Source organism: Megascapheus bottae, chromosome 8 (genome assembly GCF_031878675.1).
Source record: "Megascapheus bottae isolate mThoBot1 chromosome 8, mThoBot2.hap1, whole genome shotgun sequence".
NCBI lineage: Eukaryota > Metazoa > Chordata > Mammalia > Rodentia > Geomyidae > Megascapheus > Megascapheus bottae.
In genome coordinates, this window is record NC_143516.1 from 20,408,383 (window position 1) to 20,892,203 (window position 483,821).

The window sequence follows — 483,821 nt, forward strand, 5'->3', positions numbered from 1 at the left end:
AGCTTAAAGATACAAAAAAAAAACCCCAAAACAAAAAACGTATGTAGTCTTTTGCATACTTGTAATGGAGATTGCCATGTGAAAACTGTTAGCATTTTGGGGTGTGATTATTATTATTATTATTATTATTATTATTATTATTATTTAACCTGACTCTTTTGTTAGGCCTTTAGCAGGTGGAGGGTACCATCCTAATAAACAGTACCCTGGTATCTTAATGAATATTTGCTTTGAGAACAGTTCTCATTCAGCAACAACAAAAACATCAAAACCTCTAAAATAAATAATTCCTTGTACAAGTATCATATAATAAGAATAAAAGAGCAATTTGAGATGAAAGTAAGTATTTTAAAGATGTGATGCCTCAAATGCGATTCTGAAAAGAAAACTCCACTTAATAGGAGCATAGGAGTTTTACACTTTCATAGGCCCATACTTGAAAAAATATGATCACATGCTCATAATTAAATCATTTGCAAATTATTCTTTTACTGCTTCATAATCTGAATATTTTATTCTGGTCACTTTTTAGATGTCCTTTAACCTTCAAGTATTCTTGAAAGAAACAAAGGAGAATTAGTAAGCTAGCAAGGAGTCTATGTGTACCAGTTCTTCATGAGTGAGCCAACCACATCAAGAGTTAGTTAAGAATCTAACTGGGACCATTAGAATATTACACTCATTTCCTGGCCATTTTCAGCAGTCCTGTGAATTGAGCCAAAATGTATAATTTTGTAGCATTAGTATGAAACTTTAGCAATCATGTTTGTTATTACTGCCCAATTGCATTATCTTCCCATCCTTTTTCCATTTCCAACATATCCTCACTTCAATTCTGACATTATTTTTATGCCCTTTATTGATATCATCTAAAAGTACCTAAGGATTATATTGAAAGTGGAAACAGCAGCATAAATAAATTTAATGGAACTTACAATGGGTGCTTCAAAGTATGTTTTATGCCATTTTACAAATTTAAAAGCTTGATGAAGGCCACATAAGTTTTCTTAGGCCACCTAAATTTTCCTCTCTTTGAAATCTAACTTCTTGACTTATCCAGCATTTATAAAGTATCAGCCCAGTAAAAGTTCCATATATTATCCCTGCTGTTCTTCAATGTGAACAGTGGTATTGCTGACTTTAGACAGATCAAGAAGACTCTGATGTTGATTTTATTTAATCCTCCCAGTGTTTTTTCTTTCTCTTAAAGGAAGTCTACTTCCAGAATTCAGTTCCTTTAATCAAGATGGTTTTACAAGTTTAAAAGTAAAATTTGAGGTACTGTAATAGATTAAGGAGTTGTTTGTTTTATTGAAATAGTGTTTTGCTAATATATTTCAGTTTAGACACATGCATTTAAAGCTGCATATAGCTTGGTATTACTAGCATTCTGCTAGAGTTGTCAGTGTTAAACAGCTTATTTGGTTTTTGTTCTTTAAATCCCTTTTTAAAGTTTAATTTAGGATAGATATATGCAGATGTGTTCTAGACAGTGTTTTTTGCTGTATGTTCTTATTTGTAGATTGTCTATTGATTTTGAGTAATGCCCAATCGATGTGACAAAACATTTATTGTCTTACCATAAAGCCTTGATGATCAACAGAGGGAAAGCAGATGTTGTAAAGCTTTTTGTGAACTTAAAAAAATACAAAATAAAGCAACCAAGTTTAAATAAAAAAATAACATAGGTTGTTATATTTTAGGATAAATTCTTATGATCCTATGCTCCTTCATTTGTAACTTGTGATAACTTTTATTATACAGTGTGGATATTTTTTTCCATTGACTGGATTTTGTCATCCTTAATACCAATCTGAGTTTTGTTTCCATAGTTAATACATTAATTCACAGATGACCTGGATTCTTTTAAGACTTGATAAGGTAAATCAGGGGTAACTTTTATCTAGGACTAGATCATTTTGACTTCTAAGGTATAGTTTTGTGGCATTTCTACAAAATCTTCAATATTTAATAAAAATCTTTTCTCTTTGGCAGGTATGAAAATAAGAGAAAGTTGCAATGAAGGCAACATTGATAGAGCTTTCTGAAATGGAGTGAGCAAGCCTGGATGGCAACAGGATTCACACACACATCTGGGAATCTTTGGTTTACAGGCATCTGGAATGACCAGATAATTACAAACTGTCCAGGTGCAGGTCAAAATGTTATAAAACTGCTATGGACTTTTTTTACTATGTATATGCATTTATATCATATTTCCAATAGTTTCTGAACTTAATTTGATCCATACAGGTTATTTAAAAAAATTGCTGCTCTTTTAACTCTGAGAGTTCAAGTCCCAGTTCTCTCATTCTCATTCTTTGTCTAGAATGATTCTGTGCTTTGGATGGGGCAGTCTCAGTTCTCACATACACAATTTCAAATGCAGCTGTGTGTAGGGGATGCCTGAACACATTTCTGAAACTCCTCTGCTCAGCTCATTGAATCTGTCATACAATTTTGGCCCTCAATGATCTTAAATTCAAATTTCAGCCTAAACTTAGAATGGCTGGGTTCTGTTTGAGTCTCACAAGACAATAAGTTGGAAATGAACTTACAACTTGGGAGAGGTGGGGAAGGGAAAGTGGGAGGAAAACATGGGACAGGTAACAATGTTGAAGAAGAAATGTACTCACTACTTTACGTATGTAACTGTAACCCTTCTTTACCTCACTCTGATGATAAAATTTTAAGAGAGAGAGAAGAAAAGAAAACATATCAAACAGAAAGAAGGTACAATTTCAGGACAAATCTCAATTTTCTGCCTTTCTTTCAAGACTTATTGTCACATAATGTATTTGGTTTAGTGTAGAAAAGTTGTTATTTTATATATTTTGTCCAGTTTCTGTAGGGAGCCGGGACAAACGCCATTAGATGGCGCCCGTTTCCTGACTCCTTAGAGGTAAACGACTTCACATAAGGCAATGCGGTGCTCGACTACGTGTCCTAAGTTATGCGCATGCGTGAGTCACATGATGATCCCTGGCCAATCCCGCGGCACCTCGTTGTGGCTGTAGGGCGGCAGCCAATGGTGGAGCGATCCGTGTTCCTGTTCCCTATATAAGCTGCTGCTTTTGATGCCTCGGTCTTTTTCGCTTCCTGCTCCCCCTTCAATCAAAAGGCTCTCCATTAAAGTATGATTTGAGAAGAATCCTCGCGTGGTGGTCGTTCTTCCTCGCTGGTCGAGGAGCTCGCCGCAACTGGTGCCGAAACCCGGGACCCTGGGAAGACAGGACGACAAGCGAAAAGGCCGAGGAGGATTCAGAACTCAACATACGGAGAGGAGACGTCGGTAAGTATCAGCCTGATCAGCTGAGGTCCCCAGATATGCTGTTTCTTTGGGTACAATTCTGGGTGCTTGCTGTTGTCCTTCCTTGCTTGCTGCTGGTGTGTTTTTGTTGCATTTGTCTGCGTTGCGGCAACTCACAGATTGTTAAGAGAGCCAGTAGGACATTGAGGAAGCACCAGGATAGTCTCTCCGAGGCAGAATCAAATGGGGAGGAAAAAGGTAGGCCAAAAAGAAAAGGGAAAGAAAATAAAAAAGGGAGACTTTATGTCAAAGAACAGAGGGTGGACGCACCCTTTCAAGATACCGGGCAGGAGGGAGATAAGGAGGAGCAAGGCATAAGAACAATGGAGACGCCCCCAGGGCAGTCTTACCCGGATCCGGGCAGGTTTCAACTTTTACAAATAAGGGAGTCTAGAGATGAGGAGCTAAACGATTCAAATGAGGAGTTAAGCAACTCAGATGAGGAAGTGACTAACAATTCAGATGAGGAACAGGACCCGAAAGAGGGAGAAGGCTTGGAGGAGGCGGCTGCTAGGTATGAGGAGGGTAGGTATGGAGTTCAGCGACCTCTTCTGGCCGGAGTGTCTAAAGGAAATGAACAAGAGAGAGCCATGCCCTCTGCGCCCCCGCCCTATCCTGTGGCGGCGGGAAAAAGTCATTTCATAAAAGAAAGCACGTGGTCCCGCCTGGCGGCTGCGTTCCCAGTTTTTGAGAACCCAGTTATCCAGGAGAGGACCTTTGAACCAGTCTCCTATAAACAGTTAAAGGATTTGATGGAGGCAGTACGTAATTATGGAGTTACGGCCAGTTATAGGCTCAAGTGTGTCGTTATAATCCAGGTCAATTACTTATGTTGTGTATTTTAAAGACAAAGAATTATCCTACAGGGGTCTTATGGCAGGACGGCCCTCTGTGGTGGCTTCATGGTAATTCTCTTGGAGCAAGAACTGTTCAATATTTTCCTGAGCTTGTTGCAACTCAAGCCCTATTGGGCCTAAAGTATTGTTTGATGCATTTTGCTAAAATACCTGATAAATTAATTATTCCCTATACCAGGAATCAGGTGGAAACTTTGGCTGCCACTGTGGATATATGGGCGATTTTATTATGTGCCTTTCCCAATATTATTGATAACCATTATCCCAAGCATCCCTTGCTTGCCTTTGTAGAGAGAAATTTGGTTTATTTTCCTATTATTACCTCTAAGAAGCCTTTGGCTACAGCCTTGACTATTTATACTGATGGGTCAAAAACTGGCCAGGGTGCCTTTGTGGTGGAAGGTCAAAATCCAGTCGTGTTATATTTTCGACCGGATGTTCCCCAGGTCACGGAGTGCCTGGTGGTTCTAGAGGTGTTTAAAAGATTTGAAGAGCCCTTTAATCTTTTTTCTGATTCACAATATGTTGTTAATGCTGTTAATTCTCTTGAAGTCGCCGCCTCAATTAGGCAGGCCAGCATGGTTTCTAACATATTATTACAGATTCAATCCCTTATTTTGGCAAGAAAGAATCCCTTTTATATAGGGCACATGAGAGCTCATACCTTGTTGCCAGGTCCCATGGCTAAGGCTAATGCCCAGGTAGATCAGGCAACTAGGGCCATGGTTTTGACAGCTATTGATTCTGTAGAATCAGCAAAAACTTTTCATCAGTTATATCATGTACCTGCTAATACTCTTAGAATAAAATTTAATATAACCAGACATGAGGCATGAAATATTGTTAAAGCCTGTCAGTCTTGTGTGATTTTTCTCCCCTCTCCTAATGTGGGGATAAACCCTAGAGGCTTAAAACCAAATGCCCTATGGCAAATGGATGTTACTCATTTAGCGGAATTTGGAAAATTAAAATATTTACATGTCTCAGTGGATACCTATTCTGGTATAGTACATGCCACACCCTTGGCAGGAGAAAAGGTTTCCCATGTAAAAGTACATTGTTTAGAAGCCTGGGCGGCCTGGGGAAAACCCCTTCACTTAAAAACTGATAATGGCCCTGCCTATACTTCTCATGGTTTCCGCGCCTTTTGTGCGCAAATGCAAGTAGCCCATACAACAGGGTTACCATACAATCCGCAAGGACAAGGAATTGTGGAAAGAACCAACAAAAAATTAAAAGAAATACTTCAAAAACAAAAAGGGGGAATTGCGGAAGGAGCATCTCCCAGGGAAAGACTTTCCCTTGCACTTTTTACTTTAAATTTTTTAATTTTAAATAGTGATGATAAGTCAGCAGCAGATAGACATGCTGCCCAAAACCCTAAAATTATAACTGAGATGGTTAAATGGAAGGATGTTATTACAAATAATTGGTGCGGACCGGATCCCGTAGTAAGGAGATCCAGGGGAGCTGTTTGTGTTTTTCCACAGGAGCAGGAAACACCGCTTTGGGTCCCATTGCGATTGACGCGAAAGGTGGAAGGAGAACCCGAGAAAGGCACTGACGATGAAGATCATTCTCATGTTGGTGGTAATACTAGCAGATCCAGTGATGGCCCAGGAGAGGATTTTGTGGGCGCTGATGAAGATCTTTCCAATACCGATGCCTGTGAAGCATGACGCTCGTGGTTTCCGGTATCTTTTCACGACCAATTCATCATTGCAGTTACCTTTTCTTCCCATGGACAGACAGTTGGACAATTATGTCTTTATACCGTTAATTTATCAAGGCAATTAGGTCAAATGTTAACTGGACAATGGTCACATGATTTTGAAAACCTTACAAGCCAATTGAGATATGAAATTATGATTGTTAATTCAACCAGGGTAAATGTGTCCCCTTTTCGGGAAAATTACTGATTGGATATTACAGGCGTCCTCCTGGGTAAAAGAATGGGCTGGAAGTTTAGCCTTATTGGGATTAATGATGTGTGGGTTGGGGATTTTGTGTTGGATGCTATGTAAAATGAGTTATAAACGAAAAGGAGATAATGCTATTATAAAACAGGCTTTTGCAGCATTAGAAATGCATGACTCCCCCCAAGTTTGGTTAAGTATGCTTGGAAAGAAAAGGACATGTGGTCTGCCTATGGTTGGTCTGTCGCCTGCAAGCCCAAACACAGAGGGATAAGGTAGTGATTTTCGCAAGCATTAGCCGCCTTGGAAGTTGGATCCTCACCCCAAATATGGCTTTCAGCCTTAAAGGGCAATTGAGCCTATTTTTCTGCATAGCCTTTGCACCCCGGGGGACAAGATCCCATTGCACAGGGACAGGTATGCAGCTTAAGATCTGGAGCAAACAGGATGCGAGGCGTATGCACTGCACTTGGGAAAAGGGAGATGCCTTTTCTCGAGAAGAGCACGTCTGTTTGCATGTGGGTAGATGCCAAAATTTCCCACCTCTGAAAAAAGGGCATCGGACTGGCGGGTCACCCTCTGGGAAAGAGCCTGGAGAGGAGGCCTTGCATTGTCCTTATCCTCTTCAGAGAACAGACCCTACTCTTGCCTGATGCTCAAAACAAGAAGGGGGAGCTGTAGGGAGCCGGGACAAACGCCATTAGATGGCGCCCGTTTCCTGACTCCTTAGAGGTAAACGACTTCACATAAGGCAATGCGGTGCTCGACTACGTGTCCTAAGTTATGCGCATGCGTGAGTCACATGATGATCCCTGGCCAATCCCGCGGCACCTCGTTGTGGCTGTAGGGCGGCAGCCAATGGTGGAGCGATCCGTGTTCCTGTTCCCTATATAAGCTGCTGCTTTTGATGCCTCGGTCTTTTTCGCTTCCTGCTCCCCCTTCAATCAAAAGGCTCTCCATTAAAGTATGATTTGAGAAGAATCCTCGCGTGGTGGTCGTTCTTCCTCGCTGGTCGAGGAGCTCGCCGCAAGTTTCACAGTTGCTCTTGGCAGGAGGCCTACTGTGATAAAAGTTCCTCCATTCAGCCTGGCAGCAGAATTCATTTGCTTTACTCACTTGTGTAAGCCTCAGGACAATTCTATTTACATATATTATGTTTCAAAGGTTTAATGTTAAATAGAATAAACTCAACAGGCAGAAATGCTTAAAACTCTCTTCTTATCATCCCCTTCAGAACCCCATACTGTTATCTTAACAGCAGCTTCATTTCAATGCTCAGACATTTACATGCAAATTTTATTTTGTTGCTTTTCTTCAGCTCAAGAGCTTTCCAAATTTACTATGCAAAAGCATTACAATACAAACCAAGGATGCCCTATCTAAGGAAATATTTAAAGGCTACTCTAGGAAAGTTTATACTGTAGAGTATTTCACTTAAATATATAGAAATTCATGTTTAGGCCTAATTTGACCGTATTTATTTCTTTGGTGGATATTGAAATTATTATTTTGTATTCTTATTTGTTTATTCTGTGTAAAGTTTCACAGACAACTCAGTCTTGTAGGAAGGAGATGGAGGAAGAAAAAAAAATCTACAGAAAAAAAACCAGGACTAAGGTAGAAAGGAAAACCTTGCATATGTCTTAATTTCTCTTTGCGTCTAGATTGCAAAGAGGCTGACTTTGAAAGATGGTTCCAGGAAAGTGGGGTCAACAGTTTCCTGCATGCAGAGGAAAATGGTGTTTTATTCCAGGCTCAACATTTAGGCAAATTGGTAACTTTAGTTTTGTTCTCCTATTGAAATACTTCATGCTTTTTGGATTGCACTTCCAAATGTTTTTCAATGCTACATTGTTGTTGTTTTGTTTTGTTTCACCTTTTTTAAAATTTGACAGAAATTCTAACTTTGAGTAAATCATTTTAAACTTAAAAACATATAAAACCAGTACAAAACAATCCCATATATTTTCACAAAGTTTTCCCAAATTAATATTTTGTCGACTTCTTTACTGTAGTAGTGTGTATGTACATAGGTGTGTGTGTGCATGTGTATGTGTGTGTGCCCTTGTGCTTTTTTTCAAGAATAAGTTGCGGACAGTTAACAGGGAATTTCTTGGCATACCCTTGTCATGTGCAGTTTTATAAAGCAAGCTTTGGGCTTCTCTATCCTCATTCATCTGGTAGAGCAACTAGGTAAGATCAGCAGGTTCCTATACCACTTACATGTAGCATCTTATTGGTGGGTCTATGATTCAAGGCTGGAAACTCTGGTTCTGCTCATGTGACAATGGTTCGATTCTAAGCCAAATAAATACTTTTACCAGACTAACAAGACCTCACTTGCCTTGAGAACTATTAAGTATCCTAGTCAAAGCAGTTGACTCCCTCAGTTGCTAGAGATTAAAGAAGTTCAATCACTCTTCATAAGATTGTATTTCTTTTGACATTTATTGAGCTTTGAGATGAAATACATTTTCCATCCTCAAAGGATTCATAGTCTAGTAAGAGAGGTGCTGGGTTTCTATATTGTATATTCAAGAAAGTAGAAAGATGTGATGAAGACACAGGAGGTGTGGTCAGTTCTTTTGGGATATAAGCTGAAGCCACCCCGGGCTACATACTAAGCCTGCTGTCTGGGTCTTTTTGTGCTCTGGCTCTCATTCTCTAGCTCATACTTTCATTCCTTGCTTTATGACATCTAATTGAATAAACTCTTTTCTTCATAAGTAAAAAAAGAATAATTTGCAGAATGGTTCTTCTTTCATAACATTTAAGGAGCTAGAGCAAGCAAACTGTAAACCACAGAGCAAACATGCAAAGTGCTATCATCCTTATTCTGAATATGAGCACATTTGAACTGTGTGTGCACTTGTGTGTGTGTGAGAGAGAGAGAGAGACACACACACACACACACACACACACACACACACACACACAAAGAGACAGACAGAGAGAAAGAGAGGAGTTTTGATTTTTTTATGGCACTAGAATTTGAACTTGGGAAAGCATACTTGTTTGAGCACTTGAGCCATTGCACCAGCTCTTTCTGTGTTGGTTGAGAAGGGTCTCACCTTATTCCCCAGCTAGTGATTTGATCATCACCAAGTTCAGCACTGTGAGGTGATTTTAGCCTGGGGTCCTCCTATTTGTGTTTTTCCACATCACTTGGGTTTCAGTTGCATGCTACTATGCCAAGCCATTAGTTAACACGGAGCCTTGTAAACTTCTTTTGTTTCCCTTTTTAATGCTTATGCTGACCTCCTACCAGGATACCAATTTCTGTTTCCCAAATCTCAAAGGATTGCAATCTTAAGCCATCAGACTCAGCTTTCTCTAGTTGTTTTTATCATTAGTCTTCAAGTAGTTGGCACAAAGGGGTTTCGATTCAGTTTGTCAGTTTATGAGTACAGTGCATCTTGATCAGTGTCAACAATCCTCCACTATCTCCCAACCCTGCGAATCCCTCAGTTTTCCTAGTTTCAGTTTCATACATGTACCCCGAATATTATAAATGAGTTTTCTCACCCTTCCTAACCCCTTCTTCTTACCCTATTCCCTCTATGGCACCTCAAATTTCAGCTTTCTGGTATTCACTTGTCAGACTGTAGGTGAGTTGATCAAGTTAAGCCATTGGGATTCTCTCCTACACATATATTAGAATTTAGTTAATATGCTTGTGTATATGTTCATGTACATATATATATATTTATAAATTAGAACTACAAGTGAGAGGAAAAAACATATATTACATTTTTTTATTGTTGGGATAATGTATAGAGGGGTTACAGTTATATTCACCAGGTAGTAGGTGCATTACTTCTCACACATTGATACCCCCTTCTCATGTTTTTGTTCTCATTTTATATGTTACATTTCCTCAATCCATTTGTCCATTGAAGGATATCTGTTCTTGGCTCTGGGGAGCAGTACAGCAATGAATATGGTTATATAAGTAGATCTATTCTAACCTGTGATATTTAAGTATAGAAAACAGAGAAAGGGTATTTTAGACTGTTTGAACCTTCTGTAGTTCCTAATGTGAAATCATTAGAGATATACATGATTTCAAGCTTTATGCTAGTGCATAGTCTAAATGGTGTATACATCAATACAGTGGTTTATTCTCTCAAATACGCTCATGTCGTATTCAAGACCCTTTTGCAGAGAAACAGCATATTTTAAAATACTTCCCAAGACACACTAGAAGCCGCTATTGGAAATTTGCCAAGTTTTTCATCCAAGGCCTATAATCAACAGCTGGCAGTTTTGGCTAAATATTTGTGGTATTGTAAATGTGAAGTCGTTTAGAATCTAATAAACAAGTAAGAATATATACATAAGTTTAACTTATGGAAGGAAATTTTTCTAAACAATAAAATACACTGATTTGAATATTGCTTTTTAAATCTACATTAATCCTCAAGTTGATACATCCTGTATAGTCATTTCTTTGTTCTCTGTTGGAAAGAACATTTATATGTGCTTATTTTTATGCTTAGGGGAAATTATTTGTTGCAAATTCCTCTAAGATTTTTACATCTAGCAGTTGTAATCTCAGCTAGTTTTGTTTATTAGTTCTGAGCAAAATGTAATGCTGTTTTAATGAGTTCATACACTTCTATGTATACAATCTGTATTTCTTCCTGTTTTAAAAAGAACTGCATACCTTTTACAAGTCTAAGAATGTAATTGCTATGTAATACTGTGCTTGAAATGAGAAAAAATAAAGCATGGAACAAAATTTTCACACATTCCGTAATTTACATTAATTTAAAGGGAAACTGTTCCATATGGCTCTGAAACATTAAATGCCATCCAATCAATGGTTACAGATAAAGGTATTGGTTTTGCTATCATTCTCATAGTTTTGGTTGGATAAAGGAGAGAGAACAACTTTTGCAAGGCAAGTTTTTCTTTATTTATGCTTGCTGAAGACTGTAGCTCTCTTGTTCTCCAAGTTCAATACATGTTTGTAGCCCATAGGATAATTTTAGAATTTACTATGTTTATTATACATAATATTTGGGTTTGAATTTTTGAGAATGGTGTTACTTATTTTGACAATTTTTATTAGATAATCTTTATTAGACAATAAAGTTTTATTGCCAAATACAAAACTTGAGGTAATTTTGAAGGGATAACTAAGCAGATAAAACATGTTAATATCTTAGTACTCTTTTTGCTACAATTCAGTAAAAGTAAGCATAACTAAAACAATGTTCTGAACATAAGCTTGATATTTAACAAATAAGTTACTGATTAACAAAATTCAATATTTTGGTACTTCCTCTGGAAATAAATATTTCTATATGTCTTGAAAAAAGTTGGATAAGTCAGGATTAAACTTCAGACATTGGATATAATTGCTTTGTCTGGGTTTTCTATTCAGAACTAAAAATAAATATTATGACCTATGATCAGTTTAACCAGGGAAAAATTGCAATCTAGAATTGTGCTAATTTTATACCTAAATATTTCATAATCCAGAGGAAGAATCTTTCTTTTTGTTAATAAAATAGGTAATTCACTTTGAACATTTAGGCTTCAGAGTATTACAGTCTTTCTTTCCATAGTGGTATAACTAATTAGTAGAGATCATTATTTCAACTGAGATATAATCATTTTATTTCATTGTTTAGATTTTGTCTGGCAGTATGAGCTATGCCTTTATCTAGATTCAAAATGCATAGTAGCTAGCTTTTACTTGATATTTTGTATTTTTTTCAGCTTTAAAACATGTAATGATATTCAATTTTTAATGCAGCTTCAAAATAAGTGCATATATATTTAGGTATATTTAAAGCTGGGAAGTTGGAGAGGTGAGAGCTTCAGCATCTTGCTTGTGATGACTCTAAGTGGGAGGGAAAGCTAAACAGTGTCTTCTGGCTTTTAGATCACACTGGCACTCCTTTAACTATGACTAAATTGTGAGATGCAGCCATATGGTTGTCAAGTTCTGTACATGGAAAAATAATTAGCCCATCCTAATTTAATATTATATCTTTTCAGTGTGGATAAAATGTGAGTTTGTTTGAAGGACAAGAAAGCCATGTGCCCCAATAAAATTTCTTTTTCTATTACATTAAGGGTTTTGATTTGGCTAACAACATTTTTTCATATTTAACTTCTATTGTACATTTATGTCTTACAAGAAGTAATGTATCTGTCTTGACATAAATCAAAAGAATTAATATTTCTTAAACAGATATTTATTTGTTGTCTAGTTTGTTCCATTTTGTCAAATATAAATTCCAAAGGGCCTGGTCTATTACCAAGTATCTTTGAAACTTTTTTGAAAATTCCCTTGTTGGTTCATATTTCAGTGACATCTTCAAATCACAACCAATGAAAGTACACTAAAATAGCATTTTTCATATACAGTTTTTCTTTGCATTTGTTTTTGATGGGCTTTTTGGTTTCTGAATTTTATAATTACATTAAAAATAAACAATGTTCTAGCACTGAAAAAAAAAGACAATGTAATCAATATGGTTCAAATAAACATTAGTGACATAACTTTTAGGGCAATCGGAGTACCTCTAGAAGGATAATGCTATTTCCTGGCTGACAGCATCACTCTAGAGAAATCACTCAGTTATCACAGAGCCTGCCTAGAATGCATGAGGTCTTGGATTCAATGCCCAGTACTGACAAATACCAACAAAAACAAGCCAAAGAGATCTAATTATTTTTGGAATATTTAGGTTTGCTGAAATGAATCATTTAAGGCAGTTGCATTTTGCTGGCAGTCTTATCTAACTGATGTCATTTACAAATCGATATCCTTCTTGACTTACATTTTAAACATATGAAAATTGTAAATGAACATATTGTTATCTAAAAAAAAACAATTGTCTCTTTTTCTTCATCTTCTACCATTTGGATTCTGCCTCTTCAACCTGTTTCCAAGTTCATGGAGAGTCTGTGAGTAAATCAATGTGCCTGGTGCATAATCCCTTTAGTCCCTGTATGAGTTGGCTTTGAACTGTGATCCTCAGATCTCAGCCGTCAAAGTAGCTGTAAGAATGAGGAGTAGTAGGAATGTAGGCATGAGGTAACCATCCCTCCGCATAAAATAATTTTTAAATGTTAGTTAACCAATAGAAAGTACCCAACTTTCTAGCTAAGAATGGAAATCTACCAACACCTCCCATCATGTACCACTGTTTTTCATATATTATATTTAATCCTTAAATAAGGCATTGTAAAGTGAAAGAGTCTGGGTGTTATAAAAATTAAACAACTTTCTGAAGGTAATAGAGTTATTTAGTAGCCTAGCAGGTGCCTGATCTAGGAGCTATCATTAAAACCTACCCTGCTATGGTGCCTCAACTCTTCTGTAATTAAGTGGAGAGCTCCTGCTTACTTTTTTCCTCCCTATGTAGGCCAGATACATTTTATGAGACCGACGCGCTACCTACTGCGCTAACAAGGCACCTGGCCAGATACATTTTAATCTGTATCCATAGCATAAAAAGTTGGTTATTGAAACACTAATCCTCCTAAATTCTAAACTAATTGTGTTATGCAGAAGAAGAAGAATGATTCTATAAGATCTCTGCTCTCCTAGTGTTCATTCCAAATCCTTCTACAGGTCTCATATTCTTTTCCTCTCTACCAAGGGGGTGGGTGTGTGTGTGTCTGTGTCTGTGTGTCTGTGTGTGTCTGTATGTGTGCCATGTGACAATTTGGAAGTGCATAGCACAGTCTGTACTGCTACAGAAAAAACTGTAAACCAACGTATTACTCCATCCTACTAACATTTAAAAATTATTTTATGCTGGGTGCTGGTTAGCTCATGCCTACATTCCTATTATTACTCATTCCTACAGCTACTCAGGAGGCTGAGGTCTGAGGATCACACTTCAAAGCCAACTCATACAGAAAAATCCTGAGACTCTGATTTCCAATTAACCACCAAAAAGCCAGAAGTGGAGCCGTGGCTCTTTTGGAAGAAATCATTTAGTCAGAAAATATGTTTTGAGCACCAACTATGCACTAGGTCTCCAGGAACATAACAGTGAACAGAGCAGACAAAATTACTGGCAGTGGTGGAGCTTCAGTATCTGGTCAAAGGTGTCAAAAATATTTTCTAGGATGTACACATATATAAAGATCAATTTAAATGCCTTATTTCACAATCACTATATTTTTTTCTACATAACTGGTACTCTAAGCAGCCTAAGTAAGCAAATTCTGGAAAGAAAAGAAATAAATTAAGCCATGCCCCATCTAAATGGGACAGGCAGTATTTCAGGATTGTCAAACTGAAACGTAAATTTAAACATTAGAAACTGACCAATTGCATTGACGTCTGTTTATCTGTCCAGAATTACCAAAAGGTGAAGTCTAGCCTAACTCCCATTTCCTGATGTAGCCAGGCTCAGGCTTGTCTCTGTAAAAGAGAAGAACACAGGCATTCTGCAACAAACTCTGTTGGATACAGAAGTGGAAAAGTAAAAGACTGAGATCCTTCCAATTGTCATTTGGCCAAATATTTGAGACCTTTTAAGATTTTTTTCCCCCAGAAGAGCACCTATACAAATAAAACTTTGATTTAAATCATTGAGTTAGAAGACATTAAGACACATCTAGTGTGCTTAGAAATTGGCAATCAAGAAGGACAAATATAAAGAGGAAACTATTTCTCTGTGATGTTTATTATTTGGACTGCTTTTGAGGTTTTAATCTCTGATATTTGTTCACATAAACGGTTTTTCTATTCTGCTTTCTCATCTTAAACTTATTATTATTTTATAATTATACTCAAGAAGCCAGAGCCAAGTAGGGAGGTAGTCTTCCTGGATTTAAGCCAGGGCCACCCAAGCTTAAGACAGATAAGAATCCAGTACCATTGTCAAGATTCTCAGAAAAAGTCATGTAAGCTTTACTTGCAACCTACGGTAATATTTAAAACCCCATTAAACTAGGAAAATGAACTTCATATTTAACTTAAATTTCCAATCCTATTATGGAGGCAGAAAACAGCTGCTTCTTGTGCTTCACATAAAAACAAAATCACTTTTGTAACTGCAAACTGAATAGTACTGCTTTTTCAAAACTTTCTTATTATGAAATATTTCTGAAATGTCAAAGGGTAAAAGAGTACTGTAGTCCACATCCTTAAGTCTATTACTTGCTGCAAAATTATTAAACATTACAAGTATAACCAAATACCTGTTTTTCTCTAGCTGGACAGTCTTTTCTCTATATTCAATATAAACAGAGATGTGATTTTATGTTTATTGTTCACGTGCACATTTTTATCTTATATTCATTGTTTACTCAGTAATAAAAGATATAGTAGCTTCAGGAGTTTTCCAACTATTTCAAGTGGTATCACTTAAAGTATATCTCCCTGGAACTTCTTATTCCTTTTTTTCTATTAAATGTTTTGGAGAGGTTTTGGCATTGAGCCTAATTGCTTTTCAACCTTTGGGAACCAAGGTATCCTAATTTATATGCTTTGATTTTCCTCTAGTATCTTTAATACTATTCATATTATTTAGGAAAAGATAAAGAAAACTGAAAACTAATGAATCTTCTTTTCTTTTTAAAGATGCAATGTGTATGGTGGTTGAGGAGGCAAGAATGGAGCAAGGATGTCTATTGGACACTTAGTATCTTGTCATTTGGGACTTACATTCTTCATAATTTTGTCTCAATATTGAAATAAAGTGAAACAAAGATCTAAAATCTTGTCAGTAGAAGCCAACTGGAATGTCATCTGGCTGCTGAATTTAGGTTATGGATTTTAGGACTTCAAATACTGGTGTTTGAAGCAGTTATTCTTGATTATTTGAATCTCCAGAGTTTAACTTAAAGTATAGCACTTCAGTGTCCACTTGGGATAACCACCTGAACCACTACAAAAAGAAAAAAAAGGGCATGAGATATTTGGAGACTAGGAAAAAACCTACGATCCAAAAGTAGTAAAGGGACTACTAGGAAAGTGCAAAGAGCCTGGAGTCCAGAAGTCTAGTTGAAAAGGTACAGCATTACTGGGAGAGTAAAAGGACCAACGGACTGAAATAGATTACATGCATGAAAGGAAATATCCAGGTGAAACAGTACATGTAGTTGACATTCTACCATTTAGGAATCAAGTATCAGTAGGTTCTGACTGATACCTAATTCTCTTGTCCTGTGGTTCTTAAATCATTCATTCTTTTTTAGTGAGTTGCTTTTTGAGACAATCTAGATTCTATGGATAGTGAAATGTATTTTCTCAAATTCTAATATTTTTCATTATGCATTGAAAGGTTCATTAGATGTATCTTTATATCTTCATGTTCCTCACAGACACTATTACTGCATATCTGTTAAAAGACTGGTGTATGCTCACATTTAAAATGATGATTTGGAATATTTTATAAGAAAATGTTAATCTACCCTTGGAAACTTTTATTTCTTGCATAAGCACAGAATGAAATCAAAGTAGCTTTCAACAAGCTAGAACATTTGGAAGAGCTTAAGCATTTAAAAAACATTAAACTCAGGGACTGACATATCTCTGTCTTGGGGACTGTTTTGGCTCTGTATTTTTCATGTAAAAAAGTATCATCCATCATCAGCCATGAGAAGCATTATGTTCTAATGTTTATAGAATATTTGATCTGCTTCTGGGCTACTCATGAAAACTTTAACTTTGTGGTTTAAATATAATTTTCATAGAAACATTAAGAACAGATGTATAAACCAATCAAAAGCTAAAATACGTAAATATAGCAATTAAGTCAAAGTAATCTAGATTATTTGATTGCTACAGTAAAACATAAATCAGTATTTACTCATTGTTATAGAAATATGTTCTAAAACAAGGACGATGGCAAAGTGCCTATATAGTTTTATAAACCTATGTAATTGATGGAAATGATTGTAGCTCAAATAAATGGTAACTCTTCTCCTAGATGCAATCAATATTCATTTATTTTCCTTCTACTTCAACATAAAAAGTGGTTCCAATGTCTTAGACCACATTTCAAACATTCAAACTGTGTTTGTGAATATAAATCTCTAGAAAAATGTAATAAATTCTCTGACAAAAGCTGCATCAAATTTGCAATTAGAAAATATTTTGGATCTGGGTCTGGTGGCTCACGCCTGTAATCCTAGCTACTCAGGAGGCTGAGATCTGAGGATCAAGATTCAAAGCCAGCCCAGACACAAAAGGACCTGAGATTCTTATCTCCAATTAACCACTAGAAAATGGGAACTGAGGCTTGATTCAAGGGCAACGCCCAGGCCAAGGGGCAGGGAGGTAGCCTTAAGCTGAAGAGCTCAGGGACAGTGTACAGGCTGAGTTCAAGCCCTATGACCCACAAAAAAAGAAAGAAAAAAGGAAGGAAGGAAGGAAGGAAGGAAGGAAGGAAGGAAGGAAGGAAGGAAGGAAGGAAGGAAGGAAATATTTTGCATGCCTCTGTAAAGGAGAATTTATTTTTAATATTACTTTTCTTAATATTGTTTTAATATACTTAATGTTACTTCTTTACATTAAAAATTCATGTTGTCAAAGTATTTTAGAAGAGTTGAACTACCTAGTCCAGCATCTGACAACCAAACAATAACACAGTTAAGAAGGTAGAAATCAGATTTCAGGGATGGGAGTTTGGTCTGGTGATACAGTGCTTGTCTAGTATGCACAAAGACCTGGCTGGGTTCAATTCCTTAGTACCACACACACAGAAAAAGCCAGAAGTGGTAAAGCTCTAGCCTTGAGAAAGCCCAAGGATAGTGTCCAGGCCCTGAGTTCCAAACTCAGGACTGGCAAAGAAAAGAAAAAGAAATCAGATTTGATTTTACCTCTTACATAGTACCCATGAGGAAAAAAAAATTGATGTCCAATAAATAGGTTCTACTATTTAATTATAATTATAATATGACATTAAATCTCATATATAAAAGCTTATTCATTTAGTAGTGGTAAGAAAAGTTTCAATTACTGATTATATTTCTTCTCATTGTTCTTAACCATGAATCCAGTCACATAATTTCTGATATTTCCTCTTGGTACAAGTGATACAAATGAGGCAGTGGTTCATGACAAGTAACCAAAACCACAAGACAGAAAGAAGAAATTCCTACAAATAAACATCTCCCTTATAATTTCCCTCTAACAACAATAAAAAAAGCTATGTTTAATTCTGGAAAATCACAGGCCAAGTAAATAATATCAGTATTTATTTTTAATTCACTTTCAAACAAAATATGGGCAGCCTCTTCACACTTGCTTCTCTCAAGGCATCTGTTTCATTTCATACCCAGATTCCAAACACATATAATACTTATTGTATGCCACCAGACTGATCCGACTAGAGACAAGAAGTGAAATTTCAGCCAATTTTATTGTTTTCTTTATACATAACACTTTGAAAAGGCTTAGTATGTTGTAAATCAAACAACTGTAACTGAAATTACATATCACATGTACCATTACAACATTTGTGGAGACTTTTACCTTTATTTACAAGTAATGTGAAAATTTGAACTATGTGTGTTAGTTGGATTTTGGTAAAGTACAATGAGGAAATCCATAAGATGAACTTCTTCCAGACTGTGCTTCATATAATTCTAATAGTAAATGATTTGAAAATTTTGTATATAAAAACCCTTGTAGCATTATAATATTTTCTTTAAAAATCATCTTTATACCATTCACAGTGGTAGGTGCTGTGTGATAAACTTGGATCTGGAGTAGGTTAACTACTGTTAGGCTCCCTCTTGCCCCTTTACAGTCAATTCTACACCACTCCCTCCTCAGCCCCACACAACCTTTAATATATTGTAATTAGAATTTAATTTTGCTTGTTATAAAAATTTATTTAAATGGAATTACAAAAGACAGACTGGGTTCTGACTTTGGCTCCTTTTTGTAATATATATTTACTGTAAAGGTGATGAGCAGAGGTGTTATGGTTACATAAGTAAAGTAGTGAGTACATTTCTATTTAAACTTTGTTACCCCCTCCCTTATTTTTCCTGCTTGCCTTTCCCCACCCTCTCCCCTCACAAGTTGTAAAAGTTCATTTTCTTTGGCTCATTGTAATGACTTATATTCTTATGTATTGCTTATAATTTATTATTTAATTGATGAATATTATTTTATTATCTGAATATACCAGAAAATATCCATTCACTTACTGAAACATATTTTAGTCATTTCCAGTTTGGTTATTATCAGTAAAGTTGTGGCATTCTTGAATTAGTTGTTTAGTGGGTACATATTCTGGGCAAATACCTTTAAGAGGTCATACTTAGCCTCATAAGAAACTGTCACACCGTATTTAAAGTAGTTTAAAAGTTCTCACTTCAAGACAGAATGGGTAGCTCATGCCCACAACTTTAGCTATTCAGGATACTGAGATCTTTAGATCACAGGGTGAAGCAAGCCTCAACAGATTCTCAAGAGATTCTATTTCTTATTAACCAACAAAATGCTGTACTGGTGGTGCGGCTGAAGTAGTAGAGCATTAGCCATGAGCAAAAATGTGAAGTCTACAGTTCAAGCCCAGATACTGGTGCATGTGTACACACACACACACACACACACACACACACACACACACACACACTATACTTCAACCAACAACAAATGAAGTTCCAATTGCAATGAATTTTTCAACATTCATGTAGCAAACTTTTAAAAATAATGTCAGCCACTGTAAAAGATGTGTAATGGTTTGGACTTGTGCTATTTATTTTCCCCACAATTAAGGCTTAGCATATCTCCTAGTGCATATTTTGCTCATGGGTCTCATCTTTTTCTTTATTTCTTCTTTCCTTTTATACTTCTTGTCAATTTATTGGGTATTTTTGTAATTAACATTATATCTTCCATTGGATTGCCTCATCTTTTATGTATTTGTTTATTTATTTTTGTGGTCGTGTGGCTTAAGCTTTGGATTTGAGCACTGTCTCTGAGTTCGTCAGCTCAAGGCTAGCGTTCTATCACCTGAGGCACAGCATCACTTCCTTAATTTTTTTTAAAGATTTCTACTTTGGAGATTGCATTTCTCACAATCTACTATGAAATATTACGCACTTTTCACATGATATAAAAATCTTCCAATATGTTTCAATTGTCCTCTTCTTGTTCATGTTAGTGTTGTTTTCATACTGTTTAAGTGTATAATGTATTATTACTATTACTATTGTTACTGTTTCTGCAACTAGCCAATTCTATTTTAAAGAAATCATGAAAAAAAATTATTCAGCACATATTTACCATTTCAGGGGTTCTTCGTTTGTTTCTAAGTCTTCAAGTTTCCATCTGGTATTATTTTCTTACGCCTGAAGAATAATGACTAATTCTCTCAGATTTTGTTTTCATTAAAATGCCTTATGTTGACTCAATAAGAACATTGCCACTGTGTACAGAATCCCAGACTGACAATTTTTTTTTCCTTTCCTTACATTAAAAACATCATTCCACAGTCTTCTGCCTCGATTCAATTCGCAGATCACTATTGTTCTTGTTTTCTTTATGTAATTCTCTATAATGCGGATGACAAAAATGTTTTTCTCTGTTTTGAAGATACTTTCCACACACATTATTGATTCTAAAAATGATGAAATGTGATGAAGTAACTCACCCGGAGAAATTCTCATTTCAGGGCTAAAAGAATAGAAATTTCATTGCTCTTTTCAGACATTTCATTTCTCTCAGGAAAATTTGCTCCATGTCCATGTTTTGTCACCTGACAAAAATGATCACTGATAATAGAAGAATCTTCCTGTGCTTTTGGTTCTTATTTGGTTTTGGATTTTTTTTAAACCAACCCTGGGCTTGATGTCAGGGCCTGAGCACTGTCCTTGGACTTTCTCAAGGCTAGAGCTCTACCACTTGAGCCTCAGCACCACTTCCGGCTTTTTTCTATGTATGTGGTACTGAGGAATTGAACCCGGGTCTTCATGCATGCTAGGCAAGCACTCTACCACTAGGCCAAACTCCCGGCCCTGGTTTTGGATTTTATTGTTTGTTTTGCAAACTGAAATTCTTAGGTGTGAAAGTTAGAAAAGCTGCCTGTGGTTTCTGTCTCTGACCATTATCGTTTTACTTAACCATGGAAATTTGAACCTAAATCTTGTAAAATGAATTAAACCCACAAACATCCCACTCTGGTGAACGGATTCACTACAATGATGTACATACTAAAGTATTTTATACAGAGCAAACAAGCACAAACCATTCAATCTATTTAACAAAATATTTATATGAAGTAATATTCTATAGAACTTTCCCTAAAATATTTAGAACCTGGTTGCTAGCATTATAAATCTTAAGAAAATACTTGGATCTTAACATTCATGTTTCATGTATTTCCATGAGGGTAAATCATATAAACAGTACTAAATACTCTGCAAATAAAAAATTACTACCATTGCATATTTTAAGTTTTCTTTTGACTGAAATGTTTTTTACAATAGTTAGTTTCAAAGAATAGCAAATCTTTCTTGTGAAACACTCAGAGTAAGCTTTCTTGCCACTTCAAGAGGTTTTTAAACAGTTTCTTCGATGATAAGAGTCTCCCTATTCTCTATACTTTACAATAACTCATGAAGCTTTCCAGATTAATAATAGGGGAAACACACTGCTCCATGGTTCTTAAACTCAAGGTAGATAATGTCTAAAATTCAAGTAAGGAAAAGTGGCAATTCAATTTGACCATACAAAATAAGGGTATCTGTCTGTCTGTCTGAATCTACCAAACGTCATTTGTCTATTACTTTTAACCCACATTGGCCTAGAACTCTCAATATAATTCAGTCTGACTTCTAACTCATCTCCCTGCCTTAGCTTCCATACTGCTGAAATTATATGTCCATCATGTTCAAGAGTGTATTTATTGTCTCATACCAGGACCCAGGTTTGTTCTACTTTTCTTTTCTTCCACTGTGAGTTAGCTGGTTGGCCTTTAACGTCTCATTCGGGGAATTGTATCTTTCTAAATCATATGCTGAAATGTCTCAGAATGTGACTATATGTGAAGATAAAACCTTTGAAGAGGTAGCTGGTTTGTCCCTAAGGTCAGGATGGAATCTCCTCTCTTAAGCAACATGAAGCATGAGAGGACACTTAGAGAAAATTAAAGTTCTTTAGATCAGAAGAAAAAGGAAATGGATGTTGATTATAGAATAAGAAGTAACTTCTGCAGATTGTTCCTATATTCTTATATTCTGCAGATTGCAATGCATTGTAGAGGCATTACTTTTCTGAATAACCTCATCATGGCTTACTAAAGTCTTAAAATCTTGAGAAGTGGTCACTTTGTTATTATCTTAGGAAACTAGATTTCTATAGAGGAGTAGTATTTGTCAGGCTCTCTAATATAGTATGCTGAATTATTGACTGAACTATGAATGCAGAGTTCAGAAGGGTGGAATAACGCAAGCAATTAAGAGTCCACGAAATTTAATATTTAAAAAGAAGCAGCCATTCAGAGAAGGCAGGGAACCTTTTTTTCTGCCAAGGGCTATTTGGATATTTATAACATCATTTGAGGGCCCATATAAAATTATTAATAAAAGCAGACAGGCAATGAAAGCCTATGAAAACTGTGAGAGCTACCAGGAAGCATATGTGTCTGACTTGTCATGTTATGAATAATTTCTTGAAAACTTTATGGCCTGCGGGCTTGAGTCCAAGATGGCCAAGACATTTAACTTAATAGATAGAATTTGAAGCTGCTTTAAATAAATATAGCCTAAATATAGCCAAAAATTAAAGAACATATTATTTTGTCAGATAATTAAGGGACATATGACTTTAATTGGGATATTATAGAGAAAATAAGAACTAGAAAAATATTGATAGTCTAGAAATGAAAAACTACCATAACAAATGAAAATTTTATTGGACAGTTACAAAAGTATGGGAACAGCCATTAAACAAATAAAAGGATCAATAACCTTGAAAAACAGCCTATGACATTTATCTAATCTGTAACAAAACAAAAAAGATTGAATAAAATGAGACAAGCTTCAGAAATATATTGAAATAATATCAAGTGATGTTTGAATCTCTAGAAAAACTATAGTGTAAATGAGATACTTTTGTTGGAGGTTGGAGTTGGGGGCAGCTGAAAGAAGATTGATCAAGAACATCCTATAAATAAATTATTTTAGTAAAATTCTGAAGGATGAATATCAATTTCCAAAGCACCAAAAGAGCAAGAACATTCTGGGAAGAGAAAAAATAACCCCTGCTTGAAGATTGATTGCAGTCCTATACACCAACAAACCCCTTACATCCCAGAGGAAGAAGCCAAGAAATCTACCTACCATGGACTTAGAACTCTACTCCCACCATTGTTCTCAAGCAAACAGTCTCTATCATCATCAGAGAGGGTAGGGTCATGGCCACCATATCTGTTATTGCTTGAGCTTTGCACTACCTTAAGCTTAAGAGATAGCTACAGTAGTTATCTCTTAAGATGATATATCCATCAGCCATTATCCAACAGTGGTCAAGCATAGCCCAACAAGTGTGTTCATCTCTTTGTCCTTCAATCTTCAACTTGCATAAAAATTGACGAGTAAGTTTATGGGAACACCCAGAAGTAGTAGAAAGTAAGCCAGGATAAATAAATGAAGATATATCTAACACAGTTGCTTTCCTATATTGAATTCCCATCAAATTTAAATCAAATCAGACCAAAAAAATGACAGGAAAGAAGGCAGGTAGAAAATCTATACAGTTATTTGATACATGCTTCCACTACTTGAGAATTAGGTGATTATTTTACCATAGTGCTGATCCTATAAACCAAGAATATACTTTTAGCCATTAAAAATATTTTAAAAATCAATTGTTGCCATTGTATTGGATACAGACCGTTTCCTCCTTCTCCGGAAGCACACTGTTGTCAATAAGACCTCTTAATGCCTTCTGTTTATTGTGTTCTTAATGGTACGTTTTTTCCTTGACAGTTTTGCTTTTGTTTTTTTGCAGATGTGGGTCTTGAACTCAGGACTTGGATGCTGTGCCTGAGCTCTAGCAGATTAAAAAAAAATGTCCTCTACTGGCTAATGTCTAGTACCTTGAAAACCACTATTTCGTATTTTAAAATTATTAAAGTTACTGTTTATATATTTAGAACAGTATTTCAGATGCTTGTACAAAAGGTACAATATAACAAAATGTACACTATAACATCAATTTATGAGTACAATATTTCTCAATTCCCTCAATTTTTCTTCATCCCCTACTTATCTATCCCATCCTCACCCATCTCCGGAAGCTCCTTCATGTATATTTTCTATTTTTAATTACTTCAGGTAGAAGAATAAATCCACTGCTTATTAATATCATCTCATCAATAAGTAAAAACCTTAAAATATTTTAAAATTTCATTCTTAGTGTTTTAACTTGGAATTTTAATAGACGTTTAGGCTTTCTAAATTATGTTAACAAGTAGGAAACATTATAATAGGATTCTGTGATATACCTGAATCTCCTACGTGAAAGGACTTTCTCAAAGGAAATCCATGCACATACTATACAACACACACACACACACACACACACACACACACACACACACACACTTTGATAGTCTTATTGGTTTTAGGCTGTTATCATTTTGCTTACAATGTCAGAATTTGATATAGTTTGATATAAAAACACAACATGCTTAACCAGAATTAAGATATATCTAAAGTTACAAAAATTATATACAGTACTATTTTATTTAATAAAACACAGTAATACTTACATAGCAATAAGCAGGAAAAAACAAAAAGCAAAAAGATAAGAATCAAACATAGAAATTTGAATTAGTCGATTTAAGTTAAATATGATATAGTTAACAAATAAGTTTCAAATTTCAGTAACTTGGAATTATGAGTTTGATTTCACTAAATTATAGGGTTATAGATTGAGATTTTTGTTCCAGTGTATTTTATTTTTAGAATTAGGATAAAATTAAAGCCTCTACCTATGATATGTTAGTTTAGAGAAAGAGAATAAGAAAGCCCAAAGTTTTGACAGCACAACATACTATTTCCATTTATATTATTTAAAAAATCCAAAGCATATTAAGTCAAGCCTCAAGTCAATGGGCTCACAAGTATCATTTGGGATCAGAAAGTTCTAGATTAGAGAAGAATTGGAAAGGAAAAAGTGACATATTCTTATAAAAATTATACAATCAACAAAACAATTGTTGACACTATCACACTAACTTTCTGTAGTTTGTCCCTTTTACATAGACTCCACTATGACAAAATGGACACAAGAATAAAGAAAACACTTTAGGGGATAAGTGTTGGGGACGACTGTGGGGTCAGTGACCTTGGACCCACACAATTGTGTACACAGGAAGTAGCTCTTATCATGATTTTGGGCTGTGTCAATCACTTCTCTTTTAACGTGTTCGGGACTTGATCGCTTCTCATTCAACCTATTTGAGACTTGATACTGTTTGTACTGAATGTAGCCCCTGGCAGTTCCCTAGTTTAAAGAAGTGTATTTAAGGTCAGAACTTGAAATAAACTGGGCTACAGTCTTGGGCTACAGGCTTCTTAAACTGTGGCTGCTGATTTGGGCTGTAGCCCTCCCGAACCTCATCTGTCTCTCTTCTATTTTTTCCTAGTCCCTGCCCTCTATTTCAGGAATCCCAATTTGCTCCCGGCTGGCCCTGGCAGATAAGGACATTATTAAGCTTATTTTATGGAAAACATTAAGATTGACTAAAATATATAGACTATAATTACAAATATGCATTATTAAATATATGTAATGGGAAAAAGTTAAATTAACTATAATAGAAAGAAAAGCTAAATTCTTTCACAATATATACAAAGAATTATATGGTAGTCTTAAAGTAAAAAAAAAAACTTTGTAAAGGGCATACCACCATTTTAAAGGTGTCAGGAGACACTGGGTCAAGGATAACAATGATCTAAGTGTGGTAAGAGTACAAAAATGTATAGCTTAAGTGTAGACAAACTATCCACTTAGATATCTAAGTACAATTTTGCTGGTATAAACAAAATAGTTATTCAGTAGAACTGGGTGTTGGTATGTCATGCCTGTAATCTTAGTTTTTCAAGAGGCTGAGAGCTGAGGATCACGGTTCAAAGCCAACTTCAGCAGGAACGTCTGTGAGACTCACCTGCAATCAACTGCCAAAACAAAATTGAAAGCCAGAAGTGGAGCTGTGGCTGAAATGGCAGAGCATCATCCTTGAGTGATTATAACTGAGGTATAATGTCCAGGCCCTGAGTTCAAGCCCCAGGACTGGCACCTCCCCAAAAGTTATTCATTAGAAACTACAAAATCCTGACACTGAAAACAGTTTTGAAATTCTTTAATACACAGAAAACTGTCTAAAAGGCCTTCTAGGGTGATTTCATATCTTAGCTGTGGTAAAGAATACTGCAGTAAACATAGTTGTGGTGGTGGCTTTAGTGTATCCTTGTTTGTGTTTTGTTGAATAATTGTCCCGAAGTGGAACTGCTAAATCACAGAGAAGTTCTATGTTTAGTTCTTTGGGAACCCTCCCCATACTGCTTTCCAGAGTGGCTAAACAAGTTTACATTCCCAGTGAGAGTCGTCATGAAATTTCTGTTTGGCCACATCCACATCAACATTGTCTCTCAATGAGTGAATGGACCAAAAAAATGTGGTAGACATACACGATGGAAATCTATTCATCCATCAGAAAGAATGACTTTGGACCATTTGTAAGGAAATGGAAAGACTTGGAGAGGATTAGGTTAAGTGAAGTAAGCCAGACCCAGAGAAACTCAGATTGTTGTATGGTTTCTCTCACTAGTGGAAGCTAGAATGTGCCTACAGATCTAGAAGCACACAGAGTGGCATCCAAGCTGTTATAAATGAATTAACTGCTGTGTAATAGAATGTATGGAGAACACAAATTGTATAATTCTTTAGAAAGACTAAGTCAAAGCCTAACAAAAGGAATACTGGGAAATGGGTACTTGCTAGAAGGGGATTCAGGAGGAGGTAGGTAGAATAATGAACCACTGAAATGAGTCAAACGCAGGCAAGAATTAATTCTATATGCCACAGAATTGAGAAAAGTAAGGGAAGAGGTGAGTAGAAGGGGAGTGAAGATGTTGACACAGATCAAGATTCATTGTACACATAAATTGCTTTGTTACATGGCAAAAAATTCAATACACAACCAAAAAAATTAAGAAAAGTGAGGCAATGGGTGGGTTGGATGCCATGACATTGATGGAGTCACTGCATTCATAAACTGCTCTGTTGCATGGCAATGTTTGTACAACTATCTAAAGAAAATAAAAATACATTTTAGTAAAAATCTGCTACAAGGATATTATTGAAAATCCTTTGCACAGCTACATAAAATAAGTTGAAACACAGGCTTGAAAAAAAAACATACTTCTAAATGTAAAACTACTTTCCTATTTCTAAAGATTGTGACCACAAAACAAAGCCAACTTTTGATCTTATGAACAATTATCAAATTTATTTAATATACTTTAATATTAAATAAATACATGTTTTAAAAAGTAATAGCATGAAAATTAAAATAGCAACCAATAACATATATTGTTACAGAAATTTCTATACTGTGTTGAGTAGATCTGCATATTATCCAGGCAGGCAAAGCTCTAGTGTATACAAACTATGATATGGAGAAATATATATATTTATATATTTTATCTATTATATAAACATGTATACATATTGCTAGTATAATAGCTATATATAATTTTGCTAGTATATATCTATATATAATTGTGCTAGTATATTTAATTTCATTAGTATACATATGAAATTTTGTTATTAAGTAATACACACATATGATAAACACTTATATTTGGGATAACATATATATTACTATGCATAATATATATACATGTGTGTGGTCCTCTTTTACATACCTCTCAATAGAAGTAGAAAATCCAGTTATATAGAGCTAATTATTAAATTTCAGAAATAGCATATATCACTGTAGGATTGGCTACTTTTCAGAAATCCAAAACTGAACATATTTCTTTCAGGCTTCCTCTCTTCCCACATCTCTGCTTATTACATAATACCTTTCGACTGTTCAGGCTATAAAATGGGAATCAACCTTGTATTTCTACTTCCTGTTTGTTTCCACAATGAATCATCAATCAAATTTTGCTGATCCATTTCTAAGCTAATTTCTTTTTTGTACAACACTTTTAACTCATATTTTCACCACCCCATTTCAGACTATTTCCTTCTTGCCTGAAAAATTGTGTCTATTTTCTAGCTGTTTTTAATTCCTCAGCCTTGTACTCTCACAATGAGCCTTTACTTTTCTGCCAGAGACATCGTTCTAAATTTTATTGGCTTATGTAACACATATCCTTAAAGTCTTAAGTCCAGACTGTGTACTTAGAGTGAGTTCAACCCTGTTTTGTGTTCAAGGCTCTCCATAGTCTTGCTGTAGGCTGGATTCCTAAATTTATCTCTTACTAAAATCTGCTCCCACCTACACCTTCAACTTTAACCATATGAGACAGCTCACCTTTCTCCCACACACCTCCCTCCCATCACTAGGCCTCTGCTGATACTGTCCTGTAAGAATGCCGTTTTCCAGATTTCCTGATGACTTAGGATTTTTCAGGCTGCAATGAGTTTATCAGACAGCAGAGAACTTGCAGGATGCAAGAATATCAAATCTTATCTCTTTCAAGTAGATTCTAAGATTTTTCATTAAAATTCCATTTACTCACTTCATTCAATGGAAAAAAATTAAAGTTTTTATATTTTCACATTTTATTTTTGTTAGCTATGATCATATTTATCTCCTTAATATCTTGCTAGCTGTTATTGTGCTCAGTACATATACAAGCATTTTGTACATACTCTAAACAAAAGTTTACCAATATTAATTTATAGACAAAAAAGTTTCCGATTCTATAGGTACTCTACTTTAGTAATTACAAACACAGCACTTAATAGTAATGTGACTTTATGCCCAGTTTATCTGACTGCAAAATAGGAATGAGGATAATATTACCTATATCATACATATATGGTTGAAAGGGATTAAAGTAATAATATGTAAATTATTTATAGCACCTAGAAGATAGTTATCTCAGTGATAATGACTAATAAAATAGCAGAAAATGCTTCATAAAAATACATGGACAATCCTTCATTTACTTTCATTTAAGTTGCATTTTCCCTCTAGACAGAGATCAGCAATATAAGTCCTCTTTAGGTGAATAATATTAGTCCTGTTTTTAATCATAGGGTGTTGGAAAACCAAGTACATATAAAAGTCAGCTTTGTGAATTGAGTTATAAATGCAATTTTCACCATTTCTGCTATAATAAATAGAAAATAAAATGATCATGGCTAAAAATTAATATCAAATCATTATCTATTTGATTGCAGCATTTGAAAGCTAGATGTACAATGCTAAAAGTTTCAAAAACTAGTGAAATTTATTGAGTTGAAAATTGAGATATATAGCTAAATATATTTTAATATAAGTAATCCTAAGACCTAATATGGCAAATGATTGAATTCTTTTTTTTTGGTTGGTTGTAGAGCTTGAACTCCAGACCCCTGGGCACTGTCCCTAAGCTCTTCTGCTCAAGGCTACCGCCCTACCCCTGGAGCCACAATGCCACTTCTGGTTTTCTAGTGGTTAATTGGAGATAAGAGTCTCACTGACTTTAGTGCCTGGGCTGGATTTGAACTGTGATCCTCAGATCTCGGCCTCCTGAGTAGCTAGGATTACAGGTGTGAACCACCAGGCCTGTTTTTTTTTTTTTTTTAACAAACAGGGTTTCATTGTTCATCCCAAGCTTACCTTGAACACAATTTTCCAGTTTCAGCCTCCCAAGGGTTGGACTTAGAGGGTTCTATAGTGAACATAATTTGAGAATTAGTTACATCAAACCGTAGGTGATCTTCCAGCATCTTTTATATGACTAATTCAAAAGAACCTTTTAAAACATGTACACCTATGACTATGTCGAGGCTAAATAATGATTTTCTACACAGTGATTTTAGTTTAACAGAAAAGGAATTTCTAATACTAAATTACTAAATATGATTTTCTTGCTGTTTGTCTAAATATTTGTCTTTAAGTATAATACTAATCACTAATCATTAAAGCAAAAGTTACAATACTGCAAAATATGTACCTACTTAATAATCAATACTCTGAAAAGAAAAAAATATGAAAGATGAATTTTAAAATAGAGCCAGAGTAGAATCTGAATGAGGTCTGATTCTTATTCGTCATATGTTGAGATATACTACCTTACAAACATGAGACCATGAACAAGAATCTGTATAAGGAATGTAATATTTGTTTGATGCTACCATATATATTAAGCCATTGTAAAATTATGTGATTTAAAAAATCCTCTGAGGGCCGGGAGTTTGGCCTAGTGGTTAAAGTGCTTGCCTAGCATGCATGAAGACCCGGGTTCGATTCCTCGGTGCCACATATAGCAAAAAGCCGGAAGTGGTGCTGAGGCACAAGTGGTAGAGCTCTAGCCTTGAGAAAGTCCAAGGACAGTGCTCAGGCCCTGAGCTCAAGCCCAGGACTGGCAAAAAAATAAATAAATAAATAAATAATCCTCTGAATTACTAATTCTAATTACTTGAATTACTAATTACTTGAAAGAATGACCCTATCAGTTGAGGTTTATAAAGGACCTATATGATTTTCCTAAAATATCAAACATTAGCCTTTGCATGTCTAGTGTATATACTGGGAGGCTCACTGACCTGTTTAAGATACTACAAATAGCACTTTTTTTTTCCCAAAAAGCTCTGTATAAATGAGAACAAGAAGTAAGGAAAGAATATATTTCTTTCTTGAAGAAAAATTAAGACACAGAAAAAGAAAAACTACTAAATATTGCTTTTGCTTTTCTCTCTCACAGAGAAGCTGATCTTCAAATTGAAAAGGGTAGAACAAATATGGCAGAAGGCAATTAGAGTCAAAACTAAAGTAAATTCTAATTGAGTTAGAGCATACATTTCCAAAGAGCTAAAACTCTAGAAACATAAGTTTCTTAAACATTAGCGCTGTATGTATGTAAAATGACAATAGCAATTAGATGATGAATTAGAGGTGATCAGTTATTTCTGTGTTTATTTATGAGGCAGAAACAGAGGGACATTTAATACTCAAGCCCAAGATTTCATGCATATAGGGTGTATGCTTAGCCACTAAGTTACACTCCCAAACCAGTTGAAAGGAACTGCAAATAATTATCCATGAGATTTGCCTGCCTAAACACTGATGAATAATTCAAAGTAAAAAACTGGGTGAGGAGAGCACCTATCTAATAATATATCTACAGGTGGGCAAAGATAGAAAGTATTTGATATCTCACTCCTGGACAGTACCTGCTCACTTTAAGGTTGGCAAATAACATTTGTTATCAATACCAAATCCAGGTATTAGTCATTCTCAGACTCTGTCAGATCACACATGCTGACAAGACTAGATGTGAGTACCAGAGGAGGAACTCAGATTTGGCCCCTCACCTCTCTAAATAAAACAATATAAGTGCAATAATAGCAAAAGAGAAGACAAAAGTTTCAGGGCCTTCACCATGACTAAGAATAGCCAGTATCAGAATAGTTCTCAAGCTGGCTGTGTGGCTCATGCCTGTAATCCTAGCTACTCAGGAAACTGAGATCTGAAGATCAAGGTTCAAAGCCAACCCGGACACAAAAGGACCTGAGACTCTTATCTCCAATTAACCTGTAGAAAATGGGAAGTGGGGCTTGACTCAAGGGTAGGGTGGTACTCTTGAGCTGAAGAGCTCAGGGACAGTGCCTAGGCTCAGAGTTCAAGCCCCATGACCCCCTCACCCCCCCACACACAAAAGAATAGTTCTCAAGTAGTAAAGACAATATAAAAATGTCCATGAAAAAGAAAACAACAACAGCCTAATAGTAACTTCTGCCACAACTGTAGGAATAACCACAAAAGGTTCATTCTATGTACTCTCCATAGCCTACCCCATATCAACCCGAATTGCTAAAAGGATCTCATTCTTGCAATTCTTAGAATCTATAGATTCTAAGGATCTGATGCTATGCTTAGTGTGCCAAAAATTATCCAACACAGCCAAACCATAACACCACTGAACTATAAAGCCCATTTGGAATTAAACTAAACTCTACACACTAAAACACATACCTCCTTTGAAATATTGTCAAAATAAGGCCATTTATTAAGTTGGCCTTGACATTACAGGGTGAAATTTGTGGATGTGCAAATTTCAGTATAGAAACTCCAGAAATATTAAAAGTAACAAAACATATGACACCTAAAATTCATAATTATATAGTAACAGATTCCAAGAATATCAAAGTAGATAAAATTTTGGATAAAGAATTTCAAATAATTTTCAAAGACTTTTCTAAAGCTCATTGTTTTAAGAAAATGCAGATAAGCACTTAAATAAGAGAGACAGTATAGTATGTACATAAGAAACTCTGTAGGAATTTTGAAGAACCAAGCAAAACACTTGGAATTCAAAAGGATGTCAGGCAAGAATTCAGGTGAAAGCTTTACCAACAAACTAGATTAAGTGGAACAAAGAATATTAGAAATTGAAGACAAATATGATGAAATGTAACATTCAGACTTTAATAAAAAAAGACACCAATTAATGAACATGTATGGTCTCCAAGCATCACTAAAAAACAAAACATATGTACAATTAAAATATATATGGAGAAGAGTAACAGATGGATGGTATAGGAAACCTGGTCCATGAAATAATAGCAGAAAATTTCCCAAATTTTGGAAAAGCCTGGAAATCCATGTGCAGAAGTCATCTAATATCTGAAATACAAACATACAGAGAACGTAACAACAATATTATATATATTAGATGTTATACAATATCTATTATGTAATTATAGTATGTACCATATTATAAGTAATACATTATTTCTCAGAAAAAATAAAATCCCTGCTATGATTATTATTTCCAGAAAGTTTTTTTCATAAGTGAAGGAGAAAGAAAGATATTTCAGGTTGAGTATCATTTAAGTGACTTCATGAACACTAAAACAGCAATACAGAAGATAGTTAAGAAGCTGAAGAGAAAGAAGAATAAACCTGATGAAAACATATGAACAAGGGGGTAGGGAGAGGGAAACGGGGACAAAAACATGAGAAGAGGAGTACCTGATGAATGTAACTGTAACCTCTTTCTATACATTACCCCAACAATAAAAGTAAACTTAATTTTAAAAAGACATATGAACAAATAAATTGCACTAAAGGAGTAGGCATGAGCACAAGAAATAGAAAGATTCAAACCTTGTCAATACCATAAGCTTCCAAATTTCTTTTTTTTTTTTTTTGTGGGTTATGGGGCTTGAACTCAGACTGGGCACTGTCCCTGAGCTCTTATGCTCAAGGCTACCACCTTACCCCTAGACATGGGCGTTAGCCCTAAGTTTTTCAGCTCAAGGCTACCACCCTACCCTTGAGCCAGGCCCCCCTTCTGTTTTCTAGAGGTGAATTGGAGATAAGAGTCTCAAGTCATTTTGTGCATGGGCTGGCTTTGAACCTTTGATCTCAGCCTTCTGAGTAGCAAGGATTACAGGCATGAGCCAGAACACCCAGCAAAACTACCAAATTTCTAACATGAAGAAGATCAAGAAATAAACTGAACATTAAGAAGAAAAATAGCAGAATGCAACAACTACATATTCATTAATAACACTGAATATGAGTAATCTTAATTATCCAATTTAAAGACAAAAACCATCTGAACAGATTCCCAATAATATGCTGTTTAAAAGAAACTCACTTTAGGCAAAAATGACAAAATGATTGAAACAAAATGCACAATAATATTATTTTAAGCACTTGGAATCCAACAGTAAGCAGGTGCTTCTACATTTATATCAACAAACTCAGAAAGGAACTTAAGGGACACAGCAAAAGCAATTCTAAGGGGCAAATTTATCGCACTAGGAGTGCATATTAAAAAGACAGAATAAGAGCATGTAAATAACCTAAAAAAGAAATTGAAGCACCTAGAGGGGCAAGAAAAGGTTAATTCTAAAGCAACTAGAAGGACAGGAATAACAAAAATAAAATCGGAAATATCAGAGATTGAAATAAGATCCACTATACAAAAAATTAATAAATAAAAAAAGTGGTTCTTTGAAAGATTCAACAAAATTGACAGATCCCTGGCAAGATAAATCAAAAACAGGAGAGGGGAGACTCAAATAAACAAGATTAGAGACCCCATGGGAACAATCATGACCAATATCCAAGAAATTCAGTCTATTATGAATAAGTACTACCAGGGCCTATATTCAAAGAAACAAGAAAATCTAGTAGAAACGGATGACTTCTTAAATAAATATAGGCTACCCGCATTGAAAAATGATGAGGTAAACAAATTGAACAAACCAATCTCTTACAATGAAATTGCGGAAGCAATCAGAGAAATGCCAACCAAAAAGAGCCCAGGTCCAGATGGTTTCACTGCGGAATTCTACAAGACGTTTAAAGATGAAGTAACACCTATACTCTTGAAACTCTTCCGAGAAATAGAAGCAGAAGGAGCAATACCAAACTCATTTTATGAAGCTAATATTACACTCGTCCCCAAACCAGGGAAAGACCCAACAAAAAAAGAAAACTACAGACCTATCTCTCTAATGAACACAGACACAAAACTCCTCAATAAAATACTAGCCAACAGAATCCAGAAACAAATTTAAAAAATTTGCGTCCCACAGATGCAAGGTTGGTTTAACGTTCGCAAATCAATCAATGTAATATATTATATCAATAGGGCAAAGGATAAGGATCATGATAACTTCTCTGGATGCAGAGAAGGCATTTGACAAAAATACAACATCCATTCATGTTGAAAGCATTAGAAAAAATAGGAATAAGAGGTACATTCCTTAAAATAATTAAAGCCATATATGACAAACCTACAGCCAGTATTAAACTAAATGGTAAAAGACTGGAACTATTTACCTCAAAACCAGGAACTAGACAGGGATGCCCACTCTCTCCACTTCTCTTCAATATAGTGCTGGAACCTTAGCCAGAGCAATAAGGCAGGAAAGGACATCAAAGGGATCCACATAGGGAAAGAAGAAATTAAACTATCCCTATTCGAAGATGACATGATCCTCTACTTAAGTGAACCAATAAGCTCCACTCCCAAACTCCTAGAATTAATAAACCACTTTAGCAAAGTGGCAGGATACAAAATTAACCTTCAAAAGTCAGTAGCCCATTTGTACACCAACAATACACAAACAGAAGGCCAAATCAAGAAAATGATCCCATTCTCAATAGCCCCCAAAAGAATAAAATACTTAGGAATTAATTTAAACAAAGATGAAAGGAATTACTTAATGAAAACTATAAAAGCCTAACAAAAGAAATTAAAGAGGACACCAGGAAATGGAAAGACATCCCATGCTCATGGCTAGGGAGAATCAACATAGTGAAAATGGCTATACTGCCAAAATTGATATACAAATTCAATGCAATCCTCATCAAAAATCCCAAAGACATTCTTTACTGAAATAGAAGATACAACCCAAAGGTTCATATGGAACAAGAAAAAACCTAGAATAGTCAAAACAATTCTAGGCAAAAAGAGCAATGTAGGAGGTATTACAATACCAGACTTCAAACTCTACTATAGAGCCATAATAACAAAAACGGCTTGGTATTGGCACAAAAACAGACCAGAAGATCAGCGGACAGAATAGAAGATTCAGAAATAGAACCACATACCTATAGGCAACTTGTATTTGACAAAGGAGCCAAAGATATACAGTGGAACAAACACAGTCTATTCAATTATTGGTGCTGGCAAAACTGGGCAGCCACATGCAGAAAACTAAAAATTGACCCTAGCCTTTCACCATGCACAAGCATTAACTCAAAATGGATCAAAGACCTCAATGTCAGACCAGAAACCGTGAAACTGCTACACGATAGAGTAGGAGAGACACTGGAATTCATAGGCACAGGCAAAAGATTCCTGAACAGAATTCCAGGGTCACAACAGATTGGAGAGAGCCTCGATAAATGGGACTACCTAAAAATAAAATGTTTCTGCACAGATAAAAGCATTGCCACAAAAGTAGAGAGAGACAGCCAACCAACTGGGAAAAGATATTTACCAATAATACATCAGACAAATGCTTAATATACAGTATCTGTAGGGAAATCAAGAAACTAATCCCCTCCAAACCCAACAAACCATTCACTAAATGGGCAAGGGAACTAAAGAGAGACTTATCAGAAGAAGAGATTAAAATGGCAGAAAAGCATATGAGAAAATGTTCATCATCCATGGTCATAAAGGAAATGCAAATAAAAATAACCCTAAGACACCACCTTACACCAACAAAAATGGCCAAGTTTTTGCACTCAGATGATGACAGATGCTGGTAGGGCTGTGGAGAAAAAGGAACCCTACTGCACTGCTTGTGGGATTGTAAACTAGTTCAGCCACTCTGGAAAGCAGTGTGGAGGTTTTCTAAAGAACGAAAATTGACCTTCCCTACGATCCCACCATACCACTTCTGGGCATCTATCCTGAACATCATGACCCAAGATATGATAAGGACACCTGCTCAGCTATGTTCATCTCTGCACTATTCACAATAGCCAGGCGATGGAAACAACCCAGAAGCCATACTGCAGATGAATGGACAGAAAATGTGGTATGTATGTTTTTATATATATATACACTATATATATATATATATATATATATACACAGGTCAAGACCAATGGAACAAAAGGCACATGGTATCCTTAATATGTGGCTATTATAGATCCAAACAGTACAAGGGCGAGGACTCAATATTTGCATACCCAATGCTATGGACATGGTATTGGAAATATAAACACAACTACATAGACATAAAAACTTATGACTCTATAGACATAATGTTTTATTACATAGATTAATATATATCTATGACATACAAACCCTCAGCCTAATTTTGATTATGTTCTAAAATCTAAGTGTCAGTGATTATATATAGAAATTCCCTTCTTGAATACTTGTTTGTTAAACACATCATTTGAAATATGATGTAAAAATCAATGTTAATAAATTCTTTAATAAAAAACAAACTCAGAAAGATAAAGGAAATCAGTACATAATGAACAATGAAACTTTCAAAAGGAGATAAAAATTGTATGTATGTATATATATTATACATTTTATATAGGCATATACTATATATAAATACATATGTGTGATATTATGCATATATATGCATATATGTATATATAAATGTAAGAGCACTCAATTTTATAATATGAACTACTAGACATAAGGGTATAAAAATAGTTTTCAGTATAATATTATGTGTGTATAATACTTTACTCCTACCATACATAGACCATCTAGAAAAAAGAAAAGAAACATACTACTTAAATCTCAGTGCACAACAAATACACTGAACAGACATTTATATATTTCTTCCAATATGTGTTCTTTACAAATACTCATTCTTCTCAGAGCATATAGAATCTTTTAAAAAATGGATTGATTACAAGACTATGTCTTAACAAAGTTTTCAATAAATTAAATACTTTATTTGTGTCTGACATGACCACAATGGAATGAAACCAGAAATCAACAGGAAGATAAACTATAGAAACTGTACAAACATATGGTGATTAAATAACACGCTCTTGAATGATCAGTGAGTTATTAAAAAAATCCAAATGTTATATCTGAAAAATAAATCCTTTAATAAAATGAAAATAGAAAAACAATACACAGAACCCAAAGAGAAATGTACTACAATGAGCCTTTCATAAAAGAATTCTCAAATACATAACCTAATGTTACATTTTGAGTCTTATGAAAACAAAAAAAAATACAAACCCAAACCAGTGGAAGGAAAAAGTATTAAAGACTAAAAATAATGAAGACTACATTAATAAAATAGATTCTAAGAGAATAATATGATGGATCAGTGAAACCGTTCTTTGAAAAACAGAATTGGCAAAATTATTCTGCTAAACTAACACAAAGGAAAAAGAAAACTCCAAATAAAATTAGAGATGAAAAGTTAGACATTGCAACAGAAACTATTGAAATTCAAAGGCTTATTAAGGAATGTTTTGAAGTTTTATAATCTAAAACACTGGAAACTCTAGAAGAAATAAATTTCTGGACAGAAATGACTTAAAAAGAGAGAATATTAAAACTCAAACAGAATAAGAAATAATAAATTTGAAGCAGTTTTAAGTGTCTGCCACAAAAAGTTAGTTCAGAAGCAGATCCATTCAGTACTAAATTTCAGCAAACCTTTAATGAAGTAACAATAATGCTCCTCCAGGTATTCTATGAACCAGAAAGTTAAATAAACCTTCCAAATTTTTTCAATGAAATACTACTCTTATACTAAAGCCAGACAAAGAAGATACAATGAAAAAAATTATGAGTCACTTTCCTTGATGAACATAGGCGGAACAAATATTATCAATAAAATATTTATAAGATTAACAACACACTGGAAAGATCACGCAACATGATAAAACTAGTTTCATTCAAAGAATGCAAGGATGGCATGTTATAATCACAGCCGATATACTAAATGGAGAAAAAGTGATAGTATTCCCTCTATTATCAGGAATAAGACAAATTTGTCATTGCAATCAATATTATACATTTTAGCAGAAGTGATTAGGCCAAGAAATTAGATAAAAAGCAAACAAATAGAAAAAAGTAAATAAAATTATTCCTTTCTCCCTACCCCCAATCCATTTGTAGGAATCTATTCATAGCAACCTATTTGTAAGAAATCCAAAGGACTACTATAGATGGAATAAAGTAACTGGATACAAAATGAACATAAAGTAGTTTTTCTATATCACAGTAATACACTTGCTGAGACATAAATCAGGAAAGAAATTGTATATAATACAGAGAGGGAGAGCAAAAGGAAGAGAGAGAGAGAGAGTGAAGGGTATGCGAAGAGAGTATGTGAGAGATATGGAGAGCAAGAGGAAGGAAAAAGAAAGGAAGAAAGAATATACAGGAATAAATCCAAATAAAGACATAAAAAACTCTTAAATAACTATCTGACTTTGTTATCTAGTATTGTATATATGTTTATATGTTTATTTGAAATAAGGAAGGGAAGGGGAAAACAAGATGATTGGGAGGGTTGGGGGAAGGAAAGGGGAACAAAAACATGAGAAGGTTTATCAAGGTTCGAGAATTAACGTACCCACTACCTGATGAATATAACTGTAACCCCTCTATACATTATTCCAACAATAAAATAAAATTTAAAAAGAATTACAAAACTGAAGAAAAAATTAAAGAAGACACTGAAAAAAAACCAACCACTTGATAATAACCAACACAAATTATCCCCCTAAATTGGGCAGATAACCTTGAAAGACATTTCCAAAGGAAGAAATATAAATGATCAATAAAATATAGGACAAAATACTCAGCAAAATTAGTCATCATAGTAATACAAATCAAGTCAGGAACTCAAAGTTCATGTCTACAATCCTGGCTATTCAGGAGGCTCAGGTTTAAGGACAGTGGTTAAAAGACAGCCCAGGCAGGGAAGTCTGTGACACTCTTATCTCCAATGAACTTGTGTCTTTGCTAGACTTTTGTACTGATGATTAGTGGTGCATAGTGTGGGACAGTATCATAACAAAATGATGATTTATTAATCCCCAAATAACAATAAATCTCTAGCTTTCACACAAAGTCAGAAGTGGAGCTGTGGTTCAAACGGTAGCCTTCAGCAGAAAGCTCAGAGACTCAGGTCCTGAGTTCAAATCCCAGTACTGGCACAATTAAAAAAAAACACAATGTAGGTCAAAAGTATGCTGAGACATCATGTTTGCTATCAAAAATTTAAAACTAAATACTAACAAGGATGTAGAGCAAAAGGAATCCTTATATATCATTGGTGGAAGATAAATTAGTATCTGTGAAAAAAGAATGGAGGATTTACAGAAAGCTAAATAGAACAAGCACAGAATTCTGCTATACCATTCCTAGAGTTGGAAAAATTAAAGCTATCATAAAAAATATATTTGCACATACATTTTTATTTAGTGATTAGCTATTCATAATAGTATAGGTACCCATGAAATTAACCTACGTGCCCACCAATGGAAGATAAAGAAAGTTGTGTATTTCATTATATACTCATTATATCTATTTTGTTTCATCATTTCTATTTGTTTCATTATATATCTCATATATTCAGCTACAAAAATAAAGAGTTTTACAAGAAAGTATATGAAACTTGATATCATGATGTTAATCAAAATAAACAAAACTCATAAAGCCAAATATCACATGCAGAATTGTTTTCATGATATGAAAGTGGAAGGGAAAACATATAGAAAGAAAAAGGATGAACAATTAAAGCGAATATAACTAAATACACTATATGTTTCTACAGATGGTACAATTGTAGAATATTACATTGAACAAAACATACCACTGAATGACAAATACCTCATGTTTTCTCTCCTATGTATAATCTAAAAAAATTGCCTGAAAGAAGAACAGGGACTGTTAGGGACCGAGAAAGTGTCCATGAGCAGGAGGAGAGAGGAAAAGCCAAGATACAATGGAAGGAAGCCTGATATAATCAATGTATAATATATGAATGTATAAAATGTATAGGAATTTGATTAATTTGTACATTAATATGTTCCAATAAAGCGCATGAAGTAATAAAGAAGAGATTTTAATAAAAATTAACAGTGTTATTGCACAGATTCAACATAGCTTTTGTTAGTTACTTCTTTTCAAAATTTCTTGTTTCAACCAAGCATAAATTCAGAAAATAGATAGGATGCTCTAGCTTATTTTCTGGACTAGATCCAGAAACATTCCTGGATAAAAGAACTTCCCTAGCCTAACTCTCAAATATCAAATTCTGACAGGTTCAGTTACATTTTATGAGCTTAGAAAAGTCAGATACATGAGGTCTTCATTTCCCCCACAACTTTTTTTACAAGTAGGATGTAAAATAATAATACAGAAGTTACATAAATTACGACATCTGTACATACAGCTTTATGTTGATAATTTCCTAATCCCAGTAATTCTTCATGAAATCAATGTATTGGAGATATACTCTGGCCACTCATATTTTTAAAATATTTTTTAAAATGTTAATCATATTTATAAAGGGCATGTTTTTTGGAATTCAGAAACAATATATCAAACATATTAACATGAATTTTGTACTTTTGTTAATAATGATAGTCTAAGCTTATATAAATGTGGATGTCATTATGTCATTATATATAATATGTAATATATTCTAGCAATATTTATGTCTGATAAATACTGTGACACCTTCAACATGAAGTTTCCAAACTTTGCATAATTGTCACTACTTCAATTACAATTAGCTGAAAAAAGTAAAGGGCATTTGAGAAGTAAAAGGTATAGGGTAACTTTTATGAACCACATGTTTTTTCTGCTCCCGTTCCTTTGGCTAGAATGCAATTCTGTGTCTACAACTAACTGCACAGAAAATATATAAGTGTATATATATATACACACATATATACAGTATATATACCTATATTTACTCCCCATATTTATATAACTATATTTACATATTTTATATGTCTAGTTATATGTCCATATTTATTATATATTTTAATAAATCAATATTCTATTGATGAACCTTTTAAAATAGCATCATGATGAAAAGATATATGATGATCTAATGGTTAAAAGAAAATTTACTAACAAATGGGGATATTCTCCAGGCATCTTGTGAGATGAAAGCAAGTACCTACATCATATGAAAGCTGCAAATATTTCATCAAAATACCTTTAACCTTAAAATTGTCTAAGTAATTATTAATCCTATACTTTAAATTATATATTTTGTCCAACATATAATTGTTTGCTTTTTTGTTTTTACATACACCAATTTTCTCATTCCCACTATCATAAAATTTAAAGATAATTTTCCTTACTTTAAAATATACTGGCTCAAAGGGGAGGCTACTGAGGACAAAAACATGAGCAATGTTTGTGAAGTAAATCATCTTCTATGTGGCGAATGTAATGTAACCCGTCTATTAATTACAATAAAAAATACATTGAAAAAAAAAGATATACTGGCTCAAGGGGTTGGGTGGTAGCCCTGAGCTGAAGATCTCAAGAACAATGCCCGGACCCAGAGTTCAAGCCACACAACCACCACCACCAACAACAAAAAGATATTCTGTATTTTTGTTGTCAGTAGTATTTTATCTCTAATTCTGTGAAGACTGTGTTAATGAATTAATAGTCAACATTAAATGCATTGTGGACACCATTATATAAATTAAGGTTCCAATGTAACTTTTTACAATGTATATTCATTATTTTCTTACAAAAAAGATAAAACAAACAAAAAAACCAGGCTGTTCAAATTTTTAAATTTTATATTTCTTAAAATGGTATCACATACTAACATCTTCCTGCTCTTGATACTAGGGTTGCAACACAATTTGTTACCCATTTAAAGTTGTAATTTCACTTGAAAAATACTGAAGTAAAATAGTACTGTGTAGTATGTAATACATTATTCATTTCTGGTCAAATTTACTTGGCAAATACATTACTGCATCAATTTAATATATTTTCCTTTTAAGTACATATATACCTTTAATTTGAAAGTACTGTGTTGACTCAATTCAATCTTGTGCTTGGTAGACAAGTATTCTGTCCCTTATGCCACAGAGAAGTCCATTTTATTTCATTTTCCATAATCTTCCTACCTCTACCTTCTGAGTTGATGAGATTATGGTATTGTGGCATGATACCTGGACCTTTACATACTTTACAAATAACACGATGTAAACAAAATATTTACTCTTCTTGCTAATCCAATAATTAAGCACAATTCTACACTTAAAAGAAAAGAAGATACTGATTGAACTTGGCCAGTTTCTTAAAACTCAAACACTATAAATCAGCAAGAATACCAGAAAGAACTCTGAAATTGGAGAAAGAGCTTCCATGAAAAAAAACCTCACTAAATGCCCATTAATATGTTTTTCGTTCCATTCAAATGAAGTGTTGAAAACACAGAGATAAGACAATAACCATACTAAAAATTCGTAGAGAAAAGCTAAAAACGAAGAGTCCTAGATTGGAAAGTTGATGCCAAAATTTTATCTCTGTCTCTTCGGCTCCTTTCCATCCCATTTTTTTCTCTTTTTTGCCAAGTAAACTGTCATGATCTACTTCCTTCTCTTCTTCAGTTTTACTTTTCCTGCCAAAAAAAAAAAAAACCGAAGTGCACAGTTTCCTTTAGAAGTTTCTCTTTTCATATGCTCTGTGATGCCATGGTTAAGGTTCTCATCATCTCTGCAACAATTGTCAATTCTTCCCCCAAACAACTTTGGTAGCTGCTAAGTTCATGTTAGAAGGGGATGATGCACAGACTCTGGGGTAACTCAAGCAAAGTTAATGAATAGAGAATTTAAGTATTATTTTTAAAAATTATTTTGTTATTATAAAGGTTATGTAGAGAGGGGTTACAGTTATGTAAGTCAGGTAATGAGTATATATCCTTCCTCCTTCCTTCCTTCTTCTCTCTCTTCCTCCCTCTCTCCCTCCTCCTCTCTCCCTCCTCTTCTTCCCCCGCTTTCTCTCTCTCTCTCTTTCTTTCTTGCCAGTCCTGGGGCTTGAATCAGGGCCTGGGAAATGTCCTTGGGCTTTCGCAAGGCTAGCTCTACCACTTTGAGCCACAGCACTACTTTTGGCTTTTTCTGTGTATGTGGTACCCAGGAATTGAACACAGGGTTTTACCCAAGCTAGGCAAGAATTCTTCCACTAGGCCAAACTCCTTGCCCATATATTTCATTTTCTCCAGTTTTCCCCTGTATAGTTGCATAGCTCATTTACAGCATTGTGCTGTGTCACTGTTACATTTGTTCACCCTTGGTCTCACCATTTTCTGTACTCCTCTTACCCTCCCTCAAATAGATAAACACAAGACAAAAGGTACAGTAATAAAAAGCAACAAAGGAGAAGGATTCAAAAGACAAAAAAGTAAAAAACAAAAAAACCCTCATTTCATTTTTTGGGGAGTTCATTTCGATATGATCATAAGCACAAAGCAATTGAGCCTTTGTGATCCTCTCCTAAGAATATCCTTCTTTAGTCTCACTATATGAGTGTTTAGAATCCTGTATAATTTATCATATCTACCTCCAAAGTAGCAATAGCAGATACTTGTGGAAATGTGGCCGATAGAGAGAGCTACTACAGGGTTGGTAGGAAAGTTAACTTGTCCAACCACTCTGGAAAGCAGCATGGAGATTCCTCAAAAGACTAGCCATAGAGCTACCCAATGACCTAGCAATTCTATTCCTAGCAATTGGACATTTACCCAGTATACCACAAACAAGGCCACACTAAAGCTACCAGCACAACCATGCTCAGTGCAGCATTGTTTGTCAAAGCCAAGATATGGAATCAATCCAGATGCTCCTCAGGTATAGGTAGATCAAGAAAAGGGGGTATGTTTGTTTATACATACACAATGGAATTCTACTCATCCATTAGAATGATATTGTACCACTTTTAAGGAAATTGAAAGACTTGGAAAAATGTATTAAGTGAATGAAGCCAAAACCAGAGAAACAGGTTGCATGGTTTCCTTCATTTGCTGTAACTAGAATATGCCTATAAATCTTCAAGTAAACACACTGGATGGTTTAAGCATTATTCTTATATACCAGTCTGCCTGGAGACATAGCAGTGAGGAAATAAAGAGTCTTGAAGTGTTTTTAGAGGAAGAAAGAAAAAAATTTAAGAAAAGTGAAAAAGAAAGGATTTCTCAGCCAGGAATGTAGCCTAGTGGTAGAGTGCTCGCCCTGGACTGGATTCCTCAGTGCTGCATACACAGAAAAGGCTGGAAGTGGTGCTATGGCTCGAGTGGTAGAGTATTAGCCTTGAGAAAGCCCAAGGACAATGCCCAGGCCCGGAGTTTTAAGCTCCATGACTGGCAAAGGGGCCGGGAGTTTGGCCTAGTGGTAGAGTGCTTGCCTAGCATGCACAAAGACCTGGGTTCGATTCCTCGGTACCACATACATAGAAAAAAAGCTGGAAGTGGTGCTGAGGCTCAAGTAGAGCCTAACCTTGAGAAAGTCCAAGGACAGTGCTCAGGCCCTGAGCTCAAGCCCAGGACTGGCAAAAAAAAAAAAAAGGCTGCTTTTAGGTAGGAGGTGTGGAGGTATGATTCAAGTGCCTGCCTACCAACTACCAGGCCTTGAGTTCAAACTTCAGTATCACAAAAAAAGAATGGGATTCTTTTAGGTTGAATGGGGCAACTAGTCAACAAGTGAACAGAGGGAGCCAGAGAAGCAAAGAATGGAAAACATATTTAAAAGTTCCAAGAATGCTACCAAGTACTAATTTCTGTGAGCAATTTCATTTACTTTCCATATGTGTGTTCTATGTCTTTATCCAAAAATGCATACACATCATTGAAACTGTATACTTGTGAGTGTAAATTGAGAAAATATTTCCATCGCTATGATTTTTATACACTATTCCCTTTTAAGCTGTCCCACCCTGCCTCGAGGGATATTCCGCCTAGGAAAAAGATGAGCTCACCATTGTTTTGAGCTTGTTCAGTGGAAATACTTGTATAAAGTCATCTGATGGGAAGCTGTCTTCTTCAGTAGATAAACTCTCGTGGTAAAATGTTGTGCATGGTTAATAAGTCAGTTTGTTGTAGGATGCTTCCAATGTGTTCATGGTTCATATTTCTATAGGAATCCTCTCTCAAAATCAGGGACCATGAATGGCAGGCACACTAGCCTACAAAAATCAACCCATTATGGACAGACTCCATTCAAGTCTCATTCAAATAAACCAATCTAGTTTAAAAGAGGCTTTTTGTGCAAAGGAATTTGTCCTGGAATGGGTAGAAAGAAGACAAATGAAGTAGGAAAAACATCTATCATTGTTTCCTTCACTCTTACTCCCATCTTGGTTAAATCTTACCCTATTTCTTTTTCTATACTCCAGTTTTGTTTTGCTGCTTGTCTGAGTCTATTTGCTGTTGCTTTTACAGAATATCTGATAGCTGTGATTAACACAAGAAAGAGGCATATTTAGCTCCTAATTCTGGAGGCTAGAAGTTCAAGATCCTGGGGCTATATCTGGTAAAAACTTCATGCTGAGTCAAAGCAGGATAATCCAGTGAATATGGAAAAGAGAAAACACAAGGAACAAACAGCTCAACATTCTCACATGAACTAATAAGTCCTATAGGAGGTAGAATTCATAGACACAATGTATAACCCAGTCTTTCAATATAAGTATGAATCATTTCATGGGTGTGGAATCCTCATAACTCAAGTATCTCTTAAAGTTTCATCCTCCTCAACTTTGCTACCAGGGGAAACAGTATGAGTTTTGGGAGGGACAGGGTACATACAAATCACAACACTACACAAAGCCCTCATAGTAGCTTAAGAATCGTATCCTCCAGCATCATTCATCATTATGGAAACATGAATTGAAACCAGAGGGATACCATTTTACCTTCATTAGCTTGGCTATAAAGAACAACTTTTGCATACTAAAGAGAAAAATATAAAATAACATAGCCACTGAGTACAGTGTTTGATGATTCCTTGAAAATTAAACAGAGTTGCATAGGCACCAGTGTTTCTACTGCCAAATGGAAACCTCAACAGAGGTGGAAATGTATCTCATATTGTTAGAATATTTCACCTTGTTATCTGATATATTTTATATGTGCTTAACGGGTTATTTGAAATTGGATAGGGAAGGGGAGAAATCAAGATAAGTAGAGGGAGGGTGGGAGGGAAATGGGGACCATGTCATGAGAAGGGGTATCAATGTTTGTGAAGTTATGCACCTTCTATCTGGTGAATATAATGTAAGCCTTCTATTAATCACAATAAAAAATTATTAAAAAAAGAATCTCATCCTCCCTTTTTATACCCTCTTTCCATCTATCTTCTTTCTCTCAAATTAAAAAATATCACATTCTTTCAGTGAATAATCTCAGGTAAGAATTAGGCTAATTGCTTAAAATAGTTTAAATTGTTATAAATGTCTTCTAAATTATGATTTTATGATAGTATTTAAATGCATATTCATTAATATACTTCAAAAAGTTGTGCTAATCAGTGTAATAAAAATAGAAATTTGCGGGCCGGGAGTTTGGCCTAGGGGTAGAGTGCTTGCCTAGCATGCACAAAGACCCAGGTTCGATTCCTCGGTACCACATACATAGAAAAAAAGCTGGAAGTGGTGCTGAGGTTCAAGTGGTAGAGCTCTAGCCTTGAGAAAGTCCAAGGACAGTGCTCAGGCCCTGAGCTCAAGCCCAGGACTGGCAAAAAAAAAAAAAATAGAAATTTGCACCTTTCTAAGCTTCCTCAAAAAGATATTAATCTAATTTAGAATTAGAAAGCTAAGTCAGTCATTCTGGATATTGGGACAAAATTTAGGAGCCACAACAGTGATCCTTTGAAAATAAGTTAAAAAATAATTTTAACCACTTAAATTAAAACACTTGTCAGCAGCTGGAAGGGAAAAAAGTACCTGCTCTTCAACGCCATGAGTCAGCAATTTCTCCACATTGCAGCCATTAACACCAGAAGATCAAGAGACTCGCCTTCCTTATTAAAACCAACAAAGAAGCGCAAACCCCAGATCTCACCTCTGGATAAATGAAATGAAGGGATGTAACATGATCAGAGCAAGGTGTCCAAGGTTTCAACTAAAGGTTAAGTAATCACCATATCAATGTTTAGCACACTGTTCCTCAGCTACCTTTGCTTGTCTGACTTACAGGTTAATAAAGTGTATTTGAGGGGAAAAGATGAAATATGACCCACACTTTGATCTAGAGTGCTATTACAGAGTGGAAAAATTGGAGTGCTTTATAAAGATCTTTAAGTTCAAAAAAATGCTTGTGTGTTCAGGAAGCTCCCCTGATTTCACTATAAATGTATTTATTTGAAAGTAAAATAGGAACAGATTTGTGTGGTGCAGTGTGATATTTCAATAGGTGTTATGATCAGATCACATCATTGGTGCACTAATCTTCAACACTATTTCTTTGTTTTGAGAACATTTGAAATTCTACTTTTTATTTAAAAGTATCCAGTTAGTTGTGGTTAATCATAGCTATCTTACTGGACTACAGAACATCAGAAGCTATCCCTACTATCCAACTGCATTTCTATGTCTAACAACCATTTTTTTCCTCCACAACTCTTTTTCCTTCTCATTCTTTCCAGCATCTGGTAACTACTATTCTACTTTCTAGTTTTATGAGATAAATGTTTTAAAAGAAGCCCCTTATCATGGAGGGAAAAGGAAGAAAAAGGTATGACATAGTATTTCTAGTTGAAAGCACGAACAGAGTTTGAGGAGAAAATACAGCCAGTCTTCTAGTCAGTGAGATGGCTGTTTACATTTTACAGAAAAATATCTAAAGAAGATTTAAAACTAAGCTAAATAAAGAAGGAAATAATATGAGAGATTAAACCAAAGCATTTGTAACTGGAGGATAGACTGACTTTAGAATTCAGGCTTAAAGTTGAAGACTGATAGTAATAAAAATTATGACAAATTCCATTCATTTTAAAGCTGTAAATCCCACCTCCATGTCTCTAGTCCTGCATTTCCTTTTAATCAAAAACATATTTTAATAAAGGAATTTATAAGTCTTAGCTTCTTATAGAAATACATGCTTCAATAGAAAATGAAATAAGTATTTGACCCATTGATGGAAATGGTATCACCATATGCCCTCTCTCTGTATTTTTTCATATAATTTTTATTATAATTAATAGAAGGGTTACATTATATTCACCAGATAGAAGATGTATTACTTCACAAACTTTGATACCCTTTCTCATGTTTTGGTCCCCATTAACCTCCCCCCCCTCAGCTTCTTTCCCCCCCTTTCTTATCCTATTTCAAATAACCAGATGAATGTATAAACAATATATCAGATAACAAGGTAAAATGCTGTAACAATATGAGATAACCAAGGGACAGCAAAAAAGATAAGAGATAACATAGTACACTAAGGACAACAGTCACTCATTACATAGCTTTTGTGGAGGTCCTTTCATTTAGCATCATACTACATGGCCTTATGTATCTAGATTTTGCTCTATTGCAAATCTCTGCTATAAGAGCCCAAGGTTTCTACTGATTATGAAAAATGAAGGAAACTATTGAGTCTATGTTCCTTTGAGTCTGGCTTACTTCACTTAATATGATTTTTTTCTAAGTCTTTCCATTTCCTTACAAATGGGGCAATGTCATTCTTTCTGACTGCAGCATAGAATTCCATTGTGTATAAATATCACATCTTGTTGATCCACTCATCAACTGAGGGACATCTGGGTTGGTTCCATATCTCTGCTATGGTAAATAGTGCTTCATTGAATATCGTTGTGTTGGTGGCTTTAGTATGTCCTTGTTTCTGGATGATGGGGTAAATGCCAAGTAGTGGAATTGCTGGATCATAGGGGAGCTCTATGCTTAGTCTTTTGAGGAACTGCCATACTGCTTTCCATAGTGGCTGAACGAGTTTGCACTCCCACCAACAGTGTAGTAGTGATCCCTCCTGGCCACATCCCCTCCAGCATCTGTTGTTATTAGATTTCTTGATCATGGCCATTCTAACTTGAGTGGGGTGGAATCTTAGAGTGGTTTTGATTTGCATTTCTTTTGTGGCCAGAGATGTGGACGTTTTCTTCAAATGTCCATAGGCCATTCTTATTTCTTCTTCAGAGAAGACTCTCTTTATCTTTGGCCCATCTTTTGGTCTCTCTCTGTATTTTTATCCACTAGAACATCCAAGCTATTGCACTGACCACTTTCATAGTATAGTTTGTGTCAGTTACTGGTCGTATGCTCTACAGATACATCATGGCATTTTCTTTTTTTTTTTTTTTTTTTTTGGTCATGAGGCTTGATCTTGGCCTGGGCACTGTCCCTGAGTTCTTCACCTCAAGGCCACCACCCTACCCTTGAGCCAAGCCCCACTTCCCATTTTCTTGAGATTAATTGAAGATAAGAGTCTTAGATGCTTTTGGGCCCAGGCTGGCTTTGAGCCTTGATCCTCAGATCTCAACCTCCTGAGTAGCTAGGATTACAGGTGTGAGCCATTGTGCCCAGCCATTATGGCATTTTTCTAAATCTAAAATTAATAGTGTTCAACTAATGGACCCAAAATTGGTGCTAGAAATACTCTTTCATGCTGAGACTGGCAATACAAGAGGAATAAATCTTGGCTAACAGAGAACCTTTCTTTACTATGTGTTTGTCTTAGTCTATTCCTGTGGCTAAAACAAAAGTACTTATTATGGATAAGTTATAAACAAGAGAAACTGATTTTTCACAGTTCTGGGGTTTGGAAAACCCAAGACAGATTCCAAATACCCTTACATGTCTGTTGTTCAGACACAGAAGCTGCAAGAGGTCCTCACATGCCCCAACTCCACCCTCCTAAAACCAATTCCCAAAGCCTCTCCCTCATTCCACCCCTGCTAATATCACTGGGGACTGAATTCCAACCAGTAATGAATGAAAACAATGCTAATCATACTTTGGTGACATTTATTTTCTTGTACTTACTTCCCCCCCTGAATTTAATAGTTTTTATTCCTAATAACAATTCCTTTATTAATACATTAGTTTCATTTGTGCTTAAAAGATGATAAATATAACAGAGTTTCAATATAAGGAAAATTCAACTAGTAATTGCCAATTCCACTGAGTACTAGAAATTTCATTTCATGCAATTCTTTTTGCTACTAACTTTAATTCTGTCAGAGTTCTTTCAATTCTTGTGTTAGAAATGGATCTGCTTCCTCATTACATTTGTTCACCTTTAGTAAATTGCTTCTCCAAAAATTTAGATTTTATAAAGGCCTGGACAAGGAATATCAGGTGAAAATTCATGTATTTGTCTTCAAAGTTCTATACAAGTGTATTACACATCACTGTTTTGCTGACATTAGTAATTAAAGACAAAGTTCAACATTAAATAACAAAATTGCCTTTGGTTATCTAATATTGAGGAAGGAGGAAGGGGAAGAAAATGAGTATCACTTTTTAGAAAATTATTTCATGAAACATAAATCAAATTACAGTTGCAACATCTTTACCTTCAAGGTACTCAATTTTTTTGTGAAAGAGAATTATATTTTCAGCCTTGACTAGTTCAAGTCAGTTACATAAACATGGAATACTTATTATGTGCAAGGTACCATGAATCCCCTGCAGGGGATTCAATGATAAATAAGACAAAATTCATGCGGTTGAAGAATTTACCACTTACCTGAGAACTAGCAAAACACAAAAAATAATAACACAGGAGACAGACTATAGAGAGCTATTGGCTTAATGGCAAAAGCATAGTCTTTTTCCCCAAACACACTTGCTTTCAAGCTTGGCTCTGACATCTATTAAGTGTGTATCATTACATAAAATGCATAAATTTTTGAATGCAGTTTTCCTCTTTTGCAAAACAGATACTAATAACTTCATTAAAATCCTATTGTAAAACTTGTTGGGAGAAATTAAGCACTCAGAAAATGACAGATGTACATGAAGAGAGGTTTCCATGTAAGACACTAACTAGGGTAGGCTCTCAGGATATAAAAGAGTGAAAGAAAGAAGATTAATTACACAGAGGGAGAAGGTAGGTTAGGAAGAAGTCTCAACAAAGGTCTCAACTAATTTTGATTGGCTCATCTTCTTCAAGAGCTGCGGGGCCTTCTCCTTCCTCAGAGAGTTCTCCGCTCAGTTCCTCCATGAAGCCGTTCCTCTCCAACTGTAATGTTGTCACTCACTCTTTCATGTTGTCTTTCCAGCTGTGCCTCCTCCTCTGGTGCTTGTTGTAAGTCATTAATTTGAATCTTCAGGTCAACCTTCTGTGTCCGGAGTACTTCCAGCCTCTCCTGCAGCTCAGCGTTCACTTCCTCCAGGTCATTATAGCATCTGTCTTGTCCTGAAGCTGCAGCTTAACAGTATTCAGGTCTTTAATGAGCCCAAGGTTGTTCTTGTCAGTCTTAGTTTGTGATGTGGAGACTGCAGTCAATACCATCTCTAGCTCTGTGATACACTGTTAGAAAGTTTAGAAGCAGCTAGTAAGAGCTTTCTGCTCCAGTACTCTTTCATTGGCTGCCTGCTGCATATTGGCCAGGGCAAATTTGTAAATCAATGTTTTTCTGAAATGGATAGCTTGTGGAGCTACAACCTTTCAGTGCTTCTTGCACATAGGCTGTCTTCTCATTCTCTTTCCTCTGTTGACCCTGCAGGTCTTTCTTTTCCTGCAAGTTGCTCGACCTCACTGTAGAGCTGCTGGTTTCATGTTCTGCTGGAATCCAGGGAAAAGGCCAGATGTTGATGGTGCCTTTTCAGATCCTGGGATCTATGACATTATTGACTTTGGCAGCTGTTACTGTGTCCAAAGGCAGGGGAGGCTCTGGGATAGTGTGATCTTTGGCCAAACCCTCAGTTTAATTGCTAAACCCAGTGTGTTTGTTTGACTGTTTACCTTCCTTTTGTTTTCTTGTCTTGGATTTTGTAGGTCCATCCTGACAATTCCTCTGTTGCTATTCCTGCAGTATTTTCTGTCCTAATTTTTGTCATCTTGTTTGCTCAGACATCCCAGTACAGAGACTGAAAAGATAGGAGGGGGACACATTCCAAGACTCTCTGAAATCATCTTTATTGTCTCAATCACAACCAACTATGTCTACTTCCTACTATATCTCCCAAATTACCTTGATTCTTTCACCACTCAGCATCTGTACCTCCCTCAACTGCTAGTGTAGCCAGAGGAAATATCAGTGTTACTAGGCAGGATGGAATGTGGGCATAGCCCCAATTCTTGCAGCCCAGTCATCAGACAGAAACATGAAAATAGATGGTGTAAACAATATTCATTGCAGCACCATAGCAAAGATATGGAACCAACCCAGATGCCCCTCAGTTGATGAGTGGATCCACAAGATGTGGTATTCATACACAATGGAATTCTATGCTGCCATCAGAAAGAACAGCATTGCCCCATTTGTAAGGAAATGAGAAGACTTGGAAAAAGTCATATTAAGTGAAGTAAGCCAGACTCAAAGGAACATAGGCTCAATGGTTTCCCTCATTTGTAATAATTAGTACAAACCTAGGACTCTCCTGGCAGAGGATTACAATAGCTCAAAACCTAGATACATAAGGCCATATAGAATGAGGCTAAATGAAATGATATGGAAAGAAGAACTTTATAATGTATGATTGTTGTTCTTAATGTACTATGTTATTTCTCATCTCTTTTGTTGCCCCTTGGTTAATCTCATGTTGTGACAGTATCTGACTTTGTTATTGGTATATTGTATATACATTTATTTGTTTATTTGAAATAGGAAAGGGAAGGGGAAAAACAAAATAAAGGGAGAGAGTATGGGGGAGGGAAATGGGGATAAAAATGAGGGGTATCAATAAAAAGAAAAGAAAAAGAAAATAGATGGTGTAGCCAGAATATTGTGTTCCAGGCAGAATGGTCAGAGTTCCAGCCCTTTCTGCCCATCCCCTCTAAAGTTTGGTTGGAGGAGGCTCTAGCTAAATAGGTACTATTTTACAAGTCACCTTTCCCATCACACAACTGTGGTCACCAGAGTTTCCATCAGGCTTCCAGCTGCCCTTCAAGAAATGATACCCAGAAATGCAGCTATCTGCCCTCATCCAATGTGTTCAGGTCTTCGTTCCATGCAGAATTAGCTCTGTTGTTCTGACCATGTTTGCTGACAATTGCATTCTAGTCATGGAGCCACTGAGGTTCATAATGACCTTGATATAACCCTCTCTTTTAGTCACTATTGACTGGAGGGCTGAGGAACATCACAAGCTCAAGGCTCCTCCCCATGAGTATTGATTAGCCATGATGCATACCTAGACTATGCATAGCACAACACATGTTTAAACACTGACTGGTGATCTCAGAGGATTCAGAAACACAATCATGGGAGGAATGAGATTTTCTGAGGCTTCCATGCCACTGCTTTCCAGGAGTATGCAAAATGCACACCAGCACAGAAATAAGAATAACTGGAAGATGATGGAAAACAAATCTGTTATCTGAGCAGTTGACTAGCCAGCCACTTCCAAATGTCCCATTTGTCCAGAATCCAGGCTCTGGACAGCCATCTGCTACTCAGCAAATTACCAATAAATACCAAAATCATGCTAAGCCATACTGGTAATGACATAAAAAGTATGATTATAGAAAAATGAGATTTACCCTATAATTTATACAAAAATATAAAGATGTGCAATGAATTTGAATTTTTGATCTTTTTCTATCTCTCTACTGGAGAAACAGCTCTATTATTGAACAAGGACAATGGTATTCAGAGGCAATATCAATGTTGCTTGAACCCATTAAAAACGCACATTCACAGGTCCCAACTCACAGCTAGAAAAATGGAAATTCCACAAGTGACACTGATGAATCCTAAAGTTTGAGTAGATAAATAAATGAATAAATAAAGCTGAGAAAATAAACATTTTGTTGGGGGTAGTAAAAGGTACGTTAGACATGTTAGATTAACAGTAATGTAGAGCTGTGATATTTATATACAATGGAATTATATGCTCCCATCATAAAGAATGCCATTGCCTCATTTATAGGGAAATGGAAAGATTTGGAAAAAATCATAGTTAGTGAAGTAAGCCAGACCCAAAGGAACATAGGCTTCATGGTTTCCCTCATTTGTAATAATTAGTATGCATCTAGGATTTTCCTAGCAGAGGATCACAATAGCTCAACAGCTATGTATGTGCATGTGGCCATAAAGGATGATGTTAAGTGAAATGAACTCCAGAATATGGAAACAAGATGTTTATCTTTGTCGTTGTTTCTAATGAAGTATGTGAAGTTTCTTTTTCTCTTTTTTTCTCCCTTATGCATTATCCCCTACTATTACTGTATCTGACTTTTGTACCTGGTGTATTGTAAATACATTTATTTGTTTATGTGAATTAGGGAAGGGAAGGGAAATGACAAGATGATGAGACAAAGGGCAAAGGGTGAGCCAATATAGCAATGATATTCACAGGACAATTTGTTAGAAGTGAGCTTTACAACTTGGAAGGTGTTGGAAGAGAAAGTGGGAGAAAAATATGAGAAGGGGTAACAAAGTTCAAGAAATAAAATACTCACTATCTTATGAATGTAACTGTAACCCCTCTATACACCACCCTAACAATAAAATTTAAAAATAATGAGATATTATGTTATGATTTTAAATACAGAGGGCAAATGTAAATGGAGATGAAAATTAAAAAGTTTTATAAAATAATGAGACATTATGTTAGGATTTTAAATACAGAGGGCAAATTTAAATGGAGATGAAAATTACAAAGTTTTATAAAGTTCATAGGGCTTAGGCTAGAGAGCCAGAAGAAAAACAAAGTAGTATTAACATCACTGTGTAGTAATGAAGGATGAAGTATAGATATATTAATCTGTATTGAAAGTATAAAGAAATAGTAGAGTATTCTTTTACTATCAGCCAACTGACAATGAAGGATAAGTATTTTCTAGTTAGAAAGAGTTCCATTGCAGATGGCTGGATATTCTGTGATGGGGTAGAGTAGAATATTAGGAAGAACAGTTTGTGAGCCTATAGAGGAAAGAGCAGAAGCCTCAGCTGGAAAGGTTTTTGTAATATTTCATGGTAGCATTTTATTGTGTACACTATGCTAATTTTAGATCTGTTCATCACTAAGTGGGAACTAGATATAGCATGTCATGAAACAAGTTAAGCAAACATATGCTTTATCCTTCATTCACTGCTTCTGATCCAGTGTCGAAACTGTCCCTACACTTTCAACAGTTTCAGGGTTAGGAGAAAAGTATTGTTGTTTTTTTTTAATTTTCTTAAAGTGTAAACTTGAACCATTTATACTTTTAAGTCTTGTCTTACCCAACTCAATGAGCTTGCCCATGACATCTCAATGACATTTTCTTCTTGCAGAGAACTTGGTGTTCTGTCTTTCCATATCTGAGCAAGTGGAATTGTGGGAGTCCTGTCATCAGAACCTTTCTGATCTTCATATTTCTAATAAAGATATCACTTAGAACAGGGCTCTTATTCTGAAAAGCTGACAGTTTACAGTAAAAACATCAGTAGACTAAATAGCTGAAAAAGAAGTAAAAGGGTCACTTTCAGGGAGTGCCAGTCTTTCCTATCAGTAACCCCACAAAATGTCAGTTTCAGGCAATCTTATTTCAAAATCTAAAAACTGACTATAGTGGATTGTAAAGGTCTTTTTAAAAAAAAAAAAAAAAAAAAGAAGAACCACCAGATTCTTTCTTCCCTCAAAGACTGTGGAGGCAAGCTTCCAGTGCTCACCATAAACCAGTGTGTATAAAGACTGTAAGATCAACTCAGGAATTAAAAAGCAAATAACTAAAACACTTTATAGGGTCAAACTCAAAAGGACTGTACTGTTCTCTGTACAGAAATGAGGCTGTAGGCTGGCCTCTAAAATGAACCACAAATTCTGTATCTGTCTCAAATGGGAAATAATATTTTATTGATTAATAAATTAAAAATGAATTTACTTCTTTCTACTTACAACTTAGTAAGGACTTATGATGTAGTCTTTACAGCCAGGGTGCAATTCTTCAGTTAACAAATGAAAGAAGTATTTATGAGTCCGTGTATACAATCATCTAAAATGAGAGGTTGGGGGGGGGACAAAAATGCACCAAGTATAATTTCTGAATAAAAAAAAAACAAACCACTGTCCTCCAGGGGTTCAAATATGCTGGTGGTGTTAGCATTACCCCCTTAAGATTTCAAACCTAGTGAGCAAGGAACAGGGTACCATTGAGTAACTCTCTATCTCCATTCACAAGAGGAAAATAGAAATACGTTTATAACCATCAGTTTGCAATTTTATTGCTTTTGGCCAAAGGCCATGTGAAAACTTACAAAATAAAGAGTCAATGTTATATAATTATTTAAATAAGGATCAAGAGGGAGTAAAGTTGAATGCTTCCCAGGTAAGCAAGATTAGAATAGAAAGAAGTAATTAAAATGTTTAGCTTACATGTGAAAATATGATTCTCGTTTCTGAGATAGGAAGTGTAAGATAGTAAGCTATTGTTCTATTCAGGCAATAAATATTTTATTTACTCTCATGAATATTCTAGCTTTATTTCAGAGTACATAGAAGACTAAAATTCATGAATGGCCTATGAGCCCAAATGGTTTATGTACACAGTTTTTGAAATCAAGAGTCTATACTTTGAGTTGTAGTGAACAGGATTTAGAACAGGATTTTACAAAGTCAATGTCTTTAAAGGTCTCAGAGGTCAGAGATCATCTTAAGAATTTGTGAGAAGTCGGGTGCCGGTAGCACACTCCTGTGGTCCTAGCTACTCAGGAGGCTGAAATCTGAGGATCACAGTTCAAAGCAAGCCAGGGCAGGTAACGGCATGAGATTTTTTTTTGTCAGTTATGGGGCTGGAACTCTGGGCCTGGGTGATGTTCCTGAGCCCCTGAGCTCTTCAGCTCAAGGCTACCACCCCACGCCTTGAGCCACAGCACAATTTCCAGTTTTCTGGTTGTTAATTGGAGATAAGAATCTCGTGGACGTTAGTGCCTGGGCTGGCTTTGAACCGCAATCCTCAGATCTCAGCCTCCTGAGTAGCTAGGATTACAGGCATGAGCCACGGTGACTGGCTCCCATGAGATTTATATGTCCAATAAACTACTAAAAATATCTGGAAGTAACTCTGTAGATCAAGTGGTTGAGCGCAAGCCATGAGCAAAAAACGCTCAAAGTCAGTGTCCAGACCTAGAGTTTTAAGCCCAAAAACCAGCTAAAATTTTTTTTAAAAAGAATTTATAAGAAGATAAATATTTTCATTTATGAACAACATACACCAATGTAACACCGATATACACAAGACAATATGGTGGAAATGAAGTCTACAACTTGGGGAGAATGGGAAGGGAAAGTGGGAGAAAAACACTGGAGGGGTAACAATGTCCAACAAGAAATGTTCTCACTACCTTACCTATGTAACTGTAATCCTGCTGTGGTGATACACAGTAAAAGTAAATAAAAGACAATAAAAGCAAATAAAAAGAAGAAAAAATATACACACAAACACGCATACAATGTTCGGCCCAGCACATTATGGTGATTACAGATTGTATGATGCATGTCTACTGATTTGTGAGAAGCCTAAGTCTTTCTAGGTAAGAACATGTGATCGTATTTTAAAATGATTTTCTGTGTAGCATAATCTACTGTAATTTATCTTCATAAGAACTAGGAAATATTTAAAAAATTGGGAAATATTAAGAAGTACAAATATTCAAATAACCACAATCCCATTAAACCATTAAATCAGTTGCACATTTGTACATATGTTTAAAGGAGCATTTTCTCTGTCTTAGGGCCAATGTGAAGAGAGCATTCATCTTGTTCTTCCACTTAAAAACCATGGTATGTTTGTTTTGGTAATCCACATTTCCCTGACTAAGCAGCAGTAGAAAGAAATTCACATACTTCCCTAATCTTGCTCAGTTCTAATGCCTTAACACTTTTCCTATGTTCACTCACTTAAGATTTAAGCCCCTTCAGAGGGCTAGCCTTGAGAAAGAGTGTCCAAGGACAGTCAGTGCTCAGGCCCTGAGTTCAAGCCCCTGGACTGGCAAAAAGGAAAAAAGAAAAAAAAAAAGATTCAAGTTTCAAGCCTCTTGACATGATGAGGGAAATGTTTTAGTTTCCTAAAATGGTTTTATGTTCAATGTTAAGCTACCTTTCTGGCTTCAGGAACCCCGTCTTATGCTCTACTATTTGAAACTTAACCTATTCTCTTGGAATGGTTAATTGCATATAAAATGATTTTATCCAGTTTTCCAATGTATTATGAGGAAAACATTTAGACTATCCTACTTGCCTTATGGCTAGAAACAAATGTCTCCTAAGATTGGAGTTTATTGAGGCCAGGAGTTTGACCTAGTGGTAGAGTGCTTGCCTAGCATGCACAAAGACCCGGATTTGATTTCTCGGTACCAATTACACAGAAAAAAAGGTGGAAGTGGTGCTGTGGCTCAAGTGGTAGAGGTATATACTTGAGAAAAGTGCAATGATAGTGCTCAGGCCCTGAGTTCAAGCCCCACCACTGACAAAAAAAGATTGGAGTTTATCTATCACCTATAATCTCCTGTAACCTGTTTTAATAGTGTTACTATAGAATTATCACCTTATGTTTTGGCTGTAATGATACTGTCATACATCTTTGCATCCTGATGGCTGTTAACTTACTTTAGAAGAAATTTAATCAATGCCTCAATTATTTATTTAATTTCAATTGTGAGCATGGAAAAATGAATATTCACATCTGTTTGTAAGGTTTCCATCTTCTCATACTTTATTATTTTATTCCTGGGCATCTTCATTGAACTATGTTACTCTGTTATTCCAATGGTGCTAAAGTGTAGCTTTTTAAAGAAGAAGAGTACCAAAAACTAGGCCAGGATACACAAAAAAGGCAAAAGGAGAACTAGTTCTTTATTCTCTTAAAACATTGAACTTTCATATAAGAATTATATCAAGAATATGGAACCAACCCTGATGTCCCTCAGTTGATGAGTGAATCAACAAGATGTGGTATTTATACACAATGGAATTATATGCTGCTGTCAGAAAGAACCACACCCACCCATTTGTAAGGAAATGGAGACTTAGAAAAAAATCATATTGAGTGAAGTAAGCCAGACTCAAAGGAACATAGACCCAATAGACTCCCTCATTTGTCATAATCAGTAAGAAATCTTGGGTTTTCCTAGCAGAGATTTACAATTAAACAAAATCTGGAGACATTAGGCCAAATAGTATGACACTAAATGTAAGGACCTCCAGGAGAAAGAAACAAAAGCCATATAATGAGTGACTGTTGTCCTTAATGTACTATGTTATCGCTCATCTCTTTTGCCATCCCTTGGTTATCTCATATTGTTACAATTTTTCACCTTGTTATCTGATATATTTTATATGTGCTTAATTGGTTATTTGAAATTGGATGGGGAAATCAAGATAAGCGTGGGAAGGGTGGGAGGGAAATGGGGACCATGTCATAAGAAATGTTTGTGAAGTTATGCACCTTCTATCTGGTGAATATAATGTAACACTTCTATTGATCACAATAAAATATAAAAAATTAAAAAAAGAATTATATCAAGAAAAATCAAGTTCCAATGATAGGCTAAAGGTTGAGGTGAGGAAGACAGTACTACTGTCAGCCTGATTTAATCTGTACTTGAAAATGGGCAGGTATTTGCTAAACATTAATAGCCCCCATCAACTGATTGAGACTTAAGTCAATGATGTCAATGTGCATTAACTAAAATACATTTCCTTTCCTCTGTGGCCAAATATGTAAAAATCCACTTTATATACAATTAACCTGATGACTCCAAGAAGGCAGAGAGATTAAATACAGAATATGGTCCCTTGGGTTGTTCCTGCTCGATTGTTTCTAAACCACATATTTTTCATATATACTTGAATCAGATCATTTAGCAGAGATAAGAACCCTCAACAAAGAAATTCTAACTGTATATGCAGGATTATCCTAATGGTTCCTAGACTGAAATATGCCTCTCCCTTTCCAGCAAGTTTCCTCCCTCATTTCAATTCTCCTATTACATTTTGCTATCATTCCTTCTGCTCTAATGTTTTAATAAATTTAATTGATATATCTTTCATTGTTTCTACTAAGACTATCATCATGATTCATTTTTAGCTTTTTTAAAACTTACAACATGGCTATTCTATAAGAAACAGGAAATTCTTGTTTTAGCACAATGATGATTACATCAAATATGCAGAAAACACAAAACAAACACTGAGAACCAAAAACGAAAAAAGATGCTTGGAACCTGAAGGTATTACCCAGCAATAACAAAGGTCTCAGTTCTCATATCCATCTTCAAAGCCCTACCTACGTGTGAAATAGGCCTCACAGGCTCTATCTACAATGCTGGAAAGAAACATTACCAATAAGATTTATTCCTCAGAGTCAAGATGGACCTCCTATTACCACCCATATCATTTGGAATGAACTAAAGCATTATTGGCTGTTATTAAAACTCCTGTACATGCTGTCCCTGGATATAGGTATATAATATATTATATAATATATATAATAATACATATGTAATATATATATGAGAAAGGAAATGGGGAGCTGGAAAAGAGAAAGTTTGTAAAATGGGAAAAGTTATAACCTTTAATATTTATTAACTTCTGGCCAAATTGCACAAATACAACATAAATAATAGATTTTGTTATTTCAAATATAGTTTTTTAAAAATATTTTACCCATGTCCCTATAATACAATCATTCCCAAACACAGGGCGTTAGAAAATAAGACAGATGTCTAACTTTCATCCTAGAAATTCTGAGAGATTGGCCTGGGGTAGATGCCATGATTCTGGAAACTTTGTTACAATCTCAAATTTTTTCAAATAATTAGTTCTGGAAATACCAAGATCATGATTCTGAGAACTAAACTTAAAATGTTGTTTTTCTACCAGAATCCTAGCAAGTGATCTAAGGTTATATGAAAAGGTTAACCTTGATTAATTCAATGAGAAAGGTAATTATATTGATCGAATTGGCAAGCTTTCTCTCAAAGGGCTCATTTCTAATTAAGCATATTCATTCATATGATTGTCTTTCTCGATTGTGATGGCCTGAAGAGTAGCCTGCACGTTTGACTCACTTCCTAAAAGCTAACAGAATAGCAAGTTCCCATCACCCAACATTGCCACTACATTATTAGTGCTGAATGAAACCTTCAAGCATGATTTTGATCAGTGAGTAGATGAATGTTAAAGCATTATCAGCTGTCATTAAAACTCTTGGATATGCTGTCCCTAGGGCTATGTTAGACTTAGTTATTTTTCATATATTCCCATCTCTGTTTCTATATAATCTTCTGTATCCCACCTTGGTTAATTTGCTTCTTCTAATTCTCTCTCTTAGAATTTCCAGTTGCCATTTTCATTTAAGAGGACCTTGTATCTAGTAATAAAACTGAAATTAATACACCTCTTTTACTTTGAATATTACCATGTTCTTCAAAATATTTACATATCCCCACACTTTAAGTATAGTACATGATATGATTATATAACAACTCTCCTAGGAACAAATCTGGATGTTATCCCAGCCCACAAGATTCAAAAATGAATGTATGATTCAAGTAGATCATTTTTATAAGGACTATAAAATTTGATTACATGTACAGAGTCTACATATAATGCCAGTTCATTTATAATGGAAAGTTATTTAAGAGTATAAAAGGAAAAGGGCTCCATTTCAAACATCTAGAGTCATCAAATTCTTAATATTTGGAAAAGCATTCTTGGGCTGGTTTTTTTACATTTCTTATTGCTTTTTTTTCATAAAAGAACAGTATTTTGGAAAATTTGAGTAAGATCTGTTTAACAGCTTTCAAATACATAGTGATCCAAAAAAAGAAGTGAATAAAAGATGCAATGGGAGTGATTAAAAAATATTTTTAAATGACATTTTGAACAGAGATTCTTTTATACAAGGAAATGCCTATGTTTCCTGTTATCTATTAGTATACTAATTGTATAAAGTGATATTATATATGTTTATAATATGCTTTGCCCAAATTCACACCAGAAATTTTTCTTTTGTTCCATATATTTTCAATTTTTTTCATATGTTCTTATTGTAATTGTAATTAATAGAAGGGCTACATTATATTCACCAGATAGAAGGTACATTATTTCACATACATTGATATCCTTTCTCTATTTCCTTACAAATGTTGTTCTTTCTGACAGCAGCAAAGAATTCCATTGTGTATAAATACCACATCTTGTTGATCCACTCATCAACTAGGGGCATCTGGGTTGGTTCCATATCTTTGCTAAGGTAAACAGTGCTGCAATGCACATCGTTGTGCTAGTGGCTTTAGTATGTCCTTGTTTCTGGATGATTGGGTAAATGTCAAGTAGTGGAATTGCTGGGTCATAGGGGGAGCTCTATGTTTAGTCTTTTGAGGAACTGCCATACTGCTTTCCATAGTGGCTGAACAAGTTTGCACTCCCACCAACAGTGTAGTAGTGATCCCTCCTGGCCACATCCCCTCCAGAATCTGTTATTAGTAGATTTCTTGATCCTGTCCATTCTAACTGGAGTGAGGTGGAATCTTAGAGTGGTTTTGATTTGCATTTCTTTTATGGCCTGAGAAGTCAGCATTTCTTCATGTGTCTTATTTCTTCTTCAGAGAAGACTCTCTTTGTCTTTGGCCCATCTTTTAATGGGATGGTTGTTTCTTTGGAGATTAGTTTTGGGGTGATTCAATTTTTTGAGCTGTTGATATATTTTAGATATGAGGCCTTTGTCTGTTGTATAGTTGGTGAAGATTTTCTTCCATTCTATAGGCTTCCTAATTAATTCACTAGCTATGTCCTTTGCCATACAAAAGCTCTGCAGTTTAATGCAGTCCCACTTATCCAGCCTTTCTCTGATTTGTTGTGATTCTTGGTCCTTATTAAGAAAGTTTTGACCTGTGCCAAGGAGCCTAGTGTATCTCTGATTCCTTCTGGTAAGTTTTCAGTGTATCTGCTTTCACCTCGAGGTCTTTGATCCATTTTGAGTTAATCCAGGTGCAGGGTGAAAAAGAAGGATCCAACTTTAGTTTTCTGCAGATGCTTAACCAGTTCTGCTAACACCAATTGTTGAAGAGGCTGTCTTTCTTCCATTCTATTTTTTTGGCTCTGTTATCCAGAAATTTTTCTTTTAACATGAAATTTATAAAAGAAAGTTTATTCGTGCAAATACAATATATGATGCAGAAAGACTAACATTTTTATAATCATAATTAGCATTTAAGAAGTCAGAATTTTTAATCCAAATGCATTAGCATAAATAGACATTTGCTATTGGCCAAGTATTGCTCTCAGTATCAGCAGTAGTATGAATTAAGAACACATTAATTTTATCAGTAGAAATTTTCAGGAAGTCTTACTGCAAATAAATATTTCATATTTGGAACTGAGTGATAAAACATCTTGAAATACTGAATTTTTTAAAAGTCTGATCGTTTTAATTTAAAACAACATACACATGTACAATCATACATTTAATTCAAGGTTTACTTGAAAAGTCATGTAAACATTCAAGGATATTCAACAGTTTATGCTTCAATTCTCACTCACTATAAAATTCCATATAATGCAAATTCCAAGTCAGTGGTATATAATGATTGATAAAGGAAATAAAATGAAAAAAGATAGATTAAAAATTCATCCCAAGAAAGTATTTTCAACAGATTTTCATGGATCATAATTAAATAAACAGGGAAACTGTATTAACTGTTTTTACCATCTCTGACACTACCTAATAAGGCATGCAAAAGACATACCTAAGCAATTAAAACTATCATAGAAAGTATAAAGATAGTATACTTATTTTCTAATTTTTATCTTTTAAGAATAATTGTGATTATCAAATAATTACATAAAAGTATACAAAATGGAGCTGAGAGTTTGGCCTAGTGGTAAAAGTGCTTGCCTAGCATGCACAAAGACCTGCATTCAATTCCTCGGTACCACATACATAGAAAAAAGTGGTGCTGTGAGAGAGCCCAAGGAGAGTGCTCAGGCCCTGAGCTCAAGCCCAGGACTGCCCCCAGCAAAGTATATAAAATGGTTAATAGTGCTGCAATGAACATTGTTGTGCTGGTGGATTTAGTATGTCCTTGTTTCTGGATAATTGGGTAAATGCCAAGTAGTGGAATTGCTGGCTCATAGGGGAGCTCTATGTTTAGTCTTTTGAGGAACTGCCATGGTGCTTTCCATAGTGGTTGAATGAGTTTGCACTCCCATCAACAGTGCAGTAGTGATCCCTCCTGGCCACATCCCCTTCAGCATCTGTTGTTATTAGTTTTCTTGATCCTGGCCATTCTAACTGGAGTGAGGTGGAATCTTAGCAAAGATACGGAACCAACCTAGACGTCCCTCAGTTGATGAGTGGATCAACAAGATGTGGTATTTGTACACAATGGAATTCTATGCTGCTGTCAGAAAGAATGACATTGCCCCATTTGCTAGGAAATGGAAAGACTTAGAAAAAATCATATTAAGTGAAGTAAGCCAGACTCAAAGGAACTTAGGCTCAATGGTTTCCTTCATTTGTCATAATCAGTAGAAACCTGGGCTCTCCTAGCAGAGATTTGCAATAGAGCAAAACCTTGATACAAAAGGCCATATAGTAGGACGCTAAATGAAAGGACCTCTAGGATATAGAAACATAAGCCATATAATGAATGAATGTTGTTCTTAACATACTATGTTATCTCTCATCTCTTTTGCTGTCCCTTGGTTATCTCATATTGTTACAGTATCTCACTTTGTTACCTGATATATCGGATATATTTGTATTTGGTTATTTGAAATTGGATAGGGAAGGGGGGAAACAAGATGAGGGGTGGGGGTGGGGGGAGGGAAATGGGGACCAAGACATGTGAAAGGGTATCAATGTATGGGAATTAATGCACCATCTATCTGGCAAATATCAAGCAACCCTAATTACAATAAAAATATATGAGAAAAAGTAAAATGGTTAAAAAAAAGTTTAACAAAAACTGAAGAATAGTATTTCCTTACATTTACTTTTTCCTCTCTGCTATAAAAAAGGTTGACATCCACTCTGATTTCTACCCCCAGTGTCTTGCTAGAGGAAACTTCCAACATGAGTTGGTAGTTGGCCACTGTGTGGTTTCATGGTTCCAAGCCTGGCTTTCAATTAGAGCACTGGGGCTGCTACTATTTCATAAAAATTGTACATTTTGAAGTTCATGCAAGTGATACAGGCAGGGCTCTACTTCTCTATGGATGATTCTTCATCATCAGCTTTAATTAACTCAGGTCCCTACCCCCCCATCGCCTTCAGCCTTACACTGATGGTCTCATTCTGGTCCTCTACCTTTTTAAAGAAGCACACATTCAGTTCCTCTTGAGCAGGTACTGAAACCCAAGCGCCTTTTGTTCTAATTTGATCACGAGTGGTGACTTTTCAGTTTCTCTTTGCCTTATTTAATATTTGCAATATTGAAGAAAAAAGATTTATCTCTAGGTTATATATTACTGAGAGACTGAATATGCAAATAGACAATAGCTACAGCCTGTATTAAAAAAGAGAACTTTGAATCTCAGCTTGAAGCATCCGACCCCTAGTGTAAGAAACCAACCTGTTAACTCTAGTGTAAATCCAAAAGGGTAAACAATAATCTTTGTCAAAATTATCCTAACTTATGTAGGACATGATTAGTAACAGAAAGCATGTGAAATTTTGGTTGGTATTTTCACTTCAGCACCAACCAGAGAAAGTCAGATACTCATCATATAGGATGTTCTGCTGTTCATTATCTCACTTTCAACTCTCCTATGACAATGGTCTCACGTGAAAACATAGCTGAACCATTTTCCACTTTCCTGCCTATTGAATCTCTGCCAAAATGCAGAAGACAATGATTCTTTTGTTATAAAAAGCTTTTCTTGGTCGGTTTTTACTTACTTCAGCGGATGATTTGTTTTGGTTATCATCATGGTGGGTATTGTTGAACTGATAACCCTTGCACAGCATATAATTTATAAAGGCTCAACTTTGTCACCATAGATACTGTTATCATTGATTTAAAAGCTATAATGTCTTCTTTATAATTCTTGACATTAGTGGTTTTATGCCTTTCTCTTTTCTTTCATCAGTTTAGATAAATACTTATCAACATTATGGTTGATGTCAAAGACCTAGCTTTGGATTTCATAAATTTTTCAATATTTCCTCATCTTAATTCTTTTTCTTCTACTTCAGGTTTAACTTTTCTTCTCTTTTTAATTTTCTTATGGTAAAACTAATAAATTTTGATCATTGATCCTTAGTATTTCTTCTTTCCGAAGCCGAGTATATAGTTAGATCATTTTAAGGCTTTTTCTTAAGTTCGACTTGAGAAGATCCACAGAAACATACATTCTTGGAATAGTATAGTCTACTACAAAAGAAAAACCCTGTGGTGTCTTCACTGAGTAATGATACTCAGTGAGAGCTCTTCATTCTATCTAGAAGTAATAAAAATGATTTCCCTGTCTGTGTGAATCATGGAAATCTGTTCATCTCACAACTTTTGGTCTTTAGTTCTGTGTACGTTTGTCTCTATATTTTTCAATGACTCAAACCCCTCCTGTGTATATTTTGGGTACTCTTTTCTGTATGTATTTTCTCACTCTGCATTATTCTGCCTCACCAATTTACTAATACCTTAGCCTTCTGACACTTTAAGTTCTGCCTCCTCATTTATACAGGACAGCTGTTTCTTGTTTAGACTTTCCCTTGGCTTTGACATCTGGAATGTGCATCCAGGTAGACAGCTTGAGCAAATGTAGGATGTACTTCATTTGTTTCCCTTTACTTAGGGTTCACAGTCCTATTCTGCCTTTTGACCAGTGTCTGAATGTTTTTCATATTCTGTTCAGTGTTTCATTTGATTACTCCTTAGCAATCTTCACTTTTGGCCTATGAATTCTATCTTCTATGCTGCTTCCAGGTAGAAGCATAATTCTGACAGTGAAGATTAACTATGCCAGTGTCTCAGTGACAGTATCTAATAGTCTTAACAATTGGATAATCTTCATAGCCCTCAGGATATGCTCTAAATATTTTAACATGTATGCGAAGTATTTATGCTTCAAACTCTATCTGCCTTCTTAGACTTATGTCATATTATAGATCCCTATTCTCACATTTCTTCACTTTAGACCTCAATTGCATTTCGCATTTCACACTTCTTTTTGCTTCTGTCCTTTGTACCTATACACTGCTTCATTTAGCCAAAATGCCCTATAGCCACACAAACTAAAATTTTGAAACTTATTTCAAGTTTATTTTTGCTCAGAAAAGCATGTCTAGTCCATGAATGATGTATCCAAGGGACATGCCTCAAAAGAAGAACATCCTTTCCTACCACATTGAACTAGAGTTCCTGAAAGTTTTAAATTTTTTAGTGAACATTTTCTTTCAAACTTCCCCATAAGGCTATCAGTTCCTTGATGTCAATGCCTTCATTTTGTATTTTTCTAGACTTGGATGCCCCCAAAAGCCCAAATGGGTTTGATTCCTCAGTACTCACACAGAAAAAAATAGAGAAGTGATGCTATGGCTCAAGTGGTAGAGTGCTAGCTTTGAGAAAAGCCCAAGGACAGTACTCACTCAGGCCCTGAGTTCAAGACCCGGGACTGGACAAAAAAAAAAGATTATAAGCATGAGCCACCTGTATCTAGATTAATCATTTCCTCTTTCAATTTTCTTCTTATGACAGAAATTTTTCCTTCTTCTGATTATATATGACAGAGCTTTCAATTCCTATCAAGTTCCTTCCAACGTTCTATTAGCTTCTGAAAATGTGGTCAGGACTTAAGAATTTCTGTGTAGTTACAAATTTATTTTATTTAATAAAATTTTCTGCTGTTCCCACCTGCAAGAACAGATGTTTATAAATTCTATATACGTGATTCTTCCCTCTCAATAATATTTTGTGAGGTTTTTTTTTCCTTTTAGTATGGAATGTGATTTAATTCTTCATTGTTTTTCACACATTAAAAATATCTGGGCCTGGGGCGTAACCTAATGGTAGAGTGCTCGCTTAGCATGCAGGAAGCCCTGAGTTCAATTCCTTGGTACCACATACATAGGAAAAATCCAGAAGCAGTGCTGTGACTCAAGTAGAAGAGTGCTAGCCTTGGGCAAAAAGTGTCCAAGGACAGTGTCCAGGTCCTGAGTTCAAGCCCCAGGACTGGTAAACTAACAAGGGTCACATTTGTTTTTACAATTGAGATGCTTATATCATTTTTTAAATGTTAAATTCTTGGTGGTCGTTTAACTTGTACATTTATATATTGCCATCACCCTGGCATCTACTAGGGGAAGTGGTAGTAAACAAAAGAAGATGCAAACATACATAGTATGCATAGTCCATCAGAGTAATATTTTTTACAACAGGTAAGTTTTATTCTCCTTTGAACTAGCTAGTTTCCAAATAAATCTGGTTCATTTTAAATACTACCACCATATGCTACATAATGACATTTTAATGAGTAACAGACTGCATATGTATCAATAACGGTGATCTCATAAAATTATAAGGAGATGGAAAATTCCTAGCACCTAGTGGCTTCATACCCATTCCAACACAGAACAATGCATCACTGATATGTTCATGGTGGTGTTGGTATAAACAAATTTACTGTCTTTTAAGTCATATAAAGGTATAGATAATACAATGATATACAGTATAATACTTCAGAATAATAATAAATAACCATATTACTTAGTCATGTATTTACTATGCTATCATTATTTGAGAGTATATTCCTTCTATTTGTTACAAAAGGTCCAATATAAATCAGTCTGCTGCATTATACTGTCAATTGCCTTATACTGATTGTGTTTGCTGTATCTCTGGACTGGGTCAAAGGGCTACATACAGGAATTCACCTTTACCATCTGGCTTTGTGTAAGTGCTTTATGTGATATTTGCACGATAATGAAATTGCCTGGCAATACATTTCTCAGAATGTATCCCAAGTTTAAGTGATGAGTAATTGTATTTACAGAATTATGAACCAATGTTTCATAAATAACATTACTATTATAACAATCATGAATGCCACTGAGAAATAGAATAATCATATGCTTTCTTCCAAGTGAGATATCAAATTTTCCTGGAATAAATACACAGTTTACACTAGATATCAATTCAAAGATACACATAGTGTCCCAAATACAGATCAACCAGATATTTTGGTTTGGTTTTTATTTTTTTAGACAGGACACCACTACGTGCCCTTAGCCTCCTGAATGCTGGGATGTAACAAGATGCATATAACAATCTTCTAAAAGGGAGAAAACTTTCCGCTTACCTGTACCCTGATCTTCTGCTCCCACCTTGTCTTATAACAGATCTACTTCAGTCTCTTTTGCCACAGGTGTTTTGCCCTAATTCCCAAGACAGGTCTCTAGGTTAGACACTAAGGACTAGTTACCTCCAAACTATCATTTTGGGGCTTAATTTCACTTTATCAATTTGTGTAATGCTAGGAATTAGCCTGGGACAAGATTTTTCCCCTAGGCCTAACAGTTAGATTGCTATTTTTTTTAAATAACAGTCTCCTCATGAGAGTCTACCTTTTCTTTTATCTTCCTTATATGTTCCTTCCCTTGAAAGCCAGCTTGTTGGTTAAGACAGTTTCATGCTTGCAAACTTTCCTAAAGCCAGTCACTTGCCAAGAAAAATAAAAAAGGTAAACTTCTAAAGCTACACACACACACACAAAAATCCGATTCTAGTCAGGGTAACACCAAATGCCAAATGTTAGAAAGTGGCTTTCACTAATATACATATAAAGAAGGCTTCTTCTGGCCTTCTTTCTGGTTTCTACAGCCATTTTCTAGGCCTGGGGAAGATATTTTTGGGAGTCTCTTGACGGTGTCCCTGAGGTACATATTACCATGAAAACCTTGTAAGGAGGCAACAACTGTTGACATAGCCCCATTCCACCTAACTGAATTGTGTAAGATGTAATAACTCCAATCAGAAACAATGAAACCTTTTTCATTCTTATCTCCAGGGAGCTTAGTGCATACCTTTAGAGATGCACTTATCGTTGTGTTAGACAATGTGGCTGTTTGTTTGTGTGGCGTGGGGCTTGAACTCCAGGCCTGGGCACTGTCTCTGAGCATTTCAGCTCAAGGCTTATCACTCTAACACTTCAACCACAGCACCACTTCCAGTTTTCTGGCAATTCATTGTAGATAAGAATCTCATGGACTTTTTGTGCCCAGGCTGGCTTTGAACCTTGATCCTCAGATCTCAGCTTTCTGAGTAGCTACGATTTTAGGCTTGAGCCACTGTCACCCAGCCCAATGTGGTTGTTTCTTAAGGTCAAAACTTACATTTTACTCTTACTTGTCACTCCATTAACTGATGTAGTGGTTAGCACATAAAAGATGTACAAGTGGTTATTTAAGGAAAGGAAGAGAACCATGGGGAGGAAAGAAGAGCCGGAGAAATCAATATGTGATAGAGAGTCAGAACTTACCGGGCCTTCCCAAAGTGCTTTATTTATTATAAATGCCTTATATATCTTATATGGTCATATGTACATAACTATTGAACAAAGGACAAAGAGTGAACCAATGTAACAGCAATACACACAAGAAAATAATGTTGGAGATGTACTCTATTACTTGGTAGGGAGTAGTGGGGAACTGAACATGGGAAAAAATCCTAGGAGGGGATAACAACGTCCAACAAGAAATGTACTCACTACCTCAAGTATGTAACTGTAACCCTTCTGTACACTACCATGACAATAAAATTTCAAAAACTAAAGTTAAAAAATAAAATTAAAAACATAAATGCCTTATATGTACACATTCTTAGTAAGAAGTTAAAAGAACTGAGGACTGGAGTAGCATAATAACATGCTAAAGTTCAGGTATTAGTAAATACTAGAGATGAAACAATTTTGACCTGAATCCTCTGGCTACATAGTCTATGGTCTATATAACAAAATATAACTACATAGAAATAGATATATTTATAGATACATAGATATAGACATCTTTGCTTCCCATTTATAGGTCAATACTTTAATACTCTATAATGTGGCTCCTGAAGGAATTATACTCCTGATGGAATTATCTGTCAGGATGCCATACCTGAAAAGAATTTCCATCTAGCTTTCTCTTTCACTACAAATTAATGTGCTTCCCAAAGTTGACACATACCTTTTAAATCTTGTTGTTATTTTAACAGAAACTGGGCATCTAATGCCAAAACCCTGTGAATTATGTGGTGAAGGACAAGGTGAAGAATGGGCTAAGAGTTACCTAGTCTCTAAACCTGCAGTACTAGTGTAACAGACTTGTCTAACAAGGAAGCCAGTGAAGGCCTTTCTCTTTCAAATGTAAAGGACTTTCAGAGGGACAAGTCATGGGCTATGAACTAGTGGCTGGCTACAATGCAATTTGTTGCTGAGATGACAAAGAACAGAAAGTACAAAATGGGCAATGTAGGAGGCCTCGGGAGAGGCAATCAACAATCCCAGTATTGCCAAGTGCCTGAACTGGATCGTGCTACATCTCTGCATGGAAACCCTCAATCAAGGACTTCTGAAGTCTACAACTGTAATTTCAAACCACAAGAGGAAACAGAGCTCTCTCAAACTTTTATTTTGCTGAGGAAGTAGATGATTTAAATAAGTCTGTTTGACACATGCCTATCTGACTTCCCAGTTCCCTTGGGTTTCTTGCAAGTCATCCATAAAGCAATTCTCCACTTGTTTTAACAGGATTTATGCACTCTACATCTGGTATTCAGCATACATACTTTTCTTTCTTTTTCATTGAACTTCTGCCCATGCACACATACAGGGTCTCATTTTAATAGCAGAATTATTCCCTGTGTATTTGAATACACAGGAAACAGGAAATAATCTGAAAGAACACAGTGATCTCATGGTTATATCACTTTTCCCCACAAGCCAATTTGGAATCAGAGACAAACACAAGATTCTGGAGCTTATAGTTTGGAGTTATCAACCTGAAGACTGACTGACTGACCTTAAATTCCCTCTCCTGGTTCTTAACATAGTACAAATTAAGAAAATTAAACAGCATTTTTATTTATTCCAAGAGACAGGAGAAACAAGATTTTATTAGGAAAATAACTTTTACTCAGGTCTCAGAAATATAAGAAATCGTTCTCACACATGTGGCTGCTAAAGAAGAGTCTGAAGGTCAATATAATAAAAAACACTTTTTGTACTCACACACATGCACATGCACACATGAAAATAGAACAATGAAATTTGTTGAGATTAATGGAGAAGCGAAAGGAGGGAGGAGGGTAAATGAAGAATGTGGGGTTACTTTGCCAATATGTCTATTCCTAAATACACATTCTGAACTGAAACCCTCTTGTACAACTAATACCCCCCAAATCTTAAATACGAAATTCCAGTCTGACATAGTAAAAACTATTTAAAAAGCTATTCTGGGTTCCTTGATTTGATAAGAATGGAAATATAAACATATTGTCCATCTCAAGGGCTTCAGCAGACCCAAGAACCAAAGCTGTGATTAAGTTTACTGACTCTGGAGCCAAAGTACTTCTTTATACCTGTGCTGAATACCCAATTTGTGAGATAATAGCCTTATCTATAGGTTGACTGGAATAAACAAATAAATTTCCATAGAATGCTTAGAAGAACCCCTTGATGGAAAATGACAAATTGTAAATACTCATCTTCCCTCTTAATAGTCACATCCTGAAAAATGCCAGAATAACCCTGCATGCAGACCTTGCTGAATCATCTTCCTCTCCAATAACACTTTGTGAACTCAGGGCCATATTGCCTGCTAAAATCAGATGCTGAAAAAAAAAATAACAAAAACAAAACAACAAAAAAACAGCAAAAAAACTTTTCCTGCAACTCAAGATAAGATTGCTCATGGCAGGGAATGTGGCCTAAAGATAGAGAGCTTGCCTAGCATGGAGGAAGCCTTGGGCTTTATTCCTCACTACCACATACACAGAAAAAGCCAGATGTGGTGCTGCGGCTCAAGTGGTAGAGTGCTAGTCTTTAGAAAGCTCAAGGACAGTGCCGGGCCTCACGGCCCAGAACTGGCAAAACAACAAAAAAATGCTCTCTCACCTCCACCTCCATCTCTTCATAAAGAACCCCTTCCCATGCAATGGGAACTACCTCTGGACCTTTGCCCCACCAGACTTCATTTTTCTGCCTAATAAAGGCTGCCTTAGTTGTATGGGAAAAAGGCCATTTCTTCTTCATTTTAGCTGAAGGAAGCTTGTTTTCTCAAGTTTTCAGTCTAAAAAAATCTATTTTCTGTCAAGTTTGCCTTTCTGGTCTTGTCCTGTCTTTTCTTTTCTTTCTTTCTGCCAGTCCTGCGGCTTGAACTCAGGAACTCAGGGCCTGGGCACTGTCCTTGAGCTTTTTCAAGGCTAGCACTATACCACTTGAGCAGCAGCACCACTTCTGACTTTTTCTATGTATGTGGTATGGAGGAATGGAAACCACTGTCTTCATGCGAACTAGGCAAGCGCGCTATCATTGGGCCTGCTAGCTAACCACTCTACCAATGGGCCATGCTCCCAGTCCCTGGCCTTTTCTTTATTCTTATTCCCAGTACTCACAACATTTCCTTACATTTGGTGCTGAAACCAAGGACTTGAAATATTTCCTAACACTCTAACCCAAATTAAAAGCTCTCCAAGTATATTTCTAAGCAGTTCTATTAAAAGTATATTTTTTAAGCTTTCCATTACCATTAAACAAACCAGCCTGAGTTAGAGTAATAACTCTGTGGTTCCATAAAAACAACTGAAAAGAGCAGAGTAAGTGAATTGCTCACTTATCCAGCATTCAAGATGCCCTAGGTTTGATCTCCAATATTGTAAACAGCAGCAACAAAACAGCAATAGCAACAACAAAATAAAAACCCAAATCTCTGTATCATAAATTCCCTAGATATATATGTGTGAGAGAGATTTATAACCTCAGTCAGTATATTCCAATGTCTTCTGGAGACCTTTGAAATTACTAATGACTGGGTCCCTAGCCTTACTTCCTTAACCCCACTACTATCCAGAGATCCTGATGCAATTAGCATAGGCATCAGGATTCCATAAAGCTCCCCAGGTAATTCTAATGTTCTACCAGGATTGAGAACATCTGGTCCAGTTTCATGATTAAGCAGATGTATAAACAAATTAAATAATAAGCAGTACAATAATTTGGAGAAAACATTGCCAAACTGGAACAATGAAGGTGTTTTTTGTTTGTTTCCAAGCCTGGCCTGAAGTCTCTGTAAGTAAGTCTGTAATCTTGATGGCTGACAGACCTGGGTGGATGAAGGAAGGGATAATTGCCTCCCACTCTTAGATTCACCAAGAACTAATTTGACTAGAAAGTTAATTAATCATCTATAGAGAATCCTTATGGAAGGAAGATCATCTACTTGGGAAAGTTAACATAAAAAAACTGCTAACAAGCCTGTGAAATCAGAGTAAGGAGCTGAAGGACAGTGCTGAGTTTGTATGAAGTAGTATGAAATTAGATTCTTAATTGTAGACCTATGGATCTCAAACTTTGTTACAATTTAACACCATCCAGCATGGGCCATATTATAGAACAATCAGATGAGAATTCCTAGATCTTCTCTTTTGAAAATTTACCAAATGGTAACAACAAAATTTGAAAACCAGTGAAATTAATTCTTCCTATATTGCTCCCAAATTACTCTTTCCAAAGGAATTTGTTTGAAAACACACTTACCTATGTATTAAAAACAATTAAGTTAGAAAATGTGTTAATATGCTCTACTCCCTCCAATACAAGCAAGTTTTTTATTTTATATTTTCTTGATTATGAGAACATGGTTTGTGTTTAATTCAAATACACTTCTAGGCATGAAGCAAATATTCCAAATGGAAGATCTATAGGAACTATTAGATGGTGCATGATTTTTAAAAGACATTACTTATCTGAAGTTAGTTTGTATTTATAGTATATAGATTTTTTTACACTATATGGAGCAAAGCCATTTTGTGGCTCATTTTATAACATCACATTTCAACTCTGAACGATCTGTTAATGGTATGAATATTTCAATGGCACAATGACTTAAATTCTTCTATTAGACTATACCTCTCAAAATTCCCATTACCTACCATTAGTGCCACAGACTGGCAACCAAGCCTTTAACTCATGGGATCTGGATGTCTTTGAAGATCCAAACTTAAGCAAGTGTGGAGTAAAAAAAGCATGGTAGTGGCTAATGGTGTTTGGATTTACATTTATTCCATTTCCACTGTCAACTTTCTGATAGTGGCTGATATGCCTCTCTTTAAACCTGGGATTAGTGGTGATAATAGTTTCCAGAAAAAGACACTTGGAGGCAATGATCCATGAAAACTGTTAAGTAGTTCAGTCCAAGGTACTGATGAGTTAACCAATGCTACTGTTTTCCTCTTTCATCTCTATAACACTTAAATTCTCCAAGAAAACCTGAAAAATACAAATATGCCTTCAAAAGTAGGGCCATACAGATGAGTTTCACTGTAGCTTAGTTTAAAACTATTTTGTTTGTGAAGTAAATCACTAATTCTTCCTTCTCTTTGTTTTCCCCATCAGGAAGTAGGAGGCAAGAGCCATATCACAGGATTATTTGGGCATTATGGCAGATAATTGTAAACAAAAAGGAGAACACGGCTTGTCAAAGGCAAACCTGAAATAAATGTTAGCTATTATTTTTACTGATGTAATATATCCAATAGATTACAAATATCTGACTAGAACTAAAAAAAAGTACCATATGCTTTATAGACAAAGTTTTAGGGGCAGAGGTATACTCAAAGTATTTGAATCTAGAGTGAAAGGTCATTTATATACATGTTTATCTGGAAAGGACATAACCTTACCTGAATTTTCTTTATACAGTTGTTACTATATTAAGATACCTCTTAAAATTGCACCAAATTACACATCCAGGTCTCTTTAGAACAGTGTGTTTATTTTTAATTTGAAGGTGCCCTTGGGTGTTTCCACATTCACAGTCAAAGCCAAAGATCTTGAAAGTGTTCAGGATTTGATTGGCTAGTTCAGTGTTGGAATGCAATTTGCATCCCTTACCATCCCAAGCTCCTGTGAACTGGAACTCTCTGTAAAAGTAGCTCAGACAAGCAGGTATTTGCTTATTCATTTACTCAGGAACACAGTCTAAGCAGATATCACAAATATATCTTCTACTTCCTAATTTAAGGAAGCTTGTTGTTGTTGTTGTCACAAACATATCCGGTAGGATTGAGCTAGTATTAACTCTATACTACTTGGTACAGCCCTTAGTTCCCTTTAAAATTTTAGAACTTTGTGTGAAATCACTCTGGCCTTTGTGTACTCATGAACTTTGAGTTCATTAACAAGAATAAAAAAAGAATTCAGCCAAGTGCTGGTGGCACATGTCAATAATCCTGGCTACTTAGGAGATTGAGATCTGAAGTTCATGGTTCAAAGCCAAATGTGCAAGAAAGTACATGAAACTCTTATCTCTAATTAACCATTCAAAGCTGAAAGTGAAACTGTGGCTCAAGTGCTAGATTGCTAAACTTGAGCAAAAAAGAGCTCAGAGCAATGACTTAATCCTGAGCTCAAGACCCAAGACTTACACTGAAGAAGAAAAATAATAAATCTTATTTTCCTGGATACTTAAATCCTTTCAAATCATATCTTCTTATTTTCCTAAAACTATAATTAGTTTTAGTGTACCTTTCACTAGGAATGAGATATAACAGTTCTGTTGTATCTATCAACAAATTCAAGAGGTTAACATTTCAAATTTTTAAGACTAAAATTTCACAAGATGAACGTCATAAGGTAATTCCAAGAGAATATGATTAAACAGTAAACAGATATCAAAAGAGTTCAGAAAAGAAACTAGGGTTAATTTGGTTCCTGATGGGGGTAACAACAAAACAAAAAATTACTGAAAGTTAAGTTCTTAAGTACTGGAAGAGTGAGTAATTTGCAAAAGACTGAACTCATTTGAGATGTTATTCAAAATGGAGAGAACAGCAACAACAAAAGACTGCATAGTCAAGAAACAAACCAGCACTAGTGGTTCACACCAGTGAATATAGCTACTCAGGAGGATAAGATCTGAAAAATCAAAAGCCAGCCTGAGCATAAAAGTCTCCAAGACGCCATATTAAATTAACCAGTGAAATTCTGGAATGGAGGTTTAACTTAAGTGGTGAAGCATCAGTTATGACTAAGAAATGCCAAGGAAAAACCTAAGGACCTAAATTTAATCTATGGTACTTGATAAATAATAAATAAATGTTTAAATAACTAGTTGACAATTCCCTGTATGTAATAGAGTTGTACACATTTCCAAACATATAGAAATAGGGAGAAATAGTATTTTTGGATATGAAACACATTACAGAACTCAAAAATAAGAAATCGCCAAAATGCCAGAACATCTAAGAAGCATAATAATGTCCTCAGAACTGGAAAAGATAAAAGGTCTCAAAACCTATGGTTTTCAGCGCCATTCACTACCACAACCTGGCTAAAGAAAATATGTTTACAGCAAGAGTAAGAATTAGATTCCCTGTGAAAAGATCAGAACTTCAGAAAACACAGCAGTAATCCTGAAGTAATCAGAATATCTGTACCTGTATGTCAAAGGTGAATGCTGGAAACAAGCCTAACAGCCTCACCGTGTGGGTAGAGGAGAGAAGAACTGAAGGCTGAATGGCAGGTGGGAGTGGGAATTGAACTCTCACTGTCAATACAATTAGAATTCTAGAATTAAAAAGTAATTAAAAACAGTTTAGGATAGTTTCTTGGGTCTCTAGAAAGTATCATTCGTCTGACTAAAACTCACAATCAAATTAAAACAGAACAAGGTACCGGGCATTAAAGACAGTTTGAAAAACATGGGGAAGCAGTGGTAATAAAACAACACCAAAAGGAGTTTAGAATAAGTGTTTACCTTGTTTAAAACAGAAGAAAGGAAGTGATCTGTAAGATATAAAAGGTAGTTTTGAACCAAGTTCTAAAGAGCCAACTAAAAGTAGAGTCATTCAACTCTTTCAGTTTCTTCAGATTGTGCAGCAGGCAAGTAATACTTAAATTAGAAGCTACAACAGAATATGTTTGTAGTATGGTAGAGAAAGAAAAGGGATGAAAAAAGTAAAAAATGCTAAGTTATATACTTCTCTTAAGTTTCAACGGTGTGAACAAAGAGTGTATAAATAGCATTTTAAGATAAAATGATGGAGAACTTTAAAAACAAACAGAAGTATAAATCCTCACATCAAAAATTCCCACTTACAGCCAAGTATAATTAATCTAAAGATATAGAGAAAAGATTTAAATGGGATACCAAAAAAAACAGAATAAAAGAACAGCCAGCGATATGGTTGACCAACTTATTTGAGGTGAAAGGATAGAGGTTCTAAACAGGCTGAGCTTTTACTTGATCCTTTAGGGCTCCATAGTTCTTTTTTTCCCTATTCTCTTCATTCCTTTGCCATTCTTAATTTTATTATATTTTCTATTGAAAATCTTTTATCATAAATTCTTCTTTTTTATATTTCATTATATATATATATATATATATATATTTGGGTCAGTAGTGGGACTTGAACTCTAGGCCTGGGTGCTGTCCTCTGAACTCTCAGCTCAAGGCTACTGCTCTACCACTTGAGCCACAGCACCACTTACAGTTTTCTGGTGATTAGTAGAGATGAGTCTCACATACTTTCATGCCTGGGCTGGCTTGCTGAGTAGCTAGGATTACAGGAGTGAGCCACTGGTGCCCAGTCTATTTTATGTAAATATATGTGTGTGTGTGTGTGTGTGTGTGTGTGTGTGTGTGTGTGTGTGTGTGTGTGTGTGTTGCCAGTCTTGGGGCTTGAACTCAGGGCATGAACACTATCCTTGGGATTTTTTTTTTCTCCAGGCTAGTGGTCTGCTTGTTGAGCCACAGCGCCACTTCCAGCTTTTTTATATGTATGTAGTACTGGGGAATCAAACCCTAGTTCTTTATGCATGCTAGGAAAGCACTCTACCACTAGGCCAAACTCCCAGCCCATAATTTATATTTTAAAGTCAGTATCTTTTCTAAATTTTGTTCAGATATTTTACTTTCAAATATCATTTTGGCAAAAGCTATTTAGTCATAAAGTGTAATATATATATTTAAAACTATGTAAACAAAGTTTTAAGACCTTGTTTATTCATTGACCAAACTTTTTCAAGTGAATCAAACATAATACATCTATCATCTTAATCTCCCAAAATGGTGACACACATATTTATGTTCCTGTTCAACAAAAGAGTAAGGTCAAATACCATGACAAGGTTGGAGGGAAAGTATATTGATATGCCAGTCCCTTTCCTCAAGGCCTTGTTCACCATTCAGTGAGAGACAACCTGAAACATCAGTTAATTTAACCATGTGCCTTATGTGCTGTCATAGATAGCACTTCTTTCCAGGGAGCTACAGAAAAGGACTTCTAACTAAACAAGAGGAGGTCAGAAAGTCTTTGAAGAGCAGGTTGTGCCAAAGCTGCAGCTGAGAAGTTCAGCTAGCTGTGCACAAGACAGTCTCAGACTGGACCTCTAGGGCATAGTAAGTGCAAGTTGTTTGTTATGACTAAGGAACACAGAACCTTCTGAAAGGGAGAATGGAGACAAGCAGATGCCAGATCACAGAGTGCTTAAAGTTTAACTTTATACAAATGGTGACAGGAAGTCAATAAATGCCCTGCAGAAGCCAACACCAATATGAGTTTGTGTTTGAGAATGATTAACGGGGAGGCATTGTGGAGGATGGTTGACAAAAGGGTGGGCAGAGCAAGAGGTAGAGAGAACAATCCCACTAAAAATAGAGAAGAAATGCTTTATCATGTGCGCGCGCGTGTGTGTGTGTGTGCGTGCACGCACGTGTGCTGAGGAACTTTTGTCTGAAATTAAATGAAACATTACACTATGGAGAGAAAAGAATCAAGCTATGGAGAGAAAAGAATCAAAGTTCAAAGATCCCCCCCCCCAAAAAAGGAGAAAATTTAATGACTCCTTATTACAAAAAATAGAAACAACACAAAAACTGGGCTTGGTGATAAACTTCTTGTCTGTATTCCTTGCTACTTGAAAGGCAGTGGAAGGATCAAGATTAAAAAGGACAGCCCCCTAGCAAAGTTGTGAAAACCTATCCAAGAGAGAAACTAATTAACATAAAAAGAGCTGAGGTAGAGACTCAGGTGGCCTAGCCCTTATCTAGCAGGTATGAATCTGAATTCCCAGTACTGGCAAAGGAAAGAAGGAAGAGAGGGAGGGAGGTAGGGAGGAAGGAAGGAAGGAAAGAAGAAAGGAAGGAAGGAAGGAAGGAAGGAAGGAAGGAAGGAAGGAAGAAAGGAAGGAAGGAAGGAAGGAAGGAAGGAAGGAAGGAAGGAAGGAAGGAAGGAAGGAAGGAAGGAAGGGAGAGAGAAAGCAAAGCTCCACCCTGTGAGACCACATACTGCTCATGCCATGGGGGTAGGTGGAAGATGTGAACCATTCCTCCTACTTTCCTCTTACATCCTGCAGCTCCCTTCCATCCCCCTCCCACCAATACTGTGAGAAACAGTTTGAAAACCACTGGACAACAGCTATATGTTTCAGATGTAGAGGTGGGTTTTCTACCCATTTAGTTTAATACCTCTTCTGATGTCTAATCATTGTAGTGTTGAGTTGCTCTTCAGTATCTAAAATAAGTCGTCACAGGAGTTCACAAGAAGCCTTGTTGTATTTTTTTAGATGTCAAATAAATATTGCACTCAATGAATCTCAGTGTGTCTCTAGCTTCTGCAACTATGCATCAAAAACCAGATATGTATAGTCCTGCAGAAGCAGACATTCTGACCCTCTCTTTCCTGAATTGATCTGGGTATGATGACTCTGGATTCAAACCACATAATTCAATTAAATTCAGCTCTTATTCTCTCTCCTCAGAGAATCATCCATCTACATGTTTTCAGGCTCTACTCATTCCCATGTAATGCTATGCAGCTGTCAACAGTGAGCCTTCATACTATGAGCTCCATGTTTGTAGTTCCCCTAAACATGTTTAATTTGGCTCTGCATCCACCAGTATTAGATAAAGCAAAACTTATAACTTCCTATACCAGACTTGTTCCTGTACTCAGTTTCCTAACCAAGCCAAGTACACAAAGTTCCCAACAATTACCTAGGACATTTTCCTCTAAGCCTCACCAAATTGCCTCACTAAATAATAGAGACTGTGGTTATCACTAAATACTTTCTTGTCTCCTCATTTTTCTATTCTTCTTCCCTCCTCTGTCCTCTGAAGTTGTTAAATGGTATGTTCTGTGGTAGATTATTATTAGATTAATTTTGTAGTCCAGGACACATGTTAACTCTATTTTTTGTTGACATTCTAAATGATCTGAAAGCAGGTTATTAAAGTCCTCTATGATTAATATTATTATAATGGAGTCTATTTCCCCTTTATATTTATTCATATTTTGCTTTGTATATTTGGGCAAAAGCAGTATATGTTTGAATGAGGAAGTGATGCATTAAGCTGTGTTCCTTCTCAAGACTACTGTAAGTATTCCTAATTGTTTGTGATTTCTTTTGAGTTTTACAGTATTTTCTAATTTTGAAACAATTGTTAAAATTTGTTTTCATTGGATCTACAGGAAGGAATAGGAGATACACTAGGTCTCCTTGGCACAGGTCGAAACTTTCTTAGTAAGGACCCAGAAACACAACAAATCAAAGCAAGTCTGGATAAATGGGACTGCATTAAACTGCAGAGCTTCTGTATGGCAAAGACCATAGCTAGCAAATTAACTAGAAAGCCTACAGAGTAGGAGAAGATCTTCACTAACCATACAACGGACAAAGGCCTCATATCAAAAATATATCAACAGCTAAAAAAATTGAATCACTTCAAAACTAATCTCCAAAGAAACAACCATCCCATTAAAAGATGGACCAAAGCGATTCCTCAAAGGACTAAACATAGAGCTCCTCTATGACCCAGCAATTCCACCACTTGGCATTTACCCAATCATCCAGAAACAAGGACATACTAAATCCACCAGCAGAATGATGTTCATTACAGCACTATTTACCATAGCAAAGATATGGAACCAACCTAGATGCCCCTCAGTTGATGAGTGGATCCACAAGATGTGGTATTTATACACAATGGAATTCTATGCTGCTGTCAGAAAGAATGACATCTCCCCATTTGTAAGGAAATGAAAACACTTAGAAAAATTCATATTAAGTAAGCCAGACTCAAAGGAACATAGGCTCAATAGTTTCCTTCATCTGTCATAATCAGTAGAAACCTTAGGCTCTTGTAGCAGAGATTTACAATAGAGCAAAACCTAGATACATAAGGCCATTTAGTATGACGCTAAATGAAAGGCCCTCCAGGATATAGAAACAAAAGCCATGTGATTGCTGTCCTTAATGTACTGTTATCTCTCATCTCTTTTGCTGTCCCTTGGTTATCTCATATTGTTACGGTATTTTACCTTATTATCTGACATATTGTATATATTTTTATCTGGTTATTTGAAATATGATAGGGAAGGGAGAGAAAACAAAATGAGGGGTGGGGTGGAGGGAGGGAAATGGGGACCAAGACATGAGAAAGGGCATCAATGTTTGTGAAGTGATGCACCTTTTATCTGGTGAATATAATGTAACCCTTCTATTAAACACAATAAAAATATATGAAAAAAAAGAAAAGGTAGCCTCACTTTGCACCAGTCCATATGGAATTCGGTACTGTACTCTATGACATAGTTCTGTTTCTGTCTTTTTTAAATTATATTTTATTGTCACGGTAATGGAATGGGTAGAGAGAGGGGTTACAATTATTTTTTTTTTTTGGTAGGTCAAGGGGCTTGAACTTGAGCTCTTCAGCTCAAAACTGTGGCTGTACCTTGAAGCCGAGTCCCACTTCCTATTTTCTAAAGGCTACCTGGAGGTAAGAGTCTTGGGTCCTTTTGTGCCTGGGCTGGCTTTGAACCTTGATCCTCAGATCTTAGCCTCCACAGTAGTGAGCCACCACTCCCAGCTCAGTTACATTCTTTCTATGCCTTTTATTCCCAACTTTCCTGTCTTTGGGTTTATTCCATTTTTACTATTCCCTCCTCATCACACTAAGTGTAACAATGAATGCCACAAAATCTTTATCCAACTAAATTTGAACAAAACCCACAAAAAATTAAAGTTTTACTCATTGGATTTTACAAAATATTGCAACAAATTTATTTTCATTCTTTTAAATTCAATTTATTAAAAATAGAAAATGTTCTCATGCTAACACAAGATGATTCTATATAGACATTAGATAGTATGCTTATTTCTTCTAAATAATAATATAACTATAGAGAAGAAAAGAACCTAAAACAAAAGATGAATTAAGTTAATTTTCTTCTTTGGACTACAGTTTGCTACAGATGTGCAAAGCCTAAGCAATTTCCATTACTTAAGTCTAAAATCCATGTATTGGTAACTTTTTTTTTTTTTTTTTTTGCCAGTCCTGTGCTTGAGCTCAGGGCCTGAGCACTGTCCTTGGACTTTCTCAAGGCTAGAGCTCTACCACTTGAGCCTCAGCACCACTTCCGGCTTTTTTCTATGTATGTGGTACCGAGGAATCGAACCCGGGTCTTCATGCATGCTAGGCAAGCACTTTAACCACTAGGCCAAACTCCCGGCCCGTATTGGTAACTCTTATAACAATGTAATATTATTTTCTTTATTTTTATTTGTGTTTTCAATCCTTTTAGTCATTATGTTTAACTTTACTAAGGAAATAGTTCAATAAAACATTGATTTTAGCAAATTTTGAACTGTAATAAAAATGTATGCTTTTTATTTTTTTATTTTTTTAATTTTTTTTTGGCCAGTCCAGGACTTGAGCTCAGGGACTGAGCACTGTCCTTGGACTTTCTCAAGGCTAGAGCTCTACCACTTGAGCCTCAGCACCACTTCTGGCTTTTTTCTATGTATGTGGTACTGAGGAATCGAACCTGGGTCTTCATGCATGCTAGGCAAGCACTTTAACCACTAGGCCAAACTCCTGGCCCCAAATGTATGCTTTTTAATAGATGTAGATAGAAAATATGTCTATGCTGGTAGCTAAAAACCTGAATCACAGTTACTCAGGAAAGTGAGATTTGAGAATTGTGGTTTGAAGTCAGGCTAGGCAGGAATGTCAGTCAGACTTTTATCTCCACTTACCTAGAAAAAGCTGGACGTAGAGCTGTGATTCAAATGATAGAGTATTAATTTTAGATCAAAAGACATTCAGTCCGGAGTGGTGGCTCACGCCCATAATCCTAGCTACTCAGGAGGCTGAGATCTGAGGATCACAGATCAAAGTGAGCCAGGGCACTATAAGCGCGAAACTCTTACCTTCAGTTAACCATTAAAAAAAAGAAGTGTGGCTGTGGCTCAAAGGATAGGGCGATGGCCTTGAGCTTAAGAGCTCAGGGACAATGCCCAGGTCCAGAGTTCAAAACCTATGACCCACAAAAAAAAAAAAATCAGGGCCAGCACCCAGATTCTGAGGGCAAGCCCAATTAGGACCAGCACACACACACACACACACACACACACACACACACACACACACACACACACACAGAGTTAAATAATTTTTACCTTATTTCTACCAAATCAGTAATGGGGATATAACAATGAGATTAATTCTTCCTCTGCTTAGTTTTCTTATCATGTATTTCTGGGAATTCTTACCTGGAATAATGCTGTGGCTCAATGTGGTAGATCGCTAGACTTGAGCAAAATGCTTAGGGACACAATCCAGACTCTGAGTTCAAGCCCCCCACAGATAATTTTTTTCATATATTTTTTGTTGTAATTAATAGAAGGGTTACATTATATTCGCCAGATGGAAGGTGCATTACTTCACATACATTGATACCCTTTCTCATGTCTTGGTTCCCTTTTCCCCCCCACACTCCCACCCTCATCTTGTTTTTCCCCTTTTCCTATCCAATTTCAAATAACCACATACGCATGTATATAGTATATCAGATAACAAGGTAAACTATTGTAAAAATCTGAGATAACCAAAGGAGAGCAAAAGAGGTGTGAGATAACATAGTATATTAAGGACAACAATCACTCATTACATGGCTTTTGTTTCTATATCCTAGAGGTCATTTCATTAAGCATCACACTGTATGGCCTTATGTATCTAGGTTTTGCTCTATTGCAAATCTCTGCTAGAAGAGTCCAAGGTTTCTACTGATTATGGCAAATGAGGGAAACCATTGAGCCTATGTTCCTTTGAGTCTGGCTTACTTCACTTAATATGATTTTTTCTAAGTCTTTCCATTTCCTTACAAATGGGGAGATGTCATTCTTTCTGACAGCAGCATAGAATTCCATTGTGTATAAATACCATATCTTGTGGAGCCACTCATCAACTGAGGGGCATCTGGGTTGGTTCCATATCTTTGCTTGGGTAAATAGTGCTGCAATGAACATCAATGTGCTAGTGGATTTAGTATGCCCTTGTTTCTGGATGGTGGGTAAATGCCAAGTAGTGGAATTGCTGGGTCATAGGGGAGCTCTATGTTTAGTCTTTTGAGGAACTGCCATACTGCTTTCCATAGTGGTTGGCCGAGTTTGCACTCCCACCAGCAGTGTAGTAGTGATCCCTCCTGGCCACATCCCCTCCAGCATCTGTTGTTATTAGTTTTCTTGATCCTGGCCATTCTAACTGGAGTGAGGTGGAATCTTAGAGTGGTTTTGATTTGCATTTCGACCAGAGATGTCAAGCATTTCTTCATGTATGTATAGGCCATTCTTACTTCTTCTTCAGAGAAGACTCTCTTTAAGTCTTTGGCCCATCTTTTGATGGGATGGTTGTTACTTTGGAGATTAGTTTTAGAGTGATTCAATTTTTTGAGCTGCTGATATATTTTAGATATGAGGCCTTTGTCCGTTGTATGGTTAGTGAAGATCTCCCATTCTGTAGGCTTCCTAATTAATTTACTAGCTATGTCCTTTGCCATACAAAAGCTCTGCAGTTTAATGCAGTCCCACTTATCCAGCCTTTCTCTGATTTGTTGTGTTTCTTGGTCCTTATTAAGAAAGTTTTGACCTGTGCCAAGGAGGCCTAGTGTGTCTCCTATTCCTTCTTGTAAAGTTTTCAGTGTGTCAGCTTTTACCTCGAGGTCTTTGATCCATTTGGAGTTAATTCTAGTGCAGGGTGACAAAGAAGGAACAGACAATTTTTTTTTAAAGGAGAATTCTCCCCTATCACTTCTTGTTTTTCACTATAATAAAGGAAATGTCTGAAACTAAATCATTTCATAGCTTAAAAAAAGTTTGAAGTCTCAAAGAAATGATTTTTAAGTCCTTATGCTGTTTGACTCTAACCAAATAGATACAATACTAAGCTTAAAAATTCTAAAGAAAGACATTTAGAAATTAAAATTAAAATAGAGGTTCACTAGTAAGTCAAGGAATTCCTTGATGCTGTTGGTGTTTGAACTATTTAAAATTCAATCACAGCAAAACACATGAAAAAATTCAAATTAAATAATTTTTTTTCTTATAGGTTTGAATGGTTATTTTTCACTGGTAATCTGATATTCGCTTGTTTATTTGGTAATATACATTTTTTCATTAAGCAGCAATTTATTCAGCATGAAAAATTGTGTATGCATTCTCTCAGCTACAATAACACTTGGCTTACCTCCAGCTTATAATTTATAGGAATTCATCAAACATTCTAAAAATGTTTGAATTCTTAGAGTGTTTTAAGATCATGCAAAAGAAATGCCAATGAATGATCAGATATGCCCACTGGTCCTATTTACTGCCTCTACATAGGATTCTTTCTTCCACATATATCCATTTAACTGTAATTCACAAACCTTTAGACTAGCTTAGACAATTCTGTCAAGGATATGGTTGACAGGTAAACATACACCCTTTCCCTGCCCTTGACAGGGCTATAGTATACAACCAACTTTCATTGCCTATGGAAAATATGTGAGTATCATGTCAACAAAAGAGTTGAAAGGCCCCAGAAAGAACACATGCAGTTTCCTCTTGTTCTATGGGTCAGGCACATGAAAGAGCTTGGAGGAGGTGATTGCCAGCTGGCCAGCAGCAGTTGTGCTATGAATTCAGAGGCCTCTCTGCAGATCTGTATCCTCTCTAATCCCACAGCTCATTACAAAGTCTGCTCATTGGCTGGCCTTCCTTATGCTGTTTTCCTCATCTCGGTGCAGAGGAAACCAACTCTAAAAATGCTTTCTGCACATCACATTAATTTTATTTTATCCTGATTAAAGCTGAGGAAAAAATGGACCATTTTTTTTTTCTCTCTCTCTCTTTGATTTGTTTCTGTTAAATTCTATTCTTTGTCGGGTTAATCCCAGAAAGGGTCATAATAGGTGACTGTATACTGCTTTATGCTATTCTGTTCCTTCACTTCCTTTCAGAGTCATTTTTTTGGTTCCACTTCAAATTATGAAATGAACTGCTCCCCAGAATATGACATAATACATTTTTAGTGGATGGGACGTGGAAATTAAATGCTTGTAAACCTTTCTGAAACAATAGTGAGATGAATTCATTACCACATTGGTTCCATTTCTCATAAAACATTTCATTAAAACTCTATAGCAATATATCAGTAAATGTCATTGCTTCTGTTAGTGCTGTCTCTCTGTTTTTTTCAAAATAAATAGTCCTTTGACTACCTTCCCGACACAATCCTCCACTGATCCATCCTCATCCTAAATTGGTTTCAGTACCCTGCCCTTTTCTGTTCCCTGTGAACAAGCTAACGTGCCCTATTCTGCCTCATCCCCCTGCCTGATACACTAAGCAGTCCCTGCAAAAGTGCAATCTTAAAGGTATCACCCATAATCACCCTATGTCGAAAAGATCACTTTTTCTATCCTTCATATTCTATATAATTATTTATTCTATATATCTATTTCTATCTTGGATTGTAGGATGCAAACTCCACAAGAGTAAGAATTGTCAGTGTCTATCATTAACTATCTGGAGAATAAATATTTTTTTGACAAGATGTTCTATAAATAAATAGCATCTATAGTAGAAGAAAATTATTTGAGAGTGAAAGAGATTCAGTCCTGTCATTTACTAATCTAAATATTAGACAATATATTGGTGGGAAAAGCGTAAGGAACAGTAGCTTCTGGAAGGATCAAGAGTGAAACAGACAAGTTTTTCAGAACATAAGCCATGCCTAGTTGGGGTTGAAAAATGATAGGTTAGGTGCAGAATGAAGTTTCTAAAACTTTGTATTTATAATTTTGATTTTTCTCATTTGCTTACAAAGCAATTAATTATAGTAAACCAGCACAAACTAAAATTTTATTTTTTAATTATAAATACTTCTAGAAAACCACAAATACCTATTATTTCACTAGAAAGAAGAGATGCAGAGCAATATCCCCCCATCTTCCTTAAATCTCCTTACAACCTCCCTACCATACTTTATGTAGAACTTCTGCCAGAGGTTTCAAGCCAGGACTGACTCTCTTTTCTACTAGGAATAGTTTTTTTTTTCCCTTCTGGGAAGATTGCATACTGGTTGTCATATTTCTTACTACATACAAAAGACCAATTTGCATAGGAATAATGCCCAAAACAAATAAAAAAACAAAGAGGGAGAGAGACAAAGTAGAATTGAGGAATAAAAAGCGTTGATGACATCTGAATATGTCTGGAATCAGCTCTATACCTTTTCTATCCAGACTTTTCAAGTTATATGAGCCAACAAATTATGTTTCATTTGTAAGTGGCTGAGCAAATACAAAAAGTAGAAATGTGAAAGTAAAAGAGTGGGGAGGGGGGAACAGGACCACATTCGAAACACAGAAGCAATAGAGGAAAAAGGGTTGAACTGCCTTTTGCAGTTAATAAAATGAATGATTTTCCAGCTGACATTCCAAAGTCTCTGTTTGTGTCATTTTCTTACTTCAGACTGGAGATGCTCCCACTTTCTAGTGCTAGCATAGGACACATACCACTGGAATCACAGATACCACTGCCCTCGAATGTGTGATGTAAGGATATGGGTACCAAAGCCCTTGCCAGTCAGCAAGAAGAGAGTCATAGACTGTTACCCAGGAACATTCATATTAGTAGGGATGTATAATGGAATTTTAAAACTAATAATAAATACATATTTTAAATTCCTCAATTTTAATCATTAAAATGAAAATGTTGATAAATACAGCCCAAATAAACAAGAGACTTTTGAAGTCTTCAGCAGTTTTTAATTATTAAAATAAAAACTTTGAGGACAAAGTAAAAATGTCATTAGAAGAGGGTATTATAGTTGGGCTTTTGCTTTTACCATTATAAAGCTGATTCTGTGGTTTTCAAGATGATGTTTCCCAAGCGGTTATACAAACAAATTAATTAGAAAACAGGTTTAGATTCTGAGCCAATAGATCTGGATTGGGACTCAGGCATCTACACTTCCAGAAAACTCAAGTAATGTAAAAAACACATACGTTCAGGATTCAGGAAAGGAATTCATTGCACAAATTCAGGGAAAACAAATGTGTATAAAATAAAATCTGCATCTTTACAAGATTTCCAGATACTCATTTTGAAGTCTGAGATACACATCTCCAGTACCGATGGCTATAAACAAACTAGACAGAGGTTCTATTTTATTTTATTTTTTAATTTTTTGCCAGTCCTAGGCTTGAGCTCAGGGACTGAGCACTGTCCTTGGGCTTTTGCAAGGCTAGAGCTCTACCACTTGAGCCTTAGCACCACTTCTGGCTTTTTTTCTATGTATGTGGTACTGAGGAATTGAACCCCGGTCTTCATGCATGTTAGGCAACACTCTACAATTAGACCAAACTCCCGGCCCAGAAGTTCTATTTTACATTAAATAATTCTCTACCATAATTCTCTACCAGTAGGGAAACATACCTAGAATTTCCTTCTAAGATTAAATGAGGGTATTGCTCTATCCTGAAACACCTAAAATGACTTATGACATAGCTCTGGCCTAATATCTGTTAGTGATTACACATTCATATTCAGAAAATAAAAGGTAATATTAGAAGGTAATTATGGTTGCTCAAGCCTATAATCCTAGCTACTGAAGTGGCAGTGATTGGAGTCTAAGCAAAAAGAAAACTTTCATAGGACTTCATCTCAACCAATGGCTGGGCACAGAGTGTGAACTTGTCATCCTATCAATGTGGAAAAGCACATATATAGGAGGATAAGAGGCAAGCTGACCCAGGCATCATGCAAGACTTCATCTGGGAAAATAACCAATGCAAAACAGGGCTTATGCAGTGTCTTAACTGGTAAAGTGCTAGGGTAGCAAGAGCAAAGTTCTAAATTCAGTCTCCTCACTGTGAAAAAGGAAAAAAAAAACAAACAAGACTGTCGAATATCTGATATCAGGGACTGACAAAAAGAAAAATATAGTGGAGCCACAAGATGTCAGATCATGAGTATCAAGGTTTAGAGAACATATTCTCGTGGAAACTTGTAGGCACAGAGAAGTGGGTAATCACTGAAGCCATGACTTACTCAGACAATGTATCCTTTGGGACCTATCACAAAGTAGTAGTGCAAAGGATGGATGTCCTTCTCCAAACATAATTTATGCAGACACACAACTAAAATGACATACAGACATTATACAAGCACACATACATTCAGCAGAAATCATTTGATAATATTTCTCAAATAAGCTCAACAATATCACAATTGTGTTCTAAATAACTGAATTTTAATTTGTATGATTGTTATTCAAAGTGTTTGGGGGTGACAACTGTAACATTCCTCAGCCTCAAGAAAGCTGAGTAGAAGAGAACCCAAGGGAGGGTATTATGATTGCATCGCCAGAATTAAAAATCGGTAATAAATGTTTAGAATGCAACACTTGAGTGCCAAGAAGCAAATAAAAGTACGCTTTTGTTGATAAAAACACTGAAAGTTCAAGACTGGAACAAGAAAGATGGAGCTCCTTAGAAGTGGCACCTACTCAAATGAAAGAGAGCAGCATAATTCCATTTGGTTCTGAGCCTAGCTTGGCAGAGCAGAGCCCTTTGAGGGCTCTTGAGCCCTGGAGAGCACTTTCTGGCATGGAATGAAGGAAGGGACTGGTACATTTTCTTTGTTCCCAGACTGGCTTCCTAAATCACTCAATTCTATCACAACTATTCTCTAGGTTCCTTATTTCATCCTTTAGCTACAGGCTTACTTTCCCAACCTCTCCCAATCACAATAATGCTTTTATCTTTGCTCTTTAGGCATATTCTCCCTTCTGGCTCTGACCCTGCTCACTCATGGTAATAGCCTTACTTCATTTTTCAAGTGAACTCCTGACCTCCACTGAGTAATGTCTCTCTTTATATCACAGTTTCAGGAATGTTTGACATTTAACATCTGGTCAACCATTTCTTTTGGTACTGATTTGTGTTCTCAAGGCCTAATTCTTACTAAACTTCACTATTTGAGCCATGCTTCCAGCCATGTTTTTAAGAGATTGTTTTGGAGATAGACTCTATTGAATTCTTCTGCCTAGACTGGCCTCAAATTGCAGTCCTTCAGATCTCAGCCTTTAGAGTAGCTAGGATTACAGACATGAGATATTACCAACTGGCCTCTTATCTACTTCTTAAATAGGCTACACCACAAAACACTTCTTGAGGGAAGGTCTTCTTTTACTTTTTTTCACTATCATAAAAAATACAATTCTGTGCTGATTCCATTTTGGCTATTGTGAATAGTGCTACTATAAACATGAGTGTTCAGATATCTCTACTGTATGCTGGCTTACATTCTCTAAGATTTATGCCTAGATATGGTATAGCAGGAGTCTGTGGGAGTTCAGCTTTTACTTTTAGTTTAATTTTGTTTTTCAGGAATCTCTACTTTGTTGTTTATTTTCAACCACAATGAAGACCAAAATGATTTCATTTGCAGAAAACTGCATGAAATTAGAAATCAACTGTGTTAAGTAAAATAAGCCAGACTTTGAGATACAATTTATTGTATGCTTTCTTTCCTATGCAGATTTCAACATAAAAAAATAATATGCCGTGAAGGTAAAGAGGGATTGTTTGAGAGAGAGAACAGTGGGTGAGGAAGGTCAAATGAAGATGAGGAGGGGGTTGAATATCATCATATGATCAAAGTATATTAAATTCATGTATGAAGATGGTGTAATGAAGTCTATTATGTTATTTAAAATTGGAAAGAATAAGAAAGAATAAGAAAGGGGATGAATATAATCAAAGCATATAATGTGCATGCATGGAAATAAAATGAAATCTCTTTGTATATTCCATATATGGTAATAAAAAGATATCTTCCTGAAATGTAAGCTGTCTAGTGCTCAACATTAAAAGAAGGAAGTTTTAAGTTTCATTATCATAAAATAATTCCTAAATCTTGATGACTCATGTCTTTAAGGAAAAGAAATGCAGGGCCTGGAGTGGGGCATAGTGGTAGAGTGCTTGCCTAGCATGCACAAAGCCCTGGGTTTGATTCCTTGGTATCACATATCCTGACAAAGCCAGAAGGGGTGCTATGGCTCAAGTGGTAGAGTAATAACCTTGAGAAAGCTAGAGGACAATGCTCAGGACCTGTGTTCAAGTCCCAGGACTGTCCAAAATAAATGCATCTAAGATGTCACCCATATGCCCAGATTGATAATAGCTGCATAGAGCTTGGTTACCTAAAAGGAGAAGACATCTTTCATTTGTTATGAAATAAATTTCTACCTATTGTACATTTCTTAGGTCAAAGTCAGAGAGGCAACTAACTTTTTACATCAACATATGTTCCTTTGCTTTGCAATTAAGATTCATGCTTGGTACTTATACTCATCAAACAAAACTACTGTAAAATTATTTTCCCATTTCATTTGTAGCCTCATTGACTTAAAACTATTGTCCCTATTTATAAAATAAATTATTTAATTTTATTCCATTGTATTACAGTTTTAAACGAATGCCCTTTTTCAAAAATAGCTAATCATTTTTACACATATAAGAGAAACTGAAAAATCAGCATCCACATATTAAACTTTTAGGCAGAGACATAATTACAAATTTGAGGCTGGCCAGGGTTATATAGTGAGCTCTAGGCCAGATTAGTCTTCATAATTAGACCCTATTAAAAAATGGGAAGCTAAAAGAATGAATTAGACATAAATGCCCTTTTCAATTACATCCAATTACATTCAAATTACATTCTGATAAATATCTACTCTGTCTTTCAAAAATATAATAGGAAGAAGATAAAAACTCACAGATCATTATAGGAATTTAATTTTTAAAAATTCAAATTTCATAGTTATTAGTCAGATCTTAAAAACTTTTCTGTTATGATGACTAGTCAGCTGAAGGAATTTTAAACAGAAATAACAATGTTCCTTGATTTATAATAAATAATAATAACACAGAAGAACCCTTGATAGGCATCTAGTCTGGAGGTATTAAAGCCAGAAGTATTGAAGCAAAAAGAAATATGACTGAATTCTGGATGAACAGTTCATTTACATGTCAATGTGCTCATTGAACTTGAGTAGTGTCTTGTTAAGTCTGTGGAGAAAAAAGCTAAAGTTCCTGTTTGTATTGGTTTGTATCCAAACCATAAAGAAATTTAGTATTATTTTTAGAACATAAATTCATTAAACTGCATATTTTGCTATTTTTCATAATAGATTGACTTCAAAATATCTTCGAACAATACTAAGAAAAATCAAGCACTATAGCCATCTTGTACACTTTAAAACTGTGCTCTCCAATATTTGATAGGTAATAAAATGCTGCATAGTGACAATGCTAATCTTAAATTGATATTTCTCTTAGTTCAAAATAAATAAATGGAAGATTTTTCATGTCAATAAGTTCTAGCCACAGGTAAGTATTTTTATATCATCCAATGACTCTTTAGCTTAGACCCAAAAGGTGAGCAAAATGAAAGGAATAAGTGATGAATAGGGAGAAGGAATGGTATGAAAAATACTTGAGAGTGGAAGAAGCTCTTGAGGATCTGTGGATGGAATGCAATGAGGGACAAAGAAGTTAAAGAGACTTGTGAGGTTAGCAAGATCATAGGCAACCAGGTATATCTTATTAGGCATTTTGGCCAGCATGTTGAGAACTAGACACTGTCCAATCTGTAGATGTCTAGGTCATTTGCTGAGTTAAGCAATGCTGGAAAAGAATAATTTCTCTTTTGAGAGATGAGGAGGGACCAGGCACACAGTCAGGATTTAGATTAGAAAAACTGAGACTTTAAATATAGAGCTCCCCTATACCCCAGCAATTCCACTACTTGGCATTTACCCAATCATCCAGAAACAAGGACATACTAAAGCCACTAGCACAACGGTGTTCATTGCAGCACTATTTACCATAGCAAAGATATGGAACCAACCCAGATACCCCTCAGTAGATGATTGGATCAACAAGATGTGGTATTCATACACAATGGAATTCTATGCTGCCATCAGGAAGAATGACATCACCCCATTTGTAAGGAAATGGAAAGACTTAGAAAAAATCATATTGAGTGAAGTAAGCCAGACTCAAAGGAACGTAGGCTCAATGGTTTCCCTATTTGTAATAATCAGTAGAAACCTTGAATTCTCCTAGCAGAGGATTACAATAGCTTACAACCTAGATACATAAGGCCATATAGGATGAGGCTAAATGAAAGGACCTCCAGGGTATGGAAGCAAGAGCTATATAATGTGTGATTGTTGTTCTTAATGTACTATGTTATTTCTCATCTCTTTTGTTGCCACTTGGTTAATCTCATATTGTTACAGTATTTGACCTTGTTATCAGGCATATTGTATACACGATTATTGTTTATTTGAGATAGGATAGGGAAGGGGGGAGAACAAGAAGAGGGGAGGGAGTGGGGGAAGGAAATGGGGACAAAAACATGAGAAGGGGTATCAATGTGTGTGAAGTAATGCACCTTCTATCTTGCAAATATAACTGTAACCCTTCTATTAATTACAATAAAAATAATTCATAAAAAAGTAAATATGTTAGCCCCCAAAATTAAAAAATAACAAAAAGAAAAACTGAGTCTGATGTGTCTATAAAATGTTTGAGCTTGGTGGCATAAAAGTGGAATCCTAGAATTTGGGAGGCAAGGGCAAGAAGCTGGAACAGAAGCTACAAAAGTGTCAGCCCCCATATCCTTCCCAATGTCTGTTATTGTTTCTTGATGGTAGCCATTCTGACTAGAGTGAGATAGGATCTTCATGTTGTTTTGATTGGATTTCACTGGATTAAAACAATGAATATTTTTAATGTATTTATTGACAATTTGTACTTTTTCATAGGTTTAAATATATGTCTTTTAGGTATAACCTTCTTGGTTATATTTATAGCCAAAAGTTTATGTGATGAAATAGGTGCTGGGAAGCCTGCAATTGGGAAAGATCGTTGAGATTTGACTGATTGAAACTCCAGCTTAAGCTTTTAATTCTATGTTCTCTCCTTTACATTGAAGTACTCAAATGTAGACTGAAAACAAAACTTACAGGTTGAAAATATGGCATTTGACTGTATTCATTTTCTCCTTGTTTTTCCTCCTTAACAACCCCTCAACTTACCTATACTCCCCTTGACCCCAGGAGACTTAGAACAAAAAGTTCTTTTAAAGTTGTTAAGTAGGGTCAACAACTGCTATAGTAATGAATACATTTTTCAGGAACTATTGTTATAATGGAATTTTCAATAAGAACAGACTCTTTATGCTACTACACTTAGCAAGCATTAAATCAAAAAAAGCAAAGGAAAAGGAAAAGCTCTGAATTCAAGCATATAAACATATCACCTCCCTTTCTAGTTTCTTGCCAATTTCCTGAATCTTGTCAGTATATATTGTGAGTGTTATAAGATTTAGGAGGTTTCTGGTACGGAAAATTATTTGTATCTTTGAAAGAGAGTGGTAAGGAAATGGGAAGTTAGAGGTTAATTGCTTTGCACAAACAGAAACAAAACTGGGCTGCTGTTCAAAATTTCTCTTTAATTTTAAAGATGCTTTTAAAATCACAGCAAAGGGGCAAAATAAAGTAATTCTCTATGATACAGTAGAGGTATTAAGAAAACATTCATTATGCTCAATAGAGAAAACAAACTTCCCTAAATACAAATATATATAAGAAAAAATTACTTTTTCATTCATAAATATTTTGATCTGTAATGCTTTAGATATCTATCCAGGCACTAGCTCAAATCTGTAATTCTAGCATCTCAGAAGGCTAAGATTTGAGGATGGCAGTTTGAAGCCAGACTGGCAGAAAGACCATGAGATTCTCATCTCTTAACTTACAGAAAACTAGAAGTGTCTCTGGGTTTCAAAGTGGTAGAGCACTAGCCTTGAGATAAAAAGCTCAGGGACAGCAGCCAGGCCCCAGTTCAAGTCTCTCAACTGACAAAAAAGAAAAAGAAAAGGAGAAAGGTTTCTAAGGGCACAAAACTCCTAATTTACATGTAAATAAAACTTTTGAAAGCACTCATCTGTTTATCCATCTAAATTTCATACTAGATTTAGGTGACTCTGAAGTTATTTTCAAACAGATTTTGAACCATATGAAATTTGTATCTTTGTGATTGACAAGGAAAGAATATCAAGTGTTATAGTCATGACAAGTTCACAGTGTATGATATGCACTTGATAATTTCTTTCTAAACAAATGGATGAGCCTGAAAACTCAGGCATGTATTTATTCTGCTACGACTGGGGAATTAATTACAAACAGAAGCATCAATAGGAAGCCAACTTCCAATATGAAACACAACAGTGTTTAATTGCAAATTAAATATTACACAAACACAAAAACTTCTCTCAGTGAGTTCTTGGCATTTTCTTATGGTATGAATGAAAACTGACTATAGAGAGTTCAGAAACATCATTTGGTTGATATAAACCAACTAAATATACCCATTTAAAGTAATGAAATAAAAATGGCAATAAGAGACCTCTCATGCAAGAAAAGCCCAGGGCCTGATGGATTCAAAGCAGAGCTCAAACCAATACTCCTCAAACTTTTCAATGAAATAGAATGCAAAACTGATTTTGTGAAGCCAGCATAAGCCTCACCCCTAAATCAGACAGGGACTCATCAAAGAAAGAAAACCATAGACCCATTTCTTTAATGAACAACGATGCAAAACTTCTCAACAAAATACTGACCAATCGACTTCAACAACTCATAAAAAAAAACCAAAAAACGATCCACTATGATCAAATAGGATTCATCGCAGAGAAACAAAGCTGGTTCAATATATGCAAGTCAATTAATGTAATTCATCACATCAATAAGAGCAAGCACAAGAACCACATAATCATCTCCATAGATGCAGAAAAACTATTTGAGAAGATCTAACACCCATTTATGCTAAAAGTTCTGGAGAAACTAGGAATCCATAGAACATTCCTTAGTATAATAAAGGCTGTGTATGACAAATCTACATCTAGCATTAGACCTAATGGCAAAAAGTTAAAGCCATTCCCTCTTAAAATCAGGACTGAGACAAGAATGTCCACTCTCCACACTCCTCTTCAATATAATATTAGAATTCCTAGCTAGAGCAATAAAGCAAGAAGCAAACATAAAGGGGATCCAAATAGCAAAAGGTGAAGTAAAACTTGCCTTTTTTTGCAGATGACATGATTCTATATTTAAAGAATCCTATAGACTCCACTCCCAAGTTATTCGATCTGATTTGAAAATTTCACAAAGTAGCAGGTTTTAAAGTTAATTCTCAAAACCCAATGGCTTTCTTGGATGACAACAATGAGAAGAGCAAGGCTGAAGTCAGGAAACCAACTCATTTTGCAATAGCCTCAAAAAAACAAATAAAATACTTAGGAATTAAATTAAGGAATTAAAGGACCTCTGTGATGCAAACTTTAAAAATCTGAAAAAGGAAATTAAGCAGAACTAATGAAGTGGAAAAACCTCCCATGTTCCTGGATTGGAATAATTCACATCGTGAAAATGGCAATCCTGTCAAAGGCTATCTACAAATTCATTGCAATACCCATCAATATCCTAACATCATTCTTTAATGAAATAGAAGAAGCAATCTAAAAATTCATATGGTACAATGAAAGATCCCAAATAGCAAAAGTAATCCTTAGCAGAAAGAACAGTACTGGAGGAATATCAACATCAAACTTTAGACTCTATTACAAAAGCTATAATAACCAAAACATCTTGGTACTGGCACAAGAACAGGCCCGAGAACCAGTGGAATAGAACTGAAGACCCAAAATGAACCCAGAGACTTATGACAACCTAATCTTTGATAAGGAAGCCAAACAATAGGATGGAAGAAAGACAGCCTGTTCAGCAAATGGTACTGGCAGAATTAGTTAAGCACCTGTAGAAAACTAAAGTTGTATCCTTATATATTACCCCACACCAGAATTAATTTCAAATGGATCATAGACCTTGAGATAAAAGCAGAGACCTTGAAAACTGTACAGGAAGGAATAGGAGATACAGTAGGGCTCCTTGGTATAGGTCAAAACTTTCTAAATACTTTCTAAATAAAGGCTCAGAAACATAATAAATTAAAGAAAGTTTGAACACATGGGACTACATTAAATCTCAGAGTTTCTGTATGGCAAAGAACATAGCTACCAAGTTAAATAGAAAGCCCAAGTTAAATAGAGTGGGAGAATATTTTCACTAGCCATACAACAGACAAGGACCTCATATCTAAAATATACCTACAGCTCAAAATTTGAATCTCTCAAAAACAAATCCTCAAAGAAACAACCATCCCATTAAAAGGTGAGCTAAAGACTTAAAGAGAGACTTCTCTGAAGAAGAAATAAGAATGACCAATAGACACATGAAGAAATGCTCAACATCTCAGGTCATAAAAGAAATGCAACTCAATTTGAGATTCCACCGCACTTCAGTTAGAATAGCTACTATCAAGAAATCTAATGACAGGTTCTGGTGGGGATGTGGCCAGAAGGGAATGCTACCACACTGTTGATGGGAATGTAAACTCGTTCAACCACTCTGGAAAGCAGTATGGCAATTCCTCAAAAGACTGAACATACAACTCCCCTTTGGCCCAGCAATCCCACTCCTGCGTATTTACTCAAAAGTCCAGAAACAAGTACATACTACAGCTACTAGAACAGCCATGCTCGTTGAAGCATTATTTACTATATCAAAGATATGGAACCAACTCATACGGCCCTCAGTAGATGAATGGATCAAGAAGATATGGTTCTTTATACACAGTGGAATTCTATGCTGCATCAGAAAGAATGACATCACCCCACTCATAAGGAAATGAAAATATTTGGGAAAAAACCATATTAAATGAAGTAAGCCAGACCCAAAGAAACATAGGTTCCATGGTTTCCCTCATCTGGATCATTAGTATATGTCTAGAATTCTCAAAGGATCGCAATAGCTCAAAAGCTATGTACATATGCCCATATAGGATGAGGCTAAGCAAAGTGAACACCGGGATATGGAAACAAGATGTTTGTCTTTGTGATTATTGTTCGCAATGTACTATATGAAGTTATTTCTTTTCTCTTCTTTTCCTCTTATGGTTGGTTTCATGTTGTTACTGTGCTACTTCCAGCTTACAAGCTTTTCTTTGTGTGCTACAACCCACAGCTGGCTGCTTGGTGCTTATAGTCTATGGAGCAGCTAGATTCCCAGTTGATGCAGAGCCCCTCTATTTTGTACTCTGTCATGCATCATATGTGTAACCCTTCAGAAATCCCTCATATGTAACTGATGCGGAGGTGTGGAGAAAATAGCACGCTGAGATCAGCACCACTGGTGGCAGATACTCTACCTACTGATCTAAATTCTACCAGTTCTACTGATATAAGCCTAGCAGTTCCCTATTCTACTAAGCCCTGTGTCCTGTGCTCAGAACTCTTGGTCCCACTGGAAGCCATCTCCAACAATCAGCAGGTAACTACTGAATGTTGAGCACTCAGTCAGCCACTGGTAGGTGTTATGTCTCCAGTGAGTCTCAGACTATGCAACTTGTTCTAGACAGGAAAATTAGATCACAGTGCACCAGGTGCTCCACTGCCCAGACACTCAGAGCTGCTTTAATTTCTCAACTTCCCCACATGAAAGTCTTTTCCTGATCACCTCACACAGCTGTTTAACTGTAAGACTCTGTGACTAGGATTCTCAGGATTCCTGAGCTGGAACTATTCCTTGCTTTACAAGTCCCCAGGGTAGATTAGTCTCAATTTCTGCTTATTATGTGTGCTAATTCAAAATAAAATAAAATGGTTCTAAATAAAAATAAAACTCCTGGTTGGATACTAATCCCCAAAGCCAGTTGGCAGTTCTTGGACAGTAAGCTCTCTACCAGCCAAGTGCCAAGTACTTGGTTGCTAAAATGATTCTCTGGCATAAAGTTGCTTCACAGTGCAAGACACAGTCACTGAGTACTGCATCTTTCACTTCCCTTCCTCCCAGATCACCTGCCTCAGAGCCTCTCCCTCTCCACAAACCTCTTGCCACCTCCTTCCCAGACTCTGTGTTAGGTATTTCAAAACATTCTTAACTGTGATTGCTCCTTTTTTTCAAGACCCAACAATCTCAGTCTCAAACAAGAAACCCTAACTCAAGATGACAGTTCATCACATGTGCCCTGAAATATGAAGAATAAAAAGTTGCACTATCAGATGTTGACCTGTCCGTGCTTGGGTTGAAGGGTTGTGGGAATGCCCCATAGCTAGGTCTGTCACCTTACTTACTTTGTAGTGGAGGTTACATATTCTCCTCCCCCTCAGGACGCTATGGGTAGAGTCATAAACTATTCAGTCTACTCTGTAATCTTTCTCTTCACTATACTTTTCTGTGGTCTTGTTCCTCTTCTTTCTGATTCTTCTGAATATTGTCTCTCTTGTTTTCTGGATTCTTTCTTTTTACAAAGTCTGTTTGGGAAAACTTCTACTCCACCCTCTTGCTGCTTCTCTTAGACCTTTAAAGTTTTTCACTACAAAAGCCTGCGTATTTACCGTGCTCCTTCCTGCCTGCAAGGTGATCTTTCCACTACTGTGATGTCATAGTGTCACCTTTTTCCTGTATTTAAGCACCTCACAGGATACCTAAGTTCACGTGTCTCGTCTATAGACAATTCTCTTTGCCTCCAAGTTATAACCTCCAACAGTTCCCTTAAGTTTGCTTCCTGTCAAAAAATGTAACTTCATACCTTCTCTCAACTTGCCTTAACACTTCTTTCCTCAACACAGTAATTTCTGAATAGCTTAACTGAGTCCTGGGCAAATGATATTTGCCTACCATGTTGAGGATACTCTGTTCATGAGACAGCTCACTGGGTGTATCTATTTCTTACCACTGAAGGGGGTTTTTCTATCTGCTTTATTAAACTGGAGCCCTAAGAAAGATGCTTCACTATATTCCGAATAGTTACTATTGAATATAGACTGAAATTTGATAAGCAACTGTGTCATTCTGTTGAAAAGTAAAATCTCATTGACTAAGCCAACCAACTCTCTTCCAATATTATGTGTTTGCTTTTACTGGTGGCCCCACAGTTCTCCCACATGAGGAAGCACATGGTGTTTCCTGTCCTTCCTGTTACCTTGCAGGAAATGCTTACTTTGGGTAATCATGGATATATTGGATGGAAAAGTAAGCATAGGAGACAGAGGAGAAACTGACACCAAACCCAGATAGGGGGTTGATTGCCTGGTAAGGTGTTTTTGTTGGCTTTCTATATTCACTCCTCTCCTGTTCCTTCTCTAAGTCCCACATATCCATAAATAGTAATTATGCACACTAACACTAGTTCATTTAGATGAGAAGTCAAAATTTTAGGTGATAATGTATTTTCACATCATATATTTTCTTCCTAATAAGCACATTCACTATCCATCAAAAATAATAAATCATTTCATAGCTACCAAACTAAAAACTTTTTCACTGCCATTAGAAAAAAGGAAAACATAAATTTTGCACTATACACACATGTACATATGTATTCACTAACAGAAAATACTATTTTCAATATAGAAGAAAGATAAAAGTCACTAGTACTGTGGGAGAAAAACCTAGGTAGGGGTACCAATGTTCAAGGTGCAAGGTCCTCACTACCTGATGAATGTAACTGTAACCCCTCTGTACAGCACTCCAACAATCAAAAAATTAACTTAAAAAGTCTCTAGTACTGACTACAAGCTTATTACTCTGTTGAGTCAGATTCTCTAAGAAGCAGGCTTCCAAACAGAATTAGACATGTGGGAAATATGCTAAGATATGTTATTCTGAAGCACAAGAAAGTGAATGCGTAGAAGCTGATGAGGGCCTTCTGATCATGTTGCAGTTTTTATACCTCTTCATTTGTAGCCACTTGAAGTTATTTGACTTTTGATAGTTATGATCATTCATTTCTCATTATCAAGAGTTAGTTTGCCCCTGAAATTAATCATATCTTGCATGGCATCAGTGACTTACACCTATAGTCCCTGCTACTCAAGAGGCTAAAATCCAGAACAATGGTTCAAAAGCCTGTTAGACAGAAATGTCTATGACACTCTCAACAAACAGCAAAATGCAGAGCTGAAAGTGTGGTTCACATGGTGGAGTATCAATCAAGCAAGCAAGTCGAGCTAGAACAAGGCCCTTCTTTCCAATGACAATACTCCCTCCCCAAAAGGAAGTAATAGTGAGAAGCAAATCATAAAAATGGCATAGAATATTTTCTTCATCTTCATCAAAACAAAGTGCTATTGTAAAAAAGAAATAATGTAAGCTAGACATTAGATGTAGTGTGGATTAATAAAACAAACTCTGTAACTTAAATATCCTTAAGATAAAATTCCAGGAAAATTGAATACTGACTTGCAAGAAGTTAGAAATTTTATTCTAAGTAAGAAAAAGACAGTGAAACAGACTATTTATATTACTTATATCAAAATCAAAATGTTAAGGGAGACATTAATTTAATAAAATATTTGAGCGTTTTGAACAGGTACTCAAATGGCATAGTTATATTGCATCCTCATCATTTTCTAGATGTGTAGTCACTCAGTCACTCCATTGCTCAGTTTACTCATCTGTGAGATCTTTATAGCAACTGGAATGTAATTACCCCACCATTTGTATCTATTGCAAAAGATCTATAAAAATTAATAATTCACTATTTGTATATAACTGACAATAGCTACTTTTGTTTAAAATACTACTTATTTTTGTACATCATGAATAGTTACATTATGAAGCAGAATGACTCTAGCAAGCATGAATGGCTCCATATGACTGATAACAAATGTTAAAACAAATCCCTGATTGAGGTTCAAAAATCTGATACTTCTTATCTAAAAACCCTGACATTTTTAAATACATGATATAAAAACAAAATTCATACTCAAAGAGAATTTAATTAGGATTAAAAAAATAACCTATATTCATGTTATTTCTTGGCTATGAGTGTAAGGAAAATTTTAATGTTCTATTTATTATCACAATGGACAAATAGTATGACTATTATAAAATATAAAACCTAGCTACTAAGTTCACACCACCACCACTATGTAATTAGTATATTTAAATTGTAATTGTAATATAATTATATTATCATTGTAATATCAAACTTTCAGTTGCTCATTCCAGACCATTTTCATCTTTGGTGATTAACTGCTATTTAAGAATAATCAGCTCTTACAAACCAATGCACTGGACCACAACTGTTCCTTAAAATCAATTCAACATCTGCAATATAAACTAGTCCAAATTACAAATTAGGTGTCATGATGGACATGTCCAAAGAATTCCTCTCTTCACCCAACATTTTTCTAAGTACATTAAATATCTATATTTCTCATATGTCTGAGATATAAGAAAAAAAGAAGTATAGATTTTTAAAGTAGCATTAAAAAGACTTAAGACAGAATTACTGCAAGTAATCATATTCCCTAATTTCTAGAGAACTACTTTATTCCATTAAACATAATCTTTTAAAGCAAGAAGAATTAAATGAATTTCAAGCTGTCCCACACTGATCAGAAAGTGGCAACCATGAACGCCTAGACATCCTTTGAGGTCAAGATGACCTTTTCAGAAAGTACACTCCAATTTACTTTGTAATTATTCTGCAAGTCTCACAAAAGAACATTCATGACTATTTTATAAAACTCCATCTGTCTAGATAAAGCAAACCATGTTTTCATGTCACTTCATAATATTAAGCAATGTGATTAAATGTTCACATCTGTGATCCTTTAATTCTTTTCCTTTATCAGCAAACAATAAAAGGAAAACATGAAAGAACTAAATTGATCCTGAACCAAAGGAAAAGGAAAATACTCTACTTTTATATTTATCCACACTGACAAGCACATTACTAAGATATAGATGCAAGAGACAATGACTTTCAAGGTAAGGGACAATAACAACTTAGAAACTTCTCCTTGAAGACCTTACCACCTACAATTCATCTTCTTACCTTCTAGAATAAGATTCATAGATTGGCTTTACATTGTTAATGCTATCCACCTGCTCTTCAATCTCTCCAGTCCTTTAAGGAACACATACAGCAACTATGCATCAAGTTTGCAGTGAGAATACCCTTATATTCTAATTCCAGCAACTCCACTTAGAAAATGTACAACACTGAGCAAGTTATTTCTATTGAAATTGGCTCTTTCCATTCAAAACATACACGCACATTTGTGTAGAAACCTGGGAACAATACAAACTCCCCAAAATAATAAGAGGTGTGATAATTATTTTTACATCTAAATTAAAAGTGCCAAGTTGACTTAGAACAGAAAGCAGGAATAATAAGTGTGTGGGTATGTGTAACTGAATAAATGTTAGTTAATTTGAAGTAAGTTAGAAGAGAGGGCATTAGAGAGGTAAATGAGGACAGATTTGGTTATTAAGAGTAAGCCTTACTGTTACTGAAAAAACACTATTTCCTCAATCAAGTACATGAATGATCAAAACAATTTAGTCATGAAGGTGGATTCTGATACTGATGAAGGAATTCTATTCTCAGTTAGAAATCAGTTCTCATTTAAGCTAGAGTGTGGAATCAGAACTAAGGCAATATAAGGAATTTTCATGGCAAAATTTTTTATGCAATTCTAACATTTGAATTGATATTCAATTTGGGATTCTTAGACTCCAGTCTGTAATGTATGGAACAAAGAAATAAGCATTTTCCACAATAATGTTTATTTAGTTATTAAACTGAAAAGATAACCACATCTTAACTCACCTTAAAGTCTAGACTAGTATAGTAGTCCTCCTTTTCATGAATTCAATTTTTACAGTTTGTTAATAGTAGTTGACAATAGTCTAAAAACATTAAAAGAAAAATTCTGGAAATAAATAATCCATAAGTTTTAAATATTTTATTAGATTATTTTGGTGGGAGTGCAAACTCGTTCAACCACTATGGAAAGCAGTGTGGCAGTGCCTCAAAAGGCTAAACATAGAACTCCCCTATGACCCAGCAAATCCACTACTTGGCAGTTACCCAACCACCCAGAAACAAGGACATACTAAACCCACTAGCACAACAATGTTCATTGCAGCACTATTCACCATAGCAAAGATATGGAACCAACCTAGATGTCCCTCAGTTGATGAGTGGATCAACAAGTTGTGGTATTTGTACACAATGGAATTCTATGCTGCTGTCAGAAAGAATGACATCGCCCCATTTGTTAGGAAATGGAAAGACTTAGAAAAAATCATATTAAGTGAAGTAAGCCAGACTCAAAGGAACTTAGGCTCAATGGTTTCCCTCATTCGTCATAATCAGTAGAAACCTTGGGCTCTACTAGCAGAGATTTGCAATAGAGCAAAATCTTGATACATAAGGACATATAATGTGAAGCTAATTGAAAGGACCTCCAGGATAGTGAAACAAAAGCCATATAATGAATGATTGTTGTCCTTAATGTACTATGTTGTCTCTCATCTCCTTTGCTGTCCCTTGGTTATCTCATATTGGTATAGTATCTCACTTTGTTATCTGATATATTGAATTTATTTGTATTTGGATATTTGAAATTTGATAGGGAAGGGGGGAAAACCAAGACGGGTGGGGGGGTGTGGGGGGGGGAGGGAAACGGGTACCAAGACATGTGAAAGGTTATCAATGTATGTGAATTAATGCACCTTCTATCTGGCAAATATCATGTAACCCTTTTACTAATTACAATAAAAATAAATAAATAAATAAATAAAATAAATAATCCATAAATTTTAAATATTTTATTAGATTATTTTGTTATTAATTTTCTATTTTACTATTTGTTATTCTTAATCTCTTACTGTGCCCAGTTACTAATTAAGTTTTATTATAGTTATATTTGTACAGGAAACAATATAGAATATCTAGAATTTGGTGTTACCTGTGATTTCTTTCATAAAATGATATAAACAAAATAATAAAAGAATGAAGCTTTTGCAAAATGAAAATAATTAATCATATGAATACATTGAATATCAACATCTATCCAATCCAAAGAAGTTTTAGCTAGTAATAGTAATGTTGGTAATGTTTTTTTTTAGAAAATTATAACCAATATGCCTCAGATTACTGTAGATTTTGTATTAGCGCTCCACTCACCCTTCGTTGAATGTATACTTCAGGAACTATCAAAATAGGAAAGTTAAAATGTCTCAGGGCAAGGAACCTGATGCTAATTATGTTCAGTTGTTTATCATAATGAATCCCTTGAATCCTCATAACAATTTTTTATTCATATGAGAATTCTGTGACATAGGTAAATAAATAGCATCACCTTCACTTATCCTCTAAGTAACAACCAAAAATTCAATCTTAATGGGTTGACTCCATCTGACTTCAGAGTTTTGATAGTGTTTGGGATTAAAAAGTGTTTTTCAAATTAAAAAATACTTTGGTATTTTTACTGTTTTTAATGAGATGCTAAAAGCTCTCAGGATTGCATACAGGTTCTAACTGAATAATTAGTGTCATGCTATTGATGATAAATAATAATTCTCTTTCTTCACAAGAAAATGTTTAGTTTTCACAGAATTTGTGTAGATAGTAATGGAGAAATAAGTGTACTTCGATTGAGAAAGAAGTAAAGGAGATGAGAATTTTTTATTGAACAGGAAGTATGGCTCAAGTGGCAGGGTCAAAGTGCCAGCTGTGTACCAGTGCTCATGCCTGTAATCCTAGCTACTGAGGAGGCTGAGATATGAGGATTGAGGTTCGAAGCCAGCCTGGGTAGGAAAGTCTGTGAGACTCTTATCTCATTAAATTACAGAAAAAGCTGGAAATGGCACTGTGGCTCAAGTGGTAGAGAGCTAGCCTTGAGCAAAAGAATCAGGGACAGTGCCCAGACCCAGAGTTCAAGGACCTAGAAATGGGGAGAAAAAGCCACCCCAAAGTGCATGAGACCAAGTTCAAGCCCTTGTAACAAACAAAAATAAATAAAAATTTGGAAGCTCAAAAAAAAAATTTGGAAGCTAAGTGGGGAATTGGGACCTCCCAATTTCATGCATTAGAAACAAAATTATCAAAGCCATATGTTGATAGTATTGATGCGTGGAGCTTTGAGTAAGTAATTAGGATTAAAGGAGGTCATAAAATAGGTTCCTATGATTGCATTGTTGACTATTGTAATAAGAAGTTTAATTCTGTTCTCACCACATGATTCTTCTGCCATGTCCTGATCCTGCAGGAGACACTACCAGATGCTAAGAAAATGCTGCATTGTGCCCTTGAGTTTCTAGAAAGGGAAGCTTTCTTTATAAATTATCCAATCTGTGGTAGTGTTACATAAATAAATCAAGACAATAACACATCTTTTACCTTAGAAAATAGGATTTTACTAAATTTTAAGACAATAACAAATGGATTTGCATTTCTAATATTTTTTTAAATTGGCTTAGCTACAATTTGCTCTGTGGCTGAAAAACAAAAGGTAGAAGTAGTATTATGTTTCACTCACAATTACATAAATGTAATTGGGTGGTTTTTCCAAAACATTAACAGATTACAGATACTTTTATATAGATAAGCTGAGAAGAGAGTACATTAGATTAATGACAAAAAATTGACTTGTGCCACTCAGCATTCTAATAAGCATGTAGCTACTTCTATGAGGCTAGTAACTTTTTGCTAGCAGTTCTCTTGATTCATCTTCTATACACTATTTTTCCTTTCTTTCCTCTAAAGTTGGCAAATGTATATTTGAATATCTATGATATTAAGGTACCAAATCAGGGCTTATGAAATAGTGATTGGATGTCAATTAAAAATATTTATATGGGCCGGGAGTTTGGCCTAGTGGTAGAGTGCTTGCCTAGCATGCACAAAGACCCAGGTTCAGTTCCTTGGTACCACATACATAGAAAAAAGCCGGAAGTGGTGCTGAGGCTCAAGAGGTAGAGCTCTAGCCATGAGAAAGCCCAAGGACAGTGCTCAGGCCCTGAGCTCAAGCCCAGGACTGGAAAAACAAAACAAAACAAAACAAATATATATATATATATATATTTCAACTTTCAGAATGCTTAAGGAAAATAATCATAGAAGAGACTAGGACATGGGGAAATGGTATAGCATGTACACCTAAGTGGTACAGTATGTATACCTAAAGCCTCAGCTCCAAAATTTGCTCTAGAATTGCAGAATGTAACAGAGTTTTAGAATGTTTTTGTTTGTTATTGGTGGGGGGGGGGGTTTGTTTTTTTTTGTTTTTTTTTTGTTTTTGTTTTTGCCAGTCGTGGGCTTGAGCTCAGGGCCTGAGCACTGTCCTTGGACTTTCTCAAGGCTAAATACCCACTTGAGCCTCAGCACCACTTCTGGCTTTTTTTTTTTCCCTATGTATGTGGTACCAAGGAATTGAACCTGGGTCTTCATGCATGCTAGGCAAGCACTCTACCACTAGGCCAAACTCCCAGCCCTGTTATTGGTGTTTTAATGGTACTTGAGTTTGAATTCAAAACCTCACATGTGCTAGGCAGGAATGCCCACTTGAGCCACATCTCTAGCCCCTTATGCTTTGATCATTTTTTAGATGGGAATCAAACTCTTTTCCTGAAATGGCCTTGAATCACAATCCTCCAGATCGCTACCTTCCCAGTAGCTAGGCATATGGGTGTGCAGCACACTCATCAGGGCTAGTATAACTACAGAAACAGAGAGCCCTTACAATTTCAACCTGATAAAAGTCATAGAAAAGTGTTCTTTATTTCTGGGGTGTGTGTGTGTGTGTGTGTGTGTGTGTGTGTGTGTGTGTGTGTGTGTGTTCTGCTGATTTCCATTTAGCAAAGAGGAAATAATTCAAAGACTGTACAAGAAGCCTTAATTAATTTAAATGCCTACAACTGAGAGTTAGTTCTGTCTAGTAATAACTCTTTAGCAGAAATGGATCAACTGGAGACCATCAGTTGTTCTTTTCTGTGTTAATCTTCAACAAAGAAATTGTTAAAAACTGGTTAAAAAGATGATTTAAGGCTCCAAGTCTCGCCAAGCCCTTCTTTACATGGAGACATACATTTTCTGTGACAACACCAATGATTCTCTTTAAAAAAAAAAGCACACAATTACCTAGTGACCTTAAAATAGCATCTAGAAGCAGCTGGCAGGATTTATCCACTGTAACCTTCCTTTCATCCCCTTGAGTTCCAGATTTACAAGGTGTGTATAAACATAAAACGGATCATGAAAGGATTCTGGTTGTGAGAACAATTTAAGAAAACATTTCCCAAACACAATTTTAAGATTCTGTGTGAGAGTAAAATTGAGAGTTCAAGTAATGTTGAGTTGAAGTTGGTAGTCCTTTTCTAATATTTTTTAAAATAATATTTAAAATAATGATTTCTAAAACTATTTCATTGCATATAACTGTATTGTTATAACTATGTATTATAAGTGTATCATTATTCACTGGTCCTGGAGATGGATTTTTCACTTACAGCAGACTAATGTGTCATTTGTTTAATGACTCATCACAAATGCACTTGTAACATTTTTCTCTGTTACTTAATGGATAGTTTTTTTTTTAAGTAAAATCCAGCATTTCTATTCATGCAAAGACTCCTAGATGTTACAGATTGAGATCCTGCACTTCTGTCTACACATCATAGGAACTAGGGCCCACATAAGCCCCATTTAACACAGGGACTTCTCAAGGAGAAGTTGTTCTATAAAATGGCTTAGTCCCAATTGCTAAGAGTTAAAAATCATCTGAAATTTTGTTACTCACAGTAAGTTAGAAAGTATGAAATACATTTGCAAACTATATAATGTATTGATGTTATTAATATAGTATATCATGACATACAAATATACAAGTAGTAATATCAAATTTAAATATATTTCAGTTTTTCAGTAAAGCTAAATATGAACTTAATAATTAATACCTAGGTTTGTTATAATGGCCTGAATATACCTAATTTTTTCCCATTGTTCTGCCTTTGTTCATGTCATTCCCATGTCTGAATGACAGAGACTTTCATAAAAGGTAAAGAGTTTGGGACATGTCTCCTACAATATATTCTTCTAAAATATATTCCAAACTAGTATATTACTTAATTCAAGCTTGAACTACATGAGGAGCTGCAACTGCATCTCCTCACATTAGCCTATCTTTTCTTACAAGTAGTAGTTCACAAAGAGTATTTGGAGAGGGCTGTCCTTCAAACACTGTATTTGCCAGGGTTCTCCAGAGGGAGCAGGACTACAGAATGTAAACAGAATTAGAAAGAAGGGTATCTATCTTAGCTCCTTTATATGTGCTTTTAAAAGAAGGCTACATTAATATTTCTTTGTATTTTTATTTTAAAAAGTATTGCACAGTCAGAAATTCACAAAGAGTACAAAGAAAACAATTGTCAACCCAAACATAACCTATGTTAGCGTCATGATTTTTTTGATTCTGTACATAGTTTACTGATGTTGAATGATGTGTATATGCTGATAAAGTAAGAGCAATGTATGGTGGGGTGGTTCACATTTGTAATCCCAACTAAAGAGAAGGACACTAGGGATCTCATCATTTTAAGTCCAGGCAAGGCAAAAAAGTTAGTGAGACCCCATGTCAGCCAATAATAGAGACCACATGATATGCACCTAAGAACCAGTCCTGGGCAAAAACATGGGACTCTATATGAAGAATAACTAAAGTAAAAAAAAAGAACTGGGGCATGTGACTCAGGAAGTGGAACATCTAGCAGATATGTATCCCTGAGTTTAAACCTTATTAATGCCAAAATATAAAATGTAAAAAAGAATGCACTGAGACTTGGTATCTGAAATATTAGTAAAGCAATGCACAATTGAACATTCAGAAAAATTTGCTAGTGCAAGAATCATTTTAATTTCATGAAACTAAGTTCATATAATAGCATTACTTTTACTTTCCTATGGAAGTTGTTAGAGGTACAAGAAAAAAATATACGTTTTATAGCATTTCTTTCAGCAGTAAACAATAGTGAGGATGTGGGATCAAATTTCTCATCTCAGAAAAAAAATCATTAAGTGAAATCTTGTAAGTGTACATAATGGAATACAATACAGCAATCGTAAGTTACCTTGCATTTCTTATGATATGGGAATAACCTCACAAAACAAACTATGAGCCAGGAAACATTTTTTTAAAGACTTCCTGGAACCTAAGCCAAAAGCTCTTCCGGAGCTCAATACAGATTTTTCAACATGTCTTAATTCACAGGGAAAAAATAAATTGAGGGAAGCTTCAGGCACCCGTTTCCCCAGCCTCTACCCTTAATTCCACTAGTTGTAATTGAATTGAGCAGATGTTTTTAATGTACGCAGAGAACCTACAGCAATTCATTGTATTTGAAAATAGTACAATTTGCTTACCATAGACCAATTCAAAGATATCATTGACACTTGTTGCAAAAATAAAGAACTTTTATGCTTATAGTGTCAAAATGTTAATATAAATTTAATATAACAGAATTATAAATATACAACTAATTAAAACCCACCAGAGAAGAGAAAACACAAAATCTGCACCATGTAGAAACCACACCAGTCTTGTAAAATCATTAAATAAAACTTTCATACTCATCTGAACAATTACTGGTTTGAGTTTGTCATCACTGCATGTATTCATACACTGCTGCTTAGAGATTAATAATTTCTAATAATAACACTTTTAACAGAATTCTTTTAAAACTAAAATACTGTGAATTATATGTTATAACTCCCGTGATTTGAAGCATGTACCAATTCAAAGAATGATGACTAATGGGCGCCGGTGGCTCATGCCTGTAATCCTAGCTCTTCAGGTTCAATCCTAGGTATTGCATTTCGGAGGTACCCCAGGAAGGAAAGTCCATGAGAGTTTTATCTCCAGTTAATCACAGAAAAAGCCAGTAGTGGTGCTGTGGCACAAATGAGATCACTGGGGGTTGTGTCCTTTAAAGGTTTATTGGTACTGTTGTGTGGTCCTTTTCCTCTCTCCCCATCTGCCTAACTCCCAGCAGTCTCTTTACCAGCTACCATGAGGCGAACAGCTCCTACTTGCCACATAGTCACTGCTGTGAAGTTCTGTCTCAAAAAAAGAGCCAAAATGATAGAGCTAAGTGAAAATAAACTTAGTTCTCTGAAGCCATGAGCCAAAATAAATCTTTTCTTGTTTACTTTGACTTTCTCAGGTAAACTGTCACAGCAGCAAATGCAGAAGTCTACTCTGAGTTTCAAAATTATTTTTCAAAGCTAAATACCATAAAACTGACTATAAGACACTAAATCTATGAAATGAGAGCTATGATAGATGTGACCCTGTCTTACTCTTCTAACCATCCCCTAACAATACTGGGCCCCACAATCATGCACAGAACTTTGAGATCTTGTAGAAGTCACTTTGCAAACTACTGCAAAGTCTGTCACTTAAAGTATGAATCTTTCTCTAAAAAATCAGAGCCCCTTATTTTTCCCTACCTGCTCCCTACCTCCAATAGTCTCATGTGGCTTTGTAAACTAAAAATTGTCTGGTCTGGGAGTTTGGCCTAGTTGTAGAGTGCTTGTCTAGCATGCATGAAGCCCTAGGTTTGATTCCTCCATACCCTACATATATATACATATATATATATATATATATATATATATATATATATATATATATACATATGCCAAAAGTGGTGGTGTGTCTCAAATCCTAGAGCTCTAGCCTTGAGAAAGTCCAAGGACGGTGCTTAGGCCCTGAGTTCAGTCTCCAGGACTGGCAAAAAAAAAATTGTCTGCTGCTCTTTTTCTTTTTCAATAAAGGATGCCTGACAAAACTCTAAATTAATTTTTGTATTTCGTACTTAAGGAGAAAAGAGTTAACAGTTCCTCAAAGAGTCTAATAAGTAAAATGATTCTTAGAGCATTTTATTTTTAACTAGTGTTCATTAGTTTATGAAGTGTGTGTATTAAAAGGGAAATGTTCTACATACCTTTGGTTGATTAATGACCCTCATGCTAAGAGGAAGGCCATTCATTAAAGTCATGTGATAAATAAAAAAAAAGTATAATGAGAAACAGGGATATTTTCTGACTTCTCACAAAGTTCCATTCATTAGATCATACTTATTTTTTTTAAGCATGAAAGGAGGCATGACAAGTGTGGAATCCTTTCCAAACCAGCCTTCTGTACCTTCAAAATGACTTTGCCATAAACCCTGAAGAATTTCCTCTTTTCACAAAAATAAGTACAACATTTTTGGGAACTATAAGTGAGTGTGTATGTATTTATAAACAGCATAAAAGTATCCTGCTTTCCTATTCCTAGTTTATTTTCTACATATTTGAATTTTCCCTATTAAATTTATTAAGAGACATGTCCTTTTTGACAAGACAAAGCTATCCCTGGGAACTAGACAAGTCTTTTCATTGAGTGGGTTTCCTTGAAATGTTTTATGTTCATAATATGGAATATCACTTAAAATATTTTCCTTTAAATGAATACAATGAAAATAATCAAGGTAATGTTTGTTTTTTCCCCTCCAGTACCTCAATTTGTTTTCAAGGACTTGTACTTTTCTTCTTTGTTCACTTCACTGGCACTATTCCACTTAAACGATACCTCCTGCTTTTTATTTTTGCTGATTGTTTTAGAGATGGAGATTAGTGGAATTTTCCTGGGATGGCTTTAAACCCCGTGGATCTCAGCCTCCTGACTAGCTAGTATTATAAGGCATGAACCACCTCTCCCCACCTAAAATTGCTTTTATTTCAAAAATAAAATATTTTCAGTATTTTATAGTGAATTAGACCATGTGCTAAATGCATAAAACTTCAAATAAAATATATTAAATATCAAAAGAGGAAAATAAAATTATTCTCAACCTTCAAATACCTTGAGACTTTTTATGTACTTAATGCTTCTAAGACCATACATATTATTAACACTTCTACTATTCACTTAATATAGCATAGATTTTGATGAAAGATGTTAGTATTGTTTTAATAGTGTTCATGTTGCATGGATGAAGTTACATTTTTTCTTTTAGCAATGTTATATTAATGGAATTTGAGCACCTAGTTCCTGAAATTTTGAAATCCCAAATTCTTCAATATCTGAAACATTTTGAGGAAAATATGAAGCCACCGGTGAAAATTTCTGTACAATAAAATTGTTTCATGTGCAAAGTTATTTAAAATACTGTGTAAAACTCCTTTCAGCTGTATGCATGAGGTGACTGTAGGACATAAGTAGATTATCAACTATTGAAGCTATCACACTGGAAGTCCAAGCTCATCTCAACAGTACCATCATCTGAGGATCAAGCCTTCAACATAAGAGCATTTTGGAGAAGACACTTCATATTAAAACCATAACAGGTATTGATTTCATAATTATGTATTTAAATTGCAGTATCAATTCAGTAAATTTTCTACTGATTCTCTTGAGTAAATAACTAAATGATCTTTTATTTCACATAGTAAAATCTGCTGGTATCTTCCGTAAACTTTGATAATTCTTTTCTAACCAGAGTGTTCTGGTTAGATTTTCCCTGTGTTGCTAGTGAATGACTTAAAGCATTCAGACCACTTAATATTAAAAATATGGGGCCGGGAGTTTGGCCTAGTGGTAGAGTGCTTGTCTAGCATGCACGAGGACCCGGGTTGGATTCCTCGGTACCCCACATACATAGCAAAAAGCCAGAAATGGTGCAGAGGCTCAAATGGTAGAGTGCTAGCCTTGAGAAAGTCTACGGACAGTGCTCAAGCCCTGAGCCCAAGCCCAGGACTGGCAAAAAAAAAAAAATAGATTGGGGTTCAACTTGCAGAAATGTAAAGTGTCTAAAATATTTTCTAATTGCTATTTTTTATTTTGTTAAACTGCTCAAATAGTTTAAAAATTAAGAAATATACGAATTCACTTATAAAGTTGATTTTTATTATTTAATAAAATGCTAAATGTTTTTAAAAATTAAATTGTAAATTAAATTTCTCATGAAATTAATTTTATCATAGAGTAGAATTTTATCATAATATAACAAAAAGACTAGTATCTACTATCTTTTGTCTTGTATGGGATTAGAATTATATTTTCACCTTGACTGTACATCATCCATATTAACAACATCACTAATATTAGAGTCTAAATTACCTTTGGGGAATCTGTGTGTTCCTGAAAAGTTCTGTGTACAGAGAAATTCCTTAATTGAGTAACATATTTCGTTGACTCCAGGGCATGTCATTTAAAATTTTAAGATCTTTAAAATTACATTTCATGTACAATAATTAATATGTCAGTGCCTCATTGGTAACATTCCTCATTTAGTCACAGAGTAAATAATGACATTATAATCTTACTACCAATGGTTTTTAAGATCAGATATATTATGATATGTTTAACATGATAGAGGAACTCAGTAGTTTAAAAGTTAAAGAACAATTTATAAATGATTATTTGAAAAAACAAAAAACAAAAATACAAAATGCAAGCTTCCTCTGGCGTCTGGCCATTGCAGTACATTGAGTGCCATAGAGACAGCGCAGGGGCGAGTGAGAGCCGGACGGGCACCAGGCACCGAGCGATTCTGCCTCGGAGGAAAAACTAAACATGGGCAAAGGAGACTCTAAGAAGCCGAGAGACTTCATATGCATCATATCATATGTCATCATATGTATTGTTTGTGCAAACTTGCCCGGAGGAACACAAGAAGAAGCACCCGGATGCTTCGGTCAACTTCTTAAGAGTTTTCTAAAAAGTGCTCAGAGTCGTGGAAGACTATGTCTGCTAAAGACAAAGGGAAATTTGAAGACATGGCCAAGGTGGACAAGGCTCGTCATGAAAGAGAAAAACCTGCATCCCTCCCAAAGGGGACACAAAAAAAAAAAGTTCAAGGATCCCAATGCACCTAAGAGGCCTCCTTTGGCCTTTTTGTTCTGTTCTGAATATGGCCCTAAAATCAGAGGGGAGCGTCCTCGCCTGAACAACCCGGGAGATGCAGATGACAAGAAGGCTGATAAGCAGAAGGAAAAATAAGAAAAGGGCATCGCTGCCTACCTAGCTCAAGGAAAGTCTGATGAAGAAAAAAAAAGGAGGATGTGAAGGCTGAAAAGAGCAAGAAAAGAAGGAAGAGGAAGAGAAAGATGAAGAGGATGAGAAAGAAGAGGAAGATGAAGAGGATGAAGATGAAGATGAAGAGGATGAGGATGAATAAATTGGTTCTAGCGCAGTTTTTTTTCCTTGTCTATAAAGCATTTAACCTCCCATACAAAACTCACTCAAAGAAAAAAATATTGAAATGTAAGGCTGTGTAAGATTTGTTTTGAAACTGTACAATGTCTTTTTTTGTATAGTTAACACACCACCGAATGTGTCTAAGATAGCCCTGCCCTGGTGGTCTTTTCAATAGCTACTAACCTTGCCTGGTACAATATGGGGGTTGAAAATTGCCATGGAAATTTAAAGCAGGTTCTTGTTGGTGCACAGCACAAATTAGTTATATATGGGGCTGTTGTTTTTTCATCTTCAGTTGTCGGATGTAGCTTAAAAAGGTCGTATTTTGTTTGTTTTTTACTTAAAGAAAACCCAACTAAACTTATAAGGTTACATTGTTATTTATAGTGCCTACTTACCAATTTCACATAAACTATTATAAATAAAATGTTATCCAAAACGTTAGAAGAGTTTTACTTTGTTCTATATCTGGCCAGAAAACTGACCTCTAAATTTTTGTACGCTCTGTACTTCTCCAGAACTTGTTTTTTTGTTTTTTTTTTAAGAAGAAAAAAACAGAAACAACCACATTTATGCACATAAGCACCAAAGCAAAACCATGTGAGCTACAAGGTGGAAAGAACAGGCGTGGACCAGTGCTGCTGGAATGTGCTTGTGATCTAAGCATCCAGAAGAATGACCCTCCAAATATAGCCCCATGAACAGCAAACTGCATTTAACCTGCTTGCAGGTGAGTTAGGGTGTTTCCTCAGGCACAAATGTTAACAGGAAGCCTCCTCACGTCTTTTTATTTGTAATATTTTCTCCTTTGGAGTGTACACATTTAAAAACAACTATCAACATTTAACCAGTACAAGCACTAATATTACTAAGCTTCTCTAAGTCCTTCATAGACCAGTCTTCTGTTTACAACACAAGAATGCCAGTTCTGTTACTTCTGTCATGGTGATAGCAATGAACTGTGGTGCAGTTTATAAAAGCTATCCTTAATAAACCCTGTGGATTGAACCCATGAGACCTGTGAGGTTGGAATCAGCCAAACCAATAGAAGGGGGAATGTTGATCATGTTGATTGTTTTGTCTGTGTATTGCATGCTCTGTTCTGGAATTTGTGGGGCTGTTTTATTATTATTATTATTATTTTGCCAGTCCTGGGCTTGGGCTCAGGGCTTGAGCACTGTCCTTGGACTTTCTCAAGGCTAGCACTCTACCACTTGAGCCTCAGCACCACTTTCGGCTTTTTGCTATGTATGTGGGGTACCGAGGAATCCAACCCGGGTCTTCGTGCATGCTAGGCAAGCATTCTACCACTAGGCCAAACTCCCAGTCTCTCTTAGTTTTTTTTTGTTTTGTTTTGTTTGATAGTTTTATACCTTTGCTGCAAGTCAGCCTCAGACTGTTATTTGCCAATTTGTTTGTTTAAATGGAGAACTCACTAACGTTTTGCCTTGGTTGGCCTAGAACAATGATCTTCCTGATATGAGTAGCCAGGATCATAGGCATGGCTCACTCTTTGCTTTATACAGTCTGGCTCTTGGCTCACCCTTTGGAATGCTCTTTTTTTAGATTTTTGAAAAAATCTAGTTGTACAGAAGAGGTGCCATTTAACAAAGCAGATTATGAATATAATTCATGATCAGTACTATCCACTTCAACATTACCCACCCCCTTTGGCTCACCCCTTCCCTTACTTTCCTAATCTTGTGTATAAAAGGAAGGTTTGATTTGTATTCTCCTCCTTCCCCTCTTTATTCATTTACCTCTGTATCTTGCCCTCATCTTCATGTACTCATTTCTTTGTGCTGACTTTGCCGGGTTCTGACCTAGTCTTTTAAAAGTTTATACTTGAGCTCTTCAAAACAAAATCTATTACACTTCAATTAGTTCATTTGTGACCACTTGCATATCACCCAACAACAAATCTATAGATATATAAATATATTCTACCTACTACAACTAAGGGAAACCATGCAAGCTTTGCTTCCCTGTGTCTGGATTCCTTCAGTCATAGTAATTCTTTCGAAGTGTTTCCATTTCCTTATGAATGAATGGTACAATATCATTCTTCCTAATAGATGAGTAAAATTCTGACATATATATATATATATATATATATAATCACTTTCTTGATCCATTCATCTACTGAGGAACATCTGAACTTCTTCCATACTTTGGCTATAGTGAACGGTGCTGTGATGAAGATGGCTGTGCTGATAACTTTACTGTATCTTTGTGTCTAATGGACAAAGGCCCAGGAGTGGGATTTCTGGGTCACAGGGTAATTCTATGATTAGTTTTTTGAGGAGCCTCCATACTGCTTTCCAGAGTGGTTGAATAAGTTTATATTACAGCCAACAGTGTGCCAGAGTTCCCTTTTGTCTGCATCCTCACCAGCTTTTGTTGTTTGATTTCTTTGCAGAGGCAATTCTAACTGGAGTGAGATGGAATCTAAGTGTTATTTTGATTTGCATTTCCTTTATTGTCAGAGATGTTGAGCAATTTTTTCATGTATCTATTGGCCATTATTGCTTTTTATTCTGAGAAGTCTTTCTTTAAGTCATTAGCCATTTATTAATTGGGTTGTTGATTCTTTGTTTTTTTTTCTGCCAGTCCTGGGGCTTGAACTTAGGGCCTGAGCACTGTCCTTGAGCTTTCTCAAGGCCAGAGCTCTACCACTTGAGCCACAACACCACTTCCAGCTTTTTCTATTTCACTCTACCACTAGGCCAAACTCCCTACTTGGGTTGTTGTTTCTTTAAGAGTTTAATTTTGTTGTTTAAGGGTTTACTTTTTGTCAGTCATAGAGCTTGGACTCAGGGCCTGGGCACTATCCCTGAACTCTTCAGCTCAAGGCTACTGCCCTACCCCTTGAACCACAGTGCCACTTACGGTTTTCTAGTGGTTAATTGGAGATAACATTCTCATGAACTTTAGTGCCTGGACTGGCTTTGAAACAAGATCCTCAGATCATGAGTAGTTAGGATTACAGTCATGAGCTCTAAATATATTCTGGATATTAATCCATTGACTGATGTACTAGTAAAATTCTTCTCTCATTCTGTGGGCTTTCTACTTAGCTTCTTGGCTATGTCCTGTGCCATATAGAAACATTTTAGTTTGATGTAATCTCATTAATAAAGTCTTTCATTTCCTGTGTTTCTGGATGTTTTTTACTTAAAATGTTTCAATCTGTGCACAAGAGCCTTAGTGATTCCCCTAACTTTTTCTGTAATAGTTTCATGGTTTCCAGTCTTACATTGAGGTATTTGATTAACTTTGATTTGGTCCTTGTACAGGTTGATATATAAATATTTAGTTTCAGTTTTCTGCATGTAGATTCAGCATCATTTGATGAAAAGGTTGTCTTTCTTCCCATCTATGGTTTTGGCTCCCCTATTGAATATTAACTGGATATAGGTTTGTGAGTTTATTTCTGGGTCCTCTATTTCGTTCTATTGGTCCCCAGGCCTATTTTTGTATCAGTACCAAGCCAGTTTCATATGGCTTTGTAATCGAGTTTGACGTTGGGTATTATTCCTCCAACACCGTTCTGTCTTCTAAGTTTTGATTTTGCTATTTGTGGTCTTTTGTTTTTCCACATAAGTTTTTGGATTGCTTTCTCTATCTCATTGAAGAATGTTGTTGGATTTTTGCAGTGAATTTATAATTTGTTTTGGACAGCATGGTCCTTTTGACAATGTTAATTCTTCCAATCCTAGAGCATAGAAATTCTTTGCATATTCTAAATCCTCTTCAACTTCTTAGGATGTTCTTTCATTGATTTTGCAGGTGCAATCTCTGCTGGACATTTGTGTCTTTCAAGACTCCTACCCAAGCCTTTTCTCTCCTAAGAATCTACTTTAACTTCTTCAGAATACACTCATTACTTAGTATGCTCTTTTCAAAATGTGTACATTGTCCTGCTTTTCTCAGGAGTGTATTTGCTCCAAAATAACAGAGACTGTCTTGTTGCCTCTGTATTTACTTATCTGGAAGATCCCTTCAATAAATATTTATACATAAAAGATGAGCTATGGTAGCCAAAGAAAAAACCTATTATGAGTATGTAATAATCAAATGTAGGAAACTATTCACATTATCCTGCAATTTAAGAAAAAGTTGTGGTAAGGCAGAATTAGTTTAAAATATAAAAAATGAAAACTCCATATTTATAAAATGTCCCATTTTTTAAATTTAAAAATAAGTTTATCTTGTACTGCTCCTTTTTATCTACTCCTTCCAAGAAGTGTAGGCTCTCATCATTAAAATACAACTCTGTGGTTCTTATGCCTCAGGCTAAGTCAGGAAGGAACACACTGTATTAAAAATACTAGTAATGTTTCTATTCTTACAAAGTTCATGCAATAGTTCTAAGTTAATGGGTCCTTAAATGAAGTAAAACATTCTCAGATTGCAAATGTTTTATTTTCTCTATAATTGTTTTTAAGTTCATTCATTTACAAATTTAAATAACACTTATTTGCTTGAAAAGCTCACTGTATAACCTTTTAATCTATGAATTCTACATATGTTGATTGCTAAGTATCTCTGCCATAACATTTTATACTGTGTGTGTGAGAAATGTCTCCTCCCTAGAGAAAAATGAACTTTTCTGAAACAGAATTGTGAGTCAATTACCCATTCTGCCCAGTCTAAGCACTAAAGTCTCTGTTTAAAACTGGCTTTATCAAATGCCAACACAGTTCACCATAGTCTCCCAGATGTGGGAAACATCAAAACTATATAGCCTGGAGTAGCTTTAGCTGTGGCCAGATAGGCACTGAGTAAGTTAGTTCTCTTATCTGTTAAATGTTGAAAGTTGGTGCTATATTACATCTAAAGGAGAAAGAATACAAAAAAACAGATGACCAAGTTCTTGTTAGATTTGTGCCTGAGGAAATATCCTGCTGAACTTGACTGCAGTTAAGCTAAATGTTGTGTGCTATGCATGGAGCTTTGTTTATAAGGTAATTATTTTCTCTGATATGGTCCATATTATATGCCAATAACAATATCCACAAATATCCTACACTTTGATAATAAAGAAAATATTGTGTTAATGATATTTAATCCATATTCTAAAAGTTTTTCTATTAGTCCAGTCATACCCAAGGTATATGTAGTATTGTATAAGACCTGAAACCATGAAACTGTTACAAGAAGGAGTAGGAGAAACATAAGAACTCCTTGGCATAGGCTGTAACTTTTTGAGTAAAAATTAAGAAACGCAGCACATCAAAGAAAGACTTGATTAATGAGATTGCATCAAACTAAAAAGTTTCTTCATGGCAAGGTCATAGCCAATAAGCTAAAATGACAGTTTATGTTATAGGGAAAGATTTTTACCAGCTATATATCAGCTATGGCCTAATATCTAGAATAAACAGAGAATTTTAAAAAAATGAACTTTGAAATAACCAACAGCCTAAAATGGGCTATTGAGCTAACTGAGCTCAGCTACTGAGCTTATTAGCAGAAGAAGTAAAAATAGCTAGTAGATGCATACATAAATGTTCAATGTCTCTGGCTATAAAGAAGATGAGGGGCAGGGGTGGAAGGAGGGAAATGGAGACCAAGACATGAGAAAGGGTATCAATGTATGTGAAGTAATGCACCTTCTATCTGGTGAATATAATGTAACCTTTCTATTAATCACAATAAAAATATATGAAAAAAGAAAACATGAATCAAAACAACACTGAGATTAGGTTAGAGTTAGCCATTATCAAGAAAAAAATAGCAGATGCTGAGGATGATATGTCCAAAAGGAAACCCTAATACTTGGTTGGTGAGAATGTAAAATTGTTCAGTACTCTGGAAGGCAATATGGAAGTTACTCTAAAAACTAAATGTGTGGGTAGTTCTACTGAATGTGTTTCTGTACAATGTTATCTAAAACTGATGTTTCAGTCTTTTTTTCCTCTGCTTCCTTTTGGATAATTTCTGCTACAAATTTTGCCCATTTTTAATCTATACTATGTAATTGTATGACAACCTCATTTAACTGCATGTTCTATTTCAGAAGCAACATTTTTGGCCATTGTCATTTAGATTAGTTTGCTTCTCATCATGTCCATGTTTTTTATACCTTCAATATATGTAGCACTTTATAATCACTTTTAATGTCCTCTCAAGTTTGATCATTTTTTTCATTTCATTTCAGGTCCATTTAAATTTTAATATCATTAGAATCAGATTTCCTGCTTCTTTGCATGGCAATTAGCTTTGTGTTTGTTGCCTTTTGTATTGAGTTTAATGTTATTCTTGCTGAATTTTGTTGTATTCCTTTACATCTCATTTGACTTTATGTGTGTACTTGGTTAAATTTACTTGGAGTCAGTAAAATCACTTCGAGGCTAGTTTTGAATGTTTACTAGGGTGTGTAGAGAACATCTCATTGAACAGTGTAAATGTTCTTGCTGTGAATGTGAGACCTTTCGGTACATTGTACCTAGTGCTTTCTGCCTGACAAATTATTTCCACTAGTAAAGAAATATGAACTATTCCCAGTCAATACGAGCTTTGTTTTAGAATTGTTCTGCCTACTTTCTTTGTGCTATCCCCTCCCCCATTTCAGGTAGTTCTCTTCATATATTGTAGAGATGCAGATTCCTTCAAAGCCGTATGTGGACCCCTTTTCAGACCTCCAGAGTTTATCTTTGTGCTGTTCTTTCCTCGTTATTATCATGTACTGAAAATTCTGGGTGCTCACCCTTTGAAGTTCAGCCCCTTTATCTTCACTTTAGGAATCCCTGTGTCTCTGGAGTGTGTCTTCTCTGTGCTATGTAGTAATCTGACAAAATTCAAAGCTCACTTGTTTCTGTAGAAGATCATAATTTGTGTTCTCTTTTGTCCAATGTCTAAAAGCAAGAAAGAGAGAAAAAGAAATCGATATAGGTAAAGACAGAGATAGAGATAGAGAGATGGAAAAGCAGAGAGACAGAGAGACAGGGAGAAAGGAATAGATAGACTTCATTTTCTATTTGTTTATGGCATGAAATCTCTGTTACTCCAGCCAGATACCTATTTCTTTAAATAGACTTTAAATGTTCTCAAAAGCTTTAAGAAATGTGTTCAAAATTTAGTTCTAGTTATTTTGTGTCAGTAGTGAAATGCAGTAGTAGGAATAGGCTTAAAGACCAGAAAAATGACAGATATTAAGAAATAAGTGAACATGTTATGATACTATGTAAAACAGTCCTTAACTGAAAAAAACTAGTTTTAGTAACTGAAGCTATTTCATAATTTTATTTATTCTTCAATCACATAATGTTTTCTCATCTTTTCTAGAGAAAATTCTTTCTGAATCAGGATTAACAAGTAATTGACTAATTAACAACTCAGGCACTTAAGTGAGAAATCCAGCCTTGACTCTCTCTTCATTTCCTAGAAGGAAAAAAGATTTCTAGAAATCTATTGTCCTCATGGAATCAATTAACTGTTCCACCATGGCAAAATAAAAGTCATTATAATTTTGCCATGCCCTGTCTGGCTTCCAGTACTCCTCTCATATTAAAGATGCTATCTGAAAGCATTGCATAATTTCTCTCTCTTGTAACTAGGTTGGCAATTTCACACTTGTGAATTACCCAAATTTAGACCCCAAAGATTTAAGTGCCTACATGCTCCCAAAGACTCATAAACTCGCCAGCTTTCCTCAGTTTTACTCACCCTTTTTGCCAAACCCTTATTGAGTAATTCACTCTACCAGTTCATCTTTATTTTATTTTATTTTTATTATTTACTTATTTTTTGCCAGTCCTGGGTCTGGAACTCAGGACTTGAGCACTGTCCTTGGGCTTTCTCAAGGGTAGAGCTCTACTGCTTGCGCCTCAGCACTACTTCTAGCTTTTTTCTATGTATGTGGTGCTGAGGACATGAAACCAGGTCTTTGTGCATGCTAGACAAGCACTCTATCACTATGCCAAACTCTCGGCCCCAAAACACTATATATATATATATATTGGGGGGGGGTTGATCATGGGGTTTGAACTCTTGGCCTGGGCACTGTTCCTGAGCTCTTCAACTCAAGGCTACCGCTTTACCACTTGAGCCATAGCACCACTTCTCATCTTTATTTTTGCATAAATATTAAAATCACTTTGAGAAATTCTCAGCTCTACAAAATCTATTCACCAAAATAATGCCAAATCTGATAGTGTAGTGGGAACCAGGATGAGAGGTCATTTAAACCTTAAGGCATTAATGCTGCTATTTTCAGTATGGTTTAGGACTATTATAACAATTTAAGTTTTCCCACTGATGCCTTCCACCGAAAGCATTCAATAATGTTTATGCCTCTCCAAATGAAACAAATAAAAAACTCAAATAAACAGTATTGGACCCCAATAATGTGGAAGTAAATATAATTTGACTGTTCTTCAATAAATTACTGAACTCATTATCAAAGAAATATGCTACTATCAATAACAGCCATCTTAAAGGATGAGTTAAAAACAACCACAATTGGTGCGGCCAGAACTGGTTAAGCACCTGCAGAAAACTAAAGTTGGATCCTTCTCTGTCATCCTGCACTAGAATTAACTCCAAATGGATCAAAGACCTCAAGGTAAAAGCTGACACACTGAAAAATTTACAAGGAGGAATAGGAGACACACTAGGCCTCCTTGGCACAGGTCAAAACTTTCTCAATAAGGACCAAGAAACACAACAAATTAGAGAAAGACTGGATAAGTGGGACTGCATTAAACTGCAGAGCTTCTGTAGGGCAAAGGACATAGCTGGAAATTAAAAAGGAAGCCTACAGAATGGGAGAAGATCTTCACTAACCATACAACGGACAAAGGCCTCGTATCTAAAATATATCAACAGCTCAAAAAATTGAATCACTCCAAAACTAATCTCCAAAGTAACAACTATCCCATTAAAAGATGGGCCAAAGACTTACAGAGAGTCTTCTCTGAAGAAGAAACAAAAATGACCTATAGACACATGAAGAAATGCTCGACATCTCTGGTCGTAAAAGAAATGCAAATCAAAACAACTCTAAGATTCCACCTCACTCCAGTTAGAATGGCCAGGATCAAAAAATCTAATAACAACAGATGCTGGAGGGGATGTGGCCAGGAGGGATCACTACTACGCTGTTGGTGGGAGTGCAAACTCATTCAACCACTATGGAAAGCAGTATGGCAGTTCCTCAAAAGACTAAACATAGAGCTCCCCTATGACCCATCAATTCCACTACTTGGCATTTACCCAACCGTCCAGAAACAAGGGCATACTATGATGAGTGGATCAACAAGATGTGGTATTTATACACAATGGAATTCTATGCTACTGTCAGAAAGAATGACATCGCCCCATTTGTAAGGAAATGGAAAGACTTAGGAAAAAATCGTATTAAGTGAAGGAAGCCAGACTCAAAGGAACATAGGCTCAATGGTTTCCCTCATTTGTCATAATCAGTAGAAACCTTGGGCTCTCCTAGCAGAGATTCGCAATCGAGCAAAACCTATATACATAAGGCCATACAGTATGACACTAAATGAAAGGACCTCTAGGATATAAAAACAAAAGCCATATAATGAATGATTGCCGTCTTTAATGTACTATGTTATCTCTCATCTCTTTTGCTGTCCCTTGGTTATCTCATATTGTTACAGTATTTCATTTTGTTATCTGATATATTGGATAAATGCGTATTTGGTTATTTGAAATTGGATAGGGAAGGGGGGGAAACAAGATGAGGGGCGGGGGAAGGGAAATGGGGACCAAGACATGAGAAAGTATATCAATGTATGTGAAATAATGCACCTTCTATCTGGTGAATATATGTAACCCTTCTATTAATTACAATAAAAATATATGAAGAATAAAAGAAATCTAAGGCCAAGTTTGAGGCCAACCTGGGCTCTTGGCAAGTGTGTGCCTCATCAAAATAAACAAGAGACCTAACCAAACCAACATTAAAAAAAAATCAACCACAATTATTTCTCAAAATCATAAGCTTTCTTTTAATTATATATTATTATATTGAGTATCAAATTATTTCTTCAAAGTAAGTTCCAGTATAATCACCTCAAGAGAGACACTAATGATGTTAGTGATTTTTCTCAGGAAAGTTTTAATATCCTTCAGGATGTTATTTTTGAATCTATAAGAATAAAAATTACATAAAAGGCAAGATAATAATCCATATTTTTAGATATAATAGAGAAATTAAGTTGGAGTTCAAATTCCAAATATATCATTGACTGTTTATACTTAAGATAGCTTTAAAATAATTTTGTGTGTGCTGTAAAGGGTAACAATTCTCACTAGAATAGGTAACCCCAGCAGATATGCACAGGACAAAAGTTTTGCATTGTTGGGCATTTGCGCTATATGGTATTCTATTACATACTGTAAAGGCACCAGATTTAGAAATTAGACAAGCTTTAGTTGTGCATTATTTATACATTTCCTTAGTATGCTGTCAAAAATGCCTGTTATATAACTAGAGTAGAATAATTTTATGTGTAAAAGAATGAATCAAATAAGTGGCATACCATATTTTGCTATTAAATAAAGGGAATATTAGTTTATTTTCAAAATAAATATTATAGGTTTAAATATTTTGTGTATAGTTATGAGTTTATAATAGAGATGGATGTAAGTTGCTATTACATACATAATATATATGTATAAACTTGTATTATATGCATATAGAAATATATGCATTATATATAACATTATATATATTATTTCCTATCAGTTCTGTTTTTCTAGAGAATTCAGACTAACACTAACACATACCTGCAAGCCCAAAGTGGTACCATAGGAAACACAAAGGCTCTTGGTGATGCCTTAGGGTAACACATCATTCCATCCTTTGATAAACTCAGGAACCTTTCTATTGTGATCACAATATCATATAGAGGTCTCTGATGCACATAACTGGGCATCTGTATGTATATTCTGGAGGAAGACATCCTATCCTTGCTAAATGTTACCTCTAAACTAGAATTTCCACAGTGTCTTTAGAAGATGATCCTTGTAGTGAAGCAGCTACATCTGGATTGCACAAGACTGATACGGCCAGTGGATTTAATAGCATCTCCCACACCTTCATCAGTGTAAAGTATTTTTCCTTGCTGATGCCATGATCTGTAGCTCTGAAAGTAGTGCTACCTAAATCTCTAAATGGAAAAGACAAATCCATATCCAAAAGCATGGAGAAACCACTGGGCTTCTGAGCAAGTCAAAGGTCCAATATGGCTGACTTCCCTGAAGTGGCTACGATGTCCTAGAGTAATGTCATATTAAGAGTTCCTCATTGCTTGGATTCTGCAAAATGCATTTTCAGAGGCAACAGTCGATATACTAGATTTGGTAAGTCACTGCTGTCAACTTATGTATTTCTTTCACTTATGTTCTCCATGGTCCTCATGAGCTAGTCCCACTGGTTCTTGATTATAAAGACTGAATCGCATAAAACGGCTAAGTCACTTTGTCTCCTTGGTTATTGAGTGCCTCTTGAATGGGATTTTCTTTCCTGTAGGTACAAAAGCATTCCTTCACTCCTTGATGGCTGTGTTCAGTTCTTCAAACTTGCACCCTTCTAATGTCTGTCATTTCCATTTCATTCTGATCATTGCTTTTTCTAGGTTTCAAAGATTCACCCAGCAGTTTTCATTGCCTTTCCAGAGCCTCAATACACTATAAGTCAACAAGTTTTTATTTATGCAACGTCTTTTCTGGGCCTCTCAATCAAGCCTCCTCAAAATCCAATCAAAGAAATATTCCCACAGCCTCTGCCATTACATGTTATTTGCTTCTAATCTTTTATCAGGCCCAGCACATCCAATTGAGTTGCTGTATTTATTTTTAGCCCTAGTTGCCATCTTGACAACCAGGAAAGAGGGTAGAACCAAACCTAAGGGGAAACTTGTCTTGGAGAGAGAGGCTGCTGCAGAATCTTCCAACAGAAGAAAGCACTAGTCCTCCCCTAGAGGAAAGAGGTATTTCTTTAGGCTCTGAAGTTCTAGGAATACCTTCAGTGTCAAAACCTTTTAATGACTTTCTTCTAGATGTTCTGATCCCATGTATCAGGGTCCTAGGACCTTCTTTGAGCACTTAAATGTTTCTGAAGTTTTGTGACTTAACTACAAAATATATCTGCTTCTTAGTGGAACATCTTCCTTTACTGAGGACATAAGGGTGTTATTTAGAAGTCACAAAAAATCCCTTTGGCAGTCATAAGCTCATAAATATCTAACCTCAGTTCTCCATTATGCTTTGTAGGAGCAACTTAGCAATCAATAATCACTGCTCAGGTTAGGCATGTTGACTCGTCTTGTAATTCTAACACTCTGGAGACTGAGGCAGAAAGGTGATGGGATTGAACAAGATCCTTATATAGTGAGTCAGTTTGAGGTCAATATGAAATACTTCATAAGACTGTCTCTTAAAATCCCCCAATAATGATAATAACAACAATAGCAATAATACCACCAGTTCTCTGCATATCCACTTTCCTGTTATTATGAGCAAAATCTTAAGTGGTGGCTTCCAAATATATCTCAGTCCATGGAATCCACAACCTTATTCATTATGTGGATGAAGAGTAAGATGGCTCCCAGATCCTACCTTTGTGTCTATCTTCTCAGAGCTATTATTTCCTCAGATCCATTTATGTCCTCTGAAAAGTGGGTGTCAAGATGAGATTAGTTACGGGGATACTTATGGGGGGGAGGGAAATATCTGTGAAGAATAAGGAGATTGGACCAAGAGCAAGCATAGGAAGCCTTCAGACAATATGGAGGAAAGAAGAAAGAAAGGTCTGGGCATACAGCCCACAGCACCATTATGAGGAAGTGTTGGCCAGGCAAACCAAGGAAAGTGGGTTCACTGGTGGTAAGGTAGGAATGGGCCCTAGTACCCCTGCTAAGTTCACTTATTAACTGGGAGCAACACAAGGCAAGCATGGCTACAGCATTCAGAGGAACGTGGTGGTTGATCACTGTATTTCCTACAAAAGTTCCCTCATAAGAGCTCTGAACAATGCATCTCCATTTATGAACACACTGAGAGATGAATGACTATTGGAAGTAAGTCCTAAAGGAAGTTTGAGAACAATTTTATAATAGTTACATAGAAAACCTTGAAAACAGGTGATTAATAGGAAAATTAGCTATATAAGAAAATTATATAATTCACTGTGGCTCAATGGTGAATTGTATTTAAGTAATCATAATATGATAAGCACAAAATTTAACCAAGAAAAACTTATCGATACAATTTAATCAAAGCCTATATTGGCAGGTAAAAAAAGTATTAATAGAGAAAATAGAGTAATAAGAGCAAAATTTATATCTTATATAAGAGGAAGATTAGCTATTATCTAGGAAGGAAAATAAATAATAAAAGCAGATTACATTAAGATACTAAGTCAGTAATAGTTAAAACAGAAACGACTATAACTGTTTTGATTTTTTGTTTTTTTGGTGCTACTGGGATTTGAACTCAGTACTTCCTACTTGCTAAGAGGGTACTTTACTACTTGAGCCACATCCCTAGATGGTACTGGAATCTTTAGAGAAAATAAATCTACAGTGGGTAGAAGTATAGCATCCAAGTATTATTTTAAGTTCATTGTGTTATTTAGGAAAATTCTGCCAATATAATAAAGTTTTGAACAAAATATCAATTAAGTTCTTAAAGTCAAATAGTGTCTAATATACAGCTGTAAATCCAAATTAATGGCACTAATTTCATACAGTTCTCAGATACACTGCTAATAAAAAGTATTTTAATAGTCCTGTCATATATACAGCTTTTAGTTATTCAAAGGACATACTTTTACTCTTATTTGAGATTTCATTGCAAGTAGTTGAGCATGACCATGTACTGTGTCATCACAGGATTGCAAAATAAATTCTTTCAGGTCGAGCAGTTGAGAGTTTAATGGGGATTTTAGCTCATTTTCCTGATAATATATACTTGGCTGAATGTTCACATGTGTCAGCTGTTATTAGCTGTCCATGTGCGTCATTGAATGAGCTTTGTGGTATTATTTGCAGCCAAAGGAAACACAGGGGAAATCATCACAGCAGCCCCACACATTTTAATCAGTTAAAAAATAAAAAAGTAGTCTGCCCCCCCACTGGTATTTTCACACAGATCCTCAACAACAAGCTTATCATACCACAGCAATAAAAAATGCAAAGCAGAATAACTATAGATGGAGTCAGATAGCTGAAATTTTCACCTTAATTTCAAAACCACTAACACAATTGCTATGAAGTCAATAATCCTGGAAAGTCCTCCAGTTTGAAAGCTTGCAGTGACCTTTTTGTCAGTTACTTTCACTTTTGTGGAGAAACATTTCCACTGATTTTTCCCTTTTCCATCCTTCTCACACACTTGATTCATCTTACTGTCAGCAAAAAATCAAACAGACACAGGCACAGGCACAGGCACACACACACACACACACACACACACACACACTGTAGAAATTAAGTTTTAAAGAGGAACATTATGAAATAACCATCATTCTATGTAACAAGAATAATTTGCTACCTAACATAAGATAATAGACTTTGATTTATTTTCCTCTATTAAATTATTCCTGTATTAAAGTAAATTATTAAATTGTCTCCTTATCCATAAGGACAGGAATGCCACTGACCAGTATTAGCCCTTGGTTCTTACCACTATTTCTTTTTAGGGACTTCACAAGGATCCCAGGATAGTTCTAGAATTATTATCCTCCCCTGAGTCCGTGTGCTACTGTATTCTACAGTAGCACAAATTTGCTTCCCTACATTTGAGGACTGGTGATGGAGCAGCACCTAGAGATTAGACAGGTGCCTCTCTGTCTTTGCTCCTCCTCTCTCTTTGGTACCTTCAACAATACATCATGTCAAATCTGTAAGGAACTCTAGTTCAACTCATCACAATGGAGTAGCAGAAATGGAGCTCCTACTTGCTGAGTTGATGTTCTATGTTAATAAATGACAAATCATTGCTTTAAATAAAAAATAGTGCATCATGTCAATCACAGGAAAGTGGATGGCTTCACAGAAGGCTATAGTTCTTAAGGTTTTAATTTTATGAATGTCCTCTTTATGATTCTCCACAAGAGCAGCCAGATCCTACAATTTTTGCTTTCCTTTTTTTCCCTTGATTAAGGCTGTTCCCACCCAGAATGGAAAGATGGTGAGGTATAGAGAAATTACTCCTTTAAATTATCAATACGTTGCCCTTACACAATTATTCAAATGTTCTCAGTTACTCATTCAATTTTTCTTAAGGTAATGAAGACTATATGTGGAGTGCTTATTTTCATGCCTGAAATATATACAATGATCCCTTGCAAACTATGGGGAGCTACACTCGTGAAAAGTTCTGGAGCTGGAAGAACAGCTTATTGGCAATATATTTTTTTGCTTTTTTATTTTTATTTTCTTTTTATTGTCGGGGTAATGTATAGAGGGATTAGTTACATTTGCCAGATCGTAGGTGCATTATTCTCACACATTGGTATCCCTTGTCATGTTTTGTCCCCATTTCCCTCCCCCCACTCCCTTCCAGTCATCTGGTTTTCCCCTGTTCCCTTTCCTATTTCAAATAAACAAATAAATGTATATACAATATACCAGTAACCAAGTCAGATACTGTAACAATATAAGATTACCCAAAGGGCAAGAAAAAAGAGAAATAACATAGGACATTAAGAACAACAATCACACAAGATAAAGCTCTTGTTTCCATATCCTAGAGATCCTTTCATTTAGTCTCATCCTATATGACATTTTTTATAATTTTTTTAATTGTGATTAATAGAAGGGTTACATTATATTCACCAGATAGAAGGTGCATAACTTCACAAACATTGATACCCTTTCTCATGACATGGTCCCCATTTCCCTCCCCCCCTCCTCCCACTTATCTTGATTTCCCCCCTTTCCTATACAATTTCAAATAACCAATTAAGCACATATAAAATATATCAGATAACAAGGTGAAATATTGTAACAATATGAGATAACCAAGGGATGGCAAAGGAGATGAGAGATAACATAGTACATTAAGGACAACAGTCACTCATTATATGGCTTTTGTTTCCTGCCGGGGCCAACCGGCAGCAAACTAGGGTTCACAGATTGGGGTTCCTGAAATAGGGGGCAAGGACCAGGAAGAAATAGAAGAGAGACAGACATGCCGGGTCCGGGATGTCCGCAGTCCAGGTAAAGACTGCCGAGACTGCCGCGTTTATTTTTCACTCCCGCTTCTTCCCTCCTTCAGACCCAGGCAACCTCCAGGTGTTACATTCATATGGTAAATCTCAGGTCATTTACATAGAATAAGGCCAGAAAACAATAAGACAATAAAGCCATTGTCTGATGCAAGTCAAGGTACAGTTTGATTCCACTCTGGCTCCCAACAGTTTCCTTATTCTGGAGGTCCTTACATTTAGTGTGCTATATGACATTTTTATAAAAAAAAAAAAAGTAAAAGGCTGAACAGCAAAATATAATGGCTAGATACACCCAAACTTAAAATGACTAAATAAAGCCGGGAGTGGTAGCTTACACCAGGAATCCTAGCTACTCAGGAGGCTGAGATCTGAAGATCTCCATTCAAAGCCAGCCCAGGCACTAAAGAACATGAGATTCTTATCTCCAATTAATCACTAGAAAAGGAGAAGTGGGGCTGTGGCTCAAGGGATAGGGTGGTAGCCTTGAGGTGAAGAGCTCAGGGACAGCTCCCAGACCTAGAGTTCAAGCCCCATGACCAACAAAAAAATTACTAAATAAAAAAAATCTTAAAGCCTGAGTTCAAACCCCAAAATAAATCATATCTGTCATTAAATTTTTGTTCTGCTAAGATGCCAGTTGCTTGTGCCTGAAATGAAATCCTTGCCTACACGGGAGGCTAGTATCAGTAGGATTATTATTTGAGGCCAGCTCAGGTAAAAAGTTCACAGTCACTTTCTCAAATCATAGCTGGACATACATACCTATCACATTAGCTACATGGAAAGCTGTGATGGGGAGGAGCCAAGTTCCAAGCAAGCCCAGGAAAAAGAGGCCACAAAGCTCCATCCCAATGAAAAAGCTACCTGAGGTGATGAACGTATTATTCCAACTACTTCAGGAAGCAAAAACCAGGAAGATTACAGTACAACATGAATCTGGTCAGGAAGTGAGACCTATCTCAAAAATAACCAATGCAAAAAAAGGGCTGGACTTGAGCTGAAGAGCACAGGGACCGCACCCAGGCCAAGTTCAAGCCCCATGACCCACAAAAAAAAGGGGTGGGGCCTTAGTAACACGGCAACTACTTAGCAAGCAAAAAAAAAAAAAAAAAAAAAAAAAGTTCAAATCATAGAACCGAAAATATGAACCAACAAAAACCTGTTTGAGTATAAAATCTTCTACCAGAGCATTTTTTAAATGTTTCAAAACTGCCATGACCTATTGAAGCAAATGTGATCATTCAATTAAAATTTTTGAGAACTGTTCTCTATTGGCTAGACATGGGAGTGGATATAGTGAGACCTCAGTTTTGAGTCCAGTCCAGGAAAAAGGAAAGTGAGACCCACATCTCAACAAACAATCCATGCATGATGTTCTATCTATAATTCCCAGCCCATGCAAGAGGTAAAAGGATCTCTTGTATAAAGCCAGCCACAGCAAACTATGGGGCCCTACCTGAAAAAGAAAATTAATGTAAAAAAAATTTTAAAGGGATGATTGTGATTCAAGTGTTAGTTCACCTACTTAGCAAATACACGACTCTTAGTTCCATTTAAAAATTATTCAGTACCATTTTTTAAGTCATGTCTTTCATCTGTATTCTTTCTATAAATATGTGTAGCCGGAGGTACAACTGTCTACACAAATCTCATGAAGGACACTTAAAAGAAGAATTTAAAAAAAAAAGAATTCATGCTATTATTATATGCTAATAGTTGATATTATGTTGCTGCAATAACTAGTGTTATTATATTAATGTAATGGCTAATAGAAAATATTTGCATAAATTTCTTCATAAGCTGGAGCTATTAGAAATATGAAATGTCTTTGTCTTTCTAAATCAAATACAATAACTGTTACTAAAATCTTGTCCACCAAAAATGGAATAATTTCAGTATTTAATGTTATTGTTGCTCACTTATGCCTATTTACAGAAGGCTTGTGTCTTTTCATAAATTATCCAAATTATTAAGAAGTATTATGTCCCAGACCAGTTTTCTACACATTTGTTGAAAAAAATTAAAATTAAAAGATCTCCAATAAGTCTGAACAAATAATTTGGAGAATTAGTATTCTTTTGTGCTGCATACAGAACTGATGAAGCACTTGTTAAAATATTAATTTTTGGCCTTGTGCCTGAAGATTATAATTTAATAGGCTTGAGGAAGAGCCCAGAAATTTTTATTTTGCATATTTACATAGTTTAACAAGTTACTTTGATAGGAATAACTATAAATGATTTAACTAAGTTTTGCATTATGAAAGGTCTCGTATCTTAATTTTTTGTTATATTACTTTAAATCATATAAATGGACTCTGGAGCACTAAATACTATGGTTGACAAAAGATTATTAAAATTATGTGAGACATACTTTTTTTTTGAGCCCTGTAATACTTTTATTATGGCAAAATGCACATAGCAAGAGGGGCCGGGAGTTTGGCCTAGTGGTTAAAGTGCTTGCCTAGCATGCATGAAGACTGGGGCTCGATTCCTCAGTACCACATACATAGAAAAAAGCCGGAAGTGGTGCTGAGGCTCAAGTGGTAGAGCTCTAGCCTTGAGAAAGTCCAAAGACAGTGCTCAGGCCCTGAGCTCAAGCCCAGGACTGGCAAAAAAAAAAAAAAAAAAAAAAAAGATGCACATAGCAAGAGAATTTGTCATTTTAACCATTTAACGTATACAGTCCACTGTAATAAATGTACTAACATGATTGTGCAGCCATCACCACCCATATATTTTTCATCTCCAGCTGAAACCCTGTGCCCAGTAAGTACTAAATCTTCTTTCTTCTTCCTTTCAGGTCTCCATATCCAAGTTTGTTTTTGTTTTTATTTTTCAACTTTGACATGCTCTCCCATAACAAATTCCCCATCCTATAACCAAAAATGTAAATTCAGTTAGTTTCTCTTCCTGTGGCTTCAAAATTCACCATTGTTCCCTGGATTGTCTCTTCTAATGACTATCCAGTCATATATTTACACAAGAGTGAATGGTTTCCCAAGAGCACTGTTCTATACCTATTCCCCTCTCACTTTCATCTCCATGGTCTCTAAGTCTGCATGAGTCCTTCTGCCTTTTAAAGTAAACACACAGGCCACAGGCCCAATTAGTTGTCCACCAGACCTATTTCAATTGCTAGCTACAGGAATGTGGATTCATATGTGTGCCTAGAGAGTGGCTTTGGCTCTAATTAATGCACACGATGCTATGTCCTAAGTAACAAATCCAATAACCAGATGTCTAGTTAACAGGAAAAAAAAGTGTTAGCTTTTTGTCAGCTGAGTTCATTCACACATAAGAAGAAAAGGTTTTTACTAATAAATTAAGTAGTCTCTGTCCATGATCTAATGGCTCTGGGACTTGTGGCGAGGCAGCACATCAGCATGAGTTTACAGCAAAGCAAAGCTACTCATGTCACTGCCAGGAAGCAAAGGAGAAAAAAAGGAAGAGATGGGATCCCACAATTTCCTCCCAGGAAACACCCCAATGACCTTAACATTTCCCACAGAGCCCTTTCTCCTAGATGGTCTAACACTTCACAGGAGCATATGGATTCATTCACTCCTTTAGAATTCATGGAAAATGTTTGCAAGGGCTCTAAAAACCTAAGACACATTCTACCCTTAGTCTGTTAAAATAGCCATTTTATAATCTATTGTCCAAGTGCAAATTTTGAGTGCACGCAAATACTATGTTTTTCAAACTTGGTTCAATACTAACGACATTTTCTAACTGACGTTTGAGGCTTATATTATTTTCTCTAATACCAGATACTAATAAAATGGTTCTGACTGTATGATTTTTAAGGAGACAAAATGAAACTTTCACAAATTAGGTAGCTGTAAGAAGTACCAAGCAGCAGTAGAAATCATGACAAAAATAAAAAGCATAGTACAGAGGGAAAAGGTTTTGTTTTACTGATGATGGTCTGGACAAAGGCATGAAAAATAACATTGGCTTAGGAGCACTTTTGTTTTATAGAAGATAAAAGTTAATATCATATCTGAACAATTGCATGCCATTCTCCTTCCTGTTTTCAAATATTGTTAATGACAGCTACATCCTGACCATAGCATTATATAAGGACCACGGGAGGGAGGGGGGAATATCCATGAACAAAAGTTGTGTGAAGTGATAATATAGAAAGAAGGGGAAAAAGGTGCATGAACTCCCTGCTGCCGCCACTCTTTCCCTATCTTCTGTCTGAACTACACTGTCTAGGTAGAATGAGTCTCAGAGCTCTTAAGTTATTTTTCTCTTTTGTGAATGAGTTGTTACGGGATAGAACAACATGAAGAAAGGATTTATGTTGGAAATATTCTGAAGGTAAAGTTTTGGTCATTTTCTGTTTAATCTTTGCCAGTTTGACATTTTTAGGCACCTTGGTTCCTTCTCTTCTACTTACATGGTTAGTAATTGGATAAGAGCTGAAAGAGGATATAAACTTCCCTCCTCAATGCACACTTGGCAACTTTTGTGATACTTCAATTTATATTTTTGTAGTTTTATTAAACTAAGACTGAAAGATTTTTATCTGGAATTTGTGTCCTCAATGGTTTCTGACATTTGTCCAGAAGCAAATTTATATTTTTCATGAAAAGCCTCCTGGTGTATCAAGTCAAAAAGGATCAAAACCCACAGAGGGCAAAACAAATACCTACTAAAAAGTTCATAGTTTCATAGATAATAAATTTTTAGTCCAAAAAAAGCCTCAAGCAGGGCCAGGAATTTGGCCTAGTAATAGAGTGCTTACCTAACATCCACAAAGTCCCAATTAGATTCCTTGGTATCACATACATAGAAGTGGCTGAGGCTCAAGTTGTAGAACTCTAGCCTTGAGAAAGTCCAAGGACAGTGCTCAGGCCCTGAGCTCAAGCCCAGGACTGGCAAAAAAAAAAAGCCTCAAGCATCTAGCTTGATTCCTATAAGTTAAATTATTACCTACACTAACTTGAAACAGAACAATGCCACAAAGCACTTTATCACCTTAGCAAAAAGCTCAAGTCAAGAAGAAAAAGACTGGGAAATGAATACAACTTAATTTAGTAACTTACCTATCATATTGGGAATTCCCTTTGCTTTGCTTCTGTGATAAATCTTCTATTTTCTGGATCTTCTTTCTTGATTTAGCCACTCATCTTCAAAGTACATCCTCCAACATGTTTCCAAGAAAGTTGGTAAGAGATGGGAGCTTAGAGGTCTTATTATGATATGTTTGATGGATGGTTTCACTGTGTGTAGATTTCTACCCTTGAAAAAATAATATAAATTAAAATATTTTATTTCATCCTTACGTAGGCACAAATACATATTAGTGGGAAATATTTAATGTTAGGAACTGGATAACTTCTCAGCCCTTGGACTTGCAGTAGGTGCTGCCTGCCTCAGGTCCTATTCCTCATTGATTACATAGAGTACTTGCTTGTAATTGCACTAATCCTAGTGACATCATTAAAAGGAATGGAATACAATCTAATTTCAGAATTGGGATCTATTACAGTATAGTTTCTAAGAGAGGTCAATACCATAATATTTCTCTAATAAATAAAAAATTCAATGGCACCCTGTGACTTTACTACTGTAGGGTCTTACTGGGCCTCAGTGCATAGTGTGAAAGGACTAATTACTAAGAAGAAAATGAAAGTTAAATCCCCTTATTGGAATAGACATTGTTAGGATTTACATTTTGGTGTGTATTCACTTAATATACATATGTTTATGTATATGTATATAAACACATGCAAGTATGCATCATTTTCTGCGTGTATAATATATACAAACATATGTTCCTTATAAATTTAACTACTTTTTAGATATATACCAAGATGATAATTATTTCTAACTAAAAATTTTTAGTGTTGCTTACTTCTTTATGCTGCCTATCTTTTACACTACTAAGTTGTTATAACTTAACCCAGTAAAAGCAGCAAAGCTCTCTGTTGGACAAAGGAACTTGAAATTATTGGCTCAAGTTCCATAGAACTTCTTTTACTAAGGAAAGCCAGTTTAGAAATAACTCAGGAAAAGAATTGTCCTGCCAAGAAAGAACTTGCAACACTGTAAATACTCATCACAGGGATTAGCATGAAAGTAGAACTTCTCTAGAGTTCAAATAAGAGCTAAGTAGAAGAATCTCACTCAGGCACAGGTCATGAAAAAGAAACTCCTTCATATAGTCTTTGTAAGACTGACAGTTCTCCTAATAATGATAAAGCAGAAATAAAGAAAAGAAAAAGAGACATAAAACTGAATAAGATCATTCTAAGAAAGATGGCCCTTTCCAAAACCCAGAAAATACTCCTCTTACTTTGTTCCTTTTTATCTACCATTTTGCTTTCTGTGGCATTAGTTACCCATAGCCAACTATGATCTAAAAATATTTCATGGAAAACTCTAAAATTAATTAATATATAAATTTTAAATTGCACACCATCTGAGTAGTATAATAAAACCTAGTGTGGTATGTTAGTCTATACAGCCTGGCATGTAGAATATCCCTTCATCCGATCTCCCTGCATATCCTATCTGCCTTCAAGCACTTAGTATTTATCATATCAACTGTGGCAAGATCACACTTATCCTCAAGAAATGACTCTTTCACTTAGTGATGACCCAAGCACTAATTTACTGTTAATTTTATAGCAGAAAACTATTTACACTTCTTTTATTTTATTGCTATTGCTATTAATCTCTTATTATGCCTAAACTAATTAAACTTAAGCAATATGGGTATAACTCAGTAGAGCAGTTGTCTGGAGTGTGCAAGGCCCTCTGTGTGATCCTTGACACTATAAGAAAATAATTAAACTTTATCATAGGCGTGTGTGTGTGTGTGTGTGTGTGTGTGTTTGTGTGTGTGATAGGATTTAGTACTGTCTGAGGTTTCATATATCCACTGGAGGATATGAAAAATATCCAATAACCAAATAGATCAAGGGGGAGATTCCTGTGGTGTTATGAGACAAACGAATGAGAATCACTCCTTCTGTTATCATAGAACTAATGAAACAATGTCTGCCTCAAAGCTGGAGGAAATAGGAGAAAAAAGAAGTGAGAGATTTAAAAATTCACAAAAATAAAACTCACACTTAGAAGCACAAAGGAGGAACATGAAATAGAGTATGAGACCACTGAATCAAATGAAAAAAAAAAAAAGATGAGAGACCAAGATTTCTTTCTTTCTTTCTTTCTTTTTTTTTTTTTTGCCAGTCGTGAGGCTTGAGCTCAGGGTCTGAGCACAGTCCTTGGACTTTCTCAAGGCTACAGCTCTACCACTTGAGCCTCAGCACCACTCCTGGTTTTTTGCTATGTATGTGGTACCAAGGAATCAAACCCGGGTCTTCATGCATGCTAGGCAAGCACTCTACCACTAGGCCAAACTCCTGGCCCAAGACCAAGATTTCTAAAAGCAAAAGAAATTAAATTTACACTTATTTAGGGTCCCTAGAAAAGGCAATATAAGACAAGAGAAACATAATTCCCAAACTATTTTTATAAATATGTGAATCTACCAAAGTTTCAGTAAAAATGCATGCAAGAGATCAAAGGAATGAAGTAACTTTCCAGATAAAAATTAAACTTCAAAGAAAAACAAAGTAGTTGTTAATGAGGACAAAATTAGAGAAGCTTCAATTTCCTCATTGCAAAATATAATGCTGAAAAACGACAGAGAAATGTGAATCTTCCATGAAAAGATCGTGCATTCCAGAGATTTTTGTAGTAGAAGTATTTTCTAGCAAACATAGGGAATTTTAAATTGATAAATTTTAGGAACGTTAGTCTCCAGAACTGGTTTTCAAGAAGTAAACCAGACAGTCCATAAAAGGAAGGAGAAGAAACAGGCACTGCTGACAACAAACAATGTATTTGAGGGCAGAAATGAGAATGAACTCCTGTGACTATGGAAGTTACTGGTCAGGACTTTACTGCTCATGCAGAGAGAGGTTTAGGAGAATAAGACTCATTCAAGTAAGAAATTTGTTGTCAGACAGACTGAAGGTCAGGACAACTGATAAAAGTTGTTTAACACAAATAATACTCTGTATACAGTGTTCAAACATTCCCATCAGAAACCTAAGAATTCACCTTTTAGAGAAAATATAAGGAACAGTAATAAAAGAATGAGATAAAATAACATAAGAAAACACGATATGATTTATTTGCTTATTTGAATCAGGGAAGAGAAGGGGACAAACAAGATTATGAGTCACAGGACAAAGGACGAACCAGTGTAACAGCAATATTCACAAAACAGTATGTTGGAAATGAACTCTACAACTTGGGAGGGGTGTGGGGAGGGTAAGTGGGAGAAAACATAGGAAGGGGTGACAATGTTCAAGAAGTAATGTACCCACTACAGTATGAAAATAAATGTAAACCCTCTATACATCACTATCATAATCAAAAATTAATAAAAAGAAATAATGAAAAAGAAAAGAGTATATTGATAAGTGTGGTTTGAAATAAAATAGCACAGTAAAGTAACACACACACACACACACACAAAACCAAGAGCATCAACAAACATCTAACAAGCCAGGGAGCAGAGTCAGGTTAGTGTGTTTAAAGATTTCACAGCATTTCCATTGCTGTGACATGATGCCTGAGACGGATAAATTTAAAAGGGAAAAAGTTTTATTTGGCTCTTGTCTCAGACGTTTCATTCATGAGTCACTTGGAACTGCCATTTGGGGGCCTGTATGGGGCAGAACATGGTGACAAGAAAAGCACATGCAAATAAGAGCAAAGCTGCTCATTTCAGCCAGGAAACCAAGAAGAGGGGCACCAACATCCCCGTCAAGGGTATGTTCTAAGTGAACATTTGAATGCCATTTAAAATGCTCAAAAATGGGGCAGGGAAGGTGGCCGAGTGGTAGAGTGCTCACCTAGCATGCACCAAGCTCTGGGTTTGATTCCCTGGAACCACACACAGAAAAAGCCAGAAGTGGCACTGAGGCTCAAGTGGCAGAGTGTGAGCCTTGAGCAAAAAGTGTCCAAGGACAGTGCCCAGACCTTGAGTTCAAGCCCAAGGACTAGCAAAACAAACAAACAAACAAACAAAAACCAAAAAAAAAAAACCCTCAAAAATGTGATCTCTCTTAGTTTGCTAGATTAAAAAAACTCCAAGCATTTAAAAAAATTAACATTTTTCTTTTTAATTTTATCATTAGGTGAAAAGTTTCTTTCTAGGCTTTTTATATGTGAAGTCTGGATCATGGTAGAGGTACCAAAAAGATGCTGTTATTTCTAATTAGCATTCTGGAAAATAATGTGATATAAAAACAACAATGCAATATTGGTTTGTTCTCCCAGCAATGTGAAGCTCAGCCATGGAGACACAAGACTAGTGAGACTTGGAAATCCTATAGTCTGACAATCAGCTTGCTTGGCAGGATAGAGAATTGGGAAAGAAGTTTTTTTTTTTACAAAAAAAAAAGATTAGGGTTCATGTCCTAGGAGGAAAATTAGTATGCCAGGAACTCTCCATCGGGAACCAGGCAATCAAACTAAGTAACCATGGAATGTTTCTAGGTTTTGACAACACTTCATATCTAACTTTTCACACTTTCTTTTTGAGATAAAGCCATTGATGTTATATGTTTTCATATCAGATAATATGATTTTTTTTGTCTAATCAATATGCGGCACTTTCTAAACATCATTGTCTTTTGGATTTTCTTCTTTCAAGTTTTGATATCAATTCTGCATTGTTTTTATCTTAACAGAAAATCTGCTAAAACCAGCTAAAACCAGTATTTGTATCTTCTCTTAGATTTCTTGATTATGTTAACTAATAGCTAATTGTTAATCTAAGAATTTTTCTTCCCAGTACAGAGCACTTCTCTTTGTTTACTAGCCTTTGTTTTGTTTCATTATTTTAATTCTCAATTGTTTTGGTTTGCTTATCATTTTTCCAGCTTTGCAGACTTGACTATCATGTAAAATTATTTGTATTCAAGTGAAATTATTGTGCTCTTAATTATTTATACACATCAGTATTTTAAAATATAGCAATTTCTTGCCCTAGCTGCAACCTATTTTGTCTCATATATGATTTATAATATGGTATTATTGTTGATATTTGGGACATATATTTTTTGTTATGGAATGGGTCTATCTTTTACATGGTAGGATGTTTAGCACTATCTTTTCTACCGGATGGCAGAAACATATCTTCTACTTTCCTCACCTAACATATGTCCAGAAATTTCCAAAAAAAAAAAACATGGTGCAAAATAAACCCAAGTTGAAAAACATTTGCTTGTGTAGTCTCCATAGACTTCCATAAGTTATAATAGCATCAAAATCTGCCTGCTTTGCCAGTGAGAAACTTTTACCATTGTTCACCAGGTTGTTTTCTTAACTTTTGCCCCAGGTGAAAGATGGGAAAGGCAAGAAGAGAAAGTTTGAGATTCTTGAAATAGAGTAGATTATTCATATTTTTCTTTAGCCGAGGAAAAACTAACACAGTTGTTATGTTAATGCTCCCACAAAAATCTATTACATATTAAAGGAGGGAAACAATTATAAATGATAAATGTGTTTTGTTCTATTATTTCATTAGTTTTATGTTAAAGAAAATGAACTAAATATGAAATTCTCACTCAAGAGCTCTGCAAGGAAGCCCAGAATCCACTTTTTTCTCAATTAAAGAAAAATAGGCTTCATAATCAAATGAAGAAAAAGCAGCTGTTCAAAATGAACCACAGAATATACTGGTACAGTAAAATCCAGTAAGATGAAGAACAGATTACCTGATCTTTTACTTGCATGCATTTGACTGATGACTGGAGAGTAAAACCAACTTTTGATTTTCCGCAGTAATGGAAATGAACATAAGTAATGTAGAAGATTCCCAGTCTCCATCCAGAAACACAAAGGTGTGCAAAATATTTTATTTCATTTAACATAATTTCTATGTTAACCTCTGATGGAGATAGATAAAATTTAGGATTTGCTACTCATATGAATACTATCTCAGAATTCTGTCATTTTTCCAGGGTTCTTTCTGTGAAAAAGGGGCCCTCAGCATCAGTAACATGGGACAAGAGAGGGAAGAATACAAATGAAGGACTGAGTTATAATCTTTGGACCCCCCCTAGCAACACTAGTACACTAAGACCCCTTGCATTCTTCCTGGGACCCACCAAGAGCTACTCACCGAGGTACAACTACACTTATACTCAGGTGGGGTAGATTCAGGAAATCTGTCTTGCAGGAAGTCAGAGTGGGTGAATGGGCCATTTCCTAATATCCCCTGATAACAGGAACCTGGGGAAGAGGACTACAGGGACTGAGAGGTCAGAGGTGGAAATGGGTCCTGCCTGAAACCCGTTTGTACTGGCATTGCATTCTCTCTGTCCCCTTCCCCCCCCCCACACACACACAGATGGCTCTTCCTTTCCAGAAAATAAGAGCAGAAACATATTTCTCTCAAAATAATTTGTCTCTATCCAGATATTTCTTTTGTCCTATAAATGTGAGCTTTTTGACAGGACGTTCCCTGGATTTTTTTTTTTTTGCAGCCTTTTCTATTTCCTGCTTATTATCACAATCACATCCTTTCCTTGAGCTAGTTAGTAGAAAGAAATTTGGCTGCTGAGATGGCAAGGAGTGGGATAAACTAATAGGAAGGAAACCAAATTAATATTTCTTAAAATGTTGAAACCAAAATATTACATGTATTGAGCCTATTGAGGCTCATGATAATGAGCCTGTATTTGATAATGGCTGATGATCTGAAAACTCAAGTTAAACAGTGAAAAATCATTTATTACTAAATTTTTCTGTCCTTCTATCCTTCAGGAAAATTTTCATGAACTTCACTGGAATTTAAAATATGGTAATGTTATCACCTTTTACATAAAAATTTAAAGCAGTGTATATGAGATAAATCAGATATTATATGGGTAATACTACTAAGAAGATATAAGAATCTTAAGTCTTAGTTCCTCAGTATTATTTACACCTTCGGAACCATCACACTTAGGCTTGTAAAGTGGAGGTTCTGATGTTGACTGGATGCCTGTATTCTCAAGATTCTGAGCTTTACCCCAGAACAGGCCAAATTCCTACTGAGTGCTATGACTGATTTCCTGGCTTCTGTCTAATAGTTACTGCTTCCACCATAACACAATGATCCTGAAAACTGATTTTGCTCCTTCACATCTAGAGCAGGATATATCCTAAATTACTCTATCAGTTAAATTTCTTTGAAAGCAATAACTCAAAGCAATTTTTGCTAATTTAAGATTAACGAGAATATGTTAATTCTCAGAACTGAAAATTCCAAAGTTAGAATGATTTCATCTTCAGAGACTGCCTGATGGTTCCTGCCATCCTCAGGCTTTGTTCCTAAGGCAGCAGAAGAAATATATATCCTTTTCAAAGAAATGTCCTGGGTGTTGTGCCACCATGGTACAGTGAGGGTCTTTGCAAATGTAGAACCAACTAGAAATACTTTTCGCTTGGCAGGCCACATGGTCTCTCACTATTCTCAAGTCTGCCACTGTAGAACACAAGCAGCCACCACGTATAAATAAATAAGCAAATGATGTGGTTTTTTTAAGAAAAAAACTTTGGAGGTATTGGAATTTGAATTTTATGAAATAGGAGATTTAATCCCTCTGGATTTTTGGCTATCAATTAAAGACATACAAACCATTCTTGGCTCACAGACTTTATATAAATAGGCTTTCAAAAGAGTACCACTTTACTGGAACCATATAGACTGAGAATGAAGAAGTATGTTCCTCAAAGAAAAATTAAGATAGTCCTGAACAAGAAACACATAAACACTGACACACCACCATGATGTTTCATAATTTTATATCACTAGGGCTTGAGGGCATGCTATCTAGTGAACTCATTTTAAAGCAGAAGCATAACAAACAACCTACATTCAGCTTTCTAAGCCCATAACACTTACCACTGATGTGATCCAGTTAGGAAGAGCTCATGTAAATAGCCTACTTTTGTGATATCAGCAAAGCAAGATGGCTAGTTCTGCACCAGTCTGCCTATGAAAATTACCAAGCCATGTTACAAGCACAGGTGCAATAGTGCCACCTCCGGGTTAACCTGAGAAGTGCCCATCTGGATTCTGGATTGGAAACTTAAGATGTCTTTTTCATCCATAACACTCACACTGTTCCAAAAAAGAGATTTGTTATCCTAGAATCAGGGGGTTCCAAGATCACCAAAAGTTTTTGGCAAATTTTGGGGTTCACAAGATAATGGTAGAAATTCATCCCCTATTTCCCCATTATATCTACCCAAATGAATGGCTTCCCCTAAAAAGGAGATTTTGAAAGATGCTTTGCTTTTCCTGTGATGAGAAGTTCTTTGTGCTGAAATAATTTGCTACTATTTACTGCTGACCACTTTCTCTTCTGCTCTAACACTCTTATTTCTATACTTACGGTTTTAAATGAGCTGCACAATAGAATCACAAGGTGGAGATTTAAAAATACAAATTAATTCTCATGTTTCCAATCAGATACCTTGAAATTTCTGTGAGTGGGGTCCAGACATCCCCTGTAGCAATAAAATTATAAATACAGGACTGGAGACCACAATCATACAAACTAATTTTCTCATTCTTTTTTTTGCCAGTCCTGGGGCTTGAACTCAGGGGCTGAGCACTGTCCTTGGACTTTCTCAAGGCTAGAGCTCTACCACTTAAGCCACAGCACCACTTCTGGCTTTTTCAATGTATGTGGTACCGAGGAATCAAACACAGGTCTCTGCATGCTAGGCAAGCACTTTACCACTAAGCCAAACTCCCGGCCCCAGTTGTTTTTCTCATTCTTTTAGTGGGGCCAACCTCATTCAGGAAAATTGGAAATAGGAGATTTTCATATCAGTTTTCTTTGGTGTACAGAGGTACTTCTCTTTACGTTTTTTCTTCATAGCAAAAGCAAATACCACAGCTAAGGCCAACACATAACCTAGCATCCCCATCTACTCATAAGAGAAAAAAAATGCTTCAATCCCTTGGTCTGCTTCTTCACAAGCAGCTTTGCTGCCTTTATGGATGTAGTCCCTTCTCCTTAGAATACTCCCTCCTTGCATCTCATCACACACCACTTTCACCCCCATCTGCTAATAATTGCCCATGTTAACAAACCTCCCCTGATTGGGAGAAATGACCTTCTATTTGCTGTATTTGCTGTCATTGCCTCTTGCTTTTATACTGTTTAGGACACATATCATATCATATTGCTTTTCATCACATCTAAGACAGCAACAATTACAGAACATATTAGTAGTTTATGAAAACCCAATGAATAACAAAAACTGCCAATGTAAAATAACAAAAATTGCCACTTAGAATTTTTATTTTATACATATTTGAAAGAGTTTTTAGTGTAATTGTGAATATCTAAGAGCTCAGAGTTTTGGTAGCATTTTTTATTTAACCAATTGATAGTCTCAATTTTTCTTCCATCAAATTACATGTCACTAAATTAAAGCAGCCACTGTTTAAACTCAGTGGGAAGTTTCAGACAGTGAAGTTTGACATCTTAATGATAGTTCTACTTGAGAAATGAATTGGTCACATGAGCTTCCTGTTGTTTGGAAATTTCTTTCATTTCTTGAAAGGATCTGACAACTTCTCTTGCCTCTAGTTGAATTGTTTGGCATGAGATACCAATAATTCTCACATTGTTTTGTGCATATAAATCGCATATGAAGCTTATTAAAATAAAGGTTCTGATTTTGAACATGTGAAATGGATTTCTGCTAAATCTTTGGGTTATTCAGATGCCTTTGGTCCACAGGTTACCTGTGGTTCAGCCTTTCAGGTGAAAGGCGTCCCTTTGGCACACATCTCAGTTATGACAAGTTTGCACAATGGATCCAACTTACATCTAATGTTGTGGGATTTAGAAAACATTTCATTAATCTGTAAAAAAATAAAAAAAAAACAAAAAAATAAAAATAAAAAACAGAAGTCATTTTCCAATTACATATATTTATCTCATTGATATTAAGCATACAAGCATACATCCCTACTATACTTTTTTAGCTTTTCTGCATGCATGGTAACTCTTTGCTCTAGTGCTTAATTACAGTGCAATTTTAAGTGTACTTAAAATGTCAATTAACTCAGTTAACTGAACCATAACTATCCACAATGCACAAATCTCAGTAAGTGAAAGACAATATCAATAGCTATACCCACACAAGCCAAGAACCAGTAGGACTACACCAGGCATAGTGTACAAGCAATAGTATTATTATAAAATTACATAGCTATGCTCTTGCCCCCTTTTTTTCCAACTGTATGGTGAGCTACCTGAGTGCCCAAGACTAAGAAGGTCATTGTATGCATTGTATGAGATTTAAATGTAGTCTTCATACTCAATGCTTTGGCTGGGCCAGGAACAGGTGCCTTGTATTTTATTTGTACATATTTGAAATGTCCTCTAGATGTGTCTACCTCAAGTTTACTGTGATAAACTGGGAACAACAGTGTCAGCTAATCTGGCCTTGGTAGGTAGAGTAGATGCTAACAGTATTAAAACTGGTGTGAGATTCTGATAATTGTGATTTGCTTTCTTATCTCCAACTGAAGCACTTCCCACACTTGTAACTAGTCTGTTTTAGTTTTCTTCTTTATAAGAGTAGCATAAATCAATGGGAAAATCAATATTCTTGTACTGTTTATTCACTTGGGTCTTCTAGTTCATGAGCATATTGATCAAAGTATACAGCTCCCCAGCCAATTAAAAGAAGAATGATAAGAATTATATCAGCATTTTGCAAACATGCTTCTTAAAATAGTATTCATTAGCAGAGAAGTTAGATATATAAATTAGGTAATTATTGCTGAGAGAACAATGCACAATCTTGGTAATTATAGCAAAATAAACTTTAATGATCTGATTTTATCAGTGCCATAATAGGACAACTGTTCAACTAAGGAAAGTCCTCTATCTAAAGTTTTCATTGAAATGGAAATGGGATTTCTATAATCTAAATATATGAGAATTTTGAGAGGCTCATTCTATTTTAGAGTTAAAGGAATCTTAGAAATCATCATCTGAAAAAAAAGAAAAATAAATAATCATCTGAGCCCTTAGTATTCATTGGATTGGAATCTTTAGTCTTTCTATACTTATAATTCTAATAGTCTTTAAAAGTTTGGCATCACTCATTGAATATATGATGTTGCTGAAATAGTGCACTCACAATAAAGCTTTTCATTTTAGGTATGCTTAAATATAATATTTAAGTTAAATAGCTCCCAGTTAGAGAAAGGAAGGGAAAATATCAATAGTGGAGTCTCTGACTATAACTTTAGTTCCTATATAATAGAACCTGCTTAAAAATGCAACCATAAATCTTGGATAGGAAGACATACAACCAATAATTTTACTAGGTTAGGGTTCTAACCATAGCATATTTTTTATAATCTGTAACATAGTGAAATAAGAAATGCTTCCTTTTTAACTTTAGGACAATATTCTTAATACCCTTATTGATCTATAATTGATATATTATGCTATGTACCTATATACAATATTAACTAGTTTATATATTATTGTAAACTTCTAGTTTTTAACCTTAAACTATGAGACATACAAAATAAAAACCAGCCAAATATAGCCAATGTACAGGAAAACTGTAGATAAGAAAAACCATCCTTCAGAGGATACAAATACCAAATTTTCTAGAACATGATTATACATGTTTTCTTTTCTAAAAATCTTCATGTATACCATAAAGAAAGTAGAAGTAAATGATGGAAGGACTGATGTTGATTAAGAAGCACTAGATACTTTGCTGGATGATTAAACTGTAATCCTCTTGTATGACTTTTTGAAGTTCAGAAGAAATAAATAAAATAGAAAACAGAAGTAAAAAGGTAGTTCCTTGCAGATCAACTTCGTTTTGATTCAAACTTGAGTCTTGCTCCCCATCCACTTAGACTTTAGCTGGTTTTCTTACAGGGTCTGTTGTGGTTCTGGTTTGCTTGTTTGTTTGAGCACTAGCCTCAGATCATAGTCTTCCTGCTTATGCCTCCCAAATATGTAGATTATGGATGTGAGCCACCATGCCTGCACTTAATCAGATTCTTTATAATAGCATCTAACTGCTTGAGTCTAAAAGTCTTCCTGTGAAGTATAGTTAGGTGTAGCAACAATTTCACATCATTGAGAGTACTTTTAGTATTTCCTTATTCATTCATCCTTACAGAGACAGTCATACAATGGAGGCCTCTTCTATATGTCTGTTTTCTCATTTTGATGTGTGCAAGAAATTGGAATATTGATGAAAGGTCTGAAAAGTATAAAGCTTTCTTTAAAGGATCTAATTTATGTTAAAGAAATTTGATTATTAAAGTAAAAATGCCCCTTGACATTCATTTCATGTACAAATTGCAGTAAGGAATGTTCTAAAGTCCATGCAGTGGATTTGAGCACTTCCTCTAGATGGCTACCAACTTCTATAAGTTACCCCAGCCCAAACTAAACCCTAAGTTGCAGTGACTTGTCCTCATGTCTAGCTGATGAAGACTGACAGACCTGTCTATGCAGTAGGTTGAAAGTCAGAAAAAAGAAAATATAACCATAAATTGTGGTTAGGTTGTTCTTCTGAAATCTAGTCATGTGATCAGTCATCTCTGACTACATTAAGCCGAATTATGAAATTGTGAAATATGAAATTATGGTTAGGTTATGTTAGGTTGGAAGTCAGAAAAATCTCAAAAAGCAAAGAAACCAATAAACATGAAAAATCAGAACTTTGGTGACCTCTTGTGGAATAATTTATTAGCAGTTCAAAATAAAATAATTCCAGAATGGAACTAAAAGCAAATTTTTCTTAGTAACACTAAGAAAACATTAACAGGAATGCTAAGAGTCAAATAAGACTGTAAAAACTAAAAACGATTGTACAGGAGGCCAGGAGTTTGGCCTAGTGGTAAAGTGTTGGCCTTGCATGCACAAAGCCCTGGATTCTATTCCCTTGTACCTCATACACAGAAAAAGATGGAGATATGGCTGTCAAGAGAGCTCCCGTATATATGAACACACATAAGGATTATTTAAAAGAAATGTTTAAATATCTTAGAAAAATCTCCTATTCTATAGCATAACATTAATCTGCTCTGGAACACTACATTTTTAGAGTTCTGGAAAAAGAATTCTAACTCTTTCCTCTCAAGAGTTATTCCTCAATAACTAGATTTATTTGTAACTTCCTGATTAAGAGATCTAACACATGCATATGGGTCAGATCAGATAATTCATTCCTCATAGATTTTTGTCTTCCAAAATCTAGTCATGTGATCAGTCATCTCTGAATATATTAAGCTAAAATATTAAATTTGAATATTTTAGATGTTATGCTGATAGAAGTAAGGGTACTGAATACATATTGCAAATCTAAGAACCAGGTTAACCAGTATAGCCGTCCAGATCTTAACAACTTTTCCTTTGCTTATGTTTGATTCTAAATAAATTCCAATAAACTCTGATTGTTGACTTAAGGACTGTCTCTTGGTTGCAAATAATTAGAAACTATCCATAAAGAATATTTTCCATCTACTTCATTCATATTTTCTTCTAAAACTCTCTGATGACAGTCTTACTTTTACATAGTTGCAATTCTAGAATTAGAGGTCTCATAGACTGGTACATTTCCATCTCCATGTTTTTCACAAGCTTCCTAAATTTCAATGTAAAGATGAACAGTATTTTACCATATCGATGTCCCATTTTCCATTACTCATTTATTTTATGGTTACCAAAATTGTATTCATTTGCTATTGACTGTGGTGAGTATCTTCATATAAAAGCTTTAAACTAGCTTTGTTAATATTGGTAATCTATTGTACATTCTGAAATAGTTTTGGAAGTGGTAAGGTCAGAGCAAAGAAAGAGATGTCATACTCCAAAGGATTTTACTTGGAAGAATTTAATGAAAGAACTACTTATAAATGTGTGGACAGGATAGAGTAGACTAACATGGGTAGGTAAAGCACACAGAGGTTAGCACAAGTGGGATACTAATATCAATTCATTAAGACTGAAGTGCAAGGGCACAGAGGCTGCTAAGAGCTGGAACTGTAGAAAAGATAATGCCTGATGATGAGCTGTGGCTACTGAGGAATGCAGCCATGGCTGAAACTATGATGAAGCTGAGAAAGCTGGGTTAAGTACTCCTAATCTCTTCCTTCCTGCCTTTCCATCTCCTGCTATGTCCCTAAATGGCTAAACCCTGCCGGGGCCAACCGGCAGCAAACCAGGGTTCGCAGATTGGGGTTCCTGAAATAGGGGACAAGGACTAGGAAGAAAAAGAAGAGAGACAGACACACCGGGTCCGGGATGTCCGCAGTCCAGGTAAAGACTGCCGCGTTTATTTTCCACTCCCCCTTCTCCCCTCCTCCTCACCCAGGGAACCTCCAGGTGTTACATTCATATGGTAATTCTCAGGTCATTTACATAGAATAGGGCCAGAAAGCAATAAGACAATAAAGCCATCGTCTGATGCAAGTCAAGGTACAGTTTGATTCCACTCTGGCTCCCAACATGTCCCCCGTTTTTTATTTTAAAAGAAACACAAGTGCAATTTTTACTCTTTTCTATACCCCTAATTTATCCTGTCACATTTTCCAAAAATGACTTTGGTCCCTTGGTCCAACGGGGATTTGATGGGCGGAGATTCAACTTCCGTGACTTCTTCGAGCTGACTCAGGGGCGCCGTCTCTGCGCTTGACCAGGGACCTTAAGAAGCCCAGCCTGTTTTATCAAGGGGTTGCAAGGATTAGACACCAGGAACAACAATCTACTCCAAACTAGAGATCATACTTGACATTCAACAACTGCACAAACCATCCTTGGCCACAACAGCGCAGCCTACCTAGCACCCATTTGCAAAGGCTTTTTCTTGATTGTCTGGGGAACTAAATTTCTGCAACCTTAACAATTCTTCAGTTGTCAGATCTAAACAGATTAATAGAGACACAAGCCTCAGATCCACAAACTTTTCCTGAATTTGTGGAGTAAAATAAAAATTTTACTCAATTAGGACTTTAAACTACCCGCTATCACAGAAGATTGAAAGTTCCTGCCCAGTTATGAAAGGCACGGGCATTAGTAAGGCATGCATACAAACTATTCTATGACCTCCCGGTTCTGATTAATTTGATTGGCCAAGCACAAGTGACTAAGATCTGACACCATCTCTGCCATCCAAGCAGAGGCTTTCGTGTCCCAGTAGTGTCTCTCCACACAGGGATAAACATGCCATTGGCATTTCACTTTGTTGGTTGCTGTACTTGAACTCGGGGCCTGGGTACTGTCTCTCAGCTCTCCAGCTCAAGGCTAGCACCCTACCACTATGAGTCCCGAGCTTGGTGCTTGAGTGCTTCCCCCCAGCTTTTCAGCTCAGAGCTAGCACTCTGCCACTTCAAGCTCCAAAACAACTCTGTCCTAGCATCCTGCTGGCAGATTAGACACCATAGTCTCACAGGGACTTTGCTTTGCCCGGGCAGGCTCAAAGCTGTGGCTTTCAGATCAATGAGTCCTACAAAAGGCCACGTTACTCCCAATTAAAGCAACAAGGTGGTCAACACAGAAATAGTCTCTAAGCATGAGCTTACCTAGAACCTGGTAAAAGCCAAAGTTACATCTGAATAAGGATTGCTGTCCTTCTCCATGGGCTAGCTGGAAGTTGCTATAAGGTAACTTACAAGAGCAAGCTGAAATAGCAATTAAGCAATTACTTTGGTAGTCCTAATTTTCCTTTTTTCTCTTTCTTTAAACATTTAAGACAACTTCACTTTCAAATATTGTTTAGAAACCCATTTCCAATGTTCTTAATAACTTTTACTGATACTGGCTTAAACAATTAACACCTTAGCCTTTATTTGCAATTGAAAAACCTTTAAGGGCACAAAGAACTCCTTCTGCCTTCAGGCCCCCTAAGGCTCAAGGCACTCCTCTTGCCTTTTAGAAAAAAGGGCTCTTTTGCAGTTTAGATTACTGTCTAGAACTCCAACAACAGTTTAAACTCAAATAACAGTTTTTCCCTAATTCAAGAACTATAGACATCAGTGCACCAAAAGTCTAAGTCTGGACTTAGTTTCCTCTCCTTTTTTAAAATACACCCAATAGCATGGAGATAAACCTTTAAACATTCCTCTAAAATACTAATCACATTATCCACATTTTACCATCAGATTTCTAGTGTCAGTTTGCAAGAAAGGACAGGCAAAATTTCTGACGTTAATGAACAATTTTACATTTAAATCTCTAATACATGTTTCCAAACTTTAACTTAAAGTAATAAATCCCAAATTCCCTAACACCTCTGTGCTGAACAGGATACAATGTTTAGAATGTAAACAGCTGTATGTATTGCAATACCAGATTTTTTAAAATGCAGATTTCAGGATCTTTAGAAAAATACTTTTTACCAGTTTTTCTTTAAAACAATGCAATAATACTTTTAAGACATAGGAAACATTCAAGCATAATAATTTTCTTGAAGTTTAGACTTAGATTTACCCAATTGCCTTTGTTTCAAATGAGCTCAACCATTGTTTTATACAGCATGTTGACAATTTAACCTTGAACATGTTCACTCACTCATTCACACACATTCATACTCAAAGATCATAAAGCGTGCAAAATTAATATCGGCCGTTCATTTTCCGGAAGTTTGTGTCAAGAGAGTTTTGCCAATTTTACTCTTACAGGTGAGAACCAGGTTCAAAACAAAACTTTTTGCAAGGCAACTTAGCTGGAATTTATTTTTCCAGGGCTTGTCACAACTGCAGACATGGGGGAGCGGCCATGCTAGGCCCAGAAATGTTCAAATAAATAACAAGGATGTGTGCTTGAGTACGCACAGAAAAACCATAAGGATCCATACTTAGAAATGGTACCAATTTTAAAGACAAAACTGGACAAGAAAAAATATGTAACACGAACAAGACAGAGAAACGGAGACTTTTAAATAATCAGACATTGACATATAACAAGAAAATTGGACTCAATCAGATACACTTAACACAAAAAACATGAGCTCAAATGAATGTTTTCACCAAACAGTTATTTTTAGATTTAGACATGTCTTGCTGGTGGGACTCTCAGGTATGCCTTGTTATCGACAAGAAACTCAGAAGGGGAGGGGGGGTCAAGGCGTCCCTTGACCACCCAGGCCTCTGTTTTAGGCCCACAGTGCACCTTTTCAAACAAACAAACAAAAATAAAATAAAATAAAATAAAACGCAGACATACAGGGGGGTCGGCCGACTTCTACTTACCTCTGGAGGCCTTTGCTTTTCACCTGGGCATCTTTTACAAAAAAGGTTATTAAGAAGAGGGCTGGTAAAGACAAAATAATGTCACATATTAAATTGTGTAGAGTCAATAAATATGTTAAAAGGTCCCTACATAATAGTAAAAGGAGGAGAAACACAGCTCATATGAATGTGTGGAACAAGTGGATCAGTAGCAGTCCCGATTGACATGCACAAATAACTCAGGTCCTTCCCACGTCGCAGGATGCACCACTGGAGGGTTGGGGGTGTAGGCCCAGTGAGTCGCTGCTTGGATGGCCACTGTCACTCTCCACGATCCGAACGCAGCGTTCAGGCAGCCAGCGGGCGTCATTTTCTCCTTGTGAAAAAACACATACATGCACTCGACCCCAGGTTAGAACAGGATCGGGTCCATGCCAAGCACCAGTTAGGGGATCCTTCCATTTTACTAAGGCAAAAGGACGCTGCGCTCTTTTTTCCCAGAATCGCTGAGCAGCAGATAAATTATTTGAATCCAAATTCAAAAAATTTAAAACAAATAAAGCATGATTAAGTATATTCACAGGGGTAGCGGGATATGACTCTCCTTTCTGTATTTTAGCAATTTGATGTTTTAATAATCCATTAGCTCTCTCCATGATGCCTTGACCTTGAGGATTGTAAGGAATGCCTGTAATATGAGTGATATTATAGGAATGGCAGAAGGATTGAAATGCTCGGCTTGCATAGCCAGGGCCATTATCTGTTTTTATTTGCGAGGGAATCCCCATCTCAGCAAAGCATCGAATGCAGTGAGAGATACAATGTTTAGTGGCTTCCCCAGCAAGGGGGGTGGCCAAGATAAAATTAGAATAAGTATCTACAGTAACATGAACATATTTTAATCGGCCAAATGATGGAACATGTGTGACATCCATCTGCCAAATGTGATTAGAAAGCAGTCCTCGTGGATTTATGCCTAAATGGGGGGCTGGTGAAACAGGGACACAGTTGGAGCAAGTCTTAACTATTTGTCGTGCTGCTTCTCTAGATAATTTAAACTGTCGGCGCAAGGCTCGACTGTTTTGATGATGGATGGCATGTGACTGCTTAGCAAGTTCAACCTGAGTTAAGTAAACTCTGGTGGCAGAGTCAGTAACCGCATTGCCCTCACTTAAAGGGCCAGGAAGATTAGTGTGAGCTCGAACAAAACCAAAAAAACAGGGGTGGTTGCGAGAACAAAGCAAAGTTTGTACTTGGCGAAATTGGGTCTGAATATTGGAGTTAGTAGTTCCAATAAAGGGAACAGTTTCTACGACTTGAAGAGCACGAATTACATATTGACTGTCTGAGTATAAGTTAAAGGGCTCGTCTTGTAACAGGACGAGTGCTTGTAAAACAGCCTCTAATTCCACCTCTTGGGCGGAGGAAAAACCCGTAACCCAAGATTGAGTTTTCCCATTAATGGTCAAAGCAGCCGTTCCATTAGAGGATCCATCTGTAAATACCAAAGCAGCAGAAGATAAAGGCGAGGCCTGTACTATGGAAGGAAATAGAAACGAATGACACGCAGCAAATTGGAGAAGTTTGTTAGACGGGTAGTGATGCAAAATTTTCCCCGTATAATTGGCCCAAGCAATGGCCCAAGAATCGCAATGGGCGAATAGCCAATCTTGTTGTTGTAGATTATATGGGACACAGATAAAATGAGGTTCCTGACCTAAATATTTACGGGAATCCACTCGGCACATATGTATCAGATTAGCTACCAATTCGTAGTAGGGGGTCAGCACTTTGCCGGGTGTTGATGGTAGATAAAGCCATAAAAGTGGGCCATCCTGCCACAATACAGCAGTTGGGGAGTGAGAAGTAGCTAAAATGTAAACTCCCCATGGTTTAGAATAGTCACAATAGGTCACTTGTTGCTGGGAAATTGCCTTTTCTACAATTTGGATGGCCCTCCTGGCGTCAGGATTTAATTCGCGCAAGGATGTAGGGTTGGTATCTCCTTTTAAGAGATCAAAAAGGGGTTTTAACTCTCCTGTGGAGAGCTTTAGATAAGGCCGAAGCCAATTTATATCTCCTAAGAATTGCTGAAAATCATGAAGAGTTCTTAAGTGCGAAGTTTTTAATTGTATTTTTTGGCTTTTAAAATAGTGTGGGCCTAATATATGGCCTAGATATGTAAAAGGGGGGTGTTCCTGAACCTTTTCAGCTGCTATTATAAGGCCAAAGAGGCTCAGATCTTGCTTTAGTTGTCCAAAGGCTTGTCGTACGACGATAGGGTCAGAACAAGCCAACAAGATGTCATCCATATAATGAACAATATAAACAGAAGAAAATTTTTCACGAGTGGAAGAAATGGCTCTAGCTACAAAACTTTGACATAAAGTTGGGCTATTTGCCATGCCCTGTGGGAGCACAAGCCAGTGATATCGCTTCATGGGTTCTTTAAAATTAACAGAGGGGATGCTGAAGGCAAAGCGCTTACAGTCTTGAGGCGCCAGGGGTATAGTATAGAAACAATCCTTCAAATCTATAATAATCTTATAAGTATCCTTTGGGATTGCCATGGGTGAAGGCAAGCCAGGCTGTAGGGCCCCCATCAGTTCCATAGTGGCGTTGACTTTTCTCAAATCCTGTAACAGCCTCCATTTACCTGATTTTTTCTTTATAACAAAAATTGGAGAATTCCATGGAGAGTTAGAAGGGGCCACATGTCCCAAGTCCAGCTGTTCCTGTACCAGCTGCTGTACTGCAATGATCTTTTCTAGTGAAAGAGGCCACTGTTCGACCCATACCGGTTGTTCAGAGAGCCAATTTATGGGATCAGCATGAGGGGCAGGACAAACTACAGCCCCTGTTAGAGAATACCCTAATCCTTGTCTCGTAGGGTGAGACTGGGGTTGGAGTGGCTCTAGCTCCCCCTGTGCTGCTCGGCCTAGTCCCCTAAAGGGGAGGAGGCCTTGATCAAGTAACTGCTTAGTGACCGCAGCACTAGGACTAAACATATACACTCCCATTTTTTCCATGATATCACGACCCCATAAATTAATTGGCAGATGATCCAAGACAAATGGCTGAAAATGACCAGAGTGCCCTTCCTCATCTCTCCAAACAAGGATCGCACTGCTCTGCTGTGGGTCAGTTGCTTGCCCAACCCCCTGTAGGGAAGTCATAGAGGTTGTCAGGGGCCATTGGGCTGGCCAATGTTTTTTAGATATCACAGACACATCTGCTCCAGTGTCTAATATTCCTTTAAAGGGCTTTTCTTGTATAAATATAGTCATCTCAGGCCTCTCTTGTTTTATGCTTTGTACCCAATAGATATCAGAAGATCTAAATCCTCTCTGTCCACATGGGGAATTAGCAGTCTCCCCGGGAGGTAAAGGCACAAGTATTAATTGTGCTAATTTTTGACCGGCTGGGATCGATACCACGTGTTTCGGGGCAGAGGCCATAACTTTGATTTCTCCAGTAAAATCCTGGTCAATTTTGCCAGGTGTAATCTGTATCCCTTTAAGGGCTGAGCTACTTTGCCCTAACAGCAATCCAGCCACTCCCGGGGGAAGGGGGCCGAAGACCCCCGTGGGGAGAGCTTGCGTCCCCATCTCTGGGGTCAATACTGAGCAGGTGGAGGAACAGAGGTCCAATCCTGCACTGCCTGGGGTGGCACGGAGGAGGCCAGAGACTGATCTTGGGGGGTTGTTAGAAGATGCACTTGTGGCCGAGAAGAGGGAGGGACTGCCCCATGGTTTTGTGGGGCCAGGGGCTGGCCCCTTCTCCAGTTTCCCAAATACGGGCGGCCATTGCGATTTGTTGCTGACTTGCAATCTTTAGCCCAGTGCTTCCCTTTACCACAGCGTGGACATGTGCCAGGTGATTTTTCTCTCTTTTGCCTGGCCTGGCGTGGGCATTGCGTCATCCAATGTCCTATTTGTCCACAAGAAAAGCAACGCCCTGGGGGTCTAGCATCCCGAGAATGCTGCTGACCTCTATATTTTAGAGACTCAGTAACAGTCTTTCCTTGAGGAGCGGCGGCTAAAGTAAGGCCTTGTACATGGAAGGGTCCAATATCAGCACACAGTGAAATAAAGTCCGTGATTCCTCCCTTATTCCTATGGGGTCTGATAGCCGCCTTACAGGCGGCATTGGCATTTTCATAGGCTATGTGTCTAACTATACTCTTCCATGCATTCTCATCTTGTACTAGGCAGTCTGCAGTCTCCATTAATCGAGACAAAAATTCTAGATAAGGTTCATTCGGTCCCTGTTTAACTTCTACTAGATTTTTTGTACGATTGGAATTGCGTAACCTTTTCCAAGCCTCTCTCGCCGCAGCATTTATTTGTAAATAGGCCTCCTTTGCATAACCCAATTGATCTTCGGTGTTTTTATAGGTTCCCTCTCCTAACAACTGATCAAAAGTGTAAGGCAGGTTCTTAGACCTATTTGTTTCAATTTTAGCCCGACACTGTGCAGTGAACTCTGTCTCCCATAATAAGTACTCTCCTGCACTAAGGCATGCTCTGGCAAGCCGCTTCCAGTCATTTGGGCATGCAATACCAGCACATGCAGCCTCCAATATTACTTGAGTAAAAGGGGCAGTTGGCCCATATTGGGAGCAGGCATTTTTTAAATCCTGTAATAGTTTAACAGGAACAGGTTGATGGTATACTTGTTCATCATGATCAACTAAACTAGGGAAGCATCGAGGCCCTGAAATATCTTCCCTCTCTCTAGCAGCCTGAGTCAGGTTTAATTGCGATGCACTGTGCCTGGTTGTAGTGCCTGTTAAAGGGACTTGTTGCTAGGGCCTTTAGGCTTGCCTAAAGGTTGAAAAAGGGATTGAGGCCGTAAGGCTGCAGCCGGAGGCGGTGGGTGTGAGGGGTAAGGTTTAGAATCAGACACCATAGTGGCCTGAGGGTCATATTTCTTTCCTACTTCTGGGGGGGGCTCTCTGCTCTATCCCCATTTTCGATAGAAGATGTAGCATTTCTTCTAACTTCTTCTCTATCGTAGCCACCCAGCCCTCCATTGACTCATCATAACTTTCCTCCTTGATATTCAAACCTGAATTCTGATACTCAATATCTACTGGTTGTTGTTCCCTTTTCAAGATCTCACTTAGACTCTCTTGGGCTGCGGCATATGGCTCAGCCTCAGGTTCTTCAGAAGGGTCCTTTAACTCATAAAGTTCCCTTAATTCAAGATTAAGTTCAGCATTTTCATGTAGAGGATCTATGTATTCACTTACTAAATTCCATACAGTAGTAGCCTCTACTGGGGTCTTTTCGGGGCCATATACATTATAATAATCTTGAATTCTTTTTCCTATCCGCTGCCAGGCTTTTTGGAATTCCTCCTCTATAGACCTCGGGTATGCCTCCTCGACAAACTGTAGGAAGCTCTGAAGCACCCCTTTTTCCACCCACGTTCCGTGGGCTTCAAATAGGCCTGTTAAGATCGGTAGAAATAACCTATGGCTATTAACTTGACCCATAATTTTTACTCCTGACTATACTCTCTCTTAAGATCCTCTCTTAATAGTCCTACGATGTGTTACTCACCACAGGGAGGGGTCCTTCACCTTCGTCCCAGATTTTCAGGGTCCCTGTTCGGGCGCCAGATGCCGGGGCCAACCGGCAGCAAACCAGGGTTCGCAGATTGGGGTTCCTGAAATAGGGGACAAGGACTAGGAAGAAAAAGAAGAGAGACAGACACACCGGGTCCGGGATGTCCGCAGTCCAGGCAAAGACTGCCGAGACTGCCGCGTTTATTTTCCACTCCCCCTTCTTCCCTCCTCCTCACCCAGGGAACCTCCAGGTGTTACATTCATATGGTAATTCTCAGGTCATTTACATAGAAGAGGGCCAGAAAGCAATAAGACAATAAAGCCATCGTCTGATGCAAGTCAAGGTACAGTTTGATTCCACTCTGGCTCCCAACAAAACCCAAATGAAATTGGAAGAGAAGAAGAAAAGATAGGACAGGCAAAGGGTTAACCTCCGGAAGCACAGAGCTCAACATAGGGAGTCTGATGGCAGAAAAGCATAGGAGCTCCATGTTTCATTCATTTAAATATTGAATTGGAACAATATTTAATTTCCAATAGTGCTCTCTGCTTCACGTTATGCTTCATTTTACTTCCCAAACTTATCATCCTTTAATATATTTTCTATAAGATATTTCATTTTATTTACTTTCTATTTCTCTTGTAAGGAAGAAAAACTCCTTGAAAATAAGAAGTTTATTTGTTTCCTTTACCTCCAAGATCTCAAAAAGCATTTATTAAATGCAAATGTTATCAAGAAAGAAATATAGAATAGGTTTCTCGAGAACCAGAGGAGAAATCATCAGATAGGAGTCTTAAAAATTTGAGGAATTGTAAAGGTAAGAAACTTACTCTGAAGGCCAAAGCCTTAGAACATGAATTTTCAAAGTAAAATCTCTGTACTTTTCAACCATTTTAAATTAAAATTGGATACATTATAAAATTATATTTGTAAAATTAATAGAGAAATTACTTGTTTATGACTGTTCATATAATATAATGCTGAAAAAAAGTAAAACAAGCATGCTTTACTTGGGTTAACTGTCTTTTAGAATGATATGTCTCTGAATTGAAAGCGACTACTTATAAGCTATATTTTTTAATGATGTTGCTTTCCTGTTTACCCATGTTCTTTTTTTTTGTCGGTCATGAGGCTTGAAATCTGGGTCTGGGCACTGTCCCTAGGCTCTTCAGCTCAAGGCTATTGCTCTACCACTGGAGCCACACCACCACTTACAATTTTCTGGTAGTTAACTGGAGATAAGAGTCATGGACTTTACTTCTCTAAAGAAGAAATAAGAATGGCCTATAGACACATGAAGAAATGCTGACATTTCTGTCCATAAAAGAAAAGCAAATCAAAAACCACTCTTAAGATTCCACACCTCACTCCAGTGAGAATGGGCATCATCAAGAAATCTAATAATAACAGATGCTGGAGGGGATGTGGCCAGGAGGGATCACTACCACACTGTTGGTGGGAGTGTAAACTTGTTCAACCACTATGTAAAGCAGTATGGCAGTTCCTCAAAAGACTAAACATAGAGCTCCCCTATGACCCAGCCATTCCACTACTTGGCATTTACTCAATCATCCCAAAAACAAAGACATACTAAATCCACCAACACAACGATGTTCATTGCAGCACTATTTACCACAGCAAAGATATGGAACCAATCCAGATGCCCTTCAGTTGATGAGTGGATCAACAAGATGTGGTATTTATATACAATGGAATTCTATGCTGCTATCAGAAAGAATGACATTGCCCCATTTGTTAGGAAATGGAAAGACTTAGAAAAAATCATATTAAGTGAAGGAAGCCAGACTCAAAGGAACATAGGCTCAATGTTTTCCCTCATTTGTCATAATCAGTAGAAACCTTGGGCTCTCCTAGTAGAGATTTGCAATAGAGCAAAACCTAGATACATAAGGCCATATAGTATGACACTAAATGAAAGACCTCCAGGATATAGAAACAAAAGCCTTGTAATGAGTGATTGTTGTCCTTAATGTAGTATGTTATCTCTCATCTCTTTTGCTATCCCTTGGTTATCTCATATTGTTATAGCATTTTACCTTGTTATGTGATATATTGTATATATGTTTATCTGGTTATTTGAAATAGGATAGGGAAGGGGGAAAAAGATGAAAGGAGGGGGTAGTAGGAGGGGAATGGGGACAAAAACATGAGAAAGGGTATCAATGTTTGTGAAGTAATGTACCATCTATCTGGTGAATATAATGTAACCCTTCTATTAATTACAATAAAAATTATATGAAAAAGAGTCATGGACTTTAGTGCCTGGGCTGGTTTTGAATCAAGATCTTCAGATCTGAGCCTCATGAGTAGTTAGGATTACAGGCATGAGCCACCAGCATCTGGAACCCTTGTTCTTTATTTTAGGATTAACCTTTGGGTAGTTATGATTTCCTCATGAATCAGATGTGCATGGATATCTAGTCTCTACCATGTACCAAAAGCTATATTAAAAACATCATACTAGCCTAGATAGTGGTGGCTCAAGCCTATAATCGTAGTTATTCAGGAGGCTGAGATCTGAGGATTGGGGTCCCAAGCCAGCCCAGGCAGGAAAGTCTGTGAGACTCTTGCCTCCAATTAAGCACCCCCAAAAAAGGGAGAAAAGAAAGAAGAAAGAAAAAGAAGAAAAAAGCCAATGGTGGAGCTGTGGCTCACATGGTAAAGTGCAAGCCTTGAGGGGAAAAGTAAGTTCGGGGACAGTATCCAGACTCTGAGGTAAAGCCCCAGACAGGATTGGCTCCCCCCACTAAAAAAAATCCCTACTAAAGAAGAATTTATCCAAATGTTTTTTAAAGATGATAAGGTAAATATTACTCAAAGTCATGGCAGTAAGATTGCAGAATACTGCAACAGGATATCTCAATGGGGAAAACTGGAATCAGCACTTAATTTAACCAGCAAAGGAGGGATGTTATAACTAAGGGGCACTGTTAGAGTCAGTTGATCAGAAGGTAACTTAGGAGTAATGTCACAGATAATAAGGGTTTTGGCTAAGAGCAATAAGGCAAGAAGCAAGCATAAAGGGGATCCAAATAGGGAAAGAGGAAGTGAAACTCTCCCTCTTTGCAGATGACATGATTTTGTATTTAAAGAACCCTATAGACTCCACTTCCAAATTGCTTTAGCTGATTCGAAATTAACCCTCAAAAATCAACCACCTTCCTATATGCCAACAACAAGAGGATTGAGGCAGCAATCAGGAAAGCAAATCCTTTTGCAATAGCCTCAAAGAAAATAAAGTACCTAGGAATTAACTTATCTAAGAATGTAAAGGACCTTTTTGATGAAAACGTTAAAATCCTGAAAAGAGAAATTAAAGCAGAACTGAGGAAATGGAAAAACCTCCCATGCTTCTGGATTGGAAGAATCAACATTGTGAAAATGGCAATCTTGCCAAGGGCTATCTACAAATTCAATGCAATACACATCAATATCCCAATGTCATTCTTTAAAGAAATAGAAGAGGCAATCCAAAATTTCATATGGAATATAAATGACCCCGCATAGCAAAAACAATTCTTAGCAGAAAGAACATCACAGGAGGAATTTCAATACCAAACTTTAGACTCTATTACAGAACTATAGTGACCAAAACAGCTTGGTACTGGCACAAGAACAGGCCTGAAAACCAGTGGAATAGAACTGAAGACCCAGAAATCAACCAACAGACCTATAGCCACCTAATCTTTGACAAGGGAGCCAAAAAAACAGAATGGAAGAAAGACAGCCTCTTCAACAAGTGGTGCTGGCAGAACTGGTTAAACACCTGCAGAAAACTAAAGTTGAATCCTGCTAGGTCACCCTGCACCAGGATTAACTCCAAATGGATCAAAGACCTTGAGGTAAAACCAGATACACTGAAAAAAAGATGAGGGGAGGGAAATGGGGACAATAACATGAAAAGGGGTATGAATGTTTGTAACGTAATGCACCTTCTATCTGGTGAATATAATGTAACCCTTCTATTAATTACAAAATACTCTATAGTCAATGTTTTATTACATAGATTAATGCTTAATTTTAATTATGTTCTAAAACCTAAGTGCAAGTGATTGTATACAGAGATTCCCTTCTTAAATACTTGTTTGTTAAACATGACATTTGAAATACGATGTAATAATCAATGTTAATAAATTCTTTAATTAAAAAAAAGAAAATTAGGAACAAAAAAAGCGTTTTGGCTAAACCGACTTGACAGGGTTATTTACTAAATAAATAGCAAGTCAAGTTGGAAAGATATGGGAAGTGACCAAATATCCAGGTGTTTGTGTATGTTGGGGGAATTCATCTGAAACTGACTTGTGAAAATTCTTGCTCAAACAAGACTCAACAAGGACAGAGATACCTTAAGATTTAGTTTACTTAAGTAGAAGGATTCAGAGAAATCTGACCATAAAAATGGTGAGAGTTTCAATTACACACATAATTCATAAAATAATCACATTAACTGATCTTTCCCATTTTATCTCTTTCTACCATCCACAGCCCTAGATGCCCATATTTAATAACTGCATTTAATCCCTAGACTTATTTTTAGGCTTGACATCTACCAAAAAATATCATCACTGCTTCAGGAAAAATCATAAAGACTGAGAACAAAGGTAGCAAAGTATTGATCTTTAACTTTTCAACTCCAATATAAAACAGAAAATAGTTCAGAGATGACTTGATAAAGCATAACATGCTATATCCTTTCCCCCATATCACCTTCCTCGCCATAACTTCTGTACAAAAATGAAAGATTCTTAGAACTGAGGAGGAAAGAAGCAAAGATCAAGGATAACTTGACACCAGTTCTGGAATGAGTGGCCAAACACGGGGATACTCTGTGGGTGAAGAGGCACTAGACCTCAGATCAGAATGGCTTTCCAGGAGTAGAGGAAAGTAAAAATTCTTTGCTGAGAACCTCCTTTGCTATCACAGCAAAGAAAGTTTGGTGGGGTTAGTTGGTTTGTGTGTGTGTGTGTGTGTGTGTGTGTGTGTGTGTGTGTGTGTGTGTGTGTTTCAATGATGGCTGCATTGTATCCAGGTGGAAGCCTGAGTCCCAGTGTGGCGGTGTGAGACATGTCTAGACCTTTCAGGGCCTTTCAGGGATGAGGCCTCGCTTGAGGTGTTTAGCTTTGGGATAGAACTGTCCTTAAAAGGGAGTAAAATGGCTTTTGTAATTGTAAGAGCAAGCCTGACCCTTGGAGTGTTCTCTGGCTTCCTGTTCTGTGCTCACATTATTATAGTGCCATCTGCTAACCTGATTCTGGCCTTGTGGTTTAGTCTTTCAGAACTGTATGCTAACTCTCTTTCTTTATAAAAATTAACCTCCTTCAACTATAGTATCAAAAACAGAGACTGATGCAGAGTAGGTGGCAGGGATTTTAAAACATTCCTGAGAAGATGGCAAGAGTTACGCAAAGTCCTAATAGCAGAAGTGTCACAAATTAATTAATTAGACCCCAACAAAGATAAATACAATATTGGCCCTGAGACTATAAGACATAAATATATGTGTAGAAAAGTCCAGGAATGTAAGGGATTTGTGGGTGCTTGTGCAGAACAGTTACTCCAACTAGTCACCTGGAGTCTAGGCTGGGGAAGGATAAAAACAAGTGGTAGAAAAGCTGGAATAACACAGCCATGAATTAGGAGATCCGGTGGTCTTAAAGAGAAGTCTATGGGGAATAAGATGTAAGAAGAGAGCAAGAAACATGAAGATGAGATTACTGTCTGAAATAGCAAAGTTTAGAGTCTATCTATAGCTCTCAGTGTTTGAGCAGGACGACAGTGAAAATCATTGGTGCTAGAGAGATAGAAGAACATTAAAATTAGGGAATAGGATAATAGGAATAGGAACAGAAGATGAGATTGTTACCCAGGTGTCAGAATCTTGGATAAAGGAGTGAGTGTCTGAGAAGAGTGGTCATCCTAAGAGAGCCAGGTATTAGTTACAACCAGCAGGCACATAAGTCTTCTTCTAATACATAGATCATATACCATCAGTTCTTAAGGGAGAGGGCATATCACAGGTGTTGATTCAGAGAAGATCAAGCAACAAAAGAGTGAGGGAATATAATGTTCTAGTATAGTTTACATTTCAGCCAGCCACGTGAGTAGTAAGTGTAAGGTAAAATTAGCCTCAAAAAATTTAATGGAATTGGAATGCATTAAACTACAGAGCTTCTGTATGACAAAGAACATGGCTAGCAAGGTAAATAGAAAGCCCTAAGAGTGGGAGAAGATCTTCATTAGCCACACAACAGACAAGGGCCTCATATCTAAAATATATCTACAGCTCAAAAAATTGAATCACTCCAAAGCTAACCTCTAAAGAAAGAACCATCACATTAAAAGGTGGGCTAAAGACTTAGAGAGACTTCTCTGAAGAGACCTGAAAAAATGCTCCATATCTCTGGACATACAACAAATGCAAATCAAAACAACTTTTGAGATGGCCATTATCAAGAAATTTTTAGAATGGCCATTATCAAGAATCTAATAACAACAGAGGCGGGCTCAGATGCGCCCAGAAAGGAATGTTACTACACTGTTTGTGGGAGTGTAAACTCGTTCAACCACTCTGGAAAGCAGTATGGCAGTTCCTCAAAAGACTAAACATAGAGCTCCCCTATGACCCAGCCATTCCACTACTTGGCATTTACCCAAATGTCCAGAAACAAGAGCATACTAAATTTACCAGCACAATGATGTGCATTGCAGTATTACTTATCCTAGCTAAGATAAGGAATCAACCCAGATGCCCCTCAATAGATGAATGGATCAAGATGTGGTACTTATACAATAGAATTTTATGCTGCCATCAGAAAGAATAGCATCAACCCATTTGTAAGGAAATGGAAAGACTTGGAAAAAATTATACGAAGTGAAGTAAGCCAGACCTAAAGAAATATAGACTCCATAGTTTCCCTCATTTGTAATAATTAGTACACATCCAGGCCTCTCCTAGCAGAGGATCACAATAGCTAAAAAGCTATGTACATATGGTCATACAGGATGAGACTAAATAAAATGAACTCTAGGATAGAGGTTTATCTTTGTGATTGTTGTTTTTAATGTACTATGCTATTTCTTGTCTCTTTCTCCCCCTTGTGGTTAATCTCATGTGGTTACTGTATCTGACTTTGTTACCTGGTATTGTATATACGTTTATTCGTTTATTTGAAATAGGGAAGTGAAGGGGGAAAGCAAAATGATTGGGGGAGAGGGAAATGGGGACAAAAACATGAGAAGGAATATCTATGTGTGAGAAGTAATGTACCCACTACCTGACAAATGTAACTGTAATCCCTCTGTACATTATCCCGACAATAAAATAAAAAAAAATTTAATGGAGGACCAGGAGCATAGCTTGGTGTTAGAGTGCTTGCCTAGCATAGATGAAGCCCTGGGTTCAATTCCTTGGTACACATATACAGAGAAAGTCCAAAGTGACGCTGTGACTCAAGTGGCAGAGTACTAGCCTTGAGCAAAATGTGTTCAAGGATAGTGCCCAAGCCCTGAGTTCAAGACCCAGGATTAGCAAAAAAGAAAAATTAATGGAAACTTTGATGTCAAAATCAAACACAAAACCATTTAATCTGGAACAGTGTGAAGTGACAAGGTTCACACAATCTGCCGTGGGTTTCAGATAGATAGACACTGGGCTATTTCATTGTGCTGCAGGAGCAACAGCATATTTTATTATCTTCAAACTGGCCAAGTTTATGTCTGTTTTACCTTCCAGGTTCTGCTAAATCTTAACTTCATGGTAAGGCTTTCCCCAACTACCATAATAAAGTGAAAACCTAATTCTAAATTTCACTACTGGATATTATCTTCATCATATCTAGTACTTCTTTGTAGTAGAAATAAGTTCTCTAATAATGTCACTCTTATTTTTCTCATTCACTTCTGTGTCTTCAGCTGCTTGGCATTCAGTAGATGCTCAGTAAATATTTATTCTGTGAATGTTTGCATTTGTTGGAAAAAATTACACCAGGGGATTTATGGGTCATTTTGTTTATATCAGCATAGCAAATGACTTTGCTATGAATAAAAAACAATAATAATGGAGTCAATCTAATATATTGGACATTTAGATACCTTAAATCATCTAATGTAACCCTAGATAACCCTCAAAAAGTAAAACATTAGCATATGCCATAGTGCTTTTATTAGTACATTCTTATACAATGCCAACACCAAACATGTCAATCAATACTGTGCCCAAGGCAGGCAATGAACATTAAGAATCAAAAAGCAGGGGGGGTGGGGACCGGGAGTTTGGCCTAGTAGTAGAGTGCTTGCCTAGCATGCACGAAGACCTGGATTTGATTCCTCAGTACCACATACATAGAAAAGGCTGGAAGTGGTGCTGTGGCTCAAGTGGTAGAGCTGTAGCTTTGAGAACGTTCAGGCCCTTTGTTCAAGCCCCATGACTTGAAAAAAAATCAAAAGGAATGGATTTTCTCCTCAACAAGATTAAAGTTAATGGGGAGGGAGTCTAAGACACAGTTTTGGAAGATAAATGACCAAAATGCCCTTGCAGCTCAGGAGGCTCAGATTGCCCAGTTCAGGACCCCAGTTTGTTCACATACATTTTCAAAGGAAAAATTAGAAAGATGAACATTTGCAAATATCTTCAAGATTAATGTTAAAACATTCTGAACTGGCCGGGTCACAAAACAGCGAATATGTAACTTAATTACAATCTGCACATACATATACTATGGTTTTTAGTGACAGTTTTCACTTTGGCTATTTATTCATACAGTATTTCATTCCCAACAATAATAATGTTTTATTTCATTATTCTGTTGGAACCAAGTTTAAACACACAGCTGCAGTATGTTGAATTTTTAAAAAACAAAGTCAGTCCAGTTTCATGAGTTTGGAGACTCTATTCCATATTTGAATTTATTTTTATTGGAAAGGAAAAATAGTTATAGCAGCATCTGGTATAGTGCCATGAACATAGTAGAGACTTAATAAATATTAATCACTGTTGAAGTTAGAAGAAATACTGGTCTGCACTCTAGATGAGATGTTGGATTAGGAACATATTGCTTGCAAGAATACATAAATAATGTATAAGTACCTGAATCTTGAACAAATTTTGCAAATGACAATTTTTCAGGAGGCCCAATATTATACAGAAAGATGTTTCTTATAATTATTATTAAAATGCATTATAGCTAAATAATAGTTTAGAAAAGCAGTGTGTACAGAATGCTGGAGAGTCTTACTTTTTTCTATTATGATCTGAATGGTTTTGGCAAGAGTGCCAAAAGAGAATTCCAGCTGTGTATCTGTAGGAAGGAAATAAGTCAAGATTAGTGGGGACAAGGCTAGTCTGAGAGATATAACTATAGCACTCCCCAATTTAGCATCTAAAGAAACACACCAAACCGGAGTCCAAACCAGATTAATGCTGGTAGTCACAGTCTTGAATAAGCCATGTAAGAACATGACATCAGGAATTGGTTATATAGGAAATGTTATATTACTGTCTGATGGATGACAGTTTTATGGTTGGAATAGGAGGGGTTTCCTGGGTTGTAAAAAGGCCCTCCCCAGTGGACTACAAAGGGAAGAACATTAGGACAAGATCCATATCCCCTACAGAGAAGAAGTTGGCAAGAATAGTCAGTTTCTCAGGCCCAGACTGTCTGGCTGGGTTTCAAGGCCAAAATACATTTCTAGCAGAGAATGATGTAAAAACAAAGAATAGAGGCACTTGTCTAAGTACACAGTGGGGTTAGGGTCAGGAAAGACAGGATTAATATTAGTAGCCACATAGATATTTACAAAGAGCTTTCTCAATAGCAGATTTAGGGAGACAGATAAATTCCAGACTCTGTTTATTGATATGAATGGAACAAAAAACAACCCGCCAAGCATGGGTCTCATCTTAGAGTAACAACTTGATGATGTTGTGTCTATAGGCTGACATTTTACAGAATGTGTTGGGTATCTATTTTGCAAAAACTGTCAGTTTGGGACATTAATTTTTTTACCCTGGAGTAAATTTAAATCAAAAAATTATGTTACTACAGACTATTCACTTACATAACTGAATGCATAGTTCCTTAAAAATGCATCTTTATTGTTGGTTCACTGTAGTATACAATGTGCCTACCTAGTCTATAGTTACCATTTCAATAGGTATTTGTTGAATTAAAGAATGAATTAGATACTAAGCATTGCTAGAGGCCTCCAGAACTTGGAGATGATACCCTTTTCCAATTAAACTAAAATTCAGTTGTTTTTCAAGTCATCATGATACTTAATTTTCAGATAAAAAAGCATCAAAGGGATTTTTCATATTTTTGTTCATTAAAATAAGGAAATTTTATTAGGTATTTTATTAATTTTATCGAGAAATAAAAAATACAGCAGAGGCATGGTTCAAGTGGTATAGCACTTGTGTAGCAAGCATAAGACCCTGGCTCATCCTTTGAATATCACTGGATATTTGTTCCAACATACTGGGTGCTTCTGTGAGACAATATTTGGATGTATATAACAGTGAAATAATTAGGTGCATAAATAAAACAGATCTTTCTAACATTGGTGGGCCTCATGCGATCAGCAGAAACCCTAAATGCTACAGGAAGGCTGACCATCTCATGAATAAAAGGGAATTCTTTCAGCATTGCTATGCTTCAGCTAAGGCATTGATTTTTCTTACTGTTATTTTTGCTGGCTTTCCCCCCCCCCCAGTCATTTGGATTCAAATCGAAACCTTGGCTCTTCTGAGGTCTGGAGCACCACTGCCTTTCCTGCATCTCCAATGTGCCAACTGCTGTTTTAGGGACTTGGCCTTCATACTCACATAGCCATTTCCCCATTACATGTTAAATATACACCCAATTGGTTCTGTTTCTTTGGAGAATCATTACTAGTCAGGGAGTTGTAGGTTTAGCTAATTCAGTAGCTCAACAACAATCAAGAGATGGATTTTTGCCACTTCATTATGCTGCCATCTTAGCACCTTGGCAAGTCAACATATGCTAGATGACTGCATAGCCTATGTATTTAGAGAGACTTAGACATAACTTACTAGCTACATCCAAAGTCAAAATACAGATATTGTTTCTTCTTTTTAAAAAATAAGCCTTTCTGAGGAGCAATCTCAGCCTATTTCCCATTGTCTTATATTGTAGACACATCACATGACTCCTCTTAAATCAGTCTCTAAAATTACCATGGTAATTCTATCTTCTTGAGATAGGGGGTTTTAGTCATTTCCCTGGATCCCATGCCTACCTAGAAGATAATCAACTACACAAGTCTTAGCATGAAGAAAGAAGAATGGATTTTTGAGCCCACATTTTGCATACATATCTGACTGTTTGCTATTCATTTCTACATAGGCTATAGTCTTGAATTTCCGTAATAGTTTATTTTTATGCATTTTATTTTGATTATAAAGGTGATGTATGGAGACTTCCGGGAAGATGGCGGCGCGCAGGTCGCTGCGGCACGTGAGCTCGTCGGGAGGAGCCCTCGGTGAAGAAGGACAAGGCCAACTTTCCTGGTGAAAGCCTGAAGACAGAGCTTTGTCCACCATGAGTGTCACTCCAGTGGTCAAGAGTCATGGAATGAAGTTTGCTGAGGAGCAGCTGCTAAAGCATGGATGGACTCAAGGCAAAGGCCTAGGCCGGAAGGAGAATGGCATCACTCAAGCCCTCAGAGTGACCCTGAAGCAAGACACTCATGGGGTGGGGCATGACCCTGCTAAGGAGTTCACAAACCACTGGTGGAATGAGCTCTTCAACAAGACTGCAGCCAAGCTGGTTGTGGAAACTGGACAGGATGGAGTGCAGATAAAGCGCCTTTCTGAAGAGACTGCCAGTCGAAAGTGCTCCAAACCTAATTTATTGTATCAGAAGTTTGTGAAGACAGCCACACTGACTTCAGGTGGAGAGAAACCAAACAAAGACTTAGAGAGCAACAGTGATGAAGATAACCGGGGACCCATACCTCCAAAGATTCTGACAGATGAAATGCTGCTCCAAGCCTGTGAGGGGCGAACAGCACACAAGGCTGCCCGTCTTGGGATTACAATGAAGGCCAAGCTTGCTCGGCTAGAAGCCCAGGAGCAGGCCTTCTTGGCTAGTCTTAAAGGCCAGGGGGGCTCTCAACCACATACGGAGAGCGAGCCTACCCCAAAAAAGAAAAGAAAAGAAAAAGGAAGCAGAAAGATGAAGAAACTGTGGCAAATGAAAATTCAGGTGAAGAGTACCTAGAACAAAATAACCACAGCTTCAAGAAGAGCAGGAAGAAGAAAAGACAGTATCAAGAACAGGTTTTAGAAGACCGAGAGGGAATAACTGTAGGGTATGAGGAGGAAGAGGCTGTAGGACCAAATGAGCTTGAGAAACTAAAGAGCAGAGAACAATCCAATTGGTCCCTCAGGAAAAAGAAGAAAAAGAAGAGGCAGCACCAGGAAGAGGAAGTGAGAGTCTTCAGTGTAGAAGAAAGAGGCAAGGAAGCTGCAGATAGTGTCAGTACAGAAGAGGTGGACAGCAAAGCACACACTGACCTGCACATCAGAAGCAAAAAGAAGAGGCATCGTAAGCAAGAGGACTTGAACACAGAGAAGGAAGGAAGGCTGGAGACTGCTTTAGATGGCAGGACTAGGGAAGCAGACAGCAGAGCCGGGAGTGATGGCAAAAGCAAGGAAAGCAAGAGGAAGAGACAAAAACATCAGGAAGAGCAGGGGAGGTTTGGGGTATAAGTCATGAACATGAGGATGACAGGACTAGGGAAGAAAAAAGCAGAGATAAAAGACAGCGGTCACTTCTAGAGGAGGAGAGAGCTGGAGTCACCTCTGACCAGAGAGTCAAAAAGAGAGAGCTGGAGTCACCTCTGACCAGAGAGTCAACAAGAAAAAATAATAAAAAAAAAGAGACTGAAGGTCTGGTCAGGTGGTACTCAATCAGTTACTTTCCAGTTGTAGCATCCAGAGAGCTGGGATGAAGCAGGACTTTTGTTACCCATCTCATTTCCCAAGGAGGAAATTGGAACTTGCTGTCTGCTGAGAGAATCAGTGTTATGCCTTTGCTGAGAAGTTCTATTCTTAACATGTCCTAACGGAGTCAGGAAGCTAAAAGACAAGGAGTGCTGGCAGCTGTGGGAAAAGGACTACAGATAGGGGCATATGTACTTGCAGGAACATCTATGTTAAAGAAGCCAAAAATGTACTCTGTGTGAAATGTATTCATTTTTTACTATTTTGAAGGCTAAGGAGAACATAAATTCAGGTCTGTGGGCTAGATTCAGGCCATACCAAATGATTATTAATAAATGTCAGCTTGAGCTCAAAAAAAAGGTGATGTATGGAGATGTTACAGTTATGCAAGTCAGAGAGAATATATTTCTTTGTGAACAATGTCACCCCTCTTCTTGCCTTCTTTGAGTTTCCCCACCCAAAAGTTGTACAGTTCATTTTCAACATAATGTCTACTGAGTATCCTGGTTGCATTTGTTTACCCTTTGTCCAACCATTTCCTCTCCCCTTACCTCCTAAAGAAAAACAAATAAGATGAAAAGAAAATAAAACCAACAACAAAAAAAGCCTATTTCCATTTCCTGGAGTTCATTTCAATAAATATTATTTTATATCATCAGATGCACATAGATATTACGCCTTTGTGTTCCTCTCCTAAGAATGCCCACCTTTGATCTCACTATGTGTGCATGCCTAAAGACATGCATAATTTATTATGTACCTTGATACCATGATAAATTATCATGTAATTTTTTTAAACCATCCAGTATGTTTACTTGTAGATTTACAGGCACTTTCTAGCTACCACAATGAGGGAATTCATACAATCTATGTTTCTTTGGATCTGGTTTACTGAACTTAGCATAATTTTTTTCAAAGTCTTCCCTACCAGTATTGAGTCACTAGTAATCATTATATAAAGGGTTCTAGAGTCTAGATCTCCACCTACTGCTCCAGAACTGAAATCTTCAATCCCTGGCTTAGTCTACTTCTACTGTATAACACCATAATTTACAAATAGAAACTTCTTGTCTAGAATATGGAAGATCCAAGATGACAACCACACATTCAGTGTCTGCTAAAAGTCTGGTTTCTGCTTCAAATATGACACCTAGTTGCTGGGTTATCACATGAAAAAAGACACATATTCTCTATCCTCATATTGTGGATAATTGCTTCACTAGAAGAGAAAAAATTTCAAGATTATAACATTGGAATATGTTTATAATATTGTAATACATTGAAGTCATGTGACGATTTGACAAATTATAGATCGTGGCTAATACCCAGATAATTGCAGTCACATCCTAGGAAAGAAGTAAAATTACTTGCAAAGATATTAACCAGCAAAGTTTAGAATTAGGATCACAATGGTCAGTTTTTCATGTTAAAAAAAATTTGCTTTCTATTAACTTGCTAACAGTAAGGGGATATTTGGGGGAATCACAGGGAAACATGTTGGCAAATATAAAAGATAGAAATACTATTAAACTATTTTATATAACCTGGATTACTCTATGTTCTCTCAGAATTTAGCTTAATTTGATTTTCTTTATATTAGAGCTAAAACTTGAGCTTGCTATACAAGTGTTCTACCACTTGAGCCAAACCTTAGCCTTTCATTTTGTATTTGTCTTTTAAAGAAGGTCTTTGCGTGTGATGGCCATAAACTGAAACTCAAGCTGATATTAAAGATGTGCCATCATACTTGTTTAGGTAAATGAAAATAAAGTTATACGTAAATAAATTAAAATAAATCCTATATGTCAGTCATGATTGTGTGCTGACTACACACATGTATCTCCTCTAATAGCCTAGTTAATTTTCATACAATACACACTCACAAGAACATGTATATACTTACACACATGCACATCTATAAGTATATAAACATACATACAGTCAGAATTTCTTTACCTAGATCCCCCCCTCGAAATACAAAACCAGGGATCCCCCACCCAGATCACTTTTTGTTAGGTAGTGGGTACATTGCTTCCCGAACATTGATATTCCCTCTCATGTTTTTGTCCCCCTTTCCCTCCTCTCACTCCATTCCAATCACGTTGTTTTTCCTCTTTCCCTTCTCTTTTCAAATAAACAAATAAACGTATATACATCACTTTGGAAATTCTTATTCTGACTGTTGTGATGAGGAGTTGACATGGTGGGGGCGATTTTTATTGAAAAGTTGACAGTTGGGTTGACCAGGGGCATGGGGGTGAATCCCGACCCCACCCTCCACTGGGGATCTTCTGTGAGATCCTGCAGTCTATCACAAAGTTTCAATGTAAAGATCATCCCTTAGAATATTGGAAAAAGGAAGGAGAAAAGATCTTGAAGAAATATCTTCAGACACCCAGCTGGTGTGACTCCATGGGTGGAGCTCAGGTGTCATTGTGGAGAAAGCTCCTAAAGCCAGGGTGCCTGATCTGGACAGAAGGAAGCACTGGTGTCCTCGACCTCACCCTTGGCCAGTTCTACTTCCTAACCTGGAGGAGGATCCACCTGCTACCATAGGAGCTTTATTTTTTTGTCAACCACACCATGCCCCCACCAGCATCACTGTGGGTCAGCTGTATGAGGACAACCTTAGGGAAGCGTAAGTATCTATGGGAATTGAATGAGGGAAGGGAAGCCCAGCCAATGGGAGCGCCTGGACTTGGGGGCCAAGGGAGGGGTTGGAGAGGCTCCTGGGGAAGCAGAAGAAAGGCTCCCTCCACAGAGAGATGGAAGCTGAAGACATCAGCGGGCATTACCCTGCATACATTCAGCCTATTTTTCATGTGCTTCTATTATCCCCTCCCCCATCATTACTTGCTGCTTGGCCCAAAGAGAAAGCATGGCAGGTCAGAACTGTTGGATTTGTCTTCACAGAGAAGGAACAATATCATTTCACAGCATTGCTGAGAATTCAGGGTTGGTTTTTTTTTTTTCATCCTTTTTCTCCTCCTCAGGACTGGAGAGGATAGGGGTGGTAAGACGTGTTAAGTTGAGAAACAGATCACCCCTTTTTTGGATAGAAATTTTCAAGATAAGTGAGAAAGGGGGAAATGAAATGACCCAAGTAGAAATGGATGTGTTATCTGCGTGATGTTATTTAATGACCGAAAAGGGGCCTGGATGGCAGAACATAATGCTAAGGAGACTTTGGAGTTACAAGTACCATTACGTACTATACTCTAGAACTTTTGTTAAGCTTTCATGTCAGATGAATCTCATTAACTCTCATAAATTCAAACTTGTGGATTAAACTTCACTAGGCAGGGTAATGCAGAGTAAAAGGCTGTACAAATCATTCTTAAAATGCTATCTTTCAGCTGCAAGTCAAATAATACATGATGTTACGTTGCCACCTAGTGATCATTGCTTTACAGAGCAAGATTGAGCAAAGGCGAAAATGAATGTGTTGCAGTAGAAATATTTAATTATTCCTCTTAATCTTTGTAGTAGTTTCTGTTCCTCAGGGCTTCTAGATCCTAAATAGAAATGTTTTTCCTAAGAAGACAGTGTCCATATGTTGACAAAAAAATCTTCAGATAGCTTTGTATACTGTGGAAAGATCAGTTAATTTATACTCAACCCACTCATATCTGTAGGTTTGTATGGTTTTCTCAATGTACTTCATTAAATAGAAGCTGTAAGAAGGGCTCAATTATTTCAGTAAGTCACTATGTAAAATTTAAAGGTAATTAATATTATAAAGCAATTTGAATACAATTCAACTAGACACAGTGGCTCATGCATATACTCATGCGTATAATCCTAGTTATTCAAGAGATTGAAATCTAGAGGATTGTAGTTTGGGGCCATCCCAGACACAAAGTCTGTGATATTACATTTCAACCAATAAAAGGATGGATATGGTGACATGCACTGATGGCGCAGGTCAGCTCAGGCAAAAAAGTGAGACCATGTTCAGAACATACAAAAACAAATATGCTTAAGGAAGAACTTGCCTAATAAGCTCAATGCCTTGACTTTAAATAGCAGTATTCAAAATATGTGAATGTACAAAATTCATTGTAAAATAATTCATATCCTAGGGGCATTTCTGGTAGCAAGAATACCCTGGTTTCCAATCCACAGGCTATAAGGTGTTCAGTATGGGAACTAAATGTTTATATAAGTCTGGAATACCAGCAATGGGAATCAAGACAGCTTGTATTTCAGGGTACAAGAAAAGAAATCTCCCATCGATATTGTAAATGTAGGGCATCTCATACATTGGATTTGGATTCATATTTATGCCACCTTCTGATTGGACAGGGGGCATTGGAAGAAGAGAAAAGTCAAAAATTATTCTGGGTGCTTTTGCTTGGCTAGAGTAACTAGGAAAATTCAGATGCTATTAGATAAGATGGAGAAAGTAGTAACTCAGTTATGCACTCTCTAAAGAAGCACATATGTGCTAGAGGCAACGGCTCATGCCTGTATTCTTACTTAATTGGCAGTGGAAATTGAAGATATGGTTCAAGACCAGCTCAGGCAGACAAAAAGAAGTGCAAAGGACTCCATCTCAATCGATGGCTGGGCACAGTGTTGTGGAGAGCAACACTAATAAGCCCAAGTAGTAGGACTGCAATTTAGGCCAGTCTGGATATACAGTGAGTCTCTACCTTAAAAATAACTAGGAGATGAAGAGGCTGGAGGAGCCCCTCAAGAGCTAGAATGCTTGATAGATTAAGGTCCTGAATTCAATCCCTAGTATTATAAAAAAATAAGCATATTACTTCTTCCATTTTGAAAATAGCTCATTATATGCTTACTGGATATATTGTACTAAAACTAAACAGTTTTCCTCTGTATCTGCACATCTTAAATTTCTGTTATTAACTAGCCATTCTCCACTCAGTTACCTGCAGTTATCTGGGTCACACACCTCAGAATCTTCAAACACTGTCCTTGATCATTTAAAAAGAACCATAAGCTTACAGAGAAACAGTAAGAAAAATATGAAGAACTTTGCTTTGGCTACATTCCTCAAGTATTGACAAAGTGCATTTGGCTTTAGCACTTTTCTAATCTACATACTTACTTTATGTTCATTTTTCTAAGTCATCTGTGCAAATTGCTTATATGAAGCATTATTGCCTTTATACACTTCCATGTATATTTTCTATAAACTAATTTCTGTGTTATCAGAATAAAGTCACAAAAACAATAACTTAGCATTGTTAAACTTAGCATTAGTTGTCAACTAAGAAGATAAATTCCTCCATTCTGAATAGCCTATTTAAATAAACATTAAACATTAATAAGGGTGCTTGCTATAAAAGTCTATCATTAACAATGAATTAACAGTGTTTAAAAATTATTATTTTTTTGGTCAGTTGTGGGGCTTGAATTCTGGGCCTGGGTGCTGTCCCTGAGCTCTTTAGCTCAAAACTAGCACTCTATCATTTGAGCCACAGTGCCACTCCCAGTTTTTTGATGGTTAATTGGAGATAATTTGAACCATAATCCTCAGATCTCAGCCTGTTGAGTAATTAGGATTACAGGCATGAGCCACCAGCATTAAAAATTATTTTAAAAGTCTTTATAATTATTGTTTTATTATTTTTAAGTAGTTGTATATAGAAGTTGCAATTAAACTACTTAACAGTTTCTTTTAAACAAAGCTTAACTCTCGCCCCACTGGTTCAGAAGAAGGTCCCTCTGATCTCTCTCAATACCTTTACAGTAGTTTAAATGTATCATTCATCAAGTTACATCCATTCTGCAATTTTAATATATGAGTGATCATATATTCATCTCAACTTGATTTCCTAATACAAGCTTTCAAACTTTCACAGACTAATTTGAAATAATACCCTAACCAGTTTCCTCAATCTAAATTTGACTAAGTTCCATTCACACTATTACCAGAAGAAAGTCACTACAAATATAAGTAAATTTAATAATGCTATCTTCCGTCTCTAGAAGCCATCTGTGGGACAAAAATCGAATTACTTTTCCTGGTATACAAGATACTTCATCTCTCTGACTAGTGTCATCTCTCATTACTTTCTTGTTTCAATTTTATGTTATACTTAATTATGCATGAAACTGAATTATATGCATCATGACATTTTATGAAATTATTGAATTGTGGTTATCAAGCTCCAGCCCTTATACATACTGCTCCTCTCTGAAAATCCTTCCCTGTAAAATGTATCTTCCACATGTCGCCCATCCTTTTATTTGCAAGTCGACTAACTCCCCTGAAAAATACCATTTTAGACTTAGATGCTTATTCTATTTATTAGAGTTTCATTCTCTCCATATAACTACAATTTCTCCATCCCCACCATATACTACAATATCTACTCTACTACTTAATGAACATTTCTAGAATGAGTAGTAGATAACATATTAAGCCCTTTCTATAGCTATGCAGTATGTTTTACATACTTTTCATTTGTCCTTGCAACTGTTAGTTTTGTGAAGTTATAGCCCAGGATGATCATTCTTGGTCACAAGTTATTTTCAAAACACATTTATCAGGTCTATCAGAATGGCTAACATCTCTTGCCTCCATCTTTATAATAGTTTGTGGAGATAAAGTGGTGGGACTAGTAGGCAATATTTCAGAGCACGGAGCATTTAAGTAAAGATGTAAAAAGATGTAGATATATCTAGGTTGGAAAGAATTCTATGTGCGTAACGTAGGTATGTATGTGTCTATCATCCACGTTTCCTTTCTTTTATGGGCCGAACTTATTTGAGAGCAATGATACACTAAAAGTAATGAGACCATAGAATGCTGGTTTTGAAACACCATTATCCACTAAAAGAACAAAAGCCCCTGGGATAAATAGTGGATTCTAGAGCATAAGCCAAACTAAGCCTGGAAAATAATGTACTAGGAAGTGAGGCTCTTTTGTAATGATGAAATGCATCAGAAATAATCTTGAAAATTCTTCTACTGAATACATAGGGCTCAACAGATTATAATGCACCAAATGAAGCAAAATACTTGCATCCATACTGAGATAAATTAATATCTTGAAAAATGGGGATGAAGGGGGCCAGGAGTTTGGCCTAGTGGTAGAGTGCTTGCCTAGCATGCACAACGACCTGGGTTCAATTCCTCGGTACCACATACATAGAAAAAAGCTGGAAGTGGTGCTGAGGCTGAAGTGGTAGAGCTCTAGCCTTGAGAAAGTCCAAGGACAGTGCTCAGGCCCTGAGCTCAAGCCCAGGACTGGCAAAAATAAATAAATAAATAAATAAAATTTAAAAAATGGGGATGAAGTTCTTTTTACATTACAATGGCAACTTACAAGTGCAGAAGGAATCATACACGTAGAAATGCAAGCATGTAGAACTGGTTATAGTAAAAACTGATTTAGGCAATAACCAATATATGGTAAAGGCATAAGTGGAACGTTTTAAGAAACACATATTCACTGTTCATTAAATATGTATTCATCATAAAGGGGAAAAATCAAAACTTGACAGTGTAGAAATTAACCCTTCAGGAGATTAATCAACTCTATTTGTGCTCAGAGGCAGTTCTCTGATATTCCTGTCAAATATATAATCTAAATCTGAGCATGAGGAAAGATCAGACAAAGATCAAACTGGGACATTCTACAAACTACGGACCTATAGTCTTCAAGGGTCAAGATGATGAAAGAGAAAGGAGTATGAAGGGTGCTTTTTAGGTTGAAAGAGACAAAATAGACATAACCATTAAATGGAATACATGATTACTTATTTGGATCCTTTTGCTACTGGGTACTGTTTGCTATTCAAATTGGTGTGATTGATATAAGTGAAGTCCTTTATTTGCAAAAGGACTGTGGTATGATGGATGTAAACACAGTCCTGTATTTGAATAAAGATCAAGAGACCTTTGCCATCTCCCTCTTTTTGATTATATAAACAGGCTTAAGACACCCTCCTATGCTGCCTATGTTTTCTGCAACATAAGGCCTGACAAAAGACATCTCTAAAGTGTTTGTCTTGTGTACATTTTTACCTTTATCATCAGAACAGATTTAGGCTGATAACAAGAAGATGGTGAAAAGAGGTGACAGAAGTGGGCAAGAGTGCTGAGGCTGCGGCTTCCACCTGAGCAGTAGTAGTGGTGTCAGTGACAGTAAGAAGAGCTCCATAGAAAGATCAGGGCAGAAATCATATGTGGCAGAAGAAACAGAGACACAAAGGCCAAATGGACAGTGGTCTCTGACAGCTGGAAGAGCTCCAGAGATACACCAAGCCTAAAGGGTCAAGGTCTCAGTCATCCTAAGTCAGAGAGCTGTAATACTTGTTACTGTGGAGCTGAAGGTTCCAGCAACGTTAAACGTGCCACCTGTTGTTGCTGTCTGCTGCCAGTACTAAATGATACTGGCTGCCGAGTGCCAGGCCACACTAGAGGGTAAAACCTGGAGAGTAAACCTCCAATGTGGGTGCCACCGCTATATTTCTCTGGCTTCTGAAACCTGACGCTATAGGTACCTAACTGCTAGGATTTGAAGATGTAAGCCTAGCCCCTAGGACCTGAGTCCCCAAGGGCCTGGGGTTGATTCCTAGGTGAGTAAAGGGTCCCCATCCAGATAAGGGGGGGGGGGAAGACTAGGAGGAATAGTTTGAAATGGAATTTCGAGCAGCTCAGTTTGGCACACATTTCCACCGACATCTCATGGGATTCTGACACTCAACATTTTAAGCTCTGCTCTTCTAAGGTGTGACACCAGTAAGAATGGAAAAGCTAGCTCCCCAAGAAACATTCACTACTTCCACCACTGTACAAATGAGAAGCAACGGGGAATCATAATAGTGTGTGATCTGTGAGGGCAGAAAATGGCCTCCACTTCAAGAATTGCAGAAAAAAAACAAACGACAGAAAAAAGGCAACGCATCTGGTATTTTTCCATCCCTGGTGAGTCAGAACCCAAGATGGCGCCGGCAGCCGGGGTTCGCGCTGGAGGGAGGGGCGCTAGGTGAGGAAAAGATGACGTTGTCTGTTTGTGTTCCACGCGGGGCGGAAGAGCGCTCAGGAGTGATTGCTTTCCCCGCTATCACTTAGTCTGTAGTACAACGCTTCCCTCTTCTCCACGCTTGGAGACAGCACGTTTGGCTGTGTGGGCGCGAGGACGTGAGGGGGCGGCGGTCTGTCTCTCGTGCGCGTTTCTTACCCGCGCGGCTTCCAGGACCGCCTCTCCGTCTGGCGAGCCCCGCTGTGTATCGATCCCGGCTGCCAAGTGCTTTTCAGAGGTGAACACTGCGACGCTCCGCGCCTTCCCGGGGCTCATGGATGGCGGGAGTTTCTTTCCCGCGTGCACGAGCAGGCGCGCGTATGTGCGCGCACGCGCGCGCAGGCCGCGAGCCCGCGGGCACGAGCCCAGAGCCTGCCGCACTGCAGCACCACTCAGCGCCGCGAGGGGGCGGGGACGCGCAAGAGGGCGGCCCAGAAACAGCCGCGGTCCAGCCAGCCCGGTGAGGGGGCCTCCGCTGGTTGCCATGGCAACCGCGGCGTAGGCTGGCCTGACGTCAGCGGGAGGCGCGCAACCCGCACTGCGGCACCGGGTCTCTTCGCTCGCGCAGTCCAGAACGCGGGGAGCCGGAGGCCGAGCTGCCATCGCTGCGGCCCTCTTCCCTTTCCTGCGGCCCTCTCTCCCCTGCCCTGCCGGGCGTGGGGAGCCCCTTCCCCAGTCCCGGCCAGCGGGCCCTGACGGGACAGGCCTCGCCGCCGCTCGTTCCTCTCTGTGAGTATTCCTTGGGTGCGCTATGGCGGGAGCCGGGCTCTGGGGGGCTCGGTCTACCCGGGCTCCCTGGGGGGGGGGGGGCGGCGGCGTAGCGGGTCTACGCGAGGCAGGGGGCGCAGGCCCAGCGCGCCCCGGGGGCCCCTCGGGCGAGGGATGCGGGCCTGGAGGTGACCGCCGCGCACTTTCCCGGTCCTGCGTGGTGCTCCGATGGAGGGAATTCTCCTCTGCCTTCCCCCAAATTAATCCCTTTTCTTTTTTTCCTCCGTAAAGCTTACATGCTCTCCAAGCGTCACCCGCACTAAGTCTGTGTATTTCCTTTTAGAAGGTGCAGAATCTCGAACCTGTGAAACGTCTTCTTAGTTACATCTGAGAAGAGGTGATCAGTGTGTTCGATTTGTAAGCCAAGGGTTAAATTAGATTGCCTGGAGCCAGTCGCCGCAGAATGAATAAAAATGGGGAAGAACACGTAGACGATTTAGGAACCTTGACGCAGCATTTCAGCCTGGCTGATGAGACGCTTTGCCTTTTCCTAGTGAAAGAATTGGATGCTAACAGGTTTTTCACCTGTTGCAGCAACCATGGCGGTGGCTTTCCAGGGGAATTGGTGGTTGATGAGGACTCGGAATTGTTTTAAAATAATTTTAGAAAGGCATTGGAGTGCCAGGGGTGTTTTTAAACGCTAATTAGATATCTTGTTTATCGATGAAAAATATTGGTTTGATAATTGAATTATGTGCATAAGATTTTTTGTTTGTTTCACAAAATTCTGCTTAAAAAAGGCATTACGCAAGCCTGCCTTTTCTCGCCTTGATGTCTGGTCACGTACTGCGTGGTAATCAGGTGGTCAGAGCAAAAGAAAATGAAACGCAATCCAGTTAATTTTCCTACGCAGTATTTTCTGGAAGCTTCTGTAAAAGACTTTGAAGGGGGAATGTACGAATCATGGTCTACATGAAACTCAGGGATTCTTTTAAGTCTAACCTTAATTTTTTCAGACGTCATTAATCAAATATTTACCATTATTATATGTGCTGTAGTACTTAACATCTATAGGTGATTATTCTGTAATGTGCTTGTTGTATTATCACGAAATGATTATTATTGCTCATTATCCAGGTGTTCATTAAACTATCAAATAATGGCAAATAATGCAAATGCATGTTTTTCAATTTCATCCATCAGTTTCATTTGTTCTATAATTACATGCTTATGAAATGGACGTAAAGGTATTTTATTTAGCACTTGAAGTATGTGTTTTTTTTTTTTTGGATATTTTTCTTTTCACAGTAGAGTGGGTGCCATTTTAATTTCCCAGGCAAGAAAAAAAAAAGAACCAACGCATAAATAAATAAAGTAGCTTGCCCAGCACCAACCATCAAGAAGAGATACAATCCAAATTTGAAATTTAAGCCCCACCCAGCCTTTTTGATTCTAGAATAATTATTACAGCCATTTCTTTGTTTTCTTCCTTTCTTTTTTAAAAATTAGGATACCTAGGTAAAGGGCAATTAGCATTTGGCTTGATCCTCCCAGGGTGGGGGAGTCAAGGAGGAGGAGAGAGAGGCGAGGGGGGTGGGGTAGGGTGGGAGCTGAGGTAAACAGTTGAGGTTATGATAAAAGGACCCTGGGAGCAGGAGATCTTAATTGGAGGGATTTAGGGTAAAGTCCCATTTACATTTAATAGTCAGAGAACAATTTTCACTGGCAAAGGAGGGAAGGCCATTTCTCAGAGGGAATAGTACTAAGTCAGGGACAAATTTAACACACTGGGGAGTGCCAAATAAGTCATTTACATATAGTATAAAGAAAGACAAATGATCATTTCATAAATGACTTTGGACTTTAGTAGGGACTTGATATTTTTCTTGTAGGCTATTGGAAGCTAGGGAAGGGTTTTAAACAGATGACAACATTACATTCATATTGTACAGATTTACTTGGGTTGCAATGTAGACTTCAATTTAGGTTTTAAAAGGGGTGGGTAATGGAGGAGTAGTGGAGTGCTATGGATTTAAGCTAGAATCCTTGGGCATACTAAGCAGGTAAACTACGTCCTTAATCCTACACCCCTTTGAAATAAATTTGAACAAAATCTCTTTTTTTTTTTTTTGTCTCTCAAAGCTTCTACTTCTCTCTTGGACTTACAGGGTGATAGAATGAAGGAGAATTCTAGAAAGAATTAGCCACATGCCCTACCTACCTTCCTGTTTTATGAGTCTGTGGCTACCCGGTTTTTACCAGTTCATAGTCAGTTTTTTTTGTCTCATGTGACTTCCTGAGTATAGATATAGTGGCATGGTTCAAAATTTGCAGCAATTTTGACATCACACACAAGTGAAGCCCACCTTTCTTTTTTGTTCTGTATAGTTTCTCCTAGTTTTCCACCAACTTTTTCATAAACATTTTATTTTGTGGGCTCCTAGAGTTTTGCTTTTGAAATTTTTTTTGCCTTTAGTGTGTGTAACACACATGAATATATGCATACAATATATGAAATGAATATGTACTTTACATAGTACATATAATGCATTTACATATAAACATATTTATAAAACTATATGAATGTTTTAATATATATATGTTTAGGGAAGTTGTACTGTGGCTCAAATGGTAGAGCACTAAGCCTTGAGCTGAAGAGCTAAGGGCCCAGGCCCAGAGTTCAAGGCCCATTACTGACAAATAATAATATATATAGAGAGAGAGATAGATATACACACCTATATATTTATATATACCCATAGGTATATGGGTATATTATATCATATATATATATATGGTATAGTATATCTATAGGAATATATATAGGTACATATGTGTGTGTGTGTATGTGTATGTGTATAGGGGCCAGGTGTCTGGCCTGATGGGAGAGTGCTTACCTAGCATGCACAAAGCACTGAGTTCGATGCCTTGGTACCATATACACAGAAAAAAGCTGTAAGTGATGCTGTGCCTCAAGTAGTAGAGCACTAGTCTTGAGAAAGTCCAAGGATGATGCTTAGGCACTCAGTTCAAGCCCCAGGACTGACAAATATATATATATTTAATATATATATAAATATATTTATATGTAAAGTAGTACTTTCTCTAAAGTATATATATGTGAATTATGTATTATGTAATATATAAACACTTTTCAACTTTTCAACAGATTCCTGCTACATTAGTGAATTCTATTGTTTATTGTACTAAACATATGATTGTTGCTGCTGTAATAATACTATAATAGCTGTTGTTACTATTTTCCATATATACATTTGAAAGTTTGCCATATGTTAGGTAATGTGCCAAGAATTTTATATGCATATTCTCACTTAATCTTCATAAAACCTGTGAATGATTTACTATTATTCTTTTTTGACAAATTAGGCAGTTAGGTCTGTGGAGACTAATCTTCTGACAGGTGGATCTGAGGTTGGAATCTAGGGATCTGATAATGAAGCTAAAGCTCAGTGTTGTTCAACGTTTCAAATACTCAATTACATGTTCACACTAAGCTTACTGTATAAGAAGTCCCAATTAATATTACAGCTAATATTTATTAATGTTTGCTCTGTTCTAGATCATTTAACCCTACAGCAAACCTATGAGGAGCCACAATCAGGCTAATTTAACAGCTGAGAAAACAGATTGGCCAGAATCATGCAAGTGGCTTTGGGGAAATTCTAGGACTTGAGTTTTAAACTATCCAATATACGGTGTTATAGCTAATGCTGCAGATCCATTTATCTTAGGTCTAAAAGCATGAAAATAATTCTTGATTCTTTTTCTTGTCTCTAGTGATTTAATATTTATAAAATGACATGAAATTTCTGCCCTAGAGGAAAAACGTCATGGCAAATACAAGGAAATCTTTTTCTATATAGCCATAATATAGTCAGATGTTTGCCTTTATATTTATAAAGAATAATATTAAAAATTCTTATTTGCTTTATAATTCTCTGTGTTGTCAGACTTTAGTTACTGATGCACTTACTTTTGAAGCCTCTCATTTTTCTAATTTGGTATGAATTTGGAAAATGGATGACCATGCTAATTGAAACAGTAGCCACTAGAAACAGTAAATACAAGCATCTATCGATAACATTTTTTGAGATTTTACTCCTTGGATTTAATAATACATTTTGTGTATATAAATTAACTCACATAAGGAATGTATTTCTGTAATTATTCTGTTTTTAGTATTTCTTCTCAGATTTTTCTACTAGAGGAATGAGAAGTGGATCTCCAGGGAATTGGAACATACATTAATAATGCATGAGCCAGCTCAAAATATGATCTTCCTTAATAAATGCTTTATTTTTATTCATAAAATGAATAATGCCCACAGATAGTTATTAATATGCTCATTTTAGATATATAACCCATATTTAATTAAAGTTGGCAATTCAGGAGTTTACCAGAGTTTACTCTGATTTATCGATAGCACTGACAATACATATCATTAGAGGAAGATAGTACAGATGCCAATGCCACCTATTGTAGCATAATTTCTTGGGATAGGGACCAAAACATTTAAATTTGTTATCTAACTGCTATTCACAAGTGTATTTTGCTAATGTGTTTTAGTAATTATTCTTGGAAAACCTAGTCTTAAAGTAGTTTGAAAAAATCACATTAAAATATCGTACATTTTATTATACTTTAAACATGTATTCACCTACTAAGTTAAATATTTATTGCCTTCCTTGATTTTTTTAATTTCAAATATATAAATATTTTACTCAAATGTGTTTAACTAATTTCAGACTCAACTGGTTCAAATGTATTCAGATAATTAACATAAGATTGGAATAAGAAAATGTAGTGTTACTGGAGAAAATAATGCAATAGTCCTGGGAAAATAGTGGAATTGTCATGACATTATCTAGATATTATTTAAACTTTTATTTGGAAGTTCCATATTATAAATAAATCCTTTTTATTTTAATAGGATGCTGATTGATTCAGTGTTTTGCGTTATTTATCAGTGCTCGCCATAAACCTGAGACATGCCTACTGGTAAGACTTCTGTAAAATTCGCGTGTAAAATTCATATTTTAAGAAATTCTTCAACAGATTAGTGAACAAAGTATATGTCATTAATAAAACATTTAGATAGTAGTGTATGTTTTATACTTAATCTCTTCTGTAGTGACTATCCGGAAAGTGAAACCAGATATGTTCATTTCAATAATAATTCTTATTGAAATTCTTAATTCTTATTGAGCTTTTTTCCAAAATGAGATGACTAGCCAGTAGGCCATAGTTTGCCCATGGCTATTCTAGGCCATTCATTAATTTGTTCAACATTTACTCATTGGAATATATTTATTAACTCCCTATTCTGTGTCAGCCAGAACTTGATATTAGCAGCTAAAGACTTCTGAAGTAGATAGTATAATGAGTGAGATAGACATTTATTTATATAGATAGGGCAAATAATTATATATTCTCCATTGAAATAAGTGCTATATGGCAAAGAATAAGCCTTCTAAGTGAAAACAGGAAAATTTAGACCTTAACCAACTATGGTGCATTTCAGAGGCAACAGTAGATAGCTCACCATCAGTCAGGTAAGGAGTTAGAGGAGGCTTCAGTGACGTGAAAAGGAACTTGTTCTGGCAAAAGAGCTATGGAAAAAGGAACCAAGAGGGAGATACCCAAGGGGACACATCATGAGTTGACACTAGAAGTAGTCAAGTCAGGAGGTGAAGTATCCTCTGAGGAAGTATGTAAAGGATTTAATTCTAAGTTAAATGGGAAATCTGCAGTAATTTAGGGAATAACAGGACCTGATTTGTGTTTTAAAGGGAAAAATACTATTAGTTAAATGTCAGCTGTAAGCTGGGAAAGTTTTATTTTTCATAAAGATTGGTCTTTGACAGAATTATTGTGACTACAAGTAAGGGAAAAGAAGTTTAGAGATATTAAGTCACTTCTGTAAAGTCATATGATAGTATGTAGATAGTATTGAGCATTACCATAACAAAGCTTTAGCAGAAGTACCTAAAAAGGAAAGAGAGATATAAGTGATTGGTGTATCAGTAGAAATAAAAGAAAAAGTTTTTAAGAAGGAGGGACTGCTCAGATGTCAAATAGTTAAAAACACAAGTAGGTATCTATAAGACTACATTCCTTAATTTAGGTTTTGTTGTAATTGAGTTGTTTAGAACATGACAAGAATCTTTATTTTTTGTAGTTGAGAGTGAAGCCAAAGTAAAAACCAAAGTTTGCTTTGAAGAATTACTTAAGGCCCACAGTGATCTAATTCGTGAAAGAAAAAAACTAAGGAAAAAACTTGGCAAATCTAGAGAAAACATCTCAGTGAGTAATCATTCAGTTGTGGTGACTTAAATATATGTATATAATTATTTTTGTGCCAAGATTGTAAGGAATTTTAAAAATTAAAACAGTAAGTCAACATCATAATTGGTACCACATGGTAAAATAAAGTTTACATCAGAACCATCCACTCTTACATTATTTAATTTGGTCTTAAGTGCTGCTCCCCTGTGAGAACTAAGACACATTGGTGAGGATGACCAAAACAGATGAGGAAATTTTAACTACCAAATCACTTTTTTTTTTTTTTTTTTTTGCCAGTCCTGGGGCTTGAATTCAAGGCTTAGGCACTGTCCTTGGATACTTTTTGCACAAGGCTAGCACTCTGCCACTTGATTCGTAGCACCACTTCTGGCTTCTTCTGAGTATGTGGTATGGAGGAATCAAATGCAGAGCTTTGTCCCTGCTAGGTGAGCACTCTACCACTAGGCTACGCTCTGGGCCCCCATATCACATTTGTTTATTTGTTTATTTTTATTTCTACTTTTTGCCAGTCCTGAAACATGAACTCAGAGCCTGACCACTGTCCTTGGGCTTTTTCCTTAAGGCTAGCACTCTGCCACTTAAGCCACAGCACTTACTTCTGGCTTTTCTATGTATGTGGTACCCAGGATTGAACCTAGGCACGTTAGGCAAGCACTCTACCACTAGACCAAACTCCCTGCCCCATACCATGTTTTTCAGGAATATATTTTTAACTTCAAAATTGTGAACAATGTAGGAATATCTTCAATATTGGCTTGACTTCATTTAGACTTAATTCTGTTACTGTATGCATTGGTACCATGAGGAATAATGGCTTTAAGTAGTAATTATCTGTTTATATTTGAGGCACACTTGAAAGGATTAAAAATTTAGACTGGCCAATCACAGTGGTTTGTAAGAAAATTGTAGTTGAAGCAAGCAGGCAAAAAGTTAGTGTGGCTTCTCTACTGTTGATAAACAGGACAGGTATAGTAGGACACACTTGTAATTCAAACTGTGTAAGAGACATAGGTAAGGCTGTAGAACTGGCCAGGCCTGCCAAAATTCACAACACCCTATCAGAAACACAAACCAAAATGGTTTAAGGCCATGGCCTAGGTGGTACAAGGTGCCTAATAAGTGTAAGGCCCTAAGTTCAAACCCCAGTACTACAAACACAGTAAAAAAAATTACAGAACTCAAAATAATTTAAACAGATAGCTACAACTTCAATCACGAGTCAAATAACATCCACAGGGAGTACACTATTCTTCATACCTGTCTTACTATTTCAACTGAACCTCTTCTCCTTTGACCATGATCTTTTTTCAAAAATTCTTTTTTGTCAAAAAAATTCTTTTTTGTCAAAAATCATTACGATGAAGATTTTTAATGTCAAAGTCTACAATTAGCCTACAAGCATGTGAAATGATTGCTATTGTGAACTTTCAGTCTTAATACTCTTCCTAAAAGATTTTTGTTAGCATTAGTTATCCAAGGAGGAAGGGGAGGTTTCTGTTATTTCCATAGATACCTGCAGTATACCCCAATCAAACTTACCTTGTCTTAAAACAATTTTAAAATTTTTCATTGATTTATTTGCATATATGTGTGTAGCATTCTTTGACTAAATTCTTCAATGTCCTACATAGTCTTTCTCTGGGAAGAGTTTAATGATAAATTATATATCCTATGTTTTAAGTTGAGCAAGTTTCACCACTTTCCCTGTATATTCTAAGATGAAACGTATTCATGTTAGTATCTGTCTGGTATGCATCACTGTACCTATATGTTCTCAGGTAATGCAAACACAAGTAGAAACATTGGCCAGAATCTAGCCATAAGCAAGTTCATAATATGCATATACCACTTAGAGCAATTTAGAGCTACTGGTAGAATGGGACAGATTATCATCCATAGTGAATACTGCTGTGAAGCAGAACAGTATTCTCTTTTGGGTTTTTTTGTTTTTTTCTGGTGGTGGCCAATATGTAGTATAGTACCACCCATAGGTTTTATAACCCATAAACAAAATGCTAAAAGTTTAGACCAAGAATTGTAAATGAAGTATATAACCAGATAGTGAGCAGAAGTTATACTCATTTACCTAAGGTTAAGTTTAGATGTTGGGGACACAGAAGTGTAAAGTTGCTAGATATAATCTACCGAGCTCTTAGTAAAGTTGCTAGATATAATCTACTGAGCTCTTAGCAGACACCAAACTTAAACAAATTTGCTTCCAGAAATACACTAGGGAGAAGAATATAGGAAGAAATGCTCTTAATTCAAAAGAAGGAAGGCTTGAAAGAAAATAAGTCATTTTGAAATGATCAATTCCAGGAAATAGAAGAGGTAAAAGTGCTTAATTGTATTAACTAGATACATGAGTCGTCTCTCAGGCAGTCTTCTAAACATTATATACGCACTTTATTTTCATTTAATATAAAACAGCAGAATTATGAGGTTTTTTCAATAGATAAGGAAAATAGATCACAGATACGGAGTAATTTGTCTAAAGTTACATAGTAAATGGTAGAAACAAAATTCATGGACAATCTGAGATTCTACTTTCTTAACCACAATTCAGTATTACTTTTTTTTTTTTTTTGCCAGTCCTGGGCCTTGAACTCAGGGCCTGCGCATTGTTGTTGGACTTTCTTAAGGTTGGTGCTCTATCACTTGAGCCACATCACCAGTTCTGGCTTTTTTTCTATGTATGTGGTACCAAGCAATTGAACTCAGGTCTTCATGCATGCTAGGCAAGCACTCTACTACTAGGCCAAACTCCCAGCCCCTCAGTATTACTTCTTTTAATCCTACGTTACATAAATACAGATTTATGTACCTATTCTACTGAACATCAGCTTAGCAACAGTCCACTGTAGAGGATTGGCCATTTCCCCAAGGATTGCCAGGTGGAGCAGTAGTTCACTACTGCCACCCAGTGTCTTTAAAGGGTATTGTTCTATGTACCACTAGTATGGAAGACTTCAAAACTCAACATACAGTTTCCATGGAATGCATATCTCTCACACCATTAGAAAGTAATAACATCCTAAGTTAGGAGGCATTGTATACAAGAATGTGAGATGGCAGAACCAGATTGTTTCTAAGATTGGACCAAATTATTTTACTTAATGAGGAAATGTCATATTTCTGTCACCTAGAATGTAGTTACTGTTTGCAATAATTAAAACAAGTAATGTATAATAGATGAAATTGATCATTATACTTTCTACATCATTAGAAGTCAGAAAAGTATAATTTTTTAGTCCAGTGATACTGATTTGGACTTTTTATTTTTATTTATGCCTTATTGTATTTTATTGTCAGGGTAATGGATACATTACTTTCAAACCTTGATACCCCTTCTCATGTTTTTGTCCCCCTTTCCCACTCCCCCTTCCCAGTCATCTTGTTTTCCCCTCCCCTTCCCTATTTCAAATAAGTGTATATACAGTATACCAGTTAACAAATAGAAAAATAAAAATTTTAAGGCTAAAACAAAGAGTAGGAAATTTAAGAAGAAATATTTAATCGTGACAATAAATAGATTACCTGTTTTGAAAATTAGATTCTAAAATAGATTGTTAAATATGTAGTTTTCTATTTTCAAGGTTCATGCACCAAAGAAAATGCATAAAATTTCAAAATAATTATGGAAAAATATAAAGAACATTCTCGAAAGAAGCAGCTGTCTTGTGAATGTATGTAAAAGACTAACTCAAAAAAAAAAAGAAAAAAGTTCTGTATTTTAATTGGAAACAGGACCATAATGATTTGTTTAAGCCTTTTGTTCATCCCTGTGAAAATTCTGCTGCCTCTAGGGTTATAGGAAAGTACAAATCCAAGCATACTTGTTATGAAAGATTTTAATACTTCAAGCGTAACTCTTTTTTTTTTTTTTTGCCAGTCCTGGGCTTGGGCTCAGGGCCTGAGCACTGTCCTTGGGCTTTCTCAAGGCTAGAGCTCTACCACTTGAGCCTCAGCACCACTTCCGGCTTTTTTCTATGTATGTGGTACCGAGGATTCGAACCCGGGTCTTCATGCATGCTAGGCAAGCACTTTAACCACTAGGCCAAACTCCCAGCCCGCGTAACTCTTTTTGAAGAAGGAAAATAGCATGTGGTGACCTGTATATACCAACTTACAGATTTTTTCCTTTAAAATCTGAATCCAGAGGAAATACCTTCCTTCATATCTTAAGTATTTAATATTGCTGATATCTTTTGTAAACATACTAGGATATGGAACATATCTATGTTTGAAATAAAACTATCTACTGTAAGCCAAGAACCATACTACGTGATTTATATGCATTAACCGAACCCCAGAAGAACTATTTGTCATCAGTATACTTTGATGAACTGAAACACAGAGGTTAAAGAATAACTCAGGATTCTACAAATAATAATAGTGAAGCTGTATTCTGACTTTATACCTTGTGTTCATGATAGGTCTACTGTATTTCTATTCTGTTGTGCTTGTAGTGATGAGAACAAATGATCACTATTGACAGTCCAAGATGCCAATTTAGGAAATCTATGTAGATCTACTTACAGGTGAATCAGAACTATGTAAAAAACCAAGTATTATAGCTAGAAACAATATTTGTTATAAATATTAGAGAGAACTAGAAAAATTAGCAGGTAAATATTAAATATATACAAACTACAAAAACCCCAGACAATGCTACATTAGATTTTCTAAAAATACAGATTCATAATGCAACAAGTTGAATTTTGTTGGTATTATAGAAGACTTCTACTTTATGTATGCCAGGTCATCTTAATTTTTTAGATATTATTCAATTGTAATAATCTCTAGTGACTGAGTTTGGACTCCCCAGAACTGTGAGAGAATGAATTTCTGTTCTGCATTAAAAAAAAATCTCCAGGGCCAGGAGTTTGTCCTAGTGGTAGAGTGCTTGCTTAACATGCACAAAGACCCAGGTTCGTTTCCTCAGTACCACATACATGGAAAATACTGGAAGTGGTACTGTAGCTCAACTGGTAGAGCTCTAGCCTTGAGAAAGCCCAAGAACAGTGCTCAGACCCTAAGTTCAAGCCTCAGGACTGACAAAAAAAATCTCCAGTAAACTCTTCGTTCAAATGGAAAAAATGTACACTAGAATTAATTGTAAAGATTACAAAGAAGACAAACTTCAACATTAAAGCAAGAATGGGTATTACAGCATTTCTAGATGTTTTTAAATAAATCTTTCAAGAAATGGTGTTGAAGACAGTATGGTAGTGTATGTTTATCATCCCAGCACTCAGGAGGTAGAGACAAGAGAATCACAAATGTAAGACCAGCCTGGGCTACAAGCTAAACCTGTCTGCAACAAAACAAAATATAACAAAACCCCTTAAGAACTAGTATTGATAGGATTTCTTTTGCTTTTGAAGAAAAGGACTAATTAAAATTTAACTTTGTTACATTTCACACAATATAAAAGGTTAAATGTAAAAGTTAAATTAGTGGAGAAATGGTTAGGTAATATAATAGAAGCCAAGTACTGTTGGGTCATTCCTGTAATCCTAGATACTCAACAGACTTGAGAGCTGAGAATTGCAGTTTGAAGGAAGCCAGCCAGGGCAAGAAAGTCTGTGAGACTCTTATCTCCGATTAGCCATCAGAAAACTGGAAGTGGCGCTGTGGCTCCAAGTGATAGAGTGCTAGCCTTGAGCAAAAAGAGTTCAGTGGCAGTGCCCAGGCCCTAGGTTTAAGCCCAGTGACTGACAGAAACTCTGTGTGTGTGTGTGTGTGTGTGTGTGTGTGTGTGTGTGTGTGTGTGTGTGTGTGTGTGCGCGCACATGCACCTATGTGTGTGTGCGCATGTGTGCATGTAAATGGCTAGCTTAATCTAGTATGGAGAAATATTCTAGTTTGAAATGGTATAAAAGATACCCCAAATACAGGAGGGGCTGGAAGTGGTGCTGTGGTCCAAGTGGAAGAGTTCTAGCTTTGAGAAAGCCCAAGGGCAGTGCTCCAGCCCTGAGCTCAAGGCCCAAGATTGGCAAAAAGTAAAAAAAAATAAAAAAGATAAACCAAATACAGTATTCTGAGAAGGCTCAGTATTTTTTGAATAAGATGTATAACATGCATTTTTTGAAAAATTATTAAGTCAATTCACTGAGAAAAATATGGAATATTTTTCCTATAACTACTAGTAATATACAACATGTAGATGTCCATATTCTGGAGTCTGAAGGATCTTACTGCTTTACAGTTATTATCATACTAGTCCTCAAGACAACTCGTTTCACTCCTCTTGTGGACACATAAAGAAGTAGTATAAATTAAAATTATAATTATTAAGATTTTAAATAGCAAAATGAACAAAAGGCATAAAAGAAAGACTGTAAGAAAGCAACATTAATAGATTATTGACAATTAACAATAGACCACATACATAATAGTTTATCAATGGGAGAATAGTGAGCAAAACTTTTTGATATAATGCTGATAGAAAATAAAAGATTATGAGCTGTGTGGTGGCTCAGGCCTGTAATCCTAGCTACTCAGGAGGCTGAGATCTGGAGCCTGGGCACAAAAAGACCTGAGACTCTTTATCTCCAATTAACCTCTAGAAAATGGAAAGTGGGGCTTGGCTCAAGGGTAAGGTGGTAGCCTTAAACTGGAGCTCAGGGTCATCTCCCAGGCCTAGGGGTAGGGTGGTAGCCTTGAGCTGAAGAGCTCAGGGACAGTACCCAGGCCGAGTTCAAGCCCCAAGACCCACAAAAAAAAAAAAAAGTAAAGGATCATGTTCAAGCCACTCAAGAAGTTGTGAAGTTATTATGAAGAATGGTCCAGTTGTTTTGAGGTCACAGTGGAGTTTGTAGATAGATCTTATATGGATGGGTAGGACATGATAAGGCAAGTAATGACTGAAGTAATGGACTGTGGGATTGGAGTGTCAAGAATCTCCTAACAGGGGCTTACGTATAGGAGACTTGTAGACCATAATAAACTACTACTATTTTTACTCTTAACTCCATAGTGTTTTGCTATTCAGAGCAGTTAAAAATAACAAATATAAATTATTAAGTAGAGAATAAACACTCAAATTGTAGTTACAGTTTTCAGAACTATATTTGAATGTGTGTGCGTGCGTTCAAGGCTAGCACTCTACAACTTGAACTACAGCTCCACTTCTAGCTTTTTGGTGGTTAATTAGAATTGAAGAATCTCATGGACTGCTGGCCTGAATAGTGATCCTGTGATCTCAGCCTCCTGAATAGCTAGGATCACAAGCATGAGCCAATTCAGGTGCCTAGCCTGAATTTTTTCTTCACAATGAGGAAAATTGCACTGGTGGCCCACACCTGAAATCCTAGTTACTCTGGAGGCTGAGATCTGAGGATGGAGATTCACAGCCTGGCCAAGCAGGAGAATCTGTGAGACTCTTAGCTCCAGTTAACCTCCAGAAAACCAGAAGTAGAGATGTTGCTCAAAGAGCACCAGCCTTAAGCAGAAAAGCTCAGGGACAGAACCCAAGCCCTGAGTTCGAGCACCACAACCACCACCACCAACAACAACAAAAACAAAGAAAAATTAAGCCATATTCTTTGCTCAGTACCATTGTTTATATCAGCTGTATTTCTTACCCATCTCATCTTATTGTTAATGTGCTATGTTTTTTTGAATTACAGTTCCCCCCCAAATATTTGTGTGATAAATTAATTTTAAAGGGTAAAAATTCTTCTGCAAATTTTGAAGGTATTAATAATACCATTTGCATATTCATTTCACTTTGTAAATGCTGGCTTGGCATTAGCTTCCAAATCTAGAATGATCTTGGCTTTATCAAAGTAAATAAGACCTCAACTGGATCATACTGAAGTCAAATATATTTAGGGAAAAAGCCAAATATATTTAGGGAATCCCAACAAAATATTGTATACAGCAACATAGAATGCATAATATCTGAGATCCAACTAATACCACTTGCCAGTTTAGGAAGAAAGGTTAACTGGCTGGGCATGTTGGTATGCACATATAATCCCAGCTCAGAATATCTGGGCTGGATAATGGTGAGTTAAAGACCAGAATCTATAGTATAGTCAACATAGCAAAATACTGTCTTAAATAAATGAATAAATGACCTAATCAAGAAAACATAAAGTTGAAGATGACCTATAACCAAAAGGTACATGAATCAGAAACAAACTAGGAGAAAAAGATATAAAAGAGATAAAGAAGATGTATAAAATGATCACATCAAACTTGAGTATTGTATATGAAATTATAGATTGGATATAATTAAATATTGGAGCCTGTTGTAACTTAGGACAGCTGATTATTATACATCAGGGAGTTTGTAAATTGAAATGGTTGAAATCCTTAAAGTGAAAAAGTTAAACAAGAGCTAGAGGCCTTAAGTTCAAATCTTGATACCAGCACACACACACACAAAACCAAACTGCCCATAGTGGTCTATGGGAAACAGGAAGAAGGATCATACAGTTTCAGGCCAATACTGAGCAGCAGCACAAGGCAAAGGACTTGTGACTCAAGTGCTAAGCACACTTTCCTAGCAAGCACAAGGCCTGAGCTCATGAGACACACAAAAACATTGCTTAAATTCAGAATTACCAACCTTAAATTTTGTATCAAGACAAATACCACAAAAAGTCCAGGTAAATTATAAACCTTTTTAAAATGATTAAAAGCTGAAAAAATTCCAGCAAACGATATAGAAGAAATGATAAAGATTGTAATGATAGAACTTTGGACTTAATCAAAGAACACAAGAAATAGTAAATATGATTTAAAAAAAACCTTTGTTTTAAGATATATAAAGGATAAGTTTTAAAGTAAGGATAATGATGTTTGTGCAATTCTGGTATGTGTAGAAGTGAAAAATGAGACAACATAGTACACAAGTTAGGAGGAGGTAAATTGAAATGTACTTCAAGTTTCTTAAAATAGATGTGAAATAATAGCATTGGAGATGTAGGTTAAAGATGTATAAGACTTGGTGTTATCATCAATCATCGTAAAAGAAAAGGAGAGGTTAACTAAAGCTCCAGTAATGATCTGAGAATGCAGGAAAAGAAAAAAAAAGAGCAGATAGGACAAATAGAAGCAACTCGGAATAGAGCTTCAAATTACAAAAGACAAAAACAGGTTCACATCTGTAAACCTACTCACTTGGACAGCTGAGAACAGGATTGAGCCTTGAGGTCAGCCAGGGAAATAAACTTCAAGAGACCCCATTTCAATTTGTAGCTGGGGATAGTGGCACACATCTGTCATTTCAAGCTACAAGGGATACTGGAAAACTGAAATGGATGATCCACTGTACCAGGCCATCCTGGGTAGAAAAGCCTGTGAGAGTTACACTATTATGTGCCTATAACCCAGTGACAAGCAGAAGCCTAAGGTAGAATAGTAGCAGCTCAGGCAAGTTCTGGGACAGAAAGTAAGACTGCATCCTAAAAATAACCAGTGAAAAACAGGGATAGAGCTGTGACTTAGCTACTCTGACTGTAGACACCCAATCCAAAATCAGATGTCCACCATAAATCATATTGTTGACATTAACTCTTTGGTTAAACTGGTACAGTGTGGCCCAAGGCTTCAGCCATTAAATAATTCTATTAAATATAACATTCCAAGGGCTTCATTTTGCAGAAGCCTGCCAATGTCTAGTCCTATAAACTGTTTTATCAATCAAGTCCTCCAAGTTACTCTTATGCTCAACATCTAACCAAACTGACCACAAAAAAAAGCATAGAAGACATAAATTACCAATGTTTGGAAACTTAGAATATTCACTGCCGATAATACAGACTTTGAAAAGATAATAGGGTATCCAGGTATGCACAAATGTATTAACTGTAGAGTGGTATTTTCAGAAGATAATTTATGCAGTGTAATTCCTTAGAAAGACTCACAATCCAACAAAATGTTTACCAGGAAACTGGTACTTGAGAGATGGGGACTGAGGTCAGAGAAGAGGGATAGACAAAGAGAAGAAGGAGTGAGGAAAATGTATTCATAGCACTCAGTGCCTATCTTATGAAATTAAGAAAATGAGGGGTAGGTGTTGGTTTAGGAAGAATTAAAATGATGAAAGCAATGACATTCATCAAAATGCACTGTATTTGTCAAATGGTAATGTCATTGTACAACTACTTATAGACAATAAAAATAATTTATACTTTAAAAAGATGAGGAATATTACAAATTACTTCAGTATAACTAATTTAAAACTGAAATTATGTTTATAAATTACATGAAGGACACAAACTGCCAAAACTCAATCACAAAGAAGTAGATGAATATTGTATACCTTAAAAAGAAACTGAAACTGTTCTTAGAAACCTCATAAAGAAAGCTAGTCCCAAATGTTGTCTTTAGCAAATTGCACCAAAGAGTAGAGGAAGAATGAGTATATACAAATTTTATGGACCATTCAATAAGGGAAGAAGAGAAGATGCCTTCCTATTCCTTTTTTTTGTGTGTGTGGTCAGTTATTACTTTAATACCAAAATGGTACCAGATGAAGACATTCTACAAAAACCACCAACTAGTGCCCACTGGAAGATAGATTCATGCTCCAGTAAGAAAATAGGAAATAAATCTAATAGTATTTATCTTAGGTATATGTTGTTATTTTGGCATTGAAAACATTACTCAGTGTAATTCACTATATGAAAGTATTAAATAAGAAAATGATATGATCATTCCAAATGCAGAAAAAGGGGAAAGAGAGGGGCTTGGAAATACCCATTAGTCTTCAATACAGGCATCTAAAATCCCACAGCTAATTTCATATTTAATGGCAAATAATGAGTTGCTTAGGCTGGGCATGGTGGTTCACGCCTGTAATCCTACCTACTCAGGAGGCTGAGAGCTGAGGATCAAGGTTCAAAGCCAGTCCAGGCACTAAAGACTATGAGACTTACTTCCAGTCAACCACTAGAAAACGGGAAATGGCACTGTGGCTCAGGGTTAGGGGGTTAGCCTTGAGTTGAAAAGCTCAGGGATAGCACCCAGGCCCAGAGTTCAAGCCCCATGACCAAAAAAAAAAAAAAGTTGCTTATGCCCTAAGCTTAAATATGTTAATAGCTTGCATTTGCATTATAGACCCTGAGCAATGCAATAATACATGTACCAGTAATGAATAGTCTAAAACTAAAATTTAAAAAAATAAATAGCCACAAAAATATGTCGCAGCCAAGCATAAATATGAATCATCTATATACTAAAAACCTCCAAAGTGCTAAAAATAAAGACTTAGTAAATAGATGTGTTATGTTCACAGTTTGAAAGAATCAATATTATTAATTGTATTTCCCCCAAAGTTCTATTGATTCAGTTCAATTCAAACTTCACAGCAATTTAGTATTTAAAAACTTAATTATAAAATGTATTTGGATATGTAACAGACCAAAAAGAAAATAAATTACTCAAAGACCCATTGTGAAACTATTTTAATGAAGACAACATGATATTGTCTTAAAGACAGGTATATTCATCCATAGGGCAAAGTAAACTCTAGAAATAAGGCCAGTATAAATGATCAGTTGATTCTTTGTTCTTTTTCTTTGTGTGTGTGTTTTTTCTAATTCTTTTGTTACTGTTTCAAATTAAGCGTACACTGCTGCTAAAAAAATGGAAAAATAAGTTTGGTTATTTATTTATTATTTTTGCCAGTCCTGGAGCTTGGACTCAATGCCTGAGCACTATCCTTGGGCATTCTTTAAGGCTAGCACTGGAAACCAGGTCTTTTGTGCATGCTAGCCAAGCACTCTACCACTCAGACCAAGTTTACTTATTAAAAAAAGCCTTTTTTTTTTTTTTTGCCAGTCACAGGGCTTAAACTCAAGAGTCTGAGCACTGTCCTTGGGCTTTCTCATGGGTAGTAGTCTACCACTTGAGCCACACCATCAATCGTGGTTTTTTCTATGTAAGTGGTACTGAGAAATTGAATGTGGATCTTCGTCCATGCTAGGCAAGCACTCTACCACTAGGCCAAACTCCCAGCAGAGAAGCTATTTTTAGTAGATTTAATTTGGAGAAATCTTTCAGAAAATATGGTTCTATAATTTACTTTTAAAGATGGGATAGAGTTTCTGGATGATAGAGCTTGGAACTGAGCAAAGTAGTCCTGAATATATTAAAATATTGGATATGTATTGAGATACTCGTTCTTTCAGTATTTTCCCATCTTCTTTTTACTATACCACCTACTTTTAAACTGGTGTGTGTGTGTGTGTGTGTGTGTGTGTGTGTGTGTGTGTGGATTAAGCTTCTTTTTGCTCAAGGCCAGCACTCGATCACTTGACTCACACTGCCACTTCTAGATTTTTGGTTTATGGGAATAAGATTCTCAAGGACTTCTTTGCCTGAGCAGTTAACTGCTTTTAAACAAGGAATTTTAATCACTGAACTTCACTATTCTTTGGTCACTTCATTCATATCTAGGAGAATTCATCTTGAATTTGACCTCTATCTTAGAGAATTTTGGCTTTTACCCATTCTGATTCAAAACATATCTGTTAACTTTTCTGTAAAAGTTTTCTGTCATTTACAGATTGATCCTGTAATAAATATCTCAGCCATTTTGGGGTCCTGGAAACCCCCAGCAGTAGCTGGGAGTAAGTTTAATAGCAGCACAGCGACTACTCTCCACCTTTGGGTTGATGGAGAGCAGCCCTCACCTTCCTTCCGTGGGGCTGAGCTTTTAAAGGAGAGCACCACACAGGTGGTCCTGTTCACCGGAAAATTACCACATGCAGGTGGTCAAGTAGTTTACACAAACTGTTTACAAAAACAGAATTATCTAATACTGACACGTTATTACAATCCTTATGACTTTTCAAGAACCACTGTTACTTTTGGGAACTGTCTTGTGTGTATGATTTTGTTTTTGTTGTGTTTGGTTTTTTTCCTCCAGTAAGATTTTTTTTTAATTGAAGTTTATTATTGGGGTAATGTGTAGAGGGGTTATAGTTATATTCCTCAGGTAGTGAGTGCGTTACTTCTCAAACCTTGATACCCCTTCTCGTGTTTTTGTCCCCTTTTCCCTCCCCCCATCCCCTATAAGGTTTTTCCTTTTTTGAAATAGTTTGAACTGGTAGCTCAGCCTAGGCTAAAACTTCAAATCGTCTTGTCTCCCACTCCTAAGTGCTGTGTTTGTGTGTGTGAATCACCCCCAGCTTTGATTAGTCTCTTAATTTCTGATAGTGTCTGTTTAAATCCTTAGGGAAATTCTCTACTTACTTTCTAATTAATAACATTCTTTAGTGATTTTTCAGCCTTTTATTGATGTTTCGTGTTAAAATATCTCTTATTTCAAATAATTTTGATTAGGGAAAGAAGTATAGCTTGCTGCTTGCCTAGATTATCATTTGAGTTAACAAGATTTTGTGATACACAGGCTAATTGCAGACTAGTTGTAAAGCTGTACACTTGGTTGTAGAGTATAATTATGTAGAAAGAAAAAGAACCCTTGTATGTTTTCTGCTTCAGAACTTGAGAAATATTTTATGTTCAGTGACTCAGCAGTTTTTCAAAGTCTCTTAATTAGATTGCAGTTAGGATTATTCTGCTAATGAGGAAAATGATATTTAAGATTTGGGTAATTGTTACTTCTTAAAAATCCTTAATTACTCTTTCAATTCTTGGCAGTACTGGGATTTAAATTCAGAGGCTAATCCTACTAGGCAGATGATTTTCTGCTAGGTCAGAAAGGACTCCAGCCTTTAAGCGTTGATTTTTTTTTTATTCCTGCCCAGATGTGTGCCAGGACTATAATCCTTCTATTTTAGGCTTTGTACTACAGCTGAGATGACACCCACTACACCCTGCCTTTTCAACTTGAGACTTCTGCCTGGACTTTCCTGGAACCTGGATCCTTTCAACCTCACCTCTCTGAGTAGCTAGGATTATATCACAAGCCACCATTGTTTGACTCTTAAGGACTTTTTCCATGTTAATTAAATCATTTATTTAATCTGAAGTTATTTTATGGAGATTCCCAATCTAATTCTGGTAAATGTAAACTTGTGTGTCATCATCACGTGTTCTTTTAACAGTATCTTTCTATCCAAGAAAGAAAGAAATAGCAAATGATTTTTTCAATATTATTTTTGTCTTTATACAAAGTGTTCCTTGCTGAACTTTTGTTATTGTGTCTTCTTAGCTTTTCACTAGCAGTAATCTTCAGGATATTAAAGAAGCTAAAAGTGATGATATGAGTTGCACCAATACTACTAACCCAGAGAAGAGTATGCGAGTCACTAAAACCAAACTGAGGAATACACAGTCAGCAGGTGAAGATCCAAGTGATGACATCAGTGTAGAGGAAGACAAGCAAGGGAAGGCAAGCAAGAAAGTTACAAAGAGCACCCAAGATATGGAACCAGAAACTGAGAAAGCAGATTCTACACATCAGAAAGTTCGAACAAAGGCACAGCCAGCTGGTGATCATCAGAAAAGTGATAAAGCAAATGAGGGAAGAGAAAAATGTGATGCAGAAGGGGAAGAAGAACTGATAGAAGCCTATCAGCTCCAGGTAGCAGAAGAAATGGCAAAAGAGATTAAGAAGAAAATAAGGAAGAAGCTGAAAGAACAGCTGACATATTTTCCCTCAGATACCTTATTGCACGATGACAAGCTGAGCAGTGAAAAAAGAAAAAAGAAGAAAAAGAAGGCTCAAGTCCTGTCTAAAGCTAAACCAAGGTACTTTACACTAGTAACATAAAGTTAAAGAAAAAAAAAACTTAATTTTCTGCTTTTGAGTGCTGTTTGGAGTTCAACAAAGAACATTTCTTTAGTGTTTTATTTGTAGACATTTCCAGTAAGCTAATAATGGCTTACCTTTAAACAGTACCTTTCAGTGTGCTAGGTGTTTTACACAAATTTAAGGAATTAGTGCTTAAAAAAATCATGAGGAAATATTGTAACACCATTTTATTTTGTTGGTTTCCCAGAGCAATTTCTTCCTAAAGCTCTCAAGCTAAAAATAATTCTCCCTCACCCAAAGATGAATGGCCAGTGGTAACAGAGAAAGGAAATCAAGTTAGTATAAGGACATGCTAGTAAATGTAATAGTTATCCACTACTGCTTTCAATAAAATAAATCTCAGAACAATAAGCATTTATCATCTCACACTTTCTGGGTTCAGAAGTCTGGAGTGACTTAGCTGAAAGTCTCTGAGTCTCAGAAAGTTCACTCACGGGCTACAGTTAGAATGTTAGCCAGATCTGTAGTCACTTGCCAGGTGGAGCATCTGCCAAATGACACAGACAGTTCTTGAATCTCAAAACAAGTCTGTATTTAAGTTTTGCCATGTGGTGCTTGGCAGGTCTCAGGTTCTGACTGGCTTTTAATGAAACATCAGTTCTTTGCCATATGGACCTTTTTGTGTGTGATACCTGCATCATAGGCTGCTTGCTTCCCCAGAGCAAGGGCTTTGAGAGTAAGACTGAAATAGAAGTCACATCTTTTAAGGACATAATTTAGAAGTGGTATCCAATACCTTTACCACATTTTATTAGAAATGGAGGGAGGACAAAATCCAGCCCATATGCAGATGTAAGCGTATTTTATAAATAAATGAACATAAAAGAACAGAGACTGCTTTTCACAGTGTACTGTAAACTTTTTGATTGGTACTATATTGGTGAGGAAGTGGAAATTCATTCTCACTTTAAAATAGGATTAATTCTTGAATTTACATTAAAACTGTGTCTTTTATGGCAGTGTCATGTAAAGGCTAGCTATTTTCCTTTAATAATCATATTAGTAATCGACAAAATAGCAACGCTTCTACAGTAACAAGTATGAGATATTTATTTTCTTCTTTTTTTTTACAAAGATAGCTATGTTGGGAGTTTTTTAAATTTTAATGCACTTTTAACTAGATAAATTCCATCAAACTTTTAGTAGACAGCTTCTGATTAAACATTGTGTTTCTTGGCTGCTACCGCTTTCGATTTATTGGTTCATGCAGATTTTTATTTTACTTATATATTTCTGAAAATGTCACAAAACATAACTTAAAAACATAAATTAATTTTTAACCTAAAAAATGGTATAGCCAAAGCCTCTTGAAATCAGAACAAAACTAGAAAAATTTTTGGTCTTTAAAAAGTCATTAAAGCCTATCACTGGTGGCTTACACCTTTAATCCTAGCTACTCAGGAGTCTGAGATCTGAGGATTGAGGTTCAAAGCTAACCAGGCAGAAAAGTCCATGAGACTTATCCCCAAATAACCACCAGAAAACTAATATTGGAGTTGTGACTCAAAGTGGTAGAGCACTAGCTTTGAGCAAAAGAGCTCAGGGACGGTGCCCACACCCTGAGTTCAAGTCCAGGAAACAACCAAAAAAGAGTCACTAAATTTGAAAAGATAGATCATTAAGCATTTATTTTCAGTAGGATGAAAATGCTTTGATCATGCCACTGTGAGACAGGTCTGTTTCTCACAAAATGCCATTATCTTCCCCCCCCCCCCCCCGTCCCTTCCCTAGGTTTTAGAACTCACATTAAGTTGATTCCCAGGATATGGTAACTATATCCAGTATAAAATAGTACCTAAAGATGACTAGTTTGATACTAGCCATTTTATTATATAAGACAGTACATGGATCTTCTGGCAAAAAATAAAACTTTAGAATTGCATTACTTCTGTTTCCATTCACTTTGCTGTGCAATAACTAATAATTGTAGTAACAATACATGTATAAGGAAAATGTCATTGTTGTTATATTTGCAGCACTCCAACTGTCGGTGATGACACCGTTGAAACTGAGCAAAAGAAGGAATGTTCAGTTGAAGCTGTAACTTCAGATTCTCATCAGGATGATGAAGTAAGCTCAACAGAACAAAACATAGATGAGAACTTGCCGGATAATGCCAAATCCAAACCAAAGAAAACAAAAAAGAAGGCTAAACCAGGTTTGTAACTGAACATATATGAAAAATAGTTTCTTTTAGTAGAAATAACTTAATGGAAGAAATTATAATCCTTTACTTTAAAACTAAAGAATATGACTTAAAGTAATTCAATGTAACATATTTGATACTTTTGTTAGAGGTGGGGCTTGAACTCTGTGCCTGGGCACTGTCCCTGAGCTCTTCAACTCAAGGCTATCCACAGCGCCACTTCCAGGTTTCTGGTGGTTAATTGGAGATAAGTCTTAGAGACTTTCATGCTGGGGCTGGCTTTGAACTACGCTCCTGAGTAGCTAGGATTACAGATGCAAACCACCAGTACCTGGCTTGATACTTATTCTTGATTCATTTAGATTAAAACCTGTGTCCATTGTATCAGTGGATCTTTGTAATAAAGTTGTTATTACCTGAGTCAATACTAGTTTGCAACTCATAATAATATTGATGTTGTAGTTAGAGTATGGAACATACAAAGCCCTTTTAAAAGTTGAATTTAGAGCTCCTAAGTAGTAATTCATTGTAAGTTTCATTCATTAAAACAAATTATTTTGCCCATCTTTTATTTTCTTAAATGTATTAGTCATGCTTATTCTAAAATTCATATGTGGAAACTATTCTCTATCATCTGCGAGTCTGTTTCTCTTGTTTTTTCTTTTGATTATTGATCACATAATCTTGCCTCTTCAATATCTAGTAACTTTATTATAGTGTGGATATTGTTCATAGAACATAAGAGACCCATATGATTTTTTCTCCCCTTAGAGAAGGTTTTTCCATCCTTCATATAGACAGATAGAGTGCCTTATGAGTGCCCTACCAGAGGGCCAATCAGGGCCAGACTGTAATGTAATGCATAAATGGAATTTTAGTCTGTTTAATATGCATTATTTCTCTACTTTTCTGATGCCTTTATAATAAGCTACTTTGAACTTATTTTTTCCTAGTTGTCTGTATTTAAGTCTGTAAGTGTTGGACTGCTGCATCCTATTACACAGTAACACAAAGCAAAAATTTCACTTAGATACTTGGAAAAAATCATATGAAGTAAGCCAGACCGAAAGAAACATAGGCTCCATGATTTCCCTCATTTGTAACAATTGGTATATGTTTAGAATTCTTCTAACAGGATCATAATAGCGCAAAAGCTATATGTCCATATAAGTTGAAGCTAAGCGAAATGAACTCCAGGATATGAAAACAAGATATTTATCTTTGTGATCATTGTTCTATATGAATCTTATTTCTTTTCTTTTCCCCTTAAGATTTATCTCATATTGTTACTGTATCTGACTTTGGTACTTGGTATATTGCATATATGTTTATTTGTTTATTTGAAAAAGGAAAGGTAAGGGAAAAATAAGATGAATGGGAAGGGTTTGGGGGAGGGAGAGTAGGAGGAAAACATGGGTTAACAAAGTTCAATAAATAATGTACCTACTACCTGATGAATGTAATTGTAACCCCTTTGTAAATCACCCCAGCAAAAAAAATTTAGAAATTTTCACTTACATCAACTGTATTATGCACAGTCCATGTAAAGATACGTTGATGACATTAATTTTTGTTTTTGACTTTTTTCTTTTATGTTTTTGGTCATAGTTTGAAAAAGTAAAGATTCCTCATTCTATTTTAATGATTAGTAAATAGAGTATTTTACTATGTTTATTTTGCTGCTGTCTATCTTTTCTTTTCCATTGAAGTTTTCTTTCAGTAACAAAGTGAAAAAATCATGGATTATAAAAGTTAGGTTGCGTTTAAATCTAACCATGAGAAAATTGATTACAATATTGATTTTTCCCCTGCCTGTAGTGTCTGATGATAATGAAGACATTGATGGTGATGGCGTTCATGAAGTAACCAGTCGAGATAGTCCAGTTTATCCCAAGTGCTTACTTGATGATGACCTTGTTTTGGGAGTTTATATTCACCGAACTGACAGACTTAAATCAGATTTTATGATTTCTCATCCAATGGTAAAAATTCATGTGGTTGATGAGAATACTGGTCAATATGTCAAGAAAGATGATAGGTAATTTCTTTTAATTAGACAGTTAACCTTTGAAATTCAGTCTGCTTACAAAAGTCCTCTCTGCTCTTACTAATATTAAGGTCAGTAGGAACATGAGTTGTAAGTGTACATTAATCATTTGATGCTGATCAATATGTTTTACAGAAATGGAGAGTATCGGTTTTAAGTGGTAGAGTTACTACCTAGTTTCATGATGAATTTATGCCTTAAAACTTGCATTATAAGTGACTATAAATGTTCCAGTTCTGTGACCTCATACTTCCTTTGCAATTAACGTAATTCGAGTATCAGATGAAGTTAATGAATCTTGAATTTCTCCCCCTAAAATAACTGCTATAGGTAACACATGCCTTGACAACCAAGATTACAAAGTACAATAAAGTAAATCATTATAATAGAATTTTAAAATATTTGCTTAGAAAGATAAGCAAGGAAAACATAGTAACTAAAAAAATCACTCCCTTATTTGCTTGTCTTAAGACATACAAAAATATGACAGTTCAAAATATTGTTTGTTTTCTCATAATAAAACTTTATTATACATTTTATCATAAACTTATAATTCTAAAATAGTACTTTAGTACAGTTCTTTATTGTGAAGGTGTAATGGTTTCTTTTACTTTATAGTTCTGTGATAAAGTAATTCTGTGAATCTTATAGTACTTAAATGTAAGATGATAGTAAGGCACTACTGTTCTTAAGTATTATAAAATTAATTTTTAGCAAAATAAATATAATTTTTCATTTTGTGTCATTATAGATATCCATTATTTCTGGTGCACTTTATTTTTTCTCCTAAAAATTATCAAGAATTGTGTTAATAGAAGTATGTTTATTTCAACAGTGAACGTCCAGTTTCATCTTACTATGAAAAGGACAATGTGGACTATATTCTTCCTATTATGACTCAGCCATATGATTTTAAACAGTTAAAATCAAGACTTCCAGAGTGGGAAGAACAAATTATCTTTAATGAAAATTTTCCCTATTTACTTCGAGATTTTGATGAGTGTCCTAAAGTCATCCTGTTCTTTGAGGTATGAGTTGAACAATTAAATTTTAGTTAATATTAAATTATACAGACAAACTGTTGTGTTTACAAGTTCAGTAGTACAGCAACGTATTGGGAGAATTTAATCCCTAGACTTTGCAATGTTTTGTATCAGTGAGAACCTTGATTTTAAAATAATGAACAGTGGTAGAGTCCTTGCCTAGCATGCACGAAGACCCAGGTTTGGTTCCTTGGTACCATGTACATAGAAAAAAGCCGGAAGTGGTGCTGAAGCTCAAGTGATAAAGCTCTAGCCTTGAGAAAGCCCAAGGACAGTGCTCAGGCCCTGAGCTCAAGCCTAGGACTGACAAAAAAATTAAAATAGAAGATAAAGTAATGATGGGGGCCAGGAGTTTGGCCTAGTGGTAGAGTGCTTGCCTAGCATGCACGAAGACCCAGGTTCGATTCCTCGGTACCACATACATAGAAAAAAGCCAGAAATGGTGGTGAGGCTCAAGTGGTAGAGCTCTAACCTTGAGAAAGTCCAAGAACAGTGCTCAGGGCCCTGAGCTCAAGCCCATGACTGGCAAAAAAAAAAAAAAAAAATAATGAGCATTAACCAATGCTGTTTATGTCATTTGACAAATCTCAATGTCATTTAGATAATGCCATTTGACATAATCTATCATTTAATCTTGTATCAACCCCATAACAATGAACAGAAATGATGTGTCAAATCTATTTGATAGCAGTCATCCATTATGAATCTATTTTACAGACTGGAAAGTCACTTAACTCTTACCATGCTCCCTATATTTCTATTTACTACCTGAATGAGAAAAAGATAAACATACCCATTCTTGCACTGGTGGCTCAAACCTATAATTGTAGCTACTCAGGAGGCTGAGATCTGAAGATTGTGGTTCAAATCCACCTTGGAGCACAACAGATTGTTAAACTCTTAAGCTTCAGTCAACTAGGAAAAAAATCCTGAAGTGAAGTAGCTCAAGTGGTAAAGTGCCAACAATGAACAAAATAAGCAAGAACAGAAGGCCTTGGGTTTAAGCTCTAGTACTGTTACTCAAAAAGCTGGACAGCTGTAAGAAGCATAAATAGGAAAATCATGATCCAATCTGTCTCAAGCAAAAAGCAAGACACTATTTGAAAAAAATAACTAAAGCAAAAAGGATTGAGGATATGGCTTCAAGCAGTAGATTACCTGCTTATCAACCATGAAGCCCTGAGTTCAACCTCTAGTACACAAACTCACTCTTTCTCTCTCTCTCTCTTTCTTTCTTTCTCTTTCTCTCTCTCTCATGCACAAACACACACATGAATGAAATCCATACAGTTGTTTAAACAGCTTTCCATAAAATTATCTGACCTATAAGTTCACCAGTAAGTTTAGAGTAACAAGTACCTAGAATACTGAAACTTACTGTGGCAAGTTGGTTTCAAATAATTATCTCTTATGTGCAACCAGGATGGAGATATGAAAGAAATTATCTTGAGAAACATGATTGTAATTTACATTCAAGAGAAAGCCCTTAACTTCAGGAAAGTAATACAAACAAGGGCCTAGAAATAAGCAGGGACTTGAAAATAGGGTTCTGATTTTTATTTTATTTATTATTTTTTATTGTCATGGTAATGTATAGAGGGGTTACAGTTACATTTGCCAGGTAGTAATTCTCACACATTGATACCCCTTCTCATGGTCTGTGTCTCCATTTCCCTCCCCCACCCCTTCTCCTCCCTTCCCTTTCCTATTTCAAATAAACAAATAATAATAACCCTTTGAACTTTTGCTTGATATAGGGAAAAATAATCAAAGCTTAAGGATTTTATCAGAGCATTTTTGCTTGGATTTATATTTGAGATAATATAAAAAATAGCCTGGCCTATAGTTAGATCTTATCTTAAAAATAACAGAGAGAATAACACATGTTTTCACTTCCTATAAAGAAGCATCTTGTGGTTTTAAAAGTTTATAATATTTAAAATTATAGGTTTTTATGGCTAATAGTAATTAAAATTTTATATTTTAATAATGCATCGTTAGAAAATACTGAGTGTTAGGTGGTCTAATATTCTAAGAATTAATTTCTTAATTTTTTTTTTTTGCAGATTCTTGACTTTTTAAGCATGGATGAAATTAAGAACAACTCTGAGGTTCAAAACCAAGAATGTGGCTTTCGAAAAATTGCCTGGGCATTTCTTAAGGTGTGTTTTTCATGCATTTTTTTATACATTCAAAATAATCTCCAAGTTTGATCAGCTGCTTCTTCCCAAGTCAATTTGAACCTCATAAAATGTTAAGACATGGCTGGGCGCCGGTGGCTTACGCCTGTATCCTAGCTACTCAGGAGGCTGAGATCTGAGGATCGAGGTTCGAAGCCAGCCTGGACACTAAAGTCTGTGAGACTTTTATCTCCAATTAACCACCAGAAAACTGAAAGTGGGGAAGTGATGCTGTGGCTCAGGGGGTAAGGCAATAGCCTTCAGCTGAAAGCTCAGGGACAGCATCTAGGCCCAGAGTTCAAGCTCCATGACCGGCCAAAAACATAAAGAAGTTAAGACATAAGATAAGGTTATAATGGTGACACATTGTTCATTCAGGTTCTGGTGATAATCTTTAAAAGTCTCAACTGTTGTCTTCCTGGTGAACCTGAAGGAGCGCAATTCCTTGACCAACTCAACTTCATATTCATCCAGAAAAAGCAAATAAAAATTCCTACTCAATTATACAATTTGTTGTTCACAGTTTTTATTATAAAAGTTTAAGGGTTATGGGGTAGATGATGAAAACAGATTCTGTAAGGTATAGAATATTAAAATAACATATAGAAACTATGATATGGTGGAAAAACCTAGAGCAAATTACATTAAGTGAAGCAAGACAGGCCCAAAGAAAAGTAGGTTGCATTGTTTCCCTCATTTGTAATAATTAGAGTATGTCTATGATATTCTTAACAGGAGATCACAGTAGCCCAATTGCTAAGTGTATAGGACCATATATAATGAAGCATTTCAAAATGAACTCCAAGAATTGCAAACAAGAGATTCTAATTGTATTCTGTATGCAGTTATTTCTATTTTTTTTTAGTTTTATGTACCCTTTGTCTTGCATATAAGTAGTATATCTGATAAATGGAAGGGAAAGGGAATCACAGATACAGCAAGACAAAGGATGGACTAATGAGACAATGATACTCACTAAACACTATGGTGGAAGTTAACTATACAACTTGGGGGTTGGGAGTAGAGAGGGGTAAGCAGAAGAAAATGATGGAGAATGTTAACAGTGTTTAAAAAGAAATATACTCATTACCTGACTTATGTAATTGTAATTGTAATTGTAATCTCCCGTTCATCATCTTTACAATAAAGATAAAAAATTAAATAAAAACTATGGTTTGGAAATATGACAGTAAGGGGCCTAATGAAAAGAGTGTAGAGTGCTTTTTAGTTAATGACTACATGTAGTTACTCAATTTGATGCTCTTTCTCCTTCCCCTCCCATCATATTATTGAGTTCACTATTCTCTGTTATGTTCATATCCTTTCCTAGATTTGAGGAGTGGAAGGGAATGTGATATATTTTGCATTGCTATTTCCTTATTGATACATCATTCCTGAAGATGTTGCAATCTGGATTTTCCTCTACCCTTAAATCTTCCAAATCATCAACTATTTCTGTTTGCCAAATTTGAGCATTTTTTTTTGCTTTTTCATTTATATTTTTTGTTGGTCATAGAGCATAAACTCAGGGCCAGCTTGGGTGCTGTTCCTGAGCTTTTTTGTTCAAGGCTAGTGCTCTTCTACTTTGAGCCACAGCTCTACTTGTGGTTTTCTCATGGTTAATTGGAGATAGAATCTCATGAACTTTCCTGATTGGGATAGCTTCAAACTGCAGTTCTCACATTTCAGCCTCCTGAGTAGCTAGAATCACAAGTGTGTGCTACCAGTGATTGGCCCATTTGTCACTTTTTATTTCATCATACCTATGTGCATTTGAAACATCATTCTCTTGAAACTATGCTACTTTATTAGGTTTCTTTCCTAGTTTTGTTTATTCTATTCCTTCTTAGTTTTCTAGCTTTCTTTTTACTGGCAGTCTTGTAGTTTCATTCTTAACTCACTTTTCAGAAACATTTATTAAATATATCTCCTGTGTTCAATGCCTACTCTTCTGGTTTACATTTTTATGCTCTGTGTGAAGTTCTGTAAAGCTACCAACTATCTCTGCATTCCTAATTTATTAGCTAGATCCTGTCTAAAAGCATGGGTTAAGCCGAGTGCAGTGGCTCATGCCTGTAATCCTTGCTACTCAGGAGGCTGAGATCTGAGGATTGCAGTTCAAAGCCAGCCCGGACACTAAAGTCTGTGAGACTATTATCTCCAATTAACCACCAGAAAACCAGAAGTGGTGCTGTAGTTCAAGGGGTAAGGTGGTAGTCTTGAGATGAAGAGCTCAGGGACTCTTTCTGAATAGGTGAAAAAATATTTTCTTTTCTCATAAGAATCTCCATTTATTTATATGGATTGTTTTGTTTTATAGCTTTAAAAAATAAGCCTTAAGACAGACTATTTTTAAAATGTAATGAATAATTTGATCTGGTTTAACTATCTTAAAATCATTTTGACTTTGAACTGGGTGCTGGTGGATCACCTATAATCTTAGCTTCTCAGGCGGCTGAGATCTGAGGATCACTATTTAAAGCCAGCTCAGGCACAAAAGTCTATGAAACACTTATCTACAATATATGACCAGAAAAACAGAAGTGGTGCTATGGCTCAAGTGGTAGAGTAGTAAACCTTGAGCTGAAAGAGCTCAAGGATGGCAGCCTGGCTCAGGGTTCAATCCCCACAACTGACAAAAAGAAAAAAATCATTTTGACTTAAAAAAATTTAAAGCAAAATTTTAGCCATTAAGTATACATGTAATTACAAATGGAAAAATCTGTTTCTGTGTTTAGATAATACATATTTTAGTCTTTATCTTTAATAAATGTGTATTGATCACTTTCTTTCTGAAAAGTGAGATCTAACAGTAGTGTAAATGCTTTACCAACAGTCTGAAGTGGTTGTTCAGGTGAGAAGAGAGATATTGAGGAAAATTTCACTCATGAAAAACAACCTGAAAGTGTCTAACCCATTTGTGTGAATCTTTCTTTTTTTTTTTTAATTGAATCTAAGTAGTTCCAACATGACATGGGAAGTGTTTTAAAATGAGTGTTGAACTGCCTGCTGTTGCTTTATTATATATGCAGAAGCTCATATTGTGTATGAATTCATCTTTTAAAGCTTCTGGGAGCCAATGGGAATGCAAACATCAATTCAAAACTTCGCCTGCAGCTGTACTACCCACCTACGAAACCTCGAGCACAATCAAATACTGTTGAGGTTTTTGAATGGTGGTCCACATGTCCCCGAAATCGCTACCCTTCAACATTGTATGTAACAGTGCGAGGACTGAAAGTTCCAGACTGTGTAAGTTCACAGTGCTTATTGTGGCTTCTCTTGTTGAAACTAGTGATAACAGAGTAATTAGGCTATGGTCTTAAACATTATTTTAATAGATTTCTGTAGTAAAAAGATATTATAGTTGATACTTGAGATGTTTAAATGAACCTTAAATTTCAATGCAGATTTCAATGTTAAGATGCATATTTTGATATAATTTGATTTATTGAAATTGAAAGTAAAAGAACAAAAATCCAGTAATGAGAAATATTTTTCTATAAAGGGTCAGGACCAGAAAGTAAATATTTTAGTCTTTACAAGCTATATTCTCTATCAGTTTTGTAGTATATAATAAGCTATCTAGGCAATAAATGTCCAGTAAACTTTATTTATAATAACAATACAGTAACCTAGATTTGATATTGAGCTATAATTTGCATATCTCTGATTTACTTATTTTTCTAGTGTATTCAAATAATATTTTTTGTTGCTGTTTTCTACAGCAGATGAACATTGTAAATGATCTGAGGAAAGGATTAATCCTTACATGAAGTACATTTTTCTTGTTTTAAGATGTTATTTGTAGCTGGGTGTGGTGGCTGGTGCCTGTAATCCTAGATACTCAGGAGGCTGAGATCTAAGGATCAAGATTCAAAGCCAGCCTGGGAACAAAAGGACCTGAGACACTTATCTCCAGTTAACCTCTAGAAAACAGGAAGTGAGGCATGGCTCAGGGGTAGGGTGGTAGCCTTGAGCTGAAGAGTCAGGGATAGCACCCAGGCAGAGGTCAAGCTCCATGACCCCCAAACAAAAAAAAAATTCTTATTTGTTATATTACATTAATTTTTCAGGTCAGTTGTACATTCTGAAGTTGATATTATATACTGTGACCAAGGAGTTGATTTGCATTGGCTTGAATAGCATTCAATAAAAATCTAACAATAAGAAATAAAAAAATTAAACCAGATTTTTATTACATATTTTTATCATTTTTGAAGCCAGGGACATTATAGCCATGGCAAAGCTTCAGGCAGGTATTGAGGAAGAGAACACAAAGAGAACAAAGTTACTAAAAACCATTTCAAGCTGGGTGTCAGCCTATAATCCTAGCTACTCAGGAGGCTGAGATCTGAGAATTATGGTCAAAATCAACTTTAAAACTTACTTATTATAGAACTATACTTTGAAGTAGATTCTGTTTTATTTAGAATACTGTATAAATGAAAATAGAATATGTTCTGGATTATATTTTGGTAACCTTTCAACATCATTTGTCTCACTATTTTTCAAGCAATGCATGCTAGAGAAAAATATTAACATGCAATATATGATATATATTTACATATAAATATGTTTCCCTATTTTCTGTACCTATTTAGATAAAGCCATCATATCACTCTATGTTGACTCTTCAAGAGGAAAAAGGTAAACCAGTGTATTGTGAACGTCACCAGGAGCCAAGCTCAGTAGACACAGAACCTGGATTAGAAGATTCAAAGGAAGTAGTAAAGTGGAAGCGACTGCCTGGGCAGGTAAGGTGTTTACTACAGTACTGGATCAAAAAACGGAAAACTAGAAACAGCAATTGCTTCTGAGGGACTTAAGTTTATTACTTACAATCAATTGTTAACCTTAACTTATTTTTTCCATTAGTTTATATGACAAATCTTAAGATTTTTTTGTTTGTCATATGTACACTTGTATTAGCTTACTATAACAATACACACAGACAAAATGACTTCAACAGCAGACATTTATTTCTCATAGACCTAGAAGCAAGATGCTAACCAATTTGTTTTCTAATATGTTGGTATGTGTTAGAGAGGGAGATCGTTTCTTTCATGTCTCTTCCTTTAAAGGCAGTAATCCCATTCATAATGAATCCATAATTAATGACATAATTACTTCCCATAATTACTTTTGTGCTCAAGGTTAGCGCTCTGTACCTTTGAGCCACAGCTCAACGTCTAGTTTTCTGGTGATTAATTGGAGGTAAGAATCTCATGGACTTTCTAGCCTGAGCTGGCTTCAAACTATAATGCTCAGATATCAACCTCCTGAGTAGCTAAGATTATAGGCATGAGCCACAAACACCCACTTTGTTGGGCTTTTTTCATTGTTCAGAGTTGGTGCTCTACCACTTGATCAACAGCTCCTCCGCTTCTGGCTCTTTGATGGTTAATTGAAGGTAAGACTTTATTGGATGGGGCTGGGAGCATAGTGTAATGGTACAGTGCTTGCCTAGCATGCACAAAGCTCTAGGTTCAATTCCTCAGTACCATATATACAGGAAAAAGCTGGAAGTGGCGCTGAGGCTCAAGTGGCAGAGCACTCTCCTTGAGCAAAAAATGTCCAAGGGCAGTGCCCAGACCCTGAGTTCAAGGCCCGGGACTGGAAGAAAAAGAATTTATTGGAATGATCTCCCTGGGCTGGCTTTTAATTGAGATACTCAGCTGTCAGCATCTTGACTAGCTAGGATTACAGGCAAGAGACACCAGTGCCAAGCTTCAGTACAGAAAGGACATAAGCATTCATGTATTCCATAGAAAATGTCAAGTTGCCAGCAAAGGTGATATTCTTTGAGGCCTGTTGTTGGCTTGCATATGGCTACTTTTCTGTTGTCTCTTCATATGGTCATTTCTTTGTGTACTGATATCTCTGATATTTCTTCATCTTACAACTGTGCAACACTATTGGATTATAACTACTCAAATGACCTCATTTTAACTTGAGGATGTTTTTAAAGACCCTATCTGCCACCATTACTTTAACAGATGCACTTGGAGTGAGACTATAATTAATTTGAGGAGAAAACACAATTCAGCAAGTAGCAACATAAAAAAAACAACAACAGATATTTGATGCCTACAAGAGACATATTACCTAATGTCTATGGATTCATCATTTTTTTATAAGCTCCCTTGATCCAAATTTGATAGAGCGTTAGGTCTATCATGTGTGCATTTTTCTTCTAGTTGAGCAGCATTGAAGCTTTTGAGTTTTCTTAGAAGTTTTTAATGTGGCAAAATTATTGGCATACTTACTTAAATTTGTTACTTGTAAAGGGTGAAGCAGATTATTTTATATATCTGGAGAATAGAATTACTGAGTAGTAATGGAAGTTAACTAATTTTTCTGTTTTTATGTTTTCCTTATATTTTTAAATGTGTATTTTTTAGGCATGCCGGGTCCCAAACAAGCACCTCTTCTCACTAAATGCAGGAGAACGAGGATGTTTTTGTCTTGATTTCTCCCACAATGGAAGAATATTAGCAGCAGCATGCGCCAGCCGTGATGGATATCCAATTATTCGTGAGATATAACCCTTCCTGTTTCATCTGATTGTGATCTATGTGACAGACATTCTTTGTTTTTTTTTTAATTTTATTGAAATCCTAATTTCAACCCTAGAATTTTTGTTACTTTTGACCCTTTTCATTTTCTTACTGACATTCTCTTTTTTGGTGAAAAATCATTCTTATACGTTAGCATTTTAGACATTGTTCTTTAGACATTGGATTTTAGGATTTTGTGGAGACAGATCAATTGCCCTCTTCCTCCCCATCTTCTACTCTCTATGTATAGGTTTACTTCCCGGTTTATTTTTTTTAAGTCCTCATACTTTTATGTTGGAAACTGGTTTGGTTTTGTTGCTATTTGATTATTGACTTTCTGGACTAACATATAGTCTTATTCTTTGTTAAATATTACATTGTAATCTCTACTCACTTAGGTTAATGATAAACTAGTAGGTTGGAAAAGTATATTTTTAATACTTTGAATGGATAGGTCTGAAGTCCTTTGTCAGTGGGCTTTTCCATGCACTTAGCATGTTCCCTCCTCCCCCCCTCCCTCCCTCTCTCTTTCTCTCCCTCTGTGTCTGAGATACACTTTCAGTGCTTCAGCCTTAGGATGAAGCCTTAGGCTTAGCCTTCACTTCTTGTTTATAGCACCCTCACAGATCAGCCAGAGTGATAAAGCCTTTGGAGTCTCTTTTGGGCTATACACACAGCCTTTTACTTATATGCATGAGAATCCTGGATTCTCATGAATATTTTGGAGCTTTTCAGAGTTTTCTATGACCATGTCATTTGCAGATTTTTTTTCATGTTATGCTGTAGTGAATCTCCTGTTAACCACAACTGGTATGTCCCTTTCTTTCAGCTCCCATGTTAAATGGTGTCAGTGATTGTATAACCTGCATCCCAGGAATAGGATTGTTTGCATATAGCCTGCAAAAAGTCAGATTGAAAGCAATAGCTTTTCCTAGAACTGACAGACTGTCAAGAGATAAGTCTCCGGGGATGGAGCTTTTTGAGAGCTTCAGATTAGTTCTACACTTTCTAATGGCTTGCTGCTAGCCTTCTGAATTCCTTGGTTTGTAAGATTACTCCAGAATTTAGGAAAGAGAAATCAGATAGAGCATGTTAAAATGCCAGCAGGAATTTCATTGTTCTTACAAGACTCAACCTGTTTTCCTCAATAAATACTCCAGGTCCTTGCAATATTTACTGAAAGTTCCAGAGATTTGAAGAGATAATTTAAGAATTTTTGCCATTGTCATTATTGTTTATCAGAGAATGGGTTTAGTTTTGTTGCTTCATTTTGCTATTTCAGTACTTTTTATGCCAATTAGTATTTTTAAAAGTAATTGATTTCACCACTAGGTGGCGGTAGAGACTTAGAAACTTTATGCTGTATGAAGCATTTTAAGTTGCATTGTAATGAAATATGATAATGGTGTTTTGTCGGATTAAGTCGCTGCTGATTCCTTTTGCTATCATTTAAGTAGTGGAATTTCTTTTTGACAGCAGCATTGTTGAAATTTAAATTTCACATAATTACTATTATGGTTTATGATATTTAAGAAGCCCCAAATTATAAAATATGTGAAATAAATTGCAATATTCATGTCATTCATTACTTGACTAATACAGTGATAATTAAAGATTTTTAGGGAATTACTTTGAGGATAGATTGATATATTAAATTTTATTGTGCAATTTTAGCATTTAGCACAGTATAAAATATTGTATGTGAATTTCTGTGTTTAAAGCAAATGCAAAACTACTGTGAACATCTTTGGTTATGATTTTATAAATAATGCTTAACCTTTGTCTAGCTTATTGTAAATATGTATATATCATGGATTAAAGATCTGGAAACATTTACTAATTTTCAAAAATCTCCATCAGTTTATGAAATCCCTTCTGGACGTTTCATGAGAGAATTGTGTGGCCACCTCAATATTATTTATGACCTTTGCTGGTCTACAGATGATCGATACATCCTTACTTCATCATCTGACGGCACTGCCAGGTTAGTGTACCCATGACATACTTTCTTTATATGCTGCTTGTTGTCATCAAGGAAAGCTATGAAATGTGACGTTAACTACTTTGGGATTCACCTGTGTTTTACCTATGATCATAATATGTATTATGCAAAGTGACCAATTCGATGAGTTTTGTAAAACTGAAGGCATTTTTCTTAAATATACTGCATTTATGTAACATATAGCCTTTGGTCATCACCATCTTTAAATGTTTAGTATATCAACTGTTTGATTATATCAGCTGTTTGATTAATACCTGTAGGTAAGATTATTAAATACTTGAGGTTTTTGTCCTTCGAATATAAACTGTTCATGGTGAAGATTCTGTTTTAACTTTTAGCTCAATGTATGTGCTAGAACCCAGTGATATTCAATGCATTGCAATTGAAGTGAATAGTTTTATAGGTTGTTAAAATATTTCCATTTTTCATAGTGTTGGTCTTAAAGTATCCCCTTTCAGTTTAATAACTAAAATGATAGCATTTTATTTATTGGGACAAGTCTCTCTGTGTAGCTTATGCTAGCCTCGAACTTGTGTTCCTCCTACTTCAGCTGCTCAAGTTCTTGGATTGCAGGCATGTACCACTGTTCCTGGCTCAATAAAACATTCACAAGTTTTGTGTGTGTGTGTGTGTGTGTGTGTGTGTGTGTGTGGTGTGTGTGTACACGAGTGAGTACTAAGGCTTGAACCTAAAGTGAAAGGAGGGAACTAGAATTGCTAGTGCTTACAAAATGAAATTATGGCCCCTGTCTTCTGTTTCTTTGAGAATCACTGACTTATATGATTAATTATCTAAATAACTGTTTCCCACTAACTATTCTCTAACATAGGTTACCTATATCCCCTTCTTAATTATTTCCAGAATAATCTATTTTCCACATACTAACAGCTTATCACCTAAGTAGGCCCATACATTTTTACTATACCCCTCTTGTTCATACTGTTTTAAATTTGGTATGACTTCCCCCAAAATCTGTGCATGCATGTGTGTGGTGGGTGGGGCAGTGAATGTATATCTGTTTTGACCCAGATTAGTGTTTTCTTGATTTTCTTTCACATACATTTTGTACATATTTGATACTGTGTTCTTCTAGGACTTATGTGGCAGAAACTTCCATGGGTAACTTTGAGTTGTGCTTTTACACAAAGCATTCATTTTTGTTTAAAAAATAATGCATCTATTTTAATTGCATTTCATTGTTTTGAAGATAATATGCCTTATTTCTGTAGTATTTTACATAATGTTATTAGCAAGCAACTCTTAACTCTTAATATTTCAAGTAACAATTTTGTTCTTAGTAAATATCCTATTTCACGTGGCATATGTTCAATGAAAATTTTACTGTGGTAAAATTGTTTGTGCAATGATACATGTGCTTTATTGTTACTTGAAAACATGTTCTTTCACTTCCTTCATTATTCATTTGGGTTCTTAGTAATTGAAGATCACAACCTATATTTTAAGCAGCTGCTGAAAGTACAGAATGTTATTCTTGATTAGCCAATTATATTTTTCTCTTTGATAAGGATTTTAGTTGCTTTATTATTAGGTAGTAATTAAGAAAATGAACTTTAATTTCCCATCATAAATTTTAATATATTCTAATTCTCATAATTTAAACGTAGTTTTTTAAAAGTCACTGTTTAACACACGTTTAGCATCTGTTACTAGATTTTACTTGATTTTACACATTGCTGTAAATGTGGTCTATATTAACAAAGTAACCCTTCGGTTTTTCTCTTTGGCCATGACTATAAGGATTAATAATTCTAAAAATCAGTTGTATATAGAGAGTCCCTTCTTGAATACTTGTCATTTGAAATATGATGTAAACAACTATGTTAATAAATTCTTTAAAAAATTTAAAAAATCAGCTAACATTTAAAAGAGATAATGAAACTGTCAAAGTAGTACTTAATGTATGAGTGCCTTTTCTATTACAATAGCATTGTTATTTTTATCTTACTTTGCTCAAGAATTTAGAGCAATTTCGGTATGGCTTTTACGTCTGGGATTGTCATATTTATTATGTTGGTATTACATATATAAAAGTTAATGGAATATCTTGTTCTCTAAACCTCGGCTAGTAATTTTGTAGCAGTAATATATGTATTCTAAATGCAAAATCATTAAAAGGTTTTTGTTGTTGTTGTTGTTTTGGTCAATCCTGGGGCTCTAACTCAGGGCCTGAGCATTGTCCTTGAACTTTCCCAAGATCAGAGCTTTACCACTTGAGCCACAACACCACTTCTAGCTTTTTTTTTTTTTTTTTTTTTTTACCAAGGAATTGAACCCTGGTCTTTGTACGTGCTAGGCCAGCATTCTACCACTAGGCCAAACTCCTGGCCTCATTAAAAGGTTTTCAATGTAAATTGTACTGACTATAGTATCTTACTAACTTCTCAACATGTGTTCAGTTGATATGTGTCAACTAACTGTGGCCAAATATGTACAATTTTATAGTATAGATTATAAATAATAGATATCTTTGATAATAAGAATTAGCTTTGTTAAAATGCAAAGAATTCTAGTCCTCAAATATGAGGCAGTTATATTAGTTTAACATTGGTTATTGTCATTTGTTTGTGCAAAACCCATTGGCTATATTGGTGCTTAGAAACACTGAAAAAGAAAGTTGTACCTACATAATCAATATGTAACTTTTTATCCTTTTCCAGGATATGGAAAAATGAAATAAACAATACAAGTACTTTCAGAGTTTTACCTCACCCTTCTTTTGTTTACACGGCTAAATTCCATCCAGCTACAAGAGAGCTGGTGGTTACAGGATGCTATGATTCAATAATACGAATATGGAAAGTTGATATGAAAGAAGATGCAGCCATACTGGTTCGACAGGTTGATGCTCACAAGAGTTTTATCAACTCACTCTGTTTTGATAATGAAGGTCTGTACAGAGTATGCCCCAATGAAGGCAACTAGTACTACACTGTTAACACTATTCATTTTTATTATTTTGTTTATACCTTGATTACTTTTGAGTTTTTACTGCGTCTTAGTTATTGTGGAACAGGGCATATTAGAATTTACAGAATTTTTCTAAGACTATTGGAACAGATTATATAAGATTAATAAGGTATAATATGTGTTTGATGAACCACATAATGTGTTTTCAGAAAATGGGCCCAGGCACATGTCCTGAGATTAATTTCTTTTTGTATCCCAATTCAGGGAAGTATGACAAAGGGCAATGTAATGAAAAATAATTTTAAAGAATGAAAAATTTGTTAAAAATTGAGACTAGATTGAAATTATATTGAATTTTTTGGATTTTTGAAACTAAGATACTCTTTAAGTATCCTTCATATTGTTTAATTATTTTACTGGGTTATGTTTTCCCCAACTTTACATAATTTGTTTCCTCACTATGGCATTTTAAGTGAATAATTTTATTTTAAAATAGGTCATCACATGTATTCAGGTGACTGCACAGGGGTGATTGTTGTTTGGAATTCGTATGTGAAAGTTAATGACTTGCAGCATTCTGTGCGCCACTGGACTATAGATAAGGTAAAACTTCAATTACATGACATTAAGATGGGTGGTAAGGACATCTTCTGTTAGATCTTTTAGGAACGTAACAACTTCTTCTGTCCCTACATAGTTCATTATCATTAATTAATTCTCAAAACTTTATGATAACAGCTTAAGCTGTGAAAATTATCATTTTCCCCAAGCTTTAATTTCAGTCTTTGCTTATTCTTCTTTAATTAACTTAAACCCAGGGCCTCTTTCCTGCTAGGCAGGAGCTCTGCTGTTGAACTAGAACTGGATAGTCTCTTTAGTCTTTTGAGTCTCAATTTGCAGCGTGGTCATTAGCTAACTTTTATGCTAAAATGAGGTATATGTTTTATTATCATCCATAAATACTAATTTTCTGTTATTTTTGTCTTTTCCAGTAACATGTCACTAAAAGCAGTATGCTCAGTGCTTTGGCAACAAAGATTTCTGAAATTTAATCATAGAATTATTCAGTTATAGTGGGATCAGTCTTAATAACAATAATTATTTCATTTGAAATTTGACAAGTTGCTAGAAAGCAATGAAAAAGCTCATTTTGAGGAAAGACTTTTAAAGATGGTCTTTAAACAATGTTGTTGATGAGCATATTTTCATTTTTTAGTTAAAAATGCAAATGAAGGGGAAACATAAGGGAAAGGGTACAAAGAAGCAACATTGCCCAAAATAGAAATCTACTCATCACCTGACTTAAGAGATGGTAACCCTCTGTACAGCACCTTAATAATAACCATAAAATTATATTAAAATACAAATAGATTTGGCTGCCTGCTTTCCTCTTCCCATCTTCCTTCCCTTATTTTCTTCCTTCCTTGCTCTTTCTTCCTTTTTTCCCTATCTTTTTCTTTTTTGGCCAGTCCTGGGGCTTGAGCTCAGGGCCTGAGCACTGTCCTTGGGCTTTCTCAAGGCTAGAATTCTACCACCTGAGCCACTGCACCACTTACAGATTTTTTTCCTTTGTACATGGTATTGAGGAATCGAACCAGGGTCTTCCTGCATGGTAGGCAAGCACTTTTATTTACCATTTGGCCAAACTCCCCAACCCTCTTCCCTTTTTATTATACTAGTACCAGGGCTTGATTCAGGCCTTGAACTCTTCCTTGGTTCTTTTTTATTGGTTAATTGGAGATAAAGTCATAGAATTTTCTGCCCAGGCTGGCTACAAACCACTATCCTCATATCTAGCCTCTTTAGTAGCTAGGATTGTGTGATTCACCACTACCCACATTTTGTTTTCTGTTTTTCATAATGGAAAAATGACAAGGGTTTTCTAATGGGTGCAATTCCTCTATGTTTTTACACACACAGCCACCTTTTCACTGTCTTCCCTTGAGCTTGACTAGTATAAAGAAATATGTGGCTAAGCATTAGTGGCTCATGCCTATAGTCCTAACTATTGAGGAGGCTAAGATCTGAGGGTAGTGGTTTGAATATAGCCAGGCAGAAAAGCTTCTGAGACTTTTATCTACCATTTACAAAAAAAAAAAAAGAGCTGGAAATACAGCTGTGGCTCAAGTGGTAGAATACTAGGCTTAAACCAAAAAAGCAAACAAACATAAAAGGGCCTAAAGTTAGGCAGATTTTTCAGTAGTATTACAACTGACTATTAACTTATTTTTTAAACTATTTTAGGAAATTAAAGAAACTGAATTTAAGGGGATTCCAATAAATTATTTGGAGGTTCATCCCAGTGGAAAACGTTTGTTAATCCATACTAAAGACAGTACTTTGAGAATTATGGATCTCCGAATGTAAGTACACTTTAGTATTAATGGGATAATATTAGCAGATAGGTAATGAAAAAATTTATATTTATAAAATGTAAACATGTTTCTGACCTGGAAATTTTGCTTTTGGGAACAGCTGATCATATCTGAAAGGCATTTTTTGATATTCGTTCTGGTGTCTAATGAGTCAGATCAGAGATAATGCTAAGCCTTCCTCAGCCCAGAAGACATCCCTCACGCCATCAAAACCAACCCTAGGTGAAAAACTCGCAGAACAAAATGTTGCTTTTTATTTTTGCAATTGAAAGTAGAAATTTTATATTTAACAGTAAAGGAGTATCTGTCTGATATTGGAATGGTATCTTTTGACATAATGTAACTGAAGGAGATGGCTTTTGGCTCATGCAACCTTGTTTTCCTTGTTTTCTGTTTTATTTCTAAATAATGACAAAAGAAAGCAACTATTTTTAATATAAAAGTCAGAGGAGATATATGGCATACTAATGTGGACTTTAGTGTACTTTGTCTTGGTGTTAGAATTTCTGTTAATACATGAGAGAAGGTTATTGTATTAATTTCCTTATCATACTCAGAAAGGCAAATGTGGTAATTTATCTCTGTTATATTATTCTGTAAGTGTCTTTTTAGTATTGGTTTTTTAAAGTTCTTTAATGCTTACCTAGAGCAACTCAAGACTGTGATACCAGTACTGTGGGACAATGATTATACGATCAGTCCATAGGATATAATCTAGTTGAACTCCAAACACACACACACACACACACACACACAATTTAGACTAAAATATATATAATCTGCTTATATATCATATGTATAGTATATAACATGTATGCACATATGTGCATATATACATATGTGTATATGTAACATGCATATACATACGATCTATATTAACCATGTCGTTCATGGCAGAAAGTTCTCAATTATGTGATAAGACCATTATATGTTTTGCATCAACAGGAAAATTGAGAATGATAGTTTCTCTTACAGGGTCTATTGATCTATTTTAACTTTTTTTTTTTTGCCAGTCCTGGGCTTGAGCTCAGGGCCTGAGCACTGTCCTTGGACTTTCTCAAAGCTAGAGCTCTACCACTTGAGCCTCAGCACCACTTCCGGCTTTTTTCTATGTATGTGGTACCGAGGAATCGAACCTGGGTCTTCATGAATGCTAGGCAAGCACTTTAACCACTAGGCCAAACTCCCGGCCCCTCTATTTTAACTCTTGATTGATGAATTTGATAAGATAGACATTTTTTATATGCTGGAAACATGGAACAAATTTCTATAGAGGGATAGTGCATAGGTTTCTTGTGGCTCAATTGTTAGAGCTCTAATCTTGTGCAAAAATGCTCAGTGACAGTACCCAGACACTGACTTCAAGCTTCTGGATGGGCATGCACTTGCACAAAAAAATTAGAATAATAAATTTTTCATACCAGTCCTTTTCATGCTTAAAACAGGTTATATTTATATACATTTTGTTTATAGATTGGCTGCAAGGAAATTTGTAGGTGCAGCAAATTATCGAGAGAAGATTCATAGTACCTTGACACCATGTGGAAGTTTTCTCTTCTCTGGAAGTGAGGATGGTATAGTATATGTTTGGAACCCAGAAACAGGTAAGTACTTTCTGACCTTCCTTGAGGAAGCGAAATCAAGTTTTCAATAAGTGTGAAAACTCTATTTTATGAAACAGTATTTCAGAAAATTATGACTTCAGGGTTTTAATTTTCATTTTGTAGAACTGAATATTCTTTGATGGGACTCAGTTACAGTTTACACTTACATTAAAATGATTTTTGTCATTCTAAAACCTTTGTGGATTTAGAATTTCACATTGAGTCAAGGTTTATTCTTTCCTTGGTATTGAGATCCTCCTAAATTTAGAGAAATATTTAGTGCAGACTGGAATTCAAAATTATAAATATTTTAAGCTGAATTATAATAGATGGCTAAATATCTACTGTGTATTAATTAGAAAACATTCCTAGGAGAGTTTTTGATATTTGAAACTTAAAAACAGTAAAGTTTTTCTTCAGTAAAGTATTATATTGTTGACTGTGCCTCATCTTAGTTTTTTTCTAAAGAAAAGTTAAAACTATTTGTGCATTTTTAACAAAAAAAATTGAATGTTTTAAAAATTGAACTGAAAGTATCTGATTTTATTTTAGTTATTCTTTTGTTCTTACTTTTATTTTAAATAGATCACTTAAGAATTTTTCCCTTTGTATTATGTTTTAGCATAAATTCAGAAGCACCAGATTACTTGTCTCCATTCTTAAATGGATCTACATTCTGATATTTTTTTTGGTTATTTTCTGGCCACTTTTCTAGGTTATACTGACTTCTGTTTAACTCTTTTACCATAATCATGGGTATCTTTTAGGCAGATGGTACTTCATATAGCCTGTTGGGAAGCAACAAAATAGAAAAATTAATCCCTCAGTTTTTTTCTGTTTTAGAATTTTATAGTTTCTCCTCTAGTTTTGCCTAAAATCATTTATGAGTTATAATGTAGTCATCTTGTTGAGTGGGGTGCTTTCTTAAATGGCAACTCTATGTACAACTTCCTGCTTCCTGCTTCCTAATAAGGTCTAAGTCCTTTATATTTACTTTGTGCCTTGAAAACTTTATGGAAGGGTTTGGATTGAGAAATACAAAGAGAAAGCCCAAAAGAATCCATCATATAGATGTTTTCTTTTTTTCAGTAATATGGTACTCCGCTATTTCTGTATGTCTTCAAGGTTTTCATGTAAATAATGTGAGCTTTATAATTACTGTAGATATTTTCAAATATATTGCAGATTAATCTTAAGTGAGAAATAAGTGTCATAATACAAGCTATCCTCTTTTAATTTAGGAGAACAAGTGGCAATGTATTCTGATTTGCCATTCAAGTCACCTATTCGAGATATTTCTTACCATCCATTTGAAAATATGGTTGCATTTTGTGCATTTGGGCAGAATGAGCCAATTCTTCTTTATATTTATGATTTCCATGGTAAGTTTCCTACTTGATAAAACCTATTTATAATAATGTTTACATTTAGAATGGGCCAGAAGTCATAAGCTCTGTAAAATTTATTGTATTTGAATTAATATACTTTCTTGAATATACATGCATGCAAAATGGTTTGCATTATTTTGATGTTATAACATTTATTTTTCTGTAAGTATTGTTTGTGTGGAAATTAAGTGTTTAAATGGCTATGTTCTTATGTTGGAATCACAGAAGAATAGCCTTTACTTGATTTGTAAATCAATGTAAATAAATGACAATGACTATGGACTGTGAATATATACTGAAATTAATGAATTAAAAAAATTTTTCCCTAAAACCACGGGGAATAAAAAGGTGAATACACATAGGTAATATGATCCTTTAGTATTTTCAGTTTAATATGTGTTAATTTAATTTTTCTTATTTTTGTTTTTTACTAAAGCAGGTAATTTTAGTAAGGTATTTTTAAGAGTTTAACAGAAAAAGTGGACAAAATTAAAATCAGTAAAAATTATCTATACTTAGAAATTTTAAGTGTCTTTTTCAATTCTAAAGTAAAATTATTATATCCTTATGAAAATAAGGAAAATAAAACTTTGAAACAGGTGTTCTAGGAATTATTTGGATTTATGTCATTTGTTATAGATTTTATTTCTATTCTGAAATTATGATTTCATTTTTGTACAGTGTACTAATAGTGCAGTCAGCCAGGCAGCTAAATCAGGTGGCTCACACCTGTAATTCTAGCTACTCAGAAGGCTGAGATCTGAAGATCCCAGTTCAAAGCAAACCCCTGGTACAAGCGTCCTTGAGACTTTTTTTTCTGTCTTTTCTTTTTTGGTACTGGGGATTGAATCCAGGACATTTCACTTGCTAGACAAGTGCTTTGCCACTTAGCTGCATTCCAACCTGAAAGTCCTTGAGACGCTTATCTCCATTTAACTACCAGAAAGCCGGAAGTGGTACTATGGCTCAAGTAGTAGAGCACTAACTAGTTTTGACCTAGTCAGCGCCTAGGCCCAGAGCCCCATCCCTAACCAATAAATAAATAAATATGTAAATAATGCAGTCATTTTCAAAATTGCAATGTTAATTTCTTCATATATTAGTTTTTATACAAAAATGAAAGGTTTTTTTAGCCTATTAGATTTGCTTAGAATGTTATGTGCCCTCATTCAGTTTTTGATAAGCAAAAGAGACATAAATATACATCTAGTTAAATAAATACACATTACATTAGTAACTTTAATTTAGACTATTTTGATGAAGTACTTTAATGGAATACAAATAGTTTTAAATTTCTACATATTAAACTGGTTAATGTTTATCATAGCATTAACCCATCTAAGTGAGTTAGATCATTGAGATACTATAAACCTGAAGGTTTTTCTTTCTTTTTTTTTTTTTTTGCCAGTCCTGGGCTTGAGCTCAGGGCCTGAGCACTGTCCTTGGACTTTCTCAAGGCTAGAGCTCTACCACTTGAGCCTCAGCACCACTTCCGGCCTTTTTCTATGTATGTGGTACTGAGGAATCGAACCCGGGTATTCATGCATGCTAGGCAAGCACTTTAACCACTAGGCCAAACTCCCGGTCCTGAAGATTTTTCTTTTTATTGTGTGGGTCATACTATGTTGTTTCTGGCAAATTAGTTTAAAAAATAATACACAAATTTTAGACTTGTTTTAAAGAACTTTATAGGGATAAAGTGATTTCTACAACATATGCAAATTTGTAAAATGTCATGTAATTCTAAAATTGTCATTCAACACAATAACATTTATATTTACGGGCAATTGTTAGAAAAAAGATGAATTAATTTCTCAAATCATCTTGTGTCCAACTCTGATTCCTAGTTCTGACATGTATCCTGAAATAGTTCTTTTTTTTTTTACCATTGTAAATGTTAATGTAAGTGAAGAGATTTATGCATAAGCATTTTAATATTGGAACTGTTACACAGGAAATAAACAACACAATTACTTCCCTAATCTTTAAAGAAGTTTCACAGCAATCTTCATTAAATTTCAAATTTGCCTTTTGGATTTCTGAAATTGTCACTACAAATGCAACTTAAAGATTTGCTCTATTTTCTCCAAGCATTTTGTTTTCTGTCATTGACAAATGGATTTCTTCACTCAAAATAAGAAAAGGGTTTTAGTGGTGCAATAATTCATGGGATTAAGCCTCTTTTTCTGTTATTTCAGTAACCTTAAAATAACTTTCTTGCCTTTTTGAAGCTATATCCCCTTATAAAAGTACTACTAGTACTGGGTAGTACCTGCCCTACCTAAGACTATTTCTTAGAAAACTGTGAAACAAGTCTATTAAAGTGCTTTGTAAACTCATAAACACTATCATGTTCATTTAATACCAGTAAACATTTGACTTTACATGTGTGATATGACTTTAATGTGTGATAATAATTTCTCTATATAAAGTTGAGTTTATTTACTCTGTTGATCAGCCTTTCATTTATTAAAGTCCATACATTCTAGATCAGTTGTCTTACAAAGAAAATGCATAAAGTTGAAAAAGATGTTTTGTCTGTGTTGTATTACTATAGAGAAAAAACTTGCATAAGTGTTTAAAAATAACGGGCTGGGAGTTTGGCCTAGTGGTAGTGTGCTTGCCTAGCATGCATGAAGACCCGGGTTCAAGTCCTTGGTACCACATACATAGAAAAAAGCCGGAAATGGTGCCTTGAGAAAGTCCAAAGGACAGTGCTCAGGCCCTAAGCTCAAGCCCAGGACTGGCAAAAAAAAAAAAAAAAAAAGGATGTTCAAATACTAACACATGAAATAAGACTTATTTTATGCAGTGTATTTAGAACATAATTTTTTCCATATTTTTATTGTAATTAATAGACATTATATTCACCAGATAAAAGGTGCATTACTTCACAGACATTGATACCCTTTCTCATTGTTGGTCTCCATTTCCCTTCCCCCACCCCCACCCCTCATCTTGTTTTCCTCCCTTCCCTATTCGACTTCAAATAACCAAATATGCATATATACAATATATCAGATAACAAGGTGAAATATTATAACAATATGAGATAACCAAGGGACAGCAAAAAAGATGAGAGATAACATAGTACATTAAGGACAACAATCACTCGTTATGGCTTTTGTTTCTACATCCTGGAGGTCCTTTCATTTGGCTTCATTCTATATGGCCTTATGTATCTAGATTTTGTTCTATTGTAAATCTCTGCTAGGAGAGCCCAAGGTTTCTACTGATTATGACCAATGAGGGAAACCATTGATACCCTTTCTCATGACATGTCCCCCATTTCCCTCCCACCCTTCCCCCGCTTATCTTGATTTCCCCTTCCTTATCCAATTTCAAATAACCAATTAAGCACATATAAAATATATCAGATAAGAGGGTGAAAAATTGTAACAATATGAGATAACCAAGGGATGGCAAAGAGAGGAGAGATAACATAGTACCTTAAGGACAACAGTCACTCATTATATGGCTTCTGTTTCCTTATCCTGGAGTTCCTTACATTTAGTGTCATCCTATTTGGCCTAATGTCTCTAGATTTTGTTCTATTGTAAATCTCTGCTAGGAGAGCCCGAGGCTTCTATTGATTATGACAAATGAGGGAGACTATTAGGCCTATGTTCCTTTGAGACTGGCTTACTTCACTTAATATGATTTTTTCCTAAGTCTTTCTATTTCCTTACAAAGGGGTTGATGTCATTCTTTCTGACAGCAGCATTGAGTTCCATTGTGTATAAATACCACATCTTGTTGATCCACTCATCAATTGAGGGACATCTGGGTTTGTTCCATATCTTTGCTATGGTAAATAGTGCTGCAGTGAACATCATTGTACTAGTGGCTTTAGTATGCCCTTGTTTCTGGATGATTGGGTGAGGCTCTTATCTCCAGTTAACCTCTAGAAAGTGTGAAGTAGGGCCTGGCTCAAGGGTAGGGAGGTAGCTTTGAGCTGAAGAGTTCAGGTACAGCGCCCAAGCTGAGTTCAAGCCCCTAACCTCCCCCCCCCAAATTGCAATATTTGATTGGCCTATCTTGGTTTTATCTTCTTTTAATATAAGAATGTTTTGCCTGAAATGTCTGAAAATAAAGTTTACATGTGTTTTTTACATAAATTTTAATAGCATAAAATATAAAAGTGTCCTACACAGTTAAGTGAATTTTACATAACTTCTGATAATTTTCAAGGAAGTAGAAGCAAGTTCATTTTTTCGTAAGTTAAATAGGCTGTGAATGAGACCACAGTGGTAACTTTATGTATCATTCATCTTTCAGTTATAGCAAAATCTGTGAAGAAAGATTTCTCTGTTAAGCCATATGTTCAGGTTGTGGTCTTTTAAGTCTTTCATTCTACTGACTTTTTGCTTTTTTTGGTGCAAAATACAATTTTTACTTTCAGAAGATGGTTTTATTTGCTTGATCTTGAAAGAGTTAATCATCTAGTGGTAAGAAATTTAGTCACAGAGTACCACAAGTAATGTGCTTTAAGAATTCCCATTATAACAAAGTACTAATCAGAGAAACGGCTTCTACTGAATTAATTTTACAATGACAGAATTTAGCAATTAATGTTTTGTTATTAATCAATTTTAGACTGTTTGCATTTCTAAGATGCTGTTGTACATGTAGATAAAATCACAGTACCCAGTTAGCACTTTCAATGTCCTTAGGACTGCTTTAAGCACTGTATATCTTTTTAAATTTTCATATCAATTTTATATATTAGGTGTTATTTATTCCTACTTATAGGACACAGTGATTAAAGAAGTACTGTCTGGTTATTATGTCCATGCTCCCATTTGATTACATTAAACTGCCCTACTAACAGATTTCCTAAATATCAGTTTTTGAGCAACAAACTTTTCTATGATATCATTTTTCTCTGTATTTTTGTATTTCATAAGAAGTGAATATGGATGTTTATTCATTTTTATAACCAGTATCTAGTTGGAACTGACATACAAAAGTTATGCATATAGTATTTTAAATTGAGTCAAATCCTAATTTGGGAAGTTCTTAGTATTATTGATTATGCCAGATATTGTGCCTCATTTTTCTCTGGAGGGTATTGTCTCTTCTAATCCAGAATTTATTGGAGTGCTTTTCAGTTGTCATGTATTCAGTAAGATACCTTCTTATTGAGCACCTATTGTATGTCAAGTTAGATAGTGTAAGGAACCAAAAGTCAGACTCCAAACTACTATGTTCTTTTCTAATCTTTTATGCTAAGTAGTTGATTAAAACTCTGAAAGAGCTTTAGTCAGACTATATGTGATTTCTTCCATTAACATAATTTTACTAATAGAATTCAAATTAATTGAAGACCACCTGTACTCTTGTTGTAACTTTATTTTTCATATTCTAGTATGCTTTGCCAGAGTTCCGGACAAGAGTACATCTTTAAGTTTCTATAAATTTTTGTTCATTGTCTATGGTGTTTATAACATCCTATGTTAAACATAACGTCTTGCATCCTAAAAATTTATAATGTATGTTTTCATTAAAGTTATATTTTGTAGAAAATTATTTTCTCTTCTTTTTTTTTTTTTTTTTTGGTTGGTCATGGGGCTTGATCTCTGGGCCTGGGCACTATTGCTGAGCTTAAGGCTATCCTTCTACCACTTGAGCCACAGTCACTTCCAGTTTTCTAGTGTAAATAAGAGTTTTTTGGTGGAGATAAGTCTCGGGGACTTTTGTGCCCAGGCTGGCTTTGAGCTGAGATCCTCAAATCTCAGCTTCAGTGACTAGGATTACAAGTGTGAGCTACCAGCATCTAGCAAGCATTTTCTTAAATTTAATAAAAATATAAAATGAAAAACACCAAAAAATAATTTGCCTAAGGTCACCAAGTTGTTGATAAGATACCACATGATACAAGGAGTTTAACTCATGGCCTCCCAGATACTACGTTAGTGCTCTAACATTTAAGCCATGTTTCCAGTCCTAAATATGCTATTCGTTTTCAAGTATTTAAGCAGGTGTGTGTGTGTGTGTGTGTGTGTGTGTGTGTGTGTGTGTGTGTATACCAGCAGTTAAACTTAAAGCCTGTGCTTGCTGAACATACTTGATAACTTGAGCCAGGCATCAAGCTCTAAATTTCAATATTTAGAATACCTTAAGATTACAAATATATCTCAGGGCTAGGAGTTTGGCCTAGTGGTAGAGTGCTTGCCTAGCACACACAAAGACCCAGGTTCGATTCCTCAGTATCACATACGTAGCAAAAAGCCAGAAGTGGTGCTGTGGCTCAAGTGGCAGAGCCCTAGCCTTGAAAAAATCCAGGGACAGTGCTCAGGCCCTGAGCCCAAGCCCAGGACCAGCCAAAAAAAAAACCAAAAAAACAAAGATTAAAAATATATCTGGATGCCATTTGCTCACTGCTATAATTCTAGCTACAGCTACTTAGAAGGTTGAGATTTGAAGACCGCCCAGGCAGGAAAGTTTGTGAGAGTCTTATCTCCAATTAACCACCCAAAAGCCAAAAATGGAGTAATGGCTCAAGGGGTAGAATGTTAGCCTTGAGAAAAAAAAAAAAACAGCTCAGGGACAGCACCAGGCCCCAAGTTAAAGTCTTAGAACTGACACAACTACACACAACAATAATAATATCAATTAGTAGATCCATCATCCACAAAACTTATTTCATTCCCTTTTAAAATCTCTTCCCTATTTTCCTCATGTCATGTGATTACTGTGATTTAAATTTCATGCTCTAGAATTATATACACATTTTTAAACCTTCAAGGCTCAATTACTTGAACTTGTGAAATTATTATATTTCTTTCCTGTTGATTTTATAATATCTAATAATTTCACCCTTGCTAGTTATATTTTCTTCTCATTAACCACTATTTGGAATGCATTGTGTGGTTTCTGATCATTTGTTAAATATTCCCATTTTGTGACTTCATTCAACTATGCTTTTGCTGTGATGTTTTGAACTAATTTTGAGTTCATTTTTTTCAGTAGCTCAGCAGGAGGCTGAAATGTTCAAACGCTACAATGGAACAGTTCCATTACCTGGAATACACCAAAGTGAAGATGCATTGTGCACCTGTCCTAAACTGCCCCACCAAGGCTCTTTTCAGATTGATGAATTTGTAAACACTGAAAATTCTTCAACCAAGATGCAGCTGGTGAAACAAAGACTTGAAACTGTCACAGTATGTTTAATACTCTTATACAATTGAAATTTTAAACCATTTCTGTTGGTATATGTCGCTATGCCCTAAATAAGTTCATTTTATAAAACTAGGTTTTATGATCTTTGTATAGTTCTTTACAAGTGCTTGTTCTGAAATCATTAATTGCAATAGACAGGCTAAGTTTAGGATAATTGGTAGGGCTCTAAATCAGAAGACCACACCCAGGACTTGCCACAGGGTTATGGCCCGCCCTTCTACTAGGAAAGGAAGAGAAACTAGTCAGTCCTATCCAATAAGACTCCCTAGGAGAAGGATGGAGGTTACAGGTTTAGACCATCAACTTGGGAATCCTCAGAGCCAAATCACAACTACTTATGGACAAATAGTATTCTGACAAACAATATATTCCCAGGCTTTCAACATCCCATAAAATCACGCTCAAAATCTCCTGTCTCTTTCAGTGGTTCTTAAACATCAGTCTGTATCAGAATCATTTAGCAAGCTAATCAAAATGCAGAATGCTGATCACCATCCTTAGAGTTCACTACTTAGTAGATCTAATGTGGCCTCATGATTTTTCATTTCTGAAAAGAAGTTCTCAGGTGATGCTAATACTACTGGTCAAAGGACCACACATTAAAAACTGGTCTGGTTCACAGTCCCCAACACTTAGAAAGAGCTTACTAAATAGCTGTTTCATGCTTTTGTCTAAATGTAAGCTCCTAGAAGGCAGTTCTTACGGTCATATTCCCTGACATGCAGAGATAGTTGTTTTTAATAACCATTTAGTAGGTGAATAATCTAAAGGAAAACTGATTTCCTAAATTTTCCTTCCATAAAAGCTAGTATTAATCTGTGTAGTGCTTTCCTACCTTCATTCATTTGTCCCTTTAATTTTAATTCTTTGTCTTTCAAAGATTACTTATTTGTTGGTATTTTTCTCCATTACTGACCTTCTACCTTGGGTTCTTATATCTAATGCCATATTTATTACCGTATGTCCAGGTTCTAGTCACCTATTAACAGCTTATGGCAAAAACAAAACAAAACACCATAGCCCTCTTCACATGTTCAGTACCTTTTTAGAAAGTGCTGACCTAATATAGCTTGATTTTCAAGTTTGCACTTTAATAAATAGAACAAAGAAAGCTTAGTTATCAGGGCCGGGAGTTTGGCCTCGTGGTAGAGTGCTTGCCTAACATGCAGGAAGATCCGGGTTCAATTCCTTTTCATAGAAAAATTGCCAGAAGTGGTGCTGAGGCTCAAGTGGTAGAGCTCTACCTTGAGAAAGTCCAAGGACAGTGCTTAGGCACTGAACTCAAGCCCAAGACTGGCAAAAAGAAAAAAAATTAAAAAAAAAACGGAAAGTGGGGCTTGGCTCAAGGGTAGGGAGGGAGCCTTGAGCTGAAGAACTCAGAGAATGCACCCAGGACGAGATGAGTTCAAGCCCCATGACCCACAAAAAAAAAAAAAAAAGAAAGCAAGCTTAGTTATCTCATATATTTATTGATATAAAAAGACTACAAAAATATTTATCAACTTTGATAGATGGCAACCAATATTCAAGCTATATTGTAAGACAGAGTCTTTTAATAATGTGTTCAAGTTCATATTATCTCCCTTAACAGAGCAGCTTTGTAAAATTTGCAGGATGGTGATTATTACCCTTCTTTATAAACAAGAAAACTGTGTTTGCTTAAAAAATGGATGTAAAGTTTATTTAAAATTTCACAACTCTAAATACAAACTATATAATCTTCCTTACTATTTTTAAAACATTTCTAATTTCATAGAAAATAATTGTTTTGCCAGTATATAATTGTTGAGCCTCTGCTAGTACTGCATACAGTGGCAGGATTTATATAAAAACTAGAGAAAAAGATGAAGAAGTCATTAGAAGCAGAATGAATGGGAAGTTTGATTTTTAAAAGAATAGCCAAGAATATTTAGAATCTTAGGATATATTACCCTCACAAACAAATACAAAAGAAAACTAAAAGTCCATAAAAACAAAACCAGACAGAGAAACAAATTGTACTATAATTCTAAGTACACATAAGAGGAGTACCCAAATACACCAGAAATAGGTAATACGTGTGGCTGTTGCATCCAACCCTTTCAACAGTCCAAGGTCAAAACTTTCCAATTTATTGGTGTTCATGGATAATGATAAATTCTGTTTGAAGCCATTGAGGCATTAAAAAGATAATGTGCCTTAGTAAAGAAAGAAGTTAAAGATAAAACATATCTTTTAAATTGTGTTCTTGATGAAATACAAGAAATTAGGATTTCTTTTTAAGAAGAAGTGAAAATCAAGTCTGAGATTTTGATTTTTAAAAAGATATCTTTGGACATGGTGCTGTGGCTCAAGTGGTAGAGTGCTAGCCTTGAGCTGAAGAGCTCAGGACAGCACCCAGGTCCAGAGTGCAAGCCCCATGACCAACCTTAAAAAAAAGAAAAAGATATCTAAGGTAAAAAAGGTTTAATTAATTTCACAGTGAAAATGGTAAAGTTTAGTCTTAAAAATGTAAGATGAATAATCTAGCCTCAGAATTATTAATTTTAGAAGAACACAAAGAATTCTGAAAGAGGTTTGAGCACGGTAGTTCATGCCTGTAATCCCAGCTACTAGGGAGGCAGGAAAGAGGATCATGATTCAGGGCTGGCATATGTTAAAAGTATTAGACCCTATCTGAAAAACAAACTTAATGAAAAATAAATGGACTGGAGCCGGGAGTTTGGCCTAGTGGTAGAGTGATTGCCTAGCATGCACGAAGACCCGGATTCGATTCCTCGGTACCACATACATAGCAAAAAGCCGGAAGTGGTGCTGAGGCTCAAGTGGTAGAGTGCTAGCCTTGAGAAAGTCCAAGGACAGTGCTCAAGCCCCGAGCCCAGGACTGGCAAAAAATAAATAAATAAATGGACTATGAAGATGGCTCAGGTAGTAGGATACTTCCTTATGAAGCAGGAGGCCTTAAGTTCAAACTCTGCACAGACATACCCCCATGTGCCATAAGAAGAAGGAAAAAGAAATACTGTCGTTAAAAATGTAGCTCTAAGACTTCATTGCTTTCTGCATCAGTGTAGAGCTGCAGGCTCGAATCACCACATGTAAGCCTGACTTCCCTAGTCTGTAAAAGGGTTTCTGATATCTCTACTTTACTAGATTAAGATACAGTGAGATGCTATATGTAAATCTCACAGGGTGTGTAACCCATTTTACTGCCCATATATGTTACTATTGATAACAGAGAAATGTATATGAGATAGACTGTACACGTTGTTTAACATTGTTGCTTGGAAAGAAAAATGTGAGAAGAAATTCCATAGATACCATAATAGAAGAACTGGTTATCTATATTTATCTTTATATTTCTCCACAAGAGCCAGATGAGAGAAGAGAATGATAATGAAGCCAGTTCTTGTCTTATCTGGTATTGAAACATGTTGCAAAGATGAGATAATAAAAATGCGTGACACAAGTTCATAAAGATACATGGATCCATGGAGAAAGTAAGAAGGGTTTGTTGTATGGTATTGGGAAAACTTGCAAATTTAGTCATCTTCTGTCTACATCTTAGGCCACATATCCAAATCAAATTGTCTTTGGCCAAGGGACTAAATGCAAAAGTAAAAGTCATTTAAAAATTCACTGGCTGGCCATGAGGCTCAGTAGTAGGACACTTGCCTAGAATTCCAAAAACTGGCTACTACCTCAGTACTAAAAATTCACTCACCAAAAAAAAGAAAAGAAAAGAAAAACATTCTGACAAATATTTCTTATGTATTTAATTTTATTTATCCTAAATTTCTTAATCTTAAAAGCAATAGAAAAATCTCTCCCTTCTATACTATAAGTATAGAACTTTAAATTTATGCTTAAAATTATAAATGTTTGTATATGTGTATGTGTGATATATACAACATAAAATATATATTATATAAATATATATCATATCTTTATATATTGTATAAAAGATTTGATGCATCATATCATTAAGTAGTACATACTATATACTATATTGATACATCTTTTTATATGTGTATATGCTATATATACTATATATACAAATGTACACACATATATACATACATACATACATCTTACCCATATAGCACATGCACATACCAAATACTAACCAGAAAAAGTATTTACATAAAATCTATTAAAGAAGAGCCTCCTTACTGGCATAAAACTAAATATTAAAACAATTAATGAAATTTAGAAAGCATGAATAAAAGAAGTAGACCTTTAACTTCTAGAAAGCATACATAAGTATCATAACTATATATGTATATATATATATATATTTATTTATTTTTGTGCCAGTCCTCAGCCTTGCTCTAAGGATCTGGGTTCTGTCCCTGAGTTTTTCTGGGTTTGTTTTCCTTTTTTTAATTTAATTTAATTTTTTGTTGTTGGGGTATGTATAGAGGGGTTATCATTAACATTTGCCAGGTAGTATGTGTATTACTTCTCACACATTGATACCCCTTCTCATGTTTTTGTCCCCATTTTCCTCCCCCACCACCTCCCAATCATCTTGTTTTCCCCTCTCCCCTTTCCTATTTCAAATAAACAAATAAATGTAGATGCAATATACCAGGTAACAGTCAGATACAGTAACAATATGAGATTAAACAAATGGCAACAGAAGAGAAGAGAAATAACAGTACATTAAGAACAACAGTCACATAAGATGAAGCTCTTGTTTCCATATCCTACAGATCCTTTCATTTAGTCTCATCCTATATGGCCTTATGTATCTAGGTTTTGCGCTATTGGCTATTGTAATCCTCTGCTAGGAGAGTTCTAGATGTGTACTAATTATTACAAATGAGGAAGACCATTGAGCCTTATGTTCCTTTGGGTCTGGCTTACTTCACTCACTTAATATGATTTTTCCAAGTCTTTCTATTTCCTTACAAATGGGGCAATTCACATTGCCCATTCTTTCTGATTGTAGCATGGAACTGCATTGTGTCTAAGTACCACATCTTCTTGATCCCCATCTTAAGACTAGCTCTCTACCACTTGAGCCACAGCTCTGTTTCTGGTTTTGGGGGGTTAATTTGAAATAAGTCTCAGGTAATTTCCTGCCCAGTCTGGCTTTGAATGGCAGTTCTCAAATCTCTGCCTCCTGAGTAGCTAGGATTGCAGGTGGGAATCACCAGTGCCCAGCTTGGAAGTATATTTTAAAAGTTCTACTAACTAGTAGGAAAAGAATTGCCAAAAATATCCATTAAACTACACAATAATGGAAGAAAGAAGAGGATGCTTTGTTGAAGGTGGTGTGGTATGTTCTTAGTGAAATTGCTAGATTTCTCTCTCAAAGACAAGTGATAAGATATATTAAGAAGTTAAGCATTTTTAATAGAATCAGTCTTGAGCTTTAGAGGGGCTTCGCAGCCTTGTTCATACGTGTATTCTTTCTTTCCTCCAGGCACTGTGCGTGGCACTTAAGAATTCCTTTTCCCTCTTGCTTTGATAGAAATCTTAACCAGTATTAGACCAAATATTCAATGAAGGGCTTTGAGGTGTTTTAGTTTCACTATAACTTCTTCTTGCCTTTTCTTTTTAAAAAGCTAGTGATTTTAAGGGAGACCAAAGTGTAAATTACACCCAGTCATCTTGGGATTTAGATTTTTGGAATAAACGTTTTTGTTCCTTGGTTAAATTGTTGAATGCAGTTGTGAATTAAAAATTATTTCCATGTGGTAGTTCTTATATTTAACATTTTAATGTAAAATGAAGTCTATTAGTGTTATTCCAGATTTTAAAAGTAAATCTGGATAGATGCATTTAGTTTTTAAAATATAAAGAAAAATACTTCAGTAGAAAACAGAAATGATAGCTGGGCACAGTGGCTCACGCCTGTAATCCTAGCTACTCAGGAGGCTGAGATTTGAGAATGGTGGTTCAAAGCCAGCCCAGGAACTACAGACCATGAGGCTCTTATCTGCAATTAATCATTAGAAAATCAGAAGTGGTGTTGTGGCTCAGGGAGTAGGGTAGTAGCCTTGAGCTGAAGAGCTCACCCACAGCACCCAGGCTCAGAGTCCAAGCCCCACAACTGACAAAAAAAAAAAAAAAGAAAAGAAAAGAAAAAGAAAACAATGATTTCTCATCTAAGATTTTATATGACAGAATCTTTAAGTATAGTCATAAAAATAACATAGTGATGAATTTTTGTAAAGTTCCCTATAATTTAATTCTGTCGTTTTTTAAACTTAACATCCTGGAATCACCTAAGTCTCATTTTAATATCATCTTGTACTCCTGCTATTCTCAGATAAATGAAAGAATGTGAGAACAGAATAAAGTAGATATAGAGGTAAAAATGCAGGAAAATAAGTTGATAATTGATTGTTGAAAGTACTTTTTCCCTTTAATTTAATTTTTACCATATATTTCCTTTTTTAAATTAGAATATACTTGTTTTTAGATTAAGAGAAAGGTTGCCATTGCAAAAAAAAGGTGTTGTGTATTTGCTCTGCATTTGAAAAAATACATTATTTTTCCCATGTTGAGAACATTTGCTGAATTTTTAAAAGTTAGGTATTATTTGGGATATTTTCTTTATTCCCATTGTAGCTTTGTTCTTTTGGTATTTTACAAACATGTATGTCAGTGGGATCCCCACCTTAGTCCTGTTGTCTTTTCTTTTGTTTCTTGTAGTTATTTTTCAGTAGACTCCAAATTCCTTTCTTTGTATAGTTTCCCAGTTTATGGAAAACTGTATTACTAGAGATAATTAGGTTTTGTTACTAAAGTAGGATTTTTTTTTCTAGTGTCGTTAGAGTCAGTATGTGACTTTGTGTGTGTGTGTGTGTGTGTGTGTGTGTGTGTGTGTGTGTGGTGTGGGTGTGGGTGTGTGTAGGGGAGAGAGAGAAAGAATTATATGATAAATTGAGTTCAGCAAATATTTAATAGTAAGTAAAAGACAAAAAAGTAATGAAATAGCTATTTACTTATAGCATAAATAATTTAATCATTTCATAGAATAGTTAAGTGTATGTATCACACCAAAGTGATAACTAAAACATATTCTGCAATCCAGGTAAGACCTCACATATGTATTTAATGCATTCTGCATTTTCTGATCTGGGAATTTGTTCTTATTAGTTCATCCACAGTGAATTAGAATCTACAGTACCTACTAATCGTAAGCAGTCTTAAAGACAGTTGATTTACTAACCAAAATCTGGGGTAGATAATCCTATACTGAAAGCTAGATCTCTCTAGCTGCTAAGAAGGTAACCTCTCATTAGTCACAGTCATACTAGTTTGAAGTCATACAAGTGGGAATTAGAAGAATATGAAAATACTTTACGTAAATTCTAAAAAAGATTGATCTCTTACTTCACAGGAGATTTAACCTTAATTAGTTATAATAACATCTACATCATCCTTAGTAATAATGTATGTTTCTGGCACTAAGTGCTTTCATACTTTGTTATATTTAATGCTCAAATCATACTGTAGTAAAGTAGTAAGGAGTACTGGTTTTATTCCCACTTTTCAGAACAGGAACTTGGGGCTACAAAATCACATAGATAGTAAGCACTAGACCTGAGATTCACTTTGGGTTGTGGGGCCACCAAATCCATAGTTTTTCTACTTTTAATAATAAATGGAATAGTATCCTTTAAATGTAATACCTGTCACTTAGGAAAAAAAAACTTAAATTGTTTCTCTGTTCTCCTAAACTCAGAGTTGGTTATTTCCATTTTTCTCTAGTTCTTACTGATGATATAGCCTCAAACTAATTGTAATGGATTAAGATTTTTGGTAAATGTCCTAGAAAAAATTAATATCCTATATCACATGACTAAGGCCATAAAGTATCATTTTTCTAAAAATGATACTTTCTTGGCCTTGTCCTGTGAATTATAGGCTATTATTTTTTTAGCATTTAAAATATATTTATATTCCTTACAATTAGTTTGTGGTATATCATCTAATATGAGTTGCTGAGTTGAAATTGTAGCTTTTAATGATAGAGATATATGAATTCTGAGCATATCTTTTAAATCTGTTAGTGTTCTAGTGGTTTTATTATATATGCTAGGCCTATTGAAGGAGCAAGTCTTTCTTCAGGCAAGTCTTAGGGCTTAGGAGTGCCTTTGCTGTTCGCAAGTTAGATTTATCATGAACACATTATAGCTTTTAAAATTAAACTCTTTCCAGCTAATTGGAAATAATGCAGTTACAACTGCAGCTAATAAAAAAAATTATCCGATTCTTATTTTGGTTATTAGAAGATTGACATCTGAATGCATAGAAAAGAGTCAATACTTTATTTTAATAAAATCATGAATACTTCTTTATTGTACTGTATTTCTTTTAGGAGGTGATACGATCCTGTGCTGCAAAAGTAAGTAGTTTTTATTACCAGGGTGGTAACTTTAAAACTACAGTTTTCATTATGATACACCAAAGAATTGGAATGTACCATTATAGAGCTTCCAACTTTTACAAAAGTTAGCCAAATCTGTACTTTCAAATTTGTGAAGGACTGATAATACTGGAATCTGAAATTTCAGTAAGGGTAAATATTTAGCAATTAGCATTACAATTTTGAAGACTTAAAAATACTAATTGAGATATACTTTTACTAAGGGAGCAGCAAAATCATTCTATTTTGGTGGTAAATTTTATATAATACTTAATATATAAGAGACATCAACCATTACAGTTCTGGTGGGTGTCTGTGAGTAAATTTATAAGCATTGAAGTGCGCATAAACTGGACATTTATGATGTGCTGTGTTAATAATTCTCTCTTCTTTTACTGGGCGCATTTCTTTTCCCATTTGACTATATACCATTATAAAGTTAACTGTCATTGCTATTATATTTTTAAAAGGAGAAAACCGGGGGTTATTGAGGCCTCCGTTTGTTATAAAGACAGTTATACAAAATGTTCTTGTTTATTAGACAAATATAACTGAAGTGTACCTAGATACAAATAGCAGCTAACTTCCTTCTACCAACAAGCCTATTTTATGGCAAACCTTTAACTCAATTGCTGAGAAAATCAGTTTTCATTCTTTCTTCTCCTTCTTCCCTCTTTCAAAATTCAATTGACACATTCATTTATCAAATATAGTTATGTTATAAAGTAAAATATGTGGCATCCATATGGGAATTAGAATGGTATATGTATTCAAAGACTGCTTTATATAATGTCAATACAGAGGGAAAACAATTGTTTTATTAATCAAATAACTATTACCATGCAGCCCACACATTCCATTCCTACTCCCTTTCAGGGTCATCTTAAAAAGGAAGCCTGTCAGAAAGTCTTGCCCCATCACTCAGCCATCCAATATCAGTCAGATCCCATCACATTTTTGCCTAATTATCATAGTCAACAGGATACCAAAATAGACAAGGGGAAGTAAGATGAGAGGGGAAAAAAGAGAACAAGCTATACTCTGACTTGGACTTCAGATGTTCAGGAAACTTGTTCCTGATAGCAATGATTGGTATAATGATTACAGCTCCAAGATCACTAAGTCTTCTTAGTGTGCATAATATTTAGCTATTAACAAAGAATACTTTAGTCTCTGAATAGCAATTGAAAGCTATTTTTCATGCTCATTCCTTCTGTCACCCCAAACACCTGTTTTGGAATGCTGCATAACCCTCCTTTAGAATGTCCAAAGAGTAGCGAATCCCAGTATTTGCTCTACTTATCTGGAAAGTTTCTGGGAGTGCTAAGTCTGACCTTCCCTAGTCTTTGCATCCCTAGTATTTAACAAATAAAAGCTCATTTAAAAATGAATACGGGGCTGGGAGTTTGGCCTAGTGGTAGAGTGCTTGCCTAGCATGCACCAAGACCGGGGTTCGATTCCTCGGTACCACATACATAGAAAAAAGAAAAGAAAAATGAATATGTATATTTGAAATTAATTAAGATCTAGAAGATTAATCTTTCTAATGTGGTTATATGTTAGATTATTACTGAGCTGCAACTCAAATGTCGTATATTTGCACTTTTAAGGTGCATGGTTTGTTTGTTTTACCATATTTGCAATTGTGCAATCGTGCCCACTTTGATTTTAGAACATTTTCATGATTCTAAAATGAAACTCTTTATCTGTTAGCAATCATTCTCAACTGCTACACACACACACACACACACACACACACACACATTTTGTCCTGTCAAAATATACCAAGACTAGTACATTTTATGGATTTGCCCATGCTGAGCGTATCTTATAAATGGAGTCGTATATGATCATTTGAAACTGGCTGTTTTTTACTCAAAATATTGCTTCCAAGGTTGTTCCAGAACTATTCTTTATCACCAACTAGATTACATTATATATATTTCATTTTTATCTTTCACTAATTTGTGAATAGGCTGTTTCCTTTTTAGTTACTAAGAATAATTCTTATGAACAAATGTGTACGAGTTTTGATATGGAAGCATATTTGTATAAATTGGAATTTTTGGATCACATTATAATTATAGTTAGGCTTTTAGTTTGTTCTCATCCTCATAAACTTTATGGTCTTCTTTTTGGTGAAGGCCATTATAGTAGATAATAAATAATTCTCTAATTGTGATTTTGCTGTGCATTTCTATAATTCCTAGCAATATTGAACATTTATTTTTATGTGCTATTTGCTCATTAAAATGTTTTTTAATGTTCTTATTATTCACTTTTATTTATCGATACTGGATACAACTGTATTTGATTAGTGTTTTACACTATTCTATGGACTCTTTTTATGTTCTTGATTCTTTCCCTTAAAAAGCTTTTTGTATATATGAAATATAGAGGGTCATTTTTAAATTTTGTTCTTGGTGCTTTTTGTGTGAGAGAACATTTCCTGACTGGAGGTCTCAAAACTTTTCTTCTAAAATTTTCTTCAAAGATTTTTATAGTTTTAACTTTTACATTTAAATCTATGACCATTTTAATGATTCTTTATTATATGATGTACAAGTCAAGTGTCACTGGCTTACATGAGGCTATCTGGCTGTCCAGCAAAAATAGGGAGGATTGAAATATAAGCCAGCCTTGCCATATAAAGCCAGACCATACATTGAAATTAATCTATGGAAAAAGGAGCTGGAAATGTTGCTTCGAGTGGTAGAGTACCACCTACATAGCAAGCACAAGGCCCTAAGTTCAGTTCCTGGTACTAAAAAATAAACTTTTGAAACAAATATTTACCGAGTGTTTACCAGTATTTTCTTTTTATTTTTTGCCAGTCCTGGGCTTGAGCTCAGGGCCTGAGCACTGTCCTTGAACTTTCTCAAGGCTAGAGCTCTACCACTTGAGCCTCAGTACCACTTCCGGCTTTTTTGTATGTATGTGGTACCAAGGAATCGAACCAGGGTCTTCGTGCATGCTAGGCAAGTACTTTAACCACTAGGCCAAACTCCCGGCCCCACCAGTATTTTTTTTAGGTTTGAGATATAGCAGTGGACACAAACATTTTATTGTAGGGATACAAAGGAGGTAATTCCAAGCAATGAATGATAGAAAGTAAATAAAATAGGTGTATGGAACAAAGAATAATGGGAAATGACTCTTAGAGGGAGATCATGGAAGGACTCTTAGAAACCCTTAGAAAGGAGCTGGTCATTTCTTGCAAAAGTCCTAAAGTAAGAATGACACACTTAGGGATCAGAAAGTACTCACCATTGTAATGAAAGGGCAAGGAAAAGGTTTTATGACAGAGCTGGAGAGGTCATTGAAATAGATCATGCGATCATGCAGAGCTTTTTAAAGGAACTTATGGTTGTGGCGTTTTCAAATTAGAAATACAAGCCATAGCAAATAGAAGAATAACAGTCCTCTAAGCAGAGAGATCAGTTGACTGTTATTGTAGTCCAGGAAAGAGACGATAGGCCTAACTATGGTGGTATGAACGAGAATGCAGGCAGTGGACAGACTTTGAGTATATTTTAGAAATATATTCATTAGGAGTTGATGATAAATCCTGTGTGAAGGAAGAAAAGGAGCGAGGAATGAGGAATGACTTCCATGTTGTAGATTTCAACATATGTGCAGATACTGTTGATACTTTGTAATGAGAAAAGGAATGTTGAAGTAGAGGGGGCAAGTATTAGAGTTTGGTATTTGGTAGACCACCCTTCAAAAAATACACTATGATGGGCCGGGAGTTTGGTCTAGTGGTTAAAGTGCTTGCCTAGCATGCTCGAAGACCCAGGTTCGATTCCTTGGTACCACATACATATAAAAAAGCCAGAAGTGGTGCTGAGGCTTAAGTGGTAGAGCTCTAGCCTTGAGAAAGTCCAAGGACAGTGCTCAAGCCCTGAGCTCAAGCCCAGGACTGGCAAAATTAAATAAATAAATAAAAATACACTATGACTAGGGAACATTGGAATGAGACAGGAGCTGGAGGAATATTAATTACATGGATAATAGAAAATATTCTTTGCTGTGATTAAGTCAGTAGTGATTTAGCAATTGATAATGTGCCATGAACATAATAAGTACTGGAAGGAAGTCCTTAAAAACAGAGTTGTATAATGTTGAGTTCTTATATAGGGATGGCAGGGTAGATACACAGATACAGATTTGATAATAGGACAGTAGAAAGTTCTCATCTGATTGCTTTGCTAGTGGCAATTGTATAAAGCACTTGAGTTATAACAGAACCTACACATGAGCTTATAATTTAAAAGTACTCTTGTTAAGAGTCAGATTGAAGCATATCGAAAATGCTTTGATATTTATTTACCCTGGCATATCTTATAAATGGGCTTATTTTGTCTTTAGTTACAATTAATTTTGCTTAAATGACTCAGATTATAAGTTACTAGAAAAAAGCTATCTGCCTCTTCCATTCACTTCTCGCATTTCTTATAAATCTTAATAAATCTAATCCTAATAAATTTGTGTAATGCTTATAAATCTGTCTTTCCACACTCCTCTATAAGCTTCTTAATGTCAAGTGATTTCACCTGTTTTTTTTTTAAATTATCACTTAAATTAATATAAATATTCGCAAGTGGAATTGCATTAAACGTTTAAGAATGTTCTGGAGGTAAAGTAGTAATGTGTATAGTAATCTTTTTAGAACATATTATTTTCTGAAAACATTTTTTAGGATTGAAAATAGAGTTAGGCACCAGGCACATGTTTATAATCCTAGATACTCAGGAAGCTGAAATCTGAAGATCTTCATTCAAAGCTAGCCCAATCAGGAAAGTCTGTGAGATTCTTCTTTCCAACAGACTACCAAAATTGCAGAGAGTGGAGCTGTGGCTCAAGTGGTAGAGTGCTAGCCTTGGTAACAAGAAGGTCACGCAGGGACAGCATCCTGGCCTAAATTCAACCCTTGGGACTGGCAATAAAATAAATAAATAAATTTAAAGAGTCCAGACAAGATGACTTTTCTAGATGTGTGAGAAACAGCCAACCAGATAAATCCATCATGCAGAGGACAAAATTGATTTGTGTGAAGTAATGGTTTTCAGGTAGTTGGAAAGAGTTTTTGTTTTTAAATATTTTTAATTCTATTGTTATAAATTAATATACAGAGGGGTTACAGTTACATGACTCAAGCAGGTAAAGGTAATTTCTTTTTGGATAATGTCATCCTATTTTAAAATAATTTTTAAGCATAATTATTTCTTTCTGGCATTCCAAAATGAAATAAGTCTAATTAACTTTCATTATTCATACAATTGGTGGCTGACTTAGCTGTAGTGGTAGCATGAGCTTCAGTAGTCCATATGTATGTAGCTTGGGGTGCGCTGCTTTCTGATCAGGAGGAGGATGGCATCTCTTCCAAAGAACAGAAATCTATGATGGGATATATATTCTATAGACACATATACTCTATAGACATAATGTTTAATAATATAATGTTATACTATATGCTGTATAGAATGATATGTATCTATAACATATAAATCCTCAGCTAAATTTTAATTATCTTCTAAAATCTATATGCCAGTGATTGCATATAGAGATTTTCCCTTTTTGAATACTTGTTTGTTAAACATGGCATTTGAAATACGATGTAAAATTCAATGTTAATAAAATCTTTCAATAAAAAAAGAAATGCCCCATTAGAAAGCATATAAGTGATGAAAACTAATGTTTCGGCCTACGGCAGCTATGTGATATGATATGTTATGAAAGAAGAGGGGCTCGATGGGTTTAGTAAATAATGTTAGTAAAGAATGGAAGAGGGCCGGGTGTTTGGCCTAGTGGTTAAAGTGCTTGCCTAGCATGCATGAAGACCCAGGTTCGATTCCTCAGTACCACATACATAGAAAAAATCCAGAAGTGGTGCTAAGGCTCAAGTGGTAGAGCTCTAGCCTTGAGAAAACCCAAGGACAGTGCTCAGGCCCTGAGCTCAAGCCCAGGACTGGCAAAAAAAAAAAAAAAAAAAGAATGGAAGATAGGCCAGGAATGTGGCCTAGTGAGACAGTGCTTCCCTAACATGCACAAAGCCCTGAGTTCGATTCCTCCGTACCACATACACAGAAAAAGCCGAAGTGGTGCTGTGACTCAAGTGGTAGAGCACGAGCCTTGAGAATCCCCAAGACAGTGCTCAGACCCTGAGTTCAAGCCCTAGGACTGGCAAAAAAAAAAAAGGTAGGCATAAGGAATGGCAGGGTCACTAAAAAAAATGCAGAAGAGAGTGATGGATAATGTTAGACAGAATTTAAATTAATTGGCAGAATTGATCATTTGCAGTTCAAACTAACTATTGAAGATTTATGGTATAGTAGAGGCAAATTAGATAAGTATAAAGGACTGATGTATATACTTAACAGTTGTATTCTATTTTTCACAAAATTTATCTTTTAATGATGCTTAAGAGAATTCTACAATTAAAGGGAGAGTTTTTGTTTGCTGTCTATTTTGTACTAATGTGGGAGTGACTATGTCTTTAGCCTATGGTGAAATAGTAAAGTATTTGAAAGTTGATTTGGAAAAGGTTTAAGGACATACCTTATTAAAACCAATACTAAGATAATAAATCTTACTCTTTTTTCCTTGGACACTGGAAGAAAAGATATGTCTAAGTGTAAAAGTTCTATTTTTTCATAGGTTTTGAAATGGAGTTCAGAGAGGTTTTTTGTTGTTTTTCTTTCCTAGGGCATTATACTAGGAGAGAAAGGAGGAAAGGCAGTGGGTGCCTGCCTTGGCTCACACCTTTAATCCTAGCTACTCAGGAGGCTGAGATCTGAGGACCAAGGTCCAAAGCCAGTCTGGGCACAAAAGAACCTGAGTCTCTTATCTCCAGTTAGCCCTAGAAAACAGGAAGTGGGGCTTGGCTCAAGGGTAGGGGGGTAGCATTGAGGAGAAGAGCTCAAAGACAGTGCCTAGACCCAGGGGTTAGGGCGATAGCCTAGAGCTCAAGAGCTCAGGGACAATACCCAGGACAAGTTCAAGCCCCATGATCCCCTCACCACCACCACCACCATAAAAAAAAAAAAGAAAAGGAGAGAAAGTTTGGGAGGAATCCAAGATATTGGAGCAGAGGTAAGAAGCATAGTCTAAATAATTTATTTGAATCAGAATAGATCTTAATTTTTAATTTTGAACTTTACGTGGAATAATCATATCAGTAATCTTTGAAACACCAGTCCTTGGTAGCTATCAAATGATCAAAATATCTTGATTAAATATTACAAAATAAAACTTGGTAATGACTGCTTTAAATTTGAATTCTGGTTTTAGTAGTAATGAACTGGGTTAGGGATAAGATTTCTAACATCTTACCACTGTAAAAATTATTCATTAGCAGTTCCTAATCTATCACTTTCCTGTGATGGCTTGTAAAGGGTCTAGAGATGTTCGAATTTCTCCTTAAGATACTATAGTCTACTCATTTCCTTGACTTTACTAGCCTAGAAATCATAGCCCCATAGCTACTTTGTATAGTTTGACTCACTTTAGTTCCAACTTTCTATTTAACTTAATCTTTAATACTAGAATTGTCATTTCTACAACAGATATATGATTAGCAACCAAACATTTATTTTATTACATTTGCCTCCAGACAGAACTGTTTTCAGTTCTACTACCTACTTTATTTTTTAAATTTTTGGAAAAATTGATATCTCTTTAGGAAAAAGACGTTTGTGAACTTTTAGTAATATGTTAGTATCAGCACCTTTTCAGTTATGACTTAAAACCAGTTGAGGAGTCTTCAAAGCTCAAACATTTATAAACAGTTTATCAGTTGGTGTACGTAGCATTATCCTAGTGTCAGCTAAAATGATTAGACCTGTAGTATATGTGGAAATTAGTGTTATATCTCTCCCAGAAATTTTAAATGTTACATATATAAGTATTTATTTATTGTTAGCTTGGTTAGTCATTTGCATTTAATTGTATGTTTCAGGCAGTGAATTTTTTACATACAAATTAATGCACTTCTACAGAATTAGTGTTTGAATATTTTTGCATGAAGCTATCTATAACTTAAAAGAGTAGGCAAAATGGTTTTGTGATTAACTTGGCAGAAGCTCTTAGTAATTTATTACTCATTTATGCTTTGTGCTTTTAATTTTCTCCAGTATAAAGGTATTAAACTGACTTTGGCAGACTGTGGTTTTTGCATGAAGCAAGCAGAAAAATGTGTTGTGAAAAGAGGGTAGGTTGGTATATGGTAGACTATCTTAGCCAACCTTTCTGTTGTTGTAAAGTTATTAAGCAATTCTTATCCACAGCATATATTTCAGAAATAGATATTGCTTCACTGTATTTAATGGTTATTATTATTTTTCTTCCCCTAAGTGATAAGTATATGTAGTCTACTTTTGATAAGGCTTTGTGTTTTTTCAAACCACTAATAAAAACAATGATCACAAAACTTGAAAATAGAGATATCTGCCTTTTTATTCATATTCATCAATTTATGGATATTTAAAAGAAAAATACTATTAGAATAAGATAATTAAGAAGAATATTTAATTATTTCATTTTGAAATAACATTTAAAGCATCCTAGCTTTGCTGGCATTCTTATTTGTTTGAGTACACAATGCAAATGATAAAAAGGTATCCTGATTTTTCAAACTATTCTGTTAAGTAAACTTGTCTCTTAAGTATGTGTGTATAAATTCATAATCTTACATTGAGATAGACATAAATTCATATTCCCAGCATTTACCTGTGTATTTGCATCAGATTTTAAATGTATTTACCAAAAAAAAAAAACTCTTTGAAGGAAAGGAAAAGAAACTTGGAAGAATACTTCAGAAGTACAAATAATGAATGACTAAAAATAAGTGACAAATATATCCTTTTATATACAGTCCTTCTATTTATAGCATAAAACTCTGGAGATTTACTGTAATATCATACTAAATTAAATATACCTAATTACTTTATCTTCCAACTGGCATCACTAATATGCTCATAACTAAGACAGTGCTTCATAGTTTATCTTTGCCAGTATATCTAATTTTTATAATACTGGGGATCAAACCCCGAGGTTTGTGCTTACTAGTCAAGTACTCTATCACTAAGCTATATCCCCCATCTTATTTCATCTATTTATTATTTGATACCTTTGTTCTATTTGGTAGTTCAGCTGTAAGTCACACTTTATAATACTAGTTCAACTGTACTGGCATATTCCCATTAAAGCATAGATGCTATATTTATCATCTCCATTTAAAGAGGAATAAAAAAGTATTTCATTGTTACTATAGTAATATATTACTACTATATTATATACTATATATACTATGTATACATACTATATTATATACTACTATAATATATACTATGATAATATATACAACTACTAACATATATTACTACTGCTAATATATACTACTAACATAATACTACCAATATATTGTTACTACAGTAATAAATTACTGTAATATGCAACATTAAATTTGGTCACTGTGTAATAATGGATTCTGAGAGTTTGTAAAGGTATATAGTATTTTAGCGTAAATGTAGTATTTAACACCTCTTCCTAACTACTTAAAAAATTATTTTTGGTCTAGGGATATAATTCATTGATAGAGTACACTTTATCTAGGACGACAAAGCCAATGTTTGATCCTAGCACTGCAATAAAAATTATTTTATGAAATGACATGATAATAAATTAGATAGTTTAAAACTGTATTATTATATGGTCTTCATTTATTCTTCATCAAATCTGTTAAAACCCTTTGCTCCAGAGAAAAAGTTAATCTAGGATATACTGTATACTATCACTGTTTGAAGGAAGAGGAGCATTTATAAACATCTAAAAAATAAGTCAGATATAGGGCATTTAACCACTCCCTTATGCAATACTCCCTTATAGAGCACATTAAAGGGGAATTTTTTTTAAGACTAATGCAGTGGAAGTCCTCTGTGTGGTTTCGATTATTTAAACCAAAATAAAGAAATGGAGTTTTCATATACTGATATGGATATAATGTGAATTACCTTTTCATTTTATTAATTTACATAGTTTGTATTAGGAGAAAAATTTTAAATCTGGCTATTTAAAATTTGCACATTTCATTGTGATTGTTGGAGATAACAAAAGCAGTGAATAATTATCCAACTATGAACAGAAAACTCGATTTTCCCTGAAATTCTAATTTACAAAGATAAAGTTATTAATGAGGTTCTCAAATATTTTAGTGAGTTATTCTGTATTTTCCTACTGTGGTTATTATAGGAAAATAGTTAATGTTTTAATTATAGTTATATAGTTATAGTTTTGCTTGTTATGCATTCCATCATACATTCATAGTAGATTTCATGTGTTGTAAAATATCATATGTACTTTAATTTTTTTATTTAGTCCTCAATTGTATACAGTTTTTAAACAGTGTAAGGAATACAGTTTTTGATGCAGTGGAAAATATTTCATATGACAGGTCAGATACCAGCTGTATTACCTGTGTTATCATGCTTTATATAAACAGAAGAATGACAGGTGTTTCTGTATCATCTATAAAAAGAAGATTCCTGACATTTCACTAAAATGCTAGAGAAATGTGGACACAAAATATTTTGACTTTTCCTTAATTAAATATTATATGTTAAAACAACCATATGCTTTCAAATTGTTATATTTTCATCTCTACTGCATTCCTCCCTTGACAAAAACAAATTATTCTGTCTAGTTAACTTTAAAAACTAATTATATAAATCATTACTATTCCTACCATGTCTCCTGATTTGGGCAGTAAGCAAATATTTCTCATCCACTTTTGCATCAGTAACCCAAGAAACCCAATGTAGTTTCTAATTCGCCTTTTCTATTGCAGGTCAACAAAAATCTCTCATTTACTTCACCACCACCAACTTCCTCACAACAGCCTAAATTAAAACAGCCAAACATGCTGACCCCTGAGGAGATTCTGCATCAATTTGGTTTCACTCAGACTGGTGAGCCCTTTTCTTTGATTATATTTTAAAGTATTCAAGTGCAATTTTTATGAACATATATTTCTCTTCAGAAATAAAATACCTAACATTCTAATGGTCAGATTCTACACTTAAATTCTGTTTTAGCATGTCTTTCTTGAACTCACAGAAGCTATTTCTAAAGTAAATTTAGATTTGGTAAATTATATATGTGTTCTATCAAACAGGTAAGTCAAAAGATGAAAGATCTGTAGCATTTTGCTGTCAGAAAAAACGACATCGCCCCATTTGTTAGGAAATGGAAAGACGTAGAAAAAAATCATATTAAGTGAAGTAAGCCAGACTCAAAGGAACTTACGCTCAATGGTTTCCCTCATTTGTCATAATCAGTAGAAACCTTGGGCTCTCCTAGCAGAGATTTGCAATAGAGCAAAACCTTGATACATAAGGCCATATAGTATGAAGCTAATTGAAAGGACCTCTAGGATATTGAAACAAAAGCCATATAATGAATGATTGTTGTCCTTAATGTACTATGTTATCTCTCATCTCTTTTGCTGTCCCTTGGCTATCTCATATTGTTACAGTATCTCATGTTGTTATCTGATATATTGGATATATTTGTATTTGGTTATTTGAAATTGGATAGGGAAGGGGGAAAACCAAGATGGGGGGGTAGGGGGGAGGGTAATGGGGACCAAGACATGTGAAAGGGTATCAATGTATGTGAATTAATGCACCTTCTATCTGGCAAATATCATGTAACCCTTTTATTAATTACAATAAAAAATATTTAAAAAATAAAGATCTGTAGCATTTAAATATATATATTAAATGCAACTCAGTCACCCAGTTGGATAAACAAATGTCGGTTTTTATAATAAAGATAGATTCTTCTGTTCATTAGCTATATATGTATTTGACATTATTTTACCTATTACTGAATTCTTTAAGAAAAGCAGGACAGTTGGGAATTACCAAACTTTTTTTGATGCTATTGTTTAAACTCAGAGCCTTGAATTTGCTAGGCAGATGCACTACCACTTTAGCTATGTCTTCAAAACACCAACTTTTTTTTCCAATCCTGGGGCTTGAACTCAGGGCCTAGGTAGTGTTCTTGGACTTTCTCAAAGCTAAAACTCTACCACTTCAGCCATATCACCACTGGCTTTTTCTATGTATGTGGTAGGGAGGAATTGAACCCAGAGCTTCGTGCATGCTAGGCAAGCACTCTACCATTACGCCACACTCCCAGCCCCAAATAAGCAATAACTTTTTAACATAAGAAATTATAGAGAATTTGAGTTTGGAAACAATTTACTAAGGAATTCTAGGCAATATTATTTTTCAATTTTGATAGTATGTAGAATTTTCATATGCAAGTTATTTTAACTTTTTGCATAAAGTATATATTATATTTGGAATCAGAAATCATTATGTTTTCAAACCTTAGGCTCTTCATTTCAAAACTGGAAAGAATGTATTATAGATTATCAAATTTCAAAAGATACAGTGTATCACTAAAATACTTTGTAAGCATCGGGAGACACTATGAGTATGACATGTACATTATAAACATGATGAAAATGTGAAAATACTTTGGATTTTGATTTGAAATTACTATTATAATTAAGTTATCTTAAGTCTTAAAAATATTATTTTCTCATATTTTAGATGTCTGCCGTAAGTTAGCCAAAGTGTGCTAATCATTATTGTATCCCTGTAGACTTTTTTTCTTTACCTGCTAAGGAGGTGTCTGGTTTGCTATTTAACTTTGTTCTTTTTATGACAAGAATAGAAAGACCCCCTCTCCATCACCCAATTCTTTTCATTTTTTTCACTGATTTTAGAATTTTTCTGGGAACAAACTGATCATTCCACATTTCTGGATTAAAGGCTTAGAAATGAAATTTTTATTTAAAGTTTATTTTCAATAGGTCTTATGTGTCTGTAAACCAACAAGTTATAAATAATAGATGTTAATGCTTTCACTTTTTCGTTAAGACAAAGAGCAAAAAAGACAGAAAAGCGTTGAAATGAGAATTTAGCATCATGAAACAGATAAAGAATAAAGATTAAGAAGAGAGGGACAGCATGAATATGATAACAGCAAGCCTTACAAACCTTACAAAAGTACACATGGAGTGGCTCCATTTTCCTTCAGCTTCTGTTGGCATACAAGCCCTGTCTATTCATACGCACATGGCCTTGGAGCTGATGCCATTAAGCTATATAATAGTAACATGGATTTACATGATTTCATCTTGGTTACTGATAAGCCTCATACCATTTAAGTCACATGCTTTGTAGAAAGTTGATGGAAATAAATATATAGAAAAATTGTAAACACAGAGTTATCTGGTCACTTAGTCTATTTTATTCATTAAAATGCCAGTCTTAGAGGAAGAAATTGTGCGTTGGAACTTGTTTTTAGACCTCAACCCGATTTTTGAATGACTGCAAGATCTTGGGCAGTTTCTCCAGGGTTGAGTTGAGGAACTTGTTGTCCCTGTCTTCAAAATTCTGAGATTTTGTTTTTTGTATGTATTGGTCAGTACTAAGGCTTGAACTCAGGGCCTCATTGTTCTCACAGCTAGCACTCTTCTACTTGAGTCATGCCTTCCCTTCTGGCTGCTAGTTAATTGGAGATAAGATTCTCTTGGATTTGTCTTCCTGTTCTAGCATTCAATCGTGATCCTCAGATCTCAGCTTCTTGAGGAGTTAGAGTTATAGATGTGAGCTGCTGGTATCCTATCCAGTCCAAAGTCTAAGATTTTAGGCATTGTTCAAATAAAAGTAGACAAATAACTATTCATTATTATATAATAACTATTATTGTTAGATTTGTAAAATGAAGGCATGAAAAAATGAAATAGAGTGATAATGTTCAGCTTATATGATGTTTGCCTTTATAAAATATAGGAAAATCTTTTCACAAATCTAAGAGCCCTAACCACTGTGAGTTCTGAAGCACTAGAGTTAATTTTTCATCCATGTAAGTTATCTGTGAATGGGCTTACATTTTGGAAGGCACAGTGTTAAAGTGAGCTTGTATTTTGCCATAACTTCTACTGATATTATTTCTTCAAGGTAAGGTCTAAGTAATGAGGATTGCTAGAAAAATAAATCTTTTTACTTTGATTTGTATTTCTCCCAAATTCTAGAATATTGCCTTATTTTTTCTAAGTTTTTGTTTGTTTGTTTGGCCAGCCCGGGGTCTTAAACTCAGGGCCTGGGCACTGTCCCAGAGCTTCTTTTTCTCTTGGCTACCACTCTACCAGTTAAGCCACAGCACCATATACATATAATTGAACCCAGGGCTTCATGCATGCTAGCAAGCACTCTACCATTAAGCCACATTCCCATCCCCTCTAAGATTCTTTTAATTGATTCCTTTGTCATAGGTCATCTTAAGGATATGAAATAAACCTTACAGTCTCTGCCTTCATAGTGTGGAAGAGATGAGTATGTAGATAAGCGAGTGTGATAAATTCTCAAAGTACAGCATAAAAACTGTCACAGGAGTAAAATGGGATAGTTAAAAGGTTTCTCAAACCCCATGGCCGCTGCCTCCCAAACTTTTCCTTAATATTAGCACTCCACATTAAGATTTGCTCAGTTACTTAGGAAAGATTGTAAGTAATTTTATTTTTAATTTTTTATTATTTTAAAGTAAATATACAAAGGGATATCAATTCAGCATGTCAGTTAATGAGGATAGTGCATCTTAATACCATCCCTTCTATCATTCTTCTTGCACCTGTCCCAACTCCACACATTCCCTAAAGTTACCTGATAACATTTTTGTATGTGTATATTGAATACTGTGACTATATTTACCCTGTTCTCTCAATTCATATATCTCCTGCCTGCCTCTTGAATCCACCCTTTCACAAAACATTTCAGCTTCCAGGTATTCATTTAGTAAACTATAAGCTAGTTTTCCAAAGGAGTTACACTGGAATCCTCCCCTGTGTATACTCTTCTTTAATCAGTTTGGATTTTTTTATGTATATAGTCTTGTATAGATTTTCATGTTTGTAGATTAGATCTAACTTCTCATATGAGAGCAAACATGCACCCTTTCCCTCTCTGAGCCTGACTTATTACTTCACTTAATATAATTTTTCAAGGTCTATCCATTTCCCTGCAAATGTCATAATATTGTTTTTCCTGATTGATGAGTAAAATGCTATTATGTATTCATATATGTGTGTGTACATCTGTATGTTTATAAGTATATAAGTATATACAGGTATACATATAGAATATCAGTGTTTAAAATGTGTAAATCATATTTTTGGTCTACTCATCCATCTAGGCTGCTTTTACAACATGGCTATGCTGACTAAAACAGCAGTGAACATGGGTGTGCACATTTTCCCTCTCTCTCACTAGTTTATGCTACATTCAGTTCAACCTAATCTCTCCCACTGCAATGATCTCTGAACCTAGTAATCACTAAGTGATTACCCAATAATCTTCCATATCATGTTTTGATAAGGATCACATTTGTGACCTTATATTTGAAAGAGCATTGCATTTTATATATTAAGTGAATTCTTTCAGAGCAGTGCTTTAAGTTAGATTTTATTCAGATTGAATGGACAAGTGAAATAACATAAATAAAACAACTCATTTGGTTCATTCAACATTCATGTAAACTTCATATCTTCTTTTAAATTATAAACTTGGAGTTTGTATTACATTTAAGCTAGTAACATGATGGTTCTTGTATTTCAAAGGAAAAATATGTTTTGGCAAAAAATAGGAAATTGACTCAATAAACACACTGATGTTAAAAGGGGGTTTCCATTTTAAGGAAAGTAAAGTGAGCTTCAAAGTACTTTCTTAGCTCATCAGGGTTGGCAGAGCTTTCTGTTAGTATTTCTTAGTGAACTCTAAACTATTAACTGAAAAGGAGTATTCTATTTAATCTTGATTTCCCACTTTTCAGAAATCCCAAGATTTTAATTCAGTGGTAAGATAGGTAGAAGGAACAAATTAATCATTCGATAATATGCAGGATTAGTCCATTTTCTGTAGACAGATGTCCTTAAATGTACTTATTAGTATTGAAAGAGTAAAAAATATTTGTGAAATTTTGGGAAAAAAACTTTTTCCACAAAGCAGTCACTTTCTGAATTTAACATGTGTGTTACAGTAGAAAAAGCATTGGACTTGAAGTCAGAACATCTTGGCTTGTTTCCTGATTCTGCCTCCTGAAACTACTTTCTTATGTAATTAGCTTCCTCTCTCCAGATAAATATCTCTATAGTTTCTATTGTAAAATTGTTAAGATCATAAAATATTAATACTTTGAAACTGTAAAATATTATGAGAATAAATAAGATAAAGTTACAGGAGGTTCTTGTTTTTTCTCTTCTCCTCTCACATTTTGAAATCATGCATGTTAATTTTCATTGAGACCAAAGGCATGAGAATCTTATTTCAAGGCATAATTTAATAAAGCACATTAAGTGAAGATAAGAAAAAGAATGTATCCCAGGGCAACTAATAAATATGGGACTTTAAAAACTATGCCAGAAGAAATTTAGATAAAGTAATTTTAAGAGAAAAGTTTTAAACAAACATTTCAGACTTAAATAATTCAATGGAAATGCCTAATTTTTGAAGCTTTAGCCTTCTATATAACTACAACCTAACCCTTCTTTGAAATGTGATATGAAACCTTAAGATAATTAAAGTCAAGATAGGTCAAAAGTGGTGCTGTGGACCAAGTAAAGTGTTAAACTTAAGCTGAAGAGCTCAAGGACAGTGCTCAGGCCCAGAGTTCAAGCCCTACAACCAACAAACAAGGAAACAAAAAGATAGCAGATCAAAATCAAAGAGCATGTGCTGAGTTTAGGGTCAGTCCTTTGTTCTACAAGTGATGAAACAGCACAATAATTAAGTCCATTCTCCAGCATATCAAGAAACATCAGAAAGATCGATTCATTTCATATAATTCCATTTTGTAATTTGTAGTTTTTCCTCTGAGAAGAAAATACCATTCTGGTCCCAGAGTTTGGCCTAGTGGTAGAGTGCTTGCCTAGCATGCACAAAGACCAAGGTTCGATTCCATGGTACCACATACATAGGAAAAGCTAGAAGTGGTGCTGTAGCTCAAATGATAGGGTTATAGCCCTGAGAAAACCCAAGGACAGTGCTCAGGCCCTGAGCTCAAGCCCAGGACTGGCAAAAAAAAAAATTCTGAATTGAGTTTTTAAAAGGCCAGTCCCCATCAAAAAGACAGTAAGCCAGGAGTTAGTTGTGCACACCTTTAACCTTAGCTACTCTGGAGACTGAAATCTAAGAATCGTGGTTTGAAGCCAGCACAGGAAAGAAAGTACTTGAGACCCTTATCTCCAAATAACCACAAAAAGCCAAAAGTAGAGTGTGGTTTAGGTAGTAGAGTGCTAAACTTTATCATAAAAGCTAAGGAACAGTACCCTGGCTCTTGAGTTCAAGCCCCAGGACCAGCACACACATCTTTAATTTCTGTAGCACTAACTCAGCAATAGTAGTTTAATTTTTAAAAAGTGATAAAAATGAAGACAGGATACGCATATGTATGTCATATAGCAAGTCCAACCTATTTAATCATCTGAATTTTACTATTTAATCTCCTGAAGACCAAGAATTATTTCCAAACCTAATGTTAATATCCAATCTAATCACCAGTTAACACAAAAGTTCTTGACATGGGACTGATTTTATATTTGCATTTTTTCTGGTCACTGAAAAGATCTTAACTGCTTTGGTTTTTTTCCCCTTAATACATAACCATTTCATATCCCTCTTCTGAAAGATTTGGACTTAATTTGTTAGATTCTTTTTTTGTCGTCATATTTGGAATATCTAAAATTCATGTTGATTCATACATTAAAGATCAAAGATACCATTTTAATATTTTTAAGAGATTATCCAGTGATGACGATTAATCATCTAGTTAAATATTAAATTTTATCCCCTCACTTACAATAAAAGTATCTATATTTTTAAGTTATTTGAATTAGTCAGAAATTTGTACATGTGATAATTCAAAATATATTCTACATTTTTACAATTTGCTAGTTTTCAAATAATTTTATTAACTCTAGTTAATAGTAATAACTCAATTCTCAATGAATTGTTCTGTAAGTATATGACTTTGGTATTAATATCCCTATTACATAATACATTTCTCTCTGTGACTTAAAGAAGAGATTGTGAATATAAATATTTCTACTCATCTAAACCAGCAAATTCAAATGAACTTAAATCTGCCCACTATTTCCTAGACATTTATTTTGTAAGAAACACATTTATGGGCCGGGAGTTTGGCCTAGTGGTAGAGTGCTTGCCTAGCATGCACGAACACCCGTGTTCGATTCCTTGGTATCACATACTTAGAAAAAGCCAGAAGTGGTGCTGAGGCTCAAGTGGTAGAGTTCTAGCCTTGAGAAAAATCTAAGGACAGTCCTCAGGCCCTGATCTCAAGTCCAAGACTGGCAAAAAAAAAAACAACACACACATTTATGTAATATACATATGTACACATATTGCATACATGTGGTTCCAGCCTTACAGTTTTCTATATTTCTTTTCTCAAAATTTTCTAAAATTTTATTATCAGAGTAATGTATAGAGGGGTTACAGTTATATTCGTAAGGTAGTGAATACATTACTTTTTCTTCTATTTTATTTTTCCAGTCCAGAGGTTTAAACTCAGGGCCTAGGCACTGTCCTTGGGTCTTCTCAGGCTAGCACTCTACCCCTGAGCCACAGCACCACTTCTGGCCTTTTCAGGGTATGTGTTACCAAGGAATCGAAACCAGGGCTTTGTGCATGCTAGGCAAGCACTCTATCACTAGGCCATGCTCCTGGCTCGAGTATATTACTTATTGAACCTTGTTACCCCTTCCCATGTTTTTCTTCCATTTCTCCCCCACACCCTCCCAAGTTAAAAAGTTCATTTCCAGCATACTGTCTTGTGAATACATTTCTTTTCTGTTCAAAATATAAAACTTGCTTTAAATGTTTTGCTGTCAAACACATTTCTTTGTGTAGGTGTTTTTCTTTTGTGTAAAAGCCTTTAAATTTAGTTGTCATAGTATATTGTATCATTAGCCAGTAAAATAACAACAGAACAAACACATAAGTTATAGAAAATTTTCAAATGTTATCTTAGGGACTTTAATAAATATAAAAACTATATAGTTTAAACTTAAAATAACCAAAGTGTGACCTAAATAATTGAATTCACGTTATAATCTTCTGTTTATGTTTTACAGAGCTTTCTAGTTGACATGTTAATAACTTCCTAGTTTATCTTATTTTTTGAAGATTTACACAAGTTATTTTTCCAGACCCTCATTTTTGACTGAAATGTAAGACCTAATCTCAGAGAAAAATATATTAAGCCTCAAGCATGTGTGGCTGTAGCAAGATACATATTTTGCTTGTTGTTACATGTGTGACAAACCTGAGTGAGTAGCATGAGTTTCCTAAAAGAAGCTTATTTCACTCTGCTGTCTCTTTCTGGAAATAATATTGTATTCTTTCAAGTAGAAACTTTCTTTTGCCTTTGATATTTCTTAATCTGTCTCAGAGTTCTCTCATTCTCTTTCAATTTGCCAACTACCCATTTCTTTCTGTGATCTTTCATATATTGTTTATTCTACTTTTTTCTAAAACAGATAGTTTATAGCTGTCATTACATTTTCCTAATATTTGAGGGTTCTGTCCTCCAAATAGTGTTTCCTCTGGGGTCAGTATTTTTTATTTGTGCATGCATTATGTGCTTTTCTTCCATGCCAGTGGCATTTTCTTATCTGATTATCCTTTTTAATGATGAAGTACTGGATATGAGAAACAGCTTTCATCTTCTGTTTTATGAATAGCTCTACAGTCTATTTTGTTCATCTAAGCACAGTATCTGTTAAGAACTCTATATGTACTTGGTAAAATTAACTGGCAGATTATATTTAGGACTAGCAGGTGGGAAGAATGGATCTACTTGTCAGGCTGTCAGGATACTGTCCTGAATTAGCGTCTCAAGGATGGTTTATCTAGTGTTTAAGCCTTCACTCTTCCCAGATGATTTGTTCAGTAGTATCAGTACCATTGATTTTTTTTTTTTTGCTTAGAGCTTGTGCTTAATGTTGGTCAGCCTCCATGTTTTTTGCTTCTTTTTTCTCATTGGCTCATAACTGTTATACTTATGAGTCTTTAGTTATTTCCTAGAGTTTGTTTTGTTTTTGCACTCTACTAAACATGTCTATATATTCATGGATTTTATTGTCAGATATTGTCCATATCTACTGCAGTTTTCATCGTGTTTCCAGGCAGCTGTTTCTAATCACTTTTCCTTTTACAAGCTTCTTGAAGTCTCTGATCTGTCTTTTCAAGGTCACTTGAAAAGGTCACATGTGACCTTCATAGTTCTAATCCCAATGATCAGTTCTTTGTCCTTATCTTACTTGACCTATCAACAGCATTGATATACTTGGTCACATTTTTTTAATATATTTTGTATCAGAGATACTACACTCTCTGAGTTTTTTTTTCTTATCTCATTAATCACTCTTTATTTTCTTTTGCTGATGCTCTTTTCTTCATGAACAGAGATTAGTCATCTTACTAGATTGTTCCAGTGAAGTTTGACTTTCTTTAATTCCCTATATTTGCTTACATCCTTGGTGATCAAACGACCTTAAGCAGAATTCATGTTCTTTCTGGTGGTTCTTGCAAGTTTACCCGGAAAGGAAGGGAAGTCCACCACGTGGTTCAAGCAGAAAAATGTTTATTGGGGGGAGAGCAAATGTTGGCTGCATGAGATGGAGGCATAGAGACAGAACGGAAGGAAAAAAGAGCAAAAACAAAGGGACTTGTGCTGAGCCAGATTACATAAGGAAAAGACAGGAGGCAGGACCAAACCAGATATGGAAATTATCTCAGAGCCTGGGGAACCTCTCACTGTCCAAGGGAGGCATGACCAGGACAGTCAGGGTGTGACCTCAGAGGATGAGGAAGTGACCTCAAAGTCTGGGCTCCTTTGCTGACTCACAGTCAGGTGATTGACAGTCAGGTTATTGCTGGTTTCAAGCAAGAAGGGGGAGAGCCTAGTCTCCTGGGCAGACCTGATAGTTCTCAAATGCTTTTCTTCAGTCCATCTCTTCTGAACTGTAAATGTGCATTACTCATTACAGTAATCTCTAGCCTTGTGTGTCTATTGAGTTCATGATTGTAACTGATATGACTTAACTCAAATTTTCTTTTTGTTCTTATTTAAGTTTTAAACTACGTCTAGTCAGTACATATACAGAGGATAATACTGATATGTGAAATCCACTTCTGACCCCACACAAAACAGTCCTTACAAAATAAACAAGCATTACCACTTAACTAAATATAATGTCTTTAATAAAATAAACTTGCTAAAGTATGACATTGAGGATTTTATGGTATTTCATGAACATGATCTTGATCTAATTATAAGCATATTATTGGAGACAGGCATAGTGGCATGCACTTAGGATCCCAGCATTTGGGAGACTATAACAGGATTGTGGGCTTGATATTAGCTTATGCTACATACGCAATTCCCGGTTACTCTGTGTTACATAGTGAGAAACTTTTTTGTTGTTGTTTTCATATATTTTTACTGTAATTAATAGATGAGATGGGTTACATTATATTCACCAGATAATAGGTGCATTACTTCACAAACATTGATGCCCTTTCTCATGTTTTTGTCCCCATCTCCCTCCCCCTCCCCCCACCTCTTATCTTGTTTTCCCCCCTTCCCTTGTTTTGCTTTTTAATGCAATATTAGCCAGGCACTGTGGCTCACGCCTGTAATCCTAGCTACATAGGAGATTTGAGGATCAAGGTTTGAAGACACTAAAGACCTTGTGACTCTTTTCTCCACTTAACCACTAGAAAACCAGCAGTGGTGCTGTGGCTCAAAGGATAGGGCAGTAGTCTTGAGCTGAAGAGCTTAGGGACAGTGTCCAAGCCCAGAGTTCAAGCCCCACAACCAACAAAAACAAAACAAAACAAAATGCAGTATTGACTGACTGACTATTGTAGAAGGTCTAGAAGTTCCTTATTTTTTATCTAAATTTAAATCAATACATGATACACCAGTAGCATTTAGCTCTGAGAATTATAATCTTGAGAAAGCTGTTTCATGTTAGTAACTTCCATTTGAGAATATAGAATAGGAAAGTATTTACTACAAGTGAAAAATGCCAAAATATGTTTGGCTTTAAGAGTAGAAATTACAGAAGTTTATATCTTTATGATTATTCAGAACTACTTTAATCATTGAACCTTTTTAAGTTTATCTGACTTCCTAGTAGATTATAAACAGAAAAAAATGCTATGTTCTGAGAAGTAAACCTAGTAAATGTCTTACATGAAATCCCATATTCTTCTGGTATATATGTCCTTTCAGAATATAACCTTTATGAAGACTAAAACATTTCCATTACCAAAGTTTTGTGTCTCTGGGTATGTGCAAGTCCTGGGGCTTGACCCCAGGCATGTCTTTGTACATTTTTGCCCAGGGATAGTGCCATAGCTCTACTTCCAACGTGTGTGTGTGTGTGTGTGTGTGTGTGTGTGTGTGTGTGTGTGTACACGCAAGTGTGTGCACATGCCTGCTCAATTGAAGATGGGACTCTTATGGACATTCCTTCCCAGGCTGCCTTCAAATCATAATCCTTGGATCTCAACCTTCTGAATAGCTAGGATTACATATGTGAGCACTGGTTCCCATCTAAAAGTGGTTGGTATTATATAATTCTGAAGTAGTATTTTGCAAGTTTTGGTGGCTTTATCAGAATATAATTTATACAATGGCAAAAGTAGTATATGTTTTACAATTTACTGCTCTGCATCTGAAAAAAAGGAAATTTTTCCTCAAAGGAAAAATTATAGGTTTGTATAGTTGCAGAAGGCCAAGTGAGAAGGGAGGCCACAAAATGACTAGCATATTTGTACCAGTCATAACCCCATTGTTTATTTTTAAAATTTGGGAGTAACACTGCGTTTAATACAGTTACTAGAAACTTTTTATAATCTAAAACTGAATGTGGCATTTTAAATTTTAAGGTAATTAGGCCCAGAAAATAACATTACAAAATGTATTTCCAATAATGTAAATTTTAATGATGCTTTTTCTGACACTGATTTTCTATAATAAACTAAATGCATGCTTTTGAAGAAAATGAACATTGAGTAACTTTAAAACCATTCTTTGTTATATAATATATTATTTAGTGTTATACTGAATGCATCCATATTACAATATGTTAATCATATCTCTGCTAATAAAAATATTTTAAGTCAAGTTTAGAGTTAAAGGTCAGTTTTACTTTTCATTAATTAACTATACTTTTTCTTGAGATCATATACTATCAGTATGCTCACATGTCTTACATTAGGTTCCATGTCAGCCATTCTGTGATTGTACAAAAAGGATCAGTTTTTTTTATTGCAATTAATAGAGGGGTTACAGTTATATTCACCAGATACAAGGAGCATTATTCCACACACATTGATACCCCTTCTCATGTTTTTGTCTCCATGTCCTACCCCCACACCCTCCACTCATCTTGTTTTCCCCCTTCAATTTCCTATTTCAAATAAGCAAATAAACATATAGACAATGTACCAGATTACAAGATAAGATACTGTAACAATATGAGAATAACCAAAGGACAACAAAAGAGAAGAGAAAGAACATAGTAAATTAAGAACAACATTCACTCATTATATAGGTCTTGTTTCCTTATCCTGGAGGTCCTTTCATTTAGCCTCATCCTATATGGCCTTATGTATCTAGATTTTGAGCTATTGTAATCCTCTGCTAGGAGAGTCCTAGATGTGTATTAATTATTACAAATGAGGGAAATCATTGAGCCTATGTTCCTTTGGGTCTGGCTTACTTCACTTAATATGATTTTGTCCAAGTCTTTCCATTTCATAAAGGATCAGTTTTGATTATTGGTTTTTTTCTTAGGGTGAGCAATGGCTAGAAGCAAGAAATAGCCATTATGTTATCTCTCCTAAACAGAAAGAAAATGAATTATCATTTATATTATTAAAAATAATTCTTTTTTTCCCTTTGTGAATCCCTTTGTCTCAAAGTAGATTTTTAATAACTTAGTCATAACAGTTTAATTTCTAAGTCTTTTTTATTTATGTCAAGTGAAAGCTCTAGAAATTTACAAGAAAAAGACATATCTAATGTTCTCATTTATCCTTAACTCAGGTTTTAAACTGATGAAACTATACTCATAATAGTCCTTGGGTTTCCCTTCCAGGACTTTGGTAGAAACTTTTACATTTCATGGCTTAGTCAGCTTGGTCTGGATAGTGAAAAGTCTATGATGTCATAGAATTTACTGGTAATGTTTTCTAGAAATGAATATCCACCATTTATTGAAATAAGTTGACTAACAATGGAAATTGGGTTTAGGATGCACACCTTCTGGTAATGACAGAGACCTCAAGATAATGTTGATTTGTATTTTCCATAATTTTAAATGCATGTTTTCAAGAATCTTTGTCCTTGAATGAGAAGAGAATAAAATTTAAAGAATCATTTTTTGTGCTTTTTTCTTTTTCTTTCTTCTTCTTTTTTTTTTTAGTCAGCAACCAGTTTAAGAGCAAAGTTGGAAAGAAATATAGAAAGTTACATTAAAATACTCAATGAGTGACTAGTGGCTTTTCAAAAATAATGTGAAGGTGTTTATTTTAAATATTTAATAAGTAGGGCCGGGAGTTTGTCCTAGTGGTAGAGTGCTTGCCTAGCATGCATGAAGACCCAGGTTTGATTTCTCAGTACTACATACATAGAAAAAAAGCTGGAAATGGTGGAAGCTCAAGTGGTAAAGCTCTGGCTCTGAGCTCAAGCCCAGGACTGGCCAAAAAAATAAATAAATAAATTAGTAAGTGTAAAGCGGAACATTGTTCTAAGTCAACTTTTTATCTCAACTTTCCTCTCTGAAAAAGATTTGCTTTAAATTTCACCAAGAGTAAAAATTTAAATAATGTTTGATTGATTTCCATCCTTTTTTTAAAACAGGAAAATCCTGAGGTTTTTTTTAAACAGAAAATACTAATGGAAGTGCTCTAATGAAATAACTATTTAATAAAAACTATCCTGTAGTTTTAAAAATTCAACTTACCAAGCAGTATTTATGGAAAACTTATTCTGGAACAGGGATTACTCAGCCCAGCACCCAGCAGAATGTGAGGGGCTCCCAGACCAGAGATTTCCTTCACTAGGCAAGGAAATGATTGTGATACAAGGGTAGCTAATTAGTTCAGCAGAAGATATTTTAAAAAACCACCCTGTGGTGGTACAGAGAAAAAAATACATCTGATAGATGAATATATTACCTGTATAAAATGCTTTTAGTTTTCTTATCTTTTGAGTTTGCCTTCATTTTGAGAAATGTGGTTGATAAACATAGTGTTAGAAAGTCATGTTTTTTTCATTTGTATTCTAGGTTCTCATTTTGTTTGTTAAATAAATTACATTAAGTTAGCACTTCAGTTTTTACACTGATTTTTAAAAATATATATGTTACTTTAAATAATGCTGGGAAATTTTCTTAGAATCTGAAACCTTCTTGATCTCCCTATGTGGAAAATTTTAGTGTTTAAAAAAATTAAAAGTTGATTACCCATTGCCTATTTAAAACAATTTTTCCAGCTTTATTTTGAGAGAGAGAGAGAGAGAGAGAGAGAGAGAGAGAGAGAGAGAGAGAGAGAAAGAGAGAGAGAGAGAGAGAGAGTGTATGTGTTTGCTGAGGTTCACTTTAAACCTTGGTTCTGAGATCTCATCCTCCTAAGTAGCTAGGACCTGACTTATTTTGAAGGATATTTTAAACCACAAAGTGATAAAAAGTAAAGTAAAATTTGAAACTCATTTGCTTTTCCTTCTGAAAGCTTTGTCATATATCTGACAAATAATTATATTTTCCTGTATAGCCACAGTACAAATATCATACCTAAAATCTAATAATTATATGTCTAATACATAGCTCACATTTATATTTCCCTAATTATATAAAAATATTCTAAGAAATTTTTGTGTACAGATTTTGTCCAGTATTTGAGGTTTACATCCTTTCACTGAGCTAAATCCTCAACCATAAAAATAATGCTGACAGCATTAGAATAAATTGTACTATATTAACTGGTATTCTCCAGTCAGGGTAGATTAATTCCATTTTACTTGCTATGTTTCTCTTTTTATCTGATTTTCCTATAAATTTATCATAATTCTTTCCTATCATTTCTCTGTTCAAATTGTGTCTTAATTTGGCAACACCTTTATCCAGTTGTATATCTTCCATAATGGCCATTATCCTTTTAGGACTTCCTCACTTATAACGCTTTTGACTCACCTTGTGATTTCGCTGCCCCAGAGCTTTAATAAGACATTTCTTTACCTGGTGAATGAAACTGTAACTCCTCTATACATTACCCCAACAATAAAAAACAAAGAAGACATTTCTTCAAGGAGCTCTAGTACTATAAATAAAAATAAAATTCAGGGGCCGGGAGTGTGGTGTACTGGTAGAGTGCTTGCCTAGCATGCATAAAGCCCTGGGTTTGATTCCTCAGTACCACATACACATAAGCAGCCAGAAATGGTGCTGTGGCTCAAGTGATAGAGTGCTAGGCTTGAGGAATCTCAGAGACAATGCTCAATGCCTCTTCAAAACTCCACCCAAGAGGCCCCTTAGAATCAGCAATCTTAATTCAGAGTTGCTTCTGGTCTGGTCTTCAACACGTATATGTTTTGTCTACCCTGACTGGGCCTCATGCACTTGCTGCCCGCGGGCAGGAGCCAGCGAGGCTGGTTGGTCCGTGTGGTGGCTGTCCCAGTCCATTTTTATCCTCTTTTTTTCATATATTTTTACTGTAATTAATAGAAGGGTTACATTATATTTGCCAGATAGAAGGTATATTAATTCACGTACATTGATACCCTTTCTCATGTCTTGGTCCCCATTTCTCTCCCCCCTACCCCCACCCTCATCTTGTTTTCCCCCCTTCCCTATCCAATTTCAAATAACCAAATACAAATATATGCAATATATCAGATAACAAAGTAAGATACTGTAACAATATGAGATAATCAAGGGATAGCAAAAGAGATGAGAGATATGTTAAGGACAGCAATCACTCATTATATGGCTTTTGTTTCTATATCCTAGAGGTCCTTTCATTTAGCATCATACTATATAGCATTTTTATCCTCTTAAACTTAACTATAAGCCATGAATAGTGATGTATACCTGTCATCCAGGGGGGAAAACCATATAGCATTCTGATTAGTATGTACAGTGTTTGTAATGATCACTGTTCTTATTGTAATACTGAGAAGGCCTCACATAAAGTCACCAGAGATGTGGACACAAAGAAATCTAAATGAAGTGAATTGTAAAGAGAAGAGTTATATACAGATCAATTCCAAAGGCAGTCTGTTGACAAAATTCCCTTCTTTCAGAAAAGGTCAGTTATTTTTTTTTAAGGCCTTCAAATGACTGGACAAACCCACTTAGATTATGAAGGGTAATTTATTTTACTCAGGACCTGCTGACTTAAATGGTAATCCTATCCAATAAAAGCCTCCAAAGAATAATGTTTGACCAAGTGTCTGTGCACAATGTCATAGCCAAGTTGATAGAAAATTAACATTGCAACAGCCTACTCATGAGCTTTCAGCTATATGTTAATACTTTTCAGCTTTTCAACTATACTTTGACAAAATCTTATACTTTAATAAAAGTAAAATGTTATACTTTTATAAAAGTAAAAATTATAAATTTTTAAATAAAATTTACTTAAAATAACAAGCTATTTCAGAACAGTTTTTTAAGTTATTCCTTTTCTATTTAAGGATATATTTTGGGGGATTTGATTTTTGTTTTTCATGTTTATATCATTTTAAGCTTAGCTTTTTTATTCTCAGTAATAAACCTAGGTCAATTTTATAGCAGATTACAATAGTGAGAACACATATGTAAATTATTGTTAATTCCTATCATATGTCCTCTCTTTCATGAAAGTAAATGTGTCATGCCAAACCATGAAGACTGAACATACTTAAGATGGAATCTGATTTATTTGCTGTGTAATTTTTTGAGACATCTTTTTATTAAATGTAAAGTTAGAAATCAATTTATAATCTCCTATCTCTAAATGAATGATACTTGATTGGATGAACTTAATACTGTACTTTCTACTGAATTGGGTAACAATATTTACAAGCCAGGGAAGAGGTGTTTGTTTCAGATTTTTTGTTTGTTGGGTTTTTGTTTTGGCTTTGAAATAGTGTTTTTAATTAAACAAATTTCTATTGGTAAGTGTTTTCTACTGCTTTGTTCACCTTAAATATTCTCTTTCAAGATAAGAAAGGCAGTTGTGTTCTGTTCATCTCATTTAATCTGCTATGTTTATGAAAAATACATGCTTATAAAAGAGAAAAAAATAATACTTTCTACTCAGAATTTTGCTGACTTTTATTGACAGGAAGAATGTTTCTTACTCTTAACAAGTTTTAGAACATTATTTGAGTAAATCATTCTGATATCCTAACTCTTATGTTAAGTGTACTGATGAATAGAGATTGGAAACTAAAAGACCCACGGCTTTGTTCAGTTTTAACTTGAGTTTGACTGTTTTCAGTATCTTACGGATGAGATGAAATGTGTCAAATCCTTAAAGATTGTTTATGATAAAGAAATTCAGTAAAAGTCATTGGGGACAAAAAGATAAAAGGATATTCTCAAGAATTTGGTATAATGTTACCATTATAAAGGAGAAACTTAGGACAACTTTTTTTTCCTCAAACACTCCATGGTGATTGAATAAGTAATAGACTATTTCATAATAGCAAGTCATATCAAAGAAAAATAGATTTCAAAAAGTAAGGAACAGTAAATAAGATTATTGGGAGGGGTAAGGGAGGAAAATTGGGACAAAAACATGAGAAGGGGTATCAATGTGTAAGAAGTATTGCATCTACTACCTGGCGAATGTAACTGTAACCCCTCTATACATTACCCCAACAATAAAAAATAAAAGTAAATTTAAAAATAAGGAACAAATAATCCTTTTCATAGTCCTTATGATTTTTTATTATAAAGCTTAAGACCTCAAGTCAAAAATGAAACTTCATGGAAAATACAGCAGCAATAGGTAATAGTGTAATTTTTGTTTCTTTTTTTTTTTTTTTTTTTTTTTTTTGCCATCCTGGGATTGAGCTCAGGGCCTGAGCACTGTCCTTGGAGTTCTTCAAGGCTAGTAACTCTACCACTTGAGCTTCAGCACCACTTCCAGCTTTTTTCTATGTATGTGGTACCGAGGAATCGAACCCGGGTCTTTGTGCATGCTAGGCAAGCACTCTACCACTAGGCCAAACTCCCGGCCCAAAAGTACATGAAACTTTTTTTTTTTTTTTTTTTTTTGCCAGTCCTGGGCTTGAGCTCAGGGCCTGAGCACTGTCTTTGGACTTTCTCAAGGCTAGAGCTCTACCACTTGAGCCTCAGCACCACTTCTGGCTTTTTTCTATGTATGTGGTACCGAGGAATCAAACCCGGGTCTTCATGCATGCTAGGCAAGCACTTTAACCACTAGGCCAAACTCCCGGCCCAATAGTGTAATTTTTGAGTAGAGAACAGAATATTGGTATATGTTAAGTTATTGCTGGATGCCCCCTGAATGGAAAAAAAAATGGTGTAGCTATAGCCAAATATGATAGTTAAATTCACCAACTGTTTCTGACCAACAAATCGTGAAATAGTTTGAAAAGATACTGACATCTGAGTGAGGCTTTTTCCTTGTAAACTGTATATTAGAAGTAGCTCAGAATGTTGGGGGTTGCATAGGAATAAGAACCCCCATTCAAAAGGAACTCAGAAAGACAAAGGTTACTTCAGGGTGTGTGATCAGCCAAAAACACAGTGCATGTAAGATGCTCACTTTTTATACCCAACTCAGTAGACTCTGCCCTTCTGGTCACACTTTGCTGAGCTCATGACTGAGCTCAAGCTCATAATATGCAAAAGGATTTGGCTTAATTAACAGGAGCAACTAAAATCCAAGGGGTTTCTAACAGGTGTCTTAAAGTGCTCAGAAAGAAAATGCATACCTAAAATGTAATTTACAGGAGCCAGTCTGGCCAAAGCAAGGAACCCTTAAGAAAAGCAATTTTCTCTAGGTTAAAGGAAAGGATACAAACTACATTGGTAGAAAAGAGCTTTTCTGTGAGGCAAGTGTATTAAAAAGATGGATAGGCACAATAACCAAATTCTTTTCTTTCCACAGGAATTATCAGCATAGAAAGAAGGCCTTGTAACCATCAGGTAGATTCACCACCAACGGTAAGACAATCTCTTTCTACACAGTTAAAGCTGTTCAGAAGAGTGGGGGATGTAGCTCAGGAGGTGTTTGCCTGTCAAACACGCTTAAAGACCTGAGTTTAATTTCTACTAACACACACACACACACTCCCCTACTTACCTGGTAAGAAACTACTAGATGTATTAGATGGTATGGTTATGACACAAAATGCCACTGCACAAAACTACTATTACCTAAAATTCTTATAACCTTACCCTTTCAAGGAAAATTAACTTTATTTTCTAACTAATGAAGAAGAGTTTCTTTTTCCAAGATTCAGGAAAATTAAATACTGTGTTTTACATAGATCCCTGATTATATTAATTTTTTTTGCCAGTCCTGGGCTTGAGGTCAGAGCCTGAGCACTGTCCTTGGTCTTTCTCAAGGCTAGAGTTCTATCACTTGAGCCACAGGACCACTTCCAGCTTTTTTCTATGTATGTGGTTACGAGGAATCAAGCCCAGGTCTTCATGAATGCTAGGCAAGCACTCTACCAATAGGCCAAACTCCTAGCCTAATTATATTAATTTTAATAAAGTTTCTGGTTTTAGTAAAGTAAGTCTTTATTCAAAATATTTAATGCCTTTTAAAAATGGATCTTTGTATAATAGTATATTACTTAGACTGAATTCTTCAAATAGTGGAAGAATGTCATAATAAATTTCTATTATGTTACTTTGCTTCTTAAATATTAAAATAAAATCTTTTGTGCTGTTCCTAAGAATAAAAGGCATTACATTACTATTTACTATACAAAAGGCAGAAAATTAGATTTCTCTAGTCTTTAAATATGAAATATATATTAGTTGATAGTTTCCATTTGGAAAATTCACAAGATGATGCAGAAGTACACCTTACCTTTCCTTCAACATAATGTTCTTACACTTTTCTATACAATGTCTTTCAAGTTTTTTATATGGTTTGCCATTTCCTATTCTGAGAAAGATATGGTAAAACTTGTTTTCTGAGGAAACAAAGATTATCTTAAACCATATTTGAATTTTTGATTAGTAACTGCCTCACAAGAAAATTGCTGTTTTCTATTTCTGAAAACCCTATATAACTGAGTAGTTTAACATGTTTGATGATATGAGACACTCCAGAAAAGATTCATGTATAGGGAACTAAAAGCATTTAGCTATAGTATGTGTTTCAGGTTTCCCTTTAGTAAGTATACAAAAGAGTAGCCATAACATTCTGAAAGTTTAATTCTCTATTGCTAAACAAAAAATTATCAAGTAAGGAAAATTTATTTTTATAGTATGCAAATAATATTCAATTACTGCATCATTTTTCTATACTCATTTAATCCTATAGGATACCGTATTTACATTTGTTTTGTTGGTACATTCTAGAACTAATGGAAGTACAATTCCACACAGTTTTCTGATTATTCCCTCTAGGCTGATGGTAGACCATCTCATGCTAATGTATTATAAAGTAAAAAGATATATATGGTGTATATACATGCATGTGTGAGTGTGTGTGTACCAGTCCTGGTTTGAATTTTTTAATGACTTAAAAAGAATGTGAAAAACAGGGCTAGGAGATTGGCCTAGTGGTAGAGTGCTGGTCTAGCATGCCCAAAGACCCTGGTTCCATACCTTGGTACCACATACATAGAAAAAAGCCAGAAGTGTTGCTGTGTCTCAAATAGTAGAGCTCTAGCCTGGAGAAAACCCAAGGACAGTGCTTAAGCCAGTGCTTAGGCCCTGAGCCCAAGCACAGGACTGGTAAAAAAAAAAATTAACTCATAACCTCTAGTTGTACATTCTAAACTTTTAATTTTGTTCATATCTAAGAAGAAAATTGCAAACTATTTTTTCAAGACATAAATTAAGATGTGAATTATTAAATTGTACACACCTAAAAGTTCCCTACATTCTTTGCATAAGACATTTTTGTTTATTCAGACAAAAAATTTTTATTTAAAAGCATAATAGTAATTGATCCTCTTTGCTTCTGGCATTCAGTGTTGGGAAAGTAACATTAATCTCAACTAATAGTTATCATTTTATCTGGATAAACGTCTATGCCTGCTTGTATGTATTTTATTTTATTTTTATATAATATCCTAGTTCTGATTTGATGATTACACATGGAACTTCTCACTGACATTTTCCCTGAATAATATTCACTCACACATTGTACTGCTATAGAAGGAAAAACAAATAAGGTATGATATCATAATATTAGATTATATGAAAAGAATTAGATCATGTCACTTTAAGAACCAGTCCCTGCACCTGCTTATAGTGTTAGGCAAGGTAGGGTATTATCAGCCTCAGATTAATCAGAGGTCGTTGTCTGCACCCTGAAAGGCAGGTGTAAAAGTGAGTTAATAGTTAAGTCAGCGCTGGCTTAGTCTTCTATTTACTTTAAATGAAGGGCTTATTTGCAAATCAAAGAAAAACCGCAACTAGAAGAAGGAAATGTTCCTGAGGAGGATAGGTAAAACATATCTTCTCTTTAAGGTATGATCATATGCATAGATTTTCATATATCCCAACCGAATTAATATACATTAAAAGACATTAAAAACATAATAAACCTGGTTAAATATACAAGGAGACTTTTAGTGATTTGAGGAGTATTGTTTTTAATTTTATCTAAAACCTATACAACATTTAAATAATATAAATGCAGGCTGTTCTAATAAATTGCTTTCATTTTTGTGAAGTTCCTACATTTCAAACCTGTAATAGTCAACTAGTATTACTCCTTTAATATTTAACATTTTCAAAGAAACTGACATACTAAATATGGAATATTTGCCATTTGTCTTTGTTATTAGGATTTAAACTTTTCTACCTTGATTTAAAATTTAAATATTGGCTCAGTATTATTCTTATCAAACTTTACAAGCTAGTAATTCATTCTATACTTATCATTCCATTTATGTTTTGTAAGCATATATGAATATATTTTTGTCACATTGTTTATCAGTAGTAAAGTTTATTATGTTTTAGTTATTTTGATATTTTGGAAATACTTGAGATATCCATGATGTTGCCTATCTTTAACACTATATTTATCATAATGGTACTGATCTGAATTACAGAAATTAAATTTTACTGTTAGTCCCACAAATTATATAATATTTATACTGATTCTGCAACATTTTGAGTCATTGATGTATTTAGGTTTTTAGATTTATAGGTTTGCTATAGATTGTATTATTACACTTTAATTATATACTTTGTATATGTAAAATATGACTTCCATATTTTAACGTAATATTCATAATATCTTGTTTATGAATAAATGCATGAGTTCAAGTAAAATGTCTTGATTCAAAGGGTACGCTTTATTTTCTCCAAATTATGGCATATTCCAGGAATTCATAGTATGTAATCTTCAGTGAATATGCCCCTATAAAACTCATTAAATAGAACCTACGGCCAATCTCTTTCTGAGGTAATTGCAGGGTGGAGAAAGAACCCATAAACTACAAGCTTTTATAACTTAAGTCATAAAAGAACCTGTTTCTACTTATCAATAAAGTAATGATTCTATTAAAATTCTATTGAAAAGCAAATGTAAATACAAAGTAGGGTCTCTTTCAAAGCACTAATGTTTGTTCCATAACACATTTTATAAAGTATCTTCACTTTAGTATCTTCCTCCATTCCTTATAATTTATGAATCATTACTTGATTAAGTTTACTGTTAGTAAACTCCATTGACTTGTTTTTCCTGAACTTTTTCCTCCAGTTTGTTTTGCTATATAACAAACCTGAAATTCAGAAGACTAATAAATAGAATACATTGCATAGTACCATACAAAGCCTTGTAGAAATAACAAAACTATATTCTTTATTGTTCAATATGTTCTTATTTATAAAATGTCTTTTGAGTGGAACTTGACTCCAGAAAGTGATAAATAAATAGAATTCTAATAAATTATATAGATAATCAAAGTCCAGGGCAATTATTGAAAGAATAAAACGAAACCTATTATTTGAAAAGATAAATAGCTTTCATGATTATTGAAATATTTTCCTTTTAGGAAGAAATTAATACAGGTCGCTCACACCTGTAATCCTTGCTACTTGTAAAGTGAGTGTGAGAGGTTCAAGGTTCAAGGACAACCTAGGCACAAATGTTTGTAAGACTCTCTCAAAAATGACAAAGGCTAGGAATTGGGGCTTGGTTCAAGGGGTAGTAGGGTGGTAGCCTTGAGCAGAAGAGCTCAGGGCCAGTGCCCAGGCCAGGAGTTCAAGCCACATGACCCACAAAAAAATAAATAAATAAAATAAAAAAATAACAGAGGCAAGTAACACCAAAAGGAAAAAAGAAAAGAAATGTATAGATGTGAAGATAGAAAAGTAGTTAAGAAAAAGAGAAAGGGAGAGAGAGAGAGAGAGAGAGAGAGAGAGAGAGAGAGAGAGGGGGGGGGGGGAGCGGGAGGGGAGATAGTTTTGTGGCTCAGTAATATTGCACTTACCCAGAATTCATGAGACCATACTGTGAGAGAAAGTTGTTAAACAATGCACTGCTTCTCTTCTGAGAGAGATCTACCACCTACCCCTATTAATGTTCCAAAGATGATTTTCTTGCCATATTCAAGTTTGCAAAGTACCATTTTTCTGTGCTGCTCTGTGCATGCGTGCATATGTGTGTGGATGGGGCAAGCCATGTGGGGGTACTTATGCCCCTCACCAGTGCTGGAGCTTGAACTCAGGGCCTGGGTGCTGTCCCTGAGCTTTTCTCCTCAAGCTAGCACTCTACCTCCTGAGCCACAATGCCATTTCTGGGTTTTTTATGGTAAATTGAAGTTAAGAGTCTCCCTCACTTTCCTCTCCAGGCTGGCTTTGAATCACTGTCTTCAGCTCTCAGCTCCTGAGTAGCTAGGATGACACATAAGCTCAAGCTCCTGGTACTCAGCTTTGCTGTTGTCTTTTACCTGCTACCATCTCAGTGTCCTAAGCAGAGAGATCAACTTTGACAGCAGCATAGTCATCCAGAGATTCCCTTTGCTGTAGCCACAAAACTGTGTCAGGGATTAGCTAGATAAGTAAAGATTAAGCAAAATACATTCATAAAAAAAAAAAGCCAGAAGAGTAGAGCTCTAGCCTTGAGAAAGTCCAAGGACAGTACTCAGGCCTTGAGCTCAAGCTCAGGACTGGCAAAAAAAAAAAAAAAAAAAAAAAAAAACCTAATCTGTGTGTGTGTGTGTTTTGTTTTGTTTTGTTTTGTCAATCATGGGACTTAAACTCTGGGCCTGGGCATTGTCCCTAAGCTCTTCAGCTTAAGGCTACTGCCCTACCTCTTGAGTCACACTGCCACTTCCGGTTTTCTGGTGGTTAATTGAAGATCAGAATCTCATGGACTTTATTGCCCAGGCTGGCTTTGAACTGCAGTCCTCAGATCTCAGCCTCCTGAGTAGCTAGGATTATAGGCATGAGCCACCTCACCCAGCTATTCTGTGTTTTATTGAAATTTTATAAATTTCTTTTCTCATCATAGCTTTGCTTGGGTAGAGTGCAGAGAATAGGGGAATGTGAAAAAACTCTTGAATACAGAGGACTCTGAGGACTCCTTTTGGATACAGAGCATATTTTACCAGAAGTAAACTTCTATTTTTAGGAATGAGTTGGTGTTTATAGCTACCAGTGTTCTAAAGAAATATTGTACTACAAAACAGTACCCTCAGCAATAATTTGAAGAATTTGGAGAGCTGAACAATAATAATCATATTTAACATTAGTGAAACACTTTTGTATGGACAGTGTACAAAATGTTTTGTTTAGATGATTTCACTCATCTGTCATAAATGCTGTAAAAGTAAAGACACTGTATTATCATCATTAATAACATAATCGGAGAAAACTGAGGCATTAGGTCTTTAAGAATCATCTAGAAAAATTTAAGTTTAGTGTGTTAATGCATTCTAAAGACCAAAAATATAAACATTCTAGAAGAATTGATATATGTGAATGCAACTTTTATGTCACTCAGTAGCCTAGGCAAATTTTGCAGAAATTAAACATAGTACAGGTAACAGAAGATAACACTTAGGAATCAATTTATGTTTTAAAACTATTCTGCTATTATCTCATCTCACCTTTGCAGCATCACTTTTAATGTGATTAGGCAGGAGGTTTTCTATGAATGGTGTAGACAGAAGAATACCACTGGAAAGGCTAAACAAAATGATGGTTTAAAGGGATCATGAAGATCATGAGAAACAGCTCAATACACAATACTTCCAGAGAGATTATTTAAGAGAACTAATTTATAAACTATATCTCCTGAGACATCTCACCCACAAAGAAGCTTGACACATAATGACTTTAGGTTAGTGGACTGAATCTTAGTTGATATCCTAGGAAAAAGTGGCTCTTCCATTTTAATAGCTGTGGGACAGGTTAAAGACACCTACATTGCAGAGAGTAATCTGGATGTGAGAAGAGGATCTTGGGGTTTGGTGGGAAGAAAGAGGCTCAGAGCTGTGGTTTTTCTAGTGCACTGGTAGAGTCACCTGTGACCTTGAGAAAGGAAATTACAAACACCTGCCACACTTCAAACTCAGCTACCCACTTGCCACAGACAGCTGTTTGAAAAATAGGAGAGCAGGAATGAGAAGATAGTTATGAATGTCCCCAAAATGAGGTGATTGGGCTTTCACATTCTACCTTGAGACCTACTTGAAAAGCTCACTGAACACACCTGTTCCAGTCACTGTCGCACTATGACTACCCCGCAGACATTCTAATTTTCATTATTCTTTCCTTTTTCCATTCAACTACAAAAAAAGTATAAGCATTACTTAATGTAGATAACATCTGGTAACCTAAAGGACCTAAAAATGACTGGAGAGGGCTTTCCTTGGGTTTCATTGCTGTTGGTACTAACAGCTTCTTGCCTCCCACTAAAACTTTAGTAATGTTCTCTATGTCTCATACACTTGCTTTCACTTTTCCATTATATTTCCATCCACAATGTGACCACTTGTCCATTATGGCAGTCAGAATCAAGATTCTCTCTCTGACATAGAAAACTGTGATCTCTTTTATCTCCTGTTTTTACCTGTGTGTCTGCTTTATTCATCATAAGCAATTTCACTTCCTATGGCAGTCATCCCTAAACTTCTTAAAAATTATATTTAAGTAGCTGTATAAAGGCATTGCTATTTAAGAAAGAAGTTTATAAATACAATGTATCTTGAACAATGTCTCACCTTTGAACAATCTCACCTCCCTCTCTGTTTCTACCCCTTCTTGAGAGCATTAAAATTTACCTTTTTAAAAGTCTGTAAATAACTTTCAGTATATTGACTATGTGGAATTGCCACCATCTAATTTTGAAACATTTGTTATCCTTAAATCAAATTCTATACTTTTAGTACTAGCTCCCACCATTTTCTTATCTCCTCAGCCTCTGACAACTGCTAGCCTATTTTCTATCTAGAAATAGACCTAATTTGGACATTTTTTTATTAAAGAATTTATTAACATTGATTTTCACATCATATTTCAAATGTCATGTTTAACAAATAAGTATTCAAGAAGGGAATCTTACATACAATCACTGGCACTTAGATACTCATCTATGTAATAAAACATTATGTCTGTAGAGTACATACATAGTCCATCATAGATTTTATGTCTATGTAGTTATGTTTATATCTCCCAATACCATGTCCATAATATTGAGTACCCAAATATTGAGTTACCACTCTTGTACTGTTTGGATCTAATATCCACATATCAAGGAGACCATGTACCTTTTTCTTCCTTTGGTCTTCACTTATCTCACTCAACATGATTCACTCTAGCTAATTTGGATATTTTTAGTTACTTTCTATATAGACATTTTTGTCTTGTTTTCTTCTACTACAGTAATTTTTCAAGTTTTATCCTTGCAGTATATGTAGGAATTTTATTCCTTTTCATGTCCAAGTACTATTCCACCATCACTAATGGAAATGAATTAGTTCATTTTTAACTATTATATATAATGATCTGTGAGCATTTATGTACCTGTTTTGTATTGTGTGGACATAAGACTTCATATCTTTTTTTGTTTGTTTGTTTGTTTTGCCAGTCCTGGGCTTGAGCTCTGGGTCTGTGCACCATCTTTGGACTTTCTCAAAGCTAGAGCTCTACCACTTGAGCCTCGGCACCACTTATGGCTTTTTCAATGTATGTGGTACTGAGGGATCGAACCCAGGTCTTTGTGCATGCTAGGCAAGCACTCTACCGCTAGGCCATACTCCTGGCCCGAAGACTTCATATCTTTGAAATTTAGAAGTAGAAGCATAGTTACTCTATGCTTAATACTTTCAGGAACTATGAACATGCTTTCCAAAGTACATAAACCACCTTAAAATCCTCACAGACATGAATAATGGTTCCAAGCTTCCCTGCAGTCTCACTTGTTAATTTATTTTTTTTATTGTAGCCATGCTAGTAAGTAGGAATCCCATAATTTTACTAATGACTGATAATTTTACTATCTTTTCAAGTACCATGGCTATATCTGTTATAAAGAAATGTCTAATTCAAACCCCTTGCCTATTTTCTAAATTGAGCAAATTACATTTTATTATCCAATTATATAAATTAGTATATAAGCATGCACTGTATTTTATCATAGGTGGAAATATTTGTATGTGTGTGACACCAGAGTTTGAATTTGGGCTTTGCACTAAGATTTAAACTACTGTGCCTACTCCAAGAAATCAATTTTGTCTTTAGAAATGGTGTTGAACTTATCATATTTATATTTGACTTAAAAATGTGATCACATTAGTTGCTATGATTACTGTACGTAAATGTTGATTCTTCTATGACATTGAAAGAATTTTAGAAATTGAATTTATATTTTTTAATTTTAATCTGTTTATGTTTATTGTGATGACTGATGAGTTAGAATTAAGTCTAAAATTGCATTTAATATTGTTCACTGTTTAAATATATTTTATGTTATGTATGTCTGTTGCCTTATTCTTCCATTATTCATTGGAGGAGGGATGCTAATTTTCGTGGGGGTGGTTAATTGTACCATTTAAATTCCCTTTTCCTTTTAGTGTATTTTTTGAGTTTTCCTTTTTCTTTTTCTTTTATAGTCCTGGAGCTCAAACCCAAAGCCTTATTAGTGCTGAGCATTTCCTCTGTGATTCAGCTATAATGCTCAGTTTTTAGTATTTTGAGGAAATATCTCCTTAGGCAGGCCAGAGTGGCCTAAAGCTTATAAGCCTCCTGCCTTTACTGCCCAAGTGCTGAGATTTTAGGCATTTGCTACTACATTGACTCATGAGTTATTTTAATAATTATCCTCAAAATGACTTAATCTCTATGAATTGATAATGATTTCAGTACTATATGAAATCACTGCTCTGATATAATTATGTACCTTTCTGCCTCTTGTATGCTATTATTGTCATCTTTGTAGTAGTCCATTGATATTTTTGTGTGTCAGTACTAGTGTTTAAACTCGGTGCCTTGTCCTTGCAAGCTAAGCTTTGTACCACTTTAGCCATGCTCCTAGGTGTAAGTCTACTGTTAATTTTGTTGATCATTCCTTTTATTGATAAGTTGCTTTTCTCTTTTAGTGTTGATTCTGTGGCTCTCGTTTTCAATGGTTTGATACACATTTGTCTAGATATGGCTCATTGTCTTACTTTCAGTTCTTTTAGCTTCACGTATTTTTTTCTCCCCTTCAATATTGCTCTTTATACCTTTAGATGCATTCAATGGTGCTCCATAAGTTTCTGAGATGCATCGATTTTTATTATATTTTTGTAGTCCTCAGATAAGAAAACATCAAGTTTCTCATCATTAAGTTCAGTAATTCTTTCTTTAATCAGTTCAAACCTAATGTTGAGTTCCTCTACTGAATATTATGCTTCCCCAAACCAGAATTTTGTGGGCTTTTAAGATTATTTTTTGACTTTTCTATGTAGTGAAATATTCTTATTTTTTCTCTTAATTATTTAGACCAAAGTTCCTTTTAGTTCTTTAAACATTTATAATACAGATTTTAAAATTTTAGTAATTCCAACATCTGAAATTTTTCAAGAACAAGTTCTGCTAACATTTTTTTGCTTTCTATCTGGGTCGCATTTCTGTTTCTTTGTATATTCCATAATACAAGACATACAAATTCTCATAGCGCCAGCTGCATAGTCACCTGAGATAGAAGTAATTTTAAACAGTTGCCATTAATTACATTTGAGAAAGGCCCTGCAATACAACCAGTCACACAGAGTATATGCTCAGATTTGTGTCAAATAGAAAATGACCCTTGAAAACAGATGTGTTCAGGAAGCTGCTACACAGATTATATAGTGATTCTTCTCTGAAGTTAGAACTTTGAAACTGCTCCAAATCCATTCTGCCAATTCTGGTGACTGCTGAACAGCAGTAGTTACCATGTTTGTGAGACCATTGGATTTCAATGCAACTCTACATAGAAAGGAGTAGTAAGAATAAGGCAACTTAGAACTTCTCGAAGCTTTCTGTTTTACTAACATCAAACTATTGTTGGAGGTTTTTTGTTGTTTTAATATGCACTCCTTCGAGTGTTGTGAGGTTTTGAGTAATTTTCAGAGTTGTGGTAACATTAATTTTGACAGTTTCGTTCTTGCTTTTTTTTCCCCAAGTCCTGGGGCTCGAACTCAGTCCCTGGGCACTATCCTTGGACTTTTTCAAGGCTAGAGCTCTACCACTTGAGCCGCAGCAACACTTCCAGCTTTTTCTGCATATGTGGTACCATGGAATCAAACCCAGGACTTCCTGTGTGCTATACTAGGCAAGCACTCTACCACTAGGCCATGGTTCCAGCCCAAAGCGGCCCAGAGGTCAAGTACACTCTGACTTCCAGAGTCATCCTTATTTGTCAAAGAAGAAATTATGTCCAAATGGTAAATTCCAAAGAATTGCTTAAGTATTACCCAGGAGGATTTTCCTTTGTAACACACTGCAGTAAACAGAAGCTTTTGCACTTTATGATCACAAATAAAGCTGTGCTAATATTCTAATGAATTGATACTTTTACCTTACTTTAAAATCTGCAATGCTATTCTGCCATTAATTTTGAAGCACATTGTGGTAACTTGTTTTCTTAATCTATGATTATCCAGATAATATCCATTAGAAGCAATATGATCTTAATTTCTTTTCTTTTTTTTTTTTGAGGGGGAGGGATTAGCATCGGTCATGGGGCTTGAACTCGGGTCCTGGGCACTGTCCCTGGGTTCTTCAGCTCAAGTGTAGTGTTCTACCACTTGGAGCCACAGCACCACTTCCTTGATTTTTTTTTTATAAGTGTGTTTAGGGTTTTCTGATTTGAAGAGATTCTATTTTTATCATATAATTCTTGAAATAGGACATATACTTTTTCCTGTGGTCTAGGATTTGAACTTAAAACCTCACATTTGCCAATTCACATTCCAACATAGTGCTTTATATGTTTTTATTTGTATTAAATAAAATACTAGCCTAGTGTCACCATTAGGAAAAATTTAATTTGAATATAGTAATATGCTTCTGTGTAACTCAGGATTCATTGTTAAATATGGTATTCAACTATCATTTTATCCTGTCTTTTTTTTTTCATTTAATACTAATGATCAAATGTTCCTTAGTTGATATTAGGAAAGAGGCTTTTAAAGAACTAAAGCTATGGCTCAAATGATAGAGTACCTGCCTAGCTAGCATGAAACCCAATATTTAAACCCCAATACCAATACTCCCCCCAAAAAACCTGAAAAATGGAAATGAGATCATTTTTTAAAAATTTTTTATAATCTCCAAATCATTATACAAAGATATTTTAGTGTAGTATGTTCATTCATGTGTATATTGGGTCTTGTTCAGTGTCACTACTTCCATTATTCCCCTATCTATCCCATACACTTCCATGTCCCCAGTTTTCTAATTCCATTTACACATATGTGCACTGAATAATATGACTGCATTCACCAACCGTTCCTCTCTCCATTCATCTGTCTCCACTCCCTAGTTTCTCCCCTAGGTTTCGTAGGCAAGATATATTAGACTATTAATTAGACTATTAATTGTTCAGTGGAGTTATATGATAGAATCCCACCCCTGTATATATCATGTTTTAATCAGTCTGATTATGTATATATGCATATAGTTCTATATATGTTTTATATGTTTATAAAATATAAAGTTCTGCATATGAGAGAAAATATGTTACCTCTGTCTTCCTCAGCCTGACTTACTTCACGCAATGTGATTTTTTTTTTCCAGGTCTATCCATTTCACTGCAAATGACATTATTCCTGATGGATGGCTAAAATTACATTGTGTATATATATTCATATATGAGTACATATATGTGTATATATGAGTATATGTGCATAAAAGTATATTACTTTGAAGGTTATTACCACAATTTATCTTAAATTTTGCTTTGTATTAATCAGTAACAATTATCAATCCTTGCTGAATCCCAGTCTGCTCATGGATAGATCAAAACATAATAAGCTAAGAACCATCAGATTGAGCTGGAGTAGCAAAGCCTACCTGAGACATCAGGTAGAATCATCAGGAAGGTCATATCTATGTAGTAATGTTAATTTGGCCTTAGTCTTTCCTGAAACTCAAAAACCCTTCTATGTCTTCTTTGGCCATAGTGAATCTGAACCCTGGCAATGTATGTGATCTAATTCTTACTCCTATAATCTTAGCTTCCCTGCCCTTCAATTGAACTACTTAGGGTTTCTCTTTGCTTCACTCACACGTTTTGTAGAATCTAAGACATTCTTGCTCTTGTTTTACCTGAATAGTTCTAGTGGTCTCTTAATGCACTTGCAAAAGCTTATTAAATTAGGTTCCTCTCCTAGAGATTAGCTTGTTTACCAGTGTGGAGTTAGCCCCCAGCACCATTTACATTAGAATTTAAGTGTTCAAACTAACTGCAAAGAATTATAATGATTGTGTGTGTGTGTGTGTGTGTGTGTGTGTGTGTAGGGGTACAGTTGCTTAAACTATAAATTTCAAACCCCCTTTAAGATGGGAAGAGAATTTGAAATAGGAAAGGGAAGGGGGGGAAAGAAGATGATTGGCAGGGGGTGGGGGGAGGAAATAGGGACAAAAACATGAAAAGGGGTATCAATGTGTGAGAAGTAATATACTTAACTACCTGGCGAATGTAACTGTAACCCCTCTATGCATTACCATGACAATAAAAAAATTAAATTAAAAAAAGATGGGAAGAGGCAATAGGTTAAGTATCTTATGTCCTACTTTATACATGAATCAGATCTAAAGGGTATTGAGGTCTCCCTCCCTTTAATTGTTTTAAAGGGTTTTTAAAATGTTTGTGTAGTCAGTGCCATGTTATTTGGCATTTTTTGAGTGAAAGTAATCCAATACAGTGATTGTTGTAACAAAACAAAGAAAAGGATTCTCTTAGGAAGGCCTTTCCTCTAGCAAAAAGCACTTTTACAAGCATACTTTTAAAGGTAGTTCAGAGAGTCCTTGGTCGTTGATATGAAATACTAAAGGCATGCTTTTCTAAAGATATTTATCACGAGAAAAGATATTAACAATAAACCAAATGATCATATTGAAGTTGTGTAATCGGGTTGTTTCATTAAGATTTTCCTTTTTTTATAAAACTATTAACCTGAATTTTCTTTCAGATTCATCTGTTTAGCAGAGAATAGGTTCTAAAGGTGTGGTATAAAACATTTTATATTTTAAAAAAAGTGAGTGATGTATTAGCTTGTTTCATTATTTGCTTTAAAGTCATTTACTTTAAAAAATTAGCATCTGCTATTTTGAAGCTAATCTTAGTGTGTTAAATGTTCTCAACCATTTCTCAATCCCACAGTCTTTTATCTTGCTTCTCCTGCTGTGTTCCCACCACCCCTCATCCCATTAGCAAACCTTGAGACAGCCTCAGTACTGCTTTGGTTTCAGCTGCTTTTCTGCAAGAGGAAGTGAGTGTTGGGGTTTTTTTCTGTGGCACAGTTGTGATAAAGCTGTGGTGGTCTTATCTCTCTTAGGTAGTGGCTCTTTATGACTACACAGCCAGCCGATCAGATGAACTAACCATCCATCGAGGAGACATTATCCGAGTGTTTTTCAAAGATAATGAAGACTGGTGGTATGGCAGCGTAGGAAAGGGACAGGATGGTTATTTTCCAGCTAATCATGTGGCTAGTGAGAGTAAGTTTTATGCTCCTTTCCTGGTTTACTAATATGGTATAACTGATAGTCGAAGATTTTTATCATTTTCTGCCCTTTAATTTACTGTCTTTATCAGCTTTGCATATGTTTACCAGTGTATTATACAGAAAGTTAAAAGGCAAGACACTTGTATATGTGAAAGCTGTTTCATTCTGAGATTGGAAAAGTTGCTGAATGTGTTAATCATCCTAGGGGACCTGCCTCTCAAGCTACCTATTTTCTTCAGCAACTTTTACCCAAACACCTGCTGCTGACAGTTTTGTCAGCTCTTCTAATGTCATAGTGACTCCAGTTGACTAGCATTTAAGAATTTTTGGCTCCCTAACTCCTATTATTTCATTTTGTATCTTACCTGCTAAAACAAAAGCACGGTAGATTGTCACATTTCAAGTACATTAAGTAATCACTTGTGAGCAGGGGAAAATGAACTACAGAAGAAATTCCAAATACAAATTTCTGAAAGCTAGCTAAGGCTTCATTCCTAGGCTTTGAAAGGTGAAAATACAACTAATGCAGAGAGCCTGAAAATGACTGTGATGAAAAGGGAGCAATATAATGCTTCGTCAGAAAATTTGTATCCTATCACCAGTTAACTTGATGATGTATTAAGAAAAGTGCAACCTTAGTGTCAGGAGAAAAAGCTTGTAATCTCCCTCAGCAACTTATACAGAGGTGCCTCCATTTCTCCAGTGAAATAATAAGGTTGAAGCATATCAATTGACCTTCCTTCCAGAGACACAAAAACCTGTGTCTCTAATTTTAAATGTAGTAGAGAACAGCACTCTATGGTTCAAATGTTCTGTTAAGTCTTCTATTTCTGCAACAAATCATTGTTAAATATAGACTAATTTTCAAGCTAGTCTGTGAACCCTTTTTAACCCAATCTGTCCCTAAAGTACCCTTGATTCCTAACCAAGGAGACAGAAAAAAAAGCTTTTAAAAAGAAGGAGAATTTTTTTCCACTGCTAGGTTAGTCAGATAACATTATTTCTTTGCTGCACCCTCCTTATACCCTGTCTACACCCTGCTCCATCCCACTGTTCCTCTCAGTCTCTCAGGTCTTACTGCAGTTTTCTTCTGCCTTTAGCAAACTCCTCCCCTTAAAAGGGCTAAATATCCCCCAAATTACTTTTCTCGTTCACACTCAAGTCTTCATTTTCTCTGTGCCACACTTTAGATATTTTTCTTATAAGTAGTAAGTGACCCATATAACCCTATACTGTACTGGAGGAATATTTATGTTTAAAATTTAACTACATAATGAAGAAAAATTAAGGCACAATGAAAAGATGAATTTTTAGGACAGGTTGATTTCCAGGTAGACATCTAAGATCATCTCCCCCAAACTCATCACTTTTAACTTCCTGATTGTCAAAATATCCTAATTTTCTTCCCTACATTCAGTGGCAGCTCTCGTGCAGTTTCAACAGCTGTGATTAAGCAACAATAGCTGCAATTTCTAAATGAAGAACTGCCAAACTATGTAAATATATAGTTATATGTGTATATAGTTATATCATTGTAAGTATTATATGTTTTCCTATAACTATAGATATTATAGCATATCATTTCTTTAAAGCATTACTCAGTTTTCTAACTTGTCAATATAAAAAGACTGCCTCCCAGCAAGATGGTATTAACTTTAACTTTAGTTTGTGTAAATTATGTCTTGGCTTATCAGCACTGAAAGGCTATAGATAGTTGATCAACATTGAATTAAAGATCTAATAAAAAAATTCCTAATAGCTAAAGCCCTGCTTGTGGAAAATTTGCAAAGATGGCCATTCAGAATTCTTTGTCTTAAGTTGTGACCAACCTATAAATGACATAATTTCTTATATCCCAGAATAATTGCCATTTTCTTTTGTCATTGGTCACTGCTTTTTTGGAAAAGCATTGTAAGGCAGAAGAAACAGAGAAAACTCTTCCCAATATAATAATTGAATTCAAAATAATAATTAAATTTTCGCATTTCATTGGAAGTTGTTTTACTTTCTTTTTACCCTACTGTTGCCTAAGTTTAACGAAGACTCATCTATGCAGTTTTAACATTAGAGGAAAAATAACTCTTAATAAGATATTGAATTCTGAAAACAGTAGCAAGAATTTCCACTGATCTTTATCTGAAGCCAAATGTGCAGAGACAAGAAGTGAGATTATATGTATATATGAGAAGAATCTCTACCAGCTATTTAATTGAGAACAAAAGCTTTTAAGAAAACAATAATTTTCTTAAAGATGGTACTCCATTGTTATAAAGATCTTATTCTCTTTGTGTCTTAAGCCACTAGAAAGACATAATCATTTTGTCTTAATCACATCTAACATCCTTTTCTGCAAGATACAAACCCACTAATAATACCAACCCATTTCAAAGCCAGTAAATATATCTCATATTATCTATTTAATTTTGATTAAACTTATTTTAGGAATTTCTCTCAGTTTAGAGTATCTTTCAACTGTAATTTTTTTAATCTGTTAAGATTTGCTCAGGAGATCAAAGCACTTTGTCTCTAGACTTCTATCAAAACAATACCACATTTTATTTACATTATAAAATATAATCTTTTCTTGACCAGATTGTAAGCTCCCTGAGAGCAAAGACTGTCTTGATTATCCTTACATTTCTATCGGTCCCTAGTAGATAATCTTTCTTACTACAGTAGGTTCCTGGCAAGTGTCTATTGAGATAAAATGAAATAAGCATCTACGTGACCACACAGTAAGTGATATTACACTTGCTGTATATCTGAAATCCTTCCAGTTAAGTTTTTCCAAGGATAACTAATGGGTCAGACCACCAAACAAGTATTACAGCTGTTTGCTGTAACAAAAGCCAAGAAATTGAATATCAACTTCTCTTTAATTTTATATCTACCTTCCTGCATCATTTGTTTCCCTTGGAGCCATGTTCTTCAACTTAATTCCACTAATCCCTTCTTTAATTGTAGCACTGTATCGAGAAATGCCTCCAGAGGTAAAGGAGCGATCACCTCCTTTAACTCCCAAGGAAAAGCCCAAGATGGAAAAACCTTCAGCTTCTCAAAAGGTAAATATTTTCAAGAATATGTGGTACCTATGTATTTGACTCTTTTCTCTGTTTATATATAAAATCCCTTTATTTTTCATGCTTAGACTCCTTCATTATTTACTTTACTTTTTTTCTTTTGATCTTGCCACTAACATTATGAAATATTTGAGACAAATCTATCATTTTCCAGATAAGGAAACTGAGGAGGCTCAGAGATGTTAAAGTAAACTTTCAAGTCATAGTATAAAAATGGGACAAGGTCCCAAAGTAGCTTGTATCTTTTAACTGTAATGCTATTTCCACTCTAATTTACATCTCCAGCTGTCTTTCATAATACTGTTTTTAGCCCAACTTGGTAGATACTCATTTATGCTAGAGGTATTGAAATCTTCAAATCAAAGATGTTCTATCTGGATAGAACTTTTCACTTTTACTTAGTAGTAATCTAAAATATTTTCAAGTTAGAATGAATGTGAATGTGATACCAGACAGAATAAAATGTGATGTATTTTAATCTGTGTCATTAGGTCCTACAGAGATAGCAGTCAGTATTCTTCTGATATGAATAGTACTTGCTAGAAAAGTTTAATAAATACTAGACTATCATGGATATTGCTTTTATTTAACTTGTTTTATTAATGTACCATTAGCTCTTGTCTTAGGCTGAGTTGTCTTGCTATTTCTTTACTATGAAATAACATAGATAGATAGATAGATAGATAGATAGATAGATAGATAGATAGATATAGACAAACAGACAGATAGAAATATATATATATATATATATATAATATGCTGAAGCCTGCTTTAGGACAGTCAGAAATGTCTGGAGACATTTTTGTTAGTGTAAGATTGGAAATGTTGCTGATATAGAGGTCATAAACGTTCTTAAACCTCCTAGAGTACAGCAGATAGCTCCTCCACAAATTATCTGGAAAATATGGTAGCAGTAGCCTCTTTGTACAAGTAAGAGTGGGTGGGGTAATGAGGAGATAGAATTGAAATGTGGAAATTAAGTCTATCTTCAAATTCCTTGGGTGCACTCAATCATGGAGCTAACAGCTAACTCTTCAGAAGTGTAAAACTTGAGTTTCCTTAGCACCTGGTTAGTTGCATTTCTGATGTCTAGTTTCTTTATCAAAATGTATATGGGTTGATTTTTTTATCAAGATCTTACCTTATAAACCTGCCATAAGACTATCAGATGTTTAATTTCACATGCAAATCCTATTTTATTAACATACATAAAATGTTTTAAAAAGAAGAGGAGGAGGAGGAGGAGGAGAACATAAAAAGTGACTAGGATTGTGGGAGGTTCAAGTTCATAGAAACATAGCTTTGGTGCCAAGGAAGGAAAGATCATTCCTGGTCATCCTCATCACCTCATTCATTTTACAGATTAAGAAAATGAGACCCAGAAAGTGATTAGAGATTCATTCAAAATGACACTGTTAATTAAAGCATGGCCTCCATATTCTCAGTCAAGTGCTCTTTTTTCTACTATGGAGTCCCTAGCACAGATGGTTACAAATAGAGTTAGCCAGATTGGGTCAGAATAACTTTTTATATCCTCATTTTGTGTGTGTTTCATCATGTTCTTTTTCATATGCTAAGAACTAGATTCTTCATACTTCTGTTTTTGCGTTTGAGATGGGTCCTGCTATGTTACCTGCTGACCACAAACTGCTGGGCTAAAGTAATCCTCCTGTCTCGGCCTCCCTAGGAACTGAAACTACAGGCCCACACCCTTACATTCAGCTTTGTTCTCTACACTTTTTTTTTTTTTTTTTGGTTAGGATAATGTATAGAGGTGTTACAGTTACATTTGTCAGAAAGAATCCATATTTTGAATCTATGTATTGTTAGTTATACTCAAGTACATTCTTGATTGATTCATTTGCCAGTGTTAGTGCTTGATCTCAGTGCCTGGGCACTCTCCTTGGGAATTCTCAAGGCTAGCGCTCTACCCTTGAGCCACAGTGCCACTTGCAGCTTTTTCTGTGTATGTGGTACCAAGGAACCAAACCCAGGGCTTCATGCATGCTAGGCAAGCATTCTATCACTAGGCCATGCTCCTGGCCCCTCAAATACTATTTTAAAATCACACACTAAAAGTTCATTGTATCTACATACCACCTAAGAAACACTGACTCATATGGTACTAATTTTCTTTTCAGTGTTTTACCAAAAGATTCTGTGGAGAAGAAAAAAGGTATTTCTTTTTGCCATTCCTGGGCCTTGAACTCAGAGCCTGAGCACTGTCCTTGGGCTTCTTCAAGGCTAGGGCTCTACCACTTGAGCCACAGCACCATTTCTGATTTTTTCTATGTATATGTGGTACCGAGGAATCGAACCTGGGTCTTCATTCATGCTAGGCAACCGCTCTACCACTAGGTCAAACTCCTGGCCCGAAAATAGATATTTTCTTTTTTTTTTTTTTTTTTTTTTTTGCCAATCCTGGGCTTGAGCTCAGGGCCTGAGCACTGTCCTTGGGCTTTCTCAAGGTGAGAGCTCTGCCACTTGAGCCTCAGCACCACTTCTGTCTTTTTTCTATGTATGTGGTACCAAGGAATTGAACCTGGGCCTTCGTGCATGCTAGGCAAGCACTTTAACCATTAGGCCAAACTCCCAGCCTAAAAATAGATACTTTTTAAAGTAAAATGTGTGAAGTGTTTTCTGTGTAGTAAAAGATACTTACATCTTTAAAAATACTAAAAACCTAATTTCAAAATTTGTTCTCTATACTTTTAAGGGATAAAACACAGAGAGAAAGAAAGACCATATTGTTATTTTCCTTTTAAAAAGTTATTTCTATTCAAATTATTAAAAATAAGTAAAATTATAACTTTTAATAACTTGGCAGCTGCCTCTTATAAGTTCTTCCCAGTGGAACATACTTGCTCTGTTGCTAAGTGTTCCAGGTACCTCCCAGCATTTCATATGGCTCACAAAAAGTGAATGACTGATGGCTGCATTTGTTGCAGCCTCTTTCAGTGCAGAAGGCTGAAGCTTGACTGTGTTCTTCACAGGAGTCTAAATTCACAGACAAATCAGTAATTACTCAGAAGGTTGAAATAGGAGGATCTTTTCATCCAGGCTCACTCTAGAAAATGTTTACAAAATGTAGTATAAATTTGCACCTAAATAAATAGAATATGGGTGCAACTGAGGAGAAAACAATCTTAAAGGTTTTGAAAAAGAATAATGCTAACAACTTAGTTTGGTTGTTTACATTTTGGACATTTTTGTTGCTTTAAAAAGGCCTTTGGGACCAGGAGTTTGGCTTAGTGGTAGAGTGGTTGCCTAAAATGCACGAAGATCCAGGCTCAATTCCTCAGTACTACATATATATAAAAAGCCCGAAGTGGTGCCTGTGACTCAAGTGGTAGACCTCTAGCCTTGAGAAAGCCCAAGGACAGTGCTCAGACCCTGAGTTCAAGTCCCAGGACTGAAAAAATTTTACAAAAGGCCTTTGTGTAGGTGTATGTGTGTGTGTGTGTGTGTGTGTGTGTGTGTGTGTGTGTGCGCGCGTGTGTGTGCGCGTGCGTGCGCACGCCATTCCTTGGGCTTGAACTCAGGGCCTGAGAACAGTCCCTGAGCTTTTTTACTCAAGGCCACTGTTCCACCACTTGAGCTACAGTTCCACTTCCAGCTTTTCAGTGGTTAATCAGAGATAGAATCTCACAGGCTTTCCTGCCCGGGCTAGCTTCAAACCACAATCCTCAGATGCCAGCCTCTTAAGCTAGGATTACAGGCATGAACCATTGGCCCAGCAGCCTTTTAGTTTTTGGTTGCCTAATTATATGATTCATTCAGGGAGGTAAGATATTATTGTTAAAATTCTTTGCTTTAATTTTTAATATTTTACATTGTCCTATTTAAGAATAGCATATGCCCATAGTTTTTAATTTTCTGTTTTTTAGAATCATGTTCATTCTAAGAGGGTTTTGTATATCCTTCTGAAAATATTCTCTTCACATATGAACATATATATATGCTCTCTTGTTTTATAAATATGTCTTGGGCATCTTCTCTTATTGGCACACAAATTCTATTTTAGACCATTTCAACCTACTAAAATGCTGTTTCCTTTCCTTTCCTTTTTTTTTTTCTTGGCATTCCTGGAGTTTAAACTTGGGGCCTTGTGCTTACTTAGCTGGTTTTCTACCTCTTGAGCCAAACCCCTACTGCTTTTTTTGCTGGTTATTTTGGAGCTGGAGTTTAGTGGACTTTTCTGCCAGGACTGGCCTCATACAGCCATCCTACAGACTTAGGATTATAGGCATGGACCCTGGGCATTCTATTTTTATTCTTCTGGGGGGTTTTTTGTCACTTGTCAGAAAACAAAACCTAAAGTTGAAAAATATAATCTGTTTTCTACAAATGTTCTCACGTTAATACAACTGTGTTTTTGTATAATTGCCAGATGTGTTATAGTAATTATGCACAGAAATGTTAGATTGTTTCTGCAAATGTAGAGCAATTACTGTGATGGTTTTGCTTATGTCTTCTAAAACTCATTAAGGGAATAATTATTGGTTTTGCTATTCCAAGATAATTATGAAAATATCCATTATAATACATCTTTGCCAGAGAAAAGCATTTAATTATTTTCAGTATTTTTCTATGTAGAGACAATAAAATTGCAAGTAACGCTAGTTAGTTCAGAAGGGCTGGCTCCTAAGCCAGAGTGAACACTCTAGTTACATATAGTCCAAAATAAAAACAGAGAACCCAAAAGTATCAGATAAATCCATTGTAGTTCTTCTTTCAGCCAAGCAAATATCATACATTTTGCAGTAATGATTATGTTGACCTCTCAGAAAAACAGTAGACAGACTATTGCTTTCAGCAATCATAGTCTTAGTCTTCTGATAGCTTAGTATTTTTGCTAATATATTTTCAAAAATCACATTATAAAAAATCGCCTTTATATTTTGTATCAAAAGTGAACCCAAATTATTCTTCATAATAGGAATTACGTGAATTTATTGTTGTGTTCAATCCAGTAAGTTTGTGATAGATGGGGATTATTTGGGGTATGGTTAAGCAAATTTTCTAAATACATAGAAATTACTCTTATACTCTTCATTGAAAGCATAATCATAAGATATTGAAAAAAGACTTGCAAAGCTTCTTGTCTTCTCAGTAATCCTTTAGTGAGTTCTCTCTTTTTACTCGTTACTGCTTCCCTGCCACTGTAGGTACTTCTGATTTGGGAAGAATCCCTGTCTGTGAGAGATTATAGAGAACAGGTTAGGCCCAAAAAAGGAAATTGAAGACCCAAACAACTCAGAGTTTCCAGGAATTGTAGGAAATGGAATGGCATTCTGGCATTTCCTGCCTTGGTTATCTATAATCAGATTGCATCACTTTGGAGTTTGATGGCAGATTTGTAAATGGCCCTTGAAATGGGTAATTCGTCTAACTAGACCTGGGGTAAATAAAGCATGTCTGTTTTCCTTATTTCTACCCTAGTGTTTAATCATAGCTTTAAAAAAATCATATTATTACCAAATGCTGGTAACTCATGCCTGTAATCCTAGCTACTCAGAAAGCTAAAATTTGAGAATTGTCATTGGAAGTCAGTGCCAGAAGTAAAGTTCTTGAAACTCTTATTTCCAATTAATCAGGAAAAAAAATCAGGTGTTTAATTTGTGATTATCCGCCTCAGTGGGTCCATAGTCCTGTTCATCTTTTCTTTGTATTGGATTTCTCATTCTTTATACCTGGCCAACCAAAAAGTAAGGTCCACATTTCTGAAGTTGCTAACCTCTCCCTCCAAGTTCATTTTGGCTCCTGCTTTTTGGAGGACATGCTATCTATCATTAATTCCCTCAAATTTCCATCTTTACTTTCTCTATATTTTATGATTTTCCCCTCTCTGCAGATGTTTGTAGGTATCAGCAAAAGAAATGACCTTTTCTCTGAGGCAGATCTCTTCACTTATAACTAGTTTGGCTTGCTTGATTTTGCTCCTTTCTACCTATCAGCATCTTTTGGACCTCACACATTGATGCCCATCCTTGTGTTGGCATCTTTCTTTTTATTTATTTGTTTAACATTTATATTGAATGCCAGACACACTTGGTGGGGCCCACTTGTTAATGCTCAACAAGCCGAAAATAGTTCCTGTTTCATAATCTAAAGAGTGAAAGTAAGCTTAGTCAAAAAGTTGTAAAAACTAAAGGTAAGGCCAATAAAAAGTAAGGGAAATTTAGGAAGCCATTTGGTGAGAAGGGCATGAGTTAGGTTTACATTTACAGCAGTACAAGTGGCAAGTGCAAAAGCTTGGCATGGCAAATATTTCATAATAACTGAAGCTCAATGTTGAAAAGAGAAAATGCTAACCCTAAACAAATGGGCAGGATTACAAGAGCCCACCTATGACATATTAGGAAGCTTCAATTTTACTTAAGCTGATGCAAAACTTCAGAAAGTAGTAGGTTATAAAATTAACCCTGAAAAATCAGTGGCTTTCCTGGATGCCAACAAGGCTGAAATCAGGAAAGAACCTCCTGCAATAGCCTCAAAAAAAAAATACTTAGGAATTTACTTAACCAAGGAAGTAAAGGACCTCTGTGCTAAAAACTTTAAGATCCTGAAAAAGGAAATTAAAGCAGAAATAAGGAAGTGGAAAAATTTCCCATACTTTTGGATTGGGAGACATCATGAAAATGGCAATCCTGCCAAAGGCTATCTACAAATTCAATGCAATACCCATCAATATCCCAAAGTCCTGTAATGAAACAGAGGAAGCCATCCACAAATTAATATGGAAAAAATAAAATATCTAAAATAGCAAAAACAATCCTCAGTAGAAAGAACAGTGCTGGAAGAATATAAATACCAAACTTTAAACTCTATTACAGAGCTATAGTAATAAAAACAGCATGGTACTGCCAAAAGAACAGGCCTGAGGACCAATGGAATAGAACTGAAGACCCAGAAATTAACCCACAGAACCTATGCTCACCTAATCTTTGATAAGGGAGCCAAAAAAATAGGATGGAAGAAAGCCTGTTCAACAAATGGTGCTGGCAGAATTGATTAAATGTGTAGAAAACTAAAGTTGGATCCTTATATATCACCATGCACCAGAATTAATTCCAAATGAATCAAAGACCTTGAGGTAAAAGCATATACCCTGAAAACTTTACAGGAAGGAATAGGAGATGCACTAGGGTTCCTTGGTTTAGGTCAAAACTTTCTTAATGAAGGCCCAGGAGCACAACAAATTGAAGTTTGGACAAATGGGACTGCATTAAACTGCAGAGCTTCTGTATAGCAAAGAACATAGCTAGTACGTTAAACAGAAATGCCATAGAATGGGAGAAGCTCTTTACTAACATACAACAGACAAGGGCCTCATATCTAAAATATATCTACAACTCAAAAAATTGAATCTCTCATAAACAAATCCTCCCAGAAACAACTATGCCATTAAAAGGTGGACCAAAGACTTCAAGAGAGACTTCCCTGAAGAGGAAATAAAAATGGCCAATAGACACATGAAGAAAGGCTTGACATCTCTGGCTGTAAAAAGAAATACAACTCAAAACAATTTGAGATTCTACCTCACTCCAGTTAGAATAGCTATTATCAAGAAATCTAATAACAACTGGTTTTGGTGAGGAATGCTACTACACTGTTGGAGAGATTATAAATTTGTTCTACCACTCTGGAAAGTAGTATGGTGGTTCCTCAAAAGACTATAAACATAGAGCTCCCTTTTGATCCACAATCCCACTCCTGAGCATTTACCCAAATCTTTACAAACAAGGACATACTTAAGCTGCTAGCACAACCATGTTGCAGCATTATTTACCATAGTAATTATATGGAACTAACCTAGATGCCTCTCAATAGATGATTGGATCAATAAGATGTGATATTTATACACAATGGAATTCTATGCTGCCATCAGAAAGAATGGCATCACCCCATTTGTAAGGAAATGGAAAGGCTTGGAAAAAGTCATATTAAGTGAAGTAAAGCCAGACCCAAAGAAACATAGGCTCAATGGTTTACCCTCATTTGGGATCATTAGTATACATCTAGGATTCTCTTAGCAGAAGACCACAATCAGATGTTGTGCACAGATGACCATATAAGATGAGGCTAAGTGAACTGAACTACAAGATATTGAAACAGGAGGCTTATCTTTGTGATTGTTGTTCTTAATGTACTATGTGAAGTGTTTTTCCCCTTTATGATTTATCTCGTGTTGTTACTGTATCTGACTTTGGTACCTGGTGTATTGTACATATGTTTATTTGTTTATTTGAAACAGGAAAGGGAAGAGGAAAAACAAGATGATTGGGAGGGAGTAGGAGGAGGGAAATGGGAGAAAAACATGGGAAGGGCTATCAGTATTCAAGAAGTAATGTATCCACCACCTGACAAATTTAACTGTAGCCCCTCTATACATCACCACAACAATTTAAAAAAATACAATTAAAAAAAAAAAGAAAGAAGCTTCAATTTATCTGTGGGTGATAGGGAACCACTGAAATATTTAAAGCAGTTATTTCATGAGGAAATTGGCTGGGGATGTAGCTCAGTGGTAGAGCATGTGAGTATTTGTGAGGCCTCAGGTTCAAACTCCAGCACTGTCACCAATAAAAAGTTCATTTTCAGGCTGAAGGTAGTGGCTCAACAGTAGAACTTGTGCTTTCTTTTAAATTGTATTTTATTGTTAGGGTGATGTACAGAGGGTTTATGGTTGCATTCCTAAAGTAGTGAATACATTACTTATTGAAAATTGTTGCCTCCTTCCCATGTTTTTCTCCCACTTAACCTCACCACACCCCCAAGAACTTGAGCTTGAATTAGCTTTTGCAAGTCCTTCAATTCAGTCCTCAGCACCACTAATTAGATTTCTGTCACTTTGAACAAAAGGCCTGAAAGAAGCAATTTACAAGGAAGAAAGATTTATTTTGCTTCACAGTTCCAGGAATTTCAATCCAAGGTCATCTCTTCCCTTTAAGGTTTGAAGTTATGGTAGAGCAGAACTACTCAGCTCATGGCTGTCAAGGAAGCAGCGAAGGAGGCCTATGAACAACACTACCCTTCAAGGACAACTCCCATGACCTACTTCCTCCAAGTAGGCCCCCTTACCTCCCAACAATGCCATCAGATTATGAATCCATCAATGCCCTTCATCTATTGATGAAGTTAAAAGCCTTATAACCTAATTCATCATTTCCCAAAATCCAATCACCTGGCAAAGTAGTCTTTATTTAGCACATGACTTTCCGACCGCATATTAAATTTAAACTATAGCAACCAACAACAAAACAAAAATGCTTTGAAGACTAGAATACACAGTACTAAAGGAAATATGACCAGTACAGGCTGTTGCAATAATGTAAGATTATGAGGTACTCAGATTTGGTGATCGTAGTGAATCCATATAAAAAGAAGAAACTTGGAGCTTAAAATTTAAAATCTCTGTATCAAATATAGCAAAACCTTGGATGGAGTATATTGGTACAATTCCAGTATCCCAGCTAATCAGAATGCAAAGATAAAAGGATCTTGATTCCAGGCCAGTCTTCCTAGCAAGTAGAAGGCCTAGTAGTACTACCAAAAAAGGGAGGGAAAAATGAAAAACTTCCATTTGAAACTTGAAATTTTCAACCAGTTGCTACTTTTCCACACACATTCATCTATGAGGCTCCGGAGATTTGCGAGTGAATTTTGATTAAAATGTTGTATTTAAACTGGTTTTGTTTAAAACTAACAATATCCAACTTATTTTGCAGAAAGGTAAATAACTGGGTTCAGAACATTAGTTTGCAGACATAAACAGGTGCATGAAAATAACATTATATAAAGAATGAAAAGGACAAAATTTGCAGGATAGGACTTAAAGGAACGCCTTAGAATGAACTTGGGAAGGGTATTTCTAAATTACTGCTATGATAGCAGTTCCCCTCTTATCTGTAGCAGTCTCCATTCTCCAGCCTTTGTTGTACCTTCTACCTGCCTGCTAGAGATACTGTATGAACAGCACAGAAATCTTAGTTGACTCTATACTTATCCATGAAGTATAAGCCTCAGAAAATTGTGTCTCCATTCCACCCCTCAAAGAGCACATAGACATTTTGACCTGTTTTTCTTATCTTCTAAGCTACCTTTTGGAGCACTGCCTTGTAAGACACATCCCTCAAGCTTTTTTAAAGTCTTTCATTTTTCATACTTTCCCAGTCATCAGAATTTCAGTTTGTTCTTTAAGGATGCTCCCTCCTTGATTCCACACATTTCCTCTTCTGCAGTACTGAGCTAGTATTTGACTGTCCCTTGTTGTCTACCCACCATTTCCCCTTTAGATTATACACTTTTAAGGAGCTGGGACTTCTACTCACACAGCAGAATATCTAGCATGATGCTTTCTCCTAAGAGGGGGTTCCCTACATATTTGTTGGGTTTTTTTTCCTTTTTCAGTTGACATGATTAGTTCTAAAAGCTATAAATTATGAATCAAGGGGTCATGCCCTCTATTTTAATAAACTTGTAGAAACAACATTCCAGTGCTGGAGTTTTTCTCTCCTTACCAGTTTTATTAGAGGACTTAGCATCAAATAAATCAAAATATACCATCAATAATAAATTCTAAAACCAGAAAACCATCTCTAAACCTATGAAAACGTATAGTTTTGCATCTGGAAACAGAAACAGAATTTTAGAAATAAATGAAGTCTGGAAAGAGCTTGTATAGTCCAGTGGTTTTCTCTTTTTTTCTTTTTCTTTTTAAAATATGAGATGGTGTCTTTTATTTTTAAAATGTGGAAATTAGTACTTTTTAATATAAAGTAAATTTAATTGTTTTCCCTTAATAAAGCATATCCAACCTGCAATGTATGTGATACCCTTCTGAATACAATATACATTGCATTATAGTCACAAATACTTTTAAATATCTTCCACCTTTTTTAGAAAGAGTACAGACAGTATTTTCACTCTCCACCTACTTTCCATCAGTCCAGTTGTTTTTTTTTTTTTTAAATAACAGATTCTTCATAAGAGGCATCTCGAGTTCAGTATCAGTTTGAACTTGATTGTCAAGCCTATGGAGAGAGAAAACATACTTTGTATAATCTATAACATGTAATCTAAAAGTTGTTTTTCGTTGCCATTGATTTTTTTACTTTAAATAGTTGTACAAAGGAGTTGCCATTTAACAAAGCACTTAATGAATGCAAAGCATCTTGATTAGTGTTATCCCTGTCTCAGTAAGGATGATATAGCATGGATCTACAGCTTAGTCAGTAATTTCTTATCAAGGCTTCCAACACAGTTTCAGTCACTCAACAATGATTGATGCTGAAGATCAATGAGTATTCCATAACCTGAAAAGTTCAACCTATGTCTTCATTCAAACTCATAGATAAGTAGGAACAGCAATGAGAGTAGCCCAGTGTTTTTCAAACTGTTATATAAGGAAAGGGGGCAGAGCTGAGGAGTCAGGGTGCCAGGCCATGCAAACCTAGTTTTATCCAGAGTAATTCTATTTTTGTGTATGAAGCTTTCAGAAAAAAATCAGTGAAAACTAGTTTTGCTGTTAAATCAGTTTGAAAAACATTAATAACTTTGAAATTACTTCTGTGTCCTTGGTAACTCTGGGCCTCTATTTCCTCATCTGTAAAATAAAATAAGAGAATGGTGCTATGATATCTTGTGCTTTGATTCTGAGCCTCTCTTTTATTTTTCAAGTATGAAACCACAAGAGAGGTTAAGTGATTTACTGGGATCATGTAGGTTAATGCCAGAATCAAGTTAGAATTTAATATTTACTTTGGCATTTCTCCTATTATATTTTTTTCTAAAATTCTAGCAGAGATGAGCAAGAAATTATAGACATTATTTGGAAGAGGCAGATATGTCAGCAGGTATATAATTAGCATGTAAAAATAAAGTGATAGTGTATTAAAATTTTGCTTTATTTAAAGTGGTTATGCTAACTACAACATACATTGACTGAACATTTACTTGATTTTACATTTATTCTTCAAGTTCATAGAAATAATTTGGGTGAGTTGTTTGCATGGCCTGTTTCTTTTTCTTAAAAAACTGCTTATGAGTTGTTTATACTTCCTGATAAAACTTCACATAATCAGTGTGGCATTTTAAATCATTCCATTAACCATTCCTTTCATGTTAAGTTTCACTGCATCTAAGTGGAAAATCATTCCTAAGAAGTAGTGAGGGTTTGGGAAGCAGGAGTCTCTAACTTCTGGTCCTTTCATTCATCATCTCCCCTTTGCTCACCTTCCTGTCTTCATCCCCTCCTCTCCAAATCAAGGGTATCCATGAAGAGGAAATGAAGTCACAAAACAACTGAGAGGTGTGTGTGGAAAGGAGGGAAAGAAGGGCAGCCATGCTCCTTGGTCTTGTTGACGGTGGGGGGTATTTATAGGCTGATCTTATTCCAGCCTTGGGGGCTTTTTGCTTAAAGATAAAGTAAAAACAAAAGAGCTCACAGAGACACCTCCTTCTTCCCCCTCCTTCTGCCTCCATGAGTCACTACCCATATGGCGTGCTGCTGCTGAGACCAAGGAATGAGTGAGTAAAGGTGTATAGAAGTCAAGTATTGGTCCTAAGTAAGCATCCTTAGATAACTATCAAAAGTGTTGAACTATGAATCCTGTACTAATTTAGGATTTATAGGATTTGAACATAAGCTAAGTCACCTTTATATCAAAGAAAGAGGAACAGGGCATGCTAATAACAATAATATAATAGAACAATAGGAAAGATGGCAAGGATAAACTTAAACATACTTAAAATTTTTAGCGGAAATCATATCTATTTCAAATGAAGGACTCTATCACAGCAGAATTGGTAAGACCTAACACGTGGCAACATGGGCTAAACAGCAATACATATTTCAGTCTGACTTCTCCCATCTTAACCTTAAGTGTATGATAATTTATGACTAAAGATGCATGATGAATTTTTCTTAAGCCCACTAATTACATACAAATATCTATTTTTGATAAGCTGTGGCCTTGCCATAGTCAAAGTTACAAAAATAGTACTTAAACTTTGTAAAGAGTAAAGCATCTTACCTTTAATTTGGTTACCGTGCTTGGTATTTATCTTAAAAGTATGCAAAGAAACAAGAAGTTCTACTTGATTGATGCTTTCTGATTCAGATTTTGATGATTTTTCTATACTTGCTGGTCTATTGGTTGACTGGGTAGGTAAAGTATGCTAGAATTGGAATTAGTTCTTGAATTGAAATTTTCCATTTTGTATGTATTTCCATATTTTTCCCCAACACATTTTAACTGAGTCTAATCAGCTTCACTAGTAGAGAAAAATCAAGGTGTCATACATCTTTTTGTTTGCTGTTTGGGTCACTTACTGCAATACCATCCATCAACCACTAAGTCTCCTCATTTTAATTCTTCTCTTTAACAAATGCTTGATTTAAATCTGTATAGATAACAATAATAATCACATAATTATGGTCTAGAAAGCATGATATCCTCTTAAAGTCTTTATGATAGTTAAAGTATTATTTGTTTAAAAATATTCAGAGAGCCAGAACTTGCTTAAGAATATCTTTCAGGAATTTGTTTATAAAGGAAGAAATTTCAAATGGGAAAATGAGCTTCAGTAGAGGTAACCTTAAAAAACAGTAGTTACTGAATACTGAATGAGGTCATACTCCCCTTTCTTTCATTTCATTTGGTATTTCATCATCTGGATTTTTTTAATTTAAATAATAATGTAGATCTGATACATCGTTTTCATTTGTATGTTATTCAGAATTTTAATATAACATATTTATATTTTATTTTTGAATACCGAATAAATCTTTTCTGTAACACCTAATTATCTCTGAAAGAAATCTGCAGTATAGCAACATTGGATTGACTTATAAAGTACTATATGTCATATCAGACAATATTTTCTAAATATTCTTTTAAATTCTAGAAGAAGCATTAATCCTCAAGCGTATAATTTGGGGTATGGGGACATGGCTTAAGTAGTAGAGCACCTTCTTTTAGCAAGTATGTAGCCTTGAGTTCCCATGCTAGAACCACTGTGGCAGGAGCATAATTTAGTACCACAGTACTTGTTAGTTTGGTTTTCTCATGGTGCCATTAATAAAATAAAGATTGGGGATATGGCTTGGATGGTAAAGTGGCTATCGAGCAAGACCCAGACCCTGAATTAAAAAAAAAAAAAACCAATACTTCCAGAAAATAACTAAATAATACAAAATATACTAGACTAATTTGTAAGCTACAAAGAACTTTAAATTCAAAATTGTAATTGTTTAGTAAGTCTCACTATAAAAAAATAGAATATACTGAAAAAATAGTCTATACAGAGGAAAAATTTGTTGTAGAATAATAATCTTGTTTCAAACAATATACTACATCATATTAGAAGATTAATTTAGGTTGATAAGCAGTCCATCTTTTTTTACCAAACAACTGCAAGATGACTTTGTTTATACGAATTGCTTCCTTAGTTTTCCATAACAAATATCCTTGTAGACATTCACTTTCAAGACAGACATAGACATTCTTGTTCAGAGTGGGCATGTTCTCTCCTCATTCGGAAAATAGGTGGATTTTCAGCATGTGAATAATGACTGTTGTCTTCTCTTAGTTTTGACTTACTACTTGCTTTTTTGTTCTTCCGCAGCACTCAGTCAATAAGGACAAGTCCCAGGAGTTCAGACTGGGTTCACAGTAAGCAACTTCTTCTAAATTATTTGCAGTAATAAATAGCTCTATTTATTAATGATATGATTATTACTATTTCAATTGTAATTGAATTCTAAAACTGTTTATCTTAAACTAAGAGGGTTGTTTTAGTGGTTGGACTTAGAAAATACATTGTAAAGTAGTAAGTAATATGAAATGAAATAATGTTACATTAAACTTGAGAGAACCTATCTTGACATTTACTTTTGTTTGAGCAACATTTGAAATAACAAGTAAATGATGAAGTAAGAAAAACTGATCAAATAATTATTGAGACACTAAAAAAAAACTTCGATTATCATCATTGTAGACTCATTTTATCACAGACAAAATATAACATGAATGTACCAGTTATGAATAGCTAAGGTGTCTACGTGCCCTTCCATTTCACCCTCACATATGCACAGGGTGCATGCTTGTACACATGTACACACAGACCTATTCTTGCTGAATTTCCTTCAGAATATAAATTCAAGTCAGCATGCTTTCATAGTTGGAAGAATAATTTTGTCTTCTCAACTCAATATTTCTGGCTCAAATGACAGTAATTTACAGGAATTGTCAAAGCTATACAGGTTTCACAAACATTATTTCATTCCAAAAATGAAAGACATGTAGTTTTTAAATGGATTTTCAAAGAATTACAGAATTACAGGTCATAGGGGAGCTCTATGTTTAGTCTTTTGAGGAACTGCCATACTGCTTTCCATAGTGGTTGTACGAGTTTGCACTCCCACCAACAATGTAGTAGTGATCCTTCCTGGCCACATCCCCTTCAGCATCTGTTACTAGATTTTTTTGATCCTGGCCATTCTAACTGGAGTGAGGTAGAATCTTAGAGTTGTTTGGATTTGCATTACTTTTATGACCAGAGATGTTGAGCATTTCTTCATGTGTCTATAGGCCATTTTTGTTTCTTCTTCAGAGAAGACTCTTTTAAGTCTTTGGCCCATCTTTTAATGGGATGGTTGTTACTTTGGAGATTAGTTTTGGAGTGATTCAATTTTTTGAGCTGTTGATATATTTTAGATATGAGGCCTTTGTCTGTTGTATGATTAGTGAAGATTTTCTCCCATTTTGTAGGCTTCCTATTTAATTTAGTAGCTATGTCCTTTGCCCTACAGAAGCTCTGCAGTTTAATGCAGTCCCACTTACTGGATGGTATTTTTTATCTTGGAAATTCTGCACCTGGCTAGCATAGTTTGATGTCCTACTAAGCAATTAGAAATTGTCAAAAAGGAAGTGGTAAAACTCTCCAGAAAAATCCATGGCAGTTCTTTTTTTTTCATTTATTTTTTATTGTAATTAATAGAAGGGTTACATGATATTTGCCATATAGATGGTACATTAATTCCCCTACATTGATACCCTTCCACATGTCTTGGTAGGCCACCTTTTTCTTATCACCTACACCAAGTTCTAAATCTCTGGCCCCCAGGCAACTGGAGTCTTCCAGTTAGATTCTTTGTTCACAGGTTCCTTCGTAAAATATCACTTTGTTGGTTTTTGAAATATAAGCTGTGTTGATAAATTATATACTTTTTTATAGCTCTGTATAATGTTATAGACTACACTTACCCACATTATGATATTTCTCCCTCACAATATCTCTTAAGAGAGAAGTAGACAAGTATTCTGAATTTTGTTTTACCAAGGGGGAAAGCAAAATCTAAAAGACTAAGCCCTGTCCTGCAGGTTGTCAGACTGATAAAGCACAAAGCAGAAAGTAGAGGGTATGCCAGCAAAAAATGATCAAAGTAGACTGACTGGTGATAGCTTAGAGATTGAGATGGAGAAAAAAACAGACTAGAGATTGTGGCTCTTGAAGCATGCAGTATGAGAATTTGGGAGCAGCAGATGATTGGCAAGAAGAGTCAGGAGACATGTCTTGCTCGGTATATCTATCAGTGAGCATGTGCCTGAGCAAGAATGTGGTCTTATTCTAGACATTGTTGGAACTGCTAGAAAGAGGAGCAATCAGCAGCTGCCTTTCCAGATAAGTGGCAGTGGTCCATTTCTGAGCATCAGTCCAAAGGGAACAGTTGCTCATCTCTTCTCTGTAGTTAGTGCAATGCCGGGCACTAAAGTTCAGTGATAAGTTATACATAGTCTATACCTTGGCAGAGTACCCAGTATGGCACGGAACATACACAATGCACAGTCATTGCTAAATATAGATTTGCTCAGCACCTGTCGTGTTTCAGTGTTTCAGGCATGAGAGACCTAACTGTGATCTGGTAATAATCCTTGTCTCTAAGGACTAAGTAAAATAAGTAAAATGTCTATATCAGATGTTTAGCTATGCCATGGAGAAAAATAAAGCAAGGATAGGAAATAAGAGAGGAAAGTGTGATGGTTTCAGTTTTAAATAGTAGTATCAGAGCTCTCACTGAGAAAGGGAAATGAGTATATGCACCAGGACCCTAAGGGAGGAGCATACTTAGTATCTTAAAGGTATGGTGTGTGGTAAGGAAGTTGCTGGGGGTTTTGGAGTAAAGGAAAGCAACCAGGACAGAATGATCACGGCAAGTAGTAAGATCTTGTAAACCATTGTGAGACATTTAGCTTTTAAGCTAAGTAAAATAAGGAGATTTTAAACGGAGTGGCAACAGTTCAACAGCATCATTCTAACATTTGAGGTAATAGATTTTTATAGACAAGAGTAGAAACAGAGAGACCAATCAAGATAATATTAAAGTTGCCATGTGGGATTTGATAGGTACCTTGAAAATTTTGGACAATGGGGTTAATGTAAAATGGCTAGATTTTCAGTGTGCCCATATACTTCCTGCACTTTTAGTTAACTGAATTTGATGTGCATGAAATGGCCTATTTAAAGCATACAGTTTTACGTTTTGACATAAATATGTGGCTGTAAATCATCACCATAAGTAACATAATTAGCATTTCCATGTCCTCAAAGGATTTCTCTTGTTCTTTTGTAATTTCTTCCCTTGTGCTCACCTCTTCCCTTCTATTAGATTTTTTTCTAGAACTCAAAGACATGGCTCCCAGTGATGAGCATCAGCCATAGTTCAAATCTTTCCTTTTTTCCTCCTTTCTACTTCTACTGCCACTTCCCTAGATCAAAGGCATAGTTGAGTTACTGCAGTAGCTTTCTTACTCTTCTTTCCCTTCTTTCCTTCTCATAGTTCTGAAATCGGCAAAGAACAAAGCCGAGAGGACCGAGGACACAAAGCAGATGTGCAGGCAAAGAAGAATGAACAAACAGGCCGGAAAGTGACCCTTATAGAGGTAAGAGGGAAACCAGGAGAAGGTTCCATCATGTGGTCAACAGGAGAAGACATAGCATGGCGTGTCAGCAAAGACAAATGCCAGACAGAGGAGAGGTACATAAGAACTGACAACTGCTCTTTGGGAATTGTAATCAAGAGACCATTTGCAGCTTTAGAAAAAAAAAGTTTTGAAGGAAAATCCTGGAAACAAATGAGATTGTCTTCATCCTAAAAGAAAAGGTCTTACTTTCCCCAAAATCTGGGCTGTAAATGAAAGAAAGGAGTAGGCAGTAACTAATAGAAAACCCTGTGTGGGGAGAAAATAAAAGTCATTAAAGACAATTTCAGCTGGCCCAGGTGGCTCAAGCCTGTAATCCTAGCAACTCAGGAGGCTGAAATCTGAGGATCAAGGTTCAAAGCCAGCATAGGCACAAAAGGACCTGAGACTCTTCTCTCCAATTAACCTCTAGAAAATGGGAACTGGGGCTCGGCTCAAGAGTAGGGTGGTAGCCTTGAGCTAAAGAGCTCAGGGACAACACCCAGCCCAAGGGGTAGGGCGGTGGCCTTGATCTGAAGAGCTCAGGAACAGCCCCATGACCCAGAAAAAAAAACAAAGAATTACAAAAGTATTTACAAGCTGAGAAGCTAGAGTCAGTGAGAAAAAGCCCTCCACTATATGGGCTCAGAGAGACTGTCAAGGTCCTAAGGAAGTACACAGGGTTTGCATTTAAAGATGGAAGGGTAGGCTCTGTTTGCTACTGAGACAGCAAAGTGGGGAAATGGGTTTGAATGAGTGTTTTCTGGCAGGGAGTGAACTTAAGGAAGAAAATCCTGTCCAACGGCCTTATTTTCTCTCCAGGTAGAAGAGAAGTTTGTTTTGAAGCTGGAATGTTAGTCCTATTTTAAATCCACATGTATGAATTTATCACTTTCTAAAACTAGATTTGAAGTCTCTATAAGTAAAACTAGAACATCTACAAACCATATAAGTCAATAATTACAGAATTGTAGATTAAGGAATATTATCCTTGATGTTGGAATTTAGAAATGTTCTTGTTTTTGCCCAAGAATCTCTCAAATTTCTGGGCTCAAGGTATCCTCCCATATCAGCCTTCCATCTCAGACTACATCCTGCTAGAAAACATTTTGAAACACATTTTTAGATTTAAATAATGGATGTTTTAAATTAGGCATATCAAAAAGAAAATGAAATCCAGGTCAATTTTTAAGTGAATAATCACCTGGGATAGTGATTCATACCATATAGAAAACTCGTAAGAAATTAACCAAGAGGGCTAGGATGTAACTTAGTGGCAAAGCACTTGCCTAGCAAGTGTAATTGGGTGCGATCCCCAATACAAAAAAAAAAAAAAAGTCAAAAAAAATATATATATATACAGTTTAAAAAAAAAAAAAAACTTGTTAGGGGCCAGGAGTGTGGCCTAATGGTAGAGTGCTTGCCTAGCAAGCATGAAGACCTGGGTTTGATTCCTTAGTACCACATACATAGTAAAAGACAGAAGAGATGTTGTGGCTCAAGTGGTCTAGCACTACGCCTTGAAAAAGTCCAGGGACAGTGGCAAAGGAAAAAAAAAAAAAGAAAGAAAGAAATTAACCAAGAATTGTGCGGTATCATTATAGAAGAGTAGAAATCCACTGTGTATAGGCATATTTTCTTGATACATTCATCTACAGAAGGACATCTGAGTTGATTCCTTATCTCAGCTGTGGTAAACAGTACTGCAGTGAACATGGTTGTGCTGGTAGCTTTTGTGTGGCCCTGTTTGTGTTTTATTGGATAAATTCCCAGGAATAGAATTGCTAGATCATAGGCAATCTATATATTTAGCCTTTTGAAAAGCTTCCATACTGCCTTATAGAGTAGCTAAACAAGTTAACAGTCCCACCAGTGAAACATAGGTTGCATGGTTTCTCTCATTTGTGGTAACTAGAATGTGCCTATAAATCTACAAGTAAACACACTGGATAGAATACAATAAATTATATAGATCTCTAGACATTCACATAGTGAGACCAAAGAAGGGTAGTCATAAGAGTAGATCACAAAGGTTCAATAGCTATGTACTATGCTCATATAAAATATTTATCAAAATGAACTCCAAAATATCAAAACAAATGATTTTTGTTGTTGCTGCTGCCTTTTCCTTTTACCTTGTTTGTTAGTTTATTTGTGGGGGGAGGATAAAAGGGGAGCACAAAAAGTGGGACAGAGATGTGGCAAGCAGCAGTGGCACTCACTAGACACTGTGAAAAATGAGCTATATAACTTGAGAGTGGGAATGGGAGGGGGGAAACTATGAGAGAGTGAGGGAAGGTGTGGAATAGTTCAACAAGAAATATAAATGCACTTACTACCTGACTTATATAACTGTAACTCCGTACAACCACCTTTACAATAACAATAAAAGATACTTTTAAAAACAAAATTAACAAAGAAAATCAGTAGAAAATTGGCAAAGTATGAGAAAGGGTGGTATCAGTGTTGGAGAAATAATGTATCATTATCCTGACAATAAAATACAATTAAAAAAAGAAAATTGGTAAGGATGGACCAACTATAATGTAGTAAACATGAAAAATACCTTGTAGTGCTCAAATGAATGAAAACTAAGTTTAAAAATGAGATACTCTTTTTTTTCTCACATAATTTCAACAAATTTCAAACCCTAGGTCACTGTACTGATAAAAATATAGATAGGAAAGGATCTTCCCTCATGCACTGCTAGCAATAGTATATGATTGGTCCATCATTGTGGAAGATGATAGTCTATTTTTTAATAAAAAGTTTTTGAATGTTTCTGTAATCTGGCACACTGGCTGATACTGGTATTTATTGTAGCTACTCAAGAGGGGCTGAGACAGAAGTATTTCTTGAGTCCAGGAGCTCTAGGTCAGCCAAGGGCGCATAGTATGACCCTTGTCTCTGGACCAAAAACAAAACATAACAAAAATATCTGACAGTTTTACTTCAGGAAATCTACTGTAGAAAAATACACATAGACATGTTGACTAAAATGGCTGCTCCTTCAAGCAGTGTTTTAAAAAAACACTGAATTTCATTGATGGGAGGATTGATTAAATTATGAAACATTTACAAAATAGAGTATCCTAGAGTTGTTGTTATTCATTAAATTATTAAAGTATTTTTAGAAATGGAAAGATGAACCAGGCATAGTGGCTCACCCCTGTAGTCCTAGCTACTCAGGAGGCTGAGAGATGTGAGGATCTATAGGTAATGAATTCAGTTTAAAAGATAAGCCAAAAGCAGATGGCTCACACCTGTGATTCAAGCTATTCAGGCGACAGATCTGAGGACCGTGGTGTGAAGCCAGCCCAGGTAGAAAAGTCATGAGACATTTATCTCCAGTTAACCAGCAAAAAGCCAAAAGTGGAACGATAACTAAAGTGCTAGAGCTCCAACCCTGAATGAAAAAGCCAAGCAAGAGCCAGAGAAACGTGAGTTCAAACCCAGTTCAACCCCAATACCAACACACACACACACACAAATTCAAGGAAGTATAACAGAATACACATAGAAAGTTGAACAATATATATCAAAAGATGTTAATGGTTTTCTGAGTTGTGTGATTTAGGAGATTATTTTTCATTTTGATCATTCCTTTCAAAAATGAAAGTACCTGCAGGGCAGGTTTCAAATACAGTCTGTTCTTTCTGCATTTAAGAAACAAAGGTCTCAATCACCACCACAAAGTACCTGAACTAGGACATGGTCTTCTGGTTCCAAGTGCAGGGTTGTTTGCATTATATGCAGTTTTGTCTGTTGACTCCTGACTTGATGGGAAGTGCTCACTGTGCTTTCAGGCAGAGGCTATGAACTGCTCACATCTTCTCTCCAGCACTTAGTGAGACAACCTGGGGTCTAGCCACAGAAGAAAACCTTTGGAGACCATTTATCAGGTTCAATATCTTGTAGGCTAGGGCCTACTATTTTTATGAACCTTATTTTTTTTACACATAGCATGCTCACAAATACTAACCTAGTTTCATATTCATTTTCAGAATCTTGTTATGCATATTTTTCTTTCTCATCCCATCAAAAATGCCTTTTAGAAAGTGCTCACTTTGCTTCTCTCTTCTCGTTAGCTATGAAAATCTTGAACGTGTACTTACTATGTGTTTGGGTTAGATAATCCTCTTACCCCATTTTAACAAAGCCCTACTGCCTCTTAGCTTTTAAGTCCTAATGTCATCAGCAGCCACCATACCAAGTGCTACATAGGGCTTTTTGTTCAAGTGGTGTAACACTTGAATATTTGTTCTCTTTCTCTTATTTTGTCCATCTTCTCCCCTTCATACACAGTCTTTGTCATTCTCCATCCAATGTGTTTATCCTCCAGTTAGGTTAGTCTGAATCATTTCCATTGAAGTTATAGTCCTTGCTCCCTAATTCAGCTTTTGTTAGTTAAATTTCTTTGTTGAGTTTCTTCTGATGGTCTCCTGACTTCTCTGTTTACTTTTCACAGTTCAGACTCCTGATTCACTGAACTTGTCTTACCTCTCTGCACCTGCAGGATCCATCTCACTGATTTCCAGCTGTTTACTCCCCTTCTCTCCTCTTCCCTTTTCAGTTTTTCTTCTTTTTTGTCCTGTCACTACCATGAACTCCTCCTCTCACTTCCTCTAAGATCCCTTCACCTCTTCTCTGTCCTTTCCATAAGTTTTCAAGGTCTCTGTGTGACTTACATTTTTCTTCCCCATTTTTATCAGACACTAATTTAAGCCAAGTTTTACATCCTGTTTTTGTTGGGCCCTTAGGTGGCATAGTACCTTGGCATACTGAATCTGTACTATTTTATACTCAGCTTAATTGCTTTCACTAGCTCACCTGAATGTATTTTTGAGCTGCTATATATGAGTTTACTGGTGTAACTCTATTTAATATTTTGAATCACAACATTTGGACTCCGAAAAGATTGTTCCCTCATATATAAATTTTTCTTGTATGAAAACACTAACCATTTTATGTAAGATTGGGCCTGTTCCTACCTATATGTGTGGGTGTTTGCCCTCACTCCTGTGCTCCTGTGGGCAAAGCCTTAAAAAATGGTCAGCCTTCTCCCTTTCTTGTCACATTGTGCCAGCCATTGCTCCTCTCGGGAGTGATCCACAGAGTTGCCTTCACTTTAACCCACTCATCATCGTTCAGAAGCTGCAGCCTGTTTCTCAGGGCCTCTTCACTTAGACAAAGACAGCCATATGTTTATGGAAGGCTAGCTTCTCAGCAGTGCTGCCTAGATCATTATACTGATAAGTCTAGGTTTGGTTCAACTTGCTTATCTTGCTCCAGTTGTAGTGTCCCTACCATGTGGTTTCTAAGAAAGTAACTTGTTTCATCTACATACTGTCTTTTTATTAATGATATAATTTGTTTTATGCCAAAGCTGTGTCTAGATGCATGGTTAGCCACCACCATCATGGCCAACCAAAAGTGACCCAAACTATTTTTTATTAGTTTGAAAAAATACAATTAAATCAATTGTAACCATGGGTTCTGTCATAAACTAACTTAAAAAAAATGCTGTTTGATGAAATGATATATATCAAAGCATCATTCGTGAGGATTTTTCCTTATTGAATGAAGAACTTCACATGTCCTAATTGCTTTTAAATTTCAGAGTTTTCTATACTATGGAAGTTTATTTCTCTTGTTCTTCTATTAATGTAATGCTGGAAAAGGCTTTAAACAAAAATTGTTGGACGGGAGTTTGACCTGGTGGTAAAGTGCTTGCTTCACATGCACTTTGGCCCGGGTTCAATTCCTCAGTACCACATACATAGAAAAAGCCAGAAGTGGTGTTGCAGCTCAAGTGTTAGAGCTCTCGCCTTGAGAAAGTCCAAGGACAGTGCTCAGGCCCTGAACTCAAGCCTAGGACTAGCAAAAAAAAAAATTGTTAATGATAAAAGAGATGTCGACAGTATGTTTGACAAAGTAGATAAAATAATTGATTTTGGTTTTGTGTGTGTGTGTGTGTTGTATACAATGTTTTTCTTTTGTTATTGCCTGTACACACTAAATTTGGCTTTAGCTGAAAAATATTGCTTCATTAAGTACCATTTGTGTACTTTTCTCCCTAGTAAAGAGTTGAAGAAGAATGAAGAGACAACAAAATTACAGAAATGAAATGACAAACTAAATGGAATTTCTTCTTAGAAGTTAGAAATTTCAGATCCAAAGGAAAAAAGCATCTACTGCTTCTTGTCGTTATGAAAAAAAAAAAAAACCTAAAAAAAAATAGAAATGAAGTGTGGCAAGAAAAAAATCATGTGGCCTTGGAGCTTAATTGTTACAACCCATTGTGATTGTTGTTGGTCAAAGTATTAGTACTTATATTTCCAGTAATTGTATCAAAATCACATTACTGCTATTGGCAAACCAATAAGGTTAAAATTATAATTGCCGCTCAGCAAACGTGAATAAAAAAGTACTTGTATTGTTAGGATATCTAAGAAATCATTCAGTATTGTATCTGTAATGTGATTATATGTGTGATGTTATGCTCATAATATGAAGTGTCTGCTTTTAAAACAACCTTATTTAAAAGATGTTTCAGAATATTGTGTGTTTAAAATGATGCCAGTGGCAAAGGCATCAAAAAAAAATAAGTTGCTTTTTAGGATTAAAATTTTGTGTTGCTTTTGAGTGAAGTATATATATACTTGCTAACACATAAGTAAAAGTGATTTTTTGGGGTGTGGGGGGGCTGGACAGCAACCCTGTTCCAAATTTCTTTTTAAGTAAAGGCAGTTCATATTTAAACATACAAGTAATATGTTGACTTAACATGCCATAATATTTATTTTAGCTTTTATATTTGTTCTTAAATTATTACATTATATTATTTATTTATTTAATTCCAGAATAATAGTATTATTACCACGTGGAAGGTTCTCTTAAAGTTTGATATAATAGGGAAGTGTATTTTTTTGTTTTATTTTAGTGTTCTCTGTCTACAGTATGTTATCTGTTGATAAAATATTTAGACCCAAAAACTAACGCCAAATTAATTAAGAAAACTTATTTACCAAATATAGACAATTGATGTTATTCAAATAAGAAGTGAGAAAAACAGTGTTGGGCATTGAGGTGTAAATTTTATCCAGATGTACACGCAAAGTGAAATATGTTTTAGTAAGATGTGTATTTGTCTCTTATCTTTTCACATGTTGTAGAAGCATAAAAAATGGCAACTATGACCCTGCTATGGAGAACTTTAAAAGGGGGTGGGGAGGGAGTGGGTGCTTTCAAAAGTGTTGTGCAGCATTGATGGTTGCTGAAGTCTGCAGTTATAGTACAGAGTCTGTTCTGCTAGTGCCAAGCTTCTGTCCTTCTGGTTGTGTATCTCTGTGCTGCAAGTACAGTGGGGCCTGGGCAGCTTGAGTTGTCCTCATGTAAACTTGTTTTCTGTCTTGTGAATGTACCTGATAGTTTTCAAATAAAGATCTATGTGGCTGCAGTTTCAACTTATCATTTTGAGATGCATATTGATTCTCTGGGTTGAATTCACAAAGAATTTCAAGGGGTTGTAGATTGTTTTCAGTTATAAAATATTCTTTTAGTTTCTGGAGAATCAAGTCATATAAGAAATGTCATTCATAAAGCTATTTAATACTTAGGGGAAACATAGATTCTTCATTGTGATATGTGAAACCACAATAACAAGTACTTCTTAATTTTATTGCAGTGTAGCATTTTTATTCATATACAGATATATTGTAGCTGTTACTACAACATATTCAGAATAACTCAGAGCTTCCCTCTCAGTGTAGGAGAGTGCATGGAGCAGATTCAAATACACAGTGGAAAATTTCAGTGTTAGAGGAATTTGGATGGTATGCAAGGGATACTCATACTTGCAACGAGCAGAGGAGAAATTTTATTGTTTAAAAAGTGGGCTTCTTGGGCTTGGAGTTTAGACTAGTGGTAGAGGGCTTGCCTAGCATGCATGAGGACCCGGGTTCGATTCCTCGGTACCACATACATAGAAAAAGCCAGAAGTGGTGCGGTGGCTCAGGATAGAACACTAGCCTTGAGGAAAGTCCAAGGACAATGCTCAGGCCCTGAACTCAAGCCCAGGACTGGCAAAAAAAAAAAAAGCAAGTTTTAAAAGATTTAAAACATGATTATCTTGTACCATAAAGTAATTTGGCATTTAATTGAACATTTCAAATAAAAGTTATGCTTTTAAGTTGCTAATGCTTGGCACTTCTGAAATTTCATGCAAATTTTCTATCATATAAAAGTTCTTTAATTTTATGTATGTTACAGAAAAGTTTTTTTTATACCCTTTCTCATGACATGGTCCCCATTTCCCGCCCACCCTCCCCCACCCCCCGTTTATCTTGATTTCCCCCCTTCCCTATCCAATTTCAAATAACCAATTAAGCACATATAAAATATATCAGATAACAAGGTGAAAAATTGTAACAATATGAGATAACCAAGGGATGGCAAAAGAGATGAGCGATAACAGTACATTAAGGACAACAGTCACTCATTATATGGCTTTTGTTTCCTTATCCTGGAGGTCCTTACATTTAGTGTCGTACGATTTGGCCTAATGTCTCTAGACTTTGTTCTATTGTAAATCTCTGCTAGGAGAGCCCAAGGTTTCTACTGATTACTGTTGGTGGGAGTGCAAACTCATTCAACCACTATGGAAAGCAGTATGGCAGTTCCTCAAAAGACTAAACATAGAGCTCCCCTATGACCCAGCAATTCCACTACTTGGCATTTACCCAATCATCCAGAAACAAGGGCATACTAAATCCACTAGCACAATGATGTTCACTGCAGCACTATTTACCATCGCAAAGATATGGAATCAACCCGGATGTCCCTCAGTTGATGAGTGGATCAACAAGATGTGGTATCTATACACAATGGAATTCTATGCTGCCATCAGAAAGAATGACATTGCCCCATTTGTAAGGAAATGGAAAGACTTAGAAAAAATCATATTAAGTGAAGTAAGCCAGACTCAAAGGAACATAAGCCCAATAGTGTCCCTCATTTGTCATAATCAGCAGAAAAGTTTTATTCAAGAAAAATATTTTCTCTTTAGGAAGTTCAAACTAGTGTCTAGAAATAATTGCCATTTTATAGCTACATATAGTGTGATCTCACTTTACCATATATTTAACCCACAACTATTTTTTAAAGGTAAGAAAGTTTTAGAAACAATATAAACTAGTAACCTGAAGCTTTTGTATGTATTTAAATGATTTCTATCTGAGGGCCATAACTTATATTAATGGAACTATTCTTAAATAATCCAAGACCTTAGTACATGTGTATACCATTTTAAACTTCATTCAGTTTCACTATGAGAAATATTTCCCTTCTTTATTGTATTATTATATCTGATTTCACCTATTCACAACCAATTTATAAGGCAGATAAAATACTACTTTACAAATATGAAAGCAAAGCTCTGAAAATTAAATATCTTGTTCAAATACACACAACCAACAAATAACAAATGGCTATAAAAAGTGCATTGTTATATTGCACCTGAGATTCCTGAAGTAATGGATCTCAGTTGCTGTGGAGAATAAAGCCAGTCAGTACTTAGAGAATACTTACACAGTAACTAAAAACAGATCCCTTCAGTGACCAGAAACATCAAATGATATGTAATACATTAAAGACCTAAAACATGAACTACATGAGTGAAAATTATTTTAAGACATCAGTTGTGTCATTTTGTAATTATTGTGATGAGTCCTTATGCTATCATTCAATGTCTCCTTAAGGAATAGGTTCTGTAGACTCACTAATTACATGTACAGTAAACTTTCAAGAAGCAGAAAAGGCGCCATTCCAGTCATATAGGAGATAATAAAAACATAAAGCAGCATGTCAATCAAAAGGCTGGTTTGATTAGAGAACTCTGTGTATGGATGCACCCAATTATCTACAGGAGAATGGAATGTCAGCATCGTTTAAGGTTAACAATGGGCAAGCAAGGCAAAGGCAGACAGCTACTCCCCACAGAAACCGAGGAAGTAAACTTGGTAATGAGGTACTTCATTCATCATTTTCTTCTGCTCTAATTATTAAGGTGAATAGAATGTACTTGAAGCTAAGGCGGGAACTGGATAACATAAAAACATTTGTTTTGTAAACACAATACTATATTTCTAATGATGCCCCTTATATGTACATCAAGCTTATGATGTGACCACTGTTTTCTAAACATGCTCTTCCCCACACCTCAACTTCATACTAATTATGGATGGGATTGGTTTTACACACACACACACACACACACACACACACACACACACACACACAAATTGAGAAACTAGTGCTGCTAAGAATGTTGAAATAAAAATTCCTTTCTAAAAGGGGAATTTATAGTAAAGGCACACAGCAAATATAATTCATGTCCTACTATTCATCATGTAAACGTGGCCTGGCTACACACATTTCAATGTCACTTCTAAAAGTACTTGACAATCTAATGTTTACTGGTTGTAGTTCTCTTTTTCCTAAAATTACTTGAGCCTTGTCAAGAATGATTTTAATGATATAATAGAAGGAAATTTAAAATGTTCTATTTATAAGTAAATTTATTGCCCATCTAAGGCTGATTCCTCAAGATTTCTTAAGATGGTTTGCTTAATGAAAATAAGGGAAAAAATGAGTGTGCAAAGGGTTAAAAGCAAGAAACTGAAGAAAATAACTTGTTACTAGAGCAAAAAAGGAGCAACTGAAGCTTGCAAACAGCAGTGGTGAGACGAAAGGAAGGAGATTCCCTGGAGAAAAGATGGGTAGATTCACTTCAGTTTTTCAGTATTTTTGGCTGAGGATCAGTTAATTTTTTCCTATTAAATTTGTTCACTAGTCCATTATAGAGAAATATTCTACAAAAACTTTTGGCCATTTAAGCTAAATGAAAAATAGTTAAGTGCAGCAATATGTTTTAAACAACTCTGACTAGTTAAAACAAAACTTGAGGTTCAGACACATCTGTAGGTGCTGCTTTTAGCAACTAAGTATTTCCATAATCATAAAGAAACAGCATTAAAATCTATGTACTGTAAGAACATCATTTTTTTTACTTATATGTGCAGGCAGACTTCATAATAAACTCATCTATAGCAGCTGTAAATTTCTTGAGGATTTATCTAACCGCAAATACATTGAAATGGGGAAATGGGTCTATATTAAACCATGCAAGATGCTGCTGGAGCTTTGCCATTTCTGCAACATCCTGTAATTAATTTATCATGACAGGTCTGGCAAACTGAAACATCCAATACACTTGTGACAGACTGTTAAGGCAACAGTTGTTACACATCTACAAGCTAGATCTTTCTTGCAAGGATGATTTTTAGAGAATATTCTATGAAAAGGTTCTTTTCCTGAAAAGAGAAAGCTCTGCAAAGAATGATACAGTCTACTCAGTCATTCCCAAACATGTGCATCTGGTGCTAAATATAACTGGGATTTCACTTAGGAGATTCAAAGATCCATTCAGTTTTGTAGTCTTGAACATACCATTTTCCTGTAAATATAGTTCCAAGACCACCACCTTCATCTATGTAAAATTCTCTTTTAGGATCTGTGATCTGCCATTTTACAAACATAAATGTGGTATTTTCTGTTTGGTGACAAATCATTCCTAAAGATCTAGTCAATTTTGGAAAGAATTGTCATCTCTTTACCTGATGTGTGCAATTTGTTGCAGGCAGTGCTGAGGTTGGTGTTAAGGATGGCTCCATAATGAAGGGGAGTCCTTGCTGCAAAAGTTGAACTGCCTCCTCTAAAAAAATGAGAACTACCTTGCGCAAAAATCCACAGCCTTGCTTGTTTCCTTCAGAAGCAAATGACAGGAAGACCTAAGAAGGCCTGGGAACCTAGGATCTGCATGTTTCTGGGAAAGGCAATGGTGTAAGCAAAGGTCCCAGGCAGTGAAAGGGTCTTACCTAGTGGGAAGCCAAGAGAAGCTTGAGCAGAATTCCAAATGATCCCAGCATTTTTCCCAAGGTGGTGAACATGGGTCGACTACTGTGTTTATACTTTCTCTACTGTTTTCTTCTGCTTTATACTTACATTGGACATGGATCCTATATGACCAGAGAAATTTGCTTCTTTGGCCTACATTTTAAAAGGAAAAACAGCCAACAGAACTCTAAGCTTAAATAACCCAATGGAAAACCAAACAAAAGCCAGGCACAGTGGTGTACACCTGTGATCCCCATCAGAAACAGATGGATGCAAAGTTTAATGCAAGCCTGGACTGCACTGTGAGACCCTGTTTCAACACCAGAGATAATGGAGGGAAAGCTTGTTTGTCCTCTCTACATCTTCTAGAGTTTTTCTATGGACAGCTTTGGATATGTGATAGTGGGGGAGGGGGGAGGTGGGAGGATACAATCCAAAACACAGGAAACAAAAACAAAAACCTTTTTATATTATTTTCTTTTTCTTTGAAGACCTTGCCTCCTAGAACCGAGTCCACACTACTTAGTAAATAACGTTCTCACTTAAAGCTTCATTGTCAAATCCTAAACCAAAAAGCTCCTAAATTTCCTCAGTCATATGCATTCAGACCTCTTTAAAATTTGGTTGTGACAAGTGAGCCAGGCTGAAAGTTGGAAAAAAAATAAACAAGATGAGTTAAGAGAGATGATATTTTTAAGCAATTCTGTAAGCTCTTAACAGCATATATACACTACATTTTTTCTTCATTCATTGATTGCTGGGCACCTGCTGTGCATAGCACTGTGATAAATGTGGACATGTGGTATCTCTCTTCTGTGGTGATTCACACCTTCAAATATATGCTCAGGAGAGCTGGGAGTTTTGCCTAGTGGTAGAGTGCTTGCCTAGCATGCATGAAGACCCTGGTTCGATTCCTTGGTACCACATACATAGAAAAAAGCTGGAAGTGGTGCTGAGGTTCAGGTGGTAGAGCTCTAGCCTTGAAAAAGTCCAAGGACAGTGCTCAGGCCCTGAGCTCAAGCCAAGACTGGCAAAAAAAAAAAATATATATATATATATATAAATATATATATATGTGTGTGTGCTCAGGAGTAGTATGGTGAAGGTCAGAAGGTAGATCTAATTTTTAATGAACTTCTGTACTGATGTCCATCATGTTTACAATAGTTTATATTCATATCAGCAGTGTGTAAGGATTCCTTTTGCCCCATCACATCCTCCTCCTCTTTTGTTTTCTGTCTTCAGACATTCATTCCACCTGGACTGAGATAGAATCTTACTGAAGTTTTTATTTGCATTTCTTTATGACTAAGAATGTTGATAATTCTTAGTATTTGTGTATTTATTAGTCATTTGTACTTCTGTTCAGTTCATTTGCCCATTTATTAAGTGGGCTACTTGTTCTTTTTCTGTTTAAATTCGTTGATCTCTTTGTGCATTCTGGATATTAATTCTTCATCCTTTGAATAGCTGGTGATTGCTACACAGAAGCTTTTAAATTCCAGCAATCCCATTTGTCAATTCTTGTTCTTATTTTCTTGTCAGAGTTCTGTTTAAAAAATAATTGACTGTGTATCTTCCAAGTGTTCTATGTTCTCCTGCAGTAATTGCAAACTTCAGGTCTCCCATTGCAATCTTGTTACATTTTGAATTGATTTTATCTTTTCACTAGTTTCAGTCTTCTGCATGTAGATAACTACCTTCCCCAGTACCACTTGTTGAAGAAACTGTATTTTCCTCAATGTGTGTTTTTACTTTCTTCAAAAATGAACAAATGTAGAATTTTTGATAAACACTTAAATGTTTTAACATGTGCACACACATGCACATGTACACACATGTACTAAATATATTTTTTTTCCTGTATTTTCTCCTTGAATTTTCCAGGCATCTATAGCCTTTGGAATCTATAGTGATTTTTCAGAAGATTTACCTACATTACAAAACTTGTACCTCATAACCATTTTGTTAGTAAATGAATCATCCCCCAATTTTTTTCAAGCCAATCACAGCAAAGTTTTTAAGGATTTGGTCATCAGCTACTGACTGAGCAGAAAAAAAAGTTGTCCTCTCAGTACTGTTTCTTCCAAACAGTAAAACTTCATCTATGGCTGAAAGATATGTAAATTATCAGAAAACCAGTTGATATTCCAAAAAGAAGAGGCAATTGTAAATTAACAAAACTCATTTAGATACATATCTTTTGGAATCAATTGTGATTTTGCTAAGATCTTGAATTTGAATGTATATTCTTAATATGCAAAAACTTTAAATGCAAAGTTGTAACTGAGTCTAAATAAGAGCAAGTGAAAAACTAGCAGAACATATAATACAACTTATTTAAACCAAATGGTTTTTGTTCAAATGCAAATAATGTTCCCTACTTACTCTAGTAGCGGGCAACAAGTCGTGTACTCTAGAACTTCATTAGTACAACTCACTAACTTGGAGTACCACTGAATCCTTCACAGAATACAAATCTGACTTAATCCTCTTCCCAGTGTCTTTCCACTGACTTTTTCCAATATCTTAGAATAAATCCTGTATCTACTACTGCACACAAGAAATGAAATTCAATGCCTTGAAAGTGACAGAAAAAGTAAATGAGGCAAGGAATGCTGGCACATGTCACATTCGAGATGAAGCCTGATGGTTTCTCCCCATGGAAAACACTGAGAACAAGGTGATTGATAGCTGCAAGAACAACTCAAGCTTTTGTAGTTACCATGGTCCTCACTATGATGCTTGAATGAGTGTCCTTCTTGTATTCTTACACAGTTCTATCATATCTACCAAGACACTTCACACATAATATTGAACTGCCCATTTGTATGAGATGAGCTCAAGAAATTTTTAAATGGTGTCATGCTTTTTGTATGCCCAGGAACTACCAATGGACTTGCACCTGGCAGAAAGAATGCTGTCTCCACAGGATGTGGATGCCAGTAAAACAGTTAATATATTGTCAGTCCTTTAATATTCTCAAGCCACCAATCAACAAACATTAAATATACCTTAAGCCTTTTCCTGCGCTCAATATAACAAGGTATTCTCAAGTGAAATACAATCTTCAATTAAAAAAATCATTTCCAACACACTATCTTGTATCACTAGTGCATTGCTTCACTCTTGAAGGAAAGGGAAAGTGGGAGGAAAAACTAGGGAGGGATATCAAGGTTCAACAAGAAATGTACTCATTATCTTACACATTTAACTACAATGCCTTTGTACATCACCTTGACAATAACATTCAATTTTTTAAAAATGTCAAACCAGCATTGGGCGTTTATGACTTGGTGTCATGGCTTAAGTCTGTAGTCCTAAGTACTTCAGAGGTAGAAGTCGAGTGATCATGGTTTGAGCTCAGTGATTTCAAGAAACTCCACCCCAGCAAGGTCAAGCACAATGGTACATGCTTAGTTTCCTAGGTATTCAGGGAATCACAAATAGGAGAGTCCTAGTCTTAGCCTGAGCATAGAGCCAGGCTCTGTCTCAAAAAAAATCAATCAGCACAATAAGGATAGGTAAATGGGCTTAAGTGGTAGAGCACCTGCCTAGTAAGAGTAAGGGCCTGAATTCAGACCTCACTTCTACTTCCGGAGGAAATGTATAACCATTTTCTTAATCATTTGACTATACTTTCCCATGACACCACATTTCTTCCTTTTTCGTTTTTTCTTTTCTTTTTTGTTAGTCCTGGAGCTTGAACTCAGGGCCTGGTCACTGTCTTTGAGCTTTCTCAAGGTTAGCATTCTACCACTTGAGCCACGGCACCACCACTTCTGGCTTTTTCTGTGTATGTAGTACTGAGGAATCAAACCCAGGGCTTCATGCATGCTAGGCAAGCACTCTACCACTAGGCCACACTCCCAGCCCTTCTTTTTCCTTTCTCTCCTCATTCTTTCTCTCCTTGTTCTCACACTGTCCCTCCACCCCCTATTCCTTTTTGTCTTCTCTTCGGTTTGACATCAGCCAGTGGCTTTCCACTACACTCAATATTAAACCATTAAAAGCACTGTTAATGCCTCTCTCAGTCTAGGGTTTATCCAGGCAGTGACCTGGAATGCCTCTCTCCTCATTCCCCTACTGAAGTCTAACAACTCCTTATTTACATAAAAACACAATCTTAAAATGTGGATGTAATCTTTCCTTTTATGCTATTTGCTTTTTTATTGAGGCAAATTAGCCAGAAGGTTAAATCTGATTTGCATCATGTTTTTTGCATTCCCATTCATCTAAGGTTAAAAAGCTTTCAAAAGTCTTCTAAAATTTGCATCTCTGAATTCTACTGTCTGTGCTTTTGATAGCTTCATCACTCTTCTTTTTACAATTTCAATGGCTTTCTAAGGGAAAACATCCCTGGATGGCAAGCAAAAGCTCCAACTATCACTATCTGGGCATTTAAGTTTAAGGATTCTCAGCTTCCTCATGATGCCGAGGATTTGTTTTATCCATGCTATTAAATGAAACCATCCCTTTTATAGCCCATATTTTTATCATCTAAAATTTTCAAACAACTCTTTGTCCAACAGGCCAGCCAAATACTCATCCTAGCATTTTTGACATAAAAAGTTCCAGGAATATCCTGAGGACTCCCAGATTGAGAGAAGGAAACAAGTCACACTCAGAGCTGGAAAACCAGAGAAAGAACATGGAGCCCAACATCTTTTGTTACAAGTTCAACTAAGCAAGGCTGCTGAAGGTCCAGAACCTTGTCCTCGTGCTCAGCTTTCTGAGCTGACACTGGTGATGCTGTTGAGCAACTTGTCATTTTTGAACACCTTGAATTGGAGGCCTTTGAAGTGCTTCCAGCTTAGGAGTTGATACTTACCCTTAGAATTCTGGTAACTACCTTTGAATAAGCTAGGAAATATCAGGAAGATCAGCTTCCTTGAGTGTTTACTCCAGAATTCCCTTTATCATGAGGATACTGCCCTTCAGTCTACCAAACTATATACTATACTGGCTTTTTTAAAAATAAAATTCTTATTGCATTCAGTTGAGCAAAATAACTTTCTACCACCACTACTACTACTACTAAACTGTGAGAAGCTAGCTATTTAATATTTACCAAGTTTCAAATTCCTTTGCAGAACTATCTATTTGTAAAAGTAAATCGTTAGGTCAGAATCAGTCTCAAAGTTGCATATTCTCTGGAAATATCCACTTCTTCCATGAATGTCTAAATAAAATACAGTGTTTTAGATTTTATTGTTAGGGTGGTATTATAGGTAAGAAAATGAGTACATTTCTTGTCGAACATTGCTATCCTTATTTGCTCCCACTTGGCCTCTTCCCCAACTCCCCTCCTCCTAATGCAATTTTTTCCCTAATGAATGATACAGAAAAGTTATCTGTATACAAAATAATGGAAAATGAATAATGTCTCATGCTCTTCTGGGAATGATATCATTGGGGTTACTTTTAGGGTGCAAGAAGATATTGTTGTGTAAAGGCCTCCTACTTGCCTTGCCCCCGTTTAAGGCTCCCTTTACTATCCTGACCAGAGGCAAAAGCACTTAGCTCCCATAGCCTTTGGCCCACTTCCATCATGAAAAGCAGTCTCATAAGTCATCTCACTGTATCTGCAGTAACATCTTTTCATCATTTAGTCCCAGTGTTTACCTTAGTGCTGCACAGAGTAACCATATTCAATAAATATTAAACAAGCACAGATCTAGGACCAGAATTTCATTTTCTAGATTCAGACAAACTGACAGGATTCATCATAAGTAGAAATAATGACACACACCACAGCATCATATCAAAATATAAATTTCATGAATATTTTTCTGTCCACTGCAGGAATTCTACCTCCTCTTTCCTTTTTCCTCCTGCTCCTCTTTTTTTTAAGATTCTTAATTTATTACAAATAAAGACCAAATGGAATGAAAGTTTATGTTTGTGGTGAGACTAAAGCTGTATTGTGGCCCTCAGCTGTTTCATTACTTCCCTGTTACTGGTTCATTTTCCTGTGCAAGATTCTCACTTTTCTCTCCTTCTTCCATGATCTGAAAGTTGCCTTGGATAGCTTTTAATGTTAAAATAAAATGTTAATAATATGGTCATTGACACTAGAGACTCACCCAGCTGAGTAGAATTTCTTTTTTTTCATATATTTTATTGTAATTAATTGAAGGGGGTTACATGATATTTGCCAGATAGAAGGTGCATTAATTCACATACATTGATACCCTTTCATACCCACTCCCTCCTGGACTCATCCCCTGATGGACTGATCAAATAGCTCGCCTTAAAACTCCCTTTATTCCCTTTATTCCTAGTCAAAATTGTTTGAAAGGCCCACACCTTCTGGCTTCCAGCTGGTAATAAATGTAAACAAAAGCAAGTCAAACACACACTGCATGTGTCTCTTTAAACAGCCCAAATTCCAGATGGTTGGAAGGCTCTCCCGAGTACCAGAAATTCAGGTAGAGGCATATCATATTTCCAGCCTATGATTCTCCTTTCCTCTTGCTGTGAGCAGTTGAGAGGAGGTGTGCAGAACTGCCTAACCTTCTCTCAGATGTCTGCAATCTGGTGTCTGCATCCATGGTACGCATGTTCCTCCCAGAAATTTCAACTCTTGGCTTCACATGTCTACATCTGATTCCTAAAGATAGTTTTGCTCCCAAATGAAGGGCCTAAACTTCTCTGGCTGTTTATCTGAACTCCGGGACCAATGACCTCTTGTGGAATCTGCCTTTTGTGCACTTGATGAGGAATTCCTGCTGCCACCGTCCCAGGCCCAGTGGAGTACGGGGTTCCATGTAGTCCTAGTCCTTGGTCACTGATTGCCTTCTTGCCTTGGGGTGCTATGGATGTGAAGTCATACCAACATTTTCATTTGGCAGTGCTGGCATTTGAATTCAAGGCTTTGTGTTTGCTTGGCTTGCTTGCTCACCTGGTACTCTATCACTTGAGCTCTGCCTCCAACCTGGCATACTGCTGGCTATTTTAGTGATGAAGTTTTGTAGACTTTCCTGCTGTGACTGATCTTGAAGACAGACTAGTCCTACAGATCTCAGCTTCTTGAGTTAGGAGGAACACAAGTGTGAGCCACTGATTCATAACATTAGTACAAATAGTCCTCTGGATTTAGTCATGAAAGGAAGGAAAACCACATAGTATAGTTAACAAGAAGGTGATATGTGCAAGTAGCCAGTAATGGAGTAACTCATTTGAAGAACCAGAAAGGCTATGGCAACAATTTCCTGGCTCTATGCTTGTAATTTTAAGTCTTTTTAGTGGTTTTGCTGATCTGACTAGGAACAAGGATAGTGACATATCTTAAACGTGAAATGCAAGGCTGGAAGCTTAAAAGCATTTGCCTGCAAATGATGTAAGACCCTGAGTTCAAATGCTAGTTACTGACCCACTGCCATTCCACCCCCTTAAAAGTAAGGCAGAATAAAAACAGAGTCTTTGGATATTTTACTTGAATTTTGTTCTACCAAGACCTTAACAAAGCTTCACAACACCTTACACATTTCCTGTTTTCTTAACTCTTCCAGAATTCTTTCATTTGAAGTTTTAAACATTGTCAAAGCAAGTCATAAGGAAATCTATTTCCTTATGGCATAGCTCAGTAAGAGATCCAGAATGGAAACCAAGAATCTTCATTCTGGGCCCTAGAGGGGATAATGAGCAAGGTTTATGCAGGACTTCAAAGGAAGCCCCGCCCTGCACACACCTCCTGGGCATGGGTCTTCCATGCCTAGGTCCTCTGTGACACTCCTGCCACTGTGAGTTCTTAGGTGAACATAATTGTGCTTTTGTCTTGGTCTTGGCTCACCCCACTATACTCTCCTCCCAGCTCTACTCCCAAGCTCTCTGGCTTGAAGCCCAGGGTAGGGCTTTGCCCTCAGTACTGTAAATAATGGTAATTACCTTTACAAACTTAAAAAAAAAAAGATGGGGGGTAGATGTTCCCCAAAGCCAAGAATATCCAAAGTCTAGGGGGTGTAATAACCCGTTGTGCGTAAATCTGTTAGAATGTGGGTGGGGCTAGAAAAGAGTGGTCTCCCTTATGGAAGAACCAAAAGGGAAAAGAAAAATCACCTGCTCTCATCTTTTATGGAACCTTCTGGGCTTATGACTCCTCTTCTTCCAGATTGTAGTGGTGCCATTAGGGCAAAAGGATTGGGTTAAAAGTGGAGTGGAGTCCAGGAGTGACTCTCACCGCTTGTGAGGAACCACTTGGGAAGCCTCTAAGAAGCATATTTGAAGGGTCTGCTCTAGTCTCTGGGGTGAGGAAGTCTTCCCACACAGCCTGGAGTGTTTCTGAGGCATTTTTCTCTATAGTGCATCTGGTAGACAGCATCTATTGTGTTGATTAGGTTGTCATTCATCCAAGATTTGCCTTGTGAGAGAATCACCATAGTGCTACATAATCTTAGCATTTTATTTCATGCAAAATCACTAGCAGCTGTTATCTCTGTCTAAGATCAGAATGATTAATGAATATTCAAAGTATTTCAACTTGATAGCTTTGGGACATACAGATCCATCAAGGCTCATTCAAAAAGTTTGATTTATGAATGAAATAGATTGCTTCCTAAACCACAGAGATTCATTGATTATTTTACATCCAGATTAACCAGTTTGAGTGTGGAGAGTTTAACATCCGGACAAATGCCTTGTCAATAGCTTGAACTCCTTACAGAAGATACATCAAGCCTAAGACACATACCAGTAAGTGCCTTGATAGCTATAGTGTGATCATTGGAAACTTACTAAGGTTCTCAAGGGAAGTGTTGGTTATCTGTCTGCCATTCTTTCCACTCAGTAGGCAAACTCTAGCTCCATGCTGTACATTATTGAGGTCATGCTCTATTTGTGTGTTATGGTATGCTCCCCGCATATACACCTCAAGAATTTTCCTCTGTGCAGTTCCTTGAACTTAAGATGATTTCTCTGGACCTACAAACATAAGAAGCCACCTGACCCTACAGTACTAACACTTTATTAACAAGCTGTTTCCTGGGTTCAAGACCCTGCTGAGGGCAGAGAGTACTCTGGAAAGCTGAGAAACCCAAGTCACAGCTCTCTGGCCTTAGCTGCAGTGTTAACTTATGATCAACTATAACAACTCCCCCTCCCACCCCTCTCTCCAGGAGGGCTCACTGTTTAGTAGATAATTCCTCCTTGTACTTGGCCTCTTTCCAATGCTTAACTCCTGAGATGATTTGAGAACTCAGAGTTTTCAATCTATGGGTTCTTATAAATTGCTCTTCCACTTATATAACTCCTTAATTCATATACCCTCATAAACACTCCCTAAAGAGATGGGACCTTGCCCAAATTCAATCTCCATGGAGAGACTTTCCAAATAACGAAAGTTCCTGTGTACCACCATGAAAAGCAACCTGAAGTGAGCGAGGGTCCAGCTCCAGCAGAGAATGGAGGAAACAGCATAGCAGCAGCAGCACAATGAAACTTCCCAGGTCTTCCTGTGTGACAGTTTTCCATCTGGGCTGCATGATAATGTCTTTTCTCTCTGCTTCTGGCTTCTCTTCCAAAATACTCTGTGTAAAACAATAATAATAATAATAATAAAGGGAAATGGAAATTGGATTTCTAGGTCAGGTAGTATAAACCATATTGAGTGCCCAGTGAGTCTAACACAGCCCTGCTCCATGACCATCTCCATGTGGTGTCTCCTGAGGAGAAAAAGAGCCACGTTAGAGGGGACAACCTTTTTCTCAGAACTGTTTTACTGAGATTGTCCACTTCTTTCCTGACAAGGGAACCATGGCTCAAAGTGCTGTTCCCATCCCATTGTTTGGGGTAAATTGCTTTGGGAGCTCAGTCAGGGAAAGGAACTGGTTTCTGAACCTTGAGATTTGAATCTGTGGTTCATCTTGGAAACAAAAGGGTTAAGTCTGCTGGGTAAAACATTGTCAATCACTAGTGACTGCCACCAACATGAAAAACAAGCTGCACCTGTACTCAGGCAATTTAAGAGATTCTGGCAAACTATTTTGCTCTGCTGCTTTGTTCTGCCAGCTGCCTTGGTGCTTTGGATGCAGGTGGAAGCATGGACTTTGCTATCTATAAAAAAATTTAATGGTGAAGATCAACTTCCGCTTCACCTCCCCAGGGATCAAAGTTTTCAGCTTTTTCTTTTCTTTTTTTTTTTTTTCCTTTTCCTGAAGGACTGAAAGAGCAAAGCTCAAAAGTGGGTAAGTGGTTGAGCCCCCCACTGTCCCCTGACAAGTAGCAGATCTTTGGTGGGTTCTGGGGGGGCTTTTTTACTCCTAGTTTGAAAGAAATAAAAGATGGAGACACATGCTTTTATAGAGAGAGAGGTGAAGCATCTGCTGAAAGTAGGGCTGAAAAATTGCAGGTGGGAAGCCTCTGCCACACTCCTGAATCTGTGGCAGGCAGAACAAGGATGACAAGGACATGGCAGGGACAAGCAATGCACCTGAGAGTGTGAACCATGCACTTGCATAGCATAGTACTTCTGGAAGACAGCATGTCACACACCTGTCCAGATTATCTTCCATTATGTAGTTAGTACCCAGCAAAATGTATGCATGCAAAGTAAGTTTACTAATCTAGTGCACTGAATTACCAAGAAACATGCCTCACCAATGACATTTTCCAAGTTCTTGTATTACTTCAATAAACAGTTACTATCAACTATACACAGTCGTGATGAGCTGAACTGTGTTGTGTCCCCTTACTTTTCCCATGGTGAAACCCTAGTAGCTCACAATGTAGCTTCATTTAGGCAGCCTTTAGGAGGTGCTTAAGTTGAAATGAGGCTGTTGGGTGGGTCTGAGTTCAATTGACTTGTGTCATTTTAAGAAAAAGGAAACTTTAACCCTGCAGCACACAATTTAGACTGGAACACAAAGGAAAATCCACATGAACACACAGAGAGCAGACAGTTATCTACAAGTCAAGGAGAGGCCTCTGAACAAACCAGGCCTACTGACCACCTTGACCTTGGCCGCCTAGCCTCCCAAACAGTGAGAAAATAAGTGTCTGTTGCTTAGACCTCTGGGACTGCAGATGTATGGCAATCCTAGTAGACTTACAAAGCATGCCGTGTGATTGGCAGACCTACTAGAACCAGTGAAGCAGCAAACGAATCAAGGTCCTTGGCCTCACTGGTTATGCAATTTGTTGGAAAACTCAAAATATGCCTAGCTAGGCAGGGGAGAAAGAGCTGAGGAGTGATACTTTCTAACACTGTGTAAACAGCGAGTGTCAAGAACAGAGCCAGAACTTGTAATTCTAGTCTTAGGATATATTGTATTATGGCACATACTTATGTGAATCAAGTGATACTGTATCACTCCACATCAAGATGAGAGAGCCAGAAACACTGTGTTGTGTGTCAGAGAGGGAGGAAATGTAGCAGATCTAACCTTTTAGGTTAAATTGGAAAAGAACGATGTGGCTAACTACATATCCCATGACGTGTGGACCTTGACACTGCCAGAAGCAGCAAAGGAAATCTGTATGTTTTTGTCATCACTCCACATGCATTGATTTTAGATTTTTTTTTCCAGAACATTGGTTAGCCATTTCTTTTTAACCTCATTACTCTACAGACTGACTGTCTTAAAGGGAACATGAGATAAAAATGTAGAAGTTGCTTCTGGGAACTCAATAGATTAAAACAGCTGAAGATAGCTCCTGGGCCTGTCATGTGGTTTCTCCCATCTGCAGGAGAAGCTGAAGTACACTGGGGTGAATGTCTACTCACTGTTCATGAAGCTTTACTGTCCTTGGGATTTTTCAGCAGTGTCTCTGGGGAAAATGAGCTTGGACTTCCCAAAGAAAAATACACAGCTCTTGTAAAGCCATTCAGATAGACCAGTAATCTGGCATATGACTCTTGTGCTGAGGAAGGTATGCTGGTTATAAGAGTCATGTGGTATAATTCACCCAGACAGGCAAAGATCCCTGTGTGTGCAGAATAGAGAGAGTATGGTCTCCAATAAAGAAAGAAGTCTTACTGAGACAATCATAAAAGCTCTACCACATCTCTGGAGGAGGTCTGCAGACCTCAGGCTGGAACCTGGAGAATGTCAAATGAAAAAAACTCCATGTAAGTAGAAGAGTTAAAAATCTCTTGGTCTGGGCCAGGAATTTGGCCTAGTGGTAGAGTGCTTGCCTAGTATACACAAAGACCCGGGTTCAATTCCTCGGTACCACATACACAGAAAAAAAGACAAAAATGGTGCTGAGGTGCAAGTGGTAGAGCTCTAGCCTTGAGAAAGTCCAAGGACAGTGCTCAGGCCCTGAGCTCAAGCCCAGGACTGGCAAAAAAAAAAAAAATCTCTTGGTCTTAAGTAGGGTTGTAAGATAAAATACAAAACTCTCAGTCAAATTGGAATTTCAGATCAACAATCATTTTCAGTACAGTATATCCCATGCTATATTTTGAACATGTATTGTCTGGCCTAAACTAGAATTCTGTGTGTTGTATATGAAGTCCACATTTACCTGGCTGCCCTTAATTATTTTGCCACTCTTGGGCTTGAACTCAGAGCCTGGATGTTGTCCTTGAGTTTTCTTAAGGCTAGCCCTCTACCACTTAGGCCACACCACCACACTTCCAGCTTTTACTAATTATGTGGTACCAAGGAATCAAACCCAGTACATGCTAGGCAAGCACTCTACAACTAGGGCACATTCCCGGCCCAGCCCTTAGTTTCTATTTGCTAAATGTGGCTGTGCCATCTGAATGGCACATACCAGCTTCAGAGTGAAAGGAAGCATAATGTTCTATCTTAATGGAGATGGACCTCTTGCTGAGACATGTTGTCTGCAAAAAATGCAGGGTTGACAGCAAGCGATGTTGTATTGTATGGAATCCCAAAGCCAACAGGTTACAGAAGGACTAAACAACCATATAACAGAAACCTGACCGATTTTATGCTTCTATTCGCTTGGGTGCCTTCTACTTTTTTTTAACATTTAGGCAAATCCCAGGCAATCTCTGTGGGTGACAAGCCTAAAGAAAGGATTTCTAGCCATGCCTTGGTGGGAGCACTGAAAGGGAGTCACAATCCCTAAGGCAAGAACAAGTGCTGAAATCAAGGAGCTAAAGTAGATTCACTTGGCCATCCACCAGATCCTTAAGAGCTACAGCAATCTGGGAGTGAGACTCCTGAACTGGGAAGAGAGGACAGAGCTGATCACACCTAGATCTGAATGAGCAGGGACAACTTGCTCAGCTGCTATGTGAGCCTATGGTCCTTGGGTCATCACTCTCAAGATGGCTACTGCAGGTGAAAGGTGCATCTTTTTCACTTCTTATGGTTGGCACCAAGAGCAGTGCTCTTATGGATTCTGAAACCATACCTAATTCTGTCCAGCTTAGGTGTTTAGTCTGTTTTTCTTAATGTCTGAGACTAGATGACTTATAAAGGAAAGAAATTTATCTTTTTTCAAGGTTGAGAGGCTAAGCACCTGCACCTCCTTGGCTTCTGGCATTGACTGATTCTCTTACAAGAAACAGGAGTGTTCTGTGACAAAGGTACACAAATCCAGACTATTACTTGTTTTTGTACAATACCCAAGCTGAGTATGCTTTGCACAAAAATTCTCAATGGAGGGCCGGGAGTTTGACCTAGTGGTTAAGTGTTTGCTTAGCATGCACGAAGAACTGGATTTGATTCCTTGGTACCACATACCTAGAAAAAAAAGCCAGAAGTGGTGCTGTGGCTCAAGTGATAGAGCGCTAGCCTTGAGAAAACCCAAGGACAGTGCCCAGGGCCCTGAGTTCAAGCCCAAGACTGCCCCCCTCCCCAAATCTAAATGGATAGTATTTTATTGTACTATTTTTTTTTGTCCATCATGGGACTTGAACTCTAGGCCTGGGTGTTGTCCCTAAGCCCTTCAACTCAAGGTTACCACCCTACACCTTGAGCCACAGTGCCAATTTTTCTGGTGGTAAATTGGAGATAAGAGTCTCACGGACTTTAGTGCTCGGGCTGGCTTTGAGCCATGATCCTCAGACTTCAGCCTCCTGAGTGGCTAGCATTAAAGGCATGAGACACCATGCCCAGCAAGGATAGTATTTTATGACACTTGAAAGTAATATGAAGTTAAGTTGCAGCATCCAAAAGTTAAATAACATTGTGGGAAAATATTTTGCTTGTGTTATATATATATTTAAATAGTGTTCTAGATTTTGGTCTCTAGGCCCAGAAAACTGGAATTTTTTATTTTGTTTTGTTGTTTTGTTCTTTGTCAGTCATGGAGTTTGAACTCAGGGTCTGAGTGCTGTCCCTCGGTTTTTTCGTTCAAGGTTAGTACTCTACTACTTTGAGTCACAGCTCTACTGCCTGTTTTATGGGTTAATTAGAGATAAAATTCTCATAGACTTTCCTGCCTGGCCTGGCTTTGAACCAAAATCCTAAGACCTTAGCCTTCCCAGTAGCTAGGACTACAGGTGTGAGCACTTAGCAACCTGAAGTATTTACTACCTGGACTTTCACAGATAAAACCTATGGTAGATCATCAACAGGTGTCAGATATCACACCACACTGAGCCTTCTATTGCTTAACTCAGACCTGCATGGTTTCTAATTTGATTTCACCATATGAAATTGTGGGTGGGGAATCTAAGGGTTTGGTTCCCTTTCTTTTCACTGAAAACTCTTTTTGAAAATGAGCACTTCAGAAGAACATTAGTAAGTCAATAATGCAAGTCTGATTGATTTTTTTCTCTTCTTTTATCAAGTACTAAAAATGAGTAAGTAGCTCTGTTTGTCTCCTGCTTAGATGATTAAAGCATAAGGGAAGGACAGATTTGTTGTAATGATACAAAAAAAAAACCCTTTCTTAGTGTTTCTTTAATTTTCATGGTGACTTGCAAATTCTGTTCTATCTTATTTTTATTTAAAAAATTTACTTCTCTGCCCCCCCACCACTGCTCATCTCTGATTAATTGCAGACACCTGAAAAGGATTTTCTCTCTCAGGAAGACATGGGATTTGGATATAAGATCTGCCAGCTTGGCTAAGTGCTCTTTAGCCCCTACCTTCAAAGTCCTCTTCTCCTTGAACCACCCAATAATCTCACTTAATGCCTTTTTCCCTTAAAAAAACTGTACTGGGACCAGAACAGCAGCTCATGTCTGCAATTCTAGCCACTCAAGAAGCAGAGATATGAGAATCAAATGCAAGACCCTATATCAAAAACAAACTCAAGGTAAAAACACTGGCGATGGCATGACCCAAATGGTAGAGTACTCACCTACCAAGTACAAAGTCCTGATATCAACCCTGGTATTGTTCCCAATGAAAAGGTATATAAACTTTGAATGTGTTCAGTGTCAGCATTTCCTTCATTGAAGTTTATTTTAAACTGAAACATGTTCATTTCTTTCTGACCATCAATTGGCTCTTGAAACTCTCCCTCAGCCCACCCCTCTGACAGATGCTGCAGTTGAATTAACTCAAAAGGGATTCCATAGAATTGACTTTTATAAAAGAAACTAGGAAGATTCTTTTAGAGGAGATAAAGCCCTTTACAAAGTGAGTAATAATGCCCTAATTATATGTTCTGAGGGTTTGGATTTTCTTCTTCAGATTTTCCTAGGTGTACACAGCTCCTCTTTTCTGAAAATGTCTTTCTTGAAGCCTGCTTACACACTGAGCACCATTTACTTTTTCTTAATTGATTTTGCCAAAACACCTAAGCCCTTTGTGACAAGTCAAACAATAGAGTTGCACTGAAAATCTCACACACCTCCTTCCCCAAGCCCCGTTTGCTGGGTGAATCAGAAATGACATTTAGGATTTCTTCCATGCATGTCTCCACATTCAGATAGGCCAAGACAAATGGAGAGTTATTGTTTTGTCTTTTATAAAAATGGGGGTGGCATGCATCACATAGATCACATTGAAATTGCCATCAATGTGGATCCAACACCTTTTGTCTTAATAGTTAGATGTCATTTCCATAGAAAGTGTCAACAGACTTTCAACAAAGGTTTACATTGCACAAGATAAGCACTAAACGGGATAGAGAGACAAAAATGAATAACATATAGAAAAATGATAGCATATGGACATTATGACAATATGACAATAAAGTGTGAACAGTGTGCAGGGGTGGGTTTGAGGGGAGAGAAGGAGTGCAGAACTTGGAGGGGGAGATTCACATTCAAATGATGAGAGGTCCAACAGACAAGGTGGGAAAGGTGCAGGCATACGGAACAGAAGTGCAAAGCCAGGGAAGCTTAAAGAGCCTGGGGAAAGCATTGAGCCTGCGTGGGTGTTGCTTGGAAAGGGCAGGGTACAAGATGGGCACAGAAGGTGTGAACTTGCACAGCAGCGGCAGCCGCTGGACTCATCCAGTGGGTTGAGAGTAAAGGAGGCACATGCCCATGTTGAAGCAGGAGATGCCACATCTGTTCCTAGAGAGATCTAGAGGACATCTGAAGGATGGGCAATTGGTGTCATCTGGACAGGTGATGGGCTGAGGCAGATGGTGGTGGAAGAATGGGGGGATGGTTCAGATCACCATTCTGAGCAGGGCCCAGAAAGACAGTGGGCAGATTGCTGGTTGATGGCACAGGGGGCCTTTGGGCATAGGCAGCCAGGCCTATCCACAAGAGGACATGTGGCAGGAAGGCAAGGTTGGCTTCTGTTTTGCATGTGTGGAATTTGAAGTGCATGTGGAACCTATCGGGCACTTTGGACATTCACGAATGCATGGTGATGCTGGACCTCCGTGACTTGTTTAACTGAGTAGAAGCTTTTCTACCTTTGCAGAGAAAGGAATGAGATGACTCAAGAAGATTCCAATCACAGGCTCCTACCTCAGGAGGGGAGAACTGCACAGAAGCAAGGTGGTGCTTTGGAATGAACCCGCAGAGGGGCTGCGCTGGCAGACAAGCTTCAAAGCCATACCCCCCTGCTAGATCACAGAGACCTACAACCATTACCCTCATGAGTAAATGACACTCCTCCTTGGAATTAAGAGCATTCAAGAAGACAGCCTGGAATGGATAGGGGACAGGATTCTGTCCCAAGCACTTGGTATGCCCCATGTCAGGCAGCAGCTCTGAGAGTAGCCTGTGCCCCATTTCTTCTGGAATGACCAGCGTCACCTAAGACCTTCTGGTTTCCTCATCTCCTAGGTGGTTTACCATCCCACGTCTTACTCCATCCGGCAAGCATTAGGGAACATTCCACTCTGTGCAGGGAACGTTGGGCTTCCTAAGTTACCACCATGAACCAAACTTTCTCTCAGACGGGTTAGGAAGACTGGAAACCACACGTGTCATTAGGGGATCCTTCTATATCCATAGGCTCAGCGTATGGGGTGTGACAAAGGAAAATCTTCTGTGAAAAAGACTCTGAATCCAAGGCAGAAAGGACAATGGGGAAGCAGAGAGATGAGGTCCCCAGAAAGGCCTTCCCTGGGAAAAGAGTTTATTACATTTGAAGTACCAGGAATGCTTTCTAAAATCCCAACCAGGGCCATTGTCACTTTTTTTATTTAAAAAAAAAATCTGAGTGTATAGAGAAAATTAGAAAATTTATCCTTGGAGAATGCCACTCTTCCTTTGGGGAACAAACATACACGAATGCTGCTTTTGAAATAAAAGGCCTGGAGGGGCTTGATTGAGCAAAAAACGGAAAAGCTGCTCTGCAGGATGAAGGGCTGCCTCAGAGAGGCTGGGACAGATGCCCCTAATCAGTGTTTTCCAGGCTGATTCTGAAAGAACTAGCTCCTCCTCCCCACCCTGTTCCCAGCTTCCCTCCCCTTGGGGAGATGACTTGAGGAGGTGGGGGCGGGTGGAGAGCAGAGAAAGGAACTTGAAACTGGGTGGGGTTTGGGGAGATGACAGAAAGACCTCCAGACAAGGACCAAATAAGATCATGGTATAAGATGGCAAAAATCAGCTGCTGCCTGCCTAATAGTGGGTAGGGCCAAATTTGTGTGTGTGTTTTAGGAGCTGTGGTATCTGATCATGAAAATGACCTTTTCTATTCTTTACTGTCTGCCCAAGACAATAGTTAAGTTTTATTGACTGTTAATGGTGATGACAATGACCAGGGAAAAGAAAGAATAAAAAGGGAAAAGTAATACGTTAAGGAATGCTGAGACTGTCAAATGGATGGAGGGCAAAGTCCAGGACAGGAGTTCTGATTGGGGTAATAGAACCAAGGGACAACATGGAAGAAAATGCAAGGATGCCTTCTTCTCTTTAACCCAGGAATCCTCAAATGCATTGGTGGGATGAAAAGTGAATCGATGCAACAGTGATACTACATACTATATTGGAAATGAACTTTACAACTTGGAGGGGAGACGGGCCGGGGAGGGAAATGGGAGAAAATGAGGAAGGGGGTAATGTTCAGAAAGATATCATTACCTTACGTAACTAACCCCTCTGTAAATCACCTTTACACATCCCATTAGCATTACTACTCTGAAGGATTTGAAAAATAAGTCACACCTCTTTACTTTCCATGGTTTCAGTTTATCACAATTAGCTGCAGTCCAAAATGTGAAGTGGAAAGTGTAAGAAATAAATAATTCACACGTTTTAAAGTTCATGCCTTTCTGAGCATCGTGATGAGATCTCCCGCCATTCTCAGTGCCTCCCTGCTTTATACCCTACCAGCTGCCTAGCACTTAGCAGCCAGATCAAGGTACCATGGGCTTTCTGTTTGATAAAACCTTATTTTACTTACTAATGGCCAGCAATTGGGATGTGGCCAAGGAGAATGGGGCAAAGTGCTTCCTCTAGGTGCAAAGAGAAACATTCTCACCTTAATAAGGAAAGAAATTCACATTTGTCTCTGCTACTGAGATTGCTGAGATCGATAGTCTACGATGTGAAGTAACTTTTATTACAGAACATTGCTACCATTGTTCTATTTTATTATTAGTTATGGTTGTTTACCACTTGTTTGCCCATTGAACATTATGACAAGCACATGTATAGAAAAATATATAGTATAATATAGGACTTAGCAGGTATCCACAGTGGGACTTCTTACAACATGAGCCTTGAAGATGAGGAAGGGCTATAGAGCAGCCATAGCCTTTTCTGTATCTTGTCTGTCCCTGATCATTCTGAAGGTTTGGATAATCTCAGATGGCTCTGAGTGGCATCAAGTTTGGGGGATTACTGCCATAAGAACCGCAAGCTCTAGGAGAGTTTTAATGGAAGATATTATTGTTATTTGTTAGGGGGGGGAAGAGCTGCCTTTTGTGTTTGTGTGGTGGTGGGTTGCTAAAGCAGATTGGAGTGAGAGGCTGGGTTATGAGAAGTGATGTGGTCTGAGATCTGGGTGCTCCTTGATGTGGGGGGTAGTGTAGCCCCTGCAGTCTTGGTGTGCTCTTCCCTCTGTGCATTCTCCATGAAAGCCAGGTGTCTTCCTCCTGTCATTACCTCACCCTGCTGTTGGAGGAAGATAATTCTGCCTTGGTTTGGCTGGAATCAGCATCTTTTCTGGAAGCCAGGGGCCGAGTCAGAGGCACATGGAACTACTTCGACTCCTAGCTCTGGAATCATGCTTGCTTCTAGCTTTCCTATCTTATCAGAAAGTCAGGAAATGGCCAAAGCCTGTCAGCCCCTGTCCTCCTTGCTGAGCTTCAGAGAAGGGGAGATGTTGCCTGCCCAGTGGAAATGTTTCTACATTTCTCGACTTCTCAAGAAAATACAAAAAGGAATTCCAATGCTGCTATGCTACAAAAGCACACTCTCTACTGTAGACTGAATTAGAGTTGGGAGCAGGAAAACTCTTCAGGGCTTTTTTTTTTCTTTCTCTTACAAATGAATCCTGCATGCTGTGTTTGAGGGACAAAAATGTAAGGATTTCTGGACGCATGGAAAGCAAGAGTGTCTGCGTCTGCAGAGCCTGTGCTGTACCCTGCAGCTCCCTGCTGGATGCAAATGTGAACATCACCAGTAACTGAACCAGGCCCAGTATTTGCCCCAGGTCTACATATCTCCACTCTGTCTATTTGGAGTCTTGGGTAAACAAGTATCAGCCACAGAGCATGAGCCTGTGTGAACATCACAGCCCCTCTATTAAAAAACCTTCCCCTCTGCCTTCTGATTAGCGTCTCTCAAACTCAAATACAGTGTCTTCTATAGTCAGAAAGCAAGGCTGGATGGGCTTTTCAAACAGAGCCTTACTCAGAGAAACCTTTAATGTGCAATTTTTACCAAGCAATCAAGAGAAAACTTGTACTTCAAGGGTATATCAATTGTTCGTGGGCTTTTCCCATGCACAGATATTTATGTAAATTGTACAGCATACACAATGAAACTACAAACATAGCACCCAATGTGTGTGAAGTCAGAGAAGCACTAATATAAACACGTGCTTAGAACTAGGAACTAGAAAAATTAAAGAATGATGGATGGGGGAAATTATATTTTAAAAACAGATGACACTGATCAATATGCATTGGACTTACAGACATGTGGAACTGAAACCCCTCCGTACAACTACAGATAAATGAAAAAAGTCAATCAGGCCTCACTCTATGGATTATCACACATGTTGCTCTCATGTATATTAGTTATAACTCTATAGCACTCCAAATTCTAATTGTCTGGGTTTTTTTTTTCTTTTTTCACAGCCCCAGAATTTGTTTTGAAAGAAAAAGGCCAAAGCTCACATTGTTCTAACAGTATGGCCAGCTGCTGGCTTTACCACAATGAGCTGCATTGTTGGGTAAGTGGAGTCCCTCAGGTGAATGTAATTATGCAAATTCTCCCTAACTACAGTCTCTCTGGACACCGCAGCCCTGGGTACACTGTCACATTGCATTACCCAAGGCCTCACTTGTTGGCAGGGACTGTTCTCCCCACCCACATCCTCAGACCCGGTCCCCAGAGAAGCTGCTGCTGGCTCTGCAGCTCAGGGGCCTGCTAGGCCTACTCAGGATCTCCAGAGAAGACCCAGCCATGCTTCCAGCCAACAGGTGTCTCACGTGGGAACATATCTTTCCATTCTTAGCCTAAAGTGGCATCTTGCCCGATTCAAGGCAGGCCCCCACACTCCTTGGTTTGCTTTCTGTGACAGGGTCTTGTTCTCTAGCCCTGGCTAGCCTTCAATTCAAGATCCTCTTGCCTCACATCCTGCACCACCATGGGGGTGGAGGGGCTCGGGTCCTCTACACATATAATTCTAAGGCCAGAGGTAAAAGAGGTAGGATAAGTCTCCTTCACTGAAAATACTGGAAGTTATGTAGATACATGGTCACATGATCAAATGTTACACACACACACACACACACACACACACACACACACACACACACACACAAAGCCATCAATTCTGAAACCCAGTTTACTTCAAATCTTCAACGTTAATATCAAGATGACCCTCAATGGATGACAGAGTTTAAGTTCCAGGGGCTCTGTAAAGCATGCACAATTTGTCACTGAAGCATGAGAATAAGTGTTTGTACAGGAGGAGAAGGAAGGAAAAACATTAAGTGACTGGAAACAAGCTTTCATATGAGAAAGACGACCAGGCATAACAGAGGCTCTAAGAGGGGAGATGGTTTTATATATGTGTGTGTGTGTGTGTGTGTGTGTGTGTGTGTGTGTGTGTGTGTGTGTGTACTAATAATATATATATATATATAGTTCATAACTGCACATTTAGGTGCAAAAAGAAATTCCTACCTTTTTCTCCAAGAGGACAGACTTGACCCTAGGAAAGAAGACCTTGACAATAATTCCTATTTTTGTTCTGCTAACTTTGTGTCCATTTTCATAGGACACCCCCAACCCTCCCCTGCAGGACCCGCCACAAGCAGATCTTAGTTATCTTATTCTGGGCCCTGGCACTACAGAGGAGAAAGAAAATCAATATCTTTTCTTCCAAGTTTATGTTCGGACTTTGGTCCTCTAACAAGACAGAGAAACAAGGAAAAGGCATGTAAATGCATGTGATATGCTTTGTGTGACATGAGGGAAGTCAGAAAGGAGAGTCCTAATGATAGTCTCAAAGAATTTCTGTAGTTTCAAGTCAAGTTTGATGAAGTGTCAGTCATGCAGAAATAAATTGGGGGGAAAAAAAGAGAATTTGGCTAGGATACCCCAACAAGCCCTGTATGTGCACAGCCTTCTGTAAGGATAAGCATGAACTCTTCTTCTGGGTGAAAGATGGCACCTCTGAGGGAAGGTTGAAACCTGGTATAAGGAATAAGAGTGAGAGATGTGCTTTTTCTGTGGTTTTCCCCGATGCCAAGGGGCCATGTTTAGGATAGTCTGTCTGGAACTCCAAAACTATTTCCAGTTTTCAGTGACTCATGGCCTGAGTCCAGCTTATGGTTCATATCACTTACTATAAGGGAGGAAATGCCAGCTTTTATTCTGCTTATTTTCTCAAGACAGGGCCCAGGCCATCCATCCTCAAATTGCTAGGCCACGTGATCTTCCCTCCTCAACCTCCCAAGTAGCAAGGACTACAAACATATACCACCACAATGAGCAGGCAGTAACTTCTTTACTAAGAACAAAATCATATGAACTCGATCTCGTAGAATACTCCTGGCCCAGCACCACATTAGAAGTGGTATCAAGGCCCATAGTTATTTCTATGACATTCATATTGTACCAAGTCTTTGCAAACTACCAACTGTGGCTTGCTCCCTTTCCATAACAGGGCCCACTGCATCTGCCAGAGAGGGTGAGAGACACACAATAGAACACTGTCCTGAGAAAATGAGGTGTCCTTGCCATTCAAGATGTACTACAATTGTCATTGTTTTAAACACTTAAAGAAAAAGAAGAACAGAGAAACAAAACTGCAATCTCAACTTTCAAAGGTTGTATTAACCTGTCAAGGGGGCAGTTTTACAACTTGAGTTTTGCAGAAGGAGACAGGAAATAGAAATGCTTTTTTCGGTTGGAGACTTGGGTTTAGATACTGAAAGGAAACGGGCACTTGTAGCTTCTCACAGTTGAGAAGATAAGAGCAGGTATGGCTGGAACGCTGACATCTCTTCCCCACAAGCTGTCAGCTCAGAAACACTGCTCCCCATTGAGCTCCAGCCAGAGCAGTGGTTCCTGGGGTGATTGGGGGGGGTTGATTGCCAGGCTGACAGTAATGTGGGGCTTAGAAATGACAGCGGGACAATAGGAAAATTCCATCACGTTGTTATTCACCATGAAAACAGGAACCCTGCTTCCCTGATGCTGGTAATGAAAACCTACAGCCGGGGTTCCCATCTTTGCTCGATCCCTTCTTACCAAAGCATCAGACAAGTGGAGGAGGCAGGAAGAAGAAAACTTCCCCAAAGGCCACCACTGCCCTATGGTGCCATCATAACTAGGGTGGAATTTACTGTGCTGTCACAGAGTGACCCATAGCTCATAACAACTATTAGACGATTATAATTAATACAACACAGCATCTATCTTCGATTCCAATTCAGAAGATTTCAAATCTGGCGTTTTTTTTTAAATGGCTCACACAAAAATATAAACATACATACTCATTTCTCTGAACAACTACTCCTAGCCATACGTGGAAAGTGAATGCTCTCAGGCGTCTCTTGACTCAATACACAAAACAATTATTTCCTTCTGCTTTTCTATTCTCTCTTCATTTGCTATTCTCTTTTCATTTGCTATTCCTATTCCGGTAAACTCTAGAGCCTATCTAAAGCCCAGTGTGTTTCCATGAGCAAGGGAGCAGGGGCTGTCTCCCACCTGGAAGAGCTGAGGTGTCTGAGCTCCCTCCTCAGCACCACCTTGGCTCTTTGACTATTATTAGCCACAGAAAGTAATAGTTGGGCACCGGTGGCTCACACCTGGAATCCTAGCTACTCAGGGGATGAGATCTGAGGATCACCATTCCAAGTCAGCTGGAGCAGGAAAGTCCATATAACTCTTCTCTCCAGTTAACTGCCAAAAAGCCAGAATTGGAGCTGTGGCTCAAGGTGCTAGCCTTGAGCAAAAGAAAGCTCAGAGATAGTGCCCAGGCTCTGAGCTCAATCTAGACACACACACACACACACACACACACACACACACACACACACACACACACACACAAATGGACTGAGAAAATTCCAGCTATTTTTTCCTTCTGAAACCTCTTTCTAATGTTTGGCTTGGTAGCCCTTTTATTTATTTACTTTTTTTATTGGCACTACTGGGTTTGAATTTATGGCCTTTGTTTGCTAGGCAGGCATTCTCCCATTTGAGCCCAAGGTAGCTCCTTTAATACAAACAAAAGGCTTTACCCTAATTTTTCTTTAATTGAACATTTTGTGGTAAGCATTTTCCTTGATTCTGCAGGCTATATTGTATTTCAAATGACTGCGTTGTGTTGTCTTTTAATTTGTGTTGATTAGATTTCCTTCCTTTCCTTCTTCCAATTTGAGTTCCAACCGCACTTTTTCTACATCTTTCTCTCTCTGCCTGCCTTCCACCTTCCTTCCCTCCCTCCCTCCCTCCTCCCTTCCTCCCTCCCTCCTTCCTTCCTTCCATTCTTCGTACCTTCTTTCATTCTCTCTCTCTCTTTCTCTCTTTCTTTCTTCTTTCCTAAATCCTACTGCTTCTTAATCTATTTTCAGTGCTATTGCACAGTTCTGGTTTGAAAGCACTGCTGCTCTTCATCCTTGGAGAATTGCTAAAGTAGACAGTTATGTTGTATCTGTCATATTCCCCTTGTTCTGCCCTGGGATCTAAATAGCAGTGGCCATTGTTTATGCAACCCCATGTCCTTTGGCCACAGGACATGAATTCAAGAAGAGAGTTCCTGATTCAACAGAAGAATATGTATATATATATATATATATATATATATATATATATATCTTCATCCCCATGTTCCTGAGCACAGCACTCGATCCTGGAAAAGTCCTATGTCTCTACTCTCACTGATTCCCTGGAGTTGCTATGCCTGAGTGCCTGTGCCTCTGAAGGTGTTTGCATCTAAGAACTGTCACCTGTGACTCTTATGAGGACTGTTTTGGCCTTCTGGAAATATACCTTACACAGTCTACCTGCAAGCACATGCTAAAGTCAAAAGCACTGTGGCTTTATGCTTCTCAGGGTGAGCTTCAGCAATTGATGCAGAAATTTAAAAGCCTAGATAAAAGTTGGAAGAGATGGAGAAGAGATGGAGAAGGGGATTTTGACATCGGTCAAAATGTCTAATTGAGACCCCTTTGTACAACTGCTTCAATAAAACAAAATAAGTATGAACATAATGCAAAATAAATAAATAAGATACTAACAAACTTGTCTTGTATCTAGACAAGCTCAGAACATCAGTTATGCTTGAACACTCTCTTGCAGAATCAAGTTGAGACAGGAAATCTCATCTTCCTTGACTTGTCCCTATTTCCCATCCTCCATTCCCTTTTCTTGAGAGTAAATTTTTGTTTATCTGTTTCAAAGGAGAAGAGAGAGAAAGGGAGGGAGAGAGAAAAACAACAACCTTCTTATCTTTATGTAAAAGGGAAAGAGAAATACCTATGAAATTCTTTGTAAGGGTGGTGAGATAAGGAGGAAGAAAGGGGATTTTCTACAAGGAATCCAGGAGGTTTGGTGGGCTGCACCGAATGAGGTAAGGGCCAAGAGATCCATGACCTCAGACTTCTACAACTTCCAATTAACCATCAGAAAACTGGAAGTGGCGCTGTGGTTCCAGGGGTAGGTAGGGCAGTAGCCTTGAGCTGAAGATCTCAGAACCAATGCCCAGGCCCAGGGTTCAATTCCCCCAATGACAAAAAAATAAAAAAGAGCCAGTTATCAAAATCACTGTAATGCAGGAGTCACTTTGTTTTCTGATTCAGATTATTTAAAATAGTCATAACACAAAGGTATCAGTTTTATGACATTAAGAAAAACCCTGAGACCAGTTACCAATCAATTGCTATTCTTCTCTATCCAAACTAACATTCTAAAACAGTCATATTTTATCATCTGTTCTTGTGATTTCTTTCTTTCGGGGCTGTTATTTTTGATAGGCTATCTGGAATAGATCTACGTACCTGCCTTCAAAGAGAAGCTATATTGGTCCTTTTGGTGGCATTTCTCCCAGTGTGTTTGGTATGCTGATAGCTTTGATGAATTGTTTGCAAAAAAAAATAATGGCAACCACCATTTATTTCCTCCTGCAGTGTGGCTTTCCAGCTCTTCCACCAAGACAAGAAGCTCATGGCTCTTCTGACACTCAGCTGATCTTGTCATTGGCTGAGGCCAAGAGAAGGCAAAGGAAGTGATGGGCTGCTCTTTGGGGCAGACACCAGACACTTCACATTTCTGTCTGTCCCCTGGGAACTCTGAGGAGCCACCGAGTCTTCATTCAACCAAATCTAGAAGTGGAGGTGAGTGCAGCTCCTCGAGGAAACTGAACAGTCAGCGAATAGATTCACAAGAAACCATTAGCCACTGCTATATAAGGAATTCAACACAGGCATATTTCATTATAGTTTCAGAGTTCCATTTTTTGTCTTCCAAGGTAGGCTGTTCAAGGACAAGTTCTACTCTGTTTTCAGGAGCAATGTTAAATAGTAGCCCTAACCAAAGATTCTCCACAGAAACACAGTAAGCCAAACATAATCCATTGAGTTCAGTGACAGGCAACTTTTTTTTCTGTGATGGCTACAGAAAGACAGATTGTGTGCAATTTAAGGACTCAATTAAAAGGTATATTATTGTATTTCCACTCTTTTTCAAGAATGAAAAAAATTATGTGCAGGTTATATATTAGGTGCTTTGACCTCTGGGACTTGAAGCCTTTCCGAATACTCCAGCTGTGCCAGTCACACAGCAGCCAGAAAAAGGGAGGTGGGCACTATCTAAAACACAGATGAAAAAAAATTTCTTCCTCTTTCTCTTCATCTTCCTTTTGTAGCACAGAAGTTTGAACTCAGGGCTTTTTTCCTTGTACTCTACTATGTGAATAACATTCTCAGCCTTCTGTGCTCTAGGTATTTTTCAGATCTTGTTAATTTTTTTCCTCCCCAGAGCTAGCCTTGAGCCATAATCCTCTTATTCCTATTTCTCAAGTAGCTGGAATTGAACTGCTATACCACCACGCCCTATTTGTATCTTAAAATGAGAGTCTCATTAGATGTGATAGAGATAATCCAACTTTATAATAGATTAATATAGCTATAGGTTTATCATCTGCAGTGATAAGACTGAAAGAGGAAGCTAGATCTCACTCCTGGTCAGACTCACTCTTCCTGTCTCCCTTTCTCTCTTTATTCCTATCTCCTCTACCTTTGCCATCTATTTTCCTTGGATTTCTGCTGTCTTCACAATAACAGGCTTCAGCATCATGTCTTTAGTGAAGGTCAGAGGACAAGGCCACACAGGGCCCAGTGGGTGCTCTGTGCAGCTAGTGTTCCGTACTTCCCTTTCATAGTACGTGTAACCCCATTTTAAGCTATGTATTTTTCTCTCAAAATTAAGCTACATGAGGACAGAGACCTTTTGCTCTGTGTACATTCATAGCATCTGACATAGAATGTACACTGGCTTCATCCTTTGCCAGTTCTACCATTACCTGTTCACCAAACATGTATGCATGACTGGACTTGCTAGAGGCTAGTCACTGTGTCCATGGGCAAGAGTAATAGTACAATAGTACAGTGGTTCTCAGAGTGTCAATCCTTGACCAGAGCTATCAACCTTCCTTGAGAGCTGAGGAAACTAACATTTCTCAGGTCCCATGCTTCAGAACCAGAAAGTCTGTGGGTAGGACTTAAAAATCCATGTCACAGTCCTCCAGGGGATTCTGAAGTGGGAGAATCCTCTTAGCAGGGATGTGGTCCAGGTGCTGGATACAATTACTTATGTTCTTTTATCCACCTTGTTTATGGGGTTTGCCAAAGTCTCTTAGAAGCTTGATACGTCTCACCACTTCTCGTGGTATGGAGGACTGAACACACTGACTACATTTTGAATGACTTAGGATGCTTTCTAATAATTCCAGACATCTGTTCCTCCCTCCCCTCTCCCAGAAGTCATTTCAGTTATTTCAAATCTCTTCAGGTGACTACAGTATGTAGTTAAGCTTGCTAACATCGGAAACCAGCACATTAATTTGAGTCACATGATTTGCTGTATTTGTAGGTCAAACCCATCACATACTGGTAATTTTGTAAGTTTAATCTGCTTGATGTTCTCCAATTAGGAGCAGTCATGGTGTATAACCAAATAAAAAGCCCAGGAAATGGAGCAACCACAGACTCATTGGTCTGTTTAACTGAAGCAGAATTGATTATCTTTACCACTCAAGTTGCTAATGTGATTTTTAATTCTTCTTCTAGGAATGGGGAGTTACAAAATTTTCTAATACTTTAGAGCCAGATTTTTAGAAGAGCCAGATATTTTAGACTTTGCCACAGGATCTTTTAAAATTTTTATTATTTTGCAACTACTCAACTCTTCCATTATAGTGGGAAACAAGCCACAGATAATGTGGACATAAAAGGTATGGCTATGTTCCAGTGAAATACATTTACCAAAACAGGCAGTGGGCCAAATTCAGCTAGGGTCTATAATTTTCCCACCCCAATTCAAGGCAATAATTTCCCAGAAGAGTATTAGAAAGTAGATGTAGGTCGTCTTAGACCTGTGTGTGATGAAATAGCTGGTTAGTTCACTTATGAAATGAATTAGTTGTAGGATTCACAGAGAGCTCACATACGTTGAATAGGTTTCAAATGACACAACCAAGTACTGAGTTTGTTGGACTCCAAGGAGGAACGGTGGGAGAACCGAAGACTGTAAATCTCCCTTTGTAGATTTGTTCTTTAACAACTGTTACTAAATATATTACTACCATGGGCAATTCATACTTCAACAAGTCTTCTAAAACCACAATACTTTCCTATTTGATTTTACTGACTTTATAGTAAGAACTAGGAGTCCATGGTTGAGCTGGTCCAACCTCATTCATGGCAGAGCAAACATGCTCAGAGTAAGGTGTGCCGCCATCATTGCAGGGGTAGGAGAGAGGTGGTGCTAACTCAGATTGAATCATGGGACTGCTAACCCACCTTTATTCATGGATCTTCTGAATATTTATTTGAGCACCTGCCTCTTGATGGGCTTTGGGTTCTAAAATGCGCTGACTTGTAAATCACATCAAGCAGATGGCTTAGGGACATCCTATCAAAATGCATGGAACACTTGTTGGGGTCATTACTAACAAAAATGGTAGAAGTCCTGCCTGAAATCTCTGCTAATGGCATCATCAATTGCTTGTATATTTTAGAACTCTTCTCAAAGAAATTTTAAAGTCATAGCTTGATGTCAGAACAGTTAAAATATGAATCACAACATGTTAACTTAAAGAAAGTTATTTTAATAAAGGTATACATAAAAATAAGTATCTTTTATTCTTAGTACTTTGGGGGTTAACCAAAAAATATTACTTTGTAATTACTATGTTTCTTACATATAAAAATATATATGTGATATATACTTCATTGTCTTTTGAACTTGGTTTTGCACAGGACATGCTTAATCAATCTTTGTTGAAGTACTGAGTGATTTACGTTTTAATCTGAATAAATGAATGAATGAGTTCTTGTCCGTGGCTAGATATTTGGGACTACTAAACAACAGGTGAATACATTTACATTTTAATTTGTTTTTAAGAAAAGTGGCCCCAATGGAAACAAATCCTGATTCCATCCTTAACATCTGTCCCTCAAACCCAGGCTAATGTATACCTTTATTTCAGAGGATGTTTTCTAGGAGGAAAACCTCACAATTCTGCCTCAAGTCTTCCAATGTCTGCGGGATACTGAAACTTTCTTTGAATTTTGTTTGTCTTTGATCTGGGGACATTTACATGCTTTGTAATTATATACTGGATTAAATACTTCCTCCATTGAAGTAGAAATAAATCCCAAAGCACAGAGGTGTAAAGTGACTTGAACAGAGTTTTTCAGCAATTTGATTAGAGACTAGTTTAGAAGCAGAGACTTCTGCACAAAATGTTTTCACTTTGTTTCCATGTTCGTCTTCCACATAGAATATGTGCAACAGAATCATGTATTAAGAGAGATTCAGATGTATTGTTGTTTCACATATTGTAAAATAATCACACAAAACATGGATCCTGAAGCCAACATTAGCTTTAATCACTAATATTGGTAACATCATGACTCTAGATTCAAAAAAATAAAGTCGTAATAGTTCTCTAAGGTTCTATAGTAGATATTTTAATAAAAATTCACAGATTCCATTGAAATTGAAAGCTATTAAAAATGCTTAGAATGAAACAGCATTGGGGAAGTAACATTTGTTCCTAAGGCAAGGTGTTGTTTTGTTTGTCTTTTGTTTTTCGTTTTTTTCCCTGTATGGTCCCCTCAGGCCACTTGTATTGAAATCATCTGTAACCTTCTAAACCCCTATGCTTGCACCTAAATCTTACATCAGAATCCCTGAGGGGAGTGGTCAAGGATCTCCACTTTAAACAAGTATTTCTGAGACCCATAAAGTTTGAGAAACACTGGCTATAAAAGTGCATTCTAGATTACAGAGTAAAATAAAATATAAAATAAAGCTGAAAACACTTTCAAAGACACGTGTTAGATGATTTCTTTCTTAATGGACAAAGTATCAAAATACATCAACACACAATCAAGGGTTATAGTCTATTAAAAAAAAGAAAAATTCAGGGGATTTTGAAAATGACAGGGAAATTTCCAAATAAATTATTTGTTGAAAATATTCTTCAAGGAGAAAAGTGTCTTATGCAATCAATTCCTCTTGAACGAATTACTTTATGGACTACAAAAGTGAAAGCAGATTTTATAGACTTCAGATCAAAAGATTTTTTTTTTTTTTTTTTTTGCCAGTCCTGGGCTTGAGCTCAGGGTCTGAGCAGTGTCCTTGGACTTTCTCAAGGCTAGAGCTCTACCACTTGAGCCTCAGCACCACTTCCGGCTTTTTTTTCTATGTATGTGGTACCGAGGAATCGAACCCGGGTCTTCATGCATGCTAGGCAAGCACTTTAACCACTAGGCCAAACTCCCAGCCAAAAGATTTTTTTTTTTTACAAAAGATTTTCTTGGATTAAAACACATTCTGTCAGAATGAAAAGATAGTACAATGAGCTGGGTCCGAAAGACTGAATTCATTTGTTCCCCCTAACCTGAGGGGTTATTTTCTATTATCTATGATTCAAGGATTTGAATAGAATTCTTTATATTTATCTAAGTCAGATATAAATTAATCCTTTTATTTCCTTGCCTAAAACCACCCAATGACTCCCACTATCTCTAAGACCAAAGTTCAAGAGCAGTCAGTATATGTGGCTCTTTAGCTCCATATCTTTTTCTCTTCCCCAGGTTTCCCTTTCACTTTCCCAATTTCTGACCTGAGACCCTAATATTATTCTTCTCCCTGCCAAAAATCTTCTCTCCCACTCCTTTTGTTCCTAACAAGCATTTAACAAATACTGTAATATTACTAATATCATTACTGATAGTGATGAAAAAGAGCCATGTGTCAGGAAAGTAACTACTTATTTCAGTCATGCATGAACCTGAGGTTGATACTGCCACTATTTTAGAAATTAGAATGTGACCTCTACATTTAACTCTGTCCTTGACAATACCAGCCAGATGTTCATTTCACATACGACATGTATGGATCACTAGAGCATGTGGAATAGTGGCCATGTAAACATTTGTACAGTGCTTTACTTAATGCAAGTTTCATGGTAGGGATGAACTCATTTCCTAGATGAAGGGAGAAAAAGGGCTCAAAGAGCTTAATAACCTGCCCAAGTTCAAACTGATAGTACATGGCAGAATTGGCACCTGGAAAATGACTCTGAGCAGGCATGAATACACTAAGGAATCATAAAATGCAAAATAGTCACACTGATAGTTAAATGTAACAAATCCTTGCCTTTATGAACACCAACTGTATCATGCATATGAAAATTTGGTTTGAGTTGGAACATAACCTAAGGAGATGAAAAGGAATGCATGTTCAAAGGACATGACAACATAGTGGAAAGAACACTAAGCTGAGAGATGAGTCAGTGGTGATCCATCTGTACAGACAGAGTACTTCAGTCCAGGACTGGCGCCTGCCTGTAAGCCTAGCTACTCAGGAGGCTGAGCTCTAAGGATCACAGTTTGAAGGCAGTCCAAACAAACATCCAAAAGGCTAGAAGTAGAGCTGAGGCTCAGGGATGAGTGCTAATCTTGAATACAAATGCTCAGGAACTATGTCTATGCCCTGAGTTTAAGACTCAGGATTGGCACATGCACATACACACACACACACACACACACACACACACACACACACGCACACACACACACCCCATAATCATCATCATCATCATCATCATCATCATCATCATCATCATCATCATCATCCAGTTGATCCCTTACCCTGTTTGCTGGTTAGTTCTTTTGGTGAGGACATCTGGGTGGAGATGGTAAAATAAGGAAAGTATTCCCTGTGATGTCTCCTTAGGAAGCTGAGCCTTTATCAGAGGTCACTCTACCTCAGATTTAGTGTCTCTTCCCTTTCAGACAGGCCTTTCCACACCCTGTGACCTTCCCACACCCTGCCCACATCCAGGGTATCTTAGCTCCAAAGCGTCTAGATTCTAGACTGATTCATTCTGGAAGGTTCTTCCCAGTTCTCATTATGATTTAGTTTGTCAGTGATTATCTTGGTTTGCTTGTCCTCCTTTCTCCATAGAAATGATTCTTTGTGGGTTTTTTTCCACATGAAATTCAGATGGCATATGCAATCTCACGTGTGTGTGTGTGTGTGTGTGTGTGTGTGTGTGTGTGTGTGTGTGTACAGTCAGGGCTTGGGTACTGTCTCTGAGCTCCTTTGGCTCAAGGTTAGTGCTCTACCACTTGAGCCACATAGACACTTCTGTTTTTTTCTGAGGAGCTTATTGGAGATAAGAGTCTCGTGAACTTTCTTGTCTGGGCTGGCTTTGAAGCACGGACTTCAGATCTCCAGCCTCCTGAGTTGCTAGGATTACAGACATGAGTTACTAGCAACAGGCTGGTATATGCAAATTTTTGAAAGAGAAGAGTGGTTTCAGTTTGTTCTGTCTTCTTAAGAGTACAACTATTACCACCAATCATGATAGTGAGAGAAGTCACAAGTAAGTAAAATAAGGGCACAGCTTTATTTTGCGACAAGGCAGTAAGTAGTAAATACACTGTCATATCAAAAGTTCAGGGCCAGTCATCTTCCATAAATGTTCTTAAGGCAGCAACTGGCTTTTGACCTCTGTCATTGTCTCCGTGGCTGAAAACACAGAATCCGTGAGGCAGTTCTATGACCATACATTTAGAAGCTGGAGGGGATGCTGATGGAACTCAGAGCCCCTGAACAGTGAGGCTGAACTCAAAACAACACATAGGACATCAACAACATAGATCTCCCAAACAAAAAAAAAACAAAACAAAAAAAAAGAAGTGCAATGCATGCTTTCATAAACCAACAATAACAAAAATAAAAAAAAACAAGTAACAAAAATTCAAAAATCTCCCAAACAAGTTTTCCAAATGTATTACAAAAGGAAAAAAAGGATATACATATATGTGTATATATGTATATATATATAAAAATAGAAAAGTCTGAAGTTTGAAATACTAGTGCATAGTCAATTACCTAACACCAAGTTTCTTTTCTTTCCAACCAAGCTCTACTGCCCTCTGAAACTAGCAGCATGTCTACAAGGCTAAGAACCATAGCAGCAAAACACATTTTTTTCATTTGGCATTTACAAAATTAAATTACTGAATAAAAATATATTTTTGTATAAAACTATTTCATACAGTAATAATTTTAAAGCAAGCTATAAAAAACCCTCATAAAATGGTTTAGTACAATAAATGTACCTCCAATGTAATTAACCACAAAGACGCATTTACAATCTTCATTAATTTTCCCAGGGTATTTAGCCAACCTTTATAGTAATGCTTTTACTGATTCTTAAAAAAAAAAATCTACATGTATGGTTAGTGATTGAGAAAAGTGAAATACTGGAGTACCTTTTTGTTTAAAATTTGAAAAAACTTATCACAGGCAAAAATACTGATCTATTGGATTCTCTAAGGTACAGATAAATCATTTTATGTTTTTTAAAAAAATCTGCATTAAGATATTAATAACTGGTTACAATTCATTACCTAATAATTTAGGTAAGACTGTTAATCATTTATTTAAAAAATCCTTTTAGTTGCACTTGGTGCTGCTCTCAACTGTTGTACCACAACAAAAATAGGTTCTTCTCCCAATCATGAAAAGTTTCATGTTGAGGAATGATATAGCAAAGTCCACTTGAAGTGTTCTGAAATCCATAATGCTTTTTCTGGAAACGTCTCACATGACCAGAGTCCGGGCAGAGAACGTGTTCACATATTTTCGCGCCTGACCGGATGCAGTCACTTGGTCCTCTGTCTTCCCACAGGATGCAGGTTCCCAGGAGCTACTGCAAGGCTAGTGGGGAAAAGAAAGTGATGTCACATTCACACCAGGAAGCACAGACTGAGGTCCAATGGGGATTTCCAATCCCAGGAGCTCTAGGTTGGCCATTTGGACCTTCAGATAGAAATTGGCCAATACCAGGAAGCCTTTGTCAGAAAGACTCTCTGACAACCAGAAACCCAGCACTCTTAGGTGATATAATAACCGGAAACTGCTTATTGTTAAGGGGGAACACCCACTCCAAATGGTTTCAGAAGCTACCACATCTTTTGCATACCCACAATGCCTCCTGCCTCTTAGTGATTTTACCTGGAGGAGACAGGGAGGAACATAGTTTTCCAGAGACCAGGTGAGTTTCAAGATGTACTCACGGGACAAACCAATGAATGTTTGGGCCAACAAGTCACTTAGGTGATGCAATTGACCAGCCCTTGCTAAGCATGGTATAGCTTTTTTCATAATTAGTTTAAAAATACGTGCTTGACAGTAAACCTTTTTTTTTTTGCCAGTCCTAGGGCTTGAACTCAGCCTAAACACTGTCCTTAGGCTTTCTCAAGGCTAGAGCTCTACCACTTGAGCCACAGTACCACTTCTGGATTTTTCTATGTATGTTCTACGGAGGAGTAGAACCAGGGTCTTCATGCATTCTAGGCAAGCTCTCTACCACTAGGCCAAAATCCTGGACCTTAGTAAATCTTTTGTTTCGCTTCTTTTTCTGACACTGAGATCAGAACCAGGGCCCTCCATACAATATGAGCATGGACTCTACCACTGAGGGGCACCCTTAGCTTCTTGTATAGTTTAATTTGTACAGACACATCACACTATATGAGATAGAATTAATAGCCTAGGAACAATATCTAGATGCCAGGGATAGATTGTATGTAGACCCTCACACATATTATTTCATTTAAACAGTACAAGCACCCACCCTATAAAGATAGTTTCATTCTCTATTCAATCTGAATAGAACTGCAGAAGTGAAGATTGGAGCTAACTTGCCAAGACCACTCTTGCAGATAAGTGGTGCAATATCTATGAACTCTGGTCATCTGCTGCACAGCTAATTCCTGCTGTGCTTCCAACTAAAATATGAGGTATTTGTGCCCCACTTAGTTTCCAAAGAAGTTAATACGACTACAGAATAAATACAAAACGGTTGCAAAAGTGCTGAAAGCAAGATCACAAGGAAATAACTATGGGAAAATAAACAATAAGAAGATGGGGCAAGGTATACACATCAAATATGTCATGGGATCTAGCCCCAAATCTATGTTAATCACCATCTTGATGCAGTTCTCCAAGTAGCCAGTGTTGAGAGGGAAACAAACAGGCTGACATGAGATTTTGTACCCCTCATTCAAGATGAAAACACCTGTTCTAGATAAGTACTACTCCAGATATTTATGTCCAAGAGGACTGAAGACAAGGCCTTTGCTCTTGAATGTCTCATGTGCCCTTTAAGGAAAAAAATGCACATGTGATTCACAACAGATGAAAAAAATAAGTGTCTGAGGGTTTGTGGGGCCACACACAAGGGAAGAAGGGAAGAGACACAGGAATTGTGGGACATTACTGCAGGGAAAGAACAAGAATGGATACTTTTGAGGTAGACAGGTGGAAAAGGCGTGTAACCTAGGAAGAGGAAGAGCAAGAAAGAGTCAGGATGCAGCAGTTTAGTTATCGCCAGTTGAGAGGACTGGAGGAGAGAGGAAAACAGACATAGTGATGAAATTACAACACTTAAGCCCTTACTGCACCCTGTCCTCGATTCTAAGAGTTATAAGTATCTCTGCGCATAGTGTGGCCTATAGAAAAGCAATTTAAAGGGAAGAAGGAATTTGGGTAATGTACTCAAGGTCACTTTAGTAAGAAATGATGGAGCAAGAATCTGAACTCAAATGGAATACAAGAGCAGACTAATGAGTGTAAAGTGTGGCTGCTAGTAGACTTTTTGTTAAGAACAACATAAAGCAATTTGATAGGAATTCAAAGGACATCCACCAGGACTTTGTGATCCAGAAAGAATCCCTTAGATGGGGAGAGAGAATATCAGAGATTTAGAGACAATGAGAGAACTGAAGACACTGTACCAAAGGAAATGTTCTCATTACCTGACTCATGTAATTTTAAAATCCCTCTGTATGCCATCTCTATAATAACAATAAAGTAAAAAATAATAAATAAAAAAACAAAAAGGTCTGATAATTTTGAACAAACACTCTAGTGGCAGCATGGTACTTACCTCATGGCTGGAACAAAGTTCCAGTGGCATGAGGTTTGCAGTGTCACATTCTGACTTTCTTAGGATGCAAACTGAGTTTCTTAGCATGAGCTATCTGCCCATTCCTCACCAGTGTAAGTGGCAAGGTCAAGTATGGTTTATTCTAAAATCTCAGGGGCTTAATGTGTAACACAACATACCATATAGCAAATGGCTTAGCCTACTGTTTTCCTAGAAACATTGTATCCGAGAAATGACAAGTCAAGCAGAACAGCTAGATACTCTAGGGTGACTTCTGACAGTACTTCCGCCATATTTAAACAAAATCACCATGGTGAATACAGCATTCTTTGAAATAGTTCTGAATAAATATCTCCCTAGGCTCAAACAAGTGGATTCAATATAAATCTTTCTGTGGTGTTTCTGTACATTCAGATTTCATATCTTAGATTTCTTGATTGCTTAAATGTTGTTGCTTAAATTCAGGGTGCCAAAATGAAACACTAAATTGGAAATGAAACTAGTTAAAAAATTAAGATTTAATATTAACTTTTTATGGGATAACCTCTTATGTTAATGGAACTAATACTGTGAAAATGGCCATACTGCTTTGCAGGTTCTGCAATCTGCAGATTCATTGAGATTTCTATCCAAGTCCAAAATGTCCTTCTTTGCAGAAACAGAAACATCAGTCCAAACATTCATACTAAGCATAAAAGCACAGTAAAAGAAAAGCACAGCAAAAGAAGTCCTCAGCAAACAGAGCTGGTATTATATATAATACCAGACTTCAAATTATACTACAGAACCATCATAACAAAAACAGCATGGTACTGATGTGAAAACAGACATAAGGCCTCGCTGAATTGATATACTTCCAGTTACAAAACAGTTGAATCTTTAAAAAATAAAGGATTTCTCTTTATCTTTTCAATTATTGAGCTAGTGTTTGTAGTCATTGTAGAAAAGTGTGATGCTTACTAACTATACTTTGAGAGGGAAGAACTCAGTATGGTGTGTCATCTACCTCAAAGTACTACACAGTTCTGAGAAATAACTATTATGTGAATATAGGCCAGGGATTGGGTCCTAAAGAGCACATACCAAATCTGAATCTCCTAATATATCGATATCTTGTGTGCAGACTTAAAATATGCATGGGAGAGTCCCACACTGCTTGAAAAAAGTGGAGGGGGAAAGGGAATGAAAGCGAGACCAGCAACAGATGTGAGCAACAAAAAAGAAAGGATCACATCTATTTTTCTCTGATTAAGAAAGTGTGATACCAAGGTGTGAGAGCAAATGCCTGTTATCCCCGCTACTCAGTGGGAGGAGGTAGGAGGTAGGAGAACCTTGAGTTCTAGGAAGTCCTGGCAAAGATAGAGAGCGATCTTGAAAACAGAAATACAAGCCAAAGGCCAAATAACATGGTTCAAGTGGTAGAGCACTCGAGTAGCATGCATAAGGCCCTTGGTTCAATCCCTAATACACACTACACACACACACACACACACACACACACACACACACACACACACAAATATACACAGACACTACTTAGCTGATATTCAACTAATACGTTTCCTAAATACACAAACATCTTAATAAAATACTAGATTAATATGCCGCCTAGTGAGAGTCAAGTTCTAATGTCTTGTACATAGCATTCTGATTGATGTAGAATTCCCCAAGTTTTCTGTTCAGGAGAATGTCAATCTCAGTATTGGAACCTTTTCATTCTTGCCACTTCAATGTGATTGTGACCTTGATAAATCACCTTATTCATCACTTGATTCATATTTGGCTCTTTTTCAAGACCAGTTATTTAAAATGAGAACAATATGAAGTAGGGATCCTATTCTTTCATTATTATTTTGAGAGAACTTTTTAGACAATCAGTGCATTTTAAGATATAGGAAAATTTACTCACAATAATTCAAAATGACTTACCAATTCAAATTCCCCAGCTTATAAGCCTGGAATTTCAGAGCATAGGGTTAGGCCAGGCAAGGCAGCTTGAAACATCTAATTATCCCAGAACAAACAAACCCTGAGATGCAGCAGCCAATGTGTGCCAGAACAAAAGGCCAGCCAGAATGCTCCAAAACTCTCCCTTTCTATAGGAGAAAAAAAGCCAACATATCCTACAATCAACATAACAAGTGGTAAAGATAGACACATATTCATGGTCTGAACATAAACCTAAAGCAAGATCAGATGGTTAGATACTTGGGTCAAAAGAGATTCTTTCCCTTTTCTCTCCTCTTTCCTTTAACCCAAGGACCCTAAGCCAACTTTTCAGAGAGAATAGCTCTGATGAAGAAGGACTGAATGCCTTTGTGTTGAAAGACTCTGGTCTTATAAATCTTTATACATGTTTCTTGGTCTCTCTCCATAAATTTCAGTTTCACGTACACTGAGGAATTAATAAACTTTACAGATTTCTGTGTGTTCATTCTTGTTTCATTATAACGCCACAGTGCTATGACTGACATGTCACTCTGGCCTACTTCATTTCAATATTAATAATCCTCCTAGTGTATCCTATAATAAGCCTTTCATGGCCCCTGGGTACATGTGAACAGTAAGCTGTCGAAGTTTTAACTGAGATATCCGGTTAAGGCATTCTGATTAAATACTCAGATCCTTTGCTAGAAAGCAGAAGAAATGAAGTGAGACAAGTCTATGTATGCAGGTAGTTTTCTGTAACAGACTAGCCTCATACTTTCATATTGAATCTAAGTAAATATTTAAAAAATCATACTGAATAACAATTGCTCTTATTAAATTCCGATAACTTGCACAGTATCTGCTGAGGGCAAATCTGGGTTCTGCATTGCAAAGGCTTAATAAGACATGTGCATATAGCTAAAAGATGTGCTATAAAATCAAAGGAAACTGGCAAGGTGGTGCAAGGGTTTTTTTTTTTAAATGATAAAGCAGAAATGAATTGTTTTGAGAAGAGTGAGAAATAAGAAATCTCTGATTATTCTCTTTTAACTTGTTTAAAGAAAATAATTACATTGGATGAGAATTCTAAAAGGCAAAATTTCTTCTCACAGGACATCTTTTGAAAAGGTATCTTAGTTGGGCACCAATGGCTCACAGCTATAATCTTAGCTAATCAGGAGGCTAAGATCTAAAGACTGTGGCTCAAACTTAGCCCAGGCAGGAAAAGTCTTTTAATTGCCATTAAAAACTAGCACACACACACACACACACACACACACACACACACACAATCCATAAGAGGAGCTGTAGCTCAAGTGGTAGAGCTCTAGTCTTGAGCAGAAAAGCTCAGGGACAGTTCCCAGGCCCAGAATTCAAGCCCCAGGATCAGCCAAAGAAAAGAAAAAAGTCTTTTTTTCCTATTGAGTTATACAAAATTTTTTTATTTCCTTCTGTAGGATGTCTCCTATTCTTTTTTTAATTATAGGGTTAATGTATAGAGGGATTACAGTTACATTCGCCAGGTAGTGGGTGCATTACTTCTCACACATTGATACCTCTTCTCATGTTTTTGGAAAACAAGATGATTGGGAGGGATGGGGGAGGGAAATTGGGACAAAAAAATCTTACATATAAGATGTAGTATAACAGTAAGAGATGAGCTAGCGTGGAGATGCTAAGGAAAGGTTAATATATACCAACCTTCCCTGCTGGTAAATACTTCTCTACGTTACCCCAGATCAATTAACTGTCTCCAACTTCAGGACCGCTAATTTTTTCAAGGAAAAGAACCTTAAAATCAGGATAGAGAAGATGCAGATGGAAGTTCTCCCAGCTACTATCATCTCCCTTCCTAAGCCTAAATTAACAATTATCCACGTAGATGGACCAATTCCAAAAATACAGATTGTTCCTAAAGTATCTAGAGGCTTTGATCTCACACGTTTATGCCTTTCCCCATAGTTTATATCACATACCCTAGCAGGCCACAAGTTTGGAAGAATCTCTCTTTCCTTGGCAGCATGTTGGATCCAGACCATGGAGATTAAGACAAACGCTGAGTTGTTCTAAAGCAATTTAGCTTTTGTTGATCTCCACAAGAAAGATTTGAGCTCAGTGTTTATTCTATGTGTAAGCAAACAAAACAAATGAAAAACCCATGTCTTGTAAAGTGTGGGGCAGGACACCCTGACTCAAAGCTGAACAGAACTCTCTGCTTCATTTAGATTCTCCTTGTTCAACCCCAAAGCTTCACACAGAAAATTTGTTTAATTTATAACATCAATTGAAAGCAGGTCAATAGAAATATTACTGACAGCTCTATGAAATTTTGCCAGGGTCAGTGGAAAAAAGTGAGTGTGGAGACATCCAGGAGACCAGATCAACCACAGCACAGTCGATCAACAAATGTTCGGAAAGATCTTTATCACATGTAGACGGTTTCCATGCCACATAAGCAGCAGAACAACAGAGAAAACTAGGAAATCAGTTCTTTCATCTTCGCAGTACCTATGTTTTCTGAATTGGTTCAAATAGCTAGCTCTTTTGGTGACCCACTGACATCATTCTGCAAAACTAGAACAGGGAATATAGTATGCTGCAGGAAATAATCTACCACAGTGTGTTACTGAGGGCTCCTTATTCTGCCTTTTTTTGTCTGATAGTAGGGCTTGAACTCTGGGCCTGGGCACTCTTCCTGAGCTCTTCAGCTCAAGGCTAGCACTCTACCACTTGAGCCACAGCACCACTTTAGATTTTCTGGTGGTTAATTGGGGATCAGAGTCCCACAGACTTCAGTGCCAAGGCTGGCTTTGAGCCACAATCCTCAGATTTCAGCCTTCTGAAAAGCCAGGATTATAGGTGTGAGCCACTGGCACCTGGCCCTGCCATTTTAGGACAGATAATTGCATAGCCTTTGCTTAATAATAAATATCATTGGTGCACATAGGCACAGTGACATCATCTTGAAAGCATGAGTGTATCCATTTGATCATCTCAGAAACCTTAGATAATAGGCCACAGTTCCCAGTTAACAGACAAGATCAAATTAATTTATTTAAATGATGTCATTTACTGAGTTAAAGTCATACAAGCAGAAAATGGTAGAGTCTGGAACCGGGGTTCTGTTTCCAAGTGAGTTCATGAGCCTTGCCAGCCATACTTATACAACAAGGTTGGCTTTATTGTTTTGGAAAAATAAAATGTCATACACAAATCACATGAAGATAGGGGCAATCTAAATTACACAGAATCAAAAGCCAAGCAATAGAGCATCAACTGCAAGTTATACTTATTTTAAAATATTACTCGATATTGTATAAAAACACTTCAGTAATAGTGACTTGAGAAATTTACTTAGACTCATTTTTTTTTAAAGTAAGACCATGACAAGCCAAGTCAGGAAATGAAAATTTAAGGCTGTCATTTTGTGGTTAGAAAAATAAGAGGAAAGTGAGTGGGTAAGAAGCATATAAACATATCTTTTACACTTGAGTTTTAAATAGGAATAAAAGGAAATTATAATTTAAGAATAATACAGGAGCTCAGATGGCTTATAACTTAAGTACTATTTGGGATCTGTCTATCTTAAGAAATTTTTATTAGCATAATGCATTTATTTCAATATGTAAAGCAAATCAACAGCATCTGAGGAAAAGAGGTAGAATCACCCCCATGAACTGAGGAGAGTACTCTATGAACTGACTGCCTGGTTGTCTCTTAGGGTGCTTTCTGAATGGGAGAATCCAAGTAGCAGTTCATAATGAATCTGTCTTTCCTGTCCCAAGCAACAAGCTGTCTAGGCTGAGCATTCTCATTACTTCTTTGTGGTCATTTTATATACTCTTCAGTGCAATAGCCAAATCATATGGTAAATGCTAATATGTCCAATAATACTGAGGTGAGAAATCTGCCCAGTTGGGTCATGTTGAGTTACTAATGGACATATGTAAAATAGCATTGTTTTAAGCAAGCAAAATTAACACACTCTGCAAGAACACAGACCCCTACCCTCATTTTGCCCTCTGTAGTTTCAGTTACCCAGGGTCAACCATGGCCAAAAAATATGAAATAGAAGATCCAGAAAATGAACAATTCAAAACTTTTAAGAATGGTTCTAGGGTATGGGTAGTTATTATTAATTTTATTACTGTGCTTAATTAAACTCTCTTCCAAAGTTATATATATAGGAAAGAATATATGTTTAAGTCAGTATATCCACAACTCACTGATACCAAAGAAAGTATAGGTGAACATGAAGCTTTTACATGATTTTGAATTTCAAAGATAACCAATATTTCTCCTAAATGAAGTATAAATACGTTAATACAGTTCTGATTTCCTTTTAAATTTAGTAGTATAGGGGCCAGGAGTGTGGCCTAGTGGTAGAGTGCTTGCCAAGCATGCACAAAGCCCTGGGTTTAATTTCTTGTTACCACGCACACAGAAAAAGCCAGACATGGTGCTGTGGCTCAAGTGGTAGAGCTTTGAGAAATCTCAAGGACAATGCCCAGGCCCTAAGTTCAAGCCCCAGGACTGTCAAAAAAAATTAGTAGTATAACTAATTTGGTGTCCTAGTACTAAATTTAGTAGTAAAACTAATCTGTGGTATCCTAGCACGGGGTAGTTCATGCCTGTAATCCTAGCTACCAGGGGGTTAAGGATGAACATTAGAGGCTAGCCAGGGCAGAAAAGTCCATGAGACTCTTACTCCAGTTAACTTCCATAAAACCAGATGTGGACCTGTGTTTAAGTCCTAGTTCTCCCCCCCCCTTTCTCCTTCTCCCTCTCCCTCTCTCTCTCTCCGTCTCCCTCTCTAACTCTCTCTCACACACACACACAAAATCTGTGGTATAAAATTGGTCAACCTATCTTCATAAATACCGAAATATTATTAACTTGTTTTCTTGTATTATGCTAGCACAATGGTTTGAACTTTGGATCTTGCATTCTCACTCAGCTTTGTTTGTCAACTTTTATATGCTTAGTTTTACTTACACACTGTTTGGTTAACATAAAAGGTATTAGGAAGACATAGACACCTCTGGCCATAAAAGAAATGCAAATTAAAACAACTTTGAGTTTCCACCACACTCCAGTTAGAATGATCAAGAAATTTAATAACAACAATGCTGGAGGGGATGTGGCCAGGAGGGATCACTACTACATTGTTGGGAGTGCAAACTTGTTCAACCACTATGGAAAGCAGTATGGCAGTTCCTCAAAAGACTAAACATAGAGCTCCCCTATGACCCAGCAATTCCACTACTTGGCATTTACCCAATCGTCCAGAAACAAGGACATACTAAATCCACTAGCACATTGATGTTCATTGCAGCACTATTTACCATAGCAAAGATATGGAACCAACCCAGATGTCCCTCAGTTGATGAGTGGATCAACAAGATGTGATATTTATACATAATGGAATTCTATGCTGCCATCAGAAAGAATGACATAGCCCCATTTGTAAGGAAATGGAAAGACTTGGAAAAAATCATATTAAGTGAAGTAAGCCAGACTCAAAGGAACATAGGCTCAATGGTTTCCCTCATTTGTCATAATTAGTACAAACCTTGGGCTCTCCTAGCAGTGGATTACAATAGCTCAAAACCTAGATACATAAGGCCATCTAGGATGAGGCTAAATGAAAGGCCCTCTAAGATATGGAAACAAAAGCTTTATCTTGTGTGAGATTGTTGTTCTTAATGTACTATGTTATTTCTCTCCTCTTTTTTTGCACTTTAGTTAATCTCATATTGTTACGATATATGACTTTGTTACCTAGAATATAGTATATACGTTTATTTGTTTATTTGAAATGGGAAAGGGAAGGAGGGAAAACAAGATGATTGGGAAGGGGTAGGGGAGGGAAATGGGGACAAAAACATGAGAAATGGTATCAAGCAATGTGTGAGAAGTAATGCACCTACCTCCTGGCGAATGTAACTGTAACCCCTCTATACATTATCCTGACAATAAAAAATAAAATTAAAAATACAAAAATAAAAACAAAAATACATTAAAAATTATTAGGAAGACAAATGCTGGTGGCACACACTGTAATAGTAGCTACTCAGGAGGCTGAGATCTGAGGACTAGGGTTCAAAGCCAGAAGGGGCAGTAAAATCCCCATGAGACTCTTATCTCCAATGAATCACTCAAAACCCAGAAGTAGAGCTGTGGCTCAGGGTGGTAGAGCATTAGCATTGAGCAAAAGAGCTCAGGGACAGTATCCAGACCCTGAGTTCAAGCCCCTTAACTAACCAAAAAAATTTATTAGGAGTCAAATCTAGAAGCATAATCAAGTATTTTCAAGTTATATCATAATTTTTTCCCTTAAATATATTTACGCTTTACTGTTTGAAATTCAGAATGTACCTTTTCTATACTATTGTAAATATAAGTTGAATCCTAAAGTTACAAAGTACCCATAGAACTTACTCGAGCTTAAAATATTATTAGCATTAATCAAATTCTATGCTCTGGCTTGAAGGATGGCTGGCAGGCTGAGCTTCTGGTTCACAAAATAGTTATAATAATAGTAATAGTAGTAATAATAATATGCCTTGGGAATGGCAGGAGAAAAAATAAAATAAAATAAAAGTCATTTTCCTTTGTAAGTCAAGGATCAGCTGTAAATAAAATTTTTGAAATGGCTGTCCTTTGCATTTACATCTTGCTAATGTTTTCTGTGCTTCTCTAAAGCCTAAACAGAGATTATTCTTTCTCACTTTCTAAGTCTCTGTGATGCTGAGATTCTTCTCCATGTGAGCCCTATCCCAGCCTATGTCAGGGACTTGCTTGTCCACAAGTACTGATATTTCCTCTCCCACACTAGCCCACAGCCATCTTCCACCAAAGCAATTGGACTGCCACAAGGAAGTGATCTCATTCATGAATAAACCAATGTGCCTATATCTCTTCCTGCTTTGTACTTAGTATTAAAAAACATAAATGACACTGTAGCTGGGTGCCTACGGCTCACACCTGTAATCCTAGCTTCTCAGGAGACTAAGCTGAGGATCCCTGTGCTATGGTCCCACACACAGATAAATCTGGGACTCTTATCTCCAATTGTTCAGCAAAACAAGACAAAATAGAAGTAGAGGCCTGACTCACAGTTCCATAGCCATAAGTGAAAAAACCCAAATGAGAATGTGAGGCTGAGTTTAAGCCCTAGTGTTGGCATACACACTACATTAAAAAATATAAATAATAGTATCACAAACACGTAACGGATTTTTTTAAAGATTCTCATAATTTGGTATGAGAAGGCCTATCTCGATGATGGGAAAGCTCAAGAAGGAGAATGAATCAGCTCTCAAGTTCTACCACCTGTTAAAGAGCCCTTTAAGTTACAGCACCAAAAAAGACTTCCTGCTCAGACCAGGAAGGTCAAGGTTCCGGAAATTTCCCTGGGCTCAGAACATAAGGAAGGGCCTGCAGTGGGTTGGATGTTGGAATATTTAACCTTGGGAACTACTGTGAAAAATCTGGAGGTACAAAGCTGTTTTGATATTTTACGTTGGACTCAGGATTACTTTGGAATTTGTTGCATTTTATCAACATATTATGTACTTCAGAGTTATCTCTTTTGATATTAAAACCTAATCCCAAAATGGCCCACTACCGACCAGCCACAGCATTGACACCTACTTTCTTTATTCATGTAGTCAAATACATTGCAAATATTTTCTGTCTAATTAATTTCAAAGTTTACTTAAGATCTTAATAGTCTCTGTGCTTTGATTGTTCAGTAATAGACCATAAAGTATAAAAATCTGGCTGGGTGCTGGTGGCTCATGCCTCTAATCCTAGCTACTTAGGAGGCTGAGCTATGAGGATCCTGGTTTTGCTTGAGCAAAAAAAATCTATGAGACTCATATCTCCAATAAAGAGCTAGGTGTGGAGGTGTGGCTCATATAGACGGTGCCAGACTCGAAAAAACAAAACCAATCAAGAGCATGTGGCTCTGAGTTCAAGCCCTAGTATCTGCACAAAAATTAAAATACATAACAAATATCTAGAAAAAAAGTAAACTATACAGTTGTACTTTTAAAGGAGGTTTTAAAAAAAAGGAGAAAGCAGGAGTCATAGCTCAAGTCATAGAGAATTTGCCTTGCACAGGCAAGTCCCAGAATTTAATTCCTAGCACCACCAAAAAACAAAAGCAGAAAATGGTAAGTGCTTCATATAATATTAGTCACAGTAAAAAAGATGTTTCATTTCATCATGCTTGGGGAACATGCTCCTATAAAACTTTCCAGTATGTCTCACATAAGTAACAACAAAAGCTTGTAAGTTGTTTCTTAGATACAAAGAGATTGTTTAGCACTGGAGATGTAACCCAGTGGCAGAGTATTTGCCTGGCATACACTATACTCTGGGTCAGATCCCTGGGAACACAAAGAAAAAGTTTAAAAATACTACTTCTTTATGTCTGAAATACTGAAGACCATGTATAATAATAGATAACAGGCAACAGCTTTTCAGTGGGTCAGTTTTAAGTCACCAAGGTTGAAAGAGACATTACCTGTAAAGGACTCAACAGGGACCTGTTTTTAGGTACTGTGAATGTTTTGAGAACATTGTCTTCATCTTCGGATACTGGCGTCATTAAAACAGAGCTTGTAAGAATATTCTAAATGGAAAGGAATCATTTGAAATTTAAATTAGATTGGATAAAATGAGAGTCAACTTCATTCTAACATTGTAGAGAGCAGAAATGCTTTAAAGCTACAAATTAATGACAGCACAATAAAACACAGCATTGAGAATCAGAGTTCTAGTCAGAGTTCTAGTCCAGTACCACCAGTGAATAATCTTAAACAAATGGTCCTTGAGTCAAAACGGAAGACAAAAAATGTTGTCACCTCTTCAGGGTTATTGTGAGGATTACAAGAATTGATTCATCTGAAGCCCTCAGATAAATTCTTACCACTTATCACACACTGCATAAAACATTAGCAAGTATTATTTGCTCTTATTCTTTTTTTATTTTTTCATATATTTTATTAGACAGAAAGGGAACTATGCCCAAAGTACCAACCACAAAGTAGTAGTGACCAAAGCACTGTGATACAGCTGCTCCTTGGCATGCATGGATTTGCCAGCCAAAAATATTCAGAAAGGAAATGTGGCATCTGTCATAAGCATGTACAGATTACTTTCTCTGCCATCATTCCCTAACCAGTACAGTATAACAGCCCTTTATATTGTCTCAGGTATTACAAACAATGTGTGTAGGTTCTATGCCAACACCATGCCACTTCCTGTAAGGAACTTGAGCATCTTCAGAGTTTGGTACTTGAGGTGAATCCTCAAGGCCATGCACTTTTCTGTGTAGGGAGGGACATCTGCTTGAGGCTGCATCTACTATAGACCACAATTGGCTCCACATTAGATGCCATGTAAAACCAACCACTACAGACAATGTCACTAGAAAATCCTGTCTTTAGAAAACAAGTACATTATACTATGTTATCTCTCATCTCTTTTGCTGTCCCTTGGTTATCTCATATTGTTATAGTATTTCACCTGGTTATCTGATACATTGTATACATACATATTTGGCTATTTGAAGTCGGATAGGGAAGGGAGGAAAACAAGATGAGGGGCTGGAGTGGGGGGAGGGAAATGGGAACCAAGACATGAAAAAGGGTAGCAATGTATGTGAAGTAATGTACTTTCTATCTGGTGAATCTAATGTAACCCTTCTTTTAACTACAATAAAAATATATATGAAAAAAAGAAAACAAGTACATTAAATGAAAATCCAACACTAGACATTCTATTTTCATGGAAATAGCCATAAAAATGGCAAGAACTCTGAACTCACTTTAAAAACATAACAACAAAAATATCCAATGTAACAGAATCTATTTCTAATACCTAGTGAAACTCTCAACTTTATATCTTCCATGAATAATCACTTTTTAAAAATCACACAGGAGAGAAAAAGTAGAAATCAGAGGCATTAAAGAGTTATTGCTGCAAGGACATGAGCCTCGCCACCCACACACAAGATTTTGTGGGGCCCCAGCATCACAGAACAGCTAGAGGCTTGTACGCATGCACTTACTGGGGCATCTTCCACAGATGTTGCCTGGGTGAACAGCTGAGTGTGCAGACTGTGCGCGTCCCAGTCGTTTGAACAGAAGAAACTGCCTACTTTATCTGTTGGAGATTCCACCTAAAAGACAAACAGGAAAAAGGGCTTTGTCATTTTTAAGCAACATCTCCTATCACACATTTCTTCTGGGGAGTGTTTCTCTGTGTCTCAAACATTCAACGTTACATGAAAATAAGTGGGCACTGAAGTCTACATGCTGGGAATGTTTCTAACAATTCAGTCTTTGCAAGTTACAGTTTATTTTCTCAGACCATGGAATTAAAGATACTAGTATTTTAATGTACATTCCAGTTCTCTGTGTTATCAGAAAATGAAGGAAAATAATATTCACCTTTAATGGAATCTCTATTCCCAGGCAATGGTCACTTTTTTAAAATTCAGAATGTATACTTCCTTTCCCTCCCTTCTCTTCTCTTCTCTTCTTTCTTTCTTTCTTTCTTTCTTTCTTTCTTTCTTTCTTTCTTTCTTTCTTTCTTTTTCTTTCTTTCTTTCTTTTCTTCTTTCTTTCACCAGTCATAGGGACTGAATTCAGCGCCGGGGCCCTGTCCTTGAGCTTTCTCAAGGCCAGAGATTCACCACCTGGGCCCACCACTTTCCAGATTTTTCTGTGTATGTGTTACCAAGGAATTGAACCCAGGGCTTTTCATGCATGCTAGGCAAGCACTCTACTACTAGGCCCCAGAATACACATTTCTTATTCCTTAAAAAAATACCTAAAAACCTGAAAATGAAACACACCTTTTTAGAACTTATGATTTTTAGAAGTATAATTAAAAGAAACATGCTGCCCTCTTTTCTGTTTTTGGTCTAGCCATGAAGTCAATTTGGCTGGTGACTACAGTGGGGTGGAGTTTCACTCATGAAACTCTTGGGTAAAAAGTTTTTACATAGTGTGTCATAGTGCTTTATATATAGTGTACAGAGTTGCTCAAGAAAACATATGCTTCTTTCCAAGGATCTTGAACTTACCTCTTGTTTGATCTTCTTCAGTAAGGGTAGTCCATTCTCTGGAAATTCAGGAACAATTCCAGATTCGTCAGATTCCTGTTTAATCACATCCTGCAGATCTTCCACTAGATGAGAGGGTGTCTGAGGCTGCAGGAAAGAATGGATAGTCTGTTGTTAAAGGATAATTTCTATCTGTGTTAATAAATTGACTAAGCCCAAGGACTTTTTAGAACTTACTAGCATCTTCAAGGGACCATATTTAATTTCTTGAGCTGCGAGAGCATGTTTAAATGGTGTAGGAGTTCTTGGAGAGCTTTCTAGGATTGACCTTTTGATAGCTGGAGTTCTAAAGCTGCAAGAGAACAAACAATAACTAAATATGGAAGACAGATATGCATTACATTGCTCTACTGATCAAGTAATTTTTCCAAAAAGTATACTAAAGTCTGTTACTGGTATGGAATTGGGTGTCTCACCAATCATATGTATTCATTAATGAAAAGATAGCATGCATACCATATATTTACAAATATTTCAAAATATTATACCTCAAAGACTAAAAGCACTGAAATAAAGTTTCATCTAAAAGGTTCTAAAGATACAAGTAATGTCCCTCGGTCTGTATAATGACTACATACATATTGTTATATCTGATACCATTTGCAAATCAATTTTATCTACTTACTAAAACTGAGCCAACACTAGAAAATCTTTGTTAATCTTATATAGAAATAGTAAGAGTGTACTTTTCTCAGGTCCCTTATAATTTACATGTATTTTCTTTACTATTTCCTTGAGTAGGTGTCATCTTTATCACATAATATTCATGTTATAACTCCTGAGCTTTAATCACATGGGGGTATTAACAGAGGTCCTTTTTTCTACATAAAACTTAAAAAGAAAATAACTAAGATTAAAACTACCAACTCAGTAAAGAACTATACTTGATTCATTTTGAAGCTTAGAATTGGAGAAGGAAGTTGAAAATCTTTTTAGTGAGAAAAAAGCCCTTATTCAGTGAACAAACTAGATGGAAACATATGAAAATTATGCTCTATGTATACAGGAAAATTTTGGCATGAACTACAAATGATAATTTAGTTTATCTCCATCTACTACCCAGAGTATGTGATCAAAACACATACTCAATGTGGGAATATAGATGAGACATACAGGTGAATTAGCAAAATTATAAACATATAAGCAGGCAAGACATTCGAGGACTACATTTTCTTTATTCTGAGGCAATGAAGATAAATATTTTTCTTCATGAATCAAGGACTTACATGGCATTTTCCTTGTGAGTTTTCACAGTCTGGTCTCTATGAAATGGTGTTGTAACAGTCAATTTGTGACCATTGAGAGGAGTGGAGGTTAAAGAAGGCATTTCCATGTCTAAGTTTTCATGGGTACTAGGAGTGTTTAAGAACTAAACATAAAGAGAAAGAAAAAAATTACTGGTTCTCTAGTCAGCAAAATTTAAAAATCACACCTAGACAAACAAGCATGTTTTTTACTGACCCATTACCCAAAACAATAAACATGTTCAGAATCAACTAGCATTTGGGAGGGAACTGTTGTACTTTAAAAGAGCACCCAAAATTTGGAATTTTAGAAATAAAATTTAGGGTCAATGCTGAAAAGCTGGTAAAATCCTAAGAAAATATTCTCAATAAGTGATAATTTTCATTGAAGAGAATGAGAAAATTCTTTATTAATATTAAAAAGATTATGCATAGTACATAATACTTGATGATGACAATAGACAACTATGGTACTGGAAAAAAAGATTAAAGTTTTTAAAAAATATTTTCTTCCATATTGTTTTCTTTTTAAGAAAATAACTCTATGTTATATAAGATTTTGCTTACTAACATTATTTCCACCTAACTATGTGGAAAATTATTGATAATAATATATAGCTCTCAGAATACAAAAGTCTTGGGGAGAGGGGAACAGGTATTCCTAAAATGATTCCAAGGTAAAGTGAGGTTGAGAAACACAATATATCATAACATTCTCCTAGAAATTCACAACACATGTTAAGCATCTTAATAACTATAAGGTGAATGGAGCCGGTGGTCTTTTTTTATAATATCAGTTACTCTGGAGGCTAAGGTAGGAGGACCCACAGTCCAAGACCAGCCCTAGGCAAAAGCATAAGAAGAAAAACTAAAAAAATAAAATGACTATGGGTATGGTTCAAGTGATAGAGTGTGTGGCTTAGGAATTAAGCTGGAGTCCCTGAGTACAACAAACCATATGTATATACACATACAACAAAGAAAACAAAGCTCTCAGGGGAAGTCACTCCTGGTAGTATATGCCTCCAGACCTATTTATTTAGGAGGCTGAAGCAGAAGGATTTCTTGGTTCCAGGTCATGAGACTGAGATAAGAGTGAGATAAAACAAGACAAAACAAAAGAATCTCCACAAAACCAGTTAAAACAATGGCAGCAAATACACTCTAAAAGGTATTCCAATAAGGAAACAAGTTTTCACAAAATTCATACCTGTATATTTAGATTTGTTTTCTGCGACATATATCAAAGTCTTACAGAACTAATAGTCTGTAGATCACAGTTTGAAAAAGACAGGCTAAAAAAACCAAAAAAACAAATAAAAAAAAACCCCTTTTTAAAACAAACTTAATCAGGAGTTAGTATGCTGGCCTAGCATGCATGTGGCCCTGGGTGTGATTCTTAGCACTTTTCCCAGCAAAAACAAAAACAAAAACAAAATCTTCAATGAATATATTGTAAAAATATTTTTCAAAGTACCAAATTAGCAAATAATTTAAATTATTTTAAATAATTTAGAAACACAGTCTGACCCATATTATAAATATCATGACAAAATTCAAAAGAACTCACATTGAAATTTTAAATTATTTTCCTTAGGCATTTGTTTCTCATCCTCTCTCTACACATTTCCACTTAAAGATGGAGAAGAATTTCTAAATCTTCCCATTGCAACCCAAATGTTATAATCATAGTTTCTTTGGGGTCAATGAATCACACCATAAAAAAATGAACAGAGATGGAAAGTGTGTTAACATTTTTTTTTTGTAAAAGAAAGAGGAAATCACATGGGAAAAGAGGAAGGGACTGAAATGTTAAACTCTAAACTCTAATGTGGAAATAAAAAGTATATCTCATGCAACTAACTACCTTCCAAATCACCAAAAAAAAAAAAAAAAGAAAAGCAAGAGAGAGAAGATGTGATCATCATCCATCAACCTGCAGCCAGCCTCAACTCCCAGAAGCACCAGGGCTTAGCCCCAGCTAAACTCAGCAGCAAGAGATGAGATCAGCACGACAGCAGTAATTAGTCATTTGTTCCAAAGAATTAGTTTCTAGATTATTAAGGCTCAGGTGTCTGCTGAACATTAATAACAGTTGTGCAGAAATCGGGCTCTACCTGCGAGGGAGAGAAGGGCAGGCTTTTGACAGGGGAACGCTTGGGAGGTGAGCTGCTACCATCAGCAAAGAGGAAGGAGCTAGAGTCTTCAGCGGCTAAGGGGCTGGCCTGGCCCCATTTTTTTCGAAGGATGACCAGTGGAATTGTGCTGTGCCTTGCAGGAGGTAAGGACCTGGGTAAGCCAAAGGCACCCTGGCTCAACATGGGTCTGTTCACTCTTGGGCTAGGCCCTCTTGCAGGTCTAGTCCCAGGGCCCTCTCTTTGCTGAAGTTGGAGAGCTCTGCCTGTGTGATGTTGGCTAGGTGAAAAAGCTGCTTCTTCAAAGAATTCAAAACTGCTGAGATCACACCACGCTGAAGAATCCTGAAACAATGTGGGAGGCACAGAGCTTTGAGACAGTGAGTGCACAATGGACGCCATTGTCACCTGAAGCCAGAGATGAGAAGTGCAAGAAAACACTGGGTCCCTTTGCTGGACTTCTAGCCAGAGGCAAAAGTTATTCTGTTACCCTGAATTGTATGGGTCTATGCTATCTCAAGGCTAGATTTTGTGCATATGCTGCAAGCTCCAGCCCTCGCACTCATGAGCAATCCAAACCACACAGAAAGTTCTAGATGGCATGCTATGGCAATATCCAGTCCCCGGCCAATGCTTTTTAACCAAGGAAACCAAGGAAATGAAGTGTCTTGAGGAGTGATTTCACTGATGTATCTCAGTGAACCAAGGGAACTCCTAGTCAATGTTCATTCCTTTGGAAAGTACTACCCACCCACAAACTGATTATTACTTCACGTACACTGAAAGAGTGCTTTAAGTCCCATAATTCATAATAAGCTATTCAAAGGCAAAGGCAAATTCTAGAGAAGTACAAAGAGGAAAAACTAAAATTCAGTTAAAAGTAACTCAAACATTATCCTATAACCTCTGTGAGTTATTTTGCCTTACAAGTCGTCAACGTTATTATTTTACAAAGAAATATGCATTTAAAGGAAATGGGCAGAAAGTTTCCTTTTGTCTGGGTAGCTTAGGAAATTGGATCTCTGCAAAGCAAACATCTTCAGGAAGACTAAAATCATCCTTTTACCTTTACCTGCATCTAGGCCAATTATATATGTGCGATAAAATAATGGCAATTATTTTTCAAGTGCATTTTCTAATTCCTCTTCCAGAAACATGTACTTGCCTGGACAATTCTACTTACAGAATCTATAAATTGGAGTGTTTCTGCGAATTCTAAGAGGTTCTTAACATTATCCAGAATGGTGCCCTGGTGGACGATCATACATCTTGCTGGTGAGGCACTTTCTTCAGGCAGGGAACCAGGATCCACCGGCAGAGATGGAGTGGAGTGGGGCTCTCCCAAACAGGAAACAGGTGCACCGTCTCCATGAGGTCTGCTGTGGTCGGCAGTGGAGGTGCTCTGCCACCCGGGGTAGCTGCATGTGTGGTTCTGGGTCTGAGGAAGGGGGTGGGGGAGGTTGGGTGTAGAAATAAAGAAAAGAGCGGGGTAAAGAAAGGAAGAAGGAACTTAGCAATGATATTGCACAAGGTATCAGATGCTGTTGGAGGAAAGATAAAGCTAGTTGCATCATCCAAAACTTATGCCTATGAGACAGTTGTCAAGATGTTTCCTTCTTGTTAGGATGAGCCCCCCACTTTTTAGAAGTTGGTACCTATATGATTGCCCTAATGGCTGTCACTGTTGCTAAAGCTTCAACTCATGGGCCTGTGTCAAAGAGTATTATTCTCATATTAAATCTCTGAGAAATCTACTGGAGTATAATTTGCAAAAGGTGATCAATGACTGCTGGAGTTAGGACCTATCCTATTTGCAAGCTCATCTACAGAAAGATTATGCCTTACTGATAAAATGAACCGCATTTTAAAACTCTAACTTGACATTTAACCTTTAAGCCTTTAAACATGGCTAAATAAGCTAACACTACATAGTAAAAGACACTAAAGTGTTGATCCTTAAGGAAGTACTCCTTAGAGAAAAACACAATTGAAGGCATTGTACATATTCTGTTGCCTCTACCCCTTCCCAAGGCTACAGATTGCACTGGACCAGAGAAGGCCTGCCAAATCAACGTGGTTAGAAAAGCAGAAGAGCAAATTAACAGAAGTCTCCTTACAGCATGACCACGCAACAAGAGAAATTGCAAAACGGTAACTAAAGTGAAAAAGCAGTGGAACTGGCATGTGCACATAATCACTTTTTATTTCAGACAACCAAATGGATCCCCAAGGATCCCTTCTGAGTGTCACTTCTTTTTCATGCACTGTGTTAGTTAACTATGTAGTTTACAAAGTGCAAGCTGCTGCCCACCACTAAAAAGAAGTCAGAATTCAGTAATGGTCCAAACAGCTTCCAGGCATACCAATGAAAGAGTGCAGTTAAAGTTGCTTTGGGGAAGATACATATATATATTATATATACACATATATATACTCATATATATGTATATATGTGTATACCTATAGTTTATGTGTTTATAGTTTATATATTTTAATATTTTATATATTTCACATGTCATAGTTTAGATATTATAGATTTACATATATGCATCTATATCCACAGATATATTCATATATATATAACATGTATATACTGAATATACATCAAATAATGTTTGACAATATAAAATATGAAAATACAGGTACAAAAACAATAGAAAAAGCAAAGAAAATCAGACAAATAGGCATTGATGGATATAAAACATTGTAAAGCAATGCAGATTTTTCATTCATTTTATCTTTGTTAGTCTTTGAATTCATTAGTCTTTCATAGAAAAAAAAGAATAGTCACAAAAAAGGTACTATATTTCTATTACAATAACAATAAGAATATTTCCAGCAGTCCTAAATTCAAGCCCCAGTAACAGAAGTCCTTGTGATGAAACCTACATTGTAAGGCAAGGACATAAAAAAATAATTTACTTACATTAAAATTTAGCAAAATTGCAGTGGGGGAGGGGATTATTTCCAATTTAATGAACATTCTGATAAGCCACAGCATTAAAAAAAAATGTCTTGTGGGAGGGGGTGGGGGAAGGGAAGTGGGGACAAAAAACATGAGAGGGGGTGACAATGTGAAGAATGCACCTTCCATCTAACGAATATAATGTAACCCTTCTATTAATTACAATAAAAAAGCATAAAAAATGTCTTGTGCTTAAACACTAAATGGATTTCTAGCATGTAAGCCTTGTTTAGTATTTAGAAGAGAAGAAAAAAAGATACAGCAGAATTCTAGAGACAGACTGGCCCATCTCACCCCACCCCAGCTCACAAGTGTCAGCCTTACTGGTAATGCCTGTTGTCCTTTCAGCTCATTCTCAGTAGACATTAGAAGCAACTCTAATTCCTTTATTCTCTTCTCTTTCTCAGGGTCTTCATCATTATAGTGTCTCTGGAATTACAAGTTAAGGAGAGAAAGACAGACTTAGAATTTGAGCTACCAAACCCAGGTCAGAGTTTCAGTGCAAAACCAACACCAGAATTCCTCTTGAATACTACTTAGGAAGTCATGGGAGATCGGATCCAGAATGGATATTGACTGATGTGTTACTTCAACTTGCAACATGGAAGCATGATTACAAGTTTCTGGAGTATAAACTCACTCAAGAAACCAAGATGGGTAGGTTGCTGATCTGAATGTTCCCCTCCCCTCTTTCTTTTTATTTAAGTTGGTTGGGTGAAAATATGTATATAAATGGAATAAAGAAAGCATGTCTTCAATGCAGTGTCTTACCCAGCTAGCGAGTTCATTTATAGGGTGGGTGGTCTTACCTGAATGGCTGCAGCAGCTGGCTGAGGGACATTGACTATATTTACATGTAACGCTACAGGATATGGAACATGGCTGGATACCTAGTTGGAAAAGCAAAAGAAAGGCCCAGTCATTACTGGTTACAAATGCTTCAGGGCTTTGACTTTCCTGAGGTTTTCTTCTGGCACTGAGAGATAGTACTTTACTAATAAAATTCATCAAACAAATTTTCAAAACTCTAATGTGATATTCAGTCAAGAACTAAAGCCATGTAGGGAAAGAAACTAAAGTGTTGATCTGTAAAAAAACATTACTTAGGCCGGGAGTTTGGCCTAGTGGCTAAAGTGCTTGCCTAGCATGCGCAAAGACCCGGGTTCGATTCCTTGGTACCACATACATACAAAAAAAAAGCTGGAAGTGGTGCTGAGGCTCAAGTGGTAGAGCTCTAGCCTTGAGAAAGTCCAAGGACAGTGCTCAGGCCCTGAGCTCAAGCCCAGGACTGGCAAAAAAAAAAAAAAAAAAACATTACTTAGAGAAAAACACAATGGGAAATAAAAATTAAAATATATTCATGAATGTATGAAAGAAATCTTCATGGAAAATAGTGGCTCTAGCTGCTTGTAACTAATAATTTTTAAAAAGCACAAAATCTCTGAAAATTCATTCACCTCAAGATCTTCTTGGAAAATTTATAGTTGAATGCATGGAACAGATAATGAAGAGTAAAAACCATTATAAGTATATTTGTATAATATTTGCATAGGATCTCTGTATTTGTAAGTTTTGTTATTTTTTATTGATAATTCTAAGTTAATCTTTCCTGTTATTTTTTCTCATTATTCTTCTTTTCTACCCACTATAAATCCTCTCTCCATAGATTTAAGTATTTAAAAAGAGGAAGGAATGACACTAATTCAAAGGAAGATGAGAAGGAAATTTCAGACAATTAATGGCAATAAAGTTCTGCTCTTGACTCCTATTTATGAAATGACTGCATTAAGATACTTTTCTAGAACACTGTCAGAATTGATTTTACAACCATCTATTGTACTTTGGTTTAGGTATCTTCTCTTTCAATCTTTACATGTAGTAGTAATACTACATGTATTCACTTCTCATTTTGGAAGGGAAAAAATAGTAGCTCATAAAAATAGCTCATTTTTCCTCCAAAGACTAAACATAGATCTCACCTATGATCCAGCAATTCCACTCCTTGGCATTTACCTGATCATCCAGAAACAAAGACATACTAAAGCCACTAGCACAACAATGTTCATTGCAGCACTATTTACCACAGCAAAGATATGAAACCAACCCAGATGCCCCTCAACAAGATGTGGTATTTATACACAATGGAATTCTATACTGCCATAAGAAAGAATGACATTGCCCCATTTGTAAGGAAATGGAAAGACTTTGAAAAAAAATCATATTAAGTGAAGTAAGCCAGACCCAAAGGAACAGAGGCTCAATGGTTTCCCTCATTTGTAATAATTAGTACAAACCTTGGACTCTCCTAGCAGAGGATTACAATAGCTCAAAACCTAGATACATAAGGCCATATAGGATGAGGCTAAATGAAAGGACCTCTAGGATATGGAGATAGGAACTTTTTCTTGTGTGATTTTTGTTCTTATTGTACTATGTTATTTCTCATCTCTTTTGTTGTCCCTTGGTCATTCTCATATTGTTACAATATCTTACCCTGTTATCTGGTATAATGTATATATGTTTATTTGTTTATTTGAAATAGGAAAGGGGAGAGAGGAAAACAAGATGAGGGGAGGGGGTGAGAGGAGGGAAATGGGGACAAAAACATGAGAAGGGGTATCAATGTGTGTGAAGTAATGCACCTTCTATCTGGCAAATATAACTGTAATTCTTTTATTAATTATAATAAAAATGATCGAAACAAGCTCATTTTCCCCATTTCTCTTCAGCAGTACATAAGTAAATTTATCTTCAGATTTAAATTTACATTCCAATAAGTTTCTAAGCAGCAACTTAGAATCAAACAACTCAGGTATCTACTCAGCATGACTTCTAGGAACTATGGAACTCTGAACAAATTACTTACTATTCTTGTTTCTGGGTATATCACCCACATAAAATCATATGTACAACTATCTACTACAAAGAGTACAGATTCAGATCTTGATCCTGTTTATGAAAGCTCCCTGAAAAGTACACAACTACAAAGTACCTTTATTATAACTTAGACTTAAAATAACCATCTCGTTAAACTGAATTCACAAAAATAGCTTACATTTTGTGCTTCAGAAATGTGGTAATAGGAATAGTCATTATTAACTGAGGGCTGGCCAGTTAGAGGGAGTTGAGATGAAGGTGGGGCATGGGTAAAACCCATCAAATGATTGTTCTTCTGGAAACTGGTAGGCACTGGTGGCTGACTGGCTTTTGAAGACTCTTGCAGATAACCTTCCTGCTCCACCTTTCGACGCATTGTAGAATTCCAGTGGTTCTTGATAGCATTATCAGTTCTGCACAGAAATATACCATAGAAAAGTTTTACAAATAAAAATTGCAATTCAGATTACAGTTAATGGACAGAAAACTGTTTCTAACAGAAATCTATTCTTTGGGCCCTTTTTAATTGTCCCTGTTGCCTCATTTTAAATCCATAGATATTTCTTATTCTCATGACTTGTAGGCATGAAGTTCTCTATAAAATGCTACACCATTTTGTTCTCTTAGTAAAGGAATATTTTCCATAGAATACCCTCTGCATTGCGAATTGCCCCAAGGGAGTGTAGCCTCGTGGAGTCTCCCCAGCACCACAGAGACTTGATGGAAGTTTTGGAATGGACATGAGACACCCAGAATGTATGCTCTTTGTCTTTCATAGCACCAATGAGAAAAGCTGAGTGGGAAAAAAAAAAAGCAACTCATCTCATCTCTTGAAAAACCACTCCAAATGCTCTTCTTATCACACAGAGGTGAGATTAAAAAAATGGGATTCAAAAAGAAGACATTAACCCCACAATATGTTCAAATGATAAAGCAGCTAAATTTTTCCATTCTTGTGAAAAGTTTCTTTAAAAAAAAAGTTTTAAGACTCCTATTTCCATGGGGGCAGGGCAAATGTGCTAAAAAAAAAAGAGGAAGTTCAATTGCACTTTTAATTTTTAGAAGAATCAAGAACATAGAGTCTCAGACCATAGGGGAGAAAAGGCCTCTATTGACCAAACTAAAATTTTCTGAACCTCTTACTAAGCCACAGAGAGGAAATGCTCTGAAACATCACAAAGAAACACTATATAAAAGTCATCTCTCAAATGATCCGTTCTCCACTTTTAGATTAAGAAGCCTACGGATTAAAATATCTTCAGTATTTCCTACCTTAAGATTTATAGTGCATAGCATTTTCCAAAATCAAGAAGTGGAACAAAAATGAGCTTTTCTAGTTATGCTTCATAATAAAGTCATTTTCTTGTCTTGTTCATTAAACAGAAAGATAATTCTAGAAATATATTATATCTTCCAGGAAATACATTATGTCTTCAAGGAAAAGAATGGGAAAATGAAGTGTACTGTAGATATTAGGAAACTAGTAGCTGGTTACCGCACTGGCTAAATGAATTCAGAACCAAAAAATAGCCTGACGGCCTATCTGTCCTCAATTCCTTGCACATATTTAGAGTAATATAATTTACAAAGTACTTGGACATTCATTTTATTTGATCCTAGTACTAGTGTGCAATGGAATCAGTTATTAGGCCATTTTACAAATGGAGAAATTAAGGCTGAGGAAAATGAAAAGATTTGGCCCAACACTCACCATACAAGAAGTTCCCAAGTAGATGAATATTTAGATATCTTATTGTTCTAAAAATCTATGGATCTGCTTTCTCTCATGAAGCAAGATTGATGCAATAGAATTCATTCACACGTTTAAAACAGAATATCCAGTACCCACTCCCTTGTTTTTCCCAACCAATATATTTTTTGACATAATATTACCGTCCAGGCAGTAGTTTTGCGATTTCCGCCCATCTGTTCCCCAGTCTCTTGTGTGCCTGGTAAATAATTCTGTCTTCCTCTTCTGTCCAGGAGGTTTTCTTAACTTCTGGATTCAAGTGGTTATGCCACCTTTCCCTACATTGTTTTCCAATTCTCCCCTTTAAGTGCTTGGCAATAACAGACCACCGTTTTGGACCGTATTTCTGTACAAGCTCTATCACCTTCAGATAAACACAAAAATAATCTGTGTTTTAATGTTACTTCATGAGTCAGTGTAATTATGTTTTGCTGTTACAAAGATGTTTAGAACTTCTAAAAACCAGCTTTCATTAATTGGAAATATGGGAACAGAGTCCTTTATTTCCCATGTAGACATTTTACCTTCTTCCTCAGGCTAGAAAACATTGAACAAAAGATGCTATAGGAATATCCTTAATGATGAAGAACATAGCCATAAGAGACAGAACTTACTCTTTGATCTTCTTCTTTGGTCCATGGACCTTTGATGAGCTCAGGGTTTAAAACTTTCTGCCATCGGTGTTGGCACTGCACATCTGTCCGATTCTAAATAAAGTACGCACCCACACAAAGACAGGATGTGATAAGCATGTAAAGGCATACAAATTATATGTAAAAAGATGCAGTAAGAGAACATTTTAAGGCATGTATGGAAAATATACCCATTCCTCATTACCTCATAGGCTAAAGAATATATCAATGTTGTACCTAAAATTAGAAGCTCTGTCTCCTGAGGGAAACAGAGCTTCCACACGAATAAAAGGAACATCATGTCAACCGTAACCTCAGTCTGTTACATGTAGATGTACAATGTACCAATATGGATGGCCTACATTCTATTAGAGATTCCACAATGATAAGCCATAATGGAAATATACCCACAAAGATGCAACTTTTCTTTCCATCCAAGCTAAGAGGTGTGTTTCAGTTAGGAACACAAGTATTTATTTTGCAAAAAGAACAAAGATGATAAAAGATAGGCCCTACTTTATAGGAACTGGTAATCCTAGAAGAAGGAAAAGACAAGTGTATAATTAGCTACTACAGAAGGCTGAGTTTGATTCATATGCCAGATAGATCAAAGTGAAAAGGATTCCCTTAGGAGGAATCTAAAATAGCCCTTTGATATGGACTTTGAACCATGGTTAGGACTTTCTACTGGTGAAGCAAAAGTAGAAAACTCTTGGAAATGAAACGGGCAGAAACCAGAGCCCAGAGGAGGGAAAGTAGAAATACCCAAAGCTGCCCTGGAAAGGAAGTAGATAGAAGGCTGGTAATTAGTTGTAAGTAGCAGGCCTTTGTATCAGGTCAAGACTGTTCACTTAATTTGTGGGACTTTAGGTCACATGGATGGTTTAGTTTTACTTTTTAGTGCTGAGGATTAAACCCTGGGCCTTGCACATGCTAGACAATAGCTGGGCTCTACTCACAGCTGAACTGTCAGTGTTGAAAAGATAAGGTACAAATTGTGCTATAGGAAGCTCCATCTACCAGTAGTGTTTGGGACCCATGGAAGAATGAAAAGCTACCCCTGGGCAGGTAGTTAGGAAGCTGCTCTAATAGCCCAGGTGACAGGACGGTGTGTGTGGGGGGGTCTGTAGCCTGACATTGGAAAAGACCAGATAAGACAGTCTACAGAGAAATTCTAGTCGTCTTAGCCTATGTGGATGAAGGGATGGGCAAGTGGAATAAGTGAAAATCCATGCCGAAAGTTTAAACCTGAGGGCTAAAGATTGGGATACTGATGAAAATGGAGGATGTAGATAGAAGATGACTTGGAGAAAAAAATCAAATTTAATCATCTACCTTATAATCAGTCACCACATGTTAATTTATATTATGCTAATAAATTGAACAGGAAGAAATTGTTTTTAAAATGTGGCCAGAATTCTTTTAGTAATCTATTCAGAAACCAATTTCTGGGTATAATATAAATATAATTATGGTTAGAACTCTACTCTTGCTTCATACGTGTAGGCAAAATATATAATATCCTATGGAAGTGACGCTATGGCTCAAGTGGTAGAGTGCTAACCTTGAGCAAGAAATCTTCAGGGATAGCACCCAGGCCCTGAGTTCAAGCCCCAGCACTGGCACAAAAAGAAAAAAGAAAATAAGACACAAATATGTAACATCTTAAGAATGTCTATGAGAATATGTTACTTAAATCTTTTCTGAGGAGATTGTTTCTTATAAGAAAGAAAGGTATTAACTTACCGGGAGATAATTGGCAATAACTTTCCAGTCATCTGTTCCATTTTGTTCCACCAGTTTCTTTAGTTTTTCATCCTAGAACATTTAAAGATTATCCTAGAATATCAGAAATTTACTGAATTCTTAACTCTGTTCAACTTATATAAACAGTGGAATCAAAACCATGAGCCAAATTAGGGGGGAAAAACCTCAAAAGTATTCATATACACAGGATATTAATTTAATACAGTGGTGTAGAGAAAAGACTTTTTTTTAGCATTATATGATAGTTTTATCTGGACTTAGTTATTGGTTAGTTGTGTAAACTAGGTTAGAGCCACAAGTGTGGCCTATTGATAGAGTGCTTGCCCAGCATTCGTGAAGCCCTAGGTCCAATTCCCTGGTACCACATGCACTGAAAGTGGTGCTGTGGATCAAGTGGTAGAGCACTAGCCTTGAGAAAGCTCAAGGACAATGCCCAGGCCCTGAGTTCAAGCCCCAGGACTTGCCAAAAAAGATAGGTTTTCTTTTTTTTTTTTTTTTTTACCTTTCCAGACTTTGGTATTACCATCAATAAATGGGAATTGATACTTTTATCAACAGAACTATATAGGGATTAGTATATGAGTAATTATAAAAAAAAGTTTACAAGAATGCTTGGCATATATTGGGTGTCTGAGATATGGTAACTGCTAAGAGTTTTAAGTGAATTTCAATTATTAGACCCTGTAGCCATTTAGCAAAAAAGATACGATCTAGACTAAGAATATTTACCATCAGTTCAACCTTCATGAAAAAGTAGAAAATATTTTGTACCTAACTTTAAGGCATGTATAATGTAATAAAATAAAAGATAAGATCTAGACTAAGAAAGAATATTTACAATCAGTTCAACCTTCATGAAAAAATAGAAATTATCATTTTGTATCTAACTTTAAGGCATGTGTAATGTAATAAAATAATTTAGTTTTTGTATCAATGTATTCAAAGCTTATTTACATAAAATCATAGAACATGAAGGACAATGTTTTTCAGCAATTGTTTCTATCAGTCCATGTTCTGCTCATTATCCTGTTTCACAAGTGTCTTTCTAAATGTGTTCCTTTTTCTTCAAAGATAACATTCATACATGATGCAAGTTGCTGGTATAATACAGACACAGGACTTAGGAAACCAGGGTTGACATAAGAACTTCTTTATCCCCAAAGATCATCCACTGCATAATCTCTCTAGGTGAAACGTGTATTTCTTAAGTGCCTCCTGGGAATTCCATCTGCCTGTCAACAGGAGCTCTCTGGTTTAACCAGAGTACAATGGAAGTGAAGGGGAATTAATTTCATTTGAATGAACTTCATTTGTTCTAACATAAAATCCTCTATTAAAGTAAAAGTAACTTTTCTTCACATATTAATGATTTTGCTTCTGAAGGATTTTCTTTTTCTTTTTCGTTTATTTTGCCAGTCCTGGGCTTGGGTTCAGGGCATGGTCACTGTCTTTGGGTTTTCTCAAGGCTAGAGCTCTACTACTTGAGCCACAGCACCACTTCTGACTTTTCTTCTTTCTATGTATGTGGGACCGAGGAATCAAACCCAGGTCTTTGTGTATTCTAGGCAAGCACTCTACCACTAGCCCAAACTCCCAGCCCAGAATTTTCCATTTCTACCAAAAAACCCAAGCTTTTGATAAACTAGCAGAAAAGGAAAGATGGGAAGCAAATATTGTTCTAGCTATTACTAGATGCTTTTTGAGCAAACATGGGCTCTGTGAAATATGTACGAATGGAGAATATTAAGTGAATGCAATATAACAAGATGAGGGCTGTGAGCATTTTGTTTGAGGAAATGGCAATCCATTCATTCATTAATTCATTTATGAATGGCCTACTTTGAAGCAAGTAATTCTGTGTTCAGTGTACACAAAAATAAAGAAACATTTAGCTCAAACTTCAAGAAACTTTTAGGCTACCAGGTGAAAGCTGTGCTATTGTAACAACTAGGCAGAACCGGCATCTAGTGACATGGGAATGCAGGCAGGTGCACTCAATCTTATTGGAATGGTTTTACAGAAGAGTCAATGTCTTCACAGATAATGAAAAGGTAGCAAGAAGTAGTGAGACCTAGGAATGAGAACCCAACAAAGAGAAATGTAGCACAAAAGGAGACAAAAGGACATTCAAAGAACTAGAGATAGTTTGGCAATCGATGGTAGAGTGAGCTTGCCAGGGAATAGTAAAGGTGAGTGAACTATCCAAGCCGGATGGGATAAGCTCTTGATGTCCCCCCCCCCCCCCATTCATGAGCCCATTCACAAGTAACTTTAGCATCAGTGGCAATGTTGTTTTTCATACATTGTACAGGCTACTTTCCCCCTATTTTGATGGAGTGATTAGTTACCTCTTCCCGGGTCCATCTAGTTTTCCCCAAGTGTCGTTTTCCAGACTTGGGAAGCAGCCCATCATAGTCATGATCACACATCTCAAGGTCTTCATCGTCTTCATCACTACTGTATATACTGCAGAAAGAAGAATGGGCAGACATGGGCTGAAATAGGATTTAAATGACTGGGTTACAAAACAGGCACAAAAACCCCTGCATACACTGTTTGAAAGGGAGCTAAAACTTCTTGAGCTTGGACAATAAGATTGTTTTCTGCATTCTGTTGCTGTAGCATTATAAACTGGTTCTGCTGTTATTGGTATCCACAGATACAGTGAAGGGCCTGGCACTTTCTATTGCTCTGCATGTTTAAACCTGCTGTTACTGTTAGACCAGTGACAAATAACACGTTTGGCAACCACGCAACCAATGAAGGCTTAAGTTTAAAATTTAATGTTAAGGACAAGAAAAAGAACAAAAGTCTATATCCTTTATATAAGTGCATACTCAAGAACTTGGATAAACAAACTATGTTCTAATGGAGCTGGTGTTCAACTAAAATTTAACAACTTCAAGAAAGAAATATATCTAATAATATAATTACAGATTAGGAGAATCTAAGAGAAAAAGACTTTTTTAAAAAAAAATAAGGAAAGACAAGTCCATCAAGTAATCAAACTGCTTTGCAACTAACATAAATATCAAATTGTTCATTTCTCTAAGCCTGTGTGACCTAACTCATGACTATGTTTATAATACATGGTTTCCAGAGTAACTAAGTGAATAATTAGGCAGAATCCTACTAACTCTTGTTTTTACTGTCTCTGACTAAATGGTGTTTAAAATATCCTAAAATATACCTCATTAAAAAAACCAAGGTATTCCCCCTAAGGAAATTTATGGGTTTTTTTAAAAACATTATTATTGTCAAGCATTTTTTTCCTACTTGAGCAAAACTATGAATTTTAATATCTGAGGTAATTACATGCTTAATGTTTATAATCATTTATTGAATAGATGAGAGTAATTTTACAACTTTAAGTGGTAATTTTCCTTTTAGAACTTGAGATGAAAAAAATTATATCCTAAGAACATTGAAATTTATCTTTGTCATTGGGAACTCCAGTAATCTCAGACCAATGAAAAATGATTACAAAGCATTATTATAATGCAAATTGTTGGTAAAGAGGAGATCTTATATTCATAATGTGTTTTGTCTTCTCAAACTAGTTCACAAGTTATCAGTCCCCCTACAAAGCCAGTAAACATGCTTAAAACCATGAAATGGGGTTCTTGAAATTTAAAACTATTATTCTGGGCAACAGTTGAAATGGTTCAGGCTCCCTACTACTACCAGCCAGGCACAAGTGGCTCATGTCTATAATCCTAACTAGTAATCCTAGCCTCTCAGAAGGCTGAGATCCGAGGATATTGGTTTGAAGCCAGCCTACGCAGCAAAGTCTTTGAGATTCTTATCTCCAGTTAATCATCAGAAAACCAGAAGTGGAGCTGTGGCTCAAAGTGGATCAAAGCCTTGATCACAAAAGGTCAGGGACAGTAAGTATCCAAGCTCTGAATTCGAGCCCCACAACTGACAAAAAGAATTACTACCAGTGCTACAAAACAAAACAAAACAAAAAATTGTATTCATATACTGTAGTCATTTTCCAGAAGTTCAGGGCTGGCAGTGGCTTTCTGAAGGCACGTAGGGGAACTCTTTGGAAAACCCTTTGAATGGCGCCATACATTCAACTCAACTTAAACCTCTGGATCTGTCTAGATTTGGGAGATCACACTTTCAGAATTGTGGAGGAAAGTTCTCCAAGCTAGTACTTGGGCCCCTGTGGGTAACAGAAGAACCTGGTCTAGGGAGAAGCACCATACTCAGTCGTCCACAGGGGGCAGCCAAGGTCAGGTAAACCTGCAGGGATCAAACAGGACCAGGGTTTTCTGGTGCAAAGCCACAGTTCTCTATGAATTGGACAAATGGCTTTGTTGTTTTCCTTCCTCCCTTCCCCCTGGAGCCCTTCCCCCGCCCCCCTCCCCTGCTACGCTTCACCCCCACTCCCCACTCCCTCCCCTAGACCGAGGGATTCGATTCTATGTCTAAGGTACTTTCCAGCGCTGGAACAAGATGCCCCCGTATCTTCCCTTCCCCCTAAAAGCCCAGCCCAGAGGCGGAGACGTGCGAAGCCCGGATCTGGAGGGAGAACGTGGTCTGTGGCCGACTCCTGCAAGGGGCCGCAGGGGACAGCGGGCCCAAGCCTGGGCTGCTCTGAGCAGGCTGGGCCAGGCTGGGGAGGTGTGTGTGTGTGTGGGGGGGGGGTCCTCGTTGAGCTTTGCAGGCGACTTCCTCGCTCTCTCCAGTGACCTGGTCACCTCAGGAGCATGATTAATTTCTACTAAGGACCTGAAATAACTTTTCTTTTATCTGCTCTGACAAGATCTCAGACTCAACAGTCAACAGACTTTCAAAGGCTGCTTTCAGGCTAGATGCACACGACTCCTCCACCTGCTAGACCCGGTGTGGTTACCAGAGTACGAGTATGAATACTGCCTTCTGTCAAGGAACCAAACCGTGCAAAGAAACGAAAAAAGAAAAGGGGCGCTGGGGTGTGTGTGGGGAGGGGTGTTGGGAAGAAGGGGGGGAGTGAGAGAGGAAGTGCCTTGTGGCCGCCACTGTGATTCTAGAAAAGGGGTTCCTATTCATTTCGCTGACCTGGTTAATAATCTCTGCCTAGTTGACACTTGCCTTGCAAGAAATGGCTCGGATCCCGCCGCGGCCGGGTTTCTCCCCCCGCCCACCCCCCCCCCGCGCCCTCCCCCGCCAGGTTGAAGGCTCCCGCCCCGCCCCTCCCCTCCGCCGCCTGCCCTCCCGCTACCTGGGAGCCGCGGGGGAACCTGAGCGGCCCCGCCCCGCGGGCGCAGCAGATCTCGGGGCGCGGAGCCGCGGCCGCACCCCCTGCCCGGCACCCCCCCCCCATTCCCTTCCCAGCTGTGGGTTTGGCTCTCAACCGAACAGGTGACCCCGGCGGCGCTCTCCAGTCAAGTCCCCAAGGGGAAAGGTGAAACCTCTCCACGCGCCGCGCCCCAGCACCGCGTGGGGGGCCCTGGGCGAGGCTTTGGGAAACCAAAGTCTCCCCCACCCCCGAACCCCAAGTCGCCTCCCCTTCTTTTTCCCTGACACCTAGCCAAGCCTAGGTGCGGCCCCCAGCGCAGCCTGGCCTGGGGTGCGCTGGCAGAGTCCGAGCCCCGGCTCTGCGCCACGTCCTGGGGCGGCTGTGAACCCCGAGCCTGCCGGCCAAAAAAAAAAAAAAAAAAAGCAACTAAGTTAAACGAAGCGGCGGCGCAGCCGGAAGGTCGGCACTGCCCGCGGGTTGGGACCCAGGTGGATTTGCCCGGGTGCTTCCAGTGGCCCCGCCTGAGGCTGGGGACCTCGGGAGCAGGAGCCGCGGCGAGCCCCGGGTGTCCACGTGTGCGCACGGCGCCCTAGCGCCTCGGGCCGGGGGAAGCCTGCGGGCCCCGCGCCCCGCGTGCGCAGCGGCCACCTTGGGCGCCGTGGGCCTCCGACCATTGGCGATGAGCGGACCCCGCCACGGTGCCAACCCCCGCATCCCCGGCGTGTCCCGTCCCGGAAATCCTGCGGCCGCTAGAAGCTGCACGGCCAGCTAGTGACAGTTCTGAAGAGTCTCTCTCTTTTTCTGTCCACCCTCCTTCCCAACACGCCAGAGGGAATTTCTCCCCTCATCCCCGCCAGCCCGGCCAAGCGCGGTGACATGTGCGGCGCGGGGGCGCGGGCGATCGCAATGTGCAGGCGACACAAACGCAAGCCCTTCAGACAACCATGACATGGGCTGAAGACACCTTGCAGACCCCTCTTCATTCCCTCCTCTAACATCTTCTCTGCAGCCGCCCGTCAGCTGCCACTCCTCCTGCCTCCATAAAGAATGAATGAAATTTAAATGAACTACCTGCAGCTACCAAACAGCCTAGCCTGTTGCCTATATCTGCCATATGTTCTGCCATCGCCAAGTCCAAACATACCTCGATGCATCCAGCAATTACGCTGAGACTCCCTCGTTGGCACCCGGGGCATCAAGCCAGGCACCTGGGTGAGGTCCCCAAGGGCAGCCCGGCCCCACTCCGCCCCGGGCTGGCACGCCGAGCTTCCTCCCCGTTCTCCCAGACGCGGTATCCCCCGCGCCTCGGGGCGTGCTCCGCAGGGTTCGGACCTGCCCGCACACTTTTCCATTCATCCGCTTCCCCAGCGCCCCTCCCCGGGCACAGGCTGACAGCCCCGTGCCGCGTCTGGGAACGAATTCCCACCTGCTCCGAGGCCCCTCGTCGCGCCCCGCGCGCCCCCTTCCCCGGGTCGCCCGCCCAGGCTTCCCCGTTACCTGTGCCGGGGTCTCCTGGCCATGGCGCGGCGGGGCGCGAAGCTCCGCCGAGAGCCCTGGGGACCGAACCGGCAGCCGCCGCCACCCGCTGCCCACCCGCCTCGCGGGCGTCTCTTCCCGGCTGCGCAGCGGGGCGCTCGGCACCGCCCGGGCGAAGTTTCTCAGGAGAAAGAGGAGGAGGAGGAGGAGGAGGTCCCGGAGGAGGAGGAGAAGGAGGTGGAGGAGGAAACAGGTTGATATTAAAGTGTAAACTCTGTAAACAGAGATGCCATCAAACAAAGAGCTTTGGACACTCCCCCTCCCGCCAAATCTGGCGCCCCTGCAGTGCGCACGCGCCCTGCCCGCCGCCGCCTCCGCGGTCGCCCTGGCTGCAGCCCGCGGGGCGGCCCGGCCGGCGCGGCCGCGGCTCCCATTCGTCTCCCGCGCCCCAGCGTAGAGTCTGGCGCGCCGCGATGCCGGGACGGCGCGCGGGCGGAGAGCCCGGGCCCGGGAAGGGGGTGGCCGGGGGAGGGGAGGGGGGTGGCCCGCAGTGGCGGCGCCTTTTCCTGCGCCAACCACGCTCCGGGATCGCGGTGGCTCCGGTCCGCCCCAAGTCCCCGGGCTGCCGCCGCCGCCGCCGCCGTCGCCTGCTCGGCCGGTCCGCGGGGCCGCGCTCGGACTCTCGGCGACCCGCGTGCGTGGGGTGGGGACTTGCTTGTCCGGGGTTGGATTTGGGGTAGGGTTTTAAAGAGCCCCCTGCAGATGGGGAGATTGGGGCGGGGAGGGGGGTTATCGAGGTCCCGAGGACGGGGGCGCACGCGTTTGTGGGAATGCCTGGGTGGACTTTTCTCACTTTCTTTTCAAAGACCATCTTTAAATCACTGGTGAGCGGCCAAGGACACCTGTGGCTGTAAGGTCCTCCGCCACCTTCCCACGCCACTTCTACATCCGCCTAGCCACAGGCCACCTTCCAGTGTGTCGTCTGGCCTCTTCTAACCCTGGCCCACACCCAGCCCCACCCACCCTGCCCTGCCCTGCCCCAGGCGTGCCAGCCTCGCACCTCTACCTCCACCACAGGGCGAGTGCCCAGGATCACACACCTGCGGGACGGGGGGAGAGGGGGAGGTTCAGACCGGTCCACACAGCCACCCCAGCAGAGCCCTGGAGCTCCCAAGCTTGCATGCATGGCTTCAAAAGTTAAAAAGCACTGGTTAGTGTCATGTGAAGGCTCTGGTTTTTGTAGTTGTTGTTTATTTATTTATTTTACCAGCTACAGGTTAGCAAAAAAAGAGAGAGCGAAGAAAAAATAAAATCGTGCTCGTTTTAACTAGGGACTCCTGAGCAAGTAAAAGAAAAGGGCTGAATTTATAAGGATTGATGATTGGGGGATTTTAGGGGAGTTTTGGTTTTACTTCCGTTTGTAGATCCTTGCCATTGGGGATTTTTTTTTTCATTCTCTATACACATCAATTTATTTTTCCTTTAATCTTTTAGGAGTTGAAGACTTTTGCTGACTGGGTTTGTGGGTGTCCCAAGCGCCTCCTCTCCCCCTCACCCCCCAGCCGTTCAAACTTAGTTCAGAAAGCGTTTTTCTCACTAAAAAAGCACATTCTTACTAAAATGAGTCATAATTTTATTAAATGGTGAAGCATGCTAGGTTTCAAGACTTTATCTGCTTTGAAACTTTGTTTCTTAAAAATTGTTACTTTGTTTCCATCTTTATCAAAACAAGTTAGTTACTCCCAAGATTTTGACATTCCTTTCTTCATGAGAAAATAAAAGTAACAATCAGAGAAAAGATTGTGAAATATTTCAGTTCACAATGCGGTAAGAGAAGTCATTTGTAAATTCACATATTTTAAAGCCAGTGCTTATTTCTAGGTTGTATAATAAGGTTTATTTACATCAAAAAGAAACTAGAATTTTAAAATATGTCCATAACCAGCACCTTTGTTATCTTAGGGATAACAAATTATCCCTAAGAAAATTGCCATCCGACTTGGTTGCTATAGCTGTGTGAATCTAACAGGCATAACTCCTATTTACTGAGATTCTTGGATCTTTCTAAAGTGAATTCATAGTCTCTCTCCTAAAATATAAGTATAAATAAATCACATGGAAATACTTGATTTAATCATCAAGTCAAGTTTGACTAGTCCCTCTGTATATAATTTCCCATTTAAGCTGTTCTGAGAAGTTATATTGTTTTTCTCCAGACATTTGGAGGTGCAGCTTTATATTTTTCTTTATATATATGAAAAAAATGAAAATGGGTCCAATAAGGACTATACATACATTGACTTTATTTGGCTAATTTGTGATATGCTGTCATCTGATAAACATATGAAAGCAAGCTTGTTGTAATTACACATTTTCTTCCTCCACTTAGTTATTAACTGTGTTTTTAGATGACATTTCTATGTATTTCTTTAATCCCTATATATTTTTTTGCCAGTCCTGTGGCTTGAACTCAGGTGTTGAGCACTCTTCCTTGGGCTTTCTCAAGACTAGCACTCTATCACTTGAGCCACACCACTTCTGGCTTCATTTTATTTTATTTTATTTTATGTATGTGGTACCAAGGAACTGAACCTGGGTCTCCATATGCTTGCATGGCAAGTACTCTCACCTCAAGGCCAAACTCCTGGCCCCACGCTCTATTTTTTTTTTTTTCTTTTAAGGCCTGCTACATTAGTTTAGTGGTGGCAGAGCTGGGCTGGGAGTAAATTCAGATGGGGCATTTTATTTGTGAACGCCTAGACAGAGTGGTTTTCTGAAAAGTTTTCTGAAAAGGACTAAATAGGTGTTTTTAGATTGTGCTGAATATTCTTCACGTTTCTTTTCTTGTCTGTTGTCATCCATTTTTCACAAAGCTGGCCTGGAGCCCTGGAAGCTCAATTCTCCCAGTCTCCACTTCATGAATAGCTATGATTATAAGGGTGAAGTAGCTGTGTCCAGTGGTAAATAGCTTTTTGTATGTGTATATAGTAGTGGGGTTTTGAACTCAGGGATCACACTTGCTCAACTTGCTTGCTTGGCTGGGTGCACCTGAGTCATGCCACTTAGCCCATTTAAAAGCCAGTTTAAAACCATTTTTTACTCAAAAGCAATAGTGCTCTTCAGGGTGTGTAGTTGACCAGCATTGTGATCCTCAGTCTTCCCCCTCCTGCCCCCCGTTGATACTGGGCTTGAATTCAGGGCCTGGATGCTGTCCCTTTGTTTTTATGCTCAAGGCTAGCATGCTATCACTCGAGCCACAGCTCTGCTTCCAGCTTTTTGGTGGTTAATTGAGCTTTAATCTTCACAGATTTTCTTACCTGGGCTGGCTTCAAACTGTGATCCTCAGCTCTCAACCTCAGGTATTTGAATATCCTTTTATCATTGCCAGCTTTCTTGCATGGCCTTTCTCTGCCTCTTTCCTTTTTACCTCTCATGGACTAAGGATTTGGGTTCTCCAACACTCAAAACTGTTCAAGGACTGGTCCAAGGACTAGAAGAAAGTACCAGTCTCTTCCTCCTTTACTATTGAACTTTAACCTCAGGTCTGAAACTTGAAGCACCAAAATGACTGGCTGATTATGATGATATTACTCCCCCTCCCTAAAGCAAGCATTTCAATTTATTCTAAATGTTGGGAAAAGCTGGAAGGAAAGATGTATGAAGTATATGCATTCTAGCTTCTTAGTGTCTGAGGGTTGAGAAATCCACATTCTAAAGATGAGTATTGTCAGTGGTAGTCACAACCAAACATTTAGGTGCCCGGTGTCTCTACAGCCACCTTTCCTGTCTCCTCACCCCAATTTGGCTCAGTGAAATGGGAGAGGAATAATTATACTTAATACAAAATGGTTGAAGTACAGACAATTCCTGGTCATTTCAGCTAATGAAGAGCAGCTGTACATCTACAAATGAAATTCACAAGTTTAGGATTAAGTTTCACCTGTAAACCTTTTGATAGAGCAATAAAGAAATCTCCACTTAGTATGCTATGTGTCACAGAACTCCATAAGAAATGGAGAGCAAATATGTGGCTATCTTTAAATAATTCCTGAATGCGGCACATTTTGTTAGCAGATTCTTGCTAACTTACATATCTCTGTGACCTGAAAATGGGCTCACATCTTTTAATTGAAATTGAATCTTAAATTAAAAGTATGAATCATTCCAGGAAGAGATTGGAAGAACAGTCTAGGGAAAAGTACACAATTAGGAACACCAGGGCATGTTTCAAACGTAGGAAACATGAACAAAAAGTGCTTACAAAGACTGGTACCAGTGGCTCACACCTGTAATCCTAGCTATTCAAGATGCTAGGATCTTGAAGCCAGCCCCAGCAAGAAAGTTCATCAGACTCTTATCTCCAATTAACCACCAAAAAGCTGGAACTGGAGCTGTGGTCCAAGTGGTAGAGTGGCACCTTGAACAAAACAAAACAAAACAAAACAAACAAACAAACAAACAAAACAAACCTAAGGGATAGCACTCAGGCCTTGAGTTCCATTCCCAGTACTGGCAGAAATAAACAACAATAACAACAACCAAAGCAAAAAGAAGGAGCAGAAAGTGCATCCAAGGATAGATGGGAGGAAGCTGCATTATCAGAACATATTATTTAGAATGTATCTAGCATTACTGTCAGGTAGAGGTAGATTGCTTGCAGTGGACAAGAAAACTGAAGGGGAGGAAACCAATTAAGTGATCAGGTACACCTGAGTGAAATCAAAAGCAGGCAACTGATCAGAAGAGCATTACATAGACAGAGACTGCCAGACTTAGCAACTGATGAGATGGGTATTGGAGGCACCATTAATAGAAATAGGGAAGTTGAGAAGGGAAGAGATGTGTATGGTAGGAGACTCAAAAAGAAAAGGGCTTTAGATTTCCATATGTTAAATTTGTGGTTACTCTGGAAGAGGTCTTAGTTGAGCTGTTTAGCCAGTGTAGATAGTGTGGCATCACTGGAAGTTAAGCCAGGAAGTTTGTGTGTTGGGGCTAAATATTGTATGACAATGCCCGTAAATCACAAGGCTGGGAGTGTAGCTAGCATATGTGAGGCCGTGTACCTGTACCATACACACACACACACACACACACACACACACACACACACACACACATACACACACACGCACACAGAGAGAGAGAAAGAGAAAGAGAGAGAGAGAGAGAGAGAGAGAGAGAGAGAGAGAGAGAGAGAGAGAGAGAGGCAGATAGATAGAGAGGCAGATAGTGAGAGACAGACAGAGGGAGACAGAAACAGAGAGAGGGGGAGAGAGACAGAGACAGAGAGACAGAGAGAGACAGAGAGACAGACAGAGAGACAGAGACAGACAGAGAAAAAGACAGAGACAGAGAGAGGGAGGAGAGAGGGGGAGAGAGAGAGAGAGAGAGAGAGAGAGAGAGAGAGAGAGAGAATCAGAATAACAACATACTTTCCTGTGGCTTTTTCTCTCGAGGGTGGCACTCCACCATTTGAGGCACATGTCCAATTCCCACTTTTTGGTGGTAAAATGTTGATAATCATCTCATAGACTTGAATTTCTCTTCCTGAACTAACTTCAAATTGAGATCCTTAGATCTCAGCCTCCTGAGTAGCTAGAATTACAGATGTGAGTGGCTAGCACCTGACAAATGTACTGTATTTTAGAAAACAATAAATATATAAAACTCATCAGTTCCTGTTTTACTATATTTTCTTATTCCATCATAGCTCTCTGAGAGAAATTGCATGTATAATATATCTGTGCATCCCTTTTCAATTGTTCATTAGTGAATTAATATCTGTGACTTGAAATTTACTATTATTTCAGTATTATAAATATTTAACATTACTAAGATGTTCACTATTAACTAGTATTTCAGTATTATAAGAAATGGCATAGTCTACAAAGAAGGGCTATTTCCCTGGGAGAAACTCACTTTTAAACATTTACCATCAACATGTTCAAAACTGCCAGTTTTAGGAATTTATTTGAATGGAGGTGATACTTGTGCCTTATCATATATTTTGACTATGTATAGAAAGATGGCTAGGAGAAGTTATACATAATCTTAAGAAAGTTGAGTCTGAGCAGTAGAAGTTAGGTAGAGAGACTAAAGAAATTTCTCCAGACATACAAATGTCAGTGCTATACTAGGGAGTTAAATGCCTAGCTCTCAATTTTATTATTTGAATTTTGGAAAGCTTTTACTTACTTTTTTTTTTTTGAGGGAGAAAAAGGAGCAAAGACTTTCAAATAGTTTTTTTTTTCAAATAGCTTTTTCATTGAGATTTAAAATAAGAAACATCTTACATCTTAATTTACCCTTTCATCCTATAACACACACACACACACACACACACACACACTCACACTCACACACACAGAGAAAGAGAGAGAGAGAGAGGGAGAGGGAGAGAGAGGGAGAGGGAGAGGGAGAGAGAGAGAGAGAGAGAGAGAGAGAGAGAGAGAGAGAGAGAGAGAGAGAGAGAGAGAGAGAGAGAGAGAGAGAGAGAGAACTGTTTCAGGACTGAGGATGGAGATCAGTAGTAGAGTGTATGGACAGCATGACTAAGGCCTTGGTTAAAGGCCCTGTACCACTGCCACTACCAAAACAAAACAAATGACCATGCAATCTGATTTATTCTGTCCTGTCTTGTCCTGTCTTGCTTCATACTGTCCTGTCTTGTTAGAATCCCATTCTAGCCCATTTCACCCTTTGATTCTTATTCAGTTTTATTTATTTTATTTATTTGTTCTATCTTTTCCTCCTGAGGAGCCCTAAATGTTTTTCTATACTGTTTATATATGTTAAATCACTGTTTGTAAAACATTACTTCAGAGGATGAGGTATTTCCTTTCTTTTTTTTAATTTATTTTTTATTGTAATTAGTAAAAGGGTTACATGATATTTGCCAGATGGAAGGTGCATTAATTCACATACATTGATACCCTTTCACATGTCTTGGTGAGGTATTTCCTTTCTACTTTAGAAAATCTTTGTATTTTTCTCCAAATTGCTGTGTGTGTGTGTGTGTGTGTGTGTGTGTGTGTGTGTGTGTGTGTGTATGTATGTGTGTGTGTTCTTCCGCTAGTACTGGGGTTTGAAATTTCCAAGCTCTCTTTTCAAAGCTTTGGGAGGATATCCATAGTACCAGTTTATAGAAGTAATTTCTCTCCTACCTATCCTCACAATTAGTCTGAGTTGGCTTCCTTCTTCCTCCATAAATATATATATTTATATTTAAAAAAGTGCTCACCTTCTATCTGGTGAATGTAATGTAACCCTTCTATTAATTACAATGAAAATATATGAAAAAAGTGCCTTCCAGTTAATAAAAAAATGCAAGTGTTTATAGTAGAAATTGAATAGAAACAACAACAGCAAAAACAATGGATGAATAACATTTAAAGGATAGCATGTAAGGGCCTATTGGAACTGCAAAAATGACAAGATAGCTAATGTTACAGGTAGAACCCAATTTGCAGAGCCTTATATTTAAAGCCTTCCAATCCTAGAGAAGGCAGAATGGACTTGAAAGGTGTTTCTAGTCTTTAACATTCTGTCTTCCCTTAAAATACTTAGTCTCTATTTTAACTTTGTAAAACGTTCCTGACAATGTTCCCATAGTGCCTTATAAGCACATGTAGAGTGTTTACTCAGGGCAGACTCTGTGCTAGGCCTGGGCCTGTGGAAAGAAAAAAATCAGGCCTTTTGCTAGATCATTCTTGCACACATATGGCCTTTTTCCATCCTTATGTCACCACCTTCTTCTAGATTTTCATTATTTTGCCTTGAACTACCATAACAGCCCCCTAATTAATTTTCTACCCCATGGCCTCGTTCTCCCCCAACCAACCAGTCCACATTGCCCCGTTCTCTGAATCTCATTATAACTACTTTTGGCAGTTTAGTCATCTAGGTAAAGACACACAACTGGCTCCCTAATGTTGACAAGATAAGATCTGAACTCCTTCACTTGGCATTCCTTGTCTGGAGTTTTGCTCTGGCCTCTGTGCCTATACAACCTTACCCTCAGGGTGGTAGTAGTTAATAACTGGGATGACTCATGCACCAACCAATCAGAAAAGGTTGTGGCTTTGGACAGCCCTGAAAAGCTCCACTGGGGACATAGGCTGAATGCCATCTTTGCCTACAACCAATATATCTTCCTACCTTCACTCTTACCAGGCTCACTTCACTGCTTCCTCCCCCAAATCTTGGTAATCTTAGGCCTTGGCTTTGGCCATGTCTCCAGCCTGCAATGCCTTCCTTCCTCCTCTCTGCTATGTGAGTTCCAGACATCCAGTAGATTCCCTCAAAGCCTGGTTTTGTTTCTGGAGGCTTCTTAGACTACTGTAGTCCACAATCCCCTATCTTTTGTGACTTGTTAACTGATTGGCCACTTATTTTTATTTATTTTAAAAGCACATATGACTTATCTATGTCATCTGGAGTCTTGATTGCAAATAGGAGCAATAGGACTTCCCTGGTCATACAGAAAACAAATAGCAGAGCTGGAGCGTAAACTCCAGGTTTTGATTCCAAATTCAGAGCTCTTTCTACTACTTGTTTTGGCCTCCAACTGTGTTTCTAGGTTTCTTTTAATTCTTTTTAAATGATGGGACACAGACAAATTCAGTTCTCTTCTTAGCTAAAAGCTAATAGCTTGCAAACTTACAATTTTGATATTAGATGTCTGTCTTTTCAGTAATGTGGCCATGGAAGATTTTCCCTTTAAAGCATGTTGTTTCACATTTTTCTGAGTTTACTTCTTCCCTTCTTACTTTATAATTGCATATTTATCTCCACTTATTATAATTAATATATCATTAAGTAGTATTGCATTTACCTCAAAACAATATTGGATTTACTTCCCAAAGATGTTTTAGTCTTTGTGAAAACTATGTGGTAAACAAGCACCTTTTCTAATCACCAGCACATCCTAATTCTCCTCCTCCTCTCTCTTCTTTTAAATCTGAATTCAGAGTCTAAAAAAGAAGAAACAGTTTTCTACTCAAACTGAACAACAATAAGAGAATAGCTTTAAAGGAGTAATGTCTAGTTTGGGTCCTTCACATTAAATAAAGTAGGCAATTTACAAGGGAATCATGTCAGGATTAAATGCATCATAATTCTACTCTTTGCATTGGAATTTCTTCCAGAAATATAAAAATTCATGAACTTGAAAAAGTGACTACTGAAAACTTGTGAATAATGTGGAGATTCTTTTACTCTGATTTAGTTTTTAGTGAGAGAATGGTATGAAGGAAATAAAAATGGTTTATAAAATATTAATCTGAAAAATTATGTTCATTTGGTTTAAATACTTACATTAAACTAACCATTTTGATGGCTTATAATGAAAATCATCTCTAAAAATCTGCATCAAAGTACTTCTTTTTTATGATACTGGGGCTTGAACTTAGGGCCTAGGCACCATCCTGGAGCTTTTGTGCTTGAGGCTAGCACTCTGTCCCTTGAGCCATAGATCTACTTCCAGATTTTTAGTGGTTAACTGGATATAAGACTCTCATAGACTCTCCAGCTTGGCCTGGCTTCAGACCTCAAACTTCAGATTTCAGCTTCCTGCAAAGCTGAAATCAGAATGCTTTGAATTAAAATTTGGATTGGGTTCTATGCTTTAGTTGCTAGTGGAGCTTGAGTAAGCTCACGTACTCAGTGATGGTTCACAGCCTGACAGAGCAATGTCAGGCAACATTTCACTTATATTTACTAAGTATTGAGTGAGCAGAGACAATACCTTAGACTAGCCTACTTGTTACATGCAACAGGTTCTCACCAATGACTTCGCTGATTGAGAAAGGCAATATTTCACTTAAAAATGTCAGGTACACTAATGTTTCATAGAAAAGTTCTAAATCATTCATTTATAATTGATAAATAATAATTGTCCATATTATAGGGCTCAGTGTGATGTTTTGATTCATGCATTCAAGTTATAATTTATTTTAGTCTAGATTACATAGTATTTATGTGAAAATCCTTTAGTGTCTTTTAAATAACAGGAATTAGTGATACCTGTGTGGAATTTTAAAGAACAATACATATACAAAATACTTGCAGAAAGATGACTCCTTTAAAAAAAAACATTCTTCCTTTTTCTTTCTCTTTTCAGCTCCTTTACTTTCTCTCCCCATTCCCTCCTACTCTTCCTCTTCTTCCTGCTCCTCCTCCTCTTCCTCCTCCTCTCCTCCTTTTTTTTTTTTTCAGCCTTGCTATTTAGTCTCAAACTGAAGATCCTCCTGCCTAGGTAACCCAGTTCTGGGATCAGAGACATGCACCACAACACCCGGCTAGATTTTTCTTAATAATTTAACATCGATGTAGATATCTGAAACAGGTATTACTAATGTTAAAATATTAAAACATTTTTATTTTTATTGTAATGCACTTAAAGGCACCTTTCAGTATGGGAAAGCCAGAGTTTTCATGATGATAATGTTGATTAGATCCCCAAAGCATTTCCCAGTAAATAGATTTCTTTGAAAATTTCACATGAGAACAGATTTTGTAAATGCAAAACCGGATGCAGTTCCTGCAGAGCTGTAGACAATCTTTGCTGTGTTTTGGCTTCAATGGTTCTTTTTGAAGTATATCTATAGATTTTTGCCTAGAATGACTCACTGAAAAGAAGATACCAAGTAAAGTTTTGAAATTACAGAAGAATGGGTTGTTGATAGTCACTCTCAATAAATGGCATTGCCATGTTTACAGCTGTAGAAAAGCCAGGATCTTAGGTCACATTAAAGTCTTAACACTCACAACATCCAATCAAGTACCAAGTCTTGCTAAGTTCCCTTTAAATTTCATCGGGTGGCTCTCCTTCTGCTCCTACTTTATCTACCAGCTCATCTCAGTTTCTATACCTCACAGCTCCCTGATGCTGAGCGAGAACTGTGAAGGTCCAAACACAGTTTTAAAAATAAAGATTTACTTCAGGTGATTTCCTAAAGCAAGACTTTATGGCCCTCTGAGAATGGTAATTATTGGTGGCTCTGGCTATGATTCCTGTCTAGAGCCATAGGAATTATTGGTAATGACGAGACCCACACTGGTTAAAGAAAACAACTGGCTTTAGTAGTGTTATAAGCAGGTCTCACAGAAAGAAAAGCTTTTAAAATGTAGTATGTGATTTGATGTACAGAAAGTAAAGACTGTCAAATGAATGCTGGAGCTTCTCGAAGATACAAAGACAGAACTTTAATTATACTTATGTGCTTACATAGTTATCTCTCATTTGTTCTAAAAAGGAAGAGCTAATGAGGTGACTTTGAAAATCCATGTTGCCTCGGTATACTATGAAAGAAGAGCTTTTTCCTTTTAGCTTCAGAATCTAGAAAATATTTCACAGAACTCAGAGTTGCCACAGTGCCGAGATGACCATGTTCACAAATGGGGAAGCATTTAATTCACTTCTTTAGAGGTCCCCTCACATCAGTTGCCAGGAGCTGACAAGTCAGACTCACGCCCAAGTTTCTGAAAGAGAAAGACCAGCCTTGGGTGACTGCCATACAGGTATATGTTCCTTAAGAGAGAACCGAGGTGAGCCTCAATTCTAAAACAATCAGCGAAGTCAGTGGTGAGAACCTGTTACATGTAACGAGTAGGCTAGTCTAAGGTATTGTCTCTGCTCACTCAATACTTAGTAAATGTAAAAGAATATTATTAGAGTCTAGTCCCTACTTTTCATTTGAGTTCAATGACTACTCTGGTGTATTTACAACAATAGCCACTTAGTGAGCATTCATTGGTGTGTGTGTGTGTATGTGTGTGTGTGTGCGCGCGCGTGTGTGCTGGGTTAGAAAAGCACTGGAGTAAATAGCTTCATTAAAGAGTAGAGAAAATCCAGCATGTCAGATATTGGGAAAATACATAGACTTCCTCTGATTTTTTTCATCTTCCTTCCATCTATAGTAAATACAGTACCTATCTGTGTACATTACACTGTGCATATAAAATGTTTCAAACTTTTTCAATGATATGTGCTTCTTGAATAGCATTAAAAGTTATAATGTTACATACACGTGATTAAGAAGGTAATGCTAGAGCTACTTGGATTCTTGTCTGAGAGCAACTTCTCATCTAGTGAGATGAGTGAAGTCATTGAAGATATCAGGGACTCTCTTTGTGGACCGTCTCCTGGGATGAACTCAGTGGCTAAGCATGTGGCCCTAAAGATGTTTGTACTCTGATTTATACTGGTGATTACTTTCCTGAAAGGATACAACTCCAGGCCAATGTGGAATAGACAGTGTTAACATTGTCTTTCCTTCTCAATAGGGATTGAAGATTGAAGATTGATGTGGATGGCCAGCCACATCGCATAGCTTACGGAGCGCTTCCAAATGAGGTCATGTCTTGGACTTCACCAGGTAGAAGAAACAACAGATACTTCCAGGAACTAGATCCCTTTCTGAGACTATCTGAACGCTGTTGAGGTGCTCTGGTGAATGGGTTACAACTTGGAGCTGATGTTTCTAGGAATCTAGAGGACAGGGAAGATTTGTTTTCTATTTACAGTCTCCTCTGTTTTGTTTTGTGTGGAACAGGATCATGGCTAGTGTGTGATATTTCACCTTGAGAAGATGAGATTGCTTCTGAGTGACTTCTGAAATTGAGATAGAAGGTGGCAAGGTGTCTTTGCTATGGTTGCCTCACTTTTTGAGAGTCAAATAGGACAAAAATGCAGATCAGATAGACAAAAAATCATCTAAGAGTATAGAGGAAAATGTTTTTTGAGTGTGTGTGTGTGTGTGTGTGTGTGTGTGTGTGTGTGTGTGAATGTTCTGGATCAATATGAAAATTCAATGAAAGAAGGAAAGGAAAATGGAACCAGCAGAATTGGCAGTATCTGTATTAAATTTGGTCTAATTTCTGTTTATATTAAAATATTTTCTTTATTCTATACTACATATTGTTCTTAGCTATATCTTGTTTTCATTGAAAGTTTTTTGTTAAATTATTTTTTCCCACTTTATACCAGGCAGAGAACACTAACAAAGCAATAAAAGTTAAAATTTAAAGGTATATTTTAGGGGTAACCTAGGTCTATAAGTAAACTTCTAGAAACACTTAAATTTATAAGTAAATACAGCACATTTTTGCTGTATTTTTATTTTTGGCAGTACTGGAGTTTGAAGTCAAGGCCTCATATTTGCTAGGCATGCACTCTACTAGAATCATGCCTCTAGCAGTTTTCTGTACCGGTTATCTTTGAGATAGTATCTCACTCTTGTTTCCTCTCTGCTTGGTCCTGTATCTGGACCTCAATCCACTTATTCTACACTTTCTACCCTTGCTGGGATGACAAGCAAATGCCATTACACTTAGCTTCTTCTATTGAGATGGTGTCTCATAAACTTTTTTCCGTGGCCTGCAACTCAGATTCTCCCAGTCTTAGCCTTCCAAGTAACTGAGATAACAGGGCTGTGTCATGAAATACAGCTATTGGTGGAGAAGGTATCTCACATAAGAATTCAGGGAAATGCAATCCTCTCAATCTGAGCCTCCCAAATAACTAGGATTACAGGTATGAGATACCAGAAGCCAGATTCCAGATTTTCACTGTTTAAGGGGGAGAGTTACCAAAAAAAACCCATGAGGCTCATGAAGGCCATCATAGATTGAAAAAGTGGGAATCACTGATACATTGTTCTATGTTGTAGTATGACTTTAATTCTTCCTCATAGAATAAAATGAAATTTCATCCAAATCTGGTTTTTAAATCAGTGGTCCATAAAGTTGCATTTTATGGAATCATAGTTAAGTATGTGCCATGCAAGCAATCTGAAATAAATGGAAGTATTAGAATTTAGAAGTGTTCAAAATAAAATTATGTACTTTCTCTCAAAACTTAGAAATGTTCTTCTTCAAAGAAGATGCTGATTTCCAGAAAAGATGAAGACTTGTGTACCATTAACCTTTTCCTCTCCCCAGAAATACAGATTCAACTAAAAAGAATCAGAATTCTACTCATAAGCTTTTATTTTTTGCACTTGAAGAACTGAAAGCTTTCTCTGTTTGTTATTTTCTGAAGGAGGGGGTTTCCTGTGTGTCTTTCTGAAGCTCTGGGGATCCCCTCCTCTTCTGTGTCCTGGGCAACTTTTTTCTATATAGTGAGTATCCTTTGAGTCAATGAGGGTTTCTTCAACACCATTGGTCAACTCTTGGCAGAGTGATCTGTATTTTTTTTTCCTTCACTGAATCAGGGTACTGTTTCCTGGTACTGAGGCTTGAAGTAACTCTAAATGCTGACTGTAGCTCCCCTCCCCCTGTCCCTCACAAGAAGGAGGCAGAAGCTGTCTTCGTTGAGGGGATGGAGGGCTGAATCTTCAGCTGCCTTTATCATGCTCACAATGCCTGCAATTCTAGCAATGTCTTATGACAAGAGTTTCCACTCCTCTACTACTTCTACATTTTCAAGAGCAGTCTTATTGGGAAGTTCTCTTATCATGAATCTAATAGTTCAGCTCTGGTATTGAGAAATTGTTATGGACACAAACCTTAAGGGATGGAGTTGTTTGGTAGGTGTATAAGAACCCGGAAGGTAATAGCTGGGACTCTGTTTGCATGGAAGATAGACATGGCCTGCTGGAGTTTTCCCCTTCTTAGCTTTAACCCTACCTGGTCCACGGGAGATGGGAATTATATCTGCCCACAGTCTCTGAAATGCCAGAAATGACCATTAGGGAAGGAAACATGCTTCTTGTTTGCATTCATAAGGAAATCCCAAAATGTATAGATTAGTCTGTTCAAAGGTAGATTTTTCTTTTATGCTCAGACCCTGAGCTGAAATAAAAAACACAAGTGGTGTTTTAAGTGGATTATTACTGCAGAACACTTTATTGTAGTTCAATAAAGACCTCTATGTCTCCATTACACAGACTAATGACACCTCCAGACATATTTACAGTAATTTTCCCAGCTGATATAGTTTAATTAATGATATAAGGACATAATTACATGTTTCAGTGATCTTTCACATATTTACAGGAACTGCTGTAACTAGCTTAATTAGAGTAATTATGTAAATAGCTGATAATGCACAACAAATTACAGAAAAAAAAATCTCCTATAGTCTGGTGTTTTCAGCTTCTAAGCAAGCTTATAAAAAAGAAAAACATTTACATCTGGGGTTTCAATTTAAGGCTATATGGCCTCCCCATTTTGTTGCTCCTAATCTAGGCAGAACACAACTGTTGGAGGTTTAACAGTTAAATTTCATTTTCTAAGTTCTGCTGTAGACCTCCTGTCAGTTGTTGTTCTATAAAATTGCTCACTTTGCCTCGCCACTGGCTTGAGTTTCATGATGAGTTTTTGTGTCATGTTGGGTAGTGATATTGCATTCACTGTGAACCAGAGAGCGTTGCTTAGGGAAAAGGTTGACAAACCTCACACCTCTCTTTCATTTCCTTTCTTTGTCTTTTCTTGAACTGGTGTCTTCTGTTTCTAGCCTGCTCATGTATCTTTGGGCCAGTCTTTTTGCTGCTCTTTCTTTCTATTATTTGGTAGGTATTTGTAGAGCCTGTAATCGGTGCTCGGCTTCTAACTCTGGTCGCCTACAAATCAAGTCCTTTTGAAGTTGCCTTTCCTCTTAAACTGATCAGCCTTCAGTCTCTAGGAGGAAGTTTGCACTTCCATTTAAGGCGAAATAATGCCCCTTCTTCATCAGCTGGCCTATTTCCATTGCCTGACATCTGGCACACCTCTTCCTCCCTTAGACAACTGGATCCAGGTCACTGTTCTTGTGTAAGAAAACCTAAGGAAATTCACTGTGCCAAAAGAAATATTAACCTTAGGGTCAAATTTTAATTGCATTTTGCTCAAATTAATGACTCTCATGAGCTTGTGTATTCATCCTTGGCCTCACTTCTTAGTCTTCCATTTGGCCTAACTCATGTCCCCTCATCATCCAGCATGAAGCCTCTTCTTCCCTCAGGCCAGACTCAATTTTTACTGGGCCTATATTCCTTTCCTTTCCTTTCCTTACTCTCTCTTGAACCCGAAACGAACTCATTTTTAAGGGAACTTGTTAAGCTTATCTCCTTGGTGAAGCCTTTGATTACTGAGTTCCTTGATTTTTCTCTTCCCGGACAAAGTTGAAGTCATGGAAATCTATGAAACCTTACTGTTGTGGATTGTGTGGCAACCTTTTCTTACACATTGATGGAAGACATGTGAACTGGGTTGATGCTTTTGTAGCCCCTGCAAATGCCTGTCATGGTGTTGGATTCTTGTAAGACATTCAGCAATTTCTTATGTATGAATTCAAGTGAGTTTAATTGGGATCCTTGCCTGTGGCTGTACAGGGTAAGTGTACACAACTCCAGAGGGCACCATCTTAAGTCAACTTCATTCTTACATGATAGCAGGTCCTTTCATCTCCAGTGGCTCTTGATGATATCTTCCAAATATCTGTGTTTTTTACCAGTTGGTCTAATCTTGTTGGAAATCGTAATTAGTAATTCATCCCCACAATAATTTCTTCAAAGAAATTCACAGAATATTAGGACACACAGCTATGTACATAAATAATCACTAAACCTTGGGATATATGTAAAGATAAAGGAAGGCAGGAACGACAGAAGTAATACAAAGGCAGGAAAAAATATTTAAATTATAGAAATAATCAGACGAGGAGGTGCAGGAGAAAATGAAGGCACCCAATACCACTGCTAGGTTCCTGGCTCTGTTGGCGTTGGCAGTAATGGCCTAGCTTCTGAGAATAGATTGGGAATCCTGGGTAAGGAAGAAAGTGTTTGGGGGAGGGAGGAATCCTGTTTTCAGATGTGTGACTTCTGAGATGCCTTTGAGAGATGCCATAAACTATGATTTTATAGAGTGTAATAATTTTGAAAAAGGGAAAACTGAGAAATAGTAACAGCTCGGGCAATGGCTATAGGGAGATTTTGAGCTCCCAAGAGTACATAGGGTACCAAGTGGAGGGCCAACCAATAACAGAATTTCTGGGATGAGAAAGGAAAAGCCAGCAGAGAACTGAACATGGGGTAGAAAAGCCCCAGAGTTTCAGATGCCATACACCAGGAGTTATGATAACTGAACAGGGGGCTCTTTGAAGCTCCTGTCATAATAAATCCTTAGGTTGATTTTTGGCAGGAGCACATATGCCCATTTAAGCATGAAATTCTCTGTATATATGAAATAGACGGGCTATCATTTGCTTTCTAAACTTTTACATTTTAATAGTGTAGCTAACTATGACTAATGGCAAATTTAAGCAAAACAGGAGACCCTTGCATGAGGAAGGCAGGCTGAAGTGTAAGAACTACAATAAGCTGAGATGATCAGGATTTAGGGTGGACATCTGCCCCTATGACCCACTTTGTGTCATGGAGGCTTGTGCCTGGTATTTTTCCTTGATGGCCAGATAAGTCCATTGCAAGGAAACAGAATTCTCCATCCCCTTCCATTTTGGTGTTATTTTTCTCAGCTCATCTCTGCTCAAAGTCAATTTTAGATGTTTGCCTGATCCGTGTTTTGAAGAATTTTTTACAAATGGTTTAAAGTACTTTCTGTCTATTTATGATTTTGAAATTTTATCTTTAGTCTGAAGTTCAGTTTTTTGACCTCTAGACTTGCAGGGCTAAATGTCTGATCACCAAAGCTTTCTTTCTAGTTTAGCACCTTCCAAGTCTTTCCTTTTTTGGCACTGGTAACTCATGAAACAGGTATTATACTTCACAATGACAAAATAGTAACAAAGGACTTTAAAAAAATTACCTTAGGTGTTATTTTTGATCTGTCTTCCTAATTCACCAATAAATATTTTTTGGCTCTGCCTTTCAATAATATTCAGAATCTGATCACATTTCATTACCTCTATTGTTACCACTCTTGACAGGTTTTCAGTCTCCATTGTTCTAACTGGCTATCTTTAGTCTGTTCTTCCCTGTAACATTTCGGCACTTAGCATCTTCCTGTTGGTTTTGCTTAGGGCATTCCTACTACTGTGGCTTCTTTGCTGATGATGGATGAGACTAATTCCATTTGTATCACACAGAGTCCCTGCATTTGCTTTTCCTTCTGCCTGGATGTTGCTCCCTTTGTTTCTCTACTTCCTTTAGGTCTTTATTCACATTTCCTTTTTTCAGTGAGACTTTCCTGTGCGCACCATCTCCACATTCCCAGTGCCTCTGTCTCTGTCTTACTCAGTTTTCCTCTTTAGAACTTTACTACTTTCTGACATCTATATCTATATCTATTATATATGCTTATTTACCTTTGTTATTGCTTCCTTCTCCCCTAGAATGTAAGCCTTATATTTGCTATATATCCACATGTAAAAAGTAGGGCCAACTACAAATGTTTTGGACTCAAATGATTAATAGGTAATGTAATAAGCTCAGAATAAATCCACAAAAACAAAACAAATCATCTTATTAGAATTATAAGCTTAGTTAAGTAAGTTGCATTATAGTAAGCACTCCTATACTTCATAACAAGAGAAAATGATAGGCAAGAGTTCATGCTGACTAATTTATTGGGAAAGAGTAATAAATTTTGTATTCTAAAAGTTCAAATATCAATCTCATTTATTGTGAAAATATAGAAGAAAGTAAGACTATACTGTCATCATTTTGTCTTAATCATCTTGGCAAAATATTAATCTATTTTCCAAAGGACACAATTTAACCCCTTAAGATCAAGAGACTGATATATTTTTAAAAACTAAAAGATGGGAAAGACAGATTCGACAGCAGTCTATTAGACTATATAGTCTATGCAATTCACCATTTAAGTAAAATGCAGCATTTAACTTTGAAAACTGGTGACAGGAAAGGATTTGACCATGATAATAGATAATTTAGAATGATAACATGAAGACATGTTTCTTCCTCTCAGAAGAAGACATCTCAGTTATTTTCCTCCTTGTTCTATTTCAACAACTCATTTGCTTATACATAGAGATGCAAGAGTCTGGGATTGAGAATCAGTGTTCTCAAGACAAAGGACTTCTAACGGCAGAAACTGAAGTCAAATATTGAACACAGTGCCCAAAAGAGGCTGTTATTTCATCATGTGTTTTGTAACTCTGTAGAAGATACTTGGGGAAATTAGTATATTATACATAGATGTGTATGTTTTACTTCTTCAACAGAATTTTGTAAGAGGAAGATTTTTTTAAACTTAAAATATATTCCTAAATTTGTGTTATCCATATATAGACACATATGAATTTTCTTGAAATCATTCACAGTAACCTTCCTACATAAACATTTCAACTTACAGTCCATTCTTTCAACTAAAAATCTGGTAGATTGTCTTCATTTGCTTCTTCCTTTTCTTTATATATACATTTTTAAAGAAATGCATTTTTTTTTCATTTTGCCAGTCCTAGGCCTGAGCTCAGGGCCTGAGCACTGTCTCTGTATTTCTTCTGAAGGCTAGAACTCTACCACTTGAGCCACAGCACCACTTCTGGCTTTTTCTATGTATGTGGTACCAAGGAATTAAACCTGGGTCTTCATGCATGCTAGGCAAGCACTCTACCACTGGGCCAAACTCCTGGCCCCTCTTTACTCTTTTCTAAGATGCTAATGGCAAGAAACTAAGATGAACAGGAAGCAAATAAAGAATAAATTTGAATACAGGTACACATTTATTAGAGCACTTCAGTTAGAAATAGAATGAAGATTGCTCTAATAGTTACATAATAGGGTATTAGAGTAATAAAAAAGACTCCTTTTCACAGATCAGTTTATTCTTCACTAGCATAGAATATTAGTTTTCTTGTTAGAAGTGCAAATAACTTTTATTTTTCTGTGCCTCATTAAATCAACATCTGTTCAACTGTTTCTCCATAACATTATTGTTTGCCAGAATTCATATATAAGCATAAGAGGTTTTAAATACTATGTTGTTGACCTCTAGCCAATTAGTCTACCTACAAGTTATACAGTTTACATGTTAATTAATTCAATATTTTCTCTCCTACCTCATGAGTCAGTTCAAGTTAAAAAATAAAATGTACATCTCCTTGTTTTTATATTATCCTTCATAACACTCTATAATTTGAACATGAATAGATTTAGGCACAATCTCTGAAATTGCCCTTCCTTAATGTAAAGATAGAGGACCAGATTTGAAAATATTTCTAAGTAGTGAACATAAATACTAATGGTGGCTAGAAGCATAGCCTAATGGTAAAGTGCTTGCTTAGCATGCATGAAGCCCTGGGTTTGGTTCCTTGGTACCACATACACAGAAAAAGCCAAAAGTGGCACTGTGGCTCAAGTGGCCTTGAGTAAAAGCTGTCCAAGGATAGTGCCCAGGCCCTGAGTTCAAGCCCCAGGACTGGCAAAAAAAAGAGATAATTAATACTAATGGATATGTCTGTTTCTATGCAGTATTTCCCAAGTTACTGTCATCTTCCTTTCCTTTTTCTTTTCCCTTTTCTCTATGTCTTCATCTTCTTATTTACCTAGCTGTACCTGAGAAGAATGTACAATACAATTTTTTGTCCTGTTGTTTGAGTCTGTTCTTAAGCAGGGATTCTGCATGTCCTCATTCATGCTACCCTACTTTTTTGCCCCACTTTCAACCACTTTACACCATTGATGTCTGACTCAGAAGAAAGAATCACTCTCTCTTCTAGGTGGAAATTAGTTCACTTTGTTTCTATCTCATGTTATAACTCTTACAAATACTTATTCAGGCATCAGCATCTGTGAATACCGGCAATTCAGAGATTAATAATACTAGAGATTTTGTGCTCAGGGCTCATCTAAAGCAACCATCATTACTTATCTTCGATTGGTAGACCCTATGCACAGATGTTGGCCCATTGTTAGCAAGTCTTCCATGCTTTCCTCTTTTCTTTTTTTTTTAACAAGAAGATAGAAATTCTTTAAGACAAACAAACAAAATTCCTTTCAAACAAAACATGTTTATAGCATGGATGTGCTCACAGAACAACTCTAAGAAGTTACAGAGCTGGTGGGAAGGAATAGAAGAAAAAGAGGGAGCAGTAGGTTGGTGCTAATTTACAAAAGCCGTCTGTTTCTTATATTGATAGTCTGGATTTAATTTCAGAGACAGTAGAAAAAGATAAAAGAATTTCAGCTAGAAAACACTGTGATAGTAGGATTTATTACAAATTCCTAAAGTATTCATAGTGCTTAAAGTTTTTATTTAAAAAACTGAGTATAGATTTTTTGCCTGTCTTGGGGCTTGAAATCAGGGCCTGAGCACTGTCTTTGGACTTTCTCAAGGTTAGAGCTCTACCCACTTGAGCCATAACACCACTTCTGGCTTTTTTTTTCTATGTATGTGGTACCACAGAATCTAACCTGGGTCTTCATGCACACTAACCAAGCACTCTTACCACTAGGCCAAACTCCCAGCCCTTGAGAATAGATTTTATCCAGTCTCTTGACAGCAGAGTAGCTCCAAGACCCATCTGAAGTTATAAGTGGTATTAGTCAAGTACTCAAGAATAAAGTGAGCTGGAGTTCAGCTCTATCACCACCCCCCAATACCACCCACCACCACATGTTTACAGATCTGCTCATGGGAGCTGGGTACTCAGCTAGAATTGTCCCACTATAAAGACTGTCACAGCCTTCCATGCTGAATATTAAAAAAGTCAACCTCGATTAAAAAAATATAAATAGCTTTAGGGGTTTGAAGTATATCATTCATTGGTAGAGTCTAGCATATATTAGCTCCTGGGTTCAATCACCAGCACTGTGAAATCAAAACAAAATTTGACATACGTGAGTACCAGAATGCATCTTAATGATGCATTTCTATTTTTATATAGCATTGGAACTGATTTGGAGTGATTCCATGTCAAAGGATGTCTCCCTGCCCTCATGGTCATGTCTGCTAGTGTTGCTTTGTCTGTTCTAGGCTACCACCATCTTTCCCTTCTCTCTGTTCACTGGGGCCTGAGAATGAGTGGGTGTGAAGGAAAAAGATCATTATTTTCCACCAGAGCTTTAGAGCAGGGGCAATGCCTGCTCTCGCTTCTTACTCGTCAGTGGTAGGCCTAAGGCACAGCTCACCATGTTTGTGAGCATACTAATGGGGTCTGGAGTGATAGAGTTTTGTGCATGGAGGAATATGTCATTGTAGTAACAGTTTCTAGATATCATATGGAATCAGGACAGAAATACTATATAGAAGAAATTGAATTCTTCCCTCCCTACCACCCACTCGGCACTGCAGCTTTGAGCGCGGTCTCCAATATACAGATCTAAACTGAATTTGGGGTCAAAAGTTGAAACTAATGGCTAAAATTGGAGTCTGAACTTCCAAGTCTCCTTAACAGTGAAAATGTCATCTCAACCTTCTAGGAAGGCCATTTATAAGTGGAACTCGAATCCCTTCTTGGCTTTTTGGTTAAGATTACATGTAATGTCTGTCCTCTCCAGTTGAATATAGGATATGTCCTCTGAGGACAATACATTAAATGACTTTTGAGGGTAAAGAGATGTATTAGAAACTGGTTCTGCCCACATCATGTATCAACATGGTATTGCAAGACCTCTAAGAGTGGTTCACTGCTTTGGGAAATAAAAGGGAACTTCGGATTGGGAATGATGAGACAAATGTCCTATGAAGATGCGGATCAGTCATCTTCTTCCATCTCTTAGTTGATCCAATTGTAAAATGGAAATAGTCCTATTTTACACTTAACTGATGAGGGAGTCCTGTTTGTGTATAGAGATTTGCAGGAGAAAGCTATCAACAGCTTTTATTTTGGTTTATTTTGTTTGTTCCTTGGCTGATCATGGGGCTTGAATTCAAGCCCTGGGCACTATCTCTAAGCTTTTTTGCTCAAGGCTAATGGTGCTCTTCCACTTTGAGCAACTGCTCTATTTCCAGTTTTCTGGTGGTTAATTGGAGATAAGAGGCTACAGACTTTTCTGCTTAGGCTGACATTGAACTACAGTCCTAAGATCTCAGTCTCCTAAGCAGTTGATTCACCAGTGCCCAGAATATTATTATTAATGGTCAAAAACTATACTTGCAAAAAAGGAAAGACAACTCCCTTAAACTCTTTTAATTAGATCAAAGTCTTCATATTGGAAAAATAATCATGTGGTAGGTAGCCTTCAATTGGATTTTTCCTTATATTAGTTTCTTTTTTCTTTCTTTCCTTTTCTTTTTTTTTTTTTTGTGGGACATGAACTTAACCTGGGAGGTGTATCAGAGTTCTTCAGCTCAAGGCTACTGCCCTACTTTTAAGCCAAGCCCCATTTCTTGTTTTCTAGAGGTTAATTGGAGGTAAGAGTCTCAGGTCCTTTTGTGCCCAGGCTGGCTTTGAACCTGTGTCCTCATATCTCAGCCTCCCAAGTAGCTAGGATTACAGGCGTGAGCCACCACTCCTGGCTTCCTTATGTTAATTTCTGAAGAGTGACATACTTAGTTAATGTCTTTGCAGTGTAATACACATTAGGGGAAAGTGAAAATGGAAACAATTTTAAGAATACCTGGTACAGTAGAAAATTCCTGGTGATTTTTTCCCTCCTGCATGGTGCACATTGGTGGTCAAAGGCACAACTAAATTAACTCACAGATGCTGTCCACATACACTTAAATCTTCCATTCCCACTTTCACCCAAAAAGAGGAAAAAGATATCCATATGTAGGGGGAACTTTGGGACTCAACTTTCATGGTTTGCCAACTTCCCTGTTCTAACTTTCACTACTTTCATTATCAGTATCAAAGACCATATGTCCTTGACTCACTTTGGTTCCTTCCATTCTAGCAATTCTTTTTAAAAGAGTGATTCTTTGCAGCCACTCTTTGATTGTTCTATGTAAATGCTCAGTTCTTATTTTCTCCAACACATTTTTGATCCTCTCATTATTTTACTTCCGTTTAAAATACAAGGACCTGTGTTTCTTCTGTCTTTCTGAGAGAGGTGGGCCATCTGCTGTTGCCTTTTGGTATGACTCTTGAAACTAGAAAATTCTGATGGCAGACTACAGCTAAAGTTTATAAAACAAACTCTAGCAAGGGGTGCTAGGCATTTAAAATTAAACCAGCCAGCAAAATAGAAACTACACAATAGAAATGACTATATTGCTTTCATTGTGCAAAGAGAACTGTTTTTAATCTGGCTTGGGGAAGAGGGGGCAGAGAAAGCAGTAAAGGGTTGAGTGTTCAGAGATGGATCAGAGAACTGCTGTTTATTAGATCATCCAAAAGCCTTTGTAAGTGAGCAGGGCCCAGACTCTGCCTCTAGAAACTCTGGTTTAATTGGTCTGTGATAAAACCCAAGTATTATGACTCTTTCCAAACTCCTCCAAAGGATTAGAATATAGTAAAGATGAAAATTATGGTTTATTTAATTTCTTTTAAAAATTGTTATTATAAAGGTGATGTACAGAGGGGTTACAGTTACATAAGTCAGGTAATTAGTACATTTCCTTTTAGATAATGTCACCCTTCTCTTGCTCTTGGTTTATTTAGTTTCTTATTTCTCAGAGTTGTGTTTCACTTGTTTTCCTTTTAAAGTGTCTTTTCAGTAAACAAAAAGGGTTTTTAAAACCAGATTTCTTACAAAGGGGAAGGCCCCGCATGAAAAATATTTTGTAAAGTGTTTCCAGCAGTTTATTTATTTAGTTACTATGCATGTATGTATGCATTTATTTTTGTTGCCATTGTGGCACTTGAACTCAGGGCTTGGGCAGTGTCCCTGAGATTTTTTTTCCTTAAGGTTGGTGCTCTGCCACTTGAGCCACAGCTCCATTTCTGTTATTTTGGGTGGTTAATTGAAGATAAGAATCTCACAGACTTTCCTGCCGGGGCTAGCTTTGAACCACAATCCTGAGATCTCAGCCTTCTGATTAGTTAGGATTATAGGTATGAGCCACCAGCTACTGACTTCCAGAAATAAAATTTCAGGGATTCACATAGGCAAGTGACAAACATTCCTTCTGATTTTTTTGTATTTTCAATAAAGTATGTACAAAGAACCAAACATTTAGAATATTGTTCTTCCTTGCTTTGAGTAAATCTGCTTCTTAACTCTGGGAGGAAAATCACAGAAAGTAGATCAGAGGAGTTTGTAAGTATTTCTAAGTATATAACTTGCAAAAAAAAAAATCATGTTAAGTGAAGTTAGCCAGACCCAAAGAAGCATAGGCGCCACGGTTTTCCCCATTGGTAATAATTAGTATACAAATAGGATTTTCCTACTGTAGCATCACAATTGCTCAAAAGTGATGTGCATATGACCATATAAGATGAGGTTAAGCAAAATGAACTTCAGGATACGGGGGAACAGGGGTTTATCCTTGTCAATGTTTTTTTTTAATTTTTGAATATACTATGTGAAGTTATTACTTTTGTCTTCCCCCCTTATAGTTTATCCTCCCTTGTTGTTACTGTATCTGACTTTGATACTTTGTACATTGTATAAATGTTTATTTATTTGAAATAGGGAAGGGAGGGGTGGAAAAATGAAATAGAAAAGCATGGGAAGGGGTAATAATGTTCAAAAATAATGTTCCCATTACCTGACAAGAATAAAATAAAAATTAAAAAAAAGAATTGAGTATAATATTGCCTGTGCAGCCCAATCCCTTAGTCTAGCTGCACACAGTTGAGAAGTTCTCAGAGAAAGTTTAAGTTGTTATTGGTAAAAAGAACTCTACTGAGCAGCAACTATAGTCAGTGACTTTTAACTTGTCTCCTTACAGAAAATTGTATTAAACATCAGCGTGTCGACTTCAGATTTTTGATGCATAGCGAAGAGTCTAACTAAATTTAACTATTATTTTACTGCCCAAATATGTTCATACTCCTGTGACTAGTCATATGACTAGAGAGGAATCAGCTAAGGTCTACTTTTCCTCTTAGACTCCTGAACCAGTGCTGAAGACAGCATGTGGGCATGCTCCATAGACCAGAGATGCAAATTGGTTTTTCTTCTCTAAAAATTGCTTTGTAACCATTTGAAAGTTAACAACAACTAAGAGCATAGGTGTTTAAATGTCTTCTTGTCTTCTTCCAACTGTATCCTCACGTTTTTACCCATATTAATCTTCTCTAACCTGTAAAGATCTGTGCTTTGTATTTGAATTTTCTTTCCTTAGGCTTGACAGCTTGTTAATGAAAGGTGGGTGCCATTTTCGAAAAGTGTGTCTTTCAATTAGCCTAATTTCATGGTGCTTCATAGAATCGTAAGGATTTAGCATATAGATACTCTATATTATAACTATTATTTAATAGGTTTTTTGTAAGCCTGTTAAACCAAGAGGGTAAATGATAGAAACATCTTTTATTTAAAGAGTGATGATATACCTTTTCACTGATGAAATATGATTTGAGGATTGAATATTACATATTACATGAAATGTTCCATTTATCTTCTAAGGTTCCATATTAAATCAATTTTGTTGGAAATATACAAATGTGTTGAGCAGTTATCTGTAGAAACAAAGAATGAGGAAATGTGGCTATTTATCAAGTTGCCATACAAAATATTATGTGTCTTGCCCGGCATCTATGGTTTACCCCTGTAATCCTAGCTACTCAGGAGGCTGAAGTCTGAGGACTGTGATTCAAAGCCAGCCCAAGCAAGAAAGTTAATGAGACTTTAATCTCCAGTTAACCACCAGAAAACCAGAAATGGTGCTGTGGCTTAAAGTGTTAGAGCACTAGCCTTGAGCTGAAGAGCTCATGAACAGTGCCCAGGCCCAGAGTTCAAGCCCCAGGATCAAAGATCAATATTATATAGCTCAAGATTATAAAAAAGTTAGAAATGATTTCTATGTTGGTCTACTGAGTTGTGGTTCTTCAGCTACGAAGAAGTCCCTTAGATGGACACTTCAATGCGTGTGATCAAGAGAATGTGGCCTGAAGCCACCTCCAGGTAGGATGCTAGAGAAGAGATACAATTCATAGGGTGCCCCTCCCCCATCTTCCAATTCCCATGAAAAGTAACCAGCTAATGATGTGCTCGGGGTGGAGGAATTATTTATGATGACGGTTGTCACCACCCACCTGCTCTTTGTCAGGCAAGGTGCTGGGAATGCAACATGAACAAAAGCAGACCTGGCCTGACCTGTTGGAGCTTGTCACCCAGGAAGGAAGACAGACATTCATTCATCAAATGATCAACTGGACAAGTGTAAAATTATACCCATGACATGTCCTACAAAGGGAAAGTGCAGGGTACAATGGGAGTCTAGGATTCAGAACTTGACCTGCCTAGAGCGGTCAGAAAAAGCTTGCCTAAAAACAATCATGGTTGCACTGAGAACAGATGGATGAGGGGGAAAGGAAGGAATGATGATCCTAGGCAGAAGGAACAGAAAGCACAGAAGTCTTGTCACAAGAGGAAGCAGAGCCAGGAAAGGGAATTGAAAGACACCCAGGTGTTAAGCCTGTAATAGAGTCGACCGCAAGATTCTCCAATAGATTGATCCAGTGGTGTGTTGGAACGGGCTCATGCTTGCTTCTCAGAGCCAATACCACCCACGCGCCTTCTCAACTTCACAGTGAGTGGCATTCAGTTTATCGCTGGAAAGTGGCAAAGATGAGCACACTTGCACTAAAAAATGGACCAACTTCTTCACCTTCCAGAGCCATAAAACCAGGATATCCCTTGATTGGACTATGTGGTGTTATGTCTAGATTCAAATATCTAACAGGTGGTTCTAGATCTGGTATTTGAAGCAAGAAAGAAATATGGGAGAGAAGAAGACATTATGTGTTCCAGGGATTGTCCTGCTGCCAGAACAAATTAATGAAGGATGAAGAACATCACGTTGTATTCTGAGTATCTCCTCCCTTCCTCTTTTCTTTTTCCTCCCCCCCATCTTCTCCTCCCTCCTCTCCTCAAATATTATGGGAACTGAAGCCTGAGGGGAGGACATGAGCTCTGGGAGCCATAGGAGAAGAGATTTACCCCAAGGCAAGAGCTTAGGGCTGATCAAGGTGGTTTCTTTTCTGTTCCTGATGTTGGTGCTGCTTTGGGAAAGTAATAATAACATAGTGGCGAAGATGAAGTTGTGTGGATAGATGACAGTAAGCCAAACCACAGAAGGCACACTGCATGCAGAATACTCTGCAGGAACCCAGGTGATAAGCAACCATGAGGAAGAAGACTACTGTCTTTAGAACTCAGGGTAAGTGGGAGGCTTCCCGCAGCATGGGTGTGGATGTTTGAGCCCCACTGTCTGTATGGAAGCAGAAAGAATAGAGAGATGAGAAGGAATAGAGAAGAAAAGGACTTAACTCTCAGAAGGAAGATTACCAGATGTTTAAAATTATAAGTTGTGCTTACTTTGAACAATAGGGTTTTTCTGTTTTGCTTTTTTTTTGGCTTGTTTGTGTCTGTATTTTTTTCTTTTGCCTCCAAGTTTTATTTAATTAAATATTACCCATGTATAATAAAAGTAGATGCTGCCCAGTGTTCTTTAATAGGTTTTCTGTATTAATCATAGGAAATTGTGGAACGTTAGTTTCTACTATTTATGCCTATATTTTAAAGCAGATTTTATTTCTCTGCTAACCAAATGTCTTAGGTCTTGGGTTTCCATTCTGTGTCATTTTGCAGAAATATAATTTTTCTCCGTTATTATGTTTGTTATAGTTGGAGGATTATCTGCGACTCTTCCTTTTAGACTACAATTCACTGTCTCGCAGAGTTGTTGAGATTTTATTTTTCCAGTTCAGGCTCCTTGGTGTAATTAAAGTGAGCTGCTCTGCCCTCCTCTCCTCCCTCAAGTCTGGAACCCTGGGTGCAGGCATGTTGCTTCAGGCCTTCTGCCCATTTCGCTTCTCAATGCTCTTACAAGCCTGCTCTCTTGGGCCTAGAGGGCAATGGAACTTCTGCTGCTCGCCTGTTCTTCAGCCTCTCTTACCTCAGAATTCCTATGTAGGCTTTGAAAACAAGATTTACTGTGCCACTTCAGCCATTGTGTGTGTGTGTGTGTGTGTGTGTGTGTGTGTGTGTGTGTAGATCGATCTATCTATCTATCTATCTATCTATCTATCATCTATCTATCCATCTACCTCTCAAGCTGCCAAAGGGATTAGCGTAAAAGTTATTATTGTAAAAATATCTTTCCAGGTCAAATTCAACAGAATTTTTATTTTTCCTCAGATTACCCTAGACTTTATTGTCAGTCCCTTTCCTATTCCTTATAGATCTGCTTAATCATTCACACTAAGATATAAGACTTAATAAGTCTTACAGTCAGACTCAGAAGACTTCATTGATTATTGCCTTTTGAGTTGTGTTTCATCAAAGGAAAAGGACATGGTTAAAAGAAACCCATTGTGAATGGATATAGAAAACTGGTTCACAAAATGTCACCTTTGTGGTGTCTTTGAGATTATTTACCCCACCTGAAGGGCGAGTAGGAGCAGAAACTCAGGGCTTTTGGATAAAAAGGCTCCCATTGTAATTCCTTTAGCACTGATGCATGTCTGTCTTCAGTCTTCCCAAATGACTGTGGTTAATAACCATAATCATATTCTTAAAACATGAAAACTTTGAAGGAATAGTTTTCCCTTTTCAGCACTAGACTGAAAAGGCAAAAGCTCTTAAAGGAGTTGAGAGAAAAGTTAGTAGCTCCCATTCAATGTCTACGCATTGTTTGTCAACTCCGGTCCCAATGTTTATCATACAAAGCCCTGGAACAAGTCTATATAAAGGGGGAAAAATTGAACACCAAGACACACTTGTAGCCCACATCTATCTTTCATGAGAATCACAGGCCTCAATGCTTCTACCCTTTTGCCTTTAAACAGACCTCAATCAAATAAGAAGTATCAAAAAGCTGAAATGCATTATCTGCCATCACCCTATCCCTGCTTGTGTATCGGCACAAGGTTCTGAGACAATATTGAGGGGAAAGTCATGAAAGCTTCATAAGGTCATGACTAGAGCTGGATTTGGAAATCTGAGCTACTAATTCCATAAATGAGGACCAGCGATCTGTGTAGATGGAAATGAAGGCCAATTAGACATGATTAACATGTAGATTCAAAAATAAGATAACACAGCACTTTACTCTGAGACTTTGCCAGAATAGTTTAGTAAATTAAAATGAAATGCAGTCAAGTTGAGACATCAGAAAATGAGGTTAGGCAATATTATGTAAATACCTTAAGACCTGGATAATAAATCCTTGCACTTTGGAAAGATGGATTCCTTTGAACAACAGATCTTTCAGGGACTTATTTCATGACTCTACCCACTTTCTGAAAGGACAAAAAGTAGTGGAAAAAGCAGCCCCTTTTTGTTTGGCAAATAACAAACAAAGGGATACAAAGTTGTAGAGTTATCCAAAGTTTTCAAAGGTAACTGGCATTTAGCAGTAGTTCTTTGCTTTTGTTTTGAGCTTAGAATGGCTTTATGCATTCAAGCTCAAGCCTATAATCATCAGGAAGCTGAGATAAGGATAATGGTTCAAAGTCAGCCCTGGCAGCAAAGTCTGTGACACTTTTATTACCACCAGTAAACCAGAAACAACAACAACAAAACAAGAAGAGAAGTAGAGCTGTGGCTCAAGTGGTAGAACACCAGCCTTGAGGGAATAAAACTAGGGGACAGAGCTCTGGTCCTGAGTTCAGCACTCAGTTTACACACACACACACACACACACACACACACACACACATGCATGCATTTATGCTTGCACACACACACACACACACAGACAGGCTCTATTTCAGTTTTTATGAATGAAAACTAAAGAATGAAATATAAATTATACTTTTTGACTATAACTATAGGTGATTAGAAAATAGAAGTGAGGCTCATAACTCCTTGTGATTTTTTTTTCTTAAAACATTGTCTGTACTCAGATTTCATTTTCACAAAGCTTTAGGCTTGTTAGGGTGCAAATTACACCTTGCTTGGGGCCAGCAAGATTTACTTAATGACTATCTGCAAATCACTGGAGGATCTTGAGGGAGGAATGTTATTAGGGATCCTAGTAGTAAAAGCTCTGCTCAAAGAAAGCTGCCCGAGCCATGGCCGCAGGCTTTCATCTCAGCCCTCATAAAGTCAGCTGAATTTCATCCTTATGTTTTATAGGGACTTTCTTCTAAGGAGAGCAAAACTCAGTGCAGACATTATCTAATTCTTCCTTGTAACCTTAATGTTGGGTGGAACTGATGTTTTATTACCCAACCCATTTTACAGATGGGGAAATAAAATAGAAATAGACTTTCCCAAGGTCAAAGAGAAACCCAACAACAGCCAGGAGGATTTCTCATGGAGTTTCTCAATTGTTGGCCCAAAGTGTTTGTGTGCTGTCCTCAAAATCACCAGGCAAGGATTGCCTGCAAGAACCCACAGGTCATGTAGGGCCAGGTTCTGAACTAGAGGGGTTGAGTTTGCACTCCCCCTCCTGTGGTTTATTAATTATGTGATGATAGATAAGTCATCGGTCTTTCTGGATTGAGCTCTTTTCTTAAAAACAGGGCAACAAAGGCCAGAGATGCCGCTCAGTGACACGGCAGTTGCCTAGAACACACAGGGAATGTGATTCCCAGTGTGGCCAAACAAAGCAATAGATTTGGGGTTCAGATGTACACATAATCACAGTACTTTGAAGGTAGAGTTGGGAGGATAAACAGCGTAGGGCACATTGTATTTCTCTCAAAACAAAATAAAACAAAAAAAAAACCTTAGAAGAATGTGCCACACGGTATTGCTGAATTTGATGAAATAGAATTTTAAGAAGTGCACACTCACACACACACACACACACACAAGACCCATCTCCATCACATTAGTGTACTACAGCTCAAAGTCTATGACTATTACGTTTAATTCATAAATACAAATATGAATGCTAATCACTAAATTGGCTTTGTTATCTAGACTTGCTTCAAAGTGTGCCATCAATATTTCTATTGCAGTATGATATGATTTTAACGCAGTGAAAGGAAGCATAAATCCATGTGCCCTTGATTTTATCTTTTATTCCAAGGTCATAGACCTCTTTGGACATCCTAATTCCTGGTCGGGCCTAGGGGAAAGTCTCACTTGTGTTCCTGAGCAAGCTATGTGTGTTGAGGTACCATGTGGCTCTGTCATTTTTCTTCTTTTCCCAGTTCTCCCTCTCATCAGTTCGAGCCCCAGATACAGTGGCTGTCACCCACCACTGGTGGGTATGCTGGGCTTTAAGATTACTTACTATTAACTGCTAGGGTTTGCTCAACTGTATTTGAGACTTCATAGGACCAACTTTTCATAGAGTCTGAACAGATGAATTGACGATATAACATTGTAAGTGGAATCTTGGCACACATAAAAATTCTAAAAGAGCTTTTGTGTCCAAACGAGAAGGATTTGAGCATACACTTAGACAAAGTTTTAAAATATATTCTTATTGGGGCTGGGAGTGTGGCCTAGTGGTAGAAAGCTGGCCTAGCATGCGCAAAGACCCAGGTTTGAGTCCTCGATACAAAATAGGTAGAAAAAGCTGGAAATGGTGCTGTGATTCAAGCAGTAGAGCTCTAGCCTTGAGAAAAGCCCCAGGACAGTGCTCGGGCCCTGAGTTCAAGCCCCATGACTGACAAAAAAGTATATTCTTACTGAGTTATGATGATTAATCAGGTGTCATTTGTGAAAATCCGTTTCAGGATACAAAAATATTGGGACAAATGCATTAACATTTGCCTCCCAACTTTGCAAATAAACAAATGCATGTGAAAATTTCAGAATGCTTCTGAACTAAGAATGTTAAGTGAATATCAGAGTTTACTCTAAATTGAAATGTGAAAAATGTGAAAATGGCCTTTGAAAAATGTGATGTGTGTGACATGCACATGCATGCGTACTCATAGATATGTGTTCACTGGCTATCTCAAAGAGTTACACCACCACATCTAGACTAAATGTCTAATATAATATATTCATTTAACATATGCATATATATAAATATATTTGTCCATTGTGGGGGCTGAACTCAGGACTTGGGTACTGTCCCTGAGCTTTTCTGCTCAAGGCTAACACTCTACCCCATCAAGCCACTGCTACATTTGTGGTTTTTTGAGTGATTAATTGGAGATAGAATCTCATGGGGACTTTTCTGCCCTGGCTGGCTTTGAATTGTAATCCTCATCCTCCTGAGTAGCTAGGATTACAGGCATGAGCCACGAGCACCCAGCTTCTTTCCAGAATTTTGACTAGTAAAGCTTTATAGTATGTATAAACGAGTCATATAATGGAAATGTACTGCTTGCCCTAAATTTGTATCAAGGATTGCATCAATTCCCTTCTTTCTTTGCTCCACTGTTATTTAATGTAAGAAGAGACTCTATCTTTTTGGTATACTCAAGACTTTTCTCAGTACATTGCATATAAATGGTATTCAAAAACCTAAAGAACTTCTGAGATGACCTTAGGGTACAAAAATACTAAGAAAGTACAAACAATGTAGTACACTTATAAAAACTGGCAAATAAAATTACAGAAGATTCTAGATGGATGGAGAATTGCCTCCATCTCTTAGTTTACCCAAATGCAAAAGCAAGTCACAGCCTGACCGGCTGGCAAAGTAGAATTTAGCTGTCTCACAATTATCACTGTGGTTCAACTATTTAAAAAAAGGTGTTTTTCTGTTGTTTTTGCTTTGTTCTAGTTTCTTTTGACATTAAGTCAAGCCAATTTAGGAAAACTAAGTTAAGTCCATTCAATGCTATCACTGATTTTGTGGATATTCCCACTTATTCCCTGCCTACCCCCTAAGATGTGGGAATTTCCTTATCTTTCTCCTTACCTCCAGCTCCTTGTGAAGTAGCTTCCATGTAAGCCTTTGCCTAGCTCTGCTTTGCTTAGGAGTAATCTATGCCTAAAAGTAGAAAGGTTCCACCTTCTTCCCAGCCTCAATCAGCAATCTGGATGCTGGGCTTTTGTGCTTAAGGCTAGTGCTCTACCACTTGAGCCACAAGTCCACTTCTGGATTTTTGTGGTTAATTGGAGGTAAGAGTTTCATGAACTTTCCTGTCCCAATGGCTTTGAACCATGATCCTCAGATGTCAACTTTGAGTAGCTAGGCTTAAAGTTATGAGCCACTGGGCACCTGGCAAAAAGAGAAAGTTTTTTGTTGTTGTTGTTTTGTTTAGTTTTTGTTTTAATGTAGACTACAGTAAAACAATCCAGGAATAACTTTATCTTTCTAAGAGTCTTTTCTTTCCTCAGCTCAGAAGACAGTTATTCATAGGCAGAAAAGAATATTTTTCATCTTACTGATTAAAGGTTTATTTATTTAAAGTCATTCAGTTTTGTGTTTCAGTTTTTCTTCTTGTTGGGGCACAGACGCTGGAACTCAAGAATTTGTGTGCCTATCACTGGCCTATTTATCTCAGCCCAGTTTGTAATCTTACGTTAAAATTGCATAGTTGTAATTTTAAGTTTTAAATTATTAGTCTACTTTTGCAATCTCAAGTTAAAGTTTTATAATTTCAAGGCTTAATTGAATGTATATTGTTATCTTGCATCCACATAGAATAAAAACATGTAAAGATAATTGGCTAAAGATAATTAGCTAATTATCTTTACATGTTTTTAGTTTATTGAATATTGATATTTATTAATATTAACATTTTAATAATTATATCTATATCTATTACTTCAACATTAAAAAATATCATAATTAAGAGAATAAGGCTTTTGCCACTTTAAAAGACCATGATAAGTAAGTCATTTTGATTCTGACTTTCATCATTCTGACTTTAGTATTCATATTTGGGTATGAGGGAGTACTAAGTTGGGAGAAGACTGTACTCGTCCATGTTTGTCCTGTGTTAAATGTTCAAAAGTGTTTATTGGTTAGGACTATTTATAGAAGTTTTCCAAGCTTCTTGATTCTGTTCTTGGATTGAGTGTGGCTTTGAAGTCAAATGGACCTATGCATCTTGCATAATTGATTCTGACACAGAATGAGGAAGGACATCATAATCCAATATGTAGAGACTATTTACTCTTAGTGCCTCAGTATCCCATCTAAAGGACACTAAGACTAATCCTGTCTTCAGTTAAAATTTAGATATTTTATTTATCATAATATTTTTTACACTAGAGTTTTTTTTTGCCAGTCCTGGGCTTGAGCTCAGGGTCTGAGCACTGTCCTTGGACTTTCTCAAGGCTAGAGCTCTACCACTTGAGCCTCAGCATCCCTTCTGGCTTTTTTCTATGTATGTGGTACTGAGGAATCGAACCCGGGTTTTCATGTATGGTAGGCAAAGTACTCTACCACTAGGCCAAACTCCAGGCCCCTACACTAGAGGTTTTATAATTTAGCTGGGAATTAAGATACAGTTTCCTTGGATTATTGAGTCTTGGGTCACCTCTATAGCTTTGTGCTCAAGGCAAGTCCAATCTAGTTCCAATTTGCTGTATCTTCAACTCTTAATAGAGAGAGTATCATGCCTTTTCTGATCACCTGGAATGCTTAGTGTCTGAAACAGTGCTCAGTGTAGAGTAGATTGCTTGATGACTGCTACATGCTATTGGTCCCTTCTAATACAGTGAGTCTAATGGTGTAGACCCAGGGCACGTAATATGTGCTTCACTCTTCATCTTCTAAAAGGTAAAGAGACAAGCATTCTCTGAGAATGTTAGACTCATCTACCAGGTAGCAGTAACTGTAGAGCCAGGTTCTGTGGCTCATGCTTATAATCCTAGCTACTCAGGAAGCTGAGGCCTGAGGATCATGATCCAAAGCCAGTGGGGCAGGAAAGTCTGTAAGACTCTTATCTCCAATTAACCACCAGTTAACCAGAAGTGCAGCTGTGGCTACTAGCCTCGAGCAAAAAGAACACAGGGACAGTGCCTAGGCCTTGAGTTCAAAGCCCACGATCAAGAACCCACAACACCAAAAGAGAAATATTTGTGGAACCACTTGCCCTTGCCCTGAATAAATGGCCAGTTTTTACATAAAGTGGAGTAGAACAGCAATGACACCAGATCTAGCTTAGTCTGTTTTCTGTTGTAATAACAAAATATGTGATTGATTTATTTAAAAAGAAAGAAAGAGAAGAAGAAGGAGAAGAAGAAGAAGAAGAAGAAGAAGAAGAAGAAGAAGAAGAAGAAGAAGAAGAAGAAGAGGAGGAGGAGGAGGAGGAGGAGGAGGAGGAGGAGGAGGAGGAGGAGGAGGAGGAGGAGGAGGAGGTAGTTAAGTCAGCTCCTTGTTCTGGAAGCTGGGAAGTCCAGCAGTTGACATCTGCTCAGCCTTTGATGAGGGCTATAGTCTTGATCATAACATGATGAGAGAGCGAACACATCTAAAGGAGCTCATCTTTAGACAGGGTCACTCCAACAACCCATTAATCTAGTAATCCAGGGATGGATTCATCCACTTGTAAGGGTAAAGCTCCTGATAACCAGCAGTTTATTAGAGGTCTTACCTCCAAAACCCGTAAAAATATAAATTTGGAAATTAAGTGATATCTGAGGGCCCACATTTAAGCTATTGGAGACAGAACAAAGAACAAATAGGAAAGGATGTATTATAAGTCTGGATAATTTTACTGATGATTTGTTCTCACAGAACCTCTGTAAAAGGCTAGATGTACACATCTAGTATGGGCCTTTTGAGAAAAGGAACAGCCATCTGCAAGACCACTTCTATCTCTTTTCTCCCATTGGCCAAAGCGGGCCTGTGGGACTGGAACTCTACATGTATCAGAGCTCTGTTAGGTGGATATAGGCAGCTCTTAAGAGAGCTAGATTCATTGGACCCACACAGCTGGTGTGTGTGTGTGTGTGTGTGTGTGTGTGTGTGTGTGTGTGTGTGTGTGTGTGTGTGTGTGTGTGTGTCTTGTAACCATTTCCTGTCAATCACAGCCCAGTTTGATGGACATTGAGGCTGTTGCTATAAAATCAAAAGAACAATATGTTATGCTGTTGGAGCCTGGATTTTTTTTAATACCCTCAACCCTGAAAACTAGCTGTGACACCCTCATCAGACTAGTCATTTGTGTATATGAAGGCATGCACTTACTCTCGCTTTGGATGACTCCTCAGCTTCATGTTTGTCTAGGGGAAGTTTAAATGTTTCTCTTCATTTGGTCATTTGGAGCTCAACTCAAATGCCATCTCCCTAGAAAGGTCTTAGCACCATACAACAGGCTTTCCTCACCCTCAAAGAGGTACATGTATCTCTCCTCTTAAGTTGTTTTTTTCCATTTTTAAAAGGTGTGCATTTTTTGGTCCTACAAGTGAAGGATTTTTTTATGTTATGAAAAGAAAGGGTGTGAATGGGGGCCTCCAGTCTGCTCTCACACTCTGCAGCTTGGCAGTTCACACAGCCAAACCACAAGTGGAACTAATGTCTCATACTGGCTTCCCATCATATCTGGCCAATTACGAATTAGCTCTTTCTCCCTATCAATGTCAAAACTGGTGTGTTCAGGATGTGAGAAGGTGTTAGTTCTCTTCCTGTTTCTTTTTCATTCTCTTTAAAGCAATTAATTTTGATGTTGAATCATTGGTTTTAGGTTAAGGTAATGCTTTGGAAAGAAAAATCATTGACCCCCAAATCACACTATTTCCCCTTCCTCATCTCTCAACTCCACCCCACCAAAGTACCATATAATGGCTCCTGGCACCACCCCAAGGCCACCAAGACTTCAGTTCTTTATGTCCCTTCTGGTTTCTTGCCCTCTGTTTTCAATATTGCTAGGTTATCCACAGGCTGAAAGAATCATATGAGAGCAGAGATCATGCAAGGTAAAAACCATAAAATATGGTATTGTAAGTAATCACTGCTAAATTTAACTTCGGATTTTTTCAGAAAAGCAAAAGTGTTCAAGGTTACTTTCCACCTTTCAAAACAGCCAGGTTTTTTGTTTTTCTTTCTTTCTTTTTTTTTTTTTTTTACTTCTGCTTTCGTACTTATCCTACGTACACGAAACTTGTGTAAAAAGGATGATGCCAGATCTGACATCACTACTTAGCAATCCAACAATATACTTTCTCATGGGATACAGCCATCTGCTATTAAACATTTTATTTTATGATCCTTTGACTGTGGTCACCGGGGTCTGATTGGAACCCACAGATGACCAGATTGGACAACCATGTAAGACAGTTCTTTTAAATTCAGAGGAGCTCCAGTGGTTAGAAAGGCCTTGTTTGTATCTAGATCAGAAGGTCACCTCTGGTGACATTGCCCCTCTGGCTCTAGTTCATCCTAACAGGCCATGTTTTATAAAGTGTGGTTTGTGGTCTGTCTGTACCTGAGTTATCTGTGTCTCTCACATTCACAGAATTTGGAGATGGGCTGAACTGCTAGGCTTCTGGTGGAGTGACCAGGTACATGATACTGCAGAACTCTGTCTAAAATATAAAAGAAAAACCTAGAGGTCCTGGAACATCTTAATGCCTAAGTCGTTTTCCCCAATTACCATTCTCATCATTTTACTTTAATGATCAAGAGGCCACATGATTCTTTGGGTCCTCAAAACTGATGCAGATTTTTTTTTTGAAGTTTGATGACAAGAAAACTTATTTTGGTATTCAATAATTTTTTACGTACTCTGAAGGCCTGGGAGCATATCATGTCATTTTTATAGAGTACCTAACATGGTTCTGGGTAAATAGCACTTGTATGATACTAGTTGATATAAAGGATTGCAGAATTATAACAACACATTTGGAATTCATTAGAATGAGTGTGAAGTAGCTTGAAAAAATAATATAATTTTCCTTTACTTGAACTTATGTTACAATCCACAACAATAGTAAATGCCTACATAGTGAATTTAAAATTAGATATGCTTATAAGTCCTTTACCTCCATATCAATCCATTTACTCATTACAGCAATATATATATGTGTATATATATATATACATGCTAAATCCCCATATTATCCTTATTTCATTGATAAGGACTTTGAAGAGGTTAAGGATGTAGTAGTTAAGTGTAGAGTTCGGGTTTAAAAACTAGCAAAGTGAAAAACAAGATAACTCATTATTCTATTTTACAAAGATGAACACACAATTCTGTGCTAAAAGAAAAATAAGTTTACCAAAAGATATATATAAATCCTGGAACAAATATTTATCCTTCTAAATTGTCTACCGTTTGTTGAGCTCATTTTTGGAATTGTTGAAAATAATGAAGTTTTTTACATCTAAAAAAATTGAGTCTCAGAAAATTTTGTAAGATAGGGATAAATATTATGGTATCTTATTTTTAAGAGGAAGGTGACAAAGCTCGTGCCTGAAGATGAGGGGAACTTCTTAGGGCATCTGTTTCCTGAATAAAGTTTCCATATCATTGGAGAATGTTCCTGACTTGAACTCTTTCAAATAGAACACATACATTAGGGATCAAGATATAGAAAGTTTTAAATTAGCAATAACAATACCTCAGATAATCCTTGTTGACTAAAATACTACCATGATGCAAAGCTAATCACCAAACTATAGGATGCAGTGTTAGCTTCTGCGTAGGAAGCATTTGAGTTTAATATTAAAGTTAGCTATATTAAAATGATAAGTTAACTTCAAACCACTAAAATCTTGCAAGAATTTTTTTTAATATTGTGCTCAAAATATACTTAGGTAGTCTTTTGCATTTTGAATCATGTCATGTCTTAAGAGCTACCTTTATTTAAAAGGGAAAGTTTCTATAATTTAATACCCTTGACTTTTTACCCTGGTGTCAAATTATCAGTAGTATGTATTGTTATCAGTTACAATCTTTTGGCAGCTTGTATTTTAATTAATTCACTAGGAATCAATCTAGGGTTACTGACTTCCCCCAAATGGAAAGAGAACAGAAAAAAGGAACAACTTAGAAATATTCTCATGATTGAATATATTTATTTGTAAAGTTCTTCAAATAGTTCCTATCCCTAGTGAATACTCAGTTAATATAACTCTTAGTATTATTACTATTAACACAAATACTGATGACATAGCAGTCTTCCTCTCTAGACCACATTACATCTTAGACAGCAGTGCCAAGAGCTATGCTGTGGAAGATGTAGCTATGTCCCCAGCTATCACTGAGCGCTGATTTGGGATTTCTCATCCATTATTTTCTCTTTAGTACTTACTGAGCCGGTATCTATTAGCCCAGGCTACTTAATTGCCAGTCCTGGGGCTTGAACTCAGGGCCTAGGCACTGTCCTTGGACATGTTTTGCTCAAGGCTAGTGTCTATCACTTGAGCCACAGCACCATTTCCGGCTTTTTCCTGTGTATGTGGTACTGAGGAATCGAACCTAAGGCTTCATGCATGCTAGGCGAGCACTCTACCACTAGGCTATGCTCCCGGCCCCCAGGCTACTTTTAGAGCTGGTGATGTCTCTAATCTCATCCTATTTGTAACACGAATAGATTTTCCCTAAGTACATGTTCCAGATGGCATATGGGAATCTGGTAGGAACTAAATCGAATGTGACACGAAACACTGGTTGCAGCTGACTACCAGTGAGCAATTTGTAAGAGAGAAGATGAGCATTTCAGTCATCTGTCAAGTGTGTCCTTCATCATGCATGCCCCTTGTTTGAGCTTATTTGGTGTGGCGATGAATTCTATTGTATCTCCATCCATTATGTCCATTGACATATATTCATATATGCACAAGCAACAAAATATTCCTGACAGTGATACCCCTACTTCCATACTGGATAAAATAAATTATGACTGGGTAATGATCTTAGTATAAAGTTTTTAATAAAATACAGTATTTTCATTTTCTTCCTTTAAATTGCACTCATACAGATTTGTGGTTATAAAGAACATCTCATATGTTCATTTCTAAGCTCTCTTTGGAGACCAAAGCCAGTTCTGCATTAAATCTCTAAGCCTCAAAGATGCCTGAGTAGATATGCTAGGACATTCTTGTGAATAAATGAGGGAATAGAGAAGTATGGTTTAAACATATTTGTTCAGGGGAAAGATATGTTTTTCCTTTTTACCTTTCTGCCGTAGTCTACTTTCCTGTTTTGCCTTCGGATGCCTGTCACCTTTTCCCTTCACAATGTCTCTACTTTATTTCTGTCTTCTCTCCATGCCATACATACCTTGTTCTTTTTTATTTCCTTTTAGGCAACTTTGTGGCAACTTGTAAATCCAAAATGCAGACAATCAGCTTACATTGGGTGGCTTAGGATTTTTAGATATTTGCAGTGGATAGAACTTCATGTGCATTCAGTAGGAACCAAATTTCAGATGTTGAGTTTTGCTCTTTCCCAAGACTAGTAATAAGTGGTGGGATAATTACTCCAGATGTTAAGAAGAGGCAGACAGTTATGATCGTGAGGAGAACAAACTAGAGGAGAACCAAACTACAGGATAACGTGCGTTGCGATGCCAAAGTTAGCCTCTTCTGTTGGTAAGGCTAGTAAATGCATTTCGTTTACAATATGTTCAACTTACAATAGTTTGTTGGACCATGGCTGCATTATAGGCCAAGTAACATCTGTATTCTCCATAACGATAATACCAAGAAATTAAAGAATCGCGAATTCTTTCTGCCCTGTTTTTCATAGTGGTTTTCATCGTGCCTTGGTTCTGGCAAAGCTCTTAACTCATGACTTGCTAACTTACAGTCCTTCCCGTATGCCTGGCCCTTTAGACTTTGCATATCGATAGGCTTCCTGAATTTGTAGTGCCGGGTCTCCTGTCTATCATGGTGTTCGGTAAGCTCCATATTCTCTGCTCTGCTTTAATGAGGGCATGACCATTTCCACTGCTCACTCTTTTCTGGGCCAATCTTGTCTCCATGGCTGTGTGGCTTAGTTTTTAGATAATCATGAGATCCATACATTCAACATTTTATCAGGCTGTGTGCATGGCAAGAGAGATAAAGGTAACAGACCTTTTCTCTTTTCTTTCTTTCTTATTTTTCTTTTTGTGGGTCATGGAGCTTGAATTCAGCCTGGGTGCTGTCCCTGAGCTCTTCAGCTCAAGGCTACCACCCTACCCTTGAGCCAAGCCCCACTTCAGTTTTCTAGAGGTTAATTGAAGAGTCTCAGGTTCTTTTGTGCCCTGCCTGGTTTTGAACCTTGATCTTCAGATCTCAGCCTCCTGGGTAGCTAGGATTACAGGCATGAGCCACCGCACCTGGCATACCTCTCCTCTTTTCAATTATATTTTTTTTCTTGTGAGCGTCATCCTGCAGGTTCTCCTGAATATAAGGAAGTAAATAGTATTAAACATGCATGTAGCTCCCTGTAAATGATACCAGGTTTTTAGGCAAAATTAAGCCTAGAAGACATTTCAAGTGAAGGTATAATTCATCTGCCACCCAAAACTCCTCTTTTTTCATTGTTTCAGATTATAATGTCCCTCGGTTTGGTGATATAGATCAATGTCATGCTCATATGTCATGCTTAGAATGTACAAGGCCCTGGATTTGATTCCCAGCATGAAAACCAAACAAATAATGAATAGAATGCCCTAAACCTAAACAGAAAGAAGACTAGGTGATTGACACAGTTTTCTACTTTTCATTTGGCCATTTCAATCTTGCTAAAGTCTGAAACTTTAGATAAAGCTTCAGTGTTAAATCAGAATTTTGTGATGTGGTTATTTGCTCCAATTATGACTTGGTGGATATATGTGTTTAACAAAATGAGGGGAAATTCCATGAAAGATACTGTGTAGAATCCATGAGGAATCTGCCTTATCTCTAAGTGCATACATTCACAGAAACTGGTTTAAAAAGCTGCAGGCACTGAAGTGAATGATAGAGAGGCTGAAATCCTTACTGAGAAAGAATAGCTTCTCATCTAATTCAATCCAAAAGAATTCTCTGTGCACCTCACTTATGTCTGTAAGACTTCAGCTCCAAACAACCAGTGTTTTCATTCTAATATTGGATATTAATAAGGATTATTAATGATGATGTTGTTAAATCAATTATATCTAGAATGAAAAATCCTAAAGTTTTAATAACTCGATTCCTTTTCAGAAAATACTTGGCAGTGAATATTTTCCTTTGCTAGGTAAGTTACAGGTATGAATGATAGATATATTATTTCTAGTAGGACTCTTATTTGCTAGAATCATATTCTGGTAAAAATCATGTTGATAGGATGAATTGATCTGACTCTAGCAAAATGAGTGTTTCAGAACATGCATTTATCCCAATAAAATTTCCTTGAGTCAGGTGTCCTTTTTGCCTTGGGTCAAAGACACTACATCCTTAATGTAGGATAAGCAATTACACAAACTTAAAATAATCAGCTTTCCAATTTCCCACTAAATTATCCTGGGTTAAGACCTGAGAGGTGGATTCTTCTTTTAATGCATTCTTCTGGATAAAGATCTGACTTGAATATGATATATCATATTTCATTGACTTTGATACATACTGATTCACCAGTGAGGGTGCTACTTTAAAGATCCATCCAGCTGTCTATGCTCATCATAACAGGGATGCAGCTCCAACCTAGCCTATTGCCACCTAATCCCATTTGTTTCTCCACTGTGTATTATAGAACTGTCTTCTGTTTGTGTCTGAGTTGATGGAATAAAGTCACCCCATCATTCGTGGTTACTGGAGAGTGTTTCTACTGGCAGGCCCAAGGACAGCTTCACACAGCTTCCCCTTCTTGAAAGGATATCATAAAGATCAGTTTGGTGAACAAAGAGTGTAGGATCTGGAACCGTAACCTGGCACAGGCATAGAAGTGGCCAAGGGGGAATCTCACACCTGTTACAGTGCTGATGGAGAGGTGCAACAGGAAACCAGTGGGGGAAAATGTTATCAGGGAGATTCAGTAAAGAGGAAAATGAAAGATGAAGAGGACAGGCAATGCAGAATACACAAAGAGAAAGTGCTGGAAGGGAAAAAACAGTAAAGGGTTCAAGAAAGGAAAGTGGATGAGAATTATCAGAGGATACAAGTAAGCCTTTGTGGTAAGAGAAGAGGGTGGAGGCGAAGACCCAGGAGGAGACTCATGGAAACTGCCTAAAGAATGAAGAATCAATGTGTTTTTTATCTTTATTAGAAAAAGCGGAAGTTTGTTTTCTGTGACAAGTCCTTCCAACTCATTGTGTCGTGCAAAGATACTGAATTATCTCAACTGTTTACCATAAGAAATGTTAGATTCCTAGGGTCACTTTCTAGTAAATGCTTACTAACCAGCATGAACTTGTGGAGTATATGGTATGCAATGGTGTGACGCCAAAAGCTTGTAAGAAGAGCTTCCTACCTTCTGATCCTTTCAACTGGAATATTCATAGATAAACAATGTTGACTTTTATAAAGTAGAGCTAACTCATAGCTTGGAGCCATTGATATGTGATTCATGTATTTCCTGGAGGTGACCTATTCTATTACACGCATTACATGTAAACTCTTTACCAGGTCCTAAGAGCCCTGTTCAAGTTTTGTGGAAACTTTGGTAAACTTCTTTAGCTACCTAAAGGTCACGCTAGGTTCACAGCCCCATCATAGAGGTTTGTGAACCTTTCCTCAGTACTGACCTGGATTTCAGTTAAATTGCATGTCAACACAGGCAACACTGTCAAGGCAACACTGAGAAGTTCTTTCAGGTAGAAACCAGGTAAAATGCAAAGGGTCCACAGTGGGTTTTGCTTTGAATTTCTTCTTGGTTCTGTTTGAACTTGACACTCAAAGTGAAACTCGGGAGATCTGAACATCTTGCAAACTCGGGCTCAATGAAGGTTTTTTGGAAGCAAGCTTTGCATGCTGAGAATGCTGAGCTCAAAGTGCTACTCAGGGCTCAGTGGAATCTGTACAATGCTCTGAAGAGAGTTTCATCAGGAAAACAGTGTCTTTTCCTATCTGTAGTGGTTAGTAAAAGTTTGCAAAAGGACCTTACAATTGTTGATAGATTCAAAGGCACATGCACAAATTCCCATAATGCCAGAGTTCCGGAAGTAGACTGTGACGTGACATCAACCAAGTACTGCATCATGCCACTCTGCATTAGGTAGATGGAGGGCCTTTTGTTGATTTGGGCCATCACATTCAAGCTGATGGTGACAACTGTATTACCTGGATAGTTGACCACAGTGACATGAACACATGATGTCACCTATGTCACTATGACCCAGCTGTGAGAATAAGTGCCTGGGAAGAGGATTCTACTTTTCCCTTGTTACACACATCCATAAAGGCCATCACATGACTGTCCTTGGAAGGTAAAGGCATAGAACTTACTTAAAGAACTATTGCCAACGTAGTTCACAAGATATGCTTTTAATCTGAATAGAGCTTGGTGCTGGGGCAGAGGGAATTTAATTTACTGTTGGCAAACAAGTATGAATAGTAAATTAAACCGAATAGAAACGAGGGTTTTTTTTTTGAAAGAGGAAACAGGTTGGCAGAACTCTGGCATCTCAACAAAAGGAAAATCACACAAAGAGAAAAGGATTAGTCAAAATAAAGATCAAAAAGTAAATTGGCTTCCACCCAGGAAACATTAGGTACATATTACAGGCAGGTCTTTCCTTCCCTGGTGTGAAGAATAGAGAAACCACCTGACCCTCCCCTAAAGGTCACTGAGAACCCCTTGTGCTCATGATCAAAACTCGCAGAGAATCTGAGAAGGCCCAGTGCAGGTGCAACACAAAACACATGTGAACTTTCTGGCTCTGAAATCTGCAAAGGACATACAATGAGTGTTGATGAGCAAAATCTACAGGAGAGATGCTCTAAATATTCATGATTCACAAATAAGGCAGGGGCTGCTTTAACAAAATGATCAAAACACTATCTATCTAATCTGCTTTCTGTTATCTATTATTTTCTTGTTTATTTCCTCCATTCCTACCTCCTTCCCTTCCTCCCTCTCATCTCCCCATATTTTGTATCTGCTTCTCTGTCTGTCTGTCTGTCTGTCTATCATAGCAATTCAGAAGATTGAGTATTTTGAAGATTCTTCTTCAAAGAATATTCTTTGAGAAATTGTTTTCACAAACCAGATAACTGATGAAGCCCAGGTAAAAAAAAGGATGCAGAATCTATCTCTTATTCCAAAAGCAGACTTTTCTTCTGAGAGCTCCCTCTTGGTTTACATTGTATTTCTAAGCTTTCTTACTTAATGTTATCCAAACTAAAGAAGAAATTAAAACTTGAAACTGTGAACATGAACATGACCAGATATCTTGGTTTTATAATGTGCACAGTCTTCAATGCAAATGTAAGACTATTACCTTTCTATGCAGGATTCTACAATTGCAAAAGTTGTATTTTTATATATACACACATATATATTCCTCTCTTATGAAACCCTTGGGAATGTTTATGCATTAAATCAGATATTTCATTTCTTGGTGATCATAAATTACACCAAAACTCCCCACCTGAAAGAGGACTCTGGGCTTCTCTAGCTATCACTGCTTTAGAGGACAGACAGAAGACTTGCCTCGAGAGTGAAATCTAAACATTGGAGGGTGAATTACATGAATGAGAACTAGAAAGAAACCTTCTGATAAAGAGGCAGGATTGCTACATGATTTGGACACAGTTGATAGGTTTTATTTCCGCTTTATTTTTTTCTGCATCTTTTGAATTCCTTGTAATTAAGCGACTTCTTTTGTAAGTAAGTGAGGTGTTCATTTTCATCATAAAAATCAGATCAGTTCTAGCAAGCATCAATGTCACTCAGGAACTTCCATTTTAGATAACTTAAAATAAAACCCACCCCAAGGAAAACATTCTGCCAAACATTCCAAGTGTTTGGGCAGTTTTGATGTCAATACTCCTTTCCTAGAAAGACATTTAAAACAAATTCTACAAAGAATGCAATATCCTCCACAGAGGATCTACAGGTGGAACAATTCTAGAAATGGAGCCACTATTTAAATTTTGATGTCAAACTCTGAGGTCTTATAATATGATCACCATTACACCTATTCAGGAAACTAATTGAGGTCCCAATTTGGTGCAAATTAATTTTGGTGTTTATTGTATTTATCCTTTTATAGATTACAAAACACAAATAAGATTTTTTTAATGTACCACACAGAGTTAGATGTTTTGAGTTTGAAATGGATTTACTCTCCAAGTAGTCCCATTATTTTGCAAGTGAACACATATGTAGGCAAAGGAATTTTCCATAAAAACAGGTAAGTGAGGTAACTACGAAAAAAGAAGGAAAAATATTAACGGGGAATAGAATTTTGTAGCTATGGGCAGCTGCAACAGAGCTATAAAGCGTGGGACTGACTCTTAAGGGATAAGACTGAGCAAGACTTGAAATGATGTCCCATGCCTTTGTATTGGTGGTTCAAATCAAGGAGCCTCTTAAGAAAGCTTAGTTGTTTTTCTTTAAATAACCATACCATGCCATTTAAATAAGCTATCTTTAAATTAAAAATATAACTTTTTACATGGGAGGAAGGCCGGGCTGGCAAACAGTTCTATGAGAACATGTTTAGAAGCAGGATATAGATCCAGACAGCACCAAAGCTGTCCACACATAAAGATATTCCCCTAAATCCTAACCTCAGACCTATGCTTCATTAGTCATATGGAGACTGGCAGAAGAAAATGTGGTTAGTTTGTACAAAAGAAACACTTCTCCAGGAAAAAACAGCTCAACGTGTGTGCCCTTGAGACCGTGGTTCAGAAACATTTTACACTAGGGAAAACCATTTTATAAACAGCAAGTGCCATGTGCATTTGAATTGTCTTAATAGCAGAAGTGCTTCTTTACCTTATTCAGTTTCTCTTGTGATTTAGAATCTGTCTCCAGCCACATACAGCAATGGCCAGAATTCTGTATTTTATAGGCCTCTACTTACTTGTCAAGTAGAAACAAAATTTCCATTTCAATTCTTACTATGACGTAGGGTTTACATAGATTATATATTTTACTCTTAATTTTAAGAGTCTGAACGGTTGAGAAGGAGCTTTATTCTGATATTTTTATACTAGAAAATTCTTGTGTGTGTATGCTAGCATTGGGGCTTGAACTCCGAACCTTGGCACTATCATTTAGCTTTTTCTCTCAAGGGTAGCACTCTACTGCTTGAGCCACAGCTCCACTTTCAGCTTTTTGGTGGTTAGTTGGAGATAAGAGTCTCATCGACTTCCCTGCCTGGGCTGCTTTAAACTTTGATCCTCAGATATTAACATCCTGAATAGCTCGGATTACAGGTATAAATGATCAAAAGCAGGCTAAGATTACACTCTTGATTCTCTTTTTCTTTGCATGAATTTGTGAGGACATGCTTAAAAGGCAAATGACAGCCATACACAGGTAGCTCATGCCTGCAACTTTGGCTACTCAGGAAGCTGAGATCTGGAGGACTGTGGTTCCTGATTAGCCCAAGGAAGGAACATCTTTGAGATGCTGCTTCCTAATCTTTCTTTCTTTTTCATTCCCCCCCCTCCATTCTCCCCCTTCCCTTCTTCTTCTCTCTTCTCCTCCTCCTTCTCTCCCCATCTCACATAGTAAAGTTTGAACTTAGGGCCTTTGATTGCTAAAATGCTTTCTACCACTTGAACCATATCGCAGCCTTTTTTTTGTTGTTGGTTGTGAGACTTGAACTCTGGGCCTGGGCATTGTCCCTGAGTTCTTCAACTCAACCATTTTATTTTAGTTACTTTTTTGTATAGGTCTCACACATTTTGCCTGAGCCATCTTCAAATTATAATCTTCTCACCTATGTACCTTGAGTAGCTAGATTACAGGTATAGTCTACAATGATCAGTTTGCTTTTGGGCATAGTCTTATTAACTTAGTTTTCCCCCAGGCTGTCGTAGAGCTGTAACTCTTCTAGCCTCATCTCTCATGAAGTTGGGATTATAGATATGAGACTTTGTATGTAGTACTTCTCTTTGATAGACATTTGAATTCTCTCTTCCCCATAAAGTATTTTTATAATAAATAAAACACAATAAATAGCCTCAGAAGTGCATTTGTTACATATACAAAATAAATAATTTGTAGGAAACAAAGGCAGAAATGGGGTGCAAACTACTAATTTTCCAGTTCTGGTCAAATTGCTCTTGATGAAATTTACTCTGGTTTGCACACAAGCCTAGACAGGCTTTCTTTCCCAACCTGCTCCTGGGGCCTTTCTAACTTGGAAACACATTGCATATTATTCTTGTCATGAACTGTCAGAAATGTTCTCAAATGCTAAAATAACTTGGATTTCCTTTTCACTGTCTGTAGGTTATCATGCAGGTTGTTTAATCTTTTTCTTCTAATTCGTAGGGATATTCCGGTATCTCACTTGTTTTTTCATTTATTTCTGGTAGCTCTGACAGGTAGATTTTTTTTTTTCAGTTTCAAGTCATTTATAAGCCTTTTGATTCTTAGCTTCTCCCTTATTTGTGGGTCATGGGGCTTGAACTCTGGGACTGGGTGCTGTCCCTGAGACTTTCAGCTCAAGGCTACCACCCTACCCCTTGAGCCACAGCCCCACTTCCCCTTTTCTAGTGGTTAGTTGGAGGTAAGAGTCTTATGATCTTTAGTTCCCTGGGCTGGCTTTGAATTGTGATCCTCAGATCTCAGCTCTCCTGAGTAGCTAGGATTACAGGCATGAGCCATGACACCTAGGTTTTGATTCTCCTTTAGAGGCTTGATTCCCAAAAGATTTTTCTGCTTTAAAGTTTTAAGAAATGTACATATATTTTCTCCTTATGCCTTTACCTTCTTTTATTATACTTTATATTTAACCATGGACACACTTGTAATACATTCAGCTTAATACTTTTCCATAACTTGTCCATTTCCCTCAACAAAATAAATTGGAAAAAGTCTATCATTTCATAATGAATTGAAGAATAATACTATGATAATAAATTTCTCTATATATTTGGCTCCGGTATTATACTAAAATCTCATAAACTAGTAGGATGTATTCTACCAATGCACGAATCATTCATCATTTTATGACATATTAGATTAAAAGTTCTCCCATGCAGTATGTTGATAAATGTCAATAAGAAGATGAAATTGACTGAGAGGCCAGAAAGACACCTGATAAGCCAATAAAATGTACTTATCTCAACAGGACAGAAGGAAGTTATGCCACCAGGATGTATAGCAAGGAGGCCAGTGGCCTTTTCTAATAACAGACAGAGGGTACCAGCAGATGTGCTACCGCAGATAGTCAGGCAAAAAGGCTTCAAGTCACATGGGCACACATCCAAGTGCAACTGACCCATCCCAACCCAGCCTTACATCCTCAGGGCAGAGGCCACTTTTCCACAAGGAGAGTGGCAAGCTGTGAGGCATAATACACCTACACCAGCGGCACCATCAGCCCTACTAGAACAGAAGTCCTTCTGTACTTCTTGCCATGTATGGGGCAATGTACCATTGTCAGCCTGTCTCTTTCCTCAGTGTCTTGAAGACAAATACTCTGCTTAGTTCAGTTTTTTTTTTTCATGAACTTAGAGCTATAGAAAAAGGAAATGTGTGAATTGTGAAGTATCTTGGGAATAATGTTTACAACATCTCAGAGCAGCTGTAAGGGCCAACCTTTAGAAAGAAAACAGATATGCTATAATTATCTCAACAGATACTTTTTGTGAAAAAATATTTCTAGTAAATAAAGAAAAAGCTCATAAGAATGTAAGCCTTATGAACCTATGACAACATTCTTCTGAGGAAATTTTAGAATAATTTCTATAAAGACAGAATTTTGGCTAAACTACTACTGTTCAGAATATACTGAAGGTCATTAAAAAAGCACTGAAAGAAAAGACATAGAGAAAAAGAAATTGAAACTATAAATTTAAAGAAATTAAAATTGCTGCCTACATAGATTTTAAAAAATCAATAGATGAGCTAATCATTAAAGTAAGAGGCTGTTGAGGTAGATACAGAATTAATATGCACAGATAGGAAGGTAGTATGTGCAAGGTCTAAGGTTTAATCCTCAACATGAAAAATTTTAAAATAAAAATCTAAACATAGAACTTCCCTATGACCCAGCAATTCCACTACTTGGCATTTACCCAATCATCCAGAAACAAGGACATACTAAACCCACTAGCACAACAATCTTCATTGCAGCACTATTCACCATAGCAAAGATATGGAACCAACCTAGATGTCCCTCAGTTGATGAGTGGATCAACAAGTTGTGGTATTTGTACACAATGGAATTCTATGCTGCTGTCAGAAAGAATGACATCGCCCCATTTGTTAGGAAATGGAAAGACTTAGAAAAAATCATATTAAGTGAAGTAAGCCAGACTCAAAGGAACTTAGGCTCAATGGTTTCCCTCATTCGTCATAATCAGTAGAAACCTTGGGCTCTACTAGCAGAGATTTGCAATAGAGTAAAATCTTGATACATAAGGACATATAATGTGAAGCTAATTGAAAGGACCTCCAGGATAGTGAAACAAAAGCCATATAATGAATGATTGTCCTTAATGTACTATGTTGTCTCTCATCTCCTTTGCTGTCCCTTGGTTATCTCATATTGGTATAGTATCTCACTTTGTTATCTGATATATTGAATTTATTTGTATTTGGATATTTGAAATTTGATAGGGAAGGGGGGAAAACCAAGACTGGTGGGGGGTGTGGGGGGGGGGAGGGAAACGGGTACCAAGACATGTGAAAGGGTATCAATGTATGTGAATTAATGCACCTTCTATCTGGCAAATATCATGTAACCCTTTTACTAATTACAATAAAAAAAAAGAAAAAAAATAGTTAAGCCACAAAAATAATGTCCTGTATTAGATATAAAAAGTATAAAAAAGAAAAAGTAAAAGAAAAAAATTATAACATGCTTAGTAATACTAAAAAGAATGAATGTTAACACCCACATAAAGGGAAAGATCAACTTTTTTCAAGGTTCTAAAGAACATATAAAACAAAATAGAAAGCCAAGTCATCTTCCTAGATAAAAAGAGTCAACACTGGAAAAAACAAAAAACAAAATCCCCAAAGCCTTTCCATTTTTAGGTTTAAGGCAATCACAATCAAAAGATTTCCAGAATGTTTAATAATAATAATAATAAAATTACAAGGGAAAGCATGTAAAATATTTGATAAATGGAGGCAATTAGTCATTGGAACTTGCTTAAATGTATGCGACATGATACAAAGTTTTGCTAATGAAAATAGCTTTCTGTTGTTCTGTTGGTGCTGAAGTAGACATAAAGATCATACAGCATTAAGTAACCATATAGTTATGATGAAGATGGTAATTTAAATCTAAGGTAGGGGGCAATAAATGTTACTGGGAAAATCTAGTAAATAAACCAGGAAGAAGTGACAGTGGCACTCTAGCTTAAGCCATTCACTCAGGAATCTATGTACATTTCAGATAGACTAGGAGCTATGTATAAAACAAACTATACAAGTAAGAATTAGGTGATTTCAGATATACCTAATTACTTCACTAAAATGAGATAGTTTAGAAAAAGGCACATAGTTAACCCTTAATAAATAAGAGCCCTTTCCTTTGTCTTTCCTAGTGTCCTGCGTGGGAGAATGTTGTCTTTGCAGAGAACTGAATATATTCAGTCATTACTAAAGTCATGTATTCAGTTCTCTAGTCTTTGTCTCATCCAAGGCCCTCCTTTGGCAGGGTTTTCAATATATTGCCTATCTTTCCCAGAACAATGGATCACTTACAGTCCAACATATTATGTTCACTTGAAGGAGGTTTTAGAAATATATTAGATTTTATATGCATAGCTCCTATAGCTTGAGTGCCAAGGCTAGCATATAAATGGGTTGATTTGTTGCAAAAGAGCTGAGATGAATAAATGAGTAAAAAGAGAAAGCCATCTCAGTCCACTCTTCTGTTAGTACTTAAAATTATTATCTAGTGGTTGAAAGAGCCATAATAAAAGCAGCATACTCATCATTGGCTAAACACTGCCCATTGACACCTATGTCTGAAAAAAATATGACAAAGGGGAATGTATGTAATCCAAGTACTTGGGAGACAAAGGCAGGAGGATTGCAAGTTTAATTCCAATATAGCAACTTGCTATAGCAAGTGAGAGGCCAGTTTGATTTATATAGTCCCCAAACAAAAATAACAGAAAAGAACAAAAGAAGAAGAATGAGCACTTGATTCAGATTTCATTCTAGCAAGTACTGTACAAGGATAATTGTAACATAGGTTGTGTAAAATAGAAGATGATGTCATTAGCTCATTTCTTTTCAGTTGAAAATTTTAGACTATGTAATGAAACCTTTTTTTTTGCTGTGTGTATGACATCTTAGTTTAAGTAGATTCACTAAAACTGAGCCTTGTCAAGGGCAAATTCTCCTCCAATAATAGCATCCATAAACTATAGTTCTGAAGACTCAATGAAGAATAAGCTGAATAAGACATAGACTCAATGCTAAGGATGTGTACAATTATCTTTTATGTACACTCTTTCCAAGTAGAAATTAAGGATCTCTCTCTTCAATTCCTTTTTCTTTATTCCCACCAGGCTACTGGTCTCAACATTGTGAGGACAGAGAGTGAGCTTAAGGATTGCAAGTTGAAAGTGAAACTTTCAGTTCTTCATGAAACAACTGCTGCATAGTTTCACATTCTCCATGGATTCTTATTGCTTTGCTACTTGATGAAAAGAAAAAAAGTTTTGTTAACATACAAGCTCTTTAACAAATAAATATATATGTGTATATATGTATACTGAAGCACAGCTGGAGCTTTCCCCCTAGTCTACTGAGTTCCTTTTTTCCTTCATCTAAAAATTTTAAAAAGACTCTGAGACTCTTCTTTAGTATTAAAAGAATATAGGGATTCATCTGTAAGAATTAAATGGAAAAAAATCTGAATATTTAAGATGTAGATAGATTTTTCAATTATACACATAAAGAGCTTAGATAGAGCAATTTCAGGAATGATCCATGCCCTTTCAAATATATCCCTAGACAGGGTATTATTAATTATGAGTAGAAATTCTAGCTTGAAAGAGGCAAAACAAAGTCATAGAATTTATCACCATTGTCTCCCTCTCTACATCTGCCTCCCTCTTTGTATATGATAGTTGCAAGTTTTAACACAAAGTTTGTTTTTCTGTCTCACTCAAACAATAACCTTCAACTTGGATTTCAATATGAAGACTCTACATTCTGGATTACATTTTAGAGAGGTAGTTTATGAAAGTCAGCCAAATCAGATAAATTACAATTCAGGAAAAGTACACTAAATGTTCAATATTGAATAATAGCAAGAAAAATAAAGTTAAAGGACAGAGGAGATTTCCTTAATTAATTTGCTTTTCATGACTGAATTAGAGCTGCAATATGTTTCAACTGCTAGAAGAGATTCTAAGGAGATACAAATACAGCATCCTTCCTCTTCTTTTAATCTGATGACTAAATGGCTTTTAAAAATTTATTAATTTTGCTATCTTCACATGATGCCTTTGTTATTCTGAGCAGGGAGTTTCTGTGTCTTAAGCTCACACCTTTAGGCTGGCCAACAACTTTGTATATTTTTCTCTTTCTGCCTTATGCCCTTCTGACTACTCTAACTCCCAAATGCCACCACCCTATAGCAGACTGTCCCAGAAGGCAAATGCTTGTGGAGAGCCAGAATTATTTAATTCTGAAGGGCTTTCTTCGTGTATGGGTGAATGGATGGGTAACCATGTGATTACTTGACTATTTTTGGTGTTTGGCTTTTGAAGTTAGATTATAGGCAGTGTAAAAAAATAGCTAGGCAGTCTTTGGCCACAGACATCTGTTACCCATTATTGTTATGGGGTAAAGAACAGAAGCAATATGGCAGCCACCAGTTGTGATTGGTGACACCCACAGATCAAATTGCTTCTCCACTCAAAAGCTCCCACTTTATTTTCAGCTTCCAACTGAACACCATAGCATAGTCCAAGTATTTTTCTTTGTCTCCTTTCCTTCCTACCTCTTCTTCTCCCCTCCTCCTCTCTCTCTTGCTGTGTAATCCCAGACTGGCCTGAAACTTACTGTGTATTCTAGGCTGGCCTTCAACTCTCAATCCTCTTGCCTCAGCCTTCTGAGTGCTAAAATTATAATGTGAACCACTATACCTAGTTTTAAGAGGTTTTATTGTGCATAAGGCCCTAAAGTATCCCATTCCTAGCCAATATTCTGATTCCATTTCTTTCCAGTGTTTCTTTCTCCCCATAATTAAGATGACAAAGGTAGATTCCTTTTTCTTCTTCCTGCACACACTAGTTTCAGGATCTTTGCGTATATTCTTCTACCTGGATCTGATCTCCATCCTTCTGTCTTGAGATGTCTGTCGTTCACTTATTGAGGTCTTTGATTGAATATCATAGACATTCCCTACCACCCTTCCTAAACAGTTCTCGTTTTCTCCACCCATCATATTCTATTCTTATGATCAACTTAAAAAATTGCTTACCATCTTTTTTGTACTAGGTGCTTATTACCTGTTTCCTCAAATTAGATTGCATTTATGTCTGACCTGTATTTATAGCACTTAGAACAAAGTAGATATTCAAATGGTAGTCACCATCAGTGTCCTGCTTAGATCCCTCTGGTCAGACCATTTAAGAATTCTAGTTGAGTGCTCTGATTAGACCAGTCAGAATGGCTAACTTGAAATTTTAAAAAAATCTGCATATCCAAGCTTGAGTATGATCTCCAGAAACTGTAGAAGGTTAGTCTGTCTGTCTGCCTTACTCTATGTTTCATTACTATTACAAAATAATGAGGCTGAGTAACTTCTAAAGAAAACAGGTTGATTTAGCTTACAGTTCTGTAAGATGAAAGCTCCAATAGTACAATACGAGCTCTAGTGAGGATAGCCCTTGCTACATGACGTCACATGTGTGCAGGTCAGGAGACATGTGGCCAGATAGGAAGAAAGTACTGGAGGTAGTCAGACTTATCTAAGGGCATGCCTCAACTTCTCTAAGGACCCCAACTGAGCTTTGTGTCTTCAAATTCTACGGTCCAATGTGATCCTAAGCTTCCAATAAATAAACTCTCCTGAAGATGACCACATACAAACCATGTGACCATTTTATGCCTCAGGCTTGTTGCCACAAATTAGCCTTCAATCCATTTTCCCTTGTTTTATCCTTTCCGAAATACATACTACAGTTCCTTTGTCCTTAGTAGGGAAGGTGAAAAGCAAAGGATGAAGCAGGGGATGGGAATTCTGAGGTTGAGGCTGCTGTTATAAATATACTGTTGGTTGGTTTTCTTGTCTTCCTTGTACTGTTTCCCCTCTCCTCTATTATTAGCTTTGTCAAGTTCCTTCTCCTCTACTAACTTGTAACCCTCAAATGAACTATTTACCTTCCGATATTTATCTCAGGATCTATATGGGGTAAGCCAAATCAAGAAAATAAATGTTATCTTTGAAGACTTCCCAGTTCTGATCACATGAGGAGAAAAGGGGCTGGGTAAGGAATGGTTAGGGCAGAGTTTCATGGAAGCTGTAAAGTGGGTGGAGCAACAGGGTGGAGCAACAATGAGTCCTGATGGCTTCCTGGGGGTAAAATGAACATGTGTTCGTGACCTCACCTGAGAACCAGCACTTGCAGTAGAGTCCTAAGAAATCTGCAAGACTGGACACAGAAATGAGTGCACACCACACTGACTTCGTGGGTGTAAAACCTGGGTGGTTGCACAGAGCCTAAACCTCAGAATGGCCTTGCATCTGGTTTCATGTTCTGCCATTGCCATCTGGAAATGTTAACAACTTTGAAGTCAGGAGTCTTACGTTTCCATTTGACATGGGCCCCACAAATCAGCAGCTCATTATGGTTTCTTGTTACTCTTGAAGGAAAAGAATAGGATATTAAGGAACAGAATATTCAGAATGACAGACTTTATAGTTTGATCACCAAGGACTTCTTAAGTCCTTCCCACAGTTTAATTAAGACTGCTCATTTCTGGATACAGATAATTATAGCCACATAGGAATAAGCATATAATAAATAGGAATAACTACTCTAGCAATAGTTCATTGATAATAACTACTTGTGAATCATGAGAACATTTTCAAATGAATGTGGCAGTCTCAATTTATAGTTTGTTTTGTTCAGAGAAAAAATGCAATTGTTCTGACATGAATAATTATAGAAGGACACTTGTTGAGCAAGTCTGATTTGTCATCTCAATTGATTTGCAATGTCCTATTTAGGGGCCTTATTATGTGCCAGTGGCTTTTAATTGATCAGACTCCTGGCTCATCACTGGGAAGGCTGCCAATGCCTTTTTTTTATGTCTCCTGCTTTAACAACTGACATGCAAGATGCTACTTGAAAATATCTCATTACATTTATTTACATGTAAAATGGTAGATAGTATAGAACATCATGTTTAAATATTAAAAAGATGTCATCTGAAGTGAAATAAGGAAAATAGTTTAAGGAAAATATGATCTCTTGTGGAAAATCGTGAAGTTTGTGGATGTTTAAGCAGGGAGGCAAATGAGTGAAGTACAGCAGCATTTTCCATTAACCAAGAGCAGATGTCATGTGAATATGGGTGTTACATCTGCAGCTGACACCCACTTCAAAGAGCAGGTGCCTCTACATGGTGGAAGAAAAAAAAAAACAAGAAAAAAAGCAGCTCTTGTCCTTGTCTCTGGGCAACCTTCAGGAAGTAATGAGTGGGAGCAAAGAGGAGATTCTCCACAGTGCCTCTGGGTCATTATGTCACAACGGGATGCCAGCACCCGTCTTCCCAGTGTAATTTCCCCTGGGGAGCCTTCAACACCAGAGACTGAACCCTTTAACACACAGACTGAAATCTGTACTTACTAAAATGTCGTAGCCTGGTGCTGGTGCCTCTTGTCTGTAATCCTAGCTGCTCAGGATGCTGAGATCTTAGGACTGTGGTTCAAAGCCAGCCAGGGCAGAAAACTTCCCAAGAGACTCTTATCTCCAATTATCCACTCAAAAACTGCAAATGGAGTGGTGCCTCAGTGTGGTAGAATTCTAGCCTTGAGAGAAAGAGCTTTGCATGCAAGCTCCATAACCAAAAAAAAAATAAAAAAGAAGAAGAAGAAAGAAAGAAAGAAAATAGAAAAAGAAAAAGAGAAACAGCAAGGGATGCAAGTACAGAATGAGACAATCTACAGAATAGGAAAAAATACTTGCAAGCTACATACTATGGTTTGGATCTGGATGTGCCTTGCAGGCCAATATAGTGAGGGCCCACCTGCCACACAATCAGAAGGTGCTGGAACCATGAAGAGGTAGGGTCTGCTGGGGGGAAATTCAATGAGTGTGCACATGTGATTGAAGGCATTGAGACTCTAACCATTTCCTTTCTCCCTCTCTATGCTTTTTGACCACTATGAGGCGAGCAGCCTTCTCGACCATTTACTTCTACTATGCTGAGCTGCCTCGCCACAGCCCCAGGACAGTGGTGACAAGCATGTATGGGCTGGGGCCTCTCAGACTATGAGCCCAAACAAGCTTTTCCTTTTTTTTTTTTTTTTTGCCAGTCCCGGGCTTGAGCTCAGGGCCTGAGCCCTGTCCTTGGACTTTCTCAAGGCTAGAGCTCTACCACTTGAGCCTCAGCACCACTTCCGGCTTTTTTCTATGTATGTGGTACCAAGGAATCGAACCCGGGTCTTCATGCATGCTAGGCAAGCACTTTAACCACTAGTCCAAACTCCCGGCCCACAAGCTTTTCCTTTTGAGAAGGTGATTACATCAGGTATTTTGTCACTATAATGAAGAACTGACTAGTGTGCTATCCAATTGACACGGGGCTAATATATTCAAAATATGTAAAGAACACAACTCAATAGCAATCAGAACCAATAATACAATTAAAAATAGATTATCTAACTAGGTAGGTCTCAAAGAAAGACATAGGAATGGCCAATAGGAATTTCTAAATATGCTCAGTATTGCACATGATATGGAGCTACTGCCCCATTCCAGTTAGAGGGGCAGTTATGAGTATCAAGAAGAGGATGAGCGCTGGTGAAGATGTGGAGAAAAGTGCACCATTGCACAATGGAAATTAGGATAGCCATATGAAAACACCATCCTACACAATATAGATAGATTGATATAGATTGATGGATGATAGATACATGATACATATCAAAACATCGCATGTCACTCAATAAACCTGTGCAAATATGTGACAATTAAAAATACATATGTGTATTTCTTTTTTTCATATATTTTTTATTGTAATTAATAGAAGGGTTACATTATATTCACCAGATAGAAAGTACATTACATCACAAATATTGATACCCTTTCTCATGTCATGGTCCCCATTTCTCTCTCCCCTCTCCCCGCACAACTTAATTTCTCCCCTACCCTCTCCTATTTCAAATAACCAATTAAGCATTTATAAAATATATCAGATAACAAGGTGAAATATTGTAACAATAAGACATAACCAAGGGACAGTAAAAGAGATGAGAGATAACATAGTACATTAAGGACAACAATCACTCATTATATAGCTTTTGTTTCTTTATCCTGGAGGTCCTTATATTTAGCATCATACTATATGGCCTTATTTATCTAGATTTTGTTCTATTGTGAATCTCTGCTAGGAGAGCCCAAGGTTTCTATTGATTATGTCAGATGAAGGAAATCATTGAGCCTGCATTCCTTTGAGTGTGGCTTACTCCACTTCATATGAATTTTTTCTAAGTCTTTCCATTTCCTTACAAATGGGGCAATATCGTTTTTTCTCACAGCAGCATAGTATTCCATTGTGTATAAATACCACATCTTGTTGATCCACTCATCAACTGAGGGACATTTGGGTTGGTTCCATATCTTTGCTATGGTAAATAGTGCTGCAATGAACATTGTTGTGCTGGTGGATTTAGTATGCCCTACTTTCTGGATGGTTGGGTAAATGCCAAGTAGTGGAATTGCTGGGTCATAGGGGAGCTCTATGTTTAGTCTTTTGAGGAACTGCCATACTGCTTTCCATAGTAGTTGGATGAGTTTGCACTCCCACCAACAGTGTAGTAATGATCCCTCACATATGTGTATTTGTAAATACTATCTTTGCTATCTGAAAAATTGAGCAAAAGCCTTGAATAGACTTTTCTCCAAAGATAGTACACAAATAAGTGATCACATGAAAAGCTTCTTGATGTCATTATCCATTAGGAAAATGCACATCGAAAATATTATCTATCTCCCTACAGCTATAGAATAATGGTTAAAGAAGAGAAATAAAGTAAAAGAAGCACTGAGAAGGGGAGAAATTTGAATGATTTTTATATTCCTGTTTATTAGTTACATTATTCACAAAACAACAATCCAGATGTCCATCAACAGGTAAAGAAAACCAAAATATGGAAGATGCTAAGTGAAATCAGTCAGAACAAAATAGGTAAGCATAATTTCTTTAATATAAAGGATCTCAGACAAAATGAATAGCAGTTATTGGGGACTGGAGGAGAAGGAATGGTGGAGAGCAGAATAGAAATGGGGAGAATGGAGGGGAAGATGCTGGAGGAGAAAGTCTAGAGGAGACTTACTAGAAGAAAAGGAGCTGGGGTATCATTGGCTTGTAGATAGTTTCAGTTTGGAACAATGAAAAAGTTCTGAAGACAGATAGTGGTAATGATTGCACAACAGTGTATATCAACTCAAGGCCACAGAAATATGCACTTAAAATAATTAAAATGGTAAATTTCATGGTTTTCCTCTTGTTTATTTCTGATTTAGCTTAGTACAAACTCTCTACCTTCTGTAATGTAACACAGGTACTTTCTTCTAGCAGGCTTCCTATTGATCTCTAAGACCTCCTTGTTCTTAATCTTCTGACTGTTCTCTCCCTGTGGCATAATACGAGCTGATAGAAGGGGAAGCAAGTGAGTTGTATCTGCACTGGCAGTCTTTTCAGACAAATGCTCTTCTATGTTCTGTGAGAGTATATAAATGTCCTTTGCTATGTTCCATTCCAATGAGCCACAGTATGTCCCTTCTACAGGCTTTCACTTCCAATCAAGACTGTCTGGCACTTTAGAAGATACTTCTACAACCAGGGATCTAAGTTAATTTCTGTAGCTTTGACCCTTGAAGAATTTCCTGTGATTTTTCCTATAGCTATCAATAGGCACTCTTATTTAGCCTCTACTACAGTTTTTTACCTCATTTATTTTTGTCCCTTTCTAATTATGTCTGGGCATAAATTTGAAATTGTAAAAAGGTCATATTTTTCCCCTCCTATTCACTTCCTTTCGAATTATATTGTCCAAATGTCTTTATTTTGTTTAGTTCTATTATTTGCAACGGTGATTTGTGATCTGAATTTTTACACAATGTTTCCCAAGAAGCTTCTTAAAAATGTCTGCACCAGGCTGGGAGTTTAGCCTAGTGGTAGAGTGCTTGCCTAGCATGCATGAAGACCTGGGTTCAATTCCTCGGTAGCACATGCATAGAAAAAAGCTGGAAGTAGAAGAGCTCTAGCTTTGAGAAAGTCCATGGACAGTGCTCAGGCCCTGGGTAATCCCAGACTGGCAAAAAAAATTTCTGCACCAAAATGTTACTATCTAATTTATACCAGCATAATGTGATGCTGGATAACCATAAAAGCTATTTTAAGTCAAATTAATAATCAAGTAAAGACAAATACTAGACCACAATGAAATTATGGCTACAATTAAGTGAATGTAATTCCCAGTATGGAAAACTTGAAAAGAAAAGAAAGAATATTATATATCATACATGTATATGTGTTATGTATGTATATGTGTTATGTATGTATATGTTGTATATGTATAGTTAATATAGATACACACATCATGAGTGCAAAATAAAATGTGCCCATTATAAAGAGATGAAATACATGAATACGCAAATCACAAAAAAAGATAAAATAAAAATATTTTAAAATTTAGGTATCATCAATAACCAGAGAAATACTTTATAAATCTATCTTTTGTTATAACACTACTGGAAAGTAACTCTCCTTACCTGACTGATATTGAGACCATTTAAATGAAAACAATAGCAACTGGACAAAGGTTGTTTTAATGATCTGTAGTATTATCAGGTTCATTTTCTGCCAAAAACACTCTAGCAAGCATAAAAAAAAAAATCCAACCAAGAGATCCCACTTCCACAGTTTATTCAAAGACTTAAAACAACATTGGTGCACAAGGATCTTCATGGAAAAGCTGCTTTTACTAGTGAAACCTTGTAAACTACCATACGTCCAGTAGAGCAACTTACTCTATAATTATAGACTAGAATTCTAGATTGTACACAAAAATATTTAGTGGCACAAAAATGCTCATTTCAGAAATAAAGTTCCAATTATGAATAATACATTTTGAAATAACTTTATTGACTTTTTTTTAGGCCTGGGATTTTCCTTTCTTTTCTTTCTTTTTTTGCAGATGGAGCTTGAACTCAGGGCTTGAGCCCTGTCCTTGGGCTTTCTCAAGGCTAGAGCTCTACCACTTGAGCCTCAGCACCACTTCCAGCTTTTTCTATGTATGTGGTACTGAAGAATTGAACCAGGGTCTTGGTGTATGCCAGGCAAGCACTCTACCGCTATGCCAGACTGGCCCAGGGCTGGGCTTTTCTAAAGATTTTTATTTTGCTTTTATTCTTTTCATTTTCTAGACATTTGTATTTTAAGATCTTAAGTGAGAAAATGTTAAGTTTTTGATAGTGCATGTCAGTACATTGCCAGTACATTGCCAGTGTGTATCTGTGAAAGGAACTACCCATGATAACATTATGTGGTTGTGATATGACATCTGCTTTCCAGAGTGAATCCAATCCTGATGTGTGTCAGGAGAATTCCTTAATCAGAAAAGCCAAATTGCTTTGCTCTCTTGGAACATAACAGAAATTAGTCTCACAAGCAGTCCTCAAAATGAAACTTAAAAAAATGGTATGAGGGCCAGGAGTTTGGCCTAGTGGTAGAGTGCTTGCCTAGCATGCATGAATATCTGGGTTCTCAATACCACATACGTAGAAAAAAGCCAGAAATGGTGCTGTGGCTCAAGTGGTAGAGCTCTAGCCTTGAGAAAACTCGAGGACAGTGCTTAGGCCCTGTGTTCAAGTCCCAGGACTTGCAAAAAGAAATGGTATGGGGACTGGAAGTGTGATGTAGTGGTAGAGTGTTCACCTTGCATGCATGAAGCCCTAGGTTAGATTCCTCGGTTACCACATGCACAGAAAAAGCCAGAAGTGGTGCTGTGGCTCAAGTGGTAGAGTGCTAACCTTGAGAAAGTTCAAGGACAATACCCAGCCCCTGAGCCCAAGTCCCAGGACTGGCAAAAAGAAAATGGTATGAATTCCAACCATGATGGTGCTTTTGAAGGAACAAAAAGTTGTGCAATTTACCACAACGATCTGGATAGGCTGACTACAGAGATCTGAAGAAGTAAGTTCCACTCTATTTGTTCCAAAGGTATGTTTTGGAGATAATGAGAACATTGGAGATAATTACTGGAATTATTATTAATCATGTGATTTCTATGGATTACATTCCACAGCACTTTACTGTATTATCTCCAATCCTCATAACTTCTTTCTCAGGCTATTAAACATCCCTACTGACATGCAATGAGCTTACTGCCTTACCCAAGTTTACTAAGCTGCTAAGTTGCAGAGCAAGGTGTGATACTATTTCCAGTTTGTTTAGTTCACTGAAGTGCTGGTCCCCCCATAAACATCAGGTAATAGCAGTACTGAAATTAACTTTGGAGACAGCAGCTGACTACTGTGACTTATGAAGAAAACAAGAAAGCATTACTAAACTACTAAAAATAATGCCGTTGGGGCTGGAAGTGTGGCCTAGTGGTAGATTGCTTGCCTAGCACCCATGAAGCCCTGGATCGATTCCATGGTACCACACATCCAGAAAAAAATCGGGAAGTGGTTCTGTGGCTCAAGTGGTAGAGTGCTAACCTTGAGAAATCTCAAGGACAGTGCCCAGGTCCTGAGTTCAAGCACCAGGACTGGTTAAAAAAAATCAATTGCTGTAAAAATTTTATTCAGTAGACATTTAGTAAATGCCTCTAACCATATTATATTACATTTGTTATGTGTAGCAAGAGTATAGAAGAGTCAAAACCAGTCCTGTTTGGAAGCTGAAAATCCAGAATGTTGGATTGAAATCCAAGCTGTTCACATATGATGTAGGGGAAATCTTGCCTTTAACTTCTTTGTGTTACAGCATCCTTTTCTGAAAAAAATAGTATAATAATTATGCCTATCTCATTTAAAAGAGGTGAATGTAATGAGCTTGGGAGAATCTTTGGTACTTAAGTGCCAATCTATGCTTATTATATAACATATAGGTAGACATATATGTTTTTATAAACAATCTTATGGCTAATTTTGCAGCAGTGATAATGTTCACTGATAGAATTACTATTTTACTTCAAATTTTGTATGTGTGTAATTATTTTTAGCCACATATACACTTCTACTAAACAAAAGCCTTGTGACTATATTGAACTAATGTATGCCTATTATTTCTGCTTTGTTGTTTTCAAACTTATTTTTGTTGTAAAGGTGATGTCTTTTGTCTTATGACCTGAAAAATAAGATTACCAAACTCAGCCATTCAAATGATGGGTGATATTTGCAATTATTTATATTTGAGAGTATATATTTATTATGAGTACTAGATCTCACAGATTTGGTTAGTGTTTTACAATAGAGGTTTAAAAAACAAATAAAACAGCCTAGCCTCATAATTAGAGATAAACAGGACCTATTACATGCGATAGTCCTGTTTCTTTATTCAAGTAGATGAGAATGTGGCTCAGTGGTAAAGCACTTGCACAGTAGGTGCAGAGCAATGGGCTGGACCCTGAGCAGTGAAAAAAATCACAGAGACAAGACAATGTAAACAATTGCTTTTAAAAAGTATTCTTTCATTACTTTAATATGCTTGAGTGTTAATAAACTTATAACATCATACAAAATTCTATTACATGTCCCTGCCTAAGGTGCCAAGTACAAAGAATAAATTCAACACTTCTAAAACTGGAGTCAGAAAATAAGCTGTATTCCATAATTTAAAATGTTAAGCATATCTGTATATATATATATATGTGCATATATACACACAGGGAGATTCAGAGGAGAAAAACACTTGGGTAGACACATGCTAATTAATTAAATCAAATCATGAAATTCTTAGCAGATATGGTTTTCTGCTGACTAAGATGGATAAAATGGTTAAAATGCATATGGCTCATTTTTTAACTAATGCATTATAAATTTTAAAAGTAGCAAAATTTACATGCCGAGTGACATGGTAGCTGCATAGAACTGTGAAAAGTTAGACCTCTCACCTTTGAAGGATGTGCTTTTGGGACTCTTTGGAGTATGTTATGTCCTCATTCAGAAATGATCAGCATCTAAAAAGATGCACTCAAATTATTTAGTAAAGAGTTCAGATGTTTCCAATCTGCTCATCAGATAAATGAACTCTACTATTAAAGTATGAATACAGTGAGAATAGTTGAAGTGGTTAGTATCCTGGAGAGTCTCAGCCCAGGCTAGGCCATTTTCACTTAAAATACAATCATAGTCATGCACATGTCAAAACTCATTTACTATGAAATTGATATTGATTTTTACTCATTCAAGTAAAAGCAATGAAAATATTTTGGCTTTCTCCCTCATCCTTCTTTCCCTTTGTTTGCTTATTTTAAGTGTTTAATGTTTTAAATACTTTGAAGTAGTATTTTAAAACTGCATCTTCAAAAATTCTACCTTATCGTGAATGTGAACTTTATAAAAAAAACAAAAACAAAAACCATTTTCTTCTTTCAAACAATGACCTAGAATGGAAATTCAGAAGACATCCTGTATTACAAAAGTGTAACCAAATCTCAAGCTAGACTTGAAAAGGCTTGGAGTATTTAATCTTATTTACATTAAACAATGGAGCAAAACTCCAGCAAAGCCTCCAGCGTTTAAAAAATTGTTTTTGGAAATAAGAAAAGCTTAATTTAAGCAGTAAAGATAATTATCATGCTTAGAGAAAAATAAGTAGGGGTGAATCACCAAGGACCATTTTACTATGAGTCATAATGACATGTGGTCAGAGGTACACCTTTTTTTTTAAGACTATCCTTTGGTGGTTTTCTGCCTCCAGATTTTTTTTTTATAATTTAGCATTACTTTTCTGGGTCTGAGACTTTTCATCTTTAGAAGATTCACTACACTATAAATACAGTCATTGTGGTTCCCATGGTACAACAGAGGTGATCACACACACAATCTCCTTTAGTGTCACCTACGAAGCCTCCTTCCCCACCCATTTGTCTCCTACGCAGACACACACAATGTTCAGTTCATCAACAGGATGGCTTCCTCACTGAAAGATGAGAAGGAGGAAAGGGTCATCTGAGATGTTTTGATATTATACATCTCTCTGTCCACTTGTGGCTCTCGTAGCTCCTCCCACTTGTAACCAGACATGGGTAGACATGAGTGCAGAAAGAGAATGAATGAATGATATATGAATGAATGATCTTTGAGAAGGCTGTGAAGCCTCCTTTAAAGCACTGGAGACTAGTTGAATTAAAACCAAGATGTAACTGAACACCACCTTTTAGGAGTAGCTGCCAAATGGATAGCATATCATTAGCTGTGGTCATTGTGCTAAGTAAGAAACCATTCCAAAGATTAGAACTACATCAACTTAGGAATGAAGTAATTAATGTAACAAGTATCCTTGATGCATACATGGACTGAGTGGCAGGAAATCCGAAGGGATAGAAGCTTATATACCTGCATTAGGTAAATAATAAACATTTAATGAACACTTAACTATGAGCTGGCCCCTTTAATAAGGCCTTTTGAGCCATTTTCTGCATTCTACAATTGAATAATTTCAAATTTTTAGAGACAGAGTGACTTGAACTAAACCAAGTAGCATGTACATGGCAGAAATAGCATCCCAATATTTCAAAAATATGTTAAAAATAAAATCTTACCTAAAATTTGGGTTTGGAGAAAAGATAAATTACCCACAGCAACTAGACCATAGAGATATCACACAGAACAAACTCATTTGCTCAGATTATAAATTCAGTGTACGTTCTTGGGAAAGGTGAACGAGACTTGAATAGGTTACACGAAAGAGGAAGGTAACTGATATTGCTAAACTGCCAATACAGAAACGAGCATAACAACCATACCATGAAGACTTTCACGATCATTCATGGTTTTCATCTAATATAAATTAAGACAGGAAGCTAATACGACTTAAGACATGAAAAATCAGAGAGGCATAAGAACATGGCTGAGGTGGGGTTGGGATGGTGCAAGAGAAAACCATTAGGGCCTGAATTGGTTGATAAATGTTGTATGGAGGAGCTGACTCGTGTGCTCAAGTATAATGAAATTTTAGAACTTAGATATGCGCAAAAGAGCAAAGAGCAGCTGGTGAACCCTACTGGTAAGGACACATTGGCTTTGTGGTGTGTTTTAGTAGAATGCAACATTGGTAGGGGGCTCCAATTTAAAGCTGAGAGTTATGTGCCTTTCAGTCAAAATTAGGCATTGAACCACTATGGAAAGCAGTGTGGCAGTGCCTCAAAAGGCTAAACATAGAACTCCCCTATGACCCAGCAATTCCACTACTTGGCATTTACCCAACCAACCAGAAACAAGGACATACTAAACAATTCAACTTTTAGGAGGTTGTTGTCTACCAAAAAATAGGTGGGTGAGACTTCTTAGAAAAACTAGCAATGCATCTGTTTATATAATAGATGAAATTATGTACACAAATTTCTTTAAAAAAAAAAAGGGAAAGCATAAACAGAGACTGAAAAAGAGAAGCTACAGCCAAGATAAGAAGCCTTTAAACACTATTAAACCATAGAATGTAGAAATGGCACTGTAAAAGAGAAAAGGATCTTGGGTCTATTATATATAGGACAAAGCAAAGAGGGTTCCAGGCCGCATAGTGAACAAGTAGAGCTGATATTGTCCTTCTTATACAAAAGAAACTAAGCCAAAGCTCCTGAGGGCCAGGCACAGAGAACCAGCAGAGGAGTGAATGATGGGGAAGGGAGGCTCGGGGTGTGGGACCGGATAGTTCCATCCCTATCTTCTGTTTGTCACACATTCTGCTTGCTCGTGGTCCTGAAGCGGGAGGACATTTTATAATCCCACAGTCATTAACAGTGAAGTAATATAGTTGTCACTGCTTCGAGCATATTTGAACTCAGTCATAGGTGCTTGCACGCTGGCCAATTCTTTCCAATATATTGTTGATATTACATATCTTCAGTTTAATTGTATCTGAGATGTCATTAAAAAGAGCAAATCTGACGTTGAAAGTAAGGGTGGCTCATGCATGTAATCCTAACTACTCAGGAGGCTGAGATCTTATTATCACAGTTCAAAGCAAGCCAGTTAAGCAAAGTCCACAGGACTCTTACCTCCAGTAAGCTACCAAAAAGCTAAAATGGAAGTGTGGATCAAGTAGTAGAATGCTAGCTAGCCTTAAGCAAAATAAAAACAACAAAACCACCTCAGGAACAGTGTCCAGGCCCTGGGACTGGCACAAAATGAATAAAATAAAGGTGTTTACAAAAAAGCCATGTAAACAAAGTAGAGGGAAATACACTTGGTATTAGTTACATTCTTTTTTTATTGCTTCCCATAACAAGTTTACATAAATTTCATGGCTTTAAGTAACACACAGATTACATTACAGTTTTAAGGGCCAGAAAACTGACAGGCTTTGGCAGTGAAAGTCAAGATGCTGGCAGGACTATGTTCCTTTCTGGAAGTCATAAAAGAGAATCTATTTCCTTGTTTTTTCTAGCTTCTGACATCTGTTCACATACCTTGGCTCATGGCCCTTTCCTCCATCTTGAATGTGATCACATCACGTTTTTTTCACATCACATTTGTCTAACTCTTCTGCTGTACAGACATCTCCATCCCAGCTAGTTAGGAAAAGCTGTTTGCAATTAGATTTAGGACCTAGAAAACCCAGGACACTCTCCTCATCTCAAGGTTCTGAATTTTAATCACATCCACAAAATTTCTTTTCTTCATTTAAATTCACAATGTTTTAAATATAGAAATTAGGGCTGGGAGTTTGGTCTAGTGGTAGAGTGCTTGCCTAGCATGCATGAAGGTTTGATTCCTTGGTATCACAAACATAGAAAAAGCTGGAAATGGTGCTACAACTCAAGAAGTAGAGCTCTAGCCTTGAGAAAGCCCAAGGACAGTGCTCAGACCCTGAGTTCAAGCCCCGGGACTGGAAAATGTAGATAGATAGATAAATAGATAGATAGATAGATAGATAGATAGATAGATAGATAGATAGATAGATAGGACATTTAAGGAGGACATTACTTTGTTCAGCAAATTGACGAAACAAAAATTCTCCCTTTGAGAAGTGATCACAGCCCCATATTTTCTTTCAAAACAACAACCAAACTTGGTGGAAGCCCCCCCAAAAGAAGTAATCACAAATGTAATTAATTTAATGTGATGGAAACTTGTTAAGTATAATTAGAGGAACATGTAGAAGATTTCATTGCAAACCAATCTGTACAACTAAGTGAAGGTGGAGGGAACATAATCCTTTACAATGGAAATGAGATATTTCAAATCTAATAGGCTTTCCAATGAAGTTGTAGTGTGTCACAGGGGTAATGTTTTCCCAAATCATTTAAAATCTGAGCCACATCACTTCTACTGTCTTTGTATCTGAATTAGCTCATGTTGTGCCTAGTATTTCAGAGCTGTCCTCTTTGTTTTGCCTTGTGGAATCTTTTGATTATAAGAATAAAGGAACAAGTAAGTTTTACAAGTCAGTGTTATGTGTTATTCCTGGCCAGAGTACGTTAGTGACAATTTCCAGTGTGGGTGGATTTGAGGTTCTGAAGGATGAATGAATATTTTCCAGATTGCTTTTTTTATCAACATCAAAGACTCTCATCACATTTGCCCCCTTTGCTGCTTCAGTCTCGGGCCTCTTACATAATAAGTTCTCTACCTTAAGATCTTTCACAAAGGTCTTATTTCATATGTTTATGTTTATAGTTAATTCAAGGAAGGCCTTTTGTGCCAAAACTGTGCAAGGGACTTCAGTGTGTGTTAGCATATTGAATTTAATGCTTAGAGTACACCCAGGAAGCCTGGTTCTCAGTCTTGAGAACTGGGCCTCTTTTGTTCTAGCCATATCCCCCGGGTTATCATTCACCCACGCTGGCATCAAGACTGGGTTCTACATAATATTGACTATATTGTTATCCAGATAACCCATCCTCCTCAAATGTCAAAGATTTCCCAATATGAGGGTTACTGAAAGCCCTAAAGATTTTAGTGGATGCAATATATATTATGTAGTACTTATATCTTCCAGAACTAGGTAATAATATGCTGAAGTATTTAAATGAATTCCATTTAAATAACTGGATTAGGGTGCTTTTAATTTAGTAAAAAACCAAAAAACCCAGTAAAATCTTTTTTTAAGTTATATTAGTTGAAAGTTGTTATTAAAATTAACCATCTTTCCTATTTACATCTCTAGCCCCTGTAGTTTTTCTCCAGTAAATGTAACTGTTCCATAAATATTAGCACACATATGGTACTGTAAAGTAAAATATTAGACATAGCAAAAAAAAAAACAAAGAAAAGTAGCAGGCTGGCCTTGGCACAATAAATAATGTGTGGTATAATTTGTTTATGTAAATTTTCAATTCCCTTTCCATATCCCTTGTTCCTGCTGGTACTTACTGTCATAAATAGGAAAGGTGTTGACTGCTAAGGAACAAAAATGGCAATTACTCACTTAAGCCACTTTTATAGTGGCTTAAAGCAGTAATAAAGTTTAGAAAAAAATTAAATCCCTTTTGATGGTAGAATTTCAGAAACAGAAACTACTATGAAAGTATTTCTGCTTGAGGGATGGGAATGTGACTCACTAGTGAGATGCCATGGTTTCACTATTGCAGAGAAAAAAGAAAAAAAATCTTACATGAATCCCTTCAAGTCCCCACTTTGTGTTTAAATATTAAACGGAGTTCTTAGATGATATAGAGTAAACCTTATTTTATTTATCAAAAAGATTCTAAAATGTGTTTGGTGCTAGTGGCTCATTGCTATAATTTTAGCTACTCAAGGGGATGAAATCTAATGATCATCACTCAAAGCCAGCCCTGGCAGGAAAATCTATGAGAAGCTTATGTCCAATTAACCACCAGAAGCTCAGAAGTAGTGGTGTGGCTCAAATGATAGACTGCTATCCTTGAGCCAGAAAGCTAAGGGACAGTACCTAGGCTTTGAGTTCATGAGTTCAAGTCCTAGTACTGTAACCCTCAAAAAAACTAAAATGAATTTTAGAATAATTTTCTTGGGCATTTTTCTTCAAAATTCAAATAGGAATGCATTTCATCAAATAAGAAAGATCCTAACCAAATTTAAAAGATTAATATTGTGCTTTCAACGATGGTGGCATTTGCAGTGAGTCATTTGCGTGAGGCTTAATTCCATGAGATTATCTATGACATGATAACAGAAGACAGAAGGTGCTGCTGGCTATTCTGAATCTACAACTAGGATAAACCATGGCTGCCATATAGTGTTTGAGTGGGCCTGAGCTATGGTATGTGAGTTCTGGTTAGCCTGTTTCCTCAGAGCTGGTTGTGCACCTTTCCTCTCAATTTAGGATTAATGAGTCAAGTGGGTAGTCTCAAGCTGGATGTGGTGAGAGTATTTGCACCGTGAAAGTTGGCAAATAAAACATCGGGATAATGTACTTGTATGTTCATTTTTAGAGAGCTCCCTTATTAATTTACCATTGATTAGCAGATTATTTATATTTACCAAAGGGAAAAAACTTTATCTTTAAATTAATGTTTACTCATTTTATGTTAGATAAACTCTCAGCCAGTTAAACTGGGCTATTACCTCCAGTCACGTAGACTGCAAGTCAAATAAGGGCTGGTACTTGTGGAAAAGTATCCGAATGCCTTTTAGGTACTGTAGATTCAATGAAAATCAAAGTCAGGCACCATCCTTGCATTTATGGTCCTTATAGCTTGATGGAGGAGATAGATGCTAATCAAAGAAATAAAATAATTCGAACTTCTTGTAAGAGCTACCGAGGAACAGTGCCAGCACAGTGGCTTGTACCTGTAACTCTGGTTACTTGGGTAGCAGAGACATGTGGCTCCAGGCCTGAAGACAGTTCAGGCACAAGTGTGAGACCTTATCTGAGAAACAGTGTGAAACTAAAAGGACTGGGACTGTGGACTGAGTTCCATCCCCAGGACTGCAAAAAACTAGCTATCTAGGAGATATTACCTAAATATGAACAAGAGAATTCAACTTAGGGAAGGAAGGAAGGTTTCTTTCTAAGAAAATGATTGTTTGATAGTTTGGAGGAATGGTCTTACAGGTACATCACCCTAGCCTCATAGTAGGCACTCACTGAAGATAAATGGCAGTAAATTTTGATTCCACTTATTATTTTGGGATGACAGCTGGAAATGTCTTTTTGACCTCTCTATGATGTCTTTTAAAGCTGATTTTCAGGGACCGTTAGCACCTGCTCACTGAAAGACCTCCAGTTCTCTGTGAGATCATGGGATAGGCAAGTCATGGCCTTTAAGTACACAACAACCACAGAAGTAGCTGTGGTTTGCCTAGTTAAGGGGGCGGGGGGAAGTTACTCTAGTTTAATAGCCCATAAGCTGACAGCTTCTGGAGTTGTGGTACTATCTACCTTCAGGCCTGGGTGTTTGTGTTCCGGTATCCTGGGACCCATGTTTCATCTTATCCCTTTGCCATATGGCCTGCAGAACTACAATATCCTCACCAAGAAGTAACCTAACTGTGAAACCAGGATCCAAGTCAAGAATGGTGATTTTGAATGCGTCTTTTGTGGAAGTCAGCACCTTTAACTTAGACCAATCAAACATAATGTGAGCTTCCTTCTGAATGCTCTCACCCGGACCTGCTTTGGGACACTTCAGCAGGCTCAAAGCTCACACTAGCGGGGATAGAGATCCAGGAGTTATCCACTGGGTCTTGGGTTGTTTGATATTATGTGTTCCAGTGGTGTTCCAGTCTCATAATCTTTAATATCCCATTTCATAAAGGATTTTTTTAAAGTTCTGTATTTGAATTTCTATAAACCTCTCATTCCTGTAGAAACTGAAGTCTTTCTACATCATTATCTGCTAGAGTCTGTATGCTGAATAGGCCTCAAGGATCCCTGTGTCAGAGGCTTAGCCTATTGGGAGGTAAGGAAATCCTTAGTAAGGGAGCCCCCATGGAAGGAAATTAAGTCATTGATTGGGGGGGTGCCTTTGATGGGGATCCTGGGATCTTGGAACGTTCTTTGTCTGTCTGTCTGTCTGTCTGTCTGTCTCTGCTTCCTGGATGAAGTGAGATAAATGGGCCTCCTTCACATCAAGCTCCCAGCGTGATGTACTGTGTTGTCATGAACCCAAAACACATGGCATTTGTCTACATGGCCAAACTAAACTTCTCGGTCGTATGAGCCAAAATAAACCCTTTCCTTTTTTCGTTTCAAGGTTACTATCTCAGGTATTTTGTCACAGTCATGGGAAGATGACAAATACACCGTCCTAAATCCTAGTTTGTTATTTAATCACGGTCACATCATGAACTGGAAAAAGGCCATAATGTTAATCGTGCCCGTATATCGATTACATACCATTTATCAGGTGATATAGTTTGCCTATAAGGCAGTAATCTCTACAATGATTCTATGAAGGAGGTATTATTTCCTAAGTAAGAAAATGGAAATGAAGTGGTACTAAGTGACTTAACACAATTCACCTACCAGTGATGGAACTGAGACTGTCTGTGCTTGCCTGCATTCTTTCTACTATACTAAAAGTGTTTTTATTTCTCTGGGACTTTTGTTGTTGTTGTTTCTTGTTTCTTTTCTTTTTGTAGTTTAGTCATTGTGGACGTGAATTTAGGAGACATTATTCAGGTATTCTTTCTAAATGAAGTAACATGTCAATGAAGCACTGACAGAGTTCAGCCTAAATTTCCTATTTTCTTCCAATGTGCCTGAAATCAAATTATAAAGGGGAATATTTTTCTTTAAAACACAGTGTTCAACTACAAAGATGGTTGAAAAGAAGCAGATTCTGTCATCTTTATTTTGCAAAAGGACAGCCAAGAACATCTACGTGCTTGTCCTTCCCAGGGAGGCTCGAACATTCAGAGCTACAGGCAGTCCTCAGAGTCCAGTGGGGCACTTACATCTGCAAATGGGACATGCTGAATGGGTATAGAGGCCTCAAACCTAACCTCCCTGCCTCCCCCTTGAGGCTGGCCTGGGACATCAGGTTGAATAGCAATGCTCTTAGGTCCTGGAGGTGTCTATTTACCCTTCAAGTCCCCAGAGGTCATAGCTTTTCCAGTGGAGGCCTACTCTTCCTTTTCAATCTCTTGGGAATCCATGTAAGCAGAGATCAGATCTCCCAGGGGAGATGGTGCCAAGCATGCGCAGAGCTCCCCAGAACAGCATCCTTGTTGTTGCCGGGGATAGCAGAGAGTCCCCTGTGGCAGAGCAGGGGGACACCAGTTGCCTCTGTGAGAGAGTATGAAGAGACCTGAGACGAGTGGCTTCATGTCAGCAGCAAGCTAAGGCATACCCCTGCTGGCTAGGATTCCTCACGTCAGCAAGGAAAGCACCAGCTGTCAGCAGACACTCCTCCCAGGTCCTCTTCAGAGCGAGGAAGCAGGGGCCATACTCTTCTAGGTGAGATGGACTGGAAAGCAAGCATGGAGCCTCTTAACTGGGTGCCTGCTACAAGCAATCTGACACCCTCCACCCTTGCTCACACAGAATCCAAGTTTCCTTTTCCCTTCATATCAAGAATCCAGAGCAACACCAACCTAGACCTTTTCCTCTCCTCAAAGTCAGTCAGGAAAGATGTTTAAGGGTTTCTGAGAGCCTGGAATTCCAAGTGAATTCTTCTCACTGATCTACTAGAGGAATTTTTCTTTCTTTCTTTCTTTTCTTCCCTCCCTCCCTCCCTTCCTTCCTTCCTTCCTTCCCTCCCTCCCTCCCTCTCTCCCTCCCTCCCTCCCTCCCTCCCTCCCTCCTTCCTTCCTTCCTTCCTTCCTTCCTTCCTTCCTTCCTTCCTTCTCCCTACACCCTGGAGCCACAGCACCACTTTCCATTTCTGGTGATTAACTGGAGATAAGAGTTTCACAGACTTGGCCGGGAGTTTGGACTAGTGGTTAAAGTGCTTGCCTAGCATGCATGAAGACCCGGGTTCGATTCCTCGGTACCACATATAGAAAAAAAAAAAGCCAGAAGTGGTGCTGAGGCTCAAGTGGTAGAGCTCTAGCCTTGAGAAAGTCCAAGGACAGTGCTCAGGCCCTGAGCTCAAGCCCAGGACTGGCAAAAAAAAAAAAAAAAAAGAGTTTCACAGACGTTAGTGCGGGGGCTGGCTTTGAACCGCCATCTTCACATCTCAGCCTCCTGAGTAGCTAGGATTACAGGCATGAGCCACTGCACTTGGCTTTTTCTTTCTTCTTTTGCTATATAGTGCAAGGTGGCCTCAAAGTATTGATCCTACTGCCTCTGATTCCCAGGAACAAGTATACACCATTGCACCTCTCCTGATGCCTCTGATTACAGACAGTATAACCACAAGGGTACCCACAGATACACCGTGTGTAATAGAGAAATATGAAGTTCAGGGGCTTTACCAAATTTGCAACAAATTTGGAACTAAAGACAACCTGGAAGAATTATTAAATAAATAATATTAAAAAAAAAACTTAAGAGAGAATACCTTGTTAGAAGCAAAGTAAAAGCCACTGTTGCCTTTTTATATTTGCAGTGCAAACATGCTTTAAAATATGGATTCAAATGAAATGATTGTAATCAAGTTAGTCCTAGAGTTAATCTGTCACAAAATATTGATCTGTCTGACTTCACAGCCGCAGGTGACTACAGTAGGAGATGGTTTGAGCATGCAGAATCTTCCCTCTTAGCTCCAAAAATGTCTAAAGATCTGCTCAAATTGGCAAGGGATTCTTAGGCTAAACCATAAGTTTAACGTTGAAATCATTTAAGAACTTTAAATGAATATATATAAATGATAAGTATATAATAAATTTATATATCTATCATGGTTACCTTTTCTCAATAATTGACTACAGATATTTATTTTTGCATAGATCATCTAACAAATATATTCTTATCCAAACGGTAGCATACTCCCGCAGTTTCAGCATTCAAGAGATAAGACAGAAGGAGGAGGAGTTTGATTCCAGCCTTGGCTATATAAAGAAACTGTTTCTGTAGTAAAACTAACATTCAAAAAAATGGATTTGGGCTGGGAGTGTAGCCTAATGGTAAATGCTTCCCTAGCATGCCTGAAGCCCTGGGTTTGGTTCCTCGGTACTACATATACAGAAAAAGCCAGAAGTGGTGCTATGGCTCAAGTGATAGAGTGCCAGTCTTGAGAAAGCCCAAGGACGGTGCTCAGGTGGAGTTCAAACCCCAGGACTGGCAAAGAAAAAAATTTTGCTTCAATTGATAAATAAATTAGAAGTCATTTCAAAGCCGTACTTGTCTATTTGAGTAAGAGGAATTCAAGTTTGATTCAGGCATGTAACTATTTTGTTTTCTTGAAAAACAGAGCTATAACTTATTACATATTACCTATGTATGAATATATTAAGCACTAATTTGCAGTTCATTCCTATATGAACTTAGATGCATGGCAGAAATGGGAGAAATATAATAAACTCTTTTTTGCCAGTCCTGGGGCTTGAACTCATGGCCTGGGCACTGTCCTGGAGCTTTCTCAAGGCTAGCACTCTACCACTTAAGGCACAGCACCACTTCTGGCTTTTTCTGTGTATGTGGTACCAAGGAATAAAACCTAGGACTTCGTGCATGCTAGTCAAGCACTCTACCACTAGGCCATACTCCTGGCCCCTAATAAATTTTGAGCACTGAATTCATCTGCAGAAATTCAGGACAGCATGGTAAAAATAGGGCATTTCATGGATGGTATTAAGATAAGTTTGTATTTATCAACTAGAAAAAAAAATAAGCAGCCTATTTTCCTATTGCAGGCTGTGTTCTCTGAGCCTTCAACACTAGCTCACCGCTCCAATAGATACAGCTTCACTGCTTCTGGCTGTCTTGTTCTGAAGTGGTCCCATTGCTCTTTATAAGAGCATAAGCCATGTTCTCTGCAGCTAGTGACTTTGCAAAACTGGTTAAGTTTTTAGCCAGTTACTGTGTTTTTTCTTCTGCTTGGTCCTCCAGATAGTAGTTGTTCCAAGAACCTGCTATAAATCATTTTTTTCTTATGACAAGCTTTGGATGATAATCATAGTAGACTGTTGATGGCCTTGTCAAAGATCTGACCATAATACCCCTTCACCTTGTGCTTTAATCTTGAGACAGAAATATTTGTGCATTCTCCAGAAGGGTAATAAAGTCTACTTTACTCTAATGCAAGCTCAAGCTATAGCTTCAATTCCTCAAGTATCTTCATGTTTTAGCCTCCAGACTAACTGGACCATATGTCTCTTCAGCTCTAATATTCTTTAATGCTTTTAATATCATTGTAATAAATGATAACTGGTTTAAAGTAGTTTTCTTTCTTTTGATGTCCAATGTTTATAATTCTTCAAGGGCCATTTTATCTTCCTTTTCTTTTTTTCCCAGCTGAGAATCTTGTACATGCTAGGCAAACTCATCTTCAGTTCCAGTGTTGTTTTCTTTTTTTTTCTTTTTTTTTTGCCAGTCATGGGCCTTAAGCTCGGGGCCTGAGCACTGTCGTTGGGCTTGCTCAAGGCTAGAACTCTACCACTTGAGCCACAACACCACTCTGGCCTTTTTCTATGTATGTGGTATTGAGGAATGGAACCGGGTCTTCGTGCATGGTATGCAAGCACTTCCCACTAGGCAAACTTCTGGCCCCATGTTTTTTCTTTTTTTCTTGAAACCAGGTCTGCCATTACCTTATCCTGGGCTGTCTTTGAGCTTGCTATTCTCTTCTCACTACATCCTGAACAGCAGGGCTTGTAAGGCATTTGCTACCTTGTCTGGCTCGGCAATAGTTTCGACTATATCTTATGTGTCAGCCACTTTCCCCTTTCTTGGTGTGTCTTATAAATTTATTGCTGTTGTTGTAATTTAAATATTTAGAATACAATAATATGATAACCCTGCAACTCATATTCTGCCCCCCCCCCACCTCAAGGTGATGAAAACCACCTTGATTATGCAGTTCAGCTTTTATCAGGCTGCTGTGACCATGCAGGCATCTCAGTGATGGAAGGGTGTGACATCTGTCTCTATGGCTTGAGACCTATGTTATCACATAGGATCTAAGAAATAGCCCTATATTTTACAGTGATATTCCTGAAGGCACACATGCCTTAAGGTGTGAGTCTCAGCTCTGTGAGCCTCTGCTGCTGAGCTATCAGGGTCAGACCAGCTAGGGCCTCTCATCAGAGACCTGAGTTCTAGTTATACTGAGTCCTCAAGATTCTAGGCTCCTGACAAGTCTCATGTCTTTGTCTTTGGATGATAGCTGCTTCCTGGAAGTATTTATTTTGATGTTTCATCTGTGGTCTCTTTTTGAGGTTTTGTTTTTTAGTATTTTAGTTTTTAGTATTTTTTATCATTTTATGAAATAGTTTTTCACATAGCTGGTAAATTTACTGTTTCCCTGACGTCTCTGGTGGTACCTATGTAAGCCTCTGAGTTCGGAGGCTGACTCCACGGGTGCAATAAAGGCAGGAGACAAGAACAGTTGCCTCTTCCAGAGAACTTGGTGGAAACAGAAAACAAGGAGATTTAAGTCCTTTCTTCAACTCTGGTCTTTGAACCTCCCCCCAGCATCTATTGACTTCACCTAAGTGGGAGTGAGCTGACAAAGGCAAAATGTACTCTGCTAAACCTCAGCATCCCCTAGGGTAAGTCTGGAGCTGAGATTTGTCTGTGAAACAGACATTCTTTGGCTTAACTCATTGGAAAGCTTAATCTCATTTAGAGAATGAAGTGTTGCCTGATTCTACAATCCTAAACAAAACCGATTACAATAGTTTAACAAACAAGACAAACTGAAGTTTGTTTCTTGGTTTGTGTTTGGGAGAGTAAGGTGGAACAAAAGGTGAACAAATACACTAGTGGTACTCACTTGACACTATGTGGAAAATGAGCTGGATATCTTGTGGGTAGGGACAGGAGGGAAAAACTGGGAGAAAGTGGGGGAAGGAGATACATGGTTCAGAAAGAGTTGTACTCATTACCTGATTTTTGTAACTGTAACCACTCTGTATATTATCTCTACAATGACAATACAAATAAAAAATAGTTTAAATTGTCATTTTTTTCCTTTAACATATTTAAGGAAGAGGGGAAAACTAAAACTCTAGTCCTAGCACCTAATATCATAGTAAAGTCAAGCCAGGTCAAGCACAAGAAAGCAAAGTTAAGAGCAATTAACTTTCCACTTACCATGTAAGAACAGAATTCCTAATTTAGTATAATCACCAAAAACAAATTAGGTCTAAGGGATAATAACAGTGACAAAGATATCAGATATTTTAGCGCTCTATGGTTTGCCTTGTGTTATTGCACAGATCTTGTGTGTGAGGTAGGAAAAAGGGGTTGGTAAAATTAGGAAAACGTGTCTTTTTAAGATTGGACTTTCTAAATTAAAAAAAGTTCCTGCCTTGGAATTGTTTAATTAGATTTCAAAGGACTAGTTTCTCATGTGAAATTGGACACATTTACATTAGTCTTTTCTTAGATGCTTTAACTTAGGGCGTCAAGCACTTGCTTAGTTTTCTTGCTCATGGTGGGTGCTCATTTTGACCCAGGCCTCAAATGGAATTTTGCTGGTCTAGTAGACTTTTCTGCTTTGGTTGTCTCCTCTAGATGTTGACCATCTGAACAGTTAGAATTGCACGTGTGAGCCACCTGCTCTCCTCATTAAAGTCTCTTAATAAAGTATTAAAGACTGTGCACAAAGCAACCTTGACTTTTAGTGATAGGCTACTGAACTTGGAAAATGCTTTCTGTAAGTAAAATTGGACTATGCATATTGTATTCACACATAACTAAAGTCTTTGGACAATAGAATAAAGGGATGCAGGGGCCGGGAGTGTGGTCTAGTGTCAGAGTGCATACCTAGCATACATGAAGCCCTGGTTTGCATTCTTTGATACTACATGCACAGAAAAAAGCCCAAAATGATGCTGTGGCTCAAGGGGTAGAGCACTAGCCCTGAGAAAGCTCAAGAATAGTGCCCAGACCCTGAGTTTAAGCTCCAGAATGGGAAAAATAAAATAAAATAAAATAAAGGGATGTAGGACATTGAGAGGAGAAAGAAAACAATGTCTGCAAGTACAGTTCAGAGTCCTCACTTCTCACTCGTAGACAAGTTACATGCCATTTCTGAAGCAAAGAAGAGTTTCGTTCCAGTCTCAAGAGTTATAATGGCAACCTCACTTGAGAAGAAGGCAGGATAATGTGTTTAGCTTCAATCTAAACATCAACAATAAATTAAAAAGGCTTTCATAAGATTTACCAACTTCCAGGCAATTTAAGTTTGTCTCAGAACTCATTTAATAATGTCTCTTAGACAATTTTTTTATTTGCTTAGACTTTGGAAGTTTTTTTTTTCCATTTTTGTGGCTAATGTCTTCTTATTATCAACACTGTACATACCCTTCACATCCACCCATTCACTGTCACATTGTTGTTTGGGGGGTTGAAGTCTGAGTGACAAGTACATTGATACAACTGAATCATCCTTCTGCAGGCATGTCTTTGTTATCAGATTGGTTTTCAAGTCAATTCATATATTTTAAAAGCACATCCGTTGGAGGAGATTAGCCTTTGCATGATAGGACATCCAGTCAAGTAATGGGTGATAGAAATTTTTACTTTAGACATGTGAACCAAAGTAGATAGTAAGCTGACATATTGTGAAGCAGTTCTTTTCTTCCTGGTTATCAGATTAAGCCACCGGAGTGAGGCTGAAAGAGCATTTATCATGAAAGTTTATTGGATTTGGGCCAAGTTTCCACCTTCCTACAATGCCAGGATTTTCTAGCAACCATGCCAAGTTAGGTCTTGTCTTAGTGTAAAGCTGGTTCAGAAAACAATGACAACTGAGGGGTAAAACATAAAGAGGCCAATGGAAACGGACATTTCATTGGATTTCTATGAGGAACCTAAAAAGCATCCCCCAAAGGACCATAATTAAGAAAAAAACAACAACCAGGAAAATTAAAAACATGCATCACTCCAACTTTACCAAAGATTCTATTATCCTATAAAATATTTGTATTATATTCCCAAATTATTACATGTCATAGGTGCATATTAACAAAATAGTAAATATCCAAAGTGTTATTAATGAGAATGTGAACAATCACATTTTAAAGAAAAATATTGAGAGATGTAAAGAGTTGTGTGGATCTCTGAAAATACAAGAATTACATTATTCCACCTTAGTAGCGCTGTACAAACAGCTCTAGACATGTCTTATGCATGAAGTATGACTTCCCTCATTTGAAACACGGAGGATTTAGGTGGGTTGAATGAGGCTGTTTGACTTGGAATTGATCTAGCTGTGGGGATATTAGCACACTTTTTTTTCATTGAGATTGTGGTAACCTTTAATGAATGAAAATGTCTAAAGAGTCCTGATTTTCCTTCCTTTGCAGAAAACAAACTCTTTTTGTTTGATGGAGAAGAACCATTTCATAAAAACACAATTCATACTTTTGAAAAGTTCTCTTCTTTGCCTTCCTCACTTTTATTTTCTCCCAGCTTCTTGGCTTCCTCCTTTTCTCTTCCCACATATCTCATATATCGCTTTGGTATAAACTATAAGAAACAATAAATAGCCATATTCCTGTCTTCTCTCACCTAGCTTGTTGTATCCAGGTCCCTAGTTTAATATAAAGGTAGACGTCTTTGGTAAGCATCACTCACATTTGTGGGCCCACTAACCTAACTGGTAAATGGCTTACTCGTGTGGTATATGCCCAGTTCAGAACTGGACATGCTTTCATGATCATTAACCTCCCTGGGATGAGAGGTCATACCAATTTTATAAGTAGCTTTCCTTTTCTTTTTCCAGTTAATTTGTCATGTTCCTGTTTCATTTTGGACTAAAGCCTAACCCTCTACCTGAAGGCCCCAAATTCTTTATTATGTCTGATTAAATCTCTTTACTGATTTCCTATTCTTTTATGTTTAACTTTTTTTTTACATTTATCCAATATTGAGCTTTATTGTATGCTTAAAATGTTTTCTTGTCTTAGCTTGCAATTTACTTAGAAATATAATCAAAGACTAACTAGAGTTGCAGGGGTTCTCTCTTCAAATGAGAAAAAAAATACTTAAACTTTTCTTGGGAGATATTGTCCATAATGGGCAAAAGCATCCTCTCTTGTGGATCTCCATTCCATTGCTGGAAAGCTTTGAGTACATCATCCTCAGATTTCATCCTTACAAAGCCTATTCATCTGGAATAACACAAAACAAAGTCCAAACATACCTTATAGGATATTTATTGTTTCCTTGTGGTTTTCTCTTCCTAGGGCACTTGGTGCCAAGTTAGTCAATTGTTCTTTTCCTATAACATGATATATTCATCATACATTATTTGGATCCCTCAATTTCAGTGTTGATGTTTCTGTGTTTAGTTATATGTTTCCCAAGGCTTTCTGTCTTAGTCTATTTGGGCTATTATAACAAAAATACCACAGACAGATTGGCTTTAACAATACGCATTTGTTCTTTACTGTTCTTGAGTCTGGGAACATGTAAGATGAAGATGCCAGAAGATTCAATGTCTGGTGAGGAATTACTTGCTGGTTCATGGAGAACCATCTTTTCCCTGTGTCCTAAAACAGAAGGAAAAACATTCATGAATTAATTATCTTAGTCTCTACCTGCTAATATCATTACATTGAGGATTAAGGTTCCAACACATAACTTCAGTTGGGACCCAAAATGCTAATGCCTAACATTAATTTTTAGAAAGACTCCCCAATGTTAATGTGTACCATTTCCTTTTAAGAGATTCCACGTAAATATTTTATTTGATTAAAAACCTATTTCACAAATAGTGAAACACTGTATATATTGTACATGTATGTGTGTTAGTTTTACATCCCTGTGACAAAGTGACTTGGAAAAAAATAAACTTCTAGGAAGAAAGACATTTTGTGGCTAATAATTTCAGACCATTCAGTCTAATGTTAGTTAGAACTTTCATGACCTAATCACCTCTGAACACTGCTGTGGGACAAGCCTGTGGGATTTAGCATTTAGGGAAATAGCACATCCAAACCACAACAATGTACTTTCCATGTTTTCATGTATAGAGCATAAGTGCCAGTATTGCTATACTTCAAAACTCATGGAAACACTAAACTAGAAAGAAAGAAATTTAGAACTCACAGAGTAAAGACTGTTTACCAAAAAACAAACCGAATCAGGCAATAGTGAATTATCTTGATTTACTGTGACTACTGATTAGTACCCTGGAGGAAAACAAAGGCTCCTAAATTATACTAAAAATTTAAGTCAGATATTTTTCCTTTGCACTAAATTGCTTCTTAAAAGGAGGCTAAAGAGGGGGCTGGGAGTTTAGCCTAATGGTAGAGTGCTTGCCTGGCATGCACAAAGACCAGGGTTCGATCCCTCGGTACCACATACATAGGGGGAAAAAAAAAAACTGGAAGTGGTGCTGAGGCTCAAGTGGTAGCGCTCTAGCCTTGAGAATGCCTATGGACAGTGCTCAGGTTCTGAACTCAAGCCCAGGACTGGCAAAAAAATAAAGGAGGCTGAAGAGAAGTCTTTCCAACCATTCCTTCACTATTAAGAGTTCTTCAGCCACTACGAGATGAGATACTATTCTTTTTTTTTTTTTTTCCAGTCCTGGTCAGGGCCTGAGCACTGTCCTTGGACTTTCTCAAGGCTAGAGCTCTACCACTTGAGCCTCAGCACCACTTCTGACTTTTTTCTATGCATGTGGTGCCGAAGAATCGAACCCAGGTCTTCATGCATGCTAGGCAAGCACTTTAACCACTAGGCCAAACTCCCAGCCCCGAGATACTATTCTTAGGTCCCCTGAAACACATGGCAAACACTGAAAATTTGCTGTGACACCAGAATTCAGTCTTACCATAGGTTCATAGTAATCTAGACTCTTTTCAACTCCCTAATTTACCTGTAACTCTAGACTATAAATTCCAAGGCATAGGAGGAATTTTTACAGGTATGTTATTCCAAAACACTCTTTCCTTTTCTTTTTCCTGAAAATCAGTAAGCCACACCTCTACAATAAAAGGTGATCTTTTCTTAGCATAATCAATAAGTTATGTGGTAAAAATCTCTATTTAAGGACTTTAGAGTTTACAAAGTCAATACTCCAGAGTTTGAGAATGAGAAGATGAAAAGAGGGGCTATGTAAAGTTAGTCTATGGTTGACACTTTCTGTTGGTCTTGTTAATCAAATTGGGATTTATAGAATCCTAATGGACATTATTGCCTTCCTCTTAAGCCTTTTATTGTTTTCTTTTATGGGACAATGGAATACTGAATCTTTAAAGTAGGTATACTGATATGTTCTGAGTATAGGAAAAATTTATCTCAGCTTTACCCAGACAAAACATGTGGGAAGTGATCACTGATTTTTTTTTAGTATTTCACTGAAAGTTTTAAACTTTTTTTTTCCCTGGAGAATGTTGTGTTTATTATTTGATTAGCAATATGTAGGGGCATGATTAATTGAATTGTGCTTGATTTTCTGCCCTACTTCTTAATCAAAAATTTAAAAATGACAAGGAACAATCAGTCTCTGGAATAAATCTGAATCAGTAATCAGCCCAACCAAAATGCAATTATCCAGTAGTAATGTTCTTAAGATATCATAAATATCCCATATTAACATTATGTAGGGAGGGACATTAAATCAAAAGTCTCATTGTTCAGCTGTGGCTTTTTGTCCCAAAAAGTATGAACCTTTGAGTGTAGTAACTTTCTTAAGATTTTTCAGCTATTAATGTGTTGGGCAATATGTGAAAGAGTGGGCACTACAGAATTTCATAATCTGTGAATTTTCTAGTCAGAAAATCAAGTCCTTGTTTTGCCATCCTTCCTGAATCATTTTAGTATAAAACTTCATTTGGATGAAATAAAAAGTCTTTTTTGTCTGTTCATGATTTATATAATTAGTAGGCAATTTTTAGAACTGCGATTCATGACAAAAGGAAATCTGACACAAAACTGACTTTCTAAACTCTAGTTTATTGACATAGAAATGGTCACTATCAATGGTAATTATCATTTCTTATTTGACTATTATTAATATTTTCAGGAACTTTAGGCACAGATTTCTTTTTAAAGTCATAGTCATTTTTTTCACTGTCTCCTAGGAAGTAATTTTGGGTTTTATAATTCTATTATCTATTGTTATTGTAATTTCTAATATCTATTACTACGTAACAAACCACTTACAACTTGGTGGCTGAAAGGCCATAGTTGCATTTGTTCATAAACCTGCAAGGTGAGCAGGATCAGTGAGGATACAATGTGTCTCTCTTAGTATCATTTGGGGCATCTGGAGAGGTGAAGACTTGTTCATGCACATGTCTGATCATGCTAACTTTCATCTAGGACCTCAAGACACTCTGGAATGCTGCATGTAGTCTTTCCATGAGACTCTTCAACTTCATAATAGATTGCTAGGTTCTAAGGATGGCCATTGCAAGAGGACTGTGTGGAAGGTGTGACACCTTTTGTGACATCGCCATGGAAGGCATATAAGATTGTTTCAGCTATAATCATAAACTTATCTGGCTTTAAAAAGTGGGATTATCACTGACTGGAGGATCTCCTAATTTAGATATTTCAATAGCGTGTGACACTATCATTTTGGGTGGGATATGATGGCTAGATATTATAGGAAAATAGAATATACCAAAATAATGACATAAAATTCACAAGGCTAATGATTGCTTTATGTTTGGTTGGATAAAGGCTAATAGCTTTTCTATTTATTTAAATAGTAAATGGACTATTTTTCCAAATGAACAACACCTGTAATCTTATACACACATTGATGTGAAAAGGAAAAATACTTCATTTCTGCCTTTACCATTTTTGCAACTCACCCTTCTAAAGAAAATCTTAAGATGCTAAGAAGCCTCATAAGATGGTTTGCTCTTTGTAAGATGGTCAGAACCATATCTAGTGTCTTAACTAGTTTGATTTAAATTATTTTACCTTATCATCTCAGACTTTTTCTAGATTTAGAATTTTAAACAACAGATTGAGAGTATACTCATTTTATGCTTATCAAAAAAACTAGAACATGACAGGACAAGAAAGGGAATTTCCTTAAACAGTTCACTCTTCTAAATGACTTTCAATGAGATCCTCTTTAAAGACCTTAAATTGTACCTTTTATGTGGATTCTATTTTGTATTTGAAATTTGATTAACTCATTTTCTTTGCTTTGGTTTTAAAATACATTCCCCTTTGATTTTTCACTTTTATTCTGTTGGTGCCTTGAACATTTTACACTGTGAATATACATTCTTTTGGTGGCCAAAGTGGTGTATGAATCTATAGGTGACACATAAATTAGTCATGTTCACTTCCAGAAGTGAAGAATTTATAGATTCTAGAAATTGTGCACACACTTAAAAGGATGTTTCACCTGGACTCAGAGCAGAATGAATCAAGAAAAGAATATTTTATGTTTTCTGTGAAATTTTGTCATGCAATTTTCTTAAATATTAGCTTTATACTTGTAATCCTAGCTACTCAGGAGACTGAGATCTGAGGATCACAGTTCAAAGCCAGCCTGGGCAGAGAAGTCCCCTTGAGACTATTATTTCCAGTTAGCCTCTCAAAACTGGAAGTGGCCCTGTGGCTCAAGTGGTAGAGAAACAGCTTTGAGCACAAAGAGACTTAGGGAGTTCAAACCTCTCAACAGACTACAAAACAAAAAAAGAATATTGGGTTGAAAAGGATAGTTCTTTTTCAACCCAGGTAGAAGGAATTTTATTAAATATTTCCAAATGCAGTGTGCCATGTTGTAAATACCTGTAGTTCCAGCCATTTGGAAAGCATTTCTTTTTTTTTTTTTTTGCCAGTCCTGGGCTTGAGCTCAGGGCCTGAGCACTGTCCTTGGACTTTCTCAAGGCTAGAACTCTACCACTTGAGCCTCAGCACCACTTCCGGCTTTTTTTTCTATATGTGGTACCGAGGAATCGAACCCGGGTCTTCATGCATGCCAGGCAAGCACTTTAACCACTAAGCCAAACTCCCGGCCCCGCGGAAAGCATTTCTTGAATACAGGAATATGAGACAAGCTTAGGCAACATGGCAAGACATAGTCTCAAGGATGAGAGATATGGGGAGAAAGGGGTGGAGAGAGGAGAGGAGAAAGAGAAGGGCAAATGTAAGGGGAGAAGACAAAAGAGGAGAGGAGAAGAAAGGAGAAGAGAGGAGAGAGGAGATGAGAGGAGCAGAGAGAGAAGAGGAGAGGAGAGAAGAGAAGGGACAGACAAGATAGGAAAACATTTCCAGATAGGCTGGATACATCCAGGAATGTTGGTAGCTGGGTTTTGATCTCTTTAACACAGTATAGACAGGCTGAAAGTCCTACAGAAAGTACCCTCAACTTTCCATGGTGCAGAGACTAGTGTTAGACTGGAGGATGGTATGATGTTAGCTAGAGAGGGCAATAGAAGAAGGCAGATTTGTTGAGCAGCACATGATATATCACAGAGCTGGAAAACATTAAAAGCATCACCAACCCTGCTGTGTGAGACTCTGGGACTTGTTTGTGCTGTTAACAAATACTAGAGAGAAATAACTCACTGAAGGAAGGACTCATTTGGCTTATGATTTCAGAGGTTTCAGTTCCAGGCTGGCTGGTCCCATGTTTCTGGGTCTGGGATTAGGCTGAAGGACATAGGTGAGGAAAGCTCCCTGCTTAAGGAAGCCAGAGAGTAGAGAAGATTAACAGGAAGAGTAACAGGAAGGATCAGGACCTAAATGCACCTTTCAAAGACATGCCCCTGTGGACATGCTTTCTCCAAATGGGCCCCTTTCTATACAATTCTGCCACCTCCCCAGTTTTGTGAAGTTTAAATAGGTCAATGGATGAAATCATTGATTAGGTCTTAGCCTTTATGGTCTAATAATTGTTTCTGGAAACACAGACACACTCAGAGGTATGCTTAAACTTATTTCCTAGGTGTGTGTCAGTCCAATCAGGCTGACAACCAGGATTAATCATGTTGCACCTGCCAACGTACAAGACCCTTCTTAATGCTGTGTTAGACTGAAAGGCTTGACATTAAGATGGTGGTGCCTCCTTGTCATCACAGAGGCAGTCAGAAGTTCAAGGGCATCAGTGGCATGTCAGCACCCAGGTGCCTGGTCAATCCCACCTCGTCTTATAACGTTCAAGAGCCAGGTGGAGCCTATCTCGATAGAGTAGGAAAATGGGGACACACTGAGTCACAAAGCATGTTGAGAACACTTTCCACATGGTAAGGAATTCTTTTAGATGCTTGCATGAATTAAACCGTCTGATTCTTCACTACCATTTCAAGATGTTCAGTTTCCATCATTCATCTTACAGTGACCATATATATATATAGTATATATATGTTATATATATATTTACAGGGTTGTATAACTATCACTTCAGTCAATTTTAGAACATTTCAATCACCCTCAAAAGAAACCTCCGCCCATTCCTGTCACGGTCCATGCCCCATCTCCTATTCTTCTCAGCCCTACACTCACTCCCAGTCTCTACAGATCTGTCTGTAGCAGACATTTCACACAAATCAAATCATGGCTCTGTCCTCAGTACAGTGTCCTCAAGGCTGATCCATGTGAGAACCTATTCTCAAAACTTGGTTCTTTTTTTCTCTCAAAGGATTTCTCTCATGTTGGATAGCCTTTTATATGATAGAACACAAAATTTTAAGATTGTTATTGTAAAGGTAATGTTCAGAAGGGTTACAGTTACATAAGTCTGGTAACAAGTACATTTCTTTTTGAACATTGTCACCTCTGTTTTCTCCGTTTTTCCCTCCATACTTCCTCCACAAGCTGTATAGTTCATTTGCAATGTCATCTCTAGCAAGTCTCCCTGCTGCATTTTTAGAACACAAATTTATTCTATATCTTATAAATATGTTCAGCAACCATTCAATAATGTTAATTTTACTTAGTCAAGTTTTGTACTGGCCACTGCATTAGATATAGAAAGGGAGGATAAACTAAAGGATATTTCTACCTTAAAGGAACTTATAACTATTTGAGTAGGTGAAAAGGTGCAGAAGGAAACATGGATAAATAGAAAATTACTAATGTATGTGACAAGAGAGAAACTCGAGGCATTTTGAGGAAAGATACTTATTCTGTGAGAATTGAGGAAAGTATCACCAAATGTGTGATGCTAAGATGACTTCCTGAAACAGTAAATAGGACAAGCAGACAGAAGAGGATTCTAGGTTGATGGAATACCATGGGCCTTGGGGCAGAAAGAGCATGGTTGGACTTGAAACCTTCCAAGCAGGAGCTGAGGCAAGGAGCACTTCCGGAGGGTGTAGGTTGGTGGCACGTTAGTTGAGAAGCATGCAGCTGTGAAATCACAGTGGAACTCTTAACTCTTGAAGAAGATGGATTTCAAAATCTTTTCATTGAAAGCTTTTAAATGGAAGAATGAACTGTTAGTAGAGCATTTAGGACAATATGTACTTTTGAAGAGGGGGGAAAAAAGAAACCTTAAAGAACTTCTTTATTATTATATTTATAATAAAGTGCTTGACAACTACAGAGCCTGGGATTGGGGTTCAAAGCACCTTGGGTAGAGGAAGAAGTTTTTGCGCAGGTGTTATTTTTTTTTAAACTGGTATTTCCCACTTAGTACATCATGCTTCAATGTAGAACCTTTTCAGTTCTTTCTTTCTTTTTTTCTTTGTCTTTTCAGAGGAACATTCTGCTTGATAAAGTTCGTGACCTGCTATTAAATTTCTAAGGTTTGGTAAGTCCTGTGTTAATCTTTCAGTAAGGATACACAGAGATTGGAAGCTACCTGGTCTTTGAAGATCTGCCATGGCTTCCTTGAACACCTTTGTGTTTGTTTAGGGGTGCTGTCATTACTTCTGTCAAACATAGAGTCCTTGGATTGTGTCATGGGCTTTGGGAATAGAGCTTTGTCTTGGTATAAGGACTTATTCTTGGAATCTTGCCAATTTTCTTTAACTAGATTTCTACCTTTAAAAAGAGAAAGGAAGAGAGAAAATAAAGGAAACGAAAGAGAAAATGAGTGAAAAAATTGGAGACAAGTACCATAGAAGGTAAGAATATCATTAGATAGTAGAATCAACTTGGAAAATCAGGGAAAAGTCATCTCTGTAGAGACTTACAGATATTTGGCAGCAATATTCAAGGGAGGTAGAGTTTAGTTATTAGTGGATAATTAGAAGTCCTAAAACAATCCCATGATATTTCACAGTTTCTAGTATAGTACTGATATTACTGAAGAAATTCTTGTAAGTAATGTTGAATGCTATAATTTCTACTGTTCACCCCTCTCTCTTAATAATAAAGACTATTTTTTCATTTCATTTTAATAGTTGTAGATTACAGAGAGCACTATAGTTTACCAACATTGGCATGAGTATTTAGACATCTGTCAAGGGTAATGTTTCAGCAACAACAAACACACCTAAATGAAAGTTTAGAATAAAAAATAGAAATAGAAAACAGAAACAAATACTCTGGAAATGATTGATATGTTGCTGAATGAATTTCAACCCACATTATGTCAAAGTTCTGTTTATTTATATCTTTAAAACAAGACAAGGTGGCGTATAAACGAAACATTGAAAATACACATTTGACATATATATGAATATACATATTTGAAATATTGCACTCAGAACTAAGATGGTAATGAAAATTCCATTTCAGGAGTTGCTTTTCTCATTCTTGCAAGATTGAGGCCAGTTTGTAAATTTTAAATGTACCATTTTATATATGTTATAAAATCTTTTAGGATATATATCATATTTCCAGTATCTTCAAAGCTCCTTTTTAAATTTGTTTATTATAATGATTTTAGCCATACTAGGGTTTGAATTTGGGGCCTTATGCATGCTAGACCGGAACTGTAAAATTTGAGCCACACCATCTTTGAGATTGCATCAGTTTTTTTTTCCTCAAAAACAAACAATTGCTTCAAATATTTCCTGTATGAACCTCAAAATAATTGTGCCAAGAAATGAAGCCAGATAAAAGAAACACACGTAGGTTTTTTTTTTTGCCAGTTGTGGGGCTTGAACTCAGGGCCTGAGCACTGTCCTTGGGCTTTCTCAAGGCTAGTGCTCTACCACTTGAGCCACAGCATCACTTCCAGTTTTTTTTCTTTGTGGTACTGAGGAATCGATCTAAGGTCTTTGTGCACTTTAGGCAAGCACTTACCACTAGGCCAAACTCCCAGGCCAAAATACACA

The 483,821-nt window shown here is 36.8% G+C and overlaps 2 protein-coding genes, 1 long non-coding RNA gene, 1 other non-coding gene and 1 pseudogene across 14 annotated transcripts; 3 read left to right on the top strand and 2 right to left on the bottom strand.

The window, feature by feature from the left end:
* Positions 1-14,400: 14,400 nt before the first annotated feature.
* LOC150059629 (uncharacterized) lies at positions 14,401-183,834 on the bottom strand. Of its 2 annotated transcripts, none has more exons than XR_016536393.1 (4): positions 183,708-183,834; positions 138,782-138,977; positions 29,873-29,924; positions 14,401-14,478 (listed from the first exon to the last, which is right to left on the bottom strand). It is a non-coding gene; the product is annotated as an uncharacterized LOC150059629 (long non-coding RNA). The 2 variants fall into 2 exon arrangements; XR_016536394.1 differs by lacking the exon at positions 14,401-14,478 and adding an exon at positions 27,256-27,341.
* Positions 173,024-174,242, top strand: LOC150059630 (G patch domain-containing protein 4-like; annotated as a pseudogene).
* Positions 183,835-189,192: 5,358 nt separating the features above from the next.
* Ahi1 (Abelson helper integration site 1) lies at positions 189,193-340,973 on the top strand. Of its 7 annotated transcripts, XR_016536471.1 has the most exons (26): positions 189,193-189,275; positions 190,456-190,580; positions 204,721-205,259; positions 207,300-207,481; positions 209,288-209,507; positions 210,352-210,544; positions 212,626-212,721; positions 215,806-215,991; positions 217,344-217,496; positions 219,144-219,276; positions 221,160-221,283; positions 223,980-224,209; positions 224,726-224,832; positions 226,474-226,592; positions 228,078-228,208; positions 229,450-229,590; positions 236,566-236,762; positions 245,099-245,125; positions 255,993-256,113; positions 275,434-275,489; positions 289,496-289,658; positions 292,631-292,728; positions 305,018-305,059; positions 305,236-305,277; positions 307,378-307,424; positions 310,592-310,627. XR_016536471.1 is itself a non-coding variant. In XM_090338078.1 (25 exons), exons 1-25 carry the CDS (start codon positions 189,266-189,268, stop codon positions 339,425-339,427), a joined length of 3,513 nt encoding a protein of 1,170 aa, XP_090194204.1. In that variant the 5' UTR covers positions 189,193-189,265; the 3' UTR covers positions 339,428-340,973. The 7 variants fall into 7 exon arrangements, 6 of the variants coding, with proteins under 6 accessions (XP_090194204.1, XP_090194205.1, XP_090194206.1 ...); XM_090338078.1 differs by lacking the exons at positions 305,018-305,059; positions 305,236-305,277 and adding an exon at positions 339,416-340,973 and having other exon boundaries at positions 310,592-310,694; XM_090338079.1 differs by lacking the exons at positions 305,018-305,059; positions 305,236-305,277 and adding an exon at positions 339,416-340,973 and having other exon boundaries at positions 236,569-236,762; positions 310,592-310,694.
* A 14,781-nt stretch (positions 340,974-355,754) lies between these two features.
* Positions 355,755-392,646, bottom strand: Myb (MYB proto-oncogene, transcription factor). Of its 4 annotated transcripts, XM_090338088.1 has the most exons (16): positions 392,496-392,646; positions 388,117-388,234; positions 385,748-385,819; positions 383,984-384,076; positions 383,513-383,733; positions 381,798-382,032; positions 379,552-379,632; positions 379,067-379,171; positions 376,961-377,215; positions 375,760-376,122; positions 373,625-373,767; positions 372,576-372,690; positions 372,360-372,485; positions 371,340-371,450; positions 369,792-369,899; positions 355,755-357,096 (listed from the first exon to the last, which is right to left on the bottom strand). In XM_090338088.1, the coding sequence occupies exons 1-16, from the start codon at positions 392,516-392,518 to the stop codon at positions 356,980-356,982; spliced, it is 2,286 nt and encodes a 761-aa protein (XP_090194214.1). In that variant the 5' UTR covers positions 392,519-392,646; the 3' UTR covers positions 355,755-356,979. The 4 variants fall into 4 exon arrangements, with proteins under 4 accessions (XP_090194214.1, XP_090194212.1, XP_090194213.1 ...); XM_090338086.1 differs by lacking the exon at positions 375,760-376,122 and having other exon boundaries at positions 392,496-392,644; XM_090338087.1 differs by lacking the exons at positions 375,760-376,122; positions 392,496-392,646 and adding an exon at positions 392,143-392,228.
* A 22,176-nt stretch (positions 392,647-414,822) lies between these two features.
* LOC150059633 (U2 spliceosomal RNA) lies at positions 414,823-415,009 on the top strand. The gene has a single exon (XR_016536539.1). It is a non-coding gene; the product is annotated as a U2 spliceosomal RNA (small nuclear RNA).
* The last annotated feature ends 68,812 nt before the right edge of the window (positions 415,010-483,821 follow it).

Bases quoted from the DNA above. Each gene is read 5' to 3' on its own strand.
- Myb (XM_090338088.1), bottom strand. From the start codon at position 392,518: ATGGCCAGGAGACCCCGGCACAG. The intron at 384,077-385,747 runs GTAAGTTAATAC...TACTTTATTTAG, and splicing joins TTATTGCCAATTATCTCCCG to AATCGGACAGATGTGCAGTG. The intron at 369,900-371,339 runs GTAAGTGCATGC...CTTTCCATTTAG, and splicing joins CATCTGTGGAAGATGCCCCA to AATATTCTTACAAGCTCTGT.
- Ahi1 (XM_090338078.1), top strand. The intron at 215,992-217,343 runs GTAAGTTCACAG...GTACCTATTTAG, and splicing joins GACTGAAAGTTCCAGACTGT to ATAAAGCCATCATATCACTC. The intron at 307,425-310,591 runs GTAAGCAACTTC...TCCTTCTCATAG, and splicing joins GAGTTCAGACTGGGTTCACA to TTCTGAAATCGGCAAAGAAC.